Genomic DNA, 462,227 nt, shown 5'->3' with positions numbered 1-462,227 from the left:
TGAGACCATCCTGGCTAACACGGTGAAACCTCGTCTCTACTAAAAAATACAAAAAAAAAAATAACTAGCTGGGCGAGGTGGCGGGCGCCTGTAGTCCCAGCTACTCAGGAGGCTGAGGCAGGAGAATGGCGTAAACCCGGGAGGTGGAGCTTGCAGTGAGCCGAGATCGCGCCACTGCACTCCAGCCTGGGTGACAGAGCGAGACTCCGTCTCAAAAAAAAAAAAAAAAAGTTAAAGATTTCAATTATTGATGGTTTCAAAATCACCTAAAAATATTTTGGCGCCTGGCTCTTCGTACTTTTCAACTTACTCACAAAATTTACTTTGGTTCCCCGTGGGGAATCTCGCTCTGTCACCCAGGCTGCAGTGCAGAGGCACAATCTTGGCTCACCGCAACCTCCACCTCCAGGATTCAAGCGATTCTTGTGCCTCAGCCTCCCAAGTAGCTAGGATTACAGGCATGTACCACCATGCCAAGCTAATAGTTTGTATTTTTAGTAGAGACAGGTTTCTCTGTGTTGGCTAGGGTGGTCTTGAACTCCTGGGGCTCAAGTGACCCGCCCACCTCTGCCTCCCAAAGTGCTGGAATTACAGGTGTGAGCCGGCGTGCCCAACCATATTTATATATTTATTTTTAAACTTTTGTTTTAGGTTCAGGGTACATGTGAAGGGTTGTTACATAGATAAACTCATGTCACGGGTTTATTGTACAGATTATTTCATCACCCAGGAATTAAACTCAGTACCCAATAGTTACCTTTTCTGCTTCTCTTCTTCCTCCCACCTTCCACCCTTAGGTAGTAGACCCCAGTGTGTGTCTGATTTTTTTGGGGTTTTTTTTTTTGTTTTTTTTTTTAATTTTTATTTTTGAAATGGAATCTTGCTCTATCACCCAGGTTGGAGTGCAGTGGCAGGATCTTGATTCACTACAACCTCCACTTACCGGGTTCAAGCGATTATCCCACCTCAGCCTCCAGAGTTGCTGGGATTACAGGCACACACCACCACACCCAGCTAATTTTTTGTATTTTTAGTAGAAACGGGGTTTTATCATGTTGTCCAGGCTGGTCTCGAACTCCTGACCTCGTGATCCACCCACCTTGGCCTCCCAAAGTGCTGGGATTACAGGCATGACCCACTGTGCCTGGCCTGTTTTTTTCTTTTGCTTTCATAAATTCTCATCATTTAACTCCCACTTGTGGGTGAGACATGCGGTATTTGGTTTTCTGTTCTTGCATTAGTTTGCTAATAGCCTCTAGTTCCATCCATGTTCCTGCAAAAGACGTGATCTTGTTCTTTTTTATGACTGCAAAATTATTTGAATAATTGAATATTAAATACTGTAGCAGCAATATTTTCCAAATTTTAGTGATAGGTGTTTTTTCCTATCCCAGATTAAACAGTAAATTTATAAAATTACGTCAGTGTAATTCTTTTCTGCAATTGATTATATAGAATAGCCATCATCTACCAGGACTTGAGAGTGAAAGCAGGCACTGCTAACAATTATGCCAATACAGAGGCTATAAACCAAGACTAACTTCAAATCACTTCTCTAACATAGAATGACTAATTGTGACACTCTTTTGTGGGCCTCAAAGCATATAATTTATTATAATTGATGCCATCATTTTAACAAATACCTATCACTTTATATTCTGTCTTCTGAAATCATAAAATCAGGAGTATGAGGGCGTTATAAGTGATAAATATCAGTGTTACCAAGCATCAGATGAAATAATGTAGGATCTCTTTTTTTTTTTTTGAGACAGAGTCTTTGTCACCCAGACTGCAGTGCAGTGGCATGATCACTGCTCACTGCAGCCTTGACCTCCCAGTCTCAAGTGATGATCTTTCCACTTCAGACTGGAAAGTACAGGCATGCGCCACCACGCCTGGCTAATTTATTTTTATTTTGTAGAGACAGGGTCTCACGATATTGCCTGGGCTGGTCTCAAACTCTTGGGCTCAAGTGATCCTCCTGCCTCAACCTTCCAGAGTGCTGGGATTACAGATGTGAGCCATTTGGCCTGGCCTCCAGAATCTCTTATTATAAAGTATCATAACACTGTACTGTATTTTATTTATTTATTTATTTATTTTGAGACAGTCTTGCTTTGTTGCCCAGGCTGGAGTGCAGTGGTGCAATCTCAGCTCACTGCAACCTCCACCTCCAGGGTTCACGTGATTCTCATGCAGCCTCCTGAGTTCCTGGGACTACAGACATGCACAACCATGCCCAGCTATTTTTTTTGTTTTTTTGAGATGGAATTTCGCTCTTTTTGCTGTGTCACCTGGCCTGGAGTGCAGTGGCACCATCTTGGCTCCTGAAACCTCCGCCTCCTGGGTTCAGTTGATTCTCCTGCCTCAGCCTCCTGAGTAGCTGGAACTACAGGCACACACCACCACGCCTGGCTAATTTTTGTATTTTTAGTAGAGACGGGGTTTCACCATATTGTCCAGGCTGTTCTCGAACTCCTGATCTCACATGATCCGCCCACGTTGGCCTCCCAAAGTGCTAGGATTACAGGCTTAAGCCACTGTGCCCAGGCCCCTTAGCATTTTTTGTTACTTGGTTTTAACTGAGGATATGATAGTACACCTATGTCCCACACTTTATATAGGCTTGCCACCTAATGCTACACCAGTAAATTGGTTAAAGTCTCAACTTTCTGGCAAACCAATGATTGCATCCAGTTTTCATCTTGTGGTTAGTTTGGCAAATCAGCTCAGAAGTATTTTTTCTTAGAAAAAATAAATTGTATTTTTAGCTTCAATTTTTGTGATATGCAACTTAAAACATATTTATATAGTTCTTTATTATTTATGACACACTTTGGCCGGGCACAGTGGCTCATGCCTGTAATCCCAGCACTTTGGGAGGCCGAGGCAGGTGGATCACCTGAGATCAGGAGTTCAACACCAGCCTGGTCAATATAGTGAAACCCCTACTTTACTAATAAAACTAAAAAATTAACTGGGCGTGGTGGCACATGCCTGTAGACCCAGCTGCTTGGGAGGCTGAGGCAGGAGAATCTCTAGAACCTGGGAGGCAGAGGTTGCAGTAAGCTGAGATCACGCCACTGAACTCCAGCCTGGGTGACAGAGCGAGACTCCATCTCAGAACAACACCAACAACAACAAAAACCACTTCTACATCATTTTATTTGATGCTTCTAGCAGCTCTGTAAGGTGGATGTGATAGGCTAGCCTGTCTGCTTTTCATCTTTCCTTCCATCCATTCAGTGCCTAACACACATTTAACCACTTGTTGAAATAATATTTCAAATAAGATTTTGAATACATTGTGTGTTTTTTTCTTTTTTCCGTTTTTTTTTTTGTTTTGTTTTTGTTTTTGTTTTGTTTTTTTTTGGTGACCCTGATGTGATATGAACAAATTCTGTTTTTCAAATGGTCAGATGAAAATACTATTTGGTCATGACTAGGATGGTGTTTATGAGCCACCTGCGTAACTGGGTCTACAGGCGCAGGCCACCGCCCAGCTAATTTTTGTATCTTTTGTACAGATGGGGTTTCCCATGTTGCCTAGGCTAGTCTTGAACTACATTCAGTTGATCTGCCTGCTTCAGCCTACCAAAGTGCTGGGATTATAGGCATAAGCTACCACACCTAGCCTTAGCATGTTTTTAGTATTTATCCATGTTGTAGCATATATAAGAACTTCATTTCTTTTTATTGCTAAATAATATTCCTTGCATGTATATATCACGGTAGTCCCCCTTTATCTAAGGGGGATACATTCTAAGACCCCCCAGTGGATACCTGAAACCAAAGGTAGTACCGCACTTCTATATGTATAATGCATGAATTTTTTTCGTCACAATTTCATGGATAGAAGGCTCGTGTTTTTTTTGTTCGTTCGTTTGGTTTTTTTGAGATGGAGTCTTGCTCTGTCGCCCAGGCTGGAGTGCAGTGGCGCGATCTCAGCTCACTACAAGCTCCGCCTCCTGGGTTCATGCTATTCTCCTGCCTCAGCCTCCTGAGTAGCTGGGACTTCAGGCGCCTGCCACCACACCCGGCTAATTTTTTGTATTTTTAGTAGAGATGGAGTTTCATCGTGTTAGCCAGGATGGTCTCCATCTCCTGGCCTCGTGATCTGCCCACCTTGGCCTCCCAAAGTGTTGGGATTACAGGTGTGAGCCACCGCGCCCAGTCAAGACTCGTTTTTTGTTTTTGTTTTTTGAGATGGAGTTTCACTCTCTCTCTCGCACAGGTTGGCTCACTGCAACCTCCGCCTCCCACGTTCAAGCGATTCTCCTGCCTCAGTCTCCCAAGTAGCAGGATTACAGGTATGTACCACCACAGCCAGCTCATTTTTGTATTTTTAGTAGAGTCAAGGTTTCACCATATTGGCCAGGCTGGTCTTGAACTCCTGACCTCAGGTGATTCACTTGCTTCAGTCTCCCAAAGTGCTGGGATTACAGGCGTGAGCCACTACGCCCGGCCAGAAGACTTGTTCTCACCATAGCTCTTAGCAATGTTGGCATAACATTTTTTTCTTATTAAATCTACAATTTTCACCTTTTCACTAAAAAGAAGAAATTTATGCCATCTCGTTAGCATATCGTATTCGCCAGCATCACTACTCTTGCAATTTGGCACCATTATTAAGTAAAATAAGGCCTATTTAAACTGAAACACTGCCATACTGACACCTAACAGTTGATCTGATAACCGAGCCAGCTATTAAGTGACTAATGGGGCAGGTAGCATATACAGACGGATGATTCATGTCCCAGGCAGGACAGAGCAGGATGGTGCAAGATTTCATCATGCTACTCAGAATATTGCACAATTTACAACTTAGGAATTGTTTATTTCTGGAATTCTCCACTGAATATTTTTATTTTTATTTTTTTTATTTTATTTTATTTTTTTTTTTTTGAGACGGAGTCTCGCTCTGTCGCCTGGGCTGGAGTGCAGTGGCCGGATCTCAGCTCACTGCAAGCTCCGCCTCCCGGGTTCACGCCATTCTCCTGCCTCAGCCTCCCGAGTAGCTAGGACTACAGGCGCCCGCCACCTCGCCCGGCTAGTTTTTTGTATTTTTTAGTAGAGACGGGGTTTCACCATGTTCGCCAGGATGGTCTCGATCTCCTGACCTCGTGATCTGCCCGTCTCGGCCTCCCAAAGTGCTGGGATTACAGGCTTGAGCCACCGCGCCCGGCCCTGAATATTTTTAAATATCAGTTGACCTCAGGTAATTGAAACTGTGGAAAGTGAAATCACGGGTAAGGAGAGACTACTACTGTACATTTTGTTTATCCATTCTTCTGTTAATGCATGTGACCCGAACTGCCAGGGCACAGACTGATGCTGGTCAGTGGCCTATTAGAAACTGGGCTGCAGAGCAGGAGGTGAGTTTTGGGGGAGAAAGCAAAGCTTGGTCAGTATTTAATAGCCACCCTTCATTGCTCAAGCTCCGCCTCCTGTCATATTAGCAGTGCCATTAGATTCTCATAGCCTGAACCCTATTGTGAACTGCGCATGCAAGGAATCTAGGTTGCGTGCTCCTTTTTTTTTTTTTTTTTTTTGAGACGGAGTCTTGCTCTGTCGCCCAGGCTGGAGTGCAGTGGCCAGATCTCGGCTCACTGCAAGCTCCGCCTCTCGGGTTCACGCCATTCTCCTGCCTCAGCCTCCCGAGTAGCTGGGACTACAGGCACCCGCCACCTCGCCCGGCTAGTTTTTTGTAATATTTAGGAGAGACGGGGTTTCACCGTGTTAGTCAGGATGGTCTCGATCTCCTGACCTCGTGATCCACCCGTCTCCGCCTCCCAAAGTGCTGGGATTACAGGCTTGAGCCACCGCGCCCGGCCACGTGCTCCTTATAATAATCTAATGCCTGATGATCTGTGACTATCTCCCATCACCCCAAGATGTGTCCATCTAGTTGGAGAAAAACAAGTTCAGGGCTCCCACTGATTGTTGTGTAATTATTTCATTATATATGACAATGTCATAATAGAAATAAAGTGAACAATAAATGTAATGTGCTTGAATCATCCCAAAAACATCCCCCCTGCCCCTGGTCTGTGGAAAAATTATCTTCCATGAAACCAGTCCCTGATGCCAAAAACGTTGGGAACCACTGTGTTAATGGACATTTGGTGGACATTTAGATTGGTTTTGTTTTGTTTTTGAGACAGAGTTTTGCTCTTTTGCCCAGGCTGAAGTGCAGTGGCGTGATCTCAGCTTACTGCAACCTCCGCCTCCTGGGTTCAAGCAATTCTGCCTCACCCTCCCAAGTAGCTGTGATTACAGGCACCCACCAATATGCCCGGCTAATTTTTGTATTTTTAGTAGAGATGGGGTTTCACCGTGTTGGCCAGGCTGGTCTCGAACTCCTGACCTTGTGATCCGCCTGCCTCGGCCTCCCAAAGTGCTGGGATTACAGGCGCGAGCCACCAGGTCCAGCCTTGTTTGTTTTTTGACACAGAGTCTTGCTCTGCCACCCAGCCTGGAGTACAGTGGCACAACTATGGCTCATTGCAGCCTCCCAGGCTTAGGCAATCCTCCCACCTCAGCCTCCCAACTAGTTGGGACTATAGGCACATGACACCATATCTGGCTAATTTTTGTATTCTTTGTAGAGATGGGGTTCCGTCATGTTGCCCAGGTTGGTATGGAACTCCTGGGCTCAAGCAGTGCCCCTGCCTGGGCCTCCCAAAGTGCTGGGATTACAGACATGAGCCACCAGGCTGGAGTGCAATAGTGTGATCCTAGCTCACTGCAACCTTCAATACTTGGGCTGTAGCCCTCCTTCCAGAGTAGCCTCCCAAATGCACATCACCACTTTTTTTTTTTTTTTTTTTTTTTTTTTTTGAGACAGAGTCTCGGTCTGTCTCCCAGACTGGAGTGCAGTGGCACAATCTCGAGTCACTGCAACCTCCACTACCCGGGTTAAAGCAATTCTCCTGCCTCAGCCTCCAGAGTAGCTGGGACTACAGGTGCCTGCCATTATGCCTGGTTAATTTTTGTATTTTAAGTAGAGATGGGGTTTCACCAGGCTGGTTTGAACTCCTGACCTTGGGTGATCTGGTGATCTGCCCACCTCGGCCTCCTAAAGTGCTGGGATTACAGGCGTGAGCCACCTTTTTTTTTTTTTTTTTTTTTTTGAGACAGAGTCTTACTCTGTCACCCAGGCTGGAGTGCAATGGCTCGATCTTGGCTCACTGCAACCTCTTATCTCGGGCTCAAGCGGTTCTCATGCCTCAGCCTCCCATGTAGCTAGGATTACAGGCACGCACCACCACACCCAGCTATTTTTTGTATTTTTAGTAGAGACAGGGTTTTGCCATATTGGCTAGGCTGATCTTGAACTCCTGACCTCAAGTGATCCCCCATCTTGGCCTCCCAAAGTGCTGGGCTTACAGTCATGAGCCACTGCACCTGGCTCGTATATTAGCTATTGTTTTTCTCTCTATTGTATTTTACTTTTCTTGTTGATAACCTTCTTACTAAACTGTTTGCAACTAGTGATAAAATTACAGTATAATGTGGTACAAAGAACATGGGACTAGAGTTGGAAGATGTGCATTTTAGTTGCATGTGAGACATTACCAAGCCATGCCAGTTTGGGCACCTTTATTTTTTCATGTCTTTACCTTATTTCTCAAACAAGATAAGACTAAATGATTGCTAAATTCATTGGTCTAAATTTTATGGGTTTTGCTTTTGTAGAGACAATATTAAATATTCACTTTAAATGATCAATACTGGAAACATGGAAAGGAGTGACATTTATACACTTTTATTTTCAAAATCAATAATATTAGGGATCCCAATATAATACATTGCATTTCGGTTTTGAGACTAATGTTGAAATGTTATATTGCTTTAAAAAATAACAACATTGAGTTGCAGAAGAGAGCCTGGCTGTTCATAATACGTATTTTTAGTTAACATCAGTGCCTAAATTTACTGTTACTGTCAAAATTTACAGAACATTTTGGTCCCTCAAAACTGATTTTGGCATAAAATATGTTGACAACATTTTATGTATTTTTGACCACAGTATATTCCTTTGCTTGTTGTCAGTTTTTGTGTACCATTGATATCTGATGATGTCCTTTTATGTTTCAATTATCCATTTGACTCCAATTATGTGTAGTTAAGATGTAAGTTTTTAGCTACCATGACTCTGAGAGTGATTTCATGTGTAGTTTATTTTATGATGATTTAAAAGTTGGGCTCACTTCAGAAGGGCTTGAGAAATTTTACAGAAATTATGTTCTACTCACTTTGAAAATAAAAAATTAAGATAAAAGACAAAAGCTGAGGAGCTAATTAATGAGAATTTGTATCAGGAATTCTTACAAACCAACTCAAAGAATAAAAAATTGGTTATATAGTAGTCTTGGTCTAATAGGAAGTATGTCAGTTTTTCAAGAAAAAAGGTTTTTTCTGGCTGTTTTTTTGTGTTTTAATTAAATTTTTTTCCTAGGTAATATTTGTACAGGATTTAAATTTTAAAAGCACAGGACTTAAAATTCAATGAAAAGTATGTTTTATTTTGTCTCCTGTTTCTGAGTCACTTTCCTTAATTTCTTTTTTTTTTTTGAGACAGAGTCTCTCTCTGTTGCCCAGGCTGGAGCACAGTGGTGTGATCTCGGCTCACTGCAAGCTCTGCCTCCTGGGTTCACGCCATCCTCCTGCCTCAGCCTCCCGAGTAGCTGGGACTACAGGTGCCCACCACCGCACCCGGCTAATTTTTTTGTATTTTCAGTAGAGACAGGGTTTCACCATGTTAGCCAGGATATTCTCGATCTCCTGACCTCGTGATCCGCCCGCCTCAGCCTCCCAAAATGCTGGGATCACAGGCGTGACCCACCGCGCCTGGCCCTCCTTAATTTCTTTATAGGAGGCAAACATTATTACCAGTTTTTTGTATGACCTCCCAGAGCTATTCTATGTACCTAAAATATAAATACATTTTTTCTTCAATACTCAAATAAGATACACAGTGTTCTGCAACTAGTTTTTGTATCAGTACATGTATAATTTTCTCAAATAAAAAACTGCTGGTCAGGCAAGGTGGCTCATGCCTGTGTTCCCAACACTTTGGGAGGAGGCGTGGGAAGATCTCTTAAGCCCAGGAGTTGAGACTAGCCTGGGCAAAATAGGGAGACTTCATCTCTAGAAAAAATAATTTTAAAAAATTAGCCAGCATGGTGGTGTACATCTGTTGTCCCAGCTATTCGGGAAACTGAGGTGGGAGGATCTCTTGAGCCCAGGAGTTCGAGGCTGCAGTGAGCTATGATTGGGCTACTGCACTCTGACCTGTCTCTCTAAAAATAAATAAGTGCATATGCCATTCCATTGAATTAATATCCTATTATTTAATCACTTTTATTGATGGCTATTTAGGTTAATTCAATTTTTTATGAGGATATGAGGAACTGATCAGAATGTATATGTATTTCAATTTTGTTTTGTTTTGTTTGAGACAGGGTCTCACTCTGTCACCCAGGCTAAAGTGCAGTGGCACAATCCTAGCCTTCTCCAGCCTTGACCTCCTGAGCTCAAGGTATCCTTTTACCTCAGCCTCCTAAGTAGCCCCGACCATAGGTGTGTGCCGCCAGCCACCAAGTCTGGCGATTTTTTGTTTGTTTGTTTTTTGGGATGGAGTCTTGCTTTGTTGCCCAGGCTGGAGTGCAGTGGCACGATCTCAGCTCACTGCAAGCTCCGCCTCCTGGCTTCATGCCATTCTTCTGCCTCAGCCTCTCCTTTTGTATTTTTTAGTAGAGATGGGGTTTCACTGTCTTAGCCAGGATGGTCTCGATCTCCTGACCTCGTGATCCTCCCGCCTCGGCCTCCGAAAGTGCTGGGATTACAGGCGTGAGCCACCGCGCCTGGCTGCTGTTGTTGTTTTTGATAGAGATGGGGTCTCCCTATGTTGCCCAGACTTAACATTTTGATTCATGTTGCCAAATTATTCTCCAGTCACCAGTTTATACCTCCACCAGTGATTTTTTTAATTTTTATTATATATTTTTTGAGACAGAGTCTCACTCTGTCACCCAGGCTGGAGTGCAGTAGTGCGATCTTGGTTCACTGCAACCTCCGCTTCCCAGGCTCAAGCAATCCTTCCACCTCAGCCTCCCCAGTAGCTGGGACCACAGGCGTGCATGGCTAATTTTTTGTATTTTTGGTACAGACGGGGTTTCACCGTGTTGCCCAGATTGGACTTGAACTCCTGGGCTCAAGTGATCTGCCTCCCTGGGCCTCCCCAGGTGCTGGGACTACAGATGTACACCACTGTTCCGGCCCACCAGTGATGTTTGAGGGTGGTATTTCTCACATTTCTGACAACACTGTATTTTATCTTTTTTTTTTTTAACAATTTGATAAATTTTTTTTATAATGACATCTCATAGTATGATTTTATATTTTTCTTGGTTGCATCAGGCTATGTCAGCTTCATGCCATTAATTTTTTTTTTTTTTTGAGAGGGTCTCTGTCACTCAGGCTGGAGTGCAGTGGTACAATCATAGCTCACTGCAGCCTCGATCTCCCAGGTTCAAGCAATCCTCCCACCTTAGCCTCTCGAGTAGCTGGGACTACAGGCATGTACCACCATGCCCAGCTAATTATTTTATTTTTTGTAGAGACAGGGTTTCACTTTGTTGCCCAGGCTGCTCTCGAACCCCTGGGCTCATGTGATCTTCCCACTTCGGCCTCCCAAAGTACTGGGATTACAGGCATGAGCCACTGTGTCTGGCTGCCATTAAGTATTTGAATCGTAATGAACTCATCTGGTTCTATGCATACCAATTATCAACCAGTAGATAACTGGATTTCCCCAGATACTTTGGGTATAGCCAGATCAATACAAATGTCTGGTCTCCTTGGAATTAATAGTTCTCACTGTAAATTCCTTTGTTATTGTGATTTTGATATACTCTTGTGAGATTTACATTAGTTAATATCCCTCCATTTAATTAAATTTGGAGCACTCATATTTCTGAGCCTTCAAGTTCAAGTTGCTGAAATTGTCATAAATTCATGAAGGTAAATGTCATTATGGTAATTTAAAACAAATTATTTGACACTTTTCCCATTAGGAGGTGGGGTGTATTATGTGTATTATGTCCTCTTCTCTTGAATCTAAAATGGGCCTATTACTGCTTTGATCAATAGAGTACCATAAAAGTAATGCTATTGAGACTAGGTCATAAAAGGCTACGCATCTTCTTATTCACTAGAACACTCACTCTTAAAGCTCTAAGCTACTATATAAGAAGTTTGACTACCCTAGGCTGTGTACAGTGGTTCACGTTTGTAATCCCAACACTTTGGGAGGTTGAGGCGAGCAGATCACGAGGTCAGGAGTTTGAGACCAGCCTGGCTAACATGGTGAAACCTCGTCTTTACTAAAAATACAAAAATTAGCCGAGCTTGGTGGCAGGTGCCTGTAATCCCAGCACTTTGGGAGGTTGAGGTGGGTAGATCACGAGGTCAGGAGTTCGAGACCAGCCTGGCCAACATGGTGAAACCTCGTCTTTACTAAAAATACAAAAATTAGCCGGGCTTGGTGGCAGGCACCTGTAGTCCCAGCTACTCAGGAGGCTGAGGCAGGAGAATCGCTTGAATCCGGGAGGTGGATGTTGTAGTGAGCTAAGATCGCACCACTGCACTCTAGCCTGGATGACAGGGCAAGACTCCGTCTCAAAAAAAAAAAAAAAGTCTGACTACCCTAAAGCCATCATGCCGGAGATATTATGTGTAGGCATTACAGTTGACAGCCCTAACTGAACTAACAGTCAACAGCCAGCATCAATGGCCAGTTTGGCAACACAATCAAATTAATATCTTGAAAAATATTTACATATTAATTATCAACTCAATTTTTTTCAATATAAATGAAAAGATATAATGTAAGTCATCTTGGACATCTAGCCCAGTTGAGCCTTCAGATACTCTCCCCAACTGCTACCTTATTGCCGCTTCCTCAGACCTTCAAGTGAGAACCACTTAGCTGAATCCGGTCAACCTACAGAGCTGTGAGATATAGTAAAATGGTTTTTCTTCTAGCCACTAAGTTTTGGGGTAGTTTGTTTTATAGCAACAGATAAGTGAAACAGCTGCCTGAGAGCCTCTCTGGGTGAGGTACAAGATCTTCCCAAGTTGTGTCTTTAGGTGCCTTCTTAGAATTTCAGATCTTCCTGTCCAATGTTTTTTAGCTTTTTCTGTTCATCTTCATTTCTGCTGACACCATTCTTTTCTGTACTCTCATAATCTCCAATTGCCCAACTGATTCCAGCCTTCAATTTTCTTCAATCCATCCTGCATTCATCTGAAAGAATGTCTGCATATTAAATTTTCTGAAAACACAGTTTTGGTTATATTTCTTTCTAAATTCAGTATTTTTGTCAATACTTAGAACAAATAATTGCAGTTCCATTTCCCACTACAGCCTAGATCTAATCTTGAACTTTTGCCCATAGGCTTTATAACCTTAAAGAGTCCTGAAATTATTGGCATGTATTTCCAGCTATACAAAATTCCAGAATTTTATATGACAATTTAAAAGGATATTTTATAAATTAATAATTTCATGTGTGAAGGACCCAACTTCAATTTGCATATATATTTTGATTTGCTGCCTTTGTGCAAATAACTGCAATGTATTGTATTATTACTTAGGTATATGGAGGTTCACCAAATCTTAATCCTCAGCTTGCAGAATTACTGGAAACCATGTGTGTGCTATATCGGTGCCAGATATGTCATTTATAGATCACTCTTTCATAAGGCAGCAAACTACTTCCTATGCCCAAATCATTTTCTTTCTGGAAAAGATACATTGTGTCAGCATGGTTACCATGTGTGGTAATTGATAATGTCTGTGCCACATGGCTTTCTTCTACCCTTGTCCGACACAGCTATTCTACCACCTATGATTACCATATGCTACAGCACTCTAGGTTAATGGAATCATTTCCATCTTCCCTTCTAGTCACAAATGTCATTGTGGCTCAATTCCATCAGCTCAACTAAGAATAAAATATTCCGTACTATCTAAGCAAAGAACACACCTTTGTGAAGTTTTCATATTTAGTTGACTGTTTGATTTTCATTTTTAAAAGCTAGTTTTTTTTGATGCATGTTCCAGAGTGAAGAATGGGCATCTGCTGACTAAAATAGGACATGATCAGTATCACTCTGAATTCTTGCATGTATTTATTTAAAATAAACATATAAAGATAGTTAAAAATTAGATGATAATAAAGGTAAAGTTTTTACCACCATAAAGCATTTTTCTTTTGTAAAGTGAAAACTAGTAGCAAAAGGTTGAAGTGGATTTTTAAAACAGTGTCAATTTATTTTAGAAGAACCATTTATTATAGAAGGAACATACAACATGTTAGCCATTTATAGCACCATCATCAAATTACCATCAAGCACTGCCGTCTTCTTTTGTAAGTATGTCATAATAAATAATTTTGGTTCCTCAAAGAACCATGCTAGATAAAAAGATTTTTGTTAATGGTTAAAACAAGAATAAAGGTTAGAATCTGTTTTGGGGATTTACTTCTTTGTTTTTTAAAACTAGTAAAATATAGTGCATGTGGGCCAGTTATTACCTGATGTGAATTTTAATTTTGACAGCTTTGAATTATTGCTGCAATATGACCATATTAGCCAGCAACAAAAAAGAAATAAAAAATTATTATAGCAGTAGTATTTTTGGCAGCAAATGGGGATGATTTTTATATTATTGATCTGGGATGTAGAAGAGGAAGAAGTTTCTCTTTGAAAACGTTTCTATGTTACTCAGTTTTTTCAGTTGTCAGATGTTCTGTTGCTTCCTACTAGTCAATTTGACAACATAGTCAAATTAATATTTTAAAAACTATTGGCTGGGTGTGGTGGCTCAGGCCTGTAATCCCAGTACTTTGGGAGGCCAAGGCAGGCAGATCACAAGGTTAGGAGTTCAAAATCAACCTGACCAATATGATGAAACCCCGTCTCTACTAAAAATACAGAAATTAGCCAGGCATGGTGATGCACACTTGTAGTCCCAGCTACTCAGGAGGCTGAGGCAGAAGAATCGCCTGAACCCGGGAGGCTGAGGTTGCAGTGAGCTGAGATCACGCCACTGCACTCCAGCCTAGGTAACAGAGTGAGACTCCATCTCAAAAAATAAATAAATAAATAAAACTCTTTATATCAAGCTTGTCCAACCTGTGGCCCATGGGCCACATGCAACCCAGGACGGCTTTGAATGCAGCCCAACACAAATTCATAAACTTTCTTGAAACATGAGGTTTATGCATGGACTTATTTTTTTTTTTTTTAGCTCATCAGCTATCATTAGTATATTTTATGTGTGGCCCAAGGCAATTATTCTTCCAATGTGGCCTGGGGAAACCAAAAGATTGCACACCCCTGATTTACATATTAGTTATCCTTCCATTCAGTTTTTAAAATATAAATTTAAAATATACATTTTAATATTTGCAGCTTATCAATATTTGCAACTTATTAGGCCTAGCGTTAAACATTTACATAAGCATTAATTTTTAGGCCTTGGGATATGAGCTATATGTAATTTGTTATTATACTCTCTCTGAAATATAAAATGCCAATATTTTACGTTAATGTAAACTATGTTTTACTATTTGAGATATGATATTAGCTTCAAATCAATTGTTTTTTACAAGTAGCAAATCAAAATTGAGGGTTTTCTGGAAATAGTATTTCTATTTCTGCCTATAGATAAAACAGGCATACTTTAGAATGGAATAGACAGAATATTCTAGACTTGCATAATCAAGCTAATTTTTTTCTTGAGACAGGGTCTTGTTCTGTGGCCCAGGCCAGAGTGCAGTGGTGTGAACATGGCTCACTGCAGCCTTGATCTCCCAGGCTCAAGCGATCCTCCTACCTCAACCTCCCAAGTAGCTGGGACTACAGGCATGTGCCACTATGCTCGACTAATTTTGTTTATTTTTTGTAGAGGTGAAGTCTCACTGTGTTGCCCAGACTGGTCTCAAACTCCTGGGCTCAAGCGATCCTCCCCCCTTAGCCTCCCAAAGTGCTGCGATTACAGGCATGAGCCACTGTGTCTGGCCCCAAGCTAATATTAATTGAAGATAAACTGAAAAGTTATAGACTGTTTTTTTTTTTTTTTTTTTTTTTTTTTTGGAGACGGAGTCTCGCTCTGTCGCCCAGGTTGGAGTGCAGTGGCGCGATCTCGGCTCACTGCAAGCTCCGCCCCCCGGGTTCACGCCATTCTCCTGCCTCAGCCTCCCGAGTAGCTGGGACTACAGGCGCCGCCACCCCGCCCGGCTAGTTTTTTGTATTTTTTAGTAGAGACGGGGTTTCACCGTGTTAGCCAGGATGGTCTCGATCTCCTGACCTCGTGATCCGCCCGTCTCGGCCTCCCAAAGTGCTGGGATTACAGGCTTGAGCCACCGCGCCCGGCCTAGACTGGTTTTTTTAAAATCAGCTTTGATATACTTCTTAGTTATAAGCAGCAATTATTTATGTCTCAAATATTTTATTAACTTAAAAAAATTAATAGACTTTTTAGAGCAGTTTTTAGGCTTACAGAAAAGTAGAAAGGACAGTTCCAATATATGCCTTCTCCCCTCACTTACATGTTTTCTCCTATTATTAACATCTTGCATTATTGCAGTACACTAGTTACAATTGATAAGCCAATATTGATACACTATTATTAACTAAAGTCTGCAGTTTACAGTAGGATTCACTCTTGAACATTCCATGGGTTTTGATAAATGTATAATGATATGTAGCTACCATTACAGTATCATACAGAATAATTTTCACTGCCCTAAAAATCCCCTGTTCACTACCTATTCATTCTTCCCTCCCTCCCCCGGAACCCCTGGCAACCTATTCTTCTAATTCCAGGAAATTGTTTACTGCTAACTTAAGTAAACTCAGTGTTCCAGTAGCCCCTTTGGAGACCTAAGCTTGCTTTAACTTTAACTTATTTATAGTTCTTTTATATATACAATCCATTTTATCATTTCTTAAGTATTATTTGTTACTATGTCAGTCAGGATCTAGTTAAGGAAACAGAGAATGGGGTGCAGTGGCTCACACCTGTAATCCCAGCACTTTGGGAGGCCGAGGTGGGTGGATCATGAGGCTAGGAGATTGAGACCATCCTGGCCAACATGGTGAAACCCCATCTCTACTAAAAATACGAAAATTAGCTAGGCATGGTGGCGTGTGCCTGTAATCCCAGTACTTGGTAGGCTGAGGCAGGAGAATCGCTTGAACCAGGGAATCAGAGGTTGCAGTGAGCTGAGATCGCGCCACTGCACTCCAGCCTGGCGACAGAATGAGACTCCATCTCAAAAAACAAAAACAAAAAAAGAGAATCCAGGACATTGGTTACACAAATTTTGGAAAGAGCTAAAAAGCCAGAAAGGAAAGATTCACTTCTCTAAGTCCTAAAAGATTAGAAAGCTGAAAGCTGCTACTATCCCTAGGCTAAAGGACAAATGGGGGAAGATGTTGTTCTGGAGCTCAGGGGACAGGGTCACTGGCAAAAGCTAGAATCCTAATGAACATATTCACGGGGAGGAAAGCTACAAAGGAAATGCATCAGGCCTCAGGACTGAGCTAGGGAACAGAGCTTTTCTCCTTTCCTCCCGTCTTCCAATTTCTTGACAGTGCCTACCACTGGACACATCCCAGGTGAAAGTCAGCTGTCACAGTAGCCTAGTGAATACAGCCTGAAAGGGTCAGCTCTCCTACAATACAGAGCAGGGCTAGAGAGGAGAAGGAATCAGTATGAGGGCAAAATGGACAAGGACTGACACAGTAATCAATTCTTTTTAACTTTAAAAATCAACTTTATTGAGGTGTAATTTATATGCAATATACTTATTTTAAATGCAGACTTAATTATTTTTTGAGATGGATTCTGCTATGTTGCCCAGGCTGGGGTGCGGTGGCTATTCACAGGTGCAATCATATTACACCGTAGCCTTGAACTCCTAGGCTCAAACGATCCTCTTGCCTCAGCCTCCAGAGTAGCTGGGTCTATAAGCACATCCCACCCCGCCTGGCAATAATTTTTGACAAATGAGTACACCCATATGACCAACCAGTCAAGATACAGAACATTTTAATCACTTCACAAAGTTCCCGCTTACTCCTTTGCCACAAATCTCCCATCCCATCTCAGTCCCAGGCCACCAGGAATCTGCTTTCTCTCACTATATAGGTTTATTTTGCCTGTTTAGGAATTTTATGCAAATGGAATTATATAGTATGTACTCTTTTGTGCCTGGAATTTTTTTTTTTTTTTTTTTTTTTTTTTTAGACAGAGTCTCCCTCTGTCACCCAGGCTAGAGTGCAGTGGCGCAATCTTGGCTCACTGCAAGTTCCACCTCCCGGGTTCACGCCATTCTCCTGCCTCAGCCTCCCCAGCAGCTGGGACTACAGGCGTCCGCCACCACGCCCGGCTAATTTTTTTGTATTTTTAGTAGAGATGGGGTTTCACCGTGTTAGCCAGGATGGTCTCGATCTCCTGACCTCGTGATCCACCTGCCTCGGCCTCCCAAAGTGCTGGGATTACAGGCGTGAGCCACCGTGCCCGACCTGTGCCTGGATTTTTTTTGGCTCAGTATATTTTTGAAATTCATCCATGTTGTGTTTATCAGCAGTTCATTTATTTTTGTTGCTGAGTAGTATTCCATTGTATGAATACACTACTTTATCTGTTCACTTGTTGATGGACATCTGGGTTGCTTCTAGATTTGAGCTATTATGAATGAAACTTATGTGAATAGTTATGTACAAGTTTTTTTGTGTTTGGGGTATGTGCAAGTACATGTGTGTTTGGTGGACATGTGTTATTTCTCATGAATAAAATATCTGGGAGAGGAATTGTTGTTTCATATAAGAAACCGCCGAACTCAACAATTCTTTTTAACCTTATAAATATCATTACTATAAATGTCCACAAAAGGACACTGTACATTTCCTCCAAAGAACAAAGGGTTAGAGAGAGAATAATTTTTATGAGAAAAAAATTTAAAAAAACTAAAAAAAATTGATACCTTAAAAATATATTAAGCTTTTCATAACAATATTTTCTTTCCTTTTTAAAAAATATATTTTAGGGACAGGGTTTTTCTTTGTTGCCCAGGCTGGTCTTGAACTCTTGAGTTCAAGCTATCCTCCTGCCTCAGCCTCACAAAGTGCTGGGATTACAAGCGTGAGCCACCATGCCCAGCCCTCAATATTTTTTTTAGTAGTATGAAAGGGGATTAGGAAAGTAATAGGAAAGGAACTGAAAAAGAAAGCAAACTGATGCAAAATAATTACTAAAGACTTCTTGACAGTGCAAAATCATCCTACACACCTGCTCTGAGCTCTCAGCACTGCTGTCAGCTACCTTCTGGCAAAGCTACTTTGTCAAATGGATGCCATAGGATCCATATTGATCTTTGTGAAGGAATATCTTTATTAATATAAGCAAACACGCCTCTCATTTATAGTAATGTAGAGGTGTGGGCTTTTTCTTTTGCTCTTAGTAGTATTGTTTCCCCAACATATATCACTTTCTTTTGAAATGTGGGCTGAGTCATAAATTAATGTCACAAATAAATGTCATCTAGATGAGGGAGGCAACTATGTTACAAAGTAGGAGGGCGTAGCTTGATATGAATTGTTACAGTTGACAGCTAAGTACTCTTGAACTAAATGTCATTATGTCAAATTCTGAGATATTAAACAGTTGTTGAAATGTAAAATTGTGGACATTTAGGTTTGCAGTCTAAAAAGTTTTGTCAATCTTTTCTAGACATTCTGAAATGGAAATGAACAGGTGGATTGAAAACAAAGACAAATGAGGAGTTTAAAGACTTTCTTGGCACCTCATAGAGAAGTTGCTCTACACTGGTTATGTTTTAAACAAAACACATATAAATACATTCAGCATTTCTGGAAGCAGATTTATTGGATCTTTCCATTTATCTTTGGGAAAAAAAATATAGAGGACTCAAGGCAATTACTATATTCTTTCTATCATGTATTATTTAATCTCAAACTAGGAGAGGAACTCTGTTTTACATGATGCCATAATGTACATTAGTGAGCTCAACCCACTTAATCTTAAAATAACAGTATCAGGTCAGGGATTTAGAATACAGTATTATATGAAAACAGTTGGCAGAGAGACTCCCTCTTCTGCCATTAATAACTGGAAACAATATTTCAGACCCTAAATCCAACTGAAACCCAGAAGCAATACATGGAGAGGATGGGGTGGATAATTTGTGAGAACATGTTTTTCAAAGTAGAGAAAGAATCACTATGTTTTTACTGAATTATATGTTGCCATGGACATGGCAGTTTGCAGTAATGATGCTATCATCTATACAGCTGTATAACAACACAGCTTCTTTCTCTCCCACTCCCTCAGTAAGGCTTAAAAATAATAGGTTTGTGTGTAGTTTGGTAAGAAAATTAGAATCACTTAAAGTCATTTCAATTCCAACCCAAGAAAGAAAAAAAGAGACTTGGGGGGATGGAGAAGAAGAGCAAACAAAATATAGAAAAAGTACATATTATTGGCCGGGCACAGTGGCTCATGCCTGTAATCCCAGCACTTTGGGAGGCCGAGGCAGGCGGATCATCTGAGGTCAGGAGTTCGAGATCAACCTGACCAACATGGTGAAACCGTGTCTCTACTAAAAAGACAAAAAAATTAGCCAGGCGTGGTGGCACACGCCTGTAATCCCAGCTACTCGGGAGGGTGAGACAGTAGAATCACTTGAACCCAGGAGGCAGAGGTTGCAGTTAGCCAAGATTGTGCCATTGCACTACAGCCTGGGCAACAAGAGTGAAACTCCGTCTCAAAAAAAAAAAAAAAAAACCGTAATATATAAAAAAGTATAATATGCATTATGCAGAGACTAAAGAGGGGAGTCTTGGTTACCTGAAAACTAATGGGTCAAATCCATTGAAGTGGGTGAATCCAGTGAAAAGACCTGGATTGAGTCCTTGTTGCATCACTTGCATGTGACCTTGAGCAAAGTCACCATGTCTTTAAGGCTCAGTTTTCTCACCTATAAAATGGAATAATTGGCTGGCGTGGTGGGTCACGCCTGTAATTCCAGCACTTTGGGAGGCTGAGGCGGGCAGAACACCTGAGGTCAGGAGTTTGAGACCAGCCTGGCCAATATGGTGAAACTCTGTTTCTACTAAAAATACAAAAGTTAACCGGGGGTGGTGGCAGGCGCCTGTAATCCCAGCTACTTGGGAGGCTGACGCAGGAGAATCGCTTGAACTCAGGAGGTAGAGGTTGCAGTGAGCTGAGATCGCGCCACTGCACTCCAGCCCGGGTGACAAGAGCGAGACTGTCTCAAAAAAAAAAAAAAAAAAGGAATCATAACGGTAATGTCCTATACCTCAAGGAACTGTGGTAAGGATTAAAGGGGTGAAATCCATGCATAAACTATGAAGCCCAATAGAAATAAGGTGTTATACAGACAATTGCACTGTTGAATCTCCAGAGACAGAGTTAAGGAAAAATGCACTTTCAGAAAGCTTTGGCGACTAACGACCCGAGTTCTCCAACGCCAAGGCTGGAAGTTTGGAGACCTTGAAACAAGTAAATTACTATTAATATCATAATTTTCAGTTCCCTTTTAAGAAATGAGAGTAACACCACTTTCTTCACAGAATCAAGTGAGAGAACGTATACAAAGGAACTTATCACTTGGTAGGTATTTGAGGCTCCCTCTGCCCGAAAACTACTTATTCAAAGACTGTCTACAACGAAAGGTGTTCACAGTCTGGTGTCTTTCAAAACATACGCTAAGGCAAGGAACAGATAAGGAAACGGAAGTACATCCAACTGGGATCCAAGCAACCCAAGTGGGAACCAACAGCTAGACTTGGAGATGTCTTAGCTCACCCTTAACCACGTGAGGGTAGGGTATCCAGCCAATAAAGACATTCAGAGTTGGAGAGCGGGCGAGTGGAGTGTCCTTTCGACTCCGCGGACTCGACGGGAGGGACCCTGCAATGCTTAATTAGAACCGGTTGCCATGGCGACAGTCTCTAGGCAGCGTGGGCTGAGCTCTCGGTAGGAATAAAGGGTGGGCCGCCGCTGGACCCTGCGCGCGCCCGCCACCAACTTTCCCTCCAGATCCGAGAGGGGCGGCGCGCTCCACCCCCGGGCCGCGCACGTCCGTGCTCGGCGGCGCGCACGCCTGCGGGAGCCCTCTCCAGGCAACCTAGTGCTGATCGCTCGTGCCGGTGCGGCCGTTAACCGCCCTTGCGGGAGCCCGAGGCTCAAAAACAGCCCCTTACCCTTCCTGAGCTTCCCCCAACCCCTTTCCCGGTCTGTCCCGGGGCATGAGCAGCGATGGCCGGCTGCATCCCTGAGGAGAAAACTTACCGGCGCTTCCTGGAGCTATTCCTGGGCGAGTTTCGCGGACCGTGCGGCGGCGGCGAGCCGGAGCCGGAACCCGAACCCGAACCCGAACCCGAACCCGAACCCGAACCCGAGTCCGAGTCCGAGCCCGAACCTGAACTGGTAGAAGCTGAGGCGGCCGAGGCTTCGGTAGAGGAACCCGGGGAGGAGGCGGCCACAATAGCCGCGACGGAAGAGGGGGACCAGGAGCAAGACCCGGAGCCCGAGGAGGAGGCGGTGGAAGAGGAGGCGGTGGCGGCGGTTGAGGGTGAGGTGGAGGAGGAGGCGGCGGCGACGACGGCGGCGGCAGCCCCGGGGCACTCGGCCGTGCCGCCGCCGCCGCAGCCCCAGCTACCGCCTTTGCCCCCGCTCCCGCGGCCGCTGTCAGAGCGCATCACCCGCGAGGAGGTGGAGGGCGAGAGCCTGGACCTGTGCCTGCAGCAGCTCTACAAATAGTTAAGTAGCTGGGCTCGGCTGGGGGTGGGCCCGCTGTCCCCACCGCGCCGGCCTCGGACGCGGCTCCCTCGGCCCCTCAAACTGCTCTCTTTTCTGCTCGTCTCCCCCGCACCCGCGCCTGCCGCCGCTGAAAGCGCCCCCGCTGCTCGGACCCGGGCGGTCGGCTGAGAGCTGCCCACGCCCGCCTCGGCCCCCACGCCTCCTGCCTGGCCCTGGAGCCGCTCTCCTGAGCCCCCGCGCCTTCCCGCTGGGCCCGGGCCCCTCATCCCCCTTCACCTCGGCCCCCAGCGTCTAGCTCCACTTCACACAACCTTTCCCTTTCCTGACTGGAAAGGTCCTTCCTCCCAGGCTTGAGTTCCCTCTTCTTCCCAGCTCCCTTCTTTCTCCCGGAGGTTTCCTCCCACCCCAGTCTGTCTTTTCCCGGGCAGAGTGCCTTGTTGTTTGGCGGCAGAGACGCGACTCCTTTCTAGTCTGAGCTGCGAGGTGCCTCCTGCGTAACTGCAACAACAATGATGATTTTCCCGGCCCCATATCCAGATAAGAGACTGGAGTAGATTTTCCGTCAGGTGCTCAATGTTGAAAGCGAAGGGCTTTTTAGATATTTTCATACAGGGGAGCCTAGTCTCTTAGTTTAGACATTTGACATTTCATAATTGAGGGAGGTGGGAAGGAGTTGAGAGGGAAGGGTAAGCAAAATTTTGCAAGCGAGCCTTCGGGTGAAAGAGCCGTAATTCATTAAAGTGGAAAAGTCAGGCTGTTTTGATTAAACTGCAATTAGGTGCAGTATTTTCAGTCCATTAAGTAGATGGGGTGGGGTGGGGAGAAAGCAGATGGCTTAGCTACACAGATGAAAGTCTAAAATAGAAAGGTCAAGGCTTTGCCTTTCATCCCAGTTCTGGTTTTTATAGGCCTGAAATAGAAACGGTTTACAATTGCGTTTTTTAATGGAATTGCTAAATAATGACAGAGGAGAATACTAGTAAGTCTCTGAAAACATTGGTAAACCTGAGAAGTCTTTTGCCATTCAGCTGATAGTTGTAATGAAAGGTGTTACTCTGGCCACCCAAAAAGTTTACTACTGCAAGATTCACTGTAATTAAGTTCAAACTCACTTTTGGGATTTTCTCAAAAGCCTAAATAAAAGAAGGGCCTGGAAAATAAACCTGTTTTGTCTTCATCCAAGCTAATAGACACCTGATCAAATCATTCTCCTGTTAAAGCAGCAGTTTATCAATAGGGGAAAATCATTTAACAAATCTTCTATAGAAGTGGACTGTGTTGATGTCTCAGAATATAAGGTATCTAAAATTTAATTTCTAAATACTGTTCAATTACAGTTTTACCTTCAATTAGAAAGGTAATAATGCTTTTTGAGAAATGTAAAATATAAAATGGCGTGTAATACCACCACCCAGAGATAAACAGTATTAACATTTTAGAGTATATCTGGTCTTTGTAAACTATCATAGAAAAGGGCTTCTGAGATGTAATTTTTTACACTATTTAAAGATAAAGCTTCCTGCTTAAAATAAAATGGAAATGTTTATTAAAGGAATTTATCTTAGCAGCAGACTAGCTCTATCTTGACAGTTAATTCTTACCTTTACAAATGCAGTTTGCAGAATTAAACACAATTCAAACTTTAGAGAATGTCCAAATAAGGTCATTAGTTTAGTACAACCCTGAACATTTGCCATGTAAGAAGGTTTTTTTTTTTTTTTTTTTTTTAAATGAAACTTAAATTTAAAGATGGTGGCAAGGGGATACGTGTTTTTTCATATAGAAGGGGTAAGTGGCCGGAGCAGTAGCTCACTCCTGTAATTCCAGCTTTTTGGGAGGCCGAAGTGGCAGATCATGAGGTCAAGAGTTCGAGACCAGCCTGACCAACATGGTGAAACTGCGTCTCTACTGAAAATACAAAAATTAGCTGGGCGTGGTGTCGCGCGCCTGTAATCCCAGCTACTCAGGAGGCTGAGGTAGGAGAATCGCTTGAACCGGAGAGGTGGAGGTTGCAGTGAGCCGAGATTGAGCCAGTGCACTCCAGCCCGGGTGACACAGCGAGACTCTGTCTCAAAAAAAAAAAAAAGGTACCTATGTTTTACTCCTTTCTCCAAATTTAAATCCCCCAAGAGATTAAAATAATTTCAGTGACAATCTGAAAATTTCTGAGGTTAAGGAGAGACTGTCCTTTGAAAAGGTGGAAGCGAGAGATTTTATAACTTTGAGATAATTTGTAAATAAGGGTATAACTGATCTTACAGGAGATGTGAATATAGGGCTATCTGTCTAGTTTATATAGGTCAATATTTTGTATTTAATTTCTCTGTACAATACTAGAGATAACATATTTGTTTTAATCCAGAAGAAACAAATATTCTGAAGTTTTTTTTTTTTTTTTGAGACGGAATCTCGCCCTGTCGTCCAGGCTGGAGTGCAGTGGCTTGATCTCAGCTTACTGCAAGCTCCGCCTCCTGGGTTCACGCCATTCTCCTGCCTCAGCCTCCCCAGTAGCTGGGACTACAGGCGCCTGCCACCATGCCCGGCTAATTTTTTGTATTTTTAGTAGAGACAGGATTTCACCGTGTTAGCCAGGATGGTCTCAATCTCCTGTCCTTGTGATCCAGCCGCCTTGGCCTCCCTAAGTGCTGGGATTACAGGTGTGAGCCACTGCGCCCGGCCCTGAAGTCTTTTTTCTTTCCATTTTTTACCAGTAGACTATGAGAGGAAGATGAAGTCGTTATTAGAGCTATATTGTCATCATATTTTCAGAACAGTTGTTTCCTCAGTTATTCATTTAGTCTGAGTTGGATTTCCCAAGGGGGAAACCAGTATCCCAAGAGTCTGGCAAAGTTAAGTAGTTCCAGATGGCTTGCAGTAATAATGAGGATGGACACTTTAAACATGTCTTGGAAAAGAAAATCGCTGGTTATAGAGGCTAATAATTCAGTTACATTGAATTGTGTGAATCATTAATGACTTTGGATTAGGTCAGAAAATCATTAAACTTTATCTAATTTACAAATATATAAATGGGAAAATATATGGATGCATGTTATATAATACCTATTTTTAAATTGCACATTTTTTCTCATTCAAAAATAATAAACATTCACATTTAAATAAAGGAGTGGAGAACATTCACATAAGCAAAAAGAGGAAAAATACCACTCATTGTTAATCATGCTTTCCATGTTTTTCTCCTGCTTCTCAGGCTACCCCACTTCTTCTCTGTGAGCTTTTAATATTCTGCCTACCCCTTTAATGTTGGTGTTCTGTCCTTGACCTTCTCTTGTCTGGCTGACTTATTTGTCCCTAGTCAATATCAGTCTCTCACATGACTTCAGTTATTGTAGTTATGCTAAAGGCTCCTGACTCTATCTTCATCCTTGCTTTGATTGCTGGAACAGCTTTACCTAGATGTCAAAATTTCCTCAGATTAAACTGTCTAAAACAGAATTCCGTCCTCCAACCCTCTTTACTGCCCCCAAAACAAACAAAACTAAAACCTGATACTCTTTCTGGTGGGTCCATCCCTGACTTCTCCTTTCATCTCTCACATTCAGTCAAATCTGTTAATTCTACCTTGTAAATATCTCTTAAATATGTCTTTCTCCATTCCCACTGTCATTGTTGTCTCTTGCCAGTCTTACCCTTCTGCAATATATTTTCCCCAGTGTAGACAAAATGCTTAATTGTCACACTGGTTAAACATTTGTACCCTTTACCCAGAGTTAGCCAAACTGTAAGGTTAAGGGCACAGGCTTCCACACTGCCAAGTCTGCCCAAGACTTCTGATCCTATTGTAAGGGGTTAGGGTGCAACTACAAATTTCAAATGAAGAGGCTACATAAGATCATCCTCCCTTCTGACATCAACTTCCTGTTTGGGGGTTTCCCCAAACCATCCTCAGATTCAGTAATGCACTAGAAAAACTCATAGAAGTCACTGAAAGCTATTATACTTAGGGATACAGTTCATTACAAAGACAAGCTACAAATTAGAACAAGTCAAAGGAAGAAAGATGCCTAGGGTATAGTCGAAGAGAGTTGTTGGAGATATGAAACTTCTATTGTTCTCAGGGAACATACCTTCCGTACCCTCCCAGCATGAATGTATGGATGTATGGAAATATATACAGGGTATTGCCCACCCAAGAAATTCACCTAAACTTTGGTGTGTATAGAGTTTGTGTTTTGTTTTGTTTTTTAAAGAGATGGGGTCTCACTGTATTGCCCACACTGGATTCAAACTCCTGGCTCAAATGATCCTCTTACCTCAGCAGAGTTTTCATTGAGATTTATTGATTGATTGCATGGTTGAACTCAGTTTCCAGTCTACCCTCTCCAGAGGTTAGGCTCATACTATGGGGTTCAAGAGACCCATCGTGAATAGTAAGAGTACTCATATTACTCCAGAAATTCCAGGGGTTTAGAGGCTACCTCCCAGGAGCTGGAGGCAACATCTGGACCTCTCTTTGGACAAGGTTAAATTTTTTACTACATATCCTTCATCACCTATCTCTCCTTTGCCCTCTAGATAAAATCCAAAAGTAAGGACTTATAATCTTACTTCATTAATCTTATTTCTGGAATCACTATCCACCCACTTCATCCCAATTCTACTCCTCCAGAAACTCCACTTCAGCTATATTAAACGAATGTATTTGTTTGAATGTATTGTGTTCTCTTTTGCCTCTGTACCTTTGCACATAGTATATTTTGGAATATACTTGGAATACTGTGTTCCCCCAAAAGCCACTCCCAACACAATCCAATCTCTTACCCATTTTTTAGTTCTCTAACACTCTTCCTTGAGGAAGCCTTTGTTTACCGTCCTCACACTCATAATGAGTTAGGGGTCCCTTCTGTGTTCCTTTCCGTAATACCCAATGCCATTCTTCTTGTAAGTACTTGGTTTATTTTATTATTTTTTGTCAAAAAATATTTATATCTCTTGTCACTAGACCAGAGGTCTCCAAAGTGAATTGCACCTAAAATACTTCATTGGGGCAAAGGAAGAAAACTTAAGAATCTGTTTATTTGTATATAACATACGAAATTAAGTGCTATTAATATTTGACATATTTATTGAGATTGGCAACTTGTTCTGTATGATGACTGATTTCATGTGAAGCATAGTAAGTGAGGTATTCTGAGGGAGTGCAAATTCCACAGCTCATGGGGGTTGACTGTGGCATCCTTTCTCCAATTTTTAGGCCATTATTATTATAGTTTATCTGTACCTGAGTAATGGATTTATGGATTATATTTTGCGGTTTTAACAAAATTAACCCTCATGAAATGGAAAATTGGCTTTAAAAGTTCCTGTGAAGATGGCCAGGCTTGGTGACTCATTCCTCTAACCCCAGCACTTTGGGAGGCTGAAGCAGGCAGATTGCTTGAGTCTTGGAGTTTGAGACCAGACTGGGCAACATGACAAAACCTCATCTTTACAAATAAAGTATAAAACTTAGCTCAGCTACTCAGGAGGCTGAGATGGGAGGACTGCTTGAGCCCAGGAGGTTGAGGTTGCAGTGAACCATGATCATGTCACTGCATTCCAGCCTGGGTAATAGAGTGAGACCTTGTTTAAAAAAAAAAAGTTTCTATGACAAAATCATGGGTTAAACATAATATTGATAATGCAAGTGTAAGAAACATAAAAGTTAAGAGCTTATAATTCTCCCACCCTTACTTATTACATATGAATTTGTATGGTCAACATATGTGTTTTAAAAATTGGTTTTGGTAACTAGCTATTTTGAGGTTAAACTTAAAAAAAAAACTCATGTTGATAGATGTAGATCTAGTTCTTTCATTGTAGCTACTATATATCATTCTATAGTATGATTATACTATGATTTATCCAATCTCCTATTGATGGACATGTCAGTTGTTTTTAATTTTTTTATTTTATTTTTTATTTTTATTTTTTTGTATTTATTTATTTATTTTCTTTTTGAGACGGAGTCTCGCTCTCTTGCCCAGACTGGAGTGCAGTGGTGTGATCTCGGCTCACTGCAAGCTCCACTTCCCAGGTTCACGCCATTCTCCTGCCTCAGCCTCCTGCGTAGCTGGGACTACAGGTGCCCACCACCACACCCGGCTAATTTTTTGTATTTTTTAGTAGCGACAGGGTTTCACTGTGTTAGCCAGGATGGTCTTGATTTCCTGACCTCGTGATCCGCCCATCTCGGCCTCCCAAAGTGCTGGGATTACAGGCTTGAGCCACTGCGCCTGGCTGTTTTTAATTTTTACACATATATTAAGTTAATACTGACTGCTCTAATGGATACATCCCAAAATCTCAAAGGCTTAACATAATTTTAGTTTATTTCTTGCCCATATAGAGTTCCTTCAGTGGAGAAGGAGGAGCTGTGTTCTGTGAAGTCATTAAGGAACCCAGGCTGATGGAGACTGTCATTTTTAACCTGTGGTTTCCAACGTTGCTCTAGGTGTCAACATTCATCCAGCGAACAAAAGAGAGTGGAGAATGGTGTTTGGAGGTTTTTTTAACGGCCAGTCCTTAGAAGTGGCATATATCACTTCTGTTCATTTTCCATTGGCTAGAATTCAAGTCATATGACACAACCTGGGACCTACATTTCCTAAAAAAGGGAGCTGGGAAATGAATTGCTGACTTGGCAGTTAATTCCAAGAAACAACTCTACATTATGGAAAAAGAGTACAAAATCTTGGTGGGTGGCTTGGTGGCCTCTGCCCTACAGATAATGCTAGTTTGGACATGTCTCCTTGTGCGTATGTTCATAGGTTTCTTGGATATGTTTCTAGAAGTGGAAATGTCAGATTGATATAAGTACATTTTAAATTTATTAGGCATTGCCAGATTGTTTTGTCCAGCAGTACTGTATGAGGAGTCTGGTTCCTCTAAGTTCTTGCTATCATTTGAACTGCCATACCGTGAAGCTTGTATTTTAACCCAGTTGTGTGCCATTATTGCTACTGAACCATGTAGGAAAGAATGCTTATAGCTGAGTATAATCTTGATTTAGGGCATTTTAGAAGACGGGAAACTGCCTAAAGGTCTAAACTGCCTAAAGTCCAGTAGGAATATAATAGGAGCCACATATAGTTTAAAATTTTCTGTTAACTACCTTTTTAAAATTAAAAAGAAACAGGTTAATTTAATTTTAAAATGTATTTTAACTCAATATATCCAAAATATTATTATTGCAACATATAATCCATATTAAAATTTTTTTTTTTTTTTTTTTTTTTGAGACAGAGTCTCTCTCTGTCGCCCAGGCTGGAGTGCAGTGGCGCGATCTCAGCTCACTGCAAGCTCCGCCTCCCGGGTTTACGCCATTCTCCTGCCTCAGCCTCCCGAGTAGCTGGGACTACAGGCGCCCGCCACCTCGCCCGGCTAGTTTTTTGTAATTTTTTTTTTTAGTAGAAACGAGGTTTCACCGTGTTAGCCAGGATGGTCTCGATCTCCTGACCTCGTGATCCACCCATCTCGGCCTCCCAAAGTGCTGGGATTACAGGCTTGAGCCACCGCGCCCAGCCTAAAATATTATTAATAAAATATTTTATATTTTTATACCAAGTTTTTAAAATCCTGTATGTACTTTACACTTACAGGACATCCCAATTTGGTGTATCACATTTCAAATACTTAATAATTATATGGGGCTAATGGCTACCATAACAAACAATTTAGGTTTAGATTTGCTATTTTTTAAGAAAACCACAATTACAACAACAAAAACTTTAATTCCATAACACATATCTAACAATTTTTAATTAATATTTAAAATTAATGAGGAAATACAACATTTCATTATTACATTAGAGACTGGCATTTCATATTGACATCAGAGCCACTTAGCTGGGCACAGTGCCTCACCCCTGTAGTCCCAGCACTTTGGGAGCCAGCCTGTTGCCCAGGCTGGAGTGCAGTGGCGTGAACACAGCTCACTGCAGCCTCAAACTTCTGGGCTCAAGGGGTCGTCCTGCCTCAGCCTTTCAAGTAGCTGGCACTACAGGTGTGTGCTGTCATGCCTGGCTAGTTTCTTCTATTTTGTTTTTTTGTTGTTGTTTTTGAAACAGACTCTTGCTCTGTCACCCGGGCTGGAATGCAGTGGCTCAATCATGGCTCATTGCATCCTTGACTTCCCAGGCTCCTGAGTCGCTGGGACTATAAGCACATGCCACCATGCTCGGCTAATTTTTCTATTTTTTTGTAGAGATGAGGGTTCACTGTGTTAGCCAGGCTGGTTTTGAACTCCTGGCCTCAAGTGATCTGTCCACCTCAGCCTCCCAAAGTGCTAGAATTGCAGGTGTGAGCCACCACGCCCAGCCTACTGGTTGTTTTCTTTCCAGGTTTTTATAGGCCTATTCTCATCATCTTCTTTCTCTTTATTATTATTTTCCTTTTCTGCTCTCCCATGAAAGGTAGAGGATAAGGGAAGAAAGAGAAGAAAGTATTCCATTCCCACATCCCTTTAGGTTGGCTTCTTATTTTATATTTTTGTTCGTGCATTTGTTTTGCTTTGTTAACATTTTCAATTAGCTATAGAAATGTTTGCAATTCTTATTACTGATTAGCATTCCAAAACTTTGTAATGAACATTTTTTTTTTTTTTTTTGAGACAGAGTCTCGCTCTATCACCAAGTTGGAGTGCAGTGACACGATCTCTGCTCACTGCAACCTCCGACTTCCGGGTTCAAGTGATCCTTTTGCCTCAGTCTCCTGAGTAGCTGGGATTACAGGCATGTGTCACCATGCCCAGCTAATTTTTGTATTTTTAGTAGAGACAGGTTTTCACCATGTTGCCCAGGATGGTCTCGAACTCCTGACCTTGTGATCCTCCTGCCTTGACCTCCCAAAGTGCTGGAATTACAGGTGTGAGCCACCACACTTGGCCATTTTTCATGGATTTAAAAGAGTATCCTCATATGAATTCTTTGAGAATATTGTGAACAATGACAAGTTTGAAGAATAATACGATATGAAGAGTAATGAACTGTTTAAAAGATTGAGAGTATCCTTAATTTTTCATGTATATTTTCACTTAATACTCTCTGGTGTATAGCTCTGAGAAAGACTGGTTCATTACTACCTACCGTAGTTTAAGAAAGAAAAAGAACCAAAACAATAATTGCCTGGTTAGAAGTATCAAAGATAGCTTTTTTCCTGGTGACTTGATTCCATAATGATTTTTAAGATAACTATAGAAACATTACTATTATCGTCTTTTATGGATTAAAGTATTTAAACTGCTTTTTGCCACAAAGGACAACCTCTGGTCTTTGATATTTTTGTAATTTCTTTTTTTTTTTTTTTCGAGATGGGGTATCCTGTTACCCAGGCTGGAGTGCAGTGGCCCAATCTCGGCTCACTGCAACCACCACCTCCCAAGTTCAAGTGATCCTCCCGCCTCAGCTTCCCATGTAGCTGGGATTACAGGTGTGCGCTACCATGCCTGGCTAATTTTTGTGTTTTAGTAGAAGCGAAGTTTCACCATGTTGGCCAGGCTGGTCTAGAACTCCTGACCTCACGTCATCCACCCGCCTTGGCCTCCCAAAGTGCTGAGATTACAGACACGAACCACTCCACCCAGCCTATTTTTGTAATTTCTGTTTTATTTTGTTTTTGTTTTTGAGATGGAGTCTCACTCTGCTGCCCAGGCTGAAGTGCAGTGGCATGATCTTGGCTCACTGCAACCTCCGCCTCCCAGGTTCAAGTGATTCTCCTGACTCAGCCTCCTGAGTAGCTTGGATTACAGATCCGAGCCACCACGCCTGGCTAATTTTTGTATTTTTAGTAGAAACAGGGTTTCACCATGTTGGTCAGGCTGGTCTCGAACTCCCGACCTCATGTTCTGCCCACCTCAGCCTCCCAAAGTGCTGGGATTACAGGCGTGAGCCACTGTGCCCGGCCTGTAATTTCTTATTCACATTTTTTTCTATGTTGTGAATCTAAATACAAAAACTAAAATACTAATAAGCCTGTTTTTTTTTGAGAAGTATATTGTAGCTAACCTCCACCTTTGCATAAGAAAAACAAAAAATAAAATATAAGTCCTTAAGGTGATATGTGTTTTTAGAAAAAAATAATATATGTGTATATATTTGTGTATATGCGTGTATCTATATACACACACATACTAAAAATACTAAAAGGCTAAAATGCTAAAGGGCAATAATTAGGTTGTAAACACGTTCTTTATGGACTCTAACATGTTATTACATAAATATGAGATGACAATCATTAAATTAAGCTATCACTGATTTTGCAAAAGGAATGATCTCTTAAGTTCTGGGATTTGATTTCTGACAACTCTGAATATTAATTAGTTCAAACTGGTTTAAGGCAGCTTATAAATAGTTTCGTTTATTACTTGGAAAGATATTGGTCCTATTATTCACAATATACTTATATATAATCATAGAAACAAAAATATTTTCAACTTTTTCGGAGTCACGTGGAAGTTAACTATACATCTAGAAAAAATTTTCAGTGTTTTAAAACAAAAACAGTTTTGCATCTATAATAAAAACCCTTTGCCCAGGGTATTTTCTGATCTTGGATTGATAAATATCTTTCTGTAATAGTTAACAATGTAAACTTGCAGAAGGTCAGCATTGTCTACACCCAAAATAACAATTGTACAAGTATGAATAGTAGATAACTGTTCCTGTTTCTCTTGCTGCTGTGTACTATATTGTACTAAACTATATAAACTTCTTTAGGCATTGTTTTATATTTATTACCTCTTTTAATCACCATAAAAATATATGATAAAGATTTTTATCATTAACGTGTTTTGCAGATAAAAAAGCTGAGGCACATAGAATTGTTTAAAGAACAAGTTTTCACCATCAGCAGTGTCACCAGGACATTAAGACTAGGCAGTCAGACTTGAGAGATTATAATTATGATGTTCATTTTATGATTCTCATGCTACATTACAAACATTTCCTACAGGGAAAAATTTCAATGCAAATGTAGAAATTGAATTTTGATTACTGCCATTTGCTTAGCTCAGGCTTTTATCACTTCTTGCCTTGCTTACTTTAGTAGCCTCCCAACAAATTTCCCTGCCACTGGTCTTTTTTCCTTTTAATCTAGCTTCACTGGATTTTCCATCATTATTGAACTCACTGTGGTTCTTTCTATAAATTATTTATTTATTTATTTATTTATTTAGAGATGGAGTTTTGCTCTTATTGCTCAGGCTGGAGTACAATGGCACGATCTCAGCTCACCGCAACCTCTGCCTCCCGTTCAAGTGATTCTCCTGCCTCAGGCTCCCGAGTAGCTGGGATTACAGGCATATGCCAACACGCCAGGCTAATTTTGTATTTTTAGTAGAGATGGTGTTTCTCCATGTTGGTCAGGCTGGTCTTGAACTCATGACCTCAGGTGATCCACCTGTCTCGGCCTCCCAAAGTGTTGGGATTACAGGCGTGAGCCACCATGCCCAGCCTAAAATTTATACCTATTTATTTACTTATAGACAGAGTTTCACTCTGTTACCCAGGCTGGAGTGCAGTGGTGTGATCTTGGCTCACTGCAGCCTCCATCTCCCAGGTTCAAACGATTCTCCTGCCTCAGCCTCCCAAGTAGCTGGGATTACAGGTGCCTGCCACCACGCCCAGCTAATTTTTTGTAGTTTTAGTAGACACGGGGTTTTACCATGTTGGCCAGGCTGGTCTCGAACTCCTGGCCTCAAGTGATCTGCCCACCTCAGCCTCCGAAAGTGCTAGGACTACAAGCATGAGCCACTGTGCCCTGCTATTTTTTTAAATAGAGATGGGGTCTCCCTATGTTACCCAGGCTGGTCTCAAATTCCTAGGCTCAAGTGATCCACCCACCTTGGCCTCCCAAAGTGCTAGGATTGTAGGTATGAGCTACCTTGCCTGGCCCTTACCCTGATTCTCTAAAGATATCATGTTATTTCCTGTCTTTCTGCCTTTGTAGATGCTGTTTCTTCTCCAAGGAGCATCCGCTTCCTTGACTAACTAGAATAAACCTTCCTTTGGAGGCGGATAGGGTGGTTGGATTTTTATTTTATCTTCCACTCAAAAAAGTATCTTGTTCAGGCATTACCTGTAGATAAAGAGCCGTCTAAGGGTTTTGCACCAAATATTTCTCTAAACTCTTTATCTCTAATGAAAGAAAAGAAAAAGTTAACAATTATTGCTGTTTATTTTTATTTTTATTTTATTTTATTTTTTGAGACAGAGTTTCACTCTTGTTGCCCAGGCTGGAGTGCAATGGCACAGTATCAGCTCACCACAACCTCCACCTCCTGGGTTCAAGCGATTCTCCTGCCTCAGCCTCCCACGTAGCTGGGATTACAGGCATATGCCACTATGCCTGGCTAAATTTGTATTTTCAGTAGAGATGGGGTTTCTCCATGTTGGTCAGGCTGGTCTTGAACTCTCGACCTCAGGTGTTCTGCCTGCCTTGGCCTCCCAAAGTACTGGGATTACAGGTGTGAGCCAATGCACCCAGCCTATTGCTGTTTATTAAAAACATAATTTAGAATCCAGAAATTCTTTAAACAATAGACTAAAAAAATAGTTCACAACTTGGTATATGGCTTATAACAATGGCAAAAATTTAAAAATACATTATTTTTCACTTACTAAGATGCCTGGAGATATTTTTTTCCATTTAGTACTTGACTAATCTTGCAATCTGTTTAAATTTTTCATTTTCACTATTATTTAAATAACTGAAGATACCTATCTTCTATATAATTTTAATTCCTAATGCAGCCGTCATCTACTCAACAAATGTCTCCTTTGGAAAGAAATCCTGTGTCTTTTTTTTCCCTTTAAGTAAAAAGAGAGACTGGGCTCAGTGGCTCCCGCCTGTAATTCCAGCACTTTGGGAGGTCAAAGTGGGCGGATTGCTAGAGCTACCAAGTTTGAGACCAACCTGGGCAACATGACAAAACCCTGTCTTTACAAAAAAATACAAAAATTAGCTGGGCATGGCGGTGCATGCCTGTAGTCCCAGCTACTCGGGAGGCTGAGGTGGGAGGATGATCTGAACCCGGGAGGCTGCCCTGAGCCTGGGAGGTGGAGGTTGCAGTGAATCAAGATTGCACCACTACACTCCAGCCTGAGTGATACAGCCAGACCTTGTCTCAAAAAATACATATATAAATGAAAAGAAATATTTTTGTTTAGTTTGCAATCTGTATTAATGTCATATATTAAGTATCTGCTCTTTTAGAAGCAATAAAACACATATGGGTCATATAAGCAGTGGATTGGCCGGGCGTGGTGGCTCATGCCTGTAATCCCAGCACTTTGGGAGACTGAGGCAGGCAGATCACTTGAGGTCAGGAGTTCGAGACCGGCCTGGCCAACGTGGCAAAACCCCATCTCTACTAAAAATACAAAAATTAGATGGGCATGGTGGTACACACTTGTAGTCCCAGCTATTCGGGAGGTTGAGGCAGGAGAATTGCTTGAGCCCAAGAGGTGGACGTTGTAGTGAACTGAGATTGTGCCACTGCACTCCGGCCTGGGTAACAGAGCAAAACTATCTAAAACAAAAAAACAAAAACAAAAACAAAAAAAACCACACAAAAAAACAGTGGATTATAAATTGACATAAAGCATTGATCACTTGTATTCTGTAAGAGTCATGGATTATAACTCTCACCGTTGTATCCATATACTGTAACATAGTTTTGGAATCCTCATTGTAAAATCATTATTCCTTTGCATAATGAATTAAAAAATGGCTCAAAGTAAAGATTATCTTTCAGAGGCAGAATTCCATTTTATATATTAAAATACCCAATTTATGTTTAAGTATAATATTAAAGTAAAACTATCCTTGACTATGAAGGAAAAGAGGAGGAAATAAGACTAATGATATTAGCTTTAGTGCAGGCCTGTAAAAAATACATTGAAGATTAAAATATAATTGAGCTGGGCATGTTAGCATACTCCTTTAGTTCCAGCTACTCCAGAGGAGGAGCAAGAGGATCACTTGAACCCAGGAGATCAAGGCCGTAATATGCTATGACTGCACCTATGAATAGCCACTGCATTCCAGCCTGGGCAACATAGTGAGACCCCATTTTAAAATTAAACAGGTAAAATATATTGATTATCAAATATAAAATAAAAACATTCTCTCAGATTGAGACCTTACAAATGAATAGCAAAAATTAGTACTTTGGTGTTGTTCAAACCAGCTAATTAAACATCACAATGGAAAAATCTATTAAATATTATATTAAGTAATTAGGATATTTTTATGTTCTTTTTTTTTTTTTTTTTTTTTTTTGAGACGGAGTCTTGCTCTGTCGCCCAGGCTGGAGTGCAGTGGCGCGATCTCGGCTCACTGCAAGCTCCGCCTCCCGGGTTCCCGCCATTCTCCTGCCTCAGCCTCCTTATGTTCTTACATAGGTCAAAATTATCAAACCATGAAACTGAATTTTTTCTCACTTCCCCAAGGACTGTAAAAGATTTTTAATTAAGCTTTCTGTATTGAGAATTCCCTTGGTTTTAAGAAGCTTTTTATTTTACTGTAACTTTTCTTTTTTTTTTTTATTAGACGGAGTCTCATTTTGTCACCAGGCTGGAGTGCAGTGGCGCAATCTCAGCGTGCTGCAACCTCTGCCTCCAGGGTTCAAGTGATTCTCCTGCCTCAGTCTCCCAAGTAGGTGGGACTACAGGCGCATGCCACCACGCCCAGCTGATTTTTGTATTTTTAGTAGAGACGGGGTTTCACTATGTTGACCGGGATGGTCTCAATCTCTTGACCTTGTGATCCGCCCACCTTGGCCTCCCAAAGTGCTGGGATTACAGGCGTGAGCCACCACGCCCAGCTATTTTACTGTAACTTTTCTAAGTGGTTGTCAAATAAAGATAGTCTTATGTCTGGCTTGGTAATTTTTGTGGTTAATATATACTATGAAAAAATTATAGGTATGCAGTTCTATGCATATATGATCAGCCATGTCAAAGCAAGTATTGAGTTGTTTGACATTTCATAATATGTATAGTTAAAAGTAAATTCTAAAAAAAAAAAAATGGTAAGACCAGGCACGGTGGCTCCCAGCACTTTGGGAGGCCAAGGCGGGTGGATCACACGGTCAGGAGATTGAGACCATCCTGGCCAATGTGGTGAAACCCCGTCTCTACTAAAAATACAAAAATTAGCCAGGTGTGGTGGCAGGTGCCTGTTGTCCCAGCTAATCGGGAGGCTGAGGCAGCAGAATCACTTGAACCCAGGAGGCGGAGCTTGCAGTGAGACGAGACCGTGCCACTGCATTCCAGCCTGGCAACAAAGTGAGACTACATCTCAGAAAATAAAAAAAGAAAAGAAAAGAAAAATATATGATTAAAGACAGTAAGGGCCGGGCACGGTGGCTTATGCCTGTAATCCCAGCACTTTGGGAAGCTGAGGCAGGCAGATCACGAGGTCAGTAGATTGAGACCATCCTGGCTAACATGGTGAAACCCGTCTCTACTAAAAATACAAAAATTGTCTGGGCGCCTGTAGTCCCAACTATGCGGGAGGCTGAGACAGGAGAATGGCGTGAACCCGGGAGGTGGAGCTTGCAGTGAGCCGAGATCGCGCCACTGCACTCCAGCCTGGGCCACAGAGCGAGACTCCATCTCAAAAAAAAAAAAAAAAAAAAAAAAAAAAAAACACTGACATCAATGAGTTTATTTTTTTATTCACTTGTTTTCCACCTCATTACAGAACGAATTTCAAGTGGCAAATTAATTTTTTATAATGGAAGTAATATTTATTTACTCATCAAAAATTAAGTACTTACCATATGCCAGACACTGTGCTAAATGCTACTTATTCAGAGATGTATGTGTTTCTTTCCTCAAGAAGTGTGAGGTTTAGAGAAAAAGACAACTTAACCAGCAAGTACAATACAATGTGAGCATGTTATTATTAACTCAATATTATGTATGAAGTGATATACTGAGTACCTTACACACTGTTATTCTCTGTTTTTCAGGTAAGGAAATTAATTCTTAGAGACATTAGGTAACTTGTCCAAGGTCACACAATAAGTGTTAGAATCAGAATTTGAACTCGGATGTGTCTGACTCCAAAGCTTGTTATCTTGCTGCCTCTGTACAATATACTGATTAGAGTTAAGGTACAGCGATGCAGGCCGGGCGCAGTGGCTCACACCTGTAATCCCAGGACTTTGGGAGGCCAAGGCGGGCAGATCACAAGGTCAAGAGATCAAGACCATCCTGGCCAATATGGTGAAACCCTGTCTCTACTAAAAATACAAAAATTAACTGGGTGTAGTGGCGTGCACCTGTAGTCCTAGCTACTTGGGAGTCTGAGGCAGGAGAATTGCTTGAACCTGGGAGGCAGAGGTTGCAGTGAGCCGAGATCATGCTACTGCACTCCAGCCTGGTGGTAGAGTAATACTCCATCTAAAAATAAATAAATAAATAAAAGATATAGTGATGCAGAGGATTTTATGGGGACACTGAGACACGGATGTCAAAGTAGTCCATTGGATTTTGGAAGGGGACACTTAAATGAGGTTTAGAAGACTCAGTAAGAATTAGCCAAGAGGAAGAGGGAGCTGAAAAGCATTCCACCAGAGACATTACCATGTGCAAAGGCATGGAGATGAGAAAGCATAGCACATTTGGTACTTGTCTGACTTTTATTTCTCTTAATAAAGGAGGGTAAACCTGCAAGGAAAACCAGAGAATAACCTGAAAGTAATTCATTCATTCATTTATTCAGTTACTGTTGGGCACTGTAGACTCTGTATTTGCTATATTTCTAGGAAGATACTGGAATTTTTAAACTAAAAGTCACAGACATGTCACACATGTTAAACAACATACAACATAATCAGGAAGCAGAAGAGCCTTAAAATCTTCCGCGCTGTAGTTTGTTTTATTTGGCTTTTAGAACAATGCCTTCTAAATTGTAAAATCTCTTTCTCTCTCCCTTTTTTTTTTCCTTGATCATTTCTCTCATCATGCTACCTGATGCCAAGCTATGTGGATATTTTAGAACTTGAAGACGGCCTAAACTGTTCCCATTTCAACTATGCTTAAATCCTATCGGCCGGGCGCGGTGGCTCAAGCCTGTAATCCCAGCACTTTGGGAGGCCGAGACGGGCGGATCACGAGGTCAGGAGATCGAGACCATCCTGGCTAACACAGTGAAACCCCGTCTCTACTAAAAAAATACAAAAAACTAGCTGGGCGCGGTGGCGGGCGCCTGTAGTCCCAGCTACTCGGGAGGCTGAGGCAGGAGAATGGCGTAAACCCGGGAGGCGGAGCTTGCAGTGAGCCGAGATCTGGCCACTGCACTCCAGCCTGGGCGACAGAGCGAGACTCCGCCTCAAAAAAAAAAAAAAAAAAAAAAAAAAATCCTATTTACTTCCTAAAGATTTGTAAAAGGATAGGTATGTTTCTGTTTATCAGTATTCACTGTGTGACCTTATCACACTGGATAAATGTACTAAAAGTACTAAAACAGATCCTTTCAAGGACATGTCTGCAGAGATAGAAGCATACTGAGCTGCTGAGTAGTATACAGGACTACACAAGACCATGACCCATAAATCAACGTATAAAGCTTAGGAGGTAGAGAATAACTTTTCTGAGTTTGAAGGGGTTTGAAGGGGTGATGTTCATGGATACATTTATCATTCAGTGAGATAAGTTTTTATTAGTTTATTTTTTCCATCCTTATAGTCTAAAGAGACAGGCTTTAACACTCATTTCAAATGCTATGTCTCACTAGAAGAATTTCCCTGAGGTCAAGTGGAAGTATCATTCCCTCCCATGAACTACCCCCGTATTGTACCAAAAGACATTTGGTAATTCCTTCCTTTTTATTGTAAGTCATTTATATGCATTTCTTATCTCTTTTATTAAATTGTACCTTCCTTGAAGCCGAATTCATGTTTGATCCACAGCACTTAAACCTTGTACATATGAGGCACCGAGTTAATATTTAATGAATTAAAGCATAGCACATATATTATAAACTAAATTATTAGAGCAGTGTTTCTTAAGTGTTGAACATGAATTACCTACATCAAAATTATCTCGAATGTTTTGTTAAAAATGCAAATTCCTGTGCTCCTGCCCACGCCTACTGAACAAGAATTTCTATGGGTTCCAGGAATCTGTTTTGAATAAAAATTGTAGGTAATTGGCTGGGTGCGGTGGCTCATGCCTGTAATCCCAACACTTTGGGAGGCTGAGGCAGGTGGATCACTTGAGGTCAGGAGTTCGAGACCAGCCTGGCCAACATGGTGAAACCCTGTCTCTACTAAAAATGCAAAAATTAGCTGAGTGTGGTGACGCATGCCTGAAATCCCAGCTACTCAGGAGGCTGAAGCAGGAGAATCACTTGAACCAGGGAGGCAGAGGTTGTAGTGAGCTGAGATCACGCCATTGCACTCCAGCCTGGGTGACAAGAGGAAAACTCCATCCCCCACCCCGCCCAAAAAAAAACCATTGTAGGCCGGGCGCGGTGGCTCAAGCCTGTAATCCCAGCACTTTGGGAGGCCGAGACAGGCGGATCACGAGGTCAGGAGATCGAGACCATCCTGGCTAACACGGTGAAACCCCGTCTCTACTAAAAAATACAAAAAACTAGCCGGGCAATGTGGCCAGTGCCTGTAGTCTCAGCTACTTGGGAGGCTGAGGCAGGAGAAGGGCGTGAACCCGGGAGGCGGAGCTTGCAGTGAGCTGAGATCCGGCCACTGCACTCCAGCCTGGGCGGCAGAGCGAGACTCCGTCTCAAAAACAAACAAACAAAAAAAACATTGTAGGTAATTATGGTGTACGCTAAAGTTTGAGAACCACTGCATTAGGGAGAATGTAAGAATCCAAATTAAAGTTACATTTATGTGAAAGGACAGATGTATATCTTGGTAAAAATTATAAACATTTAGTACATCGTGGAGTATAGAATATAAGAAAAAGTGAATAAATAGATATTTTCAATGGAAATTTTTCTGTATTACAGTGAGGACCAATGTTCAATATTTTGGAAAGTTCAATCTAAAAAAGCATATTTAGATGTAAATAATTTTGAATATTGGCTATTTCCTGTGAATACATGTGAAAGTACCATGGTTTTATAATTAAAGACTAAGAAAAGACATATTGGACATCATATCTGCACATCCTTATATTGCTATATGCTAACATTGCCTTTTAGGGCATGCTTCTTTATAAAATAGTTTGTAACTAATAGTACTATCAGAAATATTGTAGTTTAGAGAATACTTAACATATTTTGCTCCTTATTTTTCTGTAACAACACATTATATCGTTAGATTTATTTGTAGATTTTCTTTTTTGTGAATGTTTTATCTGTGATTTTTTAAAAATGTGAAATTGTTGTTTGAATGCCATTTATCTTGGCTTATGCATTATTGAATTGATAAAGACTAAGACAAGCTATAACAAGCAAGTAATATAAATCTTCATCTAGGTAATTCTTTTTTTTTTTTTTTTTTTTTGAGACTGAGTCTTCCTCTGTCTCCAGGCTGGAGTGCAGTGGCGTGATCTCAGCTCACTGCAACTTCCACCTCCTGGGTTCAAGCGATCTCCTGCCTCAGCCTCCCAAGTAGCTGGGACTACAGGCACACGCCACCATGACCTGGCTGATTTTTGTATTTTTAGTAGAGACGAGGTTTCACCATGTTGGCCAGGATGTTCTTGAACTCCTGATCTCACATGATCTGCCCGCCTTGGCCTCCCAAAGTGCTGGGATTACAGGTGTGATAAAGTAATTATATAAACCTAAGCTGTCTTTATAATGGAAATGTTTAAAATAATGCTTGTAATGTAGAGCACTGGTCCAAGTATTTTACATACATTAGTTCATTTAATCCTCATGACAACTAAATAAGATAGGCATTGTTATTATCCTTATATTCCAAGTAAGGAAACTGAGGTATAGATTAAGTGATCTAAGTTTACACAGCTGATAAGTAGCTAGGATATGAGCCAGTACAATATAGCTTCAGAGTCAGCATTCTCAACCACTCTATAATAATGTTATTGTATTTTTAATTAGCTATTCATTTGACTTTGTCATAATCATTATCAGATCTTCCAGCAGTTACATGGCAGATATTTTCAAGTAAATTTTTTTTTTTTTTTTTTTTTGAGACGGAGTCTCGCTCTGTCGCCCAGGCTGGAGTGCAGTGGCCGGATCTCGGCTCACTGCAAGCTCCGCCTCCCGGGTTCACGCCATTCTCCTGCCTCAGCCTCCTAAGTAGCTGGGACTACAGGCGCCCGCCACCTCGCCCGGCTAGTTTTTTGTATTTTTTTAGTAGAGACGGGGTTTCACCGGGTAAGCCAGGATGGTCTCGATCTCCTGACCTCGTGATCCGCCCGTCTCGGCCTCCCAAAGTGCTGGGATTACAGGCTTGAGCCACCGCGCCCGGCCTCAAGTAAATATTTTAAACAAATTCAGCCTACATCTAAACAATATCTTTTAAAAATTGTTTTTAGGCCGGGCGCGGTGGCTCAAGCCTGTAATCCCAGCACTTTGGGAGGCCGAGACGGGTGGATCACGAGGTCAGGAGATCGAGACCATCCTGGCTAACACGGTGAAACCCCGTCTCTACTAAAAAATACAAAAAACTAGCCGGGTGAGGTGGCGGGTGCCTGTAGTCCCAGCTACTCGGGAGGCTGAGGCAGGAGAATGGCGTGAACCCGGGAGGCAGAGCTTGCAGTGAGCTGAGATCCGGCCACTGCACTCCAGCCCGGGTGACAGAGCGAGACTCCGTCTCAAAAAAAAAAAAAAAAACAAATTGTTTTTAATGCTATTCTTACTTTTACTGACTATATGTAATAATATTGAGATTTCTTAAAAAAATAATTGGATTTCAGAGAATTGTTTTCGCCTGCCATTTTTGGTGTTTGTGATGGTAATAGATGGTCATTTAACTTAAAAAAAAAAAAAAAAAAAAGGTCAGACATGGTGGCTCACGCACTTTGGGAGGCCGAAGCTGTGAGGATTGCTTGAGCCCAGGAATCTGAGACCAGCCTGGACAACATAGTGAAACCCTATCTCTACAAAAACATTTTAAAAATTAGCCAGACATGGTGGTGCGCCTCTGTAGTCCCAGCTACTTAGGAGGCTGAGATAGGAGGATCCCTTGAGCCCAGGAGTTTGTGGTTGTAGTGAGTCATGATCGCACCACTGCACTCCAGCCTGGATGACAGAGGAGAACCTGTCTCCAAAAAAAGCGGAGGGAGCATTGATTGACCCAAATGAAAATACAGTAATTTTAATTTTCCGAAGCTATTAGAACACATGATGGATTCTTATGACAAAATCTAGATAAATTTGCATACCAATTTTGAAAAATTATATATAAAATGTTTAGTAATGTGTATTTCTTTCTGATAAAAGGCACTAGTTTTTCTCTACAAAAATGCATTTTGAAATTAATGTCTCGTGGTACACAGGAATAAAATATTTGTCCTTGATCTCTGTCATTTCCTCATTTTAAATTCACCAAATAGGTCATTTTAGGTGTCATTTATTGCTTTATTTTAATAAATACTGAAAATGATTAACCACGTTGTAGAAATACCCAACTTATGAACTCATGAATATTGGGCTATGTTTTAATATGTAAATTATGTTTAAAAATTAATCTGTTTCTTCAAAACATTGACTTGCCTAAGTGGTTTAATTGAATACCATCAGACTATGTTATAATCAGGACAGCTCAGAAGAAAAGAGCTAAATTAGAGAGAGAAACCCAGAATGAAAAATAAGGGAGAGTTTAACCCTTAGAATAAAGGGTTAGAAAAAGAGGAGATGGGCTATAGGAATCTTTAATAAGAAGATTATAGGACTGGGTGCAGTGGCTCATGACTGTGTAATCGCAACACTTTGGAGGATGAAGCAGGAAGATTGCTTGAGCCCTGGAGTTTGAGACCAGCCTGGGCAACATAGCAAGACCCTGGCTTTACAAAAAAAATCAGCCAGGCGTGGTAGTGCCTGCCTGTACTCCTAGCTACTTGGCAGGCTGAGGAAGGAGGATCCCTTAAGCTCAGAACTTGAAGGCTGCAGTGAGCCATTCAATCACCACTGAACCCCAGCTTGGGTGACAGAGTGAGACCTTGTTCCCCCACCTCAAAAAAATCATAGGTATGCCCAAACATTTTGCTCTTAATAGCATAATTAAGATATTTTTATTTTCAGTGCAAATTTGTAATCTAGTAAATTGAAAAACTTTATGAACATTGAATTATCTGTGGAACTCAAAGGAAAAAGGATCACTGTAATTTTATATTTTACATAAGAAAAGATTTCTTGAACTGTTTTGCTTTGATCTATATTTTGTCATTTCATTGAGAGTAGAGAAAGAATGAATCACTTTTTACAAGCAAAATATTTTTCTTTTCTTAATTTGACACCAGTATGAAACTTACCCAAGGTGTTTAAGTTTTTAAAATGTAAACTGAAGATTTTATTGTTATTAAAGTACCATTTTACCTGATGACTGCGAGGATTCAGCATAGTGCGAGGGAGTGGGTAACAAGTACCTAAAAGTGTACATAGGGCAACTAATAACTGTTGAAAGAATGATAGTGTCCTGTTTCTCAAACAGAATTTTATCTTACTACACAAGGAATTTAATCCACTTTATTCTATAGAGTTTCCTACTAGAATATAAGCTCCACAAGGCAGAGACTTTCTTTTGCTCACCATCCTATCCTCAGTACCTGGAATACTGAATGCTTAGGACATAGAAGGTTTTCGGAAAGTACTTAATGATTAAATATATGCTTAACACATTTTTTATAGTGGCAAAATATACATCACTTATGGGTTTGATATTGTTGTTGTTTTGAACCAAGATTTCGCTCTATCACCCAGGCTGGAGTACGGTGGCATGATCATGGCTCACTGTAGCCTCGGCCTCCCAATTGCAATCAATCTTCCCATCTCAGCCTCCTGAGTAGCTGGCTGGGACTCAGTATGCCAGTACACCCAGCTATTTTATTTTTTTTTTCTGAGATGGAGTCTTGCTCTGTTGCCCAGGCTGGAGTGCAGTGGCCTGATCTCGGCTCACTGCAGCCTCCGCCTGGCAGGTTCAAACAATTCTCCTGCCTCAGCCTCCTAAGCAGCTGGAATTACAGGCACGCGCCACCAACCCTGGCTCATTTTTGCATTTTTAGTAGAGACGGGGTTTCACCATGTTGGCCAGGCTGGTCCTAAACTCCTGACCTCAGATGATCCACTTGTCTTGGCCTCCCAAAGTGTTGGGATTACAGACATCAGCCACCATGGCTGGCTATCTGTTTTTTTTTTTTTTTTTTTTTTTTTTTTGAGACGGAATCTTGCTTTGTTGCCCAGGCTGGAGTGCAGTGGCGCGATCTTGGCAACTTCTGCCTGTCAGGTTCAAGCAGTTCTCATGCCTCAGACTCCAAAGTAGCTGGGACTACAAGCATGTGCCCCATGCCTGGCTAATTTTTATATTCTTTGTAGAGATGGGGTTTCACCATGTTGCCCAGACTGGTCTCAAACTCCTGGGCTCAAGAAGTCTGCCCGCCTCAGCTTCCCAGAGCTGAAATTACAACTCTGATTCTCAGGCTGTGATTACAGGCCTGAGCCACAGCTCCTGGCCCTAATTTATGTTTTAAGTAGCATTTTGTTCTGATTAGATGGAAGCCATATGCTCATTATAGGAATTTTTGAAACTATAGATAAAAAGAACAAAAATTACTTGTATTTTGCCACTCCAAATAGCCATCTTTTAGGAATAGTTTTTCTCTCTTTCTTTTTTCTATGCAAATATAACTAAATTGAGATGATACATATATATACATGTAGTATTGTGCCCTGCTTTTTCCCTTCAACACTTTCAAGTGAGCACTTTTGTAAATCATTAAACATTCCTTGAAAACATAATGTTGAAATGTTGTTAGTGTGATTTTGCTCAAAATTCACAGTAGGAGGTATATTTTATTTTGTGATTAAGGCCACACACACATACGTAATTGTTTAAAACAGTATTATGGGTAATGCATTCTGATTTTTTTTTTTTTTTTTTTTTGAGTTGGAGTTTCGCTCTTGTTGCCCAAGCTGGAGTGCAAAGGTGCGATCTCAGCTCACTGCAACCTCCACTTCCCGGGTTCAAGCAATTCTGCTCCTTCTGAGTAGCTGGGATTACAGGCATGCTACCACCACACCCAGCTAATTTTTTGTATTTTTAGTAGAAACAGGGTTTCACAATGTGTGCCAGGCTGGTCTCGAACTCCTGACCTCAGGTGGTCTGCCCGCCTCAGCCTCCCAAAGTGCTGGGATTACAGATGTGAGCCACCAAGCCCAGCCTGCATTCTGATATTATCTGTTGTATTTTATTCTTTAAAATATGCTTGTTCTATCCCTTTGAATTGATTTTGCATTTCACTAATGGATTGCAGCCTGAAGTTGGAAAAATGTCTTTTGTATGAATATTCTGTGATTCAATTATGACCCTTTTATTGGACAAATTTGGTTCAGATTTTTGCCAGTAGATGTATTTAAAAGTGTATGTGACCTTATTTACAAAAGTAATTAAGGCTGACTGTAATAAATTATTCCCAAAGTACTAAAATGTAAGTCTTATCGGTTTGTTGTATATTTTTTCAGATTTTTGTATGCATTCATTCACTCTCTATGTCAATATCTATCTTTACACATTTTTTTTCCTAAACATAATGTGATTATTCTGCAACTTTACATTTTTTAAAAGGGTATCATGGCTGTCTTTTCAGATCAACGTGTAAAGATTTACCCCATTCTTTTGTCTGCTGCATAGTACTCCATTACAGGTGGATCATAATTTAACTTTCCCATTATTAATGAAGATTGTGTTGCTTCCATTTTTTGTATTACAAAGAGTGCTGCAGTGGCCATTCATATATGTAGATCTTTGTGCATACCTGCATATATTTTAGTAGAATAGATTTTCCTGGAATTGAGGTTGTTGAAATACAGGGTATGCATGCTTAAAATTTTTTTCTTAAATTCTTCAACTTATCGTTCAGAACATTTATATCAGTTCACTCCAACTCCAATAGTATAATATAAGAAAAAGGCTGGATGCTGTGGCTCATGCCTGTAATCCCAGCACTTTGGGAGGCCGAGGCAGGTAGATTGCTTGAGCCCAGTAGTTCGAGACCAGCCTGGGCAACATGGTGAAACCCCGTCTCCACAAAAATTAGCCAGGTGTAGTGGCACACACCTGTTGTCCTAGCTACTCAGGAGGCTGAGGTGGGAGGATCACCTGAGCCTGGGGAGGTCAAGCAGTAGATACTTTCCATTTTAATTTTTGCCAATCTGATGAGCAAAAAAAATGTGTTTGATTTGAATGTATTGGCTTGGCATCTTTACATATGCTTACTGGTGTTTTATATTTCTTCTGTGAATTACTTGTTTATATCTTTTTTGAACTTTTGTATTTTTGTTATTGATTTGTAGGAAATCTTTATGTATTATGGATATTAGCCACTTGAGTATTATGTGTTACAAATGGCTTCTCCCAGTCTATAAGATGTCTTAAAACTTTACAAGAGAATCTTTTTCTATATAGAAGTTAAAATTTTTGTACTTGGTCACATTGGCTAATTTTTTTCTTTATGGCTTCTGGGATTCGTATTATGTTTAAAGGGAGGGTCTAAATGAGCTTGCCTACCTACTGTCTTCTGTGTTCCTCTAGATATTTATAGCTTTCTATGTTTATTGGGAATTTTTGTACTAGATACCATCATGTATAAATAGTTCAAATTGACATATCTATTACTTCTGATAAGTAAATAATTCTTTTAATTAGAAAGATTGAAAAGTTTGTGAAAGGAGTTCTAATTTTGTCAAAATGCTTAACTTGAAACCTGGAAATCTATAATGGTAAAAATAGTTGGCTAACGCATGAATATAAGATTTATAAGGCCGGGCGCAGTGGCTCAAGCCTGTAATCCCAGCACTTTGGGAGGCCGAGACGGGCGGATCGCGAGGTCAGGAGATCAAGACCATCCTGGCTAACACGGTGAAACCCTGTCTCTACTAAAAAATACAAAAAACTAGCCGGGCGAGGTGGCGGGCGCCTGTAGTCCCAGCTACTCGGCAGGCTGAGGCAGGAGAACAGCGTAAACCCGGGAGGCGGAGCTTGCAGTGAGCTGAGATCCGGCCACTGCACCCCAGCCTGGGCGACAGAGCCAGACTCCATCTCAAAAAAAAAAAAAAAAAAGATTATAAATGATTGGTATAATGGTAGATATTTTTTGGATAGGAAAATATTTAAATAAAAGTACAGATTTCTTTCTTTTTTTTTTTTTTTTTGAAACGGAATCTCACTCTGTTGCCCAGGCTGGAGTACAGTGTCCGTGATCTCAGCTCACTGCAACCTCTACCTTCTGGTTTCAAGCGATTCTCCTGCCCCAGCCTCCCGAGTAGCTGGGATTGCAGGCATCCGCCACCACACCAGGGTAATTTTTGTATTTCTAGTAGAGACAGGGTTTTGCCACATTGTCCAGGCTGGTCTCAAACTCCTGACCTCAGATGATCCACCCGCTTCAGCCTCCCAAAGTGCGGGGATTACAGGTGTCAGCCACCATGCCTGGCCGAAAAGTGCAGATTTCTAAGCAGTCTTCATGGCCAATCAGATTCATTTGAATTTAACTATGGGTATTTCACAAATTCTTACCTTGCTGACACTTTCATCTTAGATTATAAGGGAAAAAATATATTTGTATGAGAAGTCCTGAGGAATATACACCAAATTATTAACAATTATTTTCTTGGGACCGGGCACGGTGGCTGATGCCTGTAATCCCAGCACTTTGGGAGGCTGAGGTAGGTGGATCACCTGAGGTCAGGAGTTCGATACTGGCGAAACCCCATCCCTACTGAAAATACAAACATTAGCTGGACATGGCGGTACACACCTGTAATCCCAGGTACTCGGGAGACTGAGGCAGGAGAATCACTTGAACACAGGAGGTAGAGGTTGCAGTGAGCCAAGATCGCGCCTCTGCACTCCAGCCTGGGCAACAGAGCAAGACTCCATCTCAGTAAATAAATAAATAAATAAATAAATAAATAAATAAATAAAATAAAAAACAGTGATTTTTCTTGGGATGGTAAGATTTCAGATTTTTAAAAACTTTTTAACTTACTATGTTTTAAGTTTCTTTTCTAACAAAAAATGTTGTTTAGTAAATATAGAACAGATAAAGGATTTAATGAAAGGTACTGCTGCTCTGTATCTATTTATAGCCAATGAGGAAGAATTGCTTGGTGGGTAGGAATGATAGAAACGTCTGGAGACAAAGTGACCATATTATTAAAGTTTGTGATAGCTATGATGGAGAATTCTAGAAGTAGCCACATGCATATATTGTCTAGATGGTAGGAAGAAGGCTTTAAAAGAAATTGTACAAAAAATAAGTAGTCATGATCTTATGAGCTAAGACTAGGAAAGTTGGAAAACATTAAAACATAATTATATAATTATGCAGTTACAAATTATAGAAATCAGTGTTTTTTAAAAGGCAAGTGCAACTAAAACTACTGTGACTCCACTTGCAACAATCTTAACTAAAGTTTTTTTTTTTTTTTTTTTTTTTTTTGTGATGGAGTCTTGGTGTGTCACCCACGCTGGAGTGCAGTGGCGCGATCTCGGCTCACTGCAAACTCTGCCTCCCAGGTTCAAGTGATTTTCCTGCCTCATCTTCCCAAGCAGCTGGGATTACAGGTGCGTGCCACCATGCCTGGCTAATTTTTTTTTTTTTTTTTTTTTTTTTTTTTGAGACAGAGTCTTGCTGTGTGCCCCAGGCTGGAGTGCAGTGGCGCTATCTCGGCTCACTGCAAGCTCCGCCCCCCGGGTTCACGCTATTCTCCTGCCTCAGCCTCCCGAGTAGCCGGGACTACAGGCGCCGCCACCTCGCCCGGCTGGTTTTTCGTATTTTTTTAGTAGAGACGGGGTTTCACGGTGTTAGCCAGGATGGTCTCGATCTCCTGACCTTGTGATCCGCCCGTCTCGGCCTCCCAAAGTGCTGGGATTACAGGCTTGAGCCACCGTGCCCGGCCTTTTTTTTTTTTTTTTTTGAGACGGAGTCTCGCTCTGTGCCCCAGGCTGGAGTGCAGCGGCGCAATTTCGGCTCACTGCAAGCTCCGCCTCCCAGGTTCACGCCATTCTCCTGCCTCAGCCTCCTGAGTAGCTGGGACTACAGGCGCCCGCCACCGCGCCCGGCTAGTTTTTTGTATTTTTAGTAGAGACGGGGTTTCACCGTGTTAGCCAGGATGGTCTCGATCTCCTGACCTTGTGATCCGCCCGCGTCGGCCTCCCAAAGTGCTGGGATTACAGGCGTGAGCCACCGCGCCCGGCTTTTTTTTTTTTTTTTTTTTTTTTTTTTTTAAATTAGAGACGGGGTTTCACCAAGTTGACCAGGCTGGTCTCGAACACCTGACCTCACGTGATCTGTCTGCCTGGCCTCCCAAAGTGCTGGGATTACAGGCATGAGCCACCGTACCTGGCCTTAACTCAGGTTTTAAAAGGATATTTATAAAAGTTGAATGTAGAAAAGTGACAAACATGTAAGTGTGGCAGAATAATTAAAATTAAGAATTAACAGATGTGAGGAATATATTAAAGATCATTTTAAAGATTTTACAATTATTTTCAGAAACAGGAATATGGAAAATATATGCTTTTTTAATATTAACATCTCCTATTTTGTTTCCGTATTTTCCATCAAGGAGAATAATCTTTATTCTGTAAGAACAACAACAAATCACTTAGTAAAGTAGAATTAAAGTCCAATATAGGTGAAATTAAGAAAGCATCTTAACAACTCAATATGACTTTGTTTCCTAACCTGAACTAATTATATCTGAGATTGCTATGAACTTGTAGGTAAGAAAGTTCAACTTTGAGAAATTATTGAGAATAGAAAAATGCCAGAGAATTGGAGGTAAGCAATGAGTAAGGACTTTGACAACATGTTGATCACATTCAGAAACGGCAAAGCTTGTTGGACCTTCATGCAAACAGTAAAAATAATTGAAAGTCTGTAGCAACAAGGAGTTAACAGATTGGTTTAAATAAGTATAACTAAATATATAATCCTGCATTTGGGTTGGAAAAAACCAGTTGAAAGAAGAATTGATGAAGGATAAATAGCCTAATAGGAACATTTATGACAAAGGGAATTTTATTGTTGATAAAATTAATTATGAATCAGCCATAAGATTTTGAATAATTGAATTGTCAATTATTGTAGTTTTCTGAATAAGGAAGGTTCGTTAGGCCTGGACCTGGCATGTATCCAGATTTAGGTACTACCTTTGAGAAAATTGGCGTATGTCCAAATGACAGCAGTATCAGCCCTTTCTCATGTGGCAAAAGAATTAAACTTAATCTAGCCATAAAGCAGCTCTGGGACCAATGATTACAGGAAGACATAAGCCCAAAAGAAGGAAGACTTTTCTAGTGATTAGAACTGTCTAGAGAATAAACAGGATGCTTCGAGAGGCAGTAGTATATTTGTATAGTGGTTTTGTTTGTTTGTCTGTTTTTTGGAAATGGAGTCCTGCTCTGTCACGTAGGCTGGAGTACAATGATGTGATCTCGGCTCACTGCAACCTCCTACCCCCAGGTTCAAGTGATTCTCTTGCCTCAGCCTCCTGAGTAGCTGGGATTACAGGTGACTACCATCATGCCCAGCTGCTTTTTTTTGTAATTTTAGTAGAGACGGGGTTTCACCATGCTGGCCAGGCTGGTCTCAAACTCCTGTCCTCAGGTGATCTGCCCGCCTCAGCCTCCCAAAGTGCTGGGATTACAGGTGTGATCCACCATGCCCAGCCATATCCATTTTTTAAATTGAGTTATCTTTTATTATTTGAATTGTAAGAGTTCTCTGTATATTCTGGGCAGAAGTCCCTTATCATATATGCTTAGCAAGTATTTTCTCCCATTCTGTGAGTTCTTCACTTTCTTGATGGTATCATTTGCAACCAAAGATTTTCAATTTTGATATAGTCCAATTTATATATATTTTATTTTTTCACATGTGCTTTGGTGTTGCCTAATCCAAGGTCATGAAGATTTACTATGTGTCCTCTTAAGAGTTTTATAGTTTTAGCTTTTCATTTAGGTCTGAGATTTATTTTGAGATAATTTATGTATATAGAGGAGTTGGGGTCCAATTTGATTCTTTTGCAAGTGGACATCTAGTTATCCTAGCACCATATGTTAGAAAAACTGTTTTTTCCCTCATTGAATTGTCCGGCACTCAAATTTTTAAAAGAATAGTATAACTGTTGTTTATTTATTTATTATTTATTTATTTTGAGACAGAGTCTTGCTCTGTTGCCCAGGCAAGAGTGCAGTGGTATAATCATAGTTCACTGCAATCTTGAACTCCCAGGTTCAATTCTCCTGCCTCAGCCTCCCAGGGTAGCTAGATGTACCACACCTGGCTAAATTATATATATATATAAATTATATATATATATATGTATATACATATATATATAGTAGAACCAGGATCTCTTTATGTTGCCCATGCTGGTCTTGAACTCCTGACCTCTAGTGATCTTCCTGCTTCAGCCTCCCAAAGTGCTGGGCTTACAGGTATGAGCCACCTTGCCCAGCCATTAACTTTTATTTTTTATAAAAAATATAATAAAACTATGGAAGATAGGAGAGAAAGTACAGTAACCCCTGCCCCCAATCTTAGGGGGATGTGTTGCAAGACTCCCAGTGGATGCCTGAACTACAGATAGTACCAGACCCAGTTGCTGATTGTATCCATTGAAACACCTTTCAGTTCGTGTCTTCCACCCACAAATTTACTGCCTTTTCCATCTTAACTAAGCACTTATCACAGACTGTGGCTATAACTTTTGCAGTTTGAGGTGTGACAGCAAAACTAACACAAATCTCTTTTTCCTTCACAATTTCACGGGGTAGTGGGGAAGATTCATTCTTACCATAAATCTCAGCAACCTCAGCATATGATGTTTTTCTTTCTTGAAATCAAGAACTTTCACTTTTTCACTTTTTTTTTTTTTTTTTGAGACTGAGTCTCACTCTGTGGCCTGGGCTTAAGTACAGTGGCGCAATCTCCGCTCACTGCAAGCTCCGCCTCCCGGGTTCATGTCATTCTCCTGCCTCAGCCTCCCGAGTAGCTGGGACTGCAGGCATGTGCCACCAGGCCTGGCTAATGTTTTGTATTTTTAGTAGAGATGGGGTTTCACTGTGTTAGCCAGGATGGTCTCGATCTCCTGACCTCGTGATTCGCCCATCTCAGCCTCCCAAAGTGCTGGGATTACAGGCGTGAGCCACTGCGCCCGGCCACCTTTTCACTTTTAAGGAAGCACTTTATGGCTTCTCTTTAGCATATTAGAATTGCCAGCATCACTACTTTTGCAATTTGGGACCATTCTTAAGTAAAATAAGAATTCCTTGAATATAGACATTGCTATAATGCTACCTGACAGTTGATCTGATAGCCAACCTGGCTGCTAAATTACTAGCAGAGCCGGTAGCATGCACAGCGTAGATACACTGGACCAAGGGCAGGATGGAGTGGGATGATGCAAGATTTCATCGGGTACTCAGAATGGTGTGCAGTTTAAAACTTATGAATTCTTTATTTGTAGAATTTTCCATTAAATATTTTTGGATTGCAGTTGACCATGGGTAACTAAAACTTCAAAAAGTAAAACCACGAATAAAGAGAGACTACTGTAACATAATTCTGCCACCCTTACACAACTTCCATATTATTGTTTTTGTTGTTGCCTAATGTTCCATCTGCAGGTTATATATAATTTAATAAGTCCCTTATTTTGAATATTTGAGTTTAATATTTATTACTTAAATAACATTGCAATCATAATCTTTGTGCATGAGTGATTAGCTTTCTATTGTGTAATTTTCTTTGATACATTTCTGAAAGGATTTCTTCTAAACTTACATTGAAAACCACTAGGGACTAGTTACATAATTTTGATTTTGAAAATTCTGGCCGGGCGCGGTGGCTCAAGTCTGTAATCCCAGCACTTTGGGAGGCAGAGACGGGTGGATCACGAGGTCAGGAGATCGAGACCATCCTGGCTAACACGGTGAAACCTCGTCTCTACTAAAAAAAAAATACAAAAGAACTAGCTGGGCGAGGTGGCAGACGCCTGTAGTCCCAGTTACTCGGGAGGCTGAGGCAGGAGAATGGCGTAAACCCGGGAGGCGGAGCTTGCAGTGAGCCGAGATCCGGCCACTGCACTCCAGCCTGGGCGACACAGCGAGACCCCGTCTCAAAAAAAAAAAAAAAAAAAGAAAAGAAAATTCTGAAGTAGGGGGTGTTGAATAAATTGGCCCATTTAACATTACAACAGCAGCTGATACTGACCTCTGGCTGTGGGTCAGGCAATGTGCCAAATAGCTGTGAGTATACAATCATATTTAGTTCTTACTCAAATTGTATTGGATAAGGAATTCAAGGCTCAGAAAAGTTTGATAACTTGTCCAAAGTCATATAACTAGTAAATGGTAAAGATGGCATACAGGGCTGTGTGACTACCAAACCTCACTGGCTCCCATATTGGCCGTAAACAGTTATGATGGCAAGGTTCCTACAGTAATACCTTAGATTAAATATTTTGTGCAGAAGTTCTCTGAATACACATGACTGAAGTAGTAATGCATTATTGGCCCAAATTTTTCTTTTTTCTTATGTATTTATTTATTTATTTATTTATTTATTTTGAGACGGAGTCTCCCTCTGCCTCCCAGGCTGGAGTGCAGTGGCGCGATCTCGGCTCACTGCAAGCTCCGCCTCCTGAGTTCACGCCGTTCTCCTGCCTCAGCCTCCCGAGTAGTTGGGACTACAGGCGCCCGCCACCACGCCCGGCTAATTTTTTTTTTTTTTGTATTTTTAGTAGAGAGGGAGTTTCACCGTGTTAGCCAGGATGGTCTCGATCTCCTGACCTCGTGATCCGCCTGCCTCAGCCTCCCAAAGTGCTGGGATTACAGGCGTGAGTCACTGTGCCTGGCCTCTTATTCTTTTTTTTAACCCATAGCCAACATGGTAGGCTTAATATTTGTTTGGTAAACATGGAAATCTAAAAATGGATATTTCTCTGGAGATTTAATAATTTGTTATTCTTGGACCCCGTGGACTAATCATTTTGTATTATTTCCATATGTGTAGCACTTACCATTCCAAAGAGTCTAGAGAGTATACATAACCAATGCAGAAGTTATTTCACTTACGAGTACTTTAGTAAAGAAATGGGGCCGGGCACGGTGGCTCACGCCTGTAATCCCAGCACTTTGGGAGGCCGAGGCAGGCGGATCACCAGGTCGGGAGATCCAGACCATCCTGGCTAACACGGTGAAACCCCGTCTCTACTAAAAATACAAAAAATTAGCCAGGCGTGGTGGTGGGCGTCTGTAGTCCCAGCTACTCGGGAGGCTGAGGCAGGAGAATGGCGTGAACCCGGGAGGCGGAGCTTGCGGTGAGCAGAGATCGCGCTACTGCACTTCAGCTTGGGCAGTAGAGCGAGACTCTGTCTCAAAAAAAAAAAAAAAAAAAAAAAAAAAAGAAATGGAAAATGAATTAGGAGTCTTTAATATCAACATGTAATTCTAAATTTCTTGATGTCTTAAAGATATAAATTTTAGTATGTTGGGAAGAATATACACAATAGTAGCATTTGTGATCCAGACATCTAGGTCCTATAAATGTATATTCAGTTAATACTGTTCAGCACTTAGTAGCTATTTCAATTGTAGAATTACTAACTGTGTTTAGTATTTGAAATAATTATCTTTTTTAAAATTTAGGAAAATAGAGATGGGGAATCTTGCTGTGTTGACCAGGCTGGTCTCAAACTCCTGGCCTCAAGCACTCCTCCCATCTTGGCTTCCCACAGTGCTGGAATTACAGGTATGAGCCACCATGCCCAGCCTGAAGTAATTATCTACAACTCATAATTATTGCCACAGCCTGAAATATGAAGAGAAAAATCACAATTATAAAATGATGCCTAAAAAGAAATGGTAATTTTGAAATGTAATGGCCTAGAAAAAAACGGTTTTGGCCATGTTCAGAGTTTTCTTTAAAACATGAAAATGCCAGTTCTATACAAATTCCTGTTGCAGGTTTCTATTTCAGCACATCGAACTGTATAAACTCTTTTTTTTTTTCCCCCTGAAACAGAGTCTGACTCTGTTGCCCAGGCTGGAGTGCAGTAGCCCGATCTCAGTTCACTGCCATCTCCACCTCCTAGGTTCAAGCGATTCTCTTGCCTCAGCCTCCCAAGTAGTTGGGATTACAGGCACTCGGCACCACACCCAGATAATTTTTGTACTTTTACTAGAGACAGGGTTTCACCATGTTGGCAAGGCTGGTCTCGAACTCCTGACCTCAGGTGATCCACCTGCCTCGGCCTCCCAAGTACTGGCCCTGTATAAACTCTTTCCTTGATTTTCATCCAAAGAGTTAGAGTTTATACAGATCAACAAGGTGCCTGGAGGTATTTGTATGCCCTAGACAGAAGAGTCACTTCAGTCTGCTACAACAGTACTCTTTCACTATGGGTATAGTTTCACATACAATTGTGAGGGAAGAAGGTACATTTACTTAGCAGAAGCCATCCATTTTACCAAATGCCAAGTCCCTGAATTTACTTATTTAAACTAGTTTTAGTTGATCAGTTTTCTTCATCTTGGTAACATTTAAAAGAATGTTCAATTTGTTTCTGCTCCAGTTACCTGCTGCTGTTTAGGAGGAGGTGGACAGAAAATAATTTCTCATAGTCAAGAATATAATAGCAATGAATGTATTTTTTATCAGTGCAGAATTTAAAGACGTTAAGTCTGGTCCTCTTCCTTTTTCTGCCCCTCAGTCTCTAGCAACAATAGCAGGGAATTAGGGCAGACAAATTGAATATTCCTTTTCATGCTATTATGCAGATTGAAACTGATCAACTAAAGAGTTAAATAAGTGAATTCAGTGACTTGACCTTTACTTAAAATGATTTTTGATAAATTTAGTCAGTGACCCAGAACTCACCTAAGCAGCCAGATCAGCTGAATTAATCCTAATAATGAATTGACAGATGCTTCAGTTACATTGCCTTCAGATCCTCAAAATTGAGAATATTCATAATGGCACATCACAAAATGGACTATCAAGCCTAACACATAAAATGTACATCTGTTTTGGACTGAAAGATTGACTAATAAAAGCAGTTAAGTGATCTTTTCTCTAGAAGTTTGTTTATACTGACTTCTACACCTCCAGCTCCACACTGTTACCAGAGCTCATAATTCTAAGAACATAGGAAACATTTTACTTTTCATTTCAGTATATCCAATAAATATTCTGCCTTGTTCCACATCAAATAGCACCTCTTTAGGTTTCTTCAGGCTCATACCTCATTCTTTTCCATCCCACCCCTATTTAGTTATTCATCCATTTTTGTCACTTTTTCCTTTGAAACTTGTCTCAGATTTAGTCTTCATTCTTGTTGCAGCCATCCCAGTTCAGTCTTCATTACTCATTGCCTTCTAACTTGTTTTTCTGATTACATTCTTCTTTCTAGTAGTAGGTTAAATTTACATTGCTTTCATCACATGTCTCCATGAGGTAATCCCAGGAACTCTGCAAAATTCACTAGCTAATCTCTGTCTTAACATAGGATGTAGTATCAGAAGAATCAGCTATGATCCACTAGTGCTTTTCTTGCTCACTTGACAGCTGCCTGCTATTTGAACAAAAGGCATCGTTATTTTCATTCTTTCTTGGATGACTCTCAGATGTGATCCTTTGCACATATATATGGATCACATCTGAGAGTCATCTATATACATATATATATATAAAAAATGCAAATACCTGCCTATTATTACCTTTTGATGGGACACACAAGAACACTGTTGCCCGTTTCAGACATTCAGCAAGCATTGTAGTTTAGTCCCATAATCTCATTTTATCAAGAAGCCTAATTTTATCAGGCTTCGGTTATCTCATTCTGCCACCAGAAAGTAAATTTCTTGAAGGCAGGCACTATAAGATTTTCATTCTAGCACAATTTTTGGCAGTTTTTATGTATTTTCGAAATTTTTGTTGAATAAATAAGTTAGTTGAGCAAACATTTATTGCATTTATTGAGGGCTTACTCTGTTCCAGCCACTGTGGTGATGTAAGTAGCACTGAAAAGGAGCAGATATGGTTCCTTAGCGTGATCATAGTTCATTACAGCTTCAAACTCTTGGGCTCAAGGGATCCTCTTGCCTCAGCTGCCTGAGTAGCTAGGACTACAGGTGTATGCCACCATGCCCAGCTAATTAATTTTTTTTTTTTTTTGGTAGAGCCAGGGTCTCACCATGTTGCCCAGGCTGATCTGGAACTTCTGGCCTCAAGCAGTCTTCCCACTGTGGCCTTCCAAAACTGGTGGCATGAGCCACCGTGCCCAGCACAGCTCCTGTCTTGAGTTTATGAAGGAAAGGCATAAACTTTCCTTCATAAGTTTATGGAAGGCAGGTATTAAACAAATACATGGCCAGTTATGATGGTCTATAATGGACATCATCAATTCCTTCTCTTTGTGTATATGCATGCTATTTTTCATGTCTAGAAATAGAGTCTAATTCCCCTCTCCTTGAATCTGGGCTGATCAATAGAATATGGCAGAAATAAACATTTTGGAACTTTTGAGGCTAGACCTTAAAGCTGTAAAACTTGTGTCTGGGTTTCTGGGAATACTTTTCTTGAGATAATCCCTCTTAAAACCCAGTCATTCTGTTATAAGAAGCCTAAGCCACATGGAGAAGCCTTGTGTAAGTAATGCCTATCAATAGCCCCAGCTGAACTTCAGTGGCCAGAATCAACTGGTCCTGTGAGTGAGCCATTGTGTACCTCCAGTCCAATCCAGCCTTTAGATGACTTCATCCCCCTAATACCTTACTGCATCCATGTGTGAGAAGATCTAGAACTATAGAGCTAAGCTTTGTCAATCCACAAAATCTTGAGAGAGAATGAATTTTTTTTTTTTTTTTGAGACAGTATCTAACTCTGTTGCCCAGGCTGGAGTGCGGTGGCGCCGCCTTGGTTCACTGCAACCTCCGCCTCCTGGGTTCAAGTGATTCCCCTGCCTCAGCCTCCCGAGTAGCTGGAACTACAGGTGCCCACCACCCTGCCCGGCTAATTTTTCTGTATTTTTAGTAGAGATGGGGTTTCACCATGTTGGCCAGGCTGGTCTCAAACTCCTGACCTCAAGTGATCCACCCACCTCAGCCTCCCAAAGTGCAGGGATTACAGGTGTGAGCCATCATGCCCGGCCTGAGAATGAATTGTTTTAAGCTACTAAATGTGAGTGGTTTATTATGCAGCAGTATAACACATTTTGGTTATCTAACCAGAATGTAAATTACCAGATTATCAGATTATGATAAATGCTATAATGGATATGAACAGAAATAAAAGGAAAACCTAATTTAGATGATTCAGAGATGACCTACACTTGTTTAATAATGTTTTGTCTTTCTGTGCAACTCTGCATTTGGTGAGAGTAGATACTGTCCTATTTTTAACTCTATCCCCAGCACATGGCATATATGCTCAATATCTTCTGAATAATGAAGACCTTTGTTAGTGTCTCAGAGAAGTCTGTAACTCCAAAAAGGTTAAGAATTACACTATAAACAGCAAAACTTTCCTCTTTATCGACTTATATAGGAATACCACATCCTACCCAAGCACAAAATTCCAGGTTTTCTGGACTGAATACCTACACCCAGGATCCATGTGAATAGGGCAGTATTTTTCTGCCAGAAGTTATAGGTGATGCCTTTGAGTTTTGGGGATTTAATCATAATGGGCCACATCACATGTATGGAGGTTATGCAGGTAATGAGAGGGACTGGGACCAAGGAGCACACAGGTGAGTCTACTTAGTGAAAGAAAACTAAGCCTCAGATGAAGTCTGTTATTCTATAAATAGCCCCTGTATTCCTTAACCCTTTTTCCCGTTATTCCTCACATGAACTTTCTGCTTAATTTCTTTCATTTTAATGTGTTTCAGGGAGTAATTCTCCTCCAAGGTTACACCTAACACTTTTCTTCCTTGCCCATTTCTTCCCTATACACCATCCTTATTCCCATCTCTGTGTCTTTCTTATTATGTGTTTCTCCCATTTTCTAGGGTATTTTTCTTTCTTTCTGCTCATGTAAATTTAATCTTTTGGGGGCATTTTAAGTCTACTTCACTGAAACTTTCCTTGAAGAATTCAAGTTAAATATGCCTCTCTTTTCTGAGCTTTTATTTTACTTATTTGTTCCCAAGACATGACTTTCACTGTATCTTGCCTTATACAATAATTATTATTATAGTAATAATAAGTATAATATATTGTAACTAATTATTATTACTGCAATAATGATTACTATTATTTTTGAGACAGAGTCTGATTCTGCCACCAAGGCTAGAGTGCAATGGTGTGATCTCACCTCACTGCAATCTGTGCCTTCCGGGGTCAAGCCATCCTTCCACCTCAACCTCCTGAGTAGCTAGGACTACAGATGTGGACCACCATGCCCTGCTAATTTTTGTGTTTCTTTTTAGCGACAGGGTTTCACCATGTTGCCCAGGCTGGTCTTGAACTTCTGAGCCCAAGCGATCTGCCCACCTTGGGCTCCTAAAGTACTGAGTGCTGGGACTACAAGTGTGAGCCACCGTGCCTGGCCCATATCATAATTATATAATTTTTCAACTCTTTCCTATGTAACATGGCTGTAAATACTTGGAACAGTGATCATTTTATTTTATAAGAATTTTACTCTTTTTTGAGACGGAGTCTTACTCTGTCACCAGGCTGGAGTGCAGTGGCACGATCTCAGCTCACTGCAACCTCCTCCTCCTGGGTTCAAGCGATTGTCCTGCCTCAGCCTCCCAAGCAGCTGGGATTATAGGCACTCACCACCACGCCCAGCTAATTTTTGTATTTTTAGTAGATACAGGGTTTCACCATGTTGGCCAGGTCTCAATCTCTTGACCTCGTGATCCGCCTGCCTCGGCCTCCCAGAGTGCTGAGATTACAGGCGTGAGAGCCACTGCACCCAGCTGAATCTTACTACTTTTTAAGTGGGTGTTTAATAATTATGTTGGCTTGATAGATGCTCTGCTTTTCTTTTTTGTTCCATTTGAACTTGATTCTCTAATTCCTCTTGAACTTTCCTGATTTGTTATACTCCTTTCTTCATCTTTTAACCTTGAATCTTTGTTATTTCCTTGTTTGCTGATTCTGATGATCTTTCTGTCTCTACTATATGTAAATATAATATATGCACACAAAGATATATACTATTATATATAATACACTAACATCACATTTTAAAGTATATTATTAATGCCTTTGTAAAATATTATGTTTATATAATGATAAAGTTAAACTACACCTCAGATCTGGAATATAAATTTTACATTAAATACAATATTACTTGTTTATATCTGAACAATTCTATATTTATAAGGTCTCAACATCTATTTTATCCACATTGATAAGTAGAATTTAATACTTCTATATAAACTGTGTATATACCACTTTTATTTTATTTTGGGACAGGGTCTTACCCTGTTGCCCAAGCTGAAGTGCAGCAGCACAATCTTGGTTCACTGCAACCTCTGTCTCCTGGGTTCAAGCGATTCTCCCACCTCAGCGTCCTGAGTAGCTGGGACTACAGGTATGTACCACTGTGGCCCAATCTCAGCTCACTACAACCTCCACCTCCTGGGTTCAAGCAATTCTCCCTGCCTCAGCCTCCTGAGTAACTGGGATTACAGGCACCTGCCACCATGCCTGGCTGATTTTTGTTTTTTTTTTTTTTTTTTTTTGAGACGGAGTCTTGCTCTGCCGCCCAGGCTGGAGTGCAGTGGCCGGATCTCAGCTCACTGCAAGCTCCGCCTCCCGGGTTCCCGCCATTCTCCTGTCTCAGCCTCCCGAGTAGCTGGGACTACAGGCGCCGCCACCTCGCCCGGCTGGTGTTTTGTATTTTTTAGTAGAGACGGGGTTTCACCGTGTTAGCCAGGATGGTCTCGATCTCCTGACCTCGTGATCCGCCCGTCTCGGCCTCCCAAAGTGCTGGGATTACAGGCTTGAGCCACCGCGCCCGGCGATTTTTGTATTTTTTAGTAGAGATGGGGTTTCGCCATATTGGCCAGGCTGGTCATGAACTCCTGACTTCACGGCCCGCTTCAACCTCCCAAAATGCTGGGATTACAGGTGGGAGCCACTGTGACTGGCCAATTTTTAATTTTTTTTATAGAGACAAGGTCTCCGTGTGTTGCCCAGGCTGATCTCAAACTCCTGGGCTTGAAATCCTCCTGCCTCGGCCTCCCAAAGTGCTGGGATTACAAGTGTGGGCCACCATGCCTGGCCCAATTTATTATTTATTGTTTGAAGTATTTTATGTTATTTTTAACTTTTAGGTTCAGGGGTGCATGTGCAGGTTTGTTATATAGATAAATTGCGTGTTGTGGAGTTTGGTGTACAGATTATTTCATCACCCAGGTAATAAGCATAGTACCCCATAGGTAGTTTTTCAGTCCTCACTCTGCTCCCACTCTTCATCTTCTGGTAGGCCCCAGTGTCTGTTGTTTCCTTCTTCGTGTCCATGTGTACTTGATGTTTAGCTCCCACTTATAAGTGAGAAATGCAATATTTGGTTTTCTGTTCCTGTGTTAGTTCGCTTAGGATAATGGCCTTAGCTCCATCCATGTTGCTGCAAAGGACATGATCTCATTATTTTTTATGGCTGCATATTATTCCATAGTGTATATACACCTCATTTTCTTTATCCAGTCTACTGTTGATGGGCATTTATTTGATCCCATGTCTTTGATATTCTGAATGGTGTTGTGATGAACATATATGTACATGTGTCTTTTTTTTTTTTTTTTGAGGCAGAGTCTTACTCTGTCACCCAGGCTAGAGTGCAATGGCGCGATCTTGGCTCACTGCAACTTCTGCCTCCCAGGTTCAAGCAAATCTTGTGCCTCAGCCTCCCAAGTAGCTGGGATTACAGGAGCCCACCCCCATGCCCAGCTAATTTTCTTTGTATTTACAGTAGAGATGGTTTCACCATGTTGGCCAGGCTGGTCTTGAACTCCTGACCTCAAGTGATCTGCCTGCCTTGGCCTCCCAAAGTGCTGAGATTACACTCATGAGCCACCGCACCTGACCTACATGTGTCTTTATGGTAGAATGTTTTCTGTTTTTGGGGGTATATACTCAATACTGGGATTGCTGGGTCGAATGGTAATTCTGTTTTAAGTTCTTTCAGAAATCACCAAACTGCTTTTCACAATGGGTGAATTCACTTAGATTCCTGCTAGCAGTGTATAAGTGTTCCCTTTTTGCCACAACCTTGCTAGCATCTGTTATTTTTTGACTTTTTAATAATAACTATTTTGACTGGGCATGGGGGCTCATGTCTGTAATTCCCAGCACTTTGGGAAGCTGAGGCAGGAGGATCTCTTGAGCCTAGGAGTTTGAGACCAGCCTGGGCAACAAAGTCAGACACTATCTCTACCAAAAAATCAAAAAGTTAACTGGATGTAGTGGCACACACCTGTGGTCCCAGCTACTCAGGAGGCTGAGGCAGGAGGATTGCTCAAGTCCAGGAGGTGGAGGTTGCAGTGAACTATGTTTGTGCCACTGCACCCTAACTTGGGAGACAGAGTGAGACCCTGTTTGAAAAAAAAACGAAAAACAAAAAACCCAAAAAACAAAAACAGCTATTCTGACTGGTGTGAGATGATATCTCATTGGGGTTTTGACTTGCATTTCTCTAATGATTAGTGATGTTGAGTATTTTTTCATATGTTCGTTGGGTACATGTATGTCTTCTTTTGAAAAGTGTCTGTTCATATCCTTTACCCACTTTTAAATGTTGTTTGTTTTTTGTTTGTGAACTTGTTTATGTTTCTTATAGATTTTGAGTATTAGGCCTTTGTCAGACGCATAGTTTGCAAATATTTTCTCCCATTCTATAGTTTGTCTGTTTACTCTGTTGACAGTTTCTTTTGCTGTGAAGAAGCTCTTCAGTTTACTTAGATCCCTTTTGTCAATTTTTTCTGTTGCAATTGTTTTTGGAGTCTGATACTGTCGCCCAGGCTGGAGTGCAGTGGCACAATCATGGCTCACTGCAGCCTTGAGCTAAATGAGCCTCTTCCTTTAGCCTCTGAACTGGCTAAGACTACAGGTGCATGCCACCATTCCTGGCTAATTCTAAAATTTTTTGAGAGACAGCATCTTATTACGGTTCCCCAGGCTAGTGTAGAATTCCTAGCCTCCCATGATCCTCCCTCCTTAGCCTCCCAAACTGCTAGGATTATACGTGTGAGCCATCCTGCCTGGCTTGATTTTTTTCCCACGGCACTTTATTTATTTATTTAGAGACAGGGTCTCAGTAGGTGGGACTACAGGCATGTGCCACCAAGCCTGGCTAATTCTTGTATTTTTGTAGAGACGACATTTTGCCGTGTTGCCCCGGCTGGTCTCAAACTCCTGGGCCCAAGCAATCTGCTTGCCTTGGCCTCCCCAAATGTTAAGATTACAGGCGTGAGCCACTGTGCTCAGACTCTATTTCTCTTAAATTTGACATTGACCTTTATCTTTTAATTATTATTTACTTTTGTTTTTATTCTCCAGCATTTATATAAAATTTTTGAGGTATATGGAAAAATTGAAGGTATTGAACAGTGAACACCCATATACCCACAACTTTGATTCTACAATTGATGTTTTACTGTATTTGCTTTGTCACATCTTCTATACGTTTATACATCATTCTATCCATTTTGTTTTTGGTTGCATTTTAAAGTAAGTTGTGGCCAGGCGCGGTGGCTCACACCTGTAATCCTAGCATTTTGGGAGGCTGAGGCAGGTGCATCACCTGAGGTCAGGAGTTTGAGACTAGCCTGGCCAACATGTTGAAACACCGTCTCTACTAAAAATACAAAAATTAGCTAGATGTGGTGATGGGTGCCTATAACCCCAGCTATACTTGGAAGGCTGAGGCAGGAGAATTGCTTGAACTCGGGAAGCAGAGGTTGCAGTGAGCTGAGATCACGCCACTTCACTCCAGCGTGGGCAAGAGCGAAACTCCATCTCAAAAAATAAATCAATAAAGTAAGTTGCAAATTTGCCCCTGAAAAATAAATAATTTATTATAGTTCAATGTTTATTTTTTTCAAGTTTCCAACAAGTAATTGTTTACTTTTTAAAAAGTAAAATTTATGTACAATACAATGCATAAATCTTAATTGTGCCATTTGATGAATTTTAACAGACGCATGTGTCTGCTAACTAATATCCCTATCAGAATTAGAACATTACTGCTATTCCAGAAGGTTTCTTCAAACCCTTTCCCAGTCAGTCTTCACCCATGCTGCCCAGGGGAACCATTACTCCTTTTTTCACCATATATTAATTTTGCCTATTCTAGAATCCCATGTAAACAGAATCATATAGTATAGACACTTTTGTGGAAAGCTTCTTTCAGGCAGCATGTTTTTTGAGATTCATTCTTGTCATTGCATGTGTTCAGTTATTTCTTTTTATTGCTGAGTAGTATTTGATTGTGTGAATGTACCACAGCTTTTTCATTTATTCGCCTGTTGATGAACATCTGAGCCATTTCCCATTTTTTTGGATACTATTAATAAAGCTGCTATGAACATTCTTGTGCAAGTCTTTTTGTGGACATGGCATGTATTTATGTAAGGTAAATATCTGGGAATAGAAATACTGGATCATTATTAGGTAGGTACATATACATGTAGTTTTTAAGAAACTACCTGATGTTTTCCAAACTTGTTATACCATTTTATATGGCCATCAAAAATGTATGGGAATTTCAGTTGTTCCATCTCTTCACCAATGTTTGATGTGATCAGTCTTTTAATTTTTGGCTATTCTCTTGGCAAGTGGCACTTGTGTATTGAGGACAAATGTAAAAATAAATAAAGTATGGCTCATCTCATGGGCATGTAATAGTATCTTGTACTTTTAGTCTGCATTTCCCTGATGACTTATGATTTTGAGGATCTTTTCATGTGCTTATTAGCCATTTACGTAACTTCATTTGTAAAGTGTCCAACTATTTTGCCCATTTTTAAATTGTTTATATTTTTCCTTACTGAGTTATAGGAGTTCCTAACACATTCTGAATATCAGTCATTGTTGGATATGTGTTTTGCAAATATTTTCTTCTACTGTGTGAATTACCTCAATTTTTTTTTATTTTTTTATTTTTTTAATTTTAATTTAATTTTATTTTTTTAAATTTATTTTTTATTATTATTATACTTTAAGTTTTAGGGTATATGTGCATAACCTGCAGGTTTGTTACATATGTATACTTGTGCCATGTTGGTGTGCTGCACCCATCAACCGTCAGCACCCATCAACTCGTCATTTATATCAGGTATAACTCCCAATGCCATCCCTCCCACCTCCCCCCTCCCCATGATAGGCCCCGGTGTGTGATGTTCCCCTTCCCAAGTCCAAGTGATCTCATTGTTCAGTTCCCACCTATGAGTGAGAACATGCAGTGTTTGGTTTTCTGTTCTTGTGATAGTTTGCTAAGAATGATGGTTTCCAGCTGCATCCATGTCCCTACAAAGGACACAAACTCATCCTTTTTTATGGCTGCATAGTATTCCATGGTGTATATGTGCCACATTTTCTTAATCCAGTCTGTCACTGATGGACATTTGGGTTGATTCCAAGTCTTTGCTATTGTGAATAGTGCCGCAATAAACATACGTGTGCATGTGTCTTTATAGCAGCATGATTTATAATCCTTTGGGTATATACCCAGTAATGGGATGGCTGGGTCATATGGTACATCTAGTTCTAGATCCTTGAGGAATCGCCATACTGTTTTCCATAATGGTTGAACTAGTTTACAATCCCACCAACAGTGTAAAAGTGTTCCTATTTCTCCACATCCTCTCCAGCACCTGTTGTTTCCTGACTTTTTAATGATCGCCATTCTAACTGGTGTGAGATGGTATCTCATTGTGGTTTTGATTTGCATTTCTCTGATGGCCAGTGATGATGAACATTTTTTCATGTGTCTGTTGGCTGTATGAATGTCTTCTTTTGAGAAATGTCTGTTCATATCCTTTGCCCACTTTTTGATGGGGTTGTTTGTTTTTTTCTCATAAATTTGTTTGAGTTCTTTGTAGGTTCTGGATATTAGCCCTTTGTGCGATGAGTAGATTGCAAAAATTTTCTCCCATTCTGTAGGTTGCCTGTTCACTCTGATGGTAGTTTCTTTTGCTGTGCAGAAGCTTTTTAGTTTAATGAGATCCCATTTGTCAATTTTGGCTTTTTTTTTTTTTTTTTTTTTGAGACAAAGTCTTGCTCTGTTGCCCGGGCTGGAGTGCAGTGATGCAATCTCAGCTTGCTGCAACCTCTACCTCCCGGGTTCAAGCGATTTTCCTGCCTCAGCCTCCTGAGTGGCTGGGTAATATTACAGGTAGGCACCACCATGCCCGGCTAATTTTTGTATTTTTAGTAGAGACGGGGTTTCACCATGTTGGTCAGGCTGGTTTCAAACTTCTGACCTTGTGATCCACCCACCTTGGCCTCCCAAATTGCTGGGATTCAGGTGTGATCCACCGCACCAGCCCCCTTTTTTTTTTTTCTTTTTACACAATAGTGTCTTAAGTCAGCAGAAATTTAAAAATTTGATGAATATCAATTTTTTTATTCTATTGTTATTGCTTTCCTGCCCTACTAAACTTTTGCCTGTCCCCAAATTGCAAAGATGTTTTCCTGTGTTTTCTGTTTTCTTTTTTTTTTTGTTTGAGGTGGAGACTCATTCTGTCATCTGAGCTGGAGTACAGTGGCATGATCTTGGCTCACTGCACCCTCTGCCTCCCGGGTTCAAGTGATACTTGTATCTCAGCCTCTTGAGTAGCTGAGATTAGAGATGCACGCCACCTTGCGTGGCTAATTTTTGTATTTTTAGTAGAGATGGGGTTTCACTGTGTTGGCCAGGCTGGTGTCAAACTCCTGACCTCAAGTAATCTGCCCGCCTCAGCTCCCAAAGTGTTGGACTTACAGATTGAGCCACTGTGCTTGGTCCTGTGTTTTCTTATAGAAGTTTTATATTTAGGTCTCTGATCCATTGCAAATTAATTTTTGTGTATAGTATGAGATAAAGATTAAAGTTCATTTTTTTCCCCGTCTAGATATCCAGTTGTTCTGGCACTATTTGTTGAAAAGACAATTTCCCATTGGATTGCTTTGGTTCATTTGTTGAAAATCAGTTGATAGTGCAAGTGTGGGTCTTTTCAGTGTTCTCTGTTTTGTTGATATACTTGTCTATTTATGACAGAATCATGCTGTTTTAATTACTATAGTTTCACATTAAGTCTTGTCTTTTTTCTTTTTGAGACGAGGTCTTGTTCTGTCACCCAGGCTGGAGTGCAGTGGTGCCGTCAGGGCTCACTGCAGCCTCCACCTCCAGAGCTCAAGCTATACTCTCACCTCGGTCCCGCCTGAGCAGCTGGGACCACAGGCGTGTGCCACCACACCCAGTTACATGTTTTGTTTTGTTTTGAGATGGAGTCTTGCTCTGTCGCCCAGGCTGGAGTGCAGTGGCACGATCTTGGCTCACTGCAACCTCTGCCTCCTGGGCTTGAGTGATTCTTCTGCCTCAGCCTCCCAAGTAGCTGGGACTACAGGCATGTGCCACCACACCTTGCTACATTTTTGTATTTTTAGTAGAGATGGGGTTTCACTGTGTTGGCCAGGCTAGCCTTGAACTCCTCATCTCAAGTGATCTGCCCGCCTCAGCCTCCCAAAGTGCTGGGATTACAGGCATGAGCCACCACGCTAGGCCAGATTTTTTGTATTTTGGTAGAGATGGGGTTTCTCCATGTTGTTCAGGCTGGTCTCCAATTCCTGAGCTCAAGTGATCTGCCGGCCTTGGCCTCTCAAAGTGCTAAGATTACAGGTGTGAGCTACCATGCCTGGCCTCACATTAAGTCTTGAAATTAGGTAATGCAAATTATCCAACCTTGTTTCTCCAGATTGTTTTGGATTTTGTAGATCTTTTGCATTTCCATATAAATTTTAAAATCAAGTTTTCTGTTTCTACAACATTCCTGGTAGGAATATGAATAGGTTTACATTGACTATGTATATAAATCAATTAGCAAAGAAAGTAAATCTTATTGAAATATCTTTCAATCCATGAACATTATAAATATGTATGTACACATATAGATGGATGTTGAACTTTGTCAAATTTTTTTTTTCCTGCATCTATTTATTTGGATGAGTATATGGTTTTTGTCCTTTATCTGTTAATGTGGTAATTACATTAATTGTTTTTTCAAACATTAAACCAACATTGCATTTCTGGAATAAACCTCATTTGGTCATGATGTGTTATCCTTTTTATATACTGCTAGATTCAATTTGGTACTATTTTGTTGTACATATTTACATCTTTGTTCATGAAGGATATTAGCCTATAATATTTTTCTTTCCTTCTCTCTTTCTTCCTTTTTTTCTTTTTGTAATTTCTCTGGCTTTGATATTGGGTTATTTTGGCCTCAAGAAATACTGAAAAGTGTCTCTTCTATTTTCTGAGGTTGTATAAGATTGATGTTATTTCTTTAAGTGTTTGACATAATTCCCAGTAAAACTACCTTGGCATGGGTTTTCTTTGTGGGGAGGTTTTTGATAACAAAGTCAATTTCTTTAATAAACAAGGGGCTGTTGAGACTTTCTCTTTCATCTTATCCAAGTCTTCATAAATGGTGTATTTTAAGGAATTTGTCTATTTCATCTAATTTGTCAAACATATTGAGATAAAATTGTTTATAATAGTCTTTTATTATCCTTTTAAGGTCTGTAGGATCTGATATTCTCTTTTATTCCTCACCTGGGTGATGGTCTCTGTTCTTTTTCTTGACCTGTCTAGCTAGAATATTATAAATTTTGTTGACTTTATCAGTTTCGCTGATCTTTTCAAAGAACCAACTTTTTTGGCTTTATTAATTTTTTCTGTTGTTTGCCTGATTTCTCCTTCATTGATTGCACTTCTTTATCATTTCTTTCCTTTTATTTACTCTGGGTTTACTCTGCTCTTCTTGATTTCTAATTTAATTCTACTGGGGTCAGAGAACATACCCTATATTATTTCAATTATTTTATTTTGACTAAAGTTTATTTTATTTCACAATATATTCTATCTTGGTGAACATGCCATGTACACTTGAAAAGAATGTGTATTCTGGCCTTGCTGGATATAATGTTCTATAAATGTTGATTAGGTCATGTTGGTTGTTAGAGTTTTTCAGATCGTATGTGATTTCATTGATATTGTTAAGTGAGAGAAGAGTGTTGAAATCTCCAATTATGATTGTAATTTTGTCCACTTTTTCCTTTAATTCTGTCAATATGCTTCACATACTTTGAAACTGTTATTTGACAAACATACATATTTATGATTGTTGTTTGTTTGTTCCTTATGAATTAATCATTTTACTTTTAGATAAATGTCCCTCTTTATCTCTGATAATATTGTCTTTTTCCCCTTCAGTTTTTCTTTTTCTTTTTTTGAGATGGAGTCTTGCTCTGTTGCCCAGGCTGCAATGCAGTGGCATGATCTCGGCTCACTGCAACTTCCGCCTCCTGGGTTCAAGTGATTCTCTTGCCTCAACCTCCTGAGTAGCTGGGACTACAGGCGCGTGCCACCAGGCCTGGCTAATTTTTTGTTTTTTTTTTTAGTAGAGATGGGGTTTCATTGTGTTAGCCAGGATGGTCTTGATCTCTTGACCTCGTGAGCTATCTGCCTCAGCCTCCCAAAGTGTTGGGATTACAGGTGTGAGCCACTGTGCCCGGCCCCACTTCAGTTTTTTTTTAATTTTTATTTTTTTTGAGATGGAGGCTGGCTGGAGTGCAGTGGCATGGGTTCAAGCTATTCTCGTGTCTCAGCCTCCTGAATCACTGGGATTACAGGCACGTGCCACCACCTCCAGCTAATTTTTGTATTTTCGATAGAGACAGGGTTTCACCATGTTTGCCAGGCTGGTCCTGAACTGACCTCAAGTGATACACCCACCTTGGCCTCCCAAAGTCCTGGAATTACAGGCATAAGCCATCATACCTGGCCTCCCCTTCAGTTTTATTGAGGTATGATTGACAAAAAATTATGCCAAGGCCGTTTGTCAAAGAACTTTCCCCTGTGTTTTCAACTGGAGTTTTATAGTTTCAGGTCTTATGTTCAAATTTTTAATCCATTTTGAGTAGATTTTCATGTATGGTTTTTTGCATAGGGATACCAGTTTTCCTAGTACCATTTATTAAAGACACTATCCTTTCCCCCATTGTATCTTCTTAGTGCCTTTGTTGAAGATTTGTTGACCATATATGTGTGGGTTTCTTTCTGGGCTTTCTATTCTGTTCCATTGGTTTCTATGTCTGTTTTTATGCCAGTGCCATAGTGCGTTGGTTACTGTAGTTCTATAATATAATTTGGAATCAGGAAATATGATGCCTCCAGCTTTGTCTTCTTTCTCTAGATTGCTTTAGCTACTTGGGATCTTTTGTTGTACTATTAATATACAAGTGTTAGGGTTGGTTTTTTCTATTTTTTGTGAAAAATACCATTGGAATTTTGATAGAGATTGCATTGAATCTGTAGATCACATTGGATTATATAGATATTTTAACAATATTAATTCTTCCAATCCATAAACACAGGATATCTTTCCATTTGTGTTCTCCGTTTTTTAAATCAATGTTTTATAGTTTTTCAAATTCAGATATTCACTTCCTTGGTTAAATTCGTTCCTAAAACTATTTTATTACTTTTCATGTTACCATAAGTGGGATTTTTATCTTCATTGTTTTCATGTAGTTCACTGTTAGTGTATAGTAATGCAGCTGATTTTTGTGTGTTTTTTTAATCCTACAAATTTGCAGAATCATTTATTAGTTCTAATAATTCTTTTGTGGCGTCTTTAGGGTTTCGTATATGTAAGATCATGCCATCTGCAGACAGAGTCAATTTTACTTCCTCTTTCCTCGTCTGGATAGCTTTTATTTCTTTTTCTTGCCTGATTGTTCTAACTAGGACTTCCTAGTTCTAGTTTTGTTCTATGTTGAATAGAACTACGTTCTAGTTTTGTACTATGTTGAGAAGAGATGGCAAAACTGAGGATGATTGTCTTCTTCCTGTTCTTAAAGGAAAAGCTTTTAGCTTTTCACCTTTGAGTATGATGTTTAGCTGTGGGCTTGTCATATATGGCCTGTATTATATGAAGGTACATTCCTTATATACCTAATTTGTTGAAAGTTTTTATCAAAAAGAGGATGTTAAGTTTTGTTCAGTTTTTTTCCTGCATCTCTTGAGATGAGCATATGATTTTTATCCATTATTCTGTTATTGTGGTATATCACATTTATTGATTTGTATATGATGAACAATTCTTGCATCTCAGGGATAAATCCCACTTGATCATGGTGCATAATCTTTTTAATGTGCTAGTGAATTTGGTTTGCTGGAATTTTGTTGAGGGTTTTTGCATTTATGTTCATCAGGGATATTGGCACTACTAACATTTCAAGCCAGATAATTCTTGTTTGTTGGAGGCCTTGTAGGATATTTAGCAGCCTACCTGGCCTACACCACTAAATACCAGTAGTACCTTTCCCTACTTCTAACAGCCTAAAATGTCTCCAGACAGATGTCTGGAGAGCAAAATCATTTTCAGTCAGAACCACTGTTTAGCAGTAGCCTGTAGGACAAAAGTATACTGAAGAGTAGAAGTAACTTTATGGATTCCTAGATCAGTGTGTTCTGCTATCACTGTCTTCTAGGCTGCCAGGATTTATGCTTTTAATAGGGTAGTCTAGTACTACCTCGCCATTTTGTTCAGAAGTAAATGTGAATTTAAGTTTAATAGTAGTGTTTTAAAACATGTAATCCAAATATTCCTAATTTTTTATTTTACATATTTTTTTTAGGGACAGTCTTATTCTGTCACCCAGGTTGGAGTGTACTGGCATAATCATAGCTCACTGTGACCTTGAACTCTTTGGCTGAAGCAATCCTCCTGTCTCAACCTCTCGAGTAGCTGAGACTACAGGCCTGTGACACCATGCCCAGCTAATTTTTTAATATTTTGAAGAGACTGGGTCTCACTATGTTGCCCAGGCTGGTCATGAACTCCTGGCCTCAAGCAATCCTCCTGCCTTAGCTTCCCAAAGTGCTGGGATTACAGGCATAAGCCACCATGCCTGGCCTCCAAATATTACTTTAAATGAAGCTGCTTTTACTATTTAAAATGTTAAAGTGATTGGTTTTGAAAAATTTTTAATGTTTTCATCATTATAAGTGATATCTATCATAAGGTATTTTTGAACCTTGTTTTTATTATACTCATAAAAGTAATACATTAAAACAGATAATGGAATATGCTCTTTTTTTCTTCTTGCCAAAACATTATTCTCTAACTAGATGTCACCCAGCTCTTAGTGAATTATAAGTATAGATTCTCAATATTTTCATACACTTTTGGAAGACATGGAGATAGTCAGGGAAGGGGGATGGCAATTCAAGTGCATAAAAATAGTTTTCACTTTACATGTTGTGACTCACTTAAGTTTCATTATTATAATAAATGTTAAAGATATTCCATCTATTTTTTATAGTTTCTGAATCATTTGATCAGGTGTTATAGTTACTTGATATGAATAAATTTGAGAAAATATTATTTAAAATATACTCTATCACAGAATCTTCCTGCCATTATTTTTTTAATTAAGTTCACTGCATTTTATTGATATATAACATTTTACTTATTTAATGGGGTACATATCATATTTTGTTGCATACATAGGATATGTAATGATCAAGTCAGGGTATTTGGGGTATCCATCTTGAGTATTTATCATTTCTGTATGTTGGGAACATTTCAAATTCTCTCTTTTAGCTGCTTTGAAATATATAATACATTGTTGCTAACTATAGTCACCTACTCTGCTATGCCTTCTGACAGTACTTTTATACCCATTGGCCAGTCTCTCTTCATCTCTACCTCCCTCCCACCCCCGACCATACCCTGCCCAGCCTGTGGTATCTATCATCCTACTTTCTACCTCCCTGAGATTGCCATTTTAAAAATTTTATTTTTTTATAGATTTTTTTTTATTTTAATAGATTTTTGAGAACAGTGGTGTTTGGTTACATGAATAAGTTCTTTAGTGGTGATTTCTGAGATTTTGGTGCACCAATCACCTGAGCAGTATACACTGTACCCAGTGTGTAGTCTTTTATTTATTTATTTATTTTGAGACGTAGTTTTACTCCTGTTGCCCAGGTTGGAGTGCAATGGCGCAATCTCGGTTCACCACATACTCCGCCTCCCGGGTTCAAGCGATTCTCCTGCCTCAGCCTCTTGAGTAGCTGGGATTACAGGCATGCGCCACCACACCCAGCTAATTTCGTATTTTTAGTAGAGAAGGGGTTTCTCTATGTTGGTTAGGCTGATCTTGAACTCCCGACCTCAGGTGATCCACCCGCCTTGGCCTCCCAAAGTGCTGGGATTACAGGCATGAGCCACCGCGCCCGGCCCGAATGTGTAGTCTTTTATCCCTCATCCCCCATTATTACTGAGTGATGCCATTATCATTATATAGATACACAGATTCATTTGTATGTACTATCATTTTTTTCAGATATTTCATAATAATAATATGTGACCTCACTAAAATAGCCCTAAATGGAAAAAAAGTCATCATACTAGTAGCATTATAGGAATTAGAAAACAATGTGTGGTTTCCTTTTCTGATCATCAAGGATCTGGAAATATTGTTTTTCTGTAATATGAAGAAAGCAAGTATGTTTCCTTGTATCTATCTAAAATCATCTCACTTATAGTTAAGAATAGAAAACCTAAAATGTATGATTTACTTCAATATGGATCCAGACCAGTTCTGGTAGCATTTTAATATGAGGTTCAGGCTCTTCTGCTAAAAATATATATATATATATATGTAGCATTTGATACTTAAATGTAGTAAGTATTGTCAATTCTCCTTTCCTCTGTGTCCTGTCTTGTGGAACTTAACTTGATCAATTTATATAAAAAGAAGACTTTCTTCTGAAAGTAGGGAGATCTCAGTTTTACAAATAAGCAAACAAACATCTGGAATTAAAATAACTTGCTTAAGGTTGTGCAGTTTGTAGGAGCAAACCTAGGTCTTTTGACTTCAAAGTCTATGTTTTTTTCTTTCTTATCAATGCGAGAGTATAAAGTCTATTATTACCTATCATTTTGTTGAGAAAATTAGTATGATTAGAAGGGTAAGCTATGTGGGAAAGGGATGAATGTAAAAAGTTAGTTGTCAACAGTATAAGGATTGAGTTGAAAGAATAATTAGATCTGTTTTCTAACCAATAAATGGTAAAAAAAAAAAAAAAAAAAAAAAAAAAATGTGATAGTAAAAAACTTAATGTGTGAGAGTTTCCAGCCTTCTGCTCTTCCTCTATGTGCTAATGATAGTTCTACCTTTACTAATTCAATTTTTTCCTTTTCTCCTCTCTCCAACAAGGGCTCAGCATTTGTCAGACTAGATCTTTGGGGATTTGTAATACAGACTTGACTTGAGAGAGAGGGATGAGGTGGAAGGAATATGAAAGTGGCTGCTACAGGATAACAGGATAAACTAATTATCTTGTTTTGTTTTGTTTTGTTTAAATGGAGCCTCCTGCTATTGCCCAGGTTGGAGTGCAGTGGCGCAATCTCGGCTCACTGTAACCTCCGCCTCCTGGGTTCAAGCGATTCTCCTGCCTCAGCCTCCAGAGTAGCTGGGACTACATATGTGTGCCACCACGTCCGGCTCGTTTTTTTTTTGTATTTTTAGTAGATACAGGGTTTCACCATATTGACCAGGCTGGTCTTGAACTTCTGACCTCGTGATCCACCTGCCTCAGCCTCCCAAATGCTGGGATTCCATGCGTGAGCCACTGTGCCTGGCCTTGTTTTGTGTTTTCTACTTCATACTCTGTCATGGTTACATTAAAAAAAATTTTTAGTAGAGGTCTTCAAATCTTACAGTGAATGCTGATACCTCCTAATTGTAGCAGCATTAGAAAATGTCTTATGATAACTGTTGAACTTGGATACATGAAATGTAATATGCTATTCTCTTTACTTTTGTGTATATTTGATACTTTCCATAATAAAATGATTTTGGGGAGTTTTTAAAAAGAAAATGTTTTAGTGAACATTCTTGATTGCTAGTTTCTTTCTTTATTCCTGGAATATCAGAACTATATCTTGTATATTACTATTGTGTATTTCAGGGTGCCTAACATAATGCTCATTCACTAAATAAACATCTGAGTTGAATTGAATATAATATTTAGTTGCTTAATTTTAAATGTAAGTTATACTTAAGTAGCAGTTAGTATATAAAGTGAAAAATGTGCTTTTTAGTGAATTCTATAAAGGTGAGAAAATGTTCTGGAATTAGATAACAGTGGTGGTTGTGCAACTCTGACTGTACTAAAAACCATTGAATTGTGTACTTTAAAAAAGTAAGCTGTGTGGTATGTGAATTACATATCAATTTTTTAAAAGGCAGTGTAAAAAAATACAAAGATAAGTCATAAACTGGGAGAAGATACTTATAACACAAATAACTCATAAAAGAACTCTCACAAATGGATAAGGAAAAGACAGCCCTATAGATAAGCAGACAAATAAAACTAATGGACATTTCACAAAGAGAAAACATAAATAGGCAAGATACATTTTAAAAGATGCTTAACCTCATTTGAGATAGAGAGATGCAAATTATAACCTCGATGAAGCAAGCATTTACACATACCAGACTTACAGAAATTAAAGAATTGGATCATCCCAAGTAGACAAAATGTGAAGGAACATGAACACTAATATACTGCTAATGAGATTTAAGTTTTAATGCCTAGTAGGGTCATCTTCTTTAGAATGTTCTTCAGGGATGTTTGGCTATTTCTGGTCCTTTGCTCTTCCATATAACCCTTAGGATCAGTTTGTCAATTCTTATGTCTTTTTGGGATTGTTATTGAAATTATATTGAATTACTTTGAATTGATAGGTCATTTTGAAAATAATTTTCCTAAATGTGTTTCTCCATTTGTTTAGGTCTATCTTAATATCTTTCAATCTAATTTTACAATTTTCTTTATAAACTTCTCATAGTCTTTTGTTAGATTTCTTCCTGTGTATTTATGTGTATGTGTGTCTGTGTGTTCGTGAGATAGAGAGAGGGAGGGAGGAAAGGGGGAGTGGAGGGAGGAGAGAGAAAAAGCGTATAAAATTAAACATCAACTAAAAAAACAGCTTTATTGAGGTACAATTTACATACCATAAAATTTACTCATTTTATGTGTACTGTTCAATGATTTTTAGTAAATCTTCAGAGTTGTGCAATGATCACTACAATCTAATTTTAGAACATTTCCGTCACCCTAAAAAGAAAGCTGGTGCCAGTCACTCTTGGCACACTTGTTGGCAGTCACTCCTTGTTCCCATTCCCTAGCCTCAGGAAACCACCAATGTAGTTAAAAAAAAAAAACTTCTTTTAAGCCTTTTTAGTATGAATACAAGTTGACAAAATAGAACAGTGACTCTCAAACAACCAATAAGACAATCTTCTAACTTCTCACCTGGATTGTTTTAAAACAAGTCTCATTTCTTCCATAAGTATGTCAATATGTGTCTCCAAGGTATGACGATTTCTTCTTAAATTGAAGTGTAATTTTTTTTCATTATCACACCTAAAAAGATTAGCAATTGGCCGGGCGCGGTGGCTCAAGCCTGTAATCCCAGCACTTTGGGAGGCCGAGACGGGCGGATCATGAGGTCAGGAGATCGAGACCATCCTGGCTAACACAGTGAAACCCCGTCTCTACTAAAAAATACAAAAAACTAGCCGGGCGAGGTGGCGGGCGCCTGTAGTCCCAGCTACTCGGGAGGCTGAGGCAGGAGAATGGCGCAAACCCGGGAGGCGGAGCTTGCAGTGAACCGAGATCCGGCCACTGCACTCCAGCCTGGGCGACAGAGCGAGACTCCGTCTCAAAAAAAAAAAAAAAAAAAAAAAAAGATTAGCAATTTTTTTTTTAAGAGATAGGGACTTGCTCTGTCACTCAGGCTGTAAGTGCAGTGGTGATATCTTAACTTACTGCAGCCTTGAATTTCTGGGCTCAAGCCTGCTTCAGCTTCCTGAGTAGCTAGAACTGCAGGTGCAAACCACCACATCTAGCTAATTAAAAAAATATATATATTTTAATACAGAAGGATCTTACTATATTGCCCAGGCTGGTCTTGAACTCCTGGCCTCAAGCGATCCTCCCACCTTAGACTCCCAAAGTGTTGGGATTACAAGTGTAAGCCACTGTACCTGGCCAAATTAACAACAATTTTTTTTTTTTTTTTGGAGATAGGGTCTCGCTTTGTTGCCCAGGCAGGAGTGTGGTGGCGTAATCTCGGCTTACTGCAGCCTTACCTCCCAGACTCAATCCTCCCACTCAGCCTCCCAGGTAGCTAAGACTTATAGACATGCTCCACAAGGCTGGGCTGATTTTTGTTTATTTTTTTTCCCACAGTCTTACTGTGTTTCCCAGACTGGTCTCAAACTCCTGCAAGCAGTGCTCTGACTCAGACTTCCAAAGTGCTGGGATTATAGACTGTGCCCAGCCCCCTTCGTTTTTTTCATTGCTCCGTGTCTGTTGAAGAAACCAGATCATTTGTTGGTAGACTTTCTTACATTCTGGACTTGGCTAGTTGCATTCTTGTGATATCATTTAATATGCTTTTATATCGTATCTTCTGTAAAAAGGTGATTAGTTCTAGAGCAGCACATGCTGTGCAGTTAGAAATACAAATTACAAATGCAAGTCACATAATTTAAAATTTTCTGGTAGCTGCATTAACAAAAGTAAAAAGAAAAAGGTGAAATTATCTTAATGACACATTTTATTCATCCCAGATATTAAAAATATTATTTCACCACATAATGTACATAATTATTAGTAAGATATTTTACAGTCTTTTTTTTGTACCAACTCTTTGAAATCTGTTGTGTATTTTACATTTACAACATATCTCAATTCAAAGTAGCTACATTTCAGGTGCTCAGTAGCTGTGTGTGGCTGCCATATTGGATAGCAGAGATCTAGCGCTCTGATTTTAGGTTTGAGTTTTTGTCAAGAGTAATTCATATATGGTGCTGTGTACTTTTTTTTTTTTTTTTTTAGACGGAGTCTTACTCTGTCACCAGGCTGGAGTACAATGGCACGATCTCAGCTCACTGCAACCTCCACCTTTGGGTTCAAGTGATTCTCCTGCCTTAGCCTCCCGAGTAGCTGGGATTACAGGCACATGCCACCACACCCAGCTAATTTTTGTATTTTTAGTAGAGACGGGTTTCACCATGTTGGCCAGGATGGTCTCGATCTCCTCACCTTGTGATCCGCCTGCCTCAGCCTCCCAAAGTGCTGGGATTACAGGCGTGAGCTACCGTGCCCAGCCACTGTGTACTTTATATTGCATTTCAACAGGAAGCAAATAATATATTTCCTTTTTTGTAACGTTAAGATTGGTCCAAAAGTTCAAGTGCCGTCAGCCTAATCATTCAGTACCTGCCCCAGCCTTTCACGTTATGGTTTTAGCTGCCTTTGATGGTCTTTGGCTAGATTTATATTTCATTAGTGATTCACAATAGTGACTGTGTAATTCTTTCATTTCTTCTGCATCTAATAGCTGAACTGTTCTATAAAGAAAAATTTTCTCTCATCAGTTGTTCTTCTACTGAAGCATTTTCTGTCATAGTTATTCTTTTTGTCATGAATTGTTATGGCCCACTATATGGTTGGTTTTCTACTCTTTTCTTTTTTTTGAGACAGAGCCTTGCTTACTCTCTCACCCAGGCTGGAGTACAGTGGCACAGTCTTGGCTCCCTGCAACTTCCACCTCCTGAGTTCAAGCGATTCTCCTGCTTCAGCCTCCCGAGTAGCTGGGATTACAGGCGTGCGCCACCATGCCTGGAAAATTTTTGTATTTTTGGTAGAGACGGGGTTTCGCCATGTTTACCAGGCTGTTCTCGAATTCCTGACCTCAAGTGATCCACCTGCCTGGGCCTCCCAAAATGTTGGGATTACAGGCGTGAGCCACCTCACCTGGCCTTGTTTTGTGAATTTGGATTGTGCATTTTTTATGTTCATTGGTACTTTATTTCAAGGTGATTTTCATATTTTAGCTAGCATTTTTAGGTGACATGTTGCAAGGTATTCAGGGTACATTAGTGTTCTATTTGCCTGGAATGGACGGTGTTAAATATTAATATTTTTATTTAATTCATTAGGGAAAAATGGGTGAACTAATATATCTAAAATACCATAAAATAAGACTCTGCCTTTTAACGTAGAAAGTTTGGAATTTATTCTTTGCACTATTGCCTCAAAAGTGACAATCTTCTTGGCAACCAAATTACATTACATCTTCAAAATTTGTTATTAATTTGTATGCATTGTGCAATCTGAACAGAAGTGGTAGAAAAAAATGGAGACTTTTTTCTTTTGTATTGTTAACTGTTATGTTAAACTGTAGACGTCTATGTGACTGTGAAGTATCCTTTTACCTGCTTCAATAAAATGTTACTAATTATTAACAGGTACAAAGTGAATTAATTTGTGCTGTTTTTCTTTTTTCTTTTCTTTCTTTTTTTTTTTTTTTTTTTTTTTGAGACAGAGTCTCACTCTGTCGCCAGGCCAGAATGTGGTGGCGGGATCTTAGCTCACTGCAACCTCCGTCACCCAAGTTCAAGTGATTCTCCTGCCTCAGCCTCCCCAGTAGGTGGTACTACAGGCGCGCGCCACCACGCCGAAATAATTTTTGTATTTTTAGTAGAGACGGGGTTTCACTATGTTGACCAGGATGATCTCGATCTCTTGACCTCGTGATCCGTCCACCTTGGCCTCCCGAAGTGCTGGGATTACAGGTGTGAGCCACTCACTGCTCCCGGCCAATTTGTGCTGTTTCTCATGGTAATTTTGTGTTTGCAATTCATATCCTTAGCTAGAAAAAATAAATAAATAAATAAGACCTTGCTCATTAAATCCTAAAAGATAAGGAACTAAAAATAAATGCAAGACAGATGTCTCAGAATTCCATTGTATTTTTTTATTCTCTAATAAGAATAGAGATTTCTAATATAGTCTGTTCAACAACTGTATAATAGAATCCATAGCAGAAGATATGTCTAATAGTAGTTCTGTCATAAGAAAATGGTAGGAGATTGAAGTCTTTGCACATAATTTTAGTCCAAATGTCATCCGATCACCTCAGATGCCTAGAGGTATTTACTTTCTTACATTGTTTGAGGGATATATTTTTGTTTTAACCATGGATAGCACACACTGTTTTATTTTTTTTTTTTTTTTGAGATGGAGTCCTGCTGTGTCGCCCATGCTGGGGCATGATCTCAGTTCATTGCAGCCTCCTCCTCCCAGGTTCGAGCAATTCTCCTGTCTCAGCCTCCTGAGTAGCTGGGATTACAGGCGCACACCACCATGCCCAGCTAATTTTTTTTTTTTTTTTTTTTTTGGTGTTTTTTAGTAGAGATCAGGTTTTGCCATGTTGGCCAGGCTGGTCTTGAACTCCTGACCTCAAATGATCCACCCGCCTCAGCCTCCCAAAGTGCTGGGATTACAGGTGGGAGCACCGTGCCCAGCCACACACTGTTTTATTTGGTAGATTTCCTCAAGTCTTTTCAGAAGCAAGTGAAATACAAATCATGAAAAATGAAAAAGAATATCCTTCTTCCTCCCTTCAATCTCTGTGGCTCAGTCTTAAGGCCCAAACAGTGATACATGTTTGTTTTATGACAGCAGTCATAATAATTTGTGATGTGGCAGTGAGAGATGAGAGAAATATTTTGAATCACTGCCTACAAAATATGATGTTCATTATTGTTCTCAAATTATTTCATATGTTTATTTTTTCTCCCCTAAAGAAAACCCAAGATCTTTTATGGCAGGGACTGTCTTCTACTTTTATGTATCTCTATCCTCTTTTTGTCAAACTTCAGGCCCCTATAAATTTACAGCTTGTTTAAAACATTTTTGCCTTGGCTACCTTGTACAATGGGATCTTTTTAGCCTCTTATGAAAACCTCACACATTGGAATTTCTCTTACTATTCATAGAAAAAGTATGCACATAGTGGAAAAAAGCTCAATCTAACTTGACTTCATAGGACTTCCATATTTAGTGAAAGACCCTAAGATGTCTTTCTGGATCATTTGCTTTTTGATATATCCAGATTGCTCGTTATCCCAATGAAAACAGATAAAGGAGGCTGTACTGTAATTAGCTAATTCTGTAATTCTTGCCAAGATAGTAGGGGTTGTTCATTGTGAACACATTCTGCCACAACAGCTGAGTTAGAACATTGTGTTTATTTGTGAGAGAATTTGAGCATGAACAATTTGGTTTAAAGATTAAATGGGGGAATAAATTATATTGATAAAACTGATGAAATATTTGATTAAAAATTACTGAGTTATACAGAGGAGTTTACATTGAAAGCATTAAATATATTGAACATTGTAGAAATTGAAAATTCTGTCTATATTTCATTTTGAAGAGTTTCTAACTTTCCTCTTGCCTTTTTGAGAAGTAGACAGATGTACTGGAGGAAACCTAGCTTGGTGTGATGAGCAACAGATTGGAACACAGAGCAGAACTAGGTGTACAGTGTCAGGAAGTCCAACTTGGTGGGTATTTGTTATGCACAAGGAACTTTGGCAGGCATTATAGTGGGAGAGGGTGGTTGAGGTGGATATAAGCATGAATAAGAAATAGTCTCCTAAATAATGTAAAATAATAATGTAATGGAAATGGAATTAGATAAGTAAGTAATAGAAAATAGAATGAAACATGTTAAACAGAGTTTCCAATAACATGCTAAAGAAGAACACAGGAAAAAGCACTGAATATTGATTAGGGAATCAGAGAAGATATCATTAAGAATATGGCTTTTAAGTTGATTCTAGAAAAAGAGTAGTATTTTGTTAGTTGGAAGATGGGAATAGGAGTGTGAAGATCTTTTTGGAGGAGCTAGTAAGTATGGAGGTGTGCATTGCCAAGACACCAATTTTATTGAAGGATAAAGGAGAACATAAGGTCAAACTATCCGTGTTTAATATTTACTCTGTAATAATAATTAACATTTCTATAATATTTTTATGTACACATTTGAGACTTCTAACAACAGCTAAGGGAGCTATGTATTACTACCCCCAATATATACATGGTCCTGTGTAATTTAATGGAAGGCTCTAGATTTGAAGGCTAACCTTGTCACTTAAAAACTATATGACCTTGAGTATTATTTGATATTACTGAGTCTCAGTTTTCTCATCTACCAGATACAGATAATACCTTTTTCAGTAAATCATTTCAGGGCTGCTGCAAAGACTTTACAGTGCATTATTCCAGGGGTGGTGTTCACACAGACCAGGGGTTGACAATTTTTTTTCTGGAAAGAGCCAAATAGAAAATATTTTAGGCATTGCTGGCCATAAACCATAAGATAGCTCTCACAGTGACTCAACCTTGCTGTTATAGCACAAAAACAGCCATAGGCAATATGTACACAAATGGGTATGGCTGTATTCTAATAAAACTTCATTTATAAAAATAGATTCTGGGCCAGATTTGGCCCACAGTTTGAAGTTTGCTGACTACATACGCCAGGATGTGAATGGTGAACCCTTGAGTTGTGCAATTCTGTGACACAGGTTGTTTTAAGGAATAAATTACTTATAGCACAGAAATATTTCTAGCTTAGTACATGTGAATCCTCAATGATAAAAGTCTATATACTTTTCTTTCTTTCCTTTTTAAAGTTATTGCCATTGAATTCTTGGGTAAACCACTTAAACTTTTGGCCTCTATTTACTTCAGAATTCTCAGTAGGGAAATAAAACTATCTTTTACCGGATTAACTGTAATTAGGTGTATGAGTTAGAGTGATAATAGCTGAATGTTGTTTTGAATTCCTTAAAGTCAATGTTAACTAGAAATTATAAGACATTGTTATAGCTGAGTGCCATTGTATTAGCAATCTTAACTACAACGTAACAGCGAACCTGAAGCCTAAACTGATGGCACTATTTGGTGTCTTATGTGATTTGCTACTATTTGTAAGCTAAAATTTTTGCCTGGAGAATATTTATTGTTTTAGATTTCAGCATAATTAGCATATGGTCCTGATTTTGGTACCCACCACATAGTTTTTGTCAGACTGTCATTGCATCATTCTTGAAATATAGCTAATAATTGAAAGAAAAAGTATGCATTCTCTTAGAGATACCTAGAAAGAGTGAGGAGTATGTGAACATTCTTTTGCTCTTACTTATTATAGCTCTGTTACTGCTGTTCCTTTCAAAGAATATTTTCTAAGGTGTTTTTACCCTCAGTGCTTTGAAGTTTTCATATCAGATTACGTAAATCAAATGTTGATTATGTTCTCGAGCTGATTTTGACATTGCTTTTCAGTCTTAGTTTGGGAATAACAAACTAATTGCAAGTTTTAGGATATTATCTGCTAATCATTATTGTGAGAAGATTATGATATTGAACTGCCATATATAATTCTGTTCTCCTACTCTTAATGATAAGAGAAATTTTTTACAGTTGTCATTTTAACTGTGGAATAAAGGATTTCCTATTTTCATATTTGAAAATATTTCCTTCCCCTTACTCCATATAGAAATATTACATACATTCTACCTGCATTATGATAAAAAATATAAAATAAAAATATTGTTATAATAAACTTTTTGATACAATAAAAAATTTTAATTATAATGCAGGTAGAATGTGTATAATATTTCTTTCTTTCTTTTTTTTTTATTTTTTTGGAGTTTGGAGTCTCACTGTGTGGCCCAGGCTGGAGTGCAGTAGCATGAACTCAGTTCACTGCAACCTCCGCTTCCTGAGTTCAAGCAGTTCTCCTGCCTCAGCCTCTTGAGTAGCTGGGACTACAGGCGCATGCCACCATGCCCAGCTAATTTTTGTATTTTTAGTAGAGATGGGGTTTCTCCATATTGGCCAGGCTGGTCTCAAACTCCTGACCTTGTGATCTGCCTGCCTTGGCCTCCCAAAGTGCTGGGATTATAGGTGTGAGCCACCATGCCCAGCCTGTATATAATATTTCTATATGGAGTAAAGAGAAGGAAATACTTTCAAATATGAAACCATAAAATATATATAACATAAGATTTATCATTTTAATCATTTTTGAGTATACAATTCAGTGACATTAGGTATACTCACAATGTTGTGTAATCATCACCACCATCCATCTCCAAAACTTTTTCATCAGCTCAAATCAAACTTCATACCCACTAAACAATAACTTTCCATTTCCTCCTTCCCCCATCCCCTACCATCCCCTAGTAACCTCTGTTCTACTATTCATGTCTATGAATTTGCCTATTTTTGGTCTAGGTACTGCATGTAAGTGTAACCATATAACATGTGTCCTTCTGTGCCTGTCTTATTTTACATAGCATAATGTTTTCAAGGTTCATGCATGTTGTAGCATGTATCAGAATCTTTTTTTCTTTTTGAGACAAGGTCTCACTCTGTCAGCCAGGTTGGAGTGCAGTGGCACGATCTCAGCTCACCGCAACCCCCACCTCTCAGGCCCAAGTGATCCTCCCACCTCAGCCTCCTGACTAGCTGGACCTAGGGCACACGACCACCATGCCTGGCTAATTTTTTTGTATTTTTGGTAGAGAGAGGATTTTACCATGTTGCCCAGGCTGGGCTGGAACTCCTGAGTGGAAGCCATCTGCCTGCCTTGGCCTCCCAAGGTGCTGGGATTACAGGTGTGAGCCACCATGTCCAGCCTCAGAATTTCATTTTTTAATTACTGAATATTTTCCATTGTATGTATATACCACATGTGATTTATCCATTTATCTGTCAAAGGACACTTGGACATTTTCACCTTTTTAACTATTGTGAATAATGCCACTGTAGAAATTGATATACAAAGTGTCTGTTGAGTCCCTGCTTACAGTTCTTTTGGGTATATGCCTAGGAGTGGAATTGCTGGATCATATGGTAATTCTATGTCTAATCTTTTGAGGAACTGCCAAACTTTTTCACAGTGGTATGCATTGTGCTTTAACAGATAGTTTGGGAAGACTTTTTATTACCTTATATTTAAAATGTTTACTGTTTCATTTTAAAATAAGAAAATGTCTTGGAATTTCATAAATTGTTATTTGGGGGTAATGATGTTTCTTTATTTGCCTTTTTAGTACTTTTTAATTTTTTCAAATTTGAAATAATAAATACTGATTTCTTGGGCATACATTCACTGAGAAGTTAAAAAGATCCTTGCATTAAGCGAGTGAAATGTGCTATAAATAAATCATGCTACTTCTCTAACTATTAATAGTTAACACTTGGGATTCCCAAGCATTCTGAAACTTGTATGATAACAAAACACTAGATTTTCCTTATGTATCTAGAAAATGCTTGAATTTCTCAAAAAGAATACACTCTAGTTTTTTTCTAAAGTTAAATCTGTACTGTATCTAGTTCATTATGGGTACCTTACTTGAAAAGTAAACAATATTCAACAGGAAAAAAATGAGAGTGCTTAATAGCAGTTAAGCATTATGGAGTATTTACTATATGCCAGACCCCCTGCTAAGTAAGCACATTAATTTAACCTCACAACAATGCGTATTGGATAGGAGCTCTCATTGTCTTTATTTAACAAGTACGGAACTTGAGGCACACAACAGAGGTTTAACAGAGAGGTTAAATAAGTTGCCTATGGTCACACAAGTAACAAATAGTAGATTCATATTTAATTCAGAACATCTTTATCTGTCTACAGGCATATTTTAGTGACTACATGTTGGCACTGATGAAAATAATAAATAGATCTTTATCCCTATCTTTTGGAGTTTACAATAAAGATGAGCCCAAAACACTTAATATTACTGTTGTAAGGGCATAGCTAAAAAATGGTAATTGGACCTTAATTATAGAGATTTGGGGGCTACTTATTCCCATATGTAAGCTTTACTTAGTGTAAACTTTTAATATAGACCCCAAGTTCATTATTTGCTTGGTATTTCAGGTACTAGAAACCCACATATGAACCAATGATAATTAGATCACCTAGATCTTGGTTTAAATTTATTACTGACACTACATACTTTTTGTTCTTTATTATTATTATTATTATTTTTTTTTTTTTTTTTTGAGGCGGAGTCTTGCTCTGTCACCCAGGCTGGAGTGCAGTGGCACTATCTCGGCTCACTGCAAGCTCCGCCTCCTGGGTTCACGCCATTCTCCTGCCTCAGCCTCCCGAGTAGCTGGGACTACAGGCGCCCGCCACCTCGCCCGGCTAATTTTTTTTTTGTATTTTTAGTAGAGATGGGGTTTCACCATGTTAGCCAGGATGGTCTCGATCTCCTGACCTCGTGATCCACCCATCTCGGCCTCCCAAAGTGCTGGGATTACAGGCTTGAGCCACCGCGCCCGGCCTGTTCTTTATTATTTTTAAGTGCTTCTCCCCTACTTTCTTGAAATGCTCTTGCTTTCTGGAAAAATCTCTTTATGTAAGCTCCTTAAGGGCTAGAGTCTATGATAGTGCTTGGTACATAACTAGTACTCAATATGTATTTGCTGAATACCCAGGTGCAGTGGCACGTGCCAGTAGCTGCAACTAAGTCAGGAAGCTAAGGTGGAAGGATCACCTGAGGTCAGACATTTCAGGCTGCAGTGCTCTATGATAGTGATGTGAATAGCCACTATACTCCAGCCTGGACAACATGGGCTCTGTGGCTAAAATAAGAAAAAATTTTGATGAATACATATATTGTTTCTCTTTATAAATCTTTATCACATAACATGATGAAATCCAAAATTATAACTGTTGATATGGTTGTTGATCTCTGCCCCCCAATTTTCCACAGCCGTATTTCTATTTATTTATTTTTTTGGAGATAAGAGTCTCACTCTGTCGCCCAGGCTGGAATGCAGTGGTGCAATCTCGGCTCACTGCAACCTCCGCGTCCCACGTTCAAGTGATTCTCCTGCCTCAGCCTCTGGAATAGCTGGGATTACAGGCAAGTGCCACCACGCCAGGCTAATTTTTTTTTGTATTTTTGGTAGAGATGGGGTTTCACCATGTAGGCCAGGCTGGTCTTGAACGCGTGACCTCAAGTGATCCACCTGCCTCAGCCTCCCAAAGTGCTGGGATTACAAGCATGAGCCACTGTGCCCAGCCCACCATAGTCATATTTCTAATTACATTTTTTGTTCTTGAATATACAAGAAGTACTATAACTGTATTAATCCATGCTTGCATTGCTATGAAGAAATACGTGAGACTGGGTAATTTATAAACAAAAGAGGTTTAATTGGTTTATGGTTCTGTAGACTGTACAGAAAGCATAGTGGCTTCTGCTTCTGGGGAGGCCTCAGGAAATGTACAGTCATGGTGGAAGGCAAAGGGGGAGTAAGGCTTCTGGCGTGGTGCAAGTAAGAGAGAGGGCAGGAGGGAGGTGCTACACGCTTTTAAAGGACACGTGGGGGCCAGGTGCAGTGGCTCATGCCTGTAATCCCAGCACTTTGGGAGACAGAGGTGGGTGGATCACCTGATGTTGGGAGTTTGAGACCAGCCTGGCCAACATGGTGAAACCCTGTCTCTACTAAGTAAACTACAAAAATTAGCCGGGCATGGTGGTGGGCACCCGTAATCCCAGCTGCTTGGGAGTCTGAGGCAGAGGAGGATGGCTTGAACTTGGGAGACAGAGGTTGCAGTGAGCCGAGATGGCGCCACTGCACTCCAGCCTAGGAGACAGAGACGGACTCCATCTCAAACAAAAAATAAATAAATAAGAAAAATAAATAAAGGACATATCTTAAGCCAGCCCTCGCTAGTGTGAGGAGAGAACCGAGGGGATGGTGCTAAACCATTCATAAAAATCCACCCCCACCAGGCCCCACCTCCAACATTGGGGATTACAATTGGACATGAAATTCGGGTGGGGACAGAGTTCCAAACCTATCAATAACAATGATAAAGGGCATGGATTTTTATATCAGACAGATCCTGATTTATATCAGACTGATTTATATCAGACAGAGCCAGAATTGATCCTGGCTCCACTTACTAATTTTGTGTGACCTTGGGCAAGGTACGAAACCTCTCCAACCTTAAGTTTCTCCTCAGGAAAATGCAACTGATAATAGTACTATCTCACAGGATTGCTGCCAGGATTAAAGAAGATAATAATAATATATGTGATATGCTAAGCCATGTGCAGGACCCATTAATGTACAATGAATTTTTGGTTTTTTGATTTAAATTAGTTGAGATTCAACTGTAAAAGACATGATTGAAGTCCTAAAGGAGTGTGCTTATTGGACCTACAAATAGAAAATATGTGCATAAATGACTTTAAAACACTGACAGACTATATGAATAAGTTAAAATGAATAAGGTAGAGATTGAATATACATCAATGACTATTATTTCATTATAGTGTCCAAATGGTGCTAGAAGCTCAACAAAATTATTGTCCATGTGCTGTGATCTTATTTAGATATGCAAACAAATATTTTTAAATAAATGTATTTAAATTATATCATAAATAAATTACTTGTGAGAGTGAGTCATAATTAAGGATTATAGTAGCAATGGTCCTACAAATTTTAGATAAACAGATTGCTGTGTTATATGAACAACTAACCAACTAACTATGAAGACTGAATAGATACCAAATTCAGTTATAATAAAGTAAAACATAACTGGATCTGAAACATTTAATCATGGACCTAATTCCAGTTATAATGTATGATGTTTAAAGTATAAATGATAAGTTGTTCATGTGATTATTATTATATATAATTAATATTATAAACCTTCAGCTTAGCTTCGTATTTTTCTAATTATCTGGAGAGGAGATAGGAGTTGACTAGAAAAAGAAGAAAGTGTTTTCATTTCAATATGAAGATTCCTACATTCAAGTCCCTTTTCCAATAGGCGCCAGTCAGAGATCAGAATAATGACACATTCTTTGGTATAGATACACACACTCTGGTTGTTTAAGTTAGCTTATGGTAGGGCAGGAACTTGCCCAATATGATAGAAACAATTCCTTTCATTGAGAAGCAAATACTGGATAGCAAGGACCCTGGAAAACTAGTGGAAGACACAGGAATAGAGTAATCACCGAAGTCTTCTTTAACAATGAAGAAACTTATTTTGAGACTCCAGGGGGTTGGGGTAAGGGCTTTCCTGGGCTTACAACTCTTGTTATTTGCTAAAGGCTGGGAGGGGAGTGGGCTGAAAGTATGAAAACTCTTCTTTCCCAAATTTCTCCCCCATCTTGTCTAAAATGACCAATTATTCAACACTTATGCTCCTTTCAGTATAAACTAGTTTAATCAAGTAGCTTTTCTAATAACTGAGATATATCAAGGTAAAGAGATTTTGAAAGGTGATCAAGGAAAAAGCAAGAGATCATTTTAAAGCATAAATTGTTGATGAACACAAAGCTTTAAGTGGGAGTTGGCAGCTTCAGGAAGGAATCTGGCAGGAAGAAGAACAAGATAGCCCAGATAGTGATGAGGATTACCAAAACGAGAGATGGAAAGAAGAAGATAGTAAAGGAGTTGAACAAGTAACAACAGCCAAAAAAGTGAAAAGAGACCAAAGAAAAGGAGGCAGTGAAGCATAGCATTGAATGAAATAAGTATGCGACTAGGAGCAAGCATTATAAAATATGAGCATCAGTGTGGGTTGTTTACCTAGAAGTAAAATTGCTAAGTCTGATTTTTTTTTTTTTTTTTTTTTTTTTTGGCGAGTCCCAGATATCTTTCTCCAAAACAAGAGGGAATACAAGCCGACTTCTGATTCTGTTACGGGTTGAGCTGATAATTATGGTTAGAACAACCTCTAGGTGTTTGCTATATTGTTAGCTAGTATGTAGAATGTTGGAAAATTGGAGCCAGTTTCTATTGCCCATCTGTTCTGGTCTTATACTAGGATTAAATGTTTACTAAAAATAGAATGGGATAACATTCCCAAAGGTGTACTCCATAGGCATTTGTAAACTTGCTCTTTTATTAAGATAATTCATGTTTTAAACACTGGTTGGCCGTGAATTGAAAATGTAAAGATTAGGATTTAATAGGTAGTTCTTTTCTGGAATAGATGATATGCTTTTTTTTCTGTGGGGAAATTCTAATTACAACAAGCATAGGTTTAAGCCTCTGGCTGATAATTAAAGTTATGCTATCAGTCAGGTCTACCATACTGCCAGGACTTGCTATTGGAGAGAGAATAGATTGTAATAGATTCTGTTGTTCAGGGTCGGTGACAACTGAAGGCTGCCAAAGTCAGTTGCCCCACTCTCTCCTCTTTGTCATATGTAAGTGAGGCAGCAAAGTATTGTGAAAAAAATATGTCAAGAGAGCTGACTTATATGATGATTATTACTCTTCTTGTTTGACCTGGGGCAAGCCCTTCTGAGCATAATTTTCTTTTTAATTTTCAAAATGAGAATAATACCTATTTTATCCAAGTGGAAGCGTTATTGTAGGGTCAGACATTATAGTGTATGTGAGCACTTTTTAAACTATAAAGACAACATATGAAAATGAGGTTTTCATTTCTATAACCTAAGAATTGTTTCTAGTTTAAGAGAGGCTGAAATGGACATATTCCTGTCATGTAGGCATTTCTCATAAATTTTTCAAGGAATGGAATGGGCAGGAAAGGAACTGTGAAAGTAATAGGAAAAGAATCATGTGGGTATTTGCATGAAAGACAGACTTACTTGAAATTCTAGGCACAGGAGTGGTTTCTCAGGATTGTGATTATGCTATTCTCTGAAAGATTTAAGTGAAAGGGGAAAGACCTTATTTATGATTAGATATGTTTTATATCAAAATACAACAGTAATGAATATAGAAGAATGGATCTTATGCATCTATAGTTACTCTTTGAAAATAACATTGCTGGCTGCTGTCTGAATCACCTGTTGTTTAGTTATTTTTTTTCCCTTAGGAAATTGTGTTTTGTATATTTTTAATTATTGTAAAATATCTGCAAAATTAATCTGTACTACAGGAAAGATAAAAAAGAAAAACATCTGCAAAATTAAACATTGATTAAATTAAATATGGACAAGGTGCAAAATTTAAATTTAATACAAGTTTAATGGACTATCCCCAAATATATGGATGTACAGGATATTATATATGTTTTTAAAACATGAATTAGAGGAAGGGTTGGAGAAAGGGTTTGAAAGATGAGCACAAAGATGAGTATCTCAATTCAAGGTAGAAAATGTATGTAACAATTACCAGTCAATACGTGTATTTATATATAATTTAAAACTTTTTTTCTATGAGAAAAAATCTGTAGGTTGTCCTAAATATAGCAGTCTTAATCTAAATAATCTATTGAACCAATACTTACTGAGACTCTACATAGGCACAGATCCTATCTGAGAAGCTGCTAATCAACTGCTACACTACTGCAGAATAAACCTTTTATTTTTATAATTTTGTGTACTCAAAAGCTTATATCAGTGAAGATAGATATTTCTTCAGTCTAATTACTATTAATTATTTTAATGGAATCAAATAATCACTTTGAAAAGAGGAAAGGTTCAGTTGTAAAATCTTTATTCTACTTTTATTAATGAATTTAGGTTGCTTTAACTGTTAATAAATGTTGTTTTACGTAATGTTGTTGTTTCCTTCTTTTTGTGTATGTGGGGTTTTTTTTTTGCTTTTTTTTTTTTTTTTTTTTGAGATGGAATCTCGCTGTGTCGCCCAGGCTGGAGTGCAGTGGCGCAATCTCGGCTCACTGCAACCTCTGCCTCCTGGGTTCACGCCATTCTCCTGCCTCAGCCTCCCGGGTAGCTGGGACTACAGGTGCCCAACACCATGCCCGGCTAATTTTTTGTATTTTTTTTTTTTAGTGGAGACGGGGTTTCACTGTGTTAGCCAGGATGGTCTCGATCTCCTGACCCCGTGATCCATCCGCCTCGGCCTCCCAGAGTGCTAGGATTACAGATGTGAGCCACCGCACCCAGCCTGCTTCTTTGTGTTTTATCTTGCATTGTGTTACTGTGGAGAGAAGCAATTGATTTAAAATATCTGGCTGATGCAAAGGCATAAAAGACTGATACAATGGACTTTGGGGACTTGTGGGGAAGAGTGGGAGTGGGGCGAGGGATAGAAGACTACAAATATGGTGCAGTGTATACTGCTCGGGTGATCAGTGCATCAAAATCTCCCAAATCACCACTAAATAACTTACTCATGTAACCAAATACCACCTGTACCCCAATAACTTATGTAAAACTAAAACTAAAAAAAAATGAAGGCTTGACCTATTGATTCACACACACACAGACACACACACACAAATAAATAGAATGAAATATCTGGCTGAGTGCAGTGGCTCATACCTGTAATCCCAACACTTTGGAAGGCTGAGACAGGAGGATCCTTTGAGCCCAGGAGTTCGAGACCAGCCTGGACAATATTAGTGAGACTGTCTCTACAAAAAGTTAAAAACAAACAAAGACTTCTGAATAAAATATCTAAGCGTTTTTCAATTCTGAAAAAACTTAACAGTTTAGAAAGCTTTGTGTTAATATTGCTGGTTTTTTTTTTTCCAGGAAACAATGAAATGAAAATGTATTTTTTTTTATTCTCTGTTGTTGTTGTTGTTGTTTGGAAACAGTCTCACTTTGTTGCCCGGCTGTGGTGCAATGGTACGATCTCAGCTCACTGCAACTTCCACCTCCTGGGTTCAAGCCCAGCCTCAACCTGATTCTCCAGTCTCAGCCTCCCAAGTAGCTGCGATTACAGGCACCTACCACCATGCCTGGTTAATTTTTGTATTTTTAGTAGAGACCTGGTTTCACCATGTTGGCCAGGCTGGTCTCAAACTCCTGACCTCAAGTGATCCACCCACCATGGCCTCCCAAACTGACGGGATTACAGGCATGAACCACCACACCCAGCCCCATTCTCTACCTTATTCTATATAGTTTTACTACATTTTAATATTTTAGATATAAATGTAGAAATTATAGTTTTAGTTTTAATGGTTCATGATATTTTTCTTAAATTTATTCAGAGCAAATGAAAACTGCTTTTATGCCAGGCACAGTGGCTCATGCCTGTAATCCCAGCACCTTTGGGAGGCTGAGTCAGGCGGATCACCTGAGGTCAGAAGTTCCAGATCAGCCTGGCCAACATGGCAAAACCCCATTGTCTACTAAAAATACAAAAATTAGCTGGGCGTGGTGGTGGGCAGCGGGCATCTGTAATGCCAGCTACTTGGGAGGCTGAGGCAGGGAGAATTGCTTGAACCTAGGAGGCGGAGGTTGCAGTAAGCCAAGATGGCGCCATTGCATTCCAGCCTGGCAGCCTGGGCAATAGAGACAGACACCATCTCAAAAAAAAAAAAAAAAAAAAGAAAACTGCTTTGATGTCTTATATTATGAAAGAAATTTAGCTGGACAGATACAGCTGTTGCATTTATAAATAGCTTCAGATATCTCCACCAATAAAGGGTTTATTCAGGTTGTTATGGCAACTAAAATTCAGCAGAACTTCAAAGATAAACTATATTGAAGGAAGAGGTACATTAACTGTACATTTAATCAAATTAAACAATAAAATTGTTGCTTATATCATTTTAGATAGCAATAAATTAGTTTAACATGTCAATGTAACTTACTATTTTTAATGTACAAAGATTTTTTTTTATTTTTTATTTTTTTTAGGTGGAACCTGGCTCTGTCGCCCAGGCTAGAGTGCAGTGCCACGATCTCAGCTCACTGCAACCTCTGCCTCCCAGATTCAAGTGATTCTTCTGCCTCAGCCTCCTGAGTAGCTGGGACTACAGGTGCGTGCCACCATGCCTGGCTAATTTTTTTTTTTTTTTTTTTTTTGTATTTTTAGTAGAGACGGAGTTTCACCGTGTTAGCCAGGATGTTCTCAATCCCCTGACCTCGTGATCCGCCCTCCTTAGCCTCCCAGAGTGCTGGGGTTACAGGCGTGATGTACAAAAGTTTTGTTACTAATTTATCTGTGTGGGTTTTATATACTTTTAAGGAGCTTTACTTATAGGAATGATGGATCATGTTGACCCATTTAAACTCTCTTTCTCGGTCTTCTTTGTAATGAGTTGCATGCTTATTTAGATCTGCTGGCTAGGGTTGAGGGTACATTTTTGAGTCAGTGGAATATAGAAAAGCCTGCATTCAGCATTAAGTCCGTGATCTTTTTTTTTTTTTTTTTGAGACAGAGTCTTGCTCTGTCACCCAGGCTGGAATGCAATGTCACGATCTTGGCTCACTGCAGTCTCTGCCTCCTGGGTTCAAGCAATTCTCCTCCTGCAGCCTCCCAAGTAGCTGGGATTATAGGCACCCGCCACCATGCACAGCTAATTTTAGTATTTTTAGCAGAGATGGGGTTTCACTATGTTGGCCAGCCTGGTCTCGAACTCCTGACCTTAGGTGATCCACCTGCCTCAGCCTCCCAAAGTGCTGGGATTACACGCATGAGCCACCATACCAAGTGCTGGGATTACAAGCATGAGCCACTACACCTGGCTAAAGTCTATGATCTCACCCCAGTGTTTTATCCAACTTAACTACCTGGTTATAATCTTTTAAGCCATTCAAATATGTAGATCTATTCAGATATTCTGTTACAGTGGGTCTAGGAGTGGGACATGAGAACCTGTAAGTTTTAAAAATAATTGGCCGGGTGCCGTGGCTCATGTCTGTAGTCCCAGCACTTTGGGAAGGCGGGCAGATCACTCGAGGTCAGGAGTTCAAGACCAGCTTGGCCAACATGGTGAAACCCCGTGTCTTCTAAAAATACAAAAATTAGCCAGGTGTGGTGGCGGGTGCCTGTAATCTCAGCTACTCAGGAGGCTAAGGCAGAAGAATTGCTTGAACCTGGGAGGCAGAGGTTGCAGTGAGCTGAGATCACGCCACTATACTCCAGCCTGGGCAATAGAGTCTCAGTCTCAAATAATAATAACAATAATAATAATATTTATTTTTATTCAATGTAATATGTATATAATTTTTTTAAGTGAAATAGTGTACTGTAAAGCATATACTAAGAACAGTCTCTTACCCTTTTCTTCTTCATTACAACTATTTTAATTTTCTTTTCTTTTTTTCTCTCTCTTCTTCTCTTTTCTCTTTCTTTACGTTGGGACCACAACAGCACAGGAAGCAACTGTTTTTAATTCTTTTTTTTGTTTGTTTGTCTTTTTGAGACAGAATTTCAATCTTGTTGCCCAGGCTGGAGTGCAATGCCGCAATCTTGCCTCACCACAACCTCTGCCTCCTGGGTTCAAGCGATTCTCCTGTCTCAGCCTCCCTAGTAGCTGAGATTACAGGCATGCGCCACTATGCCCAGCTAATTTTGTATTTTTAATAGAGACAGGGTTTCTCCGTGTTAGTCAGGCTGGTCTCGACCTCCTGACCTCTGGTGATCCTCCTGCCTTGGCCTCCCAAAGTGTTGGGATTACAGGCATGAGCCACTGTGTCTGGCCTATTTTTAATTCTTTGTTTCTTCTGGGATTTACCTGTCTCTAATGTTTCATTTGCTGTTTGTTGTTTTTTAAATTATAGACAGTAACTCTGTTTTTTATTTTAGAAGATAAAGATTTAACAGTCTTATACAACTCCTGCTACCACTTACTTTCCCTCACTAACTCCCAGTATAATCATACCATAACTTTAGGCAAAATAATGTTTACATTGTTTGAATTATGTATATATTGTTTACAACTGAGCCACTATATACTGTGTTTACATTTTCTTTTCTTTCCTTTCTTTTTTTTTTTTTCTTGAGATGGAGTTTCACTCTAGTTGCCCAGGCTGGAGTGCAATGGTGTGATCTCAGCTCACTGCAACCTCCACCTCCTGGGTTCAAGTGATTCTCCTGCCTCAGTCTCCTGTGTAGCTGGGATTACAGGCATGAGCCACTGTGCCTGGCCCATGTTTACATTTTCTTTCTTGTATAACCTTTTGTTTTTCCTGGAGTTAATAATTTACTGTTTTCCATTTGTTTAGTTTTCTATGTATCTATTGTCCTTTATTTTCTGAACTCTGCAGTAGAAACATAAAAACCACTATCAGTATAGGTAAACATCTTGGATAATCTTTTTTTATAAGGCTTTCATCTTGGAACTTTGCATCTACCTGTTCCAATCCAGACTGTACGCACTCTAGACCTTATGTACAGCTGACATTCAGGAGCTCTACCATGATCCTTGTGGTTCCTGATGCTTCTTTTTCATTAAAGCCTCAGTTTTCTGGTTTTCATTTCTTTCTGGGTTTCTTTTCTCATTTTGCTGGTGGACATCCTTTACTAGTCTTCTTATAAAAGATTCATGGTTAGAAAGCAGGATTAGTTATCTTAAAAAAACAAATAAGATTCATGGAAGTTAATTTTTTTCAGGTTTTGTTAACCTGAAATATCTTTATTCCACTCCTCCACTTGATTGTTAGTGTAGTTGGGTACAGAATTTCAGGTTAAAGGCCAAGCGTGGTGGGTCATACCTATAATCCCAGTACCTTGGGAGGCCAAGGCAGGGGAATTGCTTAAGGCCCAGGAGTTTGAGGACTGCCTGGTTAACATAGTAAGACCCTGTCTCTAAAAGAAAAATTAGCCAGGCATGGTGGCCCATGCCTATAGTCCTAGCTACTTGGGAGGCTAAGGGAGGAGGATCACTTGAGCCCAGGAGTTTGAGGCTGCAATAAACTCTGATTGAACCACTGCACTCCAGCCTGGAAATCAGAGCAAGACACTGTCTGTCTAAAAAAACAAAAAATAAACAAACAAAAAAATTATGTTAGAAAATTGTTTTCCCACAGAATTTCGAAGGCATTAGGCTATTGTCCCTCAGCTTTCACTGTTAGTATTATTATTATTATTGTTGTTATTTGAGATGGAGTCTTGCTCTGTCACCCAGGCTATAGTGCAGTGGCGCAGTCTCGGTTCACTGCAAGCTCCACCTCCTGGGTTCATGCCATTCTCCTGCCTCAGCCACCTGAGTAGCTGGGACTACAGGCGCCCGCCACCACACCCGGCTAATTTTTGTATTTTTAGTAGAAACGGAGTTTCACCGTGTTAGCCAGGATGGTCTCAATCTCCTGACCTCGTGATCTGCCCACCTCAGCCTCCCAAAGTGCTGGGATTGCAGGCGTGAGCCACTGCGCCCAGCCTTAACTGCTATTATTGAGAAAGATGATAGCATTCTGATTCCTGATCCTATTTGTATGTGGTTTACTTTATTTATCATTATTATTTTTTGAGACAGAGTCTTGCTCTCTCGCCCAGGCCGGAGTGCAGTGGCACAATCTTGGCTTGCTGCAACCTCTGCCTCTGGGTTCAAGCAATACTCCTGCCTCAGCCTCCTAAGTAGTTAGGACTATAGATGCATGCCACCATGCCTGGCTAATTTTTGTATTTTTAGTAGAGACAGGGTTTCACCATATTGGCCAGGCTGGTCTCAAACTCTTACCCTCAGGTGATCTACCCGCCTTGGCCTCCCAAAGGGCTAGGATTACAGGTGTGAGCCACCGCACCTGACCTGTATGTGACTAACTTTATCTTTTTTATTTTGAGATGGAGTCTCACTCTTGTCACCCAGGCTGGAATGCAGTGGTGCAATCTCGGCTCAACTGCAACCTCCACCTCTTGGGTTCAAGTGATTCTCCTGCCACAGCCTCCCAATTAGCTGAGATTACAGGCGTGTGCCACCATGTCCGGCTAATTTTTTGTATTTTTAGTAGAGACAGTGTTGCACCATGTTAGCCAGGATGGTCTTGATCTCCTGACCTCATGATCCACCCGCCTCGGCCTCCCAAAGCGCTGGGATTACAGGCGTGACCCATCGCAGACTTACGTTATCTTAAAGCTTTTAGTCTCTTCTCTTTTAGCCAGCATTTTGGGAACTGAGTAAGGGAATACAGCTGTTTATATGTAATTTTTCACATAGTATTCTTAATTTCAGTAAGGTGATTTACTTCAGTCCCTCACTACATACCTTGCATCTTTGAATATAAGGCTATTCTGTTTCAATTAATCAGAAAATAAACATTTTCTTTCCTGCCATGTGAGGGAGGTGCCTTTGTTTGGTTGCATGGGAATTTAGAAGAAGAGTATCGTAAGTATTTCTTCTATATAATTTCAATGAATTGCTGCAATGTTTCCAACACTTCTCCTTATACCTGCTGTCTGAGATAGTTAGTGTCTCCAGTTCCTTAGATTCCTGGAGTTCTCTGATGAGAACCAGCTAGATTATTGGTGTCATCCCCCCATTGGACAGTTTGGATTCAGCTTTCTCTGTTCTGGTGTGCTAAGGTTGCTACTCCTTCATTCCCTTTCTTGCTTTCAAATATTTGTTAATCTTTTTTGTCCACTATCATTTCTTCCGTGTCTGTCTGTTATTTTAATTTCACATTTCAGGAGGTTTCTGAGATAAATGCATGTGTGCAGTCTGCTATTTTAAATCAGAAGTCCTGAAAGAACGTTATTGCCAGTGCTTTTATTGTTTCTGTGATAGGCACTGTGTTCCAAGGCAGCTCATTTCCTCTTTGGTAAGCACTGTTTTTTAGTGTCTGCTTATCTTGCTCAAAAAGTCTTTTTCTCTGTAGGACTATTGATCCTAATTCTTACACCTTAGAGTATTCCAAATAAATCTGTTGTCTTCCACATGGTGACCTTTCATAGACTTAAAGACAGTATTAGAACTTCAGTACTTTTTCTTCTCTAGCGTAGACATAACCTAGTTCCTCTATTTGATCCTCAGAAAATATAGTTTCAAATTTCTTCACTATCGTGGTCACTCACTTCTGAATTAACTCTTCTAAAGTATGATACCTAGAATTGAGAGCAATATTCCAGGTAGAATCTAACCAGCACAGACTAGAATAAATTATTATCATTTTCTTTTGAAATATTGTTGTGATAAAAAAATAAATAAACCCAGCACTACTGGTATGTTCTGCAAAGGGAAGAGTTTCTCAATTTTATCTGCTTGAAATTAAAGAAAAAATGTAAAGCTTCTACTACTTCTATATATAGAGAGACATGAAACATACAATGATTTGGTTTCTTTTTTTTTTTATTAGAACAATTGGTGCTCCTTTTTAAAAATAATCTGGAGTGTAGGTTGAGAATTAAGATGTTCTGCATAATAACATAACAGGAATTTTTAAACTTTAATTTTGAAATTTTTTAGACTCATGTAGAAGTTGCCAAAATAGTACAAAGAGTTCAGATGTACTCTTCACCCAGCTTCCCCCAATGACATATAACCACAGTATAATTATCAAAATCAGAAAACTGACATTGATACAATACTATTTATTAACTAAACTACTGACCTTACTTGGATTTCACCAGGTGTTTGTTTGTTTGTTTGTTTTTTGAGATGGAGCCTCACTCTGTTACGCAGGTTGGAGTGCAGTGGCGTGATCTTAGCTCACTGCACCCTTGCCTCCCAGGACTGCACCCTCACCTCCCAGGTCCAAGTGATTCTCCTTCCTCAGCCATCTGAGTAGCTGGGATCACAGGCATACATCACTACTCCTGGCTATGGCTAATTTTTGTATTTTTTTCTTTTAGTAGAGGTGGGATTTCACCATGTTGGTCAGGCTGGTCTTGAACTCCCAGCCTCAAGTGATTCACCTGCCTCAGCTTCACGAGATTTCACCAGTTATTACATACAATCCTTTAAAAAAAAAAAAACAAACGGGAGTTGTATGTAGTTCTACAGGATTTTATCACATATATAAATTCATATGATCATTATCACATTTGGGGTATAGAACTCCAGAAGAAACTCCCATATGCTAGCCATTTATAGTCACACCCCAGTCCTAACCCCTGGCAACCACTGATCTGTTCTCCATCACCATACTTTTGTTACTTTGAGAATGTTATATAAGTGGAATCATCTAGTATGTGACCTTTTGAAACCCAATAGTTTTTCAACAGTTACCTCACCGCCCCCTACAGAAGTCTTTAGTTTCTATTGTTGCCATCTTTATGTTCATGAGTACCCCATGTTTAGTTCCCACTTATAAGTGAGAATATGTGGTATTTGGCTTTCTGTTCTTGCATTAATTCACTTAGGATAATGGCCTCCAGCTGTACCCATGTTGCTGCAAGGGACATGATTTTGTTCTTTTTTTATGGCTGGTGTATATGTACCACATTTTCTTTACCCAGGCCACATTTGATGGGCATCTAGGTTGATTTCATGTCTTTGCTACTGTGAATAGTGCTGCAATGAACATGTGAGTGCATATGTCTTTTTGATAGAACTATTTGTTTTCTTTTGGATAGATACACAGTAATGGGATTCCTGGGTTGAATGGTAGTTCTGTTTTAAGTTCTTTGAGAAATCTTCAAACTGCTCTTCATAGTGGCTAAGCTAATTTGCATTCTCACCAACAGTGTATAAGTGTTCCCTTTTCTCCACAGCCTTTCCAACATCTGTTGTTTTTTGACTTTTTAATAATAGCCATTCTGGCATCTGACTGATGTGAGATGGCATCTCATTGTGATTTTGATTTGCATTTCTCTGATGATTAGTGATGTGGAGCATTTCTTCATGTTTATTGGCCACTTGTATGTCTTCTTTTGAGAAGTGTCTGTTCATGTCTTTTGCCCATTTGCAAGTGTTTTGTGGTTCTTGTAGAGACATTTGCCCTCCTTGCTTAGATGTCATGATTTTGTTTGTTTTATTTTTATTTTTTGGTGGGATGGGGGGTATGACTATTGTAAATGGGATTGCATTGTTGACTTGTTTGTCCACTTTTTAATTGGACTGCTTACTTATTTACAGTTGAGGTTAGGGATTTCTTATTTATTCTAGATATAAATTATTTGTCAAATATATGTGATTTGCAAATATTTTCTCCCAATCTGTGGCTTCTTTTCTCATTTTCTTAATATCTTTCACAGAGGAAAAGTTTTAATTATGATGAAGTCTAATTTATTAACTTTTTCTTTTTGGGTGGTACTTTTGGTGTCATATCTAAGAACATTTTCCCTAAATTTAGGTCACACAGAGTTTCTCTTGTTTTTTCCCTAAGAATCTTATAGTTCAACATTTGATAAAATTATGCATTTGAAGTTTGTTAATTTTGGCATAAATTGTGAGGTTTAGATCAAGGTCCATTTTGTCTCCTACAGGAGACTAATTGTGCCATCACCACTTGTTAAAAAGACTATCCTTGCTTCATTAAATTGCTTTTATACCTTTGTCAAAAATTAGTTATCTGTACAAATGTGAGTTTATTTTTTACTCTTTTTTGTTCTATTGATCTATGTGTCTATAGTAAGTCTTTAAAAAGCTAATGTGATTACCCTTATTTTATTCTTTTTTTTTCAAAATTCTTTTAGCTATTCTAGTTCCTTTGCCTTTCCATATAAATTTTAGAATCAGTTTGTTCATATATATAAATCTGTTAGAATTTTTATAGGAATTGCATTAAACCAACTGCAGATCAATTTTGAGAGAATTGACGTCTTTGCTCTGTAAAGCCTCCGAATCCATGAGCATGCCACATCTCTCCAGTTATTTAGGTCGTTAAAACCTTTTTTTGGTCAGACACAGTGACTCATGCCTGTAATCCCAGCACTTTGAGAGGTTGAGGTGGGAGGATCACTTGAGCACAGGAGTTCGAGACCAGCCTCAGCAACATAGTGAGACCTCATCTCTACAAAAAATAGGAAAATTCACCAGCCGTGGTGGTGCGTGCCTGTAGTCCCAGCTACTGGGGAGGCTGAGGCGAGGTGATTGATTGAGTCTAGGAGGTCAAGGGTATAGTAAGCCATGATTGTGCTACATTGAGTCTGGGAGGTCAAGGGTATATAGTAAGCCATGATTGTGCCACATTGAGTCTGAGAGGTCAAGGGTATAGTAAGCCATGATTGTGCCACTGCACTTTAGCCTTGGTGACAGAGCAAGACCCTGTCTCAAAATAAAATGAAATAAAATAAAATAATCAGTATTTTGTAGTTTTTAGCACACAGATCCTGTGCATGTTTTGTTAGATTTATACCCAAATTTTAATTTTTTTTTTTTAGTGTTATTGTAAATGATCTGGGAAATTGTATTACCTGTGATATTTTTGGACCTTCCCACTATAGCTTTATATTTTATTAAAACATATAGTTTTGACTGAATGCAGTGGCTCGCACCTGTAATCCCAGCATTTAGGAGGCTGAGGTAGGAGGATCGCTTGAGCCCAGGAGTTCAAGACTAGCCCAGGCAATATAGTGAGACCTCTATTTCTACAAAAAAATTTTTAAAATTAGCTGTGCATGGTGGTGCATGCCTGCAGTCCCAGCTACTCAGGAGGCTGGGCAGGAGGATTGCTTGAGCCCCAGAGTTTGAGGCTGCAGTGAGCGATGATCATGCTACTGCATTCCAGCTGGGTGACAGAACAAGATCCTGTCTCAAACAACAAAACGAAACAAAAACAAATGGGGCGCTCGCTTTAGCAGCACATATACTAAAAATGATACAGAAAAGATTAGCTTGGTCCCTGCACAAGGACGACACTCAAATATTACATATTATAGTTTAAAAAAAAAGGGGGAAACTGAGACTTAGAACAGTCAAGTAATTAATTGCCTAAGATTACAAAACTGGTAAACAGTAGAGCTGGGATTCAAACCCAGGTATGGCTTTAGAATCTCTAACATGGTGTTAATCACTATACTATGCTGCCCAGAGCAAAACCATCCTGATATACTCTAGCAGCAACTGTTTTTTAAGTTTTGGGTATATGTTTTTGCTCAAAAAGTGACAAGACTACTAACTTTATCTTTTATGTTACCCAGATTAAAATTCTTTCAGTAAAAAATGAACTATATAAAATATTAAGATTAATATATTTCATCATCCGCCTTCTTATCTAAGTCAAAGAACTCCCAGGGGGCCTGGCGTGGTGGCTCACACCCGCACTTTGGGAGGCCAAGGTATGAGGATTTAATGAGGCCAGGAATTCAAGACCAGCCTGGGCGACAGAGTGAGATCCTGTCTTTAAGAAAAACATTTTTTTTTTCTTAAGACCGAGTCTCACTCTGTCGCCCAGGCTGGGAGTGCAGTGGTACGATCTTGGCTCACTGCAACCTCTGCCTCTTGGGCTCAAGCAATTCTCTTGCCTCAGCCTCCTGAGTAGCTGGGATTACAGGCACATGCCACCACACCTGGCTAATTTTTGTATTTTTAGTAGAGACGGGGTTTCACCATGTTGGTCAGGCTGGTCTTGAGCTCCTGACCTTGAGATCTGCCCGCCTCAACCTCCTAAAGTGCTGGGATTACAAGGCGTGAGCCACCATGCCTGGCCACAAAAAAAATTAAGATCAATTGGGTTTGTTGGTGCATGCCTTTAGTCTTAGCTACTCCAGAGGCTGAGATGGGAGGATCACTTGAGCCCAGGAGTTGGAGGTTATGGTGGGCCATGATGGTCCCACTGCATTCCAGCCTGGGCAACAGAGTAAAACTCTGTCTCTTAAAAAATTTTTAAAAAATAAAAAAAGAATTCCCAAGATATACAACTGTCATAGAATGAGAATAAACACACACACACACACACATATATTAAATCTCTCATTATCCCTAATAGTTACAAACTGATTTTATTTCTATTTAAGATTACTCAGAAAAAATGTATTGGACTTTTAATTTATGTTAAGAAATTGTTTTAAAAGGTCATCAGAAATTCTATTAAAATCATGAGGCTTTTTTTTTTTTTTTTTTTAAGACAGAGTCTTGCACTGTCACCTTGACTAGAGTGCAGTGGTGCAATCTCTGCTCACTGCAACCTCTGCCTCCCAGGTTCAAGTGATTCTCCTACCTCAGCCTCCTGAGTTGCTGGGATTACAGGTGCCCACCACCTGTAGGTGCCCTGCTAATTTTTGGTATTTTTTAGTAGAGACGGGGTTTCACTGTGTTAGCCAGGATGGTCTTAATCTCCTGACCTCAGGTGGTCCACCCGCCTCGGCCTCCCAAAATGCTGGGATTACAGGCGTGAGCCACCGCGACCGGCCCATGAGGCTTTTATAAATTATATATGCTACACATTTGCTAATTTAGACAATGTAGTATGCTGTTTATAGAAGTTGGCAGCATTGGAGAAGTTAGTCTTGACTCTGTCTCATCTCCAGCCAGGGCTCTTAGACTGTCCCAGAGAAGGTGATGATCACTGACAATAACATGTTGATAAATCTTTGAAGCCTTTCAACTAAGAGAGTCCTGTGGAATCTAAACATAGATCTTATACCTGTCACAAAAATTAACTTAAAATGGATCATACACATAAATATAAAATGCATAACTTATAAGACTTCTAGAAGATAACATAGGAGAAATCTAGTGACCTTGAATTTGGCGATGAGTTTTAGATACAACTCAAATAGCGTGGAGGAAAAACATTGATAAAATTGACTTTAAACTTGTGTTCTGGGAAAGACACAGTAAAGGGAGTTAAAAGGTAAGTCACAAACTGGGAGAAAATCTTTACAAAACACTTGTCTGATAAAGGACTAGTATCCAAAATATACAAAAAACACTTAAAATTCAACAATAAGAAAGTGAACAACCCAATTAAAAAATGAGCAAAAGATCTGAACAGATACCTCAATAAAGAAGATGTAGAGACAGCAAATAAATATATAAAAAGATGCTCAACATCATTTGTCTTTAGGGAATTGGAGATTGAAACAATGAGATACCATTAAAGTCTGTTAGAATGGCCAAATTTAAAAACTGAAAAGCTGGTGAGGATGAAATGCCGGTGAGGATGAAAAACAAAAGAAACTCTAATCTTTGCTGCTGGAAATGCAAAATGATACAGCCACTTTGGAAAACAGTTTGGCAGTGGCTTACAAGAAAGATAAACATATTCTTACCATATGATCTAGCAATTAATCACATTTCTAGGCGCAATAGACATACCCAGTTGAGTTGTAAACTTAAGTCCCCACAGAAACCTGCAAAGGAATGTTTACAGCAGCTTTATTCATAACTGCACCCAAACTGGACGCAATAAATTGTCCCTCAATAGGCGAATGGATAACCAAACTATTGTGGTACATTCATACAATGGAATGTTATTAAGTGATCAAAAGAAAGGAGATATTAAACCAGGAACAGACATGGAGAAAACATAGATGCATATTGTTAAGTAATTGAAAAACCTATATACTCTAACAATTCCAATTATATAACATTCTGGAGGAGGAAAATTATGATGGCAGTAAAAAGATCAGTGGTTGTCAGGGGTTGTGGACAGTAGTAAGGGAGGGATGAATAGGTGAAGCAGAATGGCATTTTAGGGTGGTGAAACTATTCTGTATGCACTGTAATGATGGATACATGATATTATGCATTTGTTAAAGTCTGTAGAACTTTACAGCACAAAAAGTCAACCTCAGTGTGTACAAATTTAACAATAGCTTTCAGAGGTAGGCATGGTGGCTTGTGCCTGCAATCCCAGCTACTTAGGATGCTGAGGTAAGATCACTTGAGGCCAAGAGTTCAAGTCCAGCTTGGGACTTGAGTTCAAGTCCAGCAACATGGCAAGACCTTGTCTCTAAAAAAAGAAAAAAAAAATTTTAAGAAAAAATAATATAATTCAGGAGGTCATGGGATTTGGGAAAGAAAGCAGACTGTGACAAGAGCATCTAACTATATTACAAATATATGAAACAACCTCACCGAAACGGATGGGGAGAAAAGTGCTCCCATAACTTTGAAAATGACTGGAGTCTGTAAAACTAAAGGCTAAAGGAACTGTATAAGAGGACTTACTCAAGTTGATACAATTTTTCTTCATGGGTTTATAGGTTAATAAATGCATTATTGCTATACTTGTACACTAACATTGAACAACTAAGAAAATAGACAGCAGATAGTGGGAGCCAGGTTTCTCAGTGTTGAAGTGGAAATTTTACAGATCAACAAGGGAGGAAGCTAGAAAGACCCATGGTAATGGATTAGCGTTGAAGATACTAGAAGAGCTCATATATAGTTAGATAGTTGCATGTGGAAATTTTTATAGATGGGTATGTGCAGAAGTTAGTATATACATACTATAAAGTTTGGAAGTTTACAACACCACCACCACTTTTGACTCCAGTTGTAAGTTTAGGGGTCCCCAAGATCACCCTCAGGTTGAATAATTCCCTAGAAGTACTCACAGAACTCACTGAAAGCTGTTATATTTACAGTTATGGTTTATTACAGTAAAAGGATGCATAATAAAACCAGCCAAGGGGAGAAGAGTACAGGAGAATTCCTCATGTGAAGCTTCCAGTTTCTTCTCCTCGTGGAGTAATAGACAGTGGTAACTTCCCCCAGCAACAATTTGTGACAACACGCTAGAAGTATTACCAACCAGGTAAGATCATCAAGCCCTGGTGTCCAGAGTTTTTGTTGGGGCTTGGTCACATAGACATGATTGACCACTCACATGGCTGTTTTTTGTTACAGATACCACATGGCTCAAAACCTCCACCATTAATTACATTGTTAGCATAGGCTATCTGGCATGGCCTAAAGCTCCCAGGTTAACAAGGACCCACTTTTCAGTTAGGCATTACAGGGGCTTAGAGAATACACCCCTGGAGCCAAGAGCAAAAGCCAGACCAATTCAGTAGTAACAAGTACACCTAGTGCTCAGATCTTGGTTTCTAATATGATTCTTCAGTAAGAGTAACCAGGACTCCTTGGAGAAATGGCTGATTCCAGGGATGGGGTAGAAAATGTACAAAACCAGCCTGGGCATCTTGTAGTGGCAGAAAGTAAGAAAGTGCTAAAGAAAAAAAAAAAATCACTGTGAGAGGTATATAAAAGAAGCCAAATGAAAGAGCACCCAATGGGAAAATTTAGAAATATTTGAGCAAAATAAATGAATGAATACCATACTATTGTGTTATAACCTGAAGTATAACGTAAATATTCATGATTGTGGTGGGTTGCAGCTAATTTGGGCCAGCGTCATTGGTGGTAAAATAATTTACTGAAACAGCCGTTGAGTTAAAGAAAGTAAGTGTATTAGAGAGAAAGTATATTGCAAGGAAGCACTGGGCAGCACAGCAGAGAAGAAGCTGCCTGCAAAGAGGCAGGGCTGGAGGAAAGTTTTATAGGATGGAGCTGGAGGGACTACATGTAGAACGAGTTATTTGGGAACAGGATATTGTGCAAACAGGATGTTTGTAGTTAGCTGTTTCTCAGAACAATTGTTCTCCTCCACCCTGGGGCACCCCCCTTGTTGTTGCTAACTTTTCAGGACTCCACAATGAGTTCATACTGATATATAAATAATTGGATACATTAATAAATGGAAGTGAATAGACAAATCTTTCCGTATGGAATAATGCTAATTAAATTATGTAGATATTCCATCCTAAGGACAGGGAGCATAATTCCCCACTTCTTAAGTGTGCGCTGTGCATAGTGACTTCCTTCTGAAGAGTCCCTTATGAAAAGTGGGGAATGGGAGGAAAGAAATAACTTGATGGGAGAGACCTGACAAACACACCTTCAAACCAAGTGATTATGGTCAATATAAACAGACATAAATCATGTTGATATCATATATACCCTCAATATGCTATGATGAAAAATGGCACTTTAAAATGGCAATTTATCTCTGTGATCTTTGTCACAAAAGTCTGTAACACCAATCTAACCATGAGAAAAACAAATTCTTTTTTTTTTTTTTTGAGGCAGAGTCTTGCTTTGTCACCCAGACTGGAGTGCAGTTCAGTGGTACAACCTTGACTCACTGCAGCCTCCACCTCCCAGGTTCAAGCAATTCTCCTGCCTCAGCCCCCCAAGTAGCTGGGATTACAGGTGCACGCCACCGTAACCAGCTAATTTTTGTGTTTGTTTGTTTGTTGGTTTGTTTTTCGTTTTGAGACAGAGTCTTAACTCTGTTGCCCAGGCTGGAGTGCAGTGGCATGACCTCGGCTTACTGCAGCCTCTGTCTCCTGGGTTCAAGCGATTCTCCTGCCTCAGCCTCCTGAGTAGCTAGAACTACAGATGTGTGCCACCACGTCTGGCTAATTTTTCTATTTTTTAGTAAAGATGGGGTTTTGCCATATTGGCCAGGCTGGTCTTGAACTCCTGACCTCGTGATCCGCCCTCCTCGGCCTCCCAAAGTGCTGAGATTACAGGCATGAGCGGCCGTGCCTGGCCAATTTTTGTATTTTTGATAGAGATGGGGTTTCCCCATGTTGGGTAGGCTGGTCTCAAACTCCTGACCTTAAGTGATCCACCCACCTTGGCCTCCCAAAGTACTGGGACTACAGCCGTGAGCCCCATGTCCGGCCTGAGAAAAACAAATTCTAATAGAGGGCCATCCTACAGTATACCTGACCAGAACTCTGTAAAACTGTCAAGATCCTCAAAAAGAGAGTCTGAGAAACAGTCACAGCTAAGAGATAATTAAGGAGACGCGACAAGTAAACGTAATATAGTGGCATCCTGAATGGGATATTGGAACAGAAAAAGGACGTTAAGTAAAAACTAAGGAAATCAAACTATGGACCAGTTAATAATAACTTTTCAGTATCCATTCATTAATTGTAATGAGTGAGCCATACTAACGTAAGCTGTTAATAATAGGGGAAAATGGAAAATGTGTGTGTATGTTGGGGGGTGTATGAAAATGCTATACTATCTGCTCAATTTGTAAATCAAAAACCCATTTGCCAGGCGCAGTGGCTCATGCCTGTAATCCCAGCACTTTGGGAAGCCAAGGCAGGTGGATCACTTGAGTTCAAAAGTTTGAGACCAGCCTGATCAACATGGTGAAACCCCGTCTCTACTGAAAATACAAAATTAGCCACGTTTGGTGGTGCATGTCTGTAATCCCAGCTACTCTGGAGTCTGAGGCAGAAGAATCTCTTGACTGTTGGGGGTGGAGGTTGCAGCGAGCCGAGATCGCGCCATTGCACTCCAGCCTGGGCAACAAGAGCAAAAACTCTGTCTCAAAAAAACAAAAACAAAACAAAACAAAAACTGTTTAGAATGTTTTGATTTTAAAAAGAATTATAATTTTAAAAACTGTAGAACAGGCCAAGTGCAGTGACTCCCGCCTGTAATCCTAGCACTTTGGGAGGCCGAGGCAGGCGGATCACAAGGTCAGAAGATCGAGACCATCCTGGCTACACGGTGAAATTGTCTACTAAAAACACAGAAAAAATTAGTTGGGCATGGTGGCGGGCGCCTGTAGTCCCAGGATGGAGAATGGCGTGAACCTGGGAGGTGGAGAACCTGGGAGGCGTGAACCTGGGAGGCAGGAGAATGGCGTGAACCTGGCAGGCGGAGCTTGCAGTGAGCTGCGATTGCGCCATTGCTCTCCAGCCTGGGCGACAGAGCAAGACTCCCTCTCAAAATAAATAAATAAATAAATAAAATTTAAAATAAAAAACTAACTGGGCTTGGTGGTGCACATCTGTAGTCCCAGCTATACTCGGAAGGCTGAGGCAGGAGAATTGCTTGAACCCGGGAGGTAGAGGTTGCAGTGAGCCGAGATCGCACCACTTAGCCTGGGCAACAGAGAGAGACCCTGTCTAAAAAAGAAAAATAAAACTGTAGAATAAGGTTGGGCACAGTGGCTCACACCTGTAATCCTAGCACTTTGGGAGGCCGAGGCAAGCGGATTGCTTGAGCCCACGAATCTGAGACAAACCTGGGCAACATGGTGAAACCCTGTGTCTAAAAAAATAATAAAAATGTGTATATATAAAATATATATGTGTGTGTATATATAATATATATATATGCATAATTTAGCTGGGCATGGTGGTGTGTGCCTAGAGTCCCAGCTGCTCAGGAGGTTGAGATGGGAGGATCAACTGAACCCTGAAGGTTGAGGATGCACTGAGCCATGATCATGCCAATGCACTCCAGCCTGGGCGCAGAGCTAGACTCTGTCTCCAAAAAAAAAAAAAAAAGAAAAAAAAATTGTGAAACAATGGTGATTGTAGGGGAAATGATGTATGAAAAAGTGATTTGTCATAAATGGGATCCCCTAAGCATACAATGTAAACAAATATCTGACCTTCAAAGGAGGGTACAGAGTATGCTTTGCAAGTCTTTAGGCAGAGCATTATAATTTTGTCACATACCTTTCTATACGTCATATAGAGTTAAATACAGAGATATATTATTTTGGGAATTAAGTTCTTAAGAATTATAATACTATTTTTTGAGAAATGTATTTCAACTGTCATTTTACTGAAGGACTGGAGGTCCTGGGATATTAGAGAATTTCACTTATTACAAAGATTAAAAGCAAACATGATAAATATTTACAAATATATTGAATTATTATCTGAATTTATTGTGAAGATTTTCTAATATGATGAGTTGATTTTAAAAGTTACCAAGGAGTTCTGGTATAAAAAATACAATAGCTAATTGTAATTTATATTTAAAATGGGTGTGAAAGTGAATAATAAAGGTAATAGTAAAAGGAAGAAAATAAAATTATAATAAAGAAGAGAACATAATGCTTACAGATTAAAAATGATATAAAGGGATAACTTTTCAGAAGAGATTAAAAACTATCTAGAATAATATAATATACATTGTGTGACTGCTAGATTTTATGAGTACATTCTTCAGCCTCTTATTTAGTTTGTAAAGAAATAGTGACTGTTTCCCTCATTAATGGCAAGTGTAAATAGCCGAGGTGGGCGTTCAAAGACAATTTACCACCTCCCTACATGGGGCTTTGGAAGGTTGTCACTAAACTAATTATTTCCATGAAAATGTGTTAATGGAATTTCACGGTTGAGTCTTACTTCTACCTAGAGTCTTTTGTAGAGGCAATATATTTTATAAAACTGCATGGAGAAAGATATAAGCAATCAATCTTTAGAGTAGTAGACTTTTGCAAAAACATGATTTCTATTGTATTTGTACCCTAATAAGAAATCTAGCAGTCTTCTAGCAAAGAACATCACAAGAGCTTACAGAAAATTTGGTTTGAACTAAGAGACTAAAGAGACATAGAGACCAAATTTTTAAAGTTAAAATATTTCTATCGATAACCATTTATTCAAGTATTATTTAGTGTTATTTTCATTAGATAATGGCACTGGCTTCTCATATATATTGCATATAGTATTGCAGTCTGGGAATTGCAGTCACTTTCCTCCATTAGAGTAAGCTCTGCCTGTGTCTGAATGCCCAGTCTTAACAGTGTTGCTAATCACTTATGCGAAATGTGTGACCAAGTCTACATTTGCTGGAAATTTCTGACATTGTAAATATTTGGATATATTGTTGTAATCATCAATTAGTATTTTCAGGAAGGAACCAGGGGTAACATATAGCAACCTAGCAAGTGGATTTACTTTTACAGATTCATTCCTCTATAATTCTGTTCATGGTTCATGGGGTTTTTTTTTTTTTCAGTTTCTTTTATTGTGGTAAAATATGCATAACAAAATGTTCTGTCTTACCCATTTTTAAGTATACAATTTATTGGTATTAAGGTATTAAGTACATTAATATTATTGTACAACTATCACCACCGTTCGTCTCCAGAATTCTTTTCATTTTGCAAAACTGAAACTTTCTATCCATTAAACAGTAACTTGTCATTCCTTTCTCCTCCTAACCCCTGGCAACCTTCATTCTGCTTTTTGACTCTATGATTTTGACTACAATAAATAACTAATTTAAGTGGAATCATACAGTATTTATCTTTTTGTGACCAGTTTATTTCAGTTAACATGATGTCCTCATCAAGGTTCACTCATATGGTGGCATATATTAGAATTTATTTATTTTTGTTTGTTTGTTTGTTTTTGAGACAGAATCTCGCTCTGTTGCTAGGGTGGAATGCAGTGGCGCGATCTTGGCTCACTGCAAGCTCCTCCTCCCAGGTTCACGCGATTCTCCTAGCTCAGCCTCCCGAGTAACTGGGACTACAGGTGTGCGCTATCACACCTACTAACTTTTGTAATTTTAGTAGAGATGGGGTTTCTCCGTGTTGGGCAGGCTGGTCTCGAACTCCTGACCTCAGGTGATCTGCCGACCCCGGCCTCCCAAAGTGTTGGTATTACAGGCGTGAGCCACCGTGCCCGGCCAAAATTTATTTCCTTTTTAAGGCTGAATAATATTCTGTTGTATATATGTACCACATTTTGCTTATCCATTCATCAGTCAGTTGATACCTGGGTTGTTTCCATGTTTTAGCTACTGTGAATAGTGCTGCTATGATAATAAATGTTATGATTATAAATGTATAAGTATCTCTTTGGGACCCAATTCTTTTGAGTGTATACCCATAGAATTGCTGGGTCATTTGCTAATTCTATTTTTAACTCTTTGAGGAAACTGTTTCCACAGTGGCTGTACTATTTTACATTTTCTTTTCTTTTTTCTATTATTATAATTTAAGTTCTAGGGTACATGTGCACAGCATGCAGGTTTGTTACATATGTATACATGTGCCATGTTGGTGTGCTGCACCTGTTAACTTGTCATTTACATTAGGTATATCTCCTAATGCTATCCCTCCCACCTCCCCCTACCCTATGACAGGCCCTGGTGTATGATGTTCCCCAACCTGTGTCCAAGTGTTTTCACTGTTCAGTTCCCACCTATGAGTGAGAATATGCAGTGTTTGGTTTTCTGTCCTTGTGATAGTTTCCTCAGAATGATGGTTTCCAGCTTCATCCATGTCCCTATAAAGGACATGAACTCATCCTTTTTTATGACTGCATAGTTTCCATGGCATATATGTGCCACATATTCTTAATCCGGTCTATATCATTGATGGACATTTGGGTTGGTTCCAAGTCTTTGCTGTTGTGAATAGTCCCGCAATAAACATACATGTGCATGTGTCTTTATAGCAGCATGATTTATAATCCTTTGGGTATATGCCCAGTAATGGGATTGCTGGGTCAAATGGTATTTCTAGTTCTAGATCCTTGAGGAATTGGCACACAGTCTTCCATGATGGTTGAACTAGTTTACAGTCCCACCAGCAGTGTAAAAGCATTCCTATTTCTCCACATCGTCTCCAGCACCTGTAGTTTCCTGACTTTTTAATGATCGCCATTCTAACTGGTGTGAGATGGTATCTCATTGTGGTTTTGCTTTGCGTTTCTCTGATGGCCAGTGATGATGAGCGTTTTTTCATGTGTCTGTTGGCTGCATAAATGTCTTCTTTTGAAAAGTGTCTGTTCATATCCTTTGCCCACTTTTTGATGGGGTTTGATTTTTTTCTTGTAAATTTGTTTCAGTTCTTTGTAGATTCTGGATATTAGCCCTTTGTCAGATGGGTAGATTATAAAAATTTTCTCCCATTCTGTAGGTTGCCTATTCACTCTGGTGGTAGTTTCTTTTGCTGTGCAAAGCTCTTTAGTTTAATTAGATCCCATTTGTCTATTTTGGCTTTTGTTGCCATTGCTTTTGGTGTTTTAGTCATGAAGTCCTTGCCCATGCCTATGGCCTGAATGGTATTGCCTAGATTTTCTTCTAGGCTTTTTATGGTTTTAGGTCTAACATTTAAGCCTTTAATCCATCTTGAATTAATTTTTGTATAAGGTGTAAGGAAGGGATCCGGTTTCAGCTTTCTACATATGGCTAGCCAATTTTCCCAGCACCATTTATTAAATAGGGAATCCTTTCCCCATTTCTTGTTTTTGTCAGATTTGCCAAAGATCAGATGGTTGTAGATGTGTGGTATTATTTCCGAGGGCTCTATTCTGTTCCATTGGTCTATATCTCTGTTTTGGTACCAATACCATGCTATTTTGGTTACTGTAGCCTTGTAGTATAGTTTGAAGTCAGGTAGCATCATGCCTCCAGCTTTGTTCTTTTGGCTTAGGATTGTCTTGGCAATGTGAGCTCTTTCTGGGTTCCATATGAATTTTAAGTAGTTTTTTCCAATTCTGTGAAGAAAGTCATTGGTAGCTTAATGGGTATGGCATTGAATCTATAAATTACCTTGGGCTGTATGGCCATTTTTACAATATTGATTCTTCCTATCCATGAGCATGGAATGTTCTTCCATTTGTTTGTGTCCTCTTTTATTTCGTTGAGCAGTGGTTTGTAGTTCTCCTTGAAGAGGTCCTTCACATCCCTTGTAAGTTGGATTCCTAGGTATTTTATTCTCTTTGAAGCAGTTGTGAATTGGAGCTCACTCATGATTTGGCTCTCTGTTATTGATGTATAGGAATGCTTGTGATTTTTGCACATTGATTTTGTATGCTGAGACTTTGCTGAAGTTGCTTATCAGCTTAAGAAGATTCTGGGCTGAGACGATGGGATTTTCTAAATATACAATCATGTCATCTGCAAACAGGACAATTTGACTTCCTCTTTTCCTAGTCAAATGCCCTTTGTTTCTTTCTCTTGCCTGATTGCCCTGGCCAGAACTTCTAACACTATGTTGAATAGGAGTGGTGAGAGAGGGCATCCCTGTCTTGTGCAAGTTTTCAAAGGGAATGCTTCCATTTTTTGCCCATTCAGTATGATACTGGCTGTGGGTTTGTTATAAATAGCTCTTATTATTTTGAGATACATCCCACCAATACCTAGCTTATTGAGAGTTTTTAGCATGAAGGGCTGTTGAATTTTGTCAAAGGTCTTTTCTGTGTCTATTGAGATAATCATGTGTTTTTTTTTTTTTTTTTTTTTTTTGAGACGGAGTCTCGCTCTGTCGCCCAGGCTGGAGTGCTGTGGCCGGATCTCAGCTCACTGCAAGCTCTGCCTCCTGGGTTCCTGCCATTCTCCTCAGCCTCCCAAGTAGCTGGGACTACAGGCACCCGCCACCTCGCCCAGCTAGTTTTTTGTATTTTTTAGTAGAGATGGGGTTTCACCGTGTTAGCCAGGATGGTCTTGATCTCCTGAATTTGTGATCTACCCATCTCAGCCTCCCAAAGTGCTGGGATTACAGGCTTGAGCCACTGCGCCCGGCCAATCATGTGGTTTTTGTCTTTGGTTCTGTTTATGTGATGGATTACGTTTATTGATTTGCGTATGTTGAACCAGCCTTGTATCCCAGGGATGAAGCCCACTTGATCATGGTGGATAAGCTTTTTGATGTGCTTCTGGATTCAGTTTGCCAGTATTTTATTGAGGATTTTTTCATTGATGTTCATCAGGAATATTGTCTAAAATTTCTTGTTGTGTCTCTGCCAGGCTTTGGTATCAGGATGATGTTGGCCTCATAAAATGAGTTAGGGAGGATTCCCTCTTTTTCTATTGATTGGAATAGTTTCAGAAAGAATGACACCAGCTCCTCTTTGTACCTCTGGTAGAATTCGGCTGTGAATCCGTCTGGTCCTGGACTTTTTTTGGTTGGTAGGCTATTAATTATTGCCTCAATTTCAGAACCTGTATTGGTCTATTCAGGGATTCAGCTTCTTCCTGGTTTAGTCTTGGGAGGGTGTATGTGTCCAGGAATTTATCCATTTCTTCTAGATTATTTGCATAGAGGTGTTTACAGTATTCTCCGATGGTAGTTTGTATTTCTGTGGGATTGGTGGTGATATCCCCTTTATTATTTTTTATTGCGTCTATTTGATTCTTCTCTCTTTTCTTCATTAGTCTTACTAGCAGTCTGTAAATTTTGTTGATCTTTTCAAAAACCAGCTCCTGGATTCATTGATTTTTTGAAGGGTTTTTTGTGTCTCTATCTCCTTCAGTCCTGCTCTGATCTTAGTTATTTCTTGCCTTCTGCTAGCTTTTGAATGTGTTTGCTGTTGCTTCTCTAGTTCTTTTAATTGTGATGTTAGGGTGTCAATTTTAGATCTTTCCTGCTTTCTCTTGTGGGCATTTAGTGCTATAAATTTCCCTCTACACACTGCTTTAAATGTGTGCCAGATATTCTGGTATGTTGTGTCTTTGTTCTCATTGGTTTCAAAGAACATCTTTATTTCTGCCTTCATTTCGTTATGTACCCAGTAGTCATTCAGGAGCAGGCTGTTCAGTTTCCATGTAGTTGAGTGGTTTTGAGGGAGTTTCTTAATCCTGAGTTCTAGTTTGATTGCACTGTGGTCTGAGAGACAGTTTGTTATAATTTCTGTTCTTTTACATTTGCTGAGGAGTGCTTTACTTCCAACTATGTGGTCAATTTTGGAGTAAGTGTGATATGGTGCTGAGAAGAGTGTATATTCTGTTGATTTGGGGTGGAGAGTTCTGTAGATGTCTTTTAGGTCTGCTTGGTGCAGAGCTGAGTTCAGTTTCTGGATATCTTTGTTAACTTTCTGTCTCGTTGATCTGTCTAATGTTGACAGTGGGGTGTTAGAGTCTCCCATTATTATTCTGTGGGAGTCTAAGTCTCTTTATAGGTCTCCAAGGACTTGCTTTATGAATCTGGGTGCTTCTGTGTTAGGTGCATATATATTTAGGATAGTTAGCTCTTCTTGTTGAATTGATCCCTTTACCATTATGTAATGGCCTTCTTTGTCTCTTTTGATCTTTGTTGGTTTAACGTCTGTTTTATTAGAGACTAGGATTGCAACCCCTGCTTTTTTGTTTTGTTTTGTTTTCCATTTGCTTGGTAGATCTTCCTCCATCCCTTTATTTTTAGCCTATGTGTGTGTCTGCATGTGAGATGGGTCTCCTGAATACAGCACACTGGTGGGTCTTGACTCTATCCAGTTTGCCACTCTGTGTCTTTTAATTGGAGCATTTAGCCCATTTACATTTAAGGTTAATATCGTTATGTGTGAAGTCGATCCTGTCATTATGATGTTAGCTGGATATTTTGCTCGTTAGTTGATGCAGTTTCTTCCTCACATTGATGACGATTTGGCATATTTTTGTGGTGGCTGGTACCGGTTGTTCCTTTCCATGTTTGGTGCTTCCTTCAGGAGCTCTTGTAAGGCAGGTCTGGTGGTGACAAAATCTCTCAGCATTTGTTTGTCTGTAAAGAATTTTATTTTTCCTTCACTTATGAAGCTTAGTTTGGCTGGATATGAAATTCCAGGTTGAAAATTCTTTTCTTTAAGAATGTTAAATATTGGCCCCTACTCTCTTCTGGCTTGGAGAGTTTCTGCCAAGAGATCCGCTGTTAGTCTGATGGGCTTCCCTTTGTGGGTAACCCAATCTTTCTCTCTGGCTGCCCTTAACATGTTTTCCTTCATTTCAACTTTGGTAAATCTGACAATTATGTGTCTCAGAGTTGCTCTTCTCAAGGATTATCTTTGTGGCATTCTCTGTATTTCCTGAATTTGAATGTTGGCCTGCCTCACTAGGTTGGGGAAGTATTCCTGGATAATATCCTGAAGAGTGTTTTCCAACTTGGTTCCATTCTCCCCATCACTTTCAGGTACACCAATCAGACGTAGATTTGGTCTTTTCACGTAGTCCTATATTTCTTGGAGGCTTTGTTCATTTCTTTTTACTGTTTTTTTCTCTAAACTTCTCGCTTCATTTCATTCATTTGATCTTCAATCACTGATACCGTTTCTTCCACTTGATCAAATCAGCTACTGAAGCTTGTGCATGCATCACGTAGTTCTCGTGCCATGGTTTTCAGCTCCATCAGGTCATTTAAGGACTTCTCTACACTGTTTATTCTAGTTAGCTATTCATCTAATCTTTTTTCAAGGTTTTTAGCTTCTTTGCGATGGGTTCAAAGATCCTCCTTTAGCTCAGAGTAGTTTGTTATTACGAATCATCTGAAGCCTTCCTCTCTTAACTTGTTAAAGTCATTCTCCATCCAGCTTTGTTCTGTTGCTGGCGAGGAGCTGTGTTCCTTTGGAGGAGAAGAGGCACTCTGATTTTTAGAATTTTCAGCTTTTCTGCTCTGGTTTCTCCCCATCTTTGTGATTTTATCTACCTTTGGTCTTTGACGATGGTGATGTACAGATGGGGTTTTGGTGTGGATGTCCTTTCTGTTTGTTAGTTTTCCTTCTAACAGTCAGAACCCTCAGTTGCAGGTCTGTTGGAGTTTGCTGGAGGTCCACTCCAGACCCTGTTTGTCTGGGTATCATCAGCAGAGGCTGCAGAACAGCAAATATTGCAGAATGGCAGATGTTGCTGCCTGATCCTTCCTCTGGAAGCTTCATCTCAGAGGGGCACCCAGCTGTATGAGGTGTCAGTCGGCCCCTACTGGGAGGTGTCTCCCAGTTAGGCTACTCAGGGGTCAGGGACCCACTTGAGGAGGCAGTCTGTCTGTTCTCAGATCTCAAACTCCATGCTGGGAGAACCACTACTCTCTTCAAAGCTGTCAGACAGGGACGTTTAAGTCTACAGAAGTTTCTGCTGCCTTTTGTTCAGCTATGCCCTGCCCCCAGCAGTGGAGTCTGTAGAGGCAGGCAGGCCTCCTTGAGCTGTTGTGGGCTCCACCAAGGTCAAACTTCCCAACCGCTTTGTTTACCTACTCAAGCCTCAGCAATGGCGGACACCCCTCCCCCAGCCTTGCTGCTGCCTTGCAGTTCAATCTCAGACTGCTGTGCTACAGTGGGTGAGGCTCCATGCACGTGGGACCCTCCAAGCCAGGCGTGATATATGATCTCCTGGTGTGCCATTTGCTAACGCCGTTGGAAAAGCACAGTATTAGGCTGGTAGTGTCCCCACGGCTTCCCTTTGCTGGGAAAGGGCATTCCCTGACCCCATGCATTTCCTGGGTGAGGCGATGCCCTGTCCTGCTCCGTGGGCTGCACCTACTGTCTGATAAGCCCCAGTGAGATGAACCCAGTACCTCAGTTGGAAATGCAGAAATCACCCATCTTCTGTGTTGCTCACTCTGGGAGCTGCAGCCTGGGGCTGTTCCTATTTGGTCATCTTGGAACCCCTATTTTACATTTTCAGCAGTGCACAGGGTTCTGATTTCTCCACATCCTTGCCAATGATTGTTATTTTCTGGTTTTTTTGATAGTAGCCATCCTAGTTAGTATGTACCTCATTATAATTTTGATTTGTGTTTTCCTAATGATTAGTGATATTGAACTTTTTTTAAAATGTGCTTTATGACCATTTGTACATCTTTTTTTTTTTTTTTTTTTTTGAGACAGAGTCTCACTCTGTCACCAGGCTGGAGTGCAGTGGCATGATCTTGGCTCACTGCAACTTCCACCTCCTGGGTTCAAGCGATTCTCCTGGCTCAGCCTCCTGAGTAGCTGGGACTACAGGTGCATGCCACCACACCCAGGTAATTTTTATATTTTTAATAGAGATGGGGTTTCACCATGTTGGCCAGGATGGTTTCGATCTCTTGACCTTGTGATTAGCCTGCCTTGGCCTCCCAAAGTGCTGGGATTACAGGCATGAGCCACCACGCTCAGCCTACCATTTGTATATCTTCTTTGGAGAAATGTCTATTCAAGTCATTTGCCCACTTTTTAATCGGGTGGTTTGGTTTTTATATTGTTGAGTTCTGTATTAACTCCTTGTCATGTATATGATTTGCAAATATGTTCTCTGATTTTGTGGGTTGTCTTTCTCCTCTGTTGATAGTGTCTTTTGATGCACAAAATTTTTAAATTTTCATAAAGTCCAGTTTGTCTATTTTTTTGTTGTTGCCTGTATCTTTGGTGTCATATCTAAGAAAGCATTGCTGCATCCAAGGTTTTGCTTTCTTCTTTCTTGACTTATGTTTTTTTAAATAATAATTTTATAGTATTAGGTATTACATGTAGGTCATGGAGCCATTTGGGGTTAATTTTAGCATATAGTATTAGGTAAGGTCCAATTTCATTCTTTTGCATGTAGATATCCAGTTTTCCCAGATCCATTTGTTGAAAAGACTGTCTTTTTCTCCACTGAATGGTCTTGACACCCTTGTCAAAAATCACTTAACCGTATATGCAAGGATGCATTTCTGGACTCCCTATTGTATTTCGTTGTTCTACGTATGTGTCTGTCTTTATGTCAGTACTATTCTGCTTTGATTACTGTAGCTTTGTAGTAACTTTTGAAATCAGAAAGTGTGTCCAGGCATGGTGGCTCACCCCTGTAATCCCAGCACTTTGGGAGGCTGAGGTGGGTGGATCACCTGAGGTCAGGGGTTTAAGACCAGCCTGGCCAACATGGTGAAACGCCATCTCTACTGAAAATACAAAAATTAGTTGGGTATGATGGCACACGTCTGTAATCCCAGCTATTCCTCAGGAGGCTGAGGCACGAGAATCACTTGAACCTGGAAGGCAGAGGTTGCAGTGAGCCGAATCGCACCACTGCACTCCAGCCTGGATGACAGAGTGAGACTCCGTCCCAAAAAAAGAAAAGAAATGTGAAATGTGACTCCTCCAGCATTGTTTTTCCTTTTCAGGATTATTTTGGCTATTTGGAGTCCCTTGAAATTTCATATAAATATTAGGATGAGTTTGTCTATTTCTACAAAAACCATTATTTGGATATTGATAGAGATTGCATTAAATCAGCATATCACTTTGGATAGTATTGACATCTGAACAATATTAACCCCTTCAATTCATGAACATGGAATGTCTTTTGTTTATGTCCTCTTTAATGTCTTTCAAAAATGTTTAGTGGTTTTCATTGTATTGCTTCTCTGGTTAATACTTGAGTACTTTATTCTTTTTGGTGCTGCTATAAATAGAATTGTTTTCTTAATTTCCTTTTCAGATTGTTCACATTTAGTGAATAGAAATGCAACTGATTTTTGTGTGTTGACTTTGTATCCTGCCACTTTGATGAATTTGTTAGTTTTTTATTTTTAAGACGGAGTTTCACTCTTGTTGCCCAGGCTGGAGTGCAATGGCATGATCTCTGCTCACCGCAACCTCACCTCCCAGGTTTAAGCGATTCTCCTGCCTCTGCCTCCCGAGTAGCTGAGATTACAGGCATGAGCCACCATGCCCAGCTAATTTTGTATTTTTAGTAGAGACGGGCTTTCTCCATGTTGGTCAGGCTGGTCTTGAACTCTCAACTTCAGGTGATCTGCCCGCCTCGGCCTCCCAAAGTGCTGGGATTACAAGTGTGAGCCACTACACCCGGCCGAATTTGTTAGTTCTAACGTGTGTGTGTGTTTGTAATCTTTAGGATTTTCTACATATAGGATCATATTATCTATAAAGAGATAATTTTACTTTTTTCTTACTAATTTGGATGCCTTTTACTTCTTTTTCTTGCCTAATTTCTCTGACTATTACTTCCAGTACTCCGTAGAATAGAAGTAGACAAGCAGGCAACCTTGCCTTGTTCCCAATCTTAGAGGAAAAGCTTTTAGTCTTTTCATCATCGAATGTAGTGCTTTTTGTGGCTTTTTTATATATGACTTTTATTATAGTGAGGCAGTTTCCTTCTATTCTTAGTTTTTTTTAGTGTTTTTATCATTACAGGGTTTTTTGAATTTTGTCAAACATCAATTGAGATGATCATGTGGATTTTTTCCCTTCATTTTGTTAATGTGGTGCATTACATTGTTTGATTTTTCATGTGTTGAGCCATCCTTACAGTTCAGGAATAAGTCCCATTGAGTCATGGTGTATAATTATTTTAATATGCTGCTGAATTCTGTTTCTAGTATTTTGTCTCATGGTTCACAATTTTCAACCAAGTGAGATAAATTATTTAAAATGGTATAACATGAGGTCACAGGGCAAACTGCTGCTCACAGAATTGGAGATACCAACAGGTGAAAATAGAGAATCACAGCTTAGTAAAGCAGAAACCCACAAGTAGCAACCTCTGCAGGTACCAGTATCAAGGTAGGGAAATCTGAATTGTAATTGATGTATTCCTGGAAACTCAAGTGCAGACAACTCTGAGAGTTAAAACTTTAGGGGAACCCAGTCATATGGCTGCTCTGACACTTTTGTGAGTTTTACCTCCAAGAGCTCTATCAAATTCTCACAGTGAATATCAAAGAAAAATCCCCATGTGCTTCTGGAAGGGAAAGGGGAAAATGAACCATGTGGAAATACACCAGAACACTTTGCTCTTCTTAACAAGGTCTCCCCTAAGGAGAAGCTAGTTAATTAAATAGAATCTAACCTGCTAGGGTTTTGTTAGAGCCTAACTGACCTGGGATAAGCTGCATACCCAGCTCCAGTCCACTCTATACATCCTGCCCCAACAAAGGGCTAAGGAGTGGGGTAGGCTGAGAAGCAACATGAAGTTCACAGTCTGGAGTTACAGGCTCAATGAAAGACAGAAACCTAATCATAGGACTATAGAATGCTTTTCCTTCCTCCACATCTTGCTACCACATTACTAAAGGCCTATATATAGCAATTCCTTTTACCCAGTACATCATATCTGGCTATTAAGAAAAATTACAAGACATACTAAAAGGCAAAAACACAATTTGAAGAGACAGAGCAAGTATCATAACTAGATATGGCAGGGATGTTGGAATTATCAGATCAGAAATTTTGTAGCAAGTTTTAGGACCTACTTATAAGTTAGGACCTTAAAGATAAATTTTTTAAATATATAGAGAAATTTCAATTATAGATGAATTTTAGTTCATAATAGTAACAAAGCATCCTACATTTCTCAGCTTATGAAGCAAATTATCTGCAGTATTACCGAGTCCTTTAGAATTAATCTTTTTGGTTACTAATTCTTGCTTGATGGACATTAGTACCAGCCCAGTGAGTCTTCTCCTATGGTGCAGTATGAATTCTTTTAGACAACACAGACTAGATGTTTATTGCTATACGGGTTTACCAAAGCAATATGTAGAAGATATATAGGGAAAATTGTTATGAATAGCATGCTGAATAAACAAATAGCCAAAATCAGTAATTTACTTAATATGGTCATGGAAATTGAACTTTGGTATTTCCAGTGAAATCAAACTTTTGAGGTATATCTTATCTGTGAAACTTGTTTGTATTTAGATATCACAGTATCTAAAAACTTACTCCATTTAAGTGCTAATTGTGAAATATTTTTTCATTTTGCTAATAATTCTCTGGAAAATATTAATCTTGAGTTCTGTATTCTAATGTTTAGTAATGTGTGTTCATTTTATTTATTTTATTTTTTTGAGATGGAGTTTTGCTCTTGTTGCCCAGGCTGTAATGCAATGGTGCGATCTTGGCTCACTGCAGTCCCCACCTTCCGGGTTTAAGCAGTTCTCCTGCCTCACCCTCCAGAATCTGGGACTACAGGCATGCACCACCACGCCAGGCTAATTTCGTATTTTCAGTAGAGACAGGATTTCTCCATGTTGGTCAGGCTGGTCACGATATATGTTCATTTTGTGTCTTCCAACAATTAAGAGAAAATGCACTACTGAATGGTAATTGTTATGGGCTGAATTGTCTCCACAAAATTCATATATTGAAGTTTTAATCCCCAGCACCTCAGAATGATATAGGACCCTTAAGGAGGCAATTAACGTTAAATGAAGTCATTAAGGTGAGTCCTAATCCATTATGACTGGTCTTATCACAAGAAGAAAAGATTAGGGCACAAATAGAGAAAAGACCACATGAAGACAGAGGGAAAAGATAGCCATTTATAAGCCAAACATGGAGGCCTCAATAAATCGATCCTGATGACATCTGGATCTGGCACTTCTCATCTCCAGAACTGTGAGAAAATGTTCTGTTGTTAAGTCACCCAGTCTGTAGTACTTTGTTATTGCAGCCCTAGCAAACTAATACAGTAATGATAGTAATTTTCCCCATAGGGAAATTTTCTTCTCTATATGGAAGTTTTTTTAAGATTAAAAATTTGGAAATAATTTTAAATTTACAGAAAAGTTGCAACAATAGTCCAGAGAACACCCGTATACTCTTTATTCAGTTTAACCTATTTTTTGCCCCATTTGCTTTATACTTTGTCTCTCTGCTTATTCATATATATATATATATAATTTGAACCATTTGAGAATAAGTTAAATACACTATGCCCTGTTATCCCTAAATACTTCACTACACACTTCCTAAAAATAGGGACATGCTTTTACATAACCACAGTACATTTATTAATTTCAGAAAATGTAACATTGATAAAGTACTTTAAATCTGTTGTCCACATTGAATGGAAGTTTTTTTGTTGTTGTTTTGTTTTTTTACTTTGAATCACTGAGGTTGTTTTTGTTTCATTTTGGTTTTGCTACAATAACATAGTGGTTTTTGTTTGTTTCTTTGTTTTAATTTGTTTTCCTGGGGCATAATGGCTCAGTGGCAGTACTATGTGGGTAGCAGTTTTATCAGACTGAGTTTAAATTCTGCCTCTACTTGCTTGGTTGATTGATCTTGGGAAAAATTATTTAACCTTTCTGTGCTTCAGTTTCGTCACCTGTAAGGTTAATAGGGTTATTGAGAGAATTAAATGAAAAAATATGTAACAGCTTTTAGTAAAGTACTTGCCATATATTAAGGATTTTTATTATCTATCCAAATCCTTTTTTAGGCAGTAATTTTTCCTATAGGCTTAACAATGAAATGTTGCTGCTTTCTTTTGCCGTCAGAAAACAATACCTAAAGTTCTACTTTGAAGCTCTCTAGTGAAACTTCCTGGAACAGCACACAACAGACGATTTTAAAAAGATAAATAAATTAGAGATGATGTCAGCAGATCATTCAATTCTCTAGCCACCTTTGGTTTAAAAAAATTAATTCATAAAACTTCCATTATTTTAATAATTGCAGGAAACTACTCTGTCAAAGCAGATAATATAGGTAAAATTCCATCCAATGTGTTTACTGTAAACTGCTACTCCCTACATACTATACTTTGTTCACTAACAAATATTTTGAAAATTTTTTCATTCTTTTCTCAGGCATATAAACAATGTCACCCAAAGAATTGAGAATGTTTTGGAGTGTTTTCACTTCCATAAAAAATATCACTGTTAGGCCGGGCGCGGTGGCTCAAGCCTGTAATCCCAGCACTTTGGGAGGCCGAGACGGGTGGATCACGAGGTCAGGAGATCGAGACCATCCTGGCTAACACGGTGAAACCCCGTCTCTACTAAAAAATACAAAAAACTAGCCGGGTGAGGTGGCGGGCGCCTGTAGTCCCAGCTACTCGGGAGGCTGAGGCAGGAGAATGGCGTGAACCCGGGAGGCAGAGCTTGCAGTGAGCTGAGATCCAGCCACTACACTCCAGCCCAGGTGACAGAGCGAGACTCCGTCTCAAAAAAAAAAAAAAAAAAAAAAAAAAATCACTGTTACCAAATTCAATAGGTGTGATTGAGAATATAATGCTCTTGATTCCTCCTTAACCTTCTTTATAAAGCCACTAAATGTTTTTAGAGTATTTTGCAGAATCCTTATTTTTTTATACTTTTTATTTTAGTTTAGCTTTTTAATCAGCACATAATTGTCCATATTTATGGGATATATAGTGATGTTTTGATACATATAATATATAGTGATCTTACCAGGGTAATTAGTGTACCTATCATTTCAAACATTTATCATTTCTTTGTGTTGGAAACATTCAATATCCTCCTTCTAGTTATTTGAAACTATATGTTATTGTTAACTATAGTCATCCTGCAGTGATATAGAACACTAGAACTTACTCCTCCTATATAGCTGTAATTTAGTATCCTTTAAGAAATCTCTCTCTATCCCTCTCTTTCTCCTCCCCTTCTCAACTTTTAATATTTTCTGTTCCACTTTTTACTTCCATGAGATCAATTTTTTTTAGCATCCAAATATGAGTGAGTATATGCAGTGTTTAACTTTCTGTTCCTGGCTTACTTCACATAACATAATGTCTTCCAGTTCCATCCATGTTGCCAAAAATGACAGGATTTTATTCTTTTTCAGGCTGAATAGTATTTCATTGTGTATATATACCACATTTTCTTTATTATCTATTGTTGGACGCAACAACATATGTTGGCTATCATGTTTTTCCATATGTTGGCTATTGTGAATAGTGCTGGAATGAACATGGGGTGCAGATACCTCTTTGACATACTGATTTTGTTTCCTTTGGATAAATGCCCAATAATGTGATTGCTGGATCATATGGTAGTTGTATTTGTAACTTTTTGAGGAACCTCCATATTGTTGTCCAGATTGGCTGAAAAGCCATTACATTTTTTATTTGCATTAGTTATGTCATTGTCAACTTTAAATAATGAGATTCAGAAAATGTGATTAAGTATAGCATTTATTCAAGTGTGAAACTTGAGGATAGTCACATAGGAAACACAGGCTTCAAAGAAATGGGGTTAGTGTTCCAAAGTGGGAAAGTTGAGGTTTCACTTATATAGGCGGTTAACAGGGTTGCATCATTTTTCATACAGGGTCAGTACCTATGTTATGGCAATTTGATTGGTTACAATTTGCTACGTTTCAAAGAAGATCAGTTCTGCATTCTGTGAGAAGGGGTGATGATCTGAGGGGATCTTATCTCTGGTGCCACAAGACCTTTCCTGATCATTTACAGGAAAAAGCAGAAGATGCAACTGCATGCTACATGACTCAGGCCACATAGCCACAGTCCTTTCAAGGCTCAAAATAATTTAAAGTTACAACAGCTTTAAGTTTAAATTATTTGCATTTTCCCCTTTTGATCAATATCATTTAAAGAAACCATCATAGGTAAACTCAAATGGTTTTGGCTTCTTTTATTTTCAGGAGCTCAGTCTTCCATTGCTAGGAAGGCTTATTGCTAGACAGTCATGTCCCATGGCAAGGAGAATTTGTTGGACTATAAAGCAAATGGAGTATAGGCCACATGTAGAGCAAGGAGGTGACGTTGTGACTTGAGTCAGGCTACACAGCTGCATCTTCAATTAAAGTAATTCATTGAGCAACCTTTTTTTTAGTCTTTTTAGTTGTGTGTTGACTCCATTACAAACAAATGCCAAAGTAGCAGTAAGACAAAAACAGGACAAAACACAACAAATGATAATTCCTAGAATAAGTAACAACTTCTGCTACCATGTTTCCCAAGATCCAAACCAGCTGCCTGGCCAATAGGTCAGAGAAGTGTTGGATCTCAAAGGTTGGTTTTTTGGTTTTTCATATCAGCCATTAATTTAGTGATGTTTTCTGATTCATCTGGGATATAGACATAAGACTCAATTTTTATGATAGCTCAGGCTTCCCCTTGGGCTGCAGTATGTCTAAAGCCATATGGTTCCACAATACAGCTTTTCTCATAGGACCAACTTCATTGTTCAATAATGAGATACTTATGTGGCTCTCATTTAGGGCCTTTTGGTGTGTGTAATTGGTTAGGGTCTCTATATGCCAGATGACATCCTCAATACCCAGTTGTGGCAGAAAGATGGAAACTAAATAATCTTAACAGTAGAATTCAGAACAATTCAATGAGATTGTAAATAAGGAAGATTTGCAGACTTTGAAAGGGTATGAACTATTAGACCTTATGCCCAGGCATAGCTCAAAGAATACTGTCCTAACCATCCTGGGAGTAACCATGGCCATGGATTGATGTCACACAGCCAATATAGTTCATTTGGAGCTAGCCAGTAAATACACAATGCCCATTCAGTGGCATGCCAATCAGTTATTTGTAATATAATGATGTGCATACAGTGTTCCTTAGTTTTCCATCCTGTATTTCTAGTGGCAAAGGTGGTTTCATTATTGGGCCATGTATCTTCAGTTTGCTCCTTTTGTTCTCAACATAAGGGAGAAAGCTGATGAAGCTGACCAAAAGAGAAGGTTATGCCAGATAAAACAGTCCCAAATTCGTGTTGTATCATCCCCAATTCAAGTTGTCTCATTTTTCAGTTGACAACTTGATTTCAGTTGGGGCAGCACTAGCATTAAAGCTAACATACTGGCTTTAGGCCACGCTCGGTGGCTCATGCCTGTAATCCCAGCACTTTGGGAGGCTGAGACAGGCAGACAGCCTGAGGTCAGGAGTTCATGACCAGTTTGACCAACATGGTGAAACCCTGTCTCTACCAAAAATACAAAAATTAGCCAGGCATGGTGTGCATGTAATCCCAGCTACTCAGGAAGCTGAGGCAGGGGAATTGCTTGAACCAGGGAAGTGGAGGTTGCAGTGAGCCGAGATCACGCCACTGCACTCCAGCCTGGGCGACAGAGGGAGACTCTGTCTTAAAAAACAAAAACAAAAACGAAAAGCTAACATACTGGTTTTATCTACTGAAAAATCTCTTCCCATGCCCCTTGCTTTATAAAGTATTATCAATAGGCCAGTGATGTACGTTATCCTTAGTCATACTAAGTATTAAGCACTGATGATTGTTTTTGAGAAGCACGGATATATTTCTGGTCTTCTGTTCCATCTTGTCCTTGGAAAGGCAATTCCACCATGGTTGACCAGATCCACTGGAAAGGTGCCTGAGGCTACGTATCCAACAAATGTTTTCCTGTAATCTATCAGCATGGTCTTGAGCCCATTGCAAGAAGACGTTTGCTTCATAGACAAGAGCTGGTGATAGCAACAACAAAACATAAGAACAAGGGATGAAAATAAATTTAGTGGGAACTTGCAAAGGATGATCTTCTCCATCTATTATGATTATCAATATTAAGAGTTCATTTAGATACAGGCCTGGTTCAGTGTCTTGGGAAAGCTGACTACCTCAGATGCTGTCTTTTTCTTGTCCTTGTTGGCTCTGGAGAATTTCAATTTTAGATCACTGGCTTGAGATGAAGTCCAAATTGACAAAGTGACTTTCTTTAAATGGGTGATGAGTATCCAAGAATTGATTCCTTTTAGTTTAGCAGTACAAGGGTTAGTTAGGTGCACTTGATAAGATCATTTCACCTTGGTTGGAGGGAGTCCTTTAAAAGATGCTGTTTCTGACTGGGCACAGTGGCTCACGCCGGTAATCCCAGCACTTGGTGAGGCCGAGGTGGGTGGATCACTTAAGCCCAGGAGTTCGAGACCAGCCTGGGCAACATAGCGAAACCTCATCTCTATAAAAAATACAAAAACTTAGCCAGGCATGGTGGCATGTGCCTGTAGTTCCAGCTACTTTTAGGGAGCTGAGGCAGTAGAATCGCTTGAACTCAGGAGGGTGAGGCTGTAGCGAGCCTAGATTGCACCACTGCACTCCAGCCTGGGTGACAAAGTGAGATGCTTAAAAAAAATACATAAATAAATAAAAAGCTGCTGTTTCCAATAGACAAAGACTCCTGGTTGAAGTCCTTGGTCCTTAGGTTCTTTGTCTTCCAGGAGCTCACAGTGGAAACTTTTACTCAATTACAGTTTTTAGTTAGCTGCCTTACAAGGCCATTACAATAAAAAATATATATATCCTTTTAATACAATAGATTCACAGTTTCCTGGAGTCAATTTCATAGGTCTGCCTGTTTCAAATGGAGACAGCTAGTATTTATCAAAAGGGATTGATCTTAGGCTAAGCAAAACCAATGGAAGAGCTTTTGGCGAAGGAATTTTAAAAGCCTCAGTTAATTTTGCCAATTTAGTTTTGATTATTCTGTTTGTGTGTTCCACTAACCCAGATTACTGGGGGCAATATGCATAATGGAAATGTTGGAGAATAGGTTAGATTTTATATATTGACTGGATTATTTGTCCGGTAAGATGAGTACCCCTGTTGCTATGAAAATCTAGAGGAACTCCCCAATTTGAAATAATTTTCCCTAAGAATTTTACTTACTGCTAATGCTGTTGCTCTTCTGCATAGAAATGCTTCTATCCAAGGAGAAAACATATAATTCATTACTAGAATATGTTTGTATCCTTGTGATGGTGGTAGCTGAATAAAATATAGTTGTCCTACCTTGAAGGGGCTTTCAGATAGAAGAAAATGACTTTGATTGCTATGTAAAGGTTTCCCTGGATTATGTTTTGGGCAGATGTGGCAATGATTGTATAACTAGATACCAATCCACAGTTGGGGAAGGCCTCCAATAATACTGTTTTCCCCAAATAATCATTTTATTAGGGCACCAATGAGTTAAATCATGTACATAAGTTCAGAAAGTTGACTGTAATTCGGTTGGAAGTATGGGTAGATCATTTGGTCCATACCATAGCCCAGTCTTGGAGGAGTATGTTTCCCCTTTTGTTTCCCAATTTTCTTGTTCTTTTTTGGAGCTTTATGTTGAGCTAATTTTATGTCAAAATCAAATGCTTTCTTAAAAGCTAAAAATGGGTTGATTTTCTTATTCAAATACACTTAGAGTAGCCCTTTTTACTACATTATCTGCTAAATGATGTACTTTACTTTCTGGAATGTCTGACTTTGAATGGCTTCAGATCTTGATAATGGCTAATGATTTGGGCAATAATATGGCTTCTAATAATTCTGAAACATGGTGTCCATTTTTAATGGACAGATCAGAAGAGGTTAAAAATCCTCTTTGTTTTCTGGGCATGATGGCTCACGCCTATAATCCCAACACTTTGGGAGGCCGAGGCAATGAAACACAAGAGTTCCCTTGACACCTTTGTGAGACTCATGAAGGGGTGGCTTGTTTTCTCAGCCTGCAGCTCTGAGCCCTTCATGGGAGTAAGAGCATGCAGGTGAACGGATGCAGGAGCCAGGGCAAACGAATGCTGGTACCAGCCGGCCACTTCTCTCCAGTGGGAGCAGGCCCTGTGCGGGCCCCATAGCAGGATCCAAGCGTGTTCATTGCTCTTTTAGCTCTGCCATCTGGGAGGGAGTGCCGGCAACCCCTAGAGCCCCAGAGGGCATGTCACTAGCTCAGTAGGCTTTTTGCCTCATTGTGAGGGGCAGCTGCCCTCTGCCAATGAGGGCAAAGGGCCAATGTGACAGCATTTTTGGGTTCCTGCACCCAGTGTGTCCCAAGATCTTGTCCAGTGCCCAAGAGGAATGAGGTCACAGACTTGAAGGATGGTGAATGCAGAGATTTTATTGAGCATAGGAAGTGGCTCTTAGTGGGCTGGGGAGCTGGAAAGGGGATGGAGTGGGAAAGTGGTCTTCCCCTGGAGTTCAGGCATCCTGACCGAACTCCTCTCCCACCATCCCCAGCTGAACTCCTCTCTGACTGTAGTCTCTGATGTCCAGCTACTTCTTCCACTCTCAATGTTCAGATGCTTCTCTCTTCTGTGTGTCTGCTAAGTTTGGGGTCTGGGGTTCTTATGGACACAGGATAGGGGGTGTGATGGGCTAAAAGGGAACATTCAGGTGGGAAAATGGGGATGTGAAGTTCTCATTTAGGGCTGCAGGTCCAGGCTTGAGGGTGAAACCCTTGCCAGGGACCCCACCCTTTTCTATCCAGTATTTCCCTGCCTCCTGTGCATATCAACAGAAGGATCACTTGAGCCCAGGAATTCAAGACCAGTCTGGGCAACATAGTGAGACCCTGTCTCAAAAAAAAAAATTACCTTTGTTTGCATACCACTCCAAAGTCATGAGCTACTCTGACAGCATATCTGCTGCCTGTATAAATATTTGCAGTTATTCCTTTTGTCCATGACAAGCTCTAACTAATGCTATTAACTCTGTTTATTGAGCTGAGGTTGCTTTTGGAAGATGAGAACTTTCTGTTTCCTCAGTTAAGATACGATAGCATAATATGGTTGGGTGCGGTGGCTCACACCTGTAATCCCATCACTTTGGGAGACTGAAGTGGGTGGATCACCTGAGGTCAGGAGTTTGAGACCAGCCTGGCTAACATGGTGAAAACCCATCTCTACTAAAAATACAAAAATTAACTGAGCGTAGTGGCAGGTGTCTGCAGTCCCAGCTAGTCGGGAAGCTGAGGCAGGAGAATTGCTTGAACCAGGGAGGCGGAGGTTGCAGTGACTTGAGATTGTGCCACTGCACTCCAGTCTGGGAGATAGACCGAGACTCTGTCTCAAAAAAAAAACCAAAAAGATTATGCAATCCTGGGCCAGCCATGGTGGCTTGTGCCTGTATTCCCAGTGTTATGCCCAGACCGTTTGTTCCCCAAAGAAGACCACCAGAGTCCAGAGTCAAAGCCAAGCAGCAAGGATCTTTACTGCAAGTTTGAACTTGGTCCCTTCATTCCACAGCATACAAGAGGGCCCTGAACAATGCGAGTGCTTGCCTTTTATAGCCTGAGGTAGATAGGATAGTAAAGTTACAGAGGAACAAAGGAATTCTTTTGGTTACAGCATTACAATTGGTTTACATTTTAAGTTATACATTTAGTAGTTTTTTTATTGGTTCCCGCACTTTCAGTAAAACTACAAACGGCTGTGTCCTTATCGGAGATTTTCCAGGTGGTGTTTGTACTGGGCTCAGGAAATTGAGAGATATATGTGTTTGTACTGGGCCTGTTTGTGTTGAGAGATATATGGTGGGATGTGTTTGTACTGGGCCTGTTTGTGTTGAGAGATATATGGTGGGATGTGTTTGTACTGGGCCTGTTTGTGTTGAGCCCGGGGCTGAGGAATGTGCCTGATTTCTTTCACCAGCACTTGGGGAGGCAGAGGCAAGGCAGGAAGATCATTTGAGCCCAGAGTTTCAGACCAGCCTGGGCACATGGTGAAACCCATCTCTACAAAAATTCGCCAGGTATGGTGGTGCACACCTGTAGTCCCATTTACTCAGAAGGCTGAGGCAGGAGGATTGCTTAAGCCTGGGAGGTTGAGGCTGCAGTGAGCCGTGATTGCAGCCACTGCACTCCAGCCTGGGTGACAGAAGGAGACGCTGTCTCAAAAAACAAACAAAAAAAACAAAGATTCTTTGTCAGTTTTCAAATAGTTTATCTCCCCTTTTTAGACTATCAGTCTCTTAATTGCCTATTATATTATGGTAAATAGTTGTTAGCTAGACAACAGCAAATGTGCACTTTCAAAGGCATGATTGTTAGGTGAAAATTTACATCCCTAGGGCACAGAACTTAGATCTAAACACCATTATATGCTGAGACAAAGAAGGCCATAGGTAAAGGGCCAGACAAGACAAGATTGCCAGGTAGTTTTAAACAGAGGTAAGGTTTCTTATGTAAACTTTAAGCCAATGTCTTCCCCATTTCTTGTGGTTTAGATGCAGAGAGGGAGATATCCTTACACATGGAGATTTTCTTTATAAATGCAGATCTCTTTCACAAAGAGTTTCTAAATAGCCAGCTAAATGCCAGAAAGTTGTATTTTGGAAACCAATCTAGTTAGATAGGTAGCCCTTTCAACTTAGCTTTTTTCTTGATTAGATTACTAACTTCAGGGTGGAGCCCTTAAATGAATAGGTCAAAGAAAGCCTGCAGTTTATAGGACATATATTTAAATATGTGAAAATTAGACACAGCTGGAAGGCAGAACACGTAGATCCCCTCAAATCAAGGAACTCATTTTTACATTGAATCCTAGGTCTTCAAAACTAGGGAAATGCCACAGGATTGGACAGTGCAATGCTTCTACAGTGCCCCTTGCTGCAAGGACATTCCCCCAAGACTGGTGGGTAGCCCAACATTAATCAGCTACTCTGTGATCAGCCCATCCTCCATGGGAGTCTTACGCCTTAGTGGCAACTGTTTCCGTAGACCCTAAGGGTCAAAACCACTCTTTTCTTATCTATATGCAGGAAGAAATGAGTAGTCTCCTGCAGTAATAACCGCTCATTGTAAATGCTGTCAGCTGCTCAGCTACCTCCGTAGCTGCAGTCCTCACCAGTGACTTTCAGCTATTGCATACTCAAAGGTCATGTTCTCTCATAGTAGAAAATAATCCCTGGTATCCCCAAAAGCCAAAGAGACAAGGGAGAGAGAGCAACTTTTTAGACCTGAGAAAAACCTTCCGTAGGTCTTGGGACTCCATAAAGAAAGCAAAAGACCCCAAAAGGTGGGTGTGCGGTACCTTTCTCTGTGTTCCTTAAGGGGTTTCAGGACCACTAGAAGTCTCCTCTAGATTTCTTCATTTGATATCAAAGATGACAAAAGGAAGGAGGAACAGAAGTAGAAGGAAATTGATAAATAAATCTTAGAGGAGCCAAATTGGGGGAATTTTATTTTTTCTTTTTTGAGATGGAGTCTCGTTCTGTCACCCAGGCTGGAGTGCAGTGGCGTGATCTCGGCTCCCTGCAACCTCCATCTCCTGGGCTCAAGCACTTCTCCTGCCTCAGCCTTCTGAGTAGCTGGGATTACAGGCATGTGCCAGCACACCCGGCTAATGTTTGTATTTTTAGTAGAGACAGGGTTTCACCATGTTGGTCAGGCTGCTGTTGAACTCCTGACCTCGTAATCCGCCCGCCTTGGCCTCCAAAGTGCTGGGATTACAGGCGTGAGCTACCATGCCCTGCCTGGATTTTAAGCTTTTCAAAAGGCAAAAATCATGTTATTCAAAATTATTACTACCAGATGTTGAAGAATAGCTTTATTATTAATTGCTATTAGATTCTGTACAAATTTCTAACCTCTACCATTAGATTTTCTTATGGGAAAGATTAGAGTGTTACATGGGCTTGTACAAGGAATAATCAAGCCTCTTTTTATATAATCCAAAACTACAGATCTTACTCCCTCTAAGGCCTTCAATCTTAGAGGGTATTGCTTAAGGTCTGGGAAAGATTTTGATGGCTCTATCTGGATTTTGATTGGAGGAGCTAAGATAATTTTCCTGGTATCAGTGGAGAATTTTGACTACAACTAATCAGGCACTACTTTTAACAGTGCTTCTAGTTCTTTATTATTTAACAATTTAGTATCCTCTATGGCAATACAAATTGCAATTGAAAGGATCAGATTTGGAAAAATTTTTGTGTCTCACAATTTTATTTTACCTTCTGATTCTAAATACACTTCTCCCTTTTGAGAAGAGATACGGATATTATATAATTTAAAATATGTATCCTTATCAAATGCATGGGGGCTGAGGGAACTAAGAGGAAAACATGTGTTCCCTCTAGGGAACCTAACTGAAAAACTATAGGTTGAGATTTATATGCTGTTATAGGAGTATTTGTTATACCCCCATCTGTATTGGTTTTTGACTCCAAGGAATGAGACTTTGTAAGAAGGTGGGATTTATTGTTGATAATGTAGCTCTGGTGTCATCAAGAGCTTGTGTTTGGGGCCAGGCACAGTGGCTCATGCCTGTAATCCCAGCACTTTGGGAGGCCAAGGTGGGTTGATCGCTTGAGTTCAAGAGTTTAAGACCAGCGTGGGCAACAAGGCAAAACCCTGTCTCTACAAAAAATACAAAAGGCAAAACCCTGTCTCTACAAAAAATACACCAGCCATGGTGGTGCACACCTGCAGTCCCAGCAACTCAGGAGGCTCAGGCTTGACTTAGGGAGGTGGAGGTTGCAGTGAGCCAAGATTGCACTACTGCAATTCAGCCTGGGTGACAGAATGAGACCTTGTCTCAATACAAAACAAAACAAAACAAATAAAAACAAAAACAATGTAGGCCCTCGCTAACAATATTTTTCAAAAAACTTTTTTTTTTTTTTTTTTAATTTTTAAAGAACTTGGTTTGTTTTCCACTTAAAATTATTTCAGTTACTCCTAAGGTATTAGTGAGGAGAAGAGGGAAGTTCCCTCTTTTGATTTCCTCAGGGCACTCCTATTCTTCCTTTTCTTTGGCCTGTTTTCATTCTTTCCATTTTAATTTTCTACAACCCTTTGTGAAATGTCCCGGCTTTTTTTTTGCAGTCATTGCAGTGCAGGAGATTGGGTAGTTTTGGAGTTCAAAAAGGCTTTTTAGGGGTTATAATTGGTTGGACAGTTGTTTTAATTGTAAACTCATGACCTTACTTGCTTTCCTTCCCTGTTTAACTTCCCTTTCCTTTTCTTCCTTGGTTAGGGTATGGGACATATATTCAGCAAAATAAACTAGATAATGAGTTTGAAGGATAACTAACTGGTGCATTATTTCTTTTTTATAATTGCTAATTCTTAATTTAATCCATTTATACAGTTTGAGTTACAAGGCCAGGCACTATGGCTCACATCTATAATCCCAGCACTTTGGGAGGCCAAGGCGGGCAGATCACCTGAGGTCAGGAGTTCAAGACAAGCCTGGCCAACACAGTGAAACCTTGTCTCTACTAAAAATAGAAAAAAAATTAGCCAGGCATGGTGGCGTGCCAGCTGTTGTCCCAGCTACTCAGGAGGCTGAGACATGAGAATCACATGAACCCAAGAGGCAGAGGTTGTGGTGAGCCAAGATTGTGCCATTGCACACCAACCTGGGTGACAGAGTGAGACTCCGTCTCAACAACAAAAGTTTAAGTTACAGAAAGTATCATTTTGGTGGTTAGTATAACTTTATTCGGATAGACCTGAATATTTTTAAATGTTTTTTCCCCAAATCTTTCATAGTATGACATCAAAGGTTTGATATAGCTTGGATATTTGTCCCATTTGAATTTCATGTTGAAATTTGATCCCCAATGTTGGAGGGACTTAGTGGGAGATGTTTGGCTCATGGGGGCAGCTCACTCATGAATGGCTTGGTGCCATCCTCACAGTGATGAATGAGTTCTCATTCTGAAAAGCTGATTGTTAAAAAGAGCCTGGCACTTCCCCTCAATTGCTTCCTCTCTTGCCATGTGATCTCTGCACACCAGCTCCCCTTCTCTTTCTGCCATGGGTGGAAGCAGCTGGAGGCCTTCACCAGAGGCAAATGCTGGCACCATGCTTCTTGTACAGTCTTCAGAACTGTGAACCAAATAAACCTCGTTTCTTATAAATTACCCAGCCTTAGGTATTCCTTTATAGCAACACAAAGACAGACTAAGATAAGGCTCATGAAAATTTTGTTGATGTTGTATTTTGTCCCAATCAACCACTTTTTGAAAAACTAAGGTGATAGCATCTAGTAAAACTTTGGCAGTGTCGCAGGCCCATTCACAATCTGCTTCAAAATCTGTGGAAGTTCTCTAAAGGATTTCTCTAATGTGCCTTTGCTATCCTATTTGGCTTTATCAAAGATGAACGAATTGATATAAGTCAGAGAATCTGGGATTGAAAGTTTAAATGTTTAATTCAAATTCTCTAGCAAATCCAGTAGAATCCTGAAGAGGATCAGGAAATTATTTAATTATACCTTTAAGTTCTACCTTTGAGCGTGGTTGATAAAAGAAGTAGGTTGTCTTCTACTACTAGACACAGGGTATTCCCTAAATGGAGCCAGTACAGCAGGAGGAAGAGGAAGGGAAGGTAGGCTGATAGACAAGGAAGTTCTGACAATGAGGGACAAAGAGAAGAAGGAGCTGGAGAAGAAGAAATGTCAGCAGGGTTTTTCAATTCAAAATTATTTCAGACAACTTTTTCATTTCCTCTTGCAAAGAAATGACTTTATCAAGCTTCTAAGTACCATTGAAAATAACTCTCCCAGTTATTTTGTTTTATTTTAGAGCCAGCTTTTATTTTGGATTCAGGGAGTACCTGTTATATGAGTATACTGTGTGATGCTGAAGTTTGTGGGTGCAAATGATCCCATTACCCAGGTAGTGAGCATAGCACCCAATATGTAGTTTTTTAGCCCTTGCCCACCCACAAATAGTTCCCAGTGTTAATTTTCCTCTTGTTAGGTTCATGTGTACCTGATGCTTAGCTCCCACTTATAAGTGAGAACATGAAGTATTTAGTTTTCTATTCCTGTGTTAATTCACTTAGGATAATGAAAGCTGGCTTTTTACAAATTGAGTATGTGGAAAAACTAGTTTAGGTATTTCAAAGGCACCCCCATTTTGGCCACTGTAATTTGGGGTCATTGCAAATTATGCATGACCAATTTTCTAAATATTTACATGAAGATGTGCCGTAAGTATTAAACATGAATCCAGCTTACATTTCTAGTGGTGGATCTCTTCATGAGGAGGAATACTTGGTTTTAGATGCATGATTACCCAGACTTTAGATTTTCCTCTTGAACGACCAAACTTAGGTGGGAGATATTTTGGATTAAGTGTGCTGCCTGTGGGAATAGCCCCTCCAGGTGGCACCCTTGAGTTGGTTTTTCCCTTTTATGTGTTTTGGTGATCCCAAGAGGCTTGGGTGCTTAAGGCAGTAGGTGATCAGCTGTTATGTGTGCTCATTTAACTAAGCAAGGTTCCCTTTATGGTTTTTGTTCGTTTGTTTTTAGACAGGGTCTTGCTGTGTCACCCAGGCTGGAGTGCAGTGATGTGATCACAGCTCACCGCAGCCTTGAATTCCTGGTCTCAAGTGATCCTCTCTTGTTTCAGCCTCCCAAGTAGCTGGGACTACAGGTGCACACCACCTGGGTAATTTCTTATTTATTTTTTGTAGAGATGGAGTTTCACTATATTGCCCAGGTTAATCCTAAACTTCAGAGCTCAAGTAATCCTTCTGCCTTGGCCTCCCAAAGTGCTGGGATTGATACAGGCATGAGCCACGGTGCTTGGCTCTGTATGCTCTTCTTAAGGGATTTCCTGTAAGACTGTTTCATATTGTGAACAATGAGCTCCAACACTCCCACAAAGACCTCAGTAGCCTAAAGCGCCTTCCAGTTGGCAAGAACAGTGTCTCTCATCTTTGGGACTTATTTTGTCCTCATAAAGAGCCTTTTGTAATTTTAGTTACTCAAGAAGAAACTTTAGGCCAGGCACAGTGGCTCACACCTGTAATCTCAGCACTTTGGGAGGCTGAGACGGGTGGACTGCTTGAGCCTAGGAGTTTGAGATCAGACTGGACAATATGGCAAAACTCTGTCTTTACAAACAATACAAAAAATTAGCCAGGTGTGGGGGCGCACACTTGTAGTTCCACCTATTTGGGAGACTGAGGTGAGTGAATCATCTGGACCTGGAAAGTTGAGGCTTCAGTGAGCCATGATCACCGTTACTGCACTCCAGCCTGGGCAACAAAGGGAGATCCTGTCTCAAAAAAAAAAAAAAGAGGAAGAAGAATATTTATATTTGTCAGTTGTCAGTTGAACCGAGCTTCAGAATCTGGTTAGTTTTAAAATTACAAATTTTGCTTAAGTCACAAAGATTCATTTCCTCTTTTCAAAGATAAACTGTTTTCTCCCTGACCAAAGTTTCAAATGAGATAAAAAGTTATAGAAATTCTAATGAAGCCAGGCATGGTGGTTCACACCTATAATCCCAGCACTTTGGGAGGCTGAGACAGGCAGATCACCTGAGGTCAGGAGTTTGAGACCAGCCTGGCCAACACAGTGAAACCCCGTCTCTACTAAAAATACAAAATTAGCTGGGCATGGTGGCACGCACCTGTAATCCCAGCTACTCCATAGGCCGAGGCAGGAGAATTGCTTGAACCCAGGAGGCGGAGATTGCAGTTAGCCAAGATTGCACCACTGCACTCCAGCCTGGGCCACAAAGTGAGAATCTGTCTCAAAAAATAAGTAAAAGAAAAATAAATAAATTTAAAAATAATGTTTGAAACTCTACCAAGCTGGGAGGTTCAGACCCTGAGAGATGCCTTACCAGAGATTTCCGTTGACTCCAGCGAGATTGGGTGAATGAAAGTCATTTGTGTTGGTACCAGCATTCCGGTTGTCAGCAAAGTGACAGATATCACTGGAGGTCTGCTTTGAGTCCCTTCGTGGTGACCAAAATGTCAACCTTAAATAATGAGATTCAGAAAATATGATAAAGTATAGAGTTTATTTAAACACAAAGTATGGTCTGATCACTGTCCATTTGTTTTTGTGGGCTGGTTGCTGAAGAGTCAGAGTTCTGTCTTCATGTATAGTCTGGTCATTGTCCATTTGTATATCCTCCAGTCCCTTGCTACTAAAAACAAATAAAAAATGACAGCCACCTGGGAAACACAGACCCCAAACACAAGGGAGCAAGTGTTCCAAAGTGGGGAAGTTGAGGTTGCATTTATATAGGCAGTTAACAGGGTTGTAACATTTTTCCATGCAAGGTCAGTCCATATGTTATATGTTATAGTTTGTTACATTTCAAGAAGTATTAGTTACAGTGTGTTACATTTCAGGGAAGACTGCTTTAACATTCAGTGAGCAGGGGTGATAATCTGAAGAGATCTTGAGCTGCAAGGCTTTTCCTAGTCACAGGAAAAAGCAGAACTTGCCGCTGCATGCTACTGACTCAGGTCATGTAACCACATTCCTCTCAAGGCTCAAAATAATCTAAAATTCTGCCAGCTTTAAATTTGAATTATTCAGTTTCACACCATCATAGGCCTAAGCTCACATTTTATTCAAAGCAACTTCAATGTAATATAGATAAATTTTCATAACTCTTTGTAAGTTGATATGATTTATCTCTTTAATATTAACGAAATTTAGGAATTACCTCCTGATGTTTGCTGCATATATATACACACAGATTGATGGCAAATATTTTATTGCACTATTTAGTTCTATATTATACTATCAACATTACTGTTTTTCTAAAATAAAGCAGAATCTTTTCTTTGTTTTAAAATGGTCTCAGTTCCCAAGGAAGAAACTACACCAATTTGAGTCTGAAATATCAAACATTGAAGAATATAAAATTTATTTTCTAAGCAGTGGAAAACCGTGTATCTAATGAAGCAAGTTGGTTCAGATGGGGTAGCTGGCAAACAGAACAAGAGCTATGTAGAGGTAGCCAGACTGAAACTTGATCTTGGTTGGAGTGGAACAAAATGCTCAAAATGCTCATAGTATTATTACAATTTTTTTTTTTTTTTTGAGTCAAGGTCTCACTTTGTCACCCAGGCTGAAGTGCAGTGGCACAATCATAGCTCACTGCAGCCTTGATCTACCAGGCTTAGGTGATCCTCCTGCCTCAGCACCCCCAAGTAACTGGGACTACAGGTCCGCATCACCATGCCCAGCTAATTTTTTTTTTGGTAGAGATGGAATTTTGCCATGGTGCCCAGGCTGGTCTTCAACTCTGAGCTTAAGGAATCTGTCCACCTTAGCCCCTGAAAGTGCTAAGATTATAGGAATGAACCACCGTGCCCAGCCTAGCGTTAATTTTCTTTTTGCATGATTTTTACACTACTATGAAAATAAGCAAAGGCTACCCAAATGAGAATCAACAGAATTCATTTATTCAAATCTTGTAATAACAAGGAAGTCAGCCAACATCACTTTCATTGGGCAGACTCAAAAAGGAGTAGGCAAGTTTTATAGTGAAAAAAAGATGTTAAAGTATGCTCTAATTGGAGGTTGTTGGCATGGGGAAGTTGAAGGCCAACTATCTAAAAGCAGAGCATCTAAAGGAATTAATTCAGGAAACATAGTTGGCTTTCTCTGGTTGGCCTTGAGTTGAAAGCATGTAGGAGTTGGGGCACAAAAATAGAGAAGCTGGCAGTCATTGATCCAATCCTCCCTGTCCTGGGGTGATTGCTGCCAAGATTGTAATTTGGATTTCCAGGCTGGTTGCTGAAGAGATTATAGGTCAGAGTTCTGTCTTCATGTATGGTCTGGTCATTGTCCATTTATATGTCCTCTAATATCTCACTACTGAAGAACAAATAAAAATGATTTGTGTTTTATAATTTAATGGAAGAATATATTCATGTAGCTTTGAGAGATTTAAGATTCTAATGGTTACAGAAATCTTCCCAGATGGAAATAATATTTCATGTCTGAGAATATAAGATGAATTATGTTAATACTGTAAGATATCTTTGCAAAGTTCTTGTTACACAGGTAGAAGTGGATTCTGGACCTCAAAGATATATCAGTTATAATAAATAATACGTACTTATGGGGTCTTTTGAGAAATTATAAGCTGATTTGGACTACCTCAGAAAGATTGGGCATTTTTTCCATGACTTATTGGATAATTGGGACTTTTAAAGATGTAAGAAAGAAAGTTACTAGCATATCACCATTAGAAAGTCCTCACATTGCAATTTTCTATAGAGAAAATTGGTTGGCAGTGATGAAGATTATATTTAAGTTTCTACAGTTTTTTAAATTAAATTTTTATTTTGAGAAATTTTCAAATACAAGTATTTTATATAAAAATTATACAGCATCAATAGATAAAGCTGAAGTATCCTTTATCCTCTCCCCTCCTGCCCCATTTTCTATCCCCTTTCTTCCTGTAAGAGGCAACCTCTCTTGAATTTGGTGTGTGTCCTTTTAACTCATAAAATCATTATTTCTAAAAACAATGTAATTGCCCTTACTTGACTAATTATAAACACAAATGTGGAAGGTTTGAAAGACTTACTTTCTAGATTCTTTCAGATTAGTGAATTATGATAATAAGCCTGAAAAACATAACATTATTCACCAAGTAATTCAACCAAGTAACATATATTCTATGTCAAATAGCATATTGTCTTTGTATTGGTATTAATAGATCTAATTAGTGGCAGGCATCTAGGTCTCTCAAGGAAGGAAGAAGGAGAATTTTGGGAAAAGAACCAATGAAAGAAAGCACAGATTGACACTTTGTGAAATGTGTAAAAAGTGAGTCAGAGAGTTTCCTCTTGATCTTGACTGAAAGTATAGCTAGGTCTCAAGTTTGCTTTGATCTTTTTTTGCCTGGCCCCTACAGAAGCAATGCTTTTTCTTTGTTTCAAAATGAATGGGCAAATATATATACTATACTTGTCAATCTCAGTGTTTTAAGTATTGCCAATTTGACACCAGTGTGGCAAAACAAAGTTCAGTTTGTTAAAAGTTTAATTTATTCTCCAAATATAAGTTGCTTCTGTTTTATAAATACCTACATAAAAAGCTTAAGTCCCAGCAATAATTTATTAGAATCCTATGCACCTTGTTTTAAATACTCCTATGATTCATGGACAATCACAGTTTATGAACAAAAACCTATATTTAGTAACTATTTGAAAGGTACTGTAATTAAGTCTGTTTTAGTTCTAATCATTACTAACCCTGTGGATAATGCAGGAAAGGGGAAAAATACAGCTCATCAAAGAAGAGACCCATGAGATGGATATAGCTAGTTTAATCATAGTAAAAAAAATCCCAAGGATGTTGACACATCTGTACTATCATTAATGAGAGGTACAGTACAGAGACTTCATCTGAAAAGGATGACTTCATGGAGTATCAATGACTTTACATCTCTTCAAAGAATAAAAAGAGTTTATGTTTTTCTGGTGCCTGAATGTTTTATCTTGTTACGTTGACTGCATAATGAGTACTATGGTTTGTGATTTAAATGTATTATGAACGTAATTTTTTCTTTGCATCTAAAATTTTGTTTTTGGCTTAAGGAGGAACCTAAAATGCTATTCATTCACTGGTAGTATATCTGTGATTTGTAGCATGCTCTATAAAATTTCATCTCCAAGGATAAAAATTTTCTTATATTTGTACATAAGTAGTAAAACTTTTATGATCTTGATTAATTTTTAAAGGAGTTATACTTTTGTTATGCTTAACTTTTAAATTGGATTTTAGAGTATTTTCTTTGTGTTAATAGGCAGAAGACTATAGCCTTAATTTTATCAGTAGATTAGGAAGCATTTTCCTGTATTTAATCTCTATATTGCTTTCAGTTTTTGGCTTTCTTGAAGATAACCAAAATGTCAATTAGTAGGGAATTCTGCAACCCGAGAGTGATATTTTGAAATCTGCCATAATGACATAAAGATGTATTTTTTGATATTTTTATAGGAAATGGAAATACTGACAAACTAAAAATACTTGTTTATGGCTACTTGTTATTTCTGATCCTCTTCCTGAAATGTAAGGAATTAAAACTTAAACATTTTATTTATGGAGTGGTAAATTAGAAACTGATAGTAAATCAGAAGACTGAAGATAATTAAAACATTATAATATTGGGAAAGTAGCTAAAGAAGACCTTGGAAAATTATTATTAGATGTCTTCAGGAAGTGGTTGTATAAAATATACCTGTCAGATGACAAATGTGCATGTTGAATTAAATAGTTACTTATTATTTCTAAAATCTATGGCATTTGAATTTAAGATGATGTTTCAAATATACATAAAATGTTTTGTTTTAAGATTTTACACTGTAATAAAACTATTTGCATAGCCAACACAGGTAGCCTTGGTACCTCATTAGGTAAAGTGGAGTTTTTTCCTCATTGTTAATGAAAAGGATAAGTTTCCCTAAAAAAGAGCAAAAAGGAAAATAATATACTGCTTTTAAAATTATCTTATTTAATTCCTATTTTTCAGAGGATAGCTGGCTCACATATTATGTTTCTAAATTTATCAGTTCCCTGCCACAGAAGCAAATACATCTTTACAGTGATTTATAGATTGCTAGGAGTTTTCTGGTCCATATTTACAAAAAAACCTCAATTTCTAAACAAATTGTATTCTAAAAGTTTGTTTTAAAATGTATTTTAGGGGCCGGACGCGGTGGCTCAAGCCTGTAATCCCAGCACTTTGGGAGGCCGAGACGGGCGGATCACGAGGTCAGGAGATCGAGACCATCCTGGCTAACACGGTGAAACCCCGTCTCTACTAAAAAATACAAAAAACTAGCCGGGCGAGGTGGCGGGCACCTGTAGTCCCAGCTACTTGGGAGGCTGAGGCAGGGGAATGGCGTAAACCCGGCAGGCGGAGCTTGCAGTGAGCTGAGATCCGGCCACTGTACCCCAGCCTGGTCGACAGAGCCAGACTCTGTCTCAAAAAAAAAAAAATGTATTTTAGAATTTTTGATATATTTTTTCCACAGAAAGAATTATAAATGGTAGGTTCCTAGGCAAGTCCACAAAAGTATTTTTAACCCATAAAGTAGTGAGGAGTAAAGATTTGTTTTAAAGATTTTTATATTGAATTTAATGCTGGCAATTTAAGGAAAGTAGGTAGTTTAGATCACAGGATTGGGAAACTTGTATGGAAATTCTAAAGAGGACTTCTGGATACATTAAAATTGACTTCAAAAACTACTTCTAATTTTTTGTCAAAACTCCCCACTATCTTTTGCAAATGCACTACTATTCTTGGGATTAATAGCTCACATATGGAACAATGAGAGAAATTTTCTTTGAGTGGTTAGGTACAGCTGAAAGAGGGATTATGGTAAGAGGATCCATAAATAATAAGAATTTGATAATGTGAGTTATATCTCAGTGAAGCTGTTATTTAAAAAGTAAAAAAATATAAGCTATGGTTCTGTTTAAAAAGAAAAAAAGTAAAAAATAAAAATAAGAAAATAGAAAATAAAAGCATGAAAGGGGAAATAGCTTCTTGTGACTAAACTTCCAAATAACAAAAGAGTGGCTTTGCATTACTTACTTGTTTGTATTTGTTATGATAAATGTCAAGTAAGCCATTAGTTTACTAAATTCAGTAAAAAACCTTAATCTAACAGCTAGGGAAAGAAACAAATGGCAAATATAGAGCAGATGATCTTTTTTTTGTTTATTCTTTTTGTGAGATGAAGTTTTGCTCTTGTTGCCCAAGCTGGAGTGCAGTGGCGCGATCTCGGTTCACTGCAACCTCTTCCTCCCGGGTTCAAGCAATTCTCCTGCCTCAGCCTCCCGAGTAGCTGGGATTACAGGCACGTGCCATCACACCTGGCTAATTTTTTGTATTTTTAGTAGAAATGGGGTTTCACCATGTTAGCCAGGCTGGTCTTGAACTCCTGACCTCAGGTGATCCACCCACCTTGGCCTCCCAAAGTGCTGGAATTACAGGTGTGAGCCACCATGCCTAACCAGAATAGATGATCATTTAAAAGCTAAGAATATTTTATGAATTGGAAGATTAGTTTAGAGTATTATAAAATATAGCCTAGAAAATTATGAAGAAAACTAACTTTTGCTGGCCAGGTGCAGTGGCTCACGCCTGTAATCCCAGCACTTTGGGAGGCTGAGGTGGGCGGATCACCTGAGGTGGGGAGTTTGAGACCAGCCTGACCAACATGGAGAAACCCAATCTCTACTAAAAACACAAGATTAGCCGGGTGTGGTGGCTCATGCCTATAGTCCCAGCTACTCGGAAGACTGAGGCAGGAGAATTGCTTGAACCCGGGAGGCGGACACTCCAGCCTGGGCAACAAGAGCGAAACTGCATCCCTAAAAAAAAAAAAAGAAAAGAAAACTAACTTTTGCTCTTCTAAAAGATATGCCAAACTTCAATGATTTTATTTTCCTCACCTTGCCACTTATTTTTCCTCCTTTTGTCGTTCAGGACTTTTGCTAGAGATGACAGTAGGATGTCTCTGCAATAATCCAGACACTGGAATTTGGCAGTTAGGAGGCATTTTAGTCTTTAGACTACTCAATTTACTCTATATTGAATAGAATTTTTAGTGAAGGATCTTAATCTCATATTCTGTGTCACAAAATGTACATCACAGCGTTTGCTCACAGAATTAGGAACACATTATTTTAATAACTTTGAAGCAAAAGGCTACTTGTAGTGCGTTATTATCTCCACATACATATATATGTAATATTTATTATATTTTATGTATATAAAAGACATGGTCTCACTATGTTTCCAGACTGAACTTGATCAAACTCCTGGACTCAAGCAATCCTACTACTTCAGCTTCTAGAGTAGCTTGAACTACAGGTATGTACCACTGTGCTTGGCTAATTGTTTACTCTGTATTTTTCACCATGAAGTTAAAACCTAAAATGAGGATATCATTTAGGAACAAAAGATCAGGTGCTGAGATTTACTTTTAAAATATTTTGGCTTCAACTTTATTCCCACACACATTTCCAGAACCCTTGGGCTTTGTAGGAGTGGCAAAACTCCACTTCCATCCTTTTAGGGTCCCAGCTGGGTCTAAGAATTAAATTGACATAAGACATAAGACATTAACTGGAGAAAAACATACAAATGTACTTAATACAAATTTTACATGGCATGGGAGCCCTCGTAAGGAAGTGAAGACCCAAAGAAGCAGTTAGAGTCAATCACTGGTATACTGAATTGTACAAAATAGTAGCTGTGAAAAAGCAGCTAAATTGTGTGGGGAGGCTTAAAAGATAAGAGTTATTTTAACAAGGTCTGTACAGAATTCTTTTGGTCTCATCTTCATCCTAGAGGATAAGGATATTTTATTCCTTTTGGTATAGGGAGGGTGTCTTTCACATGGAATTTCATCTCCTGCTTTTAAGAAACAGAAAAGAGGCTAGAAGGATCTTTTTGCACCTGCTGCTTTTCAAGTGCATTTAATTCAAAATAGTCAATATGTCAGAGTGGTATGTTTTTAACTCCTTCAGCTTAAATGGAAGATTCATGTTTTCTTGAAACGATTGGGAATATGAAGTTTCCCGCAGAATTCTACAAAGATGTATAAACATATGAACTTTATCAGAATAGGGCAGTGAGAGTCTGAAACAATCTTTCAGGGAAAATCTGACGATATCTCCTGAACATGTATGTAATCTTTTGGCTAGACTCACAGACTTCTTAAAAAGTATGATGGTAAGGAGAAAAATTTTTCTTCTGATTCTGTTGTAAAAGGGTTTGTTTGTTTGTTTGTTCGTTTTCTTTTGAGAGAGGATCTTCCTCTGTCACCCAGGCTGGAGTGCAGTGGCACGATCTCGGCTCACTGCAGCCTTGACATCCAGGGCTCAAGTGATCATCCCACCTCAGTCTCTTGAGTAGCTGGGACCACAGGCACATGCCACCACTCCTGGCTAATTTTTTTTGGTATATTTTGTAGAGATGGGGTTTTGCCATATTGCCCAGGCTGATCTCAAACTCCTGAGCTTAAGCAATTTTTTTTTTAAGCTGGTGATGGTTCACAACTTGTGATACCTAAGTTTGTGTATATATCAATAATGTATATAAACAACATGCAATATTCATTTCCTATATATTTTATTCTATGTTGTTTTTTGGAGGTAACTTTGTCTACTCAGCAAGTAGAGTGTTACACAGCAAGTAAAGTCATTATTGTTTCGTTTAGTTTAGTCTTGCTTTGTTTTTGTAATCCTGATTAAGGATAATATTCACTTCCTATCCAGAGATGATACCAATCCTTTTTATTCTGCTTTTCACTTTCCTGTTTCCTTCTTTTTCTTTCTCTTTTAAAACTTACACAGTCATACATGAAAACCCTGTCATTGCAAAAACTTCCAAATACAGAAGGCTGGGCGCAGTGGCTCATCCCTGTCATCTCAGCACTTTGGAGGCCGAGGCAGGTGGATCGCCTTGAGCCCAGGAGTTTGAGACCAGTCCAGGCAACATGGCAAAATCCTGTCTCTATAAAAAATACAAAAATTGGCCGGGTGCGGTGGCTCACACCTGAAATCCCAGCACTTTGGAAGGCTGAGATGAGTGGATCACAAGGTCAGGGGTTCAAGACCAACCTGGCCAAGATGGTGAAACTCTGTCCCTACTAAAAATACAAAAAATTAGCTGGGCATGGTGGCGAGTGCCTGTAATCCCAGCTGCTTGGGAGGCTGAGGCAGAAAATTGCCTGAACCCGGGAGGTGGAAGTTGCAGTGAGCCAAGATCGCACCACTGCACTCCAGCCTGGTGACAGAGTGAGACTCCATCTCAAAAACAAACAAAAAAAGAAAAATTAGCCAGGCATGATAGTGTGCACCTGTAGTCTAGTCTCAGCTACTCAGGAGGCTGAGGTGGGAGGGTGACTTGAGCCCAGAGACGGAGGTTGCAGTGAGCTGAGATTGTGCCACTGCATTCCAGCCTGGGTGACAGAGCCAGACCCTGTCTCAAAAAAGAAAAGGAAAGAAAAGAAAAGAAATATAGGCCAGGCATGGTGGCTCATGCTTGTAATCCCAGTACTTTGGAAGACTGAGGCAGTTGGATGACTTTAGCCCCAGGAGTTTGAGACCAGCCTGGGCAAAATAGTGAAACACTGTCCCTACAAAAAAAAAAAAATTAGCTGGGCTTGGTGGCCTGTGCCTGTAGTCCCAGCTACTTGGGAGGCTGAGGTGGAAGGATCACCCGATCCCAGGGAGGTTGAGCCTGCAGTGAGCCATTATCATGTCACTGCACTATGGCCAGAGTGACACAGTGAGACTCAGTCTCAAAGCAAAAAAAAGAAAAGAAAGAAATATAATAAAAAGCAGTGTTACCTTTTTCCTTTCCTCTTCTATCTTATTCCCCTCTCCAGAAATCACTACTTTGATATGTTTCATTCAAAATCTTTTTCTGTTTATTTACATACTATTTCCATATAAAGAAACATGGTTTGCAGGGGTTTTTCCTCCTTTTATATAAGTGGGGTCATACTGTCTATATTTTCAGCAACTTGCATTTTTTTTTTTTTTTTGAAGACGACGTTTTGCACTTGTCGCCCAGGCTGGAGTGCAGTGGTGCGATCTTGGCTCACTGCAACTCCTGCCTCCTGGGTTCAAATGATTCTTCTGCCTCAGCCTCTTGAGTAGCCAGGATTACAAGTGCATGCCACCACGCCTGGCTGATTTTTGTATTTTTAGTAGAGACAGGGTTTCACCATGTTGGCCAGGCTGGTCTCAAACTCCTGACCTCAAGTGATCCGCCCGCCTCAGCCTCCCAAAGTGCTGGGATTATAGGTGTGAGCCACTGAGCCTGGCCTGCATTGTTTTTCAGTTAATGAAATGTAGAGGTCTTTCCGTAGCAGTACTGCTATTTAACTATAATAATCACTTCATAATGTTCCACAGAGGTTTATTTAACCATACTGAACTGATGGACAGTTAAGGTTTTCTGTTTGTCATCACAATTCTCAGATTTTCTCCTCTCCTATCTATTTTTTCTCTTTTTCTGTTTTATTCTGTTCTTTCTGAGATTTCCTCAACTTTGTCCTTCTCTTAAGATTTCCGTTTTTGTTATTTTTATTCTTTATTTTTGAAATGGAGTTTCACTCTTGTCACCCAGGCTGGAGTGCATTGGTGTGATCTCGGCTCACTGCAACCTCCACCTCACGGGTTCAAGCAATTCTTCTGCCTCAGCCTCCCCAAGTAGCTGGGATTACAGGTGCCGGCCACCATGCCCAGCTAATTTTTTTGTATTTTTAGTTGATACAGGGTTTCACCATGTTGGCCAGGGCTGGTCTTGAACTCGTGATCTCAGGTCAGGTGACCCGCCTGCCTTGGCCTCCCAAAGTGCTGGGATTACAGGCATGAGCCACCGTGCCCGGCCTGTTATTACATTTTTTAATTTATAAAAGTTTTTCTTTGTGTGCTGAATTTTTTTTTTAATTTTGTTTGTTACAGATATCTCTTAGAAATAATTTTTTTCCTAATGTTTTCCTTTGCCTGCATAGTTTCTTTCTACCAGATTGCTTTCTTTTCTTTTGATAATTTTCGTCTCTATTTTCCAAATAACAGGCTTTCTTTAGGTATCTAGTAATTCTTAGCTGCCTGTTCTTAAGTAAGAATAGGTTAATAAAAGCTGATTGGGAAGCCATGTACTTCATGGATGGGGCTTGTAGATTTTCAGTTTTACTGTAGGATGACCTGGTTAGAACACATTTGTTAGGGAACCTTCTGGCTTCAACCCGAATTTACCAAAAAAAAGTTTTCTAATCTACTGGGCTCAATAGAGTGGGGGAAGAGGGCTTCTGATCTTAGAATTCAGCATTCACCTATGCATAAGGTCACTTAGTCTCCTTGTTTTTCAGAATGATACCTGCATCCTCTACTGTACCTGGTGTCCTCTAATCAAGAGATGCCCTGTTTTATCCTCTCCAGGGAATAAGTTGCAGACTTCTGCTATGATTGATTGGTTAGGGAGAGATGCTTACCTGGAGATGTGGAATGGAGGAAGGAAATCTAAGGATCTAACAGCTTCTTAAATATCTTTCATCCAATTTTTCTTATTTTATCCATTCCACTCCCCACTTACCCCCAGTTCTACAGGTCCATAGTCTTGCCAATTCTTATGCCTTTAGAAAATTCTGTGGTATATATTGCTTTCCTCACTGCCAGTTTAGGACTTGGCTCACTCAGCTTTCCTCACTGCCAGTTTAGGACTTGGCTCTCTTTGGTCTGCTAAGTCAGTTACCACTCTGTCATCTACTTTCTGATTTACAAAAATCTGTTGCTTTTTTTCTTCCTCTCCTTTCCTCCTCATCCTTTGGGATTATGTATTTTAAAATTTGTCTTAATTTTTGTTTTAGTAGGGTTTCTGAAAGGAGTACATTGAATGTACATATTAAATCTGCCCTCTTACCCTGGGAGTCTCTTATGTTATTTCTTTGATAGAGAGGCTGCAATACATAGTAGTTGAGAGTATGAGTTATAGCATCAGACTGCTTGGGTTTTACCTCTGACTCTGCCACTTACTAGCTATTAGATTAACCTCTACATTCCTATTTTCCTCATCTGTAACATGGGGGATAATACCTACTTTGTTGGGTGACCAGAGAATTAATTAATAAGTTAATTAAAATTAACTTATGTAAAGGACTTAGAGCAATGCCTTACACAGAGTATACCCTTAATGAATATTCATTATTAATATTATCTTCCCTCTCTTTTCTCTGTCTTATTTTCCTAGAACTCCTGTTAGTAAAATATTAATCTCCTTAGATTTATCCTTGAAGTATCTTATTTTTCTTTCATATTTTTCATCTCATGTGTAGTTATACTTTCTTGGGAATTCTTGTAACCTCTGCTTAATGTCTCATTTTAACAATATTATTTTATTTATTTATTTATTTATTTATTTTGAGACGGAGTCTTGCTCTGTCACCCAGGCTCGAGTGCAATGGCATGATCTCAGCTCACTACAACCTCTGGCTCCCAGGTTCAAGCAATTCTCTTGCCTCAGCCTCCTGAGTAGTTGGGATTAAAGGCACGTGCCACCACGCCTGGCTAATTTTTGTATTTTTAGTACAGACGGGGTTTCACCATGTTGGCCAGGCTGGTTTCACACTCCTGACCTCAGATGATCTGCCCGCCTCGGCCTCCCAAAGTGTTGGGATTATAGGCGTGAGCCACCGCACCCAGCCAACAATCTTATTTTAAATATCAAATAGCTCTTTTGATATCTGATTTTAATCTTTCATGTTAAGGGATTTTCTCACATGTCGGATGACCTTTGGTAGTTTGTGCATATTTATTTTAAATAGATTAAAAGCTCTTTAGGAATACAACTAATTGTGGAGTAAGTATGGAATAAGCCTTCCTTCTGGGTGTTAGGATGGACATTATTATTATTATGAAGAGGATCTTTTCTCTCAGATTGTGCAGTGCCTCCAAAAAGACTTACAATTTCTGGCCTGGGCAATAAAGTGCAAGTGTTTTGGGTCATTGGTGGGGTGGAGTGGGAGAGTGGGTAGGGGAATTAAGTCCCACGCCTTGGTGTTTAAAGAAATCCCTTTGTTTTCTATCTATCTGTCCTACGTCTACTCTCTATTCTGCCTAGTGTCCTCAAGTCTGCAACATGCCTCTTCTATTTCTCTAGAGGATAAACTGCCATTCTCCAACCAAGTCAGGGGTGTGTACACTTAGCTGCTGGCATTCTACACATGGGAGTAGGGAGGAGAATCAACTGTTCACATACACAGACTCTTATCTTGGGTTTTCACTTTGTGCTTCCTGTTCACCCACTTGGTACTTCCAAGGTCAGAGGCTTTCCTAGATTCTTTGGGGACGAATTGGCTTTCTTCTCACCAGTGTCCCCCTTTGTAATTTCCTGAGATTATAGCTTCCTCCACCGTAATAAGTCAGATACCACTCCTCCATTTGTTCTCCCTTTTCCAAAAATATGTTATCCACTGTAAAACATGCTATGTACTCTATCTTCTGTTTGATTGTCCTTGAGAATTTAAACCTTTTAAATTATGTTGCCATCATTTTATTAGGGGAGTGGAGAAACACATATGCTTGATCTTCCTTTTCTTTTTGACAGAAGTCATCAGATGAATGTTACTTTAAAATATTATTGCATTTAACTATACTATTTAATTATATAAGGAACTGTCTTTCCCTAGTACACCTGGAAAAAGTAGGCCAGATTTGTTCATATAGATGTAGAGTCTGGCTGCCATGACCACACCCTCCTCTTTATAACAAGCAAGTTGTAGTGAACAAACTCAGGTCACAGGATCCTGTGGAAAGAGTTTGAATTCCCACAGCCAGGGCAGGTTCCTCTACCTATGGTTAATGTTCTAGAGCTTGACTTTCCCCATCTCTGCTAGAAACAGACTTTACTCAGCCACAATTCCATTTTTTTTTATTTCCTCTTTTGCCTTTACTAGCTTCAATTACTGGCATTAATTGAGGATTCCTCTTTTCTGACACACAAGAAAGATAAGGTCCATTTGGTACACTCTAAACATCCATACAGTGGAATATTACTAAGCAATTAAAAAGAACAAATGATGCATGCTTCAACATCTATGAACTTCAAAAACATTATGCTAAGTGAAAGAGCCACATGCAAAAGATTACATATGAAAGGTTCAGAACGAGCATATCTATAGAGATAGAAAGCAAGTTAGTAGTTGCCTGAGGCTGGGATGCCTCGTGGTGGGGAGGCTGTGCATGTGTGGGGGCAAAGGGTATATGGGAACTCTCTGTACTTCTCCTTCAATTTTGCTGTGAACCTAAAACTGCTCTTAAAAAGTCTATTAAAAATATTTTTTTAAATGTCCTCAAATAGGAATTACACTTTAAATTATAAAAATGTTACCACTGCATATATAAAGCTCTGTGCATCCTAGGTAGCAAATTTAAACACAATTACTATAGCATTTAATTATTAAATTATTGGGATTTAGGCTTATTGACCTCATACCTCCTAAGTGAGGTGAGGCCTTCCTTTTTTTTTTTTTTTTTTTTTTAGATGTAGTCTTGCTCTGTTGCCCAGGCTGGAGTGCAATGGTGCAGTCTTGGCTCACTGCAACCTCCACCTCCTGGGTTCAAGTGATTTTCCTGTCTCAGCCTCCCAAGTAGCTGGGATCATAGGTGCACACCACCATGCCCGGCTAATTTTTGTATATTTAGTAGAGACGGGGTTTCGCCACGTTGGCCAGGCTGGTCTCGAACTCCTGACCTCAGGTGATCTGCCCACCTCGGCCTCCCAAAGTGCTGGGATTACAGGCATGTGCCACCGCACCCAGCCTGATTTTTATTCTTAAAAGTAGAGATCTGAAATAAGTGAACATGTGAATGATGTGGCTATCTGGGTGAAAAGCTTTCTAGGCAGAGGAATCAATAAGTGTAGAAACAGGTAAGAGAAGGCTCAGCAGGTTTGAGGAATGACAGAGAGATTTGTGTGACTTGGAACAAAAGTGAAAGAATAGTATTAGAAAACAAAATCAGAGAGCTGGCAGTGTATTAGATCAAGTAGGGTCTGGTAAGCCATGGTCAGGATTTTGAATTTTTCCCTGAGTGAGATGGGAAGGCAATAGAGGATTTGAGCAGAGGAAGGACATGATCTGATTTGCATTTTTAATGGATCACTCTGGATGCTGTGCGGAGACTAGAGTAGGAGGAAAGAAGGTAGAAAAGGGGAAAGAATTAGTAGTAGTTAGTTGTCCAGGTGAGAAATAATGATGGCTTAGACCAGGGAAGTTTTCTTGGAGACAGTGATAAGTGGTCAGGTTCTGGATATATTTTGAGAGAAGAAACAATAGGATTTGTTTATGTGGTGTATATGAAGGGAAGAAACAAGGAAGGATAAATTCAATGATTCTGACTTGAGCAACTGGAAGAATGGAATTGCCATTTACTAAGATGGAGAAGAGCAAGCTTAAAGGGAAAAATCAAGAGATTGGTTTTAGACCCTTAAAATTGCCTATTCAAGTGGAAATATTGAGCATGTATGATTGGATATAAGAACCTGAAGTTCAGAAGAGCAGTATGACTGGAAGATACAAATTTAAGCATTGGCTATAAGTAAATGGTATCCATGGAACTGGCTTTACAATTACACACAATACATACAATGGAAACTTCTTCTGTTTTTTTTTTTTTTCCTTGCATTATGGAATGTTGATGTCTTGTTCCCTTTTGGACTCTTCTCTCTTTTTTTTTTTTTTTTTTTTTTTTGAGACAGAGTCTTGCTCTGTCACCCAGGCTAGAGTGCAGTGGTATAATCTCGGCACACTGCAACCTCCATCTCCTGGGTTCAAGTGATTCTCCTGCCTCAGCCTCCCGCGTAGCTGAGATTACAGGCACCGCCACCACACCCAGCTAATTTTTGTATTTTTAGTAGAGACGGAGTTTCACCATCTTGACCAGGCTGGTCTCAAACTCCTGACCTTGAGATCTACCTGCCTCAGCCTCCCAAAATGCTGGGATTACAGGTGTGAGCCACCACACTCAGTCAGGACTCTTCTCTTTAAACAGTGATTTTCACCCTCATTTATTTCCTGTTTTAAAATAGTATTTGAAATCAGCAGAAGACTTTTGGCATTGTCAACCTCATCAGTTTCTGCCAATTATCTTCCAAAACTACAAATGGATATTTAAAATTCATAATATGTAGCTCTTTATTATTAGATAGTTGAATGTCATTTAAGAGGTGCAGGCCATTCAGCAAGAGATAGAAGAAGTGTCATTATGAATTTAAAATGTAACATTTTAGACAGGTATGGGTTTATGGCATCGTTCTCAATCATGACTTCAGGGTCTATGTGTTTTCTTAGATTCATTTCTTTTTTTAATTTTCTTTATTTTAATATAAAGGAAATGTGAAATTTTGAATTATGTTCTTCGAAGTTATTAGAATCATTATAACAGGAAGTGTTAATATTAAAAAGTCTTTATCAAGACCTAATATTAAATTGTATAACTTGCTTGTTCTACTTTTCTATAAAGATTAACCTTATACCAGCTTAACTTCTTAAGGATATTACTTGCTTCTTTTTCATTATAATGAGCAAGTCTGTGTGTGGGAGTTTATATGGTATTTGTTCATTGGAATCACTTTCAGAAAATGACAGTTCAGTTCTGTTAATTGATTGAGGAAAGCTTTTTAAAAATCATTTTAGGCCGGGTGCAGTGGCTCATGCCTGTAATCCCAGCACTCTGGGAGGCTGAGGCGGGCGGATCACGAGGTCAAGAGTTCAAAACCAGCTTGGCCAACATGGTGAAACTCCATCTCTACTAAAAATATAAAAATTAGCCGGGCGTGGTGGCATGTGCCTGTAGTCCCAGCTACTTGGGAGGCTGAGGCAGGAGAATCGCTTGAACCCAGGAGGCGGAAGTTGCAGTGAGCTGAAACCGTGCCACTGCGCTCCAGCCTGGCAACAGAGTGAGAGTCCATCTCAAAACAAAACAAAACAAAAATAATCATTTTAGATTTTTTTCTACTGCAGTTGTAATTTACCATACTGCTTTTGCCACTATCCACAATTATACTTAGTAGAAATACTAAATTGTTAAAATTGTGCCACATCTGCTTCTGTATATTTCTACTCTACTCTTATATGGTTGCAAGTATATAACTATCTTTATGTGAGATATTATTGCCCTTACTAGAAACCTCAAAATACCTCATAATACCATGCTTATTTTGTTTTTTTTTTTTTTGAGGCGGAGTCTCGCTCTGTCGCCCAGGTTGGAGTGCAGTGGCCAGATCTCGGCTCACTGCAAGCTCTGCCTCCCGGATTTAGGCCATTCTCCTGCCTCAGCCTCCCGAGTAGCTGGGACTACAGGCGCCCACCACCTCGCCCGGCTAGTTTTTTGTATTTTTTAGTAGAGACGGGGTTTCACTGTGTTAGCCAGGATGGTCTCGATCTCCTGACCTCGTGATCCGCCCGTCTCGGCCTCCCAAAGTGCTGGGATTACAGGCTTGAGCCACCGCGCCCGGCCATCCATGCTTATTTTGAAAGTGATGGTTTTAAAGGCTATGCGTAATAAGATGTCAGTTATCTTCAGTATAATTGATTATTCATTACTTATTCAGGATGAGGTAATATGCTATGTGTATCTAATCAAAGTAATCAGTGGTTTCTGTAAATAAATTGTATTTGACGAAACGTGTTAATTAGTAAATAAACACACAGTTGCTTCTCAATTTACAGTAGTTATGTTCTATAAAGTTACCACAAACACTGAATCAGTGAATATAGAAGCATTGCTCCTAGAGGAAATAGAGGGTTAGGTTCCTGTGAGCCTCTGTTCATGACGTTTTTATCAACCAGTCAATACAACCTTGTTTTATGTGTGTTTCTGCTTAAAGATACCTTATTAAATATCTATTGTTGATTCATTAACACTGAACTCAAGGCCAAGAGTTAAGGTTATTTAACACAACTATTTTTTTTCATAAGGCACCTCATAACCTTGTTATGCATCAGAACACTAGATAGCATATCAGCATTATGCATGGGGAACGTTGTAAGCAGCAAAGTTATCAGCACAAACCATAAAAATATGAAAAACATAGCGTGAAAGAGACAGAGAAAAGGACACTATGAGAGCTCAAACAAGAAGGCGAAACAAACATCACTTTGACCTGAGCTGGGAATGTGTTGTGCTTCAGTTAACTCGAGTTTTTGCCACTCTGTACATGTCCATGAATGACTGTGAAAGTATTGACTTAGGGGTTACAAATAAATTTTAGTGACTATGTGGATTTGAAAATACAGACCCTGCATATAATGAGGATCAACTGTATGTATGTGTGTATATAAACATACACACATATATATATACATGAATGTTTTTTCATTCCTGCCTGGAATGCATTTTAATCTCTTTTCTATCTGTTGTATTCTCACTATTCAGCTCCCAGCTTGGATGTTATCCTATCTCAGAAACCTTTCCCAGCTCTCTTAAATACTCTTTGAGTATTATCTCATATCCCTTTGTACATGCCTTGTATAATATTTTTCACATTTTGTGTTAATTCTTTACCAAGATTCTTTAAACTGTGAGCTCCATAATGGCAAGGACCTTTTCTCATTTACTTCTGTATCCTTAGTACTTAACACAGGGACTAACACATAGTTAAAATTAAATAATTTCTTTTCTTTTTTTGAGATGGAATTTTGCTCTTGTTGCCTAGGCTGGAGTGCAATGGCGTGATCTCGGCTTTCCGCAACCTCTGCCTCCCCGGTTCAAGTGATTCTCCTGTGTTAGCCTCCCGAGCAACTGGGATTACATGCACCACCACGCCCAGCTAATTTTGTTTTTTTAGTAGAGATGGGGTTTCTCCATGTTGATCAGGCTGGTCTCAAACCCCCGACCTCAGGTGATCTGCCCGCCTCAGCCTTCCAAAGTGTTGGAATTACAGGCATGAGCCACTCGTGCCTGGTGAAATTAAATAAATTTTAAATGAATGAATCAGTAAGCCTCTCTGCAAATGGATTTATTATTATTATTATTATTATTATTATTATTATTATTTTGAGATGGAGTCTTGCTCTGTTGCCCAGGCTGGAGTGCAGTGATGCAACCTTGGCTCACTGCAACTTCCACCTCCCGGGTTCAAGCAGTTCTCCTGCCTCAGCCTCCTGAGTAGCTGGGATTACAGGTGCACGCCACCATGCCCAGCTAATTTTTGTATTTTTTTAGTAGAGACGGGATTTCGGCCAGACTGGTCTCAAACTCATGACCTTGTGACCTACCCACCTCAACCTCCCAAAGTGCTGGGATTACAGGCGTGAGCCACTGCACCTGGCCAGATATATATCATTTTAATGAGTCTTTCTTAATTAAAAATTGCAGACTATACGAAATGGAAATAGTTACACATTTTATACCACATTTTATACTCATGATCTCTATTTTTGTTGGTTCTTTTTCCTTTGGATGAAGCTGCTCTATTTGGAAAGGAACATATATTGAACCATATAATCAGTTTTTCTATTATATTTTGCATTTTTTTTCTTTTTTCTTTTTCTTTCTTTCTTTTTTTCTTTTTTTTTTTTTTTGGAGACAGAGTCTTGCTCTGTCACCCAGGCTGGAGAGGCAGTGGCATGATCTCAGTTCACTGCAACCTGCACCTCCCAGGTTCAAGTGATTTTCATGCCTCAGCCACCCAAATAACTGGGATCACAGGCATATGCCAACATGCCTGGCTAATTTTTGTATTTTTAGTTGAGACAGGGTTTTGCCATGTTGGCCAAGCTGGTCTCAAACTCCTGGATTCAAGTGATCTGCCTGCCTTGGCCTCCCAAAGTGCTGGGATTACAGGTGTGAGCCACCGTGCCTGGCCATGTTTTACATCTTTCTATAAAACAAAGACTGAGCACAGAAATGCACTAGGCTCTGTGCCAAACTATACAGATTCTAAACTGCAGAGGGGAAAATTTATACTTAGGTAAAAATTAGGATACATGCTTGTGTTGTATTTTAATTTTGAAATATTTCAAGGCCGGCATGGTGGCTCATGCCTATAATCCTAGCAATTTGGGAGCCTGAAGCGGGAGGATTGCTTGAGGCCATGAGTTTGAGACCAGCCTGGCAAACATAGCAAGACCCCCATCTCTATAAAAAATGTAAAATAGCTAGGAATGTTGGTGCATGCCTATAGTCCCAGCTACTCAGGAGGCTGAGGCAAGAAGATTGCCTGAGCCCAATGATTGGCGGTTGCAGTGAGCCATGATCACACCACTGCACTCCAGCCTGGGTGACAGAGCAAGAGAAACCCTGTTTCAAAAAATAATAATAATAAAATGATAAAATAATAAATAAATTTATGCGCTGCAAAGGACACTGTCAGGAAACTGAGAAGGCAAGCTACAGACTGGGAGAAAATATTTGCAAAAGACATATCTGATAAAAACATGTTAGCCAAAATATACAAAGAACTCTTAAAATAAGAAAATGGACAACCCAATTTAAACATGGGCAAAAGATCTGAGCACACACTTTACCAAAGAAGTACAGACACTTTACCAAAACAGAATTTTTTAAAAATTTATTTATTTATTTATTTATTTATTTATTTATTTATTTATTTATTTTGAGAGGTGTCTCGCGCTGTCGCCCAGGCTGGAGTGCAGTGGCCGGATCTCAGCTCACTGCAAGCTCCGCCTCCCGGGTTCACGCCATTCTCCTGCCTCAGCCTCCCGAGTAGCTGGGACTACAGGCTCCCGCCACCTCGCCCGGCTAGTTTTTTTGTATTTTTTAGTAGAGACGGGGTTTCACCGTGTTCGCCAGGATGGTCTCGATCTCCTGACCTCGTGATCCGCCCATCTCGGCCTCCCAAAGTGCTGGGATTACAGGCTTGAGCCACTGTGCCCGGCACAAAACAGATTTTTGTATGGCAAATAAACGTGAAAAAATGCTCAACATCAACCGGCACGGTGGCTCACGCCTGTAATCCCAGCACTTTGGAAGGCCAAGGCGGGCGGATCATGAGGTCAGGAGACCGAGACCATCCTGGTTAACACGGTGAAACCCCGTCTCTACTAAAAAGAAAAAAAAAAAAAAAAAAATAGTCAGGCGTGGTGGCAGGCGCCTGTAGTCCCAGCTACTAGGGAGGCTGAGACAGGAGAATGGCATAAACCCAGGAGGCGGAGCTTGCAGTGAGCTGAGATCCGGCCACTGCACTCCAGCCTGGGCGACAGAGCGAGACTCCGTCTCAAAAAAAAAAAAAAAAAAAAAAAAAAAAAAAAGAAAACAAATAGGAGATGGGCCCACCTGTCTGCAGTTATCACCATCATGGACTGATACCCTTATTGAATAAGTTCATGCTTCAAGTCCTATGACATTACTGCTTTTCTGGTCAAGCTTGGGTATGAGAGTCTCTGTTGATTGTGAACCCCCAGTAACTACAGTCTAGCCTCCCAAGGTACTCCACGTAGCCATTCTTCTTTGAGGTCTTGCCATTTCCTTGGAGAACAGCCAGGAAGTAGGATTCAGATCACAACTATCCCTGGTGTTGCTGAACATTTTTCCAATTTGGGCAAGTTGGGTTTAGCAGGCTATTTCCCAGTCTCCCTCACAGTTCTCAAAGCTTTTGCTTTGAGATCTTCCATAGATCTTCCATAGATAATGGAACCTGAAGACCTGGTTACCTGTTTAGAATGAGGAAAGGGAAAAAGAATTGGAGAACACATGAAAATTAAAATCTTATATTGTCCTGCCACACTGACACACACGCACACACAGACATAAACGTACCACTTTTCTGCCTAGTCCCAGCTTCTGGGTTGTTCAGTTTTTATTGAGCACTTAGTAGGAAGAGGGCCTAGAGTATTATAGATTAATCTGTATTTGTGAATAATTAAGAACTGATTAATAAAATGGGCAACTTGGATATTATGTTTACTTCTTGTTGTAAAAAACAGAGTAAAGCTTTGTGTTACCTAGGGTTCTCCCCTCTTCCCCTGCCAATTATTAGAAAAGTAATCTAATATTTTCCAAATAAATATATAATTGTGGAGGACTTTCAGTAGACACTAAAGGATAACAAAGTAGCACAAATCTATAATGAAACCAGATCTGATAGTATTATGACTTTTACTTGAATTTGAAATAATTTCAAAAAGAGCCAAAAATTATTATTGAGATCTATACTATTCTGAAAGCTGAGATAGAGAAGAAAGTTGAATATATGTCCCTACCCTCAAGGATCTTGCAGATAGTGAAAAATATGTAAATAAATTTATAATTATGACATAAATTAAAAATGTGCTATGAAAGTATAGAAGTGGAAGAAAAGAAGTTGAAGTATTTCTTACTTAACATTTTGCTTAGCAGGGTTGGCATGTACTATCATCTTTATTTGCCAGATGAAGAAATTTGAGTTGAAAGAGGTTATCTTGCTCAGTTATACAGAATAAGTGGTATAGTAGTACATTCCTAATGTATAAGTGATCAGAGGCTGCAGAAATTATTTCTAACAAGGGTAATAATTTTTATAATACTGCCTGACATTTTTACACTTTAAATCTGATTTATAAGATTATCTTTCAACCTACTTGATTCTGCAGAGAATTTGAAAGGTCTTCTCATAGGTAAACTACTATCCTTCTCTTAAATTATCTGCTTGTCTAGAAGATATCTGCAAAATAACTTGCTGGGATTTTGGTTGGGGTTGTGTTGAATTTATAGATCAAATGGGAAGAACTGGCATCTTGACAATATTGAGTCTCCCAATCCATGAATATGAAATATTTCTCCATTAAGTTAGTTCTTTGATTTCTTTCAACAGAGTTTTGTAGTTTTCCTTATATTACATCTCATATATATTTTGTTAGCTTTATACCTACATATTTCATTTTGGGGGGTGTTAATGTAAATGGTGTTGTATTTTTAATTTCACATTCCCCACTTATTTATTGCTGGTGTATAGAAAAGTGATTGTTTTATATTAACAATTTCTCCTATAATTTTGTTATAATTCCTTGTTAATTCTAGGTGTTTTTTGACTCTTTCAGATTTTCTACATAGTTATGTTAGTTTTCTACATGTTACAGTTTTATTTCTTCCTTCCTAATCAGTATACCTTTTAATTCTTTTTCTTGTCTTATTGCATTAACTAGGATTTCAATTATGATGTCAAAAAAGAGTAGTGAGAGGGAACATCCTTGCCTTGTTCCTGATCTTAGTAGGAAAGCTTCTAGTTGTTTACCATTAAGTGTGAAGCTAGCTGTAAGTCTTTTATAGATATTCTTTATCAAGTTAAATAAGTTGCCCTCTATTTCTGGTTAACTGAGAATTGTTATCATTAACTGTTGTTGAATTTTATTAAGTGCTTTTTCTTCATCTTTTGGTATGATCATGTGATTTTTCTTTTTTAGCCTTTTGATATGATAGATTACATTAATTGATTTTTAAATGATGCATTAATTGATTTTTTTAATGTTGCATCAATTTTGCATACCTGAGATAAATCCCACTTTTTGTGATGTATAAGTCTTTTTAAACGTTGTTGGATTTGGTTTGCTAATATTTAGATGAAGATTATTACCTCTTTGTTCCTGAAGATATTGGTCTGTAGTTTTTTTTCCTTGTAACGTCTTTGTTGGGCATTAAAGTAATGGTAGTCTCATAGAATGAATTAAGTTAGCCACTGCACCCAACCTATTTCCCTTTTTTAATTTTCAATTTTTGTGGGTTAATAAGCATATAAATTAATTAATAGGTATATTAATTTGTATTAATAGAATGAGTAATGGTTGTCTCATAGAATGACTTCTATCTTCTGAAAGAGATTGTAGAGAAATAGTACAATTTATGCCTTAAATATTTGGTAGAATTCTCCAGCAAACCTATCTGGTTCTGGTGCTTTATATTTTGGAAAGTTATTAATTATTGATTCAATTTCTGTAATCAATATATGCCTATTTGGATAGTTTAATTCTTCCTGTGTGACTTTTGGCAGATTGAGTCTTGCAAGGAATTGATTCATTTCATCTAAGTTATCAAATTTGTATGCATAGAGTTGTTCATAGTATTCATTTTATTATCCTTTCAATGTCCATGGGATCTGTAGTGATGTCTCATCTTTCATTCCTGACAGTAGTAACTTGCATCTTCTCCTTTTTTCTTAGTTAGCCTGGCTAGAGGCTTATTGATTTTATTGACCCTTTCAAGGAACCAGCTTTTAGTTCAATTGATTTTCTCTATTGATTTCCTATTTTCAATTTCATTGATTTCTGCTCTAATTTTTATTATTTCCTTCACCCAGGCTGGAGTGCAGTGGCACCGTCAGGGCTCGGTGCAGCCTCAATCTCCCAGGCTCAAGTGATCCTCTCACCTCAACCTCCCAAGTACCTGGGACTACAGGCGTGTGCCACCATGTCCAGCTAATTTTTGTGTTTTTCATATAGACAGGGTTTTGCCATGTTGGCCAGTCTGTTCTCAAACTCCTGGGCTCAAGTGATCTGTCTGTCTCAGTCTCTCAAAGTGCTGGGATTACAGGTATGAGCCACTGTGCCAAACAGAGTTCCCTTTTTTAATTTTTAATTTTTATGGGTACATAGTAGGTATGTTAATTTTTATTATTTATTTTCTTCTGCTTACTTTGGATTTAATTTACTCTTCTTTTTCCAATTTCCTAATGTGGAAGCTTAAATTATTTATTTTAAATATTTTTTTCTAATATATGCACTTAATGTTACCAATTTCCCTTTAAGCACTGCTTTCACTGTATTCCACAGATTTTAATAAGTTGTGCTTTCATTTTCATTTAGTTCAAAATATTTTAAATTTCTCTTGAAAATTTTTCTTTGATCCATGTGTTATTTAGAAGTGAATTGTTGGCCAGGCGCAGGGGCTCACACCTGTAATCCCAGCACTTTGAGAGACCAAAGTGAGTGGATCATGAGGTCAGGAGATCGAGATTGTCCTGGCTAACACAGTGAAACCCTGTGTCTACTAAAAAAAAAAAAAAAAAAAAAATTAGTCAAGCGTGGTGGCACAGGCCTGTAGTCTCAGCTACTTGGGAGGCTGAGGCAGGAGAATCCCTTGAACCCAGGAGGCAGAGGCTGCAGTGAGCCAGGATCGCGACACTGTACTCCAGACTGGGAGACAAAGTGAGCCTCCATCTAAAAAAAAAAAAAAAAGAAGTGAATTGTTTAATCTCCATGTATTTGGGGATTTTCCAATTATCTTTCTGTTATTGATTTCTAGATTAATTCTGCTGTGATCTGAATAAGACATTGTATAATTTTTATTCATTTAAATTTGTTAATGTATGTTTTATGGCCCAGAATGTGGTCTGTCTGGATGAATGTTCCATATGAGTTTGAGAAGAGTGCGGGGCCAGGCGTAGTGGCTCACGCCTGTAATCCCAGCACTTTGGGAGGCCAAGACGGGTGAATCACGAGGTCAGAAGATCAAGACCATCCTGGCTAACACGGTGAAACCCCGTCTCTACTAAAAATACAAAAAATTAGCCGGGCGCGGTGGCGGGTGGCTGTAGTCCAGCTACTCAGGAGGCTGAGGCAGGAGAATGGCGTGAACCTGGGAGGCGGAGCTTGCAGTGAGCCGAGATTGCGCCACTGCACTCCAGCCTGGGGCACAGAGCGAGACTCCGTCTCAAAAAAAAAAAAAAAAAGAGAAGAGTGTGTATTCTGCTGTTGGATGAAGTAGTCTGTAGATGTAAATTATATTCAGTTGATGGATGGTGGTGGTGAGTTCAACTACGTCCTTACTAATTTTCTGCCTGCTACATTTTGTCCATTTCTGATAGAGGGATGTTGAAGTCTCCAACTATAGTAGTGGATTCATCTCTTTGTCCTTGCTGTTCTACCGGTTTTTGCCTCACCTATTCTGATGCATTCTTATTAGACACACACACTTAAAGGATTATCATGTTTTCTTGGGGAATTGACTCCTTTATCATTATGTAATGCCCTTCTTCAGCCTTGATAACATTCGTTGCTTTGAATTAAGTATCTACTGCTTTCTTTTGATTAGTGTTATCATGGTATTTCTCTCCATTTTCTTTTATCTATATGTGTCTTTAAAGTGGTTTTCTTGTAGACAACATATAGTTGGGTCTTATTTTTTCATTTAATTTGTCCATTTAGACTATTAATGTTCAAAGTGATTATTGATATACTTGATTATTTACCATATCTGTTACTGTTTTCTATTTGTTGCCTTGTTCTTTGTTTCTATTTTTGTCTTCTTCTCTTTTTCTGCCTTTTTTTTTTTTTTTGAAACAGTCTCACTCTGTCATCCAGACTGGAGTGCAATGGCGTGATCTTGGCTCACTGCAACCTCCACTTCCCAGGTTCAAGCAATTCTCCTGCCTCTCCTGAGTAGCTGGGATTATAGGCAACCACCCACCATTCCTGGCTAATTTTTGTATTTTAGTAGAGATAGAGTTTCACCATGTTGGCCAGGTTGGTCTGGAACTCCTCACCTTGTGTTCTGCCTGCCTTAGCCTCCCAAAGTGCTGGGATTACAGGCATGAGCCACTGCACCTGGCCTGTTGTTTCAGTTTAATATTTTATGCTTCAGTTTCCTCTTTTATAGTGTATAAATTATGCTTCTTTTTATACTTTTTTTTTTTAAGGCGGGGTTTTGCTCTTGTTGTCCAAGCCAGGAGGGCAATCACATGATCTCGGCTCATGATTTCTTTCACCATCATAATTTTTCCATGTCAGATTTTTCTCACTGTCATAATTTATGCAAAGGTAGTTTCAATATTACCATCTACCTCTTACCATTTCCCCTAATTTTAACATCTTACATTATCCTGGTGTGTTTGACAAAACTAAGAAGCCAACCAGCATTTGTTCATTACTGTTAACTACATTCCAGACTTACCTTGTATTTCAGCAACTTTTCCACTAATGTTCTTTTTCTGTTCCAGGATCCAATCCAAGATACTACATTGCATCATGTTTATTTATTCTTTTGCAGTCTATGACAGTTGCTCAATCTTTCCTTGTTTTCTATGAGCATAACAGTCTTAAGAAGCTCTAGCTGTATGCTTTATACGATGTTTTTCAATTTGGGCTTATCTGATAATGTTTTCCAAAAGACTAGACTGGGGTTATGGGCTTCTGGAAAGAATACCACAGAAGTAATATGCCCTTCTCCAGGAGGTAGTGTTAACCCCCATCCCCAGTCTTGAGTGTGGGCTAACTCACTTTCTAAAAAAGAAAGTGGAGAAAGCTGGCAAATACTACCATAACCAAGTGATCAAAGTTAGTATCACCACCAGTGGTATTATGTTGATATGATGTGATGAGTCCAGCAAATTTTGATGTAGAGATAACATGTGAACAGGACCTGATTTTAGAGAAATCTTTGCCCACTTTACAATTTTCCATAGACTAAACTCATTAAAAAGTACACATAATCTATAGCAAAGTTATTTTAAGTCAAGATTTTTGACATTTCTCCTTATCTTCCATAATTATTTATTACTTAGTACCCAAGGTTGTTGTCATTTTGTAGTGTCCATATGGGGGAGAAGAAAAAAGAGAGGAAGAGAGAAGGAAGGGGCAGACTTTGGTTGTTTTGCTGCTTTTCTAGTAATCCACAAATACATCATATCAGTGGTTGTAATTGTTACCCGTAAGGGGTCTCAATGCAGACCCCAAGAGAGGATTCTTGGATTTTGTGCAAGAATTCAGGGCAAGTCCACTGTGCAAAGATAAAGCAAGTTTATTAAGAAAGTAAAGGAATAAAAGAATGACTGCCCCATAGACAGAGCAGCCCTGAGGGCTGCTGGTTGCCCATTTTTATGGCTATTTCTTGATTATATGCTAAACAAGGGGTAGATTATTCATGCCTCCCCTTTTAAATCCTATAGGATAACTTTCTCATGTTGCCATGGCATTTGGAAACTGTCATGGCACTGATGGGAATGTAGCAATGAGGATGACCAGAGGTCACTCTTGTTGCAATCTTGGTTTTGGTGGGTTTTAGCCACCTTCTTTACTGCGTCCTGTTTTATCAGCAAGGTCTTTAAGACCTGTGTCTTGTGCCAATCTCCTCTCTCATCCTATGGCTTAGAATGCCTAACTGTCTGGGAATGCAGCCCAGTGGGTCCCGGCTTTATTTTACCCAACCCCTATTCAAGATGGAGTTGCTCTGGTTCAAATTCCTCTGACACAATGACCAAAGACTGTATTGAATCACGTATGGTCAGTAGATTGTTAGTTTGTAAAAGCCCTGAATCTTACATCTTTATAATTCCCATTTAACTCAGAGCTGGGTATATTACGTGCCATTTTTATAGCCAAATAGTTTTATTTTTGTTGCAAATTTAAGGGATTTTTCAAATGTTTATCTCTATTAAAATGCATTGTAGCTCGGCCGGGCATGGTGGCTCAAGCCTGTAATCCCAGCACTTTGGGAGGCCGAGATGGGCGGATCACGAGGTCAGGAGATCGAGACCATCCTGGCTAACACGGTGAAACCCTGTCTCTACTAAAAATACAAAAAAAAAAAAAAAAAAATTAGCCGGGCGTGGTGACAGGCGTCTGTAGTCCCAGCTACTTGGAAGGCTAAGGCAGGAGACTGGCGTAAACCCGGGAGGCGGAGCTTGCAGTGAGCTGAGATCTGGCCACTGTACTCCAGCCTGGGTAACAGAGCGAGACTCCGTCTCAAAAAAAAAAAAAAAAAAAAAAATGCATTGTAGCTTACCTTGTACCTTGCCATGTGGAATAGAATTAATGCTCAATTAGTAGTTAGAAGATTTGTTTTCTAAGTCCCACCCCATTACTTCCTAAATATAACTAGGGCTAATTCACTTAACTCAATTTTCTCATCTATAAGATGCATATAATCATACTTCATCTTTAGCTATGCCTACTATTCAGCATGCATTCTCAGAGTTTTTCCATTTAAATTGTGTTGTGTTTTTTCTTGTTTGTTTGAGACAGGGTTTCTCGCTATGTTGCCCAGGCTAGACTCAAACTCCTGCTCTCAGGTGATCCTCTCACCTCAGCCTCCCAAGTAGCTGGGACTACAGACACATTCCACTGCATTTAAATAGATTTTAAAGGCCATTAAATAATTTGGAAAAAAATAGTTTCAAGCATAGCATTCCTAACAACTAAGCTGCTATTAGCTGCTCCTTACAGGTTGTTGTAAAGTTTAAAAGAGAGCGTGTACATAAAGACAATGTCTGGCACATAATAAATTTTGAATAAACAGAAAGTAATAGGATAGAGGTAGAATTTTCTATTGTCCTGTTTCCCTGATCCCATTTAAGTAAATATATAATTAATCCTTGTTCATTCTTCATAGGCCTTTGCTTATGAATTCCTGTCAATAAGAAATTGTAGCTTGGCCAGGCACGGTGGCTCACGCCTGTAATCCCAGCACTCTGGGAGGCTGAGGTGGGCGGATCATGAGGTCAGGAGATCAAGACCATCCTGGCTAACACAGTGAAACCCCGTCTCTACTAAAAAATACAAAAAATTAGCTGGGTGTAGTGGTAGGCGCCTGTAGAGGCTGAGGCAGGAGAATGGCATGAACCCAGGAGGCGGAGCTTGCAGTGAGCCGAGATCCGGCCACTGCACTCCAGTACTCCAGCCTGGGAGACAGAGCAAGACTCCGTCTCCAAAAAAAAAAAAAAAATAGAAATTATAGCTTAAGGATGAGCTTGCTGTCATTAAAAAAAAGAAAGTATGGCCTTGCACAGTGGCTCACACCTGTAATCCCAGCTACTAAGGAGGCTGAGGCAGGAAGATCACTTGAGCCTGAGAGGTTGAGGCTGCAGTGAGCCATGATCACACCACTCCACTCCAACCTGAGTGACAGAGCGAGACCCTGTTTCAAAAAAGAAAGAAATTATGACAGAAGCTAACTAATCAGATGTTAGGGATACTATAGAGAGAATTCCTACCTGAAATTGAAAGTTGGCTAGATGACTTCTGTGGTTCCTTCCAATTATATGATTTTGCTTTAATGCATATAGTACCTATCTCTCAGGGTTTAACTGAGAGCTTTAACTAAGGACCGAGATAGTATATGTGAAAACCATTTGTAAACATAAAGTACTATATGAATATGTGCTATTATTATATAAGACTAGTAAACTAGTCAACAGAGATTTCCCTCAGTAACTGTAAGAACTATCTGTGGCAGGGCGTGGTGGCTCACACCTGTAATCCCAGCACTTTGGGAGGCCAAGGTGGGTGAATTGCTTGAGGCCAGGAGTGTGAGACCAGCCGAGCCAACATGGTTAAAAATACAAAAAGTATCCGGGCGTGGTTGTGCATGCCTATAATTCCAGCTACTCTGGAGGCTGAGGCATGAGAATCACTCGAACCTGGGAGACAGAGGTTGCAGTGAGCTGAGATTGCACCACTGCACTCCAGCCTGGGGAACAGAGCGAGACTCTGTCTCAAAAAAAAAAAAAAAGAAAAAAGAAAAAAAAACCTATCTGTATTCATTGAAAATTAAAAGATACACATAATGTATTGAGGTTTTTGTTTGTTTGTTTGTTTTTTGGTGAGGCCTAGAATTTATTATAATCGTTGCCATTTTTTGTTATCTATTTATGTTTGTTTTCTTAGCTAAGAGGATTGTAGCACTTTTTTATATAACATACATTCTCCTATTTCTTCCACTCCATTTACTACTCTGTGACAGTTTTTCCTAAGGCAATGCCCAGATGTGTTGTTGTGGTTAAGGTTATAATTCAGCATTTCCATCAAGGAGACATCTTTTTGAAAACTATTTGGAAATAGACAATAGCTCTCTGCAATCAAATTCACACAGCTTGATGCCACTACTGTTGGTTTAACTTAAGCAACACAGTACCAATTTTATGGTGAATTCAGAAGAGAAGCTATTGCTGGAAAGTAAAATGACTTTGGGCCCTTCTATAGTATCTACTGCCAACTATTTCTTCTCCTCATTATGGATAATACATACTTTGCACTGTTGTGATTCTTCTGCATGGAAAAAAGTTTTATTACCCTTTTTTTTTTTTTTTTTTTAGTTTTGACATTTTTCATTTACTGACCAGATCAGATCTTTTCAAAGTCAAACTATAATTTTATTCTTCAGTTCCCTATGGAGTAGCATTTAAAGAAAATCATGGTAAATTACTGTATTCTTAGTTGGAAGTTTATTTTACAACTATGAATAAAAGCATTTTCCTAGATATTTTCCAAGGAATTCCTGAAAATAGTTTCTCAGATCTTTCTCAGTATTAAATGTCAGGCTGAGATTCTCATTTTGTCCCTAGTTGCTGTAATTTTGTTACTTCCCCCATCAGCATTCCCATTTCTTTTAATTTTTTAAATTCTTTTGGTTTATTTTCTGAGTTTAACAGTGGGGAATCCATTTAACTGTGCTCACAGCAGGTAGTAAGTACTATGGTAGACAGTGGATTGGTTTCTTTGGATGGTTAAATAAGAGGGTAATTAAACTTTTCTGAAGCTGCCAACTGTATTGGAGGTTTGGTGTACATTTAAGGCTTATTTAAAAATAGTTCCTTCAGAAGCTGAACATTTAACCAGTAGAATTCCTAAGGGCATATCCTTTTTATCAGGTAGAGATTACTTAGATTACTGGAATTTGTGTCAAATAGATTTCCTCTTTCATATAAGGCTAAGTCTAATGCTGTACTATCTCATTCTGATTTGTAATGGTAATTTATGATCTTTAGTAGGGTGCTTTTTACCTACCATAAACCCCCAAATATAGCTTTTTAAAATAATGTATACTTTAAAAATACATGCATCTTGTAATCCTAGCACTTTGGGAGGCTGAGGCTGGCGGATTGCCTGAGCTCAGGAGTTTGAGACCAACCTGGGCAACATGGTGAAACCCCATCTCTACTAAAATACAAAAAATTAGCTGGGCATGGCGGCATGCACCTGTAGTCCTAGCTACTCAGGAAGCTAGAGGTTGCAGTGAGCCGAGATCGCGCCACTGCACTCCAGGGTGGGTGACAGAGGGAGATTCTGTCTCAATAAATAAATAAATAAATAAATAAATAAATAAATAAACAGGCTTCTAAAAAACTGAATAAGAAATGTTTATTCAGTTACTTTTAAAGATGCAGAATTAGCCAAATATTTGCTTCTTGAACTCAAAATCTAAATCTAGATAAAATGCAGAAAAGGGCGACAGTTATGAGGTCTAAAATTTTATCTACATAAACTGGGATGTTGACATGTTTAAAACCCCAAGCATTCTGTACTGAACCATAAATGGAAGCAGAGCGATAGTCTTCAGATTTATAATTTTCACAGTGGTTTGATTCAGAGTGCTTTGAAAAGGTAATTTAAATTTGAATTTAAATTTGAAAGGGAGAAATGCCTTAAGGTTTTTTATGGCTCTCAGAAGATAATGGATAGGAATAGTCATTGTACGTGAGAGAAGGAAGAAAACCATAAGAGAAATGTGGCATTTGGAAACATGTACTAAACCTCGTGGAAGAATAGAAACTGATAGATGGAAAGAGGTAATGTAGGGAAATATGCAGTCATTGAACTTGAAAGTTCTTGAATAGTTAACATTCAGCTTTCATCTATTCATTTAATAAATATTTACTGAGTACATTCTGTGTGCTTTTTGGCACCGTGGTTTTAAGCAGATAAGTGTCAATGACATAACTAATTTTAAACTTTTTGTTTTGAAACCATTTTAGATTTACAGCGAGTTGAAAAGATAGAGGCTGGGTGCGGTGGCTCACGCCTGTACCAGCACTTTGGGAAGCTGAGGTGGGAGGATCGCCTGAGGTCGGGAGTTCAAGACCAGCTGACCAACATGGAGAAACCCCGTCTCTACTAAAAACACAAAAAATTAGCTGGGTGTGGTGGCGTATGCCTGTAATTCCAGCTATTCAGGAGGCTGAGGCAGGAGAATCACTTGAACTGGGGAGGCAGAGGTTGCGGTGAGCTGACATCATACCATTGCACTCCAGCCTGGACAACAAGAATGAAACTCTGTCTCAAAAGAAAAAAAGAAAAAAAAAAAGAGAGTTCTTTCTCCCAGGTGCTACATGATTTTTGTACATTAATCAAAACTAAGAATTTACCATTGGTACTGACATTTTTTAAAGGACATATCTGGCTCTTGCTGGCAGAATAAACTATGGCGTCAGGAGAGGGCAGGGGAGAAGCAGGAAGATCAGTTAGTAGTTGATGACATTAATCCAGGGGAAGCATAGTAATGATGGTTTAGACTAGGGGGCTATCTATAAAAGTGGTAACAGGTAGTCGGATTTTGAAGATAGAACTAAGAAGATTTGCTGATGGATTGGATTTGGGATGTGAGATACGGAGGAATCAAAATGACTCCAAGATTTTTGGAAAGGAGTCATTAAAAATGGAAAATGAGTTTTAGCACCAACCTTTACTGTCCTTCCCTCCACACCAACCTTACTGTCCTTCCCTCCACAACTCTTTAAAAATTTTAGTTATTTCAGTATCTACACAGGCAATCCTCCAATGCTCAGATACCTATGTTTCTTGACCTCCTCACCTCCAATGATCTTGTCTTCCACCTCAATTTAGTCACCCGCTCATAAAATCATCCTCTAGGCCATGTCATTACTAATAACTAAACCTTCATTTTAAGCATTCTACTCTCCTCCCACAACTCCTGTCTTTCCAGCCCTCTCCCTGTAGTATATGGACTTCAACAATTTTAACTGCAACAGGACCTTAGATCCATTTTCCCTGTGATCTTCACTACCCTCCTTCCTTGGCTCATTATTAAAAGGAGGCAAATGGAAAAATAGAGTTACTACTATTTATTGAAATAAGGAAGTTTATAGGAGAAATGGGTTTGGTGAAAAGGAGGTTGAGAATTAGGATTTTGTTTTAGGACAAATAAGTTTAATAAGTTTGAAATGAGCATTAGATATCCAAGAGTAGGTACTTGAGTATAAGAGCCTGGTGTTCGAATCAGAGGTTTGGACCAGAAACATACATTGGGAGTCATCAGCATATAGATAATATATAAAGATATGAGACATGATGAAACCTATTAAATGGATAGAGATAGAGAAGAGGTCAAGGACTGAACCCTGGGCATTATCATTTTTAGAGGTCAGGAAAAGAGAAACCAGTGAACGAGATCAAAAGAAGCATCTAATGAAGTAGAAAGAGAACCAAGAGAAGTGGTGACCTAAAAGTGAAACAAAAAGGTTTCAAGGTGGAGAAAAATCTTTTCTGTCGTATACTGCTGATGGTGCAAATAAAATGAAGATGAGAATTGACCGGTGGATTTGGCAGCATAGAAGCCATTGTGACTTTAATAAGAGCAGTTTCAGAAAAGAACTGAGAATTAGAGTCTGAATGGAATGCGTTTCAGAGACAATGGGAATAAAGAAGGTAGAGACAGCAAGTACAGATTGCTCTTTCATGTCTGATTGTAAAGGGCAGCAGAGAAATGGGACTTTGACTGGGAGGTGAAATGTTGGTCAAGAAACCTGTATTTTAACATTGGAAACATTCTTTGCTGATGGGAAATGTTTAGTAGAGAGGGATAATTGATAATGTAAGAGAGAAAGACAATTGTAGATTGGTGAGAGGGGATAGAATCCAGTAGATGTGGCTAGGTGCAGTGGCTCACGTCTGTAGTCCTAGCACTTTGGGAGGCTGAGGTGGATGGATCGCTTGACCCCAGGAATTTGAGGCCAGGCTAGGAAACATAGTGAGACGCCATCTCTACAAACAAACAAACAAACAAACAAACAAAAAGCAACAGCTGGGTACCTGTGAGGTAGGAGGATCGCTTGAACCTGCCCGGTTGAGGCTGCAGTGAGCCATGATCATGCCACTGCACTCCAGGCTTGGGTGACAGAGTGAGACTCTATCTCAAAAAAAAAAAAAAAAAAAATTCAGCGCATCAGCAGAAGAGATGGGCTTAGATAGGATTATGGACAATTTTACCATTGTATAAGAAGAAAGAGTGTGGCCGGGCGCGGTGGTTCATGCCTGTAATCCCAGCACTTTGGGAGGTGGAGGCGGGTGGATTGCCTGAGGTCGGGAGTTCAAGACCAGCCTGGCCAACATGGTAAAACCCCATCTCTACTAAAAATAAAAAAGTAGACACGTGTGGTGGCATGCACCTGTAGTCCCAGCTACTTGGGAGGCTGAGGCAGGGGAATCGCTTGAACCCAGGAGGCAGAGGTTGCAGTGAGCTGAGATTGTACCACTGTACTCCAGCCTGGGTGACAGAGTGAGACTCCATCTCAAAAAAAAAAAAAAAAGAAAAAAAGAAAAGAGTGTATGGGTACAGATGCACATATTTTAGTATATATTTAATATGATGAGAGCTTATGTGAGTTATAATTTCTATTTTTTCAATGAGGAGAGGGAGGGAGAAGAGTTGATTTTTTTTTTAAATACAGTAAGTTAAGTAACACTAAAGGCTCACTTAAAGTTAGTAGTAATGAATTAAAGGAAGCCAAGTCATTATGTTTGAATTTTACTTTGGTCACATTCAGCTGTTTGAATGCTGCAGTGGCATGATCATAGCTCACTGCAACCTCGAACTCCTGGGCTCAAGGGATCCTCCCACCTCAGCCTCCCATATAGCTAGGATTACAGGTGTGTGCCACCACATCGGGCTAATTTTTGTATTTTTTTTGTAGAGATGGGATATTGCTATGTTGCCAAGACTGGTCTTGAACTCCTGGCTTCAAGCAATCCTCCTACCTTGGTCTCCTAAAGTGCTGGGATTGCAAATGTGAGTCATTGAGCCCAGCCTCTTACCTTATTCTTTTTAATGGCTGCATTGTATTCCATTGTATTTCACCAGGGCCCTATTGAGAATTTTTTTTATTATTATTTCTAAGTTTTCATTGTAGTGAACATCTTTAAATATATGTCTTGAAGTCCTTTTTTTTTTTTTTTTTTTTTTTTTTAAGACAGAGTCTCGCTCTGTTGCCTAGGCTGGAGTGCAGTGGCGTGATCTTGGTTCACTGCAACCTTTGCCTCCCGGGTTCAAGTGATTCTCCTGCCTCAGCCTCCTGAGTAGCTGGGACTACATGTGCACACCACCACACCCAGCTAATTTTTGTATTTTTAGAAGAGACAGGGTTTCACCATATTGGCCAGGATGGTCTTGATCTCCTGACCTAGTGATTGAAATACTTTTACAGCTATATAAATAGAATAAATTTCTAATGTTAGGTTGAAATAAATGTGAATTTTGAAAAATATTAGGGCCAGGTGTAATGGCTCACACTTGTAATCCCAAGACTTTGGGATGCCAAGGCAGCTGGATCACTTGAGGCCTGCAGTTCAAGACCAGCCTGGCCAACATGGCAAAACCCCATCTCTACTATAAATACAAAAATTAGCCGGGCATGCTGGTGCATACCTGTAGTCCCAGCTACTTGGAAGGCTGACATGGAAGGATCACTTGAGCCCAGGAGGCAGAGGTTGCAGTGAGCCGAGATTGCACCATTGTACTCCAATCTGGGTGACAGAGTGAGACCCTATCTCAAAAAAAAAGAAAAGAAAAGAAAAGAAAATATTAGGTGGATAAACGATGTGGTGGCGCCACTTATAATCCCAAAGCTTTGGGAGGCAGAGGCTGGAGGATCACTTGAGGCCAGGAGTTTGAGACCAACCTGGGCAACATAGTGGGATCCGCGCCCGGCCAAAACCTAACTTTTCTAACTGAATTGACTATAATATGTAAATGTTATAAACTTAAATATATAAAATAAATGTGCACCTAAAAACAAGTTATTATAACATGAAAATTAAACTCTTGATTTAAAAAATATTGACTAGCCGGGCGCGGTGGCTCAAGCCTGTAATCCCAGCACTTTGGGAGGCCGAGACGGGTGGATCACGAGGTCAGGAGATCGAGACCATCCTGGCTAACACGGTGAAACCCCGTCTCTACTAAAAATACAAAAAACTAGCCGGGCGAGGTGGCGGGCGCCCGTAGTCCCAGCTACTCTGGAGGCTGAGGCAGGAGAATGGCGTGAACCCGGCAGGCGGAGCTTGCAGTGAGCTGAGATCCGGCCACCGCACTCCAGCCTGGGCGACAGAGCGAGACTGTGTCTCAAACAAACAAACAAACAAAAATATTGACTAATATTGAATTCAGAGACTTTGTGTTTTCATTTTAACTCACTATTTTTTTAAATCTGATAGAAATTTGTCAGAACATAATGGACTTGTAATAAATATCTTTGCTTTAAAATATATTCATTTTTATTTTTATACTTTAGAGATATATTACTGACTTTTAAACCTTTTTTTTTTTTTTTTTTTTTTTTGAGTCAGAGTCTCGCTCTGTCGCCCAGGCTGTAGTGCAGTGGCACGATCTTGACTCACTGCAAGCACCGCCTCCTGGGTTCACGCCATTCTCCTGCCTCAGCCTCCCAAGTAGCTGGGACTACCGGCGCCAGCCACCACGCCGGGCTAATTTTTTTTGTATTTTTTTAGTAGAGAGGGGATTTCACCATGTTAGGCAGGATGGTCTCGATCTCCTGACCTCGTGATCCGCCTGCCTCGGCCTCCCAAAGTGCTGAGATTACAGGCGTGAGCCACTGCACCTGGCCGACTTTTAAACTTTTTAACTAGTGATAGAGTATTTTCAGTCTTTTGGCCTTCTGCAGCTACCTTTCCAAAAAAATAGTGGAATCTTAGTTAAGTGTTTTGGTTGCAGTTTCCTTTACTGTTACCAGTTACCCAAAATAGATGTATCAATCAGGGGCCTTTGCTACTATAGCAGTGTTACCTCGAATAAATTCATTTAAGGCCAGGTGTGTTGGCTCACTCCTGTAATCCCAGTACTTTGGGAGGCTGAGGCAGGCAGATTGCTTGAGCCCAGTTCAAGACCAGCATGGGCAACAAAGTGAGACCCTGTCTCCACAAAGCATTTTTTTGTTTGTTTGTTTGTTTGTTTTTTGAGACAGAGTCTCGCTTTGTCGCCCAGGCTGGAGTGCAGTGGCACCATCTTGGCTCACTGCAAGCTCCGCCTCCCGGGTTTACGCCATTCTCCTGCCTCAGCCTCCAAGTAGCTGGGACTACAGGTGCGCACCACCCCTCCCAGCTAATTTTTTGTATTTTTAGTAGAGACGGGGTTTCACCGTGTTAGCCAGGATGTACAAAGCATTTTAAAAATTAAAAAATTAGCCTGGTGGCCAGGTGCAGTGGCTCATGCCTGTAATCCCAGCACTTTGAGAGCCCGAGGCAGGTGGATCACCTGCGGTCAGGAGTTCGAGACCAGCCTGGCCAAGATGGTGAAACCCTCTCTCTACTAAAAAACACAAAAATGAGCTGGGAGTGGTGGCAGGCACCTGTAGTCCCAGCTACTCTGGAGGCTGAGGCAGGAAAATCGCTTGAACCTGGGAGGCAGAGGTTGCAGTGAGCCGGGATCACACCACTGCATTCCAGCCTGGGCAGCAGAGCAAGACCCCATCTCAAAAAAAAAAATAAAAAGTAGCCAGGCATGGTGGTGCCTACCTGTGGTCCCAGCTACAGGAGAGGCTGAGGCAGGAGGATCACTTGAGCCTAGAAGGTTGAGACTGCAGCAAGCTGTGTTCGCACCACTGCACTCTAGGCTGGGTGACAGAGCGAGACCCTGTTTCCAAAAGAGAAAAAAAAAAGATTTGCTTTATCTGGCAAATACAACCAGAAACAAAAAAGCTTCTCACTATGGAAAAATGTACTACTCTAGCATTCTTACACTGTTGTCAGGACTACTTGACATTCGAAAGAAATCATTATATGTATTATAAGTTATATTACTATTATGTTATCCAAACTCTTAAAGAAGGTATTTGGTTACTACCTAAAATCACAACAAGATACTACTATACACCCTCAGAGTTGCTAAAATTAAAAAGACTGACACCACCAAATGCTGGTGAAGATGTGGAACAACCAAAACTCTATACATTGTCAATGGGCATGTAAAAAGGATATAACCACTTTGGAAAAAGGGCTGGCCGTTTTGTGTAAAACTAAACATGTACCTTCCCTGTGACCCAGCAATTTCATTTCTTGGTATTTGCCCAAGAAAAATGAAAACATATGTCTACAAAATTACTCACACATGAATTTTAATATAGCTTTATTCATCATAGTCCCAAACTAGATACAGCCCAAGTATTCATCAATAGGATAGGAGAATAATTGAACTGCAGTATGTTAATAAACTGGAAAACTAATCAGCAATAAAAAGTAATTATTATTGGGATGCAATAATATGATGAATCTCAGAAATATTTTGCTGAGTAAAAGGAGCCTTACATAAAAGAAAACAGGCTATATGAATCCATTTATGTGAAGTTCAAGAAGAGACACATTAATCTATGATGAAAAAATGAGAACAGTGGGAGATTGAGAGTGAGGACTGACTGGAAAGGAGGATGATGGAACTTTCTGGAGTAATTATGATGTCCTATATCTTGGTAGGGTTTGGGGTTACATAGATAAATGCATTTGCCAAAATTCAATGCATGTACATAGAATATGCATTTTATTATATGTAAATTTTACTAAAGCCTGTACAAAATTTTGAATTCTAGTTAATAATATGCATATTTGCAGGGGGAAATGTACTGATATCTGCAGAGTGCTTTAATATGCATGAGAAATAAGATGCATTGATGGTTTGATCAATAGATAGCAAAATATTAACGGTAGAATCTAAGTAGTGGGTATATGAATGTTTGCTGTAAAATCATTTCCATTTTTCTGTACATTTGAACATTTGTATAATAGAATACTGAGAAGGAGAAAAAAAAAACATTCGATACCCTCAGAAGCAATTTTTTTCCTTATGTATTCCATGAAGAGAAGCAGAGTCAGCAATAACCCCTGAAAGTTAAGTTACCTGCTTATTATGTTTCTGGCTGGATATAAGTTTTCACAGAACCAATCTGAGATACAACTGGGTTTCTTTATGTTATCATGTTATCTTGTTTTACATACATATTTGGGAAGTTAGATTATTTATTCTCAACTCATCATTTAAAATTCTGTTAGCTTTGGAAGGTCTTAAAAATGAGATACACTGTCATTATTTCCAGTATCAGAAATTCTTCCTGCTATCTCTGTTTTGAAAATTTACTTGTTTTGTCTATGGCCGTACCACCCTGAACGTGCCTGATCTCGCCTGAAAATTTACTTGTTCTATCACAATTTATAAGAATCAAGTATCTGGACTGGGCGCGGTGGCTCACGTCTGTAATCCTAGCACTTTGAGAGGCTGGGGCAAGTGGATCGCTTAAGTCCCGGAGTTCAAGACCAGCCTGGGCAACATGGGAAAACCCCACCTCTACAATAAATTAAATAAATAAATAAATACAAAGAATTAGCTGGATATGGTGGCACACGCCTGTAGTCCTAGCTACTCTGGAGGCTGAGGCAGGAGGATCACTTGAGCCCAGGAGGTCAAGTCTGTAGTGATCTGTGATTGTACCACTGTTCTCCATCTTGGGAGACAGAGTAAGACCCTGTCTCAAAAAAAGAAAAGAAAAACTGAATAATAAAAAACAGAGCTGATGAAAGTTGTAATAAAATACATTGCCTTGAATGACAGAAAAACATAATCTTATAAACACTTTGATAAAACTAGAACACAAAGCAGAGATAGGTCAAGGAAGATTTGGTACAGAAGATAAAGCCTTAGGTAACAGAGCTTAGGAAATAAGCTAAAGAGAAAAAAAATTGTCAATGAAATAATGGGCATATTGGAAGTGCAAAAGGAGAATACACACTTCTAGAAAACATAGTAAGGGACATAGGAAACTAGAGAAAAAAATGAGCAAAATGAAATGCAAATTAACCAAGTGTTTAAAAGGAATAGAGAACCCAATGTAAGATGTAGAACATAGATAAAGTAGAATGATTGTCTCTGAAGAATAAAGCTCAATAGAAAATAATATTTAAAGATATTTTTAAAGGAAACTATTCAGAAACAAATGCAGACTTGAGGCCAGGCGTGGTGGCATTTGCCTGTAATCCCAGCACTTTGGGAGGCTGAGGTGGATGGATCACCTGAGGTCAGTTCAGGATCAGCCTGGCCAACATGGTGAAACCCTATCTCTACTAAAAATAAAAAATTTAAAAAAAAGAAAGAAAAGAAAAAAGTCAGGTGCAGTGGCTCACGCCTGTAATGCCAGCACCTTGGGAGGCCAAGACGGGCAGATCACCTGAGGTCGGGAGTTCGAGACCAGCCTGACCAATGTGGAGAAACCCCGTCTACTAAAAATACAAAATTAACCAGGCATGGTGGTGCATGCCTGTAATCCCAGCTACCTGGGAGGATGAGGCAGGAGAATCACTTGAACCCGGGAGGCGGAGGTTGTGGTGAGCTGAGATTGTGCCATTGCACTCCAGCCTGGGCAACAAGAGCGAGACTCTGTCTCAAAAAAAAAAAAAAAAAAAAAAATTAGCACAGTGGCGCATGCCTGTAATCCCAGCTACTCAGGAGACTAAGGCAGGAGAATCACTTGAACCCAGGAGGCAGAGGTTGCAGTGAGCTGAGATCATGCCATTGCACTCCAGCCTGAGCGACAAGAGCAAAACTACGTCTCAAAAAAAGGAAGAGAAGGGAAGGGAAGGGAAGGGAAAGGAAGGGAAGGGAAGGGAAAGAAGGAAGGAAGGGAAGTGAAGGAAGGGAAGGGAAGGGAGGAAGGAAGGAAAGAAGGAAGGAAGGAAGGAAGGGAGTAAGTCAGGCAGATTTGAATCTATAGATTGAGAGTGTACATCATGAGCCAGGGAAAATGTACATAAAACAATTATAAGGCACAACCTAGTCATGTTATTGGACTCCAAAAATTAAAGAATGACTCCAGAAAAAAAAAGAAAAAAACATATGAGAGGGAGAAAGATCTGGACTGACTTCAGAATTCTCCTCAGTAAATTTCAGTGCCAGAAGACTGTAGGCTTTATAGACTTTATCTGTAGTCCTCAAGAAAATGACGTGTAATCCAAGGTTTTATATCTAGCTTACCTGTTATTTAGGTAAAAAGGCAACAGATGTTTTTGAACATTCAAGAACTCAGAAAATATAATTTCCCTGATACCTGTACCATGCCCAGCCAGCCAAACAAGTGATAAAGAAAATGTCCCAAAAGACCTTATGTGAGCAAGCAATCCATAAGATTCATGTGGGGCTTACTATTCCAGAAGAGAATTTACATGTTATAAGCTCTGACAGTGTAGATATTAAATGACCCTAAAGAATTGGGAGGGCTGGGTATGGTAGCTCATGCCTGTAATTTCAGCATTTTGGGAGGCCACAGCATGAAGATTACTTGAGGCCAGTAGTTTGAGACCAGCCTGGGCAACAAAGCAAGATCCTGTCTGTATTCAAAAATAAATAAAAATAAAGGATTGGAAGGATAAGGAAGAGAGATAGTAGAAGTTGCTAAAACTAGCAGGAGGGCCGGGCGCGGTGACTCACACCTGTAATCTCAGCACTTTGGGAGGCCGAGGTGGATGAATCACTTGAGATCAGGAGTTCGAGACCAGCCTGGCCAACATAGTGAAACCTCGTCTCTACTAAAAATACAAAAATTAGCCGGGGATGGTGGTGGACACCTGTAATCCCAGCTACTCAGGAGGCTGAGGCAGAATAATCACTTGAACTTGGGAGGTGGAGGTTGCACTGAGCCAAGATCACACCACTGCACTCCAGCCTAGGCAACAGAGCAAGACTCTGTCTCAAAAACAAACAAACAAACAAACAAACAACTAGCAGGAGGATATACTCTAGTAAAATCTAAGAACTAATTTATTAAAATAAATTAAAAAAAAAAAAAACATGGGACTGGGAACAGGTGATCTAGCACAGAAGGGCTCCATAAGGAAGTTCCAGGATATCATTTTTATACCAGGCCTAGGGCCAGGGAGTTTTCTAGGAAAAAAAAAGAAGCAGGCCTAGACCAGGGAGTTTTCTAGGAAAAAAATAAGGACTGGTTTATATGAGCATATGAAAAACGTTATTATTGAATGGCATGCCACAATGATGTTGGAGCTTTTGGAAAAAGAATACAGATAGGTATGTTGGAAACAAAGCAAATGAAAAAAATAAAGCAGTTAACAACTCTAGGAAAAACAAAATACAGTCAGGCACCCCACAACAACGTTTTAGTCAATAACAGGCCGCACATACAATGGTAGTCCCATAAAATTATAATAGAGCTACCCTGCCCTATACAGATGTACCGTTTTTATCTGTTATACCATATTTTTACTGTACTTTTTCTATGTTTAGTTACACAAATACTTACCGTTGTGTTAAAACTGCATACAGTACTCAGTACAGTAACACACTGTGCATGTTTGTCTCTAGGAACAATAGGCTGTACCCTATAGCCTATGTGTGTAGTAGACTATACCATCTGGGTTTATATGAGTATGCTCTGTGATGTTTGCACAATGACAAAATTGCCTAACGATGCACTTCTCAGAACGTATCCCCATTAAGTGACACATGACTGTCACTTAAGAACTCCTTTCTTGTACAATTAGTCTGCTGTTCAGCAGTTCACACTATTTGTATGGCTATAATAATATTTTTTTAACACTCACTGATTTAACCAAATATTGGGAGAATTGAGGGAGAGGAGAGTTGTGTATGTGAGAACAATTGCTAAAACTTCATGTTGGTGAAATGATATTGTTAATATTGATAAAGCAAGAAATTAAAAAGAACTAAGATGTCTTCTACCATGGGGGAAAGATAATAAATCTGATATTTAATATTGATAAATTAAGAAATATCAATATAAACATTTAATTTAGAAAGATGGAAACAGGCTGGGCACGGTGGCTCACACCTGTAATCCCAGCACTTTGGGAGGCCAAGGTGGGTGAATCACCTGAAATCAGGAGTTCGAGACCAGCCTGGCCAGCATGGGAAAACCCCATCTCTACTAACAATACAAAAATTAGCTGGGCATGGAGGCGGGTGCCGATAATCCCACCTACTCAGGAGGCTGAGGCAGGAGAATTGCTTGAACCTGGGAGGCAGAGGTTTCAATGAGCCAAGATCGCACCATTGCACTCCAGCCTGGGCGACAAGAGCGAAACCCTGTCTCAAAACAAAAAAAAAAAAAGAGAAAGATGGAAACAGGGAGAATGACTTCAGAAGAGTTGAAGTTGGTAGCCTCTGGAGCTTAGAGAAGAATGGGGAAGTGTCTTTCATTATAAGTCTTGTAATAGTACAATTTGACTTTTTAAAGGAGGTGACTACAATATTTTGACACAAAAATAATTTAACCAATGAGGGATTATTTCTCTGTGTAATGTGCACAAAAAGTTATGTAAAGCTATTTACTGAAGCATTATTTATTTGGTATTAATTACAAATTATATCCTATAGGTAACAACTCAAGATTATGTTATATGGTACACTGTTTTATAAATATATTGATTTTCTACTCTTAAGGAGCATTCATTCTAAGGAGTTAGAGAATGGCTTAAACATATATAAATCAGAAAAATAGTAGTTTACCCATTCAGCAAATATGTATTCAGCACTGTGTGCCAGGCACTGATCTGGGCACTAGGTATCAAAAAGAGACAAAAGCATCTGCAGTCTAGTGGAGGAGCAGTGGAGACATAAACAGTAAACATAATAAAAATGGCGTGACTGGGCGCGATGGCTCAACCTATAATCCCAGCACTTTCGGAGGCCAAGGCAGGCGGATCGCTTGAGGTCAGGAGTTCGAGAACAGCCTGGCCAACATGGTGAAACCCTATATCTACTAAAAATACAAAAATTAGCTGGGCATGGTGGTGGGCACCTGTAATCCCAGCTACTTGGGAGGCTGAGACAGGAGAATCACTTGAACCCCGGAGGCAGAGGTTGCAGTGAGTCGAGATCATGCCATTGCACTCCAGCCTGGGCGACAGAGCAAGACTCCATCTCAAAAAAAAAAAAAAAAGAAAAATTTTTTAAAAAATGGCTAGACTGGGCCAGGTGCAGTGGCTCACGGCTGTAATCCCAGCACTTTGGGAGGCTGAGGCGGGCGGATCACAAGGTCAGGAGTTCACGACCAGCCTGGCCAACACGGTGGAACCCCGTCTCTACTAAACATACAAAAATTAGCTGGGTGCGGTGACAGGTGCCTGTAATCCCAGCTACTCAGGAAGCTGAGGCAGGAGAATCGCTTGAACCCGAGAGACGGAAGTTGCAGTGAGCCGAGATCATGCCACTGCACTGCAGCCTGGGTGACAGAACTAGACTCCATCTCAAAAAAAAAATAAATAAATAAATGGCTAGGCTGTATTAGAAGTTGATGACGTCTATGCAAAAAGAAAAAGACGTATGGCATAAGAGGATTCGGAAATGCAGGGAGAAGAGGAGGAACCATCAAAGGAGACTGAGAAGACAGAACCCTGGGAGTAATATAGGAGAATGTGACGTTATAGAAGCTTAGAGAATAAAGTGTACCAAGGTAGACGACATGATCAGTAGTCAAATGCTCCTGAGTGAAGTGAACCTGAGAATAGACTATTGGATTTAGCAAAAGGAAGGTCACTTATGTGATGTTGACAAGAGCTGTTTCAGTAAAGATGTGCTATCTAATTTCTTCTCGTCATGAAGAAAGGATGACAAGAAAGATAGTTACCACTAAGACCTCTTATTTTTGTGATCTTATAGCAGTAGTGGTAGTTTAATCTTTGGTAAATTTGTAATATCTAGATTGCTATTCACAGAAGACTTAGGATAACTTTGGTTTTGCTTGCATGTCAACCTGATCAGTGTGACCAAATGGTTGGTAAGATTATACTGTTAGCAGCAGTAGGGAATGAGATTTCTGTTGTGAACCCCAAACCCAGAACTGCAGGAACTAGTCCTTTGGTAGGTTACATTATTTAGGTATAGAAAAGCTAATGAAGAGAATCGGTGGTGTGTGGGCATTGCAATCAGTTGACTCCAGGTGGCATTCCTAGAGGTTGCTATAAAAAGAAAGAAAATAGCTTAAATTCAGCCCCGATTTTAATTCTATATAGTCCACTAAGAAAAAGAATACTAAGTCAGGTGGAGAACTTGCCTTCATTATTTTTAGCTTAATTTGTTATTCTAGATTTAGAATACATATGATTAACTGGGGTGAGGGGATAATCAGAAATTCAATATTTAACTGCTGTCATCCTAGCAAGGGCATACTGAGTAGACAGCATCATCATAATATGTGGGCTGAGATGAGGCTGCTCCAGACGAGTCTCTCTCAAAGTTAATTGATGGAAACTTCCCACCTTCAAGAATTTTTATTACCTTAGTAATGCTATGCCAAGACTGCTGAAACACAGCTGTGGGTGCTGTGCAGACGCCCACATTGCCAATGTCAGGAAGGATGTACTTTTAAACCTCTAATTTACCTAATAATGTCGTTAGTGATTTGTGTAGGTTTGGCATTGTGATGAAAATGCTTCCTGTCTTGGTTTATAACAAGAATTCAGTTTGCAGTCTTAAAATGTATATTGTCTTAATATGCATGTGGAAGATACTAACAAGTCAACTTACAAAAAGATCTGACTAAAATACTATCCTGTCCATCTAAAGGAACTTATTATCCACCCATGGTATTTAAAAATGAATGCAAATTAAATGTTTTTATTCTGTAATAATCTATTTATCTGTTGTGGTTCCTGCTTTATAACAAGATGGCAATATTCAGTGCTGAAAGAGAGCCAGCTTTCATATTCAATCTAATCTGACTCCTTTCCTATTCTCTAATGGAAAATATGAATTGATTGGATTGATATCAGCCTATATAGTGGAGATGGAATAATAAGCTCTTGTAAATAAATATTTTAAAAGAGGTAGGAAATAGCACTTTCTTGTTTCAAATATAACATTTTATAGTAACAATATTGTTTTATATGACATTTATCATATAGGCCTGTCTCTTTTTTTGTTGTTTTTTTGAGATGGAGTCTCACTCTGTCACCCAGGCTGGAGTGCAGTGGTGCCATCTTGGCTCACTCCAACCTCCACCTCCCCGGTTCAAGCGATTCTCCTACCTCAGCCTCCCCAGTAGCTGGGATTACAGGTGCCCACCACCACGCCCATCTAAGTTTTATATTTTTAGTAGAGATGATGTTTCACCACCTTGACCAGGCTGGTCTCAAACTCCTGACCTCGTGATCCACCCACTTCGGCCTCCCAAAGTGCTGGGATTACAGGTGTGAGCCACTGCGCCCGGCCATAGGTGTGTCTCTTTAAGAAAACAAATAATACTGGCCAGGCGTGTGACTCACGCCTGTAATCCCAGCACTTCGGGAGGCTGAGGCGGGTGGATCACCTGAGGTCAGGAACTCAAGACCAGCCTGGCCAACATGGTGAAACCCTGTCTGTACTAAAAACACAAAAATTAGATGGGCGTGGTGACGGGCACCACGAAAGAAAGGAAGAAAACAAATAATACAAAATGTGAAGGATTCTTTCCTAATGGATTCACTGCAAAGATTGATTGCATTTATCAAAATAAATATATATTTAATGTTTCAGAATACACCCACAGCATAAAGCAGAGTATTCCTAATTATTTATAGTAAGAATATATAGCATTTGTTTCCACTCTAATGGACTATGTGAAAACCTTTTTTTGGATTTGAAGTGTGTTTATACTTTTAAGCTGCCTTTGTCCCATCTTTGAAATTAAAAATCGTTATTTGGATTAGAATTATAGAAGTAGAATTTTAGACCTGGAATTGACTTTAGAGTTACTTTATTCTAACTTCTTAATTTTCTAGTTGAGGAAATCGAAACCCAGAGACTTTAAGCACCTTTTCTAAGGTTACCCAGCTATAACTAGAACCCACCTTTCTAACTCCTTATAGTTCTGCTATAATTTCTAACTCCTTATAATTTCTGCTACTATAGTCGAATAGTAATTAAATGGTAAGTTGGCAGAAGTTTTAGGTCTCTCTCGTGTGTGTGTAACTATATCTTTTCAGGCTCCAAAGTCAATAGTGGTCTGTAATTATTCTTCATATATATGTTTTTATCTTTGTAGTTACATGGAGAAATCACAGTGTTTAAATTATAAGTTAAAGTGATTTCTGAGTATCTGAGATATCTATGAATATATAAATAATAGTCTTCAATATATAGGTAACAAGGACCCATATATAATTAAGTCCTGCAAGCACTAGAGGTGAATGAAATGCTAAAGATTCTCCTATGACTGGGCCCCATTATGAAATTTAAAGAAATCAGTACTTACCTAGAGCATAAGAAATGAACATGCCCAGTACTTATAGGCTGTCTATGCTGATACACTAATTCTTTTTTTTTTTTTTTTTTTGAGAAGGAGTTTTGCTCTTGTTGCCCAGGCTGGAGTGCAATAGCACGATCTTGGTTCACTGCAACCTCCACCTCCTGGATTCAAGCAATTATTCTGCCTCAGCCTCCAGAGTAGCTGGGATTACAGGTGTGTGCCACCACGCCTGGCTAATTTTTTGTATTTAGTAGAGAGGGGGTTTCACCATGTTGGTCAGGCTGGTCTCGAACTCCTGACCTCAGGTGATCACCCACCTCAACCTCCCAAAGTGCTGGGATTACAGGCATTCGCCACCATGCCTGACCCACTAATTCTGATAATGACTTGAATGGTTCCCATAATGATTTAACATCTGTCTCCTGCTTCAACCCGGTCCCCAGATACTAAAACAAACTGAAATAATTTATGTAAGTAAAGTACTGAACTATTAAAGGCTATTAGAATGCAGTTACATTTTTATAATTCAAAATCTTCCACCAAGCATGTTTTCAGCTGTGGCTATTTTTGAAGTAGAATTGAGGAAGCAAGATAAATATCTGGAGGATAAAGATGATGCTAACCAATATGAGCTGCAGGAAAGAACAGTCAGAACATTCATAACTATAAGTTTTGTGGGGGTTTTATGTGTGTTTGTAGAACACTTATTGTTAGCTTAAAGTAAGCAAGACCCCATGCTTTGTTTACAAAGCTCAATTTATGAAGTTTTAATAAAGCCTGGATTTTTGCTTTACAATTTGTAACATCAAGAAAGTCAGTATACACAGAAATTCAGATATGTATTCATGAACATAAATAGCCTTAATTAAGTGGAATGTGTTACTTATGTGACTAAACTTAAAAATTAAAACTAAATGGGCCCCTCATTAATGATTTTCAACATTGTTTAAAAAGTATTATATAATTTTTATATGCCTTAGACATAAAATAGGCAAAGATTTTATTTCTGTCTATGAATATATAAAATTTATACTTTGATACCTAAAACAAACAAGAAAGCATCAAATTGGTATGTATGGAAAAAATTTCCTTCTGTTCTTGGGATGTGAATTGCTTGAAGATAAAAATGGAAAGCACTTCAAAATATCTGTTTATATACATAAAAAGAAAAGCATTATTCTTAGACTATATTTGAGAGTCCTAACAAGATTAATTTGACTTGGACACAGAGTGCCCCAAAATGATACTGCAAATATTAAGGAATTTCTAATCATATTGCAGTTCCACAGTGTTCTCAACACAATGACATTTATAAGCCTAGTACTCCAAACTGCCATGAGTATCGACTCTCTTTTGATATTTGCTATGCTTATTACATTTGCCAAACTTTAAAACTTTCTGTATCAGGATCTTTCAAGCATTTTAAGAGAAATGATGAAAGAAAGCAACTTGCTATGTTATTATCATGTTAGTCACTCCTAGTGATTCTCTTAAAATGACAGGCATTAATGATAAGCTTTTATTTGAATATATCAAACATTCTCTGATGTGACTGCTTTAAAATATATTTGCAATTCTGATTTTTCAGAAATCACTTCCAACTCAAAGTCAAAACCGTAAGAAGTTATTCATGCTAAGTGTTACAGCTTTCTGACACGTAGGAATAACTGATGTGGGTGAAGCATCTAGCTTGATGTTTTATATCTAGCTATTAGTCAGCTAATCCTCCTCCCTACTTCACTGAAAATATTTTCATTCTCTCTGACAAAAGGAAAAAAAAAATTATATTAACTGTAACTAAAAATGTATTGCAGATGACACATTAATGAGACTGATGTTTCTTGCCTTATTCTCTAAACTTTTCATTTCTTATATTTGGTGAATCTACATCCAGATAGTTTAATAATTACACAGAAGTTATCCTTTTCTTTGGGAACTCTGATGGAACAAGATTACAATAAAGGTTTTCAGATCATTTTTGTTTTTTGGGGTTTTTTTTGAGACAGCCTCACTCCATCACCCAGACTGGAGTGCAGTGGTGTGATCGGGGCTCACTGCAACCTACACCTCCCAGGTTCAAGCGATTCTCGTGCCTCAGCCTCCCACGTAGCTGGGGTTACAGGTGTGTGCCACTGCGCCTGGCTAATTTTTGTATTTTTAGTAGAGACAGGGTTTTGCCACATTGGCCAGGCTGGTCTCAAACTCCTGACCACAGGTGATCCACCCACCTTGGCCTCCCAAAGTGCTGGGATTACAGGCATGTGCCACCACACCCGGCCCAGATAATTTTTAATGTAAATTTAAAAACAACCCAGTAAATTCCATAACTATATACTAAAAGTTCACATAGGTAAAACATTTGGAATGCATCCAGTTAATCAGAGTAAGACATGACAGAAATGTAAAGATAAGCAATTTTTACAAAGAGACTAGGTCTGTGAAGAAACATTTTGACTCATCAAGAAAAATTCAGTTAATCTCCATAGCATGGAAGGAGACATGGTAACATTGTTTATAAAGCGTTTGAATTGTAAAGGGATCCCATCAATTTATTTCATAATTGTTAAAGGGTAGTAGCTTTTAAATTTTTTTTATCATAATTCAGTATATACTTACCTACATATATATATATGTGAAACAATACTTTACCTCATGCACCTTATTCTATTTTCTTTGAAAAATGCTGGTCATGCCAGGTGCAGTGACTCATGCCTGTAATCCCAGCACTTTGGGAGGCTGAGGCGGGCGGATCATGAGGTCAAGCAATCGAGACCATTCTGGCCAACATGGTGAAACCCTGTCTCTACTAAAAATACAAAAATTAGCTGGGTGTGGTGGCACATGCCTGTAGTCCCAGCTACTCTGGAGGCTGAGGTAGGAGAATTGCTTGAACCCGGGAGGCAGAGGTTGCAGTGAGCTGAGATTGTGTCACTGTACTCCAGCCTGGTGACAGAGTAAGACTCCATCTCAAAAAAAAAAAAAAAAAAAAGTTAGTCATAGGCCGGGCACGGTGGCTCACGCCTGTAATCCCAGCACTTTGGGAGGCCGAGGCGGGCAGATCACCTTAGGTCAGGAGTTCAAGTCCAATCCGGCCAACATGGTGAAACCCCGTCTCTACTAAAAATACAAAAATTGGCTGGGTGTGGTGGCACGCGCCTGTAATCCCAGGTGCTCAGGAGGCTGAGGCAGGAGAATTGCTTGAACCCAGGAGGCAGAGGTTGTAGTGAGCCAAGATCGTGCCGTTGCACTCCAGCCTGGGGGACAAGAGCGAGACTTCATCTCAAAAAAAAAAAAAAATGCTGGTCACAATTCATACATTTATTTAATTACCCACTAATGGATCATAAACTGCAATTTGAAAAATACTGATGAATAGCTGGGTGCAATGGCTCACACCCGTAAGTACTTTGGGAGGCTGAGGTGGGAAGATCGCTTGAGAGCAGGAATTCAAGACTAGACTGGGCAACATAGTGAGACTATGTCTCTAAAAACCAAAAAAGGGGGCATGGGTCATGGTGGCTTGCACCTGTAGTCGTAGCTCCACAGGAGGCTGAGGTGGGAGGATTGCTTGAGCCCAGGAGTTTGAGGCTGCAATGAGCTATGATTGCACCACTACACTCCAGTCTGGGCAACACAGCAAGACTCTTGTCTCAAAAAAGAAAAATATTAATGAATAATCAAATAATTTTCTAATTTTTTTCCTCGAAGACATAGAATGTAAGCATTGCCATTTTATGTATTCCTGAACCACTCACTTATTTGGACTCATCTAGACCTCCTTATCAAAAATTGCATTGGCTCAAAAATCTTGTACACAAGCATCCTGCTCTCAAACTACAACATTCTGCCCTAGATTTTGTGCCCAAATACTCCCACTTACAATTCTTTAATTACATTTAGACTACATTGATTTACAACTCAAGTCTGTTCTTTAAGATTTTAGTATCTTAAAAAGATATTCAATTCTGCCTGATGCAGTGGCTCTCTGTAATCCCAGTTACTCAGGAGGTTGAGGTGGGAGGATCTCTTTAGCCCAGGAGTTCAAGGCTGCACTGAGCTATGATTGTGCCACTGCACTCCAACCTGGAAAACAGAGCAATATTCTGTCTCTAAAAATAAGTTTAAAAAAAAATTTTTTTAAAGATACCAAATCTCTAGCCAAAGATGATTGAATAAAATAAAAAGTGAATAAAAAAAGATAACAAATCTGGCAGGGGGCAGAAATTGCAGTGAGCCGAGATCGTGCCACTATGCTCCAGCCTGGGTGATACAGTGAGACCCTGTCTCAAAAATCAAAAATGAAAATTCCAAATCTCCATTTCTCTCCTTCACTTTATAGTGCTATCTTGCAAAACCCCAAATCCTTCTTGTCAGAGACATTTCTCTAAAACTGAAATAAAAAACAAAACAACAAAAAAAGAAAACACACAAAAACCAAAAACGAACCTCGAATAAACCGCCAATCTTGCAACTCTTGATGAACTAGATGGTTCTTTCTACCTATGCCTGTGCCAACATAGATGAAAAAGTCATGCCATCAGAAAAACTGGTTTTATTTTAAAATTATCTCAAACTTCCCACAGTCTCTTAGCACTGTGTGACAGTCCTACTACTTTCTGATATGACTATTTCATATCTACAATGACTTCATCCCTCCTCCTCCCTTTCTACCCTCATGGCCTAGTTTGTGATTTAATCCAGTGGCTCTCAAAATGTGGTTCCCAGACCAGCAGCATGAGTTCATGTTTAACTTGTTAAATATGAAAATTCACAGGCCTCACATCAGGCTTACTGAGTGAGAAACTCTGTGGATGGGGCCCAGCAATCTGTGTTCTAAGAAGCCCTGCAGGTGATTCTGATGCATGAGAAAGTTTTGAAAACGCATCTTGCCTCATACTTCATTGAGAAGTCCTTCTTTAGAATGTAAGCTCTAAGAGGGCATTTTTTTTTTCTTTTTGGTTTATATATATCCTGAGCACTAGAACAGTGCCTGGTAGGCCTCAATAAATATTTGTTGTTTCAAATCATTAAATGGGAATACCCGTCGTTTCCTGCTAACATCTAAAAATGTACCTGCGTCTGTATTGATTTTCTTCTTTTTCCAACTAAGGAAATGTGCCTCATCCTATAGTCAAATTCCACACCATCCTAAAACAACAAAGACTTTCCCTTTCTCCCATCCCCTATCAGTTACTGCCCCATATCTCTGTTTCCCCTCTGTGCCAAACCTCCCTGCCCCCCACTCCGTAACCCATTCTAGCCTGATTTTCACTTTTACTATTCAATGGTTCTTGACAAAGTCAGTAATTTTTTTATTGTCTTTACTGAGATATAATTCACATAATATAAAAGTTACCCATTTAAAGTTTACAACTAACTGATCACAACCAGTCATAGTTTTCTTTGTTCCTTCTCTACTCCCACTGCTTCACATGACTTGCCTTTTTAAAAAAGTGTACAATTCAAGGATTTTAATATAGTCACAGTTGTTCATCCATCACCCTAAGTTCCAGAAAATTTTCATCACCCCAGAAAGAAACCCCCTACCTATTAGCAGTCACTCCTCATTCCCACCACCCCTCCAGCCCTAAGCTACCACTACTCTCTGCTTCTATAAATTTCCTATTCTGGGCTTTTCATATAATTCTTGTTATAGAATTACAAATTCTATAATAAGTGGTCTTTGTGAGTGGCTTCTATTGCTATCCATAGTGTTTTCAAGGTTCATCCACATTGTAGAAGGTATAAGTGCTTCATTCCTTTTTATGGTTAATATTCCATTGTATGAATATATTGCATTTTATTTATCCATCAATTGATTGACACTTGGTTGTTTTTACTATTTGGCAATTATAAACAATGCTGCTATGCACATTAATGTATGAGTTTTTTGTGGATATATGTTTTTATTTCTCATGCATATATACCTAGAAGTGGAATTGCTGGGCCGGCCATATGGTAACTTTATGTTTAAAATGTTAAGGAACTGCCAAAGCAGCTGTACCACTCTTTTTTGTTTTTTTTGAGACGGAGTCTCGCTCTGTCGCCCAGGCTGGAGTGCAGTGGTGCGATCTCGGCTCACTGCAAGCTCCACCTCCCGGGTTTACGCCATTCTCCTGCCTCAGCCTCCCAAGTAGCTGGGACTACAGGCACCCGCCACCTCGCCCGGCTAGTTTTTTGTATTTTTTAGTAGAGACGGGGTTTCACCGTGTTAGCCAGGATGGTCTCGATCTCCTGACCTCGTGATCTGCCCACCTCGGCCTCCCAAAGTGCTGGGATTACAGGCTTGAGCCACCGCCCCCGGCCTACAACTGTACCACTTTACATCTCCACTAGCAATGTACCAGAGTTCCATGTATCCATGTAGTTGCCTACACCTGTTATTACTAATTGTCTTTTTTGTTATAGCTATTTTATTATAGCTATCCTAGTGGATGTGAAATGGTTTCTCATTGTGGTTTTGATTAGCATTTCCCTAATGACTAATGATGTTAAAAGGGGAAGAAAAAACCTGTTTTTCTATACAATCACACACTTATTTTTTTTTTTTCAAGACTGAGTCTCACTCTCATACAGTCTGGAGTGCAGTGGCATGATCTCTGCTTACTGCAACCTCCACCTCCCGGGTTCAAGCGATTCTACTGCCTCAGCCTCCCAAGTAGCTGGGATTATAGGCGTGCCACCACACCCAGTTAATTTATGTATTTTTAGTAGAGACGGGGTTTCACCATGTTGGCCAGGCTGGTCTCGAACTCCTGACCTCAGGTGATCCTGTGATCCCAAAGTGTTGGGATTACAGACGTGAGCCACCTTGCCCAGCCTCACACACTTCTGACACTTAATGTGTGTGGGGTTTTCCCACCAACCAATTCTCTGTTCCTTCCTGGACATCAATTAGGTGTCTTACAATTTAACTCAATTCTGACACTAATTGCCTGGAGTTACAACAGACCCCACAGGATACGGGCTCAGTCCTGCAAGATGCCCCACCTCAGATGCCAGTTAAAAGTCTGGACCTCCTCAACTTTTGACCAACTGGTTATAAATCAAGGGTTCATACAACCTTCTCCCAAGTTAAGTAATTTGCTATAATATCTTAAAAATTCAGGGAAACATTCACTTATGTTTACTGGTTTGTGAAAGGATATTATAAAGGATACAAATGAATGGCCAGATAAAGAGAGATACACAGTGTGAGGTCCTGAAGGGGAAGGGTCCCAAACATAAGAGGTTCTGTTGGAGGTGGCACATAGTTACGTTCACCAAACCAGAAGCTCCCAAAATCCCATCTTTTAGGGATTTGCATGGAGGCTTCATCATGTAGGCATGTTCAAATAATTAAGTCAATCTCCCATCTCTCTCCCTTCCCTAGAAAATGGGAATAGGGTTGAATATTGCAGGCCTCTTGTTATGGGTTGGTCTTTCTGATGACCAATTCCCATCCTGAAGCTATCCAGTAGCCCACCAAGAACTGCTTCATAAGACCAAAATGCATTCATAGACTATACAGGAAATTCCAAGCTCTGACATAGAAGCTGTATATCAGAAACCAGGTTCAAAGACTAAATATTAGAAGATGCTTCCAGTACCCCTATCATTCAGGAAATCAAAAGGGTTTTAGGGGCTCTGTGTCAGGAATCAAGGCAGAGGACAAATATATATTTCCAATTATTGTCACAGATATTGCACATCTTTTCATGTGCCTATTGGCCATTTGTATATCTTCTTTGGAAAAAAGCCTATTCAGTCCCTTTGGGTTGTCTTTTTATTATTGAAATATAAGGATTCATTACATATTCAGGATACTAGTCTCATTAGATATATGATTTGCAATTTTTTTTTGTTTTGAGACAGGGTCTCACTATCTCTTGGGCTGTAATATAACGATGATTATGGCTCACTCCAGCCTCAGACTCCTGGGCTTAAGCGATCTTCCTGCCTCAGCCTCCCAAGTAGCTGGGACTACAGGTGTGCCCACCATACCCAGCTATTTTTTTGTTGTTTGTTTTTGAGACAGGATCTTGTTAAGTTGCCCAGGCTGATCTCAAACTCCTGGCCCCAACCTTACTGTTGCAAAGTGCCAAAATTACAAACATAAGCCACTATGCCTGGCAGATTTGCAAATATTTTCTACCAGTCTGTGGGTTGTCTTTTCACTTTACTGATTTGTGATACAAAAGTTTTAAATTTTGATGTAGTCCAATTTAACATTTTTTTCTTTTCTGCTTGTGCTTTTGGTGTCAGATCTAAGAAAACCATTGCCTAATCCAAAGTCATGAAGATTTACTCCAATGTTTTCTTTTAGGAGTTTTATGTAGTTTTAGCTTTACATTTAGGTCTGTGATGCATTTGGCGTTAATTTTTGTTTATAGTGTAAGGAAGGGATCCAACTTGATTATTTTGCATGTGGATATCCAATTTTTCCAGCACCATTTGACCATTTCTTGAAAAGATAGTTATTTTTCTGTTTTTGTGTTTTGTTTTGTTTTGTTTTTTGTTTTTTCTTTTTAGACGGAGTCTTGCTCTGGTGCCCAGGCTTGAGTGTGGAGTGCAGTGGCATGATCTCAGCTCACCACAACCTCCGCCTCCTGGGTTCAAGCAATTCTTCTGCCTCAGCCTCCCGAGTAGCTGGGATTACAGGTGTGTGCCACCGTGCCAGCTAATTTTTGTATTTTTAGTAGAGACAGTGTTTCACCATGTTGGTCAGGCTGGTCTTGAACTCCTGATCTCGTGATCTGCCCGCCTCAGTCTCCCAAAGTGCTGGGATTACAGACGTGAGCCACGCGCCTGGCCTTTTTTTTTTTTTTTTTGAGACAGTCTCACTCTGTCACCCAGGCTGGAGTACAGTGGCGTGATCTCAGCTCTCTGCAACCTCTGCCTCTTGGGTTCATGCAATTCTCATGCCTCAGCCACCCAAGTAGCTGGGATTATAGGCGTGCACCACCACACCCAGCTAATTTTTGTATTTTTGGTACAGACAGGGTTTCGCCATGTTGGCCGGGCTGATCTTGAAGTCCTGGTCTCAGGTGATCCACCCACCTTGGCCTCCCAAGGGGCTGGGATTATGTATGAGCCACTGCACCTGGCCTTTTTTTTTTTTCACTTATTTGACCTCTCAGCAATTGACAGAGTTCACTACTCTCTCCTTCAAATACTCTCTACTATCTCGGTTCTCCTTTTACAGATTTTGCCATTTCTCTTTAGTTTTTATAGGTCCCTTATCTTCTACTAAGCTTCTAAATATTGGGTTTTCAGTTATTGTCACTGTATTGTGAGTTACCACAAAACTTAGTGGCATAAAACAATTATTTATTATGTTCACAGTGTTTTTCAGTCAGAAACTAAAACTGGGTAAAGCAAGGTCACCTTATCTCTGTTCCAACTGGGGCCTCAGTTGGAAGACTCAGGCTGGGGGACTGGAATCATCTGAAGGCTTGTGAACTTACATGTCAAGCAATTGATAATGGCTACTGCCGGGGGACCTCAGGCTACATCCACATGAGCCTGTTCATGTGGTTTCTCATGTGAGCTAGTTTGGGATTCCTCATGGCTTGATGGCTTGGCTGAGTATCAAGAGCAAGTATCCAGAGGGAGACAGAAGAAGAAAGAGGAAGCCATGGCCTTTTATGAACAAACTTTAAAAGTCATACAGTATCACTGTTGCTACATTGTTTTCATCTGAGTAGTCACCACACCTCACCCATGTTTAGGTTAGGAAGGGAAACAGACTCTATTTTTTTATGGGGAATGGCAAAGTTCTAAAATAGCATGTGGGACCAGGAATGTTGTTGTGGCCTTTTAAAAAATAATCTGCCACAGTCTTTTCTGGCCACACAATTCACATCCTTCCCATGTGCTAAATACACTCACCCACATCCCCTAAGATTTCCCAAAGTCTAATCCCATGATGGCATTAGGTTCAGGCTTGAGATCCAAGATCTCATTGAGGCCAAGACCGTGGCAGATAAGATTTCTTAGGTAAGGTTTTTTCCCTTAAAAAAAAAACAAAAAAAAAAACCTCCAATAAAAGTTTAATTTTTATGTTTATCAAAATGTATACTATATTAGATCATTTGTGTACCAATAATTATACTGATAATGCAATGAAAAAGAAAATGTTTAACACTGGAGCCTTGTGGTCACAGGAAGTTTTTAAAAATTTAACTTCAATTTTCATAGATATTTTTACTGCAGAGACATATTATATACTGCTTTGGCTGAGTCCCATAAGTTTTAGTATGTTGTGTTTCTGTTTTCATTTGTTTCAAGGAATTAGTCAATTTCCTTCTTAATTTCTTCCTTCACCCATTGGTTGTTTAGGAGCATGTTGTTTGATTTCCATGTATTTGTGTAATTTTGAATGTTTCACTTGTTGTTGGTTTCCAGTTTTATTCCATTGTGGTCAGATAAGATACTTGATATGACTTCAATTAAAAAAAATGTATTTAGCCTTGTTCTGTGTCCTAACATATAGTCAATCCTGGAGAATGTTCCATGTGCTAATAAAGAGAATGCATATTCTGCAGCTGTTGCGTGAAATGTTCTGTAAATGTCTGTTAGGGCTATGCTATGGTTTATCTGATGTTTCTTTGTTGATTTTCTGCCTAGATGATTTCTCCAATGCTGAGTTGGGGTTGAAGTCCCCAACAGTTATTGTATTGGCATCTGTCTCTTCCTTTAGATCTAATAGTATTTTCTTTATGAATATGGGTGTGCTGGTCTTAGGTGCATGTATATTTACAATTGTTATAGCTTCTTGATTTGATCCCTTTATTACTATATAATGTGCTTCTTTGTCTCTTTTTATAGCTTTTGACTTAAAGTCTGTTTTAGCTGATGTAAATATAGCTATTCCTGCTTGCTTTTGGTTTCCATTTGCGTGGAATATCTCTTTCCATCCCTTCACTTTCAGTCTGTGTATGTCCTTACAGATGAGGTGAGTTTCTTGTAGACAGTATATAATTGGGTCTTGTTTTTGTTCTTGTTTGTTTTGCTTTTGTTTGTTTTGTTGTTGTTTAAATTCATTCAGCCAGTTTCTTTTAATTGGGAATTTTATCCATTTTACATTCAAGATTATTATTAATAGATGAGGACTTATTCCAGACATTTATTGATTGTTTTCTGATTATTTTGTGTAACCTTTGTTCCTTCCCCTCTTATTATTTATTTTTGTAGTTGGGTAGTTTTCTGTAGTGATAAGATTATTTATTCCTTTCTCTTTCTCCTTTGTCTGTTGGCTTTCCTGGTGAATTTTATAATTTCGCATATTTTCATGAGGGCAGTTATCATCTTTTTACTTCCAGGTGTAAGACTCCCTTGAATGTTTCTCCTGGACTGGACTAGTGGTGATGAATTCTCTTATTTTTTGCTTGTCCAGGAAAGATTTTATTTCTCCTTCATTTTTGAAGAATAGCTTTCCTGGGTATAATATTCTTGGCTAGCTGGGGTTTTTTTCCTTCTATACTTTGACTATATTATCCCTTTCTCTCCTGACCTGTGAGGTTTCTGCTGAGAAATCTGCTGCTAGTCTAATGGAGATTCCCTTATATGTGACTTGATGCTTTTCTTTTGAAAAGGAATTCTCTTTTAGAATTATTTCTTTGTCTTTGCCTTTTGATGATTTGACAGCTGGGTGTGGTGGCTCATGCCTGTATTCCCAGCACTTTGGGAGGCCAAGGCAGGTGGATCACCTAAAGTTAAGAGTTTGAGACCAGCCTGACCAACATGGTGAAACCCTGTCTCTACTAAAAATACAAAAATTAGCTGGGCATGATGGTGGGTGTGTGTAATCCAAGCTACTCTGGAGGCTGAGGCAGGAGAATTGCTTGAACCCGGGAGACAGAGGTTGCAGTGAGCCGAAAATTACACCATTGCACTCTAGCCTGGGCTACAAGAATGAAACTCCATCTCAAAAAAAAAAAAATTATTTTTTGACTATAATGTGCCTTAGAGAAGACTTGTTTGGGTTGAATTTATTTGGGAACTTTCCAGCTTCCTGAATCTGAATATCCATGTCTCTCCCAAGACCTAGGAAGTTTTCAGCTATTATGTCATTAAATATATTCTCTACACCATCTCTCTTTTCTTCTCCTTCTGCAATGCCCATAACGCAATTATTTGTTTGCTTAATGGTGTTCCATAAATCCTATATGCTTTTTTCATTCTTTTTTCTTTTCTTTCTTTTTTTTTTCTGCCTGAATTTTTTCAAAAGATTTGTCTTCAAGTTCAAAAATTTTTTCTTCTGTTTGGTCTAGTCTGCTGTTGAAGCTCTTTATTGTATTTTTTATTTCATTCATTGAATTCTTCAGCTCTAAGATTCCTATTTGGTTGTTTTTTTTTATGATATCTCTTTGTTGAATTTATCTGATTTTTGTTAACTGTTCTATATGTATTATCTTGTATCTCATTGCGTTTCCTTAAGATGATTATTTTGAGCCACATGTGATGGCTCATGCCTATAGTCCTGGCTCCTTGGGAGGCTGTAGCAGGAGGATTACCTGAGTCCAAGAGTTCTGGCCTGTAGTGTACTATGCTAATCTGGTGTCTACACTAAGTTTGGCATCAATATGGTGACCTTCTGGAAGCAGAGAACCATCAGGTTGCTTAGGGAGGGATGAACCAGCTCAGGTCAGAAATAGAGCCGGTCAGCCAGGTGTGGTGGCTCACACCTATAATTTCAGCAGTTTGGGAGGCTGAGATGGATGAATTGCTGGAGCTTGGGAGTTCGAGACCAGCCTGGGCAACATGGTGAAACCTCATCTCTATAAAAAATATGAAAATTAAGCTGGTGGTTCATGCCTGTAGTTCCAGCTACTTGGGGGGCTGAGGTGGGAGGATTGCTTAAGCCCAGGAGGTGGATGTTGCAGGGAGCCGAGATTGTACCACTGCACTCCAGCCTGGGCAACAGAGTGAGACTCTCTTAAAAAAAAAAAAAAGAAAGAAAGATAAATGGAGCAGATCAAAACACCTATGCCAATTAATAGTAGGATCATGCCTGTGAATAGCCACTGCACTCCAGCCTATGCAACATTGTGAGACCTTCATCTCAAATTTTTAAGAAAAGATTATTATTTTGAATTCTTTTTCTGGCATTTTACATATTCCTTATGATTGGAGTTTGTTCCTGGAAAATTATTGTGTGCATTTGGAGGAGTCATGTTTCCTCAGTTTTTCACATTTGATGTGTCCCTATGTTGATTTCTACACATCTGGTGGAACAGTCACCTCTTCCAATGTTATGGAGTAGCTTTCATAGGGAAAGATTTAGTCATGTGGATGGGTCTTGAGGTGTCATTTGGATGGCTGCAGTGGCTATGGTTCTAGGTGGACACAGTGGTGTAGTTTCTTTTGCTGTAATCTGCACTAGCGATGTTTGTGAGTGTCCCAATGGCCTAGGCTGTTAGAGTTTATGGCAGCAGTCATGTAGCTTTACTGGGGTTGGGACCATTGGACTATTTCTTAGGTCAGGGACATGTGTATGTACATCATGGGTTGACCAGCTTGGGGTCTAGCTTGCTGAGGCTGTGGCCATGGACTGTTACTCTGGCTGGGGGCACATGTGCATGGCTGCCCAGCTTGGAGGTATGACAACCTGGGGTGGGACCTCCAGGCTGTTCCTCTTCTGGGTGCAGGCACACAGTTTCTTGGCCAGCATGGGGTCATATCCACTGGAAGAAGACCTGCCAGCCTGTTTCTCAGGCCCTGGGCATGGGCAGGCCTAGGGTCATGTCCTCCAGGAATGGGCCTGTAAGGCTGTTTATCAGGTTTTGGGCATGCGAATGTTACTGCTTGGGGGTGTGCCTTCTGGTGGTGGCTCACAGAGCTGCTTCTCAGGCCCAGGACACAGGCACATGGCTGCTTGGATGGCCTAGGGGGATATCTGCCAAGGGTAGCCTGTGGGGCTGGAGTACTAGTTTTTTGGGGTTTTTTTGTATGTTTGTTTGTTCGTTTGTTTTGAGACAGAGTCTCGCACTGTCGCCTGGGCTGGAGTGCAGTGGCATGATCTCAGCTCACTGCAACCTCCACCTCCCAGGTTCAAATGATTCTTCTGCCTCAGCCTCCCTAGTAGCTGAGATTACAGGTTCCCACCACCACACCCAGCTAATTTTTTTTTTTTTAATTTTTAGTAGAGACACGGTTTCACCCTGTTGACCAGGCTGGTCTCAAATTCCTGACTTTGTGACCCGCCCACCTCAGCCTCCCAAAGTGCTGGGATTACAGATGTGAGCCACCACCCCTGGCCTGGAGTGCTAGTTTCTTAATGACAGCTCCTTAACTATTGTTCCACTTGACTGAAAACCTGTGAACTAAAGAGGCAATTTATCTACTCCCTTTCCCACTATAACCCAATATACAATGGTGTGGCATAGGATAATCTTCTCGTTCCCAGAGGGGGAAGCCAGGAGGCACATAGAGATCACTGATCTAGAGCAATTCTCTTTTTATGTTTTCTTCCTATATGATTGTCTTAGTCTGCTTTGAATTACTATAAAGGAATACCTGAAGCTGGGTAAATTATAATGAAAAGAGGTTTATTTGGCTCACAGTTCTGCGGCTGCACAAGAAGCACGGCACCAGCATCTGCTTCTGGTGAGGGCTTAAGAAGCTTCCGCTCATTGCAGACGGCAAAAGGGAGCCCTCATGTGGAGATCACATGTTGGGAAATGAGAGAGAGAGGGTAGGAGGTGCCCAGCTCTTTTTAATTTAATAATCAGATCTCACAGGAACTGATGGCACAAAAATTAACTCATTACCACAAGGACTACACCAAGACATTCATGAGGGATCTGCTTCCATGACCCAAACCAGGCCCCACCTTGAACATTGGGGATCAGATTTTAACATGAAATTTGAAATATCGAAACTGTATCAGTGGTCTTTTCTATTGCTGTAGCTTTAAATATCATTCATACATTTGCAAGTTCCAAATTTCCTAACATCTCAAATGCCAGACTAGAATATCCAGTTAACCATTTGACACCTTGACTAGGACATCTCAGATATTTCCATAGTTTTTTTTTTTTTCTTTTTTTTTTTTTGAGACAGAGTTTTCACTCTTGTTGCCCAGGCTGGAGTGCAATGGCACGATCTCGGCTCACTGCAACCTCCACATCTCAGGTTCCAGTGATTCTCCTGCCTCAGCCTCCTGAGTAGTTGGGACTACTGAGGAGGATGGATCACCTGAGGTCAGGAGTTCGAGATCAGCCTAGCCAACATAGTAAAACCCCATCTCTACTAAAAATACAAAAATTAGCCAGGCATGGTGATGCACGCCTGTAGTCCCAACTACTTGGGAGGCTAAACTTGGGAAGCAGAGACTGCAGTGAGCCAAGATTGCACCACTGCACTCCAGTCTGGGCAACAGGGCAAGACTCTGTCTCAAAAAAAAAAAAAAAAAAAAAAAAGGTTCTGTATAAATTGTATTCCCTCTGCCTGGAGTATTCTCTCCTAACTTCCCAATCCCACGTAACTGAGTCTTTTTCATCCTTTAAGGTGTTGCTTTCCTGACCATTCCATCTAAGTACATACCCCTCTTTATTATTCTCTATCATTGTATCCTGTTTGTTTCCTCTATAAAACTTATCCTGGGCTGGGTGCAGTGGCTCATGCCAGTAATCCTAGCACTTTGGGAGGCCAAGGTGGACAGATCACCTGAGGTTGGGAGTTCAAGACCAGCCTGACCAACATGGAGAAACCCTATCTCTACTAAAAATACAAAAATTAGCTGGGCGTGGTGACACATGCCTGTAGTCCCAGCTACTCGGGAGGCTGAAGCAGGACAATTGCTTGAACCCAGGAGGCGGAGGTTGCAGTGAGCCGAGATCACGCCATAGCCCTGGGCAACAGAGCAAAACTCCGTCTGGAGACAGAGCAAAACTCCATCTAAAAAACAAACAACAAACAAAAAAAACCAAAAAAACCATATCCCACTTTTAAGTTATATCCTATTAGTTTGTCATCTGCCTGTAGCTCCTATAGGTAAGGAGCCATGTCTGTGTTATGTATCGATATATACCCAGTGCCCAGAGTGCCTACTCAATAAATATTTATTGAATATTGTTTAAAGGTATAATTTTGTTTTGAGACAATGTTCTAATTAATATGTAATTATTAGTAATGTTAAATGTATTACCTCCTAATTCTTTTACTGAAAATAGCCTTTTTTTCTTTCAGTAATTGCCCTTCCTTTTTGGCTGCTGCTTTAGCCAGAGCCACATCAGATGAAGTCCTTCAGAGTGATCTTTCTGCACATTATATCCCAAAGGAAATGGATGGCACAGAAGGGACTGTGGGTGAGTACCTTTCTACATTATTTGTTTAAAAATATTAGAATCTTCTATGTGTAGTGGTCCACAGAAAATATCTGCAAAATACTAAATCTAATTACATTTACCTGCTGGTTGTTTATATAGTGGTAGCAGGAGAAAAAAAAATGCAACTTTTTTCAAATAAATCAATAAAAGGAGGGGAGAAGAGAAAAATACAAGTGTATTTTGAAAAAGGTGGAGTAGTATTTAGAAGATAACTGGAGCAACAGGAGATTGTCATAAGTAATACCTACATGAATGGAAAGATTAAAGTGAAGAATGTGAAGATATAACAAAAAAGATGAGTGGGTGAGGGAGAATTTGAGCAAAACCTGAGAAATGTTTAGCTTACCTTTAAAAATCCAAGTTAGGCCAGGTGCAGTGGCTCATGCCTGTAATCCCAGCGTGAGAGGCCGAGGCGAGCAGATCCCCTAAGGTCAGGAGTTTGAGACCAGTCTGGCCAACGTGGTGAAACCCCATCTCTACTAAAAAGAATACAAAAATTAGCCAGCGTGGTGGCGCACACATGTGGTCTCAGCTATTCGAGAGGCTGAGGCAAGTGAATTGGTTGAACGTAGGAGGCAGAGGTTGCAGTGAGCTGAGATCGTGCCGCTGCACTCTAGCCTGGGAGAAAGAGAAAAAAAAAACAAAACACCTTCACTGTGTATCAAGTTAAAAGATACAAAAATCCAAGAAATCAGTTGTAACACAACTTCTCACTAATTATATTAAATTTTATATCTACCAATAAACAGAACTCTTTATGACAGATATGCAAATGTGATTTAATTGCATAGATCATTGTACCTTTTTTTCCAGATAAATTATGAGGCTCTATTTCTTAATGAAGTCATGTTTATTAATGTCTTAGGCTTATACATATTTGACAGGATCAAAGAAAATATTTTTATAAAAATTAGAGAATTACTACTCAAAATTGTTAAGAAAGTTTAATATTTCAGATTTGTTCTATTTAAAGCATTTGCCTTTAAACATGGTATATATGGAGCAAAGCATATATTAATGAATCTGAGTAGCTGGATTCCAGAGAATGTGAGGCAGATATAAAAGTAAACATTTCTGTTCTTCCTTTATCTCTGTAGATTGTGACAGAATATTGGCAAGGAAGGAATCACTCTTCTTGTTTTTACTGACAGTAACTGATTCACCTAGAACCAAATTGTTCCAGAGTCAAGTTGGATAGAATTTTTGCTATAAAGCATTGGTCTTTCCTCTGCTACTGATGCATAGAATAAAAGCCTTATGATGAAAAGATAGATTAAATTCTGCTTCACTCCAGCCAGGGTAACAGCTGATTCAGCTCCAGCTCAGAACAATGACATTAATGACTGATGAGTAATTTACAGCTGTGAGGGGGTGGACTGCTACTTCGGACAATTTTCACTTTTTCGCATCCCTTTTTTTACTTTATTTTTCCATTTCAAGCAGCAATTATTTATATACTGATGTCTTACACTACTCCCTGCAGAAGGAGAATACTTAATCTAGAAAGATTGGAGTGTTGTCCTACATGCCCACTTTGGAAGAATTGTTTGATCCCTGTAAGATAGAAAAAGTGAAATGAAGCGTTTTCTTTTGGTGGACATAATTGGTTATTCTGATTTTTTATTTTTCCAAGAGATTACCTAGTAATGTCTCCATGCGACTGCTGTGATTCAGACTGATCTACTATTATTCTAAACTATTTGGAAATCCTGTATTTATTTAGCCCCAATCACTCAGGGTGAACTGCACCACAGAGAATCTCTATGGGGCATATTGTGTTTATCCAAACATCAGAGAAGGAAATGAGCATACTGAATAAGGCCTGCTGTCACTGGCTTAAAGTCCTCACTGAAGTGCCTTTTGTCTCTCCTCTTGGTTGTTTCCAAAAACAGACTTAAAAAAAAATCCTTAAAGTTCTTTTCATGTTTTCATTATCCCTAACAGAATGTTTGCTAAGTGACCTTGGATATGTCACTTGGTACACATTTAGTTTGGTAGATACACCTTTTGTCCAGACAACCTAAAACCAATTTGAGGGCCAGGTATGGTGGCTCATGCCTGTAATGCCAGTGATTTGGGAGGCCAAGGCAAGAGGATCACTTGAGACCAGGAGTTTGAGACCAGCCTGGGCACTATAGTGAGGCACTATTTCTACAAAAAATTTAAAAATTAGCTGGGCATGGTGGCATGTACCCATAATCCCAGCCACTTGGGAGGCTGAGGTAGGAGAATCACTTGAGCCCAGGAATTCAAGGTTACAGTGAGCTATGTACTACAGCCCAGTCAACAGAGCGAGACCCTGTCTCAAACAATGACAACAAGAACCCAAAAACCAATTTGAAATATCACAGTGTAAAAATTATTATATTTATTTATTTATTTATATATTTATTTATTTATTTATTTATTTTTTGAGAGAGAGAGAGGGTCTCCCTCTGTTACCCAGGCTGGAGGGCCATGGTATGATCACGGCTCGCTGAAGCCTCTACCTCCCAGGCTCAAGTGATCCTCGCACCTCAGCCTCATGAGTAGCTGGGACTACAGGCATGCACCACCATGCTCAGCTAATGTTTGTATTTTTTGTAGAGACAGGGTCTCGCCATGTTGCCCAGGCTGGTCTTGAACTCCTGGGCTCAAGTGATCCTCCTGTCTTGGCCTCCTAAAGTGCTGGGTTTACAGTGGTGAGCCACTAAGCCCAGCCCACTATAAAAATTAAAAACAAGAAGGGAAAATGATCACTAATACAGAGGAAATTAAAGAATAATAAAAAGTTTTTGTAAATAAATTTGAAAACCTGGATGTTTTCTAGAAAAAAAAAAAATTAACAAAGTTTACCTAAGAAGAAAGAGATTGAGAAAGTTATCAAGGAATAATCCCCACAAAAGGCCATGGAGTAGGTGACTCTACAAGTAAGGTGAACATTTTCAAATGATCAAAGGCGAATAATTCCAATGGTTTTTATTTTTTTATTGTATAGTTATTTATTATTTTTTGAGACAGAGTCTTGCTCTTCCTTCAAGAATCTTCCTCCCAAAGTGCTGGGATTACAGGCATGAGCCACTGTGCCCAGTCCCAATCCTTTTTAAAATGAATGCTCCAATAGCACAGGAAAAGAAGGAAAATTTGCATAATATAACACTGATACCAGAACCCACCCAAGACTAAAAAAGGAAATGAGAGACCAGTCTTAGTTGTCAACATAAAAAAATCTTAAGTAGGCTGGGTGTGGTGGCTATGCCTGTAATCCCAGCACTTTGGGAGGCCACGGCAGGTGGATCACCTGAGGTCAGGAGTTTGAGACCAGACTGGCCAACATAGTGAAACCCCTTCTCTACTAAAAATACAAAAATTAGACAGGAGTGGTGGAGTGCACCTGTAGTCCCAGCTACTTGGGAGGCTGAAGCAGGAGAATTGCTTGAACCTAGAAGGTGGAGGTTGCGGTGAGCCGAGATTGTGCCATTGTACTCCAGCCTGGGCAACGAGAGTGAGACTCCATCTCAAAAAAAAAAAAAAAAGAAAAAAAAAGGCTGAGTGTGGTGGCTCACACCTGTAATCCCAGCACTTTGGGAGGCCAATGTGGGCGGATCACAAGATCAGGAGATCGAGACCATCCTGGCTAACATGGTGAAACCCCCTCTCTACTAAAAATACAAAAATTAGCCAGGCGTGGTGGCCGACGCCTGTAGTCCCAGCTACTTGAGAGGCTGAGGCGGGAGAATGGCGTGAACCCGGGAGGTGGGGCTTGCAGCGAGCTGAGATCGAGCCACTGCACTCCAGCCTGGGTGACAGAGCGAGACTCTGTCTCAAAAAATAAAAATAAAAAAAAAGGCCTTGACCTCCCAAAGTGCTAGGATTACAGGCATGAGCCACTGCGCCCAGCCTAAAAAAAAAAAAAAAAACTTAAGTAAAATATTTGTATATTGAGTACAGCAGTTAATTCATTCACTGAATATTTTATTGAGGGTCTACTATATATGTTACTATATATGTATAATACTGGGGAAACAACAGTGAGCAAAACTTCAAGAACAAAATATTGGGAAGTCTATAGCACAACTTGTATATTAATAGGGGAAAATAAAAATAAGCAGTAATCTCTAAAGATGCCAAAAGAAACATTTGATAAAATTTAATATCATTCCATGGCCGGGCGCGGTGGCTCAAGCCTGTAATCCCAGCACTTTGGGAGGCCGAGACGGGCGGATCACGAGGTCAGGAGATCGAGACCATCCTGGCTAACACGGTGAAACCCCGTCTCTACTAAAAAGTACAAAAAACTAGCCGGGCGAGGTGGCGGGCGCCTGTAGTCCCAGCTACTCCGGAGGCTGAGGCAGGAGAATGGCGTAAACCCGGGAGGAGGAGCTTGCGGTGAGCAGAGATCCGGCCACTGCACTCCAGCCTGGGTGACAGAGCCAGACTCCGTCTCAAAAAAAAAAAAAAAAAAAAAAAAAAATTTAATATCATTCCTAATTTTTAAAATATTCTTTATAAAGTAGGCCTAGATGGATATATCTTGGATGTCACGTTTATGTTTAATGTGTATTCTGGAATTTGTCAGTTGTACATGATTACAAACACAGCTTCAGTTGTCTTCAGCAAAACAGAATGTATTGACTACCTTCCAGGATAAGGGATACACAGGCAGATTCAAGGCTTCAAATGATCTCAACAGAACCTGGCATTTCTCCAACTCTCAGCTGTACTTTCTTTCATTTTGATTTTGTCTTCAGGTTCCATGAGGTGGCAGTATGACTTGCTGGGAATCCAGGTCTTCATCTGTCCAAACTCAAGTTGAGCAGGAAAACAAGAGTAGATTTTCTCAGTTGTTCTTACAGAAGCCACAGGATTTACTCTAATTGGTCCAACTTGGATGGTTTCCCATTCCTGAACTAATCACTGTGGCCAAAGGATGGGATTCTCTAACTGGCTAAACCCGAATCACAGGGTTTCAGAGTAAAGAAAGAAGGAAATGTTATTGGAAGAAAGAGCAATGTTTGGTAGTTTTAAATAACAATTAAAGCCTCACGACTGTAATCCCAGCACTTTGGGAGGCTGAGGTGGGCGGATCACGAGGTCAGGAGATTGAGACCATCCTGGCTACACGGTGAAACCCCATCTCTACTAAAAATACAAAAAATTAGCCGGGCGTGGTGGTGGCGCCTGTAGTCCCAGCCACTGGGGAGGCTGAGGCAGGAGAATAGTGTGAACCCGGGAGGCGGAGCTTGCAGTGAGCCGAGATTGCGCCACTGCACTCCAGCCTGGGCGACACAGCCAGACTCCGTCTCAAAAAAAAAAAAAAAGAAATGCAAAGTTCTGGCCGGGACATGGCTCATGCCTGTAATCCCAGCACTTTGGGAGGCCAAGGAGGATGGATCACTTGAGGTCAGGAGCTCAAGACCAGTCTGGCCAACATGGTGAAATTCCATCTCTATTAAAAATACAAAAATTAGCTTGGTATGAAAAGAAAAATAATTATAATAAAGCAAAGTCTGATTCAAAATGGCAAATAAATAAGCAGGAATAAAGTGATTAAGAAATATGAAGGACTTATATTAAAACTCTATTGAGCAACATAAAAAGGATTTAAGTTTTAAAAACAATACAATTTTTTCCTGGAATAGACTTCATATGAAAATGATATATATTTTTTCCAAATCTATAAATTTAATGTGATCCCAAACACAATAGCAACAGGTTTTTCTGACCAAACTTGTCAAAATGTTTAGAAAGTTCACCTGGAAAAATAAACACAAAAACCAAGTGACATCCTTTAAAATTAAGAGTAATAGATAGGAAAACTAGATCTCCTGATATTAAAACATTTTAAAGTTATGGTAACTTAAAGAGAATGGTAGCATTATAGAAATAGATGCTGAGATGAGTGAAGCAGAACACAATCAAGAAGCATATAAATGTTTAATATTTTAATGGTTATTTAATTTATGTGACAGTTTGCATATTTATTTTTTCAACAAGCATCTAATGTATACCTGCTGTCTGCTAGGTACTAATTATGGCTTGTCAAGGGCAATTAAGACAGTCGCTATCTGCAGTCTAATTTGGAGATGAAGAACATGGACTTTTGAGTCAGATAAACCTAGGATTGAGAATGATGTTACCTATTTGTGAAAAGTTCTAGAGGCATGGAATGTAGCAGATACTCAATAAATGTTATTTATTATTACCAAAAGTGGTTAAGAGCTTTAATAGACAGCGTGAACAAAGTATAATGGGGACACAGGGGAAGGAGCAACTGGGAGTGGTATGAACAGATCTAGTGATTTATCAAATGTTAGAGGAAACTGATATTACTCCCTCTAATCAGTTTAATCTGTCTATACCAGCTCTGTCCAATAGACAGTGCAATGATGGAAATGCTCCCTGCCTGTGTTGCCCTATGTAGGAGCCATTAGCCACATGTGGTTATCAAGCAATTGAAATAGAGCTAATGTGACCGAAAAACTGAATTTTAAATTTTATTTAATTTTAACTTACTTTTTAAGAGATGGAGTCTTGCTATGTTGGCCAGGCTGGAGTGCAGTGGCTATTCACAGGAGCTATCATGTCATCCTATAGCCTCAAACTCCTGGGCTCCAGCAATTCTCCCACCTCAGCCTCCCAGGTAGCTGGAGCTGTCGGCACATTGGGACCGCTGCACCCTACTGATTAATTTAAATAACCATGGCTGGGTGCGGTGGCTCACACCTGTAATCCCAGCACTTTGGGAGGCCAAGGCAGATGGATCACCTGAGGTCAGGATTTTGAGACCAGCCTGACTAACATGGAGAAGACCCATCTCTACTAAAAATATAAAATTAGCCAGGCATGGTGGTGCATGCCTGTAATGCCAGCTATTTGGGAGGCTGAGGCTGGAGAATTGCTTGAACCTGGGAGGCGGAGGTTGCGGTGAGCTTAGATCATGCCATTGCACTCCAGCCTGGGCAACAAGAGTGAAACTCCATCTCAAAAAAAAAAAGAAATGTAAATAACCGCATGTAGTTAGTAGGTACTGTACTTGACAATGCAGATCTATATAAGAGTAATATACAAGCCAAAGAATATTACAATAGTTTATATTGTTATCTGGGAACTATCCTGATAGTTAATATGTTGTTTCACCCTACCCCATTCTCCCTCAAAGTTTCTAAATTCACTTGATTGTTTTGTAATCCTCTGTTATAGCTATGTCAGATGAGGACATGTCCATCTCAGGGTCTGCATCTGGGGGCCTATACTGCTGCAGAGACCAGATAGGTTGCAGTCATACAAGCAAGTAATTGCTGGCTGGAAGAAATAGTCTCTGGCAAGCTAGTGCTTAAATAAAACTTGTAGTTGCTTAAAACAATCAAAATATTGGATTGTCTATTGACCTCAATTTCCTTCTTGTATATACCTCCACAGGCTGTCTTTGCTCTTTATCTTTTCTCTTTTAAATTCACCCTTGGTTTTCAGTTATATAAAAATGCTAACAGTAGGGACAGGCATGGTAGCTCATGCCTGTAATCCCAGTACTTTGGGAGGCCAAGGTGGGAGGATCACTTGAGACCAGGAGTTTGACATGAGACTGAGCAATATAGTGAGACCCCCATCTTAACAAAAAAAAGTTTTTTGTTTTTTGTTTTTTAAATTAGCCAGGCATGGTGGCATGTACCTGTGATCCCAGCTACTTGAGAGGCTGAAGCAGAAGGATTGCTTGATCCCAGGAATTTGAGGCTGCAGTGAGCTGTGATTGCATCACCCCACTCCAGCCTGGGCAACAGAGAGAGATCCTCTTATTTAAAAAAAAAAAAAAAAAAAAGGCTGGGCGTGGTGGCTCAAGCCTGTAATCCCTACACTTTGAGAGGCCGAGACGGGCGGATCACAAGGTCAGGAGATCGAGACCATCCTGGCTAACATGGTGAAACCCTGTCTCTACTAAAAAATACAAAAAACTAGCCAGGTGAGGTGGCGGGCGCCTGTAGTCCCAGCTACTTGGGAGGCTGAGGCAGGAGAATGGCGTAAACCCAGGAGGCGGAGCTTGCAGTGAGCTGAGATCCGGCCACTGCACTCCAGCCTGGGCGACAAAGTGAGACTCCGTCTCAAAAAAAAAAAAAAAAAATGGCCGGGCATGGTGACTCATGTAATCCCAGCACTTTGGGAGGCTGAGGTGGTTGGATCACCTGAGATGAGGAGTTCAAGACTAGCCTGGCCAATATGGTGAAACCCCATCTCTACTAAAAATACAACAAAATTAGCTGAGTGTGGTGGCAGGCGCCTGTAATCCCAGTTACTTGGGAGGCTGAGGCAGGAGAATCGCTTGAACCTGAGAGGTGGAGGTTGCAGGGAGCTGAGAATGCGCCATTGCACTCCAGCCTAGGTAACAAGAGTGAAACTCTGTCTCAAAAAAAAAAAAAAAAAAATGGCCAGGCGCAGTGGCTCACACCTGTAATCCTAGCACTTTGGGAGGCCGAGGCGGGTGGATCACGAGGTCAGGAGTTCAAGGCCAGCCAGTTGGAGACCATCTTGGCCAACATGGTGAAAAACTGTCTCTACTAAAAATGCAAAATATTAGCCGGGCGTGGTGGCGGGCGCCTGTAGTCCCAGCTACTTGGGAGGCTGAGGCAGGAGAATGGCGTGAACCAGGGAGGCAGAGCTTACAGTGAGCCAAGATCCCACCACTGCACTCCAGCCTGGGTGATGGAGGGAGACTCCGTCCCCAAAAAAAAAAAAATTAAAAAATTAGCCAGGCATGTTGGTGGGGGCCTGTAATCCCAGCTACTCAAGAGGCTGAGGCAGGAGAATAGCTTGAGCCCAGGAAGTGGAGATTGCAGTGAGCCAAGATTGCGCCACTGCTCTCTAGCCTGGACCATAGAGCAAGACTCTGTCTCAGAAAAAATAAAAAATAAAAATAAAATAAAAGAGACAAAACCACAAGACAGGATTTACTACCCTGTGCTATGTTAATGAGGGAAAAAAAGGACAAAAACTTGAGGTCAGCTTTTTTAATATAGTCATTTAAAAAATAATTTTGAATAAGAAAAGAGGTAAATGTAGTCACAGATTAAGGCAAAGACAGTACTGAGAATCAAATTGGTAGTCCAGGTCCCAGGCTGTTCTAGAACATATAGTCTCTCTCTTCTTTGGGATTTGTATTCTAGATTGGAGGAGGCATGTGTAGCCATTGCCATCTGGCACTTATTTTCTCAGGCTGTCAAGCTGTATCTGATTTAGTTCAGTAAAAAGAAAATTTAAGTTCGATTTTTTTTTTTCCACCTGAGATGTAGGAGGAACTTCTAAAATACTGGCCTGAGAAAACCTAATCTCTCTTTGGTTATTTCCGTAGCTCAACTTAAGTGGAGGACAACTTGAGTGGAGGGTTCAATGGTAGGAAATACAATCTCTTCAGTATCATTCAGTGTTGCTTAAAAGGCTTACACATCTGTCCATCTACTGAGGGTACATGTCTACCTCAGAAGTCAGCTTGCCAATTCTACCCAATAGGTGAAGCGGTAAACACAGGTGAAGCGGCAGGCTTAGGGTCAAAAGACCTGTTAGTATTGCTCCTCTGGCTGCTCTCTGTCTTTTTCTATCTAGGATCACATGCATAGACAGAGTTTAAGTACATTTTCCTTAGAGTCGTATAAAAGTTTTAGCTCATTTGCTAACCTATTGGCTAAACTATTTAAACTATGGCCTAAAACTTTAATAAACAAATATATCAAACAGAAAAAACAGGCCAGGCGTGGTGGCTCATGCCTGTAATCCCAGCACTTTGGGAGGCCAAGGCGGGTGGATCACCTGAGGTCAGGAGTTCAAGACCAGCCTGGCCAACATGGTGAAACCCCAACTCTACTAAAAATACAAAAAATTAGCCGGGCGTGATGGCAGGCACCTGTAATCCCAGCTACTCGGAAGGCTGAGGCAGGAGAATAGCTTGAACCCGGGAGGCGGAGGTTGCAGTGAGCTGAGAGAGAGCGCCATTGCACTCCATCCTGGGCAACAAGAGCAAGACTCTGTCTCAAAAATAATAATAATAATAATAGTAATAATAATTTAAAAAAATATATATATACACACAATTCAGTTACAAATGATCATTTATAGGAGAAAAAGGAATTGGATGTAAAGGAAGAAGTCAGGGAGAAAGAGGACAAAGACAAATGGTAAGCAACATACACCCTTCTTATTTCTGTAGTTAGTGGGCTGTTTTCATAGGCCTTCCATATTCCAATAAACACGGTATTTATCCAGCTAATTGGACTATGGAAGTAGTGTTAATCACTGCTTATTTTTCTAAGCATAGGAGGCTTGGCTTTCCTGGTGATAACCATAGCAAACAACCAAAAAGGAACCGGTGCTGGGAACTAGGGAGCAGTGTGGTGAGAGCACTTCTCCAGCTGGAAGAAATCAAGCCAGGAATAGGTCCAGCCCTGGCCAAAGGTTTTCTCCTCATGACATAAGAATATTTAGTGGCAGCTGCAGGCTGATGATTTTCTGCTAGATAGGTTGTGATTTTCTCTCTTCAGAAGCAGCATTTCATTTTTCTTGAGAAGGATGAATTTCTTCTATTAAGGAGGAACTTGACTAAGGTGACCTACTTCTGTCTTTACCAAGCAGAGAAGTGAAAAGCAGTTTTACAAGGCTCTTCATTGGGGGTTTCTGTGTTTCTTTCACAGAGATTGAGACAGTGAAATTGGCCCGTTCTGTCTTCAGCAAACTACACGAGATTTGCTGCAGCTGGGTGAAAGACTTCCCCCTCCGCAGGAGACCCCAGCTTTATTATGAGACATCAATCCATGCCATCAAAAACATGCGCAGGAAAATGGAGGACAAACATGTCTGCATTCCTGACTTTAATATGCTCTTCAACCTAGAGGTAAAGGGCACTTCTGGAGAGTCAGTGAGATTTTAAAGACAAAACAAACACCTTCATGGTCCTGTTAGAAAAGGAAAACTTCTGATATACTTCTAATTGTATCTTTGGTAGATTAGAGCAGTGCTAAATGCAAAGTGGCACACATTTGCAACAGAAAAGGAACTATTTTATGTTCTTTTGAATAGGTAATGCATTCACATGGTTCAAAACTGGGAAAATAAAAATGTCGCTCTTATCCTTGCCTCCCAGGTACTCAGCTCCCTTCCATGGAGGCAAGGTAGTCTTTTGTGTCACTTTCCAGAGCTATTCTATAAACATATAAGCAAAAAAGAAAACGATTAGGCTGGGTGCGGTAGCTCACGCCTATAATCCTAGCACTTTGGAAGGCTGATGCGGGAGGATTGCTTGAGACCAGGAGTTTGAGACCAGCCTGGGTGACAGACATAGTGAGACTGTCTCTTAAAAAAAAAAAAAAAAGAAAGAAAAGAAAAGAAAAAACAATTTTAAAAAATTACATCTCAATGAAGCTGTTTTGTAAAAAACCAAACAAAAAAACCCAAACTATTTCTATAGTATAATGAAATGGTGTATTAAGTTCTCACATTACTACGTTGCTAAAGCAACACAAACACAAAAGGAAGATTTAAGACTGATGCAGTTTATTTCATGTGATTTTCTTTTTAAAATCTTGGTCTCTGAGATAGGAAAGTAGCTGAAATTATATTTCATGAATCTCTGTATCTGACAAATTGGATCCATATGAGCCTTGGCAGCTTAATAACTATTTTCTTGTTATCTTTTTCTTTTTCTATTAAATGTATTATGTTAATGCAAACAGAAGTAGGTTTGTTTCCTTTGCCTGTCACTTGCCTCTTTTCTTCACTCAGTCCATAACTTAAAAATTACAATGTAGTAATTTATACAAAGCACAATATTTCCTCTATTTAGCAGCTAAATTTAAATTTTAGCTTACTGTCAAGGTCTAATCAGCAATGATGGCAGGTTGGTAATTGGTGCTTATGTTATAAAGATAGATCAACTGATGTCTTTGTTTCTAGTAACATGGCCATGCAAATGTAACCCAGAAGGATTGTGTGATAAACAATCCTTATATCACTATACCTATTTGAAGATTATACTCATATTTAAGGGCATTATTGTTGTTTGTTGACTTGATTGGTTTCTATTTTGCCTCCTAACTTCAAAATTAACCCAGAGGACTTAACTCAGAAAGGAGCACCTTGCTATAGTGAAACAGATTTTGGGAGCAATATGGCAACACATATTTAGAACCTAATAAATTTTCACACTCTTTGATCTGGTCATTTCACTTTTAATTCTTTATTATGAGAAAACAGAAATACAGAAAAGTCTTAGGCATATGTTTTGTTTGACATAAATGTTTTTACAACATTGTTTATAATAAATTGAAAATTATCTAAATCATGAAAGGGAATAACTATGATATGCTCATATAAGATGCATATTTTAAGCCATTTATAACAATGTCTTTAAGTAAATCTTTGTGAGATGAGGAAATGCCAATAATAAAAATGACAGGCCAGGCGCGGTGGCTCACGCCTGTAATCCCAGCACTTTGGGTGGCCGAGGTGGGCGGAGCACGAGGTCAGGAGATCAAGACCATCCTGGCTAACACGGTGAAACCCCATCTCTACTGAAAATACAAAAAATTAGCCGGGCGTGGTGGCGGGCACCTGTAGTCCCAGCTACTTGGGAAGCTGAGGCAGAAGAATGGTGTGAACCTGTGAGGCGGAGCTTGCAGCGAGCCGAGATCGCACCACCGCACTCCAGCTGGGTGACAGAGCGAGACCCCATCTCAAAATATAAAATATAAAATTAAAAAAAAAAAGACAAAAAGTAGGCTATAAAATATCATGCACATTCTAATCCTAATTTCATTTATATATATATATGTATGTATATATAGAGAGATAAAGAAGACTGGTTATCTGTGTATAGTGGAATTATTGGTGATTTTCCTTTGTTATTAGTCTAAATTGTCATACATTATTGTAATAGGAAAAACATCAGTGAATGTTTTTTGTTTTTTTAAAAAGAAGCTATACATTTTTTATTTTTTAAAGAAATCCATTTGGCTTCCTTTTGTTTCTTCTGGTGCTATTTCGAATTATTTAAAAATGAGTACTGCTTCAGTAGAGATAGAAATACTACCTGTCAGGATTATTTCTTTTTTTTTTTTTGAGACGGAGTCTCGTTTGCTCTGTCACCAGGCTGGAGTGAAGTGGCGCGATCTCGGCTCACTGCAACCTCTGCCTCCCAGGTTCAAGAGATTCTCCTGCCTCCCAAGTAGCTGGGAGTACAGGCGTGTGCCACCACGCCCAGCTAATTTTTGTATTTTTAGTAGAGAAGGGGTTTCACTATGTTGGCCAGGATGGTCTTGATCTCTTACCTTGTGATCTGCCCGCCTCGGCCTCCCAAAGTGCTGGAATTACAGGTGTGAGCCACCACGCCCAGCCAGTATTATTTCTAGAGAGAGTTGTTTAATCCTTTCTTAATGGCACTAAAGTTGCTAAATGAACTAATTGTAATGTGTGTGTTAGAGAAAGGTTTCATAATATTTTGGTTACTATTCTATGGACATTTATATTTGGTACTTTTGTGAATGTAATATACCCTTTTAAAAGTAACTTTTTCAGCTGGGCGCAGTGGCTCTTGCCTGTAATCCCAGCTACTTGGGAGGCTGAGGCGGGATGATCTTTTGAGCCCAGGAATTCGAAGTTACAATGATCTGTGATCATGCCTCTCTACCCTAGCCTGGGTGACAAAGTGAGACCCTGATTCTAAAAATAAATAAATAAAAATAACTTTTTCAAAGTACAGATATACTTGTTATTTTAGTAGCCCTTCCAAATCCCCATGAGACAGCAATTCGTCCCTGCCTAACAGATGAGAAAACTACATGATTCGCTTAAGAATCAATGACAGGCCTGGACTCTTCTAAGGCTCTTAGAGCCTAGGAAAAAGAAGTCAAAAGACTTGCAAATGAAAATTATTACATGCTGTTTGCCTGAAGGGAGCTCAGGACTCAGTGCGAGTTCAGTGCGTCGCAGATCTTATAAGTGAGACAGATCTGAGATTTAAACACTTGAGCATATGATAAAGCAGCAAACTGCTTAATTGTTGATGTGGAATCTTATGATTAGGCTTCTTTCGTCAAGACAAAGCACAGAGTTGGAAGATCCTCCTCTGGCAGTTGCCTTTGCAAGGAAATGTGAAACTAAAATCTTAGACCATGGGGTGAGACCAAGTGGTCAGCCACACAGGGCATTTGAGCATCTGATGTGGTTCAAGTTTGGTAAACTAGTTTAGAGATGCTGTGCTATTTATGGTGAGAATGCAGTGTGACTCGGAATGATTTATGAGGAAGGTATTATAGTTTAGAAGTATGTTTATGCTTTCATATCTTTATATATTTTAAACTTGAATTCAATTGGCCTTGTGTTGGAAGACCAGATATTTTCTATTGTTCTCAGGTTCTAATTTTGCTACTCAAGTACTTTCATTTTGAAAAAAAAACACTCAATCTGGAGCTGCTTTTGTTCAGTTCATTCTCATACCCTACCTATTCCCCCTCCCCCAACTTGTAACAGCAATTTTGAAGCAAATGTACGTGGGTGGTTTCCATGGTACAAGACAACAACTTTCACGGAGAGAGGGCACTTCAGCTTGAGCTAATTGGGCATGACGTGTTCCAGTGTTCTGGTGTGTAAACACAGATGCCCTAATATTGTAGGTATTTCAGCAGTTGATCAGGCATGTTAGAGAAGGAATACATTTAGTCTCATTATTCCAAATGACAAATGCAGTGGAGGAGAAAGGATGGGCAACAATGATGCCAGGAGATTGGTTCATTTGAATCATGCTGTACCCAACTCCCTTAACTGTTCTGTGTTTCCGTTGACAGGACCAGGAAGAACAAGCTTACTTTGCAGTGTTTGATGGCCATGGGGGAGTAGATGCTGCTATTTATGCCTCCATTCACCTCCACGTTAACTTAGTCCGCCAGGAGATGTTCCCCCATGATCCTGCTGAGGCCCTGTGCAGGGCCTTCCGGGTCACTGATGAGCGGTTTGTGCAGAAAGCAGCCAGGGAGGTATGCCCCTTTCTCATAAATTCCAGCTAGAAATGCACTAGCTGAGCTCAATTTGGTCTGTGTGGTTAAAGGGCTATTTAGATTTTCTCTTTCTGGGCAGACATTATCCAAACTGTATTCTTGACTCATAGTATTGGATTCTGTTGTAGTTCTGAATCCCTCCTCAGGAATAGTTTCAGGGGGTACAATGATGTACTGTATAGAAACTCTCAAGCTGTAATTTTCTGGATTCATTTCTGTAATAATTGCTAGATTTGGCAGGTGAGTTTCATCTTTCTTTTATTCACCATTGCCTGTCAGGTTCACACCAGGACCATCTCTCTAAGCAGACTCTTGCTGACAAGATCTGGATATGGTGAATAAAACAATGGTCTAAAAAAGAAACAGAAACTGGGATTACTTCCATACATTTGGTTCTAAATGGGTAGGCAGTGTTTTGCTGTGTATCTCTTGAGGGAAAATTCGCTTGGAAAGGGTGAATCCTTAAATGATCCTTGAGCTGATTTTTCTCTTAATAAGGGAGAAAAGTCAGAGCTCATGTCCTACATTGCGAAGGTTAATCAGACCTAAGTTTTTTTACTTTGAATAAATGGCAAGGACTCTATATTAAGGTCTAAAAGTAAAAAAAAAAAAAAAAAAAAAGGAAAAAAAAATCTAATTATTGTTCTGGGTATTGGTACATAATTAACTACAGTGTTCTATAGTGAATTTTTAACTGGGGGTGAATAGAAAGAAAATAATTAATTTTTAAAAGTAATTACAGAAGTAGATAGACAAAAAATAAGACTCCTGCACTGTGACTTAAAAAAGAGTTAATGTTTAAGTCAAAAAAAAAAAAAAAGAGTTAATTTTTTTTTTTTTTTTGAGACGGAGTCTCGCTTTGTCGCCCAGGCTGGAGTGCAGTGACGCAATCTCGGCTCACTGCAAGCTCCGCCTCCTGGGTTCACGCCATTCTCCTGCCTCAGCCTCCGAGTAGCTGGGACTATAGGCACACACCACCAGGCCCGGCTAATTTTTTGTATTTTTAGTAGAGACAGGGTTTAACCATGTTGGCCAGGATGGTCTCGATCTCCTGACCTCGTGATCCACCTGCCTCCGCCTCCCAAAGTGCTGGGATTACAGGCGTGAGCCACCGCGCCCGGCACATTAACTCTTTTTAAAATGGGCTTGAAGAGATCAGGGTAATCATTTAATCCATTTTTTTGATAGCATAGTTATGCTACAAGCCCCTCCAAGCCCCTACAATAATGGGGCTTGGAATTAATGAAACAATAATTCAGACCTATTTGGTATTAAGAAAGAGAATTATTCTTAATCTCTCCCCTCCCCTAAATTTGGATTAATATGCAAATCCAACAGTAACCAGTAGAGTCCACACAAAGAGGTGGTGCTGGAGAATAAAGCTGCTCTTGACCTTAGAGCTCCCAGTCTCTTGAGGACCTGTGTTCTGCTTGGCTCTGCCTCTCTTGAAGCTGCAGGCTTTTATCATCTGATTTGAGGACAACGGCGGGCCCCTGAGAGGTGACCTGTAATCACCAATATGAAACAAAGAGAATCACTCTGTCTTCTTTATCCTCTATTCTATTCTTTTTCCTCTGTCTTCTCAAAAAAAAAAATTTTTTTTTTCTGACCATGTTTACCTCATTTGTTTTGTCAATGACCCTGGCGTCTCTCAGTTCTGTCAATAGTTCTGAATAATTTAGGTTTGTCTCAGCAGCCCCTTTTCTCCTTCTTATGCTTCTGTGTGCCACTAACCACTGGGAAGAAAGCAGCTATTCCTGTTGTGAAGCAGCCCTGCCTCCTGTTCTCTCCAGGGCATATGCACTGAAGTGTGTTTATCATGTGTTCTAGGGGGCTGAGTTTTTGAACATTCTGTGTGGGAAGATATTTTATTGGTGGGTGAGGATTTATAACAAACTTTCCCTATATAGGGGAAATGAGAAGTTGTTTTTCTCATTGGATACAAGAGGCCTTTTACCACCCCTGACGCATTGGTTCTAATTTAGGCCAGGTCCTTAGTAATAGAAAGTCATGCTCATTTGGTGGTGACTCATGTCAAATGGGGATGTCATTTTCGTATAGTAGGATCAAGAGCTTTAAGTACAGTGGTAGCTACTGCAGTGAAATTCCAGGCTGTTAGTTCTTTATGCAATGTTCCAAAAGCAAAGGCCTCTAAAAATACTGTCAGGAGGATATTTTTTAAAGGTATAAGCATCTTAGTACTCCAGGGAACGTAAGCTGTCTCTTGGCTCCTTAGCTTAATTTCCAGAGATTAGAGCATCTGTTGTGTACCAATCATATGTTTTATATATCATTTCGTACAGCTAGGACTCTCCCACTGAACAAATACGATGTCAGTAATGAAATGGAGAGCAGAATTTTTACTCTGAGGATTGGTATAGAGGATTTGGTGCTTGACTGGGAGGAAAAATAATTTCAATTCTGTTTTATGTACTAATAGTTACCTGCCCTTGGGCAAGTCACATAACCTGCCATAGTTTTCTTATCTGTATTTAAAGTAGAATTAATAATCATCCCTGCACTGCATATCACAGATCAGGTGGACTTATGTGTGTATATATATATAAATACATACATGCATATAAAAATGCATTGGGACAATGAATTATTGTGTATGTGTGAAATTCCATTATTAATAGTATAGCTCCCAGCTGAAAAGCTTTTATTAATTATAAATTGCTTCTCAATAAGAATGTTGTATCTATTTCTTTTCACTGAGTCTAGTTTTATTTAAACTATTTTCAGAGCTTAAGATGTGGGACCACAGGAGTGGTGACTTTCATCAGAGGCAACATGCTACATGTGGCCTGGGTGGGTGATTCCCAGGTTATGCTTGTGAGAAAGGGTCAAGCTGTTGAACTAATGAAGCCACACAAACCAGACAGAGAGGTACGTATGGTCTGTTTTAATAGAGCCCATGCTCTAGTTATTACTTTAGATTTTCTAGTTATTGATTAGGATTCACTTACTATTTATTTATTTTTTTTTTTTTGAGAAGGAGTCTCGCTCTGTTGCTCAGGCTGGAGTGCAATGGCATGATCTTGGCTCACTGCAACCTCTGCCTCCTGGGTTCAGGTGATTCTCCTGCCTCAGCCTCCTGAGTAGCTGGGACTACAGGCTTGCGCCACCATGCCTGACTAATTTTTATATTTTTAGTAGAGACGGGGTTTCACCATGTTGGCCAGGCTGGTCTTGAACTCCTGACCTCAGGTGATCCATCCGCCTCGGCCTCCCGAAGTGCTGGGATTACAGGCGTAAGCCACCGCACCCGGCCAGGATTCCCTTAATTATTACAGTTATTGCTATTACATCAGCAACTGTGCTCACCCTCCAATGGAGAAACAAGGAGAACCTTTTCATGAGCTGATGAGTATTATATCTGTTGTTTACTGTTAAAGTAAAGGAATAAATCCTGAATCCAGTTATTTGCTTCTTTTTATTGCATTGCTGTTTAGGATGAAAAGCAGCGAATTGAGGCCCTTGGAGGTTGCGTAGTCTGGTTTGGTGCCTGGAGGGTGAATGGAAGTCTGTCAGTCTCCAGAGCTATTGGTAGGAAAAACAAATTTTTGTTTCCCCAAACTGTCCTCTTCTAGCTCATTATCCTGTATTAACTCTGATACAGGGAACCTGAGATGATAATTTATATTACCAGAATGCTTACTATTCTTTAAAATAATAATTGGATGTCTTTTTTAATTGTTTGATTTAGTTAAACCTGTACATTTATATACTTAAATTCCATTATTGAAAGAGAACTGCCAGGCGCAGTGGCTCACGCCTGTGATCCCTGCACTTTGGGAGGCCAAGGCGGGTGGATCATGAGGTCAGGAGTTTAAGACCAGCCTGGCCAACATAGTGAAACCCCGTCTCTATTAAAAATACAAAAAATTAGCCGGGCATGGTGGCAGGCACCTGTAATCCCAGCTACTTGGGAGGCTGAGGCAGGAGAATTGCTTGAACCTGGGAGGCGGAGGTTGCAGCTAGTGGAGATCGCACCATTGCACTCCAGCCTGGGTGACAGTGCGAGACTCCGTCTCAAAAAAAACAAAACAAAACAAACAAAAAAGAAAGAGAACCATATCAAGAAATGCAGAATTTCCTAGTTTCTATACATTTTAAATTTTATGGAAGCCTTTAAACATTAGTACACAAATCTGCTTCAAACCACAGTTAGGGCAGGCACAGTGGCTCACACCTGTAATCCCAGCGTTGTGGGAGGTTGAAGCGGGCAGACCACTTGAGCCCAGGAGTTCAAGACCAGCCTGGGCAACATAGTAAGACTTCATCTCTTAAAAAACAACAACAACAACAACAACAAAGGCAGGGCACAGTGGGTCACGCCTGTAATCCCAGCACTTTGGGAGGCCAAGGCAGGCAGATCATGAGGTCAGGAGATGGAGACCATCCTGGCTAACATGGTGAAACCCCATCTCTACTAAAAATACAAAACATTAGCTGGGTGTGGTGGCGGACGCCTGTAGTCCCAGCTACTTGGGAGGCTGAGGCAGGAGAATGGTGTGAACCCAGGAGGCGGAGCTTGCAGTGAGTCGAGATTGCGCCACTGCACCCCAGCCTGGGCGACACAGCGAGACTCCATCTCAAAAAAAAAAAAAAGCTGGGCATAGTGGCTTGTGCCTGTAGTCCTAGTACACAGGAGGCTGAGGTGGAAGGACTGCTTGAGTCCAGGAGTTTGAGGCTGCAGTGAGCCAAGATTGTGCCACTGCACCCCAGCCTGGGCCAAGGGAGAAAGATTCTGTCTTAAAAACAAAAAATGACAGTGTTTCTTATTTCACTGCATTTTGGGTCAAATCAGTATCTTCCAGAGAATGGAAGCCTTTCTCCATATTTTATCCACATTTATTTTGTTTATGCCTCTAAATTATTTCAATGAATTTTAAAACGACATAAACAACAGAATAAGTTGATAGGAAAAACACTGCTTTTTATATGCAAACTACTTTCTGTATGTGGAACACAGTCATTTGTCAGACAACCCTGGGATCTCAAAGAACCGTATATCCCTGGGACTTAAATTTTTCAAAAGAAGGGGAAAGTCAATGAAACTCAGTCTAAAACATAGAGATTAAACAGCTAAGTTGGCTGGACAAAATGCAAGGGTGTTAGTTCAAAGAATTAAGCTATTTCTATCTTTGTCTCACTTTGGGCCCTGGGTTTATTATTTTAGGCTTCATGGCTTAGCTTCACTTCCTATTTTTTTAAAAAAGAATAAATCAATATGTATATCTATATGGGTGATATGTACATTACATGTATACTGCAGCTTTTAATTTCTGCTTCCCTAAAGAAGTAATTAGACTTGGTTGAAATTCACATCTAGTCTCAAAATTTAGTCATTACCAAAAAATTCCAGAACCTGAAGAAAATCTGAAAGGATTTAGCTTTCACCACTGATTTGAGTTCCTCCCACTCTTTGGGAAGGTGCTGGCAAGCTGTGAAGTGGCCCAAATATGAGCAGAAAGCTGAAAGAGAAATAGAGAGCTAAAAGAGTCTACAAATACCTCCTGAAAAATTGAGAGTTGGCTTGACCTTAGACTGGAGGGAGTTATTCATTAGGAACTCTAGAATAAGGCCAAAAAGGGGAAATTTCTCATTTCTAAAATATACCCTTCTATGGAATTATTATTATTCTTGGTGGGGAAAAGTCTTTATCATGCACATTGTAGGTTTAACAGGACCCAACACCCATCAAATGCTATCCTTGACTGAAAATCACTGAACCAGAGGACTATACTATTTGTGGAACCAATTTACATTAATAATCATTATATGGGTGCTTGAGTGGCCAGTGAATTAGGTTGACAGCTCAAACCAAACACCTGTTTCGCCTGATCTGACCTGTCTTTGTCAGAAGACTGAGGATCATCTTTAATGCTTGTTACAGAACTAACTTACTAGAGGATACCAGCCTCTTCTTCTAAAAGGTAAAACTAAAGATGGGAAGAATGTCCCTTAATAAGTGACAATCTCAGAGAGAAGGCTGGGTGTGGCAGCCAGCACTGTGGGAGGCCAAGGTGGGAGGAATGCTTGAGCCCAGGATTTTGAGACCAACCTGGGCAACATAGTGAGACCTCATCTCTATTTTAATAATAAAAAATAATCTAAGAGTGGATAAGGGAGACTTCATACATGGAGTGACTTTTGAGTTGAATCTGGAGGATAATGTGCTGGGAAGGAAATCCCTACACAGGTAGAGGGAAGCATAAATACACAGGGGTTTGAAAGGGCATGGCATGTTTTAGGAAAAACAACAAGTACAGAAGGTTAGAGCAGAGATGGGAGTGGTAAGAGATTAGCAGTGTTGCCAGATTGCGAAGGGCCTTATGTGCAAGGCTAAGTAGTCTGGACTTTACCAGGTGAATATGCAGAGCGGCCACAGGGTCAGATTTGTATTTATAAAGATATTTGTGTGGAAGCTGGGCTAGAGTAGAAACAGGCTGGCTGGGAGACATTCATAGAGTTTGTTACAGAGATGAGGAGAGCTAAAAAGGGATATGGAGGAGGGTTATAACTGATGAGACGGATTGGTAGGTGGGAAAACCTACTAATCAACAAACAATCTGGCATGCGGGAATAGGCAGTAACATAAAGGAGCAAGTGTAGATTTAATTTCTTGGGCAGTTTGATGGTGAAGGGGAGAAAGGAAATAGTGTGGTGGTTTAAGGCAAAAGCTGATTCAGGAAAGGGTTCCCTTTTATTGTTTCTGTTTTTAGGATGAGGAGATTTTAGATTTAAGCATGTTTGTAGGAAAAGGAAGACAGCAAGTAGAGGAGAAATTGAAGACGAGAGAGTAGAGAAGCTAGAGTCCTAGGGAGACAGGACCAGCAGCACAGGCTCACTGTTAGGACGGGAAAAGGACACTGCTTACCCCTAGAAAATGGTAGCTGATGTGGGGGAATCGCTACAGATTAAACAAAGAGAGTGTGTGTGGCAGGAGTGGGAGGGGAATTGAGAAAATTCAAGCCTGATCAACTTGTCTTTGAAGTAGGAAATTAGGCCATTTACCAAAACACAGTAGCTTAAGTGGATGAGGAAGTTGAAGAATTTGAGAAAGAATTGGAAACCACATGGAATAAAATAGGGGGCTGCAAAAGGACAAGAAAAAGGACTCCTGGGCAGAGTTCAGCTCTACTCAGGAAAGAAATGATACTTAAAAAATGAAAAGATTTTCAACAGTTTCTCCCCATGAGCCCTTCAGACTTATGATCCAAAGTTGACTTAGAAGCATGATATGTTTCCTAACATATGGAGAGAGGAGGCTGAAGACAAAAGGATGTTGCCATTTCTACCATGAAATGGATATTCATGCCCTCCTACCAAATTTGGGGGCGAAATGTCATGAATGTGACACCCAACAGTAGAGCAGGTGAAAAGCCAGAACTTTGGCAGCATTTTCTCTGTGCAAATCTTTGTATGTTCTGTTCCAAACTAACAGTTGCAGTAGTCTTTTAATTGAAGCACTAAAACAAGATTTTTGGGAACAGTGTGACTCAGATCACATTTATTTTTAGAGGTGGAATTCAGAAAATAATAATGATGATAATCATATAGTCAGGTAGAGTAGGGGATGGGAACTTTAGTAAATTGATGAAGGACACTGAATCCATGTTGGATTTTATTTATTTATTTTTAAATATCTCTTTTAAATTTTTGCATTTTCTGCTTAAATAGATTGAGTTTTGATGAGCTCTAACAGGCTATGGAGGCACCATAGCATAGAAGTGAGGTTAACTAAATCAAAAGCATGCTTGGGAAAGATGGTCTTGACTCCTGTAAGAAATAATCAATGAGGGCTGGGCACGGTGGCTCATGCCTCTAATCCCAGCACTTTGGGAGGCCGAGGCGGACAGATCACAAGGTCAGGAGTTCAAGACCAGCCTGACCAACATGGTGAAACCCCGTGTCTACTAAAAATACAAAAATTAGCTGGGCATGGTGGTGCGTGCCTGTAATCTCAGCTACTTGGGAGGCTGAGGCAGGAGAATCGCTTGAATCCAGGAGGTGGAGGTTGCAGTGAGCTGAGATCGCACCACTGCATTCCAGCCTGGGTGACAGAGCGAGAGTCCATCTCAAAATAAAAAAATAAAAATAATGAATGAATGAATGGAGAAGAGCCTAGATATGAGTAAGATGAGAGGGTTATATGTTTGTGAATGGAAGGAGTGAAATGAACGTTTATAACATCGAAGACTAATTTCTTACCTAATAGATATACTAACCCAGGTAATTATATTAAGTAATTATTTGTTGCTCTGTGTATCTAATCACGCAACCTGCTGGATAGGGCATGTGCCCACACTGGTTCTAGCAGAGTTATCCATAGAGTTCCTAATGAGCTTTCTAGCCTATTTGAGGATTAAACAGAAATGTAAAATGTTGGAAAGAAACTTTTTTTTTTTTTATTTGAGACAGTCTCCCTCTGTCGTCCAGGCTGGAGTGCAATGGCGCAATCTGGGCTCACTGCAACCTCTGCCTCCTGGGTTCAAACGATTCTCCTGCCTCAGCCTCTTGAGTAGTTGGGACTTCACATGCACGCCACCAGGCCTGGCTAATTTTTGTATTTTTTGTATTTTTAGTAGAAACAAGGTTTCACCATGATGGCCAGACTGGCTTCGGACTCCCGACCTCAAGCATCCTCCCGCCTCGGCCTCCCAAAGTGCTGGGATTACAGGCGTGAGCCACTGCGTCTGGCCAACTTTCTTGGGTCAGAGAACCCATGCCAGATACTAGAAATAATGAATATATAGTCAGATCACTCAAGTGAGTTTATCTTCATTTTAATCTTCCCTGAGTCAAAAAGTTTGGTTTTAGTGCAATGGAAAGGATAGTAATTGATGAGAGTTGTGTAGGTGACAAATAGAAGAGCTAGGATTTGGACCCAGGCAGTCTGACTCTAGTGCTGGTGTCGTTAACCACCAAGCAGTATGCCACTGCTGTACAGTAAAGCCCTTTGTAAATATCTGGAGTTTAGTTCTTGTTTTTATAATACTATGTAATGATGATTTATGATACCCTACTCTAGGAATTATTGCTCAGTACCCTGTGTTGTTTTGTTTTTATTTTTTTTTGTAAAGAAGTGAATGAGAGGCCAGATGCGGTGACTCACGCCTGTAATCCCAGCACTTTGGGAGGTCAACGCAGGCAGATCAACTGAGATCAGGAGTTCGAGACCAGCCTGGCCAATATGGCGAAACCCCGTCTCTACTAAAAATACAAAAATTAGCCAGGTGTGGTGGTGTACACCTGTAATCCCAGCTACCCAGGAGGCTGAGGCAGGAGAACTGCTGGAACCTGGGAGGCAGAGGCTGCAGTGAGCCAAGATTGTGCCGCTGCACTCCAGCCTGGGCAACAGAGCAAGACTCTGTCTCAAAAAAAAAAAAAAAAAAAGAAATGAATGAGAGCCGGGTGTGGTGGCTCGTGCCCGTAATTCCAGCACTTTGGGAGGCCAAGGTGGGCAGATGGATCGTTTGAGGCCAGGAGTTCAAGACCAGCCTGGGCAAGATAGCGTGATCCTATCTCTACAAAAAAGAAAAAAAAAAAAAAAAAAGAAAAGAAAAATTAGCTGGGCGTGGTGGTGTGCACCTGTAGTCCCAGCTACTTGGGAGGCTGAAGTAGGTGGATCACCTGAGCCTGGGAGATTGAGGCTACAGTGAGCCCTGATCGTGCCGCTGCACTCCAGCCTGGGTGACAGAGTAAGACCCTGCCTCAAAAAAAAAAAAAAGTGAATGAGAGTCCCTTGTTGTAGTCATAAGCTATTTAGTTACCTCATAGGCTAAGGACCCTTTGGCTGTGCTCTCACAAAGTACCTAAAGGAATGTAATAAATGTAAATAAGGAATAGATTTGGAAGTGCTGTGGATCTGAAAATCCTAAATGATCAATTATCTCAGTAGTCTGGTGATAGAAACTTAGTTTAGTGTGGGCCCAAGGTCTGCAGTCTCGCTCCTACCCCAAGCACCCTACTCTCCAACTAATAGCACATTACTCCCTAACAGTTACCTCTGCCTTTGCTTATCCTGTTCCCTCAATTGAGACAACTTCTCTGCCTGGTGACAACTAACTTACCCTTCAGGACCAGCTCAGATGTCATTCTGTGACAGGATGAGCTAAGCAAGAAAAGGAAGACAGAAAGGCCCAGAAAGACCCTGAATTCTCACAGTTGTTAATAAGCGGGGAAATGCACAATAACAATAAAGACAGAAGTGGGGTGATGATCAGAGCCATATGAAGAATATGGCAATCTCTAAATATAAGAGAAAAATGGCCATACATTTTGTCTGTTCTTTAGAAGTTATGGGTAAAAGCACCATTAAAAAATAGAAAGCCAAGTGGGTTGGGAATCAAGAAAACTGCATTCAGCTCCCATGTGTGAGGCCTTGGTCAGCCACATAACTCTTCCTGGCTTAAGGGAGTTAAGACTTGATTTATATAATCTCGTGTAACTCAAACCTTCCTTTGTGCTCGCAGCATGAAGCTATTTATTGATTTCTAAATAAGAATAGAACAAAAATGATTTAATGAAGAGAATGATCAGAGCTTTGGTTTGTTTCTTTCAATGTGGACTTGTTTTCAAATTTCAACTAAATCAAAACCACCTGCAAAAGAACATAGCCACTAAATCAACCATGTCTTCCTACATAGTGTACTGAATTTTTCAGTACAGCAACAAACTTAGATCTGACATTGTTGTTACACTCAGCTAAGCCTAAATCATAGCCAGAGGTGCAGATTCAGAGTCTAAGCTAGGTAAGGACTTATGCCCAGTAACTTAGCAATTATTTAACTGGGAGTAAGGAGTAAGCAGATCTGATTACCAGAGAATTTAGGTATTTTGTCAAAAACTATTTTATAAATTATTTCCAGTCAATTCAGTTCACAATCCAGTAAGTTGTGATCAGAGTCATGGCATTGGTCATAAACATTCTTAGCATGCAAGGTAAAGCAAAGGCTAATGATGCCCCTACACTCTGCTTCCCGCAGGAGATGCTGAACATAAGCCATATATCTGTGGGGATGCAGATTCTGCCTCCACTGTTCTGGATGGGACCGAAGACTACCTCATTCTGGCCTGTGATGGCTTCTATGACACCGTGAACCCTGATGAGGCAGTGAAAGTTGTGTCCGACCACCTGAAAGAGAATAACGGAGACAGCAGCATGGTTGCCCACAAGTTAGTGGCATCAGCTCGTGATGCTGGGTCAAGTGATAACATCACGGTTATTGTGGTATTCCTGAGGGACATGAACAAAGCTGTAAATGTTAGTGAGGAATCAGATTGGACAGAGAACTCTTTTCAAGGAGGGCAAGAAGATGGTGGGGATGATAAGGAGAATCATGGAGAGTGCAAACGCCCTTGGCCTCAGCACCAGTGCTCAGCACCAGCCGATCTAGGCTATGATGGGCGTGTGGATTCATTCACTGATAGAACTAGTCTGAGCCCAGGGTCCCAAATCAACGTGCTGGAAGACCCAGGCTACCTAGATCTCACACAAATAGAAGCAAGCAAACCTCACAGTGCCCAGTTTTTGCCACCAGTTGAAATGTTTGGTCCTGGTGCACCAAAGAAAGCCAATCTTATTAATGAGTTAATGATGGAGAAAAAATCAGTTCAGTCATCATTGCCTGAATGGAGTGGTGCTGGAGAGTTTCCCACTGCTTTCAATTTGGGTTCAACAGGGGAGCAGATATACAGAATGGAGAGCTTGTCTCTTGTCTGTTCAGGGTTGGAAAATGAACAGTTCAAATTCCCGGGAAACAGAGTTTCTAGATTGTCTCATTTACGCCACCACTACTCAAAGAAGTGGCACAGATTCAGGTTTAATCCAAAGTTTTATTCATTTCTCTCTGCTCAAGAGCCTTCCCACAAAATAGGCACTAGCCTGTCCTCACTTACTGGAAGTGGGAAGAGAAATAGGATAAGAAGTTCTCTGCCATGGAGGCAAAATAGTTGGAAAGGGTACAGTGAAAACATGAGGAAGCTCAGAAAGACTCATGATATTCCATGCCCAGATCTTCCTTGGAGCTATAAAATAGAGTAATTTTTCTTTCAAGTAGGTTAGCTAGCTCTCCCCCAATAAAAATACCACTATCAGAGTAGAAACAAGGTAGACATTTCTAAAACATATGTGCTTCATTATGAATCCATGGATGGCTCAATTCTTCAATGTAAATAGATCTCTAGGAAACTCAAAGTACAGTGTTTTCAATCTAAAAAGAAGTATTGGCAGTTTCACTTGCAAAATTACACAACTGGTCCCTGTGATGTGTCTTGACACCTATATACAACCCCCTTCCCACCATCCCTTCATGTCACTAGTGGAGGCTTTCGAGTTAGTTATTTCAGTCAGGATATACAGTGTTGAAATCTCAATGTGGCTGAAATCTGGTCTGATGTGCCTAATATGTCTATGGAAAATTTAATGCTAAATTAAATTTGGTTGGGAAATGTCCCTCAAAATCCTGGGCACTATGAAGGAGCCCCCTGCCCCCTAACCTTTTTGGGTAGGTAAAAGACTAAAAGCCATATGGATTTTAACTGACAATAATGAAAGTGGTAAATCAGTGTAAAAGTGTCATATTCTCAGACTTGTGAGGCGGTTAATAGAAAGATTTATGGATTTTTTTCCTGTAACATAAAAGACTATGAACTTTTTTTTAATTAAAAAATATTTCCTAGGGCTGTAGTTACTTGGGAGTTTCATAACCTGTTATGGTGCTTTTGGTGGAATTTTTATTATTTAGCATTTTAGGGGACCGCTGTCAACTGGTTTTAATCTATGATGCTAATGTGTTTTCCACTGTACCCTCATCTCAGGAATAAAACTGATTTAACGGAGATGATGTCAGGTACAAATACACTATAGAGTCAAAATGCCATTTACAAAGATAATCAAAAGCATTTCTGTATTTTGACTTTTTTTAGTTCAGACAGCAAAGGCATGTACCACTATAAAATAAAAAGTGATTTTAGAGAATGAAAAATGCTACTTTTATCTTCTCTAAAAGTATTTCCCCCAAGGGAGTGAAGTAATCGGCATGGAGGAGGCTGAAAGTATTGCCTAAAGTGAGCCCAGAAGCCACTGAGAATGCAGATGACTGACAGCCAGGTCTGTTTAGTTGTAACTGGAAGACACATCAGTGTCCTGCTTACATGTAGCTTCAGACCGCAGAGAGAGGACACGTGCTTCTCATTTCAATATTGTATTTGATATTTTGAAACTGTCTTTTTGCTATTTCTGCAGTTTCAAGCTAGAAGCATGTTGTCAACTAAAGACAACAAATAAACTATCAGATTCATTCATTCAGTGAAGCAGCCTCTGATCCTCTGAGAGTCACGAATGTCTTGGTGTTACCCTGCCCTAGTCAACTGCAGACCAGCCCGGTCAATGCCCACGGGTGGCACCTCTGGAGTGCTCACTCACAAGGGTGAGTGCTCTCGCTAAGACGTGTCCCCCACCTAATCATGTGTTTATAGGATAGGACACGCTCCCCAGGCCCACACAGAACTAAAATCCCTGAATTTTAAAGACGTAGATGACTGGCATATTTTGGGTACCAGTAGAGCTATATCAAATAGACAAAAACAGTGTCACTTTAGCAATCATCACATTGTTAATCTACAGATTTTATTTTTAAAAATTTGGATGTAAGTAGAGACTTTCAGTATTTGTTTTCTCTTGATTTTGAAGTCATTTCTTCTTCTCAAGTCTGTGACAAATGGCTGAAAAGGAGTCAACATGGCCCCAACTATAGCACTGGAAGCCTCATCATTCTGAGGCTTTGCCCCACACATGGTCCTCACTCATAGCTGTCACTTTCTGAAGCCTAGATCTTGTTAACCCATCAGGTGCAGTGTCAGTTTCAAATCAAATTATCTAAGAAAACAAGAAAACAGAGGCGGCAGACTATTGGTACACATTATAGTCCAAAGTGCTTAGTGAAGTAAAAAAAAAAAAAAAGCTTTTTAAAATTTCTATTGTTGTCTATTGGTAATGCTTTTGATCAGAATAAAGAAGGTAAAGGGGAAAAGTTTCACATGCTAGGCTTTCTCAGTGGGGAAAAAAACGGCTGGGTAAAACTGGGACAAACACAGACCCATTTTTAAGGGTGTGGATTTTGTAGGTCCGACTACACAGCAGTGTTAACTCATTTCTCATGCCATTAGCTCTCTAGAAAATAAAGCAAAGTAGTTCTAGTGTGGTCGTTATAAACCAATATTGTAAAAAATAGCAACTATTCATTTGTTCACAACATGCATATTTATAGAGTAGTTAGGTACCATTTGTAAGGTAAATCCTTTAAAATTCTATAATACATACTAAAATAGTGGTTATTGGTCTGATATATGCTGCTCTTGGTTCTACAAACTAGATTAAAAAGCAGTGCTTTGTGAAATGCAGTGTTGTATCTTAACGCCACTGGTGATAGGAAGTAGTTCCCTTCAGTTCAAATCCTGTGCCCTTATTTGCTGCTTGCTGACGTAAGCAATAAGTAACCCTCTAACTAATGGTATCTACATATTTCTGTAACTTGTATTTAATGATGGTGTATCTGGTGATTGTAAAAATATTAGACAGATATAAAAGTATCTATATAATATATATAAACTGTTAATGCTGAGGTAGAGTCTGTGAATTATGTGTTTTGTATTTTTATTCATTGTGTAATTTAGTGGTGGTGAAAGTTCTACACTCAATCCTTAAAGAGTGGCAGTATCACTTTTTCAATTTAACATGGTCTGCATCAATCTGTTTGCCTGCTAAACAAGTTTTGTTAGAATAGGAAATAGTAAAATAAATCCAAACAAGAGTGTAGTACTGGTTAGGGAAACAGACTTCAGGTCACCAACTGAAGTCATGACAAACTCCTTGTACATTCACTGTGAGTTTCAAAGGGACTTGGTCCCCAATTTAAAGGTTTCCTTTGTTCAGTTTCTAGATGTGTACTTCTGAGGGATATGAGGTTAGGCAACATTACAGCAACACACACTGGGGCTACTAATCCCATTTAGGCCTGTTCTAAAGAGGATGGGTAGAAACTCTTATGTATATACCTTTTCTTTACCTAGAAGTGCCATCCATTGTCCTTGAATTATTATGATTAAAGTTACTGTTGCATTTAGGAGGCTCCTTGAAAGTAACACCTTTTCCAAGGACGATGGCAACAACGTCAATGTCAACACTGAGTCTAATTTTGACCACATTTATAGTGGTATAGTGTCAATACTGCATTTTCATGACAACCACACTCCACTGTTGAACACTGTGCCAGTGAGAAGTGCAACATCCAGTGGGCAGACGAAAATGATGCATGGCCAAGTTCAGTGTTTACAGATAAAACTGCTATGGTTCAAGTACTTCCTTCCCCATCAAATCCTTGCTAAGGCTTTGTGGGAAAATGATCTAAATTATTGTTTTAATTTTTAAACCTAATTTATTCACTCAATGAACATTCTTAACTAAGCAAGGCTATAAAAGGGAATACTATAGTTTTGTCCATACTTTGATGCCATTTTTCTTTGAATCGTACGTTAGCAAAAGAAATTTTTTCACCTTTGAAAATCACGTGATGTTAAAGGACAAATGCCCACTCTTCTATTCTGATCTGCAAATAGCTTAAATGTCTCTTGCAGAACAAAGAAAGATACTGCCAGTATTATAACACAATGATTTTCCAAACAAATGGTATGGTGTTGAAAAACAATTGTTACTTCCCGTAGCAGCATTTTATCTTTTATTTTGAAGACTATTTATTGTACTAATTAGAAAACATGAAATAGGACAGGGAACTCCAGACTGACACAGCAGTTGTTTTTGAAAAGGAAATAAACTTTGATGAATTAGATAATCCAGATACATCATTGTAAACTCTTACTCTAGGTGCTCTTTGGTGAGAGACAGGCTTTGTTCTCTTGTTCATAACATTTCTCTGCAAAGAATTCTCTATGGAGTGAAGCGAATGAAGTGAATTATTTCTTACCAAGTAAATTTATCAATTCACAGATCTGCTCTACAGCTCACTTTTGAGTTCAGTTGTAGTCATGAGTGATCCTTCATATTTTATTAAAACTGTTCATTCAGGTAAGAAGTATGTTGAAATTTTGCCAATTATCTTAATAAAACCCAGCAATTTAAAACCACTAGTCATTTGTCTTTTTATTTAAAGGAAAGGTAAGTTATTTAGTGTTTAAATTTGTGCAGATTCCTTCAGAACTGGGAAATAAAATCCTTGGATGGACGTTTTCTTAAGCTTGGAAGCTTGGAACATTTAAAAAGATTTGCTAAATGCTGCTGTAACATTATTTTACCCCAGAAGAGAGGTATTTAGCCTTATACATGTTCTCTTCATTAGCTGAAATGCGAGGAGAGGGAGTGGTGTTAGAATCCTAAAAGAGAAGAGGAACTGGACCTGCCAAGGACTAAGCGGTGGGTCATCAAATCTCCCAACTACTTCATCCTTAGAACTCTGCATCTAACCAAGCTTTCCCCTTTCGCACAGCCTCTTTGAGTTTCAAGCTAGAAGAAAGTAAGGAAATAATCAGGTGAGCTGTGGTGGAAAGCCTCCCAAGGATTGCTGATGGGTGAGTAAAGGAGATAGAGTCAAAAAGGAGAATGTGGGGAAGGGAAGTCACTTACGACACCTGCATCTGAAGGGAGGGAAGTGACCTTACAAACGAGTCGACCTTGTCAATACACTGCACTGTTCTCCTCCTCTCTACCAGTAAGGCCTTTACAATTAATTTTACATAGTTTCAAAAATCTTCAATTCCTAATTCCCTAAATTCATTTAGTCCTTGGCATGACTTTATATAGTACCAAATGAACAAACAATTGAGGAAAAAATAAAAGGTGAAGTTTTGAAAGAATGACATATTTGAAGGGGTTTACTAAAGCAGGGAATGATAGAAAAAGAACATTTTGATTAATAAGTGTTACATTTGAAAAAATTCCCTAAAATATAGTATTACTTAGATCAAAAGGAACACCTCTTTCTGAAGCAGCAGCACACAGCAAGTCAGAAGGGAACTACTAGGTACAGTAAAATCATTTGAACATCATAGAAAACCCAAGTTACCAAATTATCAGAAATGACTGTGCCGACAAGCTGCATAACTGAGCATTTCCCCCACACCCGCCCCCGGTTGCTGTCAGTGTGCATCATTTCCTTTCCTTTCCTTCTTTTGAGATGGAGTTTCATTCTGTCACCCAGGCTGAAGTGCAGTGATGTGATCTTGGCTCACCACAACCTCCGCCTCCCAGGTTCAAGCGATTTTCCTGCCTCAGTCTCCCAAGTAGCTGGGATTACAGGCGTACACCACCACGCCCAGCTCATGGTAGAGACGGGATTTTCACCATGTTGGCCAGGCTGATGTCCAACTCCTGACTTCAGGTGATCCACCCTCCCACCTTGGCCTCCCAAAGTGCATCATTTTCTTTATCATTGCAAGGTTCCATCTGTCTTTTTTTTTTTTTTTTTTTTTTTTGAGACAAAAGTCCTGCTCTGTCACCCTGGCTAGAGTGCAGTGGTGCAATCTCAGCTCACTGCAACCTCTGCCTCCCAGGTTCAAGCAATTCTTGTGCCTCAGTCTCCCAAGATGCTGGGATTACAGGCGCGGGCTACCACACCTGGCTTTTGTATTTTTAGTAGAGACCGGGTTTTGCCATGTTGGCCAGACTGGTCTTGAACACCTGACCTCAAGTGATCTGCCTGCCTTGGCCTCCCAAAGTGCTGGGATTTACAGGCGTGAGCCACCATGCCTGGCCCCATCTGTCATCTTAACAGCAATTAGTAAAGAACACTTTTTCTATTGTGCTTTAGGGAACCTCCCTTTGCTTGGCCTAGGAATAACCTTATGGAAGATCCCTTATTTACATTTCAAACATCACATTCTTTTCTGAGAGCCCCAACTGTTGGCTTTAGGAAGAAGTGCTCTTCCCTGGGCAGTTGGTTGAGCTTGCCTCGCCTCTTATGCTGAGCTGTAGGATGCTGCCCCAGTCGTGCAACCTCCAGATGAGGGGTGTCCTCTCCTCATTGTGCAAACAAGGGCCCTCACACACAGGTTCTATTTGATTTTTATAATCTTGCTTTAGGACCAGGGAAACAAATGTGAAAAACTGTCAAGAATGATACACATTTGGAGAAGCCATTTTCCAAATGAGTAACTGGAGTTTAACTAAAGATGAAAAAGTTGTCCCTGCTAGTCATTACATTGAGTAGTATGACAGCTACAGGATTAGGGGTGGCCAGTTAAGCCAAATCGAATTGCTGCGGGCTCACCAGGTCAAATGAAACCCAGTGGGAGGTGAGCCTATGGAGCAGTCTTTCCCAAATGCACACCAGGAGACACTGACTGACCTGAAGGTCTCGGGCAAGGACTCTGGCCAGCAGGGTCGGCAGAGCGGGAAGGGAGACTCCTGGTCAACATGCCAGCCAGAGAAAAGGATTTTAGAAAGAGAGCAGCCCGTACAATTGATGTCCCAAACTACACTGTGGTTAATCTTATCATCTGCTCTTAAGCATCCCTAGGCAGAGTTCTAAAACTTCTATAAATCTAGACTATGAAGGCATGTATTGGTAGATGTGAGAATGAGAGGTAGAATGAGGAGAAATCTAAAAATAGTACCACATAAAGATTCAAATGAATATGCAAAAAAGAAAATAGCTCTTGGGGTTTTCTATTTCCCAAATTTCTCTCATCTTATCACCTTTATAATTTAAACATTAAAAAATTTAGATAAAAAATTAAAAATGGCTCATGATTTTCTGAATTCTGGTTTTAGAATTAATTACAGTTATGTTTTACATTCAATAAAATGTGTATTTTCCACACACACATATATATATATATATATTTAAATCACAGCACTTCCAGCTTCCACTCTGGGATGTAGGGGTAGAAGGAGCATTTCTTCCACTCTTACAATGCAAATGAGCCAGATGAACTATAAATTAGGACTTTTTTTCGAATCCATTGGAAAGTTGAGGGTGCAGAGTAACCAAATGGCCCCAAACGGAGAGGGGCAGTTGCCTGCAAGGGGAGAGAAGACATTAGCACTAGTTTCGGTAGGGCCGTTGTAAACAGACACTGAAAAGAACAGCCTTCCTAAAAGTGATGATTAGTGAAGGCAGAATATGGGCTGCAAGAGTGTTAAGACCCAGGGGCCTGCAGAAACTGAGGGAGTTGCCCTATCTTCCAGGCTTTTTCTTCACAATCTCTACCAGGGGCTCAGAGAAAACACTGGAAAGAGCCCTAAGAAGTGTCAGCTGTGACGCACACACCCAGGGAAGTATACAGCGGCCTTGGTCATGGGTAAAGGAACTTACTGTACGCTTTCTCTCATCTCACAGAACAGAAGCATTCTATGAGGGAAAAGGGGCACAAATACTGTGCCGTCTGGACACTGGTGAAAAGTCACTGTGGCAGAGGGAAGAAAAGCCCCATCCCGGAGGAGGGGCAGAAATACCACTGGTGGTGATGGTGAGGACGCACCTCATCTGGAGGATGCGTGGCTGGGCAGTAATTAGCTGGAAGGGGGCAAGTAAACACAGACCCTCCCAAACCTAAGGACACAGTGCCTAAAACTGCAACTTAATCCCAGAACGCCAGCTCCTCCCCAGCCCCCGTTACACTTCAAGTAACAGCAGAGTATTTCCAGGAGGACAGCAGAGCAACGGAAGCACAGAGAGAGACCCTCTCAGAGACACAGCACAAAGCTTCTGAGCCTGGAAACTCAGGGTCAGAAACACAACGTGAACACAACTGTGAAATACGTGAACACAACTGTGAAATACAACGTATCATCACAGGAACTCGAGACCACTAAGGAAAATCACAGCAAATCTAATCTTGAACCGTGCACAACTCCTAACTACTATTAGGTTGGCACAAAAGTAATTTTGGTTCTTGCCATTAAAAAATGCGAAAACCGCAATTACTTTTCCACCAGCCATAATACATTAATTCAACCTCTGTAACAAACGTCTTAGCAGCAGGAAAGGCCGCCTCACTTTCAGGTGTAGACACTATTCCCCAAAGTATCTTGTCCTATGTGAGATGTGTCGCTTTTAACAAAATATATAGAGCTATATGAAAAGCCACGAAGAAAACATTCTGAAGACATGAAACAATCATCAGAACCAGACTCAGGTAACAGATTTTGCAAGTGAGAGAGAACTTTAAAAAATTATGGTTTTGGGAGGCCAAGGCAGGAGGATCACCTGAGGTCAGGGGTTCGAGTCCAGCCTGGTCAACATGGCGAAACCCCATCTTTACTGAAAATACAAAAATTAGCCAGGCGTGGTGGTGCAAGCCTGTAGTCCCAGCTATTTGGGAGGCTGAGGCAGGAGAATCGCTTGAACCCAGAAGATGGAGGTTGCAGTGAGCCAACATCGCACCACTGCACTCCAGCCTGGGTGACAGAGCGAGACTCTCTCAAAAAAAAAAAAAAAAAGTTAATATGTCAAGAAAAATGGTGGATACTATGCAAGATCATATGGGTGATTACAGCAAAGCGATGGAACCTATAATTAAATAATAATAGAAACGTAAGACATGAAAAATACCATAACAGAGATGATGAATGCTTTTAGTTGGCTCATCAGTAGGCTCTAAACTGCTGAAAAGAAAATCAGTAAAACTTGAAGATAAGTTAACAAAAATTACCTTAACTGAAACACAACAGAAAAAAATGAAAGCAAAATAAAATCAACCCAGAACATAACATCCAAAAGCTGTGGGACAGTATCTGTGTAAAATATGCACAACTAGAATCCTAGAAGGAGAAGACAAAGATAATGCCTCAGTCTCCCAAGTAGTTAGGATTACAGGCATGCACCACCACGCCTGGCTAATTTTGGGCAGAAGATAATGAGCAGAAGAAATATTTGAAGAAATAATGGCTTAGAGTTTTCCAAAATTAACGACAGACACAAAACCACAGATACAAGAAACTCAGAGAACACCAAGCAAAGCTAAGTGAGGTGGGTCACACCTGTAATCCCAGCACTTTGCTTGGCTGAGGTGGGAGGATAGCTTAAACTTAGGAGTTCAAGACCAGCATGGGCAATGCAGTGAGACCCTCTCTGAAAAAAAAAAAAAAAAAATTAGCTGGACATGGTGTGTGGCTTGCAGTCCCAGCTACTCGGGAGGCTGAGGTGGGAGGATTGCTTGAGACCAGGAGAGTTGAGGATGCAGTGAGCTGTGATTGTGCCACTGCTCTCCAGCCTGGGTGACAGAGCAAGACCTTGTCTCAAAAAAAAAAAAGGGCTAGGCATAGTAGCTCACACCTGTAATCCTAGCACTTTAGGAGGCCGAGGCAAGTGGATCACTAGAGGCCAGGAGTTTGAAACCAGCTTGGGCAACATGGAGAAACCCTGTCTCTACTAAAAATACAAAAATTAGCTAAGCATGGTGGTGCACGCCTGTAATCCCAGCTACTAGGGAGGTTGAGGCACAAGAATCGTGTGAACCTGGGAGGTGGAGGTCGCAGTGAGCTGAGATCGAGCCACTGCACTCCAGCCCAGGTGACAGAGCAGGACTCTGTCTCAAAACAAAAAACAAAATCAAGCCGGGCCTGGTGGCTCATGCCTGTAATCCCAGCACTTTGGGAGGCTGAGGCCGGCGGATCACAAGGTCAAGAGTTCGAGACCAACCTGACCAACATGGTGAAATCCTTTCTCTACTAAAAATACAAAAAATTTTTGGGCGTGGGGGCGCATGCCTGTAATCCCAGATACTCAGGTGGCTGAGGCAGGAGAATCACTTGAACTTGGGAGGCAGAGGTTGCAGTGAGCCGAGATTGCGCCACTGCACTCCAGCCTGGGCAACAGAGCGAAACTCTGTCTCAAAAAAAAAAAAAAAAAGAAAAAAAATCAGACCACACCAAGCAAGGCAAATACCAACCACACCACACCCAAGAAAAAGAAGTTTCCTGGCCAGGCGTGGTGGCTCACAGCTGTAATCCCAGCACTTTGGGAGGCTGAGGCGGGCAGAGCACTTGAGGTTAGGAGTTCAAGATCAGCCTGGCTAACACGGTGAAACCCCATTTCTACTAAAAATAAAGAAAATGAGCTGGGTGTGGTGGCGCACGCCTGTAATCCCAGCTACTTGGAAGGCTGAGGTAGAAGAATCACTTGCACCTGGGACGCGGAGGTTGCAGTGAGCTGAGATCACGCTATTGCACTCCAGCTTGAGCAACAAGAGCAAAACTCTGTCTCAAAAAAAGAAAAAAGTTTCCTTCTAGTTGGTTACACTGGTGAATTCTACTAAACAGTTAAAGAATAAGGCCAGGCACGGTGGCTCACGCCTATAATCCCAGCAACTTGGGAGGCCAAGGTGGGTGGATCACCTGAGGTCAGGAGTTCAAGACCAGCCTGGCCAACATGGTGAAACCTTGTCTCTACTAAAAATACAAAAATTAGCTGGATGTGGTGGCAGGTGCCTGTAATCCCAGCTACTTGGGATGCTGAGACAGGAGAATCGCTTGAACCTGGGAGGTGGAGGTTGCAGTGAGCTGAGATAAAAAAAAATAATAATAATAAATAACACCAAATCTACGCCTTCTTTTCCAGAAAAGAGAACACTCACTTTATGAGGTCAGCATTACTCTGACACCAAATCAGATGAAGACAGAAAATTTCAGACCAGTATGGCTCTGAATATAGATGGAAAAGTTCTAGGCAAAATATTAGCAAAACAAATACCATTACACACCTATTAGAATGGCTAAAAAATGGCTGGTTAGCTCAGTTGGTTAGAAGAAAAACTAAAACGAATGGCTAGAAAACTTCTGGCAGTGCCAAATGTTTGTGAGATGCAACTGGTACTTTCATGTGCTATTGATGGGAATGCAGAATGGTATGTCACTGTGGAGACTGGGCAGCGCCTCAGTAAAGACTCTACTTACCATATGACTCAGTGCAGTGAGCGCTGATACCAACTACCCGGAGTTCAGTCAAACTGTACAGGTTATGGGCAAAGTTTTCCACAAGACTGCCCTCATTCCAGACACTAGCTCCAAGTTCCAGGATCCTGAGGCGACCCTCACTTTTGACCAGCTGACTACAAATTTGGGCGTTTTTGCTATCCTACTCAGGTTTGATAATTGACTAGAACAACTCACAGAACTCAGAAATGCACTTATGATCAGAGTTTCATTATGACAAAAGGTTACAAATAAGCCAGCTAAAGGGAGAAATACATAGGGTGAGGCCTGGGAGAGTCCCAAATGTGAAGGCCCCTTGACTTCAGGACAACTTACTCTCCAGGCACACTGATATATTTCCCTGGTTGACGGTGCTCTGTACTTACATATTTTATAAAAATATGTAAGAGTTTCCCTCTTATTTAGAATGCCTTTCTCTGACAGAAGCCTAGCTCTCATTAGCTATGATATATGTATGTACTTGTTCAACCCTAATATACAAGTAGCTTGTATAAATAAGAGGGAAACTCACTCAAGCTTTAGTGTCCAGTTTTTTTTGTTTTGTTTTGAGATGGAGTTTCACTCCTTTTGCCCAGGCTGGAGTGCAATGGCACGATCTCGGTTCACGGCAACCTCTGTCTACCACGTTCAAGTGATTTTTCTGCCTCAGTCTCCCAAGTAGTTGGGATTACAGGCATGCACCACCACGCCCAGCTAATTTTGTATTTTTTGTAAAGATGAGGTTTCTCCATGTTGGTCAGGTTGGTCTCAAACTCCCGACCTCAGGTAATCCGCCTGCCTTGGCCTCCCGAAGTGCTGGGATTACAGGTGTGAGCCCCCGCGCCTGGTAAGTATCCAGATTTTTACTGGCACTTCCTTATGTAGGTGTAACCATCACTGGCAGTGAGTCGGACTGGACTATCACATGGTTCAGAGCCCAGCTCTCTAATGACACCCACAGAATTTCTGGTGTAGCCAGCCCCAATCCTGGGTCATCTCATAAGCATAAACTAGCAAGGGCCACCATAAATAACTCCTATCACTTAGGGAATGCCAAGGATTTAGAGGGCACTTCCCAGGAACTAGGACAAAGGCCACATTCTCTATTACATACCCAGCAATCCCACCCCTAGGCATGTATGGTTTGGCTGTGTCCCCACCCAAATCTCATCTTGAACTCCCACGTATCGTGGGAGGGACCCAGTGGGAGGTAAATGAATCATGGGGGCAAGACTTTCCTGTGCTGTTCTCATGATACTGAATAAGTCTCATGAGATCTGATGGTTTTATAAGGGGGAGTTTCCCTGCATAAGCTCTCTTGTCTGCCACCATGTGAGATGTGCCTTTTACCTTTTGCCATGATTGTGAGGCCTCCCCAGCCACGTGGAACTGTAAGTCCAATAAACCTCTTTCTTTTGTAAAATGCCCAGTCTCGAGTATGTCTTTATCAGCAGCATGAAAACAGAATACAGCATGTAACACTAGAGAATAAAAGCTTACACTCACACAAAAATCTGTACCCAAATGTTTACAAGAGTCTAATCATCCCAAACTAGAAATAACCCAAATGGGCAAATGAATAAACAGTGGTGTATCCACACAGTGGACTACTACTACTCAGCAATAAAAAAGAATGAAGTGCTGATTCACACAAGATGAGTGAAACTTAACTGCACTTTGCGAAGCAAGAGGCCGAACTGTGATCCCGTTTACATGACTCTGTGGAAAAGCAAAAACTAAAAGGGCAGAGAACAGATCACATCAGATCAGATCAAATCAGTGGTAGCCAGGAGCTGTGGGGAGGGAGGTGGTTACCTGTTAAGGGCCAGCACAGGGGAATTTTGGGGGTGACTGAAATGTTCTGTATAGTATTGTGGTGGCGAATACATGACATTTGTTGAAACCCACACAAGTGTATGCCAGAAAGACTGAATTTTAATGTATGTAAATTTACAAATTAACCAGGATATGTGGGGGAGGACAGAATGTAGACCACAACAGATGAACCTAACTGTTACACCAACGAGGCACAATATCACAATGAAGGGAATGGGAAAGAAAAGAATTAATGTAATTTTGAATCTAAGGACCTAAATATCTTTGAAAAAAATGTTATGACACGATACTGAAAAGCTAAAGACTAAAAGAACTGTATGCAAGCACTGTATTTTAGGTGGTAAATTTGTTTTTTGTAGGGCACAGCCTGGAATCCACAGGAGGCCAACGGTTCTGAAGCTACTTGTATATTCGGGTTGAGCAAGTGCATACATGCATCATAGCTAATGAGAGCTAGGCTCCTGTCAGAGAAAGGCATTCTAAATAAGAGGGAAGACCAGAATGAGGCCTCTGGAGTTGAACTGTTACCAGTGTAGACTCACAGTCATAGTGACACACACACACAGATATGTACAGAAATACATATAAATGTGTGTATCTGCATGAGTAACTCTACAGTTGGCCCTCTATATCTTTGCTTTCTGCATCCATGGAGTCAACCTACAATGGACAGAATTTATTTTTTAAAAAATAGCACAACAATAATTTACACTGTATTTATTTACATTGTATTAGGTATTATAGGTAATCCAGAGATGATTTAAAGTATCTGGGAGATCAGGTGTGGTGGCTCACACCTGCAGTCCCAGCTACCTGACAGGCTGAGGTGGGAGGATTGCTTGAGCCCAAGAGTTCATTGCTGCAGTGAGCTATGCACAGCTGCAACCCAGCCTGGGCAACAGAATGAGACCCTGTCTCAAAACCAAAACAAAGTATCCAGGAGGATGTGCATCGGTTATATGCAAACACTGTGCCATTTTATATAAGGGACTTAAGCATCTGTGGACTTTGGTATCCACAGAGGGTCTTGGAACCAATTCCTCACAGATACTGAGGAACAGCTGTCTATATGCATTTTCTTTCTTTTTTTTTTTCTTTTTTGAGATGGAGTTTTGCTCTTGTTGCCCAGGCTGAAGTGCAATGGCAAGATCTCGGCTTACCGTAACCTCCACCTCCCGGGTTCAAGCAATTCTGTCTCAACCTCCCGAGTAGCTGCGTTTACAGGCGTGTGCCACCACATCTGGCTAATTTTGTATTTTTAGTAGAGATGGGGTTTCTCCATGTTGGTCAGGCTGGTCTTGAACTCCTGACCTCAGGTGATCCACCTGTCTTGGCCTCCCTAAGTACTGGGGTTAGAGGCATGAGTTGCTGTGCCCAGTCATACATTTTCTCTTTTTTGAGACAGGGTCTCACTCTGTCACACGGGCTGAAGCGCACTGCAATCTCTACCTCCCAAGCTCAAGTGATCCTCCTACCTCAGCCTCCCAAGTAGCCGGGACCACAGGTGCGCACCACTACACCCAGCCAATTTACATTTTCTATGTATCCACTGAGTGGGACTAGAAGCAGTGACAGTCTAATAATAATAAATATGTGGCATCCAAATCTTTGTTTCTAAATAGCATTCTCCAATAATAAGAACCATGGTTCTCCAGTAAGTGGTTAATTCCATGGCTAGGGTAGGTATCTTGTGATGTCAGAAAGCAAAGAAATGCTTAACAACAACAACAACAACAAGAATGAGACATATGAAAAGGGCACAGGAGCCAATCTGGAAGAGTTTCCAATGGCTGAAACCAGAACAAGCCAAGCTACAAAATATTAACTCAAAAACAAAATAAATATCCATCATATATAGATATATAAAGTAGCTGATATAAATAAGTAGCTAAAATTACAAAAACGAGGAAGAAAGGACTTGTCCTTACAGCATTCTAACAAAAAACATAGAAGAAATTAAGGAATTAGAAAATTACCATTAAAACATTACAGTAACAATTTCCTTATGCAAGATCAACTACTAGGTGCTAAAATTAGTTAGCGTTTTGGCCGGGCACCGGGCACAGTGGCACATGCCTGTATCATAGCACTTTGGGAGGCTGAGGCGGGAGGGTCGCTTGAGCCCAAGAGCTCAAGAACCCCATCTCTACAAAAAACACAAAAATTCTCCCGGTGTGACTGCGCATGCCTGTAGTCCCAGCTACTCAGGAGGCTGAAGTGGGAGGATTGCTTAAGCCCAGGGGTTTGAGGCTTAGTGAGCCGACATCGCGCCACCACAGAAAAGGTAACAAAGTCAGACTCTGTCTTCCAAAAAAAAAAAAGTTTAATAGAAACAAGGTATCTGCATAGTTTCAAAATATCTGCCCCATATATTTAGTAATTACAAAGGGGTAAAAACGTAAATCTATAGTAAGAAATCCTCACAAAGGCTGGGCACGGTGGCTCACGCCTGTAATCCCAGCACTTTGGGAGGCCAAGGCGGGCGGATCACAAGGTCAGGAGATTGAGACCATCCTGGCAAACATGGTGAAATCTCATCTCTACTAAAAATACAAAAAAAACTAGCCAGGAGTGGTGGCGGGCGCCTGTAGTCCCAGCTACTCGGGAGGCTGAGGCAGGAGAATGGCGTGAACCCGGGAGGCGGAGCTTGCAGTGAGCTGAGATCCGGCCACTGCACTCCAGCCTGGGCAACAGAGCGAGACTCTGTCTCAAAAAAAAAAAAAAGAAATCCTCACAAACACCACCTTAACCAAGTAATCTCACCGTTTAGTTCACCAATAAAAAATATCAACATCAGGGTTGGGCACAGTGGCTCATGCCTCTAATCTAGCACTTTGGGAGGCCAAGGCAAGTGGATCACTTGAGGTCAGAGTTCGAGACCAGCCTGGCCAACATGGTGAAACTCCATCTCTACTAAAACACAAAAATTAGCCGGGCGTGGTGGTGCGTGCCTGTAATTCCAGCTACTTGGGAGGCTGAGGCAAGAGAATGAACTGAATCAGGGAGGCAGAGGTTGCAGTGAGTCGAGATCATGCCACTGCACTCCAGCCTGGCCAACACAGTGAGACCCTATCTCAAAAAAAACAAAAAAAAAAACCAAAAAAACCCCAACATATCAACATCAGGCCAGGAGCACACCTGCAATCTAGCCTGCAATCAACCTAGCACTTTGGGAGGCTGAGGCAGGGGGATCGTTTTGAGCTCAGGAGTTGGAGACCAGCCTGGGCAACATGGTGAAACACCATCTCCACAAAAAATAGGAAAATTAGCCAGGTGTGGTGGTGGACACCTATAGTCCCAGCTACTCAGGAGGCTTAGGTGGGAGGATCACTTGAGCCTGGGAAGCAGAGGCTGCAGTGAGCCAAGCTGGTGCCACTGCATTATAGCCTGAGTGACACAGTGAGACTCCGTCAAAAAAAAAAAAAAGTATATATATGTATATTGATATATCAACATCATATCCCCCCTGATGTGATGCACTGAGAAGGGCCTTCTCAATAATGCATAACCTCAATTTAATATAAGAAAGCATCTAACAAACCCAAATAAGAAGAACATTTAAGAAAATAACACATCCTCTTCAAAAATATCAAGGTCATGAAAGCAAGGAAAGGCGAAGGAGCTGTCACATACTGAAGGATCCCAAGGAAACACGGCAACAAAATACAACGTGGGATCCTAGACTGGATCCTAGAACAGAAAAAGAACATTTGTGAAATAATGGTGGAATCTGAACAAATTCTGTAATTTGGTTAACAATATTATAACCAGGATTAACTTCTTAGTTTTGATCACCATTCTGTAATTATGTAAGGCATTAACAAAAGGAGAAGCTGGGCAGAGGGTATATGGAAACTCTTGTACAATTTTTGCAACTCTTTTGCAAATCTAAAATTATCTCACAATTAAAAGCTAAAAACAAAGAATAATCTTTAGGTTTTAAATTATTTGGTATCAGAATGTTGGGTTTGGTGCAAGCAAGATAAAGTGGAAAAGGCACTAGACCAGCAGTTCACCCCATCCCTGCCAGTGGTATTGAACCTTAAGAGAATCATACAACCTCCCCGAACCTCAGGCTCCACGGCCAAACAGGTTTGATATACAACTCATCTACCTCAAAGGTTACTTAAGGATCAATAACACAAGTAGTTAAAGTTGTCCAGAAAGGACATGTTCATGGACAACACAAGCATTAATATATCTCTAGCCCTAAGAGAAAACTCTATTCAGGAGAGATTTTCCAGGAATGAACTTGAGATAAAACACTAAATACAGAAGCAAGGTAACAGCAGACAGTTCTTCGGCAAAAAAGGAAAGGTTACAAAAATAAAAATAAAAAACATGCTGAGGGCTCTATCAGGGTACAGAAAGAGCAAAAAAGTAGGACAAGCAGAGAGTGGAGTAACTGGTTCTTTTCCTGTGCCTCTTCCTTCCCTCTCTGCTACCTAAATGTTAGCACAGCAAACTACATCAAGCAAGAGGGGAAACAGCGGTGTTCCCGGCATCACCGAGGAACTCGGAGCAGCCTTAGTATATAAGACAGCTTGGCAACGAGGGAGAAACTACTGTCCTGTCCTAAAGCGAACAGGTCTGAACTAAAAGCTATCATCTCTGAAGAAACCTTTTGGTCTTTCAGGTTTATTCTAATTTTAGAATGACTGGGATGGATGCTAGGCATCACTCCTCACCATGAGACTAAACACAAAACAAACTAATCAAATGTTTGGATCTTCTCTACACTACTAAACAGCCACAGTCAATGAGTAGAAAAAAGGGGTTTCTGGTCCCAATTTAATAAATAGCAGAGGCATATTTTCTCAAGTTGATTTTATTAACAAAAAGTGCAAACTATTTTGAACAAAAGTAAACTATGAGTCACAGCATTCAGCAAGACATAAGACACGGAATAGTGAACAATATTCACTAAGTAAAATACAGCAGATGAGATGTTGCCCACATGTATATTTAATTATTCATGCTTTTTCAATAGTCTCTTAGTCAACTTTCAGTGTAATTTTCACAAATATATAGCAACTCAAACACAAATGCAGGAGCACAATGGCAAAGTGTGGCAACTGTTTTGGGCTAATTATGAGTATGAAAGAAAACCTTATACCACAGTTTCACATTCATGTAAGCCACTGTGCAACATGAATGAGTCTTTAAAGGTGCTGACACTGAAATCAATGTACAACTAATGAAAATAAAGAAGGCGGCTTTAAAATATTTGCTGCACTATAGTCGTATGGTAAGAGGCAGAAAAAATGAAAGGATTTTAAATAATCTTACATGTGTCTACAGGTCCAGGAACGTTAACGAATCCAGGTGAACTTAATTCATTTAAAATTACATGTGCAGAAGTCACACAACAGAAAGATTCCATGCCATTAAACAGTGTGCCTGTGCCTGAACAAGTGAGAGAAGATACACACTCCAAAAAGGAGATTCAGTCTAGTGTTACTTCGGTTATTCACATAAAGTGTCTACAGGGCAGAATCTCTTCATAAGCAACTGTTCTGTTCACTAATCTATAGGAACTAATGGAACTGTAATTAAACTGTAATTAAAACCCCAAATATAAAGGTGATTATTTAAACACAACTAAGCTCTAGCCAAAGACAGAAGAGCACCAGTGCCAGGCAGGTTACTGACGGCATGCAGGGCCTAGAGGTACATTTTCTGGCAGTTAATCAGCCTTCTGCTGTAATAGACAAACTGCCTTTTGTGAATGTACAAATTTGCTAAATTAATAGAGAACTACATTGCTATTTCCTCATATTACAAAGAACTTTTCCCATACTGTTTTTGCCATGTGCTACTGCTGTCTTAGACTAAACTGTGCCACCTTCCAACAGTTTCCAAACTACTATTTCAGGTCGAGATAATGAAAAAATAAGACCAAATCTGATTATCTGACTGATGACAAATTTGAGCACCAACTACAGCAAAATTCAGGGTCAAGGTAGCTTGCAAGTCAGTTCTCTTGATTTGGCAATTACCTTCCACTGTTTTCATCTGGATTGAAGCTGAGATCTTCAGGGCCTATTTGTTCACCATCAGGAAAACTGGAATGTGTATCTATGATTGAAAAATAGATAAAGAAACCATTTTAAATCTAAAAGCATATAATATAACAAGGGGAGTATTTTCCTTCTCAAGTCTTTAAACGATCTTACCAAATAACGTTATTTAAGCGATAAAGATGTGCTGAGTTGTGAACAAATCTCTGTCTTCAGAGAATTTGTGATCTGAGTCAGGTATAATCAAACACAAAGGAAAAATAAAGGAGAAAAAACAAAATGTGTAATAGACCCACAATTAAAAGATGACAGGAATTGTCTCATTTTGTCCTCCTGGGGACAATCTGGGGAGTTTAAGAAGGGAACAAGAAGCAATGATGTATATCCTCAAGATTCAAGACCTTATAAACATAAAACATATTTCAAAGCCAATTAAACTATGCATGCAAATATCACTACAAAACCATCAGCACTCCAAATAACTGGTTCTGTATTGAAACATATTCCAAACATATTCTGTATTAAAACATATTCCAAATGCTTGGTTCCGTATTGAAAAAGATACCAGAACACCAGGAAAATATGTAAAATATAAAGCAGACAATTAGCAAAGGCTTGACAATGTTGTCACTCCAGGATATCTTGCAGAGGAATGCTCAGATTGATTATTAAGGCCTCTAGGTAACTTTAAATGTGTATTTCTCTAACTTGACAGTATATCCTTTTCTTGATTAATCTGTATTCCAGAAAACTGCTTCACAGCAGAATGCGTATGGTATATCCATATGACAGAATATTAGGTTGCCATAAAAAATGAAGTTTATGAAATTTTAAATAACATACAAATATATTTAAGTGAAAAAAGCAGAATACAACACTATTTATAAAATATTTAGGTAGGGCTGGCACAGTAGTTCACACCTGTAACCCCAGTACTTTGGGAGGCCGAGGTGGGCAGATCACCTGAGGTCAGGAGTTCGAGACCAGGCTGGCCAACATGGCAAAACCCTGTCTCTACTAAAAATTACAAAAACTAGCTGGATGTCGTAGCACGTGCCTGTAGTCCCAGCTACTCAGGAGGCTGAGGTGGGAGAATTGCTTGAACCTGGGAGGCAGAAGTTGCAGTGAGTTAAGATCGTGCCACTGCACTTCAGCCTGGGAGACAAAGCAAGACTCTATCTAAAAAAAAAAAAAGAAGAAGAAATGCAAATAAGAACAGAAGAAAACAAGGTAAAATATTAACATTAGGTTTCTCTTGTTGAGTTTTTTCCTAATAACTTTTTTGGAGGTAGGAGGGAATAAAAATTGATTTCACAATCTGCATGTATTTCTAAGTTATTTTTGTTTTAAAAGGTTAAAGTTATCCTACAGTAGGCTAGAAAAATCTCTGAAAAGGAAAAAAATCCAAACATCTGAAATCTCCCCAGGGTTGGCAATCATTTCCTGTGAAGGGAAGATAGTAAATATTTAGGCATTGTAGACCACAAACGGACTCTATTGAAAATTCTTCTTTGGGCCGGGTGTGGTGGCTCATGCCTGTAATATCAGCACTTTGGGAGGCCAAGGCAAATGGTTCATGAGGTCAGGAGTTTGAGACCAGCCTGGCCAAGATGGTGAAACTCCATCTCTATTAAAAATACAAAAAAATTAGCCAGGCATGGTGGTGTGTGCCTATAATCCCAGCTACTTGGGAGGCTGAGGCAGGAGAATCACTTGAACCCAGGAGGCGGAGGTTGCAGTGAGCCAAGATCATGCCACGGCACTATAGCCTGGCAACAAAACAAGACTCTGTCTCAGGGCAAAAAAAACACAAAACTCTTCTTTCTTTTGCTTGTTTTTTTAAGACTCTTTACAAAGTAAAAACCATTCTCAGGTTACAGACTACACAAAAGCAGGTTGTGGACCCCTTCTCTACCCAGTAAGTAGCACTCATCAGGTGCAACTCAGCCAAATATTACCAGTTGTGTTTTTTCAGTACTCACCATAATAGTTTACCAAACAATGTTGTCTCATAAATGACAATAATTTAAAAAAAAAAAAAAAAAGAAGTAGAAGTAGAAGAAGCAAAAGCAGCAGAGCGGAAGAAGTAGAAGTAGCAGCAGCAGAAGAAAGAGAAGCAGCAGCGGCGGTTTTATTAATCTGTGTAAAATGACATCATGTGCTGCACCTTCATCCGGGGGCTGTGTCATGGCCATGAAAGAGTCGTGAAACCCGCCCACGCCGGTGTGCTCTTCCTGCTCCTCATTCTCAGTGTCACATTCAATGTCACTGTCGCTACTCATTCCTGGCAGGAAGGAAGGAGAACATGTTTCTGAAAAGAAACCACCGTAAGTGAAAGGAAACAGAAATCTCCTTAACTACTAAACTGAGATTCCTATTGAATTTTACATGGAATGCCAAGAATTCAACAAACTAAACACAACAAAACAAAGACAAAAGTAACCACACAAACCTCGATTCTCTTTAGCTATTTAGAGCGGTGGTTTTATTTTTGTTCTCAAAGTTTAAAATTGCCCTTTCCATAGTACCTGAAAGTTATCATTTGAAACCAGCATTAATTTCATTATACTGATAATATTTTTTTTCCCAAATCAAACACTGTTTATTTTTTCAGTCACAAGAGATAACAGGAACTCTTTTAATCCTGATTCATTATAGACATAATTATAGTCCCTAGCCTAAAACATAAATATAAATGTGTTATACAAATCCACATGTTAGATGAATATTAGAAATTCTGGCAGTTCTAATAATAAATTAGTTTGTATTAATTGGGCATCTAATTTTTTTGTGTATGCCGGTTGATTTTTATTTATTTTCATTTTTTGAGAGACAGGGTCTCGCTCTGTTACCGTAGGCTGGGCTGCAGTGGCCTGATCATAGCTCACTGCAGCCTCAAACTCCTGAACTCAAGGGATACTCCTGCCTTAGCCTCCCAAGTAGATAGGTCCACAGGTACACGACACATACCTGTGTCATGTATGTACATAGCAGGGCATGCCCTGCTAATTTAAACATTTTTTAGAGGGATAGGGTCTTGCTATAATATGTTGCCCAGGCTGGTCTCGAACTCCTGACTTGAGAAGAGATCCTCCCACTTCAGCCTCTTAAAATGCTGGGATTACAGGCCACTGTGCCTGGCCACATCAGTTGATTTTTAAAAGAACAATTCTATAAAAAGTATTTGTTTCAGCAAGATAGCAATCAAGAAAACCTGAAAATCTTTCTGCTACAAATCCTTACAAATAGCCAGATAAAATATAAATGTAAAACATTATTTTAATGAATAAGCACATTAAAAGGCAGAAAGGAAATCCCCAAGTGTCAGAAACAAAGAAGGATAAGGAACTTTCATTAGTGGATCAGGGCCCACGGTTGCCCTGGAGAGTTTCATATGAGGATTTTTAAACACTGCCTTGGGATAGAAAAATGAACCCCCTACAGAAAGGGAATTGAAAGTGAGACTAAAACTCCACCCCCTGCATAATGTTAAAATTTTTGTTTTCTTGAGACAGGGTCTCACTCTGTTACCCAGGCTGGATAACAGTGGTGCAACCATGGCTCACTGCAGCCTTAACCTCCCAGGGCTCAGGTGATCCTCCCACCTAAGCCTCCCAACAGGTCTGTGCCATCACACCTGGCTAATTTTTGTAATTTTTTAGTAGAGATGGGATTTTGCCATGTTGCCCAGACTGGTCTTCAACTCCTGAGCTAAAGTGACCCACCTGCTTTGGCCTCCTAAAATGGTGGCATTACAGGAATGAGCCACCATGCTTGGCCAATGCTAAAATTTCTATTAAAGAACAGACCAGAAAAATGTCTGCCTACTGGCATAGGAAAACAGTAAGGAATTTTGTCTGTTTCTACTGGGCTCTGAAGAGGGGGAAAAAAGTCTTACCTCAAAATTCAAAGTAAGATTTACGTGCCTAATTTAGGTTTGGGATTTAAGGTTGAGGTTCAAATTTCAAGAAATTGACATAAAAATTGTTCAGGAGCTAGTGTTATTTGAATAAAGCAAAAGTAAAATCCTCTCTGGAAGGAAGGTTCTAGGTACAATGGAGTAAGCACATTCCACTCTATCTTTCCCACTGAAAGTAGCAATAAAACCTGGAGAGATGGGTAGCACAGTTATTTAAGGATATTCATAGTTATTTACTTTGAAAAGTAAATAGAAACAGGCATACTGATGAAGTCTGAATTTGAATGACAACAAAACTGGCAGATTAATATAAGACCCAGAGTCTTATTTAAAAAAAAAAAAAAAAAAAAGTCCTAATGAAAATGTCCAGGATACAACCCCAAATTACTCAGCATATGAAAAACCAGGAAAAGACAGCCAACAAACATCAATGATGAGATGACACAGATGTTTGGATTTAAGGGCTTTAAAGCCAGATAAAATGCTCATCAGCCAGGCCTGGTGGCACATGCTTGTAGTCCCAGCTACTTGAAAGGCTGAGGCAGGAGGATCACTTGAGCCCAGGAGTTTGAGACTAGCCTGGGCAACTTAGCAAAGCCCCAACTCTAACAAAAAAAAAAAAAAAGAAAAAAAAAAGAAAATTAAAAATTAGCCAGGCACACAGTAGTGCGTACCTGTGATTGTCCTAGTTTCCAGGGAGGCTGAGGAGGGAGGCCCACTCGAGCCCAGGAGTTCAAGGCTGCAGTGAGCTGTGATTGTACCATTGTACTCCAGCCTGGGCAACAGAACACAATACCCTGAGGGACAGAGGAAGGAAGGAAGAATTAAGAAACAAGGGGATAAAGGGACTGGTCTAAATTGTGTCAAATAGTGCCGTAGAGATAGCAAAAATAACAAAGAAGAGACAACAGATAACAGGAAAAAAGTTAGAACTTGAAGTATAATTAAAAAGAAAAAAAAGGAAAAAAGATGAAAATTTTGTAGAATTATAAAAAACATTCTGAATTAAATAAAAATATACCAAAATTTGTGGGATGTGACTATAGCAGTGCTTAAAATGAAAAGTATGCCATTAAGTGTTTATATTAGAAAAGAAAATATCTCAAATCAATAATCTAAACTACTACTTTAAGAAATTAGAAAAAGGAAATTAAACCCAAAGCAAGTAAAAGGAAGGAAATAATAAAAAATAAAATAAAAACAGCAGAAAAACAAAAAAGCCACAATGAAACAAAATGGTGTTTCTTTGAAAAGATCAGTAAAGTTAAAAAAGCCTCTAGGTAGATTCACTAACAAAAAAAAGAGCAAACAAAATTTCCAATATCAGGAATGAAAGAGGACATCAACTACAGATTCTATGAACAGTAAAATATAATAAAATACTATAAATAACTGTATGCTCATGAAACCAAAAACAGGTGAAATGAGCAAATTCTTTCATTGCTATAAACTACCAAAGCTTACCAAGGAAAAATAGATGGGTATTTTAACTTTTAAAGAAATAAAATCTGCTTTAGTTAAAAAAGCTTCCAACGAAGGCAACTGTGGCCCCACATGGCTTCAGTGGTGCACTCTTCCTTTTCTGTTCTCAAGAAGAGTTTGGTTAGCATTATTTCTGCCTTAAATATTTAGAAATTGTCTCCATCTTCAGCAAAGAAAAAAAAGAATTTTCCTGTTCTAAAAGTGAAGAGTTTACAACAATTTAATGAAGTAGATGAAAAAGAAAAAGAGCAGAGACCACTAAAGAGACTTTTCATTAAGAGGCCAGAACTAGCTAGTTCTGTGAAGTACCACCTCCGCCTTGTGGCCCTTCATGGAACTGTTGCTGAAAACACTAAAACACACAGAGTTGAACTTCAAGGCACAAATTTGATCTCTTAGTGTTTCTGAATTCCTGACAAACACCAATCTTCAGGATTCAAACACAATGAATTGGAATTCTCTGGAATTCCCAAAATCTACATTATTCTTTAAAAGAAGTTATTAAATATATTTTTCAAACTCTTTATTCATTACATGTGTATCTTTTTTCTTTTTTTTTTTTTTTGTTTTTGAGACGGAGTCTCCTTCTGTCACCCAGGCTGGAGTGCAGTGGCGCGATCTCTGCTCACTGCAACCTCCACCTCCCAGGTTCAAGCAATTCTCCTGCCTTAGCCTCCCGAGTAGCTGGGATTACAAGCATGTGCCACCATGCCCAGCTAATTTTTTTGTACTTTTAGTAGAGACGGGCTTCACCATATTGGCCAGGCTGGTCTTGAACTCCTGACCTTGTGATCCACCGCATCCAGCCTACATGTGTTATCTTTAAAAAAAATCATTTAATTAGTATTTGTAAGAACTGAGGCCTATAGTGAATATTCAAATGCTAGACTGCATGTGGGTATTACTGGCTAGTATGTGAATAATGTAACATTTAGAACTCAGGAAGGTTTATAGTACTGTGCAGAATCACAAAATGCCAATATAAGGATTTTGCTTCAAATTCTATTTCTTGGAACACCACTCAATTTTTATTAAGTATACCATGTGTAAACTCATTAATATTTACTTAACAGGGCCATGAACACACATAAAATAGTAATATTTATAATGAAGACTGATTTGTAATCACTTCTTTCCAAGGAGCTACTGTTGACCTTAACCTTTGATTCCAGGTATCAGTATTTCTAGTTTTTACTTTAAACTTGCCCTAAGTAGATTCCTTCAAATCAGTAATGTTTCTGTGTTGTTAAAACTAATTCTAATAAGACAATTAGAATAATGCTTTCCATTTATTAAACTTCTTGAGTACTTTTTCTCAGAATTCAAAAAAAAAACCGTACATTTCCCAAGAAATGCTAGGAAGAAGTTCATGCATGAAAACACCTGGTCTTTTATCAAGTACTAAGATCTGGAAGTTTCCTACCTTTGTGAATGTAAAGAAAAAGACAAACTGCTGGATGTCAACGACAGCAATTACTATTAATTGTATGTAAGAAGCTTCAGAGATTGTTAATGCAAAAGAAATCTGCATCTTATTACTCTATCCATCATCTACCATATTTTTTGAGCACCTATTACGTATGTGCTCAGTAAAGCTAACTTGAGTTATAACTCCCTTAAATCAAGTTGCTCAAATTTCAGATGCTATGGAAAATATATGAACCACCTGGTACAGATGACACTTTGTATTCTAGTCACTAACAATTTATCTGCCTTTCTCCTTTCTCCTTTCCAAGAGGACTCTGATATTGTTCAGGTATTTTCCCTCTTCCACATAGCCATGTGGAACGAGTTGGGGAGGGAGACCAAATAACTGGACTTGGCTGGCTGGGCGCGCGGTGGCTCATGCTTGTAATCCCAGCACTTTGAGTGGCCAAGGCAGGCAGATTGCCCGAGGTCAGGAGTTCGAGACCAGCCTGGCTAACATGGCGAAACCCCGTCTCTACTAAAAATATAAAAATTAGCCAAGCATGGTGGCAGACACCTGTAATCCCAGCTACTTGGGAGGCTGAGGCAGGAGAATCGTTTGAACCTGGAAGGTGGAGGTTGCAGTGAGCAGAGATCATGCCACTGCACTCCACCCTGGGCGATAAGAGTGAAACTCCATCTCCAATAAATAAATAAATGGACTTGGCCAATTTTCCTTGACAGTGGTTGACGAGATCGAAGAGGAAGTTGTTGAGGTGCTTTGAGAAAGGTTTTCCTTGTTGCTAGAGATTATAGAGTAAATCAATCCTCTCCCACTCCCAGAATGCTGTTCTGACTCTGATGTCTAGAACTGCAGCAAACATCTTACCGCCCTGAGAAGAGCTAAGCCTTTCACTCAGAATGGCAGGGCAAAAGATAAAACAACCCCAACCCCTGCCCTCCAACACACACACACACACACACACACACACACACACACACAAAACAAGTTCCTGATGACACTGAGCAGCTAAATTTTCTAATCCTGAAACTGCTCTAACCAGAGTTAGGTGTACCTTCTTATTATTGAGAGACTAGTTAATATAAAAGAGTTAACTTTCCTTTTTGTTCAAGTCAGTTAATTTTCTGATGAATTTTGTTAAAGGCATCTTAATCATAACCCTAAATGATCAGCAATGGCAGGCCATCAGACTTTGTATTCCTCTTAAAGAGGCCACCAGCAAGGTTTTTAACAGGCATGCCAAGGCTTTTCCCTGGATGGTATTTTGAGTACCCCTGATTTAACTGAAGGGGGTTTGTGCTACTTCAGCAAGAACTGAGAGAGCAAAGCCTTCAGTTTTACAAAGAACAAGAAATAAACTGGCCTACCTACAGTTGTGCAGGTTATCAATTGAAAGAAAAAATAAGTCAACCTTTTCAGCATCAGGTCATTAAACCAAAGACTAATACAACCAAAGGTTGTCCCATATGGTTCCAGTAAAAATGAAAAGGTCTATTTACATTTATAACTAAGAAAAAAGTTATTTTTAAACTGATGCTTAAGAGCAGTTAAGAGACACTTTAGTAGTCCCAAATTCCCAGCCAGTACCACAAACAATGGCTTAAAGTCCTTCAAACAACCTTCTCTGAGAGAGAGAGAGAACCCCACAGTGATCTGACACAGAATGTCTTTTTGTATTTGGCTAAAATAAAGAGTCTTGTTTTTCCTAAGCATGGATACAAGACAAACCCATTCAACTGTCTACTAAAGCTTATAGGTATATAAGGGTTTCCTGAGAACTTGCTCTTGCTGATGATAGAATAATACTGGCAACAGTGAGCAAGGCCACATTCTCCTCGAGAAACAAAGCTGATTACAGGAGGCACAGGGCTTCCTTTGTCTCCTGTACTACCTTCTCTCAGCCTCATCAGTCAGTCTCCTTCTCACAGTCTATCCTGGGACTCTGGAGGTAAACAAGCTGTTCAGATACCAACAAATTACAAGGGTGTACTTTTGTGTCATTGTTGCACATTCACAGCAACTTTTCTTATTGAGTTCTAGGTGCTTTATAGCACAACACCCCATATATAAAGATAAAATGTGTTACTGAGTAACACTGACCACTTAACTCTAAATCCCATATGAATAACTCCATTCTTTCTAAGACTTGGAAAATGTACTGATCTTCACTATGGCCAAGCAAATGCCTTTCTTCAGTTTAGGACAAGCTGTCAATTAGCTTTAAATAAGAAATGAAACTGGTGTCAAAAAGTTCTGGTGTTTTCTGTGCTGACCAGCCATTTTATATATAAAAATTAGTGCTGAGATAATGTAAATCGATAAATTGGAGGCTGAAATTAAGTCCAAATCAGCCGGGTGTGGTGGTGGCTTATGCCTGTAACCCAGCACTCTGGGAAGCTGAGGCAGAAGGATCATTTGAACCCAGGAGTTTAAGACCAGTCTGAGCAACAGAGCAAGAACAAGTCTCTATAAAAAGTTAAAAATAAAGAAGTCCAAATCATTTCACTTAAATTAACCATGCTTCTTACCAATTTTCCTGCCCCTAGTTCCACATACGCTATTCCCGCCCCCAAATCCATTCTCCACAATGCAGCTACAGTAGAAATGTTAAAGTGTCACTTCTAACTTAGATCCTATTCAAATGACAAAGTTCAAATTGTAGCTGGGATATTCCACGTAACTCTTCATGATCTGGCCTCTGTCTCCCTTCTGGTCTCTCTTTCACCAGTCTTCATCTGGCTAACTTCTACTCATCCCTTAGGATGATCTTTCCAAGGGTGAATTAGGGACTAGGTTAGCAGCGAGAGGCAACAGTTAAGAGCACTGGCTCTGGGTTCAAATTCTAGCTCTTCCAATTTCTTTTTTTTCTTTTCTATTTTTTTTTTTGAGAGACAGAGTCTCGCTCTGTCGCCCAGGCTGAAGTGCAACGGTCACAATCTTGGCTCACTGCAACCTCCGCCTCCCGGGTTCAAGCGATTCTCCTGCCTCAGCCTCTTGAGTAGCTGGGATTATAGGAGTGCGCTACCATGCCCGGCTGATTTTTCTATTTTTAGTAGAGATGGAGTTTCACCATGTTGGCCAGGCTAGTCTCAAACTCCTGACCTCAGGTGATCGGCCTTCCCAAAGTGCTGGGATTTGCAGGCATGAGCCAACGTGCTCAGCCTTCCAATTTCTTTTCTTTTTTTTTTTGGGGGGGACGGAGTTTTGCTCGTTGCCCAGGCTGGAGCACAATGGTGCGATCTCGGCTCACTGCAACCTCTGCCTCCCAGGATCAAGTGATTCTCCTGCCTCAGCCTCCCAAGTAGCTGGGATTACAGGTGACCGCCACCACACCTGGCTAATTTTTGTATATTTAGTAGAGACAGGGTTTCACCATGTTGATCAGGCTGGCCTTGAACTTCTGACCTCAGGTGATCCACCCTCCTCAGACTCCCAAAGTGCTGGGATTACTGGCATGAGCCACTGCGCCCGGCCCCAGCCTTTCAATTTATAACCCTGTGACTTTGAGTCAGGTTACTCACCTTACTCACTCACTTGTAAAACTAGGTTAACAAAAGCAACTACCATGTAGAGTTATTTTGAGAATAACACAATACTGGTAAAGTCTTTAACATATTAATAACTTAGTATTATCTATTATTTTTATTACATATCTCATTTTTGAGCTGCCTATACACCTTATCACAGCACTCATCATCCTAAATTATAACTGGCTATCAGTCTCCTCCCACACCTAACAACTGGTTTTCAACTGCTCTCCTTGCCACCCTCCTACCACTACCACCACACATACTAGCATACCTGAGAGCTACAACTTATTTCTATTAGTAACTGTGGCCCACTCTGGCAAGTGATTCTCAAGGAGTGGTCACCTCTGGTTCAGAATTATTTAGTTCAACTATTGGTTCGTGACTGGGGATGATTTTGCCTCCCAGGAAACATTTGGCAATGTCTGGAGACATTTTTGGTTGTTGTAACAGGAGGGAAACACTACTGGTATCTAGCGGTTAAAAGCTGAGGATGCTGCTAAACATTCCACAATGCAGAGAACAGCCCCTGTAAAATAAAAAATTATGTGGTCTAAATGGCAATTGGTGCCAAGGTGGAGAGTCTGAACTAGATAGTAAGTTCAGGAATTTTATCACTGGCATCAAATACAACATCTGGTAAATTAGAAGCATTTCATAAATGTTGCATGAAAAAAAATGAGCTTATTATTGTCATTTGAGATACAGTCTCACTCTGTCGTCCAGGCTGGAGTGCAGTGGCGTGATCTTGGCTCACTGCAATCTCTGCCTCCTGGTTCAAGCAATTCTCCTGCCTCAGCCTCCCGAGTAGCTGAGATTACAGGTGTCTGCTACCACACCTGGCTAATTTTTGTATATGTAGTAGAGATGAGGTGTCACTATTTTTGCCAGGCTGGTCTCGAACTCCCGACTTCAAGTAATCTGCCTGCCTCAGCCTCCCAAAGTACTGGGATTACAGGCATGAGCCACTGCGCTTGGTGGAAGAAAAATGTAATTCCAGTATATTCTGTAGTAATTTAAGCTACTACAATCCAGTATGTATGGAGACACATAGAAAGTATTCCCCGGTCGGGCACAGTGGCTCACGCCTGTAATCCCACCACTTTGGGAGGCCGAGGCGAGTGGATCATGAGGTCAGGAGTTTGAGACCAGCCTTGCCAACACAGTGAAATACCGTCTCTTACTAAAAATACAAAAATTAGCTGGGCATGTTGGCAGGGCCTGTAATCCCCGCTACACAGAGGCTGAGAAAGGAGAATCACTTGAACCCGGGAGTTGGAGGTTGCAGTGAGCCAAGATTGCGCCACTGCACTCCAGCCTGTGTGACAGAGCTAGACTCCGTCTTGGGGGAAACAAAAAACAACAGAAAGTTATTCCCTACAGACCTGTTCTATAAAGATCATCAATCATAATATTTCTTTCCTGATGTTTTAACAATAAACACATCATTTACAAAAATCTTTTCTATTTAATCTCTTCTACTGAAATAATGCTGCCCACTACAGGAGGACCAACTAAGAAAACCAAAATGTTTAGTGTTCTTTAACTGAGAAACCTGAAAATGCCACCACCCACACACCCTCTTCTTAGGGCAGCTGAGTAGATGCTGGCACCTGCATGTATGCTTTGAGCTACAATTCATCAATCATTGAAATTCAAATGAGTGCAGAGGTGGAAGGTGGCAGAGTTGCACTAAGAAATGAAAAAATTACAAGGCCAAATATCATTAAGAGAGTTGACATTCTTTTCTACCAATTTATACAGGACACAGCAAGGGCAATACACATAGCCTTGTTCCAAGCACCTCTGTTGCCCCAAATTGCAAAATGTCTTCTATGCTTTTAGATAAACAATAATGAACTTGGAAGAACATTCAAAGGAAACATTAGAAAGTATATCTGAGAAAAAGCTGAAGTCAGTCATCATATGGTATTTAAAAAATGGTCAAAACCTGGAATGCTTCTTTAAGAAGAAAAAAAGCCATCTGCAGACACTAATTAAGACTGACTAAAAAATACTTAACATTTACTATTCTAATTAGTCGTTCTGGGGCACATCTTCCCCATTAGATTGTGAACATATCTAATTCAACTTTGTATTAATAAATCTAGCAAAAATTCAATGCATGGTATGTAGGTGCCTTAATATATTTATTGACTGAACAGATGAACTATATGCAGATATTTTCCCCATACAAATGCCTGTTCTAGTAAGCCCTGTCCTTTTATGTAGTAACTCACTCATTTTGCCTTCCTCTGTATTTAACATCTTAGCAAATCAAATTCAGTGGCACAAGGAATGTTGCGTTCAGACCAAGCATGTCGAATAGCAGATCTCAGTAATGTTTCCATTAAACCAACCACTCCCTATCCCTATCACTACCACTACGACTACCACCACCACCACCACCACTACCACCACCCACCACCAAAAAAGGGACAGAATTCTCATTTCCTGCTTACTTGTAAGTTTATCATTCCTTACCTTCTTCAGGGGCAGCTGAAGCTCCTTCAGGTAGTACAGGCTGTAACTCTCCAGTTTCAGAATTATTTTCCAAATCAGTCATCTGCAGTCCTTCCAGATGACCTCCTTTAGCATTAGCCCTCAAAGAAGAAAACAACTTGGTATTTTTATGTAACTAGTAAGTGACACAATAATCTATATTTTCTTTTTGAACTGAGCACCAAACTAAGTAGGGTACGTGCTCTGGTGTTTAATAATAAATTTCAAATTTTACCTTAAAATATTTCACTAAGGGCCGGGCGCAGTGGCTCATGCCTGTAATCCCAGCACCTTGGGAGGCCAAGGCGGGTGGATCACCTGAGGTAACAGTTCAACACCAGCCTGGATAAGATGGTGAAGCTCTGTCTCTACTAAAAATACAAAAATTAGCCAGGTGTGGTGGTGGGCACCTGTAATCCCAGCTACTCGGGAGGCTGAGGCAGAGAACTGCTTGAACCCAGGAGGCAGAGGTTGCAGTGAGCCGAGATTGCACTGCTGCACTGCCTGGGCGACAGAGCAAGACTCTGTCTCAAAAAAAATAAATAAAAAATAAAATTAAATTTAAAAATTTCACTTAACATTCATAAAAAAATGTTATGAAATGGTGGATTATATCAATGTTAGTATCCTGGTTGTGATATTGTACTACAGTTTTGCAAAATGTTATTAGGGGAGAAAAGTACACAAGATGTCTCTGCATTATTTCTTACAACTGCATGTGAATCTATAATTAGCTCAATAAAATTTTAACTTATAAATATAAATGGAAGTTTTAAATAATATGTTCTAAGAGGGAAAGACTTTTAAGATATATTATTATTACTATTATTTGAGATGTAATCTCAGTCGGTCACCCAGGCTAGCGTGTAGTGATGTGATCTCAGCTCACTGCAACCTCTGCCTCCTGGGCTCAAGCGATTCTCCTGCCTCAGCCTCGCAAGTAGCTGGGATTACAGGTGCCCAGCATGACGCCGACAATTTTTGTACTTTGTTTTTAATAGAGACAGTGTTTTATCATGACGGCCAGGCTGGTCTCGAACTCCTGACCTCAAGTGATCTGACCACCTCAGCCTCCCAAAGTGCTGGGGTTTACAGGTGTGAGCCACGGTGCCTGGCCTGAGAGATATTATTGAATGAGAAATCGAAGTACACCTTTTGTATTAAAAAAGCTACATAGTCACAGTTCCTTAAATATACACAAAAACTGAGAAGACACAGCATATATGAAAAATAAAGAAGAGCATGAATGTGTGTGGGGCAAGGGGTTGGAAAACTAGGTTGTGGGAGATAAGGATGGGAAACTTTTCACTTATCCTTTTTTCCTTTCATTTTGAAACACTTACCATTAGTATTTAATATTTATTTTTATTTAAAAAATAAGCAGAGGCAAGGTCTTGCTATGTTGCCAAGGCTGTTCTCAAATTCCTGGGCTCAGGCAATCCTCCCACCTCAGCCTCCAAAAGTGCTGAGATTACAGGTGTGTGCCACTGTGCCCAGCCTTTCATTAGTATTTAAACTTTTTGCTTACACTACTTTAAATCAGGCGGGGAAAAAAAAGACATGAGCTGGACAGCATCCACATGAACCAGTCTGGCAGATAAAATCAACTGCAAAATGAGGATCATGGCTAAGAGCTGCAGACACTTGTACAGGATTTTACACTCTAGAAAAAAAAAACTAAGTTCATGTATATTTAACTGTGATGACTAAAGGCAGATAAAAATATCTCCATAGCAAATACAATATAAAAGCTACTTGCAGCTTTAATTTGAAGAAATGTATAAAACATCAGGCTAGGTAGTAGGTAGGGAAGACAAGATAATCTCCAGTGATTTTAACATCTTTCTACTACTGAAACTTGAGCCACAAAGGAAAGCTAAACCACCAGCCAATCTTGTAGTTTTGGTAATGAGTCAGACACCTTGACTATATAAAATTAAGTAAACTTAAAGGGTGCTAATCTTTCTCCAATTGAGGTAAAATTCTTTTCAGAGTCTCCAAAATAGAACTATTTCATTGTTTAAATTTAGAAATAGGTTTAATATCCATAAAATAGATAAGCAGATGGACATTAATGGCTCATGATCTGCCACATCCATAGCCAATATCCATAATCACTCTATCTTTTGAATAGATGGAAGTTTAATTGCCATGCCTGGGATTTGAGTTTATCTATCTTAGGGGAGAGATAAAGGTGTTAACTACTATATATCCTTTTGGAAAATTCCAACTATAAGTTTTGAGGATACTTTGATAAGAGGAGAGAAGAAAGGTGAGATAAAAGCAGAAAAGCAGTGTTAAAGTTGCTGTAAGTGCTTTGTTTCATACAAAATATATATAAATGCCTGTGACATGTAATATAGCCCAACACTAACATTTTTGACAAGTGTAGACTGAAAAAAAAAATAAAAACCAAAAAAAGCTGGCAACCTTCCCCCCAACACACACAAATTTACAAGACAGAGTTCAGATAAGGTTACATATCATTGTGAAAATGAGCTCTAACTCTGAAAATGAGCTCCAACATATCTAAACTAAACTTCCAGTACTATCTCATCCTATTTAAAAAAAGTACTATCTCATCCCATTAAAAAAAAAAAGTAAAATCTCTGATATTTTAAAAAGTTAAAATTTAGGGCAGGTGCAGTGGCTCAGGCCTGTAATCCCAACACTCTGGGAGGCCAAGGTGGGCATATCACTTGAGGTCTCAGGAGTTCAAGACCAGCTTGGCCAACATGGCGAAACTTTGTCTCTACTAAAAGTACAAAAATTAGCAAGGTGTGGTGGCGGGCACCTGTAATCCCAGCTACTTGGGAGGCTGATGCAGGAGAATCGTTCAAACCCGGGAGGCAGAGGTTGCAGTGAGCTGAGATCACGCCACTGCCCTTCAGCCTGGGTGACAGAGCGAGGCTCTGTTTAAAAAAAAAAAAAAAAAGGCCGGGCGCGGTGGCTCAAGCCTGTAATCCCAGCACTTTGGGAGGCCGAGACGGGCGGATCACAAGGTCAGGAGATCGAGACCATCCTGGCGAACACGGTGAAACCCCGTCTCTACTAAAAAATACAAAAATCTAGCCGGGCGTGGTGGCGGCGCCTGTAGTCCCAGCTACTCGGGAGGCTGAGGCAGGAGAATGGCGTGAACCCGGGAGGCGGAGCTTGCAGTGAGCTGAGATCCGGCCACTGCACTCCAGCCTGGGCGACAGAGCGAGACTCCGTCTCAAAAAAAAAAAAAAGTTAAAATTTAGTGCAATAAACGTATTTTCTGTCCACTAAAAAATTAACAAGGTAGAAATTAATTTGTTCATCATGATGCAAACTTAAAGTTCCAAACAAAGCTATTAGCTATTATACCATTACATATACAAAACAATTTACCCCAAGGTGACCATTTTTCTCCTTTTCTCAACAGCAGGCAAGCCACTGAAAACTGCAACCACAACAGCATCTGAATCCAAAGCTTTACACTGCCGGTCTTCAGTTTTTGGCAGAATATCACCGATACTGCCATGTATCAAGGCTCGGGGAGAACTGTGCCTGCTCCCAGACTGAGAGCTTCCTGGGGAGCCTTCAAAAAAAGGAAGAGGGAATACAAAAATTAGCTGGGTATGATGGCGTGCACCTGTAATCTCAGCTACTTGGGAGGCTGAGACACGAGGATCACTTGAACCTGGGAGGCGGAGGTTGCGGTGAGCCGAGATTGTGCTACACTCCAGCCTGGACAACAGAGCAAGGCTCAAAAAAAAAAAAAAAAAAAAAGGAGGGACAATCAGAAAGAAGGCAAATAAACATGGAAGGTCTCTCTCAGTTATATTAGAAAATCTCACTATATATGTAATTTTAAAACTACATAAAAACTTCAAAAATAGGCCGGGCGTGGTGGCTCATGCCTGTAATCCTGGCACTCTGGGAGGCCAAGGCGGATGGATCACCTAAGGTCAGGAGTTCAAGGTCAGCCTGGCCAACGTGGTGAAACCCTGTCTCTACTAAAAATACAAAAATTAGCTGGGCATGGTGGCGTGCACTTGTAGTCCCAGTTACTCGGGAGACTGAGGCAGGAGAATCACTTGAACACGGGGAGCGGAGGTTGTGGTGAGCCAAGACTGTACCATTGTACTCCAGCCTAGGCAACAAGAGCAAAAAACTCCATCTCAAAAAAGAAAAAAACACTTCAAAAATAATTTTGAAACATATCCCATTTATTTTTATGCCAGGCATTTAAAATTAAGGAGTCCAGGCCAAGTGTTGTGGCTCACACCTGTAATTTTACACTTTGGGAGGCTGAGACAGGAAGACTGTTTGAGCTCAGAAGTTCAAGACCAGCCTGGGCAATGTAGCGAAACCCTGTCTTGGCAAAAAACAAAATTAAAAAAAAAAAAAAAAAAAAAGCCAGGTACGGCTGCATGTGTCCGTGTCTGTGGTCCCAGCTACTTGGGAGGCTGAGGTGGAAGGATCACTTTTGTCTGGGAGGTCAAGGCTGTAGTGAGCTATGATTGCACCACTGCATCCCTAGCCTGGAAAACAGAGCAAGACTCTATCTCAGGAAAACAACAAAAATAAAAAATAAATAAAATCAAGGAGTTTAGAATACATAGTCTAATGGCTGTATGTTAAGGGTCTGTTCTGTTGTGAGATCAAGAAACTTTCGGGCCAGGTGTGGTGGGGCTCATTCCTGTAATCCTAGCACTTTGGGAGATTGAGGTAGGAGAACTGCTTGAGCTCAGGAGTTTAAGACCAACCGGGGCAACCTGTCTCTATAAAAAAACACAAAAATTAGCCAGGCATAGTGGTGCACACCTGTAGTCCCAGCTACTTGGTGGGGCTGAGGCAGGAGGATCGCTTAAACCACCGGTCGAGGCCGCGGTGAGCCAAGATCGCACCACTGCACTCCCGCCTGGGTGACAAAGTGAGACCCTGTTTCAAAAAAAGAAACTTTCAAATCTAACGTTAGCATTTTTGGTACCCTTCAAGATCTAAAGCTCCATGATAACATCAATTTCAGGTAATAAATATCTACCCCACTAAAAGTACATTCTGAATCCCTCAAATTTACCTTCAGACAGAGTCTGACAGTCTCCCTTTGAACGACTACTCTCTCCAGGGTCCACTGCTCTTCGAAGTGATAGACTACCTGCTACACTGGATCGAGCTGGCTTGGGCGAATTACTCTTCTTATTTGTGGCTGCAAAGACATTTAAGAACACCTCTGAATAGGATACAACACCATAAAACTTACTATTTAGTCAGTCAGAAAAAGTTTTAATCTTACCTTGCATGGAAGCTGTTCTATCTACTGTCTAAAAATAAAAAACATTCTGTAGCCCCAACTGGTTATAAAACATTCCCATCTTGTTGCTTGTGGAGCAGAATCTTTGTTTTTTCAGACGGAGTCTTGCTGTTGTTGCCTAGGCTGGAGTGCAATGGAGCAATCTTGGCTCACTACAACCTCCACCTCCTGGGTTCAAGCAATTCTCCTGCCTCAGCCTCCCGAGTAGCTGAGATTACAGGCACCCGTCACCATGCTCAGCTAATTTTTGTATTTTTAGCAGAGACAGAGTTTTGTCATGTTGGCCAGGCTGGTCTCGAACACCTGACCTCAGGTGATACACCTGCCTCGGCCTCCCAAAGTGCTGGGATTACAGACGTGCGCCAACCACACCCAGCCCGTAAAATCTTAACTTAAAAGACTACTTAAAAGATTATCTGTGAGCTCCATAAGAAAAATCATACAAATTTCAATGCAGTTAAACTATTAACAAAAATATAACCCATCAAACATTTGAAAATTTTTTTTTTTTTTTTTTTTTTTTTTTGAGACGGAGTCTCGCTCTGTCGCCCAGGCTGGAGTGCAGTGGCGCGATCTCAGCTCACTGCAAGCTCCGCCTCCCGGGTTTATGCCATTCTCCTGCCTCAGCCTTCCGAGTAGCTGGGACTACAGGCGCCCGCCACCTCGCCCGGCTAGTTTTTTGTATTTATTAGTAGAGACGAGGTTTCACCGTATTAGCCAGGATGGTCTCGATCTCCTGACCTCGTGATCCACCCATCTCGGCCTCCCAAAGTGCTGGGATTACAGACTTGAGCCACCGCGCCCGGCCAGAAATTGTTAAGTATTATTGGATTAAAAAGAAAATCAATGCTGAGTTAGAAACAAACTACAATCACGGTACTTCAAATCAAAATGTCTGTCGCCAAACCAGTAGTGAAAAGAAAATGTATAGCCTTAAAATGAATTAATTAGCAAAAAAAGGGGCTATATGACCTAATATGTATAGATTCAAAAGCCAGGAAAACAATAAAAATAAACAAGCAAGAATGCTATTGCCAGAAGGCAGGGACCTGCCCTTGAATTCAGCCTGCAAATCTGTGAGTTAAATAAATCTCTTTTAAAAATAGATTTTTAAAAAAGAACAAAAATAAAATTGTAAAAAAGAATTTTAAAAAAGCAGAAGAAATCCATTAATAGATAATAAACAGGTTTAGCAAGGTTGCAAGATATAAGACAAAATAACTTACTGTATTTCTCTGCACTAGCAGATAATGTGAGAATGAAGTTAACAAAACAATTTCATTTTTAATAGCATAAAATACAATTAAAATACTTAGGAATTTATTTAACAAAAGAAATGTGAGACTTGTTCACTGAAAACCATCACACATTGTTGAAAGAAAATAGAGACAATAGCAAAGACATCCTGTGTACATCCTGATTGGAACACTTAATACTGTTAACAAAGCAATATTCTTAAAATTGATCTACAGATTCAACACAATTTCTATAAAAATCATAGTTGTTTCTTTTTTTTTTTTTTTTGCAGAAATTGACAAGCTAATCCTAAAATCTATTTGAAAATGTAAGAGGCCCACAATACCCAAAATAATCTTAAATGGAACACTCACTTCTGATTTCAAAAGTTACTGTAACTACAGTAATCAAGACTATGTGGTACTGCCATATACACATATATATCATCAAAACAGAACTGAGAGTCTAAAAACAAACCCTTACATTTATGGTCCACTGATTTTTGACAAGGATGCCAAGACAATGCAATGGGCAAAGAAAAAAAAGGGGACAATAACAAGTGCTGTCAATGGTGTGGAAAACCTGGAGCCCTCATATACTGTTGCTGGGAATATAAAATGATGCAGCTACTTTGGAAAATATTCTGGCACTGGTAGTTCCTCAAAAAGTTAAACACAGTTGCCATGTAACCCATTAATTCCACTTCTAAGTATATACTCAAACAAAACCATATGTCCAAACAAAAACCCATACATGAATGTTCATAGCAGCACTACTGATAATGACCAAAAAGTAGAAACAACCCAAATATCCATCAACTAATGAGTGGATAAATAGTATGTGGTACAGCCATACAATAAAATATCATGCAGCCATAAAAAGGAATAAATATATGTCACAATATGGATGAACCTTGAAAGGGCTGTGTTAAGTGAAACAAGCCAGACATAAGACCTCATATGTTATGAGTCTATTTATATGAAAAGTCCAGGCTGGGCGTGGTGGCTCACACCTGTAATCCCAGCACTTTGGGAGGCCAAGGTGGGCGGAGCATGAGGTCAAGAGATCAAGACCATCCTGGCCAACATGGTGAAACCTCGTCTCTACTATAAATACAAAAATTAGCTGGACCTGGTGGTGCACACCTGTAGTCCCAGCTCCTCAGGAGGCTGAGGCAGGAGAATGGCATGAACCCAGAAGGCGGAGCTTGCAGTGAGCCAAGACTGTGCCACTGCACTCCAGCCTGGGCGACAGAGCGAGAATCCATCTCAAAAAAAAATCCAGAAGAAAAATCCATACAGAATAAGTAGATTAGTGGTTACCAGAAGATAGGAGGAGGGGAAGATGGGGAATGACTCTTTGGGTTTGGAGCTCTAGGGAGAGGGTTAATGAAAATGTTCTTAGACTTAGATAAATGTTCTAGACTTAGGAAAAATGACGACCAGTTTCTCCACTAAAAGGATAAATGAATTATCAGTTAAGGAAAAAAGCGTTAATAGGCCGGGCGCAGTGGCTCGTGCCAGTAATCCCAGAACTTTGGGAGGCCAAAGTGGGTGAATTACCTGAGGTCAAGAGTTTGAGACCAGCCTGGCCAGCATGGTGAAACCCCGTCTCTACTAAAAATGCAAAAATTAGCCAGGCATGGTGGCACACACCTATAATCCCAGCTATTTGGGAGGTTGAGGCAAGAGAATTGCTGAGCCCAAGAGATGGAGGTTGCAGTGAGCCAAGATTGCGTCACTGTACTCCAGCCTGGCAGACAGAGTGAGACTCTGTCTCAAAAAAAGTATTAACAAAGACAAAAGCAGAAATATAATGAAATGGTAAAAGAGAATGTATGAAATAAATCTAAGAACTTAGTCTTTGAGGAAATGAACAAAATTAGCAAATCCCTTGAGCAGGTTAAATCAAATGAGAAAAAAAAAACCACAAGTAAGCAATAAAATAAATGAAAAAGAAGTTAACACCCCATATGCACGAGAAGTTTTAAAAATTTCAGAAAACAGAATAAATGACTGTATATCAATAAATTTAAAGACCCAAATATAATCAGTTTTTCTTGAAAAACTATAGTAACTGACTTAGGTAGCAGCAGAAGTATGAGAAAACCACATCTGACAAGAGATTAATGACCAGGATCTAAAACAACTCTACAGGAAAAAATTTAATAATCTGATTAAAAATGGGCAAAAAATCTTAATAGATATTTCTCAAAAGAAGACATACAAATAGCAAACAGGCATATGAAAAAAGTGCTCAACATCACTGATCATCAGAGAAATGCAAATCAAAACTACAAGAAGATACCATCTCATCCGAGTTAAAATGGCTTTTATTCAAAACACAGGCAATAACAAATGCTGGTGAGGATGTAGAGAAAAGGCAGCTCTCATACACCATTGATGGGAATGCAAGTTAGTAAAACCACTACGGAAAAGAGTTTGGAGGTTCCTCAAAAAAACTAAAAATAGATCTACCATATGATCCAGCAATCCCACTGCTGATTATATATCCAAAAGAAAGCAAATTAGTATATCAAAGAGATATCTGCTGTCCCATGTTTACTACAGCACTATTCACAATAACCACGGTTTGGAGGCAACCTAAGATCCATAGACAAATGAATAAAGAAAATGTGGGTTGGGCATGGTAGCTCACGTCCGTAATCCTAGCACTTTGGAAGCCCGAGGCAGGTGGATCATTTGAGGTCAGGAGTTCGAGACCAGCCTGACCAACATGATGAAACCCCATCTCTACTTAAAAAAATACAAAAAAATTAGCTGGATATGGTGGCACATGCCTGTAGTCCCAGCTACTTGGGAGGCTGAGGCAGGAGAATCACTTGAACCCAAGAGGCAGAGGTTGCAGTGAACCAAGATTGCGCCACTGCACTCCAGCCTGGGCAACACAGTGAGACTCCATCTCAAAAAAAAAAAAAAAAAAGAAAAAAGAAAATGTGGTACATATACACATGGAATACTATTCAGCCATAAAAAAGGAATGAGATCCTGTCATTTGCAACAACCTGGGTGGAACTAGAATCATTATGTTAAGTGAAATAAGTCAGGCACAGAAAGACAAACTTCACACATTCTCACTTATTTGTGGGGGCTAAAAATTAAAACAACTGAACTCAAGATAATAAAGCAATGGTTACCAGAGACTAGGGAGTGTAGTGGGTGACTGGGGGGATGGTTAATGGGTACAAAAATATAGTTAGAATGAATAAGATCTAGTATTTGTTAGTACAACAGGGTGACTACAGTCTATAATAATTTATTGTACTTCTAAAAATAACTAAAAGAGTACAATTGGATTGTTTCAACACAAAGGATAAATGCTTGAGATGATGGATACTCCATTTACCCTGATGTGATTATTACGCATTGTAAGCCTGTATCAAAATATCTCATATATCCTATAAATATATATACCTAAAATGTACCCACAAAAATAAAAAAAAAAATTAAAAATATGAGGAAATCAATAAATGCAACAGAAATTTAAAAGGCTGTTAAAGTTCTAACTCTGAAAGAGTTATTATACTAGTTTTATGAATGCTATTTATCAGACATAAAGTTTAATACAGCATAGGAGCAAACTACATACAGTTAAAATAATTTTATAGCATAGAAAAGAACAAAAACATCTGAATTTAATATGTAAAACAAGCACAGAATTAGAACTAAAGTGGATTAAGGATAATGTAATGAAATAGATCAATTTCACTTATGACTACGTAGTCAAGGATCCTAAGTAAAATATTAGCAAACTGAATATAGCAGTGTTTTGTTGTTTTTTTTTTTAATTATAGGCCCAAACTAAATAGGATACATTCCAGTATTTCAAGAATGGTCAACATTAGAAAAATAATATATTTTATGATAATAAAGTAATGGAACAAAATAGTAAATCATTTTGACAAATGTCAAAACATTTGATATAATTCTATACAGCTTTAGTTTAAAAAGAAAGGAAATTCTCGTAAGAAAAGAGGCAGTTTGGTGTTAGGGTGAAGGGCATAGGTTCTGAGGTTCAAGTTTTTGGCTATACCAATTACCAATGTGAAACTAGCAACATTATTCAATGCCTGCTGCCTTGGTTTCCTCGTCTGTAAACTGGGAATGAAATTGACTTACTTTACCTCTTAGACTTCTTGTTAAGATTAAGTGAGTCAATGCATGTGATTTAGAATAGTTAGAATAATATCTGGCACACAGTTAACAGTAAATGTTAGCCATTATTGGTATTGTTGTTACTAGAAATAGAAGGATGTACCTTTTTAACAACTTCTTTTTTTTTTTGGGACGGAGTCTCGCTCTATCGCCTAGGCTGCAGTGCAGTAGCCGGATCTCAGCTCACTGCAAGCTCCGCCTCCCGGGTTTATGCCATTCTCCCGCCTCAGCCTCCCGAGTAGCTGGGACTACAGGCGCCCGCCACCTCGCCTGGCTAGTTTTTTGTATTTTTTAGTAGAGACAGGGTTTCACTGTGTTAGCCAGGATGGTCTCGATCTCCTGACCTCGTGATCCGCCCGTCTCGGCCTCCCAAAGTGCTGGGATTACAGGCTTGAGCCACCGCGCCCGGCCTTTTTTTGATACAGTCTCACTCGTCACCCAGGCTGGAGTGTAGTGGCACAATCTTGGCTCACTGCAACCTCCACCTCCTGGGTTCAAGCGATTCTCGTGCCTTGGCCTCCTGAGTAGCTGGGATTACAGGCATGTGCCATAATGCCCAGCTAATTTTTTTGTATTTTTAGTAGAGAAGGGGTTTCTCCATGTTGGCCAGGCTGGTCTCCAACTCCTGGCCTCAAGTAATCTGCCCGACTCGGCCTCCCAAAGTGCTAGGATTACATGCGTAAGCTATTGCACACAGTTTTTTAAACTTGATAGAAACAGGCCTGTAATCCCAGCACTTTGGGAGGCCGAGGCGGGCGGATCACAAGGTCAGGAGATCGAGACCATGGTGAAACCCCGTCTCTACTAAAAATAGAAAAAATTAGCCGGGCGCAGTGGCGGGCGCCTGTAGTCCCAGCTACTCGGGAGGCTGAGGCAGGAGAATGGCGTGAACCCGGGAGGCGGAGCTTGCAGTGAGCCGAGATTGCGCCACTGCACTCCAGCGTGGGCGACAGAGCGAGACTCCGTCTCAAAAAAAAAAAAAAAAAAAAAGAGAAACAAAAACAAAAAACTACCTATTGAAACATATAGCAAACCTCAAATTTAATGAGAAAAAAAACTAAAGGAATTCCTAAAGTTGGAAAAATTATAAAAATCCTACCACTGTTACTAGGAAACTGTTGAGGTAGCTGCCTAGAAAATGCAATACAAAAAGTAAGCAGAAAAGGAATGAACAAATTATGATTATCTGCTGATGATATAAATATTCAGAAAATCAAGATAACTGATTGAAAAACTGTTAATGCAACAAATTCACCAGGCCAGGTGCAGTGGCTCATGCTTGTAATTCCAGCACTTTGGGAGGCTCGATGGATGGGATGATCACCTGAGGTCAGGAGTTCAAGACCAGTCTGAACAATATGATGAAACCCTGTCTCTACTAAAAATACAAAAATTAGCCAGGTGTGGTGGCATGCGCCTGTAATTCCAGCTACTCGAGAGGCTGACAAAGGAGAATCACTTGAACCCAAGAGGCAGAGGTTGCAGTGAGCCGAGATCGTGCCATTGCACTCCAGCCTGGGCATCAAGAGTCAAACTCCGTCCCCCACCGCACAAAAAAAAAATTGCTACATTGGTTGAATACAGAATAAACATAAAAATCAGTATTTTTGTCTTTATGTCAGTAACAATTAGAAAATACTATGAGAGAAAAAGAGTTTCCACTCACAATAGCTACCTGAAATATGTTGAGAAATGAATTCAACAAGACATATATAGAACTTACATGAAAAAAACTGAAAATTCTAAAAAAGGATATGAATATAATAGATGACCTGAATAAATGGAGAAGCACCACATTCCGAGACATGAATGCTTTGATGCTGAAAAGGTATCAATTGCCCAAATTAATCTCTCTCTCTTTTTTTAAGAGAGAAAGACTCTTGCCCAGATTGGAGTGTAGTGGCACGATCATGGCTCACTGCACCTGAAATTCCTGACCTCAAGCAATCCTCCCACCTCAGCCTCCCAAGTAGCTGGGATTACAGGTACATACTACCATGACTGGCTTATCAAAAACATTTACTTTTGTAGAGATTAAGGTCTTGCCATGTGATCTTGAACTCCTGGGCTCAAGAAGCCATCCTCTCCCAATAGCATTCCATCATGCTGGGATAAACAGGCATGAGCCACAGTGACTATCATCCCCAAACTAGTTTTTAAATGTAAAGCAATTCCAGTCAAAATACTTTGGAGGAGGATTAAATGTGCAAGAACTACCAATAACATTTTGAAAAACAAAAACAGAATAAACATATCCTATCATAGTATTACAAACTATAAAACTACAGTAGTTTAAAAAAGTGTTAGTCTGGTAGAGGACATGACAAATAGTGGGTTAAACAATACCAAATTGCTGTTTCTGTATGTCCAAAACTTGAGTACTGGCAATTTCATTTGTTTCAGCCTCTATGAGTTCAAAAACAGAACCATGTTTGGGAATCTACTCTATAATAAAGGATGGATTTCATATTGCAGCATATTTCAAAAAACATGTTTCATTCATTTGGGGAAAACATCATTCCACTTACCTCACACAGCATCATATAAAATTAACTTCACATGAATTAATGACCTGTATGTAAAAAAGTTAGAAAACAAAAAGTACCAGAAGAAATTAAGGGTTATTTTTATTAACTTGGGAGTTAAAAAGCCTTCCAAATAAAAACAGTAAGACCCTCAATGCCATGAATTTTTTTTTTTTTTTTTTTTTTTTTTTTTGAGACAGAGTCTGGCTCTGTCGTCCAGGCTGGAGTGCAGTGGCCAGATCTCAGCTCACTGCAAGCTCCGCCTCCCGGGTTTATGCCATTCTCCTGCCTCAGCCTCCCGAGTAGCTGGGACTACAGGCGCCCGCCACCTCGCCTGGCTAGTTTTTTGTATTTTTTAGTAGAGACGGGGTTTCACCGTGTTAGCCAGGATGGTCTCGATCTCCTGACCTCGTGATTCGCCCGTCTCGGCCTCCCAAAGTGCTGGGATTACAGGCTTGAGCCACCGCGCCCGGCCCATGAATATTATTAATACAGATGTCTAAGATAAAATTTTAAAACTCTGTGATTAGCAGGAAAAAAAGGTGGCAATGGGGAAGAGACAGCTTTCCCTTGGAATACGTGGGGGTTGGTTCCAGGACCCCTGCACCAAAATCCTCAACTGAAGTCCCACCGTAAGATCTGCAGAATCTGCCTATATGAAAGTTGGCCTTCCTATATGCAAGTTTGGCATCACCCGAATATTGTATTTTCAATCTTCCTCTGGTTGAAAAAAATTCGAATATTAAGTGGACCTGTACAGTACAACAAGCCTGTGCTGTTCAAGGGTCGACTGTATCTGCAAAATATGTAACAAAGGCTTTTTGAGAAAGTTCACTCAAAAAGCTGTACTTTTGGTTTTAATATACCATTTGGTTTAATATACCATTTCCTTGAATAGCAGGTGAGGCCAAATATCTTTTCATATTTTTATTGTACATTTGTATTTTTTATGTTAATGGCCTATTCATAACCTTGATTCATTCTACTAAATTGTCTTCCTTATATTAAGAGAATTCTATAAATTTTGCAATTATCTCCTCGCCAACCCATCTTTACTGGATTATTCACATCAGTATCAAACATTAATACAGCCAATTTTTTTTTTTTTTTTTTTTTTTTTTTTTTTTTTTGAGACAGAGTCTCGCTTTGTCGCCCAGAGTGGAGTGCAGTGGCCGGATCTCAGCTCACTGCAAGCTCCGCCTCCCGGGTTTACACCATTCTCCTGCCTCAGCCTTCCGAGTAGCTGGGACTATAGGCGCCTGCCACCTCGCCTGGCTAGTTTTTTGTATTTTTTTAGTAGAGACAGGGTTTCACCGTGTTAGCCAGGATGGTCTTGATCTCCTGACCTTGTGATCCGCCCGTCTCGGCCTCCCAAAGTGCTGGGATTACAGGCTTGAGCCACCGCGCCCGGCCTAATACAGCCAATTTTAATAAACAACACACACAAAGAGAACCTAGAAACAGACCCTCCTCATCTATATGGTCAAATGATTCAGACAATGGTGCTGAAACCATTCAATGAGGAAAGAAAAGTCTTTTCAACAAATAGCGCTGGGAAAACTCGATATCCATGGGCAAGTCAGACCCTTCCCTGACACCATAAACAAAACTTAATTCCTAATGGATGAAAGACTAAAAGTAAGACTAAAAGCAAGAACTAAAACTTTTGGAAGAAAACAGGAGAAAGCTTCATGACAATGGATTCGGCAATGTTTTCTTGGTTATGACACCAAAAGCACAGGGAACAAAAGGAAAAACACATAAAATGTGCTTCTTCAAATTAAAAACTTTAAATGTCAAATGACACAATCCACAGAGGGAAAAGGCAACCCCCACACTGGGAGAAAACATTTGCAAATCATATAATTGATAAAAGATTAATATTTAAAATATATACAGAACTCCTAAAAGTCAACTACAAGTAAACAACCCAACCCAATTTTAAAATGGGTTTAATTCATAGATGAAAAAAATTGAAGAGGACACAAAAAAGGACACCCCTGCCAATAAGAAACTATTGACCCCACACCTCCTCCAGCTTCTACCTACTTCATTGTGAAACTTCTTTTAAAGAAGTTGTACATTTGCGCTCTGGTCCCTGACCTCATTCACTCTTCTGCTACACTACTCCATGGGAATGGTTCTTAAAAGGGCCACTTGGCCTCTTGCCTTGACACTTCTCAATGATATTTAACACAGGGGTAACCACTCTACTTCTTAAGACGCATTATTTTTGATTTTTGACATATTATCCCTTCCAGTTTTTCTCCTACCCTAATGATTGCTCTTTCAACTTCCCTTGCTGGCCTCTCCTATTTATCAGCCCTTTAAATGTTTAAGTGCCACAGAGTCAAAATTTTGCTTCTCCATTGAAACTCCCTCCAAACTTGACCTATTCAGTCCTCTGGATTTAAATAAAAGAAAATACTACTGACTCCCAACTGTTTATATCCAGCATTGACCTCTCTCTGAGTTTCAAACTTGTGTACCATTCGTGTGTCTATGACATTTTACTAGGATATCTAGCAGGTGTCTCAAATTTAACATGTTTAAAAAAGAATACCCACTTTCTGCCCTTACCTCCTCCCAAGCCCCACAACCTGCTTCTTATCTTATTTGCTTCTCAATAAATGATACCACTGGCTACTAAGTTGCTTAGGCCAAAACTTAATCATGATTCTTAGTTTCTTACTTTTCCTAAAACTCTATTTAGGCTTTTTCAACTATTGTTCTGAGAAAGAACTCAGCTCTGCTGATCTAAGACTGGATTAACTCCCCTCTTATGCATCTAGAAGAGAACAGCACATCCTTAAGAGAACTAAGAAAGACGGAAACCTCAGTCAGAAAGGCTGCTGGCCTGTGAGTAAGTCCTCTATCCACTATTATAACTCCAGAAAATGCCATCATATTTCACACAAGATAATGTAATAGGCTGTTCCTGGTCTCACAACTCCTATCCTCAACCCTTTTCAGACCCTTCTCCACACAACAAGCAAAGTCATTTTATAAAGTGTAAATCAGATTATAAACATCCCCTATTTTTATTCTCCAGAGGCTTCCTCCTTACATCATAAAACTTGAACTCCTTTTTGAGGTTTTACAAGACTCTGCCTGATCTAAATTCTGCCTACCTCTCTCTGACTTCATCTCCTGCTAGTCTCCTCTCTCTGCTTTCGTTGCTATACTGGTTTTCCTTCAATCCTTCAAATACGCAAAATAAATACTGTGTCAGTGACTCTGCATTTTCCGTTCTGTTTACCCAGAACACTGCTTGCCTTAGATCTCTAAATAGCTGCCACCTTCCTAACCTTCAGGTCTCAGGTCAAGGGCTGCCTCCTCACAGAGACTTTCTCTGACTACCCCAATAGAACATGTCTCATATGCTCCTCCCATCCCACTCCTCAGTTGTTTCCTTCACAGCACCTTTTACCCACTGAAATGATCTTGATTTGTTTACACATTTTAATGTCTGATTCCCATTACTAGAATACAAGATCTATGATGTTAAGAATTTTGTCGTGTTCATTGCCAAATACAGAGTAAGCAATCAAGAAATGTTAGCTCTACTATATAGTAAAAATATACGGAATCAATTCTGGATGAGGAAAAAAGTCACATGTATTTGTCTTAATTCACTGGAATAGAGGTATTTAAATATTATTCTTTTGAAAAAAACAGTCATCTAGTTTCCCAAATAACATGTGGAGAAATGACACTAAGAACATACTACTTACAGTTTCGTATGTAACAATTGGCAACTGATGACTTTGCCAGGAGTTCCATTCCCAAATCCTGTAATCTGCCAGAGTTTTCAGTTCCACATGCAGCCAGAGCTGCCTGGTCAGCAGAAAAAAGGCTTGTCTGCATGTCTCCAGAAGCGGCAATGCTGCTTTTTATTTCTGAAAGCGTATTCTTTACATCAGTTTTCATACATCGAACTTCGGCCATTTGAGTTTTGAGTCTTTTCAACATCTTTAAATCAGAGGGCACTCGCCACATTGCCTGCTGCTTCCTTTGGTCTTTATCTTTTCGAGAATATGATGCTTCGGAGAAATTGACAAGTCATGTTAACAAACGTTAATATTCATGAAATCATTTGTATACGAATATATGCAAATTTGATGTGTAAAATAAGCTAGGGTGCTTTACTTGATATCAACAATAAAACATGCACTAAATTCCGTTAATGAAAATAAAGATAAAGAATCCTAACTTATTTACACCTTCAGTTAGAATCTGAGTCACATCATACTCAAATTTGAATTACACATTTAATTCTAAAAGTTTAAAAGCTGCCCTACTGCCTTGTGCTTTCTTCTTTAAACTTCTCCAGTTTTCTAAAACTTTCTGCAGAGCTTTTATTATGTTTATAATTGAAAAAAACGACAAAGAAAATCTAGAAGCCAAATACTTTGTCAAATCTGCCATATATGACATTATATTAAAAATACGTATTGCTGGCCAGGCACAGTGGCTTACGCCTGTAATCCCAGCACTTCAGGAGGCTGAGGTGAGAGAATTGCTTGAGGCCAGAAGTTCAACGTCAGCCTGGGGAGCATAGTGACACCCTATCTGTACAAAAAAATTTTTTTTGTTAGCTAGGCTTGGTAATACCCTGACTGAACTTCCATTTCTGATAATTTTCTCAGAATTGTCAGTTTTCTGAAATACAGTCTGAATCTAACCACTTCTAAAATAAAACAATGGCTCTCCATGCCTACTATGAATAAATTCCTCTGGCTAGCATGCAAGTCCTTTCATAGAATGGACCCAACACGACTTTCTAGTTCTACTTACCACTATATGTACCTTAAAATCTGGTTCAGCTAGATTACCTGATACCTTTTAATACTCCTTTACATGGTTAAGAACATGAATTTGAAGTTAATCTGACAAATGTTCACTAAATATGTGTTGAAATAAATACACAGAAAAAAATAAACATCAAAACCTAAGCAGGCCAGGTGCAGTGGCTCACACCTGTAATCCCAGCACACTCCGGGAGGCCAAGGCAGGTGGATCACTTGAGCTCAGGAGTTTTGAGACAAGCCTGGCCAACATCGTGAAACCTGTCTCTACAAAAAATTAGCTGGGATTACAGGGATTCACGCCTATAATCCCAGCTACTCAGGTGACTGAGGTATGAGAATCACCTGAACCCATGAAACGGAGGTGGCAGTGAGCTGAAATCCCGCCATTGCACTCCAGCCTGGGCAACAGAGTGAGACTCTGTCTCAAAAACAACAACAACAACAAAAAAAAAACAAGCAAACAAACAAAAAAGGACCCAAGCAAGCCTTTTCAATAAAAAGAAAGTCATTATCTTTCTGCACACTAGCTTACCAACATCCCTTCACTGAAAGGTATTTTCATTTGGCTTCCATGAGTGTTTCTCTTGGTTTTACTCCTTTCTAAAAGCTCTTTATCTGGCTCATCTTCCTCACACTCACTAAAAACAGATGTTCATCAGGATTATGTTCCTGCCTCTCTTCTTTTAAAATATTCTCAAAATTATTTTGCAATCTCATACCCTTGGTTTTAATTATCCAGTATCACCTCCAGAAGAATAACTGTCTGTATTCCAGTTTTTTTTGTTTGTTTGTTTTTTGAGATGGAGTTTCACTCTTGTTGCCTAAGCTGGAGTGCAATGGTGCAATCTCGGCTTACTGCAACCTCCGACTCCCAGGTTCAAGCCATTTTCCTGCCTCAGCCTCCTAAGTAGCTGGGATTACAGGCACCTGCCACAATGGTGGGCTAATTTTTTCTATTTTTAGTAGAGACAGGGTTTCACCATGTTGGCCAGGCTGGTCTCGAACTCCTGACCTCAGGTGATCCACCAGCCTCAGCCTCCCAAAGTGCTGAGACGACAGGCGTGAGCCACTGCACCCAGCCCCAGTTCTTAATTTTTAGCTGTCTACTGGTCCTCTCTAATTTGATGTCACACTGTTATGCCCAACTCAAGATGTTTAAATCCAAAACTTGCTTTTTCTTTCTACTATTTTCCCCACCCTCATTATCATCAGCATTTTATCTATGTTTGAAATGCAGATAATCTCATTTGTATTATTTTTACACAGAAAACTAGTTTTTTTGTTTTGTTTTGTTTTGTTTTTTTGGAGACGGAGCCTATATCTGCCGCCCAGGCTGGAGTGCAGTGGTGCGATCTCGACTCACTGCAACCTCCGCCTCCCGGGTTCACTCCATTCTCCGGCTGAGTAGCTGGGACTACAGGCGCCTGCCACAACGCCCAGCTAATTTTCTGTGTCCTTGGTAGAGATGGGGTTTCACCGGGTTAGCCAGGATGGTCTTGATCTCCTGATCTCGTGATCCGCCCACCTCGGCCTCCCAAAGTGCTGGGATTACAGGTGTGAGCCACTGCGCCCGGCCAAAAACTAGTTTTAAACAGAAATCTTACTGTTTAGTTTGCATTTTTCCCAATGAGACTGAATATTTTCAAAAACACGATTTTACCTGTCTATAAAATATACCATTGTATGGTTATGCTGTAATTTATTCAGCTATAACTGTATTGTTGAATATTTTTAAACATCTGATTGTTTTCTCTTTGGAATATACTCCTCAAAGTTAAATTCCAGGTTTAAAGGATATAGATATTTTAAAACTACTGCAAAATTGTCCTTCAAAAAGGTTAAACCAACTTACATATCCACCTATGGAAACAGAACCTGTCTGTTTCACTGGGCCTTTGCAAACAACACTTGTCATTTAAGTAAAACTTTATATAAAGCATATATAAAGGCAACTATTTCATAACCTGAAGACAGTCTTTAAACTGAGGATCCAGACTTTCAGGAAGTATATATGGCTCCTAGGAATGAAGAAGTCTAAATAATCTGGACTCCATGTCCCTACACCAGTAGAGGAGCTCTATTTCTCTGTTACTTACACAGAGGTTCTGTCTTGGACTTTGATTGAAAAATGAGTTCTCTTGCCTTAAAACTGCATCAAAATCAGAGTTCTAAATCATTGATTTGATGTATATAATACTATTGTTTAAGAAGGTAGAAAAATATTTGTCATATATTTTGAATATACTGAATATACTTTAGAAAGCATTCCAACAAAAATGGTTTTTAAAATGTAGTTTTTAAAGGCAAATCCTTAGGTGTCTAAAATGACTCTATCCCTGAGTTTTAAAAAGCCCATGTTTGACTATACAAATCTCCATTTTATTATAGTAACACAAATATAATTTCCATTTAACAAATAACCTTTAAGGCACAGAAAGCATTGCTGCCAACTGGTGTACATTTTTAGGCTATTGAACATTGAATGAGTAAGTCACCTTTTTCTATGTTCAATTTAGATATAGTTCCACTTGGAAGTAAGGGAATTCATGAAGCCTGACCAAAAAAGGTCCATTCACAAAGAAGATAACTGTATTTCATATGGATCAAACTATCAGGCAAAACCTGAGTAGCAAAATCATAAAAAACCTTCTTGTGGGCATTTTTACTTTGTTTTTGCACAAATTACCTTTGAACAGTAATTTAAAAATTAATTTAGTTGATATAAATATCATTTTTAGGGTATACAATGAACAACACAGAAATATACCATGTTCCACACATAGTTGAAATACTTAAATGAAAATCCAAGAGTTCTTTTAGACAGCCACAGAAAAAAAGGAAATTATCACTGGTATTATTTTACCTGTGGGCTGCAGAAGTGAAGCAGGTGGGCGAGGTTGTAAGCCCCACAAATTTTCTATACTGCTCCGGTCCTTAAGGTCCAACAAATGTATTAAAATTAATGGATCAATGTCTAGTAAACTACTGGTAGCAGCAGAGCATAAATGTGTTCTTCTTGATATTCTACTACTGGAACCCACATAGCCATGGTTACTACCTGCAAAAGAGGTGTAGAAAATGTATGAAAGAGGTGTAGAAAATGTATGAAAATGTGCAGATACGTATCTGCACAAATTTAGCTATATTTAAATGAAAAAATGAACTGGTTAACATTATATGAATACTTGTCTATGGACCTATCTCTTAGGAGTTCAGGTTCATGATAAGAAGCAGAAAGAAGGAACCAGATGGCCAGAGTTGTACACTAGCACAGTGATTGAGTGGTGGCCTCATTAGTACTTAGAACTCAGAAGCAAGCATCAACCCCATCCTGAGCCCTAGAAAAAAACAGACGACAATGTGTACAATGTGCACAATCGGAGGGATGAGGGGTGAGGGTGAGGAGATTATATCCCGTGACCACCTGGTTTTAGATGAAAGACGACAAATTCCCATAGTATAACAGATTACAGAGTATTAGACACCAAAATAGGAATCTCTTCCAAGTCTCTGGACAGCAAAATCTACAGGTCATGACGGTTTGGTAGACTTTTTCTACTTTGATTAAATAATGGGGTACAATTTGAAGTTTTCGGACTGTCATGTTAATGACTGATGCATATTACCGACAATCTGTAAGCAGATATTATGCCTATACCCCTATACTGGACTATGCTCTCTAAGCCAAGAAAAGCATCTGACTTTTCTCTAGCACCTAGTTATAATGCATAGCAAATACCAGGTATGGAAATGTTGCTTAAAACTGACCTTCTTCAATAAAGCTGTTTAAATATATTCTAAAGAGAACATTTTTTAAAAATGCTACATGCAGGAAAGTAGATAATATAAAATATTAAAAAGTCAGGTTCTGACTACCCATGAGTATTTCAGAGAGATCCAGAAGGATATAACTTAGGAGGAAAGCTCCATTATTCAGAAGCTTCAAGCCAATTAATAATTTATGCTTTTCACATCCTCATGTTCTCACTGTCTCCCACTTCTACCTCCTCTTCTAGGGATTATTATCTCACTGACAGTTTTTCTTCCCAGCCTCCGTAAACACTGCAATTCCTATTAAATAACAGAAAACTATTTCCCCTTCACATTGAACAAAAACAAAAACAAAACACTTCATTTTTTTTTTGAGACACAGTCTCACTGTTGCCCAGGTTGGAGTGCAGTGGCCCAATCTCCGCTCACAGCAACCTCCGCCTCCTGGGTTCAAGCGATTCTCCTGCCTCAGACTCCCGTGGCAGAGACTACAGACATGCGCCACCACACCCGGCTAATTTTTGTATTTTCAGTAGAGACGGGGTTTCATGGATGGTCTGGATCTCCTGACCTAGTGATCCACCCACCTCAGCCTCCCAAAGTGCTGGGATTACAGGCGTGAGTCACCACACCCAGCTGAAAACTGTTTTTACCTCTTTTCTTTTACTAAGGAATTCCCAAATTGGGTTGTATGTTAGTCAGCTGAAGGAGTTTTTAAAATTACATCCTAGGTCTACTGAATAAGAATACTGGGGGTAAGAGGCTGGGTGCAATGGCTCACGCCTGTTATCCCAGCACTTTGGGAGGCCAAGGTGTGAGGATCACCTGAGGTCAGGAGTTCGAGACCAGCCTTGCCAACATGGAGAAACCCCATCTCCACTAAAAGTACAAAAAAATAGCCAGGTGTGGTGGCAGGCACCTGTAATCCCAGCTACTCAGGAGGCTGAGGCAGGAGAATTGCTTGAACCCGAGAGGCAGAGGTTACAGTGAGCCAAGATCACACCACTGCACTCTAACGTGAGTGACAGAGTGAGGCTCCATCTCAAAAAAAAAAAAAAGGGATACGGGGGTGAGATCCAGGACTTACTCCCAAAAAGCTGGTCAGACTATTCTTACGTATAGTAAGCCCAGTAGCCCAGTGAATGGAGTTTACTGCCCTAATATCTGGTTCTCCTTTAAAAACGGAAGTTGCTCATTCTTCCATGTTAAATGCACTTACAGTAGAGAAAGCAGTGTCTCCTGTTTCTCACTGCTTTTTCAGGCCATTATTCTCACCACTGAACAGTAACTTTTTTTTCCCCCCTGTGGGTATGACCTTTGGCTACTCCCCTTTCAAATGTTCCCACCTTTCTTTTTTTTTTTTTTTTTTTTTTTTTTTTTTTTTTTTTTGAGATAGAGTCTCGCCTCCCAGATTCAAGTGATTCTCCTGTCTCAGCCTCCCTCATAGCTGGGATTACAGGCATGCGGCACCACGCCTGGCTAATTTTGTATTTTTAGTAGAGACGGGGGTTTCTCCGTGTTGGTCAGGCTGGTCTTAGAACTCCCAACCTCAGGTGATCAGCCCGCCTTGGCCTCCTAAAGTGCTGGGATTACAGGCAGGAGCCAGTGTGCCCAGCCTATGTTCCCACCTTTCTACCCACTATCAAATTTCCCCACAGGCAACAAAGACTGGGTTGGCATCGATTTCAGTTTCTCTCTTTCCAAGCTATTCTGTGTGTCTCATATATAAATGTACAGCCCAATGAATACTCACAAAGTGATCACACCCAGATGAAGAAATAGATCATCAGTACCCCAGAACCCCCTCCTATGCCTCCTAAAATTGCTCACTACTCCTACTCTACAAAAGTAATCTTCATTCTAACTTAAATTACAGATTGGTTTTGCCTGTTTGTATTTATGTAAAAGTAACAGAGTATGCTCTTATGCTCTTCTTCTTTGGTCAATATTATTCATGAGATTCATCTATATGGCTGTATATAGGAGTAGCTTATTCATTTTCTTTAAAAAAAAATTTTTTTAATATTCTTTTTAAATATTTTTCTTTTCTTTTCTTTTCTTTTTTTTTTGGAGACAGAGTCTTGCTTTGTCACCCAGGCTGGAATACAGTGGTGCAATCTTTGCTCACCACAACTTCCACCTCCCAGGTTCAAATGATTCTTATGCCTCAGCCTCCCGAGTAGCTGGGATTACAGGCATGCGTCATTTCACCCAGCTAATTATTTCTATTTTTAGGAGAAATCAGGTTTTGTCATATTGGCCAGGCTGGTCTTGAACTCCTGGCCTCAAGTGACCCACATGACTCAGCCTCCCAAAGTGCTGGGATTACAGGCATGAGCCACTGCCTCATTTTCATTATTACTGTGCAGCATCAGTTTATGAATATATCCAATTTATTTCTCTATTCTATTGGAAAACAATTTGGGTTGCTTCTAGCTTTTGCCTATTAAGAATAAAGCTATGCAACCAGGCACAGTGGCTCACGCCTGTAATCCCAGCACTTTCAGAGGCCGAGGCAGGTGGATCACGAGGTCAGGAGTTCAAGACCAGCCTGGCCACGATGGTGAAACCCCATCTCTACTAAAAATACAAAAATTAGCCAGCCGTGGTGGAGGGCGCCTGTAATCCCAGTTACTTGGGAGGCTGAGGTAGAACTGCTTGAACCCGGGAGGCAGAGATTGCAGTGAGCTGAGATCACGCCACTGCATTCCAGGTTGGGCGACAGAGCGAGATTCCAAAAAAAAAAAAAAAAAAAAAAAAAAACTATGCTTCTGAAGTTCACATAGAAAAAAAAAAAACCTCATAAAAAGACAAATGGATCAGTGACAGGTTCTTCTCCATTTGTGCCAAGCGATACGAATCTTGCTAAAATGTCACACGGATATACTTGAGTTCATTACAGCATACTGCCTGTATGCATTATCATGACACTCAAGGTCCTATTACAGTCTAGTCCTCAACTACCTTTCCAGAATATTCTACATTTTCACATCCTTTATTTTGTTATAAATTACATACTGATATTTACAATCACAAAATCTTGTAATGATCAGTGCTGGATTTTCATTTAAAAATTATGCTCATTCATTTTTCTAACATCTGTGGGCCAGGTGCAATAATCCCAACACTTTGGGAGGCTGAGGCAGGAGGATTGAGGCCAGAAGTTGGAGACCAGCCAGGGCAAGAAAGAAAGACTCCGTCTCTACAAAATATAATTAGTTGGGTGTGGTGGCATCTGCAGACGTCTTCTTATGAGAACTGCTTTTAGTTTATTCAGTTATTTGAATTTAAGTGAAAGATAATTTATGTTGGCCAGGCGCGGTGGCTCAAGTCTGTAATCCCAGCACTTTGGGAGGCCAAGACGGGCGGATCACGAAGTCAGGAGATTGAGACCATCCTGGCTAACACGGTGAAACCCCGTCTCTACTAAAAAAACACATAAAACTAGCCGGGCATGATGGCGGGCGCCTATAGTCCCAGCTACTCGGAGGCTGAGGCAGGAGAATGGCGTAAACCCGGGAGGCGGAGCTTGCAGTGAGCTGAGATCAGGCCACTGCACTCCAGCCTGGGCAACAGAGCGAGACTCTGTCTCAAAAAAAAAAAAAAAAAAAGATAATTTATGTTAAAAAACATTTGTGCTGAAAAGGTTGTAAATATCATTCTAATCCAGATTATTGGCTCACTGAATCCAGTGAGTAGGAAAAATCCAGTTTGTATTTGCTGGTTGTGTGTGTGTGTGTGTGTGTGTGTGTGTTAAGAGACAGGGTCTTGCTCTGTCACCCACGCTGGAGTACCGTGGCACAATCATGGCTCACTGTACCCTCGAACTCCTAGGCTCAAGCTATCCTCCTGCCAGTCTCCCAAGTAGCCAGGACTACAGCCACCTGAGTCAGTAAATATTTCTTGTTTCAAGCTATCTCCTTATTTAATACAGTCTATAAAATGAGATTATTAAGTAAACATTTAACTTTATACCTACCTTTTATATAAGCCCAACTATCTCCTTTTTAACGCATAACATAACATCGTAATTCTCTAGATGACATAACTTTTTAGACAATTGTATAGTTCTAAAACATTAACCAGGCCTGGCACAGTGGCTCACATCTATAATCCCAGCACTTTGGGAGGCAGAGGTGGGTGGATCACTTGAGGTCAGGAGTTTGAGACCAGCTGGCCAGCATGGTGAAACCCCGTCTCTACTAAAAATACAAAAAAGCCGGGAGGGAATGGTGATGCATGCCTGTAGTGCCAGCTATCTGGTAGGCTGAGGTAGGAGAATGGCCTGAACCCAGGAGGCAGAGGTTGCAGTGAGCTGAGATCGTGCCATTGCACTCCACCCTGGGCAACAGAGCAAGACTCCGTCTCAAAAAACAAAAAACAAAAAACACATAAACCATTCGAGGCTTGAAATGGACCTTCATAATAAGCATATAACAAAAAAGCAGGCCGGGCGCGGTGGCTCAAGCCTGTAATCCCAGCACTTTGGGAGGCCGAGATGGGCGGATCACAAGGTCAGGATATCGAGACCATCCTGGCTAACACAGTGAAACCCCGTCTCTACTAAAAAAATATAAAAAACTAGCCGGGCGAGGTGGCGGGCGCCTGTAGTCCCAGCTACTCGGGAGGCTGAGGCAGGAGAATGGCATAAACCCGGGAGGCGGAGCTTGCAGTGAGCTGAGATCCGGCCACTGCACTCCAGCCTGGGCGACAGAGCGAGACTCCGTCTCAAAAAAAACCAAAACCAAAAACAACAAAAAAACAAAAAAGCATTTCCACACTCTGCCCACTGTCACCCCGATCTAGCTTTTTCATTGCCTTGGTTTAAAAAGCTTTTTATTGGCCAGGCATGGTGGCTCATGCCTGTAATCCCAGTACTTTGGAAGGTCAAGGAGGGCAGATCACGAGGTCAGGAGATCAAGACTATCCTGGCTAACACAGTGAAACCCCGTCTCCGCTAAAAATACAAAAAATTAGCTAGGCGTCGTGGCATGCGCCTGTAGTCTCAGCTACTCGGGAGGCTGAGGCAGCAGAATGGTGTGAACCCAGGAGGCAGAGCTTGCAGTGAGCCAAGATCATGCCACTGCACTCCAGCCTGGGCTACGGAGCGAGACGCCATCTCGAAAGAAAAAAAAAAAGCTTTTATTTTAGTATAGTTTTAGGTTTACAGGAAAGGTAAAAATACAGACAGTTCCTGTAAAACCCAGACCCAATTTCCCCAATGTTAATACCTTTCATTACTATGGTATATTTGTCACAACTAATGAACCAATACTGATATATTATTAACTAAATCCTATTGAGATTTTAGTAATGTTTCCCCTAATGTTCTTTTTCTGTTCAGAGTCTCACCTAGAGTATTGAAATATATTTAGTTGCTCCTGTCTTTTTAGACTCTTCTGGTCTATGACAGTCTCTCAGATTTTCTTTATTCTGAAAAGTATGTCAAATATTTTGTAGAATGTTCCTCAATTAAGGGTATGACTTTTTCCCTCATGATTAGATTGTGGGTTTTTAGAGAGGGAAGATACTACAGATATAAAGTACCATTCTCAACATATCAACATTATCACTTAAAATACTATCAACATGCTATCAACATGACCTATCACTTAACAATACTAAATTTAATCACCTGGGTAGGTAATGTTTGCCAAGTTTCTCTACTTTGAAGTTGTTTCCCCCTTTTGAAACTGTACTCTTCAGACGTAAGTAACTAAGCATAGCCTACAGTTAAGGAGTAGAAGTTATATTTCATCTCCTTGAGGAGGGAGTATTTAAATAATTTGGAATTCTTTTGTATGTATACTGTCATATTCTAGCTAATTGTTCATAAATCCACTCACCTTTATGTTATAAATTACTTAGTGTTGTATTTTCCAGGTAGGCATGATATTTAACAAATTTGTGCCAAATACATAAATTTCCCAAAGCATATAATAAAAATAAACTGGTTCATTATTATGTCTTCAACATCTAGAATTCAGTGCCTGAATTATTAAAGAATATTCAGAATTATAACACAGGTTCCATAAGAACAAGAATATCTTGTTATTCAATATTGTATCTCTAGATAGTAAAACTGTACACAGTTCAAGTGCTCAGTAAATATTTGATGAATATATAATTCAAAAATGTAAACTCTTCTTTACCCTAAGTGTATATAAATGTTATATACAAGAATTTCCCTACCACACAGTTTAAGAGAGGAAAGAATGGACCTAACTAAAAGAAAACACACAAAGCTGAAAAGTCAGTCAGTAAGACTTAATGCTATGCCAGACAAGGATTAAGTCACATGCTCCCTATACTGAAAGAATAAACTACATTCTAACTGCAAACAGGGTTTCTTCTTTTTTCTAGAAGCTAAGCAAGCACTGGCCTCAAGATAAGCAATATTGAAACAATTGCAGCTTACTGACTGCCAGACGCTGACTGACTCACTCCCCATTCTCCAAGCCATAACTACAGAGCTTTCACTGGACAAAAGACTGATTTCAGTAACTTTCTCCTGTTAAGAGTCCCCAACCATGGACTGGTTCTGGCCCGTATACAGAGGTTGAGCATGGAGTGCCTTTGTGTCGTTGGTTTTACCTTTTGACAACAGGGCCTAATTGTAATGCATTTAAATGTTCAGTCCCCAGTCCAAAGTAAACATGAAATGCATGTAACATGCATGTTTGTCTACTATGCATGCATGTGTTCCCCTCTTCATGATATTCATAGCTCCTCCTATACCCTGTTGAATCCATTTAGTTGTACTTGGCCAACTTAATTCATTATCAATTCCTATGTTACCCTTCCCTCCTGCAAAGTGCCTGCTTTTAGTGTTTACCAGAGGCTATACTTCACAGCTTGTCAGGATGGCCAGTCTTTATAAGAATTAAAGCTTTCTCTCTAAATTTGTAGATCTTGTGATTCTTTGAAGCTCCTCCTGACTAAAGAATGACACAGAGGAATGAGAGAAGTAAGACTAAGGAAACAAACAGGAATCCAGACATAAAGGAATTTATGTGCCATGTTAACAAGTTTGGACTTTATCCTATAATAAATATAATCCTTAAAGAGTTTTTAAGTAGAGAAATAACATGATTAGATATTATTTTTCATTATTTTTATTTCTTTTTTTGAGATAGGGTCTCACTTTGTTGCCTAGGCTGGAGTACAGTGGTGCTATCTCAGCTTACTGCAGGCTCCGCTTTCTGGCTCAGGTGATCCTCCCACCTCAGCCACCCAAATAGCTGGGACCACAGGTAGCAATTTTGCCACCACATCTGGCTAATTTTTTTGTAGAGACAGGGTTTCACCACGTTGCCCAGGCCGGTCTCAAACTCCTGGACTCAAGCAATGCACCCACATCAGCCTCCCAAAGGGCTGAGATTACAGGTGTGAGTCACCAAGCCTGGCAGAGAAGTAACACGATTAGATATTAATCAGAAAGAAAAAAACACCCTCATTCTGAATCCATGCTGTAAAAATGGATTCATGCTATAAAAATGGAGCCGAACAATAATAAATACAAAGAACCCAGGTGAAAGGCTGTTGTGAAAGACAGAGGCCTAGACTAGGAATGGCAAAGGAGTGGGAGTATCAAATGAATTTACGCACGATTTAGGAGACAGAACCAACAGATCTTGGTAATACACTAAAGGTAAACTTTTAGGGAGAGGAAGAAGTAAAGAATGTATAGCACTATCAGTCAGGGTAGCTACTGCTGACAGGCAAGCTGGCAGATGAAAAGACAGTAATCTGTGTTTGGGAGGTGCTGAGTCACACCAAGACAAGGGTTTGGAAATTACGGGAAAGTCAAAGGCTAAAGAAAGAACTTTAAGAGTAATCAGTATACAGATAGTAACTGAAATACAGGTGTGGATACGATTACCCAGGATTAAAGTCAGGAGTAGAAAGAATATAGGGCTTAGGTTGGAGTTGAAATGGTGAGGACTAGTATTTAGAAGTCTTTAGTTATCCAAGCATATTAAGAGTATGCCAGTGTTGGCCAGGTGCACTGGCTCACGCCTGTAATCCCAGCACTTTGGGAGGCCGAGGTGGGCGGATCATGAGGTCAGGAGATCGAGACCATCCTGGCTAACACAGTGAAACCCCGTCTTCACTAAAAATACAAAAAGTTCTCCGGGCGTGGTGGCGGGTGCCTGTAGTCCTAGCTACTCCGGAGGCTGAGGCAGGAGAACGGCATGAGCCTGGGAGGCAGAGCTTGCAGTGAGCCGAGATCGCACCACTGTACTCCAGCCTGGGCAACAGAGCGAGACTCCGTCTCAAAAAAAAAAAAAAAAGAATATGCCAGTGTTCATACTGAGGAGAACATGGGTAAAACAGAAACAGTAGAAAGCTAACTTTTAATTACTCTAGCCAAGATTCACTACTTAATTAAATAGATCCGAGAACACACAAAAAAAGTACTCATTATATAAGTCAGTTCTTCCCAGGAGAAGCAGTGTAGTTTGGGAGAAAAATGCTGGGTCCACAAACCCAGGACAATCTGGAGTTCTAGTCTGGTTGTACTAACAACCAGCTATATGACCAGGCAACTAAAAACCATAAAATGAGCTCTTTAAGATCCTTTGTAAGTCTAAGAGTCAATTATTCCATTGAGATCATTCTATAGTCCAGCAAGATACACAAATAAGACTTTATATCAGAAAACAGTATAAAATATAAGCATGGCATACAGACAAAACTGGGGATTCAATTACTCTCATTTACTAAATTGCTAAAAGTTGGCAAGTTGCTGTAATTTCTCTATCCATTGGTGAATGTACCACCGAAATTTTATTAATATAAGGTATATAAAGTGCTTCTCACAGTGCCTGGTACATAAGAACATTTTGTAAATGGTAGCTATTATTATTAAGTATCTTCAGTAATGAACTCTAAAAAATCCGTATTACAAGATGTAGCACTTCCAACACCACGAACCATGTACAAGCAGTGGCTACCACCTATTTAAAATATAATACGGTCAGAGAAGAGCAGGGAGAAAATAAGAATGGCTTGGAGGCAGTGGGTGACCTCATTACCTGCAGGTCCTGCAGCTGCATCTTCCATGAGTTCTCCCTCTTCTAATTCCATGTTGTTATATTCCACATCATTTTCTCCAGACCTAAGAATATACAAAATCCATCATTCATATAGAGCGATAAAATAAATGTTTTTCACACCTCAACAAATTTTATGATATGCAGATTTTTCTGTGAAATAAGATATTTCTAAATACAAAAAGGAGAAAGATTTTTTGTCACTATCCAAATTTAAGTAGTGGTAATGTTATTGTTTAAACAACCTTCAAAAAATATCGGCCAGGCGCGGTGGCTCACGCCTATAATCCCAGCACTTTGGGAGGCTGAGGCGGGCGGATCACAAGGTCAGGAGATTGAGACCATCCTGGCTAACACAGTGAAATTCCCGCCTCTGCTAAAAATACTAAAAATTAGCTGGGCTTGGTGGCGGACACCTGTAGTCCCAGCTACTCAGGAGGCTGAATCAGGAGAATGGCATGAACCCAGGAGGCGGAGCTTGCAGTGAGCCAAGATTGCGCCACTGTACTCCAGCCTGGGTGACAGAGCGAGACTCCATCTCAAAAAAAAAAAGAAAAAAAAAAACCAGCCAGTTCTTCTTACAAAGCCAAGAAAAAAAAGGAATTAAAAAATACATATATCAAGGCCAGGTGTGCTGGCTCACACCTGAAATCCCAGCACTTTGGGAGGCTAAGGTGGGCGGATCACCTGAGGTCAGGATTTCGAGACCAGCCTGGCCAACATGGCAAAACCCTGTCTCTCCTAAAAATACAAAAATTAGCTGGATGTTGTGGTGGGTGCCTGTAATCCCAGCTCCCAGGAGGCTGAGGCAGGAGAATCGGTTGAACCTGGGAGGTGGAGGTTGCAGTGAGCCAAGATTGCACTACTGCACTCCAGCCTGGGCAACAGAGCGAGACTCTGTCTCAAGAAGGACAGGACAGGACAGGAAAGGAAAAGAAGATTAAAAAAAAAGAACTGTGTCAGGCAAAAAAAAAAAAAGAAATAAATGAAACACTAATAAATCTAAGAACCACTGTTAGAAGAAATTACAGCTTCTGAGAACTGGTAGCTTAATGGTAATAAATTAGGCTTAAAATATTACAATTTAACATCCAAAAAAAAAAGGCCCAAATTACTGTTTATGACTAAATACTATTTTTCCAAAAATAAAATTTCAGAAAAGAGGGTACTGACTAGGCCATACAAAGTCTCTCATATTAAAAAACACTCACTATTACTTTATTTTAAACAACAAAGTACTATTTGAAACAGTACCAATCAATGGTAGTCTTGGATATTTAGGGAAATCTCAAGATAAGCATCCAGCTTGACAATGTAAGGAGCTCTGTAGATCTGCTCATTAGTCAAACTGGTGACAATTATTTTAAAAACAACCACTTAACGACTCTGGAAATGGTCCCAAGGGTATACAGTAAATGAAGAAACATCTACTCAAAAAAATCTATAAAACCTGGGTAAGACAAGTGGGTATCCGCAGGATTTGAACCAAGACCACTCCGCTTCCTAACTTGGCGTTACAGAAATTCCACCCCAGATTGGTGCAGTGAAGAACATAGGCCTCCCACTTCCCAAGCTTCCAAGAGGAGGGCTATATTCCTAGGAGTGGCAAGATATCTCCATTTCTCATTCTGCCCCCAGCTACCTATTGCTGATGCTATAGTACAGGCACACATCGCCAAGAGGTGGAGACTCCCTTCTGCTGAGACCCACTTGTGGAATAGAGGCTCTACTTGGATGCAGCATGAGAATACTGGGGCCCAGATCATCCCTGCCCCAGCTTATTCATAAGGTGGAAGTCCCAAGCCTGAAAAGGAAAGAACTAAGGCTACGGTCCCCAACATCCAGTTAGCTCAGCTTCTAAAGTAAGAGAGGTATACTTTTATCCTCACTGCAGCTTCAAAGTTTTGGCTCAGAGATTTTGCCTACAGGGAGAAGCAGAGACACATACAACACTCAGAGAAACATACAACACTATTAACAGCATCAACAAAATACAGTTGGCCTTCTATATCTGTGGGCTCTGCATCTGCACATTCAACCAACTGTGGATGAAAAATATTTTTTAAGGCCTGGTGCGGTGGTTCATGCCTGTAATCCCAGCGCTTGGGGAAGCTGAGGCTGGAGAACTGCTTGAGCCTAGGAGTTCGGGGCCAGCCTAGAACAACATAGTAAGGCCATAGTGAGACCCCGTCTCTACAAAAAATTTAAAAATTAGCCAGGTGTGTTGGCATGCACCTGTAGTCCTAGATACTTGGAAAACCGAGGTGGGAGGATCACTTGAGCCCAGGAGGTCGAGGTTGCAGTGAGCCGTGATCACAACACCACTGCACTCCAGCTTGGGTGACAGGGCAGACCCTGTCTCAAAAAATAAAGTTGGCTGGGTGCGGGGGCTCACGTCTGTAATCCCAGCACTTTGGGAGGCCGAGGCAGGTGGATCACCTGAGACCAGGAGTTTGAAACCAGCTTGGCCAACATGGCAAAACCCTGTCTCTACTAAAAATACAAAAAATTAGTCAGGCATGGTGGCAGGTGTGTATAATCCCAACTACTCAGCAGGCTGAGGCAGGAAAACCGCTTGAACCCGGGAGGTAGAGGCTGCAGTGAGCTGAGATTGTGCCATTGCGTTCCAGCCTGGGCGACAAGAGCGAAACTCCATCTCAAAAAAAATAAATAAAACAAAACAAAATAAAGCCATGCACAGACTTTTTCCCCTTGTCATTATTCTGTATACTATAGAGCATAACAACATAGCATTTACATTGTATTAGGTATTATAAGTAATCTAGAAATGATTTAAAGTATAGGGGAGGATGTGTATAGGTTATATGCAACTACTCTGCCAATAAGAGACTTGAGCATCCTCAGATTTTAGTATCCAAGGAGGGGTCCTAGAACCAATACCACAAGGATACTGAGGGACAACTGTACTCGCAAACAGAATCCAGCAACATATAAAAAGAATCATGAGCCAAGCGTGATGATGCACACCATTAGTCCTAGCTACTAGGAAGGCTGAAGCAGGTGGATCACTTGAGGCCAGAGTTCAAGGTTACGGGGAGCTATAAACATGCCACAGTACTCCAACCCAGCCACAAAGCAAGATTTTCTTAGGAAAAAAAAAAAATTTCTGGGTGTAATGGCTCACACCTGTAATCCCAGCACTTTGGCAGGCCAAGGCAGGCGGATCATGAGGTCAAGAGATCAAGACCATCCTGGCTAACACGGTGAAACCCCATCTCTATTTAAAATACAAAAAAAACTTAGCCAGGCCAGGTGGTGGCAGCCTGTAGTCCCAGCTACTCGGGAGGCTGAGGCAGGAGAATGGTGTGAATCGGGAGGCGGAGCTTGCAGAGAGTGGGTATTGCGCCACTGCACTCCAGCCTGGGTGACAGAGAGAGACACTGTCTCAAGTTTTAAAAAAAAAAAAAAAAAAAAAAAAAAGGACGGCCAGGCAAGGTGGATCACACTTGTAATTCCAGCACTTTGGGAGGATGAGACGGTGGATCACGAGGTCAGGTGTTTGAGACCAGCCTGACCAACATAGTGAAACCTCATCTCTACTAAAAATACAAAAAATTAGCCAGGCGTAGTGGTGGGTGCCTATAATCCCAGCTACTCAGGAGGCTGAGACAGGAGAATCGCTTGAACCTGGGAGGCAGAGGTTGTAGTGAACCGAGATCATGCCATTGCACTTCAGCCTGGGTGACAGTGTGAGACTCTGTCTCAAAAAAAAAAAAAAAATTACACACTATGACCAAGTGGGATGTGTCCCAGGAAGGCAAGCTTGGTTTAAAAATCCAAAAATCGCCAGGCGCAGTGGCTCACACCTGTAATCCCAGCACTTTGGGAGGCTGAGGTGGGAAGATCACCTGAAGTCAGGAGTTCAAGACCAGCCTGGCCAACGTGGTGAAACCTCGTCTCCACTAAAAGTACAAAAAAATTAGCCAGGCGTGGCAGTATGTGCCTGTAATCCTTGCTACTCGGGAGGCTGACGTGGAAGGATCACCTGAACCCAGGAGGTGGAGGTTGCAGTGAGCCAAGATCGTGACACTGCATGCCAGTCTGGGTGACAGAGCAAGACTCCATCTCAAAAAAAAAATTTATCCACATTAATGATATTCATTAATTAGTTCATCAATAGGGCAGAAGGGAAAGCTCTTCCTTAAACTGCAACTAATGAGTAAGAAATAATGGAATTAGAAAAACACCACTTGGCAATCAACACAGTAACCTTTTTCAAACAACACTCATCAAGGGGTGTCAAAATTCACAGGAAAAAGTAGGAAGAAAAATACGATATTTACAGTCCCATACACAAGATATTTATTAATTATAAAGGAAAAAGTAGTAATTTTGGAGTGCAGAAATCTGGCAGATGCTACCTCAACCAAGTGATCAAAATTAACCACAAGTAATGGGACATATTGACATCATGCTCCACTCCCACATGATGCAGTGAAAAGGATACATTATCATTTCCGTAGTATCCCTGCCAAAACTGTGTAATCTCTATCTAATCATGAGGAAACTTCAGACTAATCCAAATTGAGGGACTTTCTACAAAATAAACTATTCTGTATTTCTCAAAGAGTATTAGTTATGAAAAACAATTTTTTTTTTTTTTGAGACAGTCTCGCTCTGTTGCCCAGGCTGGAGTGTAGTGGTGCGATCTTGGCTCACTGCAAACTCCGCCTCCTGGGTTCATGCCATTCTCCTGCCTCAGCCTCCCGAGTAGCTGGGACTATAGGCACCCGCCACCATGCCCGGCTAATTTCTTTTTGTATTTTTAGTAGAGACGGGGTTTCACCATTGTTAGCCAGGATGGTCTCGATCTCCTGACCTCGTGACCCACCTGCCTTGGTCTCCCAAAGTGCTGGGATTACAGGAGTGAGCCACCGCGCCCACCCGAAAAACAAATTTCTAAAAAAGTAACCCAGATGGAAGATAACTAAATCGATTTAACAACTAAATGCAATGCGATCCTGACAAAGGACATTACTGGCAAATTTTTAGAAGGTTACAGTATTACATCAATGTTAATTTCCAGATCTTGATAACTATTCTATAGTTATGTAAGAATATCCTTGTTTTTAGAAAAGTAGACAATGAGAAGTATATTCAATCTCAAGTGTTTCAGAAAAAAATTGCAGAGAAATATAAAGCAAAATATTAATAGTGAATGAATCTGTGTGAAGGAAATACGGATTTCTGAACTTTTCTTAGGCATAAAATAATTTCAAAATTCAAATTTAAAAGTTAAAACAAAAACAAAAATTATTGGCTAAGAGCCCAGAGATTAGAGGGAGAAAACTGGCTATTGATTCAATCTTTCAAAAAAGTGCTGAATGTCCCTACTTTTAAGGGTGAGTTAGTTAATATGCTTCTAATAATTACCACTTAAATGCTTTACAGTAGTAAAGTGGGACACTCACATAGTTTCTTCATCAATATCATTTTCTTCCGTATTACTTGTTGCTGTGGAACTAGCAGAGGAACTGCTGCCATCTAGCTGATTTACTTCATCCTCATAAACAAGATCCAGATCCAGATCTCCATCTGAAAGCTCGTGCTAGATCAATGCCAAGAAAACAAGACATCTATTCCAAATGTTTCTACTCAGTTGATCACCCCATCCACCCCATAAACCAAGCACCAAAGAATAATATAGTTATCAAAAAGCTATTTTCTGCTTCTGTGCCTCAGCTGCTGAGCCCTGTGGAGAAAAATCACACAACCACACTGATATCATTTTACTAACTTATGCGTGCCGCCTTCAGCTGGGCCCTCAGTGTGACTGGAATCCTTCACATATTCCACATCAGCTTCCTCACAGAGCTATGTTTCAAACCATCACTCCTCAGTTCTACCTAATTTTACCATTATCAAGGTCATTAATTAACACTGTCACCTATCTGCACAGAAAAAAAATACCCACTATTAAGCAAAAACTTCCCCAACTTTCAGCTGCCTTACCTGCAAACTCCACCCTTCCTTTAACTCAGTTTGTCAAAGACTAACTGCTTCACCTGACTGCTCCATTCCAAACCCTATTATCTCTAGTTTATCAAAGCACTTAATCTGTGCATTCTCTTGACCCACTGGGTCCTTCATCGTAACTTAAAACTGAAGTATCTCATCTTAAAAATTACTACAAAAAAACCCAACTATCTAGGCATCCCTTCTTATGTAAAAATATCAACTACTTCTTAAATTCTTATTCTGGATTCTGGCTGTTGTTTAGCTGGGATAGAGCCTGGTTATCTACTAAATCCTAAATCATTCTACCTACATAAGTAATGACAAGGTATGTACTAGTTTCAGTGAATGAAAATAGAACACCTGTTTTTTTTTCTTTTTCTTTGAGATGGAGTCTTGTTCTGTCTCCCAGGCTGGAATGCAGTGGCACAATCTTGGCGCACAGCAACCTCCGCCTCCCAGGTTCAAGTGATTCTCCTACCTCAGCCTCCCAAGTAGCTAGGATTACAGGCAAGCATCACCACACCCAGCTAATTTTTGTATTTTTAGTAGAAACAGGGTTTCACCATGTTGGCCAGGGTGGTCTCGAACTCCTGACCTCATGTGATCTGCCCACTTTGGCATCCCAAAGCGCTGGGATTACAGTGTGAGCCACCGCACCCGGCCAGAACACACTTTTAAAATCCACAATTTATGGTAATTTAGTTTTTAAAATGTACATCACAGTTTGTTTTATAGAATGTATTTTTATTTTCAGAATCTTGAAATGCTTTGATTGAATAACTTCTGTCTTATTAACATTTACATAAGGGCATATATACATTACTAATGGAAATCAATGGACAATATTTTTAGCCTACTGTTTCAGCACATAATATGTTAAAAGCCATGATTCTACTCTTTCTTTTATCAAACACAAAAATCTAAAACTGGCCTCATTATTACATGATAATCTTCATTCTGAATCTTCTCCTCCTCTTCTTCATCCTCTTTGGCCTCTCTTATAGAAGCTGTAGTAGGACCACCCTCAAGAAGCATGTCAGAGCACGCAGACTTCTTAGCTCGTGTCTCCGGAACATCATCATTTTGGGGGCTAAGATGGTTATCTGGTGGTGACAAATCTCTTGACTTCTGAGTTCGAGATAGCTCGATAGTAAGTCTCTTTTAAAACAAGAAAAGCACGAATATTAGCCATAGCTCACTGGCACAGTAAAAGATGTTTCTAGCTAAAAAAAAAACTGCATCCAGACGCTCCTAAAACCATTTCTTTCTTTCCTTATTTATTTTTTGAGAACTGTCTCACTCTGTTGCCCAGGCTGAAGTGCAGTGGTGCCATCACAGCTCACTGCAAGCCTTGAACTACTGGGCTCAAGAGATCCTACTGCCTCAGCCTCTCAAGTGGCTGGGACTGGAGGCATGTGCCACCATGGTTAGCTAATTTCATTTTTTATTTATCTTGCTATGTTGCTCAGGCTGGTTTTGAACTTCTGGGCTCAAATGATCTTCTGGTCTCGGCCTCCCAACATGCTGGGATTACAGGAGTGAGCCACCTCACTTGGCACCATTTCTTAAACCATTTCTCTGAATCCCTACTGCCTTTTATTTATGAAACAAATTGATGACAAAGATAAACTGCCCCATATATGCTCATCCTCCTTCTTTCATATCCAGCCTAAGCTAAACATACAAATAGCAAACAGTATAGTGAATACAGGTAGTTTTAAATAGTTTAAAATCTATTTAAATAGTTTAAAAGATTTACATTTAACATGAAAATCTCTGAAAGCATGTATTTATTCATATTCTCCTCCCTGACCTATTAATGATTCTCAGCACTCCAAACCTTCCGCCACATCCTAAGTTCCTAAGGGAAATGAAACATTCCTTAGTTTATCATTGTAAAATAAAAATTCATCAATTAATCTTCTCCAGTACTCATTCAACAATAGTTAAGAGTTCAAGATGGGACAACTTTTAATTGTGCTATAGCCTAGAATCCTCTAAATCCAAGATAACTTGTGGAAGAGAAACTAAGTCACTGTCAGAAACACAAAGAGCTTACCTCAAACTACAGCCACACTGTTCAAAACAACTTTATGCAATGACGGAAATGCTCTAGATTTGCAGTACCCAATGCAAGCACTTGAAATGTGGCTACTGCAACTAAGGAATTAAATTTTTAATTTTAATCAAGTTAAATTTACAGACCAGGCACAGTGGCTCACAACTGTAACCTCAGCACTTTAGGAGGCCAAGGCAGGCAGAGTGCTTGAGCCCAGGAGTTCAAGACCAGCTTGGGCAATACGGAGAAGCCCCTGTCTCCATAAAAAATACAAAAACTAGCCATGACACCTGCTCAAAGTCAGAGCTACCTGGGAGGCTAAGGTGGGAGGACCACCCAAGCTTGGGAAGCTGAAGCTGCAGTTAGTGGAAACTGTTCCTGGCAACAACAGTGAGTGTGACCCTGTCTCCAAAATAAAAAATAAATAAATAAAGTAAAACAAAAATTTACATAGCCATATGTGACTAGTGGTTACTAAACTGGACACTGCAGAACCAGTAAGGATGGGGAACAGGATAACTAGATTTTTTTTCCAATTATAAACTACAAAATTACAAATAGCAATATATATATAAAATCTAATTACAAATATAACAAGCCAAAAGGACAATAGGAAACACTAAACCAGAAATATATATTTCCTTACCTCTTTAAGGTTGTTTATTTGTTGGATATAACTAGTCTGTGCAGCTTCCAACTGAGTAATGTACCAATGCTGGTCCCGGGATTTTTGAAAGAAAGTTGGTGAACGTACCTGAAACCTTAAAAGAATCGTGCCACATTAAAAAATAATAATAATAATAATTAAAATGGTAAAATATTATGAGTCTAGCTTTGAATTCTGCAATTTTGGTTAATTTGATTATAAGGCCAAAATTCACATAAACTTAGAGCTGCTAGTATTTGTTGTTTATAGATGTAGTCCACAGATGATGACACAAGATTCTGAAAATCCAGTTGTCCTCAAACTACCTTTCTAAAGTACATTGTACATTGTAGTTAAGCTCCCCAAACTAACCTACTAAGGCATATTATAATAATGTAACTAAAATATAATGATGATCATGAGTTGGGAAGAAGAGAGCCATATACCATGCAGTTCCCTCCTATAAGGAGAAAGATAACTCTTATCCCTTTCTTCCCTAAATCAGGCTCTAGCAAAATACAAAGTTTTAAATGCTGCTCTTTATATTTCTCTATTCCATCTCACATTCCCATATTTCCTGCCCCTCAGAAAAAAATCATTTACTGGGTCAACCACCCAGGATTGCTTTACTGTCCCCCAAAGAGTTACATGCTCTAAATAAACTATATCCCGAACTCTTCAAGATAGCAATCAAAATTGCCCTTATTACAATATGGCATTATTTCAGCTCAGATTAGCAAAAAAAGTACTGTATCTACATAAAATCATATTAATATATAAATGACAGAATCTTAATCTATCCAGTTGTTTTAATTTAAAAAAAAACTAATACTAAAGCAAACAAACCTCTACCTTTGTTACATAGCCTAACGTAACTATATTTATAGTGAAAAAATTGCAGTGCATGTGTGAAGGTGTTTCTGAAGAAAGGAAAAACCACAAAGCAAGATTAATTTGGACATCTACCTCTCTTTCATTTCTTCCAGCCTTTTACCCAGTTACACAATGTTAGCTGTCCATTTTTTTCTAGGATTTTACACCTTAGTGTAAGAACCTACTGACCATTTAACAGTTATCTGGCAGTAGTTATCTAGTTTCAGTCAAGAATACTCATGCAAGAAAGGACAGAACATAAACACCGACTATAAAACAACAATCCTATTTAATGTTGGGGTAGTCTTGATAGGTCAGAAGTTTTTGGGCATCATTATATGCTATATTTGGATTATCAAAATGAGAACTTGAGTATTTTTTTTAAAAAAAGAGATTGGCTGGGCACAGTGGCTCACGCCTGTAATCCTAGCACTCTGGGAGGCCGAGGCGGGCAGATCACCTGTGGTCAGGAGTTCAAGACCAGTCTCGCCAACATGGTGAAACTCCATCTCTATTAAAAGTACAAAAATTAGCCGGGTATGGTGGTGGGCGCCTGTAATCCCAGCTACTCAGGAGGCTGAGGCAGGAGAATCACTTGAATCTGGGAGGCAAAGGTTGCAGTGAGCCAAGATCATGTCACTGCACTCTAGCCTGGACAACAGAGCGAAACTCCGTCTCTAACATAATATAATACAAAATAAAAATAAAATAAAATAAACAGATTAAAGTATGTTCTGAACTGAACTGAGCAGAGATGATTCACTCAACTGAGCAGAGATGATTCACAGTCTAGGAAGCACCCACTGGTAAGACATTAAAGTAAAATCGTCTAAACACTATTATTTTCTTTGAATGACTTAAACCACTGGTTAACCCTGAGCATTATAATATTTTGCCATTAAAACAAAACCAAGCAGCACGTAAATTTTCTTAACTTTCTGTTTTAATGAAAGAATGAAATATATATTCATAGTTACAGAAAAGCCTTAAATAACTTTCTAATAAAGTTCCACCAGAATCTTGAACTAAATGAGGTTTAAAGTTTGAGCAATGTTTCATTAAATAAATAAATATAATACGATAATGAGAAGCTCCCTATCCACGAATTTCATAGCAATTTACTTATGGTGCTACTATAGCATTATTTTATAATAAGAGAGTAGTAAACTCTTTTTTTATCTTCCAATTTCATCTTGAGTTCCCTGTGGACAAAAACCATGTCTATATTTTTCTTATTAGCAACTCAGTGTCAGGCATATGGTACAGACTCAAGGTTCCTTTAAAAAAATGATGTCCTAACAAGAATTTGTTTCTGTACTAATATATAACGGTAATAAGGATGAAACTAAGACAATAAGAAAACGGGTCTTTTGTAGGTTGGTAAAATTGATATTTGAATAATTTTGTAATTCTCTCTATGGTTGAAGCATGAAACAGCAATAAATTACTTCTCTTGGTGAACATTAAACCCCAAAAGTCTGAAAAGCTATATGAAGATAACTAAAATAATCCCTCCCTTCAAAAAACATGATTCCAGGCACAGTGGCATGCACTTGTAATCCCACCTACTTGGGAAGTTGAGGCAGGAGGATCACTTGAGCCCAAGAATTCTAGACTAGACTGGGCAATATAGCAAGACACTGCCTCTAAACAAAACAAAACAAAACAGTAACAAAAACATGAATCTTTTTCCCTACACTGAAAATCATATCCCTTGTTAAACTTCTTTATACTTGCAGAAAAGCTATGGAAAACACCTAAGAGTAAATGCTGATATGATCTGTCCAGTATGCTCAAGAACAAAGAGCTCTGAATAAGGGAATTTTAGGAGTACATTAAATTACTCTCAAGAAAAAAAAAGTTTCAAATTGTGATGAGAACTTTTTAAACTGCTAAATACTCTGAAACTTCTCAGTTACGAACGTATTTTAATCTCTTTTTTAAATATTCAAGTTCTCATTTTGATCATCAAATTATAACATCATGTAATGATACCCAAACATCTTTTTTTGTTTGTTTTTTGTTTTTTTAAGACAGAGTTTCACTCTTGTTGTCCAGGCTGCAGTGCACTAGTGAAATCTCGGGTCACTGCAACATCTGCCTTCCGGGCTCAAGCGATTCAACTGCCTCAGCTTCCCAGGTAGCTGGGATTACAGGCGCCCACCACCACGCCCAAATAATTTTTGTATTTTTAGTAGAGACAGGGTTTCACCATGTTGCCCAGGCTGGTCTTGAACTCCTGACCTCAGGTGATCCACCCACTTCAGCCTCCCAAAGTGCTGGGATTACAGGCATGAGCCACGGCGCCCAGCCGATGCCCAAAAACTTCTGACCTGTGTAAAGACTACCCCACGTTAAACAGGGCTGTTGTTTTTATTTACTTTATTTTCTTTTTTTGAGATGGGGTCTTGCTATGTCGCCCAGGCTGGGGTACAGTGGCATAATCTCGGTTCACTGCAACCTCCACCTGCCAGGTTCAAGCGATTCTCCCGCCTCGGCCTCCTGAGTAGCTGGGGTTACAGGTGCGTGCCACCACAGCCTGGCTAATTTTTGTATTTTTAGTAAAGATAGGATTTCACCATATTGGCCAGGCTGGTCTCAAACTCCTGACCCCAGGTGATCTACCTACCTCAGCCTCCCAAAGTGCTGGGATTACAGGCATGAGCCACCATGCCCGGCTAAATAGAGCTGTTGTTTTATAGTCTGTATTTATATTCTGCCCTTTCTTGTAAATACTAAACCAACAATCAACAATAAAAAATTGATGGTTTTGGTCGGACGCGGTGGCTCACGTCTGTTATCAGAGCACTTTGGGAGACCGAGGTGAGTGGATCACCTGAGGTCGGGAGTTCGAGACCAGCCTGACCAATAGGGAGAAACCCCGTCTCTAATAAAAGTACAAAATTAGCCGGGCTTGGTGGCCCATGCCTGCAATCCCAGCTACTCGGGAGGCTGAGGCAGGAGAATCGCCTGAACCTGGGAGGCGAATGCTGCAGGGAGCCAAGATCGTACCATTGCACTCCATTCCAACCTGGGCAACTAGAGAAAAACTGTCTCAAAAAAAAAAAAAAAATTGATGGTTTTCCCAAATACCACATGTTCTCACTTATTTAAGAGCTAAATGGGCCAGGTGCGGTGGCTCAGGACTGTAATCCCAGCACTTTGGGAGGCCGAGGCGGGTGGCTCAAGAGGTCAGGAGATTGAGACCATACTGGCTAACACGGTGAAACCCCGTCTCTACTAAAAATACAAAAACAAAATTAGCCGGATGCAGTGGCGGGCACCTGTAGTCTCAGCTACTCAGGAGGCTGAGGCAGAAGAATGGCGTGAACCCGGGAGGCGGAGCTTGCAGTGAGCTGAGATTGCGCCACTGCACTCCAGCCTGGGAGACAGAGGGAGACTCCATCTCAAAAAAAAAAAAAAAGGCGCTAAATGATGAGAACTCAGGGATATAAAGAGGGGAGACAACAGACACTGGGGCCTACTTGAGGGTGGAAGGGAGAGGATCAGAAAAAATAACTACTGGGTACTAGGCTTAGTATCTGGGTGATGAAGTAATCTGTACAGCAAATCACCACGATGTGAGTTTACCTGTATAACAAACCTACATAAGTATCCCTGAACCTAAAATAAAAGTTTAAGAAAAAAGTAGAAAATTGTTCATTTTCATCAACTTTCATCTTGATTCTTCTACTTTTAATTTTCTGTTATTCACAAAGAACTGATAGCTGCTTTATAAAATTAAGTTGTAAAACCAGTCACTCAAATATAACATGCACTGTGAAGTGAAAAAAATCAACACTTTATCCCTCACTATTCTTAGATTTCCAAACGGTGAGGTCACTAGAAGTTCAACAGATAAATGGAACATTACTATATTTACTAGAAGTTGTAGTTTCCCCCCTACACACATTTTTTTTTCTTTTTAAAGAGATGGGGGTCTCATTATGTTTCCTAAGCTGGTCTCAAACTCCTGGGCCCAATCTATCCTCCCATCTCGGCCTCCAGAGTAGATGGAAACACCAGCGCACCACCGCACCCAGCATATCTTTAATGAAATTACTAACTAGATGTCAAAAAAAAAGTTTGACTTTTTGACTACAAATTTTTTATTATTATCCACTTAAATAAAACAGTTAAGAAAGTGATAAGGTTATAGTTAGTATGAATTTCAATATTCATCTTTGTTAAACCAAATGATCTTTGAAATACAGTTCCAATGATATTATTTCCCCACAATAAAAACCACAACATTAAATTTTTCCTATTACCTTAAAATCACGGTATCATTTTGTGGATTCAAGTATCCTTCATTTGCAAGTAAGTCCAAACGGAAAAATCTATTATAGCCCCAGCATTCTCCAACTTCAAAGTCAGATGCAAATTCTCGAATGATATTTTTTGTAGGATCATTACAGGACTGGTGAACCATCTCTACACGATATTCATATCTAAAATTGAAAAACAGACCATTACTATACAGTTAGTAAAATAAGAATAAAAGACAAACTTATCTAAACATTAAGGTCACTAAGTAATCACCTGAGAGGAAACCTTATTGATATATGCAGTTACATTTCTTTTATCATTTATAAAAACAGCAGTATTTTGGGCTTTTTTATTTTTTTGAGATGGAGTTTCACTCTTGTTGCCCAGGCTGGAGTACAATGATGCGATTTCAGCTCACTGCATCCTCTGACTCCAGGTTCAAGTGATTCTCCTGTCTCGGCCTCCAGAGTAGCTGGGATTACAGGTGTGTATTATGCTTGGCTAATTTTGTATTTTTAGTAGAGACGGTGGTTCATGTTGGCCAGGCCGGTCTTGAACTCCTGACTTCAGGTGATCCACCCACCCTGGCCTCCCAGTGTGCTGGGATTACAGGCGTGAGACACCACGCCCAGTCAGAAAAAGAGCAGTTTTATTTATTTATTTATTTTTGAGATGGAGTCTCACTGTTGCCCAGGCTAGAGGGCAGTGGCAGGGTCTCAGCTCACTGCAACCTCTGCCCCCCGGTTCAAGTGATTCTCCTGCCTCCGCCTCCCAAGTAGTTGAGATTACAGGCACACGCCACCACACTCAGCTAATTTTTTGTATTTTTAGTAGAGACATGGTTTCGTAATGTTGGCCAGGCTGGTCTCAAACTCCTGACCTCAGATGATCCACCCTCCTTGGCCTCTCAAAGTGCTGGGATTACAGGTGTGAGCCACTGTACCCGGCCAAAACAGCAGTATTTTGAATGAACCACCAAAACATGAATGGCACTAGGTCCTTTTTTCCTCATAAAGATGTTTACCAATATATCAGGTATAAAACAACACCTCAAAACATAAATTTTGAATAAAGAAGTAATTCAAAGTTGCTTTTGTTTTATTAATGCAATATTTTTTCCTTATATTCACTACGTTTCCTCATACATAAATATTCTGTTATTTCTATTATCCTTTGAGGTTTATCACCTTGCAATTTTAAAATACAAATTTTGAAATACTCTACTGTATTTTTCCAGCACAAGTTATAGCAAAGTAAATTATTGTGTATTCAGAAAATCAAAGGCTATAAAATTTCCTAATAGAAAATAAGTATGCAGCCATAAAAAAGAACGAGATCATGTTTTTTGTGCAACATGGAAGGATGGAGCTGGAGGCTATTATCTTCAGCAAACTAATGCAGGAACAGAAAACCAAATACCACATGTTCTCACTTACACAGTGGGAGCTAAATGATGAGACCTTATGAACACAAAGAAGGAAACAACAGACACTGGGGTATACTTGAGGGTAGTGGGTGGAAAAAGGGAGAGGAACAGAAAAGATAACTATCAGGTACTGGGCTTAATTCCTGGGTGATGAAATAATCTGTACAACAAACTCCCATGACATGAGTTTACCCATGTAACAAACCTTCATACGTAACGCCAAACCTAAAATAAAGTTAAAAAGAAAAGAAAAAGAGAAAGAAAATAAGTAAGCTGGACACAGTGGCTAACACCTGTAATCCCAGCACTTTAGGAGGCCGAGGTGGGTGGATCGCCTGAGCCCAGGAGTCTGAGACTAGTCTGGGCAACATGGTGAAACCCCGGCTCTATAAAAACAAAAAACAAAAAAATTAGCTGGGTATGGTAGTGCATTCCCGTAATCCCAGCTACTTGGGAGCCTGAGGCAGGAGGATCACCTGGGCCCAGGAGGCTGAGGCTGCATTGAGCCATAATTGTGCCACTGTGCTCCAGCCTCAGTGACACAGCAAGACCCTGTCTCAAAAAGAAAAGAAGTATACACTGGGAAAGCCAATATATTCTGATTTATATATCCAATCTTGTAAAATTTTCAGGTTTACAAAAAGACAAAGATACAGTCTATAAACTTTTGTGCATTAATGGACATTATCAAGAAAGTAAAAAGACAGCCTACCAAATGGGAGAAACTGTCTGCAAATCACATGTCTGATAAAGGTTTAGTATCCAAAATATATAAAGAATTCTTGACCAGGCAGAGCGGCTCACACCTGTAATCCCAGCACTTTGGGAGGCTGACGTGGGCGGATCACCTGAGGTCAAGAGTTCAAGACCAGTCTGGCCAATATAGTGAAACCCCGTTTCTACTAAAAATACAAAAATTGGCTGGGTGTGGTGTTGCATGCCTGTAATCCCAGCTATTTTGGGAGGCTGAGGCAGGAGAATTGCTTGAACTTGGGAGGCAGAGGTTGCAGTGAGCTGAGATCATGCCACTGTACTCTAGGCTAGGTGATAAAGTGAGACTCAAAATACATTACGTAAATAAATAAATTGAGACATGGTCTCACTCTGTCATTCAGGCTGGAGTGCAGTGGTGCAGACACAGCTCACTGCAGCCTCGACTTCCTGGGCTCAAGCAGTCCTTCTGCCTCAACCTCCTGAGTAGCTGAGACGTGTGCAGGGTCTCACCATATTGCCCAGGCTGGTCTCAAATTCCTGGTCTTCAGCAATCCTCCCGCCTTGGCCTCCCAAAGTGCTGGGATTACAGGTATGCGCCAGCCAGTCTGGCATATTAACCTTTGACTGAACAAAAGACACTGTAAATTTTACTTTGTTGGATGTTAGATACTTCAGCAACCTTATAAATTTTCTTGAGATTCCTTCTGGGATGCAGTTAAGTTACTTGAAAACAATTTGATCCTTTCAGGTCTCACTTTTGTTAGGTGGGTCCAGAGCAGTGTTCAGTCTAGGGCTAATTTCTGCTATCAAGGCAAAAACTTCCTTAGCATTATACCCAATGACCCATGAATTACAAATTTCTCCACCGTGGTTGGTTGCAACAGACACAGTTCCTGGCCCCGTGTGAACACCAGGCAATCACTATTCCCTCTAATCCTGTCAGGCAGTTCTTTCCCCAATCTCAGGTAGTTTCCTCACACATATGCCCTGATAAGTACTCTGCTGAATACTCAAGGGGAACCTATTACAGATCTCTAGACTTCAGTCTCTGCAGCTTTCTCCTCTCTGGTATTTTGTTCAATGCGCTCTAGCTGCATTGTCCTTTCTAGACTCTCAGCACTATCCCCTCAACTAAGTCTGCCAGGTTCTACCTCAGTAGAACCCAGCTCCTCCCTGTGTTGCAGCCTAAAAACTCTCTCAAGGCTGTAAGCTGGAGAAATCACAGAGCTGGTTTGTGTTTTTCATCTCTCAGGGACTGTTTTCATTTGTTATCACCATGTCCAGTGTCTAGAAAATGTTTCATCAAGTTTTTTTTGGTTGTTGCAAGAAAATGCGTAGATCTCATCCCTCTTGATTCATGTTAGCTGAAAGCAGACATTCCATACCAAACTAACAGATTTCATGTAACAGGGTTAAAAAAAAAAATCATTAATATGATTCCAGATCCCACATTATAAATAACATTTAACAACCTACTACTTGTTCAGTTTGGATGTAACATCAAAGACGATCCACAATTATCTAAAACCACTTTAAAAAATATTCCTCCTTGACAAAAAGCACATTTGTGGTTCTCAGGGACTGAGGGAAAGGGGTAATGGGAAGTGACAGATAATGAGTACAGGGATTCCTTGCGGCGTAAATAGAATGTTATAAAATTAGATGTTGGTGATGGTCGTAGAACTCTGCAGCCAGATTTTATACATGTGTTTCAATCAAAATGATATTTTTAAAAAACTGAATATAAAAACAGACATGAGAATCCAGCTGTCTTCTTTTAAGCCAGATAGTAAAGAGATTTCCAAAAACACAAAGCAATACAAGTTTTCTTAAAAATATATTTTTTTAGGAAAATAGTTACTTTTCATTTAAAAATGTTATTTATGTTAGTATGCAACAGGCTTGTTGTTACCTCAAAAGCGAATTAAAATTTTATATAATTTTTTTTCAGTTTTAAGTTCCAACTCAGAAAATAACAATATATGTAATCCATATAAACAAACACTCTTTGGGGTTCCCAATAATTTTAAGAGTATGAGACCAAACAGTTTGAGAACTGCCAATCGATACCATCCTATGATGCCAACAATTTCATATTACTCTACATCTTAACAGATATACCAATACAGTAATTAACAAAAATAAAAATTAACAAAAATTGCTAGGGGGAATGTATGTAAACGCACATTAAGGTTGTTATTTAATTACACTTCTTACTTAGAAGTTTCAGGCAAGCCAGCTGAGAGTTCCAGAAACACAGATAAGTAGTAACCTCGCACAACTCCATTTCCATCCTAAAAGAAGAATAATCAGTTGAAGTGTAAAAAAAATTAAGCCACAATAAAACAAAATGCAGATTAACATCTGATATCTAGATTGAGAAATACTTCTAAGCCTCAAAGCAATGGAAGAAATAAAAAAAAAAAAAAACACCAATAGATTTGACTTCTTAACAACTTTAAACTTCTGTGCATTAAAAAAAAGCAAAACTACCAAGGCACAGAAATGAAGGGAAATATCAACAACCATGAGAAAGGTTAAGAGTCTTAACATATATAGAACTCTTACAAATCAACTTTAACAAAAAACCAAGACCCTAATGGGAAAAATAATTTCATTAGAAATGAGGCAAAAAAAAATTTTAAACCAAAAATTAATTTTTAAGACCAACATACAAAAAGGTAATACCCTATGCTGAAAGTAATTAAATACAATTTCTGTATGATTTTAATGTCAGAATTCCATATAAGATTCTGTCTAGAGATTGAGAAGTTGTTTAAATCTCTACTACAGATTTTATTTTTATAAAGATAATTACTCCCTTTTTGTTTAACTGGGCAAGACTCTTTTAAAAGAAGAGATAATTACTTCCTATGTATTGCCCTAGTACTTCAGGTGTCTATGTTTTAAAAGAATCACATTTATTATAACTACTTGTTTAAACATCTGTTCCCCCAATGAGACAATGAAGGCTGAGAACAGAGATCCTTATACATCTACAGTGTCTACTGGGACATGACTACAGAGGGGTACAAGTACTATTAACCCCTTCATTTTTGGTCTACCTTGCTTGAAATGACCTGAGGCAACTTTTGAGGCTTGATATGATAATCACTCAATAGATATCAATGAATAAATGAATCATCAGCTAGGTGAATAAAGCCAGACACAAAAGATTATATATTATTGTATAATCCCATTATACAAAACTTTTCTTAAAAAAAAAAATCTGAAACTGCATATTGAAAGACTTTAGTGTGTAACTAAGCATACTAACCCAGGAGGACTAAAATGTGTAATAGTAAATTACTGGACTCAAAAAGATTATTTAGCATCTAGGTAATATCACCAAACATCTTTAAAAGTAAAGAAAAATAGTTTATTATCACACCTTTCCTAAAGAAAATGGAATTGCATATTAAAGATACCCAATGAAACAAAATATGAGCCAAGGATTTTATACCCAGCAATACTAGCCTTAGAATATAAAGGGCAAAAACTGTTTTCAACATATGAGAACTCAGGGAATATTGTTTCCAACAGGCCTTCCAACAGAATATATTAGAGAACTAGGTGAGGACAAACAGTTGTCTAACATGGAGGGAGAAGGGGAACAGGGAACAAGGACAGCATATGGAACAAAAAATAAGAAGAGTTAACAGTTCTCAGTAATCAAACTAGTGTACTACAGAACTCTGAAAGAAAGACATTGGTTTCAAACTTTATTAGAAACATCAAAAACTTACTGGGTAAACTTTTAATCTCCAGCAAAGTCCTGAAACTTGAAGAGGTGGACTGTAAACAGGATCTGCTCTCTGACGCAAAGTGCTAACAAAAAAGAAAACCAACCAAATACCAAGATCAAAACTGTTGTGAAATGGCAACAGGCAAAAAGAAAGACCAACCAGTTTCTTTGTTACATATTTGAAATCTTAGACAAATAACAAGGTGACTGATCAGGTCAAAATTCCACTGTAAAAGTTTAGATATGCTTACATTCTGAAATAAAGAGAATTTAAAAATACTGAAATATTCAGCAATATCTTTTAAGTTTCAGGGGAAAAAAAAACCCTCAAAATTGTGACATTTAAGGGAAAAGGAATATATCACTAAGTCTCCCAAATTTAATTAATGCTTCAACAAGCAGTCTTTCACCATTAAAAATAAAACCCAGAAGGTTTCTTCCTCACTTCTCTGCAGTATAATCATCTTTTAACATTGAAAAACGAGAGTACACTAAACCTTAATAAATGTGGGAAAAACCTCAGAAAGACTATGTTTTAGCCACAAAAGTATCCCATGAGAAAAGACAAATTAAATGGGAAGAGGGATAAATTCTGTGTGGCTTTTCTTTTTTTTTCGAGACAGAGTTTTGCTCTTGTTGCCCAGGCTGAAGCACAGTGGCACAATCTCGGCTCACTGCAACCTCCACCTCCCGGTTTCAAGCGATTCTCCTGCCTCAGCCTCCCAAGTAGCTGGGATTACAGACGCCCACCACCACGCCCAACTTATTTTTGTATTTTTAGTAGAGACGGGGTTTCATCATGTTGGCCAGGCTGGTCTTGAACTCCTGACCTCAGATGATCCACCTGCCTCGGCCTCCCAAAGTGCTGGAATTACAAGCGTGAGCCACCATGTCCTGCCCAGTGTGGCCTTATTTTGATGGCCTTTGCCTATTATTTGGAGTTTCTCTCCTGAAGACCTTATATTACTTGTTTCCATTTCCATGCTGCCCTCAAAGACAAATTGCTAAGAACCTTTGCATGTTATGATCCTCATTCTGATCTTAGAGAAAAAGTAGTAAAAGCGAACAAAATTAACACATAACTGACAAATTTCTTACAATAATGGCCCCTATCCACAATTCTTCACTTTGAGCTGAGATAAATGGATCTCAATGGAGTTCTTCCCACTACTTTTATTTCTGACGATGGATAAGTGGGGGCTCATTAACCTCTAACTGTTCGGCCCCTCACCTTAGCCAAAGCTAAGTGATCTCTCTTATTTAAAATGGTTCCTCACTTTGGGCAGTATAATCACTTTGGCCACCACAGCTAATGTCTATAATTCCAGCACTTTGAGAGGCTGAGTTGGGAGAATCACTGGAGCCCAGGAATTTGAGACCAGCCTAGGAAACAGTGAGACCCCATCTGTGTGGTGGCACATGCTTGTAGTCCCAGTTACTTGGGAGGCTGAGGTGTGAGGATTGCTGCAGCCCAGGAGGTTGAGGCTGCAGTGAGCAATGATCATGCCACTGCACTCCAGCCTGGGTGACAGAGCAAAACCCTGTCTCAAAATAAAAAGAAAAGGTTCCTTTTCCCAGACTAGAGAAGCAGTCAGTCTAAAGATACAATAAAATCCAGCACAAATAATCTCTATGTTTCTAATACGAAACTTATTCTTCTAAGACTTCTAAAGTGAGTGACACAGTTCACTAGATTACTGTCTTACCAAAGAATACCTTCCTGGCTCTTCCTTATATACACCTACAAAAAACCAGAATTGTCAAAAAAACTCTTACCTGAAATTCTCTAAAACAAAAGTAGCTGAATCATAAGATGGCACTAATTCACTAAAAGAAAGCAAAGACAAAAATAATTATGTAGCTTATATGTTTAAAATTCCATTTACCTAAAAAAACCAAGTCCCTCAGTAGTATCTTAAAAACTTTATTAAACTAAAATCTAAGAAATATTTTTAAATCTTTATTGAACATAACATTAAATCAAATGACTTCATAAAACCATCATGTATGCAATTAAATCAGAAATACAAATACTTTATAAAAGTTTTTTGGCTGGGCGAGGTGGCTCACGCCTATAATCCCAGCACTCTGGGAGGCCAAGGTGGGTGGATCACCTGAGGTCGGGAGCTCAAGACCAGCATGGCCAACATGGTGAAACCCTATCTCTATAAAAAATACACAAAAATTACCCAGATATAGTGGTGTGCCCCTGCAATCCCAGCTACCCGGGAAGCTGAGGCACGAGAATCGCTTGAACCCTAGAGGCGGAGGTTGCGGTGAATAGAGATTGCACTACCACACTCCAGTGAAGGCAACAGAGCCAAACTCTGTCTCAATCAATAAATCAAGAAATAAATATTTTATAAAAGTTTTTTTCCCTTAAAAAAGGCAATACATTATGTAATTAATTATTAAAGTAAGTACTAGAAATACACTTTAAAAGTACTGATAGAAATGGGAAAAAGAAATTGACACTTAGGGTGTGTATCTGAATTATGAAACAGATACAAACATGCTTTAAAAAATGAAAAGAACTAACAGTCAGCAATATCACAGTTAATCCCCAAAGTTCCTTTTTTGGAATGAATTATGGGAAATATTAACAGACTTCAAATACTTTGAAACTATTTACTAGTAAATAAATCTATACATTTTTATAGGATGAACACCTCATTACCTAAGGGGCAACTGTGAGGGACTAGCACACTAACACTTTCTTGGCAAGTCAAAACTACTTCAAGCAACTTTAGTCCCATCCAATCTTCTTCAAAGAGAACTGTATTATGATCACAGTATGGACTAAACGTCGCTTTGCTGCTAACTACCTTTAATCATGTGGATGGTTTGTACACTGTCATTAGAACACCTCAAAATTCATGAAAACACTATGAAAAAGACTATCATACAGTTTTAATACAGAGTTATGAATTTGATATATAAAATTACAAATTTACCAAAACAATAAACTGCAAACCGTTTCACCACATCTTCAGGTATATTTTCTAAAGTTCAATTCATCATAATTTTGGTTATTATCAAAACAAGATAAAAGATACACCTACAGCACTGCCACACTGTGATAGTGTCTAAAGAAATTAGTGGCTTGCAATACAATATAGATAAATAATTCTTTATTTTAGTGTAAGTACGTATAGCTAAATAGGTCACATCTTCTAAACGGTAAGTAGATGTACTTTGCCCTGTGATTAACTGTATAGCTACTATCCAAATTGACTATGTCAAGAATCCCTATGATATCCCTAGTCAGTTGTTATCCTTCCTTAGAAGACTCATCCCCATATCCTTTTGCCTGGTTAACCCTTACTATCTTTTCAGATAACAGATTAGAAGTCACATGCTCTTGGAGGTTTACTCTAAGGTCTTCCCATTGTACGATCTCCTAGCACTCAATATACACAAACCCCATTTAGCAGGGCCAATGCAATTAGTGCCCAGGAAGCCTTTCTAGAACCATAAACATAGTAAGAGCTCTAAGGGAGCTTTACCAGTATAGTCTTCAAATTTGACATGCTTTTGTAATTTTGTGCAACTTTCAATCACGTCTCTTACCAAGTACAGAATATCCTCCACATGCAAAGACTTTAATCAATCCCCAGTTGCCTGCTAATCTGCATACTATTTCTTCTGCCACGTTCAGTGTGATTTATTTCCTGTGTTGTTGTTACTGTTATTTCTGCTCTAAGTCCAGACTATCATTATTATATTTTATTGGCCATTAAGGGTCAAAAGACTTCAGCAGAACACAAAATAAACAACAGGAGATGCCATTTTCAACTCAGAATGGTTAAGTAGAAAGCTTTCAGGCTAAAAAGCACAAGTTACTAATACTCATGAACCAAGAGGGTACAGTCCAGTTTACCCTAGTCTCACTTGCTAAGAGAAAATGACCATATTCAGAGCATAGAAAACTGGTACTGTGATATACTTTCACATATGTACATTTTCCTATGGAAAACCTTTTGGACACAAATAGTATGACAAATTAGTGGTATGGGGCAGCATTAAACAGGATACTTACTTCCCCTATCACCAGTTACCACATTAATTTTATTACCGTTCCAATAATCTGTTTTTCTAAATCATAATTATAAATCCAAAGAGCTCTGTATTATGCTTACTGCTAGCATTTAACACATGCCTAAAATATAGCTGGCATATATATTCACTGAATGAATATTTACAAATACTTGCTGGCAGATTCATAGAGTTGGAAATATTTGCTCAAAAATTTCTTTCGCAAAAGAAATTATTTTGCTTTTTTTTTTTTTTTTTTTTTTTTGAGACGGAGTCCTGCTCTGTGACACAGGCTGGAGTGCAGTGGCGTGATCTTGGCTCACCGATTTTGCATTCTTTATATTTACACACAAAGCTATTGCTACTGCTAGGCCATCTAATTCTACCACCACCTCTCCATATTATGCTCATTCATTTAGAGGTTATCTTCAGTCATACTGATGTTACCATTCTGTGGCTGCAGATGAGGCACTGCTTTATCTTTTCATAGTTTTAAAATTTTCTCCTCCTCTTTCAGAAGTGTAGGTCTTTATGATGACTGGATTCATCTCATGATGGTGTCAGTGAATCTTTGTCTTCAAAGAATATGGGAAACTAGTCTCAAACCATCTCTAGCCCAGTAATCTGGAAGTCACTGATCTGCAAATCTTCAGACCAGTAACCTCTCATCATAACTTCATGAACAAAGGGAAAAAAGGGAGAACCACAAGTATCCATTTTTTCCTTAAGGAAATAAGACTCCTGAGTTATATAAAAACTGGTTCTCCTTACCAACTTGACTATTTCTCCCTGAAGCATAAAACTCTCTATGAACCGAGAGCTATACTATTTTATCTTTTTTTTTTTCTTTTCTGCCTCTGCCTCCTGAGTAGCTGGGATCACAGGCATGCGCCACCACGCCTGGCTAATTTTTTATTATTAGTAGAGATGGGGTTTTTCCATGTTGGTCAGGCTGGTCTCAAACTCCTGACCTCAGGTGATCTGCCTGCCTCAGCCTCTCAAAGTGCTGTGGTTACAGATGTAAGCCACTGCGCCCGGCCCACAGTAAGATTTTTAGTTCCTCTTCTCCCATGCAGCACCTGCAACAATATTGGGCACATGGTCTTTAATAAATAACACTTCACTGATTTAGTGACCTTTTCTTCTCCATTGTGGCTCCATCACCAATTACTAACTGATGGAACTAAAAGCAATAGAAATACCACTGCTTTGCACATCTAAACTTTGGTGTGTAACTTAACGTCACGAATGCTGGCCTTTCTTATTTGGCCCTCTTTTCCTGTATGTTGCAACTAATAAAATGGGTTTCTAATGAGAATTAACTAAAAGCCAAAGTTTCCAATAAGGTAGTGAGCATTACTGGAGAAAGAGAGAAGGCCCTAAAAGTGCTTAATTAACAGACTAGTGAGCATTGTTGCCTGCCTGATGAGCTGCTGAAAGTGGTATAAGAATGGGAATTTACATCCATCAGTGGTTCCCAAACTTTAGTGCATTATTATTACTTACAGTGCTCAAGACACATTTCTGAATACCACCTCTAAAGATTCTGGGAAAGCTGGCCTGGGAATTTGCATTTCAGACAAATGCCACACATAGCTGTGACTTAGGTCATCCATGCACTACACTTTGAATTGAAAAACACTAATTTTTATATATGACCCTTAGGTCAAAATCTGTTTCATTCCACAAGTGATGAAATGGTTCAGAAAACATCTTGAAAACTGAAATAGCTGACCACACTATCTGTGAGGCATCCTAGGGATTTTGGTGAACATTCTTCAACCAAGTCTACTTAATGACAGCAAAAACCTAGTCCTTTTAATAATATTGAGTGCTTTCATTCAGAAATAGAGATTTAAACAAAAAAGTCAGTGCTTTAAAAATATATGAATATTTTATAAGGTTGTTAATCAGAAAGAAAGGAAGACTTCTACTGGTCAATGAGAACCACCGGAGTTCTAGCTGTCAGAAAAACTTTGTCCTTCTGTTTATAGGACTGTGGCATCTATAACGATTAAGAAGGGCTTATAACAGTGATTCTCAACCAGGGGTGATTTTGTCCCCATGGACATTTGGCACTGTCTGGAAACATTTTTGTCGTAACTGCAAGGTGGTGGGGTGGGGAGTACTACTGGGATACTGCTAAATATCCTATGAAACACAGGAAAGCTCACCCCACCCCACAAATAATTATTCTGCTCAAAATGTCAACAATGCCAAGATTGAAAAGCCCTGGCTTAAACGATATACTCTAGTACAATGAATGCGGCCAGGCATGGTGGCTCACACCTATAATCTCCAGCACTTCAGGAGGTTGAGGCAGGCAAATCACTTGAGGTCAGGAGTTTGAGACCAGCCTGGCCAACATGGAGAAATTCCGTCTCTACTAAAAATACAAAACTTAGCCGGGCATGGTGGTGCATGCCTATATTCCCAGCTACCCAGGAGGCTGAGGTGTAAGAACTGCTTGAATCCGGGAGGTGGAGGTTGCAGTGAGCTGAGATCACGCCACTGCATTCCAGCCTGGACAAAAGAGTGCGACAGAGTATAAATAATAATAAGTAAATAAAATAATAAATTAAAAAATAAAATAGTACAATGAATGCTCTGTGGTCATCAGAGGGCATCACATATCAGAAGAAAAAGAAAAGGCAGTTCAACATATGAACATTTTTATAACAAAGGCTGTTTTCTAAATGTGCCACAGCCCCCACCATGGTAGGAAAACTTGATAGTATTCCATAAGTCATCTCTATAAGATAAAGCCTGTCACACCAAAATATTTATCTGAAGCAGTGGCTTCACCCCTCATCTTAGAATAAGCTAATGAGATTTTAAAAGAACAAACTGAAAATGTCCATTTGAACCCAATGTCACAGGCTTAATTGTCTCTCCCAAAATTCCCATGTTAAATCCTTAACCCCCAATGTGATTGTGTCTATAGATAGGGCCTGTAGGAAGATAATTAAGGCTAAATGAGTTGATAATAGTGGGTCTAATACAATAAGGCTTGTGGCCTCATAAAAAGAGAAAGAGACACCAGAGACTGATCTCTCTCCAAGCAAGAACAGAGAAAAGGTCAGGTGAGGACACAGAAAGAAGGCAGCTGTCTGCAAGCTGAAGCAAAAAAGTGAATTTTCTGACACGCTGATCTTGGAATTCTTGTCTCTCAAACTGTGAGAAAACACATTTCTGTTGTTTAAGGCACTCAGTATGTGGTATTTTGTTATGGCAGCCCAAGTAGACTAATATACACCCAAAGATTTTCTTTCAAATGGCCTAGGGTATGGTATGACCCAGCACTGATTAATTTTCAGCCAAATCCCAAGTGATTCCAACAGCTAGTCAGAAACCACCAGTCTAATACCACAGAATAATTACAAACATGCTTGAAGGAATATGCTGTTCAGAAAAATTCTAAGGTTTAGCCCAAGACGAAAACTAGGTTACTTTTTGCCATAATTATTTCCTCTCTCTATCTTTTAGGATCTGGAGGTAACATGGCATCACCTTCAAATTCTTTTGGCATTTCATCAGTTTCTGAGTTTTGTGTTAGAAGATATAGTTTAATTTAAAAGGTACACTGATGAAGCTAATGTAATCAATTATTTTTTTCTATACTATGGAAGATGGAGCTCTTGGAAAAAAAATGATTCCTAGTTCATTATCATTTTCTCTTAACAGTCAAAAGTGTAAGTCTGTGAGACTTTTCAGGAGAACTAGATTTGTATGTATAAAACAGAGCTCACCAGACCACTCCATTATAACAAGACCTTAAAAAGCTATGGAGTAGCCAAGTGTGGTGGCTCATGTCTATGATCTCTGGTAATTTGAGAGGTCAAGGTGGGAAGATTACTTGAGTCCAGGAGTTTGAGACCAGCCTGGGCAACAAGTGAGACCCCAGCTATAAAAGAAAAGAGAGACAGAGAGATGGCATTTAAAAAAAAAAAAACATTCTTTTGAAAAAAGTATATGCATTTCCACATAAATTTCAAATGAAAATGAAATTAAAAACTGTGTCATACCTGGTAAAGTCTGGTGGAACAGGAGTGGTAACAAAAGATGCCATGGGCTTCCGATGAACTTGCTGAAACATCATAAGGATCTCTGAGCTCTTAGATATCAACTCACTCTTACTACAAGACCGCAACTGTGTGAAGAAAAAAATTATCTGAACAAACAAAATCACTATTCACTGCCACTCCAAAATTCTTAATTACAAATTATTCTGATTATAAACTGAAAAAACTGAGAAAAATAACTCAAAGTGAGCTTGAGAATTAAGAATCTACAAAGAATCTAAGTTTATTTCTATAATATTCTAACAGTAAAGTCACTGAATAAGTATACTTAATATTAATGCATTTTCTCTCCTTACATTTTAGTAAAGTCACTGAATATACTTAATATTAATGCATTTTTCTCTCCTTACATTTTAGGATAAGTGAGGTTTTAAGCAAGTACAAATGTATTTTCAGGCTGGTACAGTTAAGTTCTTATGAATATATTAATGAACAAACCTGTAAGTTGAAAGCTTTTCTTTTCTTTTTTTTTTTTTGAGACAGTGTCTCGCTGTCACCCAGGCTGGAGTGCAGTGGCGCGATCTCGGCTCACTGCAACCTCCGCCTCCTGGGTTCAAGCGATTCTCCTGCCTCAGCCTCTTGAATAGCTGGGATTACAGGTATGTGCCACCACACCAGGTTAATTTTTGTATTTTTTAGTAGAGACTGGGTTTCTCCATGTTGGTTATGCTGGTCTTGAACTCCTGACCTCGTGATCCACCCGCCTCAGCCTCCCAAACTGCTGGGATTACAGGCGTGAGCCACCGTGCCCGGCCAAGTTGAAAGCTTTTAAAAGCAATCATTTCTCAGGTTGTATTCTAGGTAACAGAATACAAAACGTACACACATACACCCGTGTGTACACACACACACGCACACACACAAACCATCTGATACTAATTTGGGAAACACTACTTTGGGAAAAAGTAACAAATCTCACTTCAGTAGCATAATCATGGTAGATAAAAGACAAGACTACTAATTTTTTCTTCAAAAAAACCAGTTTGAAGTTAAGTCCTAGTTCTGCCACTAATTACACGACTCTGAGTCTGTTTACATACGAAAATAAAATAGTAATATCCACCACTGCTTACTTCATTAAGTTTGTTATAAGGATTATGAAACTATAGTGAAAAAGCTTTGTAAACTATCTGTCATGTGCTGAATTTTGTGCCCCTTTCCTCCATTAATTTATATGCTGCAGGCTCAACCTTCAGTACCTCAATCTATTTGGAGATAATCTTTAAAGAGGTGATTATGTTAAAATGAGGCCACTGGGGTAGAGCCTTAATCTAACATGACTGGTGTCCTTATTAAGAAGAAGAGACACTAGGGCTGCACAATCACACAGAAAAGTCCACATGAGGACACAGTAAGAAGGCAGTTGTTTACAGGTCAAGGAGAGAGACCTCAGAAGAAACAAAACCTGCCAACACCTGAATCTTACACTTCCAGTTCCTAGAATAATGAGAAAACAAATTTCTACGTTTAAGTCCCACAGTCACTGGTATTTTGTTATGACAGGTCTAGCAAACTAATATACTATCAAATGCCATATGAATGATATTCATAAAACCCACCTACAGTTGAGTTTATATCTTTTAAATAACAGTTGCTTATGGCTCACCAAAAATAATGTATCATATGGCTGGGCACAGTGGCTCACACCTGTAATCCCAGGACTTTGGGAGGCTGAGGCGAGTGGATCACTTGAGGTCAGTTCAAGGCCCGGCCAACACAGTGAAACTCCATCTCTACTAAAAATACAACAATTAGCTCAGCGTGGTGGCGTGTGCCTATAGTCCCAGCTACTCAGGAGGCTGAGGCACAAGAATTGCTTGAACCCAGGAGGTGGAGGTTACAGTGAGCTGAGATCACGCCACTGCACTCCAGCCTGGGTGACAGGGCAAAACTCTGTCTTAAGAAAAAAAAAAAGTATCATATATCATATCCTATATATCAAAGTTTATAGTTACAAAGAATAATGATATCATGTTTGAGTTACTGCATCAATCAATGACGTAACGGTAAGTGGTAACAGCAGAAAACAACAAACAGCTGCATATTTTGTCATTCATATTATTATGTGTCAGGCATTGCCCAAGACATTACGGTTTTTTGAACAATTTACATAAAGTGATCTAAAGTTATTTGAACTGTTTACTTAAGATTTTCAAGGTATGCTTAAAATCACTGTGTATATGTACATACATACACACATAATACAAAAAATTTTAACTTATATTAATTGAATGCTTACTGTGTGTATCCTTCCTTGACACCATTTCTTCCAAAAGCAACTTGTTCCCTTCAACAGAAGTTTATTATCACCATACATGTGGTTCTGCAATTACTATGTGTGTACATACATCCATAAACAATGTTTTGAATGTTTTCAAACTTTACATAAACACTAACAGGCTATATCACCATGTAGCCTACATTTTTCAGTTAATATTATTTACTTTTTTTTTCTTTTTTTTTTGAGACAGGGTCTCACTCTGTCGCCCCGGCTGGAGTGCGGTGACACGATCTCGGCTCAATGCAAGCCTCCGCCTCCCGGGTTCAAGTAATTTTCATGCCTCAATCTCCCAAGTGGCTGGGACTACAGGCATGTGCCACCTCACCCAGCTAAGTTTTGTATTTTTAGTAGAGACGGAGTTTCGCCATTTTGCCCAGGCTGATCTTGAACTCACTCAATTATCTGCCCACCTTGGCCTCTGAAAGTACAGAGATTACAGGCATGAGCCACCACGCCCGGCCTATTTGTTTACTTTTTTAAACAGATAGGTCTTGCTATACTTCTCAGGCGAGTGCAGTGGCTTTTCACAGGTACAATCACAGCACACTGCAGCCTTGAATTCCCGGGCTAAGGCAATCCTCCCACCTCAGCTTCCTGAGTAGCTGGGACTACAGGTGTACACCCAATCTCAATACTGTTTTGTTAAAAACTAAGACAATGGCCTAGGCCTACACATGGTCAGGATCATCAGTATCACCACCTTCCACCTCCACATCTTATCCCATTGAAAGGTCTTCAGGGGTACTAGCATCTATGGATCTACAATGCTAACAATGTCTTCTTCTGGAATATAGACAACTTTTTTTAAAAAAGTAGGAGTAAACACTAGAATATATTCTAGAATAATGAATGGTATGGTATAGTAAATACATAAACCAGTAGCATAGTTGTTTATCATACTTATCAAGTATTACATACTATACAAAATTATGTGTGTTATATTTTTATACAACTAGCAGCACAGTATGTTTGTTTACACCAGAATTACCATAAACACGTGATTAATGCTTTGTGCTACTACATTACAATGGCTATGATGTCATTAGACATCACCACTAGGCAACAGAAATATTTCAGCTCCATTTTAATCTTATGGGACCATTGTCACATATGCAGTCTGTCATTGACCAAAAGGTCATAATTTGACACATCTGTATATGGGAGATGTGTATAGGTTACATGCGAATACTATGCCATTTTATATAAGGGACTTGAGTATCTGAGGATTTTGGTATCCATAAAGGTCCTGGGGCCAATACCACACGGATATACATGTATGTGTGTAAAAAGGAAAAGGAAAAAAGATTGGGGATAATGAAGAAAAATAACAGTATTTAGTAAATATTTATGTGCTGAATTCTACCAGGTAAATTGTCAATCAAGTACAAAAATAAAATAAAAATATTTCCAGACAATGCAGTCAAGAAAAATGTGTTCTGATTACCCTTCCTGGAAAGCTACTGAGGGAAGTGAGATATTAAAACAAAACAGGAAAACCAAGAAAGTAGATACCAGAGGAATCAGGAAACATGGGATTCAACACAAGAAAGATGTCAAGGGAGTCCCCAGAATGATTAAGATAAAAATCTCAGGAGACAGCTGTGTATAAGGCATAGAGAGAAATTACAAAAAGCAAATTCCAGACAAGTGAATATATCAAATACTTATGCAACACTATATATTTTATGTACTCATTTACTATATACTTCATATTCACCCACTCTAATCTAAAATATAAACTCTATGAGGACAGAATTTTGTCAGTTTGTTCACTGCTGTATCACCAATATTTACAATGATGCCTCTATCTATTTAGGACTTAATATTTCCTCAATAAATAAAAATGCTAAACTTTAGTGTAATAATCACTAGATGTAAAGTAATTGGCAATAATATCCCCACAGTGTGGGGAGATTTTAACCTCTTATACATTCAGATTTCTATGGAAACAATTCTGTTCTTACAAAGCAGAATATAGTTCTAATGCGGTTCCCAAACACGAAGAAAAAACTTGAGAAGAATCAGCTGATTCCTATTTCATAAAAATCTCCATTATAACACAAAGATCAACAGATCTTTTGATCTCAAACAGATAATCTCTGTCAAAAAAAAACCCAAAATTTTTATAGTATACAGAGAAAAAAGGATAAAGACTATTTCATTACATTTAATATTTCATCACCTGGTGCTCCACTTCCTGAAGTAAGGATTCCAAAAGTTCTGTTTCTTGGGTTAGAGATGTCTTCTGACCTGATTAAAAATAGTGAATCATCAACACTTGGGCTCATTACTGGTTTAAGAATGAAATTAACTTCCAATGAACATATTTAATAACAAGAAATACACTTCAAGTAAGCAAAAATTCCTCATTACAGCTACCCTAAAAATTCTCATTCAACTTTAACAGGTTGAATATTATAGTAGCCTTGAAAATGGAACTTCAGAACCAATTCTAATTAGTTTTAGAGAAGATTATCACTTAGACTGAATTCATCTAAGAAATGAAATGTGCAATGACAATATACTTTACACAAAAAATTTACTTTTCTATCTCCTGACCTCGTGATCCGCCCGTCTCGGCCTCCCAAAGTGCTGGGATTACGAGATCGAGACCATCCTGGCTAACATGGTGAAACCCCGTCTCTACTAAAAATACAAAAAAATAAGCCGGGCGAGGTGGTGGGCGCCTGTAGTCCCAGCTGCTCGGGAGGCTGAGGCAGGAGAATTGCGCGAACCCGGGAGGCGGAGCTTGCAGTGAGCAGAGAGCGGGCCACTGCACTCCAGCCTGGGTGACAGAGCGAGACTCCGTCTCAAAAAAAAAAAAAAAAAAAAAAAAAAAAAAAATTTACTTTTCTAGATTTTCATATTCCCTTGGGAAGAAGCAATAACATGAATTTCATTCAGTCAGTTATTCTGAAATAATTTTTCACCAAATTTAACTGTGGCTTAACAGAGAATACAAAGTGGGCCAGATGTTTAGGTTAAATGTCAGCAAAAGGTCTGTCCTGTGAATATACAAGGACCTGTTTAAAAAAATTCCCATAGAGGTGAATAATCTCAAAGAGTTGGAGACAGAAAAGGATAAACAAATTATTATTGCCGGGGGTCGGTGGCTCATGCCTGTAATCCCAGCACTTTGGGAGGCCAAAGCAAGAGGATAACTTGAGCCTAGGTATTTGAGACCAGCCTAGGCAACATGGTAAGACTCAGTCCCTACAAAAAAATTAAAAATTAGCCAAGAGTGGCGGTGCATGCCTGCAGTCCCCGTTACTCAAGAGGCTGAGGCACGAGAATCGCTTGAGTCCAGGTGGTCAAGGCTGCATGTAGTCATGCAGTGAGCCTTGATCGCACCACTGCAGTGCTGCCTGGGCAACAGAGTGAGACCCTGTCTCAAATTACAAACAAAAAAATTATCATTACAGAAAAGGAAGAAAATGCTTTACATGTTTTTAAACAAAAAGAAGATAGGTATGCTTACCAAATCAGGCCATTTTCTTTATAAACCCAAAATTTGAAAAACTGGAAGTATATCCATGAGGATAGCAAAAGTTTTATCAATCTGTTGTGTTATTTGATAAGAAAAAACATTTAATAGGTAGAACTTTCATTTTATTTATTTTTTGAGATGGGGTTTCACTCTTGTTGCCCAGGCTGGAATGCAATGGCGCCAACTCAGCTCGCCGCAACCTCCGCCTCTCGGGTTCAAGTGATTCTCCCGCCTCAGCCTCCTGAGTAGCTGGGATTACAGGCATGTGCCACCATGACCGGTTAATTTTGTATTTTTAGTAGAGATGGGGTTTCTCCATGTTGGTCAGGCTGATCTCGAACTCCCAACCTGAGAATGATCTGCCTGCCTCGACCTCCCAAAGTGCTGGGATTACAGGCATGAGCCAAGGAGCCCGGACTTTATTTATTTATTTATTTTTTTTGAGACAGGGTCTGATTCTGTCGCCCAGGCTGGATTATAGTGGCGTGATCTTGGCTCACTGCAACCTCCACCTCTCAGGCTCAAGTGATCCTCCCACCTCAGCCTCCCGAGTAGTTGGGACTACAGGAGCATGCTATCGCACCTCGCTAATTTTTCTTCTTTTTTTTTTTTTTTTGGTAGAGATGGGGTTTCGCCACATTACCCAGGCTGGTCTTGAACCCCTGGGCTCAAGAGATCCACCCGCCTCAGCCTAGAACTTTTATTTTTGAAATAAAACTCAGAATTTCTAGATTGCAAAAAGAGTTAAAATAAAGTATTAGCTAGAATCTAGTATTATCAGACATAAATTCTACTATCTCCACATCCCACAATCCTAAAACATTAGCCTATGGACCACATTACAGTACATAATTAAATTTAAAAATGAGCGGCAGAGGACAGGGGTGGTGGCTCACGCCTGTAATCCTAGCACTCTGGGAGGCCAAGGCAGGCGGATCACAAGGTCAGGAGTTTGAGACCAGCCTGGCCAATATGGTAAAACCCTGCCTCTACTAAAAATACAAAAATTAGCAGGGTGTGGTGGCATGCGCCTGTAGTTCCAGCTACTTGGGAGGCTGAAGCAGAAGAATTGCTTGAACCTGGGAAGCAGAGGTTGCAGTGAGCTGAGATCTTGCCACTGCACTCTAGCCTGGGCAACAGAGTGAGACTCTATCTCAAAAAAAAAAAAAAAAAAATTAGTGGCAGAGGCCAGGTGTGGTGGCTCACACTTGTAATCCCAGCACTTTGGGAAGTGGGGGCAGGTGGATCACTTCAGGTCAGGAGTTCAAGACCAGCCTGGCCAACATGGTGAAACCCCCATCTCTACTAAAAATAAAAAAAATTAGCCGGGGGTGGTGGCACGTGCCCGTAGTCCCAGCTACTCGGGAGGCTGAGGCAGGAGAATTGCTGGAACCCGAGAGGCGGAGGTTGCAGTGAGCTGAGATAGTGCCACTGCACTCCAGCCTGGATGACAGAGAGAGACTCCGTCTCAATAATAATAATACTAAAAATAATAATAATAAATTAGTGGCAGATATTACGGTATGAATTAAAAATCTGAGGCTTATGAGACTATTCTAAAGATATACTAACCCTGAAAATATCCTTCTCCCCACCTCTTATCCTTAGAATCCTATTTAATCATAAAAGCTATCTTGGAAATCACAAATTATAATTTTTCATAATGAAAAATAATTTGAAAGCCACTTTTTTAAAAGCAGGGCAAGTTCAGTTATTGTAAAGGGAAGTTATTTCACGGAGTTATACAGGTAGCAAAATTAATAAACTTATGAGATCTGTACTGTGGTATTATTTAACTTTTAGTTGATTCAATTAAATAAATGAAGCAATGAACAAATTCACTCAAGAAAAACACCACCATATGCAAATGTGTATTTGGCTACTACTGAAGATTACATCAACATTCAAGATCCCCTCAATTTTAAAGTCCTAATATGTATCAACATCCAGCACTCTACATGGCTTAATGAACTTAAAGGGATCTCAAATATTATCTAAGTTCTGAAAAACTAAGATCACCTACATGTATGACTGCAACTGAGGACCTAAGCACAATTACGATTTTCATTTACATGAAATCTTTAAGTGGCATTGTGACCAGTATAATCAATACCTACAGGTTTTGTCTAATTGCTCGGTCTGTGGGAAAAAAACTAAAAATCAGATATTAAATAGTATAGTATTATAATAGAAAAGCAATTTATGAAATGATATACAAATATACAAACTCAAAGATATTTACATCTCGTTTTTTAAAAGTTAAAAATAAAATGGATAAAATCATTATTTTGGATGACACAAAGACATGGCTAAACTCTTGGGAGAATCAAGATAGCCAAAAAAAAAATTCTTTGTTCACACCTTATTTAAAGTATATATATTTCACTTTGGACTATGCTAAAAAAAATGCAAAGCTGGTTTCAGTCAGCAAAACACTGGAAAGACTAAGATCACCAAAACAAATCAAACAAAACAAACTATAGCATTGGATCAAATTTTTACTTAAATTTTAAGTTTAATACCAGGCTCCACAATCAAAGAAGAATGAAGGAATCTTTGAAAAGCAAAAGATCACCAATAAATATAATTAAACATATATAAAATGAACCCTACTAGAAATCAAAAGCTAAGACTTTAAATCTCTAAGAAAAAACTGGCAGGGGATGACGCTGGTATTTACAAATGTCAGTTTCTTCATCCTCAATGAAAATGGATGGAAAGGATATGGAACATTAGTAGAAGGAATTCTGTTAGATTTGGAGAAAAAGCTACCTAACAATAATGCCCAGTGGTCATTAGGATTTTCATCCAAATGGCTATGAAAACTTGGATTTTCATCCAAATGGCTATGAAAACTTTTATCTCCTACCATTTCTAAATACAAGTCAAACATTTATCTGTCTAAACTTTAACAACATGGAGTTGCCTAAAATCTCAAGATTCCTTCCTAGGATCACCACCCTTCCTCTTCAAAGACTGATTCTCAAAGAAGCTGAAAGCACCAGGTACTCCAGCAGCATACAAAAACACTTACCCATCAGCGTTATAAGTTTATTCTTCAGCTGTGTGTCTAACCGTGCAATCATCATCTCCACTGCATTCCTAATTTCCCGAACACGCTCATCTTTTGCATTTCTTACAGCTTCTACATTCCTTTCCTAGAAGATAAACAGGTAAGAATAACTTTAAGGGGGTTGATTTTAAAAACAGAAGCACCACATTATAATATTGCCAAGAATAGATAATAGGAAAAAGGTAGAGGAAGGTCAAATGGAAATGACCCAACTCGCTTATATTTCAAAATGGCAGACATGCAATCAAAAACACAAATTTTCCGCATAAAGAATGTTATAAATGATCACTTGGTTCTTGATTCCTAAAGGGGTAAAACAAAGAAGGCATGTTTTTAATTTAACATATGGTCCACAAACTTCATTTTAAGTTAGGAAATGGTCCATAAACCTCACTTATGACTGTCATTCTGCCAACTTGAAACAAAATATATTCTAAAAATATGCTTACTATTTCATTCTTTGGGGTTTATCACACTTTTTCACAAAAATAACATTATAAATAGCCCACTAAAGCTGTTTGACCTATACAATATCTAAAGAGTAATGTTAAATATTACACTTTCAACTCTGTGGAGTTCTAAATCAGGACATCACAAATAGTTCATTCCTTAGCAAAAGAAACTCACCCAAAAGCTGGAGATCCAAAGAGTGTATAACTTAATGAATGACTGTAAAAGTCAATATTGATTCTGTTTAGAAGTCAATTATTAGGGCCAGGCACAGTGGCTCACGCCTGTAATCCTAGCACTTTGGGAGGCCAAGGCAGGTGGATCATGAGGTCAGGAGTTTGAAACCAGCCTGGCCAATATGGTGAAACCCTGTCTCTACTAAAAATACAAAAATTAGCCAGGCATAGTGGCAGGTACCTGTAATCCCAGCCACTGGGGAGGGTGAGGCAGAAGAATCACTTGAGCCCGGGAGGTGGAGGTTGCAGTGAGCTGAGATCTTGCCACTGCACTCCAGCCTGGGGGACAAGAGTGAAACTCCGTCTCAAAAAAAAGAAAAAATAAGTTAATTATTGACTCTGTAACAAATGGACTTTTTAATTTCACTGATTTTCTAATTCTGCATAAGTGGTAATTCTCTGACTCCAACTGCTTCCTTACAAGCCTGGGGTTTTGTATGGAAATTTCTCAGATACTCTGAAATTTATGGGATTTGACTATAGGTACAGCCTATCAAATTTACAAATCTTGAAAATCTTGATTTCAACATCTGATTAACTTATATTATATAAATATATTATTATACATTACAGATTAAAAACAAAATAATTATATTTTAGTAGTAGTCTTACCACTTCTTGAACTAAGCTGATCAGTTCCATGAGACGCCGACGAAGTTTGGCTACCTCTTCATTCACTTTAGTGACATGTTGCTCATAAATTTCTGCCAAAGGTTTAAAGGTATGTCCGCCATGCTATTTAAATTAGAGTAGCTTTAGAATACTTTCACATATCTCATCTGCATTTACATTCCTGTGTAACACTCTATGGACACTAATAAACTGGTAAATATTTCAAATGAACTTTATCTTATTAGCTAATTAATTTTGTTGAAGCAGGCCAGTGCCTGCTTAAAACCACTTAGTCCATGCAGGAACTCTTTCAACATTGTACATAAAGGGCTTTAGCAAAATACTCATTTAACTAGAAATTAACTTACTAAAAAGAACCAAAATCTTTAGCCACAGCCCAAATCATCTGCTACAACCTTATCAGTCACTCACTCTTCTCTAAGGCAACACTAGTTTTCTTCCATGTCCTCAAACTTCTTTACACCAGGACTTTACAAAAATTACTCCCTCTTATTAAAAAATAATTCTCAGCTGGGGGGAGTGGCTCATGCCTATAATCCCGGTACTTTGGGAGGCCAAGGAGGGCAGATCGCTTGAACCAAGGAATTCAATACTGGCCTGGCCAACATGGCGAAAACACGTCTCTACTGAAATACAAAAAGTAGCCACGCATGGTGGCACACACCTGTAATCCCAGCTACTCAAGAGGCTGAGACATGAGAATTGCTTGAACCTGGGAGGCAGAGCTTATAGTGAGCTGTGATCAGGTCACTGTACTCCAGCCCAGGTGATAGAGACTTTGTACCAAAAAATTATAATAATTTTTAAAAAATAAAAACCAAAAAAAATAATAATAATGCCAGGCATGGTGGCTCATGCCTGCAATACTAGCAATTTGGGAGGTTGAGGCGGGTGGATCACCTGAGGTCAGGAGTTCGAGATCAGCCTGGCCAATATAGTGAAACCCCATCTCTACTAAAAAATATAAAAATTAGCTGGGCATGGTGGCACACGCCTGTAATCCCAGCTACTCAGGAGGCTGAGGCTGGAGAACCACTTGAACCCAGGAGGCGGAGGTTGGAGTGAGCTGAGATCATGCCACTGCACTCCAGCCTGGGTGACAGAGTGAGACTCTATCTCGAAAAAACAAAACAAAGTAAATAATAATAATTCTCCATCTTCCCTCTCCCATCTTAGTTTGTCTTAATCCTACTCATCCTTTGCAGCTCAGATTTACAGGATCAGCTGCTATAGTTATGCATCCTCATCAGCTCTCTGTATTTATTCCGCCAATTTATCACACCAATTAAATATGTAATTAATTGTTTGATATGTTCATCATCAAATCCCTAGTCTTTACCACAGGTGAATGAATTAGAAAGACGCTCGAAGAAAAAGCCCAGGATACAAAATTAACAAAAGCAATGAACCCATTTTCCATCCCACAGAATTACTACAGAGATATAAGGCTAGTTCTGTAGTAACCTCACAAATTCAGTTGCATTCAACTCAAAGAATAATTTTTATAGCTAACTACCTAAAAACAATTTTGATTGGTAACCAGAATTATTAAATTTTTAATATAAGAAGCCTCCTGTAAGTTCTTACTAGAATTGTCTTATTTAGCCAAAGTATCCCATTATTGTCTCCAAAAAAGATGTAGATTTTTACAAGTTCACTTTAAGTATAGAAAAAAATCTCTACTTATTATCTTACAAAACCTATGTATTTAAAGTATTAAATGTAAGAACTTCTTAATTTTTTATAGTCAGTGCATTAATATTCAAATTCTAACAGAAAGCTCTCTGAATTGAGCTCTACTCAACCAATCTGGCCTGTCACTTTCTCAGTAAAACATACTGACTGATGTCCACAGAATGATCAATTCTCATGGGAACTCTAGATACCTACCCACTTCCATTTCCCCCATCACTTATTTTTCCTCACTGAGAATCTACTGTATTTATTCTCAACCTATTTATGCCAATTGTACTTAATATTGTAAGGAGATCATTTAATTAAGTATTCAGAGGCCAGGCACGGTGGCTCACGCCTGTAATCCCAGCACTTTGGGAGGCTGAGGCAGGTGGATCACCCGAGGTCGGGAGTTCAGGACCAGCCTGACTAACATGGAGAAACCCTGTCTCTACTGAAAATACAAAATTAGCCAGGCGTGGTGGTGGCGCATGCCTGTAATCCCAGCTACTAGGGAGGCTGAGGCAGGAGAATCACTTGGCCCCGGGAGGCAGAGGTTGTGGTGAGCCGAGATCCCACCATTGCACTCCAGCCTCAGCAATGAGTGCGAAATTTTTTCTCAAGAAAAAAAAGTATTCAGTAAACAACAGAACATGACTTTAAAATAAAAAAGCTGCTTCTAAGAAAACTAACTTCAATGCTTCAAGCTCAATAATGGCAGACTGTCTTTAAAAACTGCTCTTGAATTCAATTGGAAAAAAGAATCTAAAAAACAGAAAATAATTATAAGATCTAGATATGTGCACTCAATGTTGTTTCACAAGTGTCTAAGTTCTTGCTCCATTTTAAAGGAACTAAAATTGGAAACCCTGGCCAGTACATCGATCAACTGACCTTTAATGAAAAAAGTGACCTGGATCCTACAACAAAAAGATTTGCAAATGAATAGAGGATATGTTGCATAGGTGTTAGAGGTTAAAAAATTTATGTAAGGGGCCCATGTCCTACATTAAACCGCACAAACAAGATTCTCTAGAATAAAAGTACGATACCTTTAATAAAGCATCTATAAAGCAGATGCATTTTAATTTTCATTCTACGAGAGCATAATGACACTATTTTCTATCTGAATAAGTATTTCAGTGCCTTCTAGTCTCTAACTAAAAAAAAATACTGAATTTGTTCTGCTCACCATTCCTCCCCAAAGTGCACACTGATGGCAGATACACTTCTTACAAGTCCAGCAAAATACACTAAGTTTTTCATGGTGATTTTCACATCTATACATTATGAAAAGAAAATAAAGTTAAAAATTAAATAAAATTGGAACATTATCACCTCCACAAATTCTTAAGCTTGAGCAAACAGGTCAATTTTAAATGATTATGTCTCAAGAAACACAGTATAAAATGTACTCCATGGCTTCTGTAAAGTAAGCTAAAGAAGTTTATGTGGACAATTTTTTTAAAGTACTGTTTTCATTGATCTGGACTTTATAATCACATGCAAAATACAGATTTGCTTCTTAAAAATATCATATATATTGCATCATTTCCAAGCAGCACTACAGATGATAAATTCTATTGTACTACTACATTTTGGGCATGTGCTTAATAATATTGATTATGCATTTATACCTACATGAGCATGCACAAGTACTTTTCCTACATATGGTCAATGATAACAATAAATCAAGACACATGATTAACTGCACGATTTAATACTAGACCCTCCTGGAAAATGAACAACTCAATTTTAAACTTTCTTTTAAACTGGATATTCACATGAAAAACAATAAAGTTAGACTCTGTTATGGATTGACTATGTCCCCCCTCAAATTCATAGGGTAAAGCCTTAACCCCCAGTGTGAATGTATTTGCAGACAGAGCCTTTAAGAAGGTAATTAAGGTTAAGTAAGGATCATAAGGGCAGGACCCAAATCCAACAGCACTGGTGTGCTTTATAAGAGGAGGAGACACCAGGTGTGCACATGCACATAGCAAAGATCATGTGAGGACAGAGCTAGGTGGTGGCCATCTATAAGTCAAGGAGAAAGGGAGGCCTCACCAGAAACCAACACTGCCAGCATTTAATCTGGGACTTAACACCTATCAGAACTGTGAGAAAATAAATTTCTATTGTTTAAGCTACTCAGCAGTATTGTTATGGAAGACATAGCAGACTAACACAGACCCTTACTTTACACCATTTACACAAATAAACTACAGGCCGGGTGTGGTGGTGGCTCATGCCTGTAATCCCAGCACTTTGGGAGGCAAAGGCGGGTGGATCACTTGAGGCCAGGAGTTTGAGACCAGCCTGGCCAAAATAGTGAAAATGCCTTCTCTACTAGAAACACAAAAAATTAGCTGGGCGTGGTGGTACACGCCTGTAATCCCAGCTACTCAGAAGGCTGAGGCACGAGAATCACTTGAACCCGGGAGGCAGAGGTTGCAGTGAGCTGATAATCATACCACTGCACTCCAGCCTGGGCAACAGAGCAAGACTTTGCCTCAAAAAAAAAAAAAAAAAAAAAAAAAAAAGAGAGAGAAGAATGAAGGTTTAATATCCAGAATATATAAATAACACCTATAATTCAACAAATAAATTTTTAAAACTCCCATTTAAACATGAGCAAAAGATCTCCAGTAAGCATATGAAAAGGTGCTCATCACTACTAATCATTACAGAAATGTGAATCCTAACCTCATACCATATTAGGATGGTTGCTATAAAAAAACAAACAAAAAAAGCAAGTATTGGCCAGGATGTGGAGAAACTGGAACCCTTGTGCACTGTTGGTGGGACTGTAAAATGGTACAGTCACTATGGAAAACAGTATGGAGATTCCTTAAAAACTTAAATTAAAAATAGAATTACCACACGATCTAGCAATGCTACTTCTGATTACATAACCAAAAGAACTGAAAGTAGAGTCTCAAAGACATGAACATCCATGTTCATAGCAACATTATTCACTACAGCCCAAAGGTGGAAGCAACGCCATTTTCACTGACAGATGAATGGATAAACAAAATGTGACATATACATACAATATAATATTACTCAGCCTTAAAAAGGTAGGAAATTTTGACACATGGATGAACCTTGAGGACATTATGCTAAGTAAAATAAACCAGTTACAAAAAGATAGGTACTGTACGGTTTTACTTATATGCGGTATCCAGAGTACTCAAACTGATAGAAACAGAAAGTACAATGGTGGCTGCCAGGGGCTGGTGGGAAGAGGGAATGGCGAGTGGTTTAATGGGTACAGTTTCAGATTTGCAAGTTTAAAAAGTTTTGGAGATTGGTTGAACATGTGAACATGCTTAACATAACTGAACTGTACATTTAAAAATGATTGCCAGGCGCGGTGGCTCACACCTGTAATCCCAGCACTTTGGGAGGCCAAGGCGGGCGGATAACAAGGTCAGGAGATCGAGACCATCCTGGCAAACACAGTGAAATCCCGTCTCTACTAAAAATACAAAAAGTTAGCTGGCGCAGTGGCGGGTGCCTGTAGTCCCAGCTACACAGGAGGCTGAGGCAGGAGAATGGTGTGAACCCGGGAGGCGGAGCTTACAGTGAGCTGAGATCCCGCCACTGCACTCCAGCCTGGGCGACAGAGCGAGACTCCGTCTCAAAAAAAAAAAAAAATTGATTAAGATGGTAATTTTATGTGTATTTTACCATAATTAAAATGTTTTAAGTATTCTCTTGTTTATAAAGTAGATACACTCTTGCAATTTTTTTTTTTGAGACGGAGTCTAGCTCTGTCATCCAGGCTGGAATGCAGTGGCACGATCTTGGCCCACTACAACCTACACTTTCTGGGTTCAAGCAATTCTTGCTGCCTCAGCCTCCCAAGTAGCTGGGATTACAGGCGCCCACCACCACGCTCAGCTAATTTTTGTATTCTTAGTACAGACAGGGTTTCACCATGTTGGCCAGGCTGGTCTCGAACTCCTGACCTTAGGTGATCCACCTGCCTCGGCCTCCCAAAGCGCTGGGATTACAAGCATGAGCCACTGCGCCTGACCCACTCACGCATTTTTAAAAAAGCATTTCATTGATGAAGGACACCAATCTTAGAGAAAATACTTACATAGGTTTATATTTTATATTTCTAATTCATAAGTAATCAGAGTATTAAATGGGAAATTAATAAAGGTTAGAAAAAATATATCAGATACTGTTTGGAAGCTCACATAGCAAGACTTCCAAAATACCAAATTTATAATATAGCTTTTACAATATAGAAAATTTGCCAAAACTCCTCTTAATCAACAGCCTGTATTCACCTGCAAAAAGGGCAGGCCAGTGGGCATCAAACAGCAAATAAGAAAGACTAGCAGGTTAGCAAACTGTAGCAGTCCATTCCTTTTGAGAGGCTCTAATAGAACAGGCCCAACAAGAGGTAAAGGGTCTTTCCAAATAGTAATACCCACCACTTCAGAGGAAAAACACCTAAGTGTTCACCTAAGAAATGTGTTATTATATAGAAAAGAAATTAAATAACTATTTTTGGTGAGACCTCCACAATGCTACAAATGACAGAATTCCTTAAAAGTCCAGTTAAACCTGAATAGCAGCTTTTTAGTTTTAGTTTTTTTTTTTGGGGGGGGGGGGGAGACGGAGTCTTGCTCTGTCACCCAGGCTGGAGTGCAATGACACCATCTCAGCTCACTGCAACCTATGCCTCCTGGGCTCAAGTGATTCTCCTGCCTCAGCCTGCCAAGTAGCTGGGATTATAGGTGTCCACCACCACACTCAGCTAATTTTTGTATTTTTAGTAGGGACGGGGTTCTCCACGTTGGCCAGGCTGGTCTTGAACTCCTGACCTCAGGTAATCCACCCGTCTCGGCTTCCCAAAGTGCTGGGATTATAGGCATGAGCCACCACACCCGTCTGAATAATAGGTTTTAATTCTGATTATGCATTAGAATATGGTGTTATACTACCATAATTATCAGAATATGGTGTTATACTACCATATACTACCATAATTAAGCCTCTTTTTTTTTCTTTTTCTTTTTTTAAGAGATGGGGGTCTTGCCATGTTACCTAAGCCATCCTCTGGGCTCAAGAGATCCTCCTGCCTGAGCCTCCCAAGTAGCTGAGACTACAGGTGCACACCACCATGCCCTGTTCTCTTATTTCTATGGTTCTAGTTCCTCAGTATAATGAAGAAACAGATAAAATTTTTTCTAATGACCTATGAGGTTTCAACCTCTTGCTTTACCATGTTGTGACTCTACAGAAAGTGACCAGGTTTTATTTCTAAACATTCAAGGGTCCTGGGCTCTCACCTAATTCAAGTCATTTTACTATTGCTGGACAGTGAAGCCTTACAATTAACCATGTTGTAGCTTCTTCATCTATAAAAACAAATCACTGCCACATCATTCTTTCCTTTCTTTATCTGCTCCCCATAACAACTCTCCAGATACGTTCAAAATTCTTCAATCATGGAACATAAGACCATTTATTCATTCTTGTCCCTCAAATGACTTAACACAGTATTATCACTGTGTCCCCATTAAGCAGTTAACAGAAATTATGTCTCATTTACCTCTGTATGCCTATCATCTAGCAAAGCACTTTCTGTATGGGGGGAGGAGAGGGCAAGGGGTGCCTGTGTATATACATGGCATGAAATAACCGCTGTTAAATAAACAACAAGAATATGTTACTTAACAGCAACAGCACATGATGGAAAGAATTAAAAACTTAAGAAATTTAACACTACTTATTCATAAATAACTAAATGGCAACTACCAATATAGTGTCATTAAACAACACAAAGGCAAAATCCATTTCATATTGAACAAAGAAATTGAGGACATACTTGTCCTTTTCATTTTCTTCATGTTTGGTGAGACTGCAGAGTTGAAGAGTATCAAGCTGTTGTGTTACTTCTTCTGCCCAACGACAATTTACTAGTTCTCGTAGCTGGAGTGGAGCACTGGGGAGAAAATCCATACACATACACTAATTCATGAATTTCAGATTATTTTATAAAATAAACACGTTTCTCAAAATAGAGAGCACAATAATACTCATACCATAACACTATTTTTTTTTAAGAGATAGAGTTTCACTCTATGACCCAGGGTGGAATGCAGCGGCATGCATGATCATGGTTCACTGCAGTCTTGACCTCCTGGGCTCAAGCGATCCTCCTGCCTCAGCCTCCTGAGTGGCTGGGACTACAGCAGCACACCATCAAATCCAGGTAATTTTAAAATTTTTTGTAAAGACAGGGATCTCGCTATATTTCCCAGGCTGGTCTTGAACTCCTGGCCTCCAGTGATCCTCCCAAAGTACTGGGATTACAGGTATGAGCCACTACCTGGCCCCATAACACTATTAAAACTAAAAAAAAAAAGAAAGAAAAAAAAGAAAAAAGAAAAACACACAATGAAAAATACTCTTTGCAACTTATTTTCACCATATTAACACGTCATTTACAAAAACAAACAAAAAAACTAAACAAAAACATGATTCAGAATATGGACTGAATTCTCAACTTCTGAGTCTAACGCTGTACTGTTAGCATGGTGGCTCATGCCTGTAATCCCAGCACTTTGGGAGGCTGAGGCGGGTAGATTGCTTGAACCGAGGTGTTCGAGACCAGCCTGGACAACATGATGAAACCCTGTCTCTACAAATAATTAGCCAAGCGTGGTGGCATGTGCCTATAGTCCCAGCTACCCGTGAAGCTGAGGTAGGAAGACCACCTGAGCCAGGGAGACTGAGGATGCAGTGAGCCAAGATTGCGCCACTGCACCCCAGCCTGGAGAAAGAGTGAGACTCCATTTCAAAAATAAATAACTAAATAAAATTTCATCATATAGCCACACTAGACACATTTCAAGTGATCAAAAACCACACGTAGCTAGTGGCTACCATACTGGACAGTGTAGACATAGAACACTTTCATCATTATAAAAAGTTCTACTTGACAGTGCTGGTCTTATAGATAATATAAGAAAGGTGGGACTGGGCACACTGGTTCACATCTACAATCCTAGCACTTTGGGAGGTCAAGGTGGTAGGATCCCTTGAGCCCAGGAAGTCAAGACCAGTTTGGCTAAAACAGTGACATCTCATCTCTACAAAAAATAAACGAAATTAGCTTGGCATGGTAGCACACACCAGTGGTCCCAGTTAGGAGGGAGGTTGACGTAGGAGGATCACCTGAGCCCAGGAAGTCGAGGCTGCAGTGAGCTGAGATCGCGCCACTGCACTCCAGCCTGGACGACAGAGCGAGACCTTGTCTCAAAAAAATAAAAAGAAAAGTGAATACAAAACGAAAAAATGGGCAACAGTTGGCACTCCAGCATTATTTTTTGAAATCAAAAGTAGAGATAACCTAAATGTCTCTCAATATGGGGATAAATAAATCAAGGTATAGTCATAACATTGATTAGTCACTTTTAAAAAAAATGACTTATATACACATACAATCAAGAAAAGATACCTACCTATTTTACATGAAAAAGCAAACTGCAAAACAATATTATATCATTGGTACATTTTAAGAAAACGCATATGGGAATCACATACGCATATATTTAAATATAGGCACAATTATACTGGATTAGGGCATTACAAAATACATGCACAAAAAACAGTCTAGAAGAATAGATACCAAATCCAACAATTTCTTTTGCAAGTGTTATTAAGTGAGAAGACAGGGCAGGGAGTATCAGAATCAGAAGCCTTTTTATTTTATATTTATCTCTACCATATGGATTTTTTTTTTTTTTTTTTTTTTTTTTTGAGACAGACTCTCGCTCTGTCACTCAGGCTGGAGTACAATGGCGCGACGTTGGCTCAAGTGCAGCAGTGCGATCTCAGCTCACTCCACCCTCCACCTCCTAGGTTCAAGCGATTCTCATGTTTCAGCCTCCTGAGTAGCTGGGACTATAGGTGTGTGCCACCATGCCCGGCTAATTTTTGTATTTTTAGTAGAGACAAGGTTTCACTACGTTGGCCAGGCTGGTCTTGAATTCCCGACCTCAGGTTATCCAGCCACCTTGGCCTCCCAAAGTGCTGGGATTACAGGTGTGAGCCACTGTGCCCGGCCAAACTATCTGGATTTTTTTAACCAGAAACATTAAAATTTTTTGCTTAATTATAAAAGATAAGTTATGGCCTAACTATCTGGATTTTTTAACCAGAAACATGAAAAATTTGTTGCTTAATTATGAAAGGTAAATTAAGAACTTACACAAGTATTTTCTAAGAGAGGCAGAGTATAACATAGTAAACATAATTTTAAGTCACATGAATTAGTCCCTGCATTTCTTTTTCTAGTCAGATTGCTTATTTCTACTCAACTATCTTCAAGAAGAAGAGAAATGGGCTGACTGCAGGAAAACTGCCTTTATGAATCCCAAGGCACATTCTGACTTTACTATTTTCCAAATTCACAAATAATCATAGCGAAACACTTACCGGCAATGAGGACATTGAGCTCTCTGCTCTGTCAGCCAGCGCTAAGGGGTCAAAAGATTAGATTTTGATTAGAAAACACCATTACTTTATTTATTTATATATATATAAAATAATACAAATCTAATGAGTTTTAAGCACTGTCTAGTGCTTAATTTTAGAGATACTTACAGAAATAATAGGCAATCTACTATCTCCTTCACACTATCATCCTCATAGGGATAAACTTTTAAAGGGACAGAACTCAGTGCAAAATAGCTGTTAAAAGGCTACTCTCACACAGGAAAAGGAATGATTCCAGGACTAGCTGATTCTCACAGGGAACGTGTATATAATCTTACTATTGTCTTATAATAATGACTGTCTCCTTTGCACTCGAAAATAAACCATAGTGATGATTTATTTCTATCTAGTTTACTACTGAATTTATTTTTTGAAAATCTAATTCAAAAAAAGGGAAGCTAATTCTGAGTTACATACATTATAGACATGTAAATTAAACCTAAAAAAATGAATAAGCAACAGAACACAACTTTTAAGTCTTAAAACAGTTTCATAGGGCCAGGCGTGGTGTCTCATGCCTGTAATTCCAGCACTTTGGGCGGCCAAGGTGGGCAGATCACCTGAGGTCAGCAGACAGAAACCAGCCTGGCCAACATGGTGAAACCCTGTCTCTACTAAAAATACAAAAATTAGCCAGGAATGGTGGCAGGCGCCTGTAATCCCAGCTACTCAGGAGGCTGAGGCAGGAGAATCGCTTGAACCAGGGAGGCGGAGGTTGCAGTGAGCTGAGATCCTGCCACTGCACGCTAGCCTGGGCGACAGAGCAAGACTCTGTCTCAAAACAAAACAAAACAAAACAAAAAGGTTTCACAGTTCGGTAATTGAAGCTTCTAGATATCTTGGTTTCCTCATAATTACAAAAAGGTTTTAGAAGAGAATAATGTCTCTACTAAACCAAAAATTATGTTAATAATTTATTAGGAAACTGAGAGCAATCTTATACCATATGGAAGGAGATGTTAAGATTTTCTGACTAGTTTTCAGGAAACAACAGGTTTATAATAAAACAAAACACTTTATGTTTTAGTTGTCTGATAAATAGGTTCAGAGGTAAATAACTATGATCCTACACCAACGTACTCCCAATATCTGTTATTTGTTTATCTCTTTCTACTTTTTAAAATGAACATGAGCTTTAACTTGATGCCAAATAATTAATTTAGAAATAAAATTCCCAAGGAAACCTTAAAGGACAGTAAAAGACTTAAAATGAAAGGAAGCAAGGTACTTCAGAGCAAAGAAAATAAAGCTGAAAGAAAAAGCATACAGAGCACGCCTGTAATCCCAGCACTTTGGGAGGCTGAGGCGGGCAGATCATGAGGTCAGGAGTTCGAGACCAGACTGGCCAACATAGTGAAATCTGTCTCTACTAAAAATACAAATTTAGCCAGGTGTGGTGGTGTGAACCTGTAGCCCCAGCTACTCGGGAGGCTGAGGCAGGAGAATTGCTTGAACCAGGAGGTAGAGGCTGCAGGGTGCCGAGATCGCGCCACTGCACTGTACAGCCTGGGTGACAGAGCGTGACTCTGTCTCAAAAAATAAAAATAAAAACAAAAATAAAGTAAAAATCCTACGGAAAAGGATTCCTCCATTCTTAATAACCTTGAACATTATTATTACCTTGGTCTCTAGGCAAAAATGAAATTTGGGTCAGGTTTCTTCCCCTAAAACAATGACATGACCATGCCACTCTTCTGTTAAAGTCATAGCTCCTCTCCAGAACCGGTCTCATGAACTCCTCTCCAGAACTGGCCCTATGACCCAGCAAGGTTATGTCTTTACATGTTTCCTCTCTCTGCCTAAGATATTCTTCAAAACCTTTCTTCTTCTGGGTTACTCCTACTCATTGTTTAGATTTCAGTTCATAAGCTGCTTTCTCCAAAAAGCATTCCCTGACACTCTGCAGACTATTTTAGATATAATTGCCATGCTCTACCACTATACTTCCCCCTTCAGAAACTTTATTATGACGACTTATTTGTTGATCTTCTTTGTCCTGCTAGATTATAAACCTTACAAAGACTGGGACTATGATAGGGAGTAATCAGATCATATGTTTAAATGTCCCCCTCCCTCCCAGTCAAAACAGGCTTATTGCTGCACTATATAACACTGTTGACATATATGTGCTTGGCCCTCCCTCCATGTCCTGTCTCTGGATCATGGAAATGTCACTGGATCATGTCCATAAAATTTCCTGCCTTTCCCAGGCTACATTAAGCTTTACATTCTCTGAATATTTGTGGCATATTTATCTTGTATTTCACAATCTAATTTATTTATTTATTTTTTGAGACAGAGTCTCACTCCCTCACCCAGGCTCAAGTGCAGTGGTGCCATCTCAACTCACTGCAACCTCTGCCTCCCAGGTTCAAGCAATTCTTGTGCCTCAGCCTCCCGAGTAGCTGGGATTACAGGCATGCATCACCGCACCCACATAGCTTCTGCATTTTTATTAGAGACAGGGTTTTCCTACGTTGGCTAGGCTCGTCTCCAGCTCTGACCTCAAGTGATCCGCCCACCTGAGCCTCCCAAAGTGCTGGGATTACAGGCATACATGCATAAGATTACTCAGTCTCCACAATCTAATTTAATTACAAAATAAATATGACAATGTTAATACTCTGAGAAAAACAATGTTTCTCTCAAACCAAAACCAACCAACCAGTGGTACAATATTAATGCATAATGTTAAATATGTTTAGAGCATTCCCACTCATTCAATTTAAAAATTATAAACATAAAATAAAATAAAATTTAAAAATTATTTTCTCTCCATCATTAAACTGGAAGAATCACAATCTTTAGATCTGTGTCTGATTCCCAGCTCTGGCACTTATGGACCACATGACATTGGACAAGTGACTGAGCTCATCTCCTCATATGCAACAAGAGAATCAACATACCTACCCTGCAAAACTGCTGTAACGGTTAGAGAAACTGTTAGTAATAAATACTAAGTATATAAGATAATCTTAAAAAAAAAATGGCTGCTAACATTTATAGTTCAATTACTACTGGATGTGAGGAATAAGGACAATTAAGGTGAACTAGGTTTTTGGATAAAAAACTGGGTTCCTGACTGGAAAAGAAACAGATTTGGCATGAAAAAAAAAAACAGAAAAAAAAACACCTCTTATAGAGATAATATATTTGAAATGCACACTACAAGTCCAAACGAGGGTAGTTAGATACTAGAGGCAGGGAAAAGGCCAGGACTGAAAAGATAAAGTTGTGAAGTATAAGTCTAGAGGTAGTGTTAAAAGTCATGGACCAGTCGAATGTGGTGGCTCACACCTTTAATCCTAGCACTTTGGCAGGCCAAGGTGGGAGGACTGCTTAAGGCCAGGAGGTCCAGACCTAGGTCACACAGCAAGATACCATCTCTACAATAAACTCAAAAATTAGCCAGGCATGGTGGACATGCCTGTAGTCCCAGCTATTCCTCAGGAGGCTGAGGTGGGAGGATCAATTGAATCCAGAGGTCGGGGCTGCAGTGAGCCATGATCATGCCACTGTCTCTAGCCTGGATAACAAAGCAAGACTCAGTCTCTTTAACAAAAAAAAAAAAATCCATAGACCATGAAGTTACTAGGAAGATGGTATAGCTATTATGGCAAAAATACCAAAGAAGATAATGTTTCAAGAAAAACAGATAAAGTAATTTGTGCTGAATGCTCTGAGAAGGAAAGATAAGGCCAACGAAATGTTCATTGAATTTAGCAAAATTGAGTCTATACCTTGCAGGAGCTATGTGAGTAGTGTGGAGGGAACTAAAATCAAGTTAGAATGGGCTGAAGGGTAAGTAGACAGCAAGGTTGCAGAGATATGGAGTGGAAAACACTCATTTAAATAGTTTTAGCTATAAGAGAAAACAGGCAGGAAATAGGAAATTTGTTAACAAAGAACCTTTATTCCCAAATAGCTCAAAATTGCAAGGAAACTAGGAGGCAGATCACAGAGGATCTCAGATGCCTTGTGAAAGCATACAAAATTTCCTACATCCCCTAATGTATTGTTTGAGGCAAACTATATATACATACAAAAACATGCTAAATACTGTCTGGGTTTTTTATTTTTGAGACAAGTCACACTCTGTCGCTCAGGCAGGAGTGCAGTGGCCCAAACACAACTCACTGCAACCTCAACTTCTTGGTCTCAAGAGGTCCTCCCACCTGACCCTCAGAAGTAGCGGGGGCTACAGATGTGCCCATTACATCCAACTAATTTTTTAATTTTTGCAGAGATGGGATCCTGCCATGTTGCTCAGGCTGGTCTTGAAGTCCTGGGCTCAAACAATCCTCTGCCTTTGGCCTCCCAAAGTGCTGGGACTACAGGGATGAGCCACGGCACCGAACCTAAAAGTTTCTTACAAATATCTATACCACTAAACTACAACCAAAGTCCACTTCTTACGGTGTGTCTACCAGAGAAAGGGAAAAGCAGTCCCTTTGTTCATTTCCAAAAACTTGTAAGAATGAGTAATTATCATAAAGATTGTATATATTAATTATCTAGTATACAGAACTAAATAAGCCAGATGGTAAATAAAATTACTGTTAGTGTAACAGCAGACCAAAAAGAGAGTTTTAAAAAAAACATCAGCCGGGCGTGGTGGCTCACGCCTGTAATCCCAACACTTTGGGAGGCTGAGGTGGGTGGATCACCTGGGGTCTGGAGTTCGAGACCAGCCTGGGCAACACGGTGAAACCCCATCTCTACTAAAAATATAAAAATTAGTCGGGCATGGTGGTGGGTGCCTGCAATCCCAGCTACTCAGGAGGCTGAGGCAGGACAATCGCTTGGACCTGGGAGGCGGAGGTTACAGTGAGCCAAGACTGTGCCACTCCACTACAGCCTGGGTGACAGTGAGACTTTGTCTCAAAAAAAAAAAAAAAAAAAAAAAAAAAATCAACGTTGTAACAGAAAACAAGCTCTTTGAGAAACATTAATTACAGCAATCATTAAAAATCTTAGATCATGGGTTCATGATTGATTAAATACTACTTCCAACACCTAATCCTGCATTTGAAATTAATTTAAAATATAAATATTAAATTCCTTCCATTTCTTCAGAATATACTCAGAGATATCACTATTGACATGCACCATGTATCCTCATTCATAACGCTATGTGAAAAATTTTAATGTATATGTATTGCTCTGGGAGTTTAAGACATTTACTAGAGAAATTGTGCTAGGGAAATCCTCAACAAAATCCTAATAAAACTAATTCAACAGAATATTTAAAAGATTATACACTGTGGCCAAGTGGGATTTATTCCTAGAATACAAAGATGGTTCAACTATAAAAATCATTCAATGTGATAAACCACTTCATGGAAAACCCCCACTATGATCATCTCAATTATGCAGAAAAGGCATCTGAAAAAATCCAATATCCTTTCATGACAAAAATACTCAATAGACAGAAATAGAAGGGAACTTCCTCAACTTGATAAAGGCCATATATAAAAACTCATAAAAATCATAGTCAACGATTCAAAGGCTTTAACTCTTCCCCTTAAGATCAGGAAAAATTCCCCTTAAGATCAGGAAAAAGACAAGGATGCCAGCTTTTACAATCTCTATTCAACATAATACAGGTACTAAAAATTCCAGCCATAGTACTTAGGCAAAATAAATAAAAAGTATCTTAATTAAAAAAGAAGTGAAATTATCTTTTTGCAGATGACATGATCTTATCTGTAAAAATCCCTAAAGAGTCCACAAAATATTGTTAAAGCTAATAAAAGCAGCAGTTACAGGATACAAAATAAACACACAAAAAACACTGGCATTTCTATAAGCTTGCAATGAACAATCAAAAAAGGAAATTAAGAAAACAACACATTTGCAACAGCATCAAAAGGAATAAAATGCTTAGGAAAAAAACGAACCAAGAATTTGAAAGACATACACGGAGGCTGAGTGTGGTGGCTCACACCTATAATCCCAGCACTGGGAGGCCAAGACAAGAGGATTGCTTGAACCCAGGAAGTTGAGGCTGCAGTGAGCCATGATCACATCACTGCACTCCAGCCTGGGTGACAGCGAGATCCTGTCTCAAAAAAATAAAAAAGAAAAAGAAAGAAAGACTTATACATGCAAAACTACAATACACTGCTGAAAGAAGTTAGAGAAGTCCTAAATAAATGGAAAGACACCCACGTTCAAGGATCATAAGATTTAATATTTTTAGGACAGCAATATTACCCAAAGGCATGTACAGAATCAATGTAATCCCTACTAAAACTCCAATGGTGCTTTTTTATATTGGTAGAAAACTGCATTTAAAATTCACATGGAATCTCAAGGGATGCCAATAGCTAAAACTACCTTAAAAAAGAAAAAGTTGGAGGACTCACACTAATTTCAAAACTTACTACAAAGCTACAGTAATCAAAGCAGTGTGGTACTACCATAAGAACAGAAATAGAGACTAACAGAACAGAATACAGAGGTAGAAATAAACACAAATATTTTATGATTCCATTTATATGAGGTACTTAGAATAGTCAGTGTAAAGATAGAAGGTAGAATAGTGGTTAAAGGGGCTAGAGGGAAGAGAATAATGAGAATTTATTGTTTATCAAGTACAGAGTTTCAGTTTGGGATGATGAAAAGGTACTAAAGGTGGATAGCGGTGATGGCTGCACAACAATGTGAATGTACTTAATGCCACTAAACTGTACTCTTGGCCGGGCGCGGTGGCTCAAGCCTGTAATCCCAGCACTTTGGGAGGCCGAGACGGGCGGATCACGAGGTCAGGAGATCGAGACCATCCTGGCTAACACGGTGAAACCCCGTCTCTACTAAAAACACAAAAAACTAGCCGGGCGTGGTGGTGGTCGCCTGTAGTCCCAGCTACTCGGGAGGCTGAGGCAGGAGAATGGCGTAAACCCGGGAGGCGGAGCTTGCAGTGAGCTGAGATCCGGCCACTGCACTCCAGACCGGGCGACAGAGCGAGACTCCGTCTCAAAAAAAAAAAAAAAAAAAAAAAAAAAAAAAACTGTACTCTTAAAAATACAGTTAAAATCGTAAATTTGAGCCAAGTGGCTCACATCTGTAATCCTAGCACTTGGGAGGCCAAGGCAGGCAGATCACTTGAGTCCAGGAGTTTGAGGCCAACTTGGTCAACAAAGTAAAACCCTGTCTCTACAAAAAATAAAAAAATTAACCAGGCACAATGGCACATGCTTATGGTCCCAGCTACTCAAGAGTGTGAAGCAGGCCAACTGCTCAAGCCCAAGAGATTGAGGCTGCAGTGAGCCATGACTGTGTCACTGCGCTCCAACGTGGGTAACAGAGTGAGACACTGTCTCATTTAAAAAAAAAAAAAAAAAGGCTAATCTTACATTAGGTATATTTTACCCACAATTAAAAAAATATATAAAGTTAAACAGAACACCATATGATCTAGCAATTTCACTCCTAGATATATATTCAAAAGAAATGAAAGCAGGAACTCAAACAGATAATTGTTAACAACAGAACTATTAACAATACCCAAAAGGTGAAAACAACCCAAGTGTATATCAAGAGATAAAAATGGATAAATAGGCTGGGCACGGTGGCTCAATGCCTGTAATCTCAGCACTTTGGGAGGTCAAGGAGGGTGGATCACAGGTCAAGAGATCAACACAATCCTGGCCAACATGGTGAAACCCCATCTCTACTAAAAACACAAAAATTAGCTGGGTGTGGTGGCACGCGCCTGTAGTCCCAGCTACTCAGGAGGCTGAGGCCGGAGACTCGCTTGAACCTGGGAGGCGGAGGGTGCAGTGAGCCGAGATCGCGCCACTGCACTCCAGCTCCAGCCTGGCGACAGAGCAAGACTCTGTCTTAAAAAAAAAAAAAAAAAAAAGGATAAACGAAAGGTGGTATATAGTCATGTGTCACATAAAGATGTATGGGTAAATGATGGACCGCATATACTACAGTAGTCTCATAAGATTAGAATGGAGCTACCCTACATAGGTGTACTATTTTTTATCTTTTATACTGTATTTTTAATATACCTTTCCTATGTTTACTTATGTTTATTTTCTTTTTTCTTTTTTTTTAATGGGTACAGACTTTCTGTTTGGGGTGATGAAAGGTTTTGGAAACAGTGATATGGTTGTACAACATCATGGATGTAATTAAAGACACTGAACTGTACCCTTAAATATGGGTAAAATGGAAATTTTGTTGTATTTATTTAGCACAAAACGGGGGGCACCGAACAGACCCCTTACCAAAAACAACATATGGATGGTAAATAACTCCTGGAAAAGATGCTAACATCATTACTCAACAGAGAAACGCTAACTAAAACAAGGAGATACCTCTAAGAATAGCTACATACCCCGAGAATGGCTAAAATTCACAAAACCAAACATACCAACTGCTAGCATTAATGTGGAGGAATTGGAACTCTCATTCACTGCTGGTGAGAATGTAAAATCATAAAACTATTTCCTTTTTTTTCTTTGAGACAGAGTTTTGCTCTTGTTGCCCAGGCTGGAGTACAATGGCACGATCTCGGCTCACTGCAACCTCCACCTTCCGGATTCAAGAGATTCTCCTGCCTCAGCCTCCCGAGTAGCTGGGATTACAGGCATGCACCACCACGCCTGGCTAATTTTCTATTTTTATTAGAGACAGGGTTTTCCATGTTGGTTAAGCTGGTCTCGAACTCTCGAATTCAGGTGATCCGCCCGCTTTGGTCTCCCAATCCTTTTTTTAATTTAACCTTCATCCCTCTTCTCCTCTCCCTCTTTTGAAGTCCCTGGTGTCTAGCATTTCCCCCTTTATGTCCACATATGCTCATTGTTTAGCTCTCAGATACAAGTATTTTAGAAGATAGCTGGGCAATTTTCAAAATGTTAAACACACATCTACCATATAATCTCTATCCATTCCATTCCTAATTATTTACCCAAGAGAAAAGAAAGCTTCTTGTACACGAATGTCACAGCAATTTTCATTGTAATAGCAAAAACTGTAAACATGCCATATGTTCATCAATAGGCGAATGCATAAACAAATTGTGGTAAATACATACAATGGAATACTACTTAGCAATAAAAAGGAATACTACTGATACACACAGTATTTTTGCTAAGTGAAAAAAGCTAAATCCCTAAGAGTACATATTGTATGATTTTCAATTGTGTAAAATTCCAGAGCATGCAAACTTATCTTTTTCTCTTTTTCCATCCCCCTTATCTCTGAAGCAAACCTATCTATTGTGACAGAAAGCAGATCAGTGGTTGCCTGGGGACAAGGTAAGTAGAGGGAGGAATTACCAAGAGGCACAAGGAAAGTTTTGGGGATGACAGATACATTCACTAACTTGGCTGCAGTGATAGTCTCACAAGAGGATATATATGTCAAAACTGTACACTTGGCCAGGCGCAGTGACTCACATCTATAATCCTAGCACTTTGGGAGGCTGAGGTGGGTAGATTACCTGAGGTCAGGAGTTTGAGACCAACCTGACCAACATGGTAAAACCCTGTTTCTGCTAAAAATACAAAATTAGCCAGGCATGGTGATGCATGCCTATAATCCCAGCTGCTTGGAAGGCTGAGGCAGGAGAATCACTTGAACCCAGGAGATGGAGGTTGCAGTGAGGGGAGATCGCATCATTGCATTCCAGGCTGGGCAACAAGTGCGAAACGCCATCTCAAAAAAAAAAAAAAAAAAAAAAGAACAAAACAAATAAAAAACTGTACACTTTAAACATGTGTAGTTTATTGTATGTCAATTATACCTAATAAAAAATGATTGGCTTGAAAACAAGTAGGCAAGCAATTAATATTTGCTGAATGAATGAACAAATGATCAGTGCATTCAGGAACCAAGACAGCCCTAGAAAGAAAGGTCAGAATCAGATCTGGATGGTCTGAACACAAGGCTAACATTCTTGGACTTTATCCTTTATGTAATAAATTTCTGAGGCTTCTGGCAAAAAAAAGACACCAAAGAAAAATATTAATATAGCAGCAGGACAGAAAATGGACTGAAGATAAGAAAAGACTCAAACCTGAGAGATCAGATAGAAAGTAATTAAATAATCTAAGCATGAGGTAACCAATGTTCATACTTCTCTATTAGCACGCTAATGATAAAAACAGAAAGGTAAAACAAATATAAGTGAAACCGGGAGATAATAACTAATTGCACTTAAAAATCATTGGTATAGGCCAGGCGCGGTGGCTCATGCCAGTAATTCCAGCACTTTGGGAGGCCAAGGAGGGCAGATCAGTTGAGGTCAGGAGTTCAAGACCAGCCTGGGCAACACAGTGAAACCCCATCTCTACAAAAAAAAAAAAAAAAAAAAATATATATACACACACACACACACACACACACACACAAATAGCTGGGCATGGTGGAGTGCGCCTATACTCCCAGCAACTCGAGAGGCTGAGGCAGGAGAATCGCTTGAACCTGGGAGGCGGAGGTTGCAGTGACCCGAGATCACACCACTGCACTTTAGCCTGGGCAACAGAGCGAGACTCCATCTCAAAAAAATAAAAATAGAAAATAAAAAAATCACTGGTATAAAGTTTCCAGTTTGACTGGCAGAACAGAACAAAAATAATGAACTTAGAGTTGGTTTGAGAAAATAACACGAATAATTTGATCTTCAACAAAGTTCAAGATGCTAGAAGGACAACAAGACAAGACATCCACAAGTTAGTGCTGAAGGAATAGATTTAGGAGCCATGCAGAGAGATGATAGCTAAAGCTGCTAAAGTAAATCAAATTTCCTAAAGTAGATGAACACTCCCAGAAACCTCAGAGTAGAGAACGAAGCAACAAGATCTTAAGAAATTAAGACATAAATGCATTTAAGGGGCAGGAGAAAGAAGATGTAACAATGAAAAAATACAGAATCAATGAGGCATAAGGTAACAACCAAACACCATAAGCATATGGGACCTTCATCAAAAAAATCAGCCCAGATCCAGATTCTACCACTTAATTAACTATAGTAATGGAGGCCAATTACTTAATTTCTCTAGCATCAGTTTCACTGTTTATTAAAACATAGGTAAGTGTTAATGTGTATTAGTTGCTATTTTAACAACTAAATACCTTACAAATAAGTAGATACAGTATTTTATAATTTCTTAATTACTTCTTAGGTTATCTCATTTAATGCCACAACCACCCTATAAAGCAAATCCTATCTGAATTCTACAGCTGAGGAAAGAAGGCCAAGAAAGATTGAATCTTTTAGTTTTAGGAGTATGAGAACCAACATCATATTTAACTTGGTCTTCTGCACATGGTGCAGTGACAAAGAAAAGGCTATAGAGTTCTTGAACTTAATGGGTTCAAATCCAGTACCATCAATTGTGAGCTGTGTGACTAGAAAAAAATGATTTAAGTGTTACCAACACTACTCTTCACAAAGGCATATTTATCTTCCTTAGGCAAGAATAAGGAAACAGAAATTTTCTTTCTTTTTTTTTTTTTTTTTGAGATGAAGTCTCGCTCTGTCGCCAGGTTGGAGTGCAGTGGCTCACTGCAACCTCTGCCTCCCAGGGTTCAAGTGATTCTCCTGTCTCAGCCTCTTGAGTAGCTGGGACTACAGGCACATGCCACCATGCTCGGCTAATTTTTGTATTTTTAGTAGAGACAGGGTTTCACCATATTGGTCAGGCTGGTCTCGAACTCCTGACCTCAGGTGATCCACCCACCTCACCCTCCCAAAATTCTGGGATTACAGGCGTTAGCCACCGTGTCCAGCCGAAACAGGAAGTTTGAGGTGAAGAGCATGTGACCTCTTTGATTTTCTCAGGAAAATAAATAATTGAAGAGGAATGTGAACAAGGCAGTTTTCAACTATGCTCTGTAGATGTGCTATTGGACACTGGCACACACAACCAAACATCCTCATAATGTTTTTTTGTTTTCTTGAGACACAGTCTCGCTCTGTCGCCCAGGCTGGAGTGCACTGGCGTGATCTTGGCTCACTGCAACCTCTGCCTCCTGGATTCAAGCAATTCTCCTGCCTCAGCCTCCTCAGTAGCTGGGATTACAGGCACCCACCACCACACTCAGCTAATTTTTGTATTTTTAGTAGAGACGGGGTTTCACCATGTTGGTCAGGCTGGTCTCGAACTCCTGATCCCGTGATCCGCCCGCCTCGGCCTCCTAAAGTGCTGAGATTACAGGCCTGGGCCACCGCTCCCAGCCAACATTCAAATTTTGTTTTTTGTTTTGTTTTGTTTTTTGAGATGGAGTCTCACTTTGTCACCAGGCTAGAGTGCAGTGGCGCTATCTCGGCTCACTGCAACCTCTGCCCTCCCAGTTCAAGTGATTCTCCTGCCTCAGCCTCCTGGGTAGCTGGGACACAGGCACATGCCACCACACCCAGCTAATTTTTGTATTTTTAGTAGAGACAGGGTTTCACCATGTTGGCCAGGATGGTCTCGATCTCTTGACCTTGTCATCCACCCATCTCAGCCTCCCAAAGTGCCAACACTCAAGTTTTAAAGCCCCTAGATTATACTTATCTCTACAGTGTCTTGCAACTATTTAAGATTAAACACTTTTTCTCCATCTTACTCACCAAACGCATATAAACTAGTCCTCTTCTGAGCCCAACAGCACTTCTTTAGTGTCTCTTTATGATACCACACATTCTTCAATATAAACATTCTAAACTCCATTCCCTCAATTAGATTTAGGCTCCTTCAAGGCAGGCAATTTGTCATTTACCTTAGTATTCCTCAACCCCAAGCACAATGCAAGCAAGCACTTTAGGGCAAAAAAATGTAAAATAAAAAGATAAGGGAAACGGTTAATCCTTACAATATATACTATATATACCAGCTACATGTAAAAAGAAATACAACTTACCCTAATACAGCTGAAACAACACAGCTTGGAGCAATGAGGACACAGGCGTGCATCCCGCAATTTCTCCATACAAATGAAACATCGGAAAACCTCAGCAATGCTCTGAAAACAATAAAGGATGTAAGATCCACCAGTTTAGGCTACTGAATCAAGAGTAAAAGGCAAGCTCAAAACAACTCAATATTTACATTTATTTTGGGCTGATATCTCTATTTTAACTATATTCCATATCAGGATTTGGTTGGTCAAGGTCCAGAGTACCTTAAAATATCTGGAAAATGTACTTCCATTTTTCTAAGCTTCATGATGATTCTATTCTAAGGAAAATATAGGAAATGCAAACACAGACTTATGTAGAAAAATTTTCACTGAAGCAGTAATTATAATGGCAAGAATCTAGGTACAGCCCGAATGTCCGAATATTAAGTAAATTATGGCAGTTACACAAAGATTAGTCACTAGAAATAGTTCTTCATCTAATGATAACAGAAAAATGCATATAATGTACAACAGCAAGGGAAAAAGGCCCAGGCACAATGGTTCATGACTGTAATCCCAGCACTTTGGAAGGCCGAGGCAGGTGGATCACTTGAGGTCGGGAGTTCGAGACCAGCCTGACCAAAATGGTGAAATCCCATCTCTACTGAAAATACAAAAATTAGCCGGGCGTGGTGGTGTGCGCCTGTAATCCCAGCTACTCAGGAGGCTGAGGCAGGAGAATCGCTTGAACCTGGGAGGCGGCGGTTGCATTGAGCTGAGAGGGTGCCACTGCATTCCAGACTGGGTGACAGAGTGAGACTCTGTCTCAAAAAAAAAAAAAAGGAAAAAAGGCAGACTATATGACTGAATACACAACATGAACTTTTTAACTTTTTCTGCAATTTCCCCAAAAGGTATAAACTGATTTTATAATTTAGAGGAAAAAGAAGTTTAAAAAGACATTTATCCTAAAGGCAGTGTACTGTGACCCAGAAAAAAATGAATTAAGAATCCAGAAATCTGAATTGCTGCCCTGATGTTAAAACCGACTAGCTACTTATTTGAACCTGAGATTCTGCCCCAATTGAAAATGCTGACGGTAGTTCAAAGCAATCTTGGGAACAACAACAACAAAAATATGTAAATACAAGAAACAGTATTATCTTTGCAAGTCTCAGTTTAATCAATTTAGGAAGTAACTGAAAAGTTTTTAACAAGAAAAAAGATACAATTAAACGTACTGTTATTGTATTGTATACTTTGTTTTTATAGTACTGACATTTAGTTTCACTCCATTCTAGAATTAAACCCTCCTAAAACCAAGATAAGTTTACAAAACCTTTATAATACTTTACATGAGGAATTAAGGAGAAAATTACTCATGAATCTCATCATGACTCTGTAGGGCCAGAAAGAACCTGGGAGATGCAGATTCTGTAACCTGCAACGGGGTGGACAAGACTACAGAATGACTAGTTTCAAGTGGAATATCCATAACATAGTTACCTCTTACTAAAAAGCAAGGATTTCCTATTTCAGTATCTGAAAGGTTCAAAATTTGATAATGATTATACAATTAAGTTCAATAAACAATCTTTTAAAAAATATTCCTAGCCTTTATTTACATATCCTACATATCCCAACTATTTTAACTCACAGCTTACAAGAATCAGTTATAAAAAGAACAGTTTGTTCTGGAAACTACACATGAGATAATATATGCTGATTCAATCTAGGAAGGAAGGGCAGAAGCTTGCAAAATGTGCCACTGAGAGGGAAAGATGATTATCCATTTGGAAGGAGATTTAGATCAGCTCAAGAACTCGTAAGGACTGGTGGCGAGGGGCACGGTACGTCCATTTGATGAATCTGCAGTTTTGCTCGGAACAGGATGCAGTTTGTAAATACCCGGTGGGGATGAGTACCTGTGCCAAGACATCCTTGAAAACTCCAGGATACGCACCACCTGACTGCAGAACAGTGAGCACAAGACACCCGGAGCGCTGCAGAATGAGAACGGCGTCCTTGGTACAGGGCCAGCCCTCTCCACAGCGGCAGCGGTGTGGGGTAGGGGTGCCCTACCGGAGGGAGGACATGGGCACGGCTCCCCGAATAAAAACCGCTCATCGGGTGGGGGCGGGGACTAACCACCACCCTCACAACCCCCTCACCTCCACGCTCTGTTCATCCATTGCCTCCGGCTCTCGGCGAGGCCGTTGGCGACCCGCGGGCTCCGTAGTCTGACCTCAGGCGCCGGCCCGAGGTCGCCAGATCAAATCACCTAGAGAAGCCCGGCGCCCACGTCAGGGGGCTCCGACAACAGCCCCACCTGCGTGCCCCATCGCTTCAGGTCCAGCGCCGACTACCCCCATTTCGCCATTTTTACCGGCGCGCCCGCCCCGGGGCGCAGAGGTAGGGCGAGCAGTGGCCGCGGCTCCTTTCTCCGGGCTCACCCGCCGGCCAGCAGCCGCGAGGGAATCTCGGCCCACGTGACGCGGGCGCGCGCGTACGGAACCGCCGCTGGAGTTTGGCAAAGAAGGCGCCGCAGAGAATTCGCAAACACCAACTGTAACCAGGACAGCTGGGGGCGCGGCGGCGAGAGAAGCCGTGAAGCGCATGCGCGCAGGACGCTGCGGGAGGAGAAAGGAGGGGAGGAGCGTGGAAGGTTCGCCTAGTTCCCGCGTTGCGGGGCGCACACGAGACTTGGCGACTGGCTGCCTCAGGGTTGCGTGCCTCCGGCCCCAGCCTGCGTAGGCGGTCTGAGCGTGGGGTCTGCTACGCCCCGCCCACCTCGGCGGAGGGCGGGAACCCACGGCTCTCAAACTTGCGCGCCAAAGACGGAGCCACCTGGCGCACTAGTGGAAAGCGCAGTCTTCGGAGCCACACCCCTAGGTATTCGGACTCTGAGATTTTAGGGTGGGGCCCAGGCCATCCGCGTTTTCACCCAACGTTGTGTGTGATTCGGTAGCAGGTGGCCTGTGGCCCGCACTTTGAGAAACCCTGGTGCACAGGGTTAGTGGTTAGTGGTTCTCTCTGGAAGAAAGAGTCTAAGGTTTGTAGGACTTGGGTTCCACCTACCAAAGCAAATTGAGTTAGAAGGCTCCAGATTGTGAAGCCTGAAGAGGTGTCATTTCTCATTTCGGTGGTGAGTGGACGGGACCACACACTGTGAAGACTTCATTCCCACATCCCACACTTCATTCTTGCCGCATAAGTAAGTTGTCGCAGTGGGACTACTGAAAGGGTATCAGCGATATTCATCTTTCCTATAAATGGGATCTGCTTTCTACAATTTCCTGCCAGAAGAGATGTGTAAAGATTGCAAGAATTGAAGGTGTGTGAGACAAAGAGGGCACATCAAATCCATAATTTGAGTTTAATTTTTCCTGTATTTATTGCAAACAACTAATTATACTTAATCGACCTGGAGTGCACATGTAGAGAATCACTAATAATCTAGAAACAAGTTCTTGAATATTAGACATTTAGGCTTATAGGTGGTGGGTAGCAACAATTTATTTTAACTGCGTGGGTCATGAACAAGATATAATTTAGAAAGATTAATGTGAGACTGAAAAATGCTTTCAGTAAGAATTATTTGTGGTCTTTGAACTACATGGAGCTGATGCTTGTATAACGCTATTTTTACGAAAATGCCCTCAGTTGTACATTTTTAAATGGTTGATGGTTAATTTTATGTTATAACCATTTTACTTAAAATAATTATAGAATGCAGTGCTAGGCCGGGCGTGGTGGCTCATGCCTGTAATCCCAGCACTTTGGGAAGCCAAGGCGGGCGGATCGCCTGAGGTCAGGAGTTCGAGACCAGCCTGACCAACATGGAGAAACCCCGTCTCTACTAAAAATACAAAATTAGCCGGGTGTGGTGGCACATGCCTGTAATCCCAGTTACTAGAGAGGCTGAGGCAGGAGAATCGCTTGAACCTGGGAGGCAGAGGTTGCGATGAGCTGAGATCGCGCCATTGAACTCCAGCCTGGGCAACAAGAGTGAAACTCCGTCTCAAAAAAAAAAAAAGAATGTAGTGCTGTACTTGGGATTCAGAGTAATGAGAAGTGAGTGGGCCTTGCTCTCAAGGAGCAGTATAGAGGACAAATAAGACAAATTGCAATACTTATATGGTAAATAGTAAGATAGATTCTTGTATGTTTGCCGAAGAATCCAAAAATGTTGAAGGACTTACTGCACTAGTTCATAATATCGAAGTTAGAAACCTGTACAACTGATTAGAGGCCGTTGGTTGCAAGCAAAAAGGATAACTTGAGCAAAATAAATAATTTAGTTGGCAAGATGCTAAACTCACATGGATTGCCAAGCCCTGGGGTCTGGGAGCCAATGGTCTGCTCCATCAGAATCCCTTAAAGGCTGACCTTGCTGCCCTCCCCACAAGAAAAATCTCCTAACTTCATATATATCCTTAAATAACTTAATGTTTTACAACTTGTTGTATTATTTGTATAACTTGCTGTTATAGAGTTTAAATGTCTATCAATAAGGAACTGATAAAAATGATTATATATTTAGCTGGGGGCATGGTGGTGCACACCTGTGGTCCCAGCTACTCTGGAGGCTGAGATGGAAGAATCATTTGAGCCCAGGAGTTTTGAGGCTGCAGTGATCCAAGATCACACCACTGCACTATGACCTGGGCAACAGAGCCAGATCCTGTCTTAAAAAAAAAAAAAAAAAGGTATGGTATAGCCATATAATAGATTACAGCTATTAAAAAGAACGGTGGATATGTGACGTAACAAAAATATATTAGAATTGAAGACCGGGCGCAGTGGCTCACATATCCCAGGACTTTGGGAAGCTGAGGCTGGCAGATCTCTTGAGCTCAGGAGTTGGAGACCAGCCTGGGCAACATGATGAAACCCAGTCTCTACAAAATATACAAAAGTTAGCAGGGGTTGTTGGCATGCACCTGTGGTCCCAGCTACTTGGCAGGCTGAGGCTGAAGGATTGCTTGAGCCCTAGAGGCTACAGTGAGCCATGATAGCGCCACTGCACTCTAGCATGGGTGACAGAGTGAGACCCTGTCTCAAATAAAATAATGACATGAAAAAAATTAAGTACAGCAGCAGTACAAGGCACAGTATCAACCTACTTTTGTTGAAAAAAATTTTTCTAATTTGTATACATGTAGAAATGCCTGAAGAAATTATTTGCAGATTACCTCTAGAGAATTTACATGCCTGTTTTTTGTTGTTGTTGTTGTTTGTTTTTTGGGGGTTTTTTTTGAGACGGAGTCTCACTCTATCACCAAGCCAGCGTACAATGGTGCAATCTCAGCTCACTGCAACCTCCACCTCCCGGGTTCAAGTGATTCCCCTGCCTCAGCCTCCCAAGTAGCTGGGACTACAGGCACATGCCACCACGCCCAGCTAATTTTTGTATTTTTAGTAGTGACGGGGTTTCACCATATTGGCCAGGATGGTCTCGATCTCTTGACCTTGTGATCCTCCCACCTCAACCTCCCAAAGTGCTGGGGTTACAGGCGTGAACCACGCCTGGCCATGCCTGTGATTTTTAAATTCTTAAACATGTATTATTTATAACTTAAGACATAAAAACACTATAGTCACATAGGATAAAATAATTATAATCCAGATGAGAAACAAAAGATCTAAATTAAGGAGGTGTGAAGATAATGTGGAGGTTGTATACTATGACCATTTTAGAGAGAGAATTGTAGGTTTTATTGACTAAGAAGATAAAGGGATGCAAATTAGTTATACAGATTTTAATTCCAAACAACAGAATAGTGGCTATTAACAGTAAAATCAGTAAGTATTCTGGACATGTTTAATTTCAATATTCAGGTAGGGGATTTTATTGGAAATATGGATCTAGAGCTAGAGGAAGAAGTTGTATTTAGGAGTCATCCACAAAGAGGCATGAAAAACAAATGAAAATGTATTGAGAAGTGCATAGAGAAGAACAATGTTAAGGGGGCTGTGGGGGAAAAATAACATTTGGAAGATAACTGAAGGAAATCATAGAGGAAAAATAGTACAATCTAATTTTTCTCCCTAACTGAAAGCAAAACCACTTTTAATACTATTATAATAAGAATTTATTATGATCTCTCCATGATACTACCATTTTTTCAATCCCAACAATCATTATCACATCCCAGAGCCATCTCATGACAAAAACTTTCTAAATACTAATTGCCTGAACACTGAAGAAAATTAATATGTGATACTAAGGTGTAACTTACTTCTCTGTAATTAAAAAAAAGGCGGCTGGGCCTGGTAGCTTACGCCTGTAATCCCAGCACTTTTCGAGGCTGAGGTGGGTGGATCACCATCAGGAGTTCAAGACCAGCCTGGCCAAGATGGTGAAAACCCATCTGTACTAAAAATACAAAAAATTAGCCAGGCGTGGTGGCGGGCACCTGTAATTCCAGCTACTCGGGAGGGTGGGGCAGAGAACTGCTTGAACCTGGGAGGCGGAGGTTGCATTGAACTAAGAGCATACCACTGCACTCCAGCCTGAGCGACGGAGTGAGACTCCGTCTCAAAAAAAAAAAAAAAAAAAAAAAGGAAGCTTTCTGTTCTTGAAATACTCAAACTAGACAGGACAATTTTAAGTGAAGCTGTTCTCACAACCCTGTTTTTCAGCTATTGTAAGTTTGTTAATGGACAAACATGCTCATAACTGAAATTTTAAAATTACGTAAAAGTATAATTCTATAACCTGCAGAGAACATTTGATACATTTTTCCTAGTCCTTTCAATGCTTAGTTTTTATTACATGTATGTAATATCACTTATTGAAGGCTTACTAAATACTGAACCCTGTATTAAAACACTTCACTGTCTTGCCTTCCAAACATTCTGACACTCAAAAGTTAAGTGATCTGCCCAGGGTCATAGCTAGAATTTAAAACCTGCTACTTACATCTCAGATATGACTCCAAAGCCCAATCTTCATTACAAAACTGCAATACCTGCTTTCCCTCTCCCCCACTTAGCATAGTTTCAGCATTTCCCAGAACATTAACAGTAATAATTATAATTTATTGGCAACTTGACCTCTTATTGTATACATACAACATGATTTATTTTCCTATTCACCTAGTACTAGCCAAATGTGTATGTACACTGCTATCATAAACAACCCTGTGATTAACATCTTTGTATCAAGATCTGCCTCTACTTTGAACAGTTTCCTTATTGCCAATAGTTATTTTAAAATACATAGTTATTTTAAAGGGAAATTGACACATATAACACACTCACACAAAATTGGCAAGTAGCAGGTAAGTGCTCTTCTAATTTCAGTTTCTTAGCTTTCATGTAGAATGAACAATTACAGTAATAAAGGCTGAAGGAAAACAAAGGTATTATTGAAATACAACAGGGACAGTCTAAAACAGCATCAGAAAGCAAGTTCATGCTGCTCAACATTAGCAGGCAAGGGAAATAGGGAAAAAAAATACGCAAAAGTGGCTATCACAGAAAAGCCAGGTTATTACTTTAGGTTTTGTGGGAGACTACAGGTCACATAAAAGCAGTCTCAACAATAATGTGGCCACATGCACAATCAACATTTACAAAATGAAATTATATATAATGTGTAATACAAATATTTTACCTATACTTTAATTTCCAAAGCCACATATTGAATGACTGAAATGTATATAAACATTCTTTTATGATAGACCAGAACATCTACATTATCATGACTTAGAAAAAGAAAACAGATGCAAAATAGTGTTGAGACATTCTTGCCTGAAATTGCAAGACTAAGTGTGTGTGTGCATGTGTGTATACATATATTTAAATCATTTTATTCTCCTTTGACCCTTTTGGCTGAACTTTATTCATATATTATCTGCCCTTATAGTCTCTCTCATGAAAGACATCATTATCCAGTCATTGAAGCCAAACCTCCTTTACCAGCCCCCAATCTCTAGACATCAAGGGTTAACAAAACATCTTCCTAAATTTCTCTAGAATTAAGCTCTTCTCTGTTAGTTTCCTTTCCAGATCCATTTCTTCATAAATCTGGCATGTGAGATTTGAATTGCTCTGCCGCAGTTTTCTCTTCTTTAGTCAGTGGTGACAGCTAGAAAATAAATGATAAAATTTTTATTTCAAACATCTTCAAAGACTGTTAAATCAGTTTAGTTAACTTCTGCATTGTCGACCAATAAATGTTTCCCTAAGCTTATACTATATATGTAATCACAGATTTAGAAGGGCAAGGGAAAAAACAGATACTTGGCTATTTATATACAAGGTCCTATGATGTTTGAGCTTCTAAAGAACTTGCAATTAAGTTGAAGAAACAAGACCAAGAAATCAAACAATTTAAGGATTATAGCAGAACCAAAGAAGTCATGTTTGGATGCCATATTCTAAAAGTACAGTCAACCCTCAGTATTTGTAGGAGATTGGTTCCAGGATAACAAAATCCACAGATGCTCAAGTCCCTTATATGAAATTGTGTAGTATTTGCATAGAAACTGTACACATCCTCCTATATACTTTAAGTCATCTCTAGATTACTTATAATACCTAATACAATGTAAATGCTATGTACATAGTTGTTACACTATATTGTGGAAGGAATAAATGATAAGGAAAAAAGTCTACGGTTGTTCAGTACAGATGCAACCATCTAATTTTTTTCCAAAATTTATTTTTCTATTTTTGAAACGGGGTCACTCTGTTGCCCAGGCTGGAGTGCAGTGGTGCGATCACGGCTCCCTGCAGCCGCAGCCTCCCGGGCTCAAGCAATCCTCCCACCTCAGCCTCCTGAGTAGCTAATTTTTAACTTATTAGTACACAAATTTTTAGCTGGGCATGGTGGTACACACCTGTGGTCCCAGCTGCTCGGGAGGCTGTGGTGGGAGGACGCTTGAGCCTGAGAGGTCGAGACTGCAGTCCGCCATGATGGTGTCACTGCACTCTAGCCTGGGCAGCAGAGCAAGACCTCATCTTAAAAAAAGAAAAAACAGGCTGGATGCGGTGTCTCATGCCTGTAATCCCAGCACTTTGGAAGGCCGAGGTGGGTGGATCACCTGAGGTCAGGAGTTTGAGACCGGCCTGACCAACATGGTGAAACCTCATCTCTACTAAAAATACAAAAAATTAGCTGGGCATGGTGGCGGGCGCTTGTAATCCTAGCTACTCGGGAGGTTGAGGCAGGAGAACTGCTTGAACGTGGGAGGCGGAGGTTGCAGTGAGCTGAGATTGTGCCACTGCACTCCAGCCTGGGCAACATGAGTGAAACTCTTGTCTCAAAAAAAAAAAAAAAAAAAAAAGATAAAGAAAAGAAAATGTATTATCATTCCACAATAACTTCAGAAAAAGGAAAGACTTCTGGGCTGATTTATTCAGCAACTGAACAATGTAAGGACTCAGTTTCTTCCATCTGACAGCTCTAATATTCCTGGATGGTACCTTTACCCTCAAGCTGACAGTAAATGGCTTTAACGGTTCTAGGTATCACAACTCTACACAGTGTCCAGAAGAAGCCTTCTCTTCTCAGGGTTGTCTTAGCAGTGAGTAAAGTCTTCCTGGTTACCTACTTCCAGACTATCCTTACTCACATGTCATTTGGGTTACCAAGCCATTCCTCAACCACTGTTAGTTAAAAAATAAAGTCCATTCCCTATGCCAATCAGATGCACCCCTGGAGCCGAGGATGAGGCCAGCTTCATCTCAGGCACATGGCTATGAGGGACAACACACATCTCAAGAAAGTCAGTATAGTCATGTGTCACTTAATGACAGGAATACGTTCTGAGAAATACATGGTTAGGCAGTTTCATATGTGAACATCACAGTGTACTTACACAGAGATTGTATATATACACTCAGGCTATATGGTATAGCCTACTGCTCCTGGGCTACAAATCTGTACAGCATGTTACTGTGCTGAATACTGTAGGCAGTGGTAACACATGGTATTTTTATATCTAAACATCTGAACATAAGAGTACGTAAAAATATGCTATTATAATCTTCTGGGACCACTGCCATATATATTTGGTCCATTGTTGACCAAAACATAATTATGCACTGCATGTCTACACTCTGGTAGGCAGGAAAGGAGAACAGATGCTGAGAAAGAAAAACAGCCAATAGCATCCACCAAAAGCAGGTAGCAGCAAAAGAAGAAGGGAGGCTGAAGGGAAGTTGTAAGGAACTTTCACAGAGCACCAACAAACAGCCTGCCTGAAACAAAGGGTTATGTGGGGAATTAATAGGAGGTACAACCTGAAGAATCAAGTAGTTACAATTCTGCCAACTATATAGGTCATCTCTAGAGAGACTGCCAAATCTGGAACACTCCAGACCTACAGGATCAGAATCTCTAGGGCGGCATTGTCCAATAAAACTTTCCATGATGCTGGAAATATTCTATATTGGCGCTGTCCAATCAGTAGGTGAAGAACTTCATGCTTATTTTTCATTTAACCACCTTAAATGTAAATTTCATTTCTTTTTTTTTCTTTTTTCTTTTTTTTTCTTTTTTTTATTTGAAATGGAGTTTCACTCTTGTTGCCCAGGCTGGAGTGCAATCTCAGCTCACTGCAACCTCCACCTCCCAGATTCAGGAGATTCTCCTGCCTCAGCCTCCCGAGAAGCTGGGATTACAGGCACCCGCCACCACGCCTGGCTAATTTTTTGTATTTCTTTAGTAGAGATGGGGGTTTCACCATGTTGGCCAGGCTGGTCTGGAACTACTGACCTCAGGTGATCCACCTGCCTCAGCCTACCAAAGTGCTGGGATTACAGGCATGAGCCACTGCGCCCAGCCTAAATTTAAATTTATATAGCCACATTAGGTTATGCAAATAGGACAGCCCAGATCTAGAACAGCCACAGAACCTATATGATTCTGATATGCAGCTGGTTCCACTGATCAGACCAACATTTGCCCAACATGTTCACAAGGATAAAATGAAAAACAATCATATGTCTTACTACAACCCAAATAGTTACAGGATTTCCTTCTTCTGCCTCAAAAAAAGGAAATGTTATTCTGACAAGACTTGGTTTTTCGTTTTTTGTTTTAGAGACAGGGTCTTGTTCGATCGCCCAGGCTAGAGTGCAGTGGTGTGGTCATAGCTCACTGCAACCTCTAACTCCTGGGCTCAAGCAATCATCCCACCTCAGCCTCCCAAGTAGCTGCGACTACAGATGCACACTGCCACACCCAGCTGTAAGACTGATGAATCCATGTTGCTCCTTGTGATCACTACAAAACCTTTCAGACCATCTGTTTAATAAATTCTCAAATAATTTTTCCAGGAATTAAAGTCAAGTTAACCAGTCTAAAGTTTGTAGAAATTTTTCTTCTTTATCACACATATTTTGGAAGATCATAGAATACTACATATTCTACTTTTAATGCCTTTTTAATTTTCTATTTATTGTTATATATGTTTGGGGCGTTTGTTTTGCTATTTTTTGTTTGGGTTTAGTCCCTTTTCTCTTTTGAGAAAAGTTTAGTCCCTTTTCTCTTTTGATGAGACCACCTTTATAATTGAGCATATTTAAACCTCAGTTTAAATATGAGGGCACGGAGGCTCACGTCTGTAATCCCAGCACTTTGAGAGGCCAAGACAGGTGGATCACTTGCAGTCAGGGGATCGAGACCAGCCTGGCCAACTTGGTGAAACCCCATCTCTACTAAAAATACAAAAAAATCAGCTGGGCGTGGTGGCATGTGCCTGTAGTCCCAGCCACTTGGGAGGCTGAGGCAGGAGAACTGCTTGAATCCGGGAAGCCGAAGTTGCTGTGAGCCAAGATTGTGACACTGTACTCCAGCCTGGGCAACAGAGGGAGACTCCATCTCAAAAAACAAACAAAAAATAAATAAATAAATAAACCTCAGTGTTTTTTCTCTTTTTTTCTTCGTCAGTCTTAATATCCCCTAAGAAAGATTACAAAATTGGTATGTATTACCTTTCTCCTACCTCCTTTTCTGTTCTGTATTTATTATTTAGTATTATCAGTTCAAGTGTTCTTTTTGAATATTATAAATTCAAATATATTTTCTACCCTTCCAAATGAAAAACCACTCATTGATAAAGATTATAGCAGATAATACCTGAAAAGATATACATTTTGTTATCTATAAACAAAGCACTATTGGTTCCAAGGGGACTTTATCCTTTTCTTGTCCTTCTTGTTCCCCAAATAATTTTAAAGCACCTTTAAAATAACCTTTTCCTTATTTTAGAAAATTTCAGAGGCCTTAGCTCAATCTGCCTTTGGCTTTTTCTTTCTTTTTTTTTCTTTTTTGAGAAAGAGTTCCACTCTGTTGCCAGGCTGGAGTGCAGTGGCATGATTTCGGCTCACTGCAACCTCCACCCGCTAGGTTCAAGCGATTCCCCTGCCTCAGCCTCCTGAGTAGCTGGGACCACAGGCATGCAACACCACGCCTGGCTAATTTTTAGTTATTTTAGTAGAGACGAGGTTTCACCATATCAGCCAGGATGGTCTCGGATCTCCTGGCCTCGTGATCCTCCCGCCTTGGCCTCCCAAAGTGCTGGGATTACAGACGTGAGCCACCGCACCCGGCCCCTTTGGCTTTCCTAACTGATTTTGCAGGTTTCTCCCTATGACCTTTTAATATTTGAAATTTATTTACAAATTGTACCTTGCAAGTCCTTTAAACTCTGGGCTCATATAACTGTTTTTGGTTATCAGCTCTACAGATGTCATTCCCATTCACATTTGGATCATAAAAATTTTATCAATATTATGGTTTATTAAGCCTCCCTTTTAAACATCTTTCAGAAGATTAAGTATCATATCTCTATTCCCTCTGCACTTTCTAATACTATCTCATTTTTATTTTAGTTTATTAAAAAAAAATTTTTTGGACAGTCTCACCCTGTCACTCAGGCTGGAATTCAGTGGTGCAATCATAGCTCACTGCAGCCTCAAACTCCTGGAGTCAAAGGATCCTTCTGCCCCAAATAGATGGAACTACCAGCATGCACTCCCATGCCCAGTAAATTTAAAATATTTTTTTCTTTTTTCTTAGTAGATACAGGGTCTCACTATGTTGTCCAGGCTAGTCTCAAACTCCTGGCCTCAACTGAGGTCAACTGCCTTGACCTCCCAAAGTGCCGAGATTATAGGCATGAGCCACTGTGCCCAGCATACTATCTCACTTTTAAAGTAGTAGGTACAAGACTTACTATAGCCAACATTTCCCAATTTGGTCATCATTGATTCTAAAATATGACCACCTCTTTCAAGTTTTATAACTTTTAAATCATTTCTTCTTATTTGCCATAACGTGATCCAAAGTAAAAGCTCCCTTAGTTTTCAGCCTTTGACATAAGTATTGTTCATTTCAGGTATTTCTTCAACTGAAAACCTTTACAGATAGTCAGATGATTGAAATCCTCCATCACTGGCTGGATACGGTGGCTCACGCCTGTAATCCCAGCACTTTGGGAGGCCGAGGCGTGCGGATCACGAGGTCAGGAAATCAAGATCATCCTGCCTAACACGATGAAACCCTGTGTCTACTAAAACTGCAAAAAATTAGCCGGGCATAGTGGCAGGCACCTGTAATTCCAGCTATTCTGGAGGCTGAGGCAGGAGAATCACTTGAACCCGGTAGGCAGAGGTTGCAGTGAGCCGAGGTCGTGCCATTGCACTCCAGCCTGGGAAACGAGTAAAACTTCATCTCAAAAAAAAAAAGAAATCTTTTATCACTATACAACTACTTTTATGTACCAATTTGTAGTCTCAAAAATATACCATCAATTTATTATATCCAGTGGGGGAAATCTGTAGATATTCAAAATACCATTTTCTCTTTGCCCTCTCACCCATGTTTATTCTGTGCTTCAAAAAATTTATGGTTCTATACAGATATGTTGTCATGTACATCTGGAACTATACTTAATCAGCTATTTGTTTCCTAAGAACAAGGTTATGTGCTCTATTGTCAGGCACATATAATGAAGAATGTGTGATCTGAGATGATTTATAAAAGCTTATATACATACTATTTTTGCATTTAATTTACTAGGATGTAACACAACCCTTACTGTTTTAAATTCTATCTCCCCGTTACCTCTATTCCCTGTTTAATTTGCCCTTTCTTCCTCTGCCATTCATCTCCTTGTGATTATAACAGATACATCTTAGGTATCATTTTATCGTTCTAAGCAGATGTTATTCTGTTTTTTCCCCTCCATTTGCAATATAAAGTATTCTTGATCAAACTGACCTGGGTAATTAACCTTTCTGATTTACTCTAGCTATAAGCCCATAATTCAAAGTATCTTAAGCCAAAATTTAGTGCAAAGTTGGCAAATAAATATCACATATGCCTTCCTCCTTCCCATGCTCGTGGCAGACAGTGCTATTATTCTGCCATGCCCAGACACAGCTCCTTAATACAGCACTCTAACCAACCATTTTCTAGACATCTCATTCTCACTAGTACTTGCAGGAGCCAGCTAAGCTGCTAGATTTAGTAAGTATTACCAAGTTTTCTGCCATGGTTACATAATTCAAGACGGCACACTTCTTTATTAACCATGTCAAGTCCAAATGCTTATTTCTGAATAAACAGAAATAAGAGCTATTATACTTCAGGGTATCAGGAAAATCTTTCAATAGTTCAAACTGACTGCTGAGTTTCAAAGTTTAAGTTACAGCAAGTGTATTTTTCAAGGCAACACTCAGAGCTAAATTTATACAAATCTAACCTGTCAATTGAAAGCATTACCTCCAAGTCTGTTTGCTTCTGTAGTTTTTGTATCACATTCATAGTTTTATTCACAGTAGCACATATGCGGCTCTTAGTCTCTTCCTGCTCAACAGCAACTGGTTTAAAGCGGGCATACAAAGTTTGATATCGAGACTTTATTGCTGACAATTCCTTTAAGAGTGTAACTGGATTTTTCTACATCAGGAAAAAAATTAACATGTATTAAATTATGAAAGATTAAGCTTTTTAAGAATTAAAATACTGTATACATACAACACATTCTACCATCCATTTAATTGAACACTGTTGAGTATTTAATTATGCAGCCACATGACATCAGATGGGCAATGGGGAAGCGAGAAAAGTATAAGACCTAGATCCTATTCTCAAGAAATTTATAGCCTAGGTACAGAAATAACCCACCAAAAAAATTAGCACTATTAAACAGCAAATAAGGGTCACCTTAGATACATAACATTTGATGCATAGTTCACAATAATAAATTATATATTTCTAAAATACAATTCTAAATGCTATTCGGAAGGCAATAAAAGACACTATTTATACTTGTTCTTAAAGAATAAGACAACATGAAACTACTTATAAAACTTTTTTTTTTTTTTGAGACGGAGTCTCACTCTGTTGCCCAGGCTGGAGTGCAGTGGCACGATCTTGGCTCACTGCAAGCTCGGTCTTCTGGGTTCACGTCATTCTCCTGCCTCAGCCTCCGGAGTAGCTGGGACTACAGGTGCCTGCCACCATGTCTGGCTAATTTTTTTATATTTTTAGTAGAGACGGGGTTGCACCGTGTTAACCAGGATGTTCTTGATTTCCCGACCTCGTGATCCGCATGCCTCGGCCTGCCAAAGTGCTGAGATTACAGGCGAGAGCCACCGCGCCCGGCCAAAATTCGTAAACATACTATCATGGGGATAAAGTATGTATAAATATCAATTTATTTATATATATACAAAATATAAAATTCATGCCAACCCAACTGTATTTATAAACTATATTGGTTTCCCAGATTTATTTTGTAATATAAATTACCACTATTCCATAAAAGACATTTCAATTGGGCCCCTTCTGCCACTTGGTAATTCTTTTCTTTCTTTTAAATTTTTTTTTTTTTTTTTAATAGAAACAGAAATCTCACTCTGTCGCCCAGGCTGGTCTTAAACTCCTGGCCTTAAGCGATCCTTCTGCATCAGTCTCCCAAAGTGCTAGAATTACAGGTGTGAGCCACTGCACCCTGTCAGATTTCTTTTTTTATGATTAGGTAAGATTCATGTATTTTCAGGCCCACCAAGTGACAGCACAATTAATAAAAAGATCTATACCATAACTGTAAATTTTCGCAGGATAGAAAAAATATTCTGAAACTTCCAGGTCATAGGTAAGGGACCGGGGTAGGCTGAGAAGGAAAGCACAGACAAAGGATCAGGAATGAGAATGGCATCTATTTTTCTTTTTTTTTTTTTTTTTGAGACGGAGTCTTGCTCTGTCACCCAAGCTGGAGTGCAGTGGTCGGATCTCAGCTCACTGCAAGCTCCACCTCCCGGGTTCATGCCATTCTCCTGCCTCAGCCTCCCTAGTAGCTGGGACTACAGGCGCCCGCCACCTCGCCCGGCTAGTTTTTTGTATTTTTTTTTTAGTAGAGACGGGGTTTCACCATGTTAGCCAGGATGGTCTCGATCTCCTGACCTTGTGATCCGCCCGTCTCGGCCTCCCAAAGTGCTGGGATTACAGGCTTGAGCCACCGCGCCCGGCCGGCATCTATTTTTCAACAGCAACAATAGAAGCTAGAAAGCCACGAAGTAATGATGTTAAAATTAAGAGAAAATCTCCAATCTAGAATTCTATATTGAACAAAACCATTCATCAAATAAAAGGTTAAAGGGTGCAATAAAGACTTTTTCAAACATTCAGCATCTCAAAAAGTTAGCTTGCTGTGTAATCTTCCTTGGGAAGCATCTAAAGGATATACTTCCAGATCAAAGAAATAAACCACCAAAGAGTGAAACGTATGATCCAACACAGGAGTAAAACAAAGGGAAATACCAAAATAATGGTAAAGAAATCCCAGAAATGCCAGGCGTGGCGGCTCATGACTATAATCTCAACACTTGAACTGCTGGGCTCAAGTGATCCTCCCACCTCAGCCTCCCAAGTAGCTGGGACTACAAGTGTGAGCTACTACAACAGGGTTATAGTAGGAGATTATTATTAGTGATAACAGCTAACATATAGCACTTACTCTGGACTAAACAGTTATATATATTAACTAATTCTCTTTCAACCTCTGAGGTAGGTAGTAATATTTCCATTTTACAGATGAGGAAATTAAAGTACAGAAAGGTTGACTGACTTGGCTAAAATCACAATGCTAATAAGAGGCAGAGCCGGGATGTGAAGTATAACAGTTCGTATCCAGGAAATTAGTAGATGTTTCAGATGAGGAAAAATAAAAATGCAATACAAGCAAACTATTTAGAAATATAAAGGAAATACCATAAGACACTGAGATGAAGTGGTATCCTCGAAGGTGGGAATGTGAAGCATTATTCTTTGTAATTATAAGCTTTATATTTCTGTAACTCTTCAAATATATTCAAGAATTAATTTGACAAAAATAAAAGTTTAGGCCAGGGGTGATGACTCACACCTATAATCCCAACACTTTGGGAGGCTGAGACAGGAGGATCACTTGAGCCCAGGCGAGACCAGCCTAGTAAACATGGCAAAACCCCATCCCTACTAAAATGCAAAAAATTAGAACCAGGTGTGTTGGCACACACCTGTATTCCCACCTACTCAGGAGACTGAGGTGGGAGGATCACCTGAGCCCAGGAGGTTGAGGCTGCAGTCAGCCGTGATCATGCCACTGCACTCCAGTCTGGGCAACAGAGTGAGACTTTATCTGGGGGTGGGGGGAAATGTTTAACACTGGGAGGGAAATTGGTAGGAGGGAAGAAATCATCTTCCTCATGAGGTGATAATGAATTACATAACTTAATTATAAACGATCTTTAGGTAACTGGAATGTAGCTCAGTAGTAAAATATGCAGAGATCTGTACATATTAATATAACTCAGGAGAAGGATGAGTTCCCCAAATACAGAATCATACAGGAAAAAATAAAAGTGGCAAGAACTAATCCTTGAGGATCTCACAAAACTAGGAAAGGAAAGCATATGCTTGATAAATCAAGCATAAGAAATAAATGGCCATAGAGCTAAAAGAGGACAGGGTAGTTAGGCAGCTACCCATAATACATGTTTTTATGACATTAGCTCAATCAATAAGACTGACATGGCAGTGAGTAATTTAGGACAACATGATTTGCATTTATGGCCTGTTTATGACAGGTTAGGACTGTGGTTAGGACTTAGCAACATACCACAAAGGAAAAAACTGTTGTGCATATAGCCTGTTTTATTTGAGTAACTGGCGCTTGGGAACCACTACATCCTTTTTTTTTTTTTTTTTTTTTTTGAGACGGAGTTTTGCTCTTGTTGCCCAGGCTGGCGTGCAATGGCGGGATCTCAGCTCACCGCAACCTTTGCTTCCCAGGTTCAAGCAATTCTCTTGCCTCAGCCTCCCAAGTAGCTGGGATTACAGGCATATGTGCCACCATGCCCGGCTAATTTTGTATTTTTTTTTTTTTTTTTTTAGTAGAGATGGGGTTTCTCCATGTTGGTCAGGCTGGTCTTGAACTCCTGACCTCAGGTCATCCACCTGCCTTGGCCTCCCAAAGTGCTGGGATTACAGGTATGAGCCACCGCGCCTGGCCAGGAGCCTCTATATTCTTTTATTAGTGTTCGTAAACTGTAGTGTTTGTAAACTTTTATTAGTGTTTGCTGCACTTTAGTTAATTTTGTGCCTATAATACTTCAATTTAGGGTTTTACTTATCATAAGTGGATGATAAAAGGTTACAAGAATTGTTGGACAAGGTGGCTCACACCTGTAATCTCAACACTTTTTTTTTTAGCTGGGTGTGGTGGTATGTGCCTATAGTTCCAGGCACGTGGCAGACTGAGGTGGGAGGACTGCTTGAACCCAGGAAGTCAAGGCTGAAGTGAGCTGAGATTTTGTCACTGCACTCCAGCCTGGTGACAGAGTGAGACCCTGTCTTAAAAACACACACATACACACGCATATACAGAGTCTTTAAACTGATAAGAACAGATACTACACTTGATCTTAGCCAAAAGGCTGAGAAGCAATGTCACACCAATCTTTAAGACAAAAGAAAGAAAGAAAGGAAGGGGAGGCAGGGGGAGGAAAGGAAAGGAACAAAGGAATGGAAGGGAAGGGAGGAAAGAAAGGAAGAAAAGGAAGGAAGGGGCCAGGTGTGGTAGCTCACGACTGTAATCCCAGCATTTTAGGAGGCTGAGGCAGGTGGATCACTTGAGGTCAGGAGTTCGAGACCAGCCTGACTAACACGGTGAAACCCCATCTCTAATAAAAAATACAAAAATTAGCCGAGCATGGTGGCCTGCGCCTGTAATCCCAGCTACTCAGGAGGCTGAAGAGGGAGAATCCCTTGAACCTGGGAGGTCGAGGCTGCAGTGACCCAAGATCGTACCACTGAACTCCAGCCTGGGCAACAGAAGGAAGGGAAAGGAAGGGAAGAGAGGAAAGGGAGGGAGAAGAAGGACGGGAGGAAGGAAAAGAGGGAGGGAGGGAGGGAAGGAAGGAAGGAGGGAAAGAGGGAAGGAGGGAAGGAAGGAAGGAAAGGAGGAAGGGAGGAAAAGAGGGTAAGGGGAAGGGAAGGAAGAGAGAAAAAGAGAGGGAGGGAGGGAGGAAGAGAGAGAAAGACAGGGAGGGCGAGAGAGAAAGAAAAAAAAAGAAAAGGAAGAAAAAAGAGAAAGAGAGAGAAAAGAATAGGGAGCTAGAACAGTACAAACTACACTCCCATAGAATTCTAGCATTCCATGAAATAAACAGTAAAAACTGAACATTCATGAAATTTTCCCAATTTTGTATAAAATGTTAGTTTAACTTGTACTTCTACCCAATCCAAAAAAATTTTTTTAATTTTATGGAATTTTTTTTAACTGTAAAACGCAATATTTCTCGTCTGCTGGCAAGTGCTATCAAAGACAAATATTGGTTGGGCGTGGTGGCTCATGTCTATAATCCCCACACTTTGAGAGGCTAAGGTAGGCGGATCACTTGAGGTCAGGAGTTCGAGACCAGCCTGGCCAACATGGTGAAACCCCGTCTCTACTAAAGATACAAAAAAAAAAAAAAAAAAATTAGCCAAGCATTGTGGCACACACCTGTAATCCCAGCTACTTGGGAGACTGAGGCAAGAGAATCGCTTGAACCCAGGAAGTGGAGGTTGTGGTGAGCTGAGATTGCACCACTGTACTATCAGCCTGGGTGACAGAATGATCCATCTCAAAAAAAAAAAAAAAAAAGATAATAAGCCTGATACCTGGGCTTTGGGGGAAAAAAAGATACACATTATTAAATTAGTGATTTTAGTGTTAATGTTAACAGATGATGCTTGGAGATTACTTGCTTTCACCCCCATGGACATGTATGTATACAATTTTATGACATAAAGCAGAGTTAATGTTTCTAATCAACCTAAACTTAGAATAATTAAATACATAGCTTTATGTGGAAATCACTATTCATAAAATACAACTAAAAAATCTAATAGTGTATCATTACCTTCCTCAGAGAATATGCTGAATGCTAGGACTTCTCCCCTCAAACTTACTGAAGAACAACTGCCCTAGAGGTACCTATATTCTCTCTTGGAATTTCAGGGGCTGCCACAGTGGCTTGTACCTCTGAACTCAATGATTATTTTTTAAAGGTTGGGGGAAAAAAGTAGCCACAAATTTCATGGACTATTGATACTATTTCTCCAGTATACTATAACCAAGCTTCCAACACAATGACAAGATTTTAAGATTCTATAAACTTAATAATATAATTCTTATGATCTATTACTATTAGGAATGCTATCAGAAAATTCTAAAGTGTTCAGTTAAGGCTTTTTTTTTTTTTTTAAGCTTATTTATTTCGGAGATTACCTCGCTTGCTGAATCAGGATGATTAGTCTTGATTTCATATTCCAACCTGTACTGAATGTAATCCAGATCAGACTCAGCTTTCTGGAACTAAAGATCACCACAAATCATTATTGTATAAACCAAAAGACTAATAGTAAACATGATACTTTATTTTTTCTCTTTACATTTGTTAGTATTTCAATAAGTGATACATACTCATTTGAAAATGTGGAAATAAAAAGTATATAAAATATCCATTATCCATAATAACTATGCTCTATTAAAAATTTAAAAAGTAGTTAACATTTTAAAGTCATTTCTGTATGCCTCTGTCTTACATTTTGAGCCAAAATCAAGATACTGAGTAGTCATTGTCAGATATTAATACAAAAAACTAATAAACTAATATAAAAAAGTTTTTTGTAATTAATACAAAAAACTTCAAGAATTTCCTAGGGTCACTGATACTCTCATCAGTTAGGCAGTGTTTTTCTGCCTCTGGCAGAAAATACAGTTTCAAGTTAAAACACAGAACAAATTTATTTCAGGAATACTCATATTGTTACCTTTATTTGCAATCCCATTGATCAAAGAGCTACAGCTATGTGCCACGAAAATTAAGACGGCTTAAAAAGTCACAAATTTCACAAGAAAAGCTACATACGATATAGGAGTAATAGTCTGAATAACGCCAATTTACTGAACCTGGGTGCCAGCATGGGAACTTGATCTGTAGTAAACCTCCAAGGAAGAAAAAAGGGGAGAAGGCCATTATGGATACCACCCTGAGGCCATTATGGATATAGGATGCCTGAATTAAAGTGAAAAGTTACATTTAAAAATATCAATATCTGCCGGGCACAGTGGTTCATTCTTGTAATCCCAGCACTTTGGGAGGCCAAGGCGGGTGGATCACCTGAGGTCAGGAGTTTGAGACCAGCCTGGCTGACATGGCGAAACCTCGTGTCTACTAAAAATACAAAAATTAGCTGTGCATGGTGGCAGGAGCCTGTAATCCCAGTTACTCGGGAGACTGAGGCAGGAGAATTGCTTGAACCCTGGAGGTGGAGGCTGCAGTGAGCCAAGATTGTGACACTGCACTCCAGCCTGGGCGACAAGCGTGAAACTCCGTCTCCATAAAAAATAATATTAAGTATTTGGGGCCAGGCGTGGTGGCTCATCCCTGTAATCCCAGCACTTGGGCAGCTGAGGCGGGCAGGTCACTTGAGCCCAGGAGTTCAAGGCTAGCCTGGTCAACATAGCAAAAACCCATCTCTACTAAAAATACTAAAATTAGCTGGGCATAGTGGCATGTGCCTGTGGTCCCAGCTATTTGGGTAGAGCTGAGGCACTAGAATCGGTTGAACTGAGCAGGCGGAAGTTGCAGTGAGCCAAGATCGGCCACTGCACTCCTGCCTGGGTGACAGAGCAAGACTCTATCTCATAAATAAGTAAATAAATAGACATCAATATTTGGAATACCATGCTGTTATTGAAAATGATGGTATACAAAAAAATACTTAAGGGGGAGCTTTCACATTTTGCTCTATTTCTGTAGGATTTGTAATGAAAATGATGGTATACAACAAAATACAGGGGGGCTTTCACATTTTACTCTATTTCTGTAGTATTTGTAATGAACAGCTATTTAACCTTTTAAAAGGCCATCAGTTTTTAAAATGATAATATATAGACAGATTTGACATGACACTATATTTATGACTTGTTAAATACAAAAACAGCCTTAAGTATGTTATGGCCTCTTTTTGTAAAAGAAGTGTATACATACAGAAAGTTGAGACAGATACGTGACAGTGTTAAAAAGAAGTTTATTTTTCTTTTTTATGAGACAGGGTTTGCTCTGTAGCCCAGGCTGAAGTGTTGTGGCACCATCATAGCTCACTGCAGTCTCAAACTCCTGGGCTCATGGGATCCTAGCCCTTCCGAGTACACCTGGGACTACAGGCACATGCCATGGCACCCAGCTAATTTTTGATTTTTTGTAGAGACAGGATCTCATTATGTTGCCCATGCTGGGCTCAAGCAGTCCTCCTGCCTCAGCCTCCCAAAGTGCTGGGATTGCAGGTGTGAGCCACCGTGTCCAGCCTAAAAGTAGTTTATTTCTGCAAGTGGTATATCAATGAATTATTCGTAACTTCTTGAACTTCAGCATCTTTTACAGGACCTTAAAGCATATATTGCCTTGAGTTTATCAGGGATATAACCATGGTCCTTAGAGTTTACTACAGAAAGGAAAACATGAGTTCCACAGGCATGGTCTCCTATTTCTAGCCCAAAACATAGGAGGCTGTTTGCTGGGAGGGTGCTGCTCTTATTATGAACTTTATTACTGAACTAAAGATTGATTCTCGAAATCGTGAAGCCTAAGTGGAAGGAGAAAAACTGTTAAAAGCAGTTCTCAGGTCTAACAAGAAAAGATGTACAGTTATTTTTAGTATATAAAAAGTTCTATTAGGGGCCGGGTGCAGTGGCTCATGCCTGTAATCCCAGCATTTTGGGAGGCCGAGGCGGGCAGATCACGAGGTCAGGAGATCGAGACCATCCTGGCTAACATGGTGAAACCCTGTCTCTACTAAAAATACAAAATAATTAGCCGGGCGTGACGGCAGGCGCCTGTAGTCCCAGCTACTCAGGAGGCTGAGGCAGGAGAAAGTCATGAACCTGGGAGACAGAGCTTGCAGTGAGCCGAGATCACACCACTGCACTCCAGCCTCGGTGACAGAGCAAGACTCTGTCTCAAAAAAAAAAAAAAAAAAAAAAAAGGTTCTATTAAGACCTTACTTTCAAATGTAGAGTAAGACAAAATGGCTGTCAGAAATTCAAATGCTTCTAAGGTCAGAAGCTGTCATCACTGAACAGAATTTCAGAAATAAACTGGTTTCCATCACTAATAATTTCTCTTATCATTGACCTAAATTGGAATGGAAAACTCTGTAATGACCAAAATTCTATCTTTATAGCCAAAACTTGGTGGGGAGGGTACAGATAAAAGAAAGAGAAAGTTTTTGTTTTTAAACATATTTTCCAGGTCAATATCTGATTTCTATCTCTAACATCAGGGAGTCGTTCTAAGCCAGAAAAATTAATGTTGGGTACATAATTACAAAGTGTGTTTAAAATGATTTCCAAAAAGTGGAAGCTTTTCATTTATCCTATGTATTTGTCAGATGAGATGCCATGATTAATCAATAATTACACTTTCTTAAAAATACTAATGTTTGTGTTTGTGTGTGTATTAAGAAATTCCTATTAGCATAATTTCTCATACTAAGACATACTTAGGGATTATCTTTTCCTATAAATAAGAAAAGTACACTAACCCATCAAACATGTGGATGCAGAGAATGAGGAGACACCAAGAGCCAGAGCAAATCAAAGTTAACAAAGACTGTGAGCACTCAAGACCTGATTTTCTTGTTTGTCTTAATTACTAAACAGACCACAATTCCATAGCTTTTTTCAATGAGTTATATAACATTCTTAAGCACAACTTTAAATACGAGTCTTTAAAGCTTGTTTTAGTCATTTAGTTTACCATAAATTATGGAATTTGTGGCTCCAGAGATTCCTAAGACAATCTCTATTCTAGGAACCCTTAACATGTTTATGAAACAAATTATTAAGCTTACATATTATTTAACTTAATATTTTAGTTGTGCTTGAAGTTTAGCATAATCTCATGTAGTTCCTTGAACAGTAACTTTCCTTTTTTTATTTATTTATTTTTTTGAGAAGAGTTTTGCTCTGTCGCCCAGGCCGGAGTGCAGTGGCACAGTCTTGACTCACTACAACCTCTGCGTCCAGGGTTTAAGCAATTCTCCCTCAGCCTCCTGAGAGCTGGGACCACAGGCCTAAATTGTCCTAAATTTGGCAAGTGAGACCTCCAAGGTCTGAAAGATCTTTACAATAATCTAACGTATATGTCACAAAACATGATGAGTTTGGGGGACACAAAACTCCAAAATGTAGACTATATTCATATATATAAATATTATATATATTTTTTTTTCATTTTTTTTTTTTTTGAGACAAGGTCTCGCTCTGTCACACAGGCTGGAGTACAGTGGCAACATCTCGGCTCACTACAGCCCCAACCTCCCAGGCTCAAGAGATCTTCCCGCCTCAGCCTCCCAAGTAGCTGGGACTATAGGCACATGCCACTACGCCCAGCTGATTTTTGTATTTTTAGTAGAGACAGGGTTTCACTATATTGGCCAGGCTGGTCTCGAACTCCTGACCTCAGGCGAGCGGCCTGCCTCAGCCTCCCAAAGTTCTGGGATTACAGGTGTGAGTCACCGGCCCGGCATCTTTTTAAGAGAGGTTTCTGCTCTGGTTTCCTGTAATGCCTAAGGGCCCAAAATGTGTTAATCATCAAATGGTACCAAAAAGAGGCGGCTGCTACTTTTAAATAACTTCTATTTTAGGAAGATACCAAAGAGTACCCTTCTAATCAACGGTATGATGAAATCAACTAAACTGTCATTTTTTTTTCTTTTTTCTTTTCTGAGAGAGTCTCTGTCTTCTGTCATCCAGGCTGTAGTATAGTGGTGCGATCACTGCAACCTCCACCTCCGAAGTTCAGGCAATTCTCCTGCCTCAGCCTCTGAGTAGCTGGGATTACAGGCACCTGCCACCACACCCAGCTAATTTTTACTCATTTTAGTAAAATGGGATTTCACCATGTTGCCCAGGCTGGTCTCAAACTCTTGACCTCGAGTGATCTGCCATCCTTGGCCTCCCAAAGTGCTGGGATTACAGGTGCGGGCCATTGCCCCCAGCCTAAACTGTCAAGATTTTTTGCAAGACAATTATTAAACATAGCCATCATTACAAATTAAATTATATAAATTAGCCAGGCAAGGTGGCTGAAAAAATATTTTCCACGGTGCCCAGCCTGAAAAAAATTTTTTTTAAATTACATTTTTAAAAAATACAAAATAATTTTTAAAATATTTTTTAAAATTCTATCTTGTGTATTTATTTAATTTTATGTTTAAAAAATATTTTTGAGATGGAGTCTCGCTGTCCCCCAGGCTGGAGTGCAGTGGTGTGATCTCAGCTCACTGCAAGCTCCGCCTCCCAGGTTCACACCATTCTCCTGCTTCAGCCTCCCGAATAGCTGGGACTACAGGCACCAGCCACCACGCCGGCTAATTTTTTGTATTTTTAGTAGAGATGGGGTTTCACCGTGTTAGCCAGGATGGTCTCGATCTCCTGACCTTGTGATCTGCCTTGGCTTCCCAAAGTGTGGGAAATACAGGCATGAGCCACCATGCTCAGCCTAAAAAAATACATTTTTTAAAAATATAAAATAATTTTTTAAATATTTTTTTAAAAAGACAAGAAAAACAGCTTGTGCTAGGTTTGATGTGTACCTGTAGTCCCAGTTACTGAAAAAGCTGAAGCAGGAGGATTGCTTGAGCCCAGGAGTTCAAAGGCTGCAGTGTGTTATAATCTCTTCTGTGAATAGTCACTGTACAACAGCCTGGGCAATATAGTGAGACCCCATCTCCAAAATGAAGGGAGGAAGGAAGAAAAGAAAAACAGCTTGTGGGTAGAATGTTATCCTCTGTGGAAAATTGTAGAGAATATCTTGTAATAATACACAGGGACAGTACTGGCTTATTATTTTTTAGACCCAGTTTCACTCTTGTCTCCCCGGTTGGAGTGCAATGGCGCGATCTCGGGGCTCACTGCAACCTCTAACTCCCAGGTTCAAGCGATTCTCCTGCCTCAGCCTCCCAGGTAGCTGGGATTACAGGCGCCTGCTACCACGCCCAGCTCATTTTTTGTATTTTTAGTAGAGATGGGGTTTCGCCATGTTGGGCAGGCTGATCTCGAATTCCTCACCTCAGGTGATCCATCGGCCTCGGCCTCCCAAAGTGCTAGGATTACAGGTGTGAACCACTGCACCTGGCCAGTACTGGCTTATTAGTGAAGTCAGTGGGCTAGGGTGTAAGCAGGGGGCAAAAAAGATGCCAAAGAAATGTTGAGAGATAAAAAAATAATCTTTTTTTTTTCTTTTTTTTTTTAGACGGAGTCTCTCTCTGTTGCCAGGCTGGAGTGCAGTGGCACAATCTTGGCTGACTGCAACCTCCGCTTCCCGGGTTCAAGTGATTCTCATGCCTCACCCTCCCGAGTAGCTGGGACTACAGGCATGCGACATACCCAGCTAAGTTTTGTATTTTTAGTAGAGAAGGGGTTTCACCATGTTGGCCAGGCTGGTCTTGATCTTCTGACCTTGTGATCCGCCCACCTCAGCCTCCAAAAATGCTGGGATTACAGGTGTGAGCCACCATGCCCAGCCGAAAAATAATCTTAAATGTCTCTGCTCTGAACCCTTCATTTTATAAATGAGGAAATAGCGAAATAACTTGCCTCTAGTTCTATTTCCATTAATGTAGTTAGACAAAGTTATATATGACATTTAAGCCATTAAGAGTCACACATGTGGAAAAAACGTAAATTCTTTTTTATTTTTCTTTTTGAGACAGGGTCTTGCTTTGTTGCCCAGGTGAGTGCAGTGGCACGATCACAGCTCACTGCAGGCTCAACCTCCTGGACTCAAGAGATTCTCCTGCCTTAGTCTCCTGAGTAGCTGGGACTACATATGTCCACTACCAAACCCAGCTAATTTTTGTATTTTTTTGTACAGACAAGATCTCGCTATGTTACCCAGGCTGGACTTGAACTCCTGAGCTCAAACGATCCTCCCGCCTTAGCCTCCCAAAGTGCTGGAACTACAGATATAAGCCACCACGCCCATCCAAAAATGTACATTCTTCACCTAAAATTAAAGTTTTTTTAATGTTTTAGATTATCACTAAAGTTATAAAGCTAGTCAACTAAAAATTCCCTCTGAACACAATATGGTAGTATGGTACAGAAAAATAAAAGAATTGGGGTACACGGTAGAAAGTCTAGTCCTACTATCACTAACCAGCTATGTGGCCCTAGGTTAAGTCCCTCATTTCTTTGGGTCTCTCCTATCAAATGAGTTGGAATCTAAGATCCTTTTCAATACTAAAATTCTGTTATTTCTTTATACTACAAATAAACCCATTTGTAAAAAAGAAAAATGTTACCTTCTTCTAATAAATTAAAAATTTACATTTAAGCCTCAGATTTTAATGTTTATAGTGAAATCTAGTTCCTTGTTTTCTTCCTAAACAAAGATGACTTTTGCTTGTTTCAGCTACATAGTTTCTGTAGCCTGCCCATTGTTCTTCCCAAACACCAAAACCCTATAAGCAATATTGCACTACTCAGAACTATTTACACAGCAGAGACAATATTGATAGGGTTCTAGGGTCTGGTGATAAACAGAATTTTTTTTAGTTAGATGGCAGAAATTTACTAAGCAAATATGATAATCTAAAACTCATGAGTGTCTGATTAATAGTGCAAATTGATACTGATAAACATCATTCACAGACCTTTCAGTTATAAATCAGCCTCCTGGAAGCCTTGTAAATCAGTGAGGTTATTGTTTAACTTTTTACGGACACTGGAATATTTAAAATAAAACTAGTGATTTTTGTAAAGCTGAAGACATTCATATTTCAGAAACCAGTTTTCTCTAACATCAGTAATAAAAATAAAGGGGAAAAGTTTTATACTGATCTGAAAAGTGGTATATAAAATACAAGATTTAGCTGAAAAAAAGTCTATGGAAATCATGAAAGCACCCCAAGGGAAACCAGGTTACATTCTGCCAATTAGATTTCTGATTTTTGCCCCTATTTTGCAATATTTGCATTATAATTATAGTTGAGCATCCATAATCTGAAAATTCAAAATCTGAAATGGTCCAATGAATTCTGGATTTTGGAGCATTTCAGATTTTGGAATTTTGGATTAGGGATGCTCAATCAGTTGTTTTGTTTGTTTGTTGTTTCTTGAGACAGTGTCTCACTCTGTTGGCTAGGCTGGAGGGCAGGGGTGCAATCTCTGCTCACTGCAACCTCTGCCTTCCAGGCTCAAGGTATTCTCATGCCTCAGCCTCCCAAGTAGCTGGAACTACAGGCACACGACACAACATCTGGCTAATTTTTTGTATTTTTGGTAGAGATGGGGTTTCACCATTTTGCCCAGACTAGTCTTGACCTCCTGAGCTCAAGTGATCTGCCCGCTTTGGCCTCCTGAAGTGCTGAGATTACAGGCATGAGCCACCACACCCAGCCTGTACTAGTTTTTAATATGACCAGTTTAAGGCTTTCAGTAAGTGGCACAAGGTATTCCATATTACTCAACTATTAGGCAGCAAGGAGAAAAGAATATGTTGTGTTTGTCACAATATACTGTGTGGTCCCCAAACAACCCATAGATTATCATTGCCACAGTATGCTCTCCTACAAAGGACCAGTGCCCCTAAAGCTCCCAACACATCCTCTTGTGAGAGACCTTTTCTCAACAGCATTAAATTACATAAAGTGAAAAAAAGTATTTCAGGCTCACCTATGGTGGGCTAGGCATAGAGAGAAGAGTTGGTAGACAGGTGTGTTCTGGACTCACTAAATAGGCTTAGAAATGCATTTTCCGGCTGGGTGCAGTGGCTACGCCTGTAATCCCAGCACTTTGGGAGGCTGAGGTGGGCAGATCATGAGGTCAGGAAATGGAGACCATCCTGGCTAACACAGTGAAACCCCATCTCTACTTAAAATACAAAAAATTAGCCAGGCGTGGTGGCGGGCGCCTGTAGTCCCAGATATTTGGGAGGCTGAAGCAGGAGAATGGCATGAACCTGGGAGGTGGAGCTTGCAGTGAGCCAAGATCGTGCCACTGCACTCAAGCCTGTGCGACACAGCGAGACTCCGACTCAAAAAAAAAAAGAAATGCATTTTCCATAGAAACATTTTAAGGGAGAATTAAGCATCTTAATGGAACTAGTTAGGCTATAATCAAAAAACCTACTTTTATTTTTATTTTTAACTTTTTTTATTTTTGAGATGAGTTCATGAGCCCAGGCTAGTCTCGAAATCCTGAGCTCACACAATCCGCCCGCCTTGGCCTCCCAAAGTCCTAGGATTACAGGTGTGAGCCACCGCACCCGGCCAGAATCTACTTTTGTACATTATCTTCTCTTCGGTGTACATTTAGAATCACCTTTATCTACTCTCCTTTTACTTTGTTCATGGCTTTGGTTTACTATCTTCTGTATTATATTTTAAACACATATTTACATGGTAATGTCACGAAATGGTTTCAAACATCTTCCTGGCAAGAAATCTCTTCTTTTTTGTATCCTTAGTTTTTAATATACAGCCTAATGTGCAGTGACAAAAGGGAATAGATGAAAGAACAAGCATTCATTCATTTGAAAGAACAAACCACCTGGGAACCCAACTACTCTTTAAAACACGTTTTAAGGGAAATATTTCAAGTTCCCAGCAAGCAAAGGACCACTTATTTCATGTCTCCACAATCAAAATTGGTTTTTGCCTTTTTCTGCTGGAGAGAGTACTATTACTCATTCTCTCTTCCAAACAGAACAAATGCATGACTATGCTTGTCCAAAACAGATAAGCAGTAATATGCCCTAACACCAGGTCACAGACGTGTTATTTCAAGCAACTGGCAACCGGAGGGGATGAAAGTGGGCAAAGGCTTCAGGTTCATCAGTTCCCAATCTGCAGGCTTTTTTTTTTTTTTTTTGAGACGCAGTCTCACTCTTGTCCCCCAGGCTGGAGTACAATGGCGCGATCTCAGCTCACTGCAACCTCTGCCTCCCTGGTTCAAGCAATTCTCCTGCCTCAGCCTCCTGAGTAGCTGGGATTACAGGCACGCACCACCATGCCTGGCTAATTTTTGTATTTTTAGTAGAGATGGGGTTTCACCATGTTGGCCAGGCTGGTCTCGAACTCCTGACCTCAGGTGATCTGTCCGCCTCAGCCTCCCAAAGTGCTGGGATTACAGGTGTGAGCCACTGCTCCTGGCCCAATCTGCAGGTTTTCATGGAACAATTGCTAGGATATATACATGAGCCCCTGCCTCTAAAAGGCTAGTTTTATTTATTTTTTTTTTATTTACTTACTTGAGACAGACTCGCTCAGTCACCCAGGTTGGAGTGCAGTGGTGCAATCTCGGCTCACTGCAAGCTCCGCCTCCTGGGTTCAAGCCATTCTCCTGCCTCAGCCTCCCAAGTAGCTAGGACTACAGGCACCCGCCACCACAGCCAGCTAATTTTTTTTTTTTTTTTTTTTTTTTTTGTATTTTTTAGTAGAAACAGGTTTCACTGTATTAGCCAGGATGATCTCGATCTCCTGACCTTGTGATCCGCCCACCTCGGCCTTCCAAAGTGCTGGGATTACAGGCGTGAGCCACCGCGCCGGCCTAAAAGGCTAGTTTTATCAGTCAAAGTAGTCTACTCAACTTTTTTTTTTCCTTTGTAGAGACAGAGTCTCGTTTTGTTGCCCAGGCTGGTCTCGAACTCCTGACTTTAAGTGATCCTCCTGCCTCTGCCTCCCAAACTGCTAGGATTATAGGTGTGAGCCACAGATCCAAGCCTTAAATAATTTATGTAATTCGGCCAGGCATGGTGGCACATGCCTGTAATCCCAGCACTTGGGGATGCCAAGGCAGGTGGATCATGAGGTCAAGAGATCGAGACTATCCTGGCTAACATGGTGAAACCCTGTTTCTACTAAAAACACAAAAATTGGCTGGGTGTATTACACTGGTGTGTGCCTGTAGTCCCAGTTACTAGGGAGGCTGAGGCAGGAAATCACTTGAACCCGGGAAGCAGACGTTGCAATGTACCGAGATCACACCACTGCATTCCAGCCTGGCAACAGAGTAAGACTCTGTCTCTAAATAAATAAACAAATAGATAAATTCTGTAATTCAAATGACAGCCACGGCCGTGCACAGTGGCTCAGGCCTGTAATCTTCGTACTTTGGGAGGCTGAGGCAGGTAGATCACTTGAGCCCAGGAGTTCAAGACCAGCCTAGACAACATGGTGAAACCTCATCTCTACAAAAAATACAAAAACTAGCCAGTGTGGTGGCATGCACCTATAGTCCCAGCTACGCAGGAGGCTGAAGTAGGAGGATGGCTTGAGCTCGGGAGGTCCAGGCTGGATTGAGTGGTGATCACGTCACTGCACTCCAACCGGGGTAACAGAACAAGACCTTGTTTCAAGAAGAAAAAAAAAACAAAAAAAGAGAGAGAGCCTAGACATACTTCAAAATTATGGCACATGATACCAAGAAACTCAGTGGCTTAAAAACTGATCATTTATTTTCATGGACCTGCACACTGAACCAGTTCAGGTACTCTAGGCTAGGCTGAGTTTGGCGGCTTTGCTTCACACAGCAATTCTGGAGGATGCCTGGTAGAACCTTTGCTACTGGTGTCTCTCACCCTCTTTGAACCCATGAGGTATTCTCATGAAGCTAGAGGAAACATAAGATTAAGCAGAAAGATTCAAGGTCTCTTAAAGGCCCAAGTTCAGAGCTGCACACTGTCAATTCTACCCATATGCCATTGGCTAAAGCACATCAAGAGGAGAAAAATGTACTCTGCCCACCATGACATCATGACAAACATGTGGATACAGGCAGAAGTAAAGAAATGGGGTGAATTATTCACTTTACTACAATACTTCTATTTTCTTTGAGAAAAATCAGGTAGTACATGTAAATGACAGGGATGGTGTTACTGCAAGCATATTCAGATAAATTCTTTAGTTTATATATGATTGTTTGTGGGCGTTTTGCTCTTGTTGCCCAGGATAGAGTGCAATGATATGATCTCGGTTCACCACAACCTCTGCATCCCGGGTTCAAGCGATTCTCCTGCCTCAGCCTCCCAAGTAGCTGGGATTACAGGCATGTGCCACCACACCCAGTTTATTTTGTATTTTTAGTAGAGATGGAGTTTCTCTATCTTGGTCAGGCTGGTCTCGAACTCACGACCTCAGGTGATCTACCCACCTCAGCCTCCCGAAGTGCTAGGATTACACGCGTTGAGTCCCCATGCCCAGCCTATATATGTATTTTTTTAAATTTTTGTTTTTTAATATTTTTTTAAAAAGAGACAGGGCTGGGTGCAGTGGCTCATGCCTGTAATACCAGCACTCTGGGAGGCCAAGGTGGGTGGATCACTTGAGGTCAGAAGTTCAAGGCCAGCCTGGCCAATGTGGTGAAATCCCATCTCTACTAAAAATACAAAAATTAGCCAGGCGTGGTGGTGGGCACCTATAATCCCAGCTATTCGGGAGGCTGAGGCAGGAGAATCGCTTGAACTTGCGAGGCGGAGGTTGCAGTGAGCCAAGATTGTGCCACTGCACTCCAGCCTGGGCAACAAGAGCGTAACCCCATCTCAAAACAAAAAAAAAAAGAGAGAGACAGTGTCTCACTATGTGGCCCAAGGCTGGTCCTGAACTCCTGGAATCAAACAATCCTCCTGCCTCGGCCTCCCAAAGTGCTAGGATTATAGATGTGAGCCACTATGCCCAGCCAGATTTATTTTTAAAAGATGTCTCTCTTATTTATGGTATCTTGTAGTAAATAAATAGAGCAATAACAAGTGTAGCATAATCAATATATAATGGTTTTAATCAAGAGTTGTTAAATTTCCCTGTATTTTATCCAAAACTTTTTTCTTTTTTTTTGAGACAGAGCCTCACTCTGTCACCCAGGCTGGAGTACAGTGGTATGATCTCAGCTCACGGCAACCTCCGCCTCCCAGGTTCAAGCAATTCTCCTGCCTCAGCCTCCCAAGTAGCTGAGATTACAGGCCCCTACCACCATACCCGGCTAATTTTCGTTGTTTTTTGTTTTTTTTTATTGAGTCAGAGTCTTACTCTGCTGTCCACGCTGGAGTGCAAAAGCGCCATCTCAGTTCACTGTAACCTTCGCCTCTGGAGTTCAAGCGATTCTCCTGCCTCAGCCTCTCGAGTAGCTGGGATTACAGACATGCACCACCATGCCCAGCTAATTTTTTTGTATTTTAAGTAGAGACGGGGTTTCACCATGCTGGCCAGGCTGGTCTTGAGCTCCTGACCTCAGGTGATCCGCCCACCTTGGCCTCCAAAAATGCTGGGATTACAGGCATGAGCCACTGGTCCTGGCATAATTTTTGTATTTTTCTCAAACTCCCGGCCTCAGGTGATCCTCCCGCCTTGGGCTCCCAAAGTGCTGCGATTACAGGCGTGAGTCACCACGCCCAGCCCCAAAACTTTAACTGGATGTTTATATGTAAATGTTTTAAATTAAGGAATATAGGTTCATGATAACTATAGAATATGAATTTAAAATGATTAAAAATGTTTAGGAGTGCGGGCACAGTGGCTCATGCCTGTAATCCCAGCACTTTAGGAGGCTGGGGCGGGCAGATCATGATGTCAAGAGATTGAGACCATCCTGGCCAACATCGTGAAACCCCATCTCTACTAAAAATACAAAAGTTAGCCAGGCTTGGTGGCACACGCCTGTAGTCCCAGCTACTCGGGAGGCTGAGTCAGGAGAATCGCTTGAACCTCAGAGGCCAAGGTTGCAGTAAGCTGAGATCACACCACTGCACTCCAGCCTGATGACAGAGCGAGACTCCCTCTAAAGGGAAAAAAATGTTTAAGAACCAACCCACAGTCATTAGGATAGTCACCATAAAAAAAAAAAAAAAAAAAAGACAAGTGTTGGAGAGGATGTGGAGAAACTGGAACCCTTGTCCACTGCTGGTGTGTAAAATGGTATAGCTGTTGTGGAAAACAGTACAGTGGTTCCTCAAAAAACTAAGAATAGAATTACCATATTATCCGTCAATTCCACTTCTGGGTATACACCTAAAACAACTAAAAACAGGGTCTTAAAGAGATATGTGTACACCCATTTTAATAGCAGCATTATTCACAATAGCTAAAACAAGGAAACAACACGAGTGTCCATGGAGAGATGAATAGATGAGTAAAATGTGGTATATACATACAACGGAATCTTATTCTGCCTTAAAAATTGAAGGAAATCCGCAATATGCTACAACAAAAAAAACAGATGAATCTTGAGAACATTTTGCTGAATGAAATAAGCCAATCATAAAGACAAATACTGTATGATTTCATTTAAATGAGGTATTTAGAGTAGTCTAAATCATAGAGACAGATAGTAGAATGGTAGTTGCTAGACACTGAGGGGAGGGGAAAAGAGTAATTGTATAATGAGTATAGAGTTTCTTTTTTTATTTTTTGAGATGGTGTCTCACTCTGTCGCCCAGGTTCCCAGGTTAGAGGGCGACACTGCATCCTCTGCCTCCCGGGTTCAAGCAATTCTCCTGCTTCAATCTCCCGAGTAGTTTGGATTACAGGCACACGCCACCACACCCAGCTAATTTTTTGTATTTTTAGTAGAGACAGGGTTTCACCATGTTGCCCAGGCTGGTCTGGAACTCCTGACCGCAGATGATCCACCCACCTTGGCCTCCTAAAGTGCTGGGATTACAGGTGTGAGCCACCACACCCAGCCGAGAGTTTCAGTTTTACAAAATGAAAAAGTTATGGAGATGGATGATGGTGATGGTTGCACAACATTATGAATGTATTTAATACCACTTAAAATGGCTGAGATCATAAACATTATGTTACATGTATTTTAACACAATAAAAAATTGGGAAAAAAAGTTCACAAATGTAATAAAGAAAAACAGTATGGTAAGAAAACTTAATAGCTAGAATATCGATCTTACTTTCTCAATACTCCTAGTTCTCCCTCTCAAGAGTATACTGTAACCCTTGCAGTTTCCCCCACTGGTACAATAAACACTTATCTCTGGATGTTCACATACACTATTTCCTCTGCCTGGAATATTTGCCCTCTCCTTCAGTTGGCTAATCCCTACTCATCTTTCAAGTCTCAGATTATATCTCACCTCTAAGAAGAAACCTTTCCCAGGTTAATTTCCCCTTTCCAATGTTCCCCCATAATATCTAGTATCTACTTTTCCCACCATGTCATCTGTATTTAATGTATCTGTGTACTTAATCACAGATACATTAGTCAATGTATTTATCTTTGTCTCCCAGATAAGTTTCTTAATACCTTTAGCCTCTGTTACTAGTCCGACCTAGAAACACTTAATAAGGCCAGGCATGGTAGCTCAAGCCTGTAATCCCAACGCTTTGGGAGGCCAAGGTAGAAGGATCATTTGAGTCCAGGAGTTGGAGACCAATCTGGGCAACAAAGGGAAACCACGTCTCTAAAAAACTTTTTTAAACTAGCCAGGCATCATGGTGTACACTTGTGGTGTCAGCTACTCGTAAGGCTGAGGTGGGACGATCACTTGGGCCCGAGAGGTCAAGGTTGCAGTAAGCTGTGATTGAGCCACTGCATACCAGCCTGGGTGACAGAGGGAGACCCTATCTCAAAAGAAAAAAAGGAAATACATAATGAAACAAAGTAGGAAGTACTTCTATCTACAATTAGGCAAATTAGGTGGGGAGAGAAAGGATTTGTAAAACTACAGCTCTCACACTTACTGACAAAAATGTCTTAAAAAGTTAAATTTATTTTGCAGTCACTAAATCACTAGATGAAACCTTAGCAAAAATTGGCTAAGATTATTTCCTTATTTATAAAATGAGACTACACCAGGCACGGTGGCTCATGCCTGTAATCCCAGCACTTTTGAGAGGCCAAGGTGGGCGGAACACATGAGGCTAGGAGTTTGAGACCAGCCCGGCCAACATTGTGAAACCCCATCACTACTAAAAATACAAAAATTAGCTGGGCGTGGTGGTGCACGCCTGCAATCCCAGCTACTGGGGAGGCTGAGGCAGGCAAATAGCTTGAACCCAGGAGGCGGAGGTTGCAGTGAGCCAAGATGGTGCCACTGCACTCCAACCTGAGTGACGGAGTGAGACTCTGTCTCAAAAAAATAAATAAATAATAAAATGAGAATTGAAATATTGAACTTGAATCAAGGACTGGTTCTAACTTTAAAAATGTTATATATTGAGATAAATTAGAAGGATGAGCTTATAAAATCTAAGACTAGTTATTTTACTTATCTGGGATATTGTTTCTTTCTTTGTTTTTGTTTTTGAGACAGGGTCTTGTTCTGTAAGCCAGGGTGGAGTGCAGTGGCAGCACAATCATAGCTCACTGCAGTCTTGATCTTCCGAGCTCTAATGATCCTCCTGCCACAGCCTCCCAAGTAGGTGGGGACTACAGGCACCTGCCACCTCACCCAGCTAATGTTTTTACTTTTATTTTTAGTAGAGACGAGGTCTTGTTATGTTGCCCAGGCTGGTCTCAAACTCCTGAGCTCAAGCAATCCTCTCATCTCGGCCTCCCAGAGCGCTGGCATTACAGGCCTGAGCCACTGTACCTGGCCGATCTGGGATAGTCTTTTTTTCTTTTTTTTTTTTTTTGAGATGGGCATGGTGGCACATGCCTGTAATCCCAGCTACTAGGGAGGCTGAGGCAGGAGAATTGCTTGAACCTGGGAGGTAGAGGTGGCGGTGAGCTGAGATCACACCACTGCACCCCAGCCTGGGCAACAACAGCAAAACTCCATCTCAAAAAAAAAAAAAAAATCCTCAGATTAACCCCTTGGCCCCTCCTCTAGGTTATTAAAAGGAAAAAAAAAAAATTCCTACCCACTGCTCTAACAGCCCACCAGAGAACAGTAAGAAATTGTAATTTGTAATTAAAAGCTGAAGAGGAAAGCAGCTGCACTTAAGGCTAGGGCTGGTAACTAAGAAAGAAATTTTATGTATCACACACACACACACGCATACACACACACAAATTTGGAATAAAATGGCTTTATGATGAGGATTTATGTTCTTCATTCTCTACAAATGATGTCCTTCAGTTCATGCCTAACATTTTAGGTATCTTTCTTCCCTCTGGTATCTGTATTTTCCCAACCATTTTTAAAGGACTTTTGCTTAACAAATAGCTTACTTTCTTCTGAAATTCAATGCATTTAGAACCCATGTTGTAACTGTTCTTGATCTACTTTTTTTTTAGAGATGGAGTCTGGCTATGTTGCCCAGGCTGGTCTTGCACTACTGGATTCAAGTGATCCTTCTGCCTCAGCCTCCCAAAGTGTTGGGATTACAGATGTGAGTCACCATGCCTGGTCTTTGGTCTATTTTTAAAAGCACTAGTAGAAATCACACTGAAAAGACTATTAAATATTTTTTTAAGGGAAAAAAAAAAAAAATTTTTTTTTTTTTTTTTGAGACGAAGTCTCACTCTGTTGCCCAGGCTGGAGTGCAGTGACACGATCTTGGCTCACTGCAACCTCCGCCTCCCAGGTTCAAGCAATTCTCCTGCCTTAGCCTCCCAAGTAGCTGGGATTACAGGGATACGCCACTGTGCTAGGTGAATTTTTTGTATTTTTAGTAGAGATGGGGTTTCACCATGTTGGCCAGGCTGGTCTTGAGCTCCTGACCTCAGGTAAATTGCCCACCTCGGTCTCCCGAAGTGCTAGGATTACAGGTGTAAGCCACCACGCCTGGCCAAAAACAAAAAATTTTTTTAATTTTAAAAAGTTATAAGCAGACCTATACACTGAAAACTGCAAAACTGTCGAAAGAAAATTTTAGAGACCTAATAAATGGAAAGATATGTTTGTGCACCAGAGGGCTCAATATTGTTAAGATAACTATTCTCTACCGTGCACAGTGGCTCACTCCTGTAGTTCTAGTACTTTGGAAGGCTGAGGTGGGAGGATGGCTTGAGCCCAGAAGTTTGAGACCAGCCTGAGCAACATAGCAAGAACCCATTTCTAAAAAAATAAATTTTTTTTTTTTTTGAGATAAGGTGTCACTGTCAATAGGCTGGAGTGCAGTGGCACAATCACGGCTCACTGCAGCTTTAACCTCCTCAGGCTCAGGTGATCCTCCCATCTCAGCCTCTCAAGTATGTGGCACTACAGTCTTACGCCACCACACCCAGGTAATTTTTCTATTTTTTTGTAGAGAGGAGGGGTTTGGCCATGTTGCCCAGACTAGTACAAAAAATTTTTTTTTAATTAGCTGGGAGTGGTGGCACGTGCCTGTGGTCTCACCTACTTGGAAGGCTGAGGCGGGATGAGCTGAATCTTGGGAGGTCAAGGCTGCAGTGAGCTATGATCACCACTCTACTGCAACCTGGGTAATAGAACAAGACCCTGTCTCAAAAAAAAAAAAAGAAAGAAAAGAAAATAGGCAAAAGATTGTAAGACATTTCACTAAAGAGATATACCAACTACAAATAAGCATATGAAAAAAGGTTCAATGTCATTAGTTAAGGAAATGCAAACTGAAACTATAATGGGGCACCACCACACACCTGTTAGAAGGGTTAAAATTAAAACTGATATTTTTGCATCAACCTAATACCAAGTGTTGATAAAGTTATGGAAAAACTAGAACCCTAATCAATAGCTTTGGGAATGCAAAATAGTACAGCCACTTTGAAAAATATTTTAGCAGTTGCTTATAAGATCAAGCATACTTCCCCCCCCCCAACAAAGATACACTTATCATGCTACCAGAAATCCCATTTCAGTATTTACCCCAGAGAAATGAAAACATTATGTCCACACAAAGACATACTCATGGTGGCTCACTCCCAGAACCCAGCACTTTGGGAGGCTGAAGTGGGAAGATCATTTGAGCCCAGGAGTTAGAGACCAGCCTGGCAACATAGTGAGACTTCATCTCTACAAAAAAATTTTTAAACTAGCCGGGCATGGTGATGCACACCTGTAGTTCCAGCTACTCAGGAAGCTGAGGTGGGATTGCTTGAGCCTAGGAGTTTGATGTTACAGTAAGCTATGATCACACCACCGCACTCCAGCCTGGGTGACAGCATGAGACCCTGTGTCTAAAGAAAAAGAAAAAAATATTGTTAAAAAAAATTAAACAAAGACATTTGGGAGGGCAACACAGGAGGATCACTTGAGCTCAAGAGTTCGAGACCAACCATAGCCATTTTATTCATAATATGCAAAATGTGGAAATGACCCCATGTCCATAAGTTGGTAGATAGAGTTTGTGATATTCTATACAATGAATACTACTCAGCAATAAAAACTGTCCAACTACGAATACATACAACATGGATGGATCTCCAAGCATTATGCTAAGTGCAAGAAGCCAGACACAAAAGACTGTATAATGTATGATTCCATTTATATGAAATTCTAGGAAAAGTTAAACTAGAGATCAGTGGTTGCCAGGGAGTTGGGGAAGAAGAGGTTGACCACAAAGAGGCACAAAGGAATGTAGGGGTCTCACTCTGTTGCTCAGCCTGGTCTAGAACTACTGGGCTCAAGTGATCTTCCCACCTCAACCACCTGAGTAGCTGGGTCTACAGGTGCACCACTCTGCCTGGCCACAAACAAGCTTTTTGTAAAGTAACAGAAATGTTCTATATCCTGGCTGTGGTGGTGGTTACATGACTGTATACATTTGTCAAAACTCATCAGTTCACTGGGCATGCCACACCCTTGTAGTCAAAGCTACTCAGGAGGCTGAAGTGGGAGGATTGCTTGAAGCCAGGAGTTCTAGGCTGTGCTGCATTATGATTGCCCTGTGAATAGTCACTGCCCTCCAGCCTGGGCAACACAGTAAGACTTAGGCTTTGCTTAACGAATAGCTTACTTACTTTTGTTTTATATAATTGTATCTCAATACAATTCATTATTTTTTAAAAGTGATGAATCCACACTATTATATCTCATAAGAATAAACTGTAAAACAAGCACTCTTAGGTTCTAAATTCAACCATTTCCTAGACAATACACAAAATTAACACCAATTAACATTTGGAGGACTAGGCACAGTGGCTCACACCTATAATCCCAGCCCTCTGGGAGGCCAAGGCAAGAGGACTGTTTGAGCCCAGGGGTTCAAGACCAACCTCGGCAATACAGTGAGACCCTGTCTCCACAAAAAATTTCAAGAAAATATTAGCCAGGCATGCTAGGACACGCCTGTGGTCCCAGCTACTCAGGAGGCTGAGGAGGGAGGATTGCCTAAGCCCAGGAGGATGAGGCTGCAGTGAGGCATGAGTGGGCCACTGCACTGCAGCCTGGGCAACAGAGCAAGACTCTGTCTCTGGAAAAAACAACAACAAAAAAGATGACTTGGGGCAAGTAACTGCAAGAAAAATATAGAGCAGAAATTGTTTTCATCACTACCAATTCATCATAAAACTCAAATAAAACCTAAAGTTTGAAAGAACCTATACAAATATGTAACAGAAAGCAATAAATTATAAAGTATTACTCATTTAGACAAACCATAACAACTTGGATATAAAAAAATTCTCTAGATGTGTTTCATAATGCAGTAAAATAGTAAGTTTTTAATTAGTTAAAAGGTTTTTTTTTCAAATTATGACTTTCTAAAAGATACACTGTTAGTAACAACATTATAGTTTTCAGCAACAAAGGTTGTGGTAAATTATTTCCTGATACTGAAGGAAGATGTAAGGTAAGAATCAAAATTCTGGCGTGCATCCTGCTTTCAGATGCTTTGACAATACTATTGCACTGCTAGCTGTAAAGTACAGTAGTGCAATAAAGTCAGAGCATTCGTTAGCAGTAATAAGTAGGAAAGGAACACAAAAGCATCTTGCATCAGTTGAAGCTTCAATGTGAAAAGAATTTAAAGTAGGGTTGCCATTTTGGACAGAAAAACATCCAAAACCAAAAAACATTTATATCAATGTTTTTTAAAAAAAGGATAAGACTTAAATATCAAAGTGATGTTGCTTATTGATGACTAATATACAAATTAACATTCAAACAGAAACATGCATAGATGTAGAAAGGAATTTTGTAAATATGCCCTAAGCCTTAATAGTAATTAGAATGGGTATTGTTAATACTTTAGGATTGTTATTAACAAAACCAGTTATAATTACTACTAAGACAAAGTTGTAAAAAATATTTTTGTTCTCTGCAGAGATGTTGGTTAGCTCCTTCTTTCAAGGCAATTTACTGATTAACCACCACATAAAACAAGCCCTTTGAATACAAGTATCAAAGAAAACAAATGAAAAGTAAAATAATAAATTTCTCAATCTCTACATACTCAATCTTATCACTCTGGAATCTAAACCACTATACAAAGAAAACACAAAAGCACTTACCATCTTACAGCTTTTTATCTTGAGTTTACTAAGGGCTATTATAACAACAGAAGGGAATCAATGTGCTGTAAATAGAACATTAACTCTATCTAACTGAATACTATCCAAGGGGATTTCAAAATTTCAGTTAACTCCTAAATCTTAAATATAGGCAGAAAGCATCTCCATTTCCTTCAAGCTTAGAAATATCAAAGAGAAAATAATGATAGGGGGAGGAGGGACTGAGATTTAAGTAACAAGTTTCCTTAGTTCCAAGCTAATTAACATTCTAACTTTTTTAATGGATAAGAACCCAATCAGAAGTCAGATGTAAACCCAGAAACAGAAATAGTATCATAGTATCACACTGCATTACCTTTTGTGTACAGTCACTAGTAGTACCACGAAAGAATGAAGCTAAACAAATCCCACCCTATCAATAAGTGAAGGGGAAAAAGTCAGAAAACAAAGATTGGCCTACAATAAGCTTATTCCCCCATTAGTAATGTTGATTGATGCAAAAATATTTTTTCATTATTTTCACCAACCTCACTTTAAACAGTCCAGTTCAACTACTTAGTCAGATTGAGCCTACTAAGGAAATGGATTTATACAAAGGAGAGCTGAAATTTAAGTGTCTTGGTGTCAAATCCTGGGCCACATAACTAAAATATTAGAATATTTAACGCTGGTAGTCAAGTTTCAGGTTTTAAAGACAATTGTTTAAAAGATAAGTGTTTAACTTTCTGAATTGGCAAGTTGTTACAAACAAGAAAAATATGAAAAAAATTAAAGGTATCAACAAAATTAGGATAAACACTTTCTTTTCAAATTAAATATTATGCATTCTCTTTTCACAAATTAAATAGTCAATGCTAGTTCCTTGACAAATCCTTTATTTAACTGATGTAAAACCAAAAATCAGAAGATAGCACAGGAAATCATTTACGCTTAAAACCTTATGAAATAAACTGGTCCACAAGTATAACATTTTTTTCTAGAAGTGCATGGTGAATCTGAAGATGAGATGCACTGTCTTTTATTATCTAGTCAATATAAAGCAGTAATAATTAAAGCCATGATAAAAATTCATTTCTAAACTCTAATAATTATGGAAACAAACTAATAACCTGAAAGGGAAAAAAAAAAAAGCTACCACTAATTTACTTGCAAGGACGTAAAAAAGGAAAAAACCCTCATTTCTTTGTTTCCTGTCTTCAAATATAATTTAAATACTACCTCATCATTCAAACAATATCTAAAAGTTTAAATGTCTGGCTACCTTATAATTTTCTAAAACCTACTTTTTCAAAATGTTTACTTCATCATTGTTCACTTAAAAGAGAATTTGTTCAATCTAAAGAAGTCCTGTGAGAACACTGACTCCATTGCAAAAGCCAGACAAGTTTAAAAATTAAAAACAGCTAACTTGAGAAGCAAACAACCTATTAAAAGCAGAATTAGCATCATTTAGCAGAAATGAATTATGAATTTAAGCAGAAATATCTGTATCAGTAGGGAAGAATCCAGAATGGGAGAAGGGCAAGATAGTCTTAACATTTAAGCCTGTTGACAGAATCAAATTACAATGCTTAACATTTTGTTTTTAAAAAGAATGATAAAAATAATAAAACTTAGAACTAAAATTTCATTATTACAGGTTTGAAAATCTGCAGGAAATTATTCCTTCTTCCCTCCCATTTCTCCCTACACTTCTCCAATCCCACACACACTGCACAAAGAAAATTTAAACACAAAATGCTAAAAGTAATTGAAAGCCTTCAAATTAAATTTGTATATGAGGCACTCCAATTCATTTGAACATCAGAAGAAAATAAGATATATCAAGGCCTGTTTTTCTGGAGTGGGAATGGGGGTGGGTGGTTTCTTCCAGGATCACCACCCATCCTTTCCAAGGAAGAAGTTAGAGGCCCAAGATTCAGCTTGGAGAAAGCAGGGCAGGCACAAATACCTAAGCAGTAATGCCAGGGAATGGCGTGGGAAGGAAGGACGGATTACAAACGAATAAATAAGTTTTTTACTTTTTTTAAACTTAATTTTTTTTTTTTTTTTTTTGAGACGGAGTCTCACTCTGTCGCCAGGCCAGAGTACACTGACGCGATCTCGAGAGGCTCAATGCAACCTCCGTCTCCCAGGTTGAAGCGATCCTCCTGCCTCAGCCTCCCGAGTAGCTGGGACTACAGGCGCGTGCCACCACACCCAGCTAATTTTTGTATTTTTAGTATAGACGGAGTTTCACCATGTTGGCCAGGAGAGTCTCGATCTCTTGACCTCATGATCCGCCCGCCTCGGCTTCCCAAAGTGCTGGGATTAGAGGCAAGAGCCACTGTGCCCGGCCAATCTTATTTAACAGACAAGCAAACAAACAAACAAAAGACAGGAGCTCAGTGGCAGGCGCTTCCTCCAAAGTCCAGGTTTTTAAGGAAAGCAGCCCAATCTGGAAAAAAAAAGAAAAAAGAAAAAAAAAAAGATAATGCTGGACGAAAAGGGCTGAAGACATAACAAGGGAACTAAGACGAAAAAAGCGCGGGCGATCAAGCTGGTAATCTAAGGCTGGGAGGGAGGGAATAAAGAGAACAAGTGAAGGACGGATCCTTAAAGAAAACTAGAAGGACAGCCCCTCAGCTGGGCGCCCCCGAGCAGGCCAAATACGCCAGCAACAACGGGAGTACTTTGCGATTCTTCGCCCCCATTCTCTACTTTCACAGATGAATGAAAGTTCACAACTCAAGAACAGGATGCCTTTCCTGTCTCAATCCCGCCCGCGCTCCAGGAGAGGAGCTCGCGGTTCCGATGCCTTCGCTCACACCTCTTCCCTCACCGAAGGTTTGCCACCCCCGGACCAAACAGAAATGGGTCTAGATGCTTCCTTGGCCGTTAGGAAGTTGTGCATACAAGTCTAGCATCCTTTCTCAGACTTTCTCGGCCCGCCTTTTAAAACGTGGGCGGGTCGGCCCTACAGGGATATTTCTCCTCGCCCCCGTCGGTTTATTCCCCACCCCACCCCCCGTTCCCCTTTCTTGGAGTGTGAACCACCCCTCCCTTCTTGGGACGCTTAGGGACCGTTCCATTCACATCTTTTTTGGTACAAACACAGAATGGGGTCTGCACCGGGCGCAGTTCCGTAAGGGGTGTAAAGGTGAGGGCAAGGAACAAGGAATTCCAAAGGCCCCGCACCCTCAGCATCTCCCGCCATTTCCCTGACGAGTTTCCCGGATGTAACCCCTTCCCCGCGGCGGTTTAGACACCAGACGGTGGCGGCTCCCTTTGGTGCAGGAGGAGGGAACTCGACTCTGGTCCAGCCTCCGCCGCCCGGAGTTTCCGGCGACTCCAAATTGTGCCCCACCTTCGAGGCCGTGGGGGAAAAATAAACTACACAGTAGATCTCCTTCACTTTGCACTCACCATCAGTTCCAGCTTATCGACCTCCGCCTCCATGTTGAATAGTTGACATTCCTCAGACCGCGGCGGCGCTTAAGCCGCAAGCCGTACTAGCACGGAGGGCCTCCATTGGACAGCTGTCACTCAACGTCTCGCACCCATTGGTTCCTCCGTTCCACCGGCTCCCGCCCATTGGAGACTGGGTAACGCCCCTCTGCATGAGACACATTTTCCTGTTGGGCAAAGACACAAAACGCCGCAGGAGGATTGGCTGCTGTGCACATTTTTTTTTCCATTGGCTGCCCCCTGCTCTCTACTTTTAATTTTATAGTTAGGGCTCTGCAGAGAAGAGCTTGAGATTGGTGCAATCGGAAGAAGAGCCAACCAATCACACCAGAGCTTCCACCGACGGCAGACGGGACGTAACACACCTTCTTTCCCCTCCTGCTTTCCTTCCCCTTCTCTCCCGCCTTCCCCTTATTCATACCAGAAGCGCCTCAGCTCTGATTGGCTGGAGCTCTGTGCTATCTCAGCCAATCACAAGCCGGGCTGTGCTCCTACGCTATGTAAAGAGCGAATCGTGCAGAGACCGTGTCTACGATTGGTCTCTCCTTGACAAGGATTTAATTTTGAATTTTTCTTTATGGCGTGGGAGAGGCCACAGCCCGGACTCCATCGACTGCCCCGACTCTTAGACTAGTAAGTGCTGGAACGATTATGTCTTTGTTATCTGAGCTCGCGTCTTGAGTAGCTGGGCTTGTTGCTGCTTGTGTGTTTTTATGGTTTAAGGAGGGGGAGACCTTGGCTGGACACGAAGGGGAAATGGAAAGGGGAAGGGTAGGTTTGGGGCTGGGGAAGAAGTGCTCGGCCTGGCTTCATCTTAACCATACTTCTATTTAATTAACACTTCGCAAGATATGTTTTGGAGCAAAGCATATGCCTTCCTTTTGAATATTTCTTTATATATTTGCTGCTCAGTGTAAGTCCACAGATCAGCGGCATCCGCATCTCTTGGTTGCTTGTTACAAATGCAAATTATCGGGCTCCAGCCAAATTTACTAAATCAGAATATACATTTTAACAAGATTTCCCTCAGTGATTTCTATGCACATTAAAGTTTAAGTTGGTACATTTCTTGACTGGGAATATTACTATGTTACTTGATATTGTCTGGCATTCTGTTAGAGTGTCCATTTTAAATGCGTGTCCTGTTTACTGAGTGCCTAATGCTGTGCGGGATGAGACTTTAGGGAACTGCAGTCTCTTTGGAGAAACAAGACAGGAACAAAAAAAGCAATGCTAAAAAAAAAAAAAAACAGAAAACAAAACAAAACAAAACAAACAAAAACAGCATAAAACATAAAATTTTTAAAAAGCAAGTACCCAGAAATAGTGCTATGGGTGTTCAAGAAGAATCAGTTGAACTGGTAATGGAAATTAAGTAATTGAAGGCTATGTGTGGAGGAGCGCAAGAGACCTCCATAAAAATGTGTTTTAGGAAGATGGCAATGAAATGCAACAGCCACTTCCGTTGCTGCCACAGCTTTGAAAGTACCCCAGAACAAAGAACTTTTCTTTTTTTTTTTTTTTTTTTTTGTAACAAAGTCTCACTCTGTGGCCCAGGCTGGAGTGCAGTGGCGCAATCTCGGCCCACTGCAACCTCCACCTCCGAGGTCCAAGCGATTCTCCTGCCTCAGCCTCCTGAGTAGCTGGGACTACAGGCGCCCGCCACCTCGCCTGGCTAATTTTTGTGTTTTTAGTAGAGACGGGGTTTCACCCTGTTGGCCAGGATGGTCTCGATTTCCTGACCTCGTGATCCACCCGCCTCGGCCTCCCAAAGTGCTGGCATTACAGGCGTGAGCCACCACACCCGGCCACAAACAACTTTTCATATCATTGGGAGGAGTTGTAACAGAAACAGCAGCGCCAACTCCTGCAAAAGACTGTAATTCTTACTGTATTATTTACTGCATCTTCCTATTGGAAAATAGCTTTAGACCCATCTTTTAGCCATATGAAGATGTGGTATGATATGAAGAAATAAAAACCTCCCTAACCAAGAGAATTTGACAATATTAGAACATATTCCTTAACTAAAATAACACCTGCTAACTAACACTTAGCACGAATGCTTCTTTTCATTCTTTATTGAATGAAACATTATTTAGCTCCTGCTGTATTCAAGATGCTTGGAAAACAGTCCAGCAGGATGACAAACATACAAGCAAAAATTACAATGAAATGTAATACATTTTATAATAAAGGTATGTATAAAGTGCTATAGAAGTGCAAAAGAGATGACATTTCAGCCAGTATAAATTCTGTAAGGTGGCTGGGCACCGGTGCCTCACACCTGTAATCCCAGCACTCTGGGAGGACAAAGCGGGCGGATCACTTGAGGTAAGGAGTTCAAGACCAGCCTGGCCAATATGGCAAAATCGCATGTCTACTAAAAATACAAAACTTAGCCAGGTGTGGTGGCACACCCCTGTAATCCCAGCTACTCAAGAGGCTGAGGCAGGATAATCGCTTGAACCCAGGAGGCGAAGGTGGCATTGACCCGAGATCAAGCTCCTGCACTCCAGCCCAGGTGACAGAGCAAGACTCTGTCCCCCCAAAAAAAAAAAAAAAAAAATCCAGAAGGACAAATGTTGGTATTGTTCAGGATTGTATGCCAGCACCTAGCATAGTACTTGGTGGATTATAAGCACTCAACTAGTATCTATAAGATAAAGTAACAGAATCTTGAAGGATAGGTATAAGTTGACTTGGAGGAGGATACTCCAAACAGAAGGAAAGGCTGATAGAAAGAAACAGAAAGTATTTGGTGTTTAGTATACCTGGAAGTACTAACCGCTAGTCATTAGAAGAGATGAAGGCTCTAATGGCAGAGGGCTATTACAGGTAAGTTGTGAAAAATTTTGAAAGGCGTGCTAAGGAATTTAATTTTGTGAGTAAAGGAACCTTCAAATACTTTTAAGCAAGGGAATATCTAGATCTCATTTTGTTTTAAAGTATCAGCTCTGGTAACAATGTGGAAAATGAACTGGCAAGGAGAAAGACTGAAGGCAGGAGAATCATTGAAGGAACACTCAGACAAACCCAAACTAAGACACATTCTCCAAGACGACTGACTTGGACTCTTCAAAATTATAAATATGAAGAAGCAAATACATAAATAAAAAAAGCTGGAGAATTGTTATGAATTAAAGGGGACTAAAGAGATACTAGATACTACAGCTAAAGAATAGGTGTTGTGGAACCAGGGTGGGAGAATCTATAAGGGATAATGAGACAACTGGGGTAATCCTAATATGGGCTGTTCATTAGATCATATCATAACAAGGTTAAATTTCCTGACTGTGATTGTGGTTTTGTCAGAAAATTTCCATGTTTATATTAGAAAACAAAAGCCAAAGTATCTAAGAGTAAAGTATCATGATGTCTGCAACTAAATCTATTCAATCAAAACCTTAAAAAATTTATATATGTATATATCTGTACATACATACAGAAAGAGTGTGTGTACAAAGACGGCAATTGACAACTGGTAAATCTAGGTGAATTGTATATGAGTGCTTATTATACTATTGTAAATTTTTTATTTCCTGAAAGCTTGAAATTTTTCTAAGTAAAAACAGTAAAGGAAAATAGACAATAGTGAAAGACAAAAATGGTGAAGGCAATTGAAGTTAGAGGACAGAAAGGAGGGGGATGGTAAGGAGAAGAGACAGGGTAAATTAATCAGAGAAATATCTCTGATTCATACTCACATTGTCCCACACCCAGGTGTGGCGTGCACCCAGCGTAGTGGCATGATCTTGGCTTACTGCAACCTCCGCCTCCTAGGTTCAAGTGATTCTTCTGCCTCAGCCTCCGGAGTAGCTGGGATTATGGCACACTCCACCACGCCTGGCTAATTTTTGTATTTTCAGTAGAGTCAGGGTTTCACCCTGTTGGTCAGGCTGGTCTCAAACTCCTGACCTCAGATGATCCACCCACCTCAGTCTCCCAAAGTGCTGGGATTACAGGTGTGAGGCATTGCGCGCAGCCTCCCACACCCTCTTTTTTTTTTATAAGCCTCTACTCCAATAGGAGCTCCATTGTCTCTGCAGTCTTTTCACCTTCCTGGCCTTGTCTTTTCTATTTCTTTCTCTACCCACTCCTTATACATGGTGTTTCTTAAAGTTTGGTAGTCAGCTCACAGATCTTTTCACTCCACATATTTCTCTGGGTAATTTCACCCATTTCTAGTGTTATTTTCTCTAGCCATCTATACTCTTATGAGTGCAGTATTTCTCTAGTATCTTTCCCCTGAACTTCTGACTTTGAACATAGAACACAAGCAGTTAGATGTCTTTAGATACCCTACTGTCACTCCTATAATCAGGTCCTTATCCCCTACACAGTTGCAATAGGTTTGTAAGTGGACTTTTTGCCTTCAGTCATGGTCCGATAAATCCAACTTCCACAATGCTGCCAAACTGTTCTTTCTGAAGAGCAAATATGAGCATGACAGTTATCTGCTTAAAATCCATTATTGTTTTTGATGTCTTGGTCCTTATCCACCCTCCAGCTTCATCACTCATTGCTCCCTGACAAAACTTTATGTTACAGGATACACTTTAGTCACACTGAGTCTTGTCTGAATCCCCTGACATACCTTTCTGTGAAATGTTTCCATGTTATTCCCTCTGATGGAATGACTCCTTCCCAGGCCCACCTTAACCTAGCCCCTTCATCAAAGCTCAGCTTAGGCAAAACGTTTTCCAAAAACCTCAACCCTTATAGGAGAATTATGTACCCTTGCTTTATTTCTCCATTAATATCATATACATAGCCCATCATAACCCATACCATATTGTATACCTGTTTACTTTCTGCTTACCCATCTCTTCCCACTATAAACTCTTGGAGAGCAGGAATGTGTCTTATTCATCTTCATAGCAAGTTATCACTATATGTTGTTGAATTAAACTTCTGTATTTTAAAAACTCTGATATAGTAATCTCAAGCAGCAAAAAAAAAAAAAAAAAAAAAAAAGAATCGAGGAATAATAATGATAACAATAAAACTTATTGCCTGCCAGGCACTGTAAATACTTTACATGATTTACTCATGTACTCCTCAAAACTCTGAAGCAAGTTCCTGTTAATATTATTATTTCACAGGGGAGGAAACTGACACAGAAAGACTAAGAATCTCTTGAAGGTCGTAAATAATAACTTATGACAGTATAGTACAGCCATGATTTGAACCTATGCAGTATAACTCCCTGGTCCTCATTCTTAACCCCTACAGTATAATTTCTCTTGTTTTTTGTTGGTTTGGTTTTGGTTTTGGTTTTGGTTTTGGTTTTGGTTTGGGGGGTTTTCTTAAGACTGAGCCTCATTCTAATTTTTATATTTTTAGTAGAAACAGGGTTTCACTGTGTTGGCCAGGCTGGTCTCGAACTCGACCTCAAGTGATCCGCCAGCCTCGGCCTCCCAAAGTGCTGGGATTACAGGCGTGAGCCACCGTGCCTGGCCTATAATATGTCCTTTATTATTGTTTGATTTGTTATCAAGAGCTCCAGATGTACCAGTTTTCTGGTTCCTTAGCCTAGAAATCTTTTCTTAATGAAAGAGGATGTAAGCAAAAATGAGAGTAATTTCTAGAGACCATAGAACTATTTAGGATATTTATGGTTTTTTTTCTTTTTTTTTTTTTTTTTGGAAACAGTTTCTGGCTCCGTCTTCCAGGCTGGAGTACAGTGGCGCAGTCATGGGTAACTGTAGCCTCAAACTCCTGTGCTCACGTGAGCCTCCCGCCTCAGCCTTCAGAGTGGCTAGGACTATAGGTGGGCCACCATGCCAGGCTTTTTCTTTTTTTTTGTCGTAGAGTTGGGACTCTCACTATGTTGCCCGGAGTGGTCTCAAACTCCTGGGCTAAAGGGATCCTCCCACCTCCACCTTAGCCTCCCAAAGTGTGGGGGATTACAGGCGTGAACCTCCGCCCTTGGCCTATATGTTTATGTTTCTAATGGTTTTTCAGATTATTTGAGAAAGCAGTGTAAGAAAAAAATTAGTTTAAAAAATACGTAGGTCAGGCACGGTGGCTCATGCCTGTAATCCTAGTACTTTGGGAGGCTTAGGCAGGTGATCACCTGAGGTCAGGAGTTCAAGACCAGCTGGGCCAACATGGTGAAACCCCATCTCTACTAAAAATACAAAAATTAGCAACCCCATCTCTACTAAAAATACAAAAATTAGTTGGGCGTGGTAGTGTGTGCCTGTAGTCCCAGCTACTCGGGAGACTGAAGCAGGTGAATCGCTTGAACTCAGGAGATAGATGTTGCAGTGAGCTGAGATCGTGCCATTGCACTCCAGGCCGGCCAGGCAACAGAGTGAGACTCCATTTCAAAAAAACACACACACACAAAAACACACACACACAAAACAGGGGGCCGGGTACAGTGGTTCACACTTGTAATTTCACCACTCTGGGAGGCCAAGGCCAGTAAATTGCTTGAGCTCAGGAGTTCAAGACCAGCTTGGGCAACATAGTGAAACCCTGTCTCTACTAAAAATACAAAAACCGGCTGGGCATGGTGGTGCGCCTTTATAGTTCCAGCTACTCAGGAGGCTGAGGCAGGAGGATTGCTTGAGTCCAGGAGGTCAAAGCTGCAGTGAGCTGAGATCACACCACTGCAATCCAGCTTGGGCAACAGAGCAAGACACTGTCTGAAAACAAAAGGAAAAATGCTTTAAGGAATCACGAAAGAATGAGCTTGTATTCAATGTTAACAATTAAAATCCCACCTAATCCAGCAAAAAGAATTTGTAGGTCTCATTACCCCTTTGGAAAGGGGTATGTATTTTAGACTAAAGGAAGATTGCTCTATACTCTTTCAATTTAGGCAATTATCCTCTGGAAAGTACCTAATGCTTTTAATTAAGTAATGATACTAAAACAAATCTTACTTTTTTGTGTTCTTGTTCTGACTAAGGTAGAAATTTGCTATTCTCCACTTTCGCAAGACCTGTGATTATTTTTGGATGGAACAACTAACTATCTAGGAATTATCTCAGACTGCATCTTTCTACCCTCACAGATTTGGCATAGTTCCTTAATCCTCTGCATGTGCCAATTACTGTATTTAATTAAAAGGAGATTAGATAGAAGCACTAATAACCCAAGTCAGACACACACACACACACACACACACACACACACACACACACAGAGAGAGAGAGAGAGAGAGAGAGAGAGAACATGATTTAGTTCCTAGACATTTTTTTCATTGAAAAATAATTCCCAAAATGACAAACATTGGCTTGTGTAGGACTCTTTAGAAATTTGAATGCATAGACACTGGAACAACCACCAGGAAAGGACTAGAAAGAGTCCTTTTCAGAATGGTGGTACTCAACCTTTCCAGCTAATGGTACATACCAAAGTTTAAAAGTCAAATACAATACAAGCCTTATTATAATTAGAAAGAAACAATGAAAAAAAACGGCAGTCCAGTTTAAACCACCCCTCTGTAATCCTGACTCCCAATTGTCAGAGGCAACACTATTAAGTCTTGTAATTATTTCTTCTGGTATTTACCTCTATATTTCTAAGTAACATTCATACTATTATTTCTTTTTTTTTTTTGAGACGGAGTCTCGCTCTGTCGCCCAGGCTGGAGTGCTGTGGCCGGATCTCAGCTCACTGCAAGCTCCGCCCCCCGGGTTTATGCCATTCTCCTGCCTCAGCCTCCCAAGTAGCTGGGACTACAGGTGCCCGCCACCTCGCCCGGCTAGTTTTTTGTATTTTTTAAGTAGAGACGGGGTTTCACCGTGTTAGCCAGGATGGTCTCGATCTCCTGACCTCGTGATCTGCCCGTCTCGGCCTCCCAAAGTGCTGAGATTACAGGCTTGAGCCACTGCGCCCAGCCCATACTATTATTTCATGATTTTTTTTCAAGTTCAGACACTATATAAATTTAGACAAATACTGACTTCCACTCACTTTCTCTTTTTTTTTTTTTTTGTTTTTTGAGATAGTTTCACTCTTGTTACCCAGGCTAGAGTGCAATGGCACAATCTTGACTCACCGCAACCTCTGCCACCTGGATTCAAGCGATTCTCCTGCCTCAGCCTCCGAGTAGCTGGGATTAGAGGCATGCGCCACCACGCCTGGCTAATTTTTGTATTTTTTAGTAGAGACGGCGTTTCTCCATGTTGGTCAGGCTGGTCTCGAACTCCCGACCTCAGGTGATCTGCCTGCCTCAGCCTCCCAAAGTGCTGGGATTACAGGCATGAGCCACCACACCTGGTCCATGTTCTCTCCTTCTTCCCAGTATACCTACATCATCGTTTTTGGTTAAATAGTCAATGCTTATACTTTTTTTTCTTTTAGATGGAGTCTCATTCTGTTGCCCAGGCTGAAATGCAGTGGCACAATCTCGGCTCACTGCAAGCTCCGCCTCCCTGGTTCAAGAGATTCTTCTGGCTCAGCCTCCCAGATAGCTGGGACTACAGCCACATGCCATCACACCTGGCTAAATTTTGTATTTTTGTTAGAGACAGGCTTTCACCCTGTTGGCCAGGCTGGTCTCAAACTCAGGACCTCAGGTGATCCTCCTGCCTCCCGGCCTCCCAAAGTGCTAGGATTATAGGTGTGAGCCACCAAGCCCAGGGGATGCTTATACTTTAAATATTGTTTAACAGCTTAACATTTAGTGCTACTAAGATTATATTTCCTTCCTTATACAACTTTTTTCCTAGCTATTTTTTATATACTTATTTTTTTTTAAGCACTTACCAGCAATTTGGCCACAAGTTTCCAGAACAGTAAAACTCTGCTGAGAATGGTCCAACACACTAGGTAGTTTATCTATTTCCGTTTTTTCTTTTTTTTTTTTTTTTTTTTTTTGAGACGGAGTCTCGCTCTGTCGCCCAGGCTGGAGTGCCGTGGCGCAATCTCCACTCACTGCAAGCTCCGCCTCCCGGGTTCACGCCATTCTCCTGCCTCAGCCTCCCGTGTGGCTGGGACTACAGACGCCCGCCACCGCGCCCGGCTAATTTTTTTTTTGTATTTTTAGTAGAGACGGGGTTTCACCGTGTTAGTCAGGATGGTCTCGATCTCCTGACCTCCTGATCCGCCCGTCTCGGCCGTTTTTTCTTAGAGACATTGTTGCTGAAGCTCTCTGTCCTGTCTTCCTGCACCAGTCTTCATTGGCTGTGAGCCTCAGGTCAGCAAATTACTGTTTTTGAGGAGCTTGTGAGCTAAGAATGATTTATAACTTTTAACAGTTAAAAAAATCAAAAGAGGAACAATATTTTGTGACACATGAAAAGTATATGAAATTCAGCCAGGCACGGTGGCTTATGCCTATAATCCCAGCACTTTGGGAGGCCAAGGGAAATGGATCACGAGGTCAGGAGATCCAGACCAGCCTGGCCAAGATGGTGACACCCCGTCTCTACTAAAAATACAAAACTTAGCCTGGCATGGTGGCAGGTGCCTGTAATCCCAACTACTCAGGAGGCTGAGGCAGGAGAGTCAGTTGAACTCGGGGGGTAGGTGGAGGCTGCAGTGAGCCGAGATCATGCACTGCACTCCAGCCTGGGCGACAGAGTGAGACTCCGTCTTAAAAAAAGAAAAAAAGAAAAGTATATGAAATTCAAATTTCAGTCATAAATAAAATTTTACTGGACACAGCTCCTTTGCTTGAGTATTGTCTATGACTCCCTTGGTGCTACCCTGGCAGGGTTGAGCAGTTGCAGCAGAGACCATATGGCCTGCAAAACCTGAAATATTTACTTTCTGACTCTACAAAAAAGGTTTGTTGACCCCCGTCCTAAGCTTGCTGCAAAGCTGTTTCCCCTAGATTTTTTATCACCATTATCCTGAAAATTCTTATCTTTTGTCTTAATTCTTTTCTCACACCTGACTGAAAGTTTGGCCTAATATAGAATTCTATGATGGGGTTGGGTGTGGTGGTTCATTTCTGTAATCCCAGCACTTCGAGGGGCTGAGGTAGGAGGACTGCTTGAGCACAGGAGTTTAAGCCCAGCCTGGGCAACAGAAACAGAATAGGGGAGGATTGTGAAGGGTCAGATGGAAGCCAAAGAAAAGGAGGATGCTAGGGAAATTTCAGATTATAGGGCTCCCAACCAGTGGACTCAGCCTTAGATAGAAGTTTCCAGTGGCATTTGTCTATAGAAGGTCCTGACCATACAGGACTTCAAGACTAGCCTGGCCAACATAATGAAACCCCATCTCTACTAAAAATAAATAAATTTTAAAAATTAGCTGGGCATGGTGCCGCACGCCTGTAATCCCAGCTACTCTGGAAGCCGAGGCAGGAGAATCGCTTGAACCTGGGAGGAGGAGGCTGCAGTGAGCCAAGATCATGCCACTGCAATCCAGCCCGCACGACAGAGCAAGACCTGTCTCAAAAAAAAAAAAAAGAAGAAGAAATCCCTGACCATAGATTTGATGAAATGTAACCTTTTTTCTTCAGGCAGCCACAAGATCGCTCCTTTCTAGGAGGCTCTCCTAAGTATCTTTATCAGAGTATTTTTATCTTGTGGTTTTTGTTTTGTTTTTTTTTATTTTGTTTTTGAGACGGAGTCTCGCTCTGTCACCCAGGCTGGAGTACAGTGGCGCAATCTCAGCTCACTGCAAGCTCTGCCTCCCAGGTTCACACCATTCTCCTGTCTCAGCCTCCCGAGTAGCTGGGACTACAAGCGCCCGCCACCACGCCCAGCTAATTTTTTTGTATTTTTAGTAGTGACAGGATTTCACCATGTTAGTCAGGATGGTCTTGATCTCCTGACCTCATAATCTGCCTGTCTTGGCCTCCCAAAGTGCTGGGATTACCGGCATGAGCCACCACGTCCGGCCTGGTTTTGTTTTGTTTGTTTGTTTATGTGTGTGTTTGTTTTGGAGACAAGGTCTCCCTCTGTTGCCTAGGCTGGAGTGCAGTGGCATAATAATAGTTCACTGCAGCCTCAAACTCCTAGGCTCATGTGATCCTCCCAGCTCAGCTCCTGAATAGCTGGGACTACAGGTTTGTGTTGTTTTAAGTTAAAGAAAAAGTCAGGGCTGGGCACGGTGGCTGACACCTGTAATCCCGGCACTTTGGGAGGTCAAGGCAGGCAGATCACTTGAGGTCGGGAGTTCGAGACCAGCCTGACTAGCATGGAGAAACCCAGTCTCTACTAAAAATACAAAATTAGCTGGGCGTGGTAGTGCATGCCTGTAATCCCAGCTACTCAGGAGGCTGAGGCAGGAGAATCGCTTGAACCCGGGAGGCAGAGGTTGCAGTGAGCCAAGATCTTACTCTTGTACTACAGCCTGGACAACAAGAGCAAAACTCTGTCTCAAAAAAAAAAAAAAAAATCCTTTAGACATCCCTTGTGTTTAATAATCCCTGCTTCACCTTCCTTCATTATTTCAGCAGGAAGAAAAAGTGATATAATAAAGGTGAAGGCAGCCAACTATGTTTTGGTGTGTTTTCTAAGCCCCTAAGGACAATTAAGAAAAGCACCTTGTCAAATTGGGACCTGATAGTCCAATTAGATGTTATCAGGAATCTCTATTTCTGGAAGGGCTGTCCATATATGCATTGCCGACATTTGCCATTAGGGGTGCCCTCTGCAAGTCATGGAACCAAGCCAGTGCTCAGTTTTTACAACCTGCAGCAGGGTAGTCGGGGTTCGTGGGCCAGTGGAATCTGAGAGCTAAGCAAGTATAGTGCTGCATACCAAGTGCTGAAAGGTTACTGAGTGAACAGAAGTGGAATGAATGTGTATTTTAAAGGCCAATTGTTCCCATTCAAATCTGAGTTTGAAGGGAAGGAGGCCCAGGCCTTGAGATCATTTTCAGTTCTGCTACTTGAATAACAACATCTTTGTTCCTCAAGTAGCAACAACTAAAAGCAGCAAAGCCTTTCTGGAACTTCAGCTCAAAATTAAGCTGTGACTTAATTTTCTTCAGAAAGGGATCCAGATTGAAATGTGAATATACTAGATAATGTTTTTGCTTTGTTTTTTCATTTTGTACCATAGCAAGAAGGACCCTTTTATTAAAGGTTTCCAACATATTCACTTGGTCACAATCAAGATAATGGTAACATATATATAATGGTAATATATTTAAATTGATCATTATGATATATACTTATATAGATGTATGTTAGTGTATAGCATATTAGTGTGTATAGCATCTTAGAAAGAACAGATATATTTATGTTAAAATATTTGTTGCATTCTTAAGTGCCAAGCAGCTTTTATTCTCTTGATAATTATTGATTATATCCCGACATTTGTATAAAAAATTCACTTTATTTCGACAGATCCTAATTTGCTGTTACTGTATCAAGTGGCCTTGCCATTTTTTTAAATTTTATTTTGATTATTTTTAAATTGACCAATAATACTTACACATATTTGCGGGGTACATGGTGAAGTTTTGATACATGTAATGTATAGTGAATAGATCAGGGTAGTTAGTATATCCATTATCTCCAACATGTATCATTTATTTATGTTAGTAAAATTCAATACCCTCCTTCTAGCTATTTGAAACTAGATAATACATTATTGTTAACTATAGTCATCCTACGGTGCCATAGAACACTAGAACTTATTCCCCCTATCTAGCTGTAATTTTATTACTGGAAAGGGGTCCCAATCCAGACCCCAAGAGACGATTCTTAGACCTCATGCAAGAAAAAATTCAGGACAAGTCCATAAAGTGCAAGCATGTTTATTAAGAAGGTAAAGGAATAAAAGAACGGCTATTCCATAGGCAGAGCAGTGGCATGGTCTGCTCAACTAAGTATACTTATATCTTGATTATATGCTAAACAAGGGGTGGATTATTCGTGCGTTTTCTGGGGAAAGGGTAGGAATTTCCCAGAACTGAGGGTTCCTTCCCTCTTTAGACTATATAGGGTAACTTCTAGACATTACCATGGCATTTTTAAACTGTCTTGGTGCTGGTGGGAGTGTCTTTTAGCATGCAAATGTATTATAACTAGTGTATAATGAGCAGTAAGGACTATCAGAGGCCACTTTCATTGCTTTCTTGGTTTTGGCCAAGTTCTTTACTGCATCATGTTTTATCAGAAGGGTCTTTGTGACCTATATCTTGTGTCAACCTCCTATCTCGTCCTGTGAGCAAGAATGCCTAACCTCCTGGGAATGCAGCACAGTAGGTCTTAGCCTCATTTTACCCAACCCCTATTCAAGATGGAGTTGCTCTGCTTCAAATGCCTCTATTTTGTATCCTTTAACAAATCTTTCCCTATCCCTCCTTCCTCCCCACCTTTCCCAGCCTCTAGTATCCTCTGTTCTACTAGGTAATGTTTTTATTTTATTTTATTTTATTTATTTATTTATTTATTCATCAGATGGAGTCTTGTTTTGTCACCCAGGCTGGAGTGCAGTGGCGTGATCTCGGCTCACTGCAACCTCTGCCTCCCGGGTTCAAGTGATTCTCCCACCTCAGCCTCCCCAGTAGCTGGGACCACAGGCACATGCCACCATGCCCAGCTAATTTTTGTATTTTTAATAGAGACAGGGTTTTGCCATGTTGGCCAGGCTGGTCTCGAACTCCTGGCCTCAAGCGATCTGCCCACCTCGGCCTCCCAAACTGCTGGGATTACAGACGTGAGCCACCGCACCCAGCCAGTGATGTTTTTAAATGCTTTAAAATAACTGTTTTAAGGGCCACGCCTGTAATCCCAGCACTTTGGGATTACGCCACCAGGTGTGGTGGCAAGTGCCTGTGGTCCCAACTACTTGGGAGGCTGAGGCGGGAGAATCATTTGAACCTGGGAGGTGGAGGTTGCAGTGAGCCGAGATCACGCCACTGCACTTCAGCCTGGGTGACAGAGCTAGACTGTGCCTCAAAAAATAAAATAACTGTTTTAAAATACCCATGTCTTTGATTTGGGGTAATTGTTGTTTCATTTTACAGTATATTGCCTATTTAATCTAGTGTCACACCGCAACATATTAGAAAGAACATGGAAGACTTATAGGTCTGGACTTATTGCATTGCATTGATAGATTGTCTAATCTTTTTTATCCTCAGTTTATTCTTCTGTAAAAACAGGAATAAAAATCCTCCTTGTCAGGGATAATACCTTGCAGGATAGTAAGGGTTAACTAAAAAGATGTATGTGAAGATACCTAACAGTAAAGGGGTATTGAATAAATGACTAATGTTGTTTCCTCATCTCACTACTGATTCCATCTGTCACAGCTCAGTAGATGCTGCCAGTAAAAAACATTTTTTTTTTTTTTTGAGATGGAGTTTTCACTCTTGTTGCCCAGGCAGGAGTGCAATGGCGCGATCTTGGCTCACCACAACCTCTGCCTCCCGAGTTCAAGCGATTCTCCTACCTCAGCCTCCCGAGTAGCTGGGATTACAGACATGCACCACCACGCCCGGCTAATTTTGTATTTTTAGTAGAGACAGGGTTTCTCCATGTTGGTCAGGCTGGTCTTGAACTCCTGACCTCAGGTGATTCCCCCACCTTGGCCTCCCAAAGTGCTGAGATTACAGGCATGAGCCACCATGCCTGACCAACATATTATTTTAATAACTGACTATAACCCAACTACAGCCATTTTCGCTACTATCAAGAAAGGAAAATTCATTTAACTTAAGAAAAGCAACACAAGCAGAACAAACTTAGAGAATAATATAATGCCAAGACCAAGATCTCTCCAGAGATAGTTTAAATCTGGGTTTACATTTTCCCCTACTTCAGGGCTTTTCTGGGATGCTGGTAGTGACCTATTTCTTAATCAAGATGGTGGTTACAAGGGTGTGTTCATGGTGTGATAATTCATTGAACTATACACTTAAGATTTGTGTACTTTCTATATGTATATATTATTTTTCAACTAAAAATGTAAAAATATTTCTCTGCAGACATCATGCCCAAGTTCAAACAACAAAGACGAAAGCTAAAAGCCAAAGCCAAAAGATTATTCAAAAAAAAAGAAGCCTCCCACTTTCAGTCCAAGCTAATTACATCTCCTCCTCCACCACCCTCGCCAGAAAGGTAAGGCATAATGTGGAACAGAGAAAATGCTAGAGAGATCTGATAAGTTTAAGATAGAGTTTCCAGATTTAGCAAATAAAAATAGAAGGCAGGGCTGGGGGCAGTCACTCATGCCTGTAATCCCAGCACTTTGGGAGGCCAAGGCTGGTGGATTACCTGAGGTCAGGAGTTTGAGACCAGCCTGGCCAATGTGGTGAAACCCTGTCTCTACTAAAACTACAAAAATTAGCCTGTGTGGTGGTGAGCACCTGTAATCCCAGCTACTCGGGAGACTTAGGCAGGAGAATTGCTTGAACCCAGGAGGCGGAGCTTGCAGTGAGCTGAGATCGCGCCATTGCACTCAAGCCTGGGCAACAAGAGCAAAAGTGCCTCTCAAAAAAAAACAAAAGGAGGACCAGTTAAATTTGAATTTCAGATAAACAATGAATAATTCTTTCATATAATTGTGTTCTATGTGACATTTGGAATATATTTATACTATAATTATGCATGCTTTATCTGAAATTAATTTAAGTTTTATTTATTTGTTTATTTACTTTTAAGACTGAGTCTTACTCTGTCACCTAAGTTGGAGTGCAGTAGCATGATCAAGGCTCACTGCAGCCTTGACTTCCTGGGCTCAAGAGATCCTCCCACTCTGTCTCCAAAACAGACAAAACCTCTAGCTTGGGATCGGCCTTCTCGTCTATTATTTTTCTTTTTAAAAATTTTTTTTGAAAATAGATGTTGATACTATGTTGTCCAGGCTGTCCTCAAACTCTTGGCCTCAAGTGATCCTCCGCCATGACTTCCAAAAGTGCTGGAAATGTAGGTGTGAGCACTGCACCCACCGTTACGTTTTTTTCTACATAAAAAATAATGCAGGATTATCTTCTAGAGCTAATTAATATGTTCAAATAACCAAAACACCATTAAGGAAAAATGTCACATGACAGCAAATAATCAATCCAGACCAATATGATCACACTCACTGTGAAGGTGAGAAAACTTCATCTTTATTACATTTCCCCAAGAGACGCACTGCATTGTTCTCTTGAAAATACACAGCTCATGTCCTCCTTTAAAATACACATCCTCTTTAAAGTAACATACAGATATGCCAATACAAGGTAAAAAATTACATCTGATTTCTCACATTTCAAAAACATACAGTAAACATCAAATAAAAATTTATTTTTATAAGAATTTAGAGGAACTATCATGTAGCTATAAGTGTAATACATATATTAAGTATCATAGATAAAAAGAGTGCTCCCTTCAGCAGCACATGTAGTAACAGATACAAAGATTTAAAGATAAAAGCTTTAGGATAAAAAGAATCCTCTCTTAAAAAGGAAAACAAAATTACATTTATGTATATATAGCAACTATAACACCCATCTCACAACTTTATAGGAACAGTGTCTATTCAAAAATATCAGTATTTTCAAAATATTTAAAATAAATGTAGTAATAATTCTATGCCCATCTTTTTCAAAATAAACCAATAAAATATATAGTATATATTAGACATGTTAGTATATATCTAAGACATGTTAAAAATCACAACTGAATTCTCACAATTCAGTCACAAATTAAACAGCAAATAAAAATTTCTGTGACAGGAACTTAGGAGAACTACCAATAGCTATAAATAGAAGGGATTATTATGTAAGTATCCTAGATAAAAAGTATACTTGCTTTAAAGGCACATATAATAATACAGAAAACAATTTAAAGATAATAAAAGATTTAGGATAAAAAGGATTCTCTCTTAAAATGAAAAGAAAATTATATATATATAACAGCTATAACTCTCATCAAAAAATCTACAGGAACAGCATATTTTCAAAAGTACAACAATTTCCAAACTATTTGAAATAAACCTATTAATAATTCGATGGACAACATTTTCCAAACAAACCAATAAATGCAGTGTGCATGAAGCTATCTGTTACAGTCTATGGCACTCATATTTTACAAAGAATTCTGTGCCAATCTGAGTGTCTGCACTGTGCCTTCAAATGCTCCTGGACTGTGGCAACCAAATCCATAGGAAACAAGACCTCCAGGTTCCGCCCCGGGGAGGTTGGAATTCAGCAATATAAAAAAAGAGAGGTGGTGCTGCAGGAAGGGGTGGAACCAGGAACACCCCTGGTTTCTCACTGTTCTCTGTGGATTCCTAGAAGTACCCGCTTTGTCCTAGGAGGGCAACGGTGATCACTCTATTCAGCTCCATCTAGAACAGTCCAGGTTCTTCTAGATGATCTGCACAAATGGCTCCTCTCCTCCTTCCTGGTGTCTGCCATTAGCATTGGAATAAAGTTCCTGCTGAAAATCCGCATCTCCCCTGGGCCCGGTGTTCTGGAAGTGAGAGAGAGGATGTCACACTTCAAGGAGGCAGCTCTCTAGACAGGAAGGTTATTCACGTCCCACGTCAAGTCTAACAAGAGTTCAGAGCCATTGAGAAATCCAATTTTATCATCTGTCCTTCATTCTATAGCCTGCTTCTGAACCATCATGTTCAACTGTGAAACTCACACTTTGGTGACCCTGATTCCGAAACTCATTTAATACACCCAAGGTCAGTCCCAGTGATCTGCTTCATAGCAAGGACTTTGGGTGGGTCTCCCCAGGGAGTCGGGCACCCTCAGAGAGTGTGGCTTTGGACTTCATCACAGCTGGGGCCTTTTGTGTCACTTAACAGCTAAACTTGTAACCACGCTAGATCCATTTCTAATGTGACAACATCACGAACCCCAAGTCCAGAAGCCTAATCCATAATCCTACCTCCTCATGATGAAGTCTCATGCTCTGCTCACCGTGGTTAGCTGCATAAGATGTAAACCAAAGCTTCACTGAACCCTCGACCCAAATCGGTAACTCAAGTGTGTCAATCATAATGAACCTCCCCAAACTAAGTATTTATGATTATTTTTGAGTCAGGGTCTCACTCTGTTGCCTGGGCTGGAGTGCAGTGGCAGGATCAGGGCTCCGTGCAGCCCCGACCTCCCAGGCTCCAGTGATCCTCCCACATCGCCTGACTAATTTTTGTATTTTTGTGGAGAGGGGATCTCGCCATGTTGCCCAGGCTCGAAGCCGGATCAAGCAATTGGGTTCCTTGGATTTCCGAAATAGACCCCAATATTCTGCCTTTACCCTGGAGGATGCAGATGTACCTTCCCTCAGGCCGATGACCTCAGGCCTCCATGGTCCCTGGTGCTCTAGGAAAGGCGGGCGCGATCTCGTGCCCACACCCAGTGCTCTGGGTCATAAGCCTGGATCTGGAAAAACAAATGCCCCTTAAGAAGATGGGGACTCCCCAGGATACCCCTCCCCCCGCTTCCAGCCTCCAGCCCACCCGATTCCTCCCTACCTCCTCCACCTCCCCACGCCCCACCCACCTCCTCCAACTCCTCCAGGGAAACCCAAGCCCTGCAGCGCATGGAACAGAAGAACTGGAACCGAAGCTTATGGAACAAGGGTATCTGGGATCGGTTCTTCCCGTACAGGAAGTAGAAGATGTTTCGTTTGGAGGCCTCATTGTCCTCCTCCATGTCATTAGCCAGGTAGCTGGGGACAGAAATCAGGTTGCTGCTCAGGGGCACCACCAGGAGAGACCTCTGGCTGAGGTCAGCTTCCCAGAGAGGAGGGCAGGGGACTGCCCTCAGCTCAGGACTGGCACCCACCCTGCAGAGCCACGCCTTCCTCAGGAGGGCCCTGATGGACAGAGACCTGCTGAAGGGCATCTCCCACTCCTTCAGGATGGAGACAAAAACCCAACTGGTGGCCGAGAGTGGTGGCTTACTCCGGGAATCCTAGCACATTGGGAGGCTGAAGCAGGATCATTTGAGGCCACGAGTTTGAGATGAACCTGGGCAACATAGCAAGACCCTCGTCTCTATAAAAAATGTAAAAAACACACTGGACGTGGTGACTCATGCTTGTAATCCCAGCACTTTGGGAGGCTGAACCAGGTGGATCGCTTGAGGCCAGGAGTTCGACACCAGCCTGGTCAACACGGTGAAACCCCATCCCTACTAAAAATACAAAAATCAGCCTGGTGTGGTGGCACAGGCACCCTTTAGTCCTAGCTACTCAAGAGGCTGAGGCACAAGAATTACATGAACCCAGGAGAAGGAGGTTACAGGGAGCCAAGATTGGGCCACTCCATTCTAGCCTAAGAGGCAGAGCAAGTCTCTGTATCAATAAATAAATAAATAAATAAATAAATAAATAACTGTCCAGGTGTGGTGGCACAGCCCTGTGGTCAAAGCTAACCTGGAGGCTAAGGTGGGAGGATCACTTTAGTACAGGATATGGAGGCTGCAGTGAGCTATGATCTCACCACTGCACTCCAGCTTGGGGGACAGAGCAAGTCTGTCTAAAAAAGTAAAATAAATTGAATACATTGATATTTTGCCAAACCCTGCCTTCTACAAGCATCTAGTCTAATGGGACTGGGAGTAATCAGGGCAGATGACCTAATCCCAATGTCACATGGAAATAGGATGTAACTGGAGAGCTACGAGCATGCAAAAGTTGGAAGATGAAGGAAGGCATCACAGAGGCTGTGGGGTGAACTGACTTTAAGGAATGGGTCCTTCACTTGAGAACCACATGGGTGTGGAACACCCAGACAGAAAACACAAATGCAAAGTCGAGTAGAGGGCATTTGGAAGGAGCAGTGAAGCCACGCCAGGAAGCACCAAGATGGCGAGCCAGTTTGGTTGTAGAGATTGTAGAGAGGGTGGAATTTGCACTGTGGACCCTGGCCTCGATTTTGAAAGACATCAGCTAAGGAAGTTGTTCAGGTGGGCAGTGAGGGCGTTGTGCTTTGGAAAGATGCTCAGGCTGCACTAGGAAGCCCCAAGGCATGGAGAGAGACTCCAGGAGACCCCAGCAGGGAGCATTTGACAGTGGATTAGAGTGATGCAAGAGGGACCTGAACTGTGGCCTCTGTCACGGGAACCTCGAGGAGGTCGATGGCATTTGCAGTTGATGGAACGGAGAGAGAAAGAAGAACCAGAAACGTCTGCTTGCTTGGGGGAGCGTGGTGTCCACTCCTCTGCTCCTTTTCTTCTCCCCTTAGCGGTTGATGGTTCCTTTTGTTTTCTTCTTTTATTTGTACACTGGCATTGGAATTTGTTTTTTTGGCTTTCTTTTTTTTTTTTTGAGAAAAAGTCTCGCTCTATTGCCCGGGCTGGAGTGCAGTGGCTCAATCTTAGCTCACTGCAACCTCTGCCTCCTGGGTTCAAGGGGTTCTCTTGCCTCAGCCTCCCAAGTAGCTTGGATTACAGGTGCACACTACCATGCCCAGCTAATTTTTCTATTTTTTGTAGAGACAGGGTTTCGCCATGTTGGCCAGGCTAGTCTCAAACTCCTGACCTCAGGTGATCCATTTGCCTCAGCCTCCCAAAGTGCTGGGATTACAGGCATGAGCCACTGCGTCCAGGCTGAGTTTCTTTTTAGAAACAACAGTCTAAGAACAAGATAGTATAATCCTCTCTTTTCTGTACACAGAGTAAAGAGGACAAATAGGTGAAAGAATAAATGAAAGGCTGGAATCCCACTTTCCCTGCTGTCCCAGGGCATTGGATATTGACGGATAGGAGGAAGCAGACCACTCACAGAGCCAGGAAGAAATGAATGCGTTGGTATTGCCAGGAGAAGAGGCCAGCACGGCTAAAATATGCTATGACCATAGCCAGGAGATACTGGTGGAGAGAAAGAAACAGAGAGAGGGAGAGGTCACATCTTGAGAGAGGAAGATCGTGGAGATAGTGGAATGGGGGTGTGGGGAGGGGCTGCCCATCAGAGAAGGGACCTCAGTGTTGGCGTGACTGTGTTCATGTGGAAATTGCAGGGTGGAGGAGTATTCCTCCCATCACTGGAGGAAGGGATGTCGGTGATGCTCCCAGGATGGTGGGCTCCAGTGGGATCTTTTAAGGGGTGTGTCTAGGTCGGCTGGTGTCAGGAGGGTCTTTTGTGTGCCAGGCAGAGAACTGTCCCAAAGAGCTGAGAGTAGAGGGGCCAGGAGCTTCAGGGCTGCGGCCTGACTGCCAAACGACCTGTAGGAGAGGCAGGGGCCACTCATTCACTCGGCAAGAGACCAGCAGTGTCCTGAGGGAGATGCTGACAAATCATAAAAAGACCAAGAATAGCGGGGCGCAGTGGCTCACGCCTGTAATCCCAGCACTTTGGGAGCACAAGGCGGGCGGATCACAACGTCAGGAGATCTCGACCATCTTGGCTTACGCAGTGAAACCCCATCTCTACTAAAAACACAAAAAATTAGCCGGGCGTGGTGGCGGGCGCCTATAGTCCCAGCTGCTGGGGAGGTTGAGGCAGGAGAATGGCGTGAACCCGGGAGGCGGAGCTTGCAGTGAGCAGAGATTGCGCCACTGCACTCCAGCCTGGGCGACAGAGCGAGATTCCGTCTCAAAATAAAAAAAAAGACCAAGAATAGCTGGGAGTGGCAGCTCAAGCCTGTGATCCCAGTAGTTTGGGAGGCTGAGACAGGAGGATCACATGAGCCCAACAGTTCGAGAACAACCTGGGCAACTTAGCAAGACCATTTGTATAAAATTATTCAAGCATGATGGCATGTGCCTGTACTCCCAGCTACTCAGGAGGCTGAGGCAGGAGGATTGCATGAGCCCAGGAATTAGAGGCTGCAGTGAGCTGTGATGCCACTCTACTCCATCCTGGGGAACACAGCTGGATACTGTCTCAAAAAAAAAAAAAAAAAGTGGGCACCAAGACTCAAGACTGTGGGAGCTGGAGGGGCACAGTGGCTCACTTCTGTAATCCCAGCATTTTGGGAGGCCAAGGTGAGCGGAACACCTGAGGTCAGGTGTTCAAGACCAGCCAGGTCAACATGGCAAAACCTCGTCTCTACTAAAAACACAAAAATTAGCCAGCCATGGTGGTGCACGCCTGTAATCCCAGCTGCTTGGAAGACTGAGGCAGGAGAATGCCTTGAACCCAGGAGGCGTCGGCTGCAGTGAGCCAAGATTGAGACACTGCCTCCAGTCAGGGCAACAGAACGAGACTGTCTCACAAAAAGAAAAGGAAAAGACTGTGGGAGCATCTGGTGGGAAGTGCTGGAGGGAGAGAGGAGAGGAACTGTGGGTTTGGAAGCTGCGCCCTCCCCCCCGGCAGTGCATTGAAGCAGGAACACAGTTCTGTGGAGAACAACCTTACCTTGTCGGACACCCTCAGATCTTTGTCCCAGGCCAGGAATCTTTTAACGACAGGATCCTCTGTGATTAGAGAGCAGATGTCAGCATGAGAAGCAGGACAGGGTTTCTGTGGGAGCAGCAGGGCAGCAAGGAGAAGTGTGTCTCCCTGGGGGAAATCTCAGGATTGCTGCCACAAGTGAGGTGGATGGGAGAGGGGAGAATGACTTTCACTGGGCAAGGAAGAGAGGCTCCTGCTCTGAGACTCGCCTGAGAAGAGGCCGAAGGAGGCCTAGGGTGTGAGAATCTACAGGATGTAGAGCTGGCCATAAGCCAGAACGCCCTCCCAGCAGACACAGAGGGACCACTGCACAGTCATAAAGGAATTCCCATCATTTCCTCATGAGACAGTCACATCAGGGTGTGACCATGGCCTAGGTATCCCCCTCTACGGATGGAGACACTTAGGTTTAGAAAAGTCAGCAAGAGACAATAAGTTTTAGAGGGCACAGCTGAAGCCACTTTCTTTGATTTTTTATTTTGTTTTATAAATTTATTTATTTATTTATTTATTTATTTTGAGCTGGAGTCTCGCTTTGTGGGCCAGGCTGGAATGTAGTGGCACGATCTCAGCTCACTGCAACCTCAGCCTCCCGGGTTCAAGCGATTCTCCCATCTCAGTCCCCTGAGTAGCTGGGATTACAAGCATGTGCTACCACACCTAGCTAATTTTGTATTTTTAGTAGAGATCAGGTTTTACTATGTTGGTCAGGCTGGTCTCTAACTCCTGACCTCAGGTGATCCACCAGCCTCAGCCTCCCAAAGTGCTAGGATTACAGGTATGAGCTACTGCGCCTGGCCTTGCTTTTTCTTTTGAGACAGAGTTTTGCTCTGTCACCCAGGCTGGAGTGCAGTGGTGCCATCATAGCTCACTGCAGCCTCAAAGTCCTGAGTTCAAGCAATCCTCTTGCCTCAGTCTCCCAACATGGTGGGATCTCAGGCATGAGCCACCGCACTTGGCCCAAAACCAAGATTTCTTATCCCAAGCACTGACCTAATCCTAATCTTCTATCGTCTCCTAAGCGTCCCTTATGAGTGATCACTTCTGAGTCCTCCCGCATGGAGAGCTCACCCACTGGGGGCATATTTTTCCCATTGGAAAAGTGTGGTTATTGGAAGTTGCCTCTTTTTTAGAATATCAGGACTGGAGGTGCTCTCTGGGGTGTCCTCCTACCAAGCAGTCTGTTGAAAGTCTCGTGGTGCTCAGGGAGCACGCATGACAATCGCCGTCGCTTCAGCTTCATCTTGAGCCCACACACTGTCTCCGCCTCCCAGGTCTCCTCAGGCTCAGGGGTGAGCTCCTTCTCTGGCTCCTCCTCCGATGACTCCTCAGATTTGTCCGACCACTCCCTCTTCCTTTTCCAGCAAAGGGACCTACACGGGGGACTGGGATCTACCCCAGGGGCTGAGTAAAGAAACCATGCCACTGTGTAATGCTTCTGCAATTGATCACCTTAGAGCCTGACCCAAAATGCCAAACCACTCTCCATCCTCCCCAGCCCCCAGACTGCTGGCTTCTCCAAGGCATCTTTCTGTCTTTCTCCTTCACTGAACCCCATGAGCCGCTCCTTCGCCTCTCCAAAACGCCAAACCACTCTTCATCCTCCCCAGCCTCACAGACTGCTGGCTTCTCCTCACTGCAACCTCCGTCTCCCAGGTTCCAGTGACTCTCCTGCCTCAGCCTCCCAAGTAGCTGGGATTACAGGTGCTTGTCATAACGCCCAGCTCATTTTTGTACTTTTAGTAGAGACAGGGTTTCGCCATGTTGGCCAGGCTGGTCTCTAACTCCTGGCCTCAAGTGATCTGCCTGCCTTGGCCTCCCAAAGTACTGGGATTACAGGTGTAAGCCACAGACCCTGCCTCAGTCCCTCCGTTCTTCCCACACACCTCCTCAAGTGCTCCTTCCTGACTTCTGGACCTGTCCTTTTCTTTTTCTTTTTTTTTTTTTTTTTTTTTTTGCCACAGGGTCTCAATCTCTCCCTCAGACTGGAGTGCAGTGGTGCTATCTTGGCTCAAAGCAACCTCCACCTCCCGGGTTCTAGTGATTATCCTGTCTCAGCCTCCCAAGTAGCTGGGAATACAGGCGTGCACCACCACGCCCGGCTAAGTTTTGTATTTTTGGTATTGACGAGGTTTCTCTATATTGGTCAGGCTGGTCTCGAACAACTGACCTCAGGTGATCCACCCGCCTCAGCCTCCCAAAGTGCTGTGATTACAGGCGTGAGCTACTGCACCCGGCCTTTGGTTTTCTTTTGAAACAGGGTTTTGCTCTGTCATGCAGGCTGGAGTGCAGTGGTGCAGTCATAGCTCACTGCAGCCTCAAAGTCCTGAGTTCAAGCAATCCTCTTGCCTCAGCCTCCCAGTGTGCTGGGATCTCAGGCATCAGCCACCACACCTGGCCCAAAACCAAACTTTCTCTTTTTTTTTTTTTTGGTTGTTGTTGTTGTTGTTTTGAGACGGAGTCTCGCTCTGTCACCCAGGCTAGAGTGCAGTGATGCGATCTCGGCTCACTGCAAGCAACACCTCCGGGGTTCATGTCATTCTCCTGCCTCAGCCTCCCGGGTAGCTGGGACTACAGGCACCTGCCACCATGCCCGGCTAATTTTTTGTATTTTTAGTAGAGACTGGGTTTCACCATGTTAGCCAGGATGGTCTTGATCTCCTGACCTTATAATCTGCCCACCTCGGCCTCCCAAAGTGCTGGGATTACAGGCGTGAGCCACAGTGCCCAGCCCAAAACCAAGCTTTCTTATCCCAAGCGCCAACCTTTATCAAGTCCAGCCTAATCCTCTATCATCTCCTAAGCGTCCCTCATGAGTGATCACTTCTGAGTCCTCCCGCATGGAGAGCTCACCCACTGGGGGCATATTTTTCCCATTGGAAAAGTGTGGTTATTGGAAGTTGCCTCTTTTTTAGAAGAACAGGATTGGAGGTGCTCTCTGGGGTGTCCTCCTACCAAGCAGCCTGTTGAAGTCCTCGTGGTGCTCAGGGAGCACAGACGACACTAGCTGTTGCTTCAGCTTCAGCTTCAGCTTCATCTTGAGCCCACACAGCGTCTCCATCACCCAGGTCTCCTCAGGCTCATGGGCGAGCTCCTCCTCTGGCTCCTCCTCCGATGACTCCTCAGATTTGTCCGACCACTCCCTCTTCCTTTTCCAGCAAAGGGACCTACATGGGGGGCTGGGATCTACCCCAGAGGCTGAGTGAAGAAACCAGGCCACCGTGTAATGCTTCTGCAACTGATTACCTTAGACCCTGACCCCAAACCCCAAACCCCAAACCACTCTCCATCCTCCCCAGCCTCAGAGACTGTTAGCTTCTCCAAGCCATCTTTCTGACTTTCTCCTCTGCTCAACCCCATGTCCTGCTTCTTCCCCTCCCCATTATTCTGACTTTCTGTCCTCAGAACACTTCCTCATGTCCTTCCCTGATCCCTGGCTCTCTGAGTCCCTCCTTTGTTTTTTGTTTTTGTTTTGTTGTGTTTTTTGTTTTGAGACAGAATCTTGCTTTGTCACCCAGGCTGGAGTGTAGTGGTGCAATCTCAGCTCACTGCAACATCTATCTCCCAGAGTCCAGTTATTCTCCTGCCTCAGCCTCTCGGGTAGCTGGGATTACAGGTGCCTGCCATAATGCCCATTTTTGTACTTTTAGTAGAGACGGGGTTTCACCATTTTGGCCAGGCTGGTCTCAAACTCCTGGCCTCAAGTGATCCGCTTGCCTTGAGCCTCCCAAAGTGCTGGCATTACAGGTGTGAGCCACTGCACCTGGCCTGAATTTCTCCATTCTTCCCACACACCCTCCTCAGGTTCTCCTTCCTGACCTCTGACCCTTCTTTTTTTTTTTTGGAGACAGTGTCCAACTCTCTCACCCAGATTGGAGTGCAGTAGCGCAATCTCGGGTCACTGCAACCTCTTCCTCCCAGGCTCAGCGATTCTTCTGTCTCAGCCTCCCAAGTAGCTGGGATTACAGGCGTGCACCACTACCGCCTGGCTAATTTTTGTACTTTCAGTAGAGATGAGGTTTCACCATGTTGGCCAGGCTGGTCTTGAACTCCTGACCTCAGGTGATCCACCCACCTCAGCCTCCCAAAGTGTTGGGGTTACAGGTGTGAGCCACTGCACCCAGCCCCCTTCCTTCATCTTAGTCAACCCTATCCCACCTCTTCTTCCTCCAGTCACCTCACCTGATGGTCCCGACACTTCATTATCTACCACCTCCTGGCGGGGGTACCCTGAGGTACTCAGCTGGGGGCTCTGCTCCTCATCCTGGGGGTGCGGTTGACAGCTGGTCATGATCTTTCCAAAATCTGTCCCAACCCACAGAACCTAGTCTCTGTTCTGTCCAAAGCCGCCTTCTGGACTCTGCTAGGACCTGGAAGAGTGTATTATCAATTCTTGAGGCTAGGAGAAGTCAGGAGTGGAGAACAGCTCTGAGAAGATGCTGTTGTCCACCTGAGCTCCCAGGTGCCAACGGAGGCCGGTCCTTCCAATCAGGAAGGTTGGAATCTCTGATGTCATCGGTCATTCCAACCTGGCAACCAGTTTGAAGAAAAACACATGTAACTGCCAAGCTGATCTCTTGTCCTGGAGATCCTGGGTGAATGGATGGTACCTCCTGCCACTGTCCCAACCTCAGACCACTGTCCAAAAGCATCATCAGGGTCTCTGCATCCCTCTGTTCCCTGTCCCAGCAGAGGCTGTGTCCTCTCCACGCAAAGCCTGAAGCATGTTGGGGTCTCCTCTGTACATGCCCATTTCAGAGACCAGTCTGGTAGGAGAGGGAACAGGGTGGGAAAGAAAACTAGGGTAAGCAGAAACTATGAAACTTTACAAGAGTGAGATTATCATGTACAAGAGATCCCAAGAACATTGACTTGATGAAAAAGTCACATCAGAGCACTCAATTTGTCACTTTTCTGCCAAATGTTTACTGACTTTCGCTGTCTGAGATTCTATACTGGGGGTACATATGTCCTCTGCCCTAAGGCATCTTTGAGTCCAAGAGACATTTTGAGGCCTGAAAATCATAGGAAACTGCCCTTGAGCTCACACATGTTTCCAATGGTGTCCGCAATTTCAGGGAGTCCATGGATTACCTAAAGCCAGCCCCTCCAGTTTGGCTAAGAAATTAGTCTGTATATCAAGTTTTGTATCATATGTATTACTCTGAACTCAGAAATTTCCCTACCATTTATGGATGCTATGAATAAAATATCCCATGTACAAAAAGACTAAATCGAAAAATCTCAACTGTGCACAGTGGCTCATGCTTGTAATCCCAGCACTTTGAATGGCCAAGGGAGGAAGATTGCCTGAGGCCAGCAGTTCAAAACCAGTGTAGGCAACATAGCAAGACCCCATCCCTAAAAAAACAAAACCAAACCAAATTAGACAGGTGTGGTGGCTGGCACCTGTGTTCCAACTACTTGGGAGACTCATGCGACAGGAAGATCGCTTGAGCCCAGGAGTTAGAAGCTGCAGTGAGCTATGGTCTTGCCACTGCACTCGAGTCTGGGCAACACAGCAAGACATTGTGTCAAAAACATTTTTTTTTTTTTGATAAAAAATAAAAGAGTTGCATGATATTCAGAGACTATCCAAAAAACCTGTGGGTTCCTGGCCGGGCTCAGTGGCTCATGCCTATAATCCCAGCACTTTGGGAGGCCAAAGAGGGTGGATCACTTGAGGTCAGGAGTTTGAGACCAGGCTGGCCATCTCTACTAAATATACAAAAAATTAGCCAGGCATGGTGGCAGGTGCCTGTAATCCCAGCTACTCAGGAGGAGGGGCTGGAGAATCACTTAAACTCAGGGTGCAGAGGTTGTAGCGAGCCAAGATCACATCATTGCACTCCAGCCTGGGCAACAAGAGCAAAACTCCATCTCAAAAAAAATAAGGAACCTGTGAGTAAGTTCCCACACGGTTTCCTAATGGGCTCCGGCTCTCCTAGGAGTCTCTCGCTCCTGGGAAAGGCACAGACTGAACGAGGAAGCTCTGCTTTTCTGGAGTTCAAATTTGCATTCATGATGCTTTAACCCGTCAGAGCTGGGTGGGTCCTCCTACAACAAAACAGTTTGCTATCTCTCTCCTAGTTAGCAGGCTTTCAAATATTAGAAGATCAATGTTCTGACCCCATTAAAATTTCTCTTGTGGAATGAAAAGCTCTGATTTAACCCGTCTTCAAGCCTGGTGTGCATATTCCTCTCTCTTCTGGCACACCACCATGCCTGGTTCAATTTTGTATTTTTTTGATAGGGACAGGGTTTCGCCATGTTGCCGAGGCTAGTCTTGAACTCCTGGTCTCAAGAAGTGCTAGGATTAGAGGCACGAGCCACCACGCCAGGCCAAGGCTATTATTCTGACTTAGGGGTTTTTGTTTGTTTCATTTTGTTTTTCCTACAGAGTCATTATTTCTTCAATAGATACATCTCAAAGCAGAAGCTGGCTAAGATCATCCTGGAACTTCAAATTTCCTAACATCAGAGATGCAATAGAACTTTGGACAAATAGAGTGTGGTCTCTATACAGCTGGTGCCAGAACTGCATAACCCAGGTATGGATGTGACATCCCTGTTTTCAGCACTATCGTTCTTCTACACACTTGGTGTTTATATACGTATGTGCTCAAGTCAGTCCAACCCTCAAGCTAAACTCAGATAAGATGAAATTATTGAGTCATGCCTGCCTTTGCTTCTATAAAACATACATCAAGTCACTTTCTGGTTCCTGTTTTCTTGTCCTTATCATATTACTCATAGGACTCAGAATTGTTTATTATTAATTTCAGAGTTTAGAAGTATTGAAAGACACCATCTTTCCATCTCGTATCTACCACCGAGAACTTTACAGTCTAAAACAACAGTTCTGCATTTTGGAAAGTAAATTATGCAAGCTCCAGGAAGCACTGAAGGTTGGTATTGTCAAATAAAAAAGCAAATCTGGAATTAGGTAAGAAGACACTTTATTTGAAAAGACTATTGCAATAGGGAAAATGCTCAAGTCATAAGATTTATATCTCAAACATTAAGCGAAAAAGTTTTCTTTGTTAGCAAGGAATAAAAGGGTAGAACAAATTGGGTTATGGGGAAGTAAGATGAAGAGTTGGGATAATCTGATTAGACAGCTGATTAGATCAGGGAACGTCTTTTCCTGAAGGTTGTTCAGCATACCAATGCTTGCTTAAGCCCAAGAATAGGTCAAGGTTCTAGGGCCTATGGGGAGGACTAAATCCTGACTAAAGTTTGGTCAAGTTAGTAGATGTTTTGTCCAGATTGGTCAGTGGCAGTGAGCAATTCAGCTAATCACTTATGAGACAAAGAACGGGAATTTGGAGGGTCTGTGTCTGGCTTTGTCAGATAAACAAGGGAGCCATCCATAAATCTTATCTAACTGATGTGGGAAAAGTTGGTTCCACATCGCTTCCAAAATAGTAAATTATTTCCTAGACATAAAACTGTAGGGAGATTTGTTTGTTTGTTTGTTTCTAGAGATGGGATCTCATTATGTTGCCCAGGCTAGACTCCAACTCCTAACTCCTGGGCTCAAGTGATCCTCCTACCTCAGCCTCCTTTGGTAGCTGGGACTGCAGGCTTGGATGGGGAGATTTTTTGGCCATCCTTATTTTCCAGAATCGCAGAGCTCAGGTAAAGTTCAATATTGTCAGTATCAAAGCAGAAGATCTGAAAAAAATATTGCCTGCTCTTTGCTTTTTTTTTTTTTTTTTTAATAGACAGGGTCTCACTCTGTCACCCAGTCTAGTGTGCAGTGGCATGATGATGGCTCACTGCAACCTTGACCTCCTGGCTCAAGGGATCTTCCTGCCTCAGCCTCCCTTATAGCTGGGACCAGAAGTGTGTGCCACCTACCCAGCGAATTTTTTTATTTTTTGTAGGGATGGGGGTCTCACTTTGTTGCCCAGGCTGGTCTCAAACTCCTGGCCTCAAGTGATCCCCCTACCTCAGCCTCCCAACGTGTTGGGATTGCAGGCATGAGCCATGGCACCTGGCTTGTTTGTAAATTTAAATAATCAGACATAAAAATAAAAATTTATGCACAGCAAAATAAGATGCAAAAGGCTGGGCGCGGTGGTTCACGTCTGTAATCCCAGCACTTTGGGAGGCTGAGGCAGGTGGATCACCTGAGGTCAGGAGTTCGAGACCAGCTAGCCAAGATGGTGAAACCCTGTCTCCACTAAAAATACAAAAAAAAAAAAAATTAGCCAGGTATAGTGGTGCATGCCTGTAATCTCAGCTACTGGGGAGGCTGAGGCAGGAGAATCGCTTGAACCCAGGAGGCGCAAATTGCAGTAAGCAGAGATCATGCCACTGCAGTCCAGCTTGGGCAACACAGCGAGACCATGTCTCAAATAAAATAAAATAAAATAAGATGCAAAAATATTTGCTCAAATATGAGGAAAACAATTAATTATTGAATATATAAAGAACCAATACAAATCAATACAAAAAAGACCAATAACTTAGCAGTAAAATAAGGAAATTATATGAATACAGCATTCACCTAAATATAGGAATACAAGCCAGGTACAGTGGTGCACACTTATCATCCCAGCTACTCAAGAAACTGAGATGGGAGAATCACTTGAGCACAGAATTTTGAGGCCATCCTGGGCAGAAAGAAAAGGAATACAAATGGTTCTTAAATACATGAGTAGGGCTGGGCACGGTGACTCATGCTTGTAATCCCAGCAGTTTGGGAGGCCAAAACGGGCAGATCATCTGAGATCAGGAAAATCACTTGAACCCAGGAAGTGGAGACTGCTGTGAGCCGAGATGGTGCCACTGCTCTCCAGCCTGGGTGACAGAGCTAGACTCTGTCTCAAAAATAAAATTAAATTAAAATAAAATAAATAAATACATGAGTAGGTACTCAACTTCACTTAAGAGTGAATCAGGGGCTTACCCCTGTAATCCCACCACTTTGGAAGGCCGAGGTGGGTGGATCACTTGAAGTCAGGAGTTCAAGACCAGCCTAGCCAATGTGAAACCCCCTCTCTACTAAAATACAAAAATTAGCTGGATGTGGTAGTGCATGCCTATAATCCCAGCTACTCAGAGGGCTGAGGCAGGTGAATTGCTTGAACCCGGGAAGCGGAGGTTGCAGTGAGCTGAGATCGCACCACTGCACTCTAGCCTGGGCAACAGAGCGAGACTCCATCTCAAGAGTAAATCACGGCTGGGTGCTGTGGCTCACGCTTGTAATCCCAGCACCTTGGGAGGTCAAGGTGGGCAGATCACTTGAGGTCAGGAGTTTGAGACCAGCCTGGCCAACATGGTGAAATCCTGTCACTACTAAAAATACAAAAATTAGCCAGGTGTGATGGCGGGTACCAGTAATCCCAGCTACTCAGGAGGCTGAGGCAGGAGAAGCACTTGAACCCGGGAGGCAGAGGTTACGGTGAGCCGAGATTGCACCACTGCACTCCAGCCAGGGTGACAGAATGAGACTCTATTTCTTTTTTTTTTTTTTTTTTTGAGACGGAGTCTTGCTCTGTAGCCCGGGCTGGACTGCAGTGGCCGGATCTCAGCTCACTGCAAGCTCCGCCTCCCGGGTTTACGCCATTCTCCTGCCTCAGCGTCCGGAGTTGCTGGGACTACAGGCGCCCGCCACCTCGCCCGGCTAGTTTTTTGTATTTTTAGTAGAGACGGGGTTTCACCGTGTTAGCCAGGATGGTCTCGATCTCCTGACCTCATGATCCGCCCGTCTCGGCCTCCCAAAGTGCAGGGATTACAGGCTTGAGCCACCGCGCCCGGCGAGACTCTATTTCAAAAAAAAAAAAAAAAAAAAAGGTGAATCAGGACTAGGTGTGGTACCAGTGACAGGCCTCAAAGAATATTTGCATAAACAAAATGTCTTTATTTTAGGCAGCAGAAAGAAAAAGTTATCCTACTACCCCCATTAAGGCAACTTCCCAAACTCATTTACAGAACTTTTACTTATATCTCATTTCGCTAAAACATAGTCATGTATTTAATTATACCTAGTCACTAGGGAACCTGAGGAATGTAATCTATCATCTGGATTACAGTGTGTCCAGCTAAAAGTCAGGTTTCCTATTACTAAAGAAGAAGGCAAAAATGTATATTGGGAGGCAATTAGTAGTCTCTGCCACACACAAAAAACAGAAATGCAAAATAAACTTCAATGAGTAATGCCTTTAGCCTATCAGATTGACAGAACAAACAAATCAAAGACCAAAAGTTTTGGAGAAATAGGTGCTTTCTTGTTATTGAGAATGCCGTAAATTGATAAAACCTCTATGGGCTATAATTAGTGAACATCTATCAACATTTTAAAAATATATATCATTTGACGCAACCAAATTTTGTACATATGTACGAAGTGATTTATTGCAGTGTGATTTGAAAAATAGTGAAAACAAAAAACAAAACTAAGTGTCAAAGAATATGGGATTAATTGACTGAGTTATAATCCGTTCATTCAGTGGAATACTATGTAGCTGTTAAAAAGAATGAGGTAGTTCTGTATGTACTAATGAGGTATGATCTCAAGAATATACCATCAGTCCCCTACCCCCTAGGAAAACTTTTTTTTAAAGAATACACTAATGGCCAGGCATGGTGGCTCACGCCTGTAATCCAGCACTTTGAGAGGCCAAGGTGGATGGATCACTTGAGGCCAGGAGTTTGAGACCAGCCTGGCCAACATGGCAAAACCCCATCTCTACTAAAAGTACAAAAAATTAGCCTGGCATGGTGACACGCTCTTATAATCCCAGCTGCTCCACAGGCTGAGGCAGGAGAATCACTGGAACCTGGGAGACAGATGTTGCAGTGAGCTGAGATCACGCCACAGCACTCCAGCCTGGGCAACAGAGCATGACTGTGTCTCAAAATAATAACAATAATAATACACTATTAAATTAAATGTAAAGGTATATTCAGAACAGTGTTTATAGGATGTTCCCATGTATTATTAAAATATATAACTTTGGGAGGCCAAGGTGGTTGGATCACTTGAGGTCAGCAGTTCAAGACCATCCTGGCCAACATGATGAAACCTCCTCTCTACTAAAAACACAAAAATAGCCAGGCATGGTGGCACATGCCCGTAGTCCTAGCTACTCAGGAGGCTGAGGCAGGAGAATCGTTTGAACCAGGAGGCGGAGGTTGCAGTGAGCCATGATCATGCCACTGCACCCCAATCTGGGTGACAAAGCGAGACTCTGTCTCAAAAAAATATTATTTGAGACCAAAAAAGGAATAGAATAATTGTTTTTGTTTGAAACAAAGTCTCGCTCTGTCACCCAGGCTAAAGTATAGTGGCATGATCTCAGCTCACTGCAACCTCTGCCTTCTGGGTTCAAGCAATTCTTCTGCCTCAACCTCCTGAGTAGTCGGGACTACAGGTTCCTGCCACCACACCAGGCTAATTTTTGTATTTTTAGTAGAGATGGGATTTCACCATGTTGCCCAGGCTGGTCTTGAACTCCTGACCTCAAGTGATCTGCCTGCCTCGGCCTCCCAAAGTGCTGGGATTCTAGACATGAGCCACCACACCAGGCCTAAATAAAATTATTGAGACTAGGTGGGACTCCAAAAATAAATAGCAAAAAAATTAAACATAAAATAAAACTAATTGACCAGTTGAGATTTTGGTTCCAGAAGTAAATTCATTGCTTTTTTGAATTCCTATAATTTTACAACTTTGTCAGAGCAGTTTACCGTGGGTGACAAGGCAGTATTCAAACAGACCTTAAAAATTAAATTTTTTAGCTGGGCGTGGCATACACACCTATAGTCCCAATTACTCAGGGGACTGAGGTGGGAGGATTCCTTGAGCCTCAGGACACTCCAGCCCATTGCATTCTAGCCTGGGCAACATAGTGAGACCCTGTCTCTAAAAAAAAGTTTTCTTTTAATTTAAAAAGTCTAGAATGAATGTGTGTGTGTATGTGTGAAATAATTCTATAAACCTTTCCTTCTCTTCTTCACCTCTGGTGTACACACTCTACGTTTCATGACTTTTCTCCTATTTCAGCTCTTCTTATATTTTAACCCCAAATCACTAATCCCAATGTACCAGGGAGGATGATGATATAGAACTAAGAATGGGCCAGGCATGGTGGCTCACACCTGTAATCCCAGCACTTTGGGAGGCTGAGGCAGGCAGATCCCAAGTTCAGGAGATCGAGACCATCCTGGCCAACAAGGTGAAACCCCGTCTCTACTAAAAATACAAAAAAATTAGCTGGGCGTGGTGTCACACACCTGTAGTCCCAGCTACTCAGGAGGCTGAGGCAGGAGAATCACTTGAACCCAGGAGGTAGAGGTTGCAGTGAGCCAAGATCATGCCACTGCACTCCAGCACTCCAGCCCTCCAGCCTGGGCGACACAGCAAGACTCTATCTCAAAAAAAAAGAAAAAAGTGAACTAACAATGAAGCTTATGTTATTTCCTTCACTAAGAAAGCGCCTAAAAGGCTGTATCAGTCAAAATTCTTTTTAGCCACAAGTGACAGAAACACAATGCAACCCGGCTTAAGCCCATAAAACCAGTAAGTCTAAGGTATGGCTGGATTCAGGGACTCGAATGATATTGTCAGCATCCTGGCTCTGTCTCATCTTTCAGTTCTGCCTTCTTTAGAATAAGTTTATTTCTCAGACAGACTCTCCCCTTGCACTAGCAACATGTTTGCTGGCAGCCTTAGATTCTTATTCTCATAACAGAACAATCTCAGCTGAGACAACTTGCCCTGGGTCATGTGTCTAGTCCTTGAGTGAGTATCCTGACCAGATCAGGTGGACTGAGGGAGAGAAGGAAAACCCAGGTGCTTTTACCAGAAGTAGGAATGGCTACAGGTGAGGGCTAGTCCCTGGGCCTGTTTACCCCACTTCAGAAGCTCTGCTCTATATTGCTGGGAGGGCTGGCTCCTACAGGATACATTCCTCAAGTTCCAGGTCACTCGGTTCCTGGTTATGATGGCCTATTGTGAGACATTGATGAGAGACTATAGGGAGGGAGAAGACAAGGAGTTTCTTCGCCTCCTCTTTACTGCATGATTTCTCCAGCAATGGTAGTTGTTGCCTTCTGGCCCCATCTCCCACTGGATAAATACTCCATGTTTCTTCTTCTTCTTCCTATTTTTTTTTTTTTTTTTGAGACAGAATTTCACTCTGCCGTCCAGGCTGGAGTGTAGTGGCACGATCTCGGCTCACTGCAACCTCCACCTCCCAGGTTCAAGCGATTCTCCTGCCTCAGCCTCCCAAGTAGCTGGGATTACAGGTGCCTACCACCACGCCTGGCTAATTTTTGTGTTTTTAGTAGACGAGGTTTCACTGTGTTGTCTAGGCTGGTCTTGAACTCCTGACCTCAGGTGACCCACCTGCCTTGGCCTCACAAAGTGCTGGGATTACAGACGTGAGCTACCGCACCCAGCCAATGTTTCCTGATTCTCTGGGTAAACCTGCCTCCAGACATCTGGATACACTGCCTCCACCTTTTGTTTCTCCAGCCTCAGGATGTTAATGCCTTCCTGCTGTTGCTAATCTCTAGATTGCCTCACGGTACCCCGTGGGCCTCTCAGCTCTTCCGTTATAAATGTAACCAAGTGCCTGTATTACATGACCCCTCTTTTCAATATCCAGAGTGGTTTCTATTTTCCTGACGGATATGTATAGGAAAATATCCACTCCAAACTCCTCTAAGAAAGGCCCCTGTGTCTCAACATCGTGCTCATTGGTCTGGAGAGAAGCTTCTGGAATTCCATTCCTGCTCCCAGAATTTGTGCCTTAAGATGAATTAGCCAAAGGAGAAAAAGGCAAGTCATTTAACTCCTCTGGGCCTCAGTTTCCTCATCTATACATTGGGGATGATACCATTTGTGGGGGACTGAATGCATGGCAGCCTCCAAAAGGTATATTCAAGTCCTAATCCCCAGACCCTGTAAATACAGCCTTATTTGGACAAAGGGCTTTACAAATGTAATTAGGGTAAGGATTTTGAAATGAGGAGATCTTCCTGGATTATCCAGGTGGACCCTAAGTCCCAGGACAAGTGCCCTTATGAGAGAGACACATAGAGAATGCATACAGAGAAGAGAAGCAATGTGACCATAGAGATAGAGATTGGAGTGCTGTAGCCACAAACCAAGGAGTGCTGACAGCTACCAGAAGCCAAAAGAGGCAAGGAACCAGTTCTTCCCCAGAGGCATGGGAGGCAGTGAAGCTCCACTGACACCTTGATGTCAGACTTTATGCCTCTAGCACTGTGAGAAAATAAACTTCAATTGTTTTCAGCCACTAAGTTTGGGATAATTTGTTACAACAGGCACAGGGAATGAATACACTGTTTTACTGCATAGGGTCATTGTGTTTGTTTGCTAGAGCTGCCATAACAAAATACCACAGGGTGGGTGGCTTATACAACAGAAATTTATTTTCTCACAGTCTGGAAGCAAGAGGTCTGTGGCTTCTTGGTTAGTTTCTTCTGAGGCTCCTCCTGGGCTTGTAGATGGCTGTCTTCGCTCTATCTTCACACAGTCTTTCCTCTGTGTAAGTACATTCCTGATGTCTCTCTGCATGTCCGATTTCCTCTTACTATAAGAACACCAGTTAGAATGGATTAGGACCCATCCTAACGTCCTCATTTTAACTTAATCACCTCTTTAAAGACCCTATCTCCAAATATAGTCACATTCTGAGGTTCTGGATGTTAAGATTTCAACATACGAATTCTGGGACACAATTCAGTCCACAGTAGTCATGTTCCAGATCCTTGGCCTTTATCAGTTTCTTGAATGTACTATATTCTTGGCTGCATTAAGTATTTTTTCGTCTGCAAGGAACTCTTCCCCTAGTCTTTATCTCCCTTCATCTGCTAAGTCTCAATTTATTCTTGAGATCATGGCTAAATATCACTTCCCAAGCCTCCAGCTGTTCATGCTCATAGCACACTTCATTGCTCTTATTGAAGTATTGTTTTGTTTTGAGTGTGTTTTTGCATCTTTGTTTGAGATGAGATCTCACTATGTTGTCCAGACTGGTCTCGAACTCCTGGACTCAAGCAATTCGCTAGATTCAGCCTTCCAAAGTGCTGGGATTACAGGTGTGCACCACCATTCCCGGCCTTCTGTGCATGTTTAATGTCTGTCTTCCCTCACCGGACTGTCAGCTCCATGAGGTGACACACAGGGCTCACACTGTACTTATGGTGCCTGGCATATAGCACATACAAAATAAACGAATGAATGAAATGAAGAAACTTATGATTATAAATGAGAAAATATCATGAAGCACATGGTACACTGAGAAAGCATTCAATACATGGTAGCTATTATTTTGATGACTGTCACCCTCAAGAATCAAATTAACTTGTTATTTATTTGCCAAATGTGATGTCTTCTTCCAGACCATCTCAGAAAGTTCTTCCTGTCCAAGCTGTGGTCAAACATGTCACATGAGTGGTAAACTTACAAATGTGCCTGCCTGTGTTCTCATGACCCCTGGAGACTCCAAAGCTGTGCTTCCTCCCACACTGCCGCAGCCAGCCAGCCATCTTCCTCCTCCTCCTCCTCCACCTCCACCTCCACCTCCACTTCCACCTCCGCCACCTCCTCGACCACCAGTAGCACCTGTGTTGCTCAGAAAACCCAGTCTTGCTAAAGTACTTCAGGTAGGTAACAATCTAGTAATGATATGTTTTAGTCAGTGTGTAATATAGCAGTAAAGCCAAGTAGCCTTTTAAGACCAGGCTAATCAGGGCTTGGGCCGGAAGGCTATATTTTGTTCTGATTCCATATCTTAATTATTATGTTTTTAAAATCTCAGTCCCTGAGGAATTCCTAGAAGCTGGATTGAGAAATGAAAGTGATGTGTGTGAAACCCAGTAGAGTGGAAGATTCCTATTCACTTCTCAGCATGGCTTTTTCCTAGGGAAGAAAACCTCCCTAGGAAACCAAATTAAAAATAGAAGATTGCTTAGTGAGTGAAGTCAGAACAAAGAGTTAGTGGATTCCAAAGTTTCATGTCGTTAGGCTGGAAAATCAATCTCTATTTCAGTTACTTATTTACCAAGGGGACCAGAAAATTTGTGAATCACTAAGACAGGCATGACCCTGTTTTAAAATCTGCTGAATTTTCACTAGGATACATTTGGTTTAATGTAGCTGAATTAAATCCAGAGTCTTCCCAATCTTGACACCAAAAAAAAACCCCGGAGCCTATCGTTATATTTGCCCTAATTATATCTCTGTTATTGTATACATTCTTGCTCTATGGAAACTGAGTCATCTTTCTAGGTAATTCAAGGAAAACTTCACTTTAACCCCATTAACTCCTTCAACTCTTGTCTTATTGTAATGACTCCTGCGGAAAATGCATTATTGCAGGAAACTGGTTCATCTCTTATTTGTTAGCAAAGCCTTAGCTTATAAAAACGAATTGGGGGAGGGGTAGGAAGCCTTACATTTTGATGAATACTTTTCAATGGGTGATAAAAACAGGATTATTCTTGGTTGAGTGGAAAGAATATGAAAGGTTCCTAGGGTCGATAAGAGTTGCCTCTTAACTCTGAGTCTTTAAAAACTAGATTTGGATTTGCATTTCACCAGTTGTGCTGGTTCCAATTTAAATTCTTACCTCACCATGTATTTCAAGGCTGGACCATTAAAAAAAGATGGACCCATGCAGATAACAGTTAAAGATCTGCTGACCGTAAAATTAAAGAAGACACAGAGTGTAGATGAAAGGAGGAAGGTAAGATGTCATTGACCATATACATGTTCTTTTTGCTTTTAACCTTGTTGTCCCATTCTGGAAAATAAACATAAGCCTTATGTATAGAAGTCATTCCAGGCAGGGTGAGTGGCTTGTGCCTATAATCCCAGCACTTTGGGAGACCAAGGTGGGAGGATCACCTGAGCCCAGGAGTTCAAGACCAGCCTGGGGAACATGGCAAGACCTCATCTCAATTTGTATACAACTGGGGGGGTGGGGCGGGGCTGGGGGGAGAAGTCATTTCATTTCAAGTTAAGTTTGTTATGTTTTTATTTTATAGTTTTGGATTTCCCAACAAAATGTGTATATTAGAAAATGATTTAATTAGGCAATTTTATCTCCCAACCGTTCATCTGAAGAGGTAGAGACATCCTTTGAAGCTCTGGAATAAAAATTGGGTAGAATAGTGGATGTATCTTACACATACTCAGCACTCAGATATTTGCCATTTTTGCATGTTTACATTTTGAGTGATATTTTAAAATTTGTTTTAATAATGTCTCATTTTATAATTAAAGCTTATACCATCGCCGAAAGCACGGAATCCACTAGTTACTGTCTCTGACTTGCAGCGTGTTACCCTGAAACCTAACTCCAAAGTGTTATCAACTCGAGTTACAAATGTCTTAATGTAAGGAACTGCACAGTACTATGCTCTACTACTTCTTAAAAGAATGATATTGTCGTACGAGGGCCTAAAAAACGGGAAAACAAAATTTTTTGTGTGTATTTCTAATGTTAAAAGTTATATATGCTCATTATAGAAAAATTGAAATCTACAGAAAAGTTTAAAAAAGAAAACAAAAGTTATCTAAATAGTCCTATCATTGGAGATAGCCACTGTTAACATACTGCGGTTTATCATTCTAGTCTTTTTCTGGACATATGCTTTATTGCCCCATTTAAAGATGCTGTTTATTATAAGATACGCCATTGATTTAATGACAGATTTTGGGATAAAAAGATATACTATCAAGAATTTTAGGCTGGGTGTGGTGGGTTATGTCTGTAATCCCACCACTTTGGGAAGCCGAAGTGGGAGGATTACTTGAGGCCAGGAGTTTAAGACCAGCCTGGGCAACATAGTGAGAGTCCCATCTCTAAAAAAATTAATTAAATTAAAAATTAGCCTGATGTAGTGGTGTGTGCCTGTGGTCCCAGCTACTTGGAAGGCTGAAGAAAGAGGATCACTTGAGCCCAGGAGATCAAGGCTGCAGTGAGAAGTGATTATGCCACTGTACCCCAGCCTGGGCAACAGAGAGAGACTCCATCTCAAACAAAAAAAAAATGATAACCTAAATGTCTCAAGACAGGATTTTATCTGTGAAATTTACATGCAATGAACTGCATATTTTGAAGATGTCAAAATGAAACTTTAAGTTAATTTTCAAAAAGATGGGAAGAGTTCATGGTATATTGAATGGACAAAACTGTATCTACAATATGATTATACACAGACAGATACACACATATACCATATTTACTTGATTCCAAGACATACTAGTTTTCATATTATATAATTTCTGAAAGCAACCTGTTTTATTTTTTATTTTTTGTATTGTTTTATTTTTTGAGATGGAGTCTTGCTCTGTCACCCAGGCTGGAGTGCAGTGATGTGATATCGGCTCACAGCAACCTCCACCTCCCGGGTTCCGGCGATTCTCCTGCTTCAGCCTCCTGAGTAGCAGGGATTACAGGCGTGTGCCACAATGCCTGGCTAATTTTTATATGTTTTAATAGGGATGGGGTTTCACCATGTTGGCCAGGGTGGTCTCAAACTCCTGACCTCAAGTGACCCACCCCCCCTCAGCCTCCCAAAGTGCTGGCATTACAGGGGTGAGTCACTGTGCCTGGCTTAGGTTATGACATTTAATTTCTGTAAGTCTTCGTTAGACATCCGTGCCTATCAACTCTGTACATGGCTGAGTTTTTCCCTAGGATGGATTTTTATACATGTAACTCCTGGATCAAGAAGTATTATGTATTGGAATATCACCTTATGTTCCCATCAGCATCTACTGCCTTTTTTTTTTTTTTTTTTTTGAGAAGGAGTCTTGCTCTGTCACCCAGGCTAGAGTAGTGGCACAATCTCAGCTCACTGCAACCTCTGCCTCCCAGGTTCAAGCAATTCTCTGCCTCAGCCTCCCGAGTAGCTGGGATGACAGGTGCCCGCCACCATGCCCAGCTAATTTTCATATTTTTAATAGAGATGGGGTTTCATCATCTTGGCCAGGCTGCTCATGAACTCCTGACCTCATGATCCACCTGCCTCGGCCTCCTAAAGTGCTGGGATTACAGGCGTGAGCTACCACACCCAGCCTCTACTACAATTTTTTAATGTAACACATAGAACTACTTTCTCGGATGTTGCCTATAGAAATGATTGCTTTCCTTTGGGAAAAAATAATAAAAATAATAAAATCTGGCAAGTTCTAATTTTTATATCTTTGTTTTATCAGTACTCCTGGAAAAAGTCAGATGGATCTGCGGAAACTGCTTAGAAAAGTCGATGTAGAGAGGTAATACAGTCTCATATCTTTATGCCTTCTAAGTCCATTTTAAAAGTTGGCATAAAACACAGCTACTTTTATTTTCAATACCATTATAGGAGCCCAGGTGGAACCCCTCTTACCAACAAAGAAAATATGGAAACAGGAACAGGACTGACTCCAGTGATGACTCAGGCCTTAAGGAGAAAGTTTCAGGTAACCCTTTAGGAAAAGAATATTTGTTCCTTTGCTTGAAAATAAATTGGCCTGCCGGGCGCGGTGGCTCAAGCCTGTAATCCCAGCACTTTGGGAGGCCGAGACGGGCGGATCACGAGGTCAAGAGATCGAGACCATCCTGGTTAACACGGTGAAACCCCGTCTCTACTAAAAAATACAAAAAACTAGCCGGGCGAGGAGGTGGGCGCCTGTAGTCCCAGCTACTCGGGAGGCTGAGGCCGGAGAATGGCGTGAACCCGGGAGGCGGAGCTTGCAGTGAGCTGAGATCCGGCCACTGCACTCCAGCCTGGGCGACAGAGCTACACTCCGCCTCAAAAAAAAAAGAAAATAAATTGGCCTGGTGTGGTGGCTCATGACTGTAATCCTAACACTTTGGGAGGCTGAGGTGGGGGGATTGCTTGAGCCTAGCAGTTCAAGATGGGCAACATGGTGAAACTCTGTCTCTACAAAAAATACAAAAAATTAGCCAGGCCTGGTGGTGCATGCCTGTAGTTCCACCTACTTGGGAGGCTGATGTGGGAGGATCACTTGAGCCCAGGAGGTCAAGGCTGCAGTAAGCTGTGATTGCACCACTGCACTCCAGCCTGGGTGACAAAGAAAGACTGTGTCTCAAATAAATAATCATAATCATAATTTATGATCATAATTTAAAGCAGCTTTCTTAGTAATAATAATTTTTACATGGTACTGTATTTTGCAAAGTACTTTCATATTTAGGCTTCATAAAATTCTATAAAATATAGGTAGGATTGGCCAGGCACAGTGAGTGGCACATGCCTGTAATCTCAGCACTTTGGGAGGCCGAGGTGGGCAGATTACATGAGACCAGAAGTTCGAGACCTGCCTGGTCAACATGACGAAACCCTGCCTCCACCAAAAAAATACAAAAATGCTGGGCACGGTGGCTCACGCCTGTAATCCCAGCACTTCGGAAGGCCAAGGGTGATATAGCAAGACTCTGCCTTGACAAATAAATAAATAAATTGGGACTTTTTGTTTAATATATACAACTAACTCCTTTTTGTTTTTTTAGAATTTACAGATGAGGTCTCACTATATCTCCCAGGCTGGTCTCAAACTCCTGGGCTCATGTGATCCCCTTGTCTCAGCCTCCCAAAATGCTGGGATTATAAACGTGAGCCACCGTGCTCGGCCTACAACTCTCTTTTTTTTTTTTAATTTATTTTTTATTTCAATAGGTTTTTGGGTAACAGAAAGTGTTTGATTATACTAATTAGTTCTTTAGTGGTGATTTCTGAGATTTTGGCGCACCCATCACCCAGGCAGTGTACACTGTTCCCAATGTATAGTCTTTAATCCCTCACCCCACCCCACCCTTTCCCCCAAGTCCCCAAAGTCCACTGTATCATTCTTATGCCTTTGCATCCTCATAGCTTAGCTCCCGGACTTATTTTTTTTAATTTAAATATTTCTTTGGGAAGTAGGAAGTCCACAACTATAATACAGTGGTTTCACCATATAATCACTGTTCTTCCATCCTTAATGTGTGGTTTTTATCCTCTTAATACAAAATGGCTACATTTCCTGAAGCCTCATGTCCACATTCTAGGTAAGAGAAGGAGAAAGGCAAATGTTAGGTAAGCTATGCCTCATTTCTTCAAAGATGCCCTATCCAGGAACTTCTGATTGCATCAGGGAAACTGGGAAAAGTGGTTTTTGGAATCTGAATGCAGTGTTGCCCTGCAAAAATTCTGGGTTCTGTTGAGAAAGGAGGAGAGTTGTATTTATCACAGGAATATAACTGATATTATATTTGGGACTTTTTTTTTTTTTTAATATAGCTGGCTCACCCTAGAAGCCCAACTCCAACTCTGCCACTTTCTACAAGCAGCTTTGATGAACAAAACTGATGCCAACTCTGCCTGACTCCATGTGATGATCCATAAAAAATACAGATAAAAACACCCAGCCAGGCACAGTGGCTCACAACTGTAATCCCAGCACTTTGGGAGGCTGAGGTGGGTGGATCACCTGAGGTTAGGAGTTCGAGACCAGCCTGGCCAACATGGTGGAATCCCATCTCTACTAAAAATACAAAAATTAGCTGGGCATGGTGGTGGGTGCATATAATCCCAGCTATCTGGGAGGCTGAGGCAGGAGAATCGCTTGAACCCAGGAGGCAGAGGTTGCAGTGAGCCAAGATAGCGTCATTGCATCCCAACCTGGGCAACAAGAGCGAAACTCCATCAAGGAAAAAAAAAAACCCAAATCCTTTTTTTTAATGTAGTAGGGTATATATATAGATATACTAATATAATTCCATTTGGAGAATTAGAGTATGTATGGAGCGCACATATACTGTGATATAAAGTGGATACAGATATTTGGATATTTTCTAGTTTGCATGATCATCAAGAGAACCAGATGGGAAAATACAGTCTCCAAAGTGATGTTTATCCTGGAATTACCCAATTTAGGTTGGAGAGGTTGTTAAAATTTAACTAGATGACTCAGTTTATACTGTATAGGTGCAGTTATGACAGTAATAAAATAGCCTCTTGGCTCATACCTATAATCCCAGCACTTTGGGAGGCTAAGGTGGGAGGATTGCTTGAGCCCAGGAATTCAAGACTAGCCTGGGCAATATAGGGAGACCCCGTCTCTATTAAAAATACAAAATCAGCCAGCTATGGTGACACCTGCCTATAGTCCCAGCTACTCAGGAGGCTGAGATGGGAGGATCACTTGAAGCTGTAGTGCACTATAATTATGCCTGTGAATAGCCACTCTACTCCAGCCTGGACAACATAGCAAGACTCCATCTCTAAAAATTAAAAAAAAATTTAAATTAGGATATCATTTCTCGCATCTTAGGTAGGTACTTATATCTGGCTCACAGAAGTCTGAGGTATTCCTTATTTTTATATCTGCTGTCCACATTTATACAGCTACATAAAAATTTTATGACGACTTCAACATGAACCTTATATTTTCGACAATGCCTTACCAAGGATTCTCAAGTCCATAGCAGGTCACTGTGAGACCTAGTTCCCTGTTGTCACTGACTTATGTATTCAAAAACAGTAATACAGCCTGGGAAACATAGCGAGACCCCATCTGTATCAAAAATTTAAAATTAGCCAGGCATGGCCGGGCGCCGGTGGCTCACGCCTGTAATCCCTGCACTTTGGGAGGCCGAGGCGGGCGGATCACGAGGTCAGGAGATCGAGACCATCCTGGCTAACACGGTGAAACCCCGTCTCTACTAAAATACAAAAAATTAGCCGGGCACGGTGGCGGGCGCCTGTAGTCCCAGCTACTCGGGAGGCTGAGGCAGGAGAATGGCACGAACCCGGGAGCGGAGCTTGCAGTGAGCCGAGATGGTGCCACTGCACTCCAGCCTGGGCGACAGAGTGAAGACTCTGCCTCAAAAAATAAATAAATAAATAAATAAATAAAATAAAATAAAATAAAATTAGCCAGGCATGGTGATGCGTACCTGTAGTCTAAGTGTCCTAGTTACTTGGGAAGCTGAGGTGGGAGGATCACTTGAGCCCAAAAGTTTGAAGCTATGGTGAGCTATGATTGTTCCACTATACTCCAGAATGGGCAACAGAGCAAGAACCCATCTCTAAAACTAAAAGGCAACTCCCCAGAAAGACTGGATTTCTACAGATAAATATTGCATTAAGATGCCAAATAGAGTGTTGTAAAGTCACCAGACTAGAAAGCAAACCTGGGGGCAATGTTTACCACCTAAGAGGCAGTCCTGTTTTTGAGACCCACATCTTTATAAATATATATTTTTTGTTTGTTTGTTTTGTTTTGTTTTGAGATGGAGTCTCACTCTGTCACCCAGGCTGGAGTGCAGCGGCACACTTTTGGCTCACTGCAACCTCCACCTCCCGGGTTCAAGCAATTCTTCTGCTTCAGCCTCTCGAGTAGCTGGGATTACAGGTGCACACTGCCATGCCTGACTAATTTTTGTATTTCTAGTAGAGACGGGGTTTCATTATGTTGACCAGGCTGGTCTCGAACTCCTCACCTCAGGTGATCCACCCACCTCAGCCTCCCAAAGTGCTGAGATTACAGGCATGAGCCACCACACCTGGCCAGAGATCCACATCTATATTTATAACACATTTATGGATGAAAATTAAACAGGTGGCCGGGTACGGTGGCTTATGCCTGTAATCCCAGCACTTTGGGAGGCCGAGGCAAGTGGGGAGGTCAGGACTTCAAAACCAGTCTGGGTAACATGGTGAAACCCCATCTCTACTAAAAATACAAAATTAGCCAGGTGTGGTGTCATGCGCCTGTAGTCCCAGTTACTTGGGAGGCTGAGGCCGGAGAATCGCTTGAACCTGGGAGGCAGAGGTTGCAGTGAACCGAGATCACACCACCGCCACTCCAGCCTGGTGACAGCAAGAGACTCTGTCTCAAAAAAAAAAAAAACAAATTAAATAGGTAGTGAAGAGATATATCAGCTTCTAGTAAAAGTTAAAAAAAAAAAAAACCCTAGCTACGTTTACATTATGTAAAATTAAAGGGAATAATCACTGAGAATAAAGCAGCTGAGTATTTACAACAATAATATTTTAGGGGGCACTTACAATGTTTATAATATTGTAAACCACTGTGTACTCTATTCATTTAATGCTAAATGACTTGACCATTCTTGTGGGATAAGAGATCATAAGAAAAATGCAAGGGCCGGGCTTCATGGTTCACGCCTGTAATCCCAGGACTTTAGGAGGCCAAGGCAGGTGGATGCCTTGAGCTCAGGAGTTTGAGACCAGCCTGGGCAACGTGATGAAAACTCCGTCTCTTCCAAAAATCAAAAAATTAGCCAGGTGTGATGTTGCGTGCCTGTAGTCCCAGCTACTTGTGAGGCTGAGGTGGGAGGACGGTTTAGACCTGGGAGGTAGAGGTTACAGTGAGCTGAGATCATGCCACTGTATTCCATCCTGGGCAACAGAGCCAGACCATCTCAAAAAAAAAAGGCCAGTTACGGTGGCTCATGTCTGTAATCCCAGCACTTTAGGAGGCTGAGGTGGGCAAATCACTTGAGGTCAGGCATTTGAGACCAGCCTGGCCAACATGGTGAAACCCCATCTCTACCAAAAATAAAAATAAATATTATCCAGGCATGGTGGCATGTGCCTATAGTCCCAGCTACTCAGGAAGCTAAAGCACGAGAATTACGTGAACCCTGGAGGTGGAGGTTGCAGTAAGCCGAGATCACACCACTGCATTCCAGTGTGGACAACAACAGTGAGACCCTGTGTCAAAAAAAAAAAAAAAAAGAAGAAGAAGAAAAGAAAGAAAAAAATGCTTTATGGCCCAGTGCAGTGGCTTACACCTATAATCCTAGCACTTCGGGAGGCTGAGGTGGGAGGATCACTTGAGGCCAAGAATTCAAAACGAGCCTGGGCAACATTGCAAGACTCCATCTCTACAAAAAAAAAAACAAAAAATTAGCCTGGTGCAGTGACATGTGCCTGTAGTCCCAGCTACTCAGGAGAATGAGGTGGGAGAATCACTTGAGCCCGGGAGGTTGAGGCTGCAGTGAGCTGTGTTTATACCACTGCACTCCAGCCTGCTGGGTAACAGAGCAAGACTCCGTCTCAAAAAGAAAAGAAAAAATGCTTTGCTACATAATGGGGCCAGGCAAAACAAAACAAAAAAAAGTCCTATGGAAATCATATAGATAAACATTTGCAAAGCTGCTACTGCCATTGTACAGTGTTAAAATGTGTTCTACCTTACATCTTTTACTGATTTTTATGACAGATTTTATATTGTAACCATTTGAGAACTCTGTAAGTGCTATGGCTTCCTTAAACTACTATTTATCATATGCTCCCAGTGCTTACTTTGAGACTGAATGGCAACCAGAGAATGTAAACAACCAAGGTGCATCTGGTAAAATGTTTTTAAATAAAGATTAATAAAAGTTTTGGTTTTTCTCTTTCTAACCTTTTTTTTTTTTTTTAAACTAGAGATATAATACCTATAGAAAAGTGTATGTTGGCCAGGTGCAGTGGCTCACGCCTACAATCCCAGCACTTGGAGAGGTGGAGGCAGGTGGATCACCTGAGGTCAGCAGTTCAAGACCAGTCTGGTCAGCATAGTGAAACCCTGTCTCTACTAAAAATACAAAAATTAGCTGGGCGTAGTGGCAGGTGCCTGTAATCCCAGCTACTGGGAAGGCTGAGCCAGGAGAATTTATTGAACCTGGGAGGCAGAGGTTGCAGTGAGCTGAGATCACCCCATTGCACTCCAGCTTGGGCAACAAGAGTGAAACTGTCTCAAAAAGTATATGTTAAGTATAGAAAAAATATATCAAATTTAAAAATTATAGGCTAGGGGCCAGGCACAGTGGCTCACACCTGTAATCCCGGCACTTTGGGAGGCCGAGGTGGGTGGATCACTTGAGGTCACGAGTTCGAGACCAGCCTGGCCAACATGGTGAAACCCCCTCTCCACCAAAAAAATATATAAAAATTATCTGGGCATAGTCGCATGTGCCTATAGTTCCAGCTTCTCAGGAGGCTGAGGCACGAGGATCACTTGAACCATGGAGGTGGGAGTTGCAGTGAGCCAAGATCACACCACTGCACTACAGTCTGGGCAACAGAGTGAGACTTTGTCTCAAAAAAAAGAAAGAAAAGAAAGAAAAATGCTTTATGGCCCAGTGCAGTGGCTCACACCTATAATCCTAGCACTTTGGGAGGCTGAGGCAGGCGGACCACTTGAGGTCAAGAGTTCAAAACGAGCCTGGGCAACGTTGCAAGACCCTGTCTCAAGAAAAACCAAAAAATTAGCCAAGCATGGTGGTGTGTGCCTGTAGTCCCAGCTACTTGGGAGACTGAGGTGGGGAATCACTTGAGTCCAGGAGGTTGAGGCTGCAGTAAGCTGTGTTCATACCACCTGCACTCCAGCCTGCTGGGTGACAGAGCAAGACTCTGTCTTCAAAAAAAAAAAAAAAGAAAGAAAAATGCTTTACTATATAATGAAGCCAGGCAGGAAAAAAAAAAGTCCATGTAGATAAACATTTGCAAAGCTGCTACTGCCATTGTACAGTGTTAAAATGTGTTCTACCTTACATCTTTAAATAAAGATTAATAAAAGTTTTAGTTTTTCTCTTTTTAACCTTTTTAAACTAGAAATAATACCTATAAAAAAGTATATATTAAGTATAGAAAATATATGTGAATTTAAAGATCAAGACCGAGTGTGGTGGCTCACACCTATAATCCCAGCACTTTGGGAGGCCGAGGTCGGCAGATCACCTGGGGTTGGAAGTTCAAGACCAGTCTGGCTAACATGGTAAAACCCCATCTCTGCTAAAAATACAAATTTAGCTGGGCATGGTGGTGCGTGCTTGTAATCCCAGCTATTTGGGAGGCTGAGGCAGAAGAATTGCTTGAACCCAAGAGACAGAGGTTGCAGTGAGCCCAGATAGCACCACTGCACTCCAGCCTGGGTGACAGAGTGAGACTCTGTCTCAAAAAAAGAAAAAGAAAAAAAAATAATATATATATATATATAGGCTGGGGGCCAGGTGCGGTGGCTTACACCTGTAATTCCAGCACTTTGGGAGGCCGAGGCAGGTGGATGACATGAGGTCAGGCGTTCGAGACCAGCCTGGCCAACATGGTGAAACACCATTTCTACCAAAAGTACAAAAGAAAATTAGCCAGGCATGGTGGCACATGCCTGTAATCCTAGCTACTCAGGAGGCTGAGGCATGAGAATCACTTGAGCCTTGGAGGCAGAGGTTACAGTGAGCCAAGATCACACCACTACACTCCATCCTAGGTGACAGAGCAAGACTCTTTCTGAAGAATAAAAAAAGGCCTGGGGCATGGTGCGGTGGCTCACTCCTGTAATCCCAGCACTTTGAGAGGCTGAGGCTGGCAGATCACTTGAGGTCAGGAGTTCAAGACCAGCCTGGCCAACATGGCAAAACCCTATCTCTACTAAAAATACAAAAATTAGCCGAGCCTGGTGGTGCGCCTGTAATCCCAGCTCCTTGGGAGGCTGAGGCAGTAGAATCGCTTGAACCTGGGAGGTAGAGTTTGCAGTGAGCCTAGATTGCGCCACTGCACTCCACTCTGGGCAACAGAGCAAGACTCTGTCTCTCTCTATATATATATGAATTTTTTTCAATATATATGTTTTACATATATATAATGAAAACACACATAACCACCAAAAAATATGTATGATTAGTATCCTCAGAAGCCCTACATGTCTCTTTCTTCTATCATATCATAATCCCTTCCCTCACTAAGTAATCACTGACCTGCTTGGTACAATAAATATTTCCTTGCTTTTAGTAAGAACCCACCCCTAAATGCTATGGTTTATTTTGCTTGCTTTTGAACCCTATAGAAATAGAATCAGGTCTGGCGCAGCGGCTCTCACCTGTAATCCCACCACTTTGGGAGGCTGAGGCGGGCAGATCACCAGATCCTGGCCAACATGGTGAAATCCTGTCTCTAAATACAAAAATTAGCTGGGTGTGGTCTCACGCACCTGTAATCCCAGCTACTCGGGAGACTGAGGCAAGATAATCACTTGAACCCGGGACCCGGCAGTTGCAGTGAGTCAAGATCGTGCCACTGAACTCTAGCCTGGCCACAGAGTGAGACTCCATCTCAAAAAAAAAAAAGAAAAAAGAAAAAGAAATAGAATTATAGGGTATATATGTTTCTGATTTCTTTCAATCAACATTTACTTTAAAGATTCAGTCATGTTATTGTATAGTACTATAATTTTAGATTCAAAGATTTTTTTTTACAAAACCCCAGAATAATAAACATGTTATAATTATACATTTAAATCTGGTTGTAAATTTTATCCTGGCAGCTATTTGTCAATATGTCTGCTAGTTAAAGAAGTTCTGCAAGTTATAATTTACACACAAAGATATTTCACCTTTTTTTTTTTTTTTTTTTTTTGGAAACAAGGTGTCTCACTCTGTTGCCCAGGCTGGAGTGCAGTGGCGCGATCTCGGTTCACGGCAACCTCCACCTCCCGGTTCGAGCAATTCTCCTGCGTCAGTCTCCTGTGCAGCTGGAACTACAGGCGCCCGCCACCACCCCTGACTAATTTTTACTTTTTTTTTTTTTTTTTTTTTTTTTTTTTTTTTTTTTTTTGAGACGGATTTTCGCTCTTGTTGCCCAGGCTGGAGTGCAATGGTGTGATCGCGTTTCACTGCAACTTCCACCTCCCGGGTTCAATCGATTCTCCTGCCTCAGCCTCCCGAGTAGATGGGATTACAGGCGCTCGCCACCACGCCCGGCTAATTTTTGTATTTTTAGTAGAGATAGGGTTTCACCATGTTGGCCAGCCTGGTCTCGAACTTCTGACTTTAGGTTATCTGCCCGCCTTAGCCTCCCAAAGTGCTAGGATTACAGGCGTGAGCCACCGCCCTCGTCTCTAGGGGGTGTGTGTGTGTATGTGTGTGTGTGTGTTGTTTTGTTTTGTTTTTGTTTGTTTTGATATCTCAGTTCCTACAGCTGAGGAAACTCTTAAACTAGGAGAGAAGAGGAGGCGGAACCCAAGTGACGGGAAAGCAGGAACTGAAGAAGCGGAGGAAGGATTTCAAAATTGGAGGAAAGCCGGTCGGTTTTACTAACGGACCGGAAGGACTCTAGAGAAGGCTTTGCACTATGGCGGGTCCCGTGAGCTTGCGAGAGCTTCTAATGGGAGCGTCAGCCTGGATGGGCTCTGAAAGTCTCGGAGGGTCCCCTACCGAGGGCGGAGGGAGCGCGGCTGGCGGACCGGAGCCTCCATGGCGGGAGGATGAGATCTGTGTTGTGGGAATCTTCGGCAAGACGGCTCTACGCCTGAATTCCGAGAAGTTCTCTCTTGTGAATACGGTGTGCGACCGACAGGTCTTTCCAGTCTTTCGCCACCAAGATCCTGGGGATCCAGGGCCTGTAATCAGGACTGAGGCTGGCGCCATGGGTGAGGCCGGTGGAGCCGAAGACCCTGGGGCTGCAGCCGGGGATTCAGTTCGGGGAAGTGGAGCTGCTGCGGAAGGTAACCGAACGGAGGCAGGCTCCCAGGACTACAGCCTTCTGCAGGCCTACTACAATCAGGAAAGCAAAGTTCTCTATCTTCTCCTCACCTCCATCTGTGACAATTCACAGCTTCTACGGGCTTGTCGGGCTCTTCAGAGCGGGGAAGCTGGAGGTGGACTCTCTTTACCTCATGCAGAAGCACACGAGTTCTGGAAGCATCAAGAGAAGCTGCAGTGCCTCAGTCTCCTTTACCTATTCTCTGTCTGTCATATCTTGCTTCTGGTCCATCCCACTTGTTCCTTTGATATCACTTATGATCGAGTATTCAGAGCCCTAGATGGGCTGAGACAGAAGGTCCTGCCACTCCTTAAAACAGCCATTAAGGATTGTCCAGTTGGCAAAGACTGGAAGCTAAACTGCCGACCTTGCCCACCTAGACTCCTTTTCCTCTTTCAACTCAATGGAGCCCTCAAGGTAGAACCTCCTCGGAACCAAGACCCAGCTCATCCAGACAAGCCCAAGAAACATTCTCCCAAAAGGAGGCTGCAGCATGCCCTGGAGGACCAGATCTATAGAATCTTCCGGAAGAGTCGTGTCTTGACTAATCAGAGCATCAACTGCCTCTTTACTGTGCCTGCCAACCAAGCTTTCGTGTACATAGTACCCGGAAGCCAGGAGGAGGACCCAGTAGGTATGTTGCTGGACCAACTTAGGAGTCATTGTACTGTGAAGGACCCGGAATCTTTACTGGTGCCTGCACCTCTTTCTGGGCCTAGGCGATACCAGGTAATGAGGCAGCACAGCCGACAACAACTTTCCTTTCACATTGACAGCAGCAGTTCCAGTTCTTCAGGCCAGCTAGTGGATTTCACTCTTCGGGAATTCCTATGGCAGCATGTGGAGCTAGTCCTAAGCAAGAAAGGTTTCGATGACAGTGTGGGCAGGAACCCACAGCCTTCCCATTTTGAACTTCCTACTTATCAGAAGTGGATCTCAGCAGCTTCAAAACTGTATGAAGTGGCTATTGATGGGAAAGAGGAGGACTTGGGGTCGCCCACTGGAGAGCTAACATCTAAGATTTTAAGCAGTATTAAAGTCTTGGAAGGGTTTTTGGATATTGACACAAAATTCTCAGAAAATCGATGCCAAAAAGCTTTACCCATGGCCCACAGTGCCTACCAGTCAAATTTGCCTCATAATTACACAATGACTGTCCATAAGAATCAGCTTGCCCAGGCTCTTCGAGTGTACAGTCAACATGCTAGAGGTCCAGCATTTCATAAATATGCCATGCAGTTACATGAGGACTGCTACAAATTTTGGAGCAATGGCCATCAGCTCTGTGAGGAGAGGAGTTTAACTGATCAACACTGTGTACACAAATTTCACTCATTACCTAAATCAGGTAGCTAAAATTTTTTCAGCATTTTCAAATAAAAACTTTTGAGCTGTGTTTTCATTCTTGTTTTAAGATAGTCTGTTCACTATGTATTGATATTTTAGAAAGAGCCCTACAGAAATTTAGGTGCATCAGCTATACGTTTTCTCTCCTGCTGTAAAAGGAAAATACCAGCTATGACTACTTTCTTTTTTTTTTTCATTTAAAGAATAAGTCCCAGTGAATTGGTAAATGAGAATTATTAAGTAGTATAAAATTTCAGACATTTCATATTAACATTTCTGCCTTGGAGGATTTGTTGAACTAAAATGAATGTTATGTTAGATGATGGTATGTGATAATGATAGCAGGAGGAAAAATTCACTTAAAAACTCTAAACTTTAGATTTATAATATAAATTATTTTATATATTTTCACTTGCTTCTTCTGTTATGTGTATTTAGGTAAGGTTTTTGTTTGTTTTTCTTTCCAAAGAATTTTTGGGAGTATTTGTGGGGTTAGATGTAGAATGCAAAGTAAATTTGACTGCACATTGTGTTTGTGAAATTAATAGTGGCTGTTATATTTTCCAGGAGAAAAACCAGAGGCCGATAGAAATCCCCCTGTGCTATATCACAATAGCCGAGCTCGATCTACTGGTGCTTGCAACTGTGGAAGGAAACAAGCACCTCGAGATGATCCCTTTGATATCAAAGCAGCCAATTATGACTTTTATCAGGTAGACTCTGAATTTTTTCTTCTTCCTTCTTTTTTTGTTAAATATCATCTGAGTAAAAACATATTTTCAATAGCAGAATAAGTAGAAAACAAATGCAACTGCAGTATAATATATAAACAAGAGCAAGTTCTTTATGTGTACATATTTACTTACACGTCAATTATTGATCTTGTTAGAATGGAGAATGTATTATTTAAAATGAAAAACTTACTGAATTTTTTTTCTTCCCCTCTATAGCTTCTGGAAGAAAAGTGTTGTGGAAAATTGGATCATATCAATTTCCCAGTATTTGAACCAAGTACTCCAGATCCTGCTCCTGCTAAGAATGAATCCTCTCCTGCTCCTCCAGATTCAGATGCTGATAAACTTAAAGAAAAAGAACCTCAAACCCAAGGAGAGAGCACAAGCCTGAGTTTAGCCTTGAGTTTGGGCCAATCCACAGATAGCTTAGGTACCTATCCACCTGATCCACAAGCAGGAGGAGATAATCCAGAAGTTCATGGTCAAGTAGAAGTGAAAACTGAGAAGAGACCAAACTTGGTTGATCGACAGGCATCCACAGTTGAGTATCTCCCAGGCATGCTACATTCAAATTGCCCTAAAGGTCTCCTACCCAAATTCTCCAGCTGGTCTTTGGTTAAACTAGGCCCTGCTAAGTCTTATAACTTTCATACAGGTTTGGACCAACAGGGCTTCATTCCAGGAACAAATTATCTTATGCCTTGGGACATTGTCATCAGGACTAGAGCTGAAGACGAAGGAGACTTAGACACAAACTCTTGGCCTGCTCCAAATAAAGCTATTCCTGGAAAGAGAAGTGCAGTTGTAATGGGAAGAGGAAGACGGCGAGATGACATAGCTCGAGCTTTTGTGGGCTTTGAATACGAAGACTCTCGAGGTCGGAGATTCATGTGCTCTGGGCCTGACAAAGTAATGAAAGTAATGGGAAGTGGGCCAAAAGAATCAGCTTTAAAAGCCCTAAATAGTGACATGCCTTTATATATTCTGTCATCCTCTCAAGGTAGAGGGCTGAAACCTCATTATGCTCAACTTATGAGGCTTTTTGTTGTGGTTCCTGATGCTCCTTTGCAGATAATACTAATGCCTCAGGTAAGAAATACAACCCTCTGCCGCCCCAAACAAGTAAAAAATGCTGATGTTTGTTTTGATTGATTTTTAAAAGTACAAGTTAGCATCAAAACTAATTATTTCAGGCTGAGGGCAGTGGCTCATACTTGTAATCCCAGAACTTTGGGAGGCCAAGATGGGAGGATTGTTTGAGCCCAGGAGTTTAAGACCAGCCTGAGCAACATAGTGAGACTTGTATCTCTACAAAAAATTAAATTAAAAAATGAATTATTTAATTAAACAGGTCTTAAATTTAAATACCTTCTATACCTAATATTCTATTTTTTAAAAAAATACATTGTGGGTATTTTAATCCATTCACACCATCAATTCACATCATTTCATTCAAAGGCAGAGCTTGAAGTTAAAATTCTGGAGAAAAGGCTGGGCGCGGTGAGTCACTCCTGTAATTCCAGCACTTTGGGAGGCCGAGGCAGGCAGATCACCTGAAGTCAGGAGTTTGAGACCAGCCTGGGCAACATGGTGAAACCCCGTCTCTACTAAAAATACAAAAAATTTGCCAGGCATGGTGGAAGGTGCTGTAATCCCAGTTACTTGGGAGGCTGAGGCAGGAGAATCACTTGAACCTGGTAGGCAGAGGTTGCAGTGAGCTGAAATTGCGCCATTGCACTCCAGCCTGGGTGACAGACTGAGACTCCATTCCCCCACCAAAAAAAAAATTCTGGAGGAAAGCAGAATAATATTTGAGACTAAATAATATATTGGATACAATTAGAGTTAGGAGTATACCCATATCTGCTTAATCTTATATGCTCTTTTATTTATTTTTGTTTGTTTGTTTTTTTGAGACAGAGTCTCGCTCTGTCGCACAGGCTGGAGGGCAGTGGCACTATCTCAGCTAACTGCACCTCCGCCTCCTAGGTTCAAGCTGTTCTCCTGCCCCAGCCTCCCTGGTAACAGATTACAGGCACATGCCACCACACCCGACTAATTTTTTCTATTTTTAGTAGAGATGGGGTTTCACCATGTTGACCAGGCTGGTCTCTAACTCCTGACCTCGTGATTCACCCGCCTCAGCCTCCGAAAGTGCTGGGATTATTGGCGTGAGCCACCACATATAAGGCCAGCCTTATATGTTCTTTGAATCTATCATTTGTTTAGGCATTTATCTTTCTGTTGTTTCATATTGAGAAATATGAAAATAATTATACTACCTGTGTTTTTCAGGTTCAACCAGGCCCACCACCATGTCCGGTATTCTACCCAGAAAAACAAGAAATCACCCTTCCACCTGATGGCCTTTGGGTTTTGAGATTTCCTTATGCATATGTGACTGAGAGAGGACCTTGTTTTCCCCCTAAGGAAAATGTGCAGTTAATGAGCTACAAGGTGCTCCGAGGAGTTCTTAAGGCAGTAACACAATAAGTGTTTTCCAGCCAGTTCAATCCTATGCTTGAGCTGGTTTTTGTTTTTGGTATGTGTGGCTGTATTTTTGGTATGTGTTTACTGTGTTTTCCCAAATCCAAAATGTGTTTTGGTTACAGGAGTTGAGTATTTGGAAACTAATTTGTTCCACTGTTTTATTATATTGTTGATATTTATTGTAAACGTGGCTACAACTTTCTAATAAAGGTTGGTTGTTCTAGAAAAGAATATAAAATACATGGATGATACCTGTTGTTTCTTGTTTCTGTTTTACTCTCCATAATTAAACATGTTTCTATTATAACTGAATATTGCATAACCATGTTGAGTCAAAATCTTGTTTTTGTTAAAATAACGTTTTAGCTGGGTTTTTTTTGGTTGCTGGTGGGGTTTTTTTTGTTTTTCGTGTTTTTTTTTTTTTTTTTGAGACAGAATTACACTCTTGTTGCCCAGGTTGCAGTGCAATGGTGCAATCATGGCTCACCGCAGCCTCCACCTCCCAGGTTCAAGCCATTCTCCTGCCTCAGCCTCCTGAGTAGCTGGGATTATAGGCATGTGCCTCCACACCCGGTTAATTTTGTACTTTTAGTAGAGACAGGGTTTCTCCATGTTGGTCAGGCTGGTCTCGAACTCCTGACCTCAGGTGATCCGCCCACTTTGTCCTCTCAAAGTGCTGGGATTACAGGTGTGAGCTACCACGGCCAGCCTAGCTGGGATTTTTATTAGATGCTAGTCTTGAAATTATCTTCGAAACAAGTTGAGAGATTAGGTTTTCTGCTAATAATATGAAGATATTTGACTTCATTCCAAAAAAAGCACAATTGGTTGACTCACAATTCTGGTACTTTAAACTGTTTTGTTCTTATCTTGGCCTGATGAGATACCATATTTTAAATGAATATTATCTGAACTAAACTTTTTAATCCAGTATATTAATGTGGATTATTCTTTTTTTCTTTTTTCTTTTTCTTTTTTTTTCAGACGGAGCCTCACTCTGTCACCCAGGCTGGAGTGCAATAGTGTGATCTTGGCTCACTGCAACCTCCGCCTCCTGGGTTCAAGTGATTCTCCTGCCTCAGCCTCCTGAGTAGCTGGGATTACAGGCACATGCCACAACGCCTAGCTAATTTTTGCATTTTTAATAGAGACAGGATTTCGCCATGTTGCCCAGGCTGTTTTTGAACTCCTGACCTCAGGTGATCCACCTGCCTTGGCCTCCCAAAGTGTTGGGATTACAGGTGTGAGCCACCTTGCCCGGTCAATGCAGACTATTCTTTAAAAATTCCTGTACTGTGAAACAATTTGCTAACTGATCCAAATCTTATCAATCAGTCTGGGCACAATGGCTCATGCCTTTAATTGCAGCACTTTGGGAGGCTTAGGTGGCAGGAGGATCCCTTAAGACCAGCCTGGAAGACATAGTGAGACCTTGTTTCTACAAAAAAAAAAAGAAAAAATAGATGTGGTGGTGCATGCCTGTAGTCCCAGCTACTCAGGAGGCTGAGGTGGGAGGATGGCTTGACACCAGTGGGTCTAGGCTGCAGTGAGCTGTGATCATACCACCCCAACAGAGCAAAACCCTGTCTCAAAAAAAAAAAAATCTTGGGCCAGGCGTGGTGGCTTATGCCTGTAATCCCAGCACTATGGGAGGCCAAGGCGAGCGGATCATGAGGTCAAGAGATCCAGACCATCCTGGCCAACATGGTGAAACCGCATCTCTACTGAAAATACAAAACCTAGCTGGGTGTAGTGGCACACCCCTGTAGTCCCAGCTACTTGGGAGGCTGAGGCAGGAGAATTGCTTGAATCTGGGAGGCAGAGGTTGCAGTGAGCTGAGATGGCACCACTGCAGTCTAGCCTGGTGACAGAGTGAGGCTTCGTCTCAAAAAAAAAAAAAAAAAAGTAAAAAAAATTTTATCAATCTATGGTAATTCACCAGCATCAACATGACAATATGCCACTATATCACCATCTAATTTTAATCACCACCTAGTTATCACCAATCAGATGGAGACATAGTGGTATATTGTGCTTTATCACCAATTAGATATATATCACCAATTAGGTAAGTACAAAGTCAGTTAACATACCTAAACTCTTGTGTAATTGATTATGTTTCCATAGACACACTAATTTTGAAATGTTGGACAAATAGAATTGTAGATTTTAGTCTCAATATATAGGAAATATGTACTTAACACATCTTGCTACATTTAAAGCCATTGTTTTTTTTACTTAAAAATATACAGAGGCTGGGGGCGGTGGCTCATGCCTGTAATCCTAGCACTTTGGGAGGCCAAGGCAGGAGATTGAGACCAGCCTGACCAACATGGTAAAACCCCATCTCTACTAAAAATACAAAAATTAGCCAGGCCTGGTGGCGTGCGCCTGTGATCCCAGCTACTCGGGAGGCTGAGGCAGGAGAATCACTTGAACCTGGGAGACGGAGGTCGCAGTGAGCTGAGATCTTGCCCCTGCACTCCAGCCTGGGTGACAGAGTGAGACTCCATCTCAGACAAAAAAAAAAAAAAAAAAAGATAAATGCTCCTCTTTCTTCTCTTACCTTCATTAAAATAAAATTATATAAAATAATAAAAAAATTCAGAACTCTGATTTTGAATTCATACTTTTCCTGTTGTTCTGTCTTCTTAGAAAATGTGAGAATGAGCCTGTAATCCCAGGACTTTGGGAGGCCTAGGTGGGCAGATCACTTGAGGTCAAGAGTTCGAGACCAGCCCAGACAACATGGTGAAACCCCATCTCTACTAAAAATACAAAATTATTGGGGCACAGTGGCTCACGCCTGTAATCCCAGCACTTTGAGTCTGAGGCAGGTGGATCACCTGAGGTCAAGAGTTCGAGACCAGCTTGACCAACATGGCTAAACCCCGTCTCTACTAAAAATACAAAATTAGCCAGGCCAGGTGGTGCATGCCTGTAATCCCAGCTATTCGGGAGGCTGAGGCAGGGGAATCGCTGGAACCTGGGAGGCAGAGGTTGCAGTGAGCTGAGATCATGCCATTGCACTCCAGCCTAGACAACAAGAGCGAAACTCCTTTTAAAATATATATATATTAATATTATATTATATATAATATATAATATTATATTTAAATATATATTTTATATATATTTAAAGCAGGAGAATCACTTGAACCCCGCGGAGGCAGAGGTTGCAGTGAGCCAAGATGTCGCCGCTGAACTCCAGCCTGGGCCACAGAGTGAGACTCTGTGGTCTCACAGAGACCAAAAAAAAAAAAAAAAAAGCAGTTAGAATGTGAGGTTTATATATCATCTAAAATTTACTGGGTGGGAAGGGGTAGAAGTACTTCCAGAAGAACAAATGACTTCTTAGAAGCTGGGGAGAAAGCACGTTTTGGAAAAGAAATGATTTTTTGGAAACATAAATGTGTCCTTAGGAGAATACCCATGTGATATCATACTTTTGTGACAATGTCTCTCTCTCATCTCTGACAAGATTAGAGTTGTTCCCAGGGAGGAGATTTATGACAGTTAAGTTCTTTTGGGAGCCTTTGATTTTAGGCAAATAAGGGATTCCAGGAATTTAAATGCCTTCAGCTTTTTTTTTTTTTTTTTTTTTTTTTGAGACAGAGTCTCGCGCTGTCGCCCAGGCTGGAGTACAGTGGCCGGATCTCAGCTCACTGCAAGCTCCGCCTCCCGGGTTTACGTCATTCTCCTGCCTCAGCCTCCCGAGTCGCAGGGACTACAGGCGCCCGCCACTTCGCCCGGCTATTTTTTGTATTTTTTAGTAGAGACGGGGTTTCACCATGTTAGCCAGGATGGTCTCGATGTCCTGACCTCGTGATCCGCCCGTCTCGGCCTCCCAAAGTGCAGGGATTACAGGCTTGAGCCACCGCGCCCGGCCATTTTTTTTTTTTTTTAATTTTTTTTTTTAGAGACGGAGTCTTGCTCTGTCGCCCAGGCTGGGGTGCAGTTCTATGCTCTCTGCTCACTGTAAGCTCCACCTCCCGGGTTTAAGCCATTCTCCTGCCTCAGCCTCTCTAGTAGCTGGGACTACAGGCATGCACCACTATGCTTGGGTTATTTTTGTATTTTTAGTAGATAGGGGTTTCACAACGTTGGCCAGGCTGGTCTTAAACTCCCGACCTCAGGTGATCTGCCTGTCTCGGCCTCCCAAAGTGCTGGGACTACAGGCATGAGCCACCATGCCCAGCCTCAAAATAATTTGTATGCCACAGTGGTTTATTCTAGACCCTTCCATTGCCGTCAGGTGATATTTTGAAAAATAGAACCATGTGCCTCAGTTGATCTACAGGAAATAGTTTAACAACCCTAAACAGAAGACACAATTTTTTAATCTGTGAGTTTCCTCAAATGTTGCTCTGTTGCCCAGACTGGAGTGCAGTGGCACCATCAAGGCTCACTTCAACCTCGACTAAAGGATTTTCTTTTTTTTTTTTTTTTTTGAGATGGAGTCTTGCTCTGTCGCCCAGGCTGGAGTGCGGTGGTGCGATCTCCGCTCACTGCAACCTCTGCCTCCCGGGTCCAAGAGATTCTCCTGCCTCAGCCTCCCGAGTAGCTGGCACTACAGGTGGGTGCCACCACCCCTGACAAATTTTTGTATTTTTAGTAGAGATGGGGTTTCGCCATGTTGGCCAGGCTCGTCTTGAACCCTTGACTTCAAATGATCTGCCTGCCTCAGCCTCCCAAAGTGCTGGGATTACAGGCTTGAGCCACCGTGCCCGGCCACCCCCTATTTTCTTCTAATTTTCTTTTTATAGTTGAGATAGGGTCTTGCTCTGTTGCCCAGGCTGGGGGTGCAGTGGTGCAGTCATAGCTCACTGCAGCCTCGATTTTCCAGGCTCAAGCAATACTCCCACTTCAGCCTCCCGAGTAGCGTGACTACAGGTGCACACCACCACGCCGGGCTTATTTTTGTTTTATTTTTCGTAGAGATGGGGTTTCGCCACGTTGCCCAGGCTGGTCTCGAACTCCCGGGCTCAAGCGATCCACCCTTCCCAGCCTCCCTAAGTGCTGGGATTACAGGCGTGAACCACCGCGCCCAACTGAATCACAGGATTTTAAATACTCTGCTTTTCTAGTCCTATGGGAGACATGGTCTTTTCCGTAAAATTTCTCCCTCAGTCCTGGATGATTGATTTCTTTTGCATTGAAGTGTGGCTCTTCGTGTGTTAGCAGTTTGTAATTTGTCTGGTGAAAGGAAAACTAGTAGGGCCTAATGGAACTTAGTTATCTGTCTTTCTAGGACTTTTAGGTAATACTTTATAACCTTGACAAAGTTTCCTTATTTTATACAGACTTGTAAGCCAGCAAATACTTCTACAGTGCCTATTGTGTACAAAGAATGAGGATTGCACTTCCACAATGAAATGAGAGGAGAGGGGTCGATCTCTCAGATAGTTGACTGGTAAACCGGTACCTTTTCTAGTATATGTGACCATAGGGGAAATTCTCTGTAGGCTAGATAAATGGATGAGTTTATTTAGTTTTTAGCAAGCTTTATCGCCTCCATAGGTAAAAATTATTTGCATTTCCTAGAGTAGGGGCTAAGACGCGCCCTGGAATCTTTCCTTTTTGATGTGGATTTTCCAATTAGGAAAGGCTATCCGT

At 40.5% G+C, this 462,227-nt stretch overlaps 6 protein-coding genes and 2 pseudogenes across 26 annotated transcripts; 4 read left to right on the top strand and 4 right to left on the bottom strand.

Annotated features, from left to right (window-relative positions):
* Positions 1 to 21,238: 21,238 nt before the first annotated feature.
* On the top strand, positions 21,239 to 232,036 carry PPM1E (protein phosphatase, Mg2+/Mn2+ dependent 1E). Its single transcript, XM_008011261.3, has 7 exons — positions 21,239 to 21,885; positions 204,291 to 204,409; positions 215,086 to 215,285; positions 219,232 to 219,420; positions 222,187 to 222,330; positions 222,897 to 222,990; positions 230,439 to 232,036. Exons 1-7 carry the CDS (start codon positions 21,383 to 21,385, stop codon positions 231,494 to 231,496), a joined length of 2,307 nt encoding a protein of 768 aa, XP_008009452.2. The 5' UTR covers positions 21,239 to 21,382; the 3' UTR covers positions 231,497 to 232,036.
* Positions 103,557 to 103,654, top strand: LOC119622276 (U6 spliceosomal RNA; annotated as a pseudogene).
* Positions 216,292 to 357,592, bottom strand: TRIM37 (tripartite motif containing 37). Of its 18 annotated transcripts, none has more exons than XM_008011262.3 (27): positions 357,153 to 357,559; positions 356,907 to 356,984; positions 355,003 to 355,104; positions 342,079 to 342,119; positions 339,464 to 339,580; positions 334,805 to 334,892; positions 331,918 to 332,040; positions 330,581 to 330,704; positions 326,242 to 326,309; positions 321,722 to 321,846; positions 315,438 to 315,488; positions 313,663 to 313,744; positions 312,134 to 312,210; positions 307,779 to 307,958; positions 302,635 to 302,749; positions 300,872 to 301,087; positions 299,383 to 299,519; positions 293,933 to 294,015; positions 283,987 to 284,181; positions 280,047 to 280,355; positions 268,143 to 268,271; positions 266,468 to 266,657; positions 263,078 to 263,196; positions 252,404 to 252,547; positions 250,216 to 250,294; positions 220,835 to 220,946; positions 216,292 to 219,792 (listed from the first exon to the last, which is right to left on the bottom strand). In XM_008011262.3, exons 1-27 carry the CDS (start codon positions 357,171 to 357,173, stop codon positions 219,742 to 219,744), a joined length of 3,156 nt encoding a protein of 1,051 aa, XP_008009453.2. In that variant the 5' UTR covers positions 357,174 to 357,559; the 3' UTR covers positions 216,292 to 219,741. The 18 variants fall into 18 exon arrangements, with proteins under 18 accessions (XP_008009453.2, XP_008009454.2, XP_037848938.1 ...); XM_037993015.2 differs by lacking the exons at positions 216,292 to 219,792; positions 220,835 to 220,946 and adding exons at positions 233,052 to 233,332; positions 247,850 to 247,906 and having other exon boundaries at positions 357,153 to 357,558; XM_073004887.1 differs by lacking the exons at positions 216,292 to 219,792; positions 220,835 to 220,946 and adding exons at positions 233,052 to 233,332; positions 247,850 to 247,906 and having other exon boundaries at positions 252,404 to 252,520; positions 357,153 to 357,556.
* Positions 357,593 to 360,675: 3,083 nt separating this feature from the next.
* SKA2 (spindle and kinetochore associated complex subunit 2) lies at positions 360,676 to 400,378 on the bottom strand. Of its 2 annotated transcripts, XM_008011257.3 has the most exons (4): positions 400,254 to 400,378; positions 375,762 to 375,848; positions 369,725 to 369,901; positions 360,676 to 363,076 (listed from the first exon to the last, which is right to left on the bottom strand). In XM_008011257.3, exons 1-4 carry the CDS (start codon positions 400,284 to 400,286, stop codon positions 363,008 to 363,010), a joined length of 366 nt encoding a protein of 121 aa, XP_008009448.3. In that variant the 5' UTR covers positions 400,287 to 400,378; the 3' UTR covers positions 360,676 to 363,007. The 2 variants fall into 2 exon arrangements, with proteins under 2 accessions (XP_008009448.3, XP_072860992.1); XM_073004891.1 differs by lacking the exon at positions 375,762 to 375,848 and having other exon boundaries at positions 400,254 to 400,375.
* Positions 373,772 to 373,935, bottom strand: LOC119622245 (U2 spliceosomal RNA; annotated as a pseudogene).
* Positions 400,379 to 400,722: 344 nt separating the features above from the next.
* On the top strand, positions 400,723 to 447,905 carry PRR11 (proline rich 11). Of its 2 annotated transcripts, XR_012088802.1 has the most exons (11): positions 400,723 to 400,928; positions 415,155 to 415,287; positions 428,909 to 429,059; positions 429,294 to 429,416; positions 437,893 to 438,156; positions 439,140 to 439,238; positions 439,778 to 439,890; positions 441,719 to 441,778; positions 441,868 to 441,964; positions 443,788 to 445,090; positions 445,430 to 447,905. XR_012088802.1 is itself a non-coding variant. In XM_008011260.3 (10 exons), exons 2-10 carry the CDS (start codon positions 415,160 to 415,162, stop codon positions 443,854 to 443,856), a joined length of 1,104 nt encoding a protein of 367 aa, XP_008009451.2. In that variant the 5' UTR covers positions 400,723 to 400,928; positions 415,155 to 415,159; the 3' UTR covers positions 443,857 to 447,905. The 2 variants fall into 2 exon arrangements, 1 of the variants encoding a protein (XP_008009451.2); XM_008011260.3 differs by having other exon boundaries at positions 443,788 to 447,905.
* LOC103242830 (putative speedy protein-like protein 3) lies at positions 418,491 to 426,846 on the bottom strand. 2 transcript variants are annotated; one of them, XM_073004892.1, is made up of 7 exons: positions 426,691 to 426,846; positions 425,464 to 425,706; positions 423,682 to 423,912; positions 422,473 to 422,531; positions 420,898 to 420,983; positions 418,671 to 418,839; positions 418,491 to 418,550 (listed from the first exon to the last, which is right to left on the bottom strand). In XM_073004892.1, exons 1-7 carry the CDS (start codon positions 426,797 to 426,799, stop codon positions 418,491 to 418,493), a joined length of 957 nt encoding a protein of 318 aa, XP_072860993.1. In that variant the 5' UTR covers positions 426,800 to 426,846. The 2 variants fall into 2 exon arrangements, with proteins under 2 accessions (XP_072860993.1, XP_072860994.1); XM_073004893.1 differs by lacking the exon at positions 425,464 to 425,706.
* A 3,685-nt stretch (positions 447,906 to 451,590) lies between the features above and the next one.
* SMG8 (SMG8 nonsense mediated mRNA decay factor) lies at positions 451,591 to 456,862 on the top strand. The gene is made up of 4 exons (XM_008011255.3): positions 451,591 to 453,388; positions 453,955 to 454,100; positions 454,338 to 455,210; positions 456,417 to 456,862. The coding sequence occupies exons 1-4, from the start codon at positions 451,630 to 451,632 to the stop codon at positions 456,612 to 456,614; spliced, it is 2,976 nt and encodes a 991-aa protein (XP_008009446.2). The 5' UTR covers positions 451,591 to 451,629; the 3' UTR covers positions 456,615 to 456,862.
* The last annotated feature ends 5,365 nt before the right edge of the window (positions 456,863 to 462,227 follow it).

The sequence above is a fragment of the Chlorocebus sabaeus genome, chromosome 16 (assembly GCF_047675955.1).
Source record: "Chlorocebus sabaeus isolate Y175 chromosome 16, mChlSab1.0.hap1, whole genome shotgun sequence".
Classification (NCBI taxonomy): Eukaryota; Metazoa; Chordata; class Mammalia; order Primates; family Cercopithecidae; genus Chlorocebus; species Chlorocebus sabaeus.
The sequence above is the reverse complement of the archived record's forward strand: the minus strand, read 5'-3'. Positions and strand labels throughout refer to the sequence as shown.

Excerpts from the sequence above, each read along its gene's own strand:
- PPM1E (XM_008011261.3), top strand. The coding sequence starts at position 21,383 with ATGGCCGGCTGCATCCCTGAGGAGAAAACTTACCGGCGCTTCCTGGAG. Across the intron at positions 21,886-204,290 it reads CTGCAGCAGCTCTACAAATA|TAATTGCCCTTCCTTTTTGG; the intron begins GTTAAGTAGCTG and ends TTTTTCTTTCAG. Across the intron at positions 219,421-222,186 it reads TGCAGAAAGCAGCCAGGGAG|AGCTTAAGATGTGGGACCAC; the intron begins GTATGCCCCTTT and ends AACTATTTTCAG.
- SKA2 (XM_008011257.3), bottom strand. The coding sequence starts at position 400,286 with ATGGAGGCGGAGGTCGATAAGCTGGAACTGATG. Across the intron at positions 369,902-375,761 it reads ATCCTGATTCAGCAAGCGAG|AAAAATCCAGTTACACTCTT; the intron begins GTAATCTCCGAA and ends TTCCTGATGTAG. Across the intron at positions 363,077-369,724 it reads AGAAGCAAACAGACTTGGAG|CTGTCACCACTGACTAAAGA; the intron begins GTAATGCTTTCA and ends TTTATTTTCTAG.
- SMG8 (XM_008011255.3), top strand. The coding sequence starts at position 451,630 with ATGGCGGGTCCCGTGAGCTTGCGAGAGCTTCTAATGGGAGCGTCAGCC. Across the intron at positions 454,101-454,337 it reads CCAATTATGACTTTTATCAG|CTTCTGGAAGAAAAGTGTTG; the intron begins GTAGACTCTGAA and ends TCCCCTCTATAG. Across the intron at positions 455,211-456,416 it reads AGATAATACTAATGCCTCAG|GTTCAACCAGGCCCACCACC; the intron begins GTAAGAAATACA and ends TGTGTTTTTCAG.
- TRIM37 (XM_037993010.2), bottom strand. The coding sequence starts at position 357,173 with ATGGATGAACAGAGCGTGGAG. Across the intron at positions 332,041-334,804 it reads GTGCACTTTGGGGAGGAATG|CATGGCGGACATACCTTTAA; the intron begins GTGAGCAGAACA and ends TAATTTAAATAG. Across the intron at positions 284,182-293,932 it reads TGCAGCTGCAGGACCTGCAG|GTAGTAACCATGGCTATGTG; the intron begins GTAATGAGGTCA and ends CCTCTTTTGCAG.
- LOC103242830 (XM_073004892.1), bottom strand. The coding sequence starts at position 426,799 with ATGACCAGCTGTCAACCGCACCCCCAGGATGAGGAGCAGAGCCCCCAG. Across the intron at positions 425,707-426,690 it reads TGAAGTGTCGGGACCATCAG|CCTCTGGGGTAGATCCCAGC; the intron begins GTGAGGTGACTG and ends TTCTTCACTCAG. Across the intron at positions 420,984-422,472 it reads ATCTGAGGGTGTCCGACAAG|TATCTCCTGGCTATGGTCAT; the intron begins GTAAGGTTGTTC and ends TCTCTCCACCAG.
- PRR11 (XM_008011260.3), top strand. The coding sequence starts at position 415,160 with ATGCCCAAGTTCAAACAACAAAGACGAAAGCTAAAAGCCAAAGCCAAA. Across the intron at positions 429,417-437,892 it reads AGCTCCAGGAAGCACTGAAG|ACCATCTCAGAAAGTTCTTC; the intron begins GTTGGTATTGTC and ends GTCTTCTTCCAG. Across the intron at positions 438,157-439,139 it reads GTCTTGCTAAAGTACTTCAG|GCTGGACCATTAAAAAAAGA; the intron begins GTAGGTAACAAT and ends ATGTATTTCAAG.